General features: G+C 38.3%; 1 protein-coding gene and 1 non-coding gene across 2 annotated transcripts; one reads left to right on the top strand and one right to left on the bottom strand.

Annotated features, from left to right (window-relative positions):
• Window positions 1–30,146: 30,146 nt before the first annotated feature.
• On the bottom strand, window positions 30,147–311,693 carry LOC128566914 (heparan-sulfate 6-O-sulfotransferase 3). The gene is made up of 3 exons (XM_053564021.1): window positions 311,617–311,693; window positions 290,108–290,166; window positions 30,147–32,829 (listed from the first exon to the last, which is right to left on the bottom strand). The coding sequence occupies exon 3, from the start codon at window positions 32,808–32,810 to the stop codon at window positions 32,121–32,123; it is 690 nt and encodes a 229-aa protein (XP_053419996.1). The 5' UTR covers window positions 32,811–32,829; window positions 290,108–290,166; window positions 311,617–311,693; the 3' UTR covers window positions 30,147–32,120.
• Window positions 311,694–433,236: 121,543 nt separating this feature from the next.
• On the top strand, window positions 433,237–433,298 carry LOC128567086 (U7 small nuclear RNA). Its single transcript, XR_008374756.1, has one exon. It is a non-coding gene; the product is annotated as a U7 small nuclear RNA (small nuclear RNA).
• The last annotated feature ends 143,418 nt before the right edge of the window (window positions 433,299–576,716 follow it).

Raw genomic sequence — 576,716 nt, forward strand, 5'->3', positions numbered from 1 at the left:
AATAATCAACTTCTCAAGTGTTAGACTTAATATGTGTGAATGAGGGTATGTTTATACACACACTCACACACAAGCTGCTAGAAGGTAAGTTCTATGAAGACAGGACCTTTTGAGTTTGATTTGCTACACCTATCTCTGGCCATATCAACAGTGTCTGATATGTGGTAGGCACTCAATAAATATAGGTCAAATGCATGAATGAATAAATGCCTTGCATTTGATAAATTAAAAGAAAGTTAATTTAATATCGCATTTGTGGACCAGGAAAATGGAATGGGTTTCTTCCCAGGAGGTATAAATATTATGATTGATCTACTTGTATGTTTCCTCCAGCCAGTTTTTCTCCAGCAGGGTTGGTAATTGGAAAGAGTGATATATGAGTAACAATCAACAGTGGGAACCAGGGTGCAAGGCCATGAAACGTAAAGGAAATTAATTTCTGAGCCCACCAAGATATCTCAGTACCTACACGTAACAGAACACATGTATCCCAGGAAAGACAATTCTAAGGCAATTTCTTTGGTAAAAAGAAATCTATTTTCCTATGGGAACGCTCAAAAGAAGCTGAATGGGAGTTTTCAGAGAAGTCTCACGATAAATGAAAATATTAAAAATTAATAAAAAATCTCTGTGAGTAAAGGCAAAACCTGCTGTCAGTTTCATGACACGCAGTACCGCTTATTAGAGGCCTCCAACAACTGGAGTAAGCTCTCGGCCCTCGGCATTCCCACCTCATGTATGATTTATTTAAATAAGTTTCCCAACTTTAGCATTTCCTATTTGCAGACATGAAACAAATCTCTGTGAAATAATTGGTTTCCTACCTTCTCCTTAGGTTTCAATATTTCTGTATATGATGAATGTGGAGCCTGCGATGTCCTTTCCCTGGCCCGACCCAGGGCCTCATTGGCGCTAGGACGCTAGGCCTCCGGCCTGGGCCCACTCAACTGTCCGGATGCGGGCCGCTGCACCAGCTTACTCGGGGTAGGTTTCCTTCAGGTCGCAGGTGCCCAAGCACCTTAAAAGTCACAGTCTGTATTTGCAGGAGCGAGCATCTCAGCGGCAGTCTCTCAGCAGCAGTCTTACTAGGGGAGCGCCCATCAGGCGTACTCCGAGCAAGAAGCGGAGTCAAAGCAGGAGCCCGGCTGACTTCTCCCGCAGCTATTTATAGAAAAGATCCCGCAGCTGCCTAGCCACAAGTGTGGAGCCTGCGGACCCATGATGGACATTCTTTCGTGCTCTCGTGCATCTCACTTAAAGAGAGTCAATGATGTTCAATCCCTTCCCCAATCCCTTGTTGCCAGGTACTTCTCACAGGTGCCTCCTATAGATGAATCCAAGATGCATGACATCAAACTCTAGCTTGAAAATCCTTAAACTTGAAATCTAAGACTGTGTGAGACAAATTTTTAATTTGGTAAATTCAAAATTGGGTAAATTAACCTTGATGTTTGTAAAAGTTGAATGTGCATAATACGCATACATCACAGATTCTACAGTGATTTAGTCAGGGTGGCCAGGGGAACCACAGGTTCAGATGCTAGCATCTTCGGGGAGTGGGTAAGTCACACCAGAGACTGAATCCATGCTCTGCTACTCTTGCTTCCAAGGTGATGGTGGGCCTCATTTCCTCATTTGTAAAACAGAGATGGAAACGCCTAGCTTGGCAGATATGAGCTGTATGCTCAGTAAATGGTATCACCATCATCATCCTCACCATGCCCCCATTTATATCCAAACACCTAGAAAATAGCTAAATACCATGACCCCAAGAAACCAGTAGTTATTGCTGGTCATTGCATGGAGGTTATAGAACTTGAATTTAGTCTGGCTTTGACTGAGGTATCTTGGCCACCTGACCAATTGTCTTAATCCACTGGGTAATCAGTTATCATAGATCCTATTTCTGGCTATCACTGAACAGCAACTTATCACCAAGTTTCATACTTCTTTCTGTAAAATGGAGCTAAACATCTCCAGCCACGCACACCAGCAATTATTTTGGTCCTCAACTTATGATGGTTCTATTTAGCAATTTTCTTTTTTACTTCATTGTGGTATGAAACAGTTGCAATTTTGACACAGTACTTTGAATTTTACTCTTTTCTCAAGCTAGTTATATGTGGTATGCGAGACAGTCAACATTTTATCATGAAAAAGGGTTTGTGTTAGATGGTTTTACCCAACTATAAGCCAATGCAGGTGTTCTGTGCACATTTCAGGTAGGCCAGGCTGAGCTATGATGTTCAGCAAGTTAGATGCACAGTTGGCTCTTGAACAATGTGCCAGTTAGGGTTGTCAGTCCCCAACTTAGTCAAAAATCCATGTACATAACTTTTGACTCCCCCGAAACCTAATTAATAGCCTACTGTTGACATTACCAATAACATAAATGGTCAATTGATACCCATTTTTATATGATAGGTAATTTTTATATGATATTTTTATATGATATGCTGTTAGAAAAAAGAAAAGATAGTGTTAACAAAAAATCATAAAGAAGAGAAGATACATTTACTATTCATTAAATGGAAGTAGATCATATAGGTCTTCATCCTCATCATCGTCAAGATTGAGTCATCTGAGGAGGAGGAGGAAGAGGAGTTGCTCTTGCTGTTTCAAAGGTGACAGAGGCATAAGAAGCAGAAAAGCTTGAAGGGGGGGCAGGAGAGCTGGGCTCATTCTGTAACTTATTGGGAGAAAAAGTCATGCATCCATGGACTTGAGCAATTCAAATTCATGTTGATCAAGGGTCAACTCATATTAAATACATTTTTGACTTTTGATATTTTCAACTTATGTTGGGTTTATCAAGATGTAACCCTGTCATAAGTTGAACAGCATTTGTATAGCCCATCTTGGAAACTGGCTGTGAAACATTCTCAGAATTAGCAAGGCATCAAGGAGGTAGGGAGGCCGCTGAGTTGCTGGTTGGAAGCTGGGAGCTGGAAACAATTCTCTCTGATCTATTGCCTGGAGAACACCAGGAGCCAGCTGGCCAGAGAAGATAAGAGAACTGCTCTTCTCCAGGCTGGGTGGCGCCATAGCTAATAAGGAGATGGGAAGATGCTTAGCGAGAGGTACTTTCACTGTGTGCCAACATCTGTACACATTTCATCTGGGTTCCAATTTTTATCCTTCACCACATTTTAAAAATCATTTTATCTCTTCCCTGGAGGAAGTAACCACAACTTTTCCAGTTCTTCTTAGACAATTTGTTCCACGAGTAAAAAATTGAAGATGGGGGTGGGTATAGGCATTGAATTAACCAAATCTAAGAGTTTTAAAAAATGCTTATATTTTAAAAAGTAACTTGGAACACCTTTAGAAATAACAGTACCTTTACGTAAATGCTGCATTGCCACTACCCCTCATCTTCTGTTGGTCTATATGATGACCCTTCCCCTCTCACTCTACCTTGATAGAAGAGACAGAGCAAGGAAAACTGAGAAGGAGAAGCAGGGCAGTTTCCCCCAGAGGATTACAGCAGCATAGGAATGGAATTGAACACCATGACGGGTAACTTCATGTGTCAGCCTGTCTAGGCTATGGTGCATGGTTGTCTGATCAAGCACCAATCTAGAGATTGCAACTTTTTACATGTGATAAACATTCACATCAGTGGACTTTGAGTAAAGCAGATTCTTCTCCATATTTGGGGTAGATCTCATCCAATCAGTTGGAAGCCTTAAGAGGAGATTCATTCCCTCCAAGATTGTAACCTGGAAACCCCGCCTGCGTTTCTAGCTTGCTGCCCTTACCGGCTCTTACCCAAGTTTATAGCCTGCCATGAACTAATTTCTCAATTCTGTAAAAATCTCTCTCTCTCTCTCTCACCTTGACTCATACAAACATCACACTTAGGCACAGGGCAGACTTGCTCTTTCCCAGGAAGAGTGGTTAGAGGATCCCTCCAAGATTTCCCACCTTCAAACATTCCCTCTCCCCTGTTCACCCTGCAGTCTAGTGGTTAGCCTGCACATTTGTTTTAGAAAAATCACTGAGAGGGACAACATTACCTGCAGAAGTCCATACAAGTGTCCTGACTCATTAGGCCAGTAGCTGGACAAATTTCTCTGAACAGGTAGCTGGCCTTAGATCTTGAAAAGATAGACATAAGTAATATAGACACCCTGAAAATGATGTTTATTCAGATACTTATAAGATCTGAGGTATAGGGCAGATCAAGGTGTATAAAAGGTCATGGACAAGAGCTGGGAAGGATGCCTAGAAACAAGGTGAAAAGATAAAAGGAGAACTTTATATTATTGATAACCCCCCAACCTAGACATCTAGTCATTGGGAGACAAATCCCAACTTCCTTACGCACATCACACACACAGCAGAGGGAAGCTGATGCTGAAATGTAATGCCAAGGTGGGACCCCCCCATTCCTGATCATTTCCGGCTGCCCGCTGCTTATGTAAACATCTAGCCCACATAACCCCACCTACGAGCTTTACTTTCCTGAAACAGGAAAAGATACTTCAGAATTTCCTGGCTATAAAAGACCTACTCCATCTCTCCTCCCTCCAATCTCATATCCCTGGGAATTTGGACTCTGCATTACCTTAGATTCTCTGGTCTCTTAACACTCCTTTTCTCTTTAACAATAATTCCCATTTGTTTAGTTTCTATTCTCTTATTCTCACTAGAGCCCTTTGGAGTAAATATTGCTCCTTTTGCAAATGAGGCATCTGAGGTTGGGATTACTCAAGTGTCAGGGCAGACTGTATAAGGGGTGGCACGGCACCAACCTACAAGAGATTCCAGAAAAGACAGATTAAGAAATGCCACCTTGGCCTAAGAGGGACTCACTGGCAGGGCTCCAGTGAACAAGGGGATGTGGAAGCGATTTAAAATGAAAACCCAGGGGCTCTTTAATGTATGAATTTAAATGCAGACATGACATTAACAGTATGATAACCCTGGAATACTAACTCATTGCTCTTAATTAGACCTTGCAAGTCTTTACTCTTTGACAGATGCAACGAATTTCAAAATATAATTAAACTTTCCAATACCCTTGTGAGGAGGTGGCATCATATTCATTTTTCAGGTGGGTGAACTGAGGCCAACAGAAGACACAGTTCACTTCTAAAAGTGAACTCATGAATCTGTGAGAGAATATTATGGAAACCCTGGGGTTCTTCAATCCTCTGTGCCAACCAGCTCAGAGAAGTGCGCGAGAATTTTTAAGGAAGCAGACAAGACAGAAAACTTTCACCCGTATTAGCCATCAAAATATCTAAAGAAAATACGTGAGATAACAGTTACTATATGCACCAAGCTCCTGCATTAGTTGCAGTGAGTTTGTCCAGGGTTTCCCCAAACTCACTTGGTTATAAGATTCCTCTGTGGCATTTGTTAATGACAGAGCTTTTCTGGGTTCTCCCTGGGAAATTCTGATTCAGTATATCTAGAGCTGATGCTAGGAATCATATTTTTTTAATGAGTTTCTGGATAACATTTAATGACCAGGCAAGTTTGGGAAACACTGAATTAATCATCCTTCTGGAACTTATTTGTTTTCCTAGCACTGTGTTTGGCTCCATCAGATTGTCTTTACAGTGTAAGAGATGATCTCAAAAATGATTTTCTTTTCTTTACTCAGTGTAATGGAGAATGCAACAAATGTTCTATATTGTGATGTATCTACTATACTGATAGCCTTTAGCTATACGGCTGGGTATTACAGCAGCCACAGTGATAAAGAAGATAAGAGAGAGAGACATCTAAACACTAACTGTGATACAATTAGATTATATTGTAGTAGAGGCTTGCACGAAGCATTCTGATGAGGGAGATAAGGGAACTTTCATTGTTGTGGCTGAATGAAAGAGGCGGTCGGGGAGGAGTTTGTGTCTAGTAGATGACTGATCAGCTGGGTTTTGGAGGATGAAGAGGAGTTTCTCCACTGGAGCCCATTACAGGGAAAACAGAATCACATGGACAAAGACAGGTATTGAGTACCTGTTGTGCAACAGGCAGCATTTTAGATTCTGGAGGTTTATTAGTTACAAACTCATTTTTAAAAATGCCTTTCCTTATGAGTTTGTACTATATAGAATGAGAAAGTCAACAAGATACATAAATTATAGAGGATGTCTGATGATTATAAACACCAAGGACAAACATAACACGGAGGAGAGGAGCAGAGAATGCCTATGGCAGTGGGTGCCAGCACAGAATATGACATTTGATCTTTGCCCTGAAGGAGGTAGGAGAGGGGGCCCCTAGGGTGAAGAATGTTCTAGACGTAGAGAAAAGCACGTGTAAAGCCCTTGAGCTTGACATGTACCTGGCGTGTGTGAGGAAAAGAGAGGAGGCCAGTATGGCTGTTGGGTGGTGGGATTGGTGGGGGCAGAGTGGCAGGAGATGAGCTTACCAAGGGGACCTTGGGCAGAGAGGAGGAGGCACTGACTCTGATGAACCTCCTGGCCCATTTTATGAATTTGGGGCTTTTATTCTAAGTGAGAAAGGAAACTACTAGAGAATTTTAAGCAGAGGATTGACCTGACCTTTTTTTTTTTTTTAATTAATTAATTTATTTATTAATTTTTTTTTATTAAATCATAGCTGTGTACAGCGGTGCATCTGACCTTTGTTTTAAAATGTATCACTCTGTCTGCTAGGATGAGGACATCCTACAAGGGCCAAGAACAAATGACATGGAAACAGAGAGGAGACTACTGTGGTGATCCGAGCAGGAGGTGGTGCCACCTGGAGCCCCAGTGGGGGCAGGGTTGGTGGTGAAAACTGGTAGCATCCTTGATATATTTTAGGATTTTAAAAAAGATTGCATAAGAAAAAGACAGAAGTTCAGAACCTCGGTCCTCATTCTGAAAACCATTGCGATAGCATTACCACATCCATGGGTTTGTGAAATCCCTCTGGGTTCAGAGCAGAGAATGGAGGGCAGGGAGCAGGCTGTTACCACAAGTCAGGAAAGCAGTAGATTTGTGGGTTCCAGAGAAAGAATTATGGCAAAGGAAGCTTCAGAAGAACAAGATGCAGAATTTGGTAACTAATTACACGTGTTTGCTGCCACCATTACATGATAGAAGGAGAGAAGACGGCAGATTCATGGTAGATAAGCGGATGAGTGTAGCTTTGGTTTGTTGAGCTTGAGATGTCCATGCTTTGGAATCGTTTAAAAGATAAGCAATGGAACTCTGCTGCCGGGGATGTCTGGGGCATCTGGGAAGTCACAGTGATAGGTAGTGATCTTGGATACTGCATGTTAAGTTCAAAATGAAGTTTCTAGATATAGCCAAAGACAATGATTTCTGCAATGTTATCGTCCTCATATCGCCAAATATGAGCACTAGGAGAATTTAGCAAATGCTCGAACATAAAAGAGCCCAGCAGCAATGTCCATGAATGTTGAGGATGGGTGGAGGGAAAGAGTGTAGAATGGGAGAGATTGCCTGGGCTCTTTGAAATAACCATATGATGCAGGTAGTTATCTGTGAGTTTTGTCTTTGTCTTAATATATGTGATAAACACATTCATAAATTGTCTTGGCATTTTTTAAATGCATTATGGTGATCCTCAAGAAAATCCCCAAATTGACCTCAATCTTCTTAGCAGAGCCATATGGCAATTTTTCTCCATTATGCTTGCAGGATCAGTGATTATTAATATTATAAATGTCTTTTTTTTTTAAATTGAGGTGTCTAAAGTCAGTCCCCCTTTTTCCTATAAGATGCTTATGGATTTGCACTGGAGACAAATGAATAATACATACACATTCTTTCTTTGAAGTTCCTTTGTTTAGGAAGTTTGCCTCCTTGATTTGCATACAGAGATTTGTCCCTTGTTTCCCAAATGAATTGGAAGGAAAACATCTAATGGAAATTTGCCATGAGCCTTATAAGATTAAAACATAGTGAAATTATTAATAGATTTCACTGTGGGCAGCAATCTTTGCCCCGGGGAAGGTTATTTAAAAAGATCAGGACATCCCCTCATCTTGTGGGAGAAATTTCCCATTGTCACTCACAGTGGTGTGATTGTTGGTTGGAGGCAAAATCCCTTTGTGCCCTCCCTGTCACTTAGCTATACCAGCTAGGGAGTCCAGATGAGTGTGGAATATCCAAGAATTTATCCATGTTAGAGAGCTGAAAAGTGCATGTCATATTTAAATATTGAGATTTCCATCTTAGTGCAAGCAAAAGCATCTTAGTGCATTTTTAAATTAACATGCAATATCTTCTCTAGCCCAGAAAAGGGAGGCATTCTTGAATTTGACAAACTGAAAATGATCATCATCAGCTTTGGGGGAGCTTTCTCATCCACTGACACATATGATCCTTCCAGTGACATAATAGTGGATTTCAGGCAGAACTGCAATGCATTTGGTGGTCTGAGTTCACTGAAGAAAGAATCAGAACCCACTGAGCTCCTCTCACCCTGGCTCTGTGCCCAGTGGCCCCAAGCAAAATAACCCCCCTGGAGCCTATAAACAAAATAACTATTCTTTCTCACTCACAGGGTAATGATAAAGAGAAAGCCAGAGTAGAGCCCATCAGTGTTTGTTTCCTCAAAGGAGAAAACAGGTTTTGTTGATCATTTTAGGGAGGTGAGAGAGGCAGGGACCAACTCAAGAACAAGGGGGAGTTTTGTGCGCAGAGAGAAATGCAGCCTTGAAGAGTGAGCAGGCCAGATACTCCCCAGCTAACTGTGCTACGGCAGAGCATGAAAATGGCTCCCAGTGATTCAGCCTCCAGGAATTCAGCTCCTATGCAATAACTCTTCTCTCAATTGTTGGCTGAATTTGATGAACTGCTTCTAATGAAGAGAATAGAGCCAAAATAATAAGATGTCACTACTGAGATTAGATCATAAAAGACTGTGACTTCTGTCTCGCTGACACTTTCTCATTCTAATGCCGAGCTTGGTGAAGTCAGCTACCATGTTCCAAGCTGCCCTATAGCTCATGTAGCGAGAAACAGTCCAGGGGAAACTGAGTCCCTGAGTCCAAAAACTTCTGAGGAAAAGAAGCCCATCAACAAAACTACTGAATGAGCATGGAAACAGATTCTGCCCCAAATGAGCCTTGAACTAAATGTAGGCCATGGAAAGATGTTGATTGAAGCCTTGATTGGGGACAGAGGCATCTAGCTAAACTGTGCCCAGACTCCTAACCCACAGATATTGTACAATAATATTATAATGGATGTTGTATTAAGCTTCCAAGATTTGGGGTAATTTCTTTCACAATAGATAACTAATGTACCAATTAACCTAGGATAACCTAGGATGGTTTTGGAGGAAAAGAAATGAAGGGTCTTACCTAATCAACCTAGGAAGTTATTAAAGATGTGATCCCAACATGGAAGAAATGAAACATCAACAACAAAATAAGAAACATGGGAGAGAGGCAGAGAGAGAAGTATAGAAATAATTAAGTATCAAAAAATAAGAAAAGTAAAGGCCATTCATTCAAAAGAGTGCTATAGCAAGGAGGTCAGGCACCATCAGTTGTGTTTGGCAGGGATTCACCTGCAGGCAGGGGAGTGGGAGAGCTTCTCTTAGTGTTCAAAAGGGATGGTTTCAGATATGTTCTGGTTGGTGGTTGTTTCCCTGGGGATGTCAGGGGCTGCTCCCTAGGATAGGGCAGCCCACGTGATTGGTTAGAGGGCATGTCTGACTTTCTCTGTTGGGTGCTTAATTAGAAGCAGGGATAAAAATTAGGGAAGCTGTGGGTTATTAACTATGTCCTGGCATTTGAAGATGATTAACAGAGGGGTTATTGTTCGACTTCCTGGATCATGAGGAGAGATGGTGGTCTGACTTTCACATGATCAACTTAAAGATAGTAGGTTGGATTTGTGGCCCGGTTGACCTAGAGAATGGGTTGGTTTTCTTGTTGGTTACTGTGGGTCAGAGTTCTATTTTAATGTATAATCTGTCCATTATCTGTTTGTATAGTCAGTCTCTCAGACTGAAGAGTAGCTGTGAAGAAATGGGATACCTGAGCTAAATCAACGATATTCCCACAGGTAGACTAATGACACGCCCGTTACAGAAGGATCAGGAGAACCTGCTGCTTTTTCTACAGGTTGATCCATGATGAACAACACAGAGAATGATTCTGCCACAATATGCTTCAGAAATATGGAACCATGACCAGTCATTGGTCCAATTCAAATTGTTTGTTTTAGCCCATTTGCTTTTTCCTTCCATTGCCTGGATCTGAAAACAGTCTTAGGAAGCTGTTTCTACAACATGCTTTTAAAAGTCTTTCATATACTTTGCTTTGCTTTCTGTTGTATTCATTTCCATAGAGCCAACAACTAAGTGGACTTGTTACCACTGCACATTTTTTTTTTTTTTTGCTAGAATCAGTCCCGGGAGAGTCTTTATCTACACAATCTTGAGTTGCAATCTGGCTTTCTTTACTGGACTCCTTTTAATATAAGCTTTTTCATAGCTGGACTTTGAAGAGCTTTTTTTCCACCTTTGCTTTTTACCTGTTGCTTAACTAGAGAATTATCCTCCACATGAGAAAGTAAATGCCATCTCATCCTGGTGCTGGAATAAAAAATTATCTTTTACCTTTGCTCTGTAGGTCAAACACCTCCATTGCAGCATCACTCCCTCCTAGCAAGCAGTGCCTTCGGAAGGGATACTGGGGTCTGCATAATGACCACAGGGCTTGTAATCCCCCCCAAGCACTAATGAGGGTCACATACTACCTGACTTGTCGGCCTTCTGCGGGGACAGTTAAAGCGTCTCATGCTTTAATTAGTAATGGCTGGTGGAGGAGAAAGCCTGCACTGTGAAAGTATCCATCCTACTGGTCCAAACAATACAGAGAACAATTACTTGCAGGCCCAATGGCAAAGATGGTTAATTAAAATGGTGATGATGCAGTAAGAGGAATGACAAACGTGGTCTCTCATTAATGAGCACGGTCGAGTTCTCCATTCCCTTCTCTCTTTGCTCATCAGGAAATAGCAGAGTGGAGTCCCCGGGAGACTCCTGCTCAATTAGGCCCTGCAGGTAGCGGAATCTGCCAAAGGCCTATGTGAAAGAGAGAATTTAACCACCTAATTTAGGAGGGAAGGAGCAAGGACATGAGCTTTAATGGAATATGCCACTGGCACTTCCAGATCCACGAGTGATGGAAAGTGCCAGTCACAACAGTCCTCTGAAAGACAGGAATGCTCTAATGGAAGTGTTTGACCTACAGAGCAAAGGTAAAGTACAGTACATAAGCTCTGAAGTCACACAGGCCTGGCTCTTCAGCTCTCAGAGCCTATGGTTTCTCATCGAAAAACACAAGAGAAAATGGCAACAACTTTATCAAGGGCTGTGTCTGAGAATGTGTGTGTGCGTATGTGATCACACACTGGCCCCTTTCTATCTCTTTGTGTCCCAGTACACCTGCCATGATGGACTTTATCCCCCTTCAACCGCCTCTTATTCCTCGTGATTGACAGTGACTGACAGTGGCTACAGTGGCTCACAGTTTGCCCCCACCTAATGTTTCACTAAAAGTATACTAACAACTTTTTATGAGAAGTTTGTCATATTTCTTCCAGGGGCAAGTCCCGTAAGGATGGGGGCCATTCCTTCTCCTTCTCTGTCATCTTCCTGGCATCATTCTCCACCAATTTCCGGTTGTCACACATGAATTGGATGTCACCCCCTCCATTGCTCACAAGGAGGTCAGACCTGTGGGTGATCTGGAAGCTATAGAAGGCTAATTCTTACTCTTCCACATCTCCAGAAGCCCTCCCTAGGGCTAACACCTATCTCTGTAAAGCAGAAGTATCTCCATATCTTGTTTTGTTCAATGACCCTGTAAGATGGATAGTCTGGGTAGAGACTCCCAAAGTTTACATCACTTGGCTGCTATCTCATTTGTAGGAAGAGGCAGAATTTAATACCAGGTATTCTGGCAAAGCTGGAAGGTACTTTCCATCCCTTTGGAAATAACGAATGTTTTATTCTGTATCATACAAAATAGGTTATGGGAATCTCTGTGGCTTAACACAAGGAATTTCTTTTCCCTTCATGCTGCATGTCTAACACTACTCAGCCAGGCTCCCCTCGCTAAGTCAGCCCTGTAAGCAGCCAAACTCGGGCAGTCTAGCTGGTAGAGCAGCCATTCCTGGGAGCAATGCTGGCTGCTGGGCAGAGAGGAAGTCAAGCACTCTTAAGCACTTCCTTGCTCTAAAACATGACCTGGAAAAGACTCACTTCACTCTGGGCCCATTTCATTGACCTCAGCTGAGCCCAACAGGGCAGAGCATGGCAACCCACAACCCTCCAAGAGGGAGGCACAGGGCCTCACTGAACAGTTATACCGTCTACCATGTACTCAGGTGCTCTTGGTCACAACACCTTGGTGCTATGGAAACAAGTAGAGCATAGTAATGATCTATTCCTCCTGGAATTTAGTGATTGTAGAAAGAGATGAAGGATTGTAGATCCTACTTATTGCCTAACATTGGTAAAAGAGACAAAGAAAGGAAACTCACAATAGTGTTTACTTTGGAAAAGACTATTTAGAAGGTGATGTTAGAGCTTGGCCATCAATACATCTGTCACATGTTTAAATATCATTTATTTATTTTTGTTGTTGCTGGGATTGCCATTGGGATTTTATTCATAAATTATTTGCCTAAGTAAATATCTAGAAGAGTTTTTTCTACATTTTCCTCTAGAATACTTGTGATCCATGTTGTACAGTTAAGTTATATATCCATCTTGAATCAATTGCTGTGAGCCGTGAGAAATAGGGGTCTTGTTTCATTCTTCTGTATGTGGCTATCCAGTTTACCCAGCACCTTTTATTGACTAGGGTTTTATTTCCCCAGTTTGCATTGCTGTTTGCTTTGTTGAAGATCATGTGTCTGTAAGTGGATGGCTTTATATCTGAGTTCTCTATTCTACTCCATTGATCTATGCCTCTACTTTTGCGCCAGTACCATGCTTTTTTGGTTATTATAGCCCTATACATGTAGTATAGTTTGAAGTTGGGTAATGAAGTGATGCCTCCATATTTGTTTTTTTGCTTTTTTTTTTTTTTTTTGTTTCATATTACTTTGACTACTCAGGCTCTTTTCTTGCAAATTTCAAGCTATACAGCAAGGCTGTCGTAACCAAAATAGCATGATCTTGATATAAACATAGAGACATAGATTAATGGAATAGAACAGAGAACTCTGATACAAAACTATCCACATATAGCCAACTAATCTTTGACAAAGCAGACTATAATAGACACTGGGAAAAGAAGCCTGATTCAATAAAAGATGGTGTGAAAATTGGGTAGCCACCTGAGAAGAATAAAACAGAATCCTTGTATCTCACCACTCACAAAAATTGGGGTTCACAGAAATTAATTCAAGATAGGTAAAAGACTTAACTGTAAGACATAAAACCATAAGAATTCTGGAAGAAAATGTAAGAAAAACTCTTCCAGATATTGGCTTAGACAAAGAATTTATGAGTCAGAGCCCAAAGGCAATCACAGCAACAACAATGATAAATAAATGAGACTTGATTAAATTTAAAAGCTTCCACACAGCTAAGGAAATAATCAACAGAGCAAGTAGACAACCTACAAAAAAGGGAGAAAATATTCACAAGCTGTAAATCCAATAATGGACTACCATCCAGAATCTACAAAGAACTCAAGAAAATCAACGAGACAAAAACCAAACAATCCCATTAAAAAGTGGGCAAAAGATATGAACAGGTGCTTTTTAAAAGAAGGTAGACAAATGGCCAAGAAGCAAATGAAAAAATACTCAAATGTCACTAATTTATTAGGGAAATGCAAATTAAAACCATAATGATATATCAACTTACCCCAGTTAGAATGGCGTTATTAAGAAGTTTGAAAACCACAGATGTTGTCATGGATGCAGAAAAAAAAGGCATGCTTATCCACTGTTGGTGGGACTTCAAATTAGTATAGTTTCTATGGAAAACAGTATGGAGATTCCTCAACAAATTAAAAGTAAACCTACTTTTAGATCCAGCAATCCCACTACTGGGTATCTACTCAAAGGAAAAGAAGTCATTTTGTCAAAAAGACACCTTCACTCCAATGTTTATTGCATCTTAATTCATAATTCTGAAGATGTGGAAACAATCCAAGTGCCCATCAATTCATGAGTGGATTAACAAAATGTGGTATATGTATACCATGGAGTACTACACAGCCATTAAATATAATGAATTAATGCCTTTTGCAACAATTTGAATGGAACTGGATGGAGACTATTACCCTAAGTGAAGTATCACAAGAAATGGAAAAACAAACACTAGATGCACTTGCTACTAAACTGGAGCTAACCAATGAGCATGGGTGTGTACACAGGCACAGGAATGTAAAACTTAGTGGAAATCAAGTGGGGGAGGGGCACAAACCTACCTAACAGGTATGATGGACACTATTTCGGTGATGGGTATACTTTTAGCTGTGACTCAAGCATTACAAAAGTGATCCATGTAACCAAAAACATTTTTACCTGCTTAATAATTTGAAATAAGAAATCCATATCTGTTTAGATCCTGGACTATAAGTTAAAATATTAGCAAAAAGGATGAAAGGCTGTGCTCCTTTCCTCTGGCTTCTCACTGCAGACCACTGTTCCAGGTGTCAGGATGGTTTAAAGGCACCTGCAAAGGCTTATAGTCTTTGATGGAGGCATTAGAAAGCATTAAAATATCCATATGTGTATGTATGTGTGTGTGTGCTTGCTGAAAAAAATCAGGTAATTTGATAGTGACAACGGGCTCTATTTCCCTCTAAGAACACCTGAAACAGTGTTTCTAGGGTGACAACAGTGGTCAGAGTCTTCCAGTAGAGAACTTGGTGACTAAGTTCTAGGACTGGACTTATCCTACGATAGGCCACATAACTTCTCCATTTATATTTACAATGCAATTTGCATCTTCATCTAGAAAACCTTGTTGACAAAATCCCCAAATGTAATGATCCAAAGCCTCTCCTTTCAGTTCACACAGCCTGTCCACCACAGATAAACACCGGCTATTTACTTATCTATTTAGACTTCGTACTCCACCTACTGCCATGAGGATTTGAGGCAGGTTATACTTTAAATTTACTGTGAAATAGGATGGCTAGAACTGAAACCAGAGCAGACTTCATGGTGGGAGTAGGGCAAGGAGATGTTTCCATATCTCTGAAAATAGCTAATGATTTGTGTTGGTCTCTGACTTGCCTACAAAATCCCTGGAATGAACAAAAGGAATATGCTGGCTTCTTTAGAAGTGTACTGTCTCTGACAGCCCAGGTGATTATGCAGGTGAAATGCTACCATGTGGGCTGTCTCCTTTTGCTTTCCAAAGCCATTTGCCCACCATCCACAAGCTTAGAAAAGGCTGAATGATTACTAGGGTATGTGCACAAGAGGGCACACAGCCTTCTTTCTTTATCCCTTCCTTCCTGCCTGGCCAACTCTTATGGGAGGAGAGAGTCTGCTCAGATGTCATCTGAGAAGACTCTAAGATGTGATCCGATCTTGGAATTTTTGTTTAATTACATTCATCTATAAATCTATTTATTTATAGATTACATTTTTAGAGCCTTGAAATTTCACAAAGGAAGATAACAAAAGTCCCAAGCATTCAAATTTTAAGGAGATTCCCCACCTTTGAATACCCAGAAGAATGAATCTCTTGGGAGGACTTAGGCACCTCCTATGGTTGGCTAAGGAGATTGTCACAACAACAACCAACTACCTCTTCCACCTTCTCAAGCAGCCCTCTGCACTAGTGCTTGCCTGTGAGATCCAGACTGGCCACATGGTCACTTCCTACCAGCACCGAGGCTAAAAGGGGGTGAGCATGGACACCAGTTGACAGACAACCCTTGGACCCAGGCAACCAAGTCCCCCCCCACCCCCCATCTTGCTTTCTTCCAGCTGTGGAAAGAATTCTGTGGGGCCAGAATTGAAGCCTGTGACCCTTCCTCCTTCTTATCCATGTTCCAGGTACCCAAGATCTCAGAATTCTGCACCTAAAATCACCCTCACAGCATCCCAGACTTGTGCAAACCTCTTTTCAAGATCTGTCCTGGGGCTGGGTACAGTGGCTCACACCTATAATCCTAGCACTATGGGAGGCTGAGGCAGGTGGATTGCCTGAGCTTACAGGTTCAAGACCAGCCTAAGTCAGAGTGAGATGTTGTCTCTACAAATAGCCAGGTGTTGTGGCAGGCGCCTATAGTCCCAGGTACTTGGGAGGCTGAGGCAAGAGAATTGCTTGAGCCCAAGAGTTCAAGGTTACTATGAGCTATGATTCCTGAGTCTCTGTCTCAAAAAAATAAATAAATAAAAGATCCATCCTGGCCTGAGGGTGGGGTGGTAGGAATGGCATGGCTGGGACCACTGGTATGAGGTGTCCACAGATGTGAAACCATCCCCTCTTCAGCATGGGATGGAGTGAGGAGTGGAAGGAGGTATGGAATAGGCAGGAGGCCAAGGCCTCCCCTGGAATGCTTAAAGGCTCACTCTTGGTCCAGGACTCCTGAGGGTGGCTTGTGATTGGGGATGTTAGAAGTGAAGTGAGAGCTGGGTAGATCCCAAGTCCAGGATGGATTTCTCTCTGCCAGCAAAGAGTTAATATACCTCTGTTGCCTATTTCTGATTGTTTGTGGGAAGATTTGATCATGAAAGACCAATAAGAGTGCTCAGGAGTCTGATTCTTCGTGTGTATCTAAATTACCATCTCAGGAGGTAAAGCAAACCAATTTACTTTGAGGCTCTCATCAAAGAAATCCATAGATAGTCCAGGAGCCACATGCTAACAAGACAGTGAGTCCTAAAGTAGGAAAACAAACTAAAAAGCCAAACTCAAACTAATATGTATTGCTTATGACAAAACCCACTTATTCAGGCAAAAGAATCCAGGATGGTCAGATCAATGGGGAATACAAACAGCTGGTTAACTAAATGTTAGGTTGGGATTATCTGTCCTCACATAATTAAATATAAAAGTGTTAAAATTAGTATGATGTAAGCACTCCAATTTGTACAAAGAATCAACACATTGAAAATGGCATAAATGTATTTATGATCTATGTGCAAAGGACTTAATTTAAAAAAATAAATAAATAAAAATTAAAATAATGTTAAAATTATACTAAACATAATCACTTCCTTTTGCTCTCAGCAATTTTTTTCAGATTAACCAAAGACTGGTTAAGAAGTAGAGGTAGGACAAAATTTCTTCAGGGGACCCCTCCTTGTAATAACCAAAGACAAGTGTATAAAAACTTTTCATTAGAAGAGTCAGGAATGTTCTTCTAAGTCTAGTCTCCTGCCTATAGTGCATGACTTCGCTGCTGTGATGGTACCTGGATATCAGCTTGGACTCTCATCACTCTTTAGTGGATCGCTCACTAAAGAATTCTCTTTCAATCTCCTCCTACTCTGCTATCTTTCTGCACTGGCAGTAGAACAATAGTTGCCATTCAGCAAATGGTTATTTTGCTAGTAGAGACCCTCTCCCCTGACTTTACCCAGGTCTCTGTGTCCTTTAACTTCTTCCCTTATATTCTTAATCAACTCCACCCTTACCTCCACTCCCAATGATCCTCTTAAGCATGTTTACCCCTAGATCATTTGAAAAAATTCTTAAGACGCTTTGTACAAGTAGAATATAGGACAGATTTATCACAGAGCAAGATGATATGGTGGCACAAACACTACAGAGAACTGGATAGTTTCCTCAAAAACCTGAAATTAGAACTCCCACCCGAGCTAGCAATCCAACTGCTGGGTGTATATGCAAAGGAGGGGAATTCGGTATATAGAAAAGATATCTGAATTCCCATATTTGTTGCAGCACTGTTCACAACAGCCAAGATTTGGAATCAACCTAAGTGTCCATCAATGGATGAATGGATAGATGAAGAAGTTGTGGTACTTATTCACAATGGAATATTACATACCTACAAAAAGAGTGGAATCATGCCATTTGCAACATTGATGGAACTGGAGAACCGTACATTAAGTGAAATAAGCCAAGCATGAAAAGACGAACACTACTGTAAGAGGGTCTTTATCTAACACAAGCAATCAATGTAACTGGGTTCTTTGTACTCCCAGTGAATCCCCAACAATAAAAAAAAGTTGAATCTCACATGTTCTCACTCACATGTGGAAGCAAAATATTAAAAACAATAGATCTAATGGAGACAGAGTAGATGATGGTTAACAGAATCTGGGAATGGTGATGGGGCAGAGGGGATCGAGTGGGGTGGGTTATTAGGTACAAAAAATAGAACAAACAATATTTGATAGCACAACAAAGGGATTATAGTCAATAATAAGTCAGGATGTAATTTAAAAATAACTAAAAAAGTGGAATTAGAATGTGTCGGGGCCGGGACTGGCCAGGTCTCTGGCCCCAGTTTATCTATTGTCCTGACATGGACCATGGATCTTCCTTGTTCAGGAACAATTACTGTTAGGTGCCTGAGGGCTATTCACCTTACCAGAAAGGAGAGAAAGAAAAATAGTCTTCGAGGGAGAGAAACAGTCTTAGTAAGAAAGTAAATCTTAGTATTCTTGGAGAGAGGGCAGGCAGACACCCTGTGGGTAGGAAAAGCATAAGAGTCAGAGAGAGAGAGTCCGTGAAAGAATAGTATGCATATGGGTGGCGCCTGTGGCTCAAGGAGTAGGGCGCCAGCCCCATGTACCAGAGGTGACAGGTTCAAACCCAACCCCAGCCAAAAAAATCCTGCAATAACAACAAAAATAGTACGCATGCTCCTGACTGACCTCTCCTGCAGCTTCTTATAGACGTGATCCTGTGGCTGTTTGCACCACAGGTATAGAGACTGCAATCAATCACTGATGTCGTCTCGTGAGCTCTCGGTGTTAAGGAGAGCCGAATCCCTTCCCCATTCCCTCATCACCAAGGTGTTACATTACTGAGATGTTACAGGTGTTTCTTATAATTACAGAGTATTCCAAGCTTACCTCTCACTTCTCCTTCCCATGAGCTAGATGGTCTGCTACAGGAATGTTCCTAACACAAAGAAATGTTAAATTCCTGAGGTGACAGGTACCCCAATTATCCTGATTTGATTAATTCACATTGTATGCTTATATCAAAGCATCACATGTACCCTAGAAAGATATATAACTTTCATGTAACCAAAATAATTAAAAATTAAAAAAAATAGATAACCTGATGGGTATGAGTTGATGGGTGCTAAATGCCCCAGTACAGAGGGTTTGCTTGATTATAGCTAAGGTAGATAGTCACCATTAAGAAAGTGGAGCAGGGAAGTGACATGACCAGGTCTTTGAAAGGGCGGACTTGGGCTGAGAGGAATGTTTGAAAGGCTGGAGAGCAACCACTGCAAAGTAGAATCTGGGCTCTAGGTTGAAACAAAACTGACTTCAAATATTAGCAAATCCCAAAATCCAATACTTACCCACCATGGAGCCATTTAGGTGTTTACTATTTACTCTCTTTGCTATTGTTATAACTTTATAAGGCCTTCTGGTGTTTTTATGAAAATTAAAACAGGTATAAAAATTCCTATCAACAAACAGGATGATACAAGATACAATTCAAAGCTAGGCTGGTGGCTGTGGGAACAGAAAGTGGGAGATGAGCTTTGGAGACAAGAGTCACAAGCCGGGTAAGAGGAATTAGGATGATGGGGGGCTCTACCTTGCGTGAGCCCATGTGCTGTATAGGTCATGATTCAAATGGGAGTTAGGGAATACAGAAGGAAGCATGGATGTTTTCAGATGGTAAAAGTGCAGATAAAGAGTTTCATTTTGGATCAGTCCAGTTGATGTGAGAGGGTGAGGGGGAAGATATTCAGGAGCAGGTATGCACTAGTTCACTAACAGGGGCCTAGAGAGTGATGCCTGTTTGGGACTCATCAGAATATGAGACCTTGTGAACCCTATGGGAGTTGTTTAGCTTGCCCAAGAAAAACATGTTAGATTCATTCTCTCATTGATCCTTCACATACTAATTCATTTATCAAATTTATACTGAGTATCTACTACATGCCAGGCTCAGTGAAATTGAATAATAGTGAATAGGCAGAAGTTGTCACTCACCTTGAGGACTGTTAGTCCAGAGCACAGGATGAGAGAGGCAAAGATGTAGCTACCCTCAACCCTGGACCACCAGGAACCCAGGTGTGTGTGTGAGCTGGATGTTTGGATGCCAAGGTAGGCATGAAGTCAGGCAGAGCTGGTCTGTGGTTGTGGGTCATGGCACAAGGAGAAGGGAAGACTGTTCAGGCTCAGAGCATACGAGCACAAAGGAAAACACTGATACAGAATAAATTGTGTACATCAAGGGACAAGAGATGTAGAGTATGTAGGTTCAGATGGTTGAGGATGGAGAGTTTCCCTGAGATCATTGTGGGAGGCAAGGCAAGAATCTTTTCTTGAATATCTGTCACTTGGCTTGTGAGTTTGAAAGGGATTACTAAAATTACTAAGGTATTTTGGCTCAGAGGACCTTATTCTTTTAAATTCAATATTGGGCATTGTGCCTGGCTTATAGAAAATGCTTAGGGAATGTTTTTAGAATGCAAAGACAAAGCATCATATAAAGACACATATAAAGAAAGGAAGGAAGGGGACATTGAAAATATTGAAATATCATTCTGGGTTATGGATGTAGAAGGTGGTAAAGATATTGTAGAATCTCTACTGATATACTGTGTCATAAATTATTATGGGAGGCAAAATGTTGGTAATCTGAGTTTAGGGACTGTTGGAAATTAATGAAAGTGATGGCTCTTAGTAAAACTGGTTGTTAATAATCCCAAAAGGTGCAACATCCTGGTGTGAGTGATGCTGAATGTATTCTGTACCTTTTCTAAATTTCAGAATCACGCCTAGGGATGGCTTTTTCTCCTAGACAGCAAAGAAAAATGGGGATACTGGCAGTTGTGTGTGGTTCTTCCAGCATTGACTGAGCTCAAACCTGTGTGCCTGTTTCTCACTTTGCATGGAGAGGAGGAAGCGGGTGTCAGGGGATTCCTGGGGGTGATTTGCATCTGCCCATGTGATGCAGCAGTGGCTCTTGGAAGAATAGTAATATATATGATTCTGCTGAAAACTTAATTGGCAGCCTTCCCAGCAGAGCTCTTGGGAGAGATGCCCTGATTTGCAAGGATTTAATGACTTCTTGTAATCTAACACCTGTGGGTATAGAGAGACAAGCAGGGAGGACATTAGCACCTGGCTGTGCCCCAGATACAGGTGAGCATGATGGATTTGTGAAGCTACTATCTTTCCTTTCCTGAAAAAAAATTATTTATATTTATTCAAGAACTGTTACCTTAATTTTAAGGCTGCCTGTGTTTGTACATGGAAATATTTCAAAGTTGTATTCTTAAATTAAGAAAAAGTCATACTACTAAAGAAAGTCACTACCTTCCTCCCCTCCCATGTGTATATTATGATTCATTTAGCTAGCCATAAATGAAACCTGAAAACAGTTGCATTTCTATAGTTGAGTGAAATTTTTACTCCTTCATTTATTTTTTCTCACTGAACAAGCATCATTCACAAGAACTCATGACACTGTGAAAGCAAGCTGTTCCCCTAGCTTTCGAACACTAATTTGTGAGGTCCTAATTTCCTGTTTATCTTCATATGTTCTTATTTCACATGCATTAACTGTTTGAATAATTTAAATGTTCAGATACAGGCAAGCATTACCCAGAACTGGGGAGGATTTGACTTTGAAAGTAACTCAGTACGTTCAGATCAGGATGTGAGATTTCAGTTTGCAAAATTCTTACCACCCCATCTCCTTTTGCTACACTTACATTGCTAACTATGAGACTAGCGGAGTATTGATAAAAATATAAACCTAAAGCTCCAGCTTATTTCTCACCCAGATAATTAAAATAAGCAATTGGAAGTAGCAAGAGGAGAGCATATAAATGCGAACATCTTCAAATTACATACAAGACAGTCAAATAAATGTACTTGCATTCTTAACATTGATTACAAAGAAATCATAGCCTCTCATGAAATAAAATGAAATAGAAAAAAGTCTAAGTACTAGAAAACATAACACAAACAGAAGGCAGTATACTATAAATTATAACAATTCAAAAACTGAAAGACAAAGAATTAAACTACTGTTAATCATACATTATAAAATGTTACAAATAATACCAGAATAATAGAATTTAAATCATAAGATATTAAAGGACACAAAAGATTATTTTTTATTGAGAATAGAAGTCTTCTCAGTGAAAAATATGTAGCCATGAACACTAAATAATAAATCACTCAAATATGTAATCTAAAGACTTGTATGAATTGATAATATAATTGCAGTGGAAGATTTTTATGCACACCTTATCTCTGACAAATTAAGATTTTATATGCATATATGTGTGTATATACACATGAATGTGTGCACGATTTAAGTGATTATATAGCATAATTTATATGTCTATAAATTATGTATGTATATTTCATAGATATTTATATTAGCTATCTCTATATTATACTGTATGGAATTTAATAATATAATACATATGCTTTTCAGTCATTAATGAAATGTTTACAAGAATTGATCACATGCAAAGCTCCAGAGGAACATCAATATAGTCAAAAAGTACAAACTGTGTAGGTGGAATTATCTGAGTACAACATATTGACTAAAAATAGTAGAAATAAGACAAAGTTTGCTTCAAAATAAAGAAGAAGAACAGCTATAAACAACAATAGGAAATTTAAATAAACTTTGATAGAAAAATAAGTATAAAGATAAACTACAAAAAATGTCAAACATTAAGGGATAAATGAAACTTATGAGATTTAAAATAAAATATAAAAAACAAACCACTTTATGGGGGCAGGACATGATTGCAAGAGGGACTTTACCTAACAATTGCAATCAGTGTAACTGGCTTATTGTACCCTCAATGAATCCCCAACAATAAAAAAAAAGGAAAAAAAAAACAAAAAAAAAAACAAACCAATGAAATTGAGGTTTGAAAATAATAAATTAAAAAAACAAAGAAAATCAAGATGAAAAATATAGCCATAGATGTAAGATTAAAAATTGAGAACTAAAATTAAGAAGTAGAAAGGTACATAAAATATAAGCCTAAGTGGGAAATGAAAAGTATTATTAAAGGGAATGAATGCAGACAAGAGGGTTTATGAAAAAGATGAACAGAGAGCAAATTCCCTCAATGAGAAAAAGAATAAAAGTTATTTAGGGAAATATAAAGCCTTGAAATGGAAAGAGTGTGATAAAGGGCCAAAACATGAAAAAGTAGTAGAAAAATGGACTCAAAGGAAAATTTTAAATTTAAGATCAGACTCATTTCAGATAAATTGATCAACTGAGCTAACACAGATTTCTCTTTCAGATGTAAATAATTAGAAATGTTGGACAAAATGTGCCGAAATAACTTTTAAATATGTAGCTGAGCTCAAAAGAGGGACAGGCAAATCTCCAGGTGCTAGAACAAAGAAGAGGTGCAGGCAGAGGGCTGTGGAGGATGGAACTCGAGATTCTTAGGCAGGTCTGCATTCTAGTTTCCAGAGAGCAGTCTCAGAAGGACATGATTGTAGGAAGTTGACTGAGGTCACCTATGGGGGAGCAGAAAAAAAAAAGTGAACTAGGATGCTTGGCAACCATGTCTTTCACTCATCCAACAGGCTGCTTGGGAGTTGAGATGATCATTTAAAGTTGTTGCTAAACAAAAGACCTGGCCTCTATCTCCATAGCAGCATCATTAGATGTGATCTGGTCCCCAAAGATAGCACGCTTTTGGGACAAATCCTTGAGAGAGACTTAGCTGAGAGCTGTCAGTCAATACATTTTCAATATCTTGAAGAATGAGCTCTTCAGTCCTGTACTGGGAGGAATACAGGGTTTGGTTATTAAGAGATACATATAATTTTCTTTGATTACATGGATGACTTATTTTTCTTTTTTTCATATCCATTTAACTGTATCTATGTAATTTTGATAATATTAAATATTTTTTCTTTCTGACTTGTTGGGAAAATACACCAGTGGTCCATAGTTCTATCACCAATAGGTATACAGAGACACTTACATGGATGTTACTTAAGTATAAACATATTCATTTCAATATTAATTATATCAGTAGAAAAACTGAAAATGACCAGAATAGCCATGAATATGGGAATGGTTAAATTACAAGCAGATATTAAGATTGTTTTCAAAGATTGATAACTAAGATGTTAATATAAATACTTCCACGGCACAGATTGATGACTCCAATTTCCTAAAACGTTGGCCATTTCAAATTTTGTTCTGATTGCTAATGCATAAAAATATGAAAGCAAATAGATCAAAATAGTCTGAGTTTAGTTTGTATGGATTTTTAAGTGTCTCATATTTTCCAAAGGTATTACTTTATAATCATTAAAAAATTGATAGTTTATAAAATGAATATGGTAATTATGTTGATAATTGTATGTTCCATTAATTTACAAGTTTATATTTGGTATTAAAACAACCTGAGAGGGTAAAACAGTATTATACTGAGTATAGATTTTCAATAATATTGTCAATATTTTTCAATCTTATTTTGAACACTATTTTTAGGGTGAGTAGGGGAAAGATGTGCACCTTAGGATTCCTGGGCCCTTCTCTTACCTGAGTTTTTTGTTGGAAGACAAAAGCAAACTGTTTCACTGTGTGTGTGTGTGTGTGGGGGGGGGGTGGGTGCGCGCACGCGCGTGCACATGTGCCATGTGTAGGGTGTACTTATTTTTCACCATCTTTCCTGTGGCTACTTCTGTTGTTGTAAGTTTCCTTTGCTTATGATTCTCATTAGATAGGACACAATCAAATGACCTTTATCTAAGGTTACAAATCTCTATAACCTCTGCAAACAACCCCCACCACTTAAAAAAAACAAAAAGGTTAAAAAAAAAAGATAAATTGCATACATAGTTCAAGGGATTTTTGGATAAATTTGTTCTCTATGAGAATTTTCTCATTCTTTGCTTAAACAAAGAATGGAATAATATGGGAACTACTTACTTTTTAAAATCCTCACACTGAAGCATGCACATTAAAATTGGGAAGGCCCATATTAGTGTTCACTGCTGTTTGTGTTTTTCTTCTTCTGTTCTTTCTCTTTCCTTCCCCATCCCTCCTTTCTTCTGTTTCTTTTTCTTATAGATTGAATTCCTGGATCCTTTGTTCCCATCCCTGCACCTTCCCGCCCCGCCCCCACCCCCCCAACCCTTTCTCAAAGATTTACCTTATCCCTTTATCTCCAGGACTTTTCCACGTTTCACAGAGGATTTCAGTGTGCTGGGCTAGGCACTGCGGGGGACGGGGGTGGGGACAGTCATTGACAGCTGTGATTTTAGAAGCTTATGTGTCTGAGAGTCTATAAAATCCTCCCTGGTCTGAGAGACTCTAAATTGTTTCAATCCATATTTTCTTTGTCTTTTGTGGCTTTTAAAGTTTCACATCCAATAACCACATTTGTATCCAAAGCATGGATTTTCAGAGTTTGACAAAGCTGATCCTGCAAATTCAATTTCCATAAATCTCTTAAAGTGTTTAACCAACTCTTCTTACTTTGTGAAAACATCTCTGACAAAAACACAGGGGAAAACAATTGTTGTTGACATCACCACAGTTTAATATGTTAACTTATTCATTAAATTGTGCTTCACATCAATGGAAATCCTCCGTTCTACAAACTATCATTTTTAAATAGCAATAAAGGTTGATAATGTCACAATACGATTTCCTAGTAACTGAGATCATACATCTTACTGTACAGAAACAAAAGGAAATATCTCTTAGGAGAAATAATTTACTATCTATTGAATAACTATCTTTACATCTAAAATGGGGCACCAGAGAAAAGTCTAGATTTTTCTTTCCAATATTGAATCAATACGTTAAAAGAAAAATAATGCAATCAAATCATGGAAAGTTCTTCCAGAAAAAAAATAAAGAGGAAAGCAAAGAAAACATGACCACATGATAAAAAGAAAATGATAAGAAGGTGGAAGACCAATGTGACAGGGACCAAGTCGCGCACAACTTTGCTCCTCAGAATACTTTCCCCTGCCAAGAACTGAGGTTTTTCGATCTGGCCCTTGGATGGGTTACCACTGCGCAGCAGGACATGCAGCTCACAGAGGTTCCAGGAATGTGCCAAAGGATGACAGTTGCAGTCTTTTCCACAGACAACTCAGAGCACAGGCTCCAGAAACATCTGTGCACCCTCCTCTCCAGAGTGATGTCAGGTTACCTTAAGTCCTCCCCTGGAAGTTCAGGGGCTTTTGTCTTGCAGATGTTGCTGGTGTGTGTAGCTAGGCCAGTCCTCTGGAAATCTCAGCACCTCTGCAAGGCAGGTCAGTTCAGTCCACATGCTGTCAAGATGGGTCCACGGGCACTCTGTCCCTTTTGCTACAAAACACACAGGTCAGAAGAGCTAATTCAAAGTCTCAGGGAATTAGTTCAGGTGTGTCCAGGTGAACCTGGTGAGAGAGGGGCTGGAGGGAGGGTGATTGGTGGGATTACACCTGCGGTGCTTCTTACAAGGGTACATGTGAAACTTAGTAAATGTAGAATATAAATGTCTTAACACAATAACTAAGAAAATGCCAGGAAGGCTATGTTAACCAGTGTGATGAAAATGTGTCAAACGGTCTATAAAACCAGTGTATGATGCCCCATGATCGCATTAATGTACACAGCTAGGATTTAATAAAAAAATAAATAAAAATACAGGCTTCTGACACCAAACCAAAAAAAAAGAAAAAAAAAAAGAGAGCGGGGCAGGCGTTGGCTTAGGTCTAGTGGAGATGAAGGTGAGGATAGGAAGAAAGGCAAACATGCCTTGGAGAAAGAACACTGCACCTCCTCGGATGACGCAAAAGGGGTAGAATCATCAGAGTTGGCCAGCCCTGCCGCCCACCTGGAGAGTTTCAGTTGGAGTTCCAGTGGGCAGTTGGGGCACAAGAACTAAGGGAAAGGAAAACCTCAGAGTCACAGCTGGGATCAGATTCTTGCCAAGTCCAACCCAGCTTTCTCCTTGGTCCAACCCCTCCTACACAATCAGCCTTCAGTCCCCAAAACCATCCCAATGCTCTGGTCCTATCTCAAGATCGTCATTCATTTTTTTTCTTTTAAATGGCTATACAAATTATAGTCCACATGTTTCCGGCCTGCCCTCAGTTTTGAGGACAACAACCTTATCTTAGTTATTTTCCTAGTTTTCAGTATTGCCTGGCACATATGTAATTCATCATCTCTCCTCCTTGGAAAGATCTGCTTCCCTTTTGGGAGGACCATTTCCTGTACAATTACAGTTCCTCCCTCAAACCACCCATCTCTACACGATCCCATTATACAGAACTTTCTTCTTGCTAGAGGTTATACTTGGAAAGGAATCCTATAAACTCTTTGTGTGCAGATGTTAGCTTATGATGGCTTAAAGCATCTCCTCTTCCTAGCAAATGTGCAAAGGGACTCATTTATTAAAATGCCAAATAAAACCACTAAGAACTAAAACAATGTGTTACTGATAAAATACCCAGGGACCTGGGAAGAAATAGCAAAAGGGAGATTTCTTTTTGAATAGAGGTTATATATATCACCCCTTAAGATTCACTAATCTTCTACTGATTCTGAATATTTCTAACATTGAACTTCCCAAGGAGCTGTGAGCACATTCCCTCAGCCTTCACCTTGAGTAGGTTTGGGGTCGATGGGGTGGGAATCCAGATAGACGTGTTTGAACATCTCCCCTGAAACATTGCCCATGTTTTGGATATTTCATTCCCAGTCAGGGACCTGCTCACTGGAAGCAGGAAGCTCCGTGTCCCCAACCCTTTGCATTGTTTAAGTCATTGCAGTTTCACAAAAAGTTAAGGGATGACGTCAATCAATAAAGATTTAGATTTCATATTCTTGCAATTCCCAGTCCCAAACTGATGCTGAGCAGCAGAGAAGAGCAGGAAAAGCTATGAAGCCAGAAGCCCTGGACACTGAGCAACTTTCAGCTAATAAATAAGAATCTTTGGGAACTCTCCCAACATGTCTGAATCTGTATTCCAAACCAACCAGTGGAATAATAAAGAGAGGTCCTATTTAACACAGAAGATGGTAATGAAGATCAAGGAGATATTAAATGCAAAGATACTTTGAAACCCATCAAATGCTGTGCAAAATGCCAAATTTTAATCCTATCCTTTGCAAAATATCTGATGAAGTAAATGACATTGAAAAGCACTTGGAATATTCTTTAACCCCTTTTGTGTCAGACACCAATCGTTTTTATTCAGTATTTTCACATTGTTACTTTAATAAGAGGACTCCCCCACTCATCAAGGCACTTGGCAACCAATGGTAAAGACATTTCCCAGCATCCTTTGCAGCTAGATGTGGTTAATGCCTAGGTCTAGAGAGCAGAAGCAACCAGGGCAACTTCCCTTCACTTCCTCTGGCCTGTCAGGAATGTGCATGAGATGGCAGGGGCTGTGATAGCCATCTTGGTCCAGGAAATAGAAGCTGCATGTTAAGACAAAAGAGAAATAAAAGGCCTGGGCTCTGGCAACGGCACACACCAAAGCTATCACACAGTTGACCTTTCAATCAGAGAGAAATGGCTTCAATTTTAAATCATTATCATTATGAGTTTCTCTGTTAGAGCCACCAAAATGGGAATCCTATTTATGTTTATTTTTTAACCATCTACTCTAACCTCCTTGCTAGGCTTGTCTTGAAGACTTTCTTCCCAGTATTATTACTACCTCCACTGAGACTTTTGAAAAAAATTACTTTAAAGCCATAACCAAATGTGTCCTCATATTTCAAACCTTTGTCAAACTGTTTATGATAAAGTTACTTCCTTCTGACAAAGGGAAACATGTCTTTATAATTTTTAATAAAAAACACATGGCATCCCTCACCGTTGTCTGACACCGATTGTCAATATTACCCATTACTGGCACATGTATCCATATAATTCTCCAGGAAATTTTCTTCAGGTTACCAAAAGCTGGGAGACAGAGTAGTATGTATTTTAGTCCTTAATAAAATTTGAATACACACCCCCCACACACACACTTCATTCCAATCTGGTCACAGGTGTTTCCATTTTCAAAAGAAGGGAAGGAATGTCTACCTGAGAACTGTGGAAGTTGATAAGTTATAGAATCTCTTGGGGATTTTTTTTTTTTTTTTTTTTGCCTCTTCCAAGAAAAGGTAGAGATAAGGCTTTTGACATGAATGTATCTAGGAGTTGATTTGGTTTGGGCTGAGGCTGCTGACTTACAAGGATGCCTAGGCCCAGATCCCTTCTGCTGGTATCTCTTCCCTGAGCATCACTCAGCATGGAGGTGGACTGTTAATTTTCAGAGAATAAACTGCTTTCTTACCTCTCCATTTCTATCAACATAGGACCCCAGGGATATGACAAGCTTGCTGCTTTAGAAGGAAATGATATGAGGGCGGAAGCCCATGTCAGTCTTTTTAATTTGCTCAACATTGGCCTTGGGCCAACACAAAAAGCTGGTTTCTCCTCTGAACATCCCGATATCTGGTCTCCACTGGTGCACTGCACATCATGCCTTCAGCGGAGGGAGGTGGAAAGCCTTTGATACAAATCCCAAGGTGCCTAAGGAACAGTGTGGAGTCAGCAGGACTGCCTCTGTGTCTCAGCTGTGCACAATCCCCTGCCAAAAATGTAAAGTGAGTTTAAAGGAAACAATTCGAATGCTTTCTAACTTGTTTTGATTTTCCACATGACAAAACACTGGGTTGTTATTGTGTGTGTGCATGTGAGTGTGTCACAGGGGTAGGCAGAAGGATAATTTGCAGCTTTGCTATTCTAGGCAGAACATTAGATCTTAAGAACAAAGTGTGAAGATAGAGTGCTGCTCATTAAGCCCAGCTACAATCCTCCTTCCTTCCCAACTTTAGTAACAAATCATTGGAAAGGGAGTCACAAATATTTTGTGAGCCTCATCTCTACCAGCTAACAAGCAATATCTACTTGGCCCCTTTTAAAACATACCCTTGTGTATGACTTAAAAAGCACATCACTCTCTCAGCTCACTGATGGGTCAGTGATGTGTCTGGGTCAAGACTGACCCAAGGCAGCACAGTGCTGGGTCACAGTTGTGCCACCCACATGGGTTACAGACAAACACTTCTGGGTGATAACAGCCAGCTTCCTGCATGATTGGCAGAAAGCTTTAGGCAGCATGAACCCTTAACCCATTTGGACAACACCATGGAATAGAAAGAGCTTACACTTTGCAGTCAGCTAGACCTTGCTTACGGTCTGCTATTTACAGTCTGTGAGCCTCACCTTCCTCATCTAAGAACTTGGGACAAACAATACCTACCTTGTTGTGCAGAATGTATCATAATTAAGGTAAGAAAAGGAGCGTCCCACAGTTCCTTGCACAAGGAAGCCACCCAGTAGTGTTTCCCCTTGTACCACAGATGAGGCCAAGGGCAGTGAGGGAAGCATCTCCAGATCTTTATTTGATGGAGACACTGGACCCCCTCCGGCAGGTGCCCTCCATGAGTGCTTGTAGGTCGGCTGACTCAGTCTCATTCTGGAGGCTGAGAAGTGCCTTATGTAAAGCTGGCTTAAACGTGTGGGATATCAATGAAATAGGCTTTTCAATCTGATTTAGGAATTTTACTCTTTTTGCCTTCAGCTCCTCCAAGAGATTGATGAGATCAATCTGTTGTGAAACTTTCCACCTGCTCTGATCCTAACAAATGCTGGGCAAAGGCTTTCTCTCCCCCTTCCCACACTTCTTTCTCATTATTCAATAAACTTCTGGCTGTGACTGGGAAACGGTGAAATAAGGGGCACTTGGAAACGCAGCACATTTGGGGGTTCATTTTAAAACACTCTTGCCTGATTTGCTGGTGGTAGCCTTAGTCTTACAACAGGTAAAGATCATGTAGGAAGAAAAAAAAGTCATTGGGCTGGAGATATTCAAGATATTGGGAAGTAGAGACTGTCTCAACTCCTGGGATAACTGTCCCTGGAATGGTGTTCCCTGTCTCCTGGCCCCAATCAGAGTTATTATTCATTTAATGACCTCGAATGTAGTTTGTATCCAAACTAGCTAAGCTCATATTCTTCAGGCCACGATTTGCTTAAGAATATTTTTCTTCTGTGGTAGAATTCCAAGCCTGGCAGAGCCATGTCAGAGGAGAAGATTGCTCCAAAGAGGTTAAAGTATGGCACATTCCTTTAAAATCTCAGCTCTACAGCCAGTTTGGGCAATGTTAGACATATATTTATCCTCCTGGTATTTTTTTCTCTCTTAATTTTTTAGTCAGTATTCACATTAAAAATAAAAAATGGTAAACCGTGATTTCCTTGGCATGTGCAGATGAGCACGTTTTCCTCTAACTGTCCCCACCCTGGTGGGGGGGGGCCTCACTCCTCAGGCTCCAGAACCCCACCATGTCCTTTATCCCTTCCCTGTTCCCTAAAAGATGTGTGGGTAGGGGGAGAAGCCTGACTTGGGATGTGGGTCTCTAGCAATGGTCAACAGTAGGGTCATTTTAAACAACTGCAACAACCGAACACCTGACTCTTGTTTTAAAACTCAAGCAAATAGAGTTCAAAGAGGTGACAGCCGAGCGCGGGTTGGGGCCGGGAAACCTCATCTAAGGGCTGAATATTCTCCTTTCCCTCTCGCTTTAAACAGACCAATATTCTCATGACAGGCAGTGTGAAATAGACCAGTCTCGGCAGACATCCAAGCCATGATTCGGCTTTTCACGTGGCCTCCACAGTCCCGGTTACCAAACTCTCCCCGGCGGTGCTGCAGAGGAGATGGCAGGGACTGCTTCCTCCGTGGCGGTGGCACTGCTCTCCTGGACCTCCTAACACGGTCTCTATCGGATGTATCTCTACCCTATTTAATATTACTGATCGAAAAATGTCAGAAAAAAAAAGAACAAGACAGATATTCTTCAGTTGGATAAAAACGAAGACAGCGACGCAGCAGGTGTCCAAATGCCTCAGGGAGCAGCGTCAGGATGGCCCAGCTGCTGCAAGGTAATGCAACAGGCCGTCAAGTGCCCGCTCGTCCTCCCCCTCCCGAGGGACAGGCGAAGGCAGGGGGTCACCATCTCACCACCTGGCTGTTGTAGTCCTCGGTGACAGTCCCCTCTGTGGCCCCATCCTGTTGGGGCCACCGGTGGCCCCGATGCTCCCGCTGCAGCCGCCGCTCCTCCCGCCGCCTCTGGCGGTCCCGCCGGCGCTCCAGCTGCTTGGTGTGGTGGTAGCGCTGCAGGAAGAGGTCTTTCGCGTACTCGTAAAGCTGCACGTCCAGCAAGTTCAGCTCCTCCAGGCGCTGGCGCGCGGCCTCGTGGATCTCCACGTTGGAAGCCCGCGTGATGTTGAACTGCGTGAATGGGGAGATGAACTTGAGGTTGAATGTCCTCTCAAAGAGAAACTGTGTCTTCCTCTGGAACTCCGTGAGCCCGAAGAAGGCCATGTTCTTCAGGTTGTTCTTGGCGCTCTGCAGCAGGATGGTGTTTCTTTCACTCTCGTTCATGAAAGTCAAGTTGTAACAGCCCACCAGGCTGAGGTCCGCCAGCATGCGCACCTGCCGGTTGTTGGCCAAATTGTAGCTGCAATCCATAAACTCCCGCAGGCTGACCCCAGACCAGTCGTCCCCAGGGTAGCACATGGGCAGCTCATCCGGGGTGGGGCTTCTTCCATCACACATGTGCAGGGAGGTTTTCCACGTGGCCCCTCTCTGGACGTGTTTCCACTCACTCAGGTAACGCGACACTGGATCCCGCAACATTGTGATGTAATAGAAATTCCTGGAACAAATTAGACGAACAGTGTCAGTAGTGGGCAACTCTTAGCAGGGGGATTCTGAACTTCTGCAATTTTATATCAGCATTGGATCGAGTGCTCACGTGAGATTGTCTGCCTGGATTTGTGCCTGTCTGGGGCACATATTTCTATGAAGATGTGTGAACTCATTTTCTATACTAAGCTTGTTGGGTTTTTCCTTGCTTCTTCACTGAGAGGTGGGATAGGGTAGGAGGAATAGATTATTCATTAATTCAGCAATCACTCACTGAAAAATTATTACTGACAATAGCAACATTTTATTTTTTGAGACAACTCCATGATTAAAAAAATTATTATCCATCTGCTATTTTATTTGATCCTTACAATAAGCCTGTGTAGTAGATGAGATATTTTTTGATAGAGAAATATGCAAAGAGGTTAGGTAATTTATCCAAGTCATGAAATTAGAAAAGGCAAGACTAAAACCAAATTCTCTTTAATGTTTCCCCTTATACTGCTATTCTGGACTATGAGATAGTGGGCTGGGGAAGGATGGGTTGGATTTGGAAACTAATCTTATCTGAGCACCCACTATATGCTGGAAACTGTGTTGAATGCTCCAGGGATGCTAGCACAGAGATTCCTTAACCAAAACCTGAGGACACAGAGATCAGAAAAGTGAAAAACATGTGTATAACCCAAGATACTAGAGCAAGTTAATACTTGACCCTTTCTGGGCCTATTTGATTTCAAAACTCTTGTGCTTTCCTGAGCACCACATTGGTATTGACCAAATAAAATTGTAACATATTTATTAAGTGCCTATAAATTTTCAGGTGCCATGGTGATTATAATCACAGATCTTACTTCATTCTAAGGGAATATTAAAAGAAATATAATTTTACATGGTTACCTTCAAAATGACCACATACAGAATAGGAAATCCCTGGGGTAAAGGGAAAAGGAAGGATAAAGAGGTAGGAAGAAAAGGAAGATGGATGGCACAAAAGGAAGTGCTGGAGGAAAGTAAATTCTGGTTCAAAATAAGGAAAGTTCTTCTTACAATTTGAGCAGCCTACCAACAGAATGGGCTGCACCCTGACCCTGTCACCGGGAGTGTTCAGGCAGAGCCTGGAGGTCTATTAGCCACAGAAACCATAAAAGGGAACCCAGGGAGGAGCAGCCAGGACATGGGCCTCGAAGCTGTCTCCAGTGCTAAGATCCTACTTTTTGGTCTTTGCCCTTCTATACAAGCCAGTCTGACCCAGTTCAATCCCAGTTCAATACTTGGCTCACTGAGAATCAAGCTCTAGAAATGTAGGGTTAATCATATTAACTCAGGGTTCTTCTGTGGAGAAAAAAGCGGCCCTGCAGTGTTCCAGAGAGAACATGGGGCCTGCCTTTACACCTGCCAGTGCAGTGTCCCAGATAGCTCTGGGAACAAAGCTGGTGCTGGCTTAGACTGGGGGCTCCAGGTGAGCCTCCACATGGTCTGCCATGTGCAGAGTGGAAAGGACTCCTGTCCAGCACACCTGTCCTCAGCCTGCCATCCAGAGTTCTGGGGTAAACCCAAATTGATTTTTTTCTTGATTCATCTTAGTCATCAAAGAAATATGATGGTAAAATATCAATAAATACATACATATTGATAGACAGACAATAGAGAGTCTGTTGATGAATGAATCTTGGTGATCACTGCATCGTATCATATTTCATCAGGTATCTGTGTTAGCAGGGGCAGCAGCAGTAGGTATAATTCACTCACCTGCATCATTCCTGTATGTTGTTATGGCATACATTTGCACTTAAAGATACGTGCTGGAGTGTCCAACTCCAGATGCTCCTTGACTTGGGATGGGGTTACATTCTGATAAATCCATTGTCAATTGAAAATATCCTAAGTTGAAATCCATTTTGTACATCTAACTTACTAAACACCACACCTTAGCCTCGCCTACCTTAAATGTGCTCAGAACACTTAGATTAGCCTACAGTTGGGCAAAATCTTCTGACACAAAACCTAATTTATAATGGAGTGTTTTGAACACTGTCAGTAATTTACTGCATACTCTATGGAAAGTGAAAACCAGAATGGTTGCATCCTTATGGTTTCTACTGAAAAGTGTATTGCTTTCACGCCATCATGAAGTTAAAAGATCATAAGTTGAACCCTCATAAGTCAAGAACCTACTGGATCCTTCTGGAAATTTATATTGAAGAATGTTGTAACCTGCATAAAAAATTGAAAAAGGAAAGTTGGAGGAGGTCGAAAATCTCTATGGCCCCTTTATTTGTCAAAACACTCGTCTCCGCTTCTTAATTAAAGATGGAGGCTGTCACATCAAGACAAGTTCCAAGTTGAGGAGTGCTGCTTTAGCACCCCACTCCAAAAATGGGTTTTGGTAAGTAAATTTTATTGTTGCTTTAAAAGGAATGGTGAAGGCTGCATGCAGTGGCTCATGCCTATAATCCTAGCACTTTGGGGGACCAAAGAAGGTGGACTGCTTGGGTTTAGGAGTTCGAAACCAGCCTGATTAAGAGTAAGACCCATCTCTACTAAAAATAGAAAAATTAACCAGGAGTGTGGCAGGCACCTGTAGTCCCAGCTACTCGGGAGGCTAAGGCAAGAGACTCATTTAAGCTCAAGAGTTCGAGGTTGCTGTGATCTATGATGATGCCACAGCACTCTACCCAGATGACAGAGTGAGACTCTTAAAAAAAAAAAAAGTTTAAAAGGAATGGTGAAGAAAGAAGAGGGAAAAGAAAACTGTCACATTTTGAGGGGCTGTGAAAGCTACGTGTTAGTCAAGACAATAGGAAGCTCAATGGAGAAGCTAAATCAATGGAAAAGAACACTTTCCTAATTCCCAAAGAAGAGAACCTCATCTGTAGAGGGACTTAATAAATATACTAGGGAAAGGAAGAATAAATCGTAAAAGGCTTATATTAGATTTAAAGGAGTTACTTCATTTATTCAAGTCTAGCTAATCACTGACTATGTACTATTTGGTGAAAATACTTTTTTCTGGTAGTTAGTAAGTCATAGAACTTGGATTTCATTAGGTCTGGCTTACTTTAAAAAAAAAAAATAGTTCCTGGGGGCAAGACATGATTGCAAGAAGGACTTTACCTAACAAATGCAATCAGTGTAACCTGGCTTATTGTACCCTCAATGAATCCCAAACAATAAAAAAACAAAACAAACAAAAAAATAGTTACTATATTATAAAGAAAAAAATGCTCTTATAGGAATAACTCAACCACTTATCCTAGTATTTATTCAACTTAACCAAGCTAATCTGAATAAAGAATTACAAACCTAGGAAAAGCAATAAAAAAAAAAAAAAGGAAATTAAGGGTGCAATATTTTTTATTTTGCTTCTTAAAAGGAATTGACGAACTGTAGTATTTCAAACTATATGCATTTTCTATATTCTGTTGTTTTGACTGTCTAGCCTTACTGCTAGGTAACCAGTTTTGAAATGTACAAAAGTAACTTTAAAATCTTAAGTAAGACTTGCTTCCCTTTAAATCAGGAGGAAGAATTCATTGACACTGCCAAGGACAGATTAGCCTGAGCTCTCACTTTTGCCAGTCACCATCTTACATGACGCTGTTGTCTTTCAACTGTGATGGAATGACAATTCCATCAGTGGAAGAAAATTTCCCAAAAGGTCAGTGGCAAAGCAGAGAATGATTGACACAGCTTCTGGGCTCCATGAGGAAATATTGACAATAAATTTCTTTTCAGAGTGGATGTGACTATTGTTGAATAGTGTATGACACGTCATTCTTAATCCTGCTTTAGTCCTATGTTAGGGCTTGTTCACATTTCAATCCCAGCAGCAGACAATGACTTTATTTCACAAAATGATTGCATAATAAATATATAAATATAATAATAATACAACTTAGTGTGTTAAGGATGTCAAATGATTTACAAATTTAAATCAGAGAGATCTTTGAATTGGATCAAATAAGACCACAAATGGAAAATTCCTATCTTCCTAACTTAATTGGACTAAACAAAACCCACAAAAAGGTGTACACACAAAAAAAAAATGCTCATGGGAATCAAATGTTAAGTGTCAATCTCATTTATGTGTCTCAAATTTGACATGACCTGGATTTTTAAAACAATCATAAGGGTTGAAGAATTTGGGGGCCATGAATTACAAACATTGGCGCTATTAATATTTAAATGGAAACTGCTGGAATATGGAGAGGTTTTTGCCTCACATGGGACAATTGGCCATAAGAGCTTCTGGCATAAGCATTTCTCTGTATATCTCTATAATGTCACAGCAGACTAAAACTGGTTTTACCTTAAAATGATCTTCATTTCAAGCTTAAATTTATTCAGTTTAGCATTGCATTCAACAGGGGCTAGTTACCTGGAAGGTGATATTTACATGAGCACAATAAGTCCCAAATATCTTCAAGTTCTGCTAGCTAAGGGGGTCAACTTGAAAGTAACAGTGATGTCGAAACACAGAAGTGTACTTGTGGAACAACTTCGATGATGAAGTACAAAGTCCTCTCATCTTATGGTTGTGGATCTGAATAGCTAAAAGCATTTCAGAATTGAGTTATTCAGACATATTCTCATATCTGTTTTCTTTGTTTCAATTCTGCAAAGCAGTCAAAGTTACAAAAATAGGAAAAATGCCAATAGGGTTGAAGAACAGCCAACTATTGAAGCAGGAAAAAAACTCTGAAAATGTGATTAATTAAATCATTTTTCTCATCTCTATATTTTTCCCCTGTATTTTCATTTGCATCTCTACTTTCAGACAGAAAACTACAAAAGTGATGACAGGAGAAATGATGTCTATTTCCAGGTCACATACACAACTGCCAATGGTTTTTTGTTGTTGTTATGTCTACATAACAATTTATGGCGTATGTGATGTTTTGTTACAAACAATGTGAATTAATCAAATCAGGGTAATTGGGAAATCCATCACCTCAGGCAGTTAGCATTTCATTGTGTTGGGAATATTCCAGTTCTACTGTTTTACTCATATACTATTTTTTGATTATAGACATTTTATTGTGCTATCAATTATTCTTCATTCTAACCATCTGATCATATTTTTGCAACCATTTACCACCCCCACTTTTTCTTTTCTTCCAGACCACCATTCGAGTCTCTGGCAACATCATTCTACTTTCTGTCTTGATGAGATCCATTGTTTTTAGTACCTTGATGGCACATACGAGTGAGAACATGTGCAATTTATCTTTCTGTGCCTGGCTTATTGCACTTACTAAATGGTTCTCCAGTTCCGTCCATGGTGTGCATTGGCAGGAGTCCATTCTTTTTTGTGGGTATATAATATTCTGTTGTGTATATGAACTACGAATTCTTTATCCAATCATCCACTGAGGGACACTTAAGTTGAATCCCTATCTTAACTATTGTAAATAGAGCTTTAATAGACATTGGATGGCAGATATTTTTTTGATACACTGATTACCCTGCCCTTGGATATATACCCAGCAGTGGATTACTAGGTCATATAGTAGTTCTATTTTTAGATTCTTGGGGAACCTCTATACTATTCTCCATAGTGGCTGCACTAATCTACGTCCCCACCAAAGTGTACAAGTGTTCCCCTTTCTCTACATCTCAACAGCATTTGTTATTGCCTATCTTTTTGATAAGAATTTAATGGGGGTGAAATGATTTGCATTTCTCTGCTGACTAATGATGTTTAGCATTTTTTCATACCAACCATCAATGTTAACAAGTTTTGCTTCAGTTTTTCAAATGTTCTTCCCACCGTAAATCAATGAAAACTCATTTTTGCCTGCTCCTCTAACTTCCAATCCAGTCTCTAATGAAAGTACTCAAAGGATTCCTTACCACTGAAATCTGCAACTTTATTTTTTAGGTCTTACTTATTCAACAGCACAATGGAGAAGGAAAATCATTTTTAAATGACCAAAAAGAATAATAGAAAGGACCAGCAGAACCCAAGGGGTATTGTGTTCCTTTCAACACATCTCCCAAACCCGGTCAGAGTATCACTTGTTCACATATTTGACCTTACAGTTATCCTAAACTCTTCCCAGATATGGGGAAAATGAATAACTATTCTCCCTCTTTTCATCAATCCATTCATTCATTTACTAATTCTCCAAACTTTAATTGAGCCCATCTATGTGCCAACCACAGGGATAGAAACTCAGGACTCAAAAGTTAGTAACATCATCCCCAAGAAGATCTTGGATACCCAGTGATTCTGGTAAAGTAAAAGACATGCGAACTACTAAGGAAATGTTCCACCAGTCTCCCTGGCCCTGAAAAATCCCAAAGACAGATGACTTTATTTGCCTGGTGATAGCACCTTGTCAACAGATTTGCCATTTACCACCTACTTTATCAAGAGATTGGGTGAATTCATTTAAAAATGTCTGTGAAGCAATTGGTGCACTTTAGAATTGTTATTTTTTTGGCCACAGTATTTGATGGCAAATACTTGTGCACTTAGAAAAATGAAGGAACAAGGTGCCTGGGTTAGTGCAATAATTGCTTTAACTGATAATTATCATGTGGGCCATCGAGGCTTCTAAAGTTCAAAGAAATGGAACACATACTTTTTAGATACTAAACCACTTTTAGTGTCCTGTTCTGCTATAAATTAAGCATGAAAAAATTCTAAATACAATGCAAAGCAATCCTGCCTTCCCTCACTTTGGAAGTCTTTCCCTTTCCTATGCCCCTCAGGGTCCTGCCCACCCCAAGGTTCATGTCCATTTTCCCTACGTCTCCAGCCTAGAGGGCTTACTGTGTCACTTTGCATACTTTCAACTTGCAGGTGAAAACCTTGCCCACATCTACCCCCTAAGCACCCTTTCTATAACTGTACCTTAGGCCTTGTGTCCCTAAGCACCTATTACAAAGTCCTGCCCACAGCAGATGTCCAATAAGTGATTATGCTATGTAAAAGAAAATTATCATTACAAGAAATCAGTATATTTTCATAGTTAAGGCTAATATTGCCTTTGCTAAATATGCCCTTCTTTTCTATCCTAAAACAATTAAAATAATAGTTTTTAATGTCTAAAATAATATTTTTTAATTTTTTTAAATGGAAAGAGTAAAAAGAGACTTCCTGTTCTAATCATCTGTCATTTGATTGTGATGGCTGATGACATGTGGCGAGAAGGAGACATTCAACAGGGACTTAGGGCAAAAAGGAGAGTGTTTCCTATAACGGATAATTAGTTGCAATGAGGTTGATTGATTTGTATTTAATATTATGCTTACTGGGTTTCTTCCCTACTGCTTCAAGAACCTATGTTTCACTGAGCAGTTTATTGTATAATTTGTTCCCTTCTTTAATTAGCAAGTCATTTAATTAACACATGCTTACTGAGGGTTTGCTATATGTAAGGAAACTGCTTTAGGGAATGTGGAGAACATAGAAAATGCCCACGAGTGTTCTCAGCACAGGTGTGGTAGGGTAGAAAAAGGCATTAATTAGGAATTACAGAGGAATATTTAAGGGAACTCCCTGTTCCTCTAAGAATGAGTGGACAGTGGAGAGTGGAGAAGGCTGACTAGACCAGAAGTTCACCTTGGGTGTCTCACTGACGCTTCCTTTAGTGAGTCAGTGACTGGAAAGGAGGACATAGCTGGGACAGGATGTCAGACCAAGTTGCCACAGGCTCTGAATACACAGTGAGTTGCTAAAATAGGCAGCGTTGATTCAGAAAGATAAACTTGGCGACAGTATTAAAAATGAACTGAAGTAGGTAGAGACCAAGAAAGAGGCTTGGGAAGCCATGCGAAGTAACCAGCAAGGGGAAAATCCAGAACTGTGGATTTCAGGACCTACCACGCACCCAACTCTCCTTGACCCCCCTTATTGTCAGTATTCTCTACACTACTTTTTCCTCCTTTTTCCTTCTTCTGTCTAATCTTTCCCCCTCAATACTGGGGCCTCTAACAGGCAGGACAAGTATCTTCATCCAAATGGTGGAAAGGGGAGTGTTAGTCACTGGAATCATTGCCAGTGGTGATTAAAAAAATGTTTCACTTTTATGAGGCTATGATTTACCTACCCAATGAGAACACATCTGAAAGAATTTACAAAATGCTAGGTTCACAGAAGTTTAATACATATATTCCTTCCACCAGCAGCTCGACCCTCATAAAATGAAGCAACAAAATTAATAGCTCCACATTGCACAGTTTTATGCATTAATAAAACCCACTCTGAGTAGGAACTCCTCCATCCAGCACCCTGATGTCGTCGGTGGAAGGGATTTCTCCTCCTGCCTTGAAATCTGAGTTCTCCTCCTACTTTATCTTCATTCCAGTGGCCAGTGAAAAGTCTTACCACTTGCACAGGATTTATGCAACCAGAGAGGGAACCCTGGTTCACTCACATCTGATTCCCACAGCATAAAATAAGTGACCTTATACCTCCTGGATGTAGAGTTGTTCCAGGAATGAATACACTCATAAGATTTATCAGCCACTCTTTCAGGGATTCTGAGATCTTGCAAAATATATGGGAAATAATATATTTCTCCTAATTCCTCTTGCCCTAAAGATTTTTAAATGACTTTTCCCTATGTAACCAATTTTGCTAAAGCTGCTCAGTATCTCACAAAGAACATTGTGAGCGATCGTTAGGTGTGGACTAGGGGCATGTGAAGCAGAGTGTTGGTCCTCACCTTGTAGAACACAGAGATTTAAGACCAGTATACCTTAAACATAACTGGATGTGTGCATTTTTAAAAAGTGAAACTTAGCATTTTCTGCTATGCTGTGCTGTGTGCAGAGGCATTCTGCAAATGTTCAGAATGCAATGAATTTCTTGACTGTTTTTAGTACCACATGCTCATCATTAACCCAGTAGAGTATTGTCTGGGTTAAATACAAATGGATTAAATGTTTTTCTAATTGTCTGCATTAGACTGCATGTGATGGGGAGATTGCCACAGCAAGAGCTTAGCAATCAGACTGCCCTGTGACACAGAGATGAAAAGATCTTTCAGTCAAGCCTTGAAAACAAATTCAGGAGTTTAAGAATGTCTAAATAAATGGGCAATTGGAGAATATGATTGCTGAGTATCATAATAAAGAATTTCAGGATGCTGAGAATGGTGTATCAGAGGACAGATTAATTGGCTCCAAGTATGTCCAGTATTGTGCCGGGAGAATGGAGACACATCTGTGTTTGTTACCTCACTGCACACAAAGGCCATGTGTTGTGTCACACCAAGTTGACATGACCTCCTCCCTCAAGGTGACTTAGAAAGCTGGCAGACCCCTGCAACTAAGGCATTTTTAATTTTATTTACCACTCAAAAGAGCTTGGAATGCTACCCAAGGAGCAAGGGTCTGCAGCTGTTTCCCTACCAGTGCACCTGGTAACTTTAAAGGAGGGGAAACAGTTTGGATTTAGCTGATCTTGCTTTTTTTTTTTTTCATTATTGCCTGTCTTTCCCCTAATTAGAAATGCAATACCTTGTCATTATGAAAAATGTGGAAAATGTAAAAGAGTAAAAATGAAGAAAAACAAAAATTATCTGTAATCACTTCACTCAGATATAATCACAGTTAAATACACACGTACACACAAACACACATGAAGTCTGACAGTTAAGCTCGTGACCTTGCCACCATGTGCTTACACCGATAGCACTGTGCAAACAACTCGGTAAGGTTTCACAACGTTGGTACATCAGTGTCTCACTGTTGTGTTTGTGTTGGCCTGTGACAGTATCTTACTGAGTGGTGTTCATTATTGTGGTTGTGTGTTTTTATGGGATGTCACGAGAATGATGGAGCTTGAACTAGAGCAACAAACAAACGTTCAATTTCTTGTCAAAGTTGTCAAGAGTAAAAGTGAAGTCAGGAACATGTTAGTCCAAGTTTGTGGGGATAATACTATGACTAAAACAGCAGGTACAAATGGATTACATGTTTTTCTGTGGGGAAAGAAAGTGTCACTGATGAAGAGAAGTGAGAGTGGCCAGTGACAACCAGAACTGAAAAAAACATCGCAAAATTTGTCAAATTGTGTGTCAAAATCTTCAGCTGACTGTGAGAAGCACAGAAGACCAGGTAAACACCAATAGAGAAACAGGAAAATCTTAACTGAAAATCTTGGCATGAGAAAGTTGTGGCTCTTGTATCAATGCATCAGCTCATGGAGCACTGTGTATGACAGAGCTTTTAGCCAGTAAACAAACAGCTATGTAGGAACAGTCTCTCTACTCACCTGATCTGGCCCCCAATAGCTTTTTTATTTACCTTAAGATAAAGGAAATATTGAAAAGAAGACATTTTGATGACATTCAAGATATCAAGTTTATTAATGGCAACAGCTCTTGTGGCCCTTCTAGCAAAAGAGTTCTAAAATTGCGCTGAAGGTTAGACTAGGTACATATCTTCCCAAGGGGAGAACTTGAAGGCGACCATAGCGATATTCAACAATGAGGTATCCAGGATGAGTTCATGAACTTAATTGTCAGACCTGGTAAACAGATTTGAGGTCATAATATATGCTGTATTTTTAACCAGTGCTTTTAACTTAAAAATATTTCCCCATTTTATTTACTATTCTTCTATAAGAACACATTCTTCCATAAAAGCATCATCTTTCACTTATGTGTGTATCACACGGCTTATGAGACCACTCTTCCTTTTTTGGACAAGTAGGCACATTCTATTTGGGAGAGGTTATTACAAACAAGACCGTGATGAGCATCTCAAGCCGTGGATATTTGCAGAGAATAAATTCCTACGCGTAGAGTTCCTGAATTTAGTCTCACTCTGATTTCATTGTCAAAATACCTAAATATAGTTCCTGCCAATGTATTTAACCACAAGCTTAGTAGGAGGGAATGTGGCCACTCCACGAGATCAGACTTCCTTGGGCACAGGAGGGACATGGATGCCACCTGGAAGCCAAGGGAGGGCTGTGAGACAGGCTCTGCTCCTCCTGGCTAGACCAGGAGGGTGTCCCACCTGGAGCAAGGGCCTGAGATGGGCATTCCAGAGCAGCCAAATTGGGATCTGTGACATGATGATGGGGAAATATTTTTTCCAAAACGATTTGCTCTTCACTTAATGAACAGCTGGAATAGCAAATTAGACACTAAACATTGTGGAATCAAATCCCACCCATCAGCACTACAGCTATATTAAAGTCAACAGCTGGATGAGAAAGATGAAGGTCCCTCGCCCCTTTATATTCACTTCCAGTCCTCAAAGAAACAGCCCCTTGAGATGCAATCTGTCTGCGATGTCTAGGTGGCAGCTAACTTTAATTAGGGGAGCCACACATAATGCTAAACCAGACAGACAAAAGCATGGGACAAGAAGCTTCTGGAAGATACAGGTCATGTCTCAATGACGATCAGTCAACATCCTATTTCTAGAGGAAGGGGTAGTATTTATCAATAAGATGAAATTTTAAATCCTGTCACATCTCTGCCTTATAGTGGCAGGACACCTATGAGCATCAGACTCACTAAAATGCCACGGTTTTCAGATGGTTGTCGCATTTGCTTTCACTTCTCCCCAAGTGGCTACTGCAGAATAAATTTCAGGGAATGCATGTTCTGGGGGCTTGTTTTTGCTATCTTGCTGACTACAGTTCCTCCCAGCACAGCTTCCAGTGTGCCAGGGAGGGTCCTGCTCTCATGCATTATTCAGGGACTGCCATGATTATTTGGTTCAGAGGCGCCCTGCTTTGTGTTGCATTGCTGGGATTTGGGCATGAGGACGTCTCAAAGGCGCCCTGAGAAGCTGTGGTTTATGCATGCGGGTATCCACCTGCAGGCTGGAGCCACCCCGGAGTGAGATAAGGCCCCCTTCAGTTTCACTCACAGCTCTAATCCCAGCCGGGCAACGCAGAACACCAGATAGCACACTGAGATTGTGCTATCCGGCTCTCTGTGTTCAGCCAGGCTCTCAGCTCAGCTAATTTCTCAGGCACTGCTTCTAGGGAAGTGAGAATTACACAAGGTAGAAATGCTGAGGTGTCTCCATTATCATTGTTAGCTCTGGCCAATTCAGACAGGAAAATCAGGATATTTAAGAGCAAGGCACATGTTGGAATATTTAGATCCATCTTTGACAGCTTGGATGCAGATATGCCTAAATCATCACAAAAACATAAGAAAAATTAGTTTATGGCTTTCACATGAAAGCTATAACCCAGTTATAACCTAAGAATATGGGGAAGAGGGAGAGGGGAGGGAGGGAGGGGGAAGGATGGGCAGAGGGAGGGCGATTGGTGGGATTACATCTGCGGTGCATCTTACAATGGTACATGTGAAACTTAGTAAATATAGAATGTAAATGTCTTAACACAATAACTAAGAAAATGCCAGGAAGGCTATGTTAACCAATGTGATGAAAATATGTCAAATGGTGTATAAAACCAGTATATGGTGCCCCATGATCACATTAATGTACACAGCTATGATTTAATAATAAAATAAAATTAAAAATAAATAAATAAATAAATAATAATGATAATAAAAAATAACAGTAAAAGAAAACATAAGAAAAAAATCACTGCTGTCTAGATCTTCTGTTTTTGTTTTTTTTCTGATTTCTTCTGTCACAACTAGGCAATCATTTAGTGTATTAAGCAAAATACCTAAGAGATCCCAACCTGATCCCACTTCTTTCTAACTCTCAAACTAAGAGTGCCTCAGACATCATCTCCCAGATCTGCAGCCCCCAACACCTAGCTGAAGACCAGTACAGGTCCACGGCCACACAGCAGCAGGTGAGTGACAGGTTAGCCAGCGAAGCTTCATCTGTACTTACAGTGGCTCCCTGAGGCTCACGTCACTGCCTCTGCTCTGCCTCCTGTCAGAACAGGGACAGCAGTAGATTCTCACAGGACCACAAACCCTACTGTAAACGGGACATGTGAGGGATCTAGGTTGCAAGCTGCTTATGAGAATCTAATGGCCCCCCCTCACTCCCGACCATGGAAAAATTGTCTTCTATGAAACAAGCTCCTGGTGCCAAAGAGGTTGGGGACTGCTGTCCTAAATGATGAATAAGGACAAAGCTAACTCAAAATAGGAAAAGTTTTGCGTGAAGCAAAAACAACTGATGTCAATGACCACAGTATTATAATGGCCAACATGTATTGAGGACATCCCATACCCAAGCACATTTCTAAATACTGTGTTTGTATTAACTGTTGTCGTCATCAGAACAACCCTTTGAGTTACATAGGCTTTTAGATGATGGCTGTAATTTCACAACATGATGATAGTTTTGACCATTTCCGCCATCACCTTATGAAAGTCAGGCTGTGTAGGAGATGCGGTTTGCAATTTACTGGTGCAGTAGCCCAGGCTTTGTTGAACTCAAAGTTCTGGAAGCAACATGAGCATCTCAGGGTGAAGGATTTGTGTTTATACCTGTGGGGTATAAAGACACGAAAAGTGCACTGCAAGCCCGGGGCTGGGGAGGACGCAGGAGGGACAGAGGGCTCTGCCCTGTCTTAGCACAGGAGCACAGGGGTCCAGAGCACGCTCTGGATATTTATAGCTTAGAAGAAACTGTAGAAACAACTTTCCTGAACACAGCACATCCACAAATGTGCATAACAAATTTACGCTTGAGGAAAGGGTCCTGGAGACAAGGGGGGAGACAAGGGGGTCCTGCAGTTGACTGAGTTTTGAAAGCTCCCAAAGAATCCAGAAACCCAAAGCTGTCATCATCTCTGAACAATAAGAGTAGGAAATAGCTATGCCGGAGAATTCAGATAAAGCCAAAGCCTGTGTAAGTCATAGTTCTACTTTTGGCTTTCAAGAAGATCTGTTTTTGAATACAGTGCTCTAAAGATTCAGCAAAGTGATCAAAGAAGGTTGCTGGATCCTGAAGTTGGCTGTTCCAAAGACTTCATTTGGGAAGAGAAGATTTAAGGACAGTACTGGTCAAACTCTACTCATTTGGACAAAGCATAAATGCATGATTTCAAACATTGGAAACTCTTCTCAAGACACAGTGAAAAGAAAATGGATTTGAAGTCAGAAATACGTGAATTCTAATTTCAGGCCCACCTCACTTTGGGTGTGACCAGATTAGTTTATATAACCTCTGGGCACCTCAGTGTCCCCGTCTAAACAGCGAATGTATAAAAGCTGATTTCATAGCGTTGTGGGAGTTATTGAGTAAGATAATGAATAGAAGGGTTTAGGAGCGGGGGCACAGCAGGTCTGCAGTGTACGTGGACCAACCGTCTCCCTTTCTCTGTGATTATCAGAGACTCAGAACCACCCAATACAGTGAGATTTTAAATACTAAACAAGTTGTGTTAATGAATCTTAAAAAAACAGTCTACAGTACGTTTTTATTTACATAAGATTTTTTAAGTTTTCAAAATACTTTCCTCATTCATTACTTCATTTTATCCTCACTACAAGATCATGTCAGAGGCATTAAAGGATGAATTCTTGTTCCAGTTTTACAGATGAGAAAACGGATGCTCAGAAATATAAAAGGATTTCCTTGAGGTCAACAAGTAAGGAGGAGTAGAGCTAAGACGTCTCTTTTTCTTCTCTGAGCTCCTGAACTCATTTAATTTGTTTATTTAAAATACTTTTTATGTGCTTCATGCTGAACGCTATGCTGGGTACTTGGTGTACAATGGTCTAGGAGGCAGCCTGACCTCCAGGAGTTGAGTCATCTCATAGTCTTATTTTGTTCCAACATAGTTAAGAGTTTGAAAGAAAATGGGAAATTAGCACTTTATGCTATGAGTTGGAAATTTTACTGATATGTATGTTAGCTCATGTTCTCTTTGAAATTGACTGAGAAAGGACCAGAAATGCCAAAATATAGATATGCCTCCTGGTATTCTTCAAGGTTGTAGAAGAATCGTTGTGAAATAATAAACTCTTATCTTTAAGCAGCCAGTGCTGTGGACTTCAATCTGAAGGCACATAATGTCTGGTGGTCTCTTTTTCTGTGATGGCATCTGTGATGCCAATAGCCACAGATACCAAGAGGGGCTTGCAAAATGGTGATGTTCTAATCCCATCATTTCATTTTTCATTTGTTACCCGCATGCGTCTATAAAGAGAACCTCCCCTTTATCAACTATTAATATTTAGTGCCCTGAGGTATACTTCATATAGGAATAGCAGATAATGTTTGATTCGTTTTATTTACTGGTTGCTTTCCTTTAGTCTTCCAAAGGGGCTTTTTGTTGTTGTTTGCTTTTGTTTTAATATCATTATAAGTCTTAAATCTAAACATGTTTAATATGTTTCCATGCACTGTAGCCATTGTCCTCATGGATGGTCAAGTTATCCAGTTTGTAGCCAGTGGGAGCTTATTCAAGATGGATCCTGAGTCCTTTGTAGCCTTTTATGCATATCTTAAAAGACCTTGTAAAATCGTTATAAAAAGATAAGAAAGATGGTGTTAGAGCTTGAAATCTTTTGCAATTCCTAAAGAGCAGCGTGACTGTTGCTTAGATTCTCACCTTGGCCAGCATTACCTGTGTACCCATCTCTATTACTACCAACCAAGCCGTGTCCTGGGGTCCGTGCTAATTACACCTGTGCAATGAACACAAGCTGGAACAGGCACCATCTTTAACCTGCTCATGTTCTTGCTAGGCCCAAACGTCAGGAGTTTTCTCTCTCCTTTTCTCCTCCTTTTCTTCTTCAGCTCTCATCTGTGATGTTTTCTCCATGCTGGGAACAACAGGCAGGGCCAGTAATTCATTCGTGACTAGATTCCAGTGTCACTCCACAAACTAAGCTAGAGGAAACCAAATTATGCTGGAAGTAATGCAGAGCCCTAATCGGGTTCTCTCCAAAATCCACTTATTCACAATAATTAGCAAGAGTTCCTTCCAGAAGCCCAGCTGACCACATTGGACCATTCAGGGGGGCCTTTCAGCTGCAGTGGGCTCAACAGCACTTCTGTAGTTCTAGCTAATGAATAAAGGAATGACAGAAATTTAGAAAAATATATGCATGATAATTTAAATCTCTCAGAAAAAAAAATCGATTTGTTCTGTCTAAACTTCGCCTTGGGTGCTTCCTTCATCAACTCAAGTGTGGAGCACAGTGACCTTAAATTGCAAATATTTTTCCTCAGGCATGATTGAAGTATCTGAGAGGTAACAGCTTTCAACATTCATTTCTTAGAGATTTTTAAAAAACTCAAATGAAGACACTTGTCTTCCCACTTTTTTGCTACTTTATGTAAATCTGAGAAAATAATCTTAGAGATTCTCAGACTAAATGTAGCTTGGGGGCAGCCAGAGGTGGCTTTTTCATATGTGCAATCAGTGCATGGTTAAAAGCAAAGGGGTGGGGGCATCCCTTAAGGAACAGAATAACGCAACTGGAATTCCCATCCTTGGTGAAATTCCCTAAACATGCCCCTCTGCATTGATTATTTCTCTTGGTGATCATCAGAAAAAAAGTCCACTGCTCTTTTAAAATTGGTAGCTGCTACCACCTCTGCATCGTCTATTGAAATGATGTGTATTCCGTTGATGCTAATCTAAATGGAAAAAAATTCAATGCATAAAGCATAAAACCAGCAAACAAATATAATCAAAAGGAAAGAGGGAGAGTTGGGGTTGCGGGGAACACCTCTACAAGGACAACAACTGAACAATGAAATAGCAGCTAAAAGCTTTTCATCTATTTTCAGTTTAGGGAGATTATAGCCACAAGGGGGCTCTCAAATCTTCCCAAACACAAGGTAAAGTGCTGAGAGCTGTTTTTCTAGTAATTAATTTCCACAAATCAGTATTACCTATTAATGTACATTACGGAGACAAGCTACAGACTTCTGACACTTTACACTCAAGTAAAAGAGAGAATTTCATATAAAAATTCAAGGGGCCCTCAGTGATTGTAAGTCAAAGTCAAAATTAGTTGCACCTGTGATTTCCTGTGTCTGCTGTAGCATAAAAAGTCCCAACACTGCAAATTTCATCAAAGGTTAAAACTGAATTTGAAGCACTGTGTATATAATGGAATATATTGACCTCCAGTGGATTTTAAAGGCTGTCTGCCTCCTTCTGCCCATTGTACAACATACTCCCCATCTCCCAAACAACCATGGGGAGGGGGGACACAGCAGTTGAAAGGCAATGACCCTTTCCTGGGGCAGTGGGAAGTGGAGGCAGCCATTAGTTCTGGAGGTTTTCAACACCCGCGGAGAGCCTGATGGTGTTCATGGTGTTTACAGCCTGTGCCACAAAAGACCATGGAATGCAAGAGGGTGTTTTAATTTTCTGTTCAAGCCAGTAGACAGGGGCAGAATCTAATGCCACACATAGGCAGAATTGGAGAGTCCAGCAAGCAAGGAAAGACTGGAAACACTACCCCAGCCAAAGAGGGAGCATACTGCCTATCTCCCCTTCTACTGGGAAAATGTAGAGAAAGAATAGAAGTGCCTCCAAAAGATTCTATCAGAGTGGTTAAAACACTAATATTGCCTTGGCAGAAACTCAGAAAGCCCTTCTGGGCTTTAACATGAAATGTTTTTTTGATGATTCCCTTTTCTCTAATCTATTGGTAAAATAGTCTGAAAGAGAGGTAAGGATGGGTAACAGTTTCCTACCATACGGTGTGAGCAGGTCTGTGGCATTTCAGGAATGAGATCTCTCTCCTTCTAGTCAGCTTGACCCCTAGAAAACAGCCCCTGGTGGAGAGGCAAGGGGTAGGGAGAAGGGACATATGCTGGGGGACAATCATCCTTTCTGATCAAGGTCTCCACACATCATGTTCTCACGTCTACTTGTTCATTGTTTTCTGGAATTAGGAAACACCATCGTAGAGCAAATCCCTGGCTTAGGAAGGCCAGTGTTCTGCCTCTGACTCAGGCACCCAAGAGGTGTGTCCTGGAAGAGCAAAGTTCTTTCCCATGAAATCCTACGCTGCTTGACATGTACCCAAATACAACTTGAAGTAAACAGTGATGGAAATGGCCTAGATTTTGAGCCAATATTTCTTAGATTCCCAGTTTAAATAACAGTAGCCCTTCTTAATTTGTCTCCATCATTTTACTTTAGAATTTCACGGGCGCCTTCTAGGATTCAAGGAGGAAGCCTATCATGCTTTTTCCAGGTCTGGTCTGGACTTTCACCTAAATCCTTCCTCTTAATCATTTTGCAAGTCACTTTTGTGCTTTCCAGCATCTAACCCAGATTTCTGTCATTCAAGCACCATTGAATGGTAAGCTAATGCGGCTCCCTGATCAGAGCATAGCAGCCACTCCAGGGAGATTTAAGATTAGTCCTGGGCTTATATGTATGGACAAGGACCCTTTGCTTGGTCCTGACTCATAGCACTGCTCTCTGAGAAGGAAAGCTACGACTGTGGCAGACCTTTGAGGAGAGACAGGCAGGTGTTTAAACACCCCAACCCTCAACAGGTTAGAGGGGGTTTGGGTTTTGGACAATGCATATCTATTGTAATTTAAGCACATTTTGTTAAAACACATTTTGACCTTAAAACAACTTACATGAATTAAGATTATAAAGAGAAGGAATTTCCCACCTCTAAGCAGAAGGCGAAGGTTGGTGTTTAAAGCAATTAAATGGACCCTTTCTGCCCATTCCTTCCCTTTCCATAATGCATCTGGTCACAGCAGTGTTTGGGTGAAGCCCTAAGAAATGCCCTCTGAAGAAGTGAAATGATTAAACAATCTACTGTGATGAGGTGCGGTGAAGGGTGAGGCTTCAGAGGACTAGACTTTCTCAGTTAAGAATTGAACAGCCCAGCTGCTAGTTTTTACTGATCAACAAAAACTTCATCATTGATATCCCATGGAGAGGGTTATGAGTTGAATTGTGCACCCCCAACCTGCCCAACCTCCTGTACCTATGAACGAGACCTTTATGGAAACAGTCTTTGCAGATAATCAAGTAAAGATGGAGACCTCGGGTTAGGCCCTCATCCAACATGACTGGTGTCTTTATAAAGAAGAAAATTGGACACAGAGGCAGGAAGGTCTTCAGGGAAGGGGAAGTGGAAACACGGAGAGAACAGCCACCCAGGAGGTAAGGGACGCCGGAGCCTACCAGAAGCTCAGGGAGTGGACCAGGATAGATTCTTCCTCACAACCCTCAAAGGAAACAAGCTTGCTGACTCCTTAATCTTTGGCTTCCAAATTCTAGCACAGATGTTTAAGCTACCCAGGTTGTGGTACTGTGTTATGGAGCCATAGGAATATAAATATAAAGGACATATTTATTGGAGAAACAAGAATATAACGGCAGAGGAGACCTGAATTAGCTACCCACATTAATGAACCTAGTCTTGACCTATAAATATGAATAGACCATCAAAAATTACTAAATATTTAAGGGAACACATGAATAAAAGAGGAATACTGCCTGGAAGAAATAGTACTTCAGGAAATGGAAGACAGCTTTTAAAAATATTATTATGACTATCCTGAGACATTATGACATCTATTAAATAAAAACAGGATAGTAGGGAAAAGAACAAGAAGAACTTCCTAGAAATTAATTTGTCTTCACATATACATGAGCCTGAATATAAACCAAAACAACAGAGAGATAAATGGGGGAGGGAGACATGTAAAAGATGAAAAATTAGTTTAAGAGAAAAGGACATGAGCTCTGCAGGTCCAATACTTATCCAGGAAAAAGATTCCCAATGGAGAGTAAAGAGAAAAAACAAAAAAGAAGAAATAATTGAAGTAAAAATAGAATATTACCTAAGTTGGACAAAAAGTTTGTACAAATTGCAAAATCAAGTGGAACTTAAGGGGTTAGAACGAAATTTTAGAACCCCAGAGATAAAGCGAAGATCCAAAAGCTTCCAGATAGGAGGAACCTAAAAAGAGATTAACTGCATGGAAGAAAAATCAAATTTCTGATAATTTTCTCATCAGAACTCTGAAGGTTAGAAATAATGGATTGGTTGCTTCCAACTTTCAAGGCAAAATGATTGTAAATGTCAAATTTTATGCCCAGCCAAAGTATCAATTGTGTAAAAATAATACAAACAATACTGATGAGCTCAGAAAATTTGCTTCTTATGTACTCTCTGTGGAAAAAGAAAATTGTATTTGAAAAACCATCCCAGCACAAGAAGGAATCCATGAAATAAAGGTGGACTCTAAGACGCTGAAATTAACACAGTCTGCAAGGAGAAGATTAACAAGGATGACAACTCAGAGATCTGTAAGAAAACACATGCAAGAGAAAAGAGAAAATTGCTTCTCTTTTAATAAGTACCATTAGATGTAAGCATTCCACATTGTATACCAAATCAGCACATCGAACCCCATAAATGCATTAATGTACACAGTTATAATTTAAAAAAGAATTGAAAAAATGAATAAAACAATCTATTATGATAAAAATATAAAGATTCTAAACAATAATAAGGAAAGAGGCATAGAATTCTTCTCTCCCTAAGATAACAGAAATGTAAGTAGCAACTCCAAGAAAAAACAAAAAGTTGAAAGAGAAAATTACAACCATATGTGACACAAACTAAAACACAACCTTATTTTAAGGACTAGATGAAGCAGAAAAAAGTGGAATCGAACTGACGCTGGCACGGGTTAGAGGAACCAATGTATGCTCCCTGTGTTGTGAGCCATTCACACCGTTTGTGAACACGTACATGGGCACATTATGCATGTGGTTTATCGGCTCTTTACGTTTTCATTTTTAGAGTCACCCTAGAAAACACATCCAGAAGTCCACGCTGCATGGAAAGTCAGGGGTAAACGTTCAATCATCTCCCAGGAGACTCCCAGCAGACTTTGGGGGTAGAGTGAATTGAGAGGGGTGCTGAGGGAACTAAAGGTGCGCTGACTTTCTCATTTTCCATACTGGAGAGTGGAGTCATCACTGGGTGATAGAGAAGGAAACACCGCTTTTATTCCTTGAGTAGCAGATACAGAGATCTGACCATTAAATTCTTGAACCCATCCTAGAAAAAGGGCTACAGGCCTCATTTCTGAATATCACTGTGGTCACCTTCGAAGTACACCAGCACCAAGTCCACCCTTTGGAGCAATATTGGATCTCTTTTTCTGGAATGGCCACAGGGCTGTCGTCATCATATGAGGTTTGACAATTAAGTTTTAAACTCATCCTAGAAAAAGTGCTTTAAAGGGTAGACTAGGTGCTGTTATTGGTGCACAGCTTTCCTAGGGAGACTTTGAAGGGGACTGGAGCCATATTCTGCAATGAGGTATGTGGCACTTTTTCTAGGATGGATTCAAGAACGTAATCATCAGACCTTGTACTTGCTGGGCCACAGCGCAGCAGTGGCAAGAGCGGAAGGAGTACAGCAGGGAAGAGGCTGTGCTCCAGGGGTCTCACTCTTCATCCTGCAGTGACGATAGCAATTTGGGGGCCTGGATGGAGCACAGCCTTCTCAAAAAAGGGTGCTGCTTGTTGATGCTTTTTGACGTCCTTCTATTCAGTTCAAATTATATGTCCTAGGATAGATTCTCCTAAAGTCGGATGCAGAGTTTATACTAGAGTCTTGGCCTTTCAATGTTTGCTTTTATTCCTTTTTGTCAGATCCTACGATAGCTGTTGGGCTGGTAAATCTGAACCTATGCTTCTCTCTTTCTGAAGGTAAGTCGCAAATCTGATCTTGATCCCTGACTGTCTCTGAAGCAAGGGCTTTAAATACAGTTGCTTGGCCAGACCAGAAATGTGATTAGAGAGCGGGCAGAGCCTATCTCACAGGGACTGTGGTCAGTGTTGGAAAGGTGCAGGACCTGCCATCCCCGAGTCTCTGGTCCTCAGAAACTCTAATAATAGGAAACTGATAACTCTATAGCCAATCCCCTGAAGTTCAAATCTTCAAGGGTTGCTGAAAACATGGAACTTTCCAATAAATCCAAATCCTATTAATAAGTCAGATATCAAAGATACTCTCCACTTTGAGAAGCATCTCCCAATACCCACATCTAAGGGGAGTGTGTGTGTGTGTGTGTGTGTGCGTGCGCATGCGTGTTCATTTCTAAATACAAAGAAAATTCCTCATAACCAGAAGGGACACTAATTGGTTGACAACTTTGTACTGAGCAGAGTCTGACTTAAGAGCTAAAGTAACAAATATCCCAAGGACATTTTATTGAAGAATAAAAGGTAAATGTTAGCAAGCTAACAATTGACAGCACGCCAGCTGCCCTTCTGTGTAGACCATCATTGTCTTCATGTGCTAGGGAGGAGGTTGAAGGTTCTTTGAAGAGTCAACTTCAGAATTCCTTGCAGGAGAACTGGTTTTCCTTGGTAACAGCTCCACATCAGTGCATGTTTTTATCTAGGAGCCCTGTGCCTAGAGTGGAGGGGCTGTGGCCAGATTATGGATTCAAAAACTTTGCAGCAGTTCTCAACCTGTGGGTCTCGACCCCTTTGTAACAATGAAAATACGTCACGGCGATAGGAAGATTAAGAACCAGTGTTCAAGAAGCAGCTAACTGGAATTTGGAGGAGGGAAGTAGAAGGGGAAAAAAGGCTCCAAGAAAGAGAAAAGAAGCATGTGGGGACGTGCCAGGCAGTTAGAAGTCTCTGGCGACAGAGTAGCTGAGAGATTTGAAGAACACAGACGAGAAGTTTTAACTTTTGCATGGATTTCAGTGTGATGATGTCAGGGAAGGCCTTTTTTTTTGGTCACCCAAGCCATCACTAAAAGTCTGCTTTATAAATAAACATCTTATACAGGTGGTAGATTGGGGCAGTGGAGGGAAGAGATTAAGTTCTTTAGCTGGGTCAGGATTGAGACACCACTGAATTCAGGATGTCAGACAAAGGTGACAGAGATGTAGTCCACGCAGTTCATAGAAAACTAGGGGGAGATAATGTGTCACCCACTGATCACCAGGCTCTGATTCTAACTCCACCACCCCAGCTCACCTAGTAGACTCCAGCCTCAGACCCCCAAGTACATCCACTCTCTGGCCAAGATTCCCTGATTACCTAAGTCTGTTCTGAACTTATTCTTTCTGATCTAATAGAAATTGAATTTGCTGGCTTAGCCCTGACTTGGCACCCAGGGATTACGGATTCTCTCATCTTGCATCTTTGATGCTAAGCCTAATGTTCTTCATAAAATAAACAGAGCTTTCTTTTGGTAGGCTAAATTACAATGGGAGGTACAAATAGTTGTTTGTTCTTGACTTTCTAATTTGTTTTTAATGAGGTCTCCTGTTTGTGTTTTTCTATTCATTAATTCATTCACCAGATACTTAAACACCTACTATGTCGCAGCCCCTGGATGCTCTATTCTACAAAACAACTCCATCTCTTTGTACTTTGTAATAAATGCATTTGCTTCCCAATATAGCAAAAGTTGAATAATATTAAGCTCTTCTTTTATATTCTTTTCACAAATAACCGCATTTTCCTATTTACACAGAGCTCAAGGCATTCACTGAACATTTTCCAAAGATTCTTTAACACTCCAGCCAAGTGGGTGAAAAAGAATTGCTATTCTGATTCAAAGATGATTCAGGAATGGGGCCCAAGTCGTATCAGAAGTAGAAAAGCCATTTAAAAATAGGACCATTTCTTCTTGCTTCTCCTGCCAAAGCAGCACAGGGCGGTCTCCTGGTGTTACCTTATCACTTCCTAGCTAGCATGCTAAACGGAGGTTTCCTTTGTAGCCCTGAGGTAAGTAGCAAGAATGGCTTTTCCTTTCAGATGTCGGTTTTATACCAGTAACAATGTTCGTTTTACTTCATTAATAAGATTCACACTGTCCAGGGGCCTTCTACTCCTTGCTACAAAACACTGTCTCCTTATCACTTGTCCTGAACAGGCCCCCTGGAGTTGGGAGGTCTCTGGAGAATTTGTTTGTGGAGAGCTTCTATTATTGGTACTTAGCGTACTGTTCACAGCACAGAGGCTTGTAATTAAAGACTACAAGAAAGCCTGAATTATAATTTCTTACTTTTTACTAACACAAGTAAAAGTGAAATCGCCTAAGCTATTGAGCTACATTTGTTGTTTTGTGTGTGTGTGTGTGTGTGTCTGTGTTTCCTGGATGGTTCCCTATTAGGTAAAAGGAAAGCAGATCCCCTCAGCCCTTAACACACACCTAAGCTCTAAGTGAGCAGCAAAGGCCCTGTACTCACGGCAATTCATATCCTCCCTCTATTCTCAATTTAACTAGAAGTCCATTTGTAACAGTTCTAAGATTTGCCCATTAGACAGAAGCAAGCTTCAACACCACTTACTTGAACACATTATTTAACCTTTCTGGAACTTTACTGTCCTTATGTCTACAGGGTGATAAAAATAGTGCCAACCTAGAAGGGTTTCCTGTGAGGATTCACTAAGACACAACATATGGAAAAGCACAGCAGAGCCCAGAAAAGGTCAGCTGTTTTCATCACTCGACAGAGTTTTAGGGTGATGGCCAGGCCTGGTGGCTAATGCCTGCAACCCTAGTACTCTGGGAGGCCAAGGCAGGAGGATCCCTTGAGCTCAGGAGTTTGAGACTAGCCTGAACAAGAGGAAGACCCCCCATCTCTACTAAAAATAGAAAAATTAGCCAGGCATGGTGTTGTGGTGGGCACCTGTAGTCCCAGCTACTTAGGAGGCTGAGGCAAGAGGATTGCTCAAGCCCAAGAGTTTGAGGTTATTGTGAGCTATGATGACACTTAACACTCTACTCAAGGTAACAAAGAGCAACCCAAACAAATGCCTTCATGGTAACTGGTGAGGGCAGGAGGTGGGTCTGCTTCCTCCTTCTCTTGTCTGTGTGTTTGTCTTCCTCCCTTACTGAAGAAAGAAGGGGCTTGTAATGATGTTGGCTAAAGCTCAGGACAAAAATAAACCACGTTCTTCTGATAGGACAGGTGACTACGTCTTCAATGCACATTGCCCCGCGGGACTTCATACGTGCTGGGACCACGCTGCCTCGGTGTGCCCTCCAGGTCTAAACCACCTTCTCAAAATCCCTCTTCACCTGATTTCAGCCTGGGAGGGTATTGGATTCTGTTTCAGTCCCTAATCACGGTGAACTTCAATTCCTGTTTGGCACTGTTCCCAGGGTCGGGGATTCCAGTGCTAGCTTTCTTGTGTACTAGCTGCAGCACCATCATAAGAGTGCCCAAATCTCTCTCCAAATCCCTGGCCTCGAGCTCTGCAGAAATATAACCTCAGGTAAGTCTCATAAGCCTCGGGAGGAAGGTGTCATTATCTTCACCTTTCAAGAGACCAAAGAGGCTACAGCTCTTGTCACAGAGGTAGTAAGTGTTACAGTCAGTGTGGAAATCCAGGTCTGTCTGACTGCAAAGCCAGTGTCTGCAGAGGCGCAGATAGTTCCGCCTCATATGTGGAGGAATTAGAGTAAGTGTCAGGGACACCAAGATAAATCAAACACAGCCCTGCCCACAGGAGCTCACGGTCCGGTCTGGGAGCTCACTCGCAGTCAGTGCAGTGTCCCTCACAGAGGGACCCGACGGTCACCCGCACAGCATCACCTGAGCTGCTTCTTAACGTGTAGGTTCCTCTCCTAGACACGTTCAATCAGAGCCCCTCATTCTTGGACCTGTGGATCCTGCATTTGTTAATGTGTCGCCAGCCCATTTTAAAAGAAATGAAAAGCTGAAAACTACTAGTTCCAATTTTAAGGACAGGATACAAAATAGCATACTTTAAAGGAAATCCTCCTAAAATGTTTGTCCTCAGGAGGGCTCTTTTTGCCTAACATATCTTTCTTACTCCTTAGCCTGAATCTTTCCTGAGATTGCTTAACTCTGCCAACCATAATTCTTAGTTAGGGATGGTCATGTTAGCATTGGATTACAATAAAGACTTTATTACTAGGCGTCACTTTAAAAAGAAGAATACATTATTACAGGGCTAACAAGAACCGTAACTCAAATATGCTGAATGTGAAATCCAAGGTCCAAGAGCTTTTCCCTGAGTCTAAAAGATTAGAGGCAAATCTATACATTCTCCCCAGAGTGACATATATTTTGTTTTGCCCTGTTTTGGTTTGAAGGAGGGTAATGCCATCATTTTAGGAGAACGTCCCGTCTGGCCACATGCCATCTGCACCAGGCAGCAAGCAGCCTGCCGGGGCTCTTTTCATTTCTGCCTCTTCTTTCATTCCTCAGAATGGTTCTGTCATATTCACCATCAAATTAACTTCTTCCACTTTCCCTCTACTCAAAACCAACAACAGGCTCCTAAGAGAAGTTCCCAATTCTTAGACTGACACGTGAAATTCTTTGCAACCCGGGCTCCCTCATCTCTTTTGTAGAACCTACTTCTTTTCAAATTAAGCTTTTCAAAGACTTGACCTACTTGTGACTCCTACATTCCCAAATTCATCCTTTCACTTTTGCCTTTTCTCCTACAAGTGCTGCATCAGTCAGAAAAAGCTGGGTTATCTGCAGTACCTGTTAACCTCTGATTCTCAGTGATAGAAAACAGCCAAGGCTTATTTTGTGCAAGTCCCACATCTGTCCTAAGTGAGTACTGGGCTCTCTTTGTCTCACCTGCTACCATCAGCAGGTGAAGCAGCCATTTCGAACACTCCAGCCAGCAGGCCAGGGGACAGAGAGAGCTCGGGGGAGACTCACATTGGCAGTTAAAGGCCCTGCCCTGGAGGCCACACACACCACTTTCACTGTCTACTCTTGGCCAACTGGTCACATGGTCCCACCCAACCACAATGGAGTCAGGATTACAATCCCACCAGGGGCTCACACAAGAAAAAAATATTGGTAAACTGTAGTGGTAAAAGTTGACTAACAAAAGCCCTTTTTCAAATCCCATCAATACCAAAGGCTGAGCTCAAATACAAATCCCCCCTCTGTTGCTTTTGTTCAGCTGGAGAGCAGTGGTCTTCCTCTCATTCTTATGGCCCTTACTTTCTGTTCCATTTCTTCAGTATTACTGAAACACATTCTAAGTTATTACATCATCTGTTCATATATACATCTTATGTCCCCTGAGAACAGAAAGGGGATCTTTTGGAAGTCATCCACCTGATCTACTACAGTTAAGAGCACAAAATAGATATTTAATAGCATAACTGGGCACTGATTGCCTTTCTAAATTACAGTTAAAATATGGCACCTGTAACCCTACACTTTCATTCTGTACCCCCGAGCTACATGCTCACTGCACTTTAGAGCTTTGGAATCCTTGTTTATTCGTTTAAATTCTTAGGACCATCATTTCAAATAGGATTTCTCTCTGTTGTTTGTTTTGTAAACCATTTATATTTTACCAAACACTGCTTAGATTTTTAAAAAATATTTTGCATGTATCTCAAATGCACAGGACAGTGCCTGACAAGGAGAATAAGCCTCTAATACAAATCTTCAGAATAACTCATTCTGCGTTCAGAAATGATGGTAAATAAAGTCAATTCATGTTACAGATTAAGAAATTGATTGAGGCTTAGGGAAGTCTGGCAAACAATGTAACATAATATTCTTATATGAAATAAAGCTTCTTGGATCAAAACAATTAAAAGGATATTGTTTTTATTTAAGACAGAATTTATATTTTTAAAACATCTAAGCTTTTATTCTAGCTGGTTCTTTATGGCAATCAAGAAAAGCTGACTCTAGCTGGCTTAAGCAAAAAAAGGACAATTTGGGGGGAGGGAAAAGGAGGGGGGAAGAAAATTTATAGAGCTGTTGAACTGGCTGAAGAATTAGGTTCATAAAGGAAAATCAGGAGCAAGGGAGGCAAGCCCCTGCTACAGCTGCATGGCAGGAAGTCTCCTGAGGAAGCCACCCCTGGGCCCCTTCCTGCTGGCAAATCTCCCACCAACCACCCTGGACTCTCCTTTGACCTGTGAGTCATTGTCACAAGAATGGATGGGTTGCCACAAGCTAGCCACAGACACCTAATTGTATGAGATGGGGCTGAGACTCTCCAAGATAAGAAGAGCAATAATGAAGCAAATTTCCAATGCAGTTAGGTGCGGTTAATCAGAATGTGTGAGCAGGACTGATATTCCTGACCTCACATCAATAAAACGTGATCAACACTTGCATCAGATGGAGAGTGTAGAAAGTGTTTGCACATAAATCATCCCGCAGAGGAAGGTGCAACTTCTCATCTCATTTCGCAATGAGAGAACCAAGTTGTGGGCAGGCTACCTGACTCGACAGTAACACGGAACAAATTAGTACAGGCGGAGCCTAAAGTTAAACCTTTTTCTCTCTGGACGCTATATTCATTTTATCAGAGCATATTGCATTTCAAACTGTATTTAAACTCAGGAAAAGTAAAAAAAATGTCCTCACAGAAGGGAGCAAGTTTACTTTAGTTGGCAGAAAATGATCATTATTGTAAAGGAATGAGGCTGCTCAGGGCTACAGGTTCCATTCAAATCCTGGCTCTCCCAGGCTCTGCAGAGGGCTGAGGGCATCAATATTTTTGGTCACATTGTTTAGAAAGTTCCAATTTATAAAATAGCTATACAAAGCATTTTCTGTGAGTTTTTATTAACTGACATAGCCCATAACCAGAGATAATTCCCCAAACACTAATTTCTCAACCCAGATGGTGCAAATTGAGTGGACAGGGCAGAGAAAGGCATGTAGATACTCATGGAAAGCTGAGATATTCAGAGGAGGGACAGAAAAGTAAGCAGGATGTTACTGGGCAGGGTGCTGCAGCCACAAGTCAAGAGATGCTAGAAGCTGGAAGAACCAGGGAACAGACTCTCCGCTGGAGCCTCTGGAGGGAACATGACCCTGCCCACACTTTGATCTTGGCCCAGGGATACTGATTTCAGAATTCTGTCTTTCATATCTGTGAAAGAATAATTTTCTGTTATTTTAAGCCATTGAGTTTGTGGAATTTCATACCACTCAAGCAATAGTATCTTATTGTCAAACTGGGAGCAACGAGGAAAAAAAAGAAAATAAATGGGAGTGGAACAGATCACAGAAGCCCTGTCCCAGTTTGGGTACAGGTGAGAATTGCCTGAACATGAAGCTATTTGAGATCTGAGGGGTAGACACAGGCAGCAACGGTTGCCCTCTGAAGTCATATAGGGTTTGAGGCAGAGACAGGTACAGAGGTGCAGGCTGTGGCTCTGTGTCCGCATCCCTTCTTACCCGCTCTGCACACAGAGCCTCTTGCCAACAGCAGGTTCTGCTGCATGAGCCAAGGAGCCAGAGTGGGCAGCAACCTTCCCTAGGCTTCTACTGAGGCCACCGTCATGGCCCCTCTGTCAGCTGCACGCACCTCACTTATTCCTACATCAAATTCCTCAATGTGCACAGCTGTTTTTCTCTTCTGATCAGATCCTAACTGATCCCTATGCTTGAGCTGAGCTAGGCCTTAGCCAAATGCACAGGGAAGCGGGTGTGGTCTAAGCTTAGGTGCAGGCTGAGAGGGCCAGGGATGTCCCTGTGCCTGTCTGGATGTGGGAGACAGGGGTGAAAAAGAGGTTGAGGGTGACTCCAAGCTTTCTGCCTTGGGTGGAGGAATGGGAGTGAGGACATTAGTTTTCCAGGGCTACCATAGGAGAGCACCACAAACTGTGGGGCGTAACGACAGAAATGCATTGTCTCGAAGTTCTTCAGTAGGACCAAGGAAGAGGGGTTCTGAAGAGTAGTGGTATCAGGTGAATAGACAAAATTGGCAGGTATTGGCTTAGAAAAAGCTTGGACATTCTAGAACCTGTGCAAATCTAAGAATATACAAATCTCACCGACAGTTGAATCGTGACTGTTAAGCTGATTGTCAACTCTCTCAGTTACCACACGCCACACTCCACACACTGATTACCAGGAATATTGAAGATTCAGTGGCTGCTTTACTGGTGTGATCTTTATTTTTCTTTTTAATGACCCAAGTAAATATTTTGTAATATATTCTTCAATATGTTTTTCCAAACAGATTAGTGTGGCTATAGCCTGACCAGATCCTAATGTTCTTTCTAATTTGCGCTTAAATGACACTTCTTCAGGAAAGTCTTCTCTCACTTGTCCCTGTGGGGAAGGACACACACTTCCACATGGCCCCAGTGTCTCCCATCATGATTCTACTATGATTTATTTTAATCACTTGTTTAATTATCAGCATCTATTACTTGATCATATACTTGGGGATGATAGGGGCCAGGGCTATTATGTTTCCATTGTGCCTTTAATACTTGGCCCATGGTCAATGCAATTTTTGTGAGTGTATGAATATATAAATTAATTGAAATTTGATTATACATTATTCTGGGGCTTGAAAACAATTCAGAATTGTTTTAGGAGAAATTTTTTGGATCTGCCCATGGTTATTCTCTGAGTGAAGTTACCTATTTGATTATTTGTCCTTATTAATTTCTAACATATTTATAAGATGGAGTCAAACTTATATTTAGCAATGGGCTACTTCAAATGATGCCCACAACTCCACATATTTGTTAGGGAGGATAAATATCTAACAAAATCCCTAAAGTAGAATTTGATGAAAATTGCTTCGGAACTACTCATGCCTTGCCTCCAGATACCCTGAAATATATCTTTAGGTTAAACTACAACATTAGAATTATGCATATCTAGAGCAAAATTGTGTAGACTCTTATAGAATTTTTTTAACTGAACTTAAACTTGGAAATAAATGCAAAGTAATAACTTTATGTTTTTTTAATGCTAACTCAATTAGTTTTACCTAACAAATATTTTGGAGGAAATTGATCACTACATCGCATTGTGACTTCTTGTTGGGTGATTCATGCAGAATTATCAGGTGCCATATTGTTTCCTCTGTAAAATCTGTTTATTTTTATCATTTGTTCAGGTCTCAGTTTTCTTACCTGAAAGATGGGGGTAATGAAGTATCTACCTCACAGGGTTTGAGAGAGAATATATTAGGTTAATGCCCCAAAATTGCTTACTTAGCACAGTAGTTGGCATGTGCTCTCTGCTCCATCATCGTTGTCATTTGCATCATAATCATCACCACCATCATTCTCATCACCACCATCTTCCTTTCTGACGGGACAGCTCCAAGGAACATTCCTAGCCGTCTCTTCTAACTGAAACTACTTTATATCCAAAGTAACCTTAGCTTCATCTTATTTTTCCTACCCCTTTCCCCCTTGAACCAGTTTTCTCATTTACATATTTCTAAGTTCATTTTTGTGCATACTTTTAGACATTGGCTTACAACCTTTATGAAATAAGGTGAAGTATTAACACATATGAATACGTGTGTTACTTTTCCAAGGGGAAGATGGGTCAAAGAGAGGTGAAATGACTTGTGTTAAAAGTAGAAAAGGAGGAATGATTCCTAGGATCTAAATGTTAGACTTTGGCCTTTTTGCCTAGAAGACCAGTGAAGCTTCTCCTTCGCTGAATTTTTACACAATCTCATCAAAGAGTTTGATGTGGTTTCTGCTGTATTTTGTGTTATGTGTTGTTGAAATGAACCATAGGAGAGCACCACAAACTTTTCCTTCTTATTTGGCACAGAAACTATTGAAGGAAGGACCCCGAAAGAACAGATCACAGTAGCTGGGATGGGGGGATATTGTTGGAGTGCTGTGAAATGCCTGGGTAACCTAAATATCTCATGGTGAACTGATATAAGCTGGGATTTGAATATTATTTTTAAGGAGAGAAAAAGTTAATTTCTCTTTATTTCCAGTAGTTCCTGTGGTTAAACTATGGAGGTTAAAAAAAAAAATGGGAGCAGCCAGAGCCAGAACCCTTGAGGACTTATTGCTCTGTCTATGTTATAAGCATAAGTTTATAAATACATTTGTAAGTCCCAGGCTTCACCATTAAATACTCAAGGCTCCTTCCCTCTTCCTCTCTATACTGCCTGGCCTCAGAAGCCACACAAAGGATACTTGGGGCTGCCACCTACACTACCATTTCTCAACAGAGATTAGTTTTTCTGTTTTCTAATATGTTTGGCCTCCCATCTTTCCACCACTACCACCCCTCTATTGCATTATCACCCCAACCTCTGGCCTTACAGGACTTGACACAACAGAAGTCATTACCCCTTGTAGAATGCTGACGTAAGCAATTGTTTCACTGCTCCAGCAGATGAGTTTGTAGACTATTAGCCCACAGTTTAGCTCATTCCCTCACATCCCTGCCATGTCCAGCTATAGTCAGGAGAAAGGGGTCCTTTTCGAAAGGGGTTGACGGCAGAAAACACCTTCCTCCTACAGTCTGTTTGTGTAGAGCACAAGTTGTGTTAGAAATGTCTCTTTTGCACAATCCCTCACCTCCCCAACATACACACCATGTAGAGGTATATTCCACACAATTTCCTAAGTGCTATTTAAGCACGTTGTAGAATGGAAAGAGAATCACAGTTTTCCCTCCGTGCTCTCGAAGACTCCAGAAGCTGGAAGTACCCATGCCCCAGCACGAAACTCCATGCCTCCCTCTCTCACTATTGGATCTAAAACTATAAACAAATAAACAAATTCTGGCAAGATCTCAAATTTGAATATGGAACTGTTTGCCAAGAAATACTGAACTCCAAATTGGCTTTGACTCAGAGTTTCTTCTTTGGTTTGAAAAGAGAAAAACAAAACCAAACCTATTTTCTCATCAATTTCTGCAAAGTCATTCTCACCTGCCCCTCTGGGTACTGTGAGGATTAATGGTTTCTCATTCCTAATAATACCCCAGTTCCTCCCTGGTAGTGAGTTAGGGATATGGGCCCATTAGCTGCAAATGTGGCTCCAGTGGCCTTAAAGGATTAATATACCTCCCAAAGCCCTGAACTTACTCGTACAAATCTGGCTCAATGAGTTAATGGGCTAATTAGTTCATTGTCAATTCTGCAAAGACAGAAGTGTTATTATTTTGCAGCATGTTAAATTTTCAAGAATTAACAAGTAGATATTAAAAGGGTGTGAAAAGAGGCTAGAAGATTGTGACATGCAGAACTGTCTTGTCCATCCTCCACTGAGGAATTGAAGGGATGATGCCATTAACTGTACCCCATGGGTAACTTAGAGAACCATAGCAACTGGGAAGAGATTGGAACCCACCCTGTAAAAGTCCTCATGATACCAAAGTGCCTGTTATAAAGCAAAATGAAGGGTCAGGGTGGTAGAATCTGTTTCCTTGTTACTGGGTATGAGTGAGATAGACACTCATGTGTGAAGTGGGGTGAGATAGGATCTGTGGCATAACTGAATATGCAGAAGTGTTGGTTACTTTGTAGTAATGCTTTATAATGTCTCGTGAAAATGTGGTTTATGTTAGAGGCACAGGAAAAGTAGTTTAAAATCAGAATAGTCTACAAATAAGAGTAAAGTGAGACCACCACAGGGCGTCGGAGTCACAGATACTATTAGCAAGGGAAATCCATTGAAAGGTGTTCAACTCGTCGGTTAAGATCAGAGGTTATATAGCTTACACAACTTGTTTCTAGAAGAAAACTTTAAAATTGCATGAGCGTCTGGCTGATTTGGGAATGTGTTCAGTGGCAGAGCATACTGGTACATTTTGAAGAACTGAAAGTTTTACACAGAGCAGTCACAGACCAAATGATGGATAATTAAGCATTCCTGGTACCATGGGAAACATGTTTAATTTAAGGCTCTTGCCAACGCAGTAGCTAATGAGACTTTTGGAAAAATATGTATGAAGAACAGCTGAAAAGTTTTTCTTCACCAAGTGAGTTTTTGTTGAGAGAGAGAGGAAAAAAAAAGCTTCAAAATGGAAGAAATACAAAAGTGCAGACACATACATTGTGCCCCCCGTTACTCCTTGAGAGAGGAAAGAGACCATCTTGGGGCTGTGGACACCACAGCAACTCTTCCTTCTTTCATTCTGCCCAAGCTCTGATTTTTTTATGGTTTCCACTTTTCCAGGAATCAGGTAAATCCTGACCGATCTCAACATTAATGATGGCTCCACTGCTGCAAATAGCTGGTTTGCAGGTGGGCAAGTAGCCAAGGTTTTGTCAATGAGGTGAGAGGATGTCTACTAGCAGATTCCTGAAAGTTTTCCTTCCTGATAAATTTCTTTTTTTTTTTTTTTCTGTAGAGACAGAGTCTCACTTTATGGCCCTTGGTAGAGTGCCATGGCATCACACAGCTCACAGCAACCTCCAGCTCCTGGGCTTCCGTGATTCTCTTGCCTCAGCCTCCCAAGTAGCTGGGACTACAGGTGCCCGCCACAGCACCCGGCTATTTTTTTGTTGCAGTTTGGCAGGGGCTGGGTTTGAATCCGCCACCCTTGGCATATGGGGCCGGCGCCCTACTCACTGAGCCATAGGTGCCGCCCCCTGATAAATTTCTTAAGTCAGAATGCCTTCCTTTTCTGTTGCTGGATAATGTATCTTGGAGTGCTTCTGTAACTACTCTAGCCATCAGGCAAGGATGGGAGAAACAGCCTTTAGACAAAGTCAGCACAGAGGCCAGCAAAACAGAGCCTGAGTCTTTAATGACACTCTTGAGCTATTGTTCTTACTGTGACCAACCTATGGAGTTCTGTTCATGTGAGGTGATAAATCCCATTATTATTTATTCCAGTTCAACTGAGTTCTCTGTTGTTTGTAGCCAAGACATGCCCAGGAATCCAAAAGAAATTGCCGCATGCTCCCTGGTCCCTGTTTGCACCAGACACGTTAAATGCACAATTGCATGTTTATTCAGAGCTCTTGCAGGAAGGACAGGCATGGATTTGTGTCTTGAATCTGCCATTGACTGTACAAACTTGAATATGTCACTTAAACTCTTTAAGTCTCACGTTTTCTGCCCATAAAGGGACAATAACCACTATCTCATAAGGTGGTTTATGAGGTTATGTAAGAGAGTGCTTATAAAGCATGGACTCTCAGTAATGATACCTAAAATATAAACACACACACATTTAAAGGCACCTTTGTTATCAAATAGGAAAGCAAATCAAGTGAGAAAATAAACACCACTTGAGCAGCAGGATAAGTAAACCCAGAGAGACTTAGGGCACAATGGACAGCATCTGTGTAGAGCAGCGGTTCTCAACCTGTGGGTCAAGACCCCTTTTTAACAATGAAAATACATTGTGACATTAGGAAGGTTGAGAACCACTGGTGTACAGGATCTAAAGCTGATTTTTTTTTTTTTTTACATAGAATCTAGAATTACATGCAAAAATATCAGTATTTTTCTCAGATCTCTTAGGAACCTGGAATCTGAGAGGAACTCAGATTCTGGGTTCTCGAGACTGTGGGAGAAGGATCAAAAAGGAGACTAAGCTGGCACCGCTCATGATGTAGGTAGGAAAAGATGACATTGAAAGTGCTGACCCAGAAACCAGGAGAAGTGCTCATGAAGAATGAAGTGGGCAACAGTGTTGAATGCAGCTAAAAGACCAAAAAATAGGACAAGGACATGAACGTGAGGATCTCTGTGGAGGCACGAGAGGAAAGCATGACTGGGCTGGGTTGAGGAGTAAATGAGGCTGAGAAATTGAGAAGTGGCCATATATATATATATATCATCGTCAATATATCTCTGATGATACAGCATCTATCATCATAGGAAAGAATGAAAAGAAATAGGAAGTAACTAGAGGGCCACCAACGGTGTTTTTTTTCTTTCTTTTAAGACAAGAGATGCTGGAACTCTTCCATATACTAATGGAAACACTGCACCCAAAAGGCAGCAATTGATGGGTTCGAGAGAAGGGAGATGGTGGCAGGATTCAAGTTCTCAAGAAGACGAGATGATGAGGAGCTCTCTGGCCTTTGCTGGCATCCAGGAAACTTTGTTCTTTAATCAGGATGGGCAGTAAGAAGGGTGAAGACAGATACAGCTATGTCAGTGGCTGATGAATGGATGATTATTTCTACTGGCTTCCATCCTGGACAATATGATATAAAAGTCAAAAGACAATTTTTGAGCCATGGAAAAGTCTCATACATTTACCTTATCCCAGATTTCAAAGTTTGTCCTTGGGATAAAAGCACAGAATTCCGAAGAAGAAGGGTAGAATCTGTCTCTAATTAGAGAGCCCCGTAATTGTTCAGACACTGGTCACTTAGATGAATATCTCCTTTGGAACAGATGTAGTATAAATGCTCTGGGACAGGATTGTCATGAATTTAACAGGAAAATCAATTCTATTCTCTGATCAGCATCCAAATACTTGATAACAGCACAACATGATAGAAAGCAAATAATTTGGGGTCAGAAGCAAAGAGTCAAACTCCCAGAGTTATAACTGACACACGTCATGTAATGTTAAGCAAGCAGCAAGCACTTTCCCTTTTTCTGCATTTCACTTTTCTTACATATGCATAAAATTAGTATAATAATAATTTGAATCTTGTATGTTTGACATGAAAATAAAATTACATGAAAATAATAATGCTGATCGCCTGAGAAAAATAAGGGCTATTTGTCAGATGCCTACTATAGGACAGTAATTCTAAACCATTCTCTCTGTCTCTCTTTCTCTGCATATACATATAATACACACACATATAGTTATAAGCTGAATTGTGCCCCCCCACAAAATTCCCCCCTTACTCCTTTTTTCTTTTTGGTAAAGATACTGTGTTGCCCAAGTTCTCTTAAACACACTTGGACTTAGGTGATCCTCCTGCCTTGGCCTCCCAATGTGCAGGTATTATAAGCGTGAGCTACCAGGCCTGGTTCCCAAATTCATATGTTAAAGTCCTAATGCCCAGTACTTCAGAATATGTCTTTGGAGACAGAGATAGGGCCTTTATAGTGGTGGTTAAGTTAAAATGAGGTGAGGCTGCAAGGGTGGGCCCTAATCTAACCTCACTGTGTTCTTTCCCCAGGGATAATTTGAACATATAAAGACAACAAGGGCAAGAATTCATGGAGAAAAGACCACCTGAGGACACTGTGAGATAGTGGCCATTTGCAAGCCAAGGAGAGAGGCCTCAGAAGAAACCAACCCTGCCAACACTTTGGTCTTGGAATTTTAGCCTCCAGAACAGAAAGAAAATAAATGTCTGTTGTTTAGGGAATCTAGTCTGTGGAGTTTTGTTATGGCTGCCCTAGCAGTCTGCATATGTACACACACACACACACCTCTCTTGCCCTTTCCTTCATCCTAGAAGGAGGGCTACTCTCCTCATCTTACAAATGAAGAAACTGAGGCTCAGAGAAATTAAGTAACTTCCTCAAGGTCACAGATGACAGGTAAAGACTGACAAAGTGCATAGGAACTACAGGATCCCGTGCTCATGTGAATGTGTATTTGGTCTCCATTCCAATCTCCTGACACACAAATCCTAAAATCCTCGGACTCTTCAAAGCAATGTGTCTTTATAAATGCCACTGAGTGGACTGCTGGCCAGCAGTCCCCAGGGCTGGTCACCAGAAAGACCAAGGCAAGATAGAGGTTGGGCCTTTCAGCTTACCCCACTGTCAGAGGGGTGGAGGAGGCTGAAGCTTGAGTTCTTTGGTTTAATCAATCATAGTTACATAGGGAAGACTCCATAAGAAGCCAGCAGGACAGGGCTCAGGGAGCCTCTGGATTGCTGAACACAGGGGCGTTACTGGAGAGTGGCCCACCTGGGGACATCATGGAAGCTCTGCAGTCCTTCCAACATCTCTTGCCCTGTGCATCTCTCAACTCCATCTTTCTTTTGTAATATCTTTTATAAGAAACCAGGGAGATGTTTCCCTGAGTTCTGTGAACCACTCTAACAAACTAATTGAACCCAAAAAGGGGACTCTTGGAACCCCTGTTTATCAGTGGTTAGTGAGAGGTACCATAAAACAATCCAGGGCTTGTGACTGGCAGCAGATTTGGTGGGGAGCAGGCAGTGTTGGGGCTGAGCCCTTAACCTGTGGGGTCTGACGCTGTCTCCAGAAGATTGTGTCAAAATTGAGTTGAACTGATCCCTGAGCTTTTTGACACCAGGGACCAGTTTCAAAGAAGATAACGGGGTAGGGGATCTGACAGGAGGCAGAGCTCAATCAATGATGTGAGTGGTGGAGAGAGGCTATAAATAACTGATGAAGTATTTGCTGGCTACTACTTTGAGCTCAAGCAGTGATGTGAGTGATGGGGAGCGGCTGTCCATAATGATAAAGTACTTTGCTGGCTCTCCGGCTGCTCACCTCCTGCTGTGCAGCTGGGTTCCTAACAGGTCAAAGACTGGTACCGGTCCTTGTTTGGGGGTTGGGACCCCAGACTTACAGGACGCCTACCTGGTTTCTGCTGCAGACTGATCTCTTTTTACTAATGGGGAGACATATCCACATGCTTGTTAGTGACCAGAGGTCACAGAAGTGTCCTGTGTTGATTGCTGTGTGGTGAGAGTCGAGGAAAAGCAGTTTGTTTTTTTTCTACATAATCTTTAAAATAAATTTTTGAAGACACAGAAACATTTTTATAATTTTTTTTTTAAATTTCAGAAAGTTAAAGGGTACAGAAGTTTTGCTTACTTAACAACGTTTTGCTTTGTTTTTGTAGAGATTGAGTCAGAGTTATACACAGAAGTGTGCCCTTCACCCAGCAGTGTGCACTGTAGCCTGGAGGTGTTGATTTACCCAAACCCCTTAATTTGTCTGTTTCCCAGATCATTCTTAGACAGAGTCCTTGTTAACGTGCTATAATTTCATATCTTTACCGCTTTTTTTCAGAGCTCCAAGACCACTCTCTCTTCAAGCTTTACTAGAATTTTTAAACATCCTTCTCATTGCACCTTTTATTGGTCCCTTATTGCAATTCTATCATTCAAACTCAATTAACCAAATTGTTTATTCTTTCTGCCTTTGTTTTCATCTCAGCTGGAGTTACTCCAGGGGGTTACAGCTTGCCAGTTTTGCAATGAAGTGCTTAGATCAGAACTCTGAGAGGACCCTGTTTAGTGGGACAATGTTGTACCAGACAAAGCCTGTATCAGTGTAGCTCTGGACCTCAAAGCTTCATGAACATCTGTACACTCTGCTTTCCCCTCCAGCATTTCAAGTCCAAGTCCATTAAAAGTGGAGCCTAAAATCTCCCTTGCGCATCCTTGCCTGGGAACTGTGTGACTTCCAAGTGAAGGGTCAATAAATATAATTAAAAGGCTCATCCAACTGGATCTCTTTCTCTGAGTGTCTTCCCTTGGAGGGCCAGCCCTCTCCATGTCATAAACAGATTGTTTTAATCATGAGGGCTTTGAAAGATGGTAGATGTCCTCAGCCTATTGATTTGCCTAGCATCATGTATGGTAAGTTGTAGTCAGAGTCCCCAGTGTGCCTCATAAGGGCACACTCAGAAAGGGAAAATTAATAGATAATGTTCACTGAAGTTTTGCCTCACCAATAGTCCTCTGCTAAAGAAATTCTCGGACAGTCAGCTCTCCTCATAAATGCCAGGGGTTATCAGGAAACAGAAGAGAAAAAAATGGTGGCAGGCAGTTTCTTGAAGAACTGTCAAACAACAGGGCATTTCTTTTGGTTCTTACATATTTTAGTTCTATTTTTGATAAGAAACTTGCAAGGTGTCAGTTATGAATTATCTCTTATTATTAAAGCAATCCAAGTTTGGTGAACTTAAGTAATGTACTCAAGGACTCATAATTATAAAGTGTCTGAGATTGCTTCTCCATCACCAAGGCCCATGTATTTTCCCTCTATTAAATTTTCTCTCATCAAATCATTGCTGACATTCCAATAATATAAGTTTTCTTTAAAAATTTAACCTTCGAATCTTCATTAAGTTGAGTGGTCCCTCCTCACCTCAACAGTCGGAGCTGTCCTCTTGCTTTAGAAATCCAGATATTCAGTGATCCCTTGAATTATTGATTTATTGCAAAATCGTTGAAAGAAATGAGAGTATGGCTCATTTTAAAAACTTCTTTTGCATCTTAGATTTTGCCAAGATCTGTTTATCTCTGTCACGTGGAAAAGGAAAACACGATGAGGCTTGAAACGTTCAATGTGAAGTCCCCTTTTCCCATTCAACTAAGGACCGGCAACAAATCATGAGGCAAGATTTCATTTTCAGCAATTGACTGAAACAAACTAAAGGCTGAATAAATGTGGGACAAATTATTATAGTTGTGGGGAATGCTGCTTAAAATCTGTGAATCTTAATGTTTCTAAAGGTAACAGAGAGATTGGAAACAGATCTTCTATCAGTACTAATGAAAACATCAAGGACCATCATGGCAGTACTTTGGGCTTATTTTAACCTTTTTCCTTTCAAACATCTCAAAGGTGTCAACAGTTGTATCAGGAAACAAAGAACACAGCTGGGCATGTACTGTGATCATCACTGTGCTGGACCACTATGTTTCATCTCCAATGAGCAACACCTCTAGGAAGTTCAGATGTTTGCCGTTTGGTGGAGATGCAAATTCAGACAGATGCTTGTTGCCATGGCGATAAGAGTAGGGCGGGACCACTGTAATGGAAACTGGTCTCCCAACATTAAACCCTTTTCTTAGGATAGGATTCTCTTTGGGCTGTCTTGGAAGCCAGGGTGGAAATAGTTTGCAAAATGTCAGAATTATAAAGGCATGAAAGTATAACTTTTAAATGTATTTGGGGGGTTATGTTCCTATTGAATTTTTGTTTGAGAAATATAAGGAAGATATTAATGAATGAGTTAAAGAATCACCAACTTAATCAAATTTCAATAGCTTATTTAAGAGAATGAGGTTGGGATTCAAAAAACTATTTTTCAAATTCTACTATTGTCACTTTTTAGCTGTATGGTCTTGGTGAAGTGACCTAATCTCTTTTGTCCTTAGTCCCTTCACCTGTATGATGGACAAAATTGTGTTTAACTCAGAGAGCTGTTGGTAGGATTAAGAGAAATAATAAAGACCAACCATATTTAAAATACTTGGCACATAGACCCCATTGCAAATAGTAGGTCTTAATATTAAAATGGATTAATATTATTATAGTATTTCAATGATAAGACTGGCTAAAATGTTATCAGTGATAAAAGTCGGTTTTTTAACATGTACTTTCAAAAACATGTAAACAGGATGAGAGAGAGCAAAGGGTCTGAAGGAGAATATAAGGGCTTGTGTTGAAGTGACTTTTCATAAACAGATTTTTAGGGAATGAAGTATTTTAGGAAAAAAAAAAAAACTAAGCTGAACATTTTTAAAAGCCACACAGTTGGGTACTAAGGTGGAAGTCGCAGATGAAAATCAATATGCTTTGCCAAAAATATAAATAAGAAAACTCATCAGCTGGAAGAAGCATTGCTACAATGTTCATGTGGCTTCCATCTGGAAGAAAAATGCGAGAAAGAAAATTAATATTCATGACTGACACATTTTCTTGGTACTGTCAGTCAGCTGGAACCGGAACACACAGCTGGTTAGAGAGCCCATCTCTGCTTCATGTCCCATCTGATGACCTTACGCATCAAATCAAGAATCGTGGGCGGAGACAACATTCTTTATCCTGGTTTATTGTTTTCAGAGGATGGAGTAGTGACCAAAATCTGCCTCAATGTAACCTGTTTCTGTTCTTTACCTTTCAAGTTCTTATCAGAAGTCAACACAAGAATTCGGGAATATAAGTCCAATTATCATCCCCAAAATAATTGAAAAAAAATATATAGATCTGATGAAAATATCTTATTTGCAGGCAATGTAATTTGTCAAGTAGAAGATTTACTTTTATTTTCAGGACACTGAAGTTAAATAGAGATACTTTAAAAATCCATGTTTTAAAAACCCGGCCATAAATATTCAGACAATTTAAATATTAAAAAGAATTTTCATTTTTAAAGTATGTCTATTTTTTAAAGACTGTAAATTTTTCCAGTCAGATCCTACCTTTTATTTAATATGGGTTTCTAGAACTCCAATCTGCACAGAGAAGCATTTATCAGACATGTTTTGCACATACATATAATTATGAGTTCAGAGTTTGTGATTTTTCCACAGGAGGTGACTGTCTGAAGTTTTACTATTTAATCTATGATCAGGGATTCACAAAAGGAACTGGCACATGAGAGATGACACTGATGTGTCTGGATGCTCCAGAAAACAGCAAAAACAGAGGCCCATTGACATTTGTCTGAGAGCACGAAAAATCTAACTGCAAGATCAGTAGAAACAAGAAGTAGGCAGGTAAATGCTGCCTAAATCTTCCTCAGTGATTCCCTTGCTCCTTAGCAGGTCACAGTATTCGACCAATAAGAAAATATTTGGGTGATGACGACAAAAGTAAAATAAAATCCATGAGCATCTTTAAATAATATTTTAAAAGACAGATAATTCTTAGAATCGTATCACTACCCTTATTCCCTCCTGGGAGATCACTTAAAACCAGCATATAAATCCCAGAGCATTGTAGTAGAAATAAATCTCTTGCTCTTTAGCTTTCTGAGAATTGATTGCAGATTTATGCATTTTTGCTTTTTGGTATGCAGCATACACTGAGTATCCCAGAATAACAGAGTGTGGTTGTGATCCTGCGGTAGGAGAGATTTAATTGGACCTCAAATGTGCATTGCTTCATGATGGTTGTTTAAATCATCAAGGCGAACACTGCAATCCTGCAACCTACAAGCCAGAAGGAAACATGAGGACAAGATACAGTAAATCCCCCGTGGACATATGGGACGCAGGGAAATATTCTGTTGCCATTGGTGGGCTCCCTACTCACCACGGCTCCTCCTCTAATAGTCGGGGCTGTTGTGTATTTCACAGATCATTGCTGCTGCTTCTCTGTCACCCAACCACCAGGTCTGTCGGCCATCACATTTATCAATTTAATACCTTGGCTAATTTCACTCCAGGATAATGTTTCTGTTTGTAGCTTCTGTGGCATGTCTAGACTCTGTGACAAGTGGCAAATACGCAGGGGTTTCCAGGAAGCTGGAATGGCAAGAGAGCCTCTCCAATCAAACCAGAGCACCCACTTGCATGCCTTGTCAGGCCTAGCCCTGGCAAAGCGGTGATTAGAACCCTGCTGTGTGCAGCTGTTCTCACTGAGCAAGAAGGAGCTCATCGGAGCAAGAGGAAGCAGAGAGGTGACCTTATTACCAGAACTTTGAGACTGTAAGGGAAAGAATCACAGGATACAGATCCTCTCAACTAAAGGTCGGGGCAACCAGGGCGTGCCAGGGAGACGCAAGCTCACTTGCTGCCCAGGGCTAAGCAGTTTGTTTCATTTCCCTTCATCCCTCAAACGTACAAGGCATGAACCACACCTGACCAAAAAGAAGCGATTCTTAGTCATCTCAACAAATTGGTGTGGTGCCGAGAGGGAAGGAAAACTCTCTGCTTAGAGAAAGATTGATGACTGGGAACATTTCCCAGGTATAAACCATCTGGGCAGGTGTCTTTTAACTAAGATTAATAAACATATGTTAGCACAAGTCTCTCATTACAAGAGGCACGACAATGGAGAATCAAAATTCTCCAGCCGTACTGCCAGACCGTCATAGAGCAAAAAATCTCTCCAGGTAAACAAAGCCCAGTGTTGGCTCAGATAGGAAAAGCTGTCCTGACTGCACCTGAAATATTTTTTTTTTTTTTTTTGTAGAGACAGAGTCTCACTTTATGGCCCTCTGTAGAGTGCCGTGGCATCACACGGCTCACAGCAACCTCAAACTCTTGGGCTTAAGCGATTCTCTTGCCTCAGCCTCCCGAGCAGCTGGGACTACAGGCGCCCGCCACAACGCCCGGCTATTTTTTTGTTGCAGTTTGGCCGGGTCTGGGTTTGAACTCGCCACCCTCGGCATATGGGGCCGGCGCCCTACTCACTGAGCCACAGGCGCCGCCCTGCACCTGAAATATTTTATGCCCAAGATAAACTTTCTGGAGAAGTGAAAATGGGTCAGAGGCCTCTCTCTCTCTAGCCAGAACACAGGTTAGGACTTCCAACTGGCCACCTGTACGCAAATGAACCAGATGCGACATCCTGGCCTTTAAGGTAGTGCCTGATGCCAAGAAATAGACAATGTTAGAGGCTCTGCTTAGAAATTTTGGTGGTCGGGTCATTAGGTAGATAGGCAATTTCCGAGAACAAATATACGAAAGTTGAGGACTACAGTGACAGTTGCAGTACGTGTTGCAAGGGTCTCCAGAGGGGCCACGCACAGTAGTTTCTCCCAGGATGTAAAAATGGGCTAGGGCCGTGAGCTCCTGAGAAGCCACCAGTGCCATCATTTCAAATTCAGGATCAAAGTCTATTTCCATTCTGCAGATCACGTGTATAAATCTATCACTGAACATTAGTTTAAATCTTGCTGTGGGCCTGTGGGCAATCTCTTTTCACAAGGACTGCAAAGTGTTCAGTAAACAATCTCCTTTCTACAAAGATAATTTTTAATTTTGCCAATTGCTTAAACTTATAGTGAAGTGACAATTTATTTTTCACTCTAGAGTTAGGATAATACATGTGCATGTTTAATATATATATATATATACGTATATATGGTGTATATGTATATCGAGGTATATGTATAAATGTAATTATTCATATATTATACATGAATTATGTACTTACATTTATACATATAGCTTTACACACATATATACCATATATATATTACTATATACCAGGGGTGCAAAAAACTGTATACACATTTTAAGAGATGTTATCTAAGTATTACTTTTTTTTAAGGTTTTATTTTATTTTGTTTTATTTTATTTTTTTTTTTTGGCATCACAGCTTACAGCAACTTCCGATTCCTGGACTTAGGTGATTCTCTTCAGCCTCCTAAGTAGCTGGGACCATAGGCGCCTGGCACAGCGCCCGGCTATTTTTTGTTACAGTTTGGCCAGGGCTGGGTTTGAACCCGTCACCCTCAGTATATGGGGCCGGTGCCCTACTCACTGAGCCACAAGCGCTGCCCTGGTATTACTTTTTGAAGTTGAAAGGAATTATAGTCGCAGTATGTATGATGTTCACTCAAAAGATGGTACAAATCAAATGAATGGTACAGGGATGAATCGAGAACTTTTCCTCTTTAAATGTATACCCATCCTTTTTGGCACTCTCTGTACGTAGTCCATATGTGTTTACCATTTATATATAAAAATATAGAAAGATACCAACAGATAAGAACCATATTAGTTTGCCTCATAAGACCAGTATGTCAGTTACAAATAGACAAGCAAACCCTTAGTGACCTGTAGCAGTGGTTCTGAACCTTCCTAAGGCCGTGGCCCTTTAATACAGTTCCTCATGTTGTGGTGACCCCCAACCATTAAATTATTTTTGCTGCTACTTCATGGTTGGCGCTCACCACAACATGACGAACTGTATTAAAGGGCCGTGGCATTAGGAAGGTTGAGAACCACTGACCTATAGGAAGTCGCCATTAATTTAAAATAGTCATCAGAATGTCAAAGACCTAAAATGCATGGCATCCCTTGAGGAGGGCACGGACTCTGAAATCTAAGCAGCTAAAACAGAAAGACAGACAAAGGGAAAGGTGGGCAGTGTTGCCTTGCCGAGGTACACGCATTCTTTCTTGCTCTCCCTGGCCATACTCATGAAGGTTTCTCCCATGAGAATAACAATAGGTGTTATTTTCCCAAATTATGCTTGTTATTTCCATTATTATGTTTTGCGGCCTGTCAATTAAGTTTCTACCCATGTGTCAAGTGTGATGGTTTGGCATGGCTCCCTGGGCTCCAGTGTTTAGACATATTCTGAGGCTGTTTCTGGACTCAGAGAGGTCAGGACTGCTCAGGAAGATGGACATTACACAACATGTACATGCCGTGTGTCACCCTGTACCTAATACATATTACATTTTTATTATTGATCATAAAGAATGGAAAATCAACATGCAAGACACCAAATGATCATAGGTCAGAAGTCAGGGGTGGGGAATTGAGCACAGTAAAGAGAAGCTTCCTAATGAAACAGAGGTTCTTCAGGGGTCAAGAATGTGAGAAAATGCTGCTGCACGAGGGATCATCTCCCAACCTGAGCAGAATCTAGTATAAGTCTTGCAAACCTTGAAGATCTGGTACCAGACATTGCTACCAAAGCCTAAAGGAAACAAGCCTCTGCAGAACCGCTTGTGATGCCAGTGTGGGTAGCAGGGAGGAAAAGACCTCTAAAAACAGTTGCTTGTGATTAACAGTAAGAAGTTTGAGAATCAAAGTGCATATGACCTCTTATAACACTGCGGAGATTATGAGCAGTGGTATGTTCAAGGGAAAGTGAGGCAAACATTGATCAGAATTGTGTGAGGAAATTAATTCATGAAGCCACTGAAGAAACTCGGGATCAAAGCTGAGCATCACGGTCACCTGCAGAGGTGACTGCTGTCAAGCCCTCACATGCAATCTTCATGCACAGAACTCAAGAAGGGGTATTTCCCCTTCTCCCCCAAATTCGTGTGCATACACAGTGTTGAAACCCACTAAAGTTTAACAGAAAGTCCTCTGCAGTTCAATTTGGACAGACAAGATTTTGAAGTAGATAGATAATAAAAAAGCATGTTTGTGTGAATACTTGGCATAGTACTTAACATGAAGTAGGAACTCAAAAAAATACTGGTTGAATCTGATTCTTAAGATAGAATATTTTGGGCTTTCTAATTTTCAGTTTTCTCCTTGTTTCCCACATAATATTTATTGCTTACAACATGTTATTTGACACACAGAAGTATTCATTGAATTTAAATCATGGGTTAGTTTTCAAGACTTTCTAATTGTAAGTAATATCCCTACTCGGTGAGTTCTTGGGAGTTCCTAACTTTTTGCTTTTTATCATTTCCCATAATGACTAAAAATGTTGCACGTAGTTTAAAAGAGGTGTGTGTGTGTGCATGTGTGCGTGTGTGCGTATGTGTGTGTTTGCATATGTGCATGTGCGTGTTTTATCAGGCAGATTTAGGAAGGAAAACAGATCTCAACTTAACCACCAGATAGATCAGTGGAGAGTTCCCTGTGTATTTTTGTTTCTGATTTCTCTTGGCCTGCATTGACAAACACAACTGCACAGTGGGCACAGAGAAACATCTTCAATAGGAGCCCACTTTTTAAAGTCTGAAGAGTGGATGGGGGGGCCATAGGGAGTAGAAGTGGGTGTGTGTGTGTGTGTGTGTGTGTGTAGGGTCTGCTTTGTTTTTTTTTGTTGTTGTTGTTCTCTCCTGATCACACCTCCAGAAAACACTGTTTGAGGCAACAGCCCGAAATTTGAGAGAAGAACACTTCCCGCTCACCAGAAGAACTGTGGTCCTCATTGCTTGTACTGGAATGCTCATTGTTTTCTTCAAAACAAGAGGGGGTTGTGTCTTATACAAGACTGGACAGTTAACTTCATGAACTCATCCTAGAAAAATTGCTTTGCAGGGTGGGGACTCCACTGGCATCAGTGCACAGCTTCCCAAGGAGAGCATTTCGAAGGTGACCCTAGTGATGTTCAGCAGCGAGGTGGGTAGCACTTTTTCTAGGATGAGTTCATGAACTTAATTTTCAGACCTTGTACACTACCTGGGGATGATACTTAGAGAACAATGTTTTTGTGAGAATTCTTTATAGAGAGAGGTCTAGAGTTGTGCGAGTGACACAGTGGGTAGGTGTGCAGGAGGGTACTAGTTCCTTTCCGTCCTTGTATCTCTTTCTGTGCGCAAGGATCTCTTTGTTGCTTTTCTGTTTCTGTGAGTCTCTTACTTCTGTCTTTTTTCTGGCAGTCCATCCTGCCCTTATTCTGCCTGACCTTGGGAAGGGAATCCAGGCATGTCCTTATGCACACCACCACACAAAGCCTCTGATTTCTGCAGTTTTTGCCAGCTGGCAATAGGGGACTGGGAGACAGGCAGCTCTGATTCTACTCGGTTGAACCACGTGAAATGCCTACTTTTTTGAGATCACAACCAGTAGAATTAGGTTGAACAAATTTCTTGTGGTTCAGCTTCGCAGCACGCTAAAGTGTGATCTTGACTGGTCTGAGCTTTTTCTTCATTTTCTAAAGATTAAATTATTTTTGAGACCTTCATTATAACTCTACAGTGTATGATTCTAACCAAGCCCATGTTCACCAAAGGCACACCTTTTCTCACTAGTACAAGTGAACATTCACTTCTCTTACACACTGCCTCTGTCACTGGAAAATTTCTGGTATGCTTTTTTTTTTTTTTTTAAGTCACACTGATCCAGAAGTTTAGGTTCTTGGTCTCGGTGATTTGAAGAATAAATCTACGGACCACAGATCAGTGGCAAGACAGAATTTATTTTCAGAAAAGAATATGAAAACACTAAAGCTCCTGGAGAGAAAACCCAAGTCGGGGAGAGAAGCTCTCTCTGTCTCTCTCTTTCGGTCTCTCTCTACTGGTATGTATAGGTGCATGGGTTCCTTGGCCAGGAAATGAATGGACACAGTCCCTTCCGCTGGGCCAAGGTGAATGAATGTATTAATGAATGGACACAGTCTCTTCCACTGGGGCTCCATGAACAAATGTATTAATGAATGGACACAGTCCATTCATGGAATTGAGACCTAGGAAACTTACATGAAATTGACCTAGGCATAGGATATGGGGGTTCCATTTTCAGTCACAAGTGTAAAGAGAAGGAGACACTGAGGCGCCAGTGTCTCCCCACCAGTTTTTCGGTCCCTTTGGCTATTGGAGCCTCTGGTGGGGGAGGGTGGGAGGCCCCACCCTCCCCCCTTGTCTACCCTCCAGCCCCCTGGTACCTCTGCTGGCTGCTACAGCACCCAAACGGCCAAGGCGGAGGTGGCAGGTTCTCTAGCTCAGCTCGGCTGAGCTGGCTAGGGTGCCACGGTGCCACTTGTCCTGTATCAACACCACTAATATAGAAAAAGTAACTTTTCTGAATACTGAATTCTACATTACAACAATTCAATCCCTGCTATCTTTTTATTCGGAACCTTTTATGGTTTCATTGCATGGAACACTATTTCTTTTTTCTTTATTGTCTGATAACATCAACTAAGTACATGGGAATAAAACACTGTTTCTATCATTTCTTTGAGGATGGGCCTGATAGAAGGTACAAGGGAATGAAGAGAGTCAAGTCTAACTAACGCAGTTAATTGATATGGTTCTAGTCTGCATGTTCAATTTGAGGAACTTAATTTATAGTCCCTTGAAGATAATATGTAACATCTATGAAATGCATTTGGAACAATATTTTTAGCTGACTAATTAGTTGTCTGAAGTAGAAATTCATTTTCTGCTGCTTTCTAAGCCAAACCAAGCCATTTCATAAGTACACAAATAAGAACAATACGACCATGCTCCTGTTGATCACCACCCTAACTTTCTCCAACGACATCCACGTCCCTGTGTCTGACACCATTAGCATGTGCTACTTTCTCCAGCCCTCTACTGTTCCACTGAAAAGAATAAAAAGGTAGAAAAGGAAAAGATAAAAAAGTTATGAATCCCAAAGTTTTATTTCCTGAAGAACAGGTTACAATTTCTTCTCTTTTCTCCCTTCATTGCTACATTTACTAACCCCACGTCTTAAAGCACCAACTCCAGCCAGACAGGTCAGTTATTCAGGTCATATTTATTTCTGAAGAGTTTTCATTACTGTCATTAATCTTTCCCCAGATCCTCATGAGGGGATAAAGCAGATATCAATATAAATAAACACACAACTTATTTATTCATATCAAAGCCCCTTTCTTCTCAGCAGGAAGTGAATTTCAGCTTCCATCTTCCTTCGCCCAGTAGCACTGAATCAAAGGGCTACAGCAAGAAGAGCTCAGAAATATTAAGATCAAGAGACGCCTGCAGGACCTTGTGTACTCTGCTCTTTCTACTGAGCATTTCTTTCTTCAGGGTATTGTTATTTAAGCTATTCGGGAAGTGCTGGGGTGCAGCGTGGTGAGAGTTTCTGAAGATCAATGACATGCCAAATATGATGGTTTTAAGGCACTCTTCTTCTCAAACTAATCAATAACAGCTTTCATGTCATCTCGTGATGCCAAGTTCTTACACACATCACCACCAGGCTCTGTTTAATCACATCTTGTTTTTCTATTCAAGAGTTCTCATTACTGAAAATTCTACCAGTCATCCCCCAGAAAAGGAATTGGTTTATATCATCTCAAATTTCCTGGCAAACCTGCATTGGCTACACCCTGTCCATAAGAAAACTAGGGCATCGATGGCTGTGCCCCTGGAAAAGACACTTTTCTCCTTATACAAGACAGAAAAAATAAAAACAAAGAAAAAAAAAAACCTTTATTTTTTTAAAAACCCATGGTTGCAGAGGGGAAGGGCCACTGGTAACTGGTTATAAGTTTCACAATTTCTTAAGAGAAAAATAAAAATTATTTTGAATTTGAGACTTAAAGACAATAACAAAATTTAAGACAAAGTAAAAAGCAGCAGAGAGTGCCTTGGCTGTGTAAGTAGTAATCCAACTAAAATAATGGATAAAAATGAAACACTCAGCATCCTCTTGAGGTTTAGTTTGTAGGTGTCTCAAATGCCCTACCAGAACCAGAGGTAGGTAAAGCAGAGTTACATAGTGTAACTTGATATGGGGACTTGCCGGCTCAGTTCTGGGGCCCAAAGACTAGCTGCAGCTGCTGGATTCCTAAGACCATTATGGTCCTAACACATCTCCTTGGTGCCCTGAGGCAGTAAGGGCCTGGCCTGTCTGTACATTAGTTCTTACGTTTTTGTGTCCTGTCTACACATCTGCCTACGTTGCTTAGTTCCCAAGATTCCTTGCCCCTTCAACAAGCATCATGCTCTATTTCACCCTCACTTGATCCCATGGTTCAAAATAATTTACTCAACTTATTTATAAATTATTTCGGGTCTGGTGTTTCTTGCCTGTTCTGACAGACCGCTTCCTTGAGGATGGCCTAAAAGAAGGCACAGGGTTGGAGACAGAACTAACTAAACCATTCAGTTTCCTCTTCTGGTTTGCACATTTAGAGTGAAGGACTACTCAGAGCTCATCTTTCCTGCTGCAAAGAGTAAGAGCTTGTTTTCTTGCCTTCCCGCTCCAGTAAAGAACCAGAATTTCCCAGTTGAGGTATTTGGGAGTTGGGGGCTTTTCCTTTGCCTTCCTCTACTTAGAATGAGCATGTTTAAGGGAACGTCAGATGCGCCTACAAAGGGTGCTCCCTTAAACACGCTCATTCTAAGCGTGTTCAACACGCGGGCAGGGAGGTTCTCCGCGACACAGCCTCTCTCTCTACTGACTGGTGATGTTAGATGACTGCCTAACACCAAACTTTTCTTTATAAAGCCAACTTCCATTCAGACACTGACATCTCAGTGTGGACAAACTAACGCCCAGGATATGCCACGAGAAAGCAGCCCACAAGGAACTTAGGAGCCAAAGACCACTAAGATCATAAAGGAGCATCCAATTGGCCCACTCTCCCTGCAGTTCCATTCTGCAGACAATGACCGGCCCATTTCTAGTCTAAACCTTTGTTGAATAAAGCCTCCCACATTCCAAGCTCCCCACAGTACGTGCACAACCGTAGGTCTGGCAAATGGCCGTCTAGCAGCCCAGCACACATCTGTGTGCAAGGAAAGACTCTGAACCTGAGCAGGACAAAGGCCATGCACCTTATCTGGCATCCGCGGGATTTTGGAGAATGTGGAGAACACTGGCCATCCCTCACTCTGGCATAATTTCTATTCTCTTCAGTTTCTTAAATAATTCAGTGGCCGCCTTTGCTTGAGCATTAACATATATAACCAGAGGAAATTGAGGGTAGCCTTAGGGCTAGATTGGTAAATTGATTATGTTCTCTGAAGCAAACCATCAGACTCTGAGAAAATAAAAAAAATAATAAAACAACAGTTTAGCTGAGACAAGCGTGAAAGTGCGCCAAGGCCGACGCTAATACATCACAAAACGTGCCTTATCATTGCCATGTTTTCCATACCTCATTTCTAAGTCATCTACAACCATTCTCGCTTCACATGAGAAGTTTATATTAAGGCTAAGTGGGCATTGGACATGAGATAATTTGGGGGAACATCTTTATGAAAATAAGATTACTTTTTCAGGGTTTCAGTCCCTGATTTTTCCTTCAAGGTTTGACAACTGACTAATCATAATGCCAATAAACGCCAACAATAACATTTTTGTCATTCCACTGTAATAGCTAAGTGGAAGCATTTTAGTGAAACATGATCTTCTCTTGAAACCAAGATTTGGATTTACAAGAAATGAAAAAAAGTTTCACGTTTTCCCTAATAATGGGAAAGAGATTATCTCTGAGGCCCAAAGACAACATAAGTTGTTTTGAATTGGGCTTCATCTCATTATTGATATATTTTCATTTGCTGAACTGCGGCAGAGTTATGATCTGCCCCGGTTTCCTGTTGAGAGTTTTATCTTTCCATTTTTATAGTACATGCCTTTTCAAAAGAGTAAACTTCCAGAGCAATTTGTTTAAGGAGATACAGCCACTGAATATCAAGATCACTGAGAAACTGTCATGAATACACTACAGCTTTTCCTGAGAACAAAGTTTTTGCTGTTGGCTCTTCTATTTGGATGGCATTTTGAAGAATTTGGCTCCAGGGAGCTACATAGGGGTGGGAAGGTTGTTCATTTCACCAGGGCATCTGGCCAAGGGGATGAAGGGACCCAAATCCAGCCCATGCTCTGCTCACCGAGCCTGTGCGCTGGCAGAGTGCTGTGTCCACCTGGAAGAAGGAATGCCTTTCTCTAATTCACACGGAGGCACTGGCTTCAGGGGGCTAGGGACAGCCCTATTTAGCTTGGCAGCAAAAACAGAATCAGAAAACCCCAAAATATTAAGACTAACTTTGCTCTGTAAAGGGCAAGAAGAAAACAGTGTCTCCACAATTAAAATGGGGTGACTGGAGAGATGGAAGGATGAACTTCTTGTAGCCAGACCCAGCTTTCTGCTCCCGGCAGGAGTGACTCATAATGAACTTCTTCTGGATTCAGTTTCCGCATCAGCATAGTGGGTGCAATAATGTTTGTATAGTGAAGTAAAGCGCGTAACACAGAGGCTGGCGCGCACTAGGCCTGCGAACTTGGCAGCTGTTGTCGGCTGTGTTGTTGCCACTGCTGTTGCCGTTGCTGCTTCATGAGGTACGATCTCTTCCTTCCCCACACTTCCCAGTAAGAATGACGCTTGGCCAGCATCAGCTCATCTGTACACATGTGTGCAGCTAGGAGTACTCAAAGAAGTAAGGACACCAGCTCGGGTGCACTGCCTTCCGCTTGCCATGTGTACAGGACTGACTGTCCCCCAGGAGCACCCAGAATGTGCTGCACAAGAGCCACCCATCTCATCTGGAACAATGTTCTCAGCCAGAAGTCTGGGAGGAGCCCACGACCCTGTACGCACAACTGCAGGAAACACTTGAGAGTGTGTGAGCCTTGGCAGTTCTCTGGAGAGGGGGGTCTCTCACATTCACTCAATTCTCAAAGTGCCCCCCATCCAAAGATGAAGATGGCAGCTGTAGACCCAGGAGAGGAAGAGGGAAGGTGACTTCTTCCTTACCCCAGGACATGCAGCTCTCTCTTACCTGCATTGAATGTGTCAAGAGCTGCCTTGTCCACCTCTCTGCCTCCTACTTACCTCCTTTTATAAGACTTGGCGGACCAAATAAGGCTTCGATTTCTCACAAATGCCTGAAAATCATTGCTAACTTGAGCTGAAGCAAATACTTGGCATAATATCAGGAATGTTTACTATGGCTTTCTATGTGGGCTGTCAGCCTCTCTGCACGGATCCTGGATCCTCCCCACTATCCATTTTCTCTCCCAGATTCTTAGTGCCTCAACCTATTTACCTTTGCCTGGGGTACTTCCATTCTCCCCCATGCTAACTGGTTGCAATTCCAGTTGCGAGCCCTGCCTTAGGTCTATCGTGTTCCAGCCCGCTGCAGAGACCAACCTCCCCTCACGCAATTTGCTGCCTCTGCCTTCTAACCTCTTGGTCCTAGTCTTTGTCTTTGTCTCCTGCTCTGCTCACACTGATGGGACCAAGCCCGGGCTCCTGAAAACAGTCATGTCATTCAGCAATACATTCCAGTAACAACACGTGGAATTGGGATAGACCTACAGGTCAAGGAGTTATCACCAATCTTGGCTTCTTTCCAGCCTCTTTACCTGAATTGCGATCTTGATAAGCTAGACCAGGATTCAAATGCCTCTAAAGAAAAGTATAATAAGTAACAACAATGGCTTTTAAAAAGTAAATATACCCGCTGATTCTTGGGGAATAAACCCAAAAGCCAAAGAGCCATGCGTTGTCTCACTGTTCATTGATCTGACCTCACGTTTGCTCTTACCCAGCAGGAAGAGCACAGGTCAGCGCTGACATCTCGGATTTCTTCTCACATCCTGCGCTTCCAACAAGCATCACATCTGTCCTGGCAAGGATGCTTCTCAAACTCAAAATGTCCAACTCTCAATTCTTTCTCCAGAATGACCTCCAGACTCAGATGCATTTTCTTTTATACCACAGTCATAGTGATCTTTCTCAAACTCAGTTCTGAGGTCATTGTTGACCACCTCAACATGTTCACCTCGACATCCCTTTCCATCAGACAACTTCCCATACAGTGAATTCTATGTTCATTTCTACAGAAGGAGTTCTAACAGAATGAGATCAAACTTCTTCCATTCCCATAGAATAAATTCCAAACTTCCCAAGGTAATGTTCCATACTGTCATTGACATAAAGGGAAGAACGAGCTTTAGACAATACTACAGTAACTTCTAGGAATGCTCTGCTCCTTGAATGCTCATCACACACCCATCCATAGACACTAATGTATCTGTATAACTCTGGTGAGCTTCCCAACTTCCATTAAGTGTTACATATATATATAATGTCCCTACAGTATGCCTCTGGGAGGATGCTTCAAAAATATGACTTTATTTCCTCACACCTGTGCTATTAGGACAATTTTTCAATATATAATTCCAACACAGAATCTTTGATATCTCCCTATTTATATTTGTTGTAAATGTATTTATATTATAATATAATGAATTCTGAGCAAGTACATGCCTTTCTTCCATGTATACATCGATGCCTATATGGAGTACAATGTGCTGATTTTATATACAATTAGGAATGCTTACATCAAACTAGTTCATATAGCCTTCACCTCATTTACTTAAGACATTTATAGTCTATACTTAATAGATTTGACATGTACCCTTGCAACATGCACCATAGGAAAGGTCCCATGGTTTGGTCGGGGGCACATCTTCTGCCTCTGTCCAATATAACTTTGCTCTTCTCTTTGCTCTTCTTTAGCTGAGTTTGTTTACAGTGCAGAAAGCACTGGGATCTGTAATCCACATTCTTGGCAGGTAGTGGAATGAAGGATATTACAGACCTTATTAAAATAAGGCAACCCTCTTTGACTCTAGAAGGTGAGTCCTTAGATTGGAGATAGGCAAGAGGCCAGGGGCAGGTGGTCTGAGTTGCACCAATTCTGAGAGCCCAGCCATGTCTCATCCCCCTAGGGAGTCTCTCACTTTATTTTCTAGGGCCTCCAACAGCATCCTGGCTGCCAGACGCATGCTATTTCCCACATAAAATTCTAGCCTAATATTAACCCCCAATATCTTCCCTTGCAATCTCTTGGCAAAGCTGAAACACTGATAAATAAATTTTAAAAAAGACTTCACCAGATACCAAAGAGCAAAAATGTAATAAAGTATGAGACAAGAGGCAGAGAGGCATAAACTGAGCCATGATTATGCCATATAGATCTGTGATCTTTCACAGTCAGCATTTCATAGTCTTTGCTCAGCCTTGTGTGAACCAGAAGTGAAGGAGCTGAGGGGAAGAGGGCCCACCCAGCAAAACACATTTTCTCTTTTTCTTCTGGTACTTTCTGGTAGTCTTGTTTCAGGTGGATGCCTGCTCTATTCAGGATTTGTCAGTCAGGTTGTGATTATGAGTATCAAAGCCGGTTATATCAGAATCTGCTCTAACTGCCTGGGAAAGAATGGGCTACCTGCTGTGCAGCAGGACGAAGCTGCCAAAATCTCTGAAGGCTTGGCACCTTGAAAAAGGAAATAACGCACTTTATTTATTTCAGCGCTCCTAAAATGTACGTATGTTTTCTCAATTCTGGGATCATTAGGTTTCTCCTCCCCTATCGGCTCAGTCATTTTTGGTCTGCTTATTTTATACTTCTGTGAACAGCAGGGTGATTACATCATTAGATTCCTCATCTAGTTTCCCTGAATTCTTTCAAAAGAGGCTGCTTGCTCTTCCTGTTTCATTTTCTCTATTGGCCCAAAGAGAGCCACTGTGCCACTGGACTGCCTGCCTGCTGCAGTGACACCCTCCTTCCAGAGACGAGACTGAATAAGCACGTGCAGTCTCATCACCACCACCCTCAATGGGCAATCTGCTTACCTACGGAGGAGATTCGCAAAGGGTGACCACAGTCTCAGATTCCAAGGCAAGTTTGATAAAAGTGAGTACTGTTTCAGACCCCTTCTAGTGAATCCTGATGGTCACCATGCAATAATTAATCGATCCATAGTTCAATACTTACTTATCAAGTGTACACTGTGCCATAGAATCTACTAGCTTTTTTCTAATATCTCCTTCTATTTCAACCCACTAAGAAAATCAAGCCCTCTGCTTCACGTTATAGTTTTCTATATATTGCCATAAAGAAAATTTTGCTTTATGAAACCACTATGCATGTCAGGTAAATATAACATCCAATTAAGAACCATTTTCCAAAAAGCAAACACGTAAGTAGGACATGAAAATGTTGGGTCTGATTTATATTTGTCTAAGGTCCTGGTCATTTACGAAGACCAGGAATATGCCAACATTAAAATTACACTCAGGAAAAATCATTTGAGAATTGGTAAATGGCAAAAAAAATCGTAATCAGGATCCATTTTCAATTAGTAAGTCATCCACAGGTGCTCCAGACTGATTTCTACAAAAAACTAGAGTGTGTTGGGCAGGGAAACCAACATTCGGAGCCAATAGCTGTGCACACAATAGTTCCGGATGATTTATTATTCCGTACAGTAAATGGCTGGGCCATAATTCACAAGCTGAGAGTTAATGAGAATATTTGTCCCTAATACCCATAAGAAAGATAAGGAATGGTATAATGTGGTTTATCCAGTACTTCTGAGCCTTTCAAGGACAGGAGTGAAAGCCTCTGACAGCAAAATGCAAAAAGAAATACTGCACTGACCTACAGACTTCTTGCTCTCCCATCAAACCAATCCATGTGTAGCGGCATTAAGGAACAATTCATTATGAATATCTGTTCCCAAATAACTAGGTTCTTTCACATTGCTGGCATAATTAACTTAATGATGTAATTGGATAGCTCCAAATAAGAAAGTAGAGTAGGGGTATTAATGTACTTCTTCCTCATAGCAAAACTAGCATAGGTGCGTGTGGACACACACACACACACACACAGAGACATACACACACACGCACCCCCCCGACACAAACACACATACACACACACAATCAGGAGTAACAAATTAAACAGGGGACAGTCCCCGCCAAAGACTAATTGTTTATCACTTTATCTGCTTTTACTACCAACCCTTTGAAAGTAAATATATGCTGGGGGTTTCATCAAGGCAATAATAAATATTAATAATTACCGATTGATTAGAGGCTTAAATGGTCTTTCTAAAACAACGTGTCAGCAATACTATGTTGCCAGCAGGCAGAGAATGGATGTCTGCATTAATGGTTTCTCCTTTGTTTGGAGTTTTAAAGTCAGGGATGTTCTCTATGGTCCATCCTAATGGCTCTCTAACTCTCCCTGCTATTTCCTTAAAGACAGCTAAGATGTCTTGTAAAGAAGGTAAGTGTCACTACCTTGTGCTGAAATGAACCCACCAAATCCCCTGCCTTAAAAGCCGACTGCGTGCGTCTGCGCGTGCGTGCGTGCGTGCCCGCGCATGCGTGTTGTTTCCTGTGCCTGGTAGTGGGCGTTTCCATTCCGGCCTTTGAGCCCGGAGCAACGTTCTTCGCTGTGGTTCGCACACCAGGAGCGTCAGCATCACCCAGAGCTTTTTAGACATGAAAGGATCATCAGGACCCTCCCAGTGCTAAACTACCGCATCTCTGGCGTGGGTCCCGGGAGTCCGTGTGTAATTACAAGCTGTATATGCACAGGTGACGTTTTCTGCTCACCAAAGCTTCAGAAGGATGGGTTTCGAGTTCTCCTTGATCTAAGAGGACAGCTCAGTGTTGTGCTATGAATAAAGTGGGTATTATCAAGCAGACATCGGGGACTGAACAACACGAATGCTGCCTGTTAGACTGCATAGAGATGGCTCACAGGATGGAACGGCTTATTTGCATGCTAACTGAAGAATTTGCGTATTGCTCCCCCCCCCCACCAAGAGCACGCTTATGGGATATAAACAAGTAAAGTGATATGAAGAGCCTTTCCCCACTTCTTACATCGTGGTTTACGGGGCAGGAAGGAACTCATTCTATTCAAAGTTTAATCACACTTCAGTTAGAGTACAAGAAATGGAGCTTGAGTATTTCATGTTAAAATTCTATACCCCAACAACTGTGTCTGAGGAGAAACGAAGAAAAAGCTAGATAAGAATACAAAAGTGACACAGTCAGAGTTTGTGATCATTTGCTAAGAAAGGCTTATGCATGTACTTAAATGTACTGCCTGCCAACCACAGGCCCCAATCGCTGCTGGCAATTACTTCTTTGCACGGTCAACAAGCTGAGGGAGTGACGCTCAACATTCTTCCTTTTGCATACACAGTATTCATTTCCTTTCCCTTAATCTGTTGCTTCAAAGGCAGTTAAAAGTGTCTGCATGCTAAGCAAGTGTGACCTACCTTTCCCAGCACCAGCGAGGTAAACAAAGAAAGGATGAGGCTGGAGCTAGTGATTGGAAAAATAATGAAAGCATTCTTCTTGCAGGCTCTGGGAGAAGTTGCTTGAGTCTTTAAAACTCTACTACCTCTGTCTGAATAAGGGAGAAAAGAAAACAAGGTGGTATTACCTCAGGGAGGTTTTCCTTTCCAGTCTCTGGCCCCATTCTTCCTGACTAAAATGGGAGAGAAAAAGTATTGTGGCTTCCAGGCTGGGCAGAAGAACAAGGAAATTACCCGATTTTAGTATTAGCTCCTTCCAAGGACCCAAGGCATTCCTGGTTCTAAGCCAAGCTTGGTTGTTTGAGAAAGTGACACTTTTCTTTTTCACTTTTAGTTCAGAGTATCATTTCCTATCCACTTAATTATTAATTTCTGGACTGATGGAGGTTTGAGCTATAGATGAACTTGGCTAGGTTTGTGCCATGACCTGTATTCCTCAGTTCCCAGCCTAATTTCTTCATCTTGATCCAGTATTCCACATGGCATCAGCCACCATTTGTCACCAGACAACTTTGGTGGGTAGAAATCTTGTCAACATCCACAGACCCGGCTTTATTTCAGAGTTGCAATTCAAGAGTTTATCAGACTCCTGGGGAAGCTGCGTACAGGGTGTTATCAGGTTACAAATGGACAGGATTTTCATGTTTTTTAAATTCTCATCCTCCTACACACACATCAAAACCACCGTTTCATAATTGCTCATTATTACACATTTTTCCAAACCAGTGGATAATGAGGACAAGGGAGGCAGAGCTTTGATTGAGACATAGGTGACCTCATTTGCTTAACCTTGAAGGGTGGACGCCTGTGTGTAGGCGTGTACAAATTGGACATGTACATATATGTGTGCGCGAGCATGTAATTCCACAGTTACTATGTTACACATATTTTATTGCACTTATGAGGCTTTTGGTAAACATCTGTTTAATGAATTATTAAAAATAGTTATTGACTACTTGTTATGTAAGTAGCATTGTCCTGTCGCAGAGATGAAACAAGGAGCCCGTGGATAGGATTTTGATGTAGGGCCAAGGATTCTAGGCACAGTGGAATCACTGTAGTCTCACAGTTAGTGGCTGTTTATTAACAATAACTTAGTAAAATATCTCAAAGACTCTGATGAATAGGTGTAAATATATATAAAAAGAAAGTAATAATTATATTCTGCATAAAAATACACTAAAGTTGAATATGCTTAAGGCAACTTCCTCACAGATTAGCTTTGTTCAAAAGCAAGCTACCCTTGGAGTGAGCCTGTTTGTTAAGTATATCAATTCCTTCATATCAGTAGGGTCCAAGGGGACAAAGTCATTATAGCATATAATTTCTTGCATGCAACCAGGAAAGGTCTCAAATAATCTTGTTGAAGGGCAAAGATCGTAGCTGGGGATGGCCTGGTAGCTATATATTGTATGTTGGTGACAAAGAGTATTATTTTCATCAGAAAATAAAAAGACTGAAGCTGGTGCAAGGTTGCCTCAGAAATATTTCTCTGTGACACCCCAAAGGAAGCTTATCCTTAGAGAAATCCGCAATTCTTTTGATGGATTACAAGTGAAAGGATTCCTCTTAAAGATGTTAGAGAATTTTCAAGTCCCACAAACAATTAGCTGCAATCATGTAATCAGTCATCTCCAAATGTTATCCCACCTTGGCTCATAAAACTTCTACTTAATGATTTTGTCAGGCAACTCACCCTGAAGGAATTTCTGCCTGAAGAAAGCAGGGGAAAAATAGACATAGCTAAAAATCTTTCAAGTTAAGGGATAGAAATAACAAGCAGAAGACAATTAGCACATATAATCAGTGCTTTGGAAATCTGCCACATTCAAGATTTTAAAATTTCCCTTTCTAAGATGATTAACACCATACTGTCACATTTACTTTTCAAAGTATAAACAGAAATTCCACATTATATGATTTTTTAAATCACTTGTTTTAGCGTGTAAACCAAGGTTTATCAATGTTTCTCATGGGGAAATTAATTGCTGCCCTTTCTGTAGGTAGTGAGAAAGGAGGGGTCCACTCTCATCTCCACACTTTTGACTGCTATTTTTTTCTTACTCTTTTTTTCTTATAACCTCAAGGCTACCAAAAAATGAAGCAGAGATCAACTTAATGCTTCTGATTGACTGACAATAGGTTTTGCTGCCAGTTACATTCCAATTTGTACATGAAACTTTGGAAGAATTTGCCTCATACAATCAAATAAAAATCAACTGCTATCTTGATTTCATTAACTGTAATGGCATTTATTACAGTGTCATTTCTACATCTCGGATAAAGCTTTTATCTCAAAATAGAACATGTCCTCATCCCTTTCGGAGACCTGTTTCATAGTAAAACACCTGCCAACACTCATAAAAAAAAAAAATGCTCTTTAAAACTGAGTCTATATTTAGTACACAAAGCTTTTGTTGAATACATTACCATATTCTTTGTCAAGCCCTTGGTTCCAACATAGGTGGTGAATATAAGAGAGGTACAGTGTATTAGATGAGGTGGGAGAGGAAGAGAGACGGAGCAGAGGACATCTCTGCTCACAGACAATTTCAAGGATTAAAACAAAGTAGGCCACATACACCCAGGCTGGCAGGTTCAAACCCAGCCCGGGCCAGCTAAACAGCAATGACCACTGCAACAAAAAAACAGCCATGAGTCATGGTGCGAGCCTGTAGTCCCAGCTACTTGGGAAGCTGAGGCCCTCTTAAGCCCAAGAGTTTGAGGTTGTTGTGAGCTGTGACATCATGGCACTCTACCCAGGGCAACATAGTGAGACTCTTTCTCTCTCTGTCAAAAAAACAAAAAAACCCAGGTAGTAGTCCAGACTGAAGAAATGTCCCTGGAAAAATCACAAAATGCTAGTGCCAGAGAAATCCTGCATTCATCTAATCCAATTCTTCACCCCTAGGGATGAGAGGCTAAAAGGAGATAACACGTGGCTACTGACTGCCTGAAATATGGTGAGTGCAACTGAGGGGTTGAACTTTTAATATTACTTTCCATTTCGGTAGGCTCACAGGGCTAATGGCTACCCTATCGGTCAGCTCAGAGTCCCTTCCTGACTATGCTTCTCTTCAGCTGGGCTTAAAGAGATGGCCAGTGGGTTAAACTCAAGAGAATTAAGAAGGCAAAAGTCATTCACAGTTATTGAAATCCGCAGAGCCTTCTGAAACCAACCACAACAGGCATTCCAAGGCAAAATGATCGATAAATCAAAGATGGACAAAAAAGCACAAATACTTCTGAGGCCTTAAATTCTTCCATGGGAGCTGAAAGGATGAGAGAAAGTTGAAGGGGCACAAAAGAGCAGCCTGGGAGAAACTGCAGCATCCTGAGCTCTCAGGGAGCAAGGGTTCTGCCTGAACAGGAAATGTAAAGGAAAGCTTTTCTAGGTCCCACTGAAGATGAACACAAAGGGATGGCCAAAGTGAAGGTGAGGAGGATGGCGGATGCCACATTCCCTTTGCGCATTGCAGGCCAGAATCGATGCCAAGAGGGTGAGTGGGCAGTGGGCACTAATCAAGTGTATTGGATTTTCATCGCTACCTTAGCAAGTTATCGTGTGACCTTGAGAAAGACACTTAACTCACTATCTCACTTGCTTCGTCTATTTAAAGAAATGATAATGAGACTTGGTTTCAGGTGCTTTGGGAAGCCTAAGATGAAAGTGTAAGATATAATCATCACCTTGTTCCTTTTTACCTTTTCCATCAGCCCTTGCTTCTCTCCCCAGTTAATAAGACTCAGTCGCTTTCAAATCACAGTCTAGTTCCTTGTTACAGAATTGTTCTTTGAAAACAGTCCAGCTTAACACTTTTTAAAGCTTCTCTGGAATATAACAATTGGAGCTAAAATTAGCGTTGCTCACACACTCAGTAGAAAAGGCCTTAAAATATTTAAAGGAGGAACATGACTATGTGGAGAATCTTTAGAATCTAACGAAGTGAATGTGAGTAAATGTTATATTAAGAATACTGTAAAAAAAAAAAGAATACTGTGAACCATTCTTAATGAAGTTACAAATGGTGATGATTCTGTGGGTATAATTTCAAGCCACTGTATTTTTTTTTCATTCCTATTATTTTTCTGCACACCAAAATTTTGAAAATCGGCTTAATTTTCTAACTCCAAGCCTACCCAAGAAAAAGTAATGCTTGAAGAGAATATCATTGCAATATGACTTGTATCTTTTTTCCTTGTCCAATTTTTTTCCTATTCATTTATCTGGCTAGGTACCTAGACATTGTTTACTATATACTCGGCACTACTCTAAGCACAGTACAAATATTAACTCATTTAATTAGCCAACATTAATGAGGTAGGTACCATTATTTCCTCCAATTTATATGACAAAGACAAAATGAAATTAAGAATCTTGTCCAGGCTTGGTAGAGCCAGCATTTGAACCCAGGAAATGTGGCTCTGTTAGCCATTAGGTAATGCCGTCTCATTTTATACATAAATAGATAGATATTTAATACATTAAGTGTATATATTATGTTATTAAATATATAAAAATATATTATGTATATGAGGCTATCCAGAAAGTATCCATCCATGTACTCTAAAAAATGAGGACATACATGGCTGGATACTTTCTGGACAGACAGTGTATGTTAAATAAATGCATGTTATATATATTATATAAATACATAATTTATATTAAATATATTATATTTGCATTATTCTTATAGTAAATATGAATATATATATCAAATATATCTTTACATTAAATATTTATATAGGTATGTCAAAATTTTAAAGGATATTTGTTAATTAATTGGCTTGAAGTGCTTTTCAGTAGGCCCCTCAGACCTCCTCTCCAAAGACCCTGAGTGGGCACCCTGTCACATCATTCCAAACATGCAAGTCACATCTCTCGAAAAGAATTAAATTTCTCTGTGAACAAGAACCATTATGGGAGAGAAAGTTCTAGTCTCTCTTTTTTATTTTACTACTTTATTCTTCCTGAAATTCACAGAGCAGAAATGGAGAGAAGATAAACTAAAAGAACAGAAAGAGGTACAGAGATGAATGAATGGGCGAAAGGACCACACAGGGAAAAGGGCGTGTAGGGAAGACCTGCCAGCCTGGGAAAGCTCCATGAAATGTCCAGTTCTCACAGGGAAAACGCAGCAACTGCTCAGGTTCAAAGTCGGTGACTTGTGTGGTTAGAGAACCAGCTGGACTTCAAATAAATATACCTTATTCTCCCATAAAGAAACAGTTCTTGAAAAAAAGGCCATTGAGGTGAAGAATAATCCTCTGTTAAAATTACTTGCAATGTGACCAGACTCCTGAAGACTGGAGACTAAGGCTCCCTCTGGAGTCTACAGTCCACAAGAGAGATGAACTCAACTGAAAACCTCACCTTCCCCTGCTGGATGAGAAAGGTTTGGGATTCGTGTCTTAACAACTCAATATTCAGAACATTTCAAAATAACTCTTCTACTCTGACTTGATGGTATATATCTGATTATTTACAGTATTTAAATGTGTGCAATATAACTCCGAATCTCATTAGCTTGCATAAATATTTACTTTAAAACATAGACAACACTCAAATATAGTAGATATATAGCTAGTACACACACTACTAAAATACTATATTCATTCACATTTTACCAGTTTATATATTTTAATGTATTATTCATTAGGCTAAGAGTTCAAAGTATAGTATAGAGCAAACAATGCACTTATTTCCCAACCCCAAGGTCACAATGAAATGACAGAAAATGAATATTCTGAGTGTGTGTGTGTGAGATCAACATAACCAGATCTCAAGAACATGGAACTAAGTGAACTAAATGGAACTAAATCAAGTAATTTGAAAAACTATACACCATATAATCATACACAATGTTTAAGTAAATGAAATTTCTCACAATACTACATGCTATTTATGAGACTACAACACAAAATCATGAAGATATGAACTAGACTGGTTTATACCTAACGCACATGAGTGTCTCCGGAGAGGAAGAAGATTAGATGGAGAAGGAACACATCAAGTGGCCTTCGACTCTGTCCAATTTTTTAGAAAGTACTTATCTGAAACAAATTAAACTAGCTTCCAATTCCAGATGGTAGATGCCTGGATGTTTATATTTTTTCTGAGTTGAAAAAGTATGGAATAATACTAATGGAGAAAACAGGTAGGGTATATAATACAACAACAGAGAAAAGAACTGTCTCAGTGAAGTAAGCCCCCCAACTGCAATGAGATTATACAATCACAAACCAAAAAAGAACATTAGGACTTGACCTGGGAGAATCATCAACATAATTAATTATATAATTGCTTACGAAACAGATGAACCAGTTGTGTCCCACCATGCTATGCTCCTTGATAAAAGATTTCAGCACTTTATTTATAGAGAGTAAATCCTAAAAGTTTCCGGAGAGAGAAAACTTGGTGGCTTACAGTGAAAGAGGAGAAGATTGACATTAGCTTTCTTAGCAAGATCACTGGATGCTGAAAAATAATGAAGTCTCATGCCTTCAAAGAAAAGATACATTTTAATATAAAATTATCTACCCATCAAATATAGAAACAGAGTGTGAGAACAGAGAAAAAACACTTCCAGGAGGACAAAATCTCAGTAATTTTACAACCAATGTTTGCCATGCTTTTAAAAAAAGAAAAAAATACACTAGAGGAGAAATGTGAAAAATTAAAAATAAGAGTAATTTATCAATATGAAATTTAAATTTAATAACCGAGGACCCTTTCGACTGAGATGTTTGGATAAATTCCCTTCTACCAATTTCATGATATATGCACAATTTAATGATAGAAAGGTCTATGATTATATCATCTTTGCTATCCATTGAAATACTCTTCCAGGTTCTACAATGAATAAAATTTTCTTATGTAAGCCTAATACCCTAAACACAGAATTTAAAATAAGCCTTCAGACAGAGCATAAAATATTTAACTATTTTTTAAAGAAGAGAATGTAAATGTTATAAATTTTGAATATGTGAACATACTCATGGAACTAAATTAATACGTAGAAGTAAAATGGAAAGATGAATACGACTACTAAGTTCCTCCAGGTAAGCCTCTCTATGAGAACACAGTTCTGGGCAACACCTTAATTGCTACCTTGGGAGGCACCAAGTACAAGACCCAGCTGAGCCCTGCATGGACTCACGACCAACATAAACTATAAAAAAACAAATGTGTTTTGTATTAAGATGCTGAATTGTAGCAATTTGTTATGCTACATAGGAAACTAATACAATATACACATAACACTGTTGGAGAAGACAAGACAATTTAGAAATTTCAAGGAGATAGATAAATACACACTTAAGCCTCAGACAAGTGAAAATTTTAAATTATGCACCTGTTTCACTTACAATAGCATCAAACAACACAACATTCTTAGGAATAAACTTACCAAATTTATGAAAGCCTTCCATAGTAAAAAACAACAAAACTACCCCGAGACAAATTTGATCCACCATACTTAAGCACTGAAAGACTTTTCTTTTGTTAATATTCAAAATTTTCAAATTGATCCATAGAGTAAATAAAATCCCATTCAAAAGACCAATAGGCTTATTTTTGGCAGAAACTAACAGGCTTATTCTAAAATTTCTATGACATATATAAAACTGAGACTATATTGTTTCTAGAAGAAAATGTGGAGGACATTCCTGGAACCTTAAGTATATACTTAATTCTTACACCACCAACAATGGAGAAAATGAAGTTTAAAAAATAGATAACATTTAAAATGTCAACAAAAATGTAAAGTATCTAAAACTCTTAACACCACTATTAATATACAATTTTGCAACTTTATGGAATGGCATTAAAGAAGTCATATCTAAATGAAGACAGAACAAATTTGGATTAGAGAGGCTCACCATTGTAAAAGTTGCAATTCTCCCCAAATGTATCTACAGATTCACACTTGGTTTTGTTTTTAAGAAACTTGCCCAGATAATTCTAAAATGTATACAAAAAGTCAACAAGGCAAAGACTACAGAAAAAGATGGTTAGGTTGTGAGAATTTTCTCTACAATACTGATTTAAAGCTGCATCAATTAAAACACTATAATATTATTACAAGGATAGATTAAAAATACCAATGAAACTCAACAGAGAGGCCAGATAGTAGATTTAAGACAGACATGGCAACACAATTCTCTGGGAAAAGAGGTAGGCCTTCAAGAACATGCTCTGGGACAATTGGTTATTGACTGGTGGGAAGAAATGAGATTTGAGCACTACCTTACACCAGTGACAATATTGCTGGACTTTGGAAAGAATTTTTAAAAGACACGAACAAAAAAAACCTAAAGGAATTAATTAATAGGTAAATTTAATTACATTAAAATATAAACTTTGATCATCAAAGAGTGAAAGACAACCCCCAAAGTATTATAGCCCTCAGAATATTTATTAAAAAGTATCTAAAATATGTATAAAAGTCTTAAATGTTAATAAAAAAAGATAAATGATTCTTTAGAAAACTGAGCAAAAGACATGAATAGGTATTTTACATAGTGGGAAATTCAAATGATATGAAACACAAATTTTTAAAGCTCAACTCAGTTATTAATCAGGGAAATGCAAAACAAGCCCATAATGAGCTTTTATTTTAAACTTGCTGGATAGACAAAATAAAAATGTCCACTATTATCAAATTTTGGAGAGGACGTGGGCAACAGGAAACTTTCAACACTATTGCGAGATGTGCTTAAACATTGGGAAACAACTGGTTATTACCATCCACACTGAGAATGTACACACCCTGAAAAGGTGCAAACCCATCACACCATGGTAGATGTTCAAGCATGTCAGTAAACAGCGAATGCTACCAAAATGCTACAAATGTCTCCAATATCTACCAAAAGAAAAATAGATATACAAATGAATACAGCACAGGAATACATCTTAGAAACTTTCGTTTAATGATAAAATCATATCTAAAATGATCATACCAATGATGACACCATTATTCCATCACAAGAAAAGAACAAGATAGTATTTGGGGAAACATATGTATTATTAAAACTTTTAGGGTAGTGCCTGTAGCTCAAAGGAGTGGGACACTGGCCCCATATGCAGGAGGTGGCAGGTTCAAACCCAGCCCCAGCCAAAAACTGCAAAAATAAAATAAAATGAAATAAATAAAATAAAATAAAACTTTTAAAAAACAAATGATTTTTTAAAGACTCAGAGAGTAGTTACATCTGGAGAATAGTCAGGGGAGTGTGAGAAACCATATAAATAGTTTGATCAGTATTAGTAATAAAACTATTCTAGACTTTGGTAGGGAGAGTCATTTTACCTTTAAATTATTAGTACAAATTTCATATGAAGATATACATTATATATAAAGTAATTTTTCATTTTATAAAAATTTCATGTTGCTTACTGTATAATTTTTATACAGTAAGAAATATAAACCCAAACACAGCTTTTCTTCCTTAAAAAAATATTGAGGAAAATCATCCCATTAACCATGATTAGTTCTATGTCCTTTTTTTTGAACATATCAGGAATCTTGGCTTTACTTAAAAATGTACCCACTTATATAAATTTTGTGTGTGTGTATACTGTATCAATTTTCTAGGGCTGCCATAAAAAATTACCACAACTTTAGTGGCCTAAAACAATAACAATGTATTCTGTCACAGTTCTGGAAGCCAGAAGTCTGAAATCAAGGTGATGTTGCCTCTGTGTTTCTTCTGAAGGCTCTGAATGAGATTCTGGCCCTTGCTCCTTGCAGGTTAGCATTCCTGGGTTTGTGGCTGAATTACTCCAATCTGAGTTTCCATCTTTACCCTACCCCCTTCTATGTCTCTATAACTTTCCTCTGCTTCTCTTATGCCATGGCAAAATTGGATTTATGGCCCAATCCAGACAATATGGTATGATCTTCATATCTTCAACTTAATTACATCTGCAAAGACCGTACTTCCAAATAAGGCCATAGTCACAAGTTCAAAGTAGAAATACCTTGGGAGAAAGAATGCCCTTTAATCCATAACATAAGCCTATCTATATGCACTTTACTTTAAATATTATTTTGACACCTAAGAAAATACTCAAAACATACAAGGGGAAAAGGAGTTACTGTGATTCCTTGAATGCAAATATATAGATCAAATAAACATAGACATATGAAAATGGTATCGACCAGATTATGACTCTGTGTGGAAGAAAATAAGCAATTTTAATTATATGTTTTTCTATGTCATATGAAAGTGTTTTAATGAGACTATAGTTTTTAAAAGGAAAAAGAAAACTTAAGCTCTTTTCATTCAACCTAAGAAACCTGCTATTGACAAGTTTCTTTTTTATATATTTTTTTTGTTTTTTCCTTCTTTTTTTTTTTTTTCCATTAAATCATAGCTGTGTACATTAATGCAATCATGGGGCACCATACACTGCTGGTGGGAATGCAAATTAATACATTCCTTTTGGAAAGATGTTTGGAGAACACTTAGAGATCTAAAAATAGATCTGCCATGCAATCCTATAATTCCTCTACTAGTATATACCCAGAAGACCAATGATCACATCATAACAAAGATATTTGTACCAGAATGTTTATTGCAGCCCAATTCATAATTGCTAAGTCATGGAAAAAGCCCAAGTGCCCATCGATCCACGAATGGATTAATAAATTGTGGTATATGTACATCAGGGAATATTATGCAGCCTTAAAGAAAGATGGAGACTTTACCTCTTTCATGTTTACATGGATGGAGCTAGAATATATTCTTCTTAGTAAAGTATCTCAAGAATGGAGGAAAAAGTATCCAATGTACTCTTTTTCATATTTTTAAATCTTCACTTACATTTCAACTTAGGCTGCAGGGTTTTACAGGGAAACTAGTGACATTTCACAGTTGGATATGTCGTGGCTGGTCTCCTGCCTGTTGGGCAAAGTTTCCAGTCTTTCTTTGAATGTCTGTGTGGTTAATTGCTTCCTCTCAACAGAAGGCATGGGGTCAAACTTATATCTGAATCTTAGGATAGTGGATCATTTCTTCTTTAGAAATAGATACTTTTTTTTTTTTTTTTACATAATGCATTTCAAGACAATTATCTCATTAGCAATCACACTCCTATTTGTTTAATGGAACAGTTAATGGTAGGTGTGATGGGGCTTATGCAAACCTAAGTAGCACAGCCAAAATATGGTAGTTTGGCTTGGGCCATTTAAGTATCACTTTGTGACTTTTTTACCAAGTGCCAGCCTAGCATTGCTTGGTAACTGCTCACAGGTCCCTTTAGGAGTACCAGGGTACTTTAAATAAGTGAATGAAGGAATTGGGAACTTTTGATTATTTCACCTGTCTTCCTGTTAAAATGATGGCATTAATTAATGGCAAAACATTTGTGGAAGATCTCTGTTGTTACTATAACCTCCTCATACAAAATAATATTTTCTTTAATCCAATTATACAGGGTGGTCACAAAGTTTGTGTGCAATTTATAGGTGATTTATTCTCACACCCATGTATTAGGTAATTGATTGGTTTTCTTATTATGGTAGCTAAAGGTATTACTACTTAAATGAATAATAATAATAATTGTTATTATTATTTTTCAGAGATTCTCACTCTGGTACCCAGACTAGAGGAAAGGGATGTGATTATAGCTCACTGTAGTCTTAAACTTCTATACTTCAAGCTAGCCAGACCCAGACTCCTGAGTAGCTGCGACTACAGGCATGCACCACCACACCTGCCTAGGTTTTTGTAAAATTGTTATTATTATTGTGGAGATGGGATCTTGCGATTCTGCCTAGGTTGGTCATGAACTCCTGGCCTCAAACAATCCTTCTGCCTCAGACTCCAAAATGCTGGGATTATAGGTATGAGCCATTGTGCCCACTTAATTAATAAATTAAGTGCAGCAAAATAAAGCTAAAAAGACAAGAGAGGCAAATTCATGAAAGATAAAAACAGGAATTAATGAAATAGAAAACTAAGACAATAGAGCCGAGTAACTAAAATGTGAAATATACAAAGTTTTGGCCAATCTATAAAAAGAGAGAAATATAAATAATATTAGAAAAGTGGCGTAGAGAGAGGATTTTAAAAATTGTAGGAGAATATTATGTACAATTTTATACAAAGTACATTTTACAATATACATGAAAGGAATAATTTTCAATGAGAATACAAATTACCCAAATTGACTCAAAAAGATTTTAAGTATTTCAATAAACAAGTGACCTCAAAAGAATTTAAAATTTAGTCAAATCTCTAATTTAGACTACCGACCATCATAATTTTATAAGTCAACACCAAAGAAAGAAAAAAAGAAAAGGCAATGAAAAGTATTTATCTTAAACTATTCCAGAGTCTAGAAAAAAATGGAAGGTTTCACATACATTCTACAATGCTCATGGTAACAGTGACTTCAAAATTGGGCTACACAATCACAAAATCTAAACATTAATCTCGTTCATGAATTAAAAGCAAGAATCCTAAATAAATATTAGCAAAATAAATCTATTACTGAGAAATCATATCTAAACATGTATAATTCAAACTGCATATGCATATACACAGATACTATAATTATACACATAATTACACATAAATGATAATACACAGTGTATATACCATTTTATACTTTTTCTCTAGTTAAAAAGTGAAAAAAAACTTGACTTCTTATCGTCTTCAATAATAGTAGATTATTAGTTGCTAAGTAGTTTCTTGAAATCACCACTTTAAGGCAAAATAAAATAAAAGAAAATTATTTACTTGTGCTGAAAACAAAGCAAATTTGCAGTGGTATTAGGGGGAAAAATCCCAAATATCTGCTCATTTTAAATCAGTTTCAATTACTCCTCAAGTAACTGTGGAATCAACTGTCAATTTTCTACTTTAGTAAGAAACTAATCTCACAGAGAAAAAAAATGCCAAGGGGAGGAGCTAGGAGAGGTATATCTGATGACCCCAACAGCTTTTACTGATTGGGCTATTTATTTCCTAAACTAACGGGTTATAAGGAGCAGGGATTAGGAGAGACAAGATTTTTGCTGGGTTAAATGAAAACAATGAAAATGGCAAGAACTCCTGCCACTGCAGGGCAGGTAGTGCTAACCAGACTATACCAGTTGCTCTACAAAAGGAGGAAAATTCGTAATTATTATTCATTTCACAAATATTTTTGAGGGTCCACTATAAGCTAGGCAGGAAAGTAGACAAGACACAGACTCTTGATGAAGATTAAACATTTATACTGCAATGAAGGAGCCCAGGCAAAACATTTGTGGAAAAGAAGGCATCCAAGGAGGATATCCAAAAATTGCATTTAAGCTATTTTCAAACGAGTTAAGCTCTGAGTGGCTAAATACTGTACAACTGAATAAGTCAGACAGATTCATCCTGCAGAAGATTAACTCTGGTTAACTAACTGGCCAGGACCAAAAGCTTATCTCTACTGTTTTGTTCCTGGGATTGTGGTCTTCCTCCCCAGCTCTCTTAGGTTTTTTCCCTCAATTACTCCCCTATTTTTGACACTCCATATCTTAAATCATAGGAGCGCATGATCCCAACCCCAGCCTTGTCTAATCCAAGCATGGGATCCCTGCTGTTCCACCACAAGTGATCAGTTCAGGGGAGGATACAGGGTCCCAGCAAATCTATAGAGAGTCTTAGGAGTTGTGTGTGGACTTTATAAGACACAAGTTCTTATTCTACTCTGCTGAAATAGGAAGTTGGAAATGTGTGGATGCCCATGGCCATGTTCCATGCCATATGGAGAGTGCTCGTTTGCAATCGCAAAGGATGAATTAAATACAGAAGTGAAAGAGACTACTAACCTGAGGTGGATCAAGAAAAATAGCCTACATCACATGTAGAGTGAGAGTCACCTCCAGTCTTTTCACTTAAATGAGCCAAAGAATTTGATTTTTGTGTTATTTAAAATTCCTGACACTTTCAATCCATACCCCTGACTACATCTCCTCAAGACCTACCCTACACCCAAGAGATTTCCATGTGCAAGTGATTCATATAACATTCCAGCAGCATCTTTTAATCATACTATATCTGGTTCCTTGGAGCCTCAACCCACTTTAACCACCCCTTCCCACACAGTCAGACCTTTCTTGTTACCCCAAACTGCCCCACTACGATATTATATCCCCTAATGTCCTAAGTTTTATTAATTATAGAGATATACATATTAATTAGTAGCTGGATTGTGAAAAATCAACAGCCACAGACTATATAATATATACAATATAATTAGATATAAAGTCTATTGATTATCATGTTACAAATAAAATCATGTAAAGTATACAAGTAAAAGTAGCTATGAAATTTTAAAAATATTCTTATTTTGGGTAGTAATATTTCAAAAAGGTCAAGTTTTCTATATAATCTCTAGCTAAGCATATGATACACAAAATCATAGTACTCGTAATGATTTTCACTGTACCTATTTTAAAACACATGGTATTCTTATATGCAGTACATTGATCAGTCTTTAAACAAAATAGACAAAAAGGAAAACCATATCATTCCAATCCTTCCAAAAGCTAAATATAAGTTAACTTTTTTTCTTCCTACTTCTTTTAGCCTTATGCTGCATTTTTAGGAAGCATATAGAATTAATTGAATCTAATGAGCAACTGAAATGCTCTGAGATGGTGTTGGGATAGTAGAGAGGTAAAGTGCTGGGCCACTGTTAATCATAACAACATCCCACTTAAAGGCTGGAATGCATTAGCAATCTGCTGGTGCCATATTGATTTCATTTAGCCCTTCTGGAAGGAATATCTGGGAGATTGTCCAATGTAGAATCAAGACAGATGGTAGGGAGGTTGAGAAAAAAATAGTCTCACAATATCATGGAAGTCAAAGCAAAGCTTTTCAAAAAATATTATTATAATTCCCTGACAAACAACTGACATCAAACCAAAAACATCTATTAGTCCCGTGGCAAGGCTCAATGGCATAAGGACTTTCCAGCCTTTAGTGGTGTATACTAGTGGTTTACTTTTTATCAATCAGATTAGATCTTGCAGGACCATGGATATGACTCCCAGGTAGGTGTGGTCTTCACTTTGTAAATCACATGATGTAATACCATTAATTAGATTAGAACCTCAGAGGATATCGTGACCTAAAATTGAAATATTCAAAATAAGATTTAATTATAGACCACGTGTTTAAATGTTGTATCTTTAATTTAAAAAAATGATTATTCATATTCATGAATCAAACATTTACAACGATGTTTTGGGATTTCATATGGGATCAATATAGAAGCCAAAATTATGTCATTTTTTTGAGATGCAAAAAAGATAGAATTCCAATCTTATATAGGAAACACATATACTTTTCTTTAATTCTACCCATAGCACTAAAGAAACAAGTGTAAATTACTTAACTATATAGTTACTACATTCTACATTCCTTGCATGTATCTTTTTTACCATTCTTTTTTTATCCTGGCATCTTTAAAACACAGGGAAAAACAAAGGTAACTGCTATTTTATGATCTTGTTGAAAAAGGTGATCTTGTGAAAATTAGAATTGGGGGCCAAGAGTTTTTAATCCAATTCTACCACATGATTAAGTCTACGACCTTAGATAAGTTACTTAACCTTTTAAAGCCTTAAATTCCTCAATGCAAGATCAGAATTATACTTAAAATGTTAAATGTTATTAAGAAGGTTATATACAAAATTCTATAAAAGTGCCTGGGTTACTCCCTTACTTTTCCTTAATCTTGGCAAGAAAATATACTATCTTTAAAGCTGGAGTAGAAATGGATCATTTTCAAGTAGGTTTTTTGCATCTTCAATGAGTCTAATGCACCAGCTGAGTCTGGTCCTGGTTATTACTGATTATCACCGGGGTATTGGTTCCTTGATAATCCTTTTTTAAAAAAAACTATATAATTTATGCCTTCAAGGGAAAGCAATTCAATCAGAAACTTCTGCTACAACATGCTACAACACATTGTCGAGGCTTTGCCTTTCTGCAGTGACGGAAAATCCTGAAGATGAAAGTGAGGCATCAGGAATAAGGTCAAGCACAGCCAAGTGGGCTCAAGAGGAAGTTTGGCATGTCATGGCCAGCAGCCAGGCAGCTGCAAGAGAAATACTGGAGTCAAAGGAGAAAGCTTCAGGGGTACATTTCCAACCACCTCAAATGTGAGTCAAGCTAGAACCCTAACTAATTTAAAGCACTGACATGAGTTCTGAGGTATTGAATATGCATGAACTTGGAAGTGGACATTCTTTGCCCTCCACAGAGAGGTCCGGTCTTGTCCGATTCCTCCATGGTCAGGCTAGTTTAACTGAGGGCACCAGTGACTCTCAAGTTTACTCTTGGCTTCTGGTGCACCACCAAAACAATGCATTGTCTCCAGCTACACTCTGACTCAGCTCCTGGAGACTTGATTGTCTCTTTTAAATGGACATGGAATCGTGTATATCTTTGTGAGATAAGAGGTCATCACTTTTACAGCAATGTGGCTGGACACTGCCTTAAATCCTAACACATTTTGTCACTACCATTGTTTACACTTTTTTTGTTCTCTTTCGCTTTTTGATTTCCTCCAACTTCCTCCTTTATAGTTTGAGAAGCAGGCTCAGATTGGGGCTAGATTAGTATAACTGAGGCTACAATGTTTGAGGTATAAGGTGCATTAGAAGATATTTATTTGAATTTCCTCATTTTTGCAAAGGCCAATAGGTCAGGTGACTTGCAGTGACCACATGACTAGTGTTAGAGATTGAAGCAGAACTTAGATATCCATCCTGAGTGATCTTCTGTCCCCAAGAGATAATATGTCTTTTCTTGGATACGAGTCACACAAATTAGATCGCCCTAATGACTGCTCAATATCCCTCCTATTTTTTGAGCACAAATCGAATCTCTCAACTTTTTTTAAACACGCTTTTCCACATTAAATGACCTTGCTAGACCTTCAGAAATAAATGTTGGGTTCCTAGTTTGTTCAACAAGTATTTGGCATGTAAAATATCTGATCAGTAAGAAACGGATTTTTCTGAAAAGTTGACGTACAGAAGAAACCAATCTGATTTACAGGTCACCGCACTCCCCCTGTGTCTTTGGATGTGAGAACCGTAAAACACAGCACAAGTCAGTGGAAAAGAGCTGAAGGTCAATGTGCTGGCAAACACACGAGCAACAGACTTGGTTTGATGGGCAAATCTGGTCACATTTTCCCTTTTCATTGTGGCTATCTTACCACCTCACAAAGCTCTGCCCTCTGGGCCGCAGTGCGTTTGCTTATGCAAAGTTGATATTAAAAATCTGGTTCATCAAAAGAGGAAAAAGATGATTGTCAAAAGGGGGAAGGCGTCTCAGAACTGAAGACAAGCTGCTCCTTTCCAACTGAAAATGTCAAACACTTATTCATACGGTTCTTACCAGACTTGATTTATATGAGCGACTGCCAATCTTTAACCTCCCCCTCACAAAAGTGCAAATGGGAAGTCTGTTTGTTCAGTCATTAATATCACGTTAGTTTTGTTTTATATCCCGAATAGAAAATTATTTCTTCTCTCCATGTGAGAGTTATTGATTTACCCTGTTGTTTGCTTTAAAATCTTCTAGTTTCTAAATATGCTTGTTGTTTACCTGCGGTGTTGTAAAAAATACGATTATTTTCTTTATGGATTTCTAGAAATTTGGCTTTACAAAAAATAAACATTGCTTACAACCTGACTTGTAATTTGAATTCATATTTTCCAAGCCCAGTGGAAAATTATACTCTTTATGGAAAGAGGACAAAATTCAAAGTAAGATAAAATTTCATTTGTACCACGTTACCAAGTGATAATGTGACTTATATAGTGAAATCTATGTATTTTATGGACAAACTCAAATTTTTACTTTTTTTATTTCTTTCATTTACTAGATGACATGTGACTTGCAGAAATATTCTTTCAGTGAGAATTAACAGGAAAAAATAGCATGTACAATGTTAGAGCAGGTTAAAACAAGGATTTAAGTGAAAAATTTAGAAACAAAGAAAAAGGGGAGGAAAAAAAAGAACAAAGTTGGCCCTACAGAATGAGTCACTTATTTCAGAAAGAGAAAGGGGATTCAAAAAGCATGATTTATGGTACCATGCTCCAATAAATCATAGCCAGGAAAAAGAGCTGTAAGGTACAAAACATTTCCTGTGATATGCCTCTTCAAGCACCAGATTGATAAATCTTCAAAAATTAGGCCCTACCCCAAATGTATATTACAGCAGAGAGTCTGTGTTAAAGTCCTTTGGTTCAGAACACCCTCATTGTCAGACTAACAAAGAAAAGACCACAAGCTGGGTTTTGGTTTTATTTCATGCAGCACAAGGACTAAGAGCTTCAGAAAAACTACAAAGACACATGCCCCCATTTCCTCACTTCAAAATGGAATAGATAGACCAGTTATTCACAAAGCAGGATTTCCACTGCCATTCCGGGATTTCACTTGCAGTGTGCAGCACTCCTAGGAGGGAACAATAGAAGATGCTTAATGACCACGGCCTCCGGGGAAGACTGGGTCTAGAGATTTTCCCTTCCAATATAAATGCATAGTCCAAGGACTGCCAGCAAAGCCACAGCGAGTCAATAATGGGTTTGCCCCAATGACTGCTCAATATCCCTCCTATTTTTTGAGTAAAATCTGAGTCTCTCAACTTTTTTAAGCTCACTTTTCTACTTTCTTTTGAGAAATTCTTGATGAATAACTCAGCAAAGAACAATTTCAGACAGCGTAAGTCAATTGCTGGTTTGTCTATAAGGAAACTTACCAGATCCGAGGTCGGCAGGGAAACACAATGGGCACTGGGGGTTCTTGGGTGGACTCATACTCATTACTGTTGCCATGTGAGAAAATGTATGTATTTCCACTTAAAACAAAAGCCATGTTTCTTATAAATCTTGGAAGATAAGAAAAAGGTTAGAGTGGACACCAGCTACTTCCAGAGAAGATTATCTCTCCACCCAACACTGACAATCTGACCTGGGTTTTATTGAGGAAGTTGCTACTTCTCAGTGATCACTCAATTAGGATTTCGCTGGACTTCAAGTGCAGCTTCACAATATTCAGGTTCACGAGCTACAGAAAAAACTGATGGGATGCAATTTCCTGCTAAAACTTGTTGCCTATAAAATGTGCCTTCATATGTAGTGTTTTAATAAAAATGAAATTAATATCTCTAATCATATAAATATGACTCTATTTTATGGAAATAAACTTGGGGGGGGGTGCGGGAAGACCTCAAATTTAAAACAAGCCTGACAATTCAGCTGAAATATCATGTACCTGAAATCGTTGTATTTAATTATGTGCATGAGTCATAAATCTTCCAGAATAACCTGAGTGTAATGGCCTCAACCATATTACATCTATCATTATCATTTGTCTGGTGTATTTTTAGAATCCCTTCACTTCTAATTTTTCTATATTCTTGTGTCTTAGGTGTGTCATTTTATGTGCGTCACTAGTAAATAGCATATAGCTGAATTTTGGGTTTCTTTATTCAAAACAATACCTCTGTATTGAAACCAGAGAGCTTGGCTCTCACATGTGATGAGATTACTGATATATTTGGAATTAATGCTAACGATCTTACTTCATTGTTCCTATTCTGCTTTTAACTATGTTTATTTTTTCTCCTTTTCTACCATATTTTGCACACAAAGTTTTAATGCCACTCCCCTTCCCTCTGCCATTGGTTTGGATGTGATACACTCTATTCCTATGCTTTAATATCTCTAATAGGCATGCATATTAAGTAAGATTTGCTCAAAGTAAGTGAAGCAGTTCGTACATTTTTGGTACATTTTTACCATTATCATAACTATCACCTTCACACATTCTCTTTTGATAGGTTTCTGGTATAACATCTGACCAAGCCCATTCTTGCTTGCACGGACAGGGGATAATTTTTCACAATTACCTTATGAAACCAAAGAATCACACAGAAGGCAGTCAGAGCGTGAGTGGGGAGAGGTAGAGAAGCACCTGTAGACATCATGCCCCCATATTTGATCTGTGCTGAGTTGATCCATCCACCCATCCATTCATGTAGTCAATGCTTCTCACATTGCAGAAATATTGCTTGTTAATAAAACCCAGTTGCTTTATTTGTAAGGAGTTTGTCCTCATTGACTACACTGTACATTAAAGGAGCAAATACTTTATCTTTTATTTGTTTCCATCCTGGTGCTCAGCAGTCCTCAAAGCTTAGTGAGCATTAGAATCACAAGGTAAAGCATGACTGTCAGTGAGGATAGCTGGAAATCTGCATTTTCAACTAGTACTCTGAGTCAGAAATACCTGATCACACTTGGATGGCCTGTCTAGTCAACTCCGCACACATTCGTGCTCCGTAAATATTTGCTATATTGAGCTAGGGAGCTTCACTACAACAAAGCAATACAGAATTCCACAAAGAAGCTCTAAACCAGAAGTAGGAAGAATAAAAATAAAAAATAATAATAACCATAGTTACATTGTATCCTATATTAGTCTTATTCATTTAATCTTATAAAGTTGTACCAAGAACCTGACTCTTTCACAATCATCTCTGGCCGAGATGCTCCCAAAATAGATTAGATTAGGCTAAATAAGGTAGCAAGGGGATTTTTGGGATTATGAAAATGTTGTTCAATGGCAAGCAAAAAAAAGAATGTGCACTAAGAGATTTCAAGACTTTAATAATGCCACATAATGTCAAATCGCAGCCAATTATACATTTTTCTAAATGAAGACATTTCTGGTGGCAGTAAATTGGCTTCCAGACAGTAAGTTACATTTCAAAATGATAAAGAATGGGTTATTTTCCCTTGTGGATTTACATTGCAGTTGAAAGGGAAAACGCTCAATGCTAACAAAGTGCCTTTGCTTAGCAACATCAGAACTGCTACTTCTAACCTCCCACAGCTGTGTGCTAGCTAGTAACTGGCACTCATTTTGCCCTGACGTTGCTGCCTGAGATTCTGAGTTGGTCCATTTAGGGAGCAGCTACCCATCTTCCAGCCTCGGGCTGACGTCTCTCTCCCCCTTGGAGGGCAAGATAAAATCTTGTCATTGTGGCTCAAGTACTAATTTGATGTTAATCTCAGGAGCCCTAACTTTTTGAATGGTACTTTTCCACAAATTCTCTTAAAAAGTGCGGCAATGGAATCACAAAGACTGAACTGGTGACGGAAAATGTCATCAACTCTCTTCCTTATGGATCTGTGTTACCATTTTTGCCATGTAGGATGTGCTCCCGTGTATAGCACTCACCTGGTGTTCAGAAAAAAACATCTTTCATTGTAATTTTTAATTCAAATTCTTATCTGTTTATATTTAGGTACTTTTTTGTATTATAAAGAAATTCTATAAAAATATTAGCTAGATTGCTAAATCCCTCATAAAGTGTATGAGAAGACAGACATCACTCTTTGCTGTCAAAATGCTTTTGGTGCAGGTTTTTCCATCGTAAGTTCAACAAAGTTGATTACTCTATTCCAGGATATTATTTTGCATGTGGATATCATTTTTGCTTTCTAGGGTTACTCTTTTAACACACACGCATGAGTAAAATAATTTAAAACATTCATACGCATAAAGATACGAAATTAGCACTACCTATATATAATTCCCATTCTCAATTTTCCCTCAAAATTTTGAGCAAAAAAGCATACACATTATATATGGCAAAATATGGCAAATAACCACATCCTTAGCAGAGATAATTCAGAGCAAAGAGAGTAATCAGTAACCCCAGGTAAGCATGGAATATTTCTCACCATGGATTTAAAAGCTGTTATTTCATCCCAACTCACAGCTGAGATGACAGCCTTTACCTAATATTTTAAAATGGCTTGTAAATAATTGAGTTAGATTGTTTTAGATATGTAACATAAGCATAAAATTCAAAGGTTGAAAATGGTGGAATAAATAGCATGTTTCCCTTCTCCACTTGTTCCCCAGAAATTTAGCTCCTCTCCATAGAGCAGTGGTTCTCAACTTCCTAATGCTGCAACCCTTTAACACAGTTCCTGTGGGTCGTGACCCACAGGTTGAGAACCGCTGCCGTAGAGGATCCTTGGGGTTCACTCTCTTGTGCATCTTTCCAGAACTACGCCACGAACACATAAGGTACTTATAACCCTTACAGCAAATAGTTATTGAGCACTCAGTATGTGTCAGTCATTGACTATGGAGCTTATAACAGTGGACAAGAGGGTCACTATTCCATGCCTTGAAGGAGTATGCATCATTCCAGGGTGGGAGACAGACAATGAATAAGTTAGATACACTCATTTTTTAGTCTATTAGAAGATGATTATATGGAGAAATCAAACAGGAAATGGCGGTAGGAGACTTGGGAAGGTGTAGAAATAGGGCACAAAATTTAAGAGTACTAAAGATAGTAAAATGTATGCAGTGACACTGGAGCAGACTTGAAAGAGGACAGTGAGTTCAGCATGTTCCTGAAGAGCATTCGGGAAGAGTGAGTTTGGGAGAAAAGGTGGGAAATGAGATCAAGGTACCCAGGGGCTCAAATCAGGCTGAGATTCTTCAAGATAATAAATGTGGCTTTACTTTGAAGAATGTAGGGAGCCATGGGAGGGTTTGGAGCAAGAAGTGACATTATCTGACTCAGATTTTTCCAGGATAGGAGGAGTGAGAATGGGGAGGCCATTCACAAGAGCACTGTAATAATATTATACGCCCCAAAGATGGTGCTGGGTGACTTGGACTGGGATGGCAGCAGGTGGTGAATAGTGGTCAGCTTCTGGATGTACTTCACAGGCAGAGTCAACAAGAAGAGATTGTGGCTTGATGTAGGCTGGGACGGGAGTCAAGAGTGACTCTAAGTTGGTCAGAACAACAGAAAGAGTAGCAGTGTCATTACCTAAGGAGGGAAAGAGAGAGGGAGTAAGTTTGATGGGGAGGGTGGGGATGGGACGAGAAGCAACTGGAGATGCTTATAGACATCAAATTGGGGTGCTGAGTAGGCAGCTGGATATACCAGTATACATGGGGAATAGATCCGAGCCGAAGATCGAAATTGGAGAATCAACAGCAAATAGGTGACGCCTGAAGTTGTGACAATAGAGGAGAACCCCTCCCCGCCCCCAACACAGGCACAGGCAAAGGTAGACAAAGAGGAAACAGGGAGTGAAAATGGAGCCCTGGGGTCCTCTAACATTTGTTTGTGAAATAAACAAGAGGAAAAACAAAGAGGCTACAAAGGAGAAGCGATGAAAAGTGGAGAAAACCAGTGTGTGGTGTCCTGGAAGCCAAAGGGAGAAAAATATTTCAAGAAGGAGGCATAACAATTGGGTCTAATGCTGCTAAATGATTTACCAAGAACAAGGTCAATAGTAATATTGATGAGAAGAGTTTTAGAGGGACAAAAAACAAATTAAAATGGATTTAGAAGTAAGAAGTAGAAGAGAAACCAAGGAAAACAAGTATAGATCAACTCTCGAGGAGTTTTGCCATAAAATAAAGTCACAAATAGGGGTAATAATTAGAGGGGGACATAGGATGAAGGTTTTTTTTTTTAATAGGTGAAATAAAAAGCTTGTTTGCTAACAATGATCTAGTAAAGAGGTAAAATGTGTGTGTGTTTACATACACTGGTATAAGATACATAGTTATACATTAAAAATGCAACTGTTTCCCACTTAACTGTAGTATTTCATCAAATATGAGTTCTCACCAATCATAAGACACATTATTATTTTATATGGCATGAAAGAAAAAGAAATTCTGCCATCTAAACCATGAAAGGCCATTATTTGAAAGACAAATCCTAATTTCAGAGATGTTAAACTGTTTGAGATGAAAACAAATAGTGCCTCTCATAAGCACCACAACTTGATCTGCATGTTGGAGACAGGCTTCCATCGCAGTACCAAGAGAGCAGCATTGCTCCTGGAAGGCTGTAGGGCACTTCATCCGTGCACCCATTGCTGCTGGGGCCTTGGTGTGTGTCACACTTTGTGGGGGCAAGACATGATTGCAAGAGGGACTTTACCTAACAATTGCAATCAGTGTAACCTGGCTTATTGTACCCTCAATGAATCCCCAACAATAAAAAAAAAAAAAAGAAATCAATAATTGTTTAATTGAGCATCAGTGTATGCATAACTCAATTAGATGAGGGTTTTTGTATCAACTATCTCTTATAATTTCTTTGTAAACTACTTTGAAATTTTTTTATTTCAAATTAATATGAGGGTACCCATTTTTAGGTCACATTGTTCTCACTTTCAAGGTAAAGTTCAAGTCGTAAAAGAGCCTCTCACCCAGGAGGTGTGCTGAACTCCCTTGCAGTGAGATCCCACCAGCTGCCCTCTCTTCCCACCAATAGTCCTCCTCCTCCCTCCTCCCCTCTCACACCTCTCCTTACGCCCTTGTTAGACTACATTTGTGTTTTATTGTTCATATGAGCATGGTTGGTATTGGTTGGTATTGGTTTCGTATTAGTATTGAGTATATTGGATGTTTATTTTTCCATTTTTGAGATATTTTGAGATATTTTGCTAAGAGGAATGTGTTCCACCTCCATCCAGGTGAGTATAAAAGATGCAAAGTCTCCATCTTGTTATGGCTGAATAGTATTCCATCATATACATACACCACCGTTTGTTAATCCATTCATGGGTTGATGAGCACTTGGGTTGCTTTAATGACTTGACAATTATGTATTAAGCTTAGTAAACATTCTGGTACAAAGTATTTGTGGTAAAATCATTTTTGTTCTTCTGGATAGATATCTAGTAATGAGACTGCAGGATCAAATGGAGTGTCAACTTTTAGTTCCTTGAAGATTCTCCATACTTCTCTCCATAAAGGTCGCATTAGTTTGCAATTCCAGCAGCAGGGTAGGAGTGTACCCTTCAGTCCACAACCACGCCAGCATATGCAGTTTGGGGACTTTGTGATGTGGGCTAATGTGAGTGGAGTTAGGTGATACCTCAGAGTGGTTTGATTTGCATTTCTCTAATGATTAAAGAGGATGGGCCTTTTTTCATGTGTTTGTTGGCCTTCTCAGATCTCTTTTGATAATGAATTACTTATTCCCAACTCTTTAATGTTACAAAAATGCTACACTTAGTATCTTTGTACAAACTATCACCTTTACCATTTGTAAATGAATTTACAGGTATAAGAGTAATTCCTGGAAGGTCAAATTGTAATCTCATGGAAAATTCAAATGGCTGTCCATTAAGCTTTTTCCAGCCTCAAGCGTGTTTGAGAATGCCCAGTCACCCACATCCTCTCTGAACACATGTTGATCTTAGATAATATATTATCTTAACACAATATGGTTCAAGAGGCAGGATAATGGCCTTCCACAGGTGCCTACACCTTAATCCACAGAACCTGTGACTATATTACTTTATGTGGCAAAAAGGACTTTATTATTAATTTAAAGATCTTAGAATGAGGAGACTGTCCTGGATTCTGCAGGTGGGGCCAAGGTCATCACAAGGGTCCTCTGGGGGAAAAGTTAGGCAGGAGTCACAGAGAAGGGCATGTGAAGAGGCCTCTAAGAACCAGAAAGGCAAGAAAATAGATTTCCGATACAGATGATAGTTTTATTAAACTAACTAGAAACTTTCCTCATTTTAACATATCCTGAAACAGTTTGAACGATGCTGGAGTTTTCTTTGACTTAACATTTAAATAGAGCTGTGCTCTTAAAACACCTCTTTCAAAGAAATTTGTCTGTGTAGATTTTCTACATTTTGTTTCCTGAGAAATTCATCCTATTCATCCATATTTTTTAATTATTTGTTTAGAGCTGAGAAAAAGGCTCACAGGATTATTCTAATTCCCATTGCATTTTTACCTACTAACAATTTTGTTTAAATTTTACTTTCTCCTCTTTTGCCTGTTTAAATTAGCTAATAATGTATTTTAAATTATTGTTAACCAGCTTTTTGCTTTACTTATTAGCTGTATACTTTTTGTTTTCTAATTAAAATCTGTTTTTATCTAATTATTATTTTGCTTTGCTTAGTTAGAAGTTTACATTGTATTTCTTGTTTATTAGTGAATTATTTTGTGCTATGATTTCCTTTAAGTGTGCCTTTAATGTAAATTATGAGCTCTGCCATATTTTGCTTTCATCAATCTCTTCTGCATTTATTGCATATATTACAACTTCTGTTTTGATTTCCTTATTGTCTCCAGGGTTCTTTGAGAGAACTTTTTCACATTTCTGCATGACTATATTTTTCCATTGTTTTGAAATAATTTTATTTAAAAATTTCCCTTTTCATTAAATTTGAACAAAGAATGTTTTTTGATTCTATTGCAGCTTTAGTGAATTTGCTAAAGTTTTATTTGTGGTTAGTAAGTTAATTTTTTCAAATGTTCTATAAGTACCTGTGAAAAGGAGGTATTCTCTCTTTTGGAGGTAGTGAGTCTGAGACAAGTACAAATTAAATCCACCTTGTTAATTATGTTATTTAGATTTTCTATATACTTAATTATTTTTTGAACTTAATTATTTTTTGCACATTAGGTCTATTGATGCCTATAATAATAACAAAGTCTCCAATTTCACGTTATATTTATTAGGCTTTTCATAATGAATTTCAGTATTGTATTATTCGGTGATTAGATACTCTCATTGTAAGAGCTCCACTGAGAACTGTAGTCTATATCCTTATACAGTACTTTTCTTTGTGCGGGCCTGGATTCAAATATGTTTACCAACACTGTTAACGCATGTTTGTGTTTGCATCTGCCTGGGATGTCTTTGCTTTTCCTGTGACTTTTTCCCTTTGCTGGTCACTCAGTTTTAGGTTTTATACAGCTTACAGGTTTTGTGCTGTGTAAGAGTCTTTACCTTAGTTGAGTATAAACAGCTTAAACTTATTTTTATGATATATCTTGTCTTAGCTCCACTTTTACTGATTTTAATTCTTTTTAATTGCTTAGTATATAGTTAATAACACAGTTCTCATTCACTTGGTACAGAGAACTCAAGAGGTTTGGAGAAAGGTAGATAGGTCCACTCTTAAATGCAAGGATGAAAGATCTTGGTCTTTCCATGGTTTATTTCTCAGAATACAGTGCTCTGTTTTCTGACCCAGTATCCCAATATACTGTCTATGTTTTTGTTTTGTTTTGGTTTGCTTTTGTTTGAGACAGAGTCTCACTCTGTCACCCTGGCTAAAATGCCATGGCATTAGAGCTCACAGCAATTCTTGGGCTTGAGCAATCCTCTTGCTTTAGCCACCCAAGTAGCTGGGATTACAGGTGCCCACCAAAGCTTGACTAGTTTTAGAGATGGGGTGTCGCTCTGGCTCAGGCTGGTCTCTAACTCCAGAGCTCAAGTCACCCATCTGCATTGGCCTCCCAGAGTGTTAGGATCATTGCAGGAGCCAATGTGCACAGTTTAAATCTACTTCCTATGTTTTGAACAAGGTTTTATATTCAATAGTCTCCCTCATATATGTTAATGCATCCTTTATAGTGAATACTTATAATGACAATAGATACAGATAACACCTACTTCGAGGGTTACTGACCTGTTTCCATTCTGGTAACTTTACAATGTACGCAACATTTCTGAACATGCACAGTTCCCTATTGATCCTCCTCTCCTATGTCCAACATGCAAAACCTATCTGCACTACTCAGATTTTTAAAATAAAAATTATTTTGCCCTTAGAGATTTTGTGTGTTCCTTTTTATGATTTTTTAAAAATCATATATTATCCTAGGCTCTTTAAAAAAAGCATGCAAGTAAATAGCAACTTAGAATCTTTTGGCTAATGCAGCCAGCTGAGTGGTCTACTGTACTGTACAATCGAAAGCCTGATGACTTCATCGTCTTTGTCAACTTAATATACTACATTCCTAATTTGAATGCATATACGTGTTAAAATTCAGCATCCAAAATAGCCCTGCAGCATCTCAACCTTCAGCTTTCGGGAAGAATGCCAGAGAATTTTCTAGAAGATGCTTCCTAACTGCTAATGATTAGCACCTCAAAGCATGAAGACACTTGTGACTTCTCATCTGAAAAAATACCCATTAGCAAAGGCTAGGCTGGTGTGTGTCAATGAAGGAAAGCAAATTTCTATAGACACCAAGTCCTGGCGAGAGAATCAAACGGTGGGTGTGCCCTCACTTGATCACTGTCTACGTTAATGCTGCTCCAGGCGTTGCTCGTTTCAGTTTTGCATTAGCAAATAATCTTATTAAAAAGATGCCCACGATAACACTGATTGATGGAGAGGAAGCATGCCTGGTTTAAAATACTCATAATTTATAATCAACTGTGCTTTAACAATGTAAAAATGTCATTTAAAATGCTGTGTATATTTAATCTATTTCTAAGGGAGCAATTACATCTACATGAAATTCTAATGATTTGAATGGAATGTTCATCAAAGGATTTCTCCATTTTAATTTTAGATCCCTCCACTTTAACAAATAGTTACTTTAATCTATAAGAACTCTTGAATACTCAATGATTATGGAGTGTGAGAGTCTGGATAATGAAGGTGGAACCAATGTAGGCGCAATCATAATTTCATCATGTCTTACTGTTAGACATCTTTGAACAATCTATTTTAAAATATTGACTTAGGAAGAAAGTCCATGATCAAGAGAGGAGCAAACCATTTTTCCTTTTTCTTACAGCAACAGTGTACGCTATTTTATTCATCCAGAATATACTTCCCATGTGTTGGGAAATGTTGCTTCCCATGTGTTGGGAAATGTGTCAAATATTGCTGCTGCTGTGTGGAAATAATTGAGTCCTTGCCTTCATGAAGGCTTTAATGTGACGAAAGTGGCAAGATCTTAAGCAAATAAAAGATACGGGTTTTATTTCAAGGGTGATTAGAAATCCCTGCAAGGGATTGGGGAATGGAGGGAAAATGTCTAGTTTATACCTTTACAAGCATAAATCTGGATGCTCTATAGGTAGTTACAGGGAGGAAAGCTGTGTTGAAACAGGGAAAGTCCAAGTCAGTAGCCTGTGGGGGCCAACCTGTGGTGGCTGTGAATTGAGTTGAGATCCATTACAGGCAGTGGGTCTAGCTATTGATTGCACGTGTAAAAGAAAGAGGAAACCAAAGTTCTCTCCTAGGTTTTTTGCTTCAACAATGGAAAAGAAAGACTTATTTTCTGTGATGGGAAAATGGAGCAGGAGTAATTTTTGAGCTGATGATATGCTAAGAGTTTTCCAAGTTCTTCATGTTAGTTCTGACAGTCTGACAGTCACAAAATCTCAGACAGCTAAGTAATATTATACCCATTGCATTGATAAAAAAATAATACCCTTAGGAATTATGAAGGCTTATTAAAAACATTAAAGTTGCTAATGGATATATGTAGTATTTAGCTGTCTTGCTAGCTTTTATTATCCACATGAGCACCTGGATTAAGATAGTATATAAACTATCCAAAGCAAACATAGAATTCTTAAGTACTTCAAATGATAGAGAAAGTGGGTAAATACTGTTTTTAAAATTCACATGAGACACATTAACAGAATTAAGGACAAAATTCATATGAACATGTCAGAAGATGCAGAAAAAGCATTTGACAAAATTAAATATATTTTTATGATAAAACCTCTCAATAAATGAAGTATTGAAGGAATGTACCTCAATATAATAAGGGACATGAATCACAAACCACACCTAACAGTCTATGCAATGGGGAAAACTTGGAAGATGTTCTTCAATGATTCAGAACAAGATCAATCCCCACTCTTGCCACTTCTTTTCAACAAAGTGTAGGAAGTCCTATCCAGAGAATTAGACTATTGGAAGAAACAAAGGCATCTAAATTGGAAAAAAGAAGAAGTTAAGTTGTCCAGGTTTGCAGTTGACAAACACCCTCATGCCTTTACCAAGAAAATGTTAGAAATAGACAAATTAAGTAAAGCTGTAGTATACAAAATCAACATACAAAAATCAGCAGTGATTCTATACACTAAACAGTGAACTATCTGAAAAAGAAATCAAAGAAACAGTCCCATTTATAATAGCTATACAAAATAAAATAAAATACTTAGGGATAAATTTAACTAAAGAGGAGAAAAAACCTCTACACCAAAAATTATACAACACTGATGAAAGAATTTAAAGAAGATACAATTAAATAGAAAGATATCCTGTGTTAATGAATTGGAAAATTTGATATTGTTAAAATGTCCATTCTACCCGAAGTGACCTAAGGATTCAATAAAACCCCAATCAAAACACCAATGATATTCTTCAAAGAAATAGAAAAAAAATTCTGCAATTTATATGGAATCACAAAAGACCCTTAAAGCTAAAGAAATTTTGAATAAAAACTGAATGCATCACACTCTAATACTTCAGAATATACATGAAAGCTATAAATATCAACACAACATGGTACTGAAGTAAAGGCAGACCCATATACTTGTGGAGCAGAATAGATAAACAAATCCACACATTTAAAGCCAATTGGTTTTCAACAAAGACACCAAGGGCCAACAATGGGAATAAGATAATCTCTTCAATAAATGGTGTTGGGAAAGCTGGATATCCATCTGCAAAAGAATGAAACTAGGCCCTTATCTCATACCATACACAAAAATTAACTCAAAGTGGATTAACAACCTAAATGTAAGACTCAAACTATAAAACTACTAGAAAAAAACGTAGAGAGAAAGCTTTATGACACTGATCTGGGCATAGCTTTTTGGATCTGACTGCAAAAGCACAGGAAATAAAAGCAAAGAATAGGCATATGGGGTGACAACAAACTGAAAAACTTCTGCTCAACAAATGAAATAACAGAGTGAAGAGACAACCAAAAGAATGAGAGAAAATATTTGCAAACTATACATTTGATAAGGAGTTAACATCCAAAATATGTAAAGAAATCAAACAACTCAATAGCAAGAAAACAAATAGCCTGGTTAAAAAAAGGTTCTGCACAGCCAAGAACACAGTAAGTAAAGCAAGCAGACAGCCCTCAGAATGGGAGAAGATATTTGCAGGTTATGCCTCCAACAAAGGTTTAATAACCAGAATCCACAGAGAACTCAAATGTATTAGCAAGAAAAGAACATGTGATCCTATCTCAGGGTGGGCAAGGGACTTGAAGAGAAACTTCTCTGAAGAAGACAGGCACACGGCCTACAGACACATTAAAAAATGCTCATCATCCTTAATCGTCAGAGAAATGCAAATCAAAACTACTTTGAGATATCATCTAACTCCAGTAAGATTAGCCCACATCACAAAATCCCAATACCAGAGATGTTGGTGTGGATGTGGAGAAAATGGAACACTGCTACATTGCTGCTGGGAATGCAAACTAATATGTTCCTTTTGGAAAGATGTTTGGAGAACACTTAGGGATCTAAAAATAGACCTGTAATTCAATCCTATAATTCCTCTACTAGGTATATATCCAGAAGACCAAAAATCACATTATAACAAAGATATTTGTACCAGAATGTTTATTGCAGCCCAATTCGTAATTGCTAAGTCATAGAAGAAGCTCATGTGCCCATCGACCCACGAATAGATTAATAAAATGTGGGGGGCAGTGCCTGTGGCTCAAAGGAGTAGGGCGCCAGCCCCATATGCTGCAGGTGGTGGGTTCAAACCCAGCCCTGGCCAAAAACGGCAATAAATAAATAAATAAATATAAATTGTGATGTATCTACACCATGGAATATTATGCAGCCTTAAAGATGGAGACTTTATCTCTTTCATGTTTACATGGATGGAGTTGGAACATATTCTTGTTAGCCAAGTATCTCAAGAATGGAATAAAAAGAATCCAATGTACTCAGCCCTACTATGAAACCAATTTATAGCTTTCTTATGAAAACTATAACCCAATTATTGCCCAAGAGGAAAGGAAAAAGGGAGAGAGAGGGGAGGGGAGGGAGGAGGATGGGTGAAGGGAGTGTAATTGGTGGGACCACATCTACGGTGCATCTTACAAGGGTACATGTGAAATTTACTAGGTGTAGATATAAATGTCTTAACACAGTAACTAAGAAAATACCATGAAGGCTATGTTAACCAGTTTGATGAAAATATTTCAAATTGTATATAAAACAAGCACATTATACCCTGTGATCGCATTAATGTACACAGCTATGATTTAATATAAAAAAAAATGGCCAAAGACCTGAGTAGACATTTCTTAAAAGAAGCCATACAAATGGCCAACAGGAATATGAAGAAATGTTTGACATCACTAATCATTAGGGAAATGCAAATGACAACTGTAATGAGATATCATATTATACTTGTTGTAATGGCTATTAACAAAAAAACCCCCAAAGATAATAGTTTTGGAGATATGGAGAAAAGGATATAGAGAAAAAAAGAAGAGAAAAGTCAAATTTAAATTAGTATAGCCATTATGAAAAGCAGTATAAATTTTTTTCACAAAACTAAAAATACAGCTATAATATAAGTACCATATAATCCAGAAATCCCACTACCAGGTATACATCCAAATGAAATGAAAGCAATCTGCAGACACATCTGCACTCCCATGTTTATTGCAGCAGTATTCACAGTAGCCAAGATATGGAATCACATTAAGTGTCCATCAGTGGATACATGGATAAGAAAATGCAGCAAATATACATGATGGAATACTATTCAGCCATAAAAAAGAAGGGGAATCCTGTCATTTGCAACAACATGGATGGACCTGGAGGACATTATGTTAAATGAAATAAGCCAAGCACAGAAAGACAAATACCACATCATCTCACTCATGTGATGACTAGTTAATGATGACATATTGTATTCTTGGAAAATGCTAAAGGAGTTTACTATTAAGTAGTCTCACCATAAAAATGATAACTATGTAAGGCAATAGATGTGTTAATTATCCAGATTTAACCATTCCCCAGTGTGGATATACTTCAAAACATCATGCTGTACATAATAAACAAATACAATTTTATCTGTCAGAAAAGAAATCTATTAAAAATTTTTTTTAAATTTATTTTGGTAGGGATGGAGAGAACCATATACAAATGGATGAAGATAATGGTTGATTGTTGACTCAATTAATTCTACGAATATTTATCTGGTGCTTATTATGTACAAGGCTCTATACAATATTCTGAAATACTGATCATAGAATTCATTTTAAATGGCTGAATTTTAAAACTATAGGAAGGATTAGAAAGTGGTTGGCAAATCCTTCAAAAAAACACTACAGTATAGCGCGGGGCAACGTGGACCAGAGGAGAGCCATGGGAATGGGAATGGATGTCAGGTTTAGTTTGAGCTACAAGTTTATTAATGATCTAGAAAAAGACCTACATTAATGAAATTTCCAGACGATACTAAGCAGGGAATTGTCAAGCTCACCAGTGAAAGCGGAGAGATAATATTATGTGCAAAGTCTAATAATTGCAAGACATGCAGGTTAAGTATACAGAAAATATAAAACTACATGACACTTAATGGCCTAGACTTTTCCACTATGCAATTCAGCCATGTAACACAAAAACACTTGTACCCTCTACATCTATTTAAATACAGAAACAATTGTATTCTATAGAAAGAATAAAAATTCAAAAAATAAATAAATGCTAATTGAATTGAGTATGTAACAGAGGTGAAAGAAATCAGTAGAACGATAAAATTCAGAGAACAAAGTGTTCTATATAGAGAAAGTAAAGAGGAAATTGGAAAAGCCATTGCTAAACAAATGGACTAAAGATATTTTTGGTGTTTTGAATATAGAAAGCAAGAGCCATTTGAAAAAGCCTCTAACCAAGTGCTGAAACAAAAGTCAAGAAGAACAAAGCTTCAGCCTTTGTTCCTCATTGAAGTAAGTAATCTTATGCCATTGAGGTTCTGCTCCATCTCCCTGTTTTCCTTAATTCAGGGTATGGGATGACTTCTCTCTCATCCTTTGAAAGCAGAGCCTCTTTTTGCATCCACAGCAAGGCAGAGATGATGCAAGACAGGACTACTTTTAAAAGTTAGTAAAGATTCTTTGCTCAGAGCACCTCTGGAGATTAGATTCCAGCTCAAAATGGGCATTCTACTTCATACCCTAAAGGAGAGACATTCCTTCCACCCCCTGCAACGTGCACTGTCATTAACCACCACACCTAGAAACCTAATCTCTCTCTATTTCTCTCTCAGAAACACTATTTTTATTATCTAAATTTGTCCGTGGATAATGAAAGGGAGCTTCAGGCTTTGTTCCTTAAGCACCTCCTGTGAATTCTTTTTTTGTTGTTGTTGTTGTTGGGGATTCATTGAGGGTACAATAAGCCAGGTTACACTGATTGCAATTGTTAGGTAAAGTCCCTCTTGCAATCATGTCTTGCCCCCATAAAGTGTGACACACACCAAGGCCCCACCCCCCTCCCTCCGTCCCTCTTTCTGCTTCCCCCCCCCATAACTTTAATTGTCATTAATTGTCCTCATATCAAAATTGAGTACATAGGATTCATGCTTCTCCATTCTTGTGATGCTTTACTAAGAATAATGTCTTCCACTTCCATCCAGGTTAATACGAAGGATGTAAAGTCTCCATTTTTTTTAATGGCTGAATAGTATTCCATGGTATACATATTACCACAGCTTTTTTTTTTTTTTTTGTAGAGACAGAGTCTCACTTTATGGCCCTTGGTAGAGTGCCGTGGCATCACACAGCTCACAGCAACCTCTAGCTCCTGGGCTTAAGCGATTCTCTTGCCTCAGCCTCCCGAGTAGCTGGTACTACAGGTGCCCGCCACAGCATCTGGCTATTTTTTTGTTGCAGTTTGGCTGGGGCTGGGTTTGAACCCGCCACCCTTGGCATATGGGGCTGGCGCCCTACTCACCGAGCCACAGGCGCTGCCCTACCACAGCTTGTTAATCCATTCCTGGGTTGGTGGGCATTTAGGCTGTTTCCACATTTTGGCGATTGTAAATTGAGCTGCAATAAACAGTCTAGTACAAGTGTCCTTATGATAAAAGGATTTTTTGTCCTTCTGGGTAGATGCCCAGTAATGGGACTGCAGGGTCAAATAGGAGATCTAGCTCGAGTGCTTTGAGGTTTCTCCATACTTCCTTCCAGAAAGGTTGTGCTAGTTTGCAGTCCCACCAGCAGTGTAAAAGTGTTCCCTTCTCTCCACATCCACGCCAGCATCTGCAGTTTTGAGATTAAACACTGGAAGATATTGGCCTGGGGAAAGACTTCATGAAGAAGACTGCCATGGCAATTGCAACAACAACAAAAATAAACAAATGGGACTTCATTAAACTGAAAAGCTTCTGTACAGCTAAGGAGACAATAACCAAAGCAAAGAGACAACCTACACAATGGGAAAGGATATTTGCATATTTTCAATCAGACAAAAGCTTGATAACTAGGATCTATAGAGAACTCAAATTAATCCACATGAAAAAAGCCAACAATCCCATATATCGATGGGCAAGAGACATGAATGGAACTTTCTCTAAAGATGACAGACGAATGGCTAACAAACACATGAAAAAATGTTCATCATCTCCATATAGTAGAGAAATGCAAATCAAAACAACCCTGAGATATCATCTAACCCCAGTGAGAATGGCCCACATCACAAAATCTCAAAACCTCCTGTGAATTCTTATAGGAGGATTCATGGTGCTTGGTAAGGTTGGCACTACTCATCTAAAAATGAAAACTTGCAATTTGGCATAAGCAGACATCTGGCTCTTTCATTTTCTCTCTTTACCACCTATACTAAATGAAAGAGGAAAATAATTTCCATCACCACTACCACTCTGTTTTATGGTTTGGTTGGAAGCTGAATGGTAGAAGAGACTTCCTTTATTTAATAAGATCCAGGGGAAAAAAGTACGGTTTTTCCTCAAACATAATTATTTTTCATATATCAGAAAAGGACAATTTATTAAAATCAGGATTGTGGGAAGACTCCACATTAACTGGGTTTCTAAAAAGAATATGGTATCATTGACCTCATAACTCTAAAAAAAGATTCACCATTATATTAATATTTTGCATAGTGCAACATTTAGAAAATTATTCAAGTTGTGGGTGAGTAGAAGACAATGTTTAGAAAAAAATATTAAATGTTGGAAAAATAGCATTTTCTTTATAAATATTCAAGGCATTCCCTGAATTATGTTCATTCAATTCTATAGTTCCAATCTCATCTATATTTTAGAAAGTCAGAATGTTGCCATGGAAAGTGCCCTAATCTAGAAAACCTGAATTCTGAATTGTAGATTTGAGTCTGACATAAATTAAGTAAACTAATATAACATTGAGCTTCTTTATTTATTCAACAAATATTTATTCAGACCAACTGGAAGTAATCTTTCTTACCTCCACACTAAAATTGTACCTCTCTTATTTATTTTGTATCTTCAATATTTATGCACTTGTTCATCCTACTTTATTTTACTCACTTATCCAACAAGTACTTATTGAATGGGTACATTTTGCCACACAGTGTGGTAGGTGGGCATTATCCTTGCCTTCAAGAAGTTTATAGCCAGTGAAATATATAGACAAGAAAATAGAGAATTACAAGGACTAATGTAATTGTATAAAATATATGAAGAATTGGCAAATCTGGTCGTGGACAGTCAGGGAGACTCCTGCTAGCCGAACTGAAACTTGAAGGATGTGTAGAAGTTGGCCAGATGAATAGCAGATATAATGCAGGTGTTCCAGGAATAAAGAGCATGGGAAGAGGCTGAGACTGGAAAGAAAGCATAACTCTTAGGGAAAAAAAAAAAGGAAAGAAAAGTAATTTATTAGGACTCAGTAATTTAGCATGATTGGATGGATTGAAGTGAGAAAAAGTTGCTAAAACATGAAGAAGACAATGAACAGATCACCAAGTGGCTTTTAAGCTAACTTTGTTATTTTGCCTTTTTCCTGAGAGTTATTATTTCGTTTTTGGTGGGAGAGATGGCTGTTAAAAGAGCATAAGATAAGAACAATATGATTATAATTTTTATTTTATAATGAGAACTTTAGCTTTGGTATAGAGAACAGACTGTAGGAGGGAAAGAACTGAAAGCCACTGTAACAATTTAAACGAGAAGCAATGGTGAGTTTACTTAGTGTCGTGGAGCTTGAAATGTTAAAGATAATAATAGTGATGGGGATCATCGTAAGAACTCATTCATATTGAGGATTTCCGATCTGCCAGCACTCTGATGTATATTATTCATGCCTTTTGTCCTTTATTACTGACAACCCTCCCATAAAACAGGCACCATTATTATACATATTACAGATGAGAAAACCAAGACTACCTCATGATCTTTTACATTCGAAGACAAGTATATCTGACTTCATTTATTAAGTTCATAGTTTTTATGCCAGCTGATATTAGGTGCTCAGTAAAGAACAGTAAACAAAATAAACAATAATCCCTTCCCTTACAAACTGACTGAGAAAAAGAATTTAAAGAATCAATGAACGAAAGTCTTAAACAGAGTTAAGATAATGTGATGCAGAAAAATATAGGCACTATAAAATCACATGACAATGGGATCTTAGAGAAGTTAGGCAACTTGCCTACTATCAAACAGAGTAGCAAAGAAAGCCCTTGAATCCAGACTTACGTACTATACAGTTGTGAACTTAAAACAGAGCCCTGAACAATGCACGTGGATGAAGTACTGGCTGCCAAGTGACATACAGGGGGAAAATAAAAGAATAACTTCAGATTTCTGGAAGAATAACTTGTGGATTTCTCACTGGGAACAATATAAATGAGAAGGCAATGGAACAACAAGCTTAAAATACTAAAAGAAAAAAAAATCATGGCCACAACTAATAAAAACATCTTACCAAAGTGAGGGTAAAATATTCTTTAAGCCATACTAATGATAAAATAATCCATCACCAGCAGATCTTCAATCCAAGCAATGTCAAAGGAAGGCATAAGGGAAATTATATTAGAAGGAAATATGATTTGACATACGAGAAAGAAGTAAGCTTGTTTTTACTCACAAATGACATTACTGTCTATGCAGAAAATCCAATGAAATTATATGAGAAAAGCTACAATAACAATTTAGGCTAGTGAGGTTATATTATAATAGATCAAAATTAGAAAATGCGTTACTATCATATATTAGCAATGATGGATTTGAAATGTAAAAGCAGAATCATTTACAATAACAAAAATATTAGATACTCAGGTATCAATCTGACCAAAGATATGGAAAAGCTGAATACTTAAAAGCCTAAAAGATGTATGAGAGAAATTAAATGAGGAGGTATACCATGGGTAGAAAGAATCAATCTTGTTATGATTTCAACTCACCCTAAGTTGATCTATATATTTAATGTAACTCCAATCAAATTCCCAGCAGGAGCTTTTGTAGAAATTGTAAAGCTTTTCTAACATGTATATGGAAATGCAATAAGACCTAGAATATTTAATCAAACTTTAGATAAAAAGGACAAAATTGACAGATTAATGTGATCTGAATTAAAGATATTTTATAAAACTACAATAATCAAGACAGTGGGGTATTAGCATAATGATCGAAAAATATATTACAGTCTATAAGAGAGTCCTGGTTCTTTCTCTCTTCTCTGGTTAGATAGATACTTCACACACTCACACACAGGAAATTCAGTGGAGAATTCTCTTCTCAACAAAGGTGCTGGAATAAGAGAACATCTCTATGCAAAAATAAATAAATATTAAATAAGTAAATGACTTATCTATATCTTATACTTACACAAAAATTAACTTGAAATGGATCATAATCCTCAATGTAAAACCTAAAACTCAAAAGTAATAGAAGAAAGCACAGAAAAAAATCTTTGCATCCTTGGATTAGGGGATAATTTCATAGATATGATAGAAATTATAATCCATAAAAGAAAAAACTCATAAACTGTACTTACTTGAAATTAAAAGATTCTTTTCTCCAAGACACTGCTAAGAGAATTAAAACACAAGCAAATATTGGGGGAATTTCTTAGCAAATCATGTATCTGCAAAGGATTTACATCCAAAATATACAAAGCATTCGCAAAACTCAGTAACAGAAAGTAAATGACTCAATAAAAATAGTCAAAGAGATATTTTATAAAGGAGATACATGAATAGCAAATAAGTGCATTAAAAAACCACTCAACATTATTTGCCATTAGGGAAATGAAAATCAGAAGCACAATTAGATGCCACTACACGGCTATTAGATACTTTGGATGACAGCGTGGAGTGAGCAGAACGCTCAGATGCTGCTGGTTGGAATATAAGATGTTATAGCCACTTTGGGAGACAGTTTGGCGGTTTCTGAAAAAGTTACACATATGCCTACTATATGATCCAGCCATTGAATTTCCAGGTTATTTGTTCAAGAGAAATAAAAACCTCTGTCCATGCAGGGCTTAGAGAGAAATGTTTCTAGAAGCTTTATATGTAATAGGCCCAAACTGAAAACAACCAAATTGTCCACCAGTACATAAACAAATTATGATGTATCTACACAGCGAACTACCATGCAGCAATAAAAGTGAATGAACTATTGGTGTACCAGAGCACACGGAATATGAATGAGTCTCAAAATAATTACGCTGAGCGAAAGGAGCAAGACTGAAAAAACCCACCAGACTACCTAGTTTATGATTTCATTTATATAACATTCTCTAAAATTCAAACTAATCTTTAGTCACAGAAAGCAGGTCAGAGTCTTCTGGGCGCATGTGGGAGCAGGGAGCCAAGAGAAGAAATTACAAAAGCACAGGGGAGTTCATGGATATGTTCGCTGTCTTGATTGCAGCGATGGTTTCATGGTGCACACATCTGTCAAAATTTATGAAATGTGTACCCTTTAAATAGGTGTAATTATTGATGTCAGTTGTTTTTAACAGTTACAGTTATAATCAACAATTCCTACCTTATCCCATTTCCCTTCTGCCTTCACACATGTAATCGCTATTAAAGCTGATATGTTACCTTCTCAGTGCATTTTTTAAAACTTTCTCTACATTTTTGTGTATGCATGTAATATATACTACTATTTTGTGTACTAAGTGTTCATGAATGTTAATATAACGTGCACATTAGTTTTTATTGGCTTTCGCCTCTCCAGAGTGCTCTGAAAGATATATGAGCTTCCCTTCTGAAGCCCCGGAGCCTGCTGGGAAGAAGCCAGGAGGATCCCAAGAGGGAGATCAAGCAATGTAGACAAAACTTTGCCAAAATAAAAAAGAGAGACTAAGAAAAAAAAGGGGGGGGGGAAGAAGAAAGAAAAGATGCAATGAAGAAGTTGGAAGCAGAGCGGCTAAGAGAGAGCCTGGTAAAGTATTTCTCAATGAGACATCAAAAGAGTTCTAAAATCATAAAATAGGAATTAAGGGACTTTAAGATGAGACCATTAAAAAGATCTTTAAGAGGCTGCAGAAAATGAAAGCGGGATAAAACAGAAATGTCGTGTAAGATGCCTAACATTACAAACTGCTGGTTAAACCAAAATCATGTTGGAGAAATGTGTGTGTGTGTGGGAGAGAGAGAGAGAGAGAGCGAGCGCTGGAAAGAGTACTGGCAGAAAGGGAGCATTCAACTTGGCTGTGAATGCAGCGTAGGAATTAACCAGCCAGCCCAGACTGGAAGGTTCAGAAGAGCCGCAAAGAGACTTAGGGGTGCCAGTAAAAAGTAGATTGTGAGAAGAGTGAAATGTTTAGTAGAAGCTTTAGCATTAGAATTAGGTTCAGCTGTAAGTAGCACAAACCTCAACAGTGGCTTAACAGGAAGGGCTTTTAACCGAGGCGTGGCAGTGCAGGGCTGGAGGTCTGGCTCCATGGACTAGGGGCAAAGCTGCCCAGGTTTCTTCCACTCATCATGCCACCATCCCGAGGGTGACACTCCGCATCACAGCTCATGGAGTCTTCTGGAAAACCTTATGAAGATCCCAGCATAGGCAAAGAAACAAAGAACAAAGGGTACATGGCCTTGGGTTTCCTGGAACTTTTGCTCTCATTTCATTGGTCATAATTTTGTATCATGACTGTACCGAGCTGTAAAGAAGGCTGAGAGGTGTGGCCATGCACCAGGTGAGAATCAAGGTTAGGAGAGAAGAGAAGTTTCCAGGAGCACTGGATACACAACTAGCAGTGGTCTTCATCACAAACTTGTTTAGGGTAACCACTGGCACACACCTGTATATTTTAATCCTCATATAAACCCAATAGGATAGATTTTATTATTACCATGTTAGAGAGGAATAAAACGAGTTTCAAGTCACAGTAGGATTAAAATCTAGATCTGTCTGGATCTAAATCATATGTTCTTTTCACTGTTAAAAACAGAAAATTCAAGAGTCATGACCTTGGGGGGAAGCCATCTTAAGAAAAACATAAATGTAGATTCCAAAGGGAAGCAGGAGACCTGAGCAGAATGGTGACTTTATGAAAAACAGGACAGTGAATGGACAATTTTATGAGATTGTTTTTATACTATGGAATGAAGATGCGATGTCTATGGAACATTTTGGGCTTTGGCTAGTGAAAACTTGGGCCCTTAATATATATTTGGTCTGGGTTCCTCATTCCTTACTTAAATGCTAAAGCCTCGATCTCTGAAAACCAAAAAATTTTCCCCTAAATCATTTATTGGCAAAACTTGATTTAAAGTGACATGGAACTTTTTGTATTTATTATTTAAGTTATTTTGTGTCACTGTTCTTAAGTTTTGCTGTACCAATATTAATGAGCGTAGTTGTAGGAATTGCCGTAACAACCTCAGAATGCTATGTCCTATATAACACATGCATAAGGCGACCTTAAAAAGTCTGAAACTTTTTGCTTAAGAAGTACATCTGGCTCCACAGTTCAGATAAGGTAACATAGACTATATAAAAATCTTTCTATTATTGAAAATCAAATAAGGTGATACACATGGAACCACTGGGGATGACTTGAGATATTCGTGTGTATTATATATGTTATTATTAGGCATCCGTGGCTAGACTGGCTCATCTGCTTTTAGCTCAGTAAGTCTGACTGAGGCATGTTTTCTTCCATCAAAAGAACAGGTCTGTAAATATATCTTGAATATACATTTTGTAAATATTATTATTAGATAAACATTGTGATTTATACAAACATTCTAATTAATTCGGTTCACTTTGGTTGCAGAAAAATCTTCTCTGAGACAGCACTGTACGCGGTAAATCCCTGAAAGCTCCGGACTGCAACACAAATCACCACTCACCAGACAAGAGGCAAATGTGAGGTCAGTAAGTCGATAAAGATATGAAAATGCTGTGTCTTGTTCTAAAATAATAATAGGTCTAAGCACCTGACACCCAGGTGATAGGCACCGTAAAACACACATAAACACCTTGTTTTTCGATAACAAAGGAATCATCATTAGTCCAGAGATAATCGGTACGAGAGGGTTTTAAAGAATTTTATACCACACCGAGGAGTCTCCCTGTCAATTCACTGTTTCCAGGCCTCCCCTGTCTACTCACCAGCACTCTTTCTATAAGCTGTGTGATTTTTTCCTCCAGTTCCCTGTGGTGTTTATCATTACATAGTATTCCATCAAGCAGTGATGAGATATGTGAGGACGGGAGAACAGGTGCTAACGGGAATTGTTCTTTTAACGACACGCTGGAACATGTGTTAGGAATGCTGCCTAAGTGAGCAGCAAACTTCAAAATACGCAGAGCACATCTGCAGGCCCATCAAGATAGGAGGCGTATAAACAGAAGAAGAAAATCTTTATTTCCATAGTGCTTTGCACCAAGAGTTGATATTTCCTTCTGGCAGTACGTGTTGCATTCATTTCAAGATGAGGATAAAGGATGATAAAATAGCAACAAAACGGGATATCAGGAGCTGAATCAGTGATGATAACTACAGCTAACCAGACAAGGTAGCTCACTTGAAAAGTTAGAAAGTGGAAGACCACTAGCATTCCCTGGGAAGCAGTCTCTTCATTCGTTTTTACCCCCTGACTCCCCGTAAGACTTATTTTATTTTTATTCAGTCTTTTGTACATAGATCATAAATACATTTATGCCATTTACAACGTGTTGATTCTTCGTACAAATTGGAGTGCTTACATCATACTAATCAACATAGCTTTCACCTCCTTTACCCAATTATAGCATTAGGACATTTGTGTTCTACACATGATAGATCCAATTTGCACTTGCAATGTGCTCCAAAGGTGTAGTAAGGGGACCCATAAGCCTTAAAAGCAAGATTAAAGTTAGTGCCAAACTCAAGGATAGTCTGGGAGGGGGCATGTGTCCCCCCAGGCTTGCCTCCCTCGCTGGTTGCTTTCAAGGGGCTAACTCAGGCCTAGAAGGGGCCTCTGTTGGGTTAGAGTCCCTCCTTTCTGGACTTAGTTGCCACCTACTTACTATATCCAAGTTGCTGTGAGTAATTCAAAAAGGAGGAATAGATTATGGAGCTCATAATCCATTTTTGTGAGATCAAAGTACACAAACCAAACAAATTCTGTAAGAGGCAGTGCCAGCTGAGTGACAAGTGGCTCTCAGAATCTATACACAGTTCGTAGTTGTTTAAAGGACGTGGAGATTATTTGGAACCCATTTTATGAGTCCAAGAAGCAGAGTAAGTTCCTTGACCATTGTCTTCAGTGTCCAAGTGACCTAAAAAGGAAGCAGGAGAGAGGAGGGGTGGGGAAAACAGGTGAGCCCAAGGGAGACAGGGCTCTCTCCAGGGCAGTGGTGGGTATTCTTGTTCTGAGCTTGACACAAAGAATCTCCAGGCCAATTTAGTGGAAAATAGATTTACTATTCAAGGTAATGGTACAGGTGCTAAATTATTTAACTTCATTTTCTTTAGTCTGGTGAGTAAGAGCACCATAAACTTGTAGAAAGACATCTGATTCACAGAAAAAGCTGCGTGCAGATCATAGAATGTAAAACAGTAATTATGCTGGCAATTACTCATTTTAAAGTCTAAGCAAGATAGCTTTAATAAACCACAAACCACATATCACCAATAGTCTCCTTTTTATTACAATAAAATCGCACTTTCAAACTTGTAATTGCTTTATAGACCTACAAATAGAATGTTAATGAGATTATTTCCATGGGGTTCAAATATTTATGAAAATCCTAATACTTTTAAAAGTCAAAACACAAACATCACACACACGCAAAAAGCATGAACTAAAATAGGATCTCTTGCTTTTTTTCTGTTGTCTCTAAACCAAAGATAAACATTATTGGTTTAAAGACATTTTCTGGTTTCTTGAAGTAGGAACTTCTTAACAGCCACTTCAAAGATTGTGTAAAGACATCTGGATGATATTTACCTGGACTATTCCTGTAGGACAAGTTTCTTTATAAAAGTACACCTTTACTAAGGCTTTTCACTAAAGAGCTTTATTGTTTGAAGGAAGATATTATGGCTGGAAGGAGAAAAGGTGATTAAAGGATAGAGATGGCTGATGCATAAAGAGGAAATAGTAGCCACAATAGCTAAGGTATGTCTTTACCAAGTGTAGGCATTCACCCGTTCCTTCACCCTCTCATTTAACACATTTCACTTAAGGCCCCTTCTGTGCCCAGCATTATTTTTTGGAAGTTATAGCTATTATTGTTCAACTTATTTTCAAATGAAATCTTACACTACATCTAACTACGTAAAACAGATTATAGAGATATCTTATGAAACTAGATGTGTAAGTTAAATTTGAAAAACTTTATTTTATGTAGCAAATCACTAAACAATATGGTTTTTTAAAAATGAAACCCTGAATTAGAAATTGGTAGTTATAGAGGTCAGCATCCAATTTATTTTTTTGCTCTTTTTTGTTGTTGTTGGTTCCATCACACAGGAAAAAAATCTTGATTCATGCTGGAAAGGACTCACAGTAGGTAATAGTTCCTTACCAGCATGATGGCATGTCCTATAATCTTAGAATACTCTTCAATTAAAAAGAGCTGGAAGGGAAGCTTTGATCTGAGATCCACACAAAAATGATTTAACCTGGCATTTATTTATAGATTTAATAGGTCACCACTAGAAATATTGTGGTGAGATACTGTCTACAACCCTCATGGAATTTAAATTTAGTGGGGGAGTTAGATGTTAAATGAAATGAAATACACGGATGATTATTTAATAATCGTTGCAGCCAGAGCTATGGAGCACTTTGCAAATGTGTGGGGGTGATGGCTGCCCCAGACTGAGACAGTTAAGATGGCATAATCAATTGTGTGTGGAAAATTGAGGAAGAAGGGGGGTTATAGACCACTGAGGGTAGTGGAGATAGGGAGCCCTGAAGTGGAGCTGGTTTGTGGATTTTATTTTATGTCACAAGGCGGGGGCTAGTCAAATGTGGTAATCTCCACTATGTCAAAATTTGGACTATCATACTTCTGAGTATATTTATTACATTTTTAACGTAGAGCCAAATAAATGATCTATTATGAAATGCAATTTTCCCACACATACGTGGAACTGCTGAATCTCCTCTGTGAGATACTCATGGAGCTTTCCCACGAGGTAAGTTCACACACCAGGGTCAAGTTCAAGTTCACCTCTTCTGGCTTGACGCTAGGAAAGTTCTATCTCATTTCTATATTTTGATGTCTTCATTTGTAAAGTGAAAGCAATAAGACCTACCTCACAGAACTGTGAAGAATAAATAAAATTAAATGTGAAGTGTACCTTGCCCATACTTAGTAGTTAACAGCCATGTGATACAAGTAATATTTCTGTTTCCTTCTTTCTTTTTTAATCCCACTGCAAAGCAGGAATAAGGACACATACTTGCAGCCTTAGCATGAGAATTAAGTGCCATTCTTTTTTTTTTTTTTTTTTTTGAGAATTAAGTGCCATTCTTTATGAGAAATTATGCAGTGTGTACTGTATAGTCTCAAGAAATATTAGGAAGAAAATAAACTGGAAAAAAACATGAGAAATATGGCCCTTCACACTTGCTTGGGACCACTTCATTCTTCTGAGAACCTACTCCCTCTGAAAGCATAATCTATCAATTCTAGAAGGGCCTACATACTACTCATCTGCCTCCCTAAACACCCAACCCCGGGAATGTATCACAGGAGATTTACACCATGTGAGTGGACAGCAAAATCATATGATCTGCCACAAGGGTGTCCCTACTCTATAAAACTATACTTTCCTTCTCTTTCTTGACTATATCCATTTAAATTTATGGGTTCAAAAACTGAGCAGTGTGCACTCCTCACAAATTACTCTTGGGAGTTCACTGACATCCCAGACACAAAGTGCTACGTGTTCTCCCATGGCCCAGTTTCTGTGCCATTTCCCATCCGAGCACCACACTCCACAGGTCTCCTTAGTTGCAGAGGAAGCTAAATGTCAGTTTCCCTGAGTGGAGGAAGGTGACACTAGGCATTCTTCCATTGCAGTCTGTGTTAGTTCACTCACTATCTTCCTGGCTAATTCTTTTTACACTTGGCCCATTTACCCACACTAATGGAGAAGTCAAGAGTGTTTGCTATATTTGCCTGTCTTTCTTTGCTTTTTCACTTTACTTGTATGATATGCAATCTTTTAAAAGTCTAAAAACCACTTTGTGTGATTTCTGGAATAAGAACAGAAATAAAGTGGCTAGAGATAGGCATATATTAGATGGATGGATAGCTAGACAGATACTAGATGGATAGATAGGTAGGTAGATGGATGAAGATAGATGATAGATGACAGACAGCAGCTAGATAGATAACAGATAACGTGGGGGTGGAGTCTAAAGACAACATCTGCCCAATATTCCCCTATCCTGGTTATTCAAATGAGCACTAATCTAGGTGCTGTTGTGAAGTGATTTTGTAGCTGTAGATAAAGCCTCAGCCAGGCTAGATCGAATCACAGGAATCCTGAGGAGCAGAGAGTTTTCTTCCACTGTTAGCAGAAGAAAAGTCTGAGATTGAAAGTTTGATAATTAAGGGCTCCATGAGAAATGCAGGTGGCCACTTTGACAAACTCCTGGTGGACAACCAGCAAGAAAATGGTGTTAGACTAGTAATCAGTGAGGTCTGAGCAAGGGACGGAGGGATGGAGGGGTTAGTGGATAGGCTCAAACAAACAGCCCTTGACTGAACAGATCTGAGGAGAATTTCCTAGCACTTTAAACTCTATTTAAATTCCTCTATTATCTGTGGGTCACTAAGAAGGTTTTGAGACAGACTGTGCTATGGTCCATTATGTATCACAATGGTAATGAGTTAACATTGTGGTTTTGATCCCCCTTGTGGAAAAAACAGGAGAGCTATGAGTAAGAACAGAATGAGCACTGACTGCGCAGCCTTCTGTGATGTCAACAAATAAAAATAGCAACCGCTGGGGGCTTGGCACAGTTACTCTTTTGGAGCCTGCTGGCTCCCTTTCTTTTTCTTTTTCTTTCTTTTTAATTTCAGAATATTATAGGTTTATAAACATTTTGGTTACATAGTTTGCTTCTATATATTTTAAGTTCAAGAGGTAAGTGTGACCTTCACCCAGAAACACATGATGTACCATTTAGGTGTTTAGGTGTGAATTTAAACCAGCCCTGCTGCCCCTGCAACTTAAATTCAGTTGAGTTTTGCTTCCATGTGTGCACATAAATGTTGCTCAACTACTTCCTACTTAGTAGTGAGTACATGTGCTTTTTCTTTTTTCTTCCTCTCTTATGAAAATTCACTTAGAAGAATGGTCTCCAGTTCCATCCATGTTGTTTCAAAAGATACTAGGTCACCATTTTTATGGCAGAATAGTACTCCCCAGTATACATGCACCACATTTTATTAATCCACTCATGTATTGATGGGCACTTGGAATGTTTCCACATATTTGAGACTGTGAATTGTGCTGCTATAAACATTTGAGTGCAAGTTTGTTTATGACAAAATTACTTTTTCCCTTCAGGGAAATACCCACCAGTGGGATTGCTGGATCAAATGATAGTCTCCTTACAGTTCTTTGAAGTATCTCCACACTAGTTTCCATAGAGCTTGTACTAGTTTGCAGTCCCACCAACAGTGGAAGAGTGTTCCTTTCCCTCTGCATCCACATCAGCATCTGTCACTTGGGGACCTTTTTATATGTGCCATTCTCACTGGAGTTACATGATATTATTACTCCATTTCTTGAGAAAGAACTTTTCCTTTCTTTCGTAACTCTGCTGTTCAATAAACTTGCCACTATCACTCTGTTGGGTGCACGTCCTGAAGTTCTTTTCTGCAATGTGAGCAAGAATCTTGACACCTGGTTTGGTCTCACTTAGTGGGCACAATGTCATGGTATATGGCACACCTCCTGGGACAGGGGCACGACTACAACAGGGAACTTCCCTAACAAATGCAAACACTGTAATCTAATTGTTTGTACCCTAATATTAATCTGAAATTTTAAAAAGAACCTTTATACTAGTGACCATAGAACCTAATTTTTTTTCCCCCCCCGCTGGGGCTGGGTTTGAACCTGCCACCTCTGGCATATGGGGCCGGTGCCCTACCCCTTTGAGCCACAGGTGCCGCCCAGAACCTCATTTTTTTTAACCACAAGGATAAAATTTTGTCTATCACCTCAATAGGAAGAAGATTCTTCCTCAGAGTCTCTAGACTTAGAATTCAGCCCAGCTGACACCTTGATTTCAGTTTCATGAGACCCTAAAACCATACAGCAGCATAAAACTAATTAGATAGTTGATGGATACTGTATATTGTTGTCAGCATTTTCCATTAATTAAAATATTAGAGAGTTGAAATTACTAAGTGAAATGTCACAAGGCTGTTCAATGGTCAGTCTACGTCAAGAACACCCTCTTGGTTGTTACTACAGATAGGACTGGAGTTGTGCTCTTGGCTGCTATTTCTCTGAGAAAGATTACTACCCCAGTTTAATATGAAGCCAAAGATTCAAAAATTCTTTGTAATTTAATGGTAATGGGTTATGCTTTCAAGTAGTTCCTTGCTCCTAGGCAGCAGACTTCTAGTAGATGATTTTACTTATCTGTTTGGATTAATTTCTACTAAAAACAAACAAACAAACTAACTAACAAAAAACCCAAAAAACTTCCCTAATCATTTCAGCCCCTCAATGGAAAAATTGTTATGATGACATATTTGCAAAACCAGAACACGTGATATTGGCAGATAATTCAAGAAATGAAGGCAGGTAAAATTTCTAGGATAAGCAAAAAGCAATATAAGAAAGATAATGAAACCATGATTCACTGCTTAAATGTGCTTGACATCACTTTTTAAATAATTATAATCCTATAAATATTCCTTACTTATATTAATCTTTTACAGGTACCCCAGAGATGAAGCACAGAAGATTATATTGTTATTGCAAATGGAATGTAGATGTTATCAACCTGAATAATATAAAAGCACAAAAGAAAAAGTCTCAGAGATGGAAGAGAAGGTTAGCAGTAAAATGTACCCATCTTCGAAAGAAGGGGAACTAGAAATACTATCTACAACTGATGGAATAAGAAACTGAAATTTAGATATATTTCTTAAAACTCAACATGAGCTAACAAAATAACTAAAAATATTATGACCATGTTTAAAATGTTCTGTGGGGAGGTAGAAAATCGTATAAGTGAGCATGATTATCAACTTTCATCTTGGGAAACAGATAATGTTTCAATTAGTGGAATATTCATTCACCTTCAATAGAGATAGAGCAGGAAATGCTAGAAGAAATAGCTAATGATAGTAAGAGTTGTCTGTGAGAAGTAGACAGGGGATGGAAGAGAGTCTGGAAGGAAACCAGTGTGTTCTTTTCAACCTTAAACTAAAAATATTGCAAGACTTCAAAAAACATAATTAGAAAATAACATAATCCAAGTACACGCCAGATTAACAAAATTTCCATATTTGCTTTATGCATTAGCTTTTTTAACTTACAAGTAAAATGCAATTGAAGAACCAACCCAAAACTACTCTACAATTTATGAATTGATCCTTCCATTAATAGACAGTTGGGCCATTTCCAAATCTTCACTATTCTAAATAATCATGAATATCCTTATGCATGTACTTATGCATTGACACACATGAACAAGAGTCGTTCTAGGCTATGTGGCTAGCAGCAACTGGCTAGAGAGTAGGGAATGCACACCTTCAACCTCACTACATCATGCCAAAATCATTTCTGAAGTAGTGATATCCGTTGAAATTCCTACCTGCAACACATGAGTGTTTCTGTTGCTTCCCAATCTTTCTTACTCTTGGCATTCTCAAACTTCGATTTTGCCTACTTAATGAGGTAAAGCGTCACTGCATTGCTTCATTCAGCCTTTGCATGGTAATTAGTAAGGTAAAACACCTTTTCATATGTGTGTTGGACATTTGGGTTTCCTCTTTTATGATTATCCTATTTCTACCCTTCACTTATTTCTCAACTGTGGTATTTGTGAGGTTTTTAGAATATTTAGAAGTTGTATAATACTAATCCTTTGCTGTAATATATATAAAAATGGTTTCTAGGTTATCTTTCTACTCTGTAAATGATGTATTTTTATATAGATGCTATAGTTTGTAATATGCTCAAATATATCAACTTTTCTTTTAAGGTTTGGAAGTTTTGTACCTTGAAAAATCTCTCCCCACCCTGAGGTTATATAATATTCTCTAATATTATCTTCTAAAAATGTCTTTTATATTATCTTTTATTAAAATTTCTTTTATATTATCTTTTATATTGTCTTCTAAAATGTGAAAAATTATTTTCACATTTCCTTCTTAACCCACATGGGGAGCTATTCTGGGCATAGTATAAGGTAAGGATCTAATTTCATCTTTGTGGATAACCAAATGTTACCATAGGAAGAGGGTCCATCTGCGTGTCACTGTCAGCCAATATACAGAGATGGGGTTAGGTCCACCAACTTTGTCAGAAGGCAGGCGATTCTAGAGAACAGTGAGAATAGCCTCTCCAAGACTGCTCTGTTCTTCCATTTCCAAAATTAGTTTTATACATAAAAGTTCAAAGACCACATTAACTCTTACTTTAAATAATCAGCACACCTTAGTGATCTATTACAACATTGCAATTCAAAACTTAATCTCCTAAATCAATCTACCTAAATTACTTTAGATAGGTATCTTTCGGGTGGGAGCTAAATTTAGCTAAATTGAAAACAGTAAGAATGGGAGACAGGGGTTGAAAGTCAGGCAGGACCTAAAGGAACGGAGACCAACTATGTCATGCTGGCCCTGCCCTGAGTGACTCCACCTTGTTCTCACCACAGGTGCTTTCACAAGCGTCTCAGCATCATTTTATTGAATAGCCCATTTCCCACACTGGTTTATATGCACCCCTCTCCTACCAAGTTTCCATAACATAAAAGAGGTTGCTAGGCTCTTTGGTCTGCTCTAATAATTACTTTTTATCATTAATTCTTCTGGAAATATATATACTCCACTAAATATGTGCATTCACTTCAAAAAAATATTAATAAAAATAGAACATCTTATCATTTTTCACTCTAAAGTTAGAGACTTTTTCATTTTTCTTTTGAGGCCTTATAAGAAAAAAAAAGTGCTTTTGTAAAACCATGACTGTTGTCTTCTGCCAAAGCATCATCCAAGCAAATTACTTTTATAAATAGTAGCAAAATTGTTGAATGCATGTGCCTTGGAAGATATATTTTATTTAAAACATAGGGTAAATTACTCAGTAGCATAATATCCTCTCTTAGTATAAAATAAAATTCACATATGGGAGGTGTTCAGAATCTGGTTTTGGAGAGGAGTTAAAAATGGCCTTTAATGCATTTTTTTTTTTTGAGCCATTAAGCCTTGCCAGGTAAATAATGTGTGTTTTAAACATCTCTGAATCTATATTTACAGTCATATGATAAATGGTAATGACTCCAAAGAGAAATGTTAAGATCTAATGGACATTTAAAACAGCCTCTCAATATGTATTTATGCAAGGGATCCAAAAAGACTCCAGAGTAGTTTAGTTCTATTTGATCAATGGCAATCAATGGTTTTGAAAGATGTAGAATATTTAGAGTCCATATTTAAAACTCCTATAACAAGCAGTCCTACAAGCTTATGGTTATAAATGCTTCTTTGTAGCTTGGGACAGATGTGGAATTTTGAAAATACTCCATTAACATCAACACCCAAAAAAGGCCAGGAAAATTTAGCACAAAAAAAGATGACATTTCACAATAGTAAAGTTGCGGCACCAAGCACAGAAAGCTGGTGTGTCCTTTTTATATCTTCAAATGGATTTTCATTTTATGTTACTCAGTAGGAATCATTTTGAAGACAATTTCTTCTGAAAAGAAGTTTTGAAGTTTTCCTGTTTTTTAAATTCCCATTTTGATTCAGTTTGCATAGGCCTTGGTTTCTATTTCTGTTCTTTTCTCCCTTTGGAACCACATGCATTTCCATTGAATTGTTTGAATGAGAGAATGGAATCACACCTACTGAGCTCTTCAAATGCACTGGGTGTGCAGCCAGGGAGCCATCCAACCAGAATTTGCATCAGATTCTTGGAAAGCCTTTCTTGGCTAAGAGAGAGTCAAGAATCCATAGGGGACTTCTGGAAGCCACCCAACACTTGCCTATTGACATGAAGTCACCTTGACTGCTGTGGATGGTGGTCCAATTATCCAGACTTGGATAAACTGCTATATGACACTCCCAATGCATTAAGGTGCATTCCTGCAGGCTAATTCATTCTTTTGCTATCTGGCCCCAGACACCTCCTCTCAGCTTGTACTCTGGAATAATAGGGACTCTATGCTTCTGCTTCCATGAGGCTTGGATCTCATTGAGTTCCACATACAGAATTCCAATCTAACAATGCATCACCCAGAAATTCAAAATTCCATAGTTTCACATCATCAGGTGATGAATAGTATATCTATTCTCTTCTTTACTGGTGTTTCAAGTTCTTAATTTTAATATCAGGAAGTTTCTACAGAGATACTGATGTCAGAAGAGATCAGTCTGCCTAAATGTTCATGTCCTAAAACTCCGTCTTATTCTTTCCACTGTTCACCTCAGTTCAATTTGGCCATTTTTGTACAAATCTGCAAAGCCTTACCATAATCCCCAATCTATAGGTCACTGAGTAAAGGAAAGAAAAGTTAGCACTGGCTCCTACAATGGATAAGAAATGAAATCAGATCACTCTTGGCTTAGGTATCATTGGACAAATGTGCCATATCTGTTATTCCAGAAAACCAGAGTCTACATAATACATATATTTCATATTCTACTGGAGCAGAGAATCATAATTAAGAAATCCTAACTCATAGATAGAATACTAATTGATCTACTCTACTTACCACAATTATATTCAATGTCATTCTTTATATAGAACATTCCAGAGATTATAAAATAGTTCAGGTGAATCACAAACTGGATTATAAAATCACATTGAAGAAACATAATTAACATGGGCCCACAAAGAGTAACCCACAAGGAGAATGTGATACAAATGTACTGGGAAACACATGAAGCATCTGAAATGAGACCCACAATGACATAAATAGAAACGATGTGGGAAGGCAGCCCCTGAAAAACTCCTCTGGATAGGCAGGTGCTTAATTGACACTTCGGATGGTGGCATAGTAAGGAGACATCCTTAGAAACTAGGAGGAAAAATACATATATATAAGCAAAGAGGGAAGTAAGAGGTTCATAGAATGAGAGGGACAAAAGGCAAAAGGAGTGAAACAAAGCAGGAGGACCCTTCACAGATGAGAACCCTCCAGTCATCATCACTAATCTTCTACTTTCAAATAATTGTTTGATAAATTTAGATATTTCCTACATCAAAATGATTCATCTAGATGTCAAAGTGTTGTTTGTTTCTTCATCTTATTTTAATATAATACCACTTTATTAATGAATTATTATATATTTAGAAAGTTATACATTATGCATCATGAGACTGTCTAGTTACTTTATTGTCACCAGTGATCATACAGCAGCTGACAGCTGCGTGTTCTGGCTTGCCAGGGTCTGAGAAAATTGGGAGGTTGGGTTACTCAGGCTGGACAGGTGAGGCCTTATAGGCTGAGGTGTGATCAACCAGGCAAAGATGGTCGGGCTGAGGTTATTGGACAGGGCAGGGACAGGGCTAAGATGATGTAAAGGCTGAGGAAGGAACACAGTTGCTCACCTCACCTTGGACCAGGCAAGTTACACACAGGCAGGTGCAGATGGAGGATAGATTTAGGACAAAAGATAGTTTTTTGTTGGTAAGACAAGGCATGGAATCACAGAGAAACTGAGAGAAATGTGCTGTTCTAGTTCCAGCATGGTCCATCCCAGGTCAGCTGGCTAAGTCCATTCGGAGATAGCTCCTATTTATTCTGAAAGAGTGGGGTCAGTTAATTTAGGGCTGGTTTCCCAGGGCAGAGGGAGATTGAGCTCCCATCCAGAATCTTCCATGACGCCCTTACCACTCCTGGTGAAGCATTTCTCTGCACCCAGATGACATTCAGGTGACCAGGCTGGGAGCAATAATGTGTCATTTCAGGGGCCTCCGAGCTTGCATTTGTGAGGGGCAGGCAGTTGCCTGGGGGGGGAGGGGGGTGCTGCACCTGCTAAGGAGGAAGAAGGTCCTCCTGCAGTTCCCAAGTTGTTTGCCCAGAGACATGAGACAACAGGATCAGTCTGCTCTCCTTCATGGCGGTGACTAAGAGTAGGGAATGTGCCTGGCACTTAGTAGGTGTTTAATGAACAGTTGCTAGATACTGACAAGCATGAGTTATCTGTTTAACTTACGCATTTACCTGCAGAATGCCCACTGTTATTTGTGTTCACCCGAGAAAGGTCAAGGTCTGATGTAGCCCAGTTTTGTCACTTTAGTCTCTAAAGTGGCTGGTCTTGAAGCAGCCAGCTCTGGGAGGGTTGCGCTCAGGAAACCCTCCTGCTGGGTGTGGGTGCAGGGTTCACCCAGAACCAGCTGCCTTACGGCAGAGCTCTGCTGAGTCAGGCCCCCAAATGAATGTGGACAGTAAAGTTCACACCTGCTTTATGCTTTAATTTTTTAATTTATTTTTAGATGACACTGTTTAATGGTAATTCATTCTATTTTCTTTAGCTGTCTCTTTTGGTCCTTTTCAAAATCATAAGTATAATTTCAAAATTAAACTTTTAGTAGGCCATTATACATAGCAGGAAAATTGGAATAATTGACATTACAACAGTAATACAATCAAAGGATTATTTACTGTGTAGTGGGGTTTTTCATCTGCCTTCCCTAGCACACCTCTCCACGTGACAGAAAAACAGCACAGAGCAGCCACTCGGGACGTGGACCGTGGATGTGGGTTCAAATGTAGCTGTGCCACTTAGAGCCCTTTGTTTGAACTACACGTTGCTTTCTTTATATCTTTTCCAAGTTATAAGATGGTAAACATGATAAGAAAGATGGTGGAGTGTTCCATCTCAATTTACTACTTCATGTGTGTATTCACATTAAAGAGTATCTTGAAATGCTTCACCTTGAGTCACCTATTTGACATTTATTGATTGCTTACTGTCCAAGTCAGCCCGTGCTGCTGTAACGAACTACCATAGGCTGAGTGGCTTAAACAACACCATTTATTTTTCATAGCATGAAGGCTGAAGTCTGGGATCAAGATGCCAGCATAGAGGCACTTGGTACAAGCCCTCCTCCTGCTTATAGACAGCTACCTTCCGACTATGTCTCGCCTGGAGGAAAGAGCAATCATCTCTCTCTGCCCTCTTCTTATAAAGGCACTGATCCCATTCATGAAGGCTCCATTCTCCTGACCTTTTTACTTCCCAAGGGCCCCGCCTCCAAACACCATCACAATAGGGGTCAGTTACAACGTATGAATTTGGGGAGACACGGGTGTTCAATCCACAGAGCTTACCAGTGGTCAAGCATCCAGGGCTGCAAACGTGAGTTAGACACTGTAGAACTCAGGAAATAATATTCCAAAATGAAGGCCTCAGAAGCAGCGTGAAAAGCACAAGTGTTTCTCTGACCTTCTCCGGCCCTCCTTCTCTCAGTCCCACGCTTCCCAGAGTCCAGCCATAAAAACTAGAATTCCTCTTCCCTAAGACAAGTCATAGAAACCATAACCCCTTTTCCCCAAAGCTAGCCATAAAACTGTAAAATATTATGCTAACTTTCCTTCTACCTTGATGTATAAAAACTGGCCTTCAAAAATTCTCTGACCTTCCTGTAGGTCATAAGACCTCCATTCCAGAAAGGGTCTTGCCCCATACCCAGAAGGAAAGAATACAAGCTCAGAGGCCAAGCAGAATCCAGCAAACAGACCTTCCCGGGTTTCCCCACCCTGTGTATTAGTATTAGATCATGTATTTTTAGTCCAATCATATTTCTACGTGGCTACCTGTACTTTGTTGAATCAAGGCATATGAGTGAACTATTTCCCCTATATGTTTGAGTCTTCCGTCTACAAGTTCTCATAAATTCAGGTATCTTTTCTCCTATTAATCTGCCTTTTGTGAGTTGATTTTTCAGTGAAACTTCAGAGGGAAAGGGGAAGGTTGGCCTTGTCTCCTATAACGTAATTCTTCAAAGAAAGTGCAGATCCTGGGTGTGTGTGTTTTTTTTGGGGGGAGGTGTTGAGTGTGACAGGAGGAAATAAAAGGGAGAGATGGAAAAAAAATTAAAAAGAGCATTTAGGAATAGGATGGGGAGACGGGTATCCAGACTTTTTTCTTCCATTCTTTCTTCCGTCCTATCAACAGCAGAACAGCATCTATATTGCAACATCACTTTCCATTTCTTCATTCTTGATGATAGACTTAATATTTTGCATCTTCTCCACTATATGCTGTGCAGAGGAGGCTCCACAGATGAGCATTCATCCCAGCCCAGCTGGCGTGGCTCAGCCAGGATCCTTGGCATTTATATTTCTCTGCGGATCCACTTTTCCCTGGAGCAAATTAGGTTTCAGGCTGTATCTGAGGGCTGCTTATTTACGTAGAAGTCTAGCCTACACATACAAAGAGCACACTGAGGCTGTATGAGGAGGGAAAAGGGAGAAGCCAGGAGCACTGGTGATGAGAAATCAGAGAAATCAGAAATCAGAGGCAAATTGAATATTACTGATCTCATGCATCAATATTTTCTGACCTTCTTGTGTGCGACAAGTGGCCTGACAGAGGCCAGAGAAAGAGACTAGGCAGTTCTCGAGTTGGACTATTCATGCTTTGGCAAATCAGAATGCTTATACTAAAAATTTCCATAGTATATGCTATAAATCTGAGGTCCAGATTTTCAGATGGTCTTGTGTGTTTTTCAGAAACCTAATCCATAATCATTAGCTGCACTGAAATAATTATGGAAAAAGAGTAAAATGGCCTCTCATTGCAATGTTTCTTCATTTTCTGAAAACATCCTGTGAAGTTGAGAGAATGTGAACGAGAGTCCCACAGTGATTTCTGACTGCTGCTTTCTTGAACCCAAGACACGGGCAGTTAGTGCTGCTCTAGAGGAGGCCTAAAATGTTCACAGCTCCAAAATGCCCAGGAGTTATTGCATTATGATTCCTAACTTTAGGACCTCTATTCCTTTGCAACCCTTATTGACTGGCACTGATTACGCCATCAGCAAACAGTTACTCATGTAGATCATTAATGGGTAATAGAGGGCCTGAGATGGCTCGTGATTAACTTTCCATTGGGGGACTGGCACTGAGCACTTCTCCTTTGTTTTTTATTGTATGCTTAGCTTGCTTTCTATGGGGAAAGGAAGAAGAGAATGAAGTAAACAAATCCTGGGGCCTTCCTCTATTCTTCCTCCATGTACCTAAGCCCAGAATTGTCAAGGCACATTAACACGAGCTCAGCACACAGGCTGCAAAGCAGAAACTGTCTGGGATGTCCGGCTCCTGGTGCACATACGCAGATGCCACAAGGAAGTACAGTCAGCAGGAACACGCCACCTACCACCTCACTAGCTCTCCAGTGTCCGTCCTTGGACTCAGTCCTTGGCTGGATGACTCACAAAATCACAGGGAGGCTTCAAAATGCAGATTCACAGGCCTCCCCTCTAGAGATAGTGATACAGTAGCCTAGAAGTGTGCATGTGTGTGTGCGTGCACGTGTGTATGTGCCTCTCTAGCCATCTTTAAATACTGTTTTATGGAAAACCATTTACTTGTGGGAGGAGCAGAATATTAGATAGGGCATAGCAGGAGATGCTGGACAGTTGGAGGCAATGGTTAGCCCCGTATTTCTTATGCTGAGAAACTCAGCTCTCCCAAACTCCTACACATCAGCAAAACAAAAGTCCTGCAGTTAAGTAGTCCCATCATCCTGCCATGAGAGTGACTTGACTGCAGCTTGTCATCACAGCCTGCCTCTTGGAAGCCCTACTGCCACACTGAGTAATTCATTACCTATACTTCTTAAACCACATGGCATTTTTCCTGGTCAATATATTTCCTTTTTCTGGTTGTTAATGTTTCCAGTGATGCCTCAGTTTCCAGAGACATTTTTTCATGCCTTTTTGCTTGGGGACTCAGACCACTAACAAACAGCTCTGCCTGCTCCATCTCCTGGGGTAACACATGACCCCCAAAGAGTTTCCAGGATCTGCCTGCTTGTTTAGGGGGAGTATGATCTTGGGATGAAGAGAAGCATGCTCCCTCCCTGCTCACCCTTTGCAGATAGATGTATTTTAAAAAGTAAATGGAAAAGGTATAAATGGTTTCATTACTTACAAAGAGTAAAAAGACAACTCAAAATTATGTTTGGTGGCAAGTTTGGTGTATAAAGGAGCCAATGGATTGCTCCAAAACAAGATTCTCAGATGAGCCGAGACTTGACAAATGCTACTACTAAAAGTGAAACTGGCCTTTATAAAATGAATAAAAGGCCACAAGTTGGGAACTGTGGAAGGGAAAAATATATATATAATAAGCCATTGCTCCCTCCCTTGTCCTCCCATAAAACTGCTTACTACTCAGGAGTCACAAAGCTGATGGTCAGAAAGTTTCTGAGCTTTCTTCATTGCTCCCTTGTGAAACCTAAGGCCAGTTTTTGAGGCGTCCTCTGGGCCCTGCATTCTGGTGAAACAGCTGACTCACCCAGACCAGTGGCCTGTACCAAGGAACCCACTCACTGGTCTCGCAACTCCCACCCAAAACTGACTCAGCAAAAAAGACAGCTTCTACACCCAGCCAATCAGCAGCTTCAATTGCCTAACCCTTTGTAAACAAAACTATCTTTAAAAACCCTTTCCCTCAAATCTTCAGGGACAGGGTTTGAAAACTTCATTCCATCTCCTCACATGGTGCCTGCAATATTAAACTCTTTGTCTGAGGCAACTCTTGGTTTACTGGCTTCCTTTGGAATGGCTGGCAATGCACCTGCTTGGGCAGTTGCAATAAGGAAGATACTCAGACGTCCAGGAGAAGGGGGAGGCAAGTGAGACGTGTCTGTCTTTGATACCCTCCCTCAGATAAAATAAGCAAAACTTTAGTAATGGAGCCCCCAGCTGGACATTCACTGAGACCAGAGTCTGGTGCAGGAGGACAGAGGCCAGTGTAGAAGGTAGATGGAGTGTATACAAGCTGATCCCTTGGGACGGATGGGGGAGCGCTCTGTTTCCTGCCTGTTAGCTTCCTCCAGAATGTATAGAGCAGGCTCTGAGGATGGTGAGGCTTGAGACAAAACCACTCTCCTTTGAGCTTCACGCCAGGGCCCATGGACAGGCCATTGCAGTCTGGGTGGCGGGGAGAAATAGAAACAGCGAGAGCCTGGGGTTACCCAGCAAGTCCCAGCATCGTTTTTTGCAGCATCCACGTGCAATTTCTGATTTCTGATAACAGCGAAAAGAGAAACATGCCAAAATGAACAATTTTATGAGTGATATCATCTGGAAGAATTTGGGTAAAAATCATATTGACAGAAAAGTTAACTTGTCGCTGTTTTACCTTTCTAAAAGTTATTGGTACTTTTGTTCCCGTACAATTTAATGAAGTCCCAAGAAGTCAGGGAAGAGGGAGGAATGAACTGGCAGAATGAGGGATTTTTAGGGCAGTGAAACTATACTATTGTTGTAGACATGTATTTTATTTATTTATACAAATGCACAGAATGTACAAGGCCCAGAGGGAGCCCCTGGTAAACTGTGGGTTTGGGGTGGAGTGATGTCTGCGCAGGCTCATCCTCCGTAGCAAACATTTCCACTCTGGTATGAGATGCTAGTAGCAAGGAAGGCCACACAGATGGGGGGACAGGATACATAGGAGACACCTCCACACTTCCCGCTCCGTTTTGCTGCGAACCTAAAACTGCTATAAAAAATAAAGTTCATAAACAGTAGGGAGTGCGAGGGGGGAATGGGGGAAAACTTACCACATGGTGCAATAAATCCTATCTGGGCGATGGGCACACTTATACCCCTGACTCAAGACTTACAAAAGCAATCCATGTAACCAAAAATATTTACACCCCCGTACTTTGAAATAAAAACAAATGAAAAATATTAGCCAGGCGTTGTGGCGGGTACCTGTAGTCCCAGCTACTTGGGAGGCCGAGGCAAAAGAATCGTTTAAGCCCAGGAGTTTGAGGTTGCTGTGAGCTGTGATGCCACAGCACTCAACCAAGGGCAACACAGTGGGACTCTGTCTCAAAAAAATAAATAAATAAAAAATCGGTGGGACCTCACCTATTGTGCATATTCCAAGGGTACATATCAAATATATTAAGATTATAAATGTCTTAACACAACAATTAAATAAGTGAAGGCTATGTTAACCAATTTGATGTAAGCATTCCAAATTGAATATAAAATCAGCACATTGTACCCTATAAATGCAGTAATGTACACAGTTATGTTCTAATAAAAAATAAATAAAAATAAATAAATGTTTATTTTTGTAAATCCCCTAATACAGTCTCTTAACAAAATTATCTTCTTAAAAGGTTTCTGAAGAGGACAAATAGCTCCCTCACTGAATTGGAATCTCTGGCAGCCTCTACCCCTAACAGCTCTTTGCTGTTAGAGATCTGCTGGAGACCTCAGGTTGTCTATAAAGCAGAGTTGCAGGCTGAGACATTTGGGAACTGTCTCCATCTCCCTGTGGCCCAGTGCTCCACTTCCCAGCATCTTCATCTGCTCCCTCCCTCCTCACTGTTCCTCAGCTAAGCCCTGGGAGATCAGCTCTTTGGATGGCCTGGACCCATTGGACCCGGTTTCCTGCTCAGTCTGCTGTTCAGTCCAGGCCTCAAGAGCAACATCTTAATTCCAATATAGAATATTAAACATTGTTTCTATGTAGATTCAACAATCTTAATTTCTGATCTTTGCTCCTCATCAAAGTATAACTTATTTATCTAATTATGTTCCCAACTGAGGCCTCCACATCAATGTGACTAATCTAGCTACTGATATTTGCCCTTGTCAAGGGGTTTAGGACAGACTAGCTGGGCTCTGAGTCCTGTCCACTATATAGATGAGTCCTGAGTTCTGCATTATGGGAGGAGAACAGATTAGAACTTATTCTGGAAACAGGGAACAGCACTATAGGAAAGACAGACGCAGAATTCCATCGGATCTGCTGTAAATGGACTATAAGGTGCCCTGGCTCCCTATCTGCTGATATTATCACCCACTGAAATGATCTCCATTTACTTTGGGGCAAATTATGGAGCTACTTGAGATCTTGGGGTTCATTAGGAAGTGCTTATTTGGGACTTAGGGGGGCAAGGACAAATAGCAACATCTTTAAACCAGGCTCTTTAAAACAGAAGATAGCTAGCATCTTTGTAAAGTGTCCCAGTAGTAAAATAAGTAATCCCACCAGATCCAGCAAACCAAACATAGTGGAGCGATTGCCACGTAAGTGGTAGTAACATTCATGCCGATGAATTTACTGCATCCTCTTTGTTATTCCCACTTTAGACATATGAAAATATTTGCAGCAATTTTATGCTGAACAAAAAGCAAGCGCTCAATCAGGCTAAGTGCCTCTGATGAGAGCATAACATTATTTTCATTCTCCATTTTTAATTAGGATGCACCAGAAAATTACAGGTTGTTTTCTCTTCTCACAACCTTAGCAAATGCAGATGAGCAGAGCTACTTTGGGGGTTAACACTAACCGTTCTCAGTACCATTTGTTAAATACAGTTCTTAAGCAAACTAAGTAAAAGCATCAATGACAGGCAAGGCCAATGTCAATAGATCATTTAGAAAAGTTAGTCGTCAGTGGAAGCTTCTCACAGATGCACAGTTTGCTATTGAGAAGCAAACACTCTTCCTGGTAACAGGTTTTTCTGCCCAGTATTAAAAGTTTGATTTTAAGTTAATGTTAACAATTCAGAGTAAATATGTCCAGGATACATGAATATTTTAGATCTTTAAGAGACTGGACCTTGGAGCTCTTATAGGTCAGTCATTTTATTACACAAAGAAAGAAATCTTACAGTAGTTGAATGGGCTAGTCCAAAGTGACAAAGCAGAAAATAATGAATATAATCACAACTTATGTTTTATTAATTTCTTTAAAAGCATGTTGAAGTATATTATTTCTGCTGTGGAAATTGAGGTTTGCAGAATTTAATTGACTTGTCCGGGTCACCTAATCCCTTTGCTCCCATCCTCTTCGCTCATGTCCTGCTAAGACACTTTGTGAACTTGCATATTCACAGGATTTCCTGTAAGGTATTTAAAAGCTCCTTACAGAGGCTGAAATCCAATGATCTTAGTTTTCTTTCTCTAGGACATTTTCTGAAATTAAAAAAGGACTGTAACACTCCCAACTTCCCTCTTGCTGTGCACACATACAATCAAGCAATTTGTTTCGCATGTTTGTAATAGAGAAATAAATGGACAGCAGGTTTCACACAGCTGTGCTGATGCCCCAGGAAACACCAGCAAGAAAAGAGTGGGTGATCCTCACTGTACCCCAGCAGGAGCGAAGAGCATGGTAAGTGTGTTATCAGTGTTACTGATTTGGCTCATTTACATGTGTATTGATAGTATTTCTTTTACAAATGTGACAACAGAGCTACACGCTACACAGACATACGATCCCCACAGGGCCATTCTAGATAAGGGTCTGTCAGAATGGTTTGTTGGGAAAAAACCCAGAGATGATGAGCAAAGGCAGGGAAATCACCACAGAAAAAACAGATTCTTTTGCATCATCTTCTGGACATGGTTGAAAACAGCTTTTGACACAAGGGGAGTGGACAACATGCTCTTTAATGATCGCTTCAGCATCTGCGATTTCCCCCCACAGTAACAAAAGGGAACCCCAAAAATCAATGTTGCCTCGAATGGACCTCCCCTGTCTATTAAATTTCAGAGGTGCTGCCCAGCTATCCTGCTGTTCCTATCCTCCTCCTCACGTCCTCTCTCAGCCCACCCGCCTTCCCCCAGCCTCTGCCTTTACACCTGCTGTCTCTACTATATGATGATTCTTTGAGGTCCTTTTTGCTTAGAGGTCATTTCTTGCCTCTCTCTTGTCTCCCTCGTTAAATGATACACAATTTGGCCATAGGAACTCCTATGAAAGCCAGGATACAGGAGAGTACGCTGAGTATTGAATTTTTATTGACTTTCATTCCCACCTCTGTGAACTCCTTAGAGTTGACTTTTATTTCTGTACCCAGGGGAAAAAAAAAAAAAAAAGCTAAGGCAAGTTAAATATGTATATTTAACCACTTCTAATAGTTATTTAAAATCCAGCCTTTTCTAATTTTATTCTTAAATACAATAATTAGGATCTGTCTATACAGAATGTAGAATCTCAATGAGCTACCACATTATTCGATTAGTCATTCTCTTCATCTTCAGACCAGTAATTAACATTTCACCTGTCTCGAAATGCACATAGTGCCTGAGATGAAATGCAAACAAAGTGAAAGGCTGGTTTTAATAATACACTGTGCCAGTTGTCATTATAGAAATGTTGTGACTTTGGTAAGTATAGTTACTTCTTTTGTTAAATGGTAATTCTGATTGATAGATCAACCCAACTATTTAAAACAGCTGATTATTATCCAACATGTTTCTTCTCCCAAAATCAGCTAAAAATAATTGTTCTGCTTATGATGACGATCAAAACAACTCTATGAATAAACCCTGTTATTCTCTGAGATCAGTCTCTACTGGCTGAATGTTGCTTCCAGTGAACTCAATGAGACCCGGATGTCCCAATGCCCTTGCCCTATGTGAGTAATGAGTTTATACTCATTAAGTCATTATCAAGCCTAAGAATTAAATCCAATGAAATAAGAGTGAATCATTCACTGTAGGGGAAGTGTGCCATCTATTTTAGGCCAGAAGGAAACAATTTTGCAAATGACCTTTTCCAGTGTGACAGGCAGTCCCTTTGCAGCCAGCGGGATTAAAGCTCATTTCTCCTTAAGGTGAAGGTAGATAATATTTCCTCCTCTCTCCTACACAGACCCAGATTCAGTAAGATGACAAGAAAAGGCCTCAACTGATTTCTTTTAGCATGAGACTAACAGATATATAGTTTAGGTTTCATATATAAGATAAAAATAAACATCCACAAGTATGTCAACAACATACATGATGGCTGTTTAAGTAACAAAAAAATTAAAAGGAATAATGTAAAGCTTTGTACATAAACAGGTAACACAAAATACAGGTCAGGTTCTGAGCGAGGAAGAGATGTCTTAGAACACACCAATGAAAAACAGTTTAGGGGTCTAGACTGCCAAATTTCAACAGGATTCTACAAAATTATTGTTACCAAAAATGCTAAGGTAGTCTTAGTCCATAATTTAGTAGAAATGAAGAATTTTTAAAGAGTTCTTAGATGAAGCTGCACTATTTAGTACTGATTATTTGGTGACAATAATTTTATGTGTGGTATTTTGTATTTGCTTTTGTGTATCTCTTTTAAAAGTAAAATAAAATAAAATAAAAATTACACCAGTCTCTGGAAAATATTAGAAAATAATATAAAAGTGCTCCAAAGACAAATTCCCTCCACCACTCAAAGATAACCATTAGCTGGTAGAATTTTATATTCAAAACCTTTTCCCCCTCCTCTCTTAGTTTAAAGGCATCATACCATTGTTTTCAAGCATGCATTGTTGTTGATTAGGACCTCTTATTAGAATTTTATATTCAAAACCTTTTCCCCCTCCTCTCTTAGTTTAAAGGCATCATACCATTGTTTTCAAGCATGCATTGTTGTTGATTAGGACCTCTTATTAGAATTTTATATTCAAAACCTTTTCCCCCTCCTCTCTTAGTTTAAAGGCATCATACCATTATTTTCAAGCATGCATTGTTGTTGATTAGGACCTCTTTCACAAAAAATGCACTTTTGATAACATTTTCTACCTGAAAAATGTTAGGATATTTTCTTTTTTTTTTTAGTGTTCTGAAATTTCACATGAATATGTTGAGTTGTGTGTGTTTTTAACTCATTCTAATTCATACTCAGTAGAAATCAACTGGAAAGATCTTGCCCCCTTCAGCTCTAAATATTTTCTTGCATTATCTCTTTTCTAGTTTCTCCCTCTATATTTTGTTTGCTTCTGGTGGAACTTTCAGTTGTCATAAATTGTAGTGTATGGATTGATTCTAATGTCTGTAATATTTTATCTCATGCTTTCTAATTATTCTATTTTTACTATTTTCAGAATAAATACTGTCTCTTTGTTCCTCGTCTTTTCCCGATTTCTAATGTCACATATACATATTTTATAATTTATATACACATATATAATTTCCAGTGGTACTTTTTTGCTTTTTCTTGTTCATGGCATCCTGTTTCTGTTTTATGAATGTACTATCTTCTCAACTCTCCTTGAATATAACAGTGACTATAACTGATCTCTGTTTTTAACTTTTCTGAGTTTTTATTTTCTGGGACAATTGTACACTGTCTTCTTTCTTTTTTAATGCTGCCTTCTTCCTCCAATGTCTAAAGATTCTGATCATTTATATTTAAGAATGAGGAGATAGGATGCTTGGGAAGTGTGTCTGTGGATGTGGATGGTGTCCGTTTATTATTTTTTAGTTTAGTATAAGCATATCTTGAGTTCTCTATCAGATTAGGGGTCCCCTAGAAAGAGGGGAAAGAAGGGGGGGGTGGCAAGTGGAAGGAGGGTATTTGGCGGGACTTCAAACAATGAGGAGTAAATTATAAATGTCTTTCCACAAAAAGTAAGGAAGTGAGGTGGTAGTTATATTAATCAGTTTGATTTACGCATACCACATTGTATATCAAATCATCACTTTGTACCCCATAAATGTATACAGTTACTATTTAATAAAAATTAAGTCAAAAAATTTTTTTAAAAATGTCAAAGGAGGCAGGCTTTCCTCTCATCTGCCAACACCCATGTTGGCTGTCCTAATTCTTCTCAGATGTTAGTTCATCTTTCTTAGAGAAAAATTCTCCAGTGCTTTGCTCAGGTATAAAGGCTATTTGTGCAAGAACACGAGGATGAAGGATGTGAGGTCAACAGACCCTCAATAGACACACTGTTCAGCCTCACTTCCCAGTCCTGCCTAAAACCTATTCCCAACATTCTGCCAGGCTGGGCGGCCCCCTCCTCTGCTATCACCCCATCCAGGTATTATATTTGTGAGGACTGCCTCCTCAGAGCACCTTCTTCCATCCATTTGCTATCTTTTGCTATGATAGTCAACTTTACATGTCATCTTGGCCAGGCTACATTCTTAGGTATTCAATAAAACATTACTTTAACAATTGCTGGGAAGGTTATTTTGTAGATGAGATTAAAGTGGGCTATTAGCCCTGTTAGTTGTGGGGGGGAATCCCAGAATCTACTAGTGCCTGGTTAAAAAGCCACAGGGCAGAGCTGAGGCTTCCTCGTTGGAGACATTCTACCTGTGCACTGCCTCTTCTGCCCATGCCCAAGAGTTCAAGATGACCCTGTAGATTTTGGACCTCTCTAGCCAGCCCCATGGTAGGGTAAGCCAATGCCTTAGAATAAAGTGATTAATGTCTATGTCCTACTGTTTCTCTGGATAGACCCTCACTGATATATCTAGACATTTACTGAACCACTGAGCGACTCCTCTGTCTGCATTGCATTCTTACTGCCGCGCATTTATACCACTACATTTTAATAAATTATTACAAGGAAGCAGATATGAACATCTGTTCTTAGTTTATACTTGGAGCCAGAATTCCTGATTATTTAACTAACCCATTATTTTAGGATAGTTTTTCCTCCAAGTTTTAGTTAGGGTCCCCAAGCTACAAACAGCTGACTTACACACAACTTGCACTTACAAATGGAGACAAATGTGAGTCCCCAAGTTACAAACATCCAACTGACATATGAATTGCACATATGAACAGAGGCTATAATAGGTAATAGGCAAATGTATCTTTTCCAATTTACATACAAATTCAACTTAAGAACAAACCTACAGAACTTATCTCATTCATAATCCAGGGACTGTCTGCATTAATATCATAATTACTGTTAGTAGTAATGCTGTGTTGCATATCACTGCAGATGCTATAGATCAGCAGTTCTCAACCTGTGGGTTGTGACCCACAGGAACTGTATTAAAGCATCGCATCATTAGGAAGGTTGAGAACCACTGCTATAGATGAACCTTGTACATCACAGTATTTTTATGATATTGAGAAATTGCTGGACCAAAGGGTAAATACTTTTCAAAATCTATTATAACATAATGCCAAATTGTTCTCCAGAAATTTTATGCCAATTTCTCGTTCTCACCTGCAATGTGTAAGAAAGGTTATTAGGCTATCTAAGGGGCAATGACCATGGAAACACATTGGGGGACTCTGCCTGTCCCAAAGAATACAAGCAGAAGATGCCTTCTATTCAGAAGAACTAGGGATGATGGCCCAGGAGAAGACTTGGGTGCATACACATATTTTGTCACAAAGAAGTAAACCAGAATAAGTAACAATTTCATGAAAACAATTTTAAAGAACTACAAAAATATTCTTAGATAAAATTGGCTTTCTCATCACTATATATGTTGAATCACTTAGCAAGCTATCAAGGATCAAATAGCAGCAACTGTGGAATAAAAGATTTTTAAGGACATTTTCAACCCTGAGCTTCTAAATGTCTGTGCTTTTGTGAAAATTAGTGTGTGTGTGTGTGTGTGTGTGTGTGTGTGTGTACCCATGTTTTAAGAGATCAAGTTTTGGTGGTTTTCCTCCTCCATAAAATTTAAAACTATGAACAGGAGAAAAAAAGATACAATTGTCTGCAGATAAGAGAAGACATGACCACTCAGGCTCAGCTGCCTTTGGAGTCTGAGGTCCGTAGGTTATAAACAGTTGCTGACAGCAGCACTAAATGTGAATTAAGGGTCAAATGTGGGCCCATGTAACTTTAATTTAAAGATGAGTCTCTTTGACAGGGCTAGAGCCAATTTCCAAGTGAAAGATGTTCAGAGATGGAGAATGTGAATATGAAGTATGCATTCTGGTTTTAACCTTTGTGAAGGATGGTCTCACACCACCCTGCCTAATTTCTCGCTGGGTTCTGCTTATAGTCAATCATCATTTTACCATGAGAACAAATGGCTGAAACAATTTGAATTATGCAGTAACTCCAATGTAATGGTAAAAAATCAGGCCAAGTTAAAAAATAATGACATAGCAGAGTTGTGTATATCAGACATTACAGATGATTGTTCCAGGTTCAATAATGAGCTTGGGATCCATTTTCATTAAAAACAGGTAAAGCAGCATAATCAGTGTTTTGTACCCATCACTTCTAAAGAAAACAGCCTTCCTTACCTACCTAAAGAGATGTAACAGGATAAGGGTAACTTTCACTGTAGAGAACTAAAATGAAAGTGTGAGTTGGGATTGTAGATGGACATCAACCCTTGCGGGTCCCTGTACCTAAGTATGAAACTTAACTTCTCAAATGGGGATCATAATTTAGCCACCAATGGGCTTTTCAAACAAAACTTCCAACATAAGCTTGGTAAAATATAGACGGTACAATGTCCCTCAAATAGCGCACTATACAAAGCACCAGTCTAACAACACCATGTTTTCTCCTACACACGAATTTTTGATAGTAGCAATTGGATTTGCTTAATTCAGAATGCAGGACATAAGAAGATAAATAATATACAAAAGAACTAATAGAAACCCCAAATTAGTAAATAAGTGAATGAAAAAATGTACATTTTGTTTACAATTCAACCAACAATAGCTATTCCAGAAAAAGAAGAGAAAAATGAACATCTGTTATTCCATGAAGCATTATTAATATTCATATAGAAATAAATGCTGCTGATTCATTCTGTATGGAATCTTAATGTAGTTTAATTATTTGCATCTTCAGGATTTGCACAAGCCCCCTGAAAGCAATCTGTGATTAAGGCTCCCAACAGATTCAGGAGTATAATAATGGTAAGTGTCCTTGAATATACAGTCAGTTCTCTGTATCTGCGGCTTCTACATCTGTGGATTCAACCAGCCACAGACTGAAAATATTAAAAAAAAATGCATCTGCACTAAATATGTACAGACATTTTCCCTGTATCATTCCCCAAACAATACATGGAATATAACAGCTATTTACCTCGTGTTTTGTTGTGTTAGGTATTATAAGTAATCTAGAGATGATTTGAAGTATATGGGAGGACCTGTATCAGCAACATAAGCTTCTATAGATTTGGGCAGCCAAGGAAGATCCTGGAGCCAATTCCCCATGGATATTAAGGGACAAATGTGCTATGAAATCAGCAAGGCCCCCAAAGCTACATAAATTCTGCAGAAATGAAGAAAAAATTTTGTCCTAGAAATATTTGTTCAAATGAATCTAAACATTTTACTCTTACCTAGTTAGCAAGTTGTCAATCTTTAGCATTCTAAAATTAGTCTTTCTCTTAGTCGTAACGAACATAATTTAGCAACGGCAGTTGAGGAGTAAGCACAGTACACTATATTTAGGTTAAAGCTCAAGTCTGAATGCTGTTTCTCTCACTCGCAAGTTGTGGGATCTTGAACTGTTGCTGTTTAATTTCTGCCACTGTTTTTTTCTACTATGGAATGAGAATATTGATGCCTATCTAATAGTGACTAATTGACATAAGAGTTAAATGAGATGATAAGCTCTTGATTAAGAGCTAGTTAAGAGCAAGAATTCATTTAAGAGTTCATTTCTTTAGGGGATACATTCCCCAAATATGCTATTTAACATCTCCCTGCTGAGGGAGTATTGGGTTCCAACGATAAAGGATGAGAAAAGGCAAAGAAAGAAAAGGAAGGGAAGAGAAAGGAAGAGGGGGGGAAAGAAAATAAGAAAAAAGAAAAAAATGCAAAGAAAAAGAAAAGAAAGGTAAGAACTAATCAGAGTTGTCTGAGCTGGCTAACAAACTCTTAAAATGGTGGACTAGGCCAATATTGCCATCTTACAAGATCAAGATTATAATCTTCATTTAAATTCCAACCACTTGTCCTGTCCTTCTGTTCTCCTCTATAAGTGACTGCCAGTGGTAAGAAAAGATGCAATAGGGTTTTTTAAACTGGTTAACACTTTAATGAGACCGTGAAATTCAAATGGGTGAGGGCCAGAGACATATGAAGGCTGACTACTATCTTCAAACACACCAGTTTAAATCCCTTATCTTCAGTAGCCTGTCACCAGAGCAATCATTTACATATGGCCCTCTGACAACTTATCAATCATGAGGCAGCTGCAAATTAAATATTTTGGCTGAAAACACCCCCTCCTTATGTTAGGACACATTAATTTGAAATAAACATTTTGCCAAGATGTGAAATGAAGCAAATCCATTAAAGGCTACTAGTCATGTGTTTTGATTCATTACTTTCTGGTGTAGTATTTGCCATTGTGTGGACGCAGGAATATGACTAGAAATGGATTCTCTATGTGACAGGAAGGGAATCAGAGAGCATGCCTACTGTGTGCCAAGGACTGTGCTTGATACTAGACTTTTTATATTTCTCTATAGTAATTTATTAGGTAGGCATTTATTCCTGACTTAGGCATAACATTTTTGAAACTATCATAGCTTGATGGTCACAGCTGAGCAGTGACAAAAAGAATATTAACAGCCATATTTAGATTATTTTCCTAGGTCTCCTGTGTACATTCATTTTGCAAATGTTCCCTACCCCTAGGTAGTTTCCACAAAGAGTAATGATCACTGCACGGAGGCGCTTATATGAAAAGTGATCAAAAAATTCATGTCACCAATTTTAGAAGTCCTTGGCAGTACTTGAAGGGTAATCTCTGTCCAGGCAAATGGAGGTAAATATCACCAGGTTCCAGAGCCAAGAGCACTTCCTTAGCATTCATTCGCTCTTTGCCTGGGAGATGACTGATTTCAGATGATTTGTGCAGGTCATCGGGCATACACTGGAGAAGTCTGTGTTGTATTTATATGATATCCCATTATCTGGTTTCAAATACCAAGTCAGGAGACGGTCATGCAATAATGTCTAGAAAAGCTTTTGTTATGAAAACTCAAAATACCAATCTATCAAACAAAGATGACTTGATTGCATTTTGAATAGTAAATCATAGGCAGCATACTATGTCTGCATATAAATTATAACCTCAGTAATGAAACCACATGTTCAAGTATTCTTGCACTCTAGCTTGTGGTTTAGAGTCCATCAGCTCTTTGTTTTCAGTACTTTTTAAATGATATTTTTTTCTTTTAAGTTTCTATTTCATTTAATTCAAGAATTCATTCATACCTTAAAACCTAATATTATATCGATGGCATGGGATGAAATTCCCCTGAAAGGACTGAAGACTTAATCCACTCTTTCATCCAGGCCTTGGCTTTGTTTAGTCCTTAAAAGGTGACTTCTGGCTGGACATGGTGGCTCACACCTATAATCCTAGCACTCAGTGAGGCTGAGGAGAGAGGATTGCTTGAGCTCAAGAGTTTGAGACCAGCCTAAGCAAAAGTGAGAGCCTGTTTCTCCTAAAATTAGGGAGTTGTGGTGGGTACCTGTATTCGTAGGTACTTGAGAGGATCGCTTGAACCAAGGAGTTAGAGGTTGCTGTGAGCTAGGCTGGGCAACAAAGTGAGACTGTGTTCCAGGAAAAAAACAAAACAAAACAAAAAAGAAGGTGATTTCTGTGCCAACATCTATCACGGTTTTTCTTCACTGCAATTTAAAACATGAACATTTAAAGGACACCTAGGGCTTTCTTCAAAAATGGACCAATTTTTTCTACTTGTACCTCTCTGCTGTGAATCTTCAACCTATGATGTAGAAAAATAATTGATGCTAATACAAAATCAAAACTGGACACTGCATACTATAATAAGAGGCACCTGTGGCCAATATCATCTAAAGTGAATATAGTTCTTGACAAACCTCTACTGACAAACAAACTTTAGGACGCTGAATAAAGAAATATTAACCACTGGAGCGGCCTCCCTCCTTGTTCATATCTATCTGTCTCTAAAAGTTTTACTGCAACCCCTTAATGCTTATGAAGTAAGTGTTCTTTTAAGCTTCTGTATGTCTACAGAATTACTTCTGTATGTCTACTACACAATTACCAAAAACATAAAAAAAAAAATGAGATAAAAACTACAAACACAATTGATGATCATGATGACCAAGCAACAAATTAACATACTTTTTGGAGACTCTCTTATTATGGATAAGCTCTGAATTTGTGCCTGTCCTTTTTATCACTGGCAACACAATTGGGGTTATAGAGCATCTGATTAAACTCTGCCAGAATAGTTTATCATGAATATTAAATTCACTACAGATCAATATTTCAGGAGTGATGAGGGCAAGCTGTGGAAAATAGAGCACAACTTGGACTTTACTGCCCCCCAAATTTGGATGTAGACTCGAGTCATTCCCCTTACTAACTGTAAGAAGATTAATGTTAACTACCCTCCAAGACCCTAATGAGGAAAAGCAATGGTAACAATTCGCTGGGTGCTGACTGTATATACTCTACTAATCTTTATATTTGCCATGTCCTGTAATCCTCAGGACATTGCTGTGAAGATTGTACTTTATGTTCATTTTACAGATGATGAAACTAGGACTCCGAGAAGTTAAATAACTTGCCCCAAATTACACAATGCTTAAGCAGCAGAACCCATTTAGACCATGAGTCATGAGTCACTGTCCATCACATTACATGGCCTCATCACCGCCCATCCAGCCAAATACATGGGCCCTATCCCAGGGCTCAAGGAATAGGTACTCCGCAGATGATGCCTCTTTGGACTAGGGTGATAGGAAAAGCCTCAAAGAGGATAGGAATTAGCTAGATTTTGAAGCATAAGCAGGATTCAGACAGCAGTGATGAGGATGCTCAGAATGAGGGGTATTGGGACATGAGGATTAGTAAAGCATGGTTAGCCTACCCTGAGCTGACCATGGTAGCTGGATGGAGGAGATATTGCTTTTTATGGCAATAGGCAACTTATTTAATGAAGATTATAAATACATTCCATCATGCTAAATAGGTCACCGTAGATGAGAAGGTGTTCCCACACAACTGACAGATTCATAAGTTCAAGAAAAACTCATTAACGAAAACACTCTTAAATTTAGAGGTTGTGAATTTGACAGCTGATAGGGTTAGAATAAACCTCTATGTCAAATGAGCATCTCTTCTTTGTTATTCCCTCAGCACTACTCTTCAGAAGACCTGCAAAGGTGCAGGCAGCAGTCAAAAGCAGGAGGAAGTAAGCCCTCTGTGTCTGCCATCCGTGGGCTCCAGACTAGACCAGGCTTGCCTCTTCCTACCACCAACTGGGTGAAGTCATGTAATTCACGATATCAAAATCCATTTAAAAAAGGAAACAAATTCACAAAAGCACAGCATCCAGTGGAAGTACCTCAGCCTAGCTTAGTGCCACTAAGGGTTGGAAAGGCATTGGTAGACTAATCTGGGGCCAAAGTTAGTGAATTTCCTTTATACATTTATTATCAAGATTATGCAAATGAAGGCTAATCTAGTGTTTAGCCAGAGTGTCTGTCGTTATGCATCATGGGCATTTTCTTCTCCATTTCTTGTTGCTATGCCTAGAAAGACAAAAGGTTTCAATTTTGACAACCCCCTAAACTTTTACTATTATTCCCAGTGGCACACCTGCCCTCACCCATGATAATATTTAGATACATCAGCATCCAGCCTGGAGCACATGCTGCCTCTAGGATTGATGCGCACGCTACCAGATCATTTCAGAGAAGGAAAGTGCCTCAGATTTTTCAGAGATCGGCTGATATGTGAGTTGGAAATATGTAATCATTTCTGCCCTTCATTTCCTACAAATCTAAGATACCAAAGTGAGCTCAACCGCAAGCATGTTTAGAGACATTCTGCATATTGTAGTCATTCTTTAAATTCACCCTGTCTAGATGTGTTGCAAACATAAGTTGCCCAAATTCAAAGTAATTGACTTTCAGCCAACTGTGACCAAATAGCAAAAACACATGCACACACACACACTCACGTACCATGTGTTATAGCCCAAAAACCCATCCCAAACTCAGAAGTTTCCACCACAAGAAAACTTTTAATAGCCTGCCTTGAAACCACGCACATCTTATGCTGTGGAGAAAATAATTTATTCACTGGGAGTGGAGAGTGTAAATTTGTCTCACTGCACAGATTATTTTTAACAGAAGTATTTTGTATATTTGTTATACTGAGAATGTTCACAAAATGAACATTTTGCCATCATATTTGTAAAAAAGTGCATAAAGATTCTCCTGGCTTTTAAAGTATGTATCTGGTATTTTCTCAGTATTTCTTTTAACAAAAAAAGGAGAAAAGAGGGCCTGAGGAAAGGGAGAAACAGGCACACGTAAATTAAACTGCACTTTTATATCCAGTGACTGTTAAATACCAAAACCCACATTTTAATATACATCTGATTATTACATGCATTGGAGTACCCAGTGGGGAATAGCATGAAAAGTAACTGTAGACCATAGATGCATGATAAAATATATCTGAAACATATGGCAATGAATCTCATCCCTCTTCACCAAGGTTATACAGCATTATCTTCTCCATAGAAGAAGGTTTTTTTGTTTTGTTTTGTTTTTTGCTTTTTGCAGTTTTTGGCTGGGGCTGGGTTTGAACCCACCACCTCCGGCATATGGGGCCAGTGCCCTACCCCTTTGAGCCACCCATATTCTAAGGCTCCTTCCACAGTAGGGAATGAAGCTCCCTAGCTATAATATTATATAAGAACCATGATCAGAGGCCTGGTACAAATACATGACATTTTAACTTTTCTTGATCTTAAGAGTACTTGCTTTATCAGTGAACTTTCCATTTTAATATTTAGTGGTGCAGATTGTGAACATTTTGATACAGGGGCCATCTTGTGCCTTCAGTGTTTTAAAGATAGAAATATTACTAGACTCAAACAATAACAATAATGTAAAAAACGATGACCAAAACTTTTTACAGGAGCCTAGCCAACACAAGACAGAATGTTGAAGCCACCAACTAGGTTCAGATACCTTACATTCAACAGAACCCACAACAGCTCCAGACATTTTCAGATGGCTTTGGCCTCTGAGCTGTACTAAGCACCATTTCAGCACTTTTTACATAGGTAATAAACTATAATTATTAAGGGGGGATAAAACAGATAAACACTTTGCTGTGAAATAAACTACAATCTTGTCTTCACATCGATAGAAGTATCTTTTCATTTGTGACAGTTATTTTCTTGACTTGAAAGGTCATCATTTGCTCAAATACATAGGCAAAGAGGAAGCTTTTCAGGCTGTGTTTGTAAGTAAAATGAGACCCCAAATTGGAGGAGACGTGAATGGTAATGAGAAAGTGTGATGATGAGTTGTGTGCAACTGCAGGCAAGTGTCTTCCTCCTTGTATGAAAATTTAATGATGGGTTACTTTTCCAGTGAAAAAGTAATAACTTAGGTGAGTAAAGTCGTATACTTCAAAAATGAAATTATTTTCAGTTTTAAAATATAACCCCAAAGCTATATACCTGTGATTTTGTCTGTCACTGTCACTAAATGAGCATCTAAAATGCCTTCTGAACATCTCATTCTCTGAATTACTCTCTGGCCTTTATGATTTGGCGGGGAATCTAAGTGGCACGACATGAATGTACATCACATTTCTTAGCTCCTCAGAAGTTTCGAGAAATTATTCTGGGTAAATGGGGAAAACGGGAATGAAATGCAGCTGCCGTGCACTTTCCCAGTGTGTGTCTGTGTTTAAGAGATGATATATTATCCACTTGAGGTATAATATTACTTCTTTTCACATTAGTCCCATCATGAAAAAGGCACACTGTTGATGTGTGCACAAAATTTATTTACATTACATTCTTATAGAACAGAACATTCTAACTGCCATGGTCGCTCGGATTTGTTGGTGCTGAATAGATGTTCATTGAATTAGTGAATTAATGTGCTTATTCTCTATGTAGCATCAAACACGTGCTCGTGGCATGAAACCCAACCCACCACATAAATGATTGATCAGGACCATAACTACGGGCTTATGATGCAAACTTGAGTATGGCAACATACAAGGTGGATTTTGGTCTTTCACAGTCTATGGCAAATATTTAAGAGTATAATACTCCTTCTACCATCAGTAGTCCTATTTCATATGACAAAAAATGAGGTAATGAGAGAAATAAACTATCTGCAGAGAAATCCCTTTCACTTGAGTAAAATAATCAATATCTGGTCTACTTAAAGCCAAAATGAATGGTTTGACCTGCATTATCACCTTTCTTTGGTTTGTTTTGGAATCATGGCAGAGAGAATAATAGTTAAATGATACTTAACTATTAAAAAGAGAAGACTGTCAGATTAAGAGAACCAGCCACTGCCAAATAGGTAACTTCTACATGCTGTGTTCTGAATACTTATTTTATGTATTGATCATTTCTTGCTAGAAGCTAAAGAACAAAATCATAAGTGCTACACAAATAAGTCAGTCTTGTTTATATACATTATATCTATATTTATACTATGCATTAAAGAACAAAATCATAACTGCTATACAAATAAGTCAGTCTTATTTTTATATATCTATTTATTCTATGCATTATTTATGTATGTGTTATATACACACATACATACACACACACACAGAGCATTTTTCTTCTGTCACTGTCCAGAGAAGCAGCTCTTAAATGTATCTAGTAGCTTCTTGCTTGAGTGGGTCTTCTGGTAGCATCCTTGCTGTCATATACCACTGTGAAATGCACTGTAATTAGCTACATTTCACATTTCCTGTCATAGAGCTGGACTGCCCAGTGATAACAGGTTAGGGCTGTCAATTCAAGTATCAAGAGTATGAAATGATTTTGAGTTCAGGGATGACAACACAATGGGAACACTTCAGATCCAGGTGCCATTCAAAGTTTGGTCCTCTAGCAAGCATCAGGATTGCAATAGAATCTATTCCACGGTCAGCTGGCCCTCCTCTCACTGTTCACCAATATGTGAATATACTGAGAAGCTTGTTCCTAGGCTTGAGTTTTGGAGAACCTCTAAACTTAATATACCCACGTCTCCCGGCCCTGATTCCACTTACATTTCTGACTGCAAGCAAGACTCTATTTCAAAAGTGTTGGATGGTGTCAGATATTATTAATAATGTCAACGTTTAAGTTAGCTATCTAAAGCAGTTCAAAAATTTATCATCTCCCATTGCCTCGGAACATGATGTCTCTAGATGCAGAAATGTAGTTTAAAGCAGACCAACTTCTGGAGCATCCAAGCAGAAGAAGCAGTGAAAATACATTTAGAAAATTTAAGATACAAAAAGAGAGATGAAAGATCAATTATTTTACCAAGATTTCTAGAAATTACATATGGTAGAAAGTATAGAATATTTTTACTCTGAACAAAATAGTCTAGTTAATGGGGAAACACACGTATGTGTGAAATCAGAGTGTATCTGTACTACCCAAAGTGGGTGCCTCCAAAATTACAACTACTTAATCATTTCTTGATAAGTAAGAACTTTTAGAAAATTACTTAGCTCTTAACCTTTTAGATGTCCCCATATACAAAGATCATTTTAATTAGAGAGGCATGCAGAGTAACTTGGCACAGAAATGTCTACTTATATTAAAAACAAAGACTACCCTCTAAATCTGTTTTCAGATACAAATTCTGTGGTTTGTAATTTTCTTATTACAAACTGTTTTAAACTGAAGATACAAGAAATTGTATTCTATTATGCTAAGACTAAGGATTTGTTTAGTTTCTGTTGTTATCATTGCCAAAGTTTGTACTTTGCAATGCAAAGACAGTACTAGTCTAGTAACACTAATAGAAATTAAACCTACTGATGTCTGACAATTAAATTTGCAAACTTGCCATAGTGCCCATACATTGGCAGCACCATACAAACTACTTGGTAAAGTTTCATAACCTTGGTATATCAATGTCTCACTGCTGTGTTTGTGTTGACAAGTGGTGGTGTCTTACTGAGTGGCATTTGGTGTTCATTACTGTTGTTGTGTGTTTTTGTGTGCCACTGTGAGAATGTCAAAGCTTAAAATATAGCAATGAACAAAATCATTCATAAATTTCTTGTTAAACTTGTCAAGATAGGAAGTGAAATCAGAGACATGTTTGTCCTGGCTTATGGGGATAATGCCACAAAGAAAATAGTAGTGTACAAACGGGCTAAATGTTTTTCTAATGAAAAGAAGTTAGGCAGCCAGAATGAGCAGAACTGATGAAAACATTGTGAAAATCCATCAAATATTGTGTCAACATTGTCAGCTGACCGTGAGAAGCAAAGCAAACTAAGTAAACATCAATAGAGAAAGAGGTAGGACAGTCTTAACTGAAAATATTGGCCAACAACTCATGGCTCTTGCATCATGATGATGCACCAGCTAACATGGCACTGTCTGTGAGGGAGTTTTTAGCCAGTAAACAAAGAACTTTACTGGAACACCTGCCCTACTCACCTGATCTGGTCCCACTGACTTTTTTCTTTACCCAAAGGTAAAGTAAATATTGAAAGGAAGACATTCTGATGACATTCAGAACATAAATGACAGCTTTGATGGCCATTCTGAAAAGAAAGAGTTCCAAAATTGCTTTGAAGGATAACTAGGCACTGTCATCTGCGCATAGCTTCCCAAAGGGAGTACTTCAAAGATGACCATAGTGATACTCAGCAATGAGGTATATAGCACTTTTTCTAGGATGAGTTCTCAAACTTAATTGGCCAACTGCATATAATGAAAGAATGTTTCCTGAGAACGTATGATTATTTTACAACAATGCAATGACTTTACCAAATAAACCAAAATCCATTAGTATGAAGGGCTACTAATCCTATTTATACAATGCTTAGGACAGTACTTTCTTAGAATAAAGTGACATCAGTAAACGAATTATAAATTTGTTAAATCAATGATGAAATACTACCTGCTAGAATTCATGCTTTTACAATATCTTAATAAACCTACAATAAAGAAGAAACTGCTTTAGAGGACTGTCTCCATCAGTAAAAATTCTGCCCAGGCACATGTTTAATTAAAACATCAAAATGTGGGAAAAGACATAATTTGACAGATAAATGTGAATATCATGGCAATGTCACTGAGTTTTTCTAATGAGATTAAATTCTTTCTTTAATTGACATTTCCAACTGAGGCACAGATAAGACACATTTAATGGGAGCAGTTATATATAGTTGGACTCTAGCAGGATGAAGGAGTGTTTGACATTTAAATATCATAAACGATATATTATACACTCCCGTCTCTAACACACTGTCAATATTAAGAATGATAAGCAGATACTTTAAATATACAAGGCACAGAGAATAGCACAGGTAATGCAAATAATTTTTTTGACGACACTGTTGCATCAAACACATCTTTATGAAATAACTTTTACTCGATCAGTATAAGGTCTTATATAAAAAAGGAAAAGTCTTACACAGAATACCTAATGGTAATTTAATTTATTGTTTATAAAAATGAATAGGAGGATATAAAGTTGCTTTTGAAAGCATGTCAATGATTTTCTTTTTCAAATAATGCTAATAAGGTGCTTTTCTGGAATTATTTTCATTTGGTACTAACAAAAGGCTTGGGGAAAAATCCATCAACTGATGCAAGGTTGCATCATGATCTAAACAAAAGAAATAAACCCATCATTTATTTTAAAATATCAATACAAGAGCTTCTCTCTTTATTGGCCCTTAATGAGGTTTCCACCATGAATTCACCTGAAGCATTTTAGCTTAATGAACAAAATTTGCTATTATGAAGTCTCTTTTGTGTCAGGTTTATAATCCAGGTACTCAGCTCCATGATCCACTGTGTCCAGTTCCCTAAGAGTCACTGGTGGCCTTTGGAGTCAAAGCCATTCGCTCACATTTTCCCAATTTACAGCTGGAGTTCCTCTGATAATTTAGCATGTATCAAAGAATCATTGTGTTCATACAAATCTTTAAACATGACTGCATAGGAACAAAGGATGGACTAAACACAGGAAAGGAATAAAACCCTTAGCTTTAGCAGGCAAGATTTTCCTGGGCATGGTGAATACCAAAAGAAAAGATTGTTTGCCTTTAAAAGTTATTATGTGGTCTAAATATTTGCACACAAATGAATTTTAATGAGTTCAACATGTATTTGTAAATATAAAGAGGGCATATCTATATATACATTTACAAATACATATATGTCAGAATATGGAAAAGTATCCTTAACATCTTAGCCCTGTGTGTTAATGTTTTCAGGGAAGGAAAATAATTATTAAGTTTATGAACTGTGTTTTATTAGCTCCCCAAATATTTATGATGTACTCACTATGGTCCAGACACAAAGAGAAATAATACATTTTTCTTGGCCTCCAGCAGCTCAGCATACGCGACAGATAGCAATACGTAGTACATTTGAGCATCACATTAAACAGATCCTTGATTGTGCCCAGGTGGTCACCACAATTTTGCACTGGGGTAATGCTTCAACTGGATACTAAAAGATGAGGAAGTATTTTTCTTTTTTTGGCCGGGGCTGGGTTTGAACCCGCCACCTCCGGCATATGGGACTGGCGCCCTACTCCTTGAGCCATAGGCGCCGCCGAGGAAGTATTTTTCAAACAGAGAGTGTGGAAAAGTGAGGAGGAGGAAAGTTTGGAAAGGCATGAGAGAACAAGGACTGTTCACTGAATGGCCCCAAGTTCAACAAATCCACAGAGGTTCAAAATTGGGCTGCATAGAATCTCTCCTGCTGCAAACAACAGGGGGAGGTGGGAGTAATGGAACAAATTGTGTTGGGGTTCTACACATCCATCCCGCAGCTCAACCAGAGCAGCCCAGTTTTATTCTTTTGCCATATCAGTCTTTAAATTGGATTTTCTTTGAAGAAATAATCCATTGCTAAGAAAATACATTTTAAAGTGATTTTAATAGTCCATGGGGGAATGTATGGGGGATGGAACTAAGAGATGTTGGGTTAATTAAGAGTCTTCCAGGTCTACCCCTTATCAACCTATATCAATAAGTCCAATGAAGGGCATAATCAGGTAAGTGACAGGATCAGCTTTGCTTTTTTTGAAAGTTAAGTCCAGTAGCAGGAGGGTGGGAATGATTTGCAGAGACAAGGCAGGCATGGGGAACATGTGGCCTTCTGTAAGTGTGGCCTTTTGACTGAATTCAAATTTTACAGAGTAGATCCTAGATTTGTTTAAAAAATAAAATAAAAATATAAAAGATGCCAAAAAATTTATTATAATAAAAATAAAAGGATTTTACTAAAATAGAAGGCTGCACTTTCTCCCTTCCCTAAGAGATCATGAAAAGGCATCAGAATTGCTTATTTTCCTGCCTGAGCATGACAGGGACTAAAAAATTAACACCCCCCCCCAAAAAAAAATACTTTCTTATTAACAAGGAATTCTTATGTTATCAGCATAAAGCCTATTTGCGGGGGCTAGTTCTAGTGCTAACATTTATGCTTCAAATTGACCCAAACAAAATGTATAAGATTGGACGTTATTATCCTTGATAGAGCCATAATTATGGAGAATCCTATAAGCAGAGTCCACTACTTCAACTAGGCAAAGGAGCCAGCTATCTACATGGCACATTCATGAGGATTTTAGGAAAAAAAACAACTTAAGTAGCTAAATCATTTTCCTCCATTTTTACAGAATTTACAATTAGAGGCCCACAAACTTAAATACCTTGTCCAATGTCATGTAACTAGTCAGCGGGAAGGCCAGCATTCCCCACCACATCTGTGTGGCTCCAATGCCATCCTGCTCTTTCTCCATGCCCTCCTACCTCACCTGCATGCCCCAAACTCTTTTCTATTATTTATCCTCATTGTGATTCCAGTAATGACCCTTATGAAGTATAGAGTTCCCTGGAAGTGTAAGTATCACTGGAGTGGGAAGAAAACTTGTGCAGGATTGGAGGAGGGAATGTTTATACCAAGATAGCAGGTCAGCCATTGGTCTTCTTCACAAGCCAGTCCACGGTGCCCATGCAGACATAACTAGGAGCTGTTGTCTGACCTCTTAGGAGTATGGTGGTTCTGAACCCTCCCCCAGATGTGTTAGCATGCTGTTCACACCTGTGTTGAAACGCAGCTTGTTGTACTTGTATAATGAAAGTGTTCTTTTCCCATCCTCTAATGACATCCAAATTCATTCTCTCTAGCCCCTCTGAGAGAAGTCCAGTGATCTCATGGAACCTACAAATATATGGGAAGATTTCTAGGTTTCCACTCTACAGGGCCTGGGCTGTGTTACAACTTCTTTAGGTCCAGGGGTAGTTGCTGATCATGTGGTGATGACATGGTGGTGTGATGAGATTCCTAGATGCCACCGAGAAGTACAGAAAATGGTGAAAGACCAAGGACTGTGTGTAGCCTGCTTGGTTCAGCTGAACCCAACACACAGGTGGTGGGATGAGCCAAGGTCTTTTGGAGCAGCCTCCCCCCACCCACAAACACTGGGTAAGAAACCCATCCAAGAGCTATGCTGGGAGAGTGTTCAGGGTCTCTTCCTTTGGAGCCCAGAGAGCTATCCTTTATCCTTCCCTTGATTTCCTCCTCCTTGTTTCTAGGGCCTTTGGGGGTCTTAGGCACTCCTATTTCTTCTTATACCCAAAGTCCCTTGACAGACTAAAGCTCTCACGATGAGGGCCAAGTCTCTTGAACTTATTGATCCCATTATCAAATCTTAGCACATACTGGATCCTTAAATGTTTGATGAATGAATGAATGTGTGATGTCTACCTCAAAGAATAACCAGCTGCATGCTGCACTGTTGCCACAGTAACCAGCAGTCACCCTCCATGAAAGGAGGAGGTGATGGGGGTAGCTAGCGAGGAAAGAGCAGAACTCAAGTGAGCTCCTCCTACTAAAACAAAGGAGAGCATCAGAGAGACGTGTGTGTGTGTGTGTGTGTGTGTGTACCTGCCCATGCTGAGGGTGACCGATCTTTGGCTCTGCCTTTGTAGCCATTGCTGAAGCAGGCTGGGCTATGATGCCTGTGAGGAACAGATGTGTAAATAAAGGGAGCCAAAGATGAGTGTGTAAATGTGTTTATGTTATCATTTCACAGTCACTGGGGGCTGGGCAGTTAGAAGCCCACGGTCCCAGTCTCTTGGGCTGAGGCCAGAAGAATGAGGCAGTGGGCTTTAAACAAGACTGCTTCGAGTTTTCAGAAGTTGCCCTCATTTCTCTTCATTAATTCATTAACTAACCAGTTCACTCATCAGTCTACTTTTGACTATTACGTTAGAACACTAGGATGCCAGTATCCTGACAATGTTATTGACATTAGGAACCCTGAGAGAAACGCTGGCCCTACTCAACGACCTAATAAGGGAACAGGTAGGTATTTGAAGACTACATCACCATGTGGAAGTGAAATAACAAGCAGAGAAATATTTTTCTCAGGCAAGCCAGACATTAAGGGTGTAGTGACTCATAGAGCAGACCCCTGGCACTAATTCCCCTGGTTCTCACAGGGTTGACTTCTTCCTCCTATAACCAGCTGAGGAAGGACGTATAATTTTCCTATTATCTTCACACCCAGGGTGAGTTCTGGGTTGACATTTTAATGCATTGTCTTATAAATAATGGAAGCATCTGTCTAAATTTCTCCTCTCTTCATTCCCTATGGAGATCTTCCTCATGCTGTAAGGGCTGTATAAATAGCTGAATTGATAAGAAAAACAAAACATAATGAAGTGGATAGTGTGCTCATTGGTAGTCACACAAATAATGAGGTGAATCAGAACCTAAATCTAAGCAAGTCTATATTACTATCAATTCTTCACATTGCTTTTGAGTCAAGAAGCCCAATCTTGGCTTTATTTGGTTTTAAATGTTAGTTATAATGCTAAACTAGTGGTCTTGGTTTGAATGTGTCCTCTAAAGAAGCATGTGTTGGAAAATCAACTCCAATGCAACAATGAGGCCATGAGGACAGAGAGGATGGATGAAGGCTGTTATCTTGGGAGTAGGTCTGTTATGAAAGGATGAGTTTGGCTCCCATGTTCCTCTCCCTTGCCCTTCTGCCTTCCACCAGGGGATGACACAGCAAGAAGGCCTTCATCAGATGACAGTCCCTTGATCTTGGATTCTCAGCCTCCAGAATCATGAGCCAATAAATTTCTGTTCATTATAAATCTGCAATGTTCTGTTTCAGTAGCACAAAATGGACTAATAGAATATAGGTATTAAAAATAGAAGTATTTCCAAATATTACAGGACCAACTTCTGAAATTATTTCTCTAAGTTAAAGAACTCAGTATGAAACAATAAATAAGTAAACATTTTGGCCAAGTACAATATTTGCCAGAATAGGAAATAAGATTTATTTGAGTCTAGTATGACTCAAATTCAAAAGGAAAGAAAAGAGATGTAATTAAATATTTACAACACAATGTCATAAGACGTATAAGAGAAATGAGCTCAAGCAACATGGGCATGACATTGTTAATAATACCCTGGAAATAAATCTTTTTTAAAAAAAGAAATACAGCTCAAGGAATGAAAAAGATGTGTAACATACTTCTTCACTTTAATTTTTCTTGAATGGAAAATGTGAGCGAGATACATATACCCACATATATAACATGTGTATACACTATACACATATATATGCATATATATACACATATAAGTCTAAATGCAACTTAAAATACTAAGAAATGTGCACGACCATTGTAAGAAAACCAGCCTATTTACATGCTGTTAATAGAAAGGCTTTCCAGCCAGATACCACTTCTGTGGGCAAAAAAGTAGAGGGATGCAAAGCCAATCAGAATGTAATTGACAGAAATCAGATTAATTTCCCTCCTCTTCTAATGATATTTCTTATCTTATGTTTTATTTCATCTTTATTGGTAGAGAAAATGTATCCTATCAAAAAGCAAACAAACCTAAACAAGCTGTTTTAATATAAAAACCTCTCAATCTGATATGACAACGATATACATATTCTTACATTTTACTTTCGTTTTATGTAAACTAAGATCCAATTGATCTGACAAATAATTTTTTCCTTTAATCCAAAATCTCCCCCTAACACCCATAGAGATGACCCTGGCTCTACCCCACAGATTTGCTGAACACACTGTGATGTAGTAAGTATTTGAAAATAGGCAAATAAAAACCCAACTTTTCTCTACTTACTTATGACTTTGACACTCCTCCTATTTCTAATTCACTTGATGAGATTTCCTAAACACCAAAACTTGCTGATTACCACACCCAAGGAGAGGGTGCTGGAAGAAGCAAAATAACTTTTTGAGGAACAAATCACAGCCATCTAAATTACTCCTTTGACAGAGTAATGGATCTTACAGATGAAAAGGAGCAGAACGTGTCATTTATCTTGACTTCATAGGACTTGTCAACTTTTCCTGGTCTTTTCTGAAGAACACATTCATAAATAATTTAGAAAATTATGACTTAGACCTCAAAAACTTTGTGGTAGACTACTATAACCTGGCAATAGGGACTTAAAAAAAAATAGGTATCTGCATTTCTTGGGATGAAATGAGAATCACAAAGCAATTCATCTGGGAAAGTTATTGAGCCTAGTCCTACCTACAATTGATGTGAGTGGCTCATAGCTTGGCAATTCAGTAAAGATCCACTTGTTTAATGTAACTGTAACAGAAGTGAAGGTGGCAATGGACATGTCAATTACAGTGTCTGCAGCCTGAGATCCAGTTTCTGGTTCAAGTGGCTCTGCCCACGTGGAGTCTTTAGGGGTTAAATCATGTCCCTCAAAAATCCGTATGCTGAAGTTCTCACTCCCCACTACCTAAGAATGTGCCCTTGTTGGGAGTAGGGTTTTTAAAGTGGTAACTAAATAAAAATGAGTTCATCAGGGAGGGTCCTAATCTAGTATGATTGGTGTTATTACAAGAAGACAAGATTTTAGACCAACTTGCACAGAGGGAAGACTCTGTGAATACACAGGGAGAAGATAACCATCTACAAGTCCAGAAACAAGGTTTAAGAAGAGACCAATCCTACCAACACCTTTGCTGGGCAGTTAGCTCGACATGAGCAAGATGGATGAATGGATATGTTTAGGCTATTTTGAATTAGTTTGGGTCAGGCTTGCTGGGCTATTATGGGAATGAGAGTGATTAAGACCTTGTGGGTGAGGTCATTATTAAGCTCCTACAAGTGGGTTGTTTTCAAGACATTACAGTGTATTGTTTTGAAAACAGAGTTAAGACCCTGGGAGATTTCCAAGAAGCAACTGGTACTCAAAGCAGCTTTGAGAGACTCCTCCAAGTTGTGTATAAAATCCCAAACTGTACTTTCCAAGGAGCCTGCAGTCACTAGGATGGGGACCAGCTTGCTATGGAGGTCATTAATAAACTTTCTTTTTCTTACTAAAACTTTACTTGGTCTTTCCAATTATTTCAGCAACTACCTTAAGCCACCATACTGCCCTAATACCTTGATCTGGGACTTTCAGGCTCCAGAACTGTGAGAAAATAAAATTGCTCACAGCCCAGGCTGTGGTGCATTGTTATAACAGCCCCCCCAAAACTAATAGGAATTCCTGTTTCAAGAGGCAGTTATGGGCTGCCTGTGGTCACGGATGGCTCTTCCTGGATCAGGGATGAGCAAGGGACAGCAGAGGAACTTATCAATAGGTGACTGCCCATATAGGGTGGCCTGGAGCACAGGTCTCTGCCCAGTCAGGCAATGACCATGAGCTACCCACCCAGACTGGCTAGCTCTCAGATTCTCACTGATGCATACAGTGGATTGACAGTCAAAATAAAATTAAAGATGGAGATGAACAAAGAAAAAAGTGACAGCAGAGGGAGAGGCCACGTGGGCTGTGAGTGGACGCTAGCGAGAGAGAGGCGAGTCTGTTAGGCTGCTTTCGGCTGATTTCCAAATCTGATTCCAACCCTCATTTAACCTTCCAATAGTATCTCCAGCCTCATCCTTTTGTTAAAACACTTTTATGTAACTATATTTCCAAGGGAGACTAAATCTTACATTGTTTTAAAACTGGAAAAACTGTTACTTCAAATGGTAATAGCTTTCAAATTGAAAACTAGATTTCCGCTTGGGAGAGAACTTTAATGGGAAATTTTCATTCTGCAAATATGAAAACATTTCCACCTATTTTATTCTTGAGGAAGCCCTGTACTCAATGAAATAACCCCAATCCCCCCCTTTTTTCCTGAATGAAATAGAAAACAAATGTACCTTCTAGCATTATAATAGAAATTGAGTAAAATATATACATATTCAGAGTGGCCATAAAGTTTGTGTGCAATTTAAAATAGACAACCATTTAAAATAGGCAACTATTTAAAATTGCACAGGAACTTTATGACTACTCTGTATATAATTCCCCTTTCAAAATGAACAAATATATATATTCTTATTTTTTTCTAAATCTAGGTTTAGATATAGATTTATGGAGATTTAAATTTTAGAATTAAATTTATACTTCGAATTACTATTTTGTATATTTACATGTATATGTTCAAGAAGTGTATGTGCCTGTGTGTTTTATTTGTTTCTATTCACATTTCTGTCAAAGTATAGAAGTATATTAGTTCTTTGAAGATCAGGAACTTCCGTGATAAAGGCATGCAGGCCTAAACTTTTCATCCTCTTATACTAGAAGGAAGACTGAGCCTGGCGTAGCAAAAACTAGAACAGATTATTTGGATACTACATTTACTGTTATTTCAGTAAAAGCTAAACATGGTAAGTGGAATCCACACATTTATCTCTGCTTTCTTTTGAAACATGACAAAGAAAACAGTTAAGAAATGAAACGGGTCCATTCTCCTCCCACACGCCACACATTTCAGTTTTGCTTTCAAAAATTTGTTGATGTCTCTTACTTACTACGGTCACCTCCCCCGTTCTCAAGGGGAAGATCTTTGTGAGGAATTGAGATGGAGCCAGACCAAGAAGTAAGCAGCTGAACAACAAAAGGGTTCAGAAGTGGGAAAGGGCGTGTGTCTGTACAGCAATTCCCCCTCCCTGAAGAAAAAACGTGCACTTTCCATTGAGACTGAATCAGAGTATTGTGAACTCAGAAACAATGACTCCCCATGAGGGTCAGGCAAAGGAGGTCTCAGAGAGGGTCAAAGCGGAAGTCTGCTTTCAAAGGAGGACCCGGACTCTTCCCTTGCCCTTCTCCCCAGAGTGCCAGCAGCCCAGCTCACACCGCCAGGAGAGGATCCAGAATTTTTCTCTAAACAAAAGGATTATCTATCTAGGAAAACAACAACAAGAAGAAAAGACTTGGAGAAACTGACATTTGGAGGTCACCCACAAAAAAGCTGACTCACTGTGATTACCTTTTAAATTTTTACCACCTCACTGTTACGTGTGAGTAAATATGCAGACATTTGAAGCAACCCTCCCACATGAAAGAGAGAAGTAAAAAAAAAAAAAAAACTTGTTTTTTTTTTTTTAAAGTTCTTAGATAAAAAGAAATGATACAGAAAGTCTTAAAAAGCCTAATTAAAAACATCTTTAGAAAATGAAAATATATGTTGGTCATGAAACAAGAGTTGGTTGCTATGATAAGGAAGAACAGTATATTAGATGTTAAAATTTTAATATCAGAAACGTAAAACCAATAGGAAGGTCAGAAGACATACATTAGAGAAGTATCCCATTAACTGGAGCAAATATTAAAGAAACAGAAAACATAAGAAAAGATATAAATAAATTTAGAGAATCTAGAAGAACCTAGGAGGGTCAACAAGACATCGTGTGGACACATCAAAGTGAAGGTGTCTACCAAGAAAGGACGTTTGTGATCCAGGAAGTGGGAGGCCCAACACAGGAGAGTGATGGAGGGCTCTTGCAGGTTAAAGTTGAGTGAAAACTTCTGGATACCACTATAAAATGGTCCCAGAGTCCATTTGAGGCTGGACATGGAGGACTTCAGGCGTTGGTGTTGCCAAGGAAACAAGTGGGATGTAGGGATAACCTGATGTGTGTGACCACACTGACAGGAGGCTGTAGTCAATAACACTGGAATGTTTGAGGATCAATCGGTGATGGTACAAAAACTAAGCAAAGAAATAAAGCAACTTGAAGCTCTATATATAACAAAACAGTACAAGAAAGGAAATATAATGCCTTAATTTCAACTGTGAGCAATACACAGTAATAATAAAGACTAACCAGCCAGTAAGACATCTGCATAAGGGTGAGCAGAAAGTCATACAGGGGCTCCAAGATAGCAAACTCTCCATAATCCATACTGGGGAGCTAGTAATATGTATCATGAAAAATACATAACAGTGTGAGCATAATATTTAGAAATATGGGTATAAATGACAGAAGAAAAAAAATATGTGAAAGTGGCTATTCTCAAGGGGCAAATACATGCAATTGGAACGGGGAAGTGGACAGTATTGATTGCATCATGTCATATAATACTCTTTGACTTTTAAAACTAATTTTGTTTTTGAGTATTACTGTGTTAAAATATTTTTAAAACTTGAGTAAATTATAATTTGGCTTTAGGGACTAAACTGTGTTTCTCTAAAACTCATATGATAGAGCACTCCCCCACAGGACCTCAGAATGTGACTTTCTGGGAGACTCTGTAAAGAGGTGATTAAACTAAAATGAGGTGATTAGTGTTGGCCCTAATCTAATATGACTGGAGTCATTAGAAAAGGGAGAATTTGACCACAGGCACATGCGGGAAAGACCAAGTGAACGTGGAGGTTGTCCATAAGCCTGGAGAAGATCCTCCTCTCACAGCTCTCAGAAGGAACCAACTGCTAACACCATAATCTTGAACTTCTAGCCTCCAGAGCTGTGAAAAAATAAATGTCTATTACTGTAGAACCTCTTAAGTTGACCTTCCAAGGGACAATAACAAACCAGTCAACATATGCAGCTGGTCAACATAAGGAACTAGGCCTATTGTACTGACAAGCACGTATGGTGCATATCTAGTCCATGGATGAACTCCCTCCCTTAGGTCAACTTAAGGAGGTGGCAATGTAGGGAGGTGGTCAACTATGGAGGTTCTACTGTATTTGACTCGCCTAGTCTGTGGTTCTTTGCTATGGCAGCCCTAACTCATGAATTACACTTAGCAACCAAATCATGGTAATTATCCTATTTAGGACACGACTCCAAAACACATTCTTGTTGTTAGAAAGGCTTAGTTTCAGTCAAAGAGAATTGCCACTGCAACACACATCAGGAGAGGGTTAAATGGTTCAGGAACTGAACAGTCTTTGAAATATAGAAGGGAGAGGAAACTTCCTTCTGACGTTGGTTCAAAAGAATTTGGGTGAGAGTAGATGAAGACATTGGAGCAAAGTTCTGCTAACACTTAGAGCATTCCCCGTAATGAGGTGAGTTAGCTGCCCCCAAACCATGTGGAGCAGGAAGGAAGCCAGTCAGGCAAACATGCTCTGGAGTGAGGTGGAGACTGAGGGAGTCCCTTCTAGTCATAGTTATCAGTCATCCTTAAACATCCTGTACCAATGGCAGGGGTTGGGGGTGGGGGTCAAGGGTCAGGGACAGTTTGTTTTTGTATGTCTCTGACCACTGCCCCCCACTGTTTTGTGACTGTTTTGTTACATGTTCAGTAAAGTCTTGCTAGAGTTCACAGCCTGTTCTTGGTCACATTGGGTGCGTGATACCAGATATCACAAGGCATGGCCAAGAAGCTGCCAGAGTGGAATATCAGGGCATATGCCTGCCCAGCACTTACAAGACCCCTGCACATACAGCAAAACATCTTTCATCTCTGTTGACCATTTGGAGTAACAGGCCTCTTCCAAGGGCCAATGGGTTGTTTAAAGGCCTAAGAAAATATAAGTATTTGATTCCATGAAACCAAGTTTGATTAAAAAACATAAAAAAGAAGTCAATATTTTATTTGATTAACTCTCTATGCTTACCTCCATCTGTACCCATACAATCTGACTTCAATCTAATAAACATAGATGAATGAACTCTCTCCCTGGAAAAATCCAGGATCAATACTCCTCTTGTGTATTGGATTCCTTTCTCTCCAGCATGATCATTTCTCTTTCTACTGAATTATTCCTACTAGTATACATTCCTACCATAAGATCTCATACCTTTTCAAAAAAATTAACTCTTGATCTCACGTTCCCTGTGTTCTCACCTTGTCTTCTGTACCTCTTTAAACTCTCTGAAAAGGAGCCTATATTCACTACCTCTGCTTTTCATCTGCCCTTCTCTCTTGAATTAACCTCAAACAGACTTTTGTCCCTGTTACATCACAGAAAATTTCCTTTGCCAAAGCCAGAGGGGACCTCCTCTTTCTCCACCTTGACCTCTAAGCAACATTAAACACGGCTAGCCACTCCCATGTTCTTAAAGCATTTTCTTTATTTGGTTTCCAGGACACCACATTCTTGTAATTTTTCTCTTTCATCTCTGACCTCCCTTCTTCTTGGTTTTCTTTGCTGATTCGTCCTGTCCCTCCTTTTAGACTTCTAAATGGCAAAGTACCCGGAAGCACTTTCTATATTAACTTTGTTTTCTACGTTTACTGCTTAGGTCATCTCATCCAAATCCATGTCTTTAAAAATAGTCTACAAAATGATGGCTCTCAAATTTGAATTTCTAGCCTCTCTCTTCTGAACTCTACATCAGTGTATTTTTGGCTACTTAAGCCTCAATTTCCTGCTCTTCCTTAAAAACCCACTTCTATCCTATTCTTCTCTGTCTCCAGGAACAGCCACACAGCTGACTGCATCAATGTAACAACTGAGATGACAATGTCCTACCACTTTTGCCTTAAGACATAAGATCTTTATTATATACCTCTTTTATTAGAGAATTTTTCCTATTTTTAAACACTGTTTTTTGAGGGCAGGATCCAGAGCAAAAGAAAAAAATTACATTAAAAGAAAAAGTGCTAAGGAGAAGAAAAAAGGTTATATCTAGCCAAGAATAGGAAGATTCAAGAACCATTGAATGAATCATGCAAATGCTCTGGTTACCAATTCTTCAGAGATTAAACAAGATAGGGATTTAAGCCATTGCTAGAGAGAATGGCGGAGGCTTGAGGAAAGGCTTTCTCTGTGTGAACTGGGATGGATCCTGGATAGAAACAGCCAGTGAGAAAGGACCTTGTATATCCTCTGTTCAAGTGCTCACAACAGTTGGGTAGGCAACAATCTGTTCTGGAAAATTTCAAGACCCATCCTCCTTGAAGGGAGGAGAAAGGATCCAATTACCTCCTGAAGGCCCACATAACTCTGAGATTTACAGTCTTCCAGTGCACCATTCCATTACCACCACTCTCTGGCGACACAGTGCTGTGAACATGTAACATTAAACTAGTCACCATCTGAATCTTTCTTGGCCTAGGCAAACTCCTTAGTCATACAGGGCTTATGCCTAAGAAGATGTTCCCACACATGTGCCTCCAGCATAGTTTATTTTATTTTATTTTAATACACGGTGCCCTTCAAGTTTCCTTTAAGTCTACCACAAATAACAGGTTTTAGCACATCAGGTGATATTTTGCTTCCTGAAGCATTTAAATTAATTTTCTATTACCAATGCAAATGTGTACTTTCCAATTTACCCACTGCACAATAAAACCTAATTTAAAGCAATTAATGTTCATTAATGGCCCCATCTGCATGTTTATCGCTTTATCCTTAAATGCTTGAGACATGGTCTCCATATTTTATAGCTCATTTCTTATCAGCAAGAATTCTTATTCTCAAGGGTAAATGTAAGACTAATGTGCAAGGATATCACATCTTTATTGGAAAACTACCTTGCCTTTTTTCAGATGAACAGGTTGAATGTGCATAATAACAAATGTACCCAATGCAAAAAAAAAAAAAAAAAAAAAAAAGGTTTGTACTAGTGTGCCCAGCTCCCTCTGCTGTCTTCCTCCTTCCTCAGAACTGTCAGGACACAGCAGTGAATAGACATCACCAGTTCTTCAGCCTCCCAGTAGGATTTTGCCAGTAACCAGATAGACTGCAGGGGCAGCAGCCCTATGTGGTTCCCCTACCCTGTCACCCTTCAAATGGGCACTGCCTTGCAGGGAATGGGCAGATGAGCCAACAGGTCTTACTACTAAGTCACAACATATTTCGAGCATGTGTTTTAGTGTCAGATAGACATCGCTTTGCTGCTTATCTGTTATATTAGTTGTGTGCCCTTTTGTGGACAGTGTTTAACCTTTGTGAATATCAGTTTGCTCATCTGGCCAAATTAGCTTTTTCTCAGGACTGAATGAGAGCATATGTTAAAACCTAAAAGCAAGCTGTGCTGTGGAACATAGCTCCAACAGATAAGATTTCCAGTGTTCAAATCCTGGCTTCGCCTCTCACTAGCTATGTGTGTGTTATGACTTCTCTGTGCCTCAGTTTTCTTGTCAGCAAAATGGGCACCCTAACAGTATCTATCTCAAAGGGTTAAGGTGAGGATTAAAATGAGGTAATATGGGTACATTGCTTAAGAAAGAGTTTAGCAGATAGGACTTAGTAAATGTTAGGTGGCGAAAAACAAATGAAAAAAAAAACCAGTAGGTACTTTGGAAATAACAGCTATTTTTATTAAAGATTTTCCCTGGAGTCACAGTCTGTGGTGCTAAAATGTAACTTCTGGACTTAGAGACAAGAATCTTGGCACAAGGGCACCTGCAGGTGGCTTTTTCCATCACCCCTCCCCCCATCCTAAACGAAGGTATAGTAAGTACCTCTTCTGTGACACTGTGATGCCTAAAGCCTGACAGCCAAGTGCATGTATAATTCTTGCAAAAAAAAAAAAAAAAAAAAGAAAAGAAAAAAATAGTAATGTTTACACCATTTTAAAGCGAAGCAAATGAGTATGGATGAGATGTTTTACACATAATATGGCTGAACAAAGATCAACCTACCTGATTTCTTTATTCCTAAACAAACAAAAAAAAGTTAATAAATGTTTCCACACAGGTGATTTCAATGAAATTTACATTTATGAGTCATTATCATTTTGGTGGAAGGAAAAATGATATTCAGCTTGTCACTGGAGGGGCAGATGGAGATGGAGTTTAGAAAGTTGACAAGCTTGCTGACAGAAATGAGTAAAATTTACGTTCCTACCAACCTAATGGCAGCAATTATTTCTGAACTAGGATAACAAATGTGCTTTTTTATCCTATAACTTGACATATGGTATAGAAATTTCCAGAGGCATATTTTCTGGAAAGAAGTAACTGTTTCTGTATTCAACATTTAATATAAGAGTTTAATTGGATACTGACCCTCTCAGAAGATTTTGTTACAACTTAGATATTAAGAGAATAAAAAAAAAATCTACCTGAAGTTGTCTCCTATTTTCTGCTGTCTTTTAGTTTTACTTCATATTCAATACCATTTACAGATTTTGGCATTAGCAAAATATAAATTACTCTATGCACAGTCTGTAGTCATACTATTTTATGAGCATCATAAATAAAACAAATACATGTGGGACATTTGGCGTTTATCTTGATTTGAAAGATGATCTTAGCATGAGAAAGTCATTTTTGATTCCATGATTAAATAACATCCTACATAATAAAAAAAAGGGGGGGAAATTTTACTGGGATAGTTCATCACAGATGACATTATACAATTAAAATGTATTAACATAAAATATTAAGATGGGTTAACGTCATAATGTGAATTTAGAGTATTTTGACTCATAAATTTATTCTCCATATAACAGTAACCAAACCATATGCACTCTTCTATTATATATATATATATACACACACATACATATATGCTACATATCTTGAAACAAGATATAATATTCATATGAATTATTTTCACTTATTTATTTTCATGAAGGCGTAAACCAGGGGATGAGAACACTTACAAAAATTGGCACAGACGGGGCATTCCTTAAACTGATAAAAGCCATCTACAACAAACCCATAGTCAATGTTATATTGAATGGAGAAAAAATGAAAGCATTCCTGCTTAGAACTGGAACCAGAGAAGGATGTCCTCCTTCACCACTACTATTCAACATAATGCTAAAAGTCCTAGGCAGTGTAATCAGGCAAGAGATGGATATCACGGCTATCCAAATGGGGACAGAGGAGGTCGAACTGCCTTTGCTGACGATATGATGTTATACTCAGGAAACCCCAAGGACTCAACTGCAAGACTTCTAGAATTGATAAAGAAATACCGTATCATCTCAGGTTATAAAATCAAAGTTCACAAATCAGTAGCCGATTCAAATCAAAGACACAATACCCTTCACAGTAGCATTGAACAAAATGAAATATCTCAGAATATATTGAACAAAGGATGTGAAAGATCTCTACAGAGAGTACTATGAAACCAAGAGTTCTTTCTCTGAAGAAAAGAGATCTCAGAGGATAACACGTGGTAGAAGACACTAAGCTTATGCCTTGGAAGAGTCAACATTGTGAAGAATGTCTCTACTACCCACAGGAATATACAGATTTAATTCAATATCCATTAAAATACCAACGTCACACTTTAAAAATCTTGTAGAAATAGTTTTACCATTCAGATAGAACCAGAATAAAGTCCCGAATGGCCAACACAATTGCACAAAATTTGACTCAAAGCCAGTGACAGAGCTGGGATTTTTAAATTAGGCCTGTTTATTCCAAAACCTGGGCTTTTCTCCTGTGGTTAGCCTCAAGACATCTGTATATTTTGGCCCTCTGCTAAGAATTCTCTCCCTACCACTCTAATTTTTTATTTTTCACTCTGTCACCCTGGGTAGAGAGCTATGGCATCATAGCTCACAGCAACCTCAAACTCCTGGGCTCAAGTGATCTTCCTTCAGCCTCCCAAGTAGCAAGGACTATAAGTGTGTGCCACTATGCCAAGCTAGTTTTTTTATTTTTACCAGACACAGGGTCTTACTGTTGCTCTGGCTGTTCTTGAACTTCTGAGCTCAAGTAATCCACCTGCCTTGGTCTCCCAGAACGCTAGGATTACAGGTGTGAGCTACCACATCCAGCCTTTCCCTTTAATTTCTAACTGCCTGTTAAGCTCTATTCTTCTTTCTAAATTCATTTACATGTAACTTTTTCAAGGAAAAAGTGTCCCTATAAAAGTTTACTATATGGTCTCCTAGCATTCTGGTATTTTTTCGTTATACTTATTAACAAGTAAACTTAGTTAATTATTTGCCTATTTTTAAATACCCTTTCTCTCCTACACTTCAAGCCCCTTGAGAACAAGGGCCATTTCTCCATGCTGACCATAATGTTTCAAACTCCAAGCAAGATGTATGGTATAATGTAGGCATTCAAGCAAAATGTTGACTACAGCAATGAATGCCTGGATGACAAATGGACAATGAAGAGGAGCTTTGTGTTTGCAAATGTTTTTGTTTCACTTTGGTTTTTTATTGAGAGAATGCTGAGAAGAAGAAAAGGAGGAGGAGGAGGAAGGAAGAAAGGGAGGAGGTGGGTATAGTAGAGAGATTATTATGAGAGATGGGGTAAGGTCCCTGAGAGGGTCACTTAATCCTGGGCCTGGAAGTAAGAAATGCCCAAGGAAAGGAAGAGAAATAACCCTGAAACTGTAGCAGGAAAGAAGATAAAGAATAGTTATACATAAAGACCTATTTTCCAGGGAGATCCCATCACAGATGTTATACTCTGTGTAAAGTAGGAGGTGGCATTCACTTGTCAGAGTGAGTGAGAGGAGGGAGATGGGGCTGTGAAGAGCTTAGTGCACAAAATGCAAGAGGTACAAATAAAAGATATAGAACTCCCAGGAAGCATCAAGCGTTCAGCCAAAGTTAAAGACTATGACTTTTCAATGTTTTCAATCTACACTGGCTTGGATAGTATTTTCTGCTGCACAGCACAACAACTAGGGTCTCGGAGATGAAAACACAGATGGTTGTACTCAATATAAAGATGATAATGATGATGATGGTGATGACGACGACAAACACTGAAACACTGACTCACTGTTACTATGTCAAGCGCTGGGCAAAGCTGTTTCTATGAATTATCTCATTTCTTATACACAGCTATATTTAGGTATAAATTACATATTGTACCATAAAACATACCTACTGCATATGTAGTACTAGCTAATTTTTAACAAATTTATTGCATTGGCTACAATCACCACAAGTTAGCTTTAAACCATTTTCATCATTACAAAATAATTCCCTTGAGATTGTTTGCATTTAATTCTGCTTCAACCCCTAAACGTCAGGTAACCACTGATCTGCTGTCTTTATAAATGTGCCTTTTACGGATATCTTATAAAAATGGAACCATGTAATATTAGAGATTTGTTCCTTTGTGTGGCATCTTTCAATTACGATAATGTTTTTGTGGTTCATTGATTTGGTAGTATTTTCTTTTTTATTGCTAATAGCATTTAATTAAATGGATATATCACATTTTGAAATTGATGGACATTTATATTCTACATTTAGTAAGTTTCACAATAACTAAGAAAATGCCAGGAAGGCTATGTTAACCAGTGTGATAAAGATAAGTCAAATGGTGTATAAAACCAGTGTATGGTGCCCCATGATTGCATTAATGTATACAGCTATGATTTAATAATAATAAAAAGAAATCGATGGACATAAGGCCATTTATCGAAGAGACTATACTTTTCCCATTGCACATTAAGAAATACTGGCTAAAATGATTTTTTATTTTTCAAACTTCTACAATTTATTGATAATAATTTATAAATTTCAAAGCACTCTTGTGCTCATTAATAAGTTTTATTCTTATATTAATTCTGGGAGGTGGATATTATTGTAACCAAATTCCATCTGAAAATTGTTCTTTACAGTTAATACATGGTAGAATCTTAATTGAAATTTGGTTCTTCTGATGTGTATTAATGCATTTCCTATGCTATAACAGAAGTTTTCCTCATTAAAAATTTAATTGTCTTGTTATTCCTACAGCTTTTGTATGGAACAAAAATGTATAATGATTCACTGTACTTTATAGAGAAAATAAATTTGATAATTGAACTCATAAGCCACAAGATATTAAATATTAATGAATATATTATAAATTAAATCTTATATGTCCATTAAAAGTGGCATTATGTTGACTATTTGTCATGAAAATACAACCATAACATAATAAGTGGAAAAAAAGTTGTAAAAGACTATGTATAAATAGAAAAGATAGCCCAGAAATAGATACACACATATACTATTGCTTGCTTCATGATAAAAATGCCACTAAAACTCAATAGGAAAGAAATTTGCTTTCAATAAATTGTTCTGGGGCAATTAGACATTGATATGATAGAAAAATAAATCTTGCTTTATTATTTCACAACATATTTAAAAATTAATGTGAGATGAACCGAACCATGAATCTAAATATTAACCAAAAAACAATAAAACTTCAAGTAGAAAACATAAGATATCTTCATATCTTGGGGCAGAAAGTTATTTCTTCATTTGTATGCAAAACAATATCCACCAATCAAAAATTAACAAATTGCAGTTCATTAAATTTAAGAAATCATGTATTAAATGATTCTATAAAGAGACTGAAAAAATAATCTATAAACTAAGAGAAGATATTTATAATATATATATTCAACAAAGACCTTATATAGAGAATAGCTCAAGAATTCCTTCAACCTAATTTTAAAAAGAGAAATGAACTTATTTTTTCCATTGGACAAAATATTTAAGGAGATGTTTTTTAATTAAAAAATACCAAAGCGACAAATCAACAAAAATCAATCACCAGTGAAATGAAATTAAGATCACCATGCAATATGATTAATACTACATTCCCTATAGAATAGATAAATCCAAAAGACTGGCAATGCCACTTGTTGGCAATAAATATGAGTAAAAGGACCACTCTATCTTACTATAGAAAGAATTAACTAGTACATCAACTATGGAAATTTGCTGTTGTCTACTCAAGCTACATATACAAGGTCTGACAATTAAGTTCACAAACACTTCCTAGAAAAAGTACTCATACCTTCTTGCTGAATATCAGTATGGTCACCTTTGAATTATTCCCTTTGGGAAGCTACGCACTGATGCCAGTGCCTAGTTCACCCTTTAAAGCAATTTTAGAACTCTTTTTATGGAACCGTCATCAGAGCTGTCATCATATTACCCTTGATGTCTTGAATATCATCAAAATGTCTTCCTTTCAATATTTCCTCTATATTTGGATAAAGAAAAAGTCAGTGAGGCTAGATCAGGTGAGTAGGAGTGTGTTCCAGTACAGTTATTTATTTACTGACTAAAAACTCCCTCATAGACAGTGCTATGTGAGTTAGTGTATTGTCATGATGTAAGAGCCATGCGTTGTTGGCCAGGGTTTTTAGTTAAATTTTTCCTGTTTCTCTACCAATATTTACTTGGTCTTCTATACTTCTCACAGACAGCTGATGATTTTTATGCACAATTTGATGAATTTTTGCAATATTTTCATCAATTCTTCTCATCCTTGGCCACCCTGACCTGTCTTCTTCTCTCCCCTTAGAAAAAGGTTTAATCCATTTTTACACTGTTATTTTCTTCATGGAACTATCCCCATAAACTTGGACTAACATGTACTTTATTTAACTTCTACTCTTGCTAAATTTAACAAGAAATTCATGAATGTTTGTTGCTCTAATTCAAGCTCTGACATTCTCATGACAGCACATAACAACATGTGACAATAATGAATGCCACTCAGTAAGACACTACCACCCATCAATATGGACACAGCTGTGAGACAATGAAATACCAACGTTACGAAACCTTACTGAGTTGTTTGTACAGTGCTGCCAACATAAGTGCATGATAGCAAGTTAGCAAACTTGACTGTCAGACCCATACATTTAGGATCTAGCAATCACATTTCTAAACACATGCCCAAGGGAAATGAAATGAGTGCACGTACCCATCAAAAGACACGTACGAAAATGTTCATAGCAGTCTTATTCATAATAGCCACAAACTGAAAACAACCCAAATACTTAACAGAATTGTGGCATACAATAAAAGGACAGTGACAAAAAATTACCAAGTTACTAATACATGCACAAACCTGAATTAATCTCACAGACATTGAGTATCTAGATATGTTAAAAGTTCATATGATACGATTCCATTTATTTGAACATAGAGAATAGAAAAAATTTACCAATGATGATAGAAGTCAAAAATTATTATTTCTAGGGGTAAGAGGTACAATGAAACTTTCTAGAGTGCCAGTCATTTTCTAGATTTTGATGAGACAGTTGCATGTAACTTCCAAGTCACGTGTTGCCTGAGTTTCATTGTGCTTCCTTATACTAATGTCTCATTGCTGTTTTCTTATGTTAAAGCATGTCTTTAGCTAATATCTATGGTGTGCTGCCTTGTTCTCTATCATCATATAGAGGTAATTTGGAATACTGAATTTCCACTGGTTAAAATAAGTTTTGGAACAAACACTCTTCCATCTCTCCTTTTTTCTCTTCCATGTCCACTGCCACACCAGATTCTGAAAAAACCCAACTGCATATTTCTGGTCTTAGTGTGACCAAAAATACGGCACCAAAAAGATAACACACTATGGTCAAGTGAGTTTCACTACAGGGATGCAAGGATGGTTCAAAACACACACAGGCAAATAAACAAACTTGATTAACCATATAAACAGAATTGAAAACAACAATCATAGGAACATCTCAACAGATGCAAAAAAAGCATTTGATAAAATTCAACATCCTTTAATAATAAAAATGCTTAGAAAGTTCAACATAAAAGGATCATGTCTTGCAACTTCTTTACAAAAGCTCTTCTTGAAAAACTACCAATAGCATCTATAAACCACCAGCACAGAGAAAAGCATTTTTAATAGAGTATAAATGTCTTAACACAATAATTAAGTAAATGAGATGAGGTACACATTAACCAGTGTGATGTAAGAGTTCCTAATTCTATATGAAATCAGCACATTGTACCCCATAAATGCATTAAAGTATACATGGAAAAAATAAAATAAAATATTCAAAACAGCTTTTGACAACAACAACAAAAAAAAATAAAAACATAAAAATTTGTATTTGCCATAATGATAATAGGACTTAACTTGGATATATGCATTCTGATCTTAAAGTATCTTAAATATGAATGAGTTCCAGATAACATTTTTTTCTTTACTTTAAAAAAATAAAATTCTCTTTGTTACACTTACATTTTTGCTTTTCTATAAATAAAAATAAGGAAAGAATATGTCTCTTTTTGTTTGTGCTGATTAAATATTAGGGCTGGCAATTCAGCCTTTGTTCATTTCCTACTTTGTCATTTGGTGCATGTTCCAGGGGAGAAAATAGACATGCTCACTCTCTCCCCCTCCTTCTCTCTTCCCCCAACATATACTCACTTTTAAAAGGCAGAGTAATCCCTTTACCCAGGACATATCCAGGTTTCCAAAACCTACATCTGGCAATGACACATTCCAAATATGGCTTTAAATGAAACTGAAAGATTGTTTTGTGTATAATTTCATTAAACAAATCAGTCAAATACAAACTTTAAGTTTAGGGCAGCGCCTGTGGCTCAAGGAGTAGGGCACCTGTCCCATATGCCGGAGGTGGCGGGTTCAAACCCAGCCCCGGCCAAAAACCAAAAAAAAAAAAAAAAAGAAAAAATTTTAAGTTTAGAAGCTGTCTAAAGCTTGGAAATCAAGAACATCAGCTTTGGTTTCTCAGAATAGTCAATTTGTTGGAGAATCCTACCATGATTCCACTTATCTATTCTACCTCCTTTTTTAGTTTTTAATCGCTCACTTCCCCCCCACCCCCCAATTCCACTACAGAAGGACTCAGAGTGGAGGATTGGCCAGAGGCTTCAAACATTAGTGTGGTCCTATCCCTGACACCTATGCCTTGGTTCTAAGCACCCTCTTCCACACCACCACATTTTACTTTCATCCTCTCTCTAGTTCTCTGGCCCTTATTCTAGTCCCAAAGTGAACAGAAGTCAGCCTTTGTTCTTCAGATACACAACCTTGAAAAGTGCTTAGTATGAGTTCCAATGATGTAGTTCTATTCAATGTTTTTTTAATATGAGCACACTACATAATAACTTCTGGACCTGAACTTAGGACTTGTAACGAGAATAAAATGAGGTTTCCCTTCATAAATGAGAGGGTATGTGATATAACTGGCATCTTGTCTAGCACCCTGAGAAATCATGATGGAAAGCATTATTGGACAGTGAATCATTAAATTGCTTCAGTAGTCTGTCCTACTCAACTGAACATATAATGTTAGACCTGGTATCTACATTTATAATTCTAATTTATTTTTCTTGTATGTGTAAAATACCACATTAGTTATTTTTAATAATGCTTCCTCAAAGGTAAGCCAAAGATTATCTTGATAATTCTCTTAGGTGATGAACAAGGGCATAGAAATATTAGTCTAAATTGGAAGCTCTTGAGAGGATTATATCTATTGCTATGTTTTATACATTACCTAACTTCCTCTTGGCAACCACAGATTCTGAATTACCTTGTAATTGTGGATCATAACAACAAAAACGAGTGACATCTTTACTACCATGAACTACACTCTACCTTTGTCCTTGAGATACACAACCTCCTTTGTGAAAGAGGATGTGGAGCTCTCAGAAGGCTAATAGAAGATTGGCAAGTACACAAAATTCAGAGAAACGTCTCCACCTGTGGTAGGTGGTCTGTCTCTCCTTTTTTCCAGGCAACCCCATCCAATTGGCAGGAAACAAATGTGCATCTGGTTAGCATGGAAGGGCAGGATTGGTAAAAGTTGGGTAGAGTATCATTTTATTCTTTATCCACAGCCTGGTTTTTCTCATTACTACCTGTAGTGATATTATTTAACAAAAACTCTGAATTCGTTTTTCTTGGAGATGGCTTATTACAGAAATATCAAGGAATTTTGAAACCATATTGTAAATAAAAGAACAAGTTCATCTGTACAGGCTTCCAAGAACACTGTAACTGTTTGGGAATAGATACAAATGAAAAGACCTAAAGAAAAATCAGCAATCCTCCACATGACAGCCCTATTCACAAGTCTGAAGTAAAATTCAAAATGATGATGATATTTCTGATTGCATTCACCCTCCTGCAAATAAGCAATAATCATGTGCATTCCACTTCACTATCCCCACTGAACTAGACTCTGAAGCACATTTTCTAACACATCTGAAATGTCCCTTGACATACCCTCCTTAAGGAAAGTTGACGAGTGACTGTCAGGGGTTCACGGTCTTCCTAGGCCCTGTTATCACGATGTGTTAGATTGAGAAGTTTGGTTGAGCTGAAAAGCATCAAACAAGGAACTAAGATGCTCATTTTGCTCTCCCCTGACAGATATTGGCAGAGAGAAAATACAAACTTAACAATGTCCTAAGGGCTCAAGTGATCTTTTTCCCTCACTTATGAACACCTTAAAAATAAGGAAAATTGCTGGTGAGCCAGCCAAGAAGTTTCTTCTTCAACATCTCATAATGTAAACTCTTCAGGGGGAAAATTGGTACTGCCCTTGTCAAGATAAATAATCACTTCAGACATGTTAACTCCAGGCTCTTTTTTAATAGTGATGTCTTTGGGAAGAGGCATAACTAGTATGTGTGAAAGCAATACAGATAGGACGTGTGCTTTTAAATTGATGATTAAAAAATGAACTATAGATTGTCTGGTTCATTATTTCATTATAGATTTCTTTGTTTCAATCACCAATTTTATAAGTGGTGGTTTTAAATACACAAAAAAAATCAAAAGATGCTATGCATTACCTAATATCCCTTGTTTATTTAGCAGAGAGTGAAAGGTATAATCAAACATACACTGTGAACAGCTAATTGAGGTTTTCCAATCCTCAGAAAGTGCCTCTAGGTTCAATTATAAAGTGAAGTTCCCCTGCCTTTGTATCCATCCCAGAAAATATTTTAGCAAACACAAGTCCTCAAATAGCACTGATATTAAAATTTTTAAATAAGATCTTTTCTATTTTCTTGTGGAGCAAATATTCAACCATCAGAATTTGGTCATCATTCAATTATGACTATCATGATATGATCTGAGTTTTGTGACACCGCAAGAAAATCTTCTCCCCTCACTCCTCAAGTGGCTCCTTGTTTTTATGGGACATCTAAAGAACAACCAAAGATGAGGTCGAAGATGACCCAGAGATGCCTTTTAAAATGTACACTTGGAAAAGTAATAATGAGTCCTACGGCTGCCTGTAGCAATGTTCTCAGAACCCTTTTCCCCAAAAAGGCCTTCAAAAACTGGAGACATATAATTCACATCACAGATTACTAAACACCTGGGTTACTGAATTCAATCTTCCTTTCAAAGAAAGATACAAAACAATTTGCTCTGATGCACTGTACAATCAAGAACAAATAGGTGAGATGCTTTCAAACCATGAGCCTGTACATCAACAATTCGGTACAAGGTGGCAATGGTTATTTTACACATCAGCCCCTTTTATTGTGTGTATCAAGTACACCAAAGCACAGTCATATCTCAAAGACTGGAACTGAGAAGGCAAGAGCTAGACGAATAGAAGAAGTAAGAGAGGGAGGGAAGGACGTGAAAGGAGAGAAGCAACAGAAATAGTGAGAACAGAAGGGAGCGAAGCAAAGGAAGACAGGAAAGGACAGGGAAGGAACTGTGCACCGATTCACGTTCATATCTGTGTATACACACACATGCAGATGTGTGTCTGTATGTGTCTACTGGGACTTTATCTATAGGGACTGTACTAAATACAATAGTAGAAGTTTAATGCAGTAAATTATACATAGGCATTCATATGTGTGTGATAGGTACATAGTAGAAACAATCTAGTATATTTTATTTTATTTTTACTTCCTTTTTATTGTTTGGGGTTCATTGAGGCTATAAAGAATTAGGTTACACTGATTACAGTTGTTAGGAAAAGACCCTCTTATAATTATGTCCTGCCCCCAAGAGGTGTGCCATATACTGTAATCTCCATCCTCCAATGCAGTATATTTTAAACACAGAAAGATGTGTGTTTATAGTATATGACTACATTACACATAATAGTATACGTTTAACCAAATAATATACATATACACACATGCATGGTATAAAAATTTCATATGTCTGATATATCTCAAAACAGTAACATAGGAAGCTCAGGATGAATATGTTCATTCATTCATTGTACAAACACTGCCTAAAGACTTTGCTGCTAAGAAAGAATTGGACTCTGTACTCTGGGCATAGTGAGCCAAGGTTGGAACATGGTTCTTAGAGTCCAAATGAACTCCACGTGTCAGCTAGAAAAGGCACATAAATAACTACCTAGATACAAAGCAGTACGAAGCAAGGACTCCACTTAGATGCAACCAGATGCTGAGAAGGCTTGGAAGAAGGGGGGAAGTATTATGATATGGTCCAAGAGTGGGAGGATATAGGAAAATGTTTCTTCAAGATGATTTTTCATTTGTTTTCACAGCTGGAGATGGAGCAAGTGTTCTGCAAGCTGATAGAGAAGTCTGAGCCATGCCATGTGATAAAGATGGGATGGATGCCAGGAATGAAAAGATTTATCCAGGTACCTACAGAGCAGGGTGCCGTAAGGGAGCCCACCTGCAGATATCAAAAAATACAAGATTGCCTGTGGTCTGGATACCAGGCTGAGTCTAGATATATATGTATCAGTTACCAGTACGGTTACAGTGATAATATGGACTAGAAAGCATTTTAATTAATTCATGAACCATAAATATAACTTTTATTTTATTTTATTTTTCTTTATTGACTTCGATTTAATTTTAATTTTATTTATTTATGTATTTATTTATTTATTTTTGAGACAGAATCTCAAGCTATCACCCTAGGTAGAGGGATGTGGGTAGAGGGAGGGGGACCGGTGGGATCACACCTGCGGTGCATCTTACAAGGATATATATAATTTTTATAGTCAGACATAAGATGAACAAGAACATTCTAAGGAGATGACATTAGGAAAGGGGTGGATATGAGAACATACTACATTGATTTAAGGAATGGATTAGTACAAGAAACATTTTCTTTCTTCCTGGCACATAGTAAGAGCTCAGTAAAGATTTTTTGAATGAAAAATTGATCATAGGTAAATAGAAGGGAAATTTGTCCATATGGGTTATAGTTAATCCTTGTATTCTAGACTAAGAAGTCAGGACTTTTCCGGTAGTTGACAGAGAGACACTAAAGGATTTTGAAAGGAAGAAGGAAGGATCAACCCTGTGCTCTAGAAGATGAGTCTGGTGTTGAAATAAAGGATGGATTATAGAGGAGATATTAGGGGGGAAAACAAGCCATTTTTTTTTATCATGGACTAAAGTTAATAGGAACTTAGGTGATAGGAAGAATCTAACAGAATGAATGGTGGGCAGAAACATCTACCTCTGTGACATAGTTCTATCAGACTTATGTACCCCCACACAGCAGGACTTGGTGGGACAGTAAGTACACACCACAAGGCTTCCAGGCCTGCCTGTGGCCACTGTTTGCCCTCCACACTTTTCTCAGCTCCCTTGCCTCATGCTTGTACTCAGTCTTCTGACCCTTTAGCCCTTTAGCTCTACTGTCTGTTTCAAGTTCAGCTTCCATACACTTCTTGGACTTAAAGTAAGTTCTTCTTTCCCAATGTGACATCCAGTACTCATTTTTGTACTCTTTCTTTTATTGATTGTTCCAAGTACACACATTCCTTACCCCAGGGACCTCCAAAGTGACCCACCTGTCCAAAATCTATCCTATTCCTCGAGTCCCTTGGAGGTGACCCACCAAGAAAGAACTTACAAGAGGAAGGACTTTGGTATAGATTAGATATGGGACAGAAATAAAAGCCAAAGAGGAATTGCCTTCCCAGGCAGATCATTCATTCATAGATATTTATAGTGTCAGTCACCTCTCTTCATGCTTGATATAAACCACAGAACAAAAGAGCCAACGTTCCTGCTGTCGTGCATTAACTGCCTAGACAGGGGAGACACAGGATGTGTGACAGACATGATAAAGGTGTAAATTATATAGTATGTTTGAAGATGTTCAGTGCTGTGGAAATAGTAGACCAGGGGCAGATGGAAGAAGTGGGAACAGGCTGCCACACTGGGGCTGTCAGGGCTGGTGTCCCTGGGAAGAGGAATGAGCCCAGTACTGGGAGAAGAGCATTCTAGGCAGAAAAGACAATGAACAGGGGCACGCCAGGCAAATATGGGAAACAGGGAGAAGGCCAGGAAGCTACCAGCCAATGAGAAAGTGGAAGTATGAAAGGATGTAAGGCCACAAAAATCTGGGTCAAATCCTACAGCACTTGACAGGCCACGGGAAGGACTTTGGTTTTTACCATGAGTGAAATAGAAGCCACCAAAGGTTGTGAGTGGAAGAGTAATATGATATGACCTATATTTTAGAGAATTACTGTGATTGTGCATTGAGGAAAAACTGTAAAGAGCCAAGGACTTAAAAAAAAAAAAAAGACAGAGAGAAAGAAAGGGAGATTCCTGAATAGGTTTTGCAGTAATCCACATGGGAAATGATGATGCTGCCACCAGAACACAGTAATGGACATGGTGAGAAGTGAGCAGAATTGAGTGATATTTTGATGTACGTGTGTGTGTGTGTGTTTTTCCTGAACAAGTAGAAAGATGGAATTGATATAAAGTAAGATAGGGATAACTATGGGACTGAGGGCTGGGAGGTGTGTGGGAGGATCAGGAGTCCAGTTCAGCATACACTGAGCCCCCCATGTCTGTGTAATACCCAAATGGAGACACTGAATAGGTAATTGACTACAAGGGTCTGTAGAAATGTCTGAGATTCAAATCAAAGTGAGAAAGTGTCCTGCACATAAAGTGTAGGTGAAGTCATGAGCCAGGGTGAAATTACCAAATAAGTAAATATAGATCTCACCTAGAAGAACAGGGGCAAGGTCTCCCGTTCAGAGGCACTGAACATTACCAAGGGGAGTGATACGGATTTTCATAGGGAAATAAGACAAAATCTGAGCGTGGTGAGAGATGGTTGGTTAGAAAAATGAATTCTATTTTATGCACCTTGTATTTGAGTTGCAACTGTGAAATCCAGGGGCCAGCGAATGGTGGGCTGGTAAATATTGAACAACTCCAGATGAGAGGAGTATAATTTGTAGTATGTGCCTATTTCCCCCGTGTAAATACTCCATAATAGCTAGTCTTAAGCTACAACTTAGTGGCAGCTAGAAATACAAAGTAAAGAGCAACACAAAACGTTTGAAATATATTTTGAGAAATCAACTTTAGAGAAGCTAATAAAATCCATAGAAAAGGATTAAAATCTTTGGAGGATGTATGGTAATAAAGAGGAGAAAACTGAAGGCAAGATGTAGGAGAATGTCCATATCGAGGGACGCGGAAGATTTCCAAGTGAAGAAAGAAAAGTAACAAGCTAAATTCCAGAATGATTTTTCAAGCTAGGATCATTTTGCTACTATTGCAAAGTATTTCTTCTTTCCTTTTATTTTATTTTTTTTCCTGTAAGATGAAAATGTATCAGATTCAGATAAGAAATGTACTCACCCTTATTATGAAACTAATGTAGGACCTTCACATGAAAGCTATATCCCAGTTATAACCTAAGAATAGGGAGAAAGGGGAAAGGGAGGGGAGGGAGGGGGGAGGGAGGCAGAAGAAGGGGGACTAATGGGATTACACCTGCGGTGCATCTTACAAGGGTATATGTGAATCCTAGTAAATGTGGAATGTAAAGGTCTTAGCAAAATAACTAAGAAAATGCTACAAAAGCTATGTTAACTAATGTGATGAAAATGTATCAAACGATATATGAACCAAGTGTATGGTGCCCCATGATCATACTAATGTACACAGCTATGGTTTAATAAAAAAAAAAAAAAAAAGAAATTTTCCTGTTAGCCTCTTAGAGAATGGGCACTAAGTTCAATATATCTATATAAGGATGTCATTTTGAAAACTTTTTTAAGAATAATTTTTACTCACTTTCAGCTTTCTTCAAACAAAATATGTCATTCTGGTATCTATGTACTCCAGTACATACACCATTTGATTTTCTGAATTGTCAGTGCGATTTCCTAGTTTTGCTTTAAAAGAAAGTTTTCTTTTGTTTAAGCCAGTTGGCCTTTGGTATAAGGCATTACACTTAAGCAGCCAGAAAGACTGTTACAGTAACCAACACTAAAGGTGAACAAACAAAAAGCCTTCAGGACAGGTTGGGTGCATCTAGATGATTTTATTTTTCTTTTTGAAGAAGATGATTTTATTTTTCTATTTTTCTAAGTCTGTTGAATTTTCTTTTTGCAACTTCAGTGATGAAGAATAGAATCAAAGCATAGCATTAATCCTTAAATATTTTGACATGATTTATGTTAGGGTAACCAGACGTATAACAATAAGGCATATGATAAAACTTTCAAAACCTCTATTTAGATTTAAATTATAGCATATGTAGGATAATCATATGTCTAGGATTTTCCAGGGTAGTCTCATTTTTCTCATAAATGTATGTGTAACTGTCAAATAAGTATTCTGATTTTTTTCACTTAAAAATTATGAACATTGGCAGATTTGCTTTGAGCTAAATGAAATTTAGATTTTACCCCCAGTGTCAGCTGGATGGCACAGAGAAACCCTAAAGCTAAGAATTCTTGCAGAAAAAGCACTATGGAAAAGCACTGAAAACCCACACACTCATGGAGTCTGCTCTCTTAGGAAAGTGCAGCTAGTTCTAGCTTGTTATAATTCTATGTGTTTTCTCAAATTGCAGTCGAATGTTTGCCCTAGATCTTAGAAGAAGCTCTGAAAATAAGGAGCTCTATGCTCTAAGAACATTGAAATTATGACTGGAATAGAAAAAAAAAGCCATTTATTAAATATTTCCCTAACTGAAAATCAAGTTGAAGGTAGTAGTGAATGTCTTCCAAAAGGCAAAGCTCTGTCTTGCGGTTTGGGTTTCTTGTGCAAGGTCTCTTGGGGCCCATATGTGAAATGAGGACAATACGGAGACTTGTGCGTTCACATAATTGATCCACTTTCATCCGCATAAAGGGATGAGAAAGTCTCAAATTATTAACAGTCCAGTGCTTTTACAGCTCCCACCTACCGTGCACTTACCGCTTTCAGATTTCCCCTAATTGAATTATTGGGAGCAGACCAAATGACCTTAGTTGTCCAAGTACTATGTATCACTTTTTATTTTAAATGAATTACAATTTTAAAAGAAAATATTCTCTTAATTTATTTTCCATCATATAGTAATTATATCTTTGGTGTCCTAATTTTTCTGTGACTTTGCTTTTCAAGAAATAACTATTAGCTTTTCAACATAGTCAATGACCTCGTTTGGATGACTCTGTCCCCTCAGGTGACCCTGAAGCAAAAATTATAGAAGCATCAATTGGCAAATTCACCAGCATCCAGCAAAGTATGAAAAGGGTAAGAGCTCTTCATTTCCCAGCACTGGCATTCATCATGGAAAGACACATAAAATAAAAGGGCAAATTCCAATGACATGCATCCAATAAATTAGAGATTCTTGTCACAGTGAACGCCAATTCAGCAGTTCATAGTCACAATGCATAACATGGCTACATTACTTATTTTTTAACCCTCTAAACTGGGACTTTTATTACTGGTCCTTCTTTTTTTGTTTTCTTGCCTTTGTATCCTTAAAAATTCTGTTTTATCTGCTATGAGATTATCTTTCTAAGTCTGTTGAATTTTCTTTTGGCTATTAGTAGGAAACATTTTTTGTAATAGCATCCAATCAAGAATCATAGATTTCAAAAATCTGGAAGATTTCTTAGTTTCAAGTAGACCATCATGCAAACAGAATTAGAGGGGAAATAAACCAAATTGTTTATAAACTATTTTCAGTACAACAAATCCAGAACTTCTTTTAGCAATTTGCATGGCATTTTATCCCCTTTGACCTGATACATGGAATTCAAATTCCTATTACTTTCAAGACGAATCCTTCCAAAATTTAATTCTGAACTGAAATGGTATAGTTCAATACAGGCAACATGAGTGTCAATATACTGTTCACATTATGTGATATTCTCTATTAAATATGTTGTATTTGTTTCAGATAGTATGAATTCTCTGAAGTGCATGTTATCAAGTCAAACACACTTAAGGAGACTTCTATCCATGTTCAGTCAATATTATATCTCACCTAGTTGTAGTATGTAAAGTAGAACAGTAAGAGACTAGGCACATGGAGTCACTTCATGGAGTTCAAGTCCAGCTGGCTCTTACAAATTCCATTAGATAGTCACTCAGGCTTTTTGCCCTTGATTTCCTCATTGATAAAGCTATTTCTGAAGTCCTGTGTTACTCTTGTAAGGTCTGTGTGGCTAAAAGTAAATATCAAATTAACAGTAGGATTTTGCTCTCAAATCTCCTAAAACAAAAGAAAAGAACAAACAAAAACACAGTAAAGGCAGCAATAACAGAGCATTAGTATGAATCCTGAGGTGGTGCTGAATTTTCCAGGTTGGCGATCTTATCTGCCAAGCATTGTGAGAGTAGTTATGAAAAGTGAAGAGTAGTAATGTGGGGTTAACCCATGTTCTGATGTGAGTAGTCTTATTAACGTGTATACGGCAGAACCTTGATAAGTGGTCATCTCCCTACATTGACCACCTCCTTAAGTTGACCTAATTTTCATAGATTGGACATGTACCACATGTATGTATTAGTACAGTAGGCCTAGTGCCTTATGTTGACCACCTCTACATGTTGAGGTGTTGGTTATAGTCCCTTAGATGGTTAACTTACAGCAGTTCTACTGCATTATCTTCAGGTCTCTGAATCTCTTAGCAGTTTATCTCTCATAATGTAAGCACACATGTTAGAATTCCAAGAGTTAGCAATTCTGGTACAGTATTTTTATTCTTGGTTAGAATACAGGAGATTTACTCCAACTGAAACAAACTTGACTTTGAGATCATCCTTCAAATAATTATCATTTATGAAAGCATTTTATCTCTACATGAGGATCCAAGAGGAAAAAAACTTTCCACAGTCTTTCTTTTTTCCTCTGAAGCATCATTTTTTCTATTTGCCATATTAACAAGGAAACAAGAAGATCTGACAATTTTTTTTCCTGGAGTAACATGCTCCTGTGACATTTCTGATCCTAAGGTACAGCCATGGGTTATGCTATTAATTTTCACAGCCTGTCTTGAGTTCGCTGGCTGCATGTTATGAAGCCAGTACTCACCACATTCTACCAAGAATGTCAATCAGTTTCCCTGCATTCTAAACCCCTGAGGCAATGCCCTAATCATCTCACATGAGTCCTGGCAAATCTTCATGCCCACAGGCAACAGTGGACAGTGGACTGTGAACTAAACCTACAAACCAGACCAAGGTTTACTGCCATTTCAGGTTATTTCAAGGGCTTCTTTGCCTTAAAAAACATAATTCTACTTTTCTTACTGATGTTTCAAATACCTTTATAAGAATAAAGACATTTTTGACTCAGTACACGTTTTCCTGGGAGAAGTAACACCTGACCTAAATCTATGTCACAATTGATTAGTAGCTGTTTTTTCTTTCCTGAGAATGGACATTAGTACGGAGCCCCACTGGCGTCTGAAATGGGAAAAATGCAGTAAGAGGAAGTAGAAGATATAAAATATTTTGCTTCCTTTGTGTTTCATTATCATGTGTAATATGATAATAATGTTCATCTCATGAGGTTGTTTAGTTAATTGATAGCAATAAACAAACATCATTTGTTGAGTCTTTCAATAGCCATGGGTGGCATCAGTATAAATGCTGGTAAGGACATGAAAAAAAAAACTGTCCTCCATAAAAGCAATGAAAACACTGATGAAAAAATCATTAGAATCTACTTTTTTTATAACTCTAGAAATTAAGCCAAAGGCTTGCAGCAATTCAGAGAATCCTATTCTCAGAGAATTGATCATTATTCAGCCTATCTTGTGATTCTCTGGAAGAGCCAATTCACAAGGCTATTTTTATTTTACCTGACTTGAAGCTTACCCAGTGTAAAAAGGTTTGTTTTTGCAAACATATATGCACACACACACACACACACACACACACTCTAGAGAGAATTGTTTAAATTTCAGCTGAGGCAGCAGATAAAAGTTGAAACAAAATACGAAAAAAAAAAGAAAGCTTAAAAGTAGACTGTAGGTAACAAGCTATCCATAGGAGGCTTTGAAAAACCCCAAATTATTCCTGGAATCTAGAAACCTATGTGCACATTTAGGTTATGCATAAGCCTGAGGCTGTGCACATGCTCAGGAAGATCTAAGAAAGTCTAACTTCTCACTAGACTTGAGGTTCTGTGCAAGCAGAAAATAAAGGTTAGGAAGTAACAGTCTAGCTGAGTATTGCAAGCATTCTCCAGTACACAATCCGAGCCCTTAGCAAAGACTGGGAGATTTATTAGTTCAAGGCATTTCGGGAAATCTCTGTCCAATCATTAGCTGGACACCTAAGGTCACCTAGCAGGAATTTCATTTGTCACATATAAAAAAAGAATACAGACCTGAAAGTTTGCTCAGAAAATTCACTAAGCAAATAAACAAACAAACAATAACAACAAATCTTGGGAGTAGCAGGACATAATTTTTAGTGTTCCCACACTGTATTAGATAAAATGGTTTTTAACAATGAATTACAGGGCGGTGCCTGTGGCTCAAGGAGTAGGGCACCGGTCCCATATGCCAGAGGTGGCGGGTTCAAAACCCAGCCCCGGCAAAAAAAAAAAAAAAAAAAAAGGAATGAAACAATGAATTACAAAACATGCAAAGAAACAAAGTATTTCCCGTATACAGGGAAAAAACTCAAACAGTAAAAACTGTTCTTGAAAAAAATCCAGATGTTGGACTTACTACAAAGATTTTTAAATCAGCTATCTTAAATATCTTAAAGAAAACCATTCTACAGAACTAAATCAGAAAGACAGATGTTACAAATACAGAATACCAATTGAAAAGATATAAATTATTGTTTTAAAAAGAACTAATTAAAAATTTTGGAGGCAAAAAGTAGAGTAATTGGAATTAAAAAATTCACTATATGGCTCAACAGCAGATTTGAAAAGGCAGAAGAAAAAATTAATGAACAAGAAGATAATTAAAAATATTTAGCTAGTGAACAAAAGAAAACATATGAGGAAAAATTAACAAAGCCTCAGATACCAGTGAACACCAACAACTGAACCAAGATATACATAATGGGAGTCCCAGAAAAGAAGAAAGGGTAAGGAAAAGGAGAAAAAAGGATATTCAAAGAAATAATGGTTGATATATCCTGAATTTGATAAGAAACATTAATCTACAATAAACTCAACAAACTCCACATAAAATAAACTCAGAAAGGAGTCACACATGGACACATTATAATCAAAAGATTAAAAGTCAAAGAAAAGAGAGAATCCAGAAAGAAGCAAGAAAAAAGTGACTCATCAAATAAAAAGGTATTGTATAAGATTAACGGCTGATTTGTCATCAGAAACCATGGAGACCATAAGGCAGTGGGATGACATAGTTAACAAAGTGCTAAAGAAAAAAATAATAAAATACTAAAGAAATATTTCTATCAAGCAAGAATGTACATCTAGGAAAATTATCCTTCCAAAATGAAGTAGAAATGAAGTATTCCCAGATAAAAACATTTAAATTTCCCAGAAAATGGTTTTCTTTCCTGTCCTGTAAGATACACTAAAGAGAATACTTCAGGTTGAAATAAAAGGACATTAGACAGTAACTCAAATCCACATAACAAAATAAGGAGAACAGGTAAAGGTAATTACCTAGGTAATTGTTTTAAGTTTAAATGCATTTTTTAACTGCTCTTTTCTCCTACATGATTTAAAAGACCACTGCATAATGTAATACCTAACATCTGTGTTGATGAGCACAAAATGGGCAAAAATACAATTTTTTTTATAGAAAGAAATAAATGAAAGCTACATAGGAGAAAAGATTGTGCACTACTGGAATTATGTTGGTAGAAATCCAAATTAGCTTATTATAAATTATGATGCTAATTGTAATCCCTAGGGTAACAACGAAGAATATAACTCACAAATATAGCAAAAGAAATGACAAGAGAATTAAAATGGTACACTAGAAAATAACTATTTCAAGAGAAACGTTTAATGGGAAAGATATTAGAGATATACAACATATAAATAGTAAATAGCAAAACAGCAGATACAAATCCCACCTTATCAGCAAGTACATTAAAACCATAGTATAAATGGATTAAATGCTTCAGTTAAAAAGCAGAGATTTACATATGGATGAAAATGTATGGTCCAAATATATGCTGTCTAAAAGAGACAGACTAACACAGATGCAAAAAGGTTGGAAGAAAAAAACAATTGACAGTGATATATCATGTAAACGGTAACAAAATAGAACTGAGTGGCTAAACTAACATCAAGCAAAGTAGTTTTAAAACAATAATTGTTACTAGAGACAAATAAGGACATTTCATAATGATAAAAGGGTCAGATCCATAAGAAAATATAACAATTGTAAGCATACGTACACCTAACAACAGAGTCTCAAAATTCATGTTGCAAAAACACATATTGAAGGGAAAAACAGAAAATTTTACAATAATGGTTGGGAACTTTAGTAACCTATTTTTAATAATGGATAAAACAACTAGCACATGACTATAAAGAAAGGAAAAATCTTAGGAAAATTCTATAATCAATTAGACCTAACAGAAATCTATTGAAGACTATACCCAACAACAGAATACATATTCTTCTCAAGTACACATAGAACATTCTCCATGATAGACCATATATTAGTTCATAAAGAGTCTCAAAAATTTTAAATCCATATTGCTAAAATGGAATGAATTTAAAAAACCAATGACTAGGAAATCTTTTACTTGTATGCCTTATTTTAATTTTCAAAATTACCCAGTGAATACCCATTTATTACAGATGAAGAAATTGCAATAGAAAGGGTATATAAATTGACTAAAATTAATTAATAAGAAACAATGGTGCAGGTTTTTCTTATTTTCCTTTTCAAGTTTGAGTTCTCAATTTAAATTGTACCCCATTAGGCAAGGTTCAGTGGCTCATGCCTATAATCCTAGCACTGTAGGAGGCTGAGGCAGGTGGATTGCCTGAGCTCGCAGGTTGGAAACCTGCCTGAGCAAGAGTCAGACTCCATTTCTAAAAACTGCCAGGCATTGTGGCAGGTGCCTGTAGTCCCAGCTACTTGGGAGGCTGAGGCAACAGAATTGCTCGAGCCACAGCACTCTACCAGGGTGGCAAAGTGAGATTCTGTCTCAAAAATAAATAAATAAATGAATGAATAAATAAATAAATAAAATTCTGCCTCCTTAGATACATTTTCTACCTATTCAGAGAACTTTTTTTTTTTAATTGTTGGGGATGCATTGAGGGTACAAGAAACCAGGTTATACTGATTGCATTTGTTAATGTCCCTCTTACAATTGTGTCTTGCCCCCAAAAGGTGTGACACACACTGACACCCCATCTTCACAGAACTTTTCACAATGTGGAATTTTGCATTTCTGGGGCTGAAGATGGACAAGTAGATAAAATAAGTAGTATGAACAACTCATCCCAGTTTACCTGAGACTTTCCTAGAGTTGAAACTGAAAGTCCAAGTACTGGGAACCCTCTCAGTCCTGGGAATACCTGGGTGGTTGGTCACACTATAATACAAGCTACAAGGGTTTCTTCACTAATGTCAGACAATCAGGTGTTCTGTACATAAATAACAACTATCACCCAAGAGAGGAGTACTACAACTGACCCTCTCCCTCAAAAACCCTACATGGCTCCTAAACCAGAAGCAAGTCTAAGTATGAACCCACTACACAGCACCCTTCTCAAGCACCAGAGAAACACCATGTAGAAACAAAATAAAGATAGAATTTTAATCCAGATTTTGAATCAAAATAGAGAGTCTGAGACAAGGCACTACCATTTGGAAAGGGAGGAAGAATGTATTACTATTTATTTATTTAACTTCCTCCCAAAAGCTATTCAGTCCATAAGGGCAGGGGCTTCATGTTTTTGTTCACCACTGAAAATACAGCACTGAGAAAATCCCTGGCACCTGAAGATTATTCACTAAAAATCTGTGTAACCAATCTGTTTAGCCTGTGTGACTTCAAAGGCCTTGCTCTTAATCACCAACTATCACCTGCCTTGTTCATCGCTTGCCTTCATATTAATCTAATCTAAAATCAAGCTAAAAGTATGAGCTATTTGCTATGTCCCATGCTTTTTTCTTTATTAAATCATAGCTATGTACATTAATGCATTTATGAGGTACAATGTGCTGATTGGATATACAATGTGGAATGCTTACATCTAACTGATTAACATAACTATCTCCTCGCTTACTTGTCATGGTAAGACATTCATACTCTATCCTTAATAGATTAGAAATGTATCCTTGCATTATGCACATTAGGTTAGGTGCCCCAAATACCCTCCCTCCTCTTGGCCTCACTCCCCTTCCCTCTCCTTCCTCTTCCTTCCTTCTTTCTCGACTATAGTTATGTTTTACCATTCCTATGAATGTGTAGGTGATTATATACTGACTTCATAGTAGCATTGAATACATTGGATACTTTTTCCCCCATTCTTGAGATACTTTACTAAGAAGAATATGTTCCAGTTCTGTCCAGGTAAACACAAAGATGTGAAGTCTCCATCTTTTTATGGCTGCATAGTATTCCACGGTGTAAATATACCATAATTTGTTAATCTGTCCATAGGCTGCTTGGGCTGCTTCATGACTTGGCAATTATGAATTGGGCTGCAATAAACATTCTGGTGGAAATGTCTTTGTTGTAAAATGATTTTTGATCATCTGGGTAAATACCTAACAGAAGGTTGATGTTAACTGATCAACAGAAAAACTTTTGAGTAGTAGGCATACAGGAAGTCTCAGCTGATAAAGTTCAAATTAACACAGAGTTATGTGAGGTGACAGCAGTTATAATAATAACTGGTGCTCTATCAAATTTTGAGTCCACAAATATTGTAACTTCCTGACATTTTTTTCTTCTAATTCCATAAGGCATCCGAGAAAACCACTTTCATTCTTTTTAATTTTAATTTTATTTTTTGTCCATAAATAATGTTTCTTAAACCTCTCCCTTTAAAAAAATTTTTTTTAAAGAATCCTTAGGTGGGGGTGCATCGTATTTAAACTCAACTCCCTAAAGCTGAATATGATTTATCTTCAAATAGCAGAATGGAAAAGAATAGAGCAGAAGTCTTCAAATATATATAAATTCATAACTAGCTTCTACTGAATTCCTGCCCTTGTCAACTCATTTAAAACACAATTTTCCAAATGCCACTGCTTTCTGGGAAGCAAGGGAGGAGAAGAGAGTGCTTTATTTTCATTAGATTTATGTCAATTCCATTCTGAGTTTCTAGTAATAGGGATTCTTGGAAAATACGTTGAGCTTCCCTGCAGAGCTGGGCTGCTATGACTTGGCACCATGAAACACCAAAAGTAAGTAAACGATTCAGGGTGTGCTCTGGGCCTGAGGGGCCTGAAAGATAGATGAGAAATCTGGTTCATTTGCCCAGACCCCACCTCCAATGGCAGGCCGATGATTTCTCAATAATCAGAGCCACAGCCATGGCCAAATTGCACACTTGGAGCAATTCCTCCTCTCAGCTCCACGTAGGCAACTTCATCCAACCTTGGTAGGCATGGAGTATGCATCTCAAAATGACTTTTGGCAATAGCCACACTTAGTTCTTTTATCATCCACATACTTACTATGTAGTAAGTGCCTTCCTACCAATTTCTGCACAAATGTGAGCCTGTTTGCTATTATCAGATGGCTGTGCTTGCTGTACATTTTCTTCACTTTTTAAAGCTTTTTGTTTTTTGCCAGTGAGGAGCACATTTTGCAAGTCCCTGGCAAATGCAAATGTACTCACTCCTTGGCTTAAACATTTGCAGAAGCCAGCTGAAAGAAATGGCTCCCAGGGAAAGCTTTGGATTTCATCAAATCATCAATGAAGTCGTCTGTGCCTTTGGAGTCAGGTTTTTAAGGGATTGTGTTTCTTTAATTGAAGACTGAAGATGTAAAAGTACAAAAGAGGGTAAGCGAAGAAAAGAGCTGAAGGTTTACATTATGAGGAGTATTTTCTGAGCCTCCCCCAGCTTTCTTCCTGCAGGCTGAGTTGGCAGTTTCCATATGCTGTGTGCAGTCTCATCTCATATTGGTGTAGGGGGATGAAATGTACCAAGTACATAGGTCTCCCCCAGCTAATGTGACCTCCCTGAGGCAGGGCCAATATAGTATTTACTTCCATAATTCTGGCATATAGTAAAAGATCTACCAGTACAGGTGAAGATACAACTTGTTGATTACCTCCTCTGTATTAGGCTCTGAGGCTCCTTCAGGAAGTAGAAGGGGTTGCATACTTCCTTTCCTTGAGAAACTTGGCTTCTAGACAGGACACAGATGCATAAGCATGATACTTGTGCACAATGTGATTAGAGGTTATGGAGAGGTATGCTAAAGGGAACATAGCAAGACAGGTATGTAATCCTGGTGGTATAGTGGGAAGACTGCTGGGAACAATGTCCTGAAAAATAAATAAGCATTAAGTCAAGAGTTAATAGGGAGGGAAGGGGGTTCCAGGAAGAAGAGCATGAAATAGTACATGTGGGCAGGAACTTAAGAGCAGTTTCCCTGCAAATTTCAAAGGCCATGGAGGGAACAGTCAATCACCAACACTGAAGAGATAGTCAGTGTCCAGGCAAGTAAGGACTTATTTTTAAATCTTTATCATTTGTGAGAAAGACGGACATTGAAAGATCATAATGCTAAGAGAAACAGGCTTGTATCTTTGTTCCAAATAGTTTAAACTTGGAACATAATAAAGGGAGTGTATTTCATTTGTGTGAGGCTGAAGACAAGAAACCCAAATGTAAGGCGATCTTAAGAATGGTGAGAGAACATGGCATCCTCTATTAGGACAGTGTTATTAAGACTGAGATGCAAGACATATTGAAAAGTATTGAAAAGGCAGCCCTGGAAGGATATTGTGCTTGTTACAGAGGGGAAGTGAATGGTTTGAGGTATTTCACTGGCCCATGGGCTATGTGAGCTTGAAAGTCAGAGAAGAGTCAGAGATTAAGATTGAATTATGTGACTCATAAACTCACAGGAGCAGAAACAATTCTTGAGAGTAGATGAGATTTCCCATGAAGAATTTTTTAAAAGCGAAGCAGTAGCTGAGACTCTTCGGGAAAAAACACCACTTGGTGGGTGAGCTTGGAACAGGTGCCTGATAGGAAGACATTTCTGAGACATACATGTAAAACATGGTATGAGTTTCCAGGGACTCAGGAATGAATATTTTCATAGAAAAGGTAGAAAATGCTGTCAATGCTACACTGCAATAGCGTGAAGCCACTGTAGGGCAATGTGTAATCTTATTGGCAATAAGAAAGTATTCAAATATTTCATAGTAGCCAAGCCTTTAGAAACTCTCTTACCTTAGGACGTGAGGAGTGAAGCTTTATAAAGCCTTATTTAGTACTGATGACACAGAACAAGCCATGGCATCTCAAGCTTTTCTTCTTGACTTTCCCACACCTGTTTGCCACACACACCAGCAATGAGAGACGAGGCAAGTGGTCACTTGCAAATGTGGAGTCCAAGGATATGTACCCCTCTTCACTTGCCCCAAATAGGGCTCTGTGTCTTGTTGCATTTGGACTGCCATAACAAAATGCCATAGACTAGGTGGCTTATAATAAGAGGCACTTGCTTTTCACAGTTCTGGATAGCTGAAGCCCCTTGATCGGGGAGCTGCATGTTTGGGTTCTTGAGAACCCACTCCCAGATTGCAGACTGCCGACTTCTCTCATCCTCACACACCAAAAGGAGTACTAGAGAGCTCTCTGAAATCTCTTCCATAAGGGCACTAATCCTATTTATTCATAAGGGCTTCCTCCTCATGACCTAATTGCTTCCCCAAAGCCCCACATCCAAATGCCATCACACTGATTAGACTTCCACATCTGAATCTGGAAGGAGAGGCAGATTCAGTCTATGATATCCACTTCTACATTTCCATATATATTGGAGTTTACTGATGGGCATCAAGAATAATGATGAACACTGGAAACGTCAAGAACTAGATGTTACAAAGTTGGGGGTTTAGCCCCAGTTCTTTCATTACATTCAGTGCTTACAGCTAAATCTCTAATATCTCTGGGCCCCAATTACATTTTATCTTTAAATTGAAGTGATAAACTAATCGACTTCTAAATTTTCCTCCACTTGAAAGTCTGAGAAATGCAAATCTAAACCAACTTGAGATATCACCTAACCCCAGTGAGAATAGCCCGCATCACAACATCCCAAAGCTGCAGATCCTGTCATGGATATGGAGAGAATGAAACACTTTTACACTGTTGGTGGGACTGCAAACTAATATAGCCTCTCTGGAAAGAAGTATGGAGAATTCTTAAAGAACTAAAAGTGGACCTTCCAATTGATTCTGCAATCCCATTACTAGGTATCTACCCAGAGGTAAATAAATCATTTTACCATAAGCACATTTGCACCAGTTTATTATAGCTCAGTTCACAATTGCAAAGATGTGGAAACAACCCAAGTACCCATCAATCCATGATGGATAAATAAATACTATGAAGTCATAAAAAAAAGATGGAGACTTTACTTTTTTTGTATGAACCTGGATGGAGTTGAAGAACATTCTCCTTAGTAAAATATTCCAAGAATGGAAAAGCAAGGATCCAATGTGCTCCATACTAATATGAAAGTAGTAGATGAACAACTACACCCCCACGCAAGAGGAAAACTGAATCAAACTCAAGCTGCGGGGAGGAGAGGAGGGGCGGAGAGGAGGAAGGAGAGGACTGGTAAGCTCTCACCCAACGGGCATAAAGTAAGGGCTCAACTACAACCTGGACTTTACCCAACAAATGCAAACGATTTAACCTAATCATTTGTGCCCTCATATTAATCTGAAAATTTTTTTAAAAATTAAGGTTTTCTGGAGCCTTCTTCACCCTCTAACATCTGGGGGAGCATGTCACATTCACTTAATCAGTGCTCAATGACGTCTCAGTTCCTAAATCATCCTTCTGTTACTACAAATTTTATTCTTAAGCAAACAGAACTGTGTACCATTTGCTCCTGAACCAAGTAGAAGCCGACTTTGTTTTCTGCAGTTGCTCTTCATTTCTGTGTTCCCTGTGGTGCTGGAACACGCACCTTCACTTTATATTCCTGCCTTTCTGTGTGCGAGTCTGAGAAACACTAGTCCCCGCTGACAGGCACACCCATGCTGGCTGGCTTACAGAAGCGTGCTGGAATCTACTCCCTGTATTTCGACTCACTGCAGGGACAGGGCACACTGCCAACTTTGTTACTTCCAGCATTAGAGGCTTGACAGGAAAGCAGGATGAAAGAAGAGGAAAAGTATTAGAAGAGGTTCTGATTACAAGTGTGGCTTGCAGCACAGTAAGAGGAGAAACAAACAAACGACCTGGCAGAGTTCCTTGTCAACATGCACTTCTCGTTCACGTACCCCCAGCCTTTTACTTCTGCTAATGTCTTGCCTGGTGTATTCAGAGGATGCACCATATGGACGGAGGTAATGTTTTTCCTTAATCCTCAATGTAGTGTACAGCCTGAACTATCAAAGTTCCATCACTAACACCAACTATAAAAGGAAATGGCATTGCCACTTAAAATCAGTGACTCACTTTTAGTTTGGAAGCTGCTAAATGCTGGAATCCTATTATGCCATGCGCTGTTCTCAGAGGCCACCAGGCAGTGGGTAAATGACAAAACCACTGATCTCACCTTCCTTCACTGATATCATATATTTAAACTCTTAATGGTAGCCTAAACTCCCTGTGTTTCTGAGGATTGGTTCTTTGGAACTTCTGTGCAAAGGTATTTGCAAAGATTGAATTGCAGAAAGCAAACACTGTTTTCAAAATCAGAAGTTAATCTATATTAGCTGATATTTTGCGGACCCCAAAACAACTACTCACCAGTTGATATTCTTGAATTAAAAGAGCTTGCCATTTAATCCTGTCTTAGTCCATTCCTAATGCTATAACAAAATAACTTAGCTTGGGTAATTTATAAAAAATAGAAATTCATTTCCTTCCTTCCTTTCCTTCCTTCCTTTCCTTCCTTCCTTCCCTCCCTCCTTCCCTTCTTCCCTTCCCTCCTTCCCTTCCTTCCTTCCTTTCCTTCCTTCCTTCCTTCCCTCCCTCCCTCCCTCCCTCCCTCCCTTCTTTCTTTTTTTCTTTTGAGACAGAGCCTTGCTTTGTCACACTTGATAGAGTGCTATGTTGTCATAACTCACAGCAACCTCAAACTCTTGGGCTCAAGTGATACTCTTGCTTCAGCCTCCCAAGTAGCTAGGACGACAGGTGCCCACCCAACACCTGCTAGTTTTTCTCTTTTACAGACATAGTCTAGCTCTGCCTCAGGCTGGTCTTGAACTCCTGAGCTCAAGCAATCCACCTGTCTCAGCCTCCTAGAGGGCTAGGATTACAAGTGTGAGCCACTGCCCCTGGCCCTATTTCTTATACTTCTGGAGGCTGAAAATCGCAGATCAAAGCACTAGCATTCATTGTCTGCTAAAGTCCTTCTGCTGGATCCTCACGTGGTAGAAAGAAAGGCAAACGGAGTAAGAAGGGATGAAGGCTGTGTCCTCACATAGCAGAAGAGATGGAAGGGGAGCACTCACCTTCTCTAGGACATTCATAAGGGCACTAATCACACCTAATTACCTAATTACCTCCTAAAGGCCCTACCTTTTAATACTGTTGAACTGGGCATGAAACTTCATTATGAGTTTTGGAGGGGACACCAACATCCAAACCATAGCTGGTCCACTCATCAGTGGAATGACCCATTCACCCGTACCTCAACTACCATATCCTTGGCCTTGCATAGATTTCCAGATAAACCAACATATAGCTCACAGAATGGCTCCCCTTCCCACTCTACTTTACCATTCAGCATCTCCTGGTTTCATTTCAAGAATATTTACATGAAGCTCACAGCACTGGTTCTGACATTGTGTCATTACTGATTTATAAATGTTTAAAAAAATCCATGACATCCCTTCCAAAATGAATTGAAATTAATTGGGTTTTTGAGAATTTTGCAATATTATCTGGAGAAAAGCGAGAGCTAATATTTAAGAAATATGACATATAGCCAAAGCGTACTGCAAGTTAATTGCATTTGGGGAATTTTGTAACATGTCTGGGATATCAGTAGATAACTGTGAGATGATAGAAGCTGAGACTCAGTCCCCAGTGACAGAATCTTTCAGTGGAATGACTGATCGTGAGAGCTGGTACAGGAAACAGGAAACACGAAATAAACAGGTATATATTTTTCCACATAAACAATGTTGTTTATACCTAAAAGCTTCCTGTTTACCTCGGTGAGTGCTAAGACTACTAGACAAAGTCAGTGTCTTCTGTCATCAGTCTTTTGAGAACAAAATTTACAACATATATGGCTGATGCTTAATGATAAGAAAACATTTATTATTACTATGCTCTTTGATTTAAACAGGGCCAGAGGCTTTTAAACTTTTATTTTTAGAAATAGAGAAAAATTTATAGATAACTGCTGGGTACAAAGGGAAGGGAAGGTCCATAATCCATGCCAGAATAAAGCCACTCTAAACAGCTGACACGTTCTTGGGAAAAGATGAACTGTTTTGAACGTGCTAACCCTGCCCTTGAAACTAAAGGTGACTGCCCAAGATACAGTCACCACTTTGCCAGTTCATTTGAGTACAACCCAGTTCTATAGATCTTTATTTCTTCATAGGAAGTTAGCAACAATCTTTATCCCATAATTTGCACTTTCACTCTAAGCATGTTTCTGCCTTTATTTTACATTAAAGTTTACTGAAACCTATTGATGTCTAATTATAATGGTTAGCTGTACTTCTAAAACACATAAAACTCAAAATTATCTTTATTTATATACCTCTTCTAATAGGCACCACAGCAAAAGCCAACTTAGAAAGGCCTTCCCATTTCTGAAAGTCTAAAGTTTTTCAGCAACCTTTTCTTTGAAAGCAGCCAAAAGATTAAACATAAACATTTTAAAAACTTATTTTAAACCATCTCTGAATTGTTAAGAAAAGGAATCCAGAATGAAGTGGAGCCCCCAAAGGAAGTGAAAGCCAGTGCCCAGAAAGGCAAGCCGGCTTCAGCACCTCTGATGTCCTGAGGATACTGGCTATGCCTGTGACCTTGACTGTCTGTTTGGATGACTTACCAGGGTATGAGAACTAGCAGAGAGTGAAAGCCTCCTGCAAAGCAAGGTGTAGAGGACGCCAAGAGCCAGATGACCTCTGAGCAAGATGATTTGCAGCTGGGGAACGGACCCTCGGGTGATTCGTCCACAGGTGTTCCTTGTGGAGAAAGAGCCCGAGCCCATGGCGATCCTTAGGCACGCAGTCATTGTCTAACACTCCCCTCACCTGTCTTGTGCTGTCTCAATAAAAGGCTACTGCGGAGGTTGCTTGGGGCTATCCTGCAAATAAGGTTAGCCCACCTCCTACAAGCTTGTATTTCTTTTTTTTTTCTTTTAATTAATTTTTTTTTTTTATTGTTGTGGATTCATTGAGGGTACAATAAGCCAGGTTACACTGATGGCAATTCTTACGTAAAGTCCCTCTTGCAATCATGTCTTGCCCCCATAAAGTGTGACACACACCAAGGCCCACCCACCTCCCTCTGTCCCTCTTTCTGCTTCCCCCCCCCCATAATCTTAATTGTCATTAATTGTCCTCATATCAAAATTGAGTACATAGTTGCCTGGTTCCTTTCTGCGGCAATCGAGTCCAGGACATAGAGGCCACTAGGGGCTGTGACAGCCAGGAACTTAACAGAGCCCTGCATAAAGCTGAGACCCCAAAGTGGAAAATTAAATGATAAATAATCTTCACTCTCAGGAAAAGAGAGTAAGGGAATTTGCCACTAAGTGTGAGAAAAAATAAATCTCCCCCAAAACTAGTAATAATGTGTTAATCATCATGAGGAATAAAGAATTTGTAATGCGGGTGGCGCCTGTGGCTCAAGGAGTAGGGCACCAGTCCCACATGCCGGAGGTGGTGGGTTCAAACCCAGTCCCGGCCAAAAAAACCAAAAAAAAAAAAAAGAATTTGTAATGTACATTCATATTTTCTGTATGAATTGGAAACATCAAGCATAGAAAATATGTATCTACTGGTGATCTTGAGGAACTTTTCCAAAGGAACTCAAAAATCCAGCTGTAAAGTAATCAGTTCTCAAATAATTCTAAGAAAAATACAAGGAAATGACAATTACATAACACATGGAAACTGTACACAAGAATGAGAGAAAGCAGAATGGCCCATGAATACACTGAACACACAAGAAGTCATAATATTAAAATATGTTTCCATGCTCTGAGAAATAAAAGGAAGTCTTTAAACATGAAATAATGTATTTTATAACATAAACTGTTTTTTAAAAGAACATGTTGGATGCATTAAATGGTTTTAAACAAAATTTAAAATCAAGTATGATAAATGAACAACAAATTTAACATAGCTAAACAGAGAACTGTTGAATTTAAATACAGATGTGAAGTAATGAACTCAGAGAAAATATATTGAAAATAGAACAGACTGAAAAAGAGATAAAGACTTCAGATGTTGAAGACCATCTGAACGGCATTTCAGAGGAAGCTAATGGAAAAAATTAGGAGAAAAAGCAACAGAAAAGATAATGATGAATATTTTCAACAATTGTTGATAGGCATAAGACCTTATATCCAAAATTTTCTTTTATTTTTAGCCAATTTTATTTTATTTTTTATTAAATCATAACTGTGTACATTGATGCATTTATGGGGTTCAGTGTACTGGTTTGATATAAATGTGAAATGCTTACATTGAACTGATTAACACATCCATCACAATTATATTCTTTTTTTAATAGTTTTGAAATGTACCATTGCATCATGCACATTAGGTGAGGTCCCCCCACCTCTCCTCTCCCCTGCCCTCTCTTTCCCCTTCCCTTCCACTTTCTGGACTATAGTTATGTTTTACCATTCGTATGAATGTGTAGGTGCTTATATATTGATTTCATAGTAGTATTGAATATATGGGATACTTTTTTTTCCATTTTTGAGATACTTTGCTAAGAAGAATACCTTCCAGCTCTGTCCAGGTAAACATAAAAAATTTTAATGGTTTCCAAGCCAGTTACATAAAAAAGAAATCTATATCTAGACATACTGAGAGTGAAAGTACATAACACTGAAAATAAAGAATAGATAAAGGATATAGTGAAAAAAAGAAATATCACTTACAAAAGAACAATTACACTGATGGCTGACTTCTCAACACAACCATTAGGTGCCAGAAGACAGCATGTAATGCAATGAGAGAGAGCAATCGTCGCCACATGTAGCAAAACTCACTTTCAACAACAAGGTCAAAATAAAGACATTATCAGAAAAGCAAACCTGTGAGTGTTCATTATATACAGACTTACCCTAACAATTCTTCAGGATATGCTTCAGAAAGAAAGAAAATTAGTCCAGATGGAATGTCTGAAATGCAAGATTGGTTCTGAGCAAAGATATTGGCACATATATGATAAATACAAACGAACTTTAATGTATAAAACAGTTCAATTTGTGAGGATTAAAAAATGAACACAAGTGGAAAATAATAGTACATAAGTTGAGAGGGTAGTGATTAAAATTGAAGCAACATGAATGGACCTGGAGACCATTATCCTGAGTGAAGAATCTCAGGGATGGAAAACAAACACCACATGTGCTTTCTAATAACTGGGAGCACAGGTGGGTACACAGGGATGTAAGTTCACTGGAAATAAAGAAGAGGGGAGCGGAAAGGAGGGAGAGCACATAACCTCCCTGTTGGCACAGTGAACACTAAAAGGCCCGAGGTAAGCATTATAAAAGGTATCCATTTAACATGTGTACCCTTTAATATTTTGAATTAAAAAAGTTAAATTAAAATTCAAATTGTTTGAATTAAAAAAACTTTCTAAGATTTTCGTATCATTTGGAATGAAAGTAAAATAATGAATGACTTTAAACTGTGCTGATTATACATGTTCAAATAGACACAGTAAAAACTAAAACACAGGCATAGAGGAAAAACCCTCAAAAAATAAGTACACAGATAAAATTCAAAAGGAAGAAAAAACATATGTTTAATTCTATTAGGAAAATGTAAATTAAAAACATCATGAGGTTGATTAATACCTAAATAGCAAATATTAAATGGGGAAATTTTAAATATTAAATTGGCAAAAATTAAAAAAAATTGTTGAAAAGAACATAGGGCTGCGGAAACTCTCATATAATACTGCTGGAGTGTAAATTGCTACAGCCATTTCAGTCAACAACGTGCTATACCTTGTAAAGCTGGACATACACATCAGTGACAACCCAGCAATTCTATTTCTTGATATACACCAAAAGAAATGTCTGGACACATGCAGCAAGTAGTGTTTCAAAAAGCTGTCCACAGATCCACTCTGGACAGCCCAAAGTAGAAAATAATAACCAATTACCGACAGGATGGACCTACGATTGTATCAGAGTCATTCAGTGGTGCATTTGACAGTTCCAGACATGGTGAGCACACCACTTACTGTACACGCCAGGGCGGGAGAACCTAAGAAACAACCCTGAGCCAAAAAAAGCAAATTAAGAAAAAATACTGAATTTTTCATTTTTATGAAATCCCAAACCAGGTTAGACTAAAAAGTGTTTTGTTTCTGGTGATATACATATGTGGAAGAATAAAGAAATTCAATATTATTCATAACGCAAAAATCAGAGGTGTTACTTCTGAAGGATGTGTGGGCTCTATGGTTACACAGAAAAGTGTCAGAGCTACTGACACTTTATTATCTCTTAAGCAGGGTAGTGGTACACAGATTTTCATTTTATCATTATTCTTTAATACATATATACATATACACAGAGGGTGCCAAAAATCAGTATTAAAATTTGAATACTCAATATATACTAATAACAAAAGATGAATACAAATCACATTGACACCTTTTATAACTGCAGAGGTCAAACATGACTTGAATATTTCAGATGCAATAACGTTTTTTCCTTTCTTAAAATGTGTATACATTTTTTGGCACTCTGTGTGTGTGTATATATACATATATAGTATGTCTATATATAGGGAGAGTGTGTGTGTGTATATATATATATAAACAAATATATCTATAGGAAGAGTCACTCTCCCTATATATATACATATATTTGTTTATATATACACACACACTCTCCCTATATATAGAGTGTTTATACATATATATATAAACACACACACATACTCTCCCTATATATACACATACATATACATGTCTGTGAATATATTACATATATTCTTTTATATTTGATATATTTCACTATAAAAAATAAAACATTTTTCACCAGGCTGGGTATGGTAGCTCACACCTGTAATTGTATATCCTCAGAGCCTGAGGCTGAGGCTGGTGGATCTTTGAGCCCAGGAGTTTGAGATCTGCCTGAGCAAGAGCAAGATCCCGTCTCTACTAAAAACAGAAAAAAAAAACCTAGCTGGGCGTTGTGGTGGGTGCCTGTAGCCCCAGCTATGTGGGAGGTTATGGTAAGAGGATCACTTGAGCCCAAAAGTTTGAGATTGCTGTGAGCTATGATGCCATAGCACTCTACCCAGAGTGAGATTATGTCTCAAAATTGTTTTTCACAAAAATGCTAACTTATACTAATATGCAATATTTCACAAATCTAGTAAAATTTGACCAAAGATAGATACTTAGTGGAGGGGAGGTCTTTCTGAATAAGTAATATAATCATGCAATTGTCACAGGCCCAGGGCAGTTTTCTATCATGGAACAAAGCAGGCATTAAATAATGCTTATTGAACTGAAATAGGGGCAGCGCCTGTGGCTCAAGGAGTAGGGCGCTGGTCCCATATGCTGGAGGTGGCGGGTTCAAACCCAACCCTGGCCATAAACCACAAAAAAAAAAAAAAAAAAAAAAAAAAACAATGAACTGAAATAAATTAAAATATGTGTAAAACAATAGGCAAATATGAAACATCAGCTACTTTTGGCCATCCAGCTTAGCACAGCCTTCTCAGTAACTATATACCAGATTTTGCTTGGAGTTCTATCCCTCCACTGGGCACCCTCCCTATAAGCTGCTAGGGGAGTTGCAGTCACTGTCAGCAACTGAGGTGAGCTGTGATTGGTTTAAGACAGTATTTCCCAATCTTTAACAACATTGTTTAGTTCAAAACAGTTAATGAAATATGAACCAATCAGAGTGGGGCTTGTAGCTCAGTGAGTAGGGCCCTGGCCCCATATACCAAGGGTGGCAGGTTCGAACCCATCCCTGGCCAAACTGTAACAAAAAAAATAGCCGGGCATTGTGGAGGGTGCCTGTAGTCCCAGCTACTCTGTAGTCTGAGGTAAGAGAACCACCTAAGCCCAAGAGCTGTAGGTTGCTGTGAACTGTTACATCATTGTGCTCTACTGAGGGCAACAAAGTGAGACTCTGTCTCTAAAAAAAACAATAAATAAATAAGAAAGAAAGAAGTATGAACCAGTCAGATACAAAAAAAAAGGAAGAAAAAAATTTCTTTTAGGCCTTCTGAAAGAGATACTCAGAGAGAAACCTACCCTTGTTGGACACCCACAAGACTGGCAAAATATCCCTGCCCTTAGAAGTCTCTGGAACACCTCAGTGATACCTAGAGGGAAAGATTTTGACTGAATCCCAGAACAGATCAGGTGCAGACCTTCTGGTATATAGTCCTGGGTCTGGACTTCACAGTGTTCATGATCATGGGGATCAATTTCCAGTCTCTCTCTCTGCGCTCACAGACACACACACACACACACACACGTGTGAAACATCACACATACCATACAACCTATCGGTTCTGTTTCTCTGGAGAAGTGTAATACAACTTTCTACAGGAAACTTAGCAATGCCAAGTAAAACATAATAAACAGCCTTTTCAGTGAAGCAGCTGAGCAGTTAAGCCCATGGAAAGAGAAATCTCTCAACAAAGCCAGGTGACGAGAGTGAAGTCACCTTCCCCAGAAGTACAGAGAGGTGAGGGATGGAAAGCCAAATGAAGAATGATGTTGAGAAGGAACTGAAGGCAGCTGGAAGGGAAAGCTGGGCAGGGCTTTGGTTGCTGTTCCGTGTGACCATAACGCTTATATTTCTAGTTCACGTGGACACAAGAGATGCTGTCTTTCATCTGAAAAAAATTCAGAGAACTGTAACTGGGTCCCTATGAAGCTGAATCCCCTAAAAAATTGTGGATTAAGAATATATATCTGTCTCTGACCAAGGACATATACTGGAGTCAGGTTGAATAAACACTTCCCTGAGAAAATAAATTCAGAGATATCCCCTCACATTCAAGGTCTTTGCTACTGATAAAACAAAAAGAGGTGCTCCCTAAGAATTTCAAACAATAGAATTATGAGACACAGAATCAAAATCAAATACTTGTACATTTAAAATGAAGACATAAAGGAAGAAATTGAAATTAGATAAAAAGCATGACAGACATTATCATAAAGACAGGCCAATTAGAAAAATAACCACCTAGAATTTCTAGAAATAAAATAATCAAAATTTAAAACTCAAAAGAGATTAAGTAGCTATGTAGGGCTTATGTGAAGATAGAATAAGTCAACTAACAGGCTGACATAAGGAAAGCATTAAGAAAGTAGGACTGAGAAATAATATATAAACTATGGAAGTAAGAATAAGAGCTATGAAGGATACAATGTAACAGCCAACACTTAACCATTATGACAGTGAAAAGAAGCTATATTTAAGATTCAGGCAAAGCAGAAAATATGGAGAGGTGTGGAAAGAGTCAGAAATAATATACTTAGTGATTTTTAAAAGCTGCTTGATCAAACCTTGCCTGAAGCTCTTGCTATTCTTGACTCCTCTATTGTTAGCCCACACATTTTCTTAACTATTTAACTCTATTTATGTTGAGTATTTTTTCTTTGCAAACCAAGATTTCCTAAATGATATGGACAGTATGAAAGTAAACATTACCTACCCGGAGAAAGTAAAAAAAAAAAAAAAAAAAATGTACCTGGCCACTCAGAAACCTGGAATAATAGATACAGATAAAGCCAGATGACAATTCAACAGAAAACAGTATTTCTCCCAAGTGCATACTAGAGCTCTAAAGTGTCCTAACAATCCCCTTGGTTGGGCGACTACTGTTTTTTGACTCACGAAGATACTTTGTTCTATAAAATCATAAACTATCAAAAACTTGTTTTTCAGAAATTATATCAATAAAAATGAAACATCTCATTCTAGTCTACATTATCTAAGTCACTTTGACACAGATATAAGCCTCAATTTCAAATACAGGTGCAGAGCTTCAAATAAGGGGTTTCTGGACACAACATTCTACATCTATCTTTACTGTGTAGTTTCCAAGGAAACAGGACCTCAGGTCCACTTCACAGTCCAGATTTAATGTTAAACCCTCTGCACACAGCCCTGCTTTGCTTTGAGCCTCTCCCAACACCGATTTATTTAAATTTCGCCTAAACTCTATTATCCCTCAAAATCCTATAATCACCTCTATTTTTCCCTTTGTTTGGTGAGATACCCCACAATTCCCCTGATGTGTGATCTCCCTCATTGCTACTTGCAGTACTCCTGACTTTGCTGAATAAAAATTCATTTCTGGTGATCTTAGGCTGATTAGGCCGGGACAGAGAGGAGGCAAAGCAAACCACAATATAAAATTCTATTTTTGGCATTTGCCTCAATCATATAGAGAAGAATGCCAAATAGATGAAAGACTAATAATTAGAATAATTTGGTTGGTCTGAAACTCAATAGAGAGGGTTTGAATTGATGATAACATCTTGGAGAAGTCCAGTCTTAAAGAGAGAGGGACAGAGGTTCCCTCAAGGTTCATCAAGAACATGGAACAAGAGTCACCAGTGTTTAAAGAAAATACCCCCCACCCTTGCTCCTGTTTGCAGCTGCACCTGTACTTCTAGACAGGGACCACTCCTTATTCCATGCAAGCAGGGCAGCCCATCAAGCTCCCAGGAAATCCAGCACAGCCTGAAACAAGTGCCAAAGCACACCCTGGGATCCAACTGCCTCCCAGGTCTAGGCCTGAGCTCCTTGGCTGTATTTTCAGCAGTGAACTGGCAGCCATAAATGTCAAGCCCTGATTAGCATAATCCCCTTTGCTCCCAAAGCTTAGTTTGCAGGGAGTAAAAGTGGCACCAAGAAGATTTCCTATTTTGCAAAAGAATAATAATCGCTGAACTCAGACTGGCATAATATCTGCAGCATTAATGTTATCTGTGGCTTTTATCTCCAGCAGGTTAAAGATCACTGAAGCATTTATGGAATTAGATATCTTTGTAATCAAGACAAAAACACAATCTTTCAGTGTCTTCTATGAATGCTAAACATGGTTATTTTTCAGGAAGGGGAGCACAGGAAGGAGAATGTACCTGGTATAATGCCATGGAAAAAAGAAAATAGAAAGTAAAGCATAATGAAGATGTAACTCTCTGATACCTCTGTCCAAGCCATCCCCGCTGTGCTCTTGCCCTCTTCAACCTTGAATGATTGCATGAAAGGCATACATCCAAGGCCCAGGTAGGTTCCTCACGGTACCTCGAACTCAGAGTACTTGTATAAGTAAACACTGAGGAAAACTAGAAACACGCCAAGCACAATCAGCATTTTAAATGCCTTTCCAAACTACTCTGTACCTAATGAGTTCATTTTTAGATCACTGTAGCCTCCTGGGCACTAGCAGTCCATTTCTCTGTTTTCCCAAGCATTCAAAAAAAAAAAAAAATCTCTTTTCTTGACTAAATCATATTGAATAGAAAACTATCAAAATCCAAAGGGGTGCAAGGAGGTTTTTAAATCAAATATTGGGAGATCATTTAAAGAGACAACTTTCTTATACCAACAGTTGTAGATGTTTTAAATAACTTAGATAAGTCATGCATGGGCACCCCCCATTCCCATGAATGGTCTCATCACCAAAGTCCGTAAGCCCTGCAGAGAATGCAAAACACTCCTCTCCTGCCAGTCTCTACAGGTGTGGTCAGCCTGGCCCAAACAACATGACAATCAGCTTCTCAGAAAGGGAAGCAATCTGCCGAGTCCCCCGCCTTGTGTATTTCACAGAGGGGAAATTTTAAAATGTTTCGAGTCCCAAAGTTTGGTTGTTTACACTGATCCTGCCATTGATATGTTGCTGGGGCCTGTCCCCTGTCAACCTTGTCCAACTTACCCCAAAAGGAAGCTATCAGGGTGCATGTGCCGTTACTGTAGAATATGGGATATCAAAATAAAAAATATTCCAGCTCTTTGATTTCCTCTGATTTGGTGGGTAATACAATAACCAGAATGAGATAGCTGAAACCAATAAAATCTGATTTATAGCATTAAAGGCAATCTTTATAGCACTTATTTATGGTACATTACATCTAAAATCCAATTTCACAGGCTGCTGTTTGAAACTTTCTGTTCAATCATAAATACACTATATACACTGTACCTCAGCACCACAGAGTTCGATTATATAAATGTCTGTATCCCCAGAAGGTATTAAAATTTGGTTACTATGTAGGCGAGTGAGGTTGACAGTAATTTTCCTAACCAACTCTTCAACCAAAAAGATCTGGTGAGCCCTTGATAAATACTGAAAATGCTAGCACCACTATCATTGAACCAAACATTTTAAAGAAACCACTCCGATAACTCAACATTTTGGAATGAAATTAACTGAAAAGAAGTCAGAGAAAAATGGGATAATTGATGATAATGAAGGATACTTGTACTAATGTCGTGAGGTCATTCAAGCCAATGACGAAAAGCCCTTCCTTGCATGACACCATTGGTATTAACAGGAGACACGTGGCTCAGTCTATACATGCTACTTTGAAAATATAACCTTAAGTGTCGGCATTAACACACTTCACTGGAGAAGACTATATTCTGTTCAATTACTATAATCATTGTCAAAGAGAGGGCAAAGAATACAATTTGACTTTCAGAGAAGAACTGTCATTTGAATCCTAAGCAACTTCACATTGGCTTAAAAAGGTTTCTGAAACCATTTTTTAAAGAAAACCCAACTTTCCATATGCTTTGCTTGCCAGGTATTAGATAAATGTAAACGGAGAGGCTGGAATCTTCACCAGACACACTCTCGCTTTGAGACTGCACTCCTTCCACTTAAGTTCTGTTTCCTGGATACAGTTCAACCTTATGGTCCTGCACAAGTGTGTACCCGGCCCATCACAGGCCTTAGGTGCTATGTGGGTAAGTGGTTCCAGAGTACAACACAAGGGTCAAATGTAAGTGATGAAAACTGGCATGAATAGTGAACAGACTCAATACCAAAATAATCAACATTTACTAAGCCTCTGCTATGTGCTAGGCATTGAACTACACCAGGAGTGCATCCAGATTCTCTGGGACCTGAAGCTAATGTGATTTGAGGGTCCTCCTTAAGTTAAAAGAGTATAAACTTCAAAACCAAAATTAGGTGGGTGAGAGGACACCTAATGGGTAGAAGGCACACTAGCTTGGTGATGGACACACTTGTAACCTGTACTCAAACTGCATAAAACCAATTCATCTAACAAAAATGTTGTTAACCTTGTAATATTCTGAAATAAGGGCCCAGTGCTTAAGCTTTCTTAGCAACATGATAAAAGTTATACTGGTTCTTATTTTTCATAAGTAATTTCTAATCCTCACAATAGCCCAGAAAGATAAGCATTATTTTGAAGACAAAGATCCTGAATCTCAGATGGGATGCCCAGGTTGACTATGATAGGAATCTTCTCATTGGAGGGCAAGCTCAAGTTTGTCTGACACAGAAACCCATATATGCTGTTGATATCAGTTTACGTTATTGAGATTTGTGTTGTGTTACTTAGACTTCCCTGAAGTGAGATGTGATTTTTAGTTGTTTTAACCCCTAGAGAATCTTCATGTCAAGAGAAGGCCAAATGCAGCGGTTACTGAGACTTTAGTGCACCTTAGAATCACCTGGAGGGCTTATGAAACTAAATTGCTGAGCTTCGTCTCCAGATTTTCCCATTCTGCAGATCTGGGTGGGGTCTGCCAAGTTCCTAGGTGACCATGCTGCTGCTGGTCTGGCCCACCCATTGACACCACTGTCCTAGAGAAACTGAGTTAGTTCTAGCATCCTATGCACCCCTTGTCTTCCTGCAGTGAAACCATGGTTAGGGCAACTCAGGCTTACTTTCACCAGTTCAGCTACACTAGAGCTAAACCCCATCCTTGCAGGAAAGCCTTGGGCCTCATTAGTAGCAGCTGGAATCCAAAGATGCTGAGAAGGAAAAAACATTAATGAATGATTATGTTTGGAAGCACAGGCTGATTCTTAAAACACAATCCGACCATCATAAACTCAATATATTTAAACTAGCTTCAGTCTTGCACAATTTAAAATTGCTAAGTAACTGTAGTTAAACTCATATCAATACGCTAATTTTTCTGTAAACTAATACAGATATAGAATCAATAAGTATGGTGAGAAACCAAGGAAAGGGCTTCACCATGTAGGAGAAAAAACAAAGAGAATAAGGGAATGAAATGTCATTTCAAATTGAGTAAGTAGGGTTTAATCAAGGTATTTAAATGCATTCTACAATAGAGTACAATTCACATTCTGTATTTAAGTTGGATTCAATGTAATAATGATGGACTTTTATGATAGGATAGCTATTCAGTGATGTCTATGAAATGACTGTAGACAAATTATCTTCATGACATACCACGAAAGTCATATCCATAAATTAGTTTAAGATGCCAGCACTAAGTATATTAAGGTTTGGAAGGCTTCAGTTCACTTTGAACTCTTATGCCTCTCGAACACATTTATTGAAAGAAGAGATGACCTTTTTATCACTATTATCTTGTGAATTATTCTATAAAAAGAATCTTGTGATCTTGTGTATTTGTCCTTCGGTTGGAAGCCTCTGCAGCCCTTGGTTTATTCAACGAAGATTTACTGACACCTACTAGATGCAAAGAAAACATAAATTAATAAGACCTTGATGTAGCTTTCAAAGAATTAGCCAACTACTCTTTGTCTACTTAAAGAACTAGAATTAATACAACTATACGTACGTGATAAGTCGTCTCAGAGATATCAGATACTAATCTGAGCCTTAGGTTCACAAAGCTCTTTTAATTATAGTTCTCTGTAATCTACACAACGGAAGGTCAGAGATCCACAGATGTCTCATGCAGCAATCTTTGTATTGGAAAACAGATTCGTTTCTACCAAATACCAAAAACACGGGTCTGGTTAAAGCATGTCCTGCTACTAGGAGAAGGGGTTCCTAAGTCGTGTTGTGTGCATTGCCGTCTACATAGAAATTGTTGTAAAGAGTGACACTGGTGGCAACGCTGATAATTAGAAGGAATTAAGAGATTTTCCAAATAGGAAATTTACACACAGATTTTCCAAAAAGGACGTTTCAAAGGAACTGGTGATAAAATGTAGCCTTTCATCCAAGAGGATGTAAAAGTAAGTTCTGCATTTCCCCAAAAAAGTTTGCAATAACTTTTAGCTCTGATCTACAGTCAATTATTGAGTTTAGGGATCAGTACACAAGAAAATAATGAATTGCCAAGAATCACTATGGGATACATGTGCCTTTATATATGAGATTCCATGCGAAAAAAATGTATATGTTCTAGAACTGTGGTCCCCAACCCCCGGGGCCATGGTCTATTACGGAACTGGGCCACACAGCATCACCTGAGCTCTGCTTGCTGTCCCTTACCCCATGCCCTGGCTGTGGAAAAATATCTTCCATGAAACTGGTTCCTGGTGCCAAAAACACCTGGTCTCTTGCCTGTTAGCAACCAGGCTACATAGCAGGACGTGAATGGTGGGCAAGCAGGGGAAGCTGCTCCCTCACTGGCATCACTGCCTGAACTCTGCCTCCCGCCTCATCCTCCAGAGGCCCCACCCACCCGTGGAAAAGTTGTCTTCCATGAAACAAGATCCTGGTGTCCTAAAGGATATGGCCACAGCTCTAGAATATCAACATTTGATACCATTCCTGCTTTCTGAAATGGCTTCTGTATGTTTTCCTGCTCCATATTTCACGGGCTAATGGTTTAGAAACTAACCATTTACTAACCAAAAACAAAACAAACAAACCTTTTCCTAGCCAATGTCAACTGTATTTCCAATAATCCACAAAATCTGAAAATAATTTTTTTTTGATCCTCTCTTTAAATTTTTAACAGAAAACTTTTATTTACTATAATTAAGTAAAATCAAAACTACCCAGTGGTTGCTGGTCTCTTTAGTGGAGCAACTCTCTTACCAATGTAAACTCAAGGTACCAGTGTGGATACGAAACCAGCATCTGGTACATTCCACAGGAAGAGATGCATCCATTTATAGAATGCCTAGGATAACATGTCCAAATACACTTTATATCACAAGGTCTTAAAACCTTCATGCTTCACAAGAATCGTTGAACAGGTTTTTCTAATGGTTATTTTTCTTCTACTTCATTTGCTTTTGAGTTTACATCAAGTCTCAGAAGTTCAAACTAGAAAGGGAAACCCTGGAGATGATTTAGACTCTTAGTTTCCAACTCATTTTCAGATATGATTGACTGAGACCCATAAAGTCTAGTGCTACCTACATCTGGGTGAAGAACGGTCTACAGTTGACGGAAACCCTGGCCACATGACCCCATGGACGATGCTCCCACTACCCCACTTCATCTATGACCTCAACCTGGTGTCCTGACATCTTCTCTGCAAACAACATGCTCTCGACAGCTATCTGCACTCATTGCATCCAGTCATATTTAAAGAGTGGTTAAAAAGAGAGTCAGGGACTTCTACATGGAATTCTGAGCTATCTGTCCTTTGGCTAACTCACAGGACTATTGTTAGGCTCAACCAAAACAAAGTAGATAAAGTAAACTATTAAAGCAAATAGGCTTTGAAAACTATAATGCATGATACAAATGTAAGGCATTTTCAAAATCAAAACACCTAAATTGTTAAATAACATTTTCTTTCTTTCCTTTTCTTAAAAAATTAAATCATAGCTGTGCACATTAATGCAATCATGGGATACAATGTGCTGGTTTTATATACAATTTGAAATATTTTCACCAAACTGGTTAACATAGCCTTCACGGCATTTTCTTAGTTACTATGTTAAGACATTTATATTATATTCTACATTTAGTGGGTTTCACAGGTACCCTTGTTAAGATGCACTCTGGGTGTGGTCCCGCCAGTTACCCTCCCTCCACCCATTCTATCCCTTCTCCTCCCCTCCTTTTCCTCTTTCCCCATATTCGTGGGCTATAATTAGGTTATAACTTTCATATGAAAGCTATAAATTAGTTTCATAGTAGGGCTGATTACATTGAATACTTTTGCTTCCATTTTGAGATACTTTGCTAATAAGAATAATATGTTCCAGCTCCATCCATGTAAACATGAAAGAGGTGAAGTCTCCATCTTTCTTTAAAGCTGAATAATGTTCCATGGTGTACATATAGCACAATTTATTGATCCATTCATGGGTCGATGGGCACTTGGGCTTCTTCTATGACTTAGCAATTATGAATTGGGATGCAATAAACATTCTGGTACAAATATCTTTGTTGTAATGTGATTTTTGGTCCTCTGGACATATACCTGGTAGAGAAATTGTAGGATTGAATGGCAGATCTATTTTTAGTTCTCTAAGTGTTCTCCAAACATCTTTCCAAAAGAAACCTATTAGTTTGCATTCCCATCAGCAGTGTAGAAGTGTGCCCTTTTCTCCATATCCACGCCAACATCTCTGGTTTTGGGATTTTGTGTTATGGGCTAATCTTACTGGCATTAGATGACATCTCAAAGTAGTTTAGATTTGCATTTCTCTGATGATTAAGGATGATGAGCATTTTTTCATATGTCTGTAGGCTGTGTGCCTGTCTTCTTTCAGAGAAGTTTCTCTTCAAGTCCCTTGCCCACCCGGAGATAGGATCACTTGTTCTTTTCTTGCCAATACATTTGAGTTCTTTGTGGATTCTGGTTTAAATAACATTTTCTGAAAGAAAGACCTAATTGTCTTATCAAAGATAGATGGAAGGTGGGATGTGGAAGCATATGCCTGTATTTCCAGCACTTTGGGAAGCCAAGGTGGGAGGATCACTTGATGCCAAGGTAGGAGGATCACTTGATGCCAAAAGTTTGAGGTCAGCCTGGGCAACATAGCAAGATCCCATTTCTACAAAATTTTTAAAAAGTAGGCAGGCATGGTGACACAGACCTGTAATACGAGGTGCTGGGGAGGCTGAGATAAGAGAATTATATAAGCCCAGGAGTTTGAGGTTGCAATGAGTTATCATGATACCCCTGCACTCTAGCTTGGGTGACAGAGCAAGATCTTGGCTCAAAAATAATTAACTAATTGACAATTTTAAAAAGAGGTATAGAATATCACAGAATACCCATGCCAAATTTTATCTACAGATAAACTGATTGGATACATTTTAAAGATATATTGTAAATAAATACAAAAAATAATCTCATTACAAAAATACATCTGAGATGAAAACAAACCTGAAATTCACCCAAAATATACACAGTATTTGTAGAAATTTGTCTTCTCTAAAACTATACCAAAACATCAATCTGAAAAGGAACAATTTAGATAAAACCATAATTCCATATTGCCATAATTAAAAGGAAATACATTTTAAAGTACCTATAAAATGATAACACATTATTTTATTTCTTGCAGCAATTTTTATACATATGCAGTTACAAGCCTTCAATAGTCTGGTAGCAATTTATGGGGCTAATAAGAAATTGGACTTTCACAAATTAATAGACTTTTTACCCCATGAAAGACCAACTCTTGCAAAGATTCACAACCGGAGACGTTTCCATTATTCCTGCTTTTTCCGCTGTCTAGAAAGCCTTTGACCCAGCATGCTCACCAACCCCTCTGTCCTAACTTTACTCCCAACTCTGAGTTGCTTTTGCAAATACTCACTCCCCTCTTAGGACATCCAACATCCTCCATGAAACTCTCCCTGTCACTTCTCCCTTTTTATCCAATTCTGCAAACAGACAGCTTTCTGTTCCCACAGTACTCCAGTAAGGACTTCTGCATTCACTTCCTAGCCTGTCTCCTGGACCATGAGCCCCTTACATGGAGAGATCCCTTAGGGGCCTCCATGCTCACTGCCTGGCAAAGTGCTTGGCACTGGTCATGATCGATGTAAGTTTGCTCAGTTTGATTTAGCTGACATTCCCCCTCAAATATTTTATTGACTGTTTCCCACAGTGCAACTAAAAGGAGGAAATGTTAGAGACAAGCTTTCTTTTGATTAATTTGCTAGACTCAGCCCTGACCATAAGAAAAAGCAGTCAAGTATTTAATATTTAGTATTTACTGCTGAGTTTACAATAGCAGCATTTTAATAGAAAATGGAATCATACAGAGAGATTTTAAAAATCCAGAGAGCTTAAAAAAAGAGAAACTTAAACGATATTCTTAGAAGAAACAGTTAATGTAATTGAATAAAAACAAACTTTGTAATTTTTTCTTCCTATATTTCTACTGGTTTCTGAACATGGCAAAGAGATACTGTATCACCACTTCTAATTAATATGTCCAACGTTTATTTGATAAACACAGATCAGGCCACATTCTAAGTACTGAGGAAACAGCAGATAATGAAAAAAAAAAAAAAAAAAGAGGAAGCAAACTGGTCTTTGCTTTCAAAGATAGCAAAACTGTGGTGGTAAAGAGGCTTAAGTTTGAGTCCCAGGCCTCCTGCAAATGCAGCTATGAGCCTTCAATAGTCTTGTAACAATTTATGCGAGATCTTAACTAATTTACTTAACCTCTTTGTGTTTTAATTTCCTAGTCTATAAAGTGATACTATCTATAGCATGGGGTAAATATCTTACAAGAATGCCTGCCACATGCAATATGTTTGTCAAATAAAATTTCAAGGTGTGTAAACTCACCAAAGAGAGACAGACATGAAATGAATTCCTAGACAATAAGCCATGTGATAGTAAATGTTGTGAAGAAAATAAGGCAGGTGAGGAAACAGAAGAGAGAGGTAGTTTACACTACAGTTTCATGCAAACAGTATAAACAGGGAATGTGACTTTTGCGGAGAGACTTGAATAAGTGAAGGCGTAGGTCTGCAACTTGCTTTTGGAAGAACATTACAGAAAAAGGGACGAACAAATGCAAAGGCCCCAAGGAGGAAGACTGTCTGCAGTGTCAGGGGACACAACTCGTGCCACAGACACAAAGCGAGGAAGAGCAGAGTGGCAGGAGGCCAGGCCAGAGTGGGACAGAGAGACTGACCACACGGGGCTTTGTGAGTCACCATCAGGACAATGCATTGTATTCTGAGAATTTAGAACAGAAGGGCAACTTTGTTAGATGACTGTTTAAAGTGTCACTGTGGCTGCCACCATGTGCGAGAGAGAAAGGTCCATGGTAGCTAAGAGTTTTGGCCTGCAATTCTTTGAACAGTAGAGTTGCTATCAACTGAGATATGCAAACTAGAAGAAAAACATGTCTGAAGCGCAACCACGACTTCAGTTGTAAGCATTTTATGTGTGAGATGTCTATTGTATGCCCAGTGAGCCATGGGATGTGTAACGTCTGGGTTTAGGGTGGAAAGCTGGGAGCTGGAGCTCAAGTTATCATATCCAGAAATAACTTTATGAGCCATGAAACTGGGGGATGAGTGGGGACACATGAGTTCAGAGACTAAGTTACTCAGCCTCTGAACATAGCCACAGGCAGAGGTGGGGAAGAAGTAGAAGCTTCAGTTAAAGGAGGGGTTGGTGGGGTTGGGGAAAACCTGAGGGTGGGGAAGTGTGCGGAGCCTGGACTGTGAAGGGAGAGCACAGCCCGGGGAGTAAAATGGGCTCTCAGGGCCCAAAGAAGCACCTTCCCCTGGGCTTTCTCTTTCAGTTCCTGGCTTCAACAACACCCCCCAATCACTCAAAGTAGCAAGTGACTTCATCAATTATTTCTTCCATTCCCTCCCTATCCTATCTGCCCTTGCAATTGTACATGGCCAAGTTCCTCCATGCCAAACCCTCTTTCTCCCCAGCCTGCTTTAAGTCACACCTCCTTCATCTCCTAGATGGACCATTGGGTGTCCTAACTGTCTACCAGCCTCCACATTGTCACTTCTGGAATCCATCCTGCCACAGGCTGGCTGTTCTCCTCCTCATACACCTGGACAGCCCCGCCATCTTTGTCATGTCCAGTCCCCAGGTCCTGCTGTTGGTGCCTCAGTCTGGTCCCCACCCTTCCTGTCCATGTTCCTTCTGCCCCAGTCAGGCTTGACCCCAAATCTAGTCCCCAATTCTTCACAATTTGATGACTTTTTCATGGCATTCTTTTTCCTGGAATGCAATTTCTCCTCTCTTGTATGCCTTAGTCCTACTAAAAGGCTACTTAGTCCTTTGGTGATCAACTCAGAATCCCAAGTCTCTGATGGGAACTTCTCTAATAATTCTTGCCAGAAATTTTAGGGTTTGTATTTTTGTCACACTTGTTTCATGTAACTGTTTACTATCTTGTTTCATCAAATAGATTGGAAGTGCTTTGAAGGTAGAGGTTGTATTAGCCTATGTCAGTAAGCCCATGGTTCCTTGCACAAAGATTACCTTAAACAAGCATTCTTATTTTTGTTGAAGTAAAAATATTTTTTCTCTTAATATCATTCTTCATAAAAACAACTGCATAATCTCTTCAAATATTCTCTTTAAAATATTAATTGTAAAATTCTGTTTTATTTATTTAACCATGTGAATGCTTATTTTTTATTGTCTTCACTTATAAAATATGGATAGGTAAACTGGAGAAGAAAAGAAAAGAAATAGTGAAAATGAGAATTGAAGTGTCTCTGGTGTTTTACTTGTTTCTAAACAAGCAAACATTTCTTTGGCTGATCATCTAGGTAATACCCTTGAGCTTTTCATGATAAGGTTAAAAAACATTTCTGTGCTATCCCAGTATATAGTTCAGGCAATATGCCTGAAGTTTTTATTTTTTATTTTATTTTATTTTATTTTTTAAGTTCAGCTACAAGCTTCTCTGGGGAATGAGCTATGAAGTGAAGATTTGGTACTATCTGTCTCTTCCATTTCAGAAAACTACAAATTATGTGCTTTGAGAAAGGAGGAAGTAAAACATTGATTATATAGAACATTTTCAAAGAGAAGAAGGTATTCTAATTAACATGATAATCAACACAGGCCTTTTCATTGAAACAAATAGCATAATCAAACATTCTTTATGTATTTTGATAAATATACTTTACTCTCTGAAGGATTTCAAGCTACTGGTGCTATTTCTTCTTTTTTGGACACAAAGGTATACAACTAAGACAAAAGGACAAAAGAAAAGGCTAACATTAATTTAAAAATTAGCTAACGATTGATTTCATGGGGAGTAATACTAGTTCCTGACACTTCTGGGTGCTGATTAGAATAAATCATATTAGGCATACTGCAAACCTGTAATGCTCTGTGGAATCATCTAGCATTTTTTATATTCATGCATAAGCTTTACTCTTCATCCCAAATTTTTGCTTGTAAAGAAATAAATAATTCTAACTGGGACAGGATTTATTATACAAAATAGTTGCCATTTATTTATTGAGAACGAACTCTACTAGGCATGGAACTAAACATTTTATATATAAAACCTTAATTTTCACAACAATCCAGAAAAGCGTAGCTAATTTTAAACCCAAATGCATAAATTGAAGTTGGAGAGATTAAGTAACATCCCCAAAACTGCAGAAGCTAGTAGGTGTAGGAGCCGGGATCAGAACCCAGGCTCGAGGATACCAGAATCCATAGCGAGAATCACACCTCTGTATTTATCTGTTTTCTGAAATCCTCCTATGTGTTTGTGTGCCTTGCACTGTGTCTTCACCAGTGAGTATAGTGATGACGAAGACAAGCACACCAGCTGCTTTGATGAAGCTTACTCCCTAGCTCCGTGAAACAGAAGGGAGAATGGCTCCTATCAGATACTCTTTCTTGAAGATTTAAGGGCAAGTCTGTATTGCCCTTCCTAGTTCAAGTTCCATCATCAACTTGTATTCAGAGACATTAAAGTTCTGTATATTTTAAATTAAAGCATGCTTTAACGAAATTATTGCCATTGAATTCATAGGCAAATTTTCATAGAACATGATGGTTTTTCCCATTATATTCCTGCTTCATAATGGAAGAAAATGAAGATAAGTAACTCCATCTGAGACTGAGAGGACCCACTGATGAATGAATTAGCATGTGTCAGGAGACAGTATCAACTGAGTTTTAGCCTTGGCATGGCCTGGACTGACAGAATGCATTGTCTTAAGCTATATATGCCTTGTGGTCCCTGGAAATGCTATGCATCTCTCTGAATGCAGGTTTACAGAAACATCCATAGTCTGTTTCAAAATATAGTCTGTTTCCATTCTTCCACAAGAATGGAAAAAAAAAATGAAGAAAATATGTAAAAATCCTACAAGTCATAATCAGCCAAGAAAACATTTCTTTACAATTTGGTGTTATCCATCTAAGTCATTTTTATATTTGTATTCCACCAAACAGAAATCCTTGACTTTTTATATTGAACCATTTAAAATGTTGACTCATTAAATTTTTCTGAGCTTCTTTTTTGCTTGGTCTTTAAATTTTAATGGTCCCTTCTCTTTATAAAACATATATTATCTACTTTACGCATTGGGATAAAATAGTCTCGATGATACTTAATACTCTGGTAGTGGTATGGTAAAAAATTAGATATGAATCATATGAACAATGTGTGAGTACCAAGAGACTTAAAGGCACTTATAGGCAAACTCAAAGGAGTTAATAGTTTTGGATTTAGTTCACCACTTCAAAAGAAAGAAGATATAAATGAAATCTGATGGGATTAAAATGTGTGCCTCTAAGGTAGTTCACCTATTTTAGGTATAATGATTAGTGAAGTTAAGTCAGAATTTTCAAAATTTAGGCCTTTTTTTTTTTTTCAAAATAATATTAACATAGTACAGGTTCCTCCAATCCATAGGAATATTGTTACTAATTATTCACTATTCCTTATTTTTTATCTTTAAAGGAATATCTCCACTGATAGGTAAGAATACCCTAAGGTCTCAGAACTGATAAGAACTGAAGTGGAGACATTTCAAAATCTGTTGATAAATTATTTAAAACTGACTTAGCTGGAAAACCACCAGAAGAGAAAAAAAAATTGATAAATGATGTAGAAATCTTAAAATCATCGATACTAGAATATTTTATAAACCCTTCCCTTTTCTTCTCCACCCTCGCCTTACTCATCAGGTCTCCAAATGTCATTGTGGACCCTCTGGTCAAATCCAGTTTCAGGGAATCTACTTACAGAAGTGGTACAGCAGGCATTAAAAATCCATTAAGCCAACATCTGCTCCCGGACATGTGAACCTTAAATGGCCTGAAAGCTTTCAATGTACCAAGCCAACTTAAGAGAAATAAAAAGGCAGAAGCAATAAAAATGAAACAAAGTGAAAAAAAAAAAACAAAACACTTAAATGAAATTTTAATTAAAATGGATACAGATTTGTGCACACACACTAATACATTCAACTTGTTCTAGAGTCATAGAATCAAGTACAGATTTGGAATACTATGAGCTCAATTCTGATAATGACATACATATGTTTTACATTATTTTTAAAGAATTAATCCTTATACTTTTTTGTCAAAGTATTATATCACCTGGATGCCCTTTATAGCGCTGTAACCTTTGATCATACAAAGAATGATTCTTTTCTTGTTCTTTCAAAATAAACCCAAACAAACATACGTTACAAAATAAAGATATACATCACCCAAAATACATTATCATCCCAGAGAACTGAAATTCTTTTCCCCAAACTAAGATCCAAAAGATAGTCTCAGCATCTCTATCTCCAAAATACATTTGGAATTAATGAAAATTTGAATTATACCCACTGCCTCTATTTTTAAAAATATTTTTACAAAGTAGCAAATTGTTTCTACTCAGTAAAAATGATGTATTATTCTACAGTTTGAAAAAAATTAATGAGCAGATGGAACACAAACCCATTATTCATTGCACTGGGTTAATTCAGCAAATAAAAATGGAGAATAAAGCAGATGGCCATTTATAGTTCTCTTGATTTCTTAAACTACTTCTTTACAGCCAGAAACTGCTCCTATATTTAACTTGAAATGCACAGTTCTTACCATATGCACAGTAAGCAAGCATTCATGTGACCTCATAAACTTCTCATATAAAACAGCAATGATTTTTATGATTTAGTTAAAGGAACGCCATACACTTACAAAGTAAGTTATTCCCATATCCCCAATATTCTGAAGATAATTTCAATTCTTAGAGTCAGTAGATCCCTGCCAGCATTATCTGGTCTGAAGTAGGTTCAAGTAGGCACATGGGTAAAATTTCACAAAAGAAAATGATCAGCTTTGTTATAAACTCTGAAGAGTGCTAAGCATACATGAAATTATTATAGAATAGGTGGCATTTCTCTTAAGGCAATGCTTTTCTCATTTTTGTTATAAACTAATCCTATAAGTTACTGCATTAAAATTTTTTTTCTTCTCATGTAGAACAAATGGAACTCTCATGCAAGAAAACTGAATCAGCCATTCTGGAAAATTATCCAGTAATATCTATTGCATCTGAACACACACATACCTGATAACCCAGCAATTCCACTTTTAGGTGTATACCCCATAGAACTACACACATATATCTCCAAAGGACATGGATATGAATATTCACAGAAGCACTATTTTTAAAAACTGAAACCAAGGAAAAAAAAGATGGAATCAATAAATACACATGGACATATTTAAAAAATGGTATAATATAGACAATGAAATTAAGTGAGCTACTGCAAGAAGAACAACATAAGTGAATGTCACAAACATAAAGTTGAACAAAAGAAGACAAATGCAGGAGCAAATACTGTATAATTCCATTTATATAAACTTCAAAGATGGGCAAGATCACTCTCTGATAAAGATCAGCATAGATTTTGTTTGGGGATAGTGGGAATGATGAATGTAATTAAATGGCGCATATAGGGGTTCTGGCCATGTTCTTCCTAATCTGGGTGGTTCTGATATGAATAGTAATTCTAATATGAATTAAGAAACAGGAACATGCTCTGATGAGAGGGCTGAAGGGCAATGGCAGATTATGAGTCTCAAGCAATCATCCCTATAAAGAAATACATGAAAATATCTTCACAAAAGCTAAGAAAACCAAATGAGAGATCCCAGTACCTGATTAGATCACAATGATAAGAACAGACACAATGGGGAGGGGAAGAAAGGGGGGAGGATGGGCAGAGGGAGGGTAATTGGTGGGACCACATCAACTTACTAAATGTAGAATATAAATGTCTTAACACAATAAAAAAAAAAAAGAACAGACACAATGAAGAGAGTCAGAAGGTCACTTTTAAGTTTTATAGTTGTCACTCCTCTTCCAACCCCAGGAACCACAGAGTGGGGAGAGATAACTATCTGCCTGGCAGGGGTTGGCGGGTGGGTAGCACAGGACTTTGACTTAGACCTTAACACTGGGCCTGCTACAGTAAAGCCCAGTACCAGGTATACCCTCCATGGCCTTATATTATAGACCGGTACCTGCAGCCTTAGACTCTAGATTACCCCAGCACTCTGAGAAACCACATAGCCTCAGGCTTTAGACTTTTGTGGTGAACTTAATCTTGGGGCCATGCCACCACTGGGATAATTTTAGCAAGCTCCATACAGCCTTTAGCTACCTGCAGTCCTCAGTAGCACTGGACTTTTAGTATGCCTTAGAACAGATGCTGGCCACATCTGCTACAGGATTCTGGCAATGTCACACCAGCTGCAGTGGTCACTAGGCTTCTGGACTGCTCCAAAAACACACCTACTGTAGTGAATCCCAAATTTCCGGCATGTGCCAGCATTTTGTTGGCTGAAGCTGCTCTGGAATTCTGCTATACTACAGTGCTGAGCTGCTGCAGGGTTTGCCTAGACAAACCCAATCTATAAAGACTGTAATAAGTGTCTACAGCTTCAAAAGCACAGGTGTCAATGTATGACCACAGGGATCAAGAAAAATCAGGAAAGGATAACATCACCAAATAAACAAAATAAGGTGCCTGACTGACACTAAAATAATGGAAATGTATGTACTGGTGGATGAGGAATTCAAAATAATTGTTTTAAAAAAGCTCAGTGAACTTCAGCAAGACGCACTGAGAGAACTCAGCAAAATGTGGGAAACAAAAAATGATAGATTGAAAAATTTAATAGACTGAAATAATTAAACAGAAATCCTAAATCTGAAAAAATACAATGAAAGAAATAAAAAAAATGCAATAGACAGCATCAGCAGAGACATGATCAAGCAGAAAAAAAGAATCTTTAAAATTGCAGAGAGGTTATTTGAAAATATACAGTATTGTAAGAAAAGAAAAAAGAATAGAAAGGAATGAAGAAAGTTTATAGGATTTATAAAAGAGCATTAAAATAGCAATATTCAAGTCATAGGAATAAGACAAAAAATGAAAGATAAAGGGATAAAAGGCTTATTTCAAAGAAATAGGAATTGAAAAATGTCCAGATCTGAAGAAAGATGTAAGTAAATCCAAATAAGATTTTTGTCAAATATCAAAGTAAATAAAGAATCTTGAAAAGAGAAAGAAGAAAGAGGAACTAGAAGAAGGTAAGATAAAAGTGAGTTCCAGTAAGAATTTTGAAAGGGGGAAGAAGGAAGAAGAAAGTAAGATAAAAGGGAGTTCCAGTATGTTTAGGAGTAGATTTCTCAGCACAAACCGGATAGGATAGGAGAAAGTGGAATAATATTTTCAAAGTTCTGAAAGGGGAAAAAATAGCCAACCAAGTATACTGTAGCCAACAACACTATCCTTTAGAAATAAAGGAGAAATACTTTTCAAGACAAACAAAAGCTGAGGTGATAAAATTTTATCACCACTAGAATGTCTTACAGCAAATGTTAAAGAAAGTTCTTTGAGCTGAAAGGAAAGGATAGTAGTGAGTAATGTACATATATCTGAAAGTATAAAACTCAATGGTTAATTACACAGTCAAATTCAGAATACTCTAATACTATCTGGAAATCACATATGTCTTTAGTATAAAGGTTAAAAGACAAAAGTATAAAAATAATAATAGCTATAAAATTTGCTAAGGGATATGAAAATTTTTCCATTTATAATGGAAAACATTGTAAATTGTGACATCAAAAATTCAAAATGTGGGAGGAGGGAGTACAAGTGTACAGTTATTTTATGTACGATCTATATTATTTTCAGCTTAAAATAATCTAGTATAACTATAAGATGTTTTTGTAGGCCTCATGGTAACTATGAAGCAGAAAGCTACAGCAAATATACATGAAATTAAAAGCAAGTAATCAACCCATAATATTTGAAAACATTACTTAGCCACAAAGGAAGAAAGTAAGAGAGGAAGAAACAAAAGAGCTACAAAACAACTAGAAAATAACAAAATGACAGTATTAACTCCTTACCTAGAATACTTAACTTGAATGTAAATGGATTAAATTCTTTAATCAAAAGACAGAGTGGCTGAATGGATAAAAAGAAAAACAAGATCCAACTATAAAATGCCTATAGGAGACTCACTTCACCTGGAAGGACCCATAGATTAAGTGAAGAAATGGAAAAAGACATTTCATGCAAATGGAGGCCAAATGAGAGCAAGAATAGCCACACTTATATTAAATAAAATAGATTTTAAGTTCAAAACTGTAAAAATAGACAAAGAAGATCTGATAAAGGGGTCAATTTAGCAACAGGATATAATTGTAAATATAAACACAAGCAACATCAGAACATCGATATATATGAATATAATAAATATTAATATATCTAAAGGGAGAGATAGACTGTAATATAATAATAATTATAGGAGATGTCATTGATCACTTTAGGAGGAGATCTTTTAGGAGACTCTACCACCCTATTTTCACAAATGGACAAATCAGCCAGAGATAAATCAGCAAAGAAACATCAAAGTTAAACTATACTCCAAATGGACTTAACATAGAAAATATTACAAAATATTACCTCCAACAGCTACATGATACATGTTCTTCTCAAATGTACATGGAACATACTCCAGGATAGAGTCTATGTTTCACCACAAAACAAGGCTTAACAAATTTAAGATTTAAATCATATCAAATATCTTTTCTGACAGCAATGGATGAAAAGAGAAATCTATAATAGGTAGAACTGTAAAAATTCACAAATACATGGAGCTTAAACAACAGGCTCCTAAACAAGCATTGCATAACGGAAAAAAAAATTAAAAGGAAATTAAAACATTTCTTGAGACAAATGAAAATAGAAGCGAACATACTACAACCTACAGAATATAGTAAAAGATGTTCTATAGGTGTTTATGGTAGAAACATCTACATCAAAAAAGGAGAAAGGTCACCAAAACCAACCTAATGCTACACCTTACGGGACCAGAATAAAAAGAAAAAAGAAAAAACCTATACCCATGGTTAGTAGAAGGAGTATGTAATAAAGATCAGAGCAGAAATAAATGAAACAGGTGCTAGAAAAACAGTAGAAAAGTCAACAAAACTAAGAATTGTTTTTTCTGAAAAGAACCATCAATAAAACTTTACCTGAACTAAGAAAGAGAAGAAAAATCAAATAAATCAGAAATGAAAAAAGAAGACATTACAATTGAACTCAACAGAAATACAAAAGATCATAGGAGACTATTATGAACAATTGTACACAAAATATTTAGGTACTCTAAATGAGAAAGATATATGTCTTGATGCCTACAACCTTTCAAGCCTGAATTATGAAGAAAAAGAAAATCTTAACAGAATGACAATGAGTGAGGAGACTGAATCAGTAGCAAAGTCTCCCATCAAAGAAAAGCCTACGACCTTGTGGTTTCACTGCTGAATTCTGTCAAGCATTTAAAGAAGAGCAATACCAATTCTTTTCAAACTCTTCTGAAAATTGAAGAGGAGAGAATACATACAAACAAATTTTATAAAGCCACCATCACCCTGATACCAAAGAAAGATGAAGGCACTACAAAATTAACTCAGGGTAATATCCCTGAAGCAGGAACATAAATGCAAAAAATCTCTACAAAATACTAGCAAACTGAATTCAACAGCACATTAAACAGATCATTCATCACAATCAAGTGGAATTTACCTCAGGGATGCAAGGGTGATTCAACATATGTAAATCAACAAATGTGACATATTAAATTAACAGAAAGAAGGGTAAAAACCATAGATTCATTTCAATAGACATAGCAAAAAACATTAGACAAAATTCAACTTCTTTTCATGATAAACATTCTCAATGACTTAGGCATCAAAGGAATGGATCTCACATAACCAAAACCAGAGATGACAAACCCCTTGGTAACATTATATTCAATAGGGAAAAGTTGAAAGATTTTCCTTTAAAATACAGAATTGGATAAAGTTACCCACTCTCACCACTTTTAATCATCATAATCCTGGACCCAGAACAATTAGGCTAGAGAAAATATCAAAAAAGTATCCAAATTGGAAAGGGAAAAGTGAAATTATCCCTGTTTACAGATAACATAATCATATAGGTAAAACACTAAAAACTGTACCAAAAAATGTTAGAAATAATAATTCAGTAAGTTTTCAGGATATTAAATCAACATACAATAATCAATAGTCTTCTATACACTAACAAACTATCTGAACAGAAAAATAAATTCCATTATTTATGGAATAATAAAATACTTAGGAAGCAAGCAGGTGAAAAATTTTCACTATAAAAGAGTGATGGAAGAAACTGAATATACAAATAAGTAGAAAGATACTCCATGTTCATGAATTGAAAGAATCATCATCACTAAAATGTCCACACTACATGCTATGTTTTAAATATGGTTTGTCCCCATCAAAACTTATGTGGATGGTTGGCCAGCAATTTAACATTGTTGAGAGATCATGGGACCTTACCAAGGTCTTTGGATATGAGGGATCCACCCTCACGAAGTGATCAATGACGTCTCTTGGGAGGGAGGGAGTTCTTGTACTCACAGTGCTGGAAAAGTTTGGGTAAGAGGAGCTTGTTATAAAGTGGGACTATCTCTTATATTTGACCTCTTCTTCTTGACACATTCCCACTCACTGCTTTCATACATATTCCCCTCATGTGATGCCATCTACTTTCTTAGGATGCAGCATCAGGTGCTTGCCAGACATAGTAGCCCAATGTTGAACTTCCCAGTCTGCAGAACAATGAATTAAATAAACCTCTTTTCTTTATAAATTACTCAGTGTCAGACATAATGTTAGAGCAATGCAAAATGGACTATGACACTACCCCAAACAATCTACAGATTCAGTATTAAAAATACCAATGACAGTCTCCACATAAATAGAAAAAAACATCCTAAAATTCATATGGAACCAAAAAACAACTTGAATAACAAAAGCAATCTTGAGCAAAAAGAACAAAACTAGAGGTTTCATGCCACTTGACATGCTATAAGAAGAAAAGCAGCAAGGTACTAGCTTAAAAACAGACACAAGAACAGAACAGAGAACCCCCAACAAATGCACATATTGACAGTTACTTGACCTTTGACACTGGTGCTAAGAACTCAAAACAGGTAAATGATAGTCTCTTTAAAGTATGGTGTTGGAGAACTGGAATAGCCACACACAGAAAAATGAAATTAGACCCTTCTCTCTCAGCATATACAAAAAATCAACTCCAAATGGACTAAAGATGTAATTGTAAGACCTGAAATCATACAACTATTAGAAGATAGTTTACTGGGCGGTGGCTGTGGCGCAAAGGATTAGGGTGCCAGGCCCATATGCTAGAGGTGGTGGGTTCAAACCCAGCCCCAGCCAAAAACTGCAAAAACAAAAAAAAGTTTGCTATTGGTATAGCAATAACTTTTTGAATGTTACTACATAAAAGCTCAGTAAACAAAAGCAAAAATAAATAACGGTACCTCAAACTAGAGAGCTTCCGTACAGCAAAGGAGACAATTAATAGAGTGAAGAGGTAACTCAAAGAATGGGAGAAAATATTTACAAACCATACATTTGATAAGGGGTTATTACCCAAAATACATAAAGAATTCATAAAATTCACTTTCAAAAAAATATATAATAAATAGGCTAAGAACATTTCTCCGAATAAGACAAACAAATAGCAAGAGTTATACAAAAACCGCTCAACACCACGAATCCCCAGCGAAGTGCAAATCCAAACCACAATGAGGTATCACCCTACTTGAGTTATAATGGCTATTATCAAAAAGACAAAAAGTGGGGGTGGAGACAAGATGGCTGACTGAAGCCAGCTTTCCACAGAGGTTCCTGTTCAGAAGGAGAGTTAAAGGACAGAAATTTATCAAGTAACCTGGTGGATTAGAGCTGCACCAACAGAGAAGGTTGAAGAACACACATCAACACCACTGAGGCAAGGTACAACCCCAAAGATACAAACAAAAGGTACAAAACCCATCACTAAGTGGACGGGAGTCCCCTCCCCCATGAGAATGGCACGGAGTGCCCCACAAACAAACAAGCAGAGGTCAAAGGTCCATGGGAGAGACCCTCTAAAAACTGGACCTACCTACCACCCCACTAGGGTGCCACGGTGTTCTCCTGAAAGGCAAAAAACTGTATAAAACTGTATATATTCTCTACCTGCTATTCTGAGCTCCCAGCACTCTCCTCCACTCTCACTCTGAGGTCTAGAGGCCTGTCCCCCAGGAGTCCAGATTCTTGGGTGATTTCTTGAGGGGTGTGGACAGGGCCTAGACTGCAGCTGGTCAGTGCTGATTCTGCAGCACGGGAGTGAGGAGAGGATGGTCGGCTGAGAGGGAACAACACCAGAGTGGCGCAGAGCAGCAGCCGTTTTTGGCAACAATAGGGCTCACTCGGATAGTCTGAAGCCACACCCCCTGTCTCCCTGGGCAACCAGAGGAGGCCAGGCATCCTCTCAGGTAGCACCCACCATGGAACAGATCTGGGACGGAAATGCAGGCCCCGTGAGTAAAGGGTTTGCCTGAGGCAGTACCGGCCCAGGTGGAGCGCGGGGACTAGAAACACATGCGCAGAGCTGGGAAGTTCCCAGGGCAGGGCTGACCCAGAGGACAGCTTAACTGAGCCTAAGATGCGCCTGGCCCTCATGGGATCATCAGCCTATAGACAAAGGAAGGCAGGAGGCTAGAACTGACAGCTAACAGAATACAAACCTGCAGGAGCAAAGACAGGGCCTGAGGCGCAGGCTCTGGGAACTCAAAACAGCTTCTCTTCTGCAGGGGAATTTAGCAGGGACAGAAAAAAATTTGCACAAAGTTGTTCTGTTCTGTTCTGTCAGTAACATCAATCAGTGGCAGGGCTGGAACAGAGTGAACACCCCCTAGCCTCCATCAAGTGCCCAAGGTTGTCAAGCATCACCTTCCCCTGCTGGATAGAGGCAGAGCACAGATGCCTGGCTGAGCAGAAATAGATTTTCTTGTGATTCAGGCAGGTGCAAAACCCTGGAGTATCTGTTCACTACAGGTAACTGGGCCACAGCCCTGCGGGGCAATCAATGATGGGGTGTGACAGAGGTGCAAGGTGGGGAAGGAGGCATCAACCTTCCCAGACTAATCTATTTGCTGGGTGGGTCCTCCTGACTCCACAGAGCACCGGAGCAAGCCATATCTGAGTTGTCACCAGGTCCCTGCAATCCAGTTGCCAGAGACCTTTTAAACTCGCCCACCTGAGACAGGTGCTGACTGAGACAATTGATTTCGACCTTTTGAACTGAGCCAATCACCTGAGGACTATTCAAGTGGTGCCCTGGGTGTGTGGTTGTAGGAAGGTTTGATTTTTCCTTTTCCAATTGTTGCCTGTGGTGGGCGGGGTGACTTAATTGCTGGTATTTCTCCACAGCTGAGACTTCAACCCACAGTAACTATTTCACTAGTGTCAAAAAGAGACCAGCTGAAAACAAGACAGAACCACTTAGTTCCACCACACCAAACAGGGCCACAACACCATACGGGTCCTCGACAAATCTCCAGGGGAAAAATCGAATGGTGTACAACAATCATGGGCGGAATCAGCAGAAAAACTCTGGTAACATGAATAACCAGAATAGATCAACCCCTCCAAGGAAAAATATGGCAGATGTAACTGAAGATCCTGTTCATAAACAGCTGGCTGAGATGTCAGAAATCGAATTCAGAATTCAGACTGCAAACAAGATTAATAGAATGAAGGAAAATTTGGAATTAGAAATTCGAGGAGCAATTCAAAAGTTGAAATTAGAAATTTGAGGAGAAATTCAAAAGTTGTCTCAAGAATTAAACAAATTTAAAGACAAAACCACCAAAGATATTGATGCACTGAAGCAAGAATTTGCAGCCCTCAAAGATCTGAAAAAGACAGTAGAATCCCTCAGTAACAGAGTGGAGCAAGCAGAAGAAAGAATTTCTGACATTGAAGACAAAGCCTTTGAACACTCCCAAACTCTCAAAGAAGAGAAATGGAGAACAAAAACGGATCATTCTCTCAGAGAGCTCTGGAATAATTCAAAGAAGACTAATATCTGCCTCATTGGAATCCGTGAAAGTGATGAAATAGCTTCGCAAGGCACAGAGGCCCTTCCCCATGAAATTATGAAAGAGAATTTTCCAGACATGCCAAGACATTCTGAAATTCAGACAGCAGACAGTTTCAGAACCCCAGCATGACTCAATCTGAATAAGACATCCCCCAGGCAAATCATAACTAACTTCACTAAAGTTAATATGAACTAGAAAATTCTGAAAGCAGCCAGACGTAACAAATCCATTACCTACAAAGGGAAGAAGGTTAGAAAGATGGCAGATCTCTCTACTGAAACTTTTCAAGGCAGAAGAGGGTGGTCATCAACTTTTAATATCCTAAAGCAAAATAACTTTCAAACCCAGATTCTGTATCCAGCTAAAGTGAGTTTTATTTATGATGGAGAAATTAAATACTTTAATGACTTTAATATGTTGAAGAAATTTGCCATAACAAAACCAGCTCTTCAGGATAGTCTCAGACCTATCCTCCATAATGACCAGTCCAATCTTCTACCACAAAAGTAAACTCACTCAGAAACTTTTGATCAAACTCCAACTTCCACAGTGGCGAAAGGATTAAAAATGTCCACTGGACTTTCAAAAAACTCGATACCCAAAATTTCACCAGAATTATCAATATTCTCCATTAATGTGAACAGTTTAAACTGTCCACTAAAGATGCACAGGTTAGCTGAATGGATACAAAAACTCAGGCCACATATTTGCTGCATACAAGAGTCACATTGTACATTAAAAGATAAATATAGACTCAGGGTGAAAGGATGGTCATCCATATTTCAGGCAAATGATAATCAGAAAAAAGCAGGTGTTGCAATTCTATTTGCAGATACAATAGGCTTTAAAACAACAATAGTAAGGAAGGATAAGAATGGTCACTTCATATTTGTTAAGGGTAATACTCAATATGATGAAATTTCAATTATTGATTTTTATGCACCCAACCAGAATGTGCCTCAATTTATAAGAGAAAGTCTAACAGACATGAACAACTTGATTGCCTCCAGCTCCATAACAGTCAGAGATTTCAACACTCCTTTGGCAGTATTAGATGGATCCTCCAATAACAAGCTGAGCAAAGAAATTTTAGATTTAAACCTAACCATCCAAAATTTGGATTTAACAGACATCTATAGAACATTTCATCCCAACAAAACTGAATACACATACTTCTCATCAGCGCACGGAACATACTCCAAAATTGATCACATCTTAGGTCACAAGTCTAACCTCAGTAAATTTAAAGGAATAGAAATTATTCCTTGCATCTTCTTGGACCACCATGGAATAAAAGTTGAACTCAGTAACAACAGGAACCTGCATACTCATACAAAAACATGGAAGTTTAATAACCTTATGCTGAATGATAGCTGGGTCAGAGATGGGATTAAGAAGGAAATTGCCAAATTTCTGAAACAAAACGACAATGAAGACATGAATTATCAGAACCTCTGGAATACCACAAAAGCAGTCCTCAGAGGGAAATTTATAGCACTACAAGCCTTCCTCAAAAGAACGGAAAGAGAGGATGTTAACAACTTAATGGGACATCTCAAGCAACTGGAAAAGGAAGAACATTCCAACCCCAAACCCAGTAGAAGAAAAGAAATAACCAAAATTAGAGCAGGATTACATGAAATAAAAAAAAAAAATAGAATTATACAACAGATCAATAAATCAAAAAGTAGGTTTTTGAAAAAGGTCAATAAAATAGATAAACCTTTGGCTAACCTAACCAGGAAAAAAAAGAGTAAAATCTCTAATCTCATCAATGAGAAATGACAAAGATGAAATAACAACAGACTCCTCAGAAATTAAAAAAATCCGTAATGAATACTACAAGAAAATTTATTCTCAGAAATATGAAAATCTGAAGGAAATTGACCAATACTTGGAAGCACGTCACCTTCTAAGACTTAGCCAGAATCAAGTGGAAATGTTGAATAGGCCAATATCATTTCTGAAATAGCATCAACTGTACAAAATCTCCCTAAAAAGAAAAGCCCAGGACCAGATGGCTTCATGTCAGAATTCTAACAAACCTTTAAAGAGGAACTAGTACCTATTATCACTCAACCTGTTCCAAAATGTAGAAAAAGAAGGAAGACTACCCAACACGTTCTATGAAGCAAACATCACCCTGATCCCCAAACCAGGAAAAACCCAACAAGAAAAGAAAATTATAGACCAATATCACTAATATAGATGCAAAAATATTCAACAAGATCCTAACAAACAGAATCCAGCAACACATCAAACAAATTATACAAAACGACCAAGTCAGTTTTATCCCAGAGTCTCAAGGCTGTTTCAATATATGTAAATCTATAAGCATAGTTCAGCACATAAACAAATTAAAAAAAAAAGACCATATGGTTCTCTCAATTGATGCAGAAAAAGCTTTCGATAATATCCAGCATCCCTTCATGATCAGAACACTTAAGAAAATTGGTATAGAAAGAACATTTCTTAAACTGATAGTGGCCATCTACAGCAAACACAGAGCCAATATCATATTGAATGGAGTTAAACTGAAATCATTTCCACTCAGATCAGGAACCAGACAAGCCTGCCCATTGTCTCCACTGCTCTTTAACATTGTAATAGAAGTTTTAGCCATCGCAATTAGGGAAGAAAAGGTGATCAAGGGTATCCATATAGGGTCAGAAGAGATCAAACTTTCACTCGTCACAGATGATATGATTGTATATCTGGAAAACACCAGGGATTCTGCTACAAAACTCTTAGAGGTGCTCAAGGAATACAGCAGCATCTCAGGTTACAAAATCAACATTCATAAATCGGTAGCCTTTATCTATGCGAACAATAGTCAAGATGAAGAAACAGTCAAGGACTCTATTCCATTCATAGTAGTGCCACAGAAGATGAAATATTTGGAGTTTATCTAACAAAGGACGTGAAACATCTCTATAAAGAGAACTATGAAACTCTAAGAAAAAAATAGCTGAAAATGTTAACAAATGGAAAAACATACCATGTTCATGGCTGGGAAGAACCAACATTGTTAAAATGTCCATACTACCCAAAGCAATATACAATTTTAATGCAATTAAATAATTAATAGCCAAGACATTACTCAGAAATAAAAACAAAGCAGGAGGAAATCATGCTACCAGACCTCAGACTATACTATAAATCGATAGCGATTAAAACGGCATAGTACTGGCACAAAAACGGAGAAGTAGATGTCTGGAACAGAACAGAGAACCAAGAGATGAATCCAGCTATTTACCATTATTTGATCTTTGACAAGCCAATTAAAAACATTCAATGGGGAAAAGATTCCCTATTTAACAAATGGTGCTGGGTGAACTGGCTGGCAACCTGTAGGAGACTGAAACTGGACCCACACCTTTCACCATTAACTAAGATACACCCTCACTGGATTAAAGATTTAAACTTAAGACATGAAACTATAAAAATACTAGAAAAGAGTGCAGGGAAAACCCTTGAAGAAATCGGTCTGGGCGAGTATTTTATGAGGAGGACCCCCCGGGCAATTGAAGCAGATTCAAAAATACACTACTGGGACCTGATCAAACTAAAAAGCTTCTGCACAACCAAGAACACGGTAAGTAAAGCAAGCAAACAGCCCTCAGAATGGGAGAAGATATTTGCAGGTTATGTCTCCAACAAAGGTTTAATAACCAGAATCCACAGAGAACTCAAACGTATAAGCAAGAAAAGATCAAGTGATCCCATTGCAAGCTGGGCAAGGAACTTGAAGAGAAACTTCTCTGAAGAAGACAGGCGCATGGCCTACAGACATATGAATAAATGCTCATCATCTTTAATCATCAGAGAAATGCAAATCAAAACTTCTTTGAGATATCATCTAACTATAGTAAGATTAGCCCATATCACAAAATCCCAAGACCAGAGATGTTGGCGTGGATGTGGAGAAAAGGGAATACTTCTACACTGCTGGTGGGAATGCAAATTAATACATTCCTTTTGAAAAGATGTTTGGAGAACACTTAGAGATCTAAAAATAGATCTGCCATTCAATCCTATAATTACTCTACTAGGTATATACCCAGAAGACCAAAAATCACATTATAAGAAAGATATTTGTACCAGAATGTTTATTGTAGCCCAATTCATAATTGCTAAGTCATGGAAAAAGCCCAAGTGCCCATCGATCCACGAATGGATTAATGAACTGTGGTATATGTACACCATGGAATATTATGCAGCCTTAAAGAAAGATGAAGACTTTACCTCTTTCATGTTTGCATGGATGGAGCTGGAACATATTCTTCTTAGTAAAGTCTCTCAAGAATGGAAGAAAAAGTATCCAATGTACTCAGCCCTACTATGAAACTAATTTATGGCTTTCACATGAAAGCTATAACCCAGTTATAACCTAAGAATAGCGGGAAGGGGGAGTATGGGCGGAGGGAGGGTGATAGGTGGGATTACACCTGCGGTGCATCTTACAAGGATACATGTGAAACCTAGTAAATGTAGAATATAAATGTCTTAACACAATAACTAAGAAAATGCCAGGAAGGCTATGTTAACCAGTGTGATGGAAATGTGTTGAACAGTCTATAAAACCAGTGTATGGTGCCCCATGATCGCATTAATGTACACAGCTATGAGTTAATACTAAAAAAAAAAATTAAAAAGAAAAGACAAAAAGTAACGAGTGCTGTTGAGAGTGTAAGCAAAGAAAAATCCTCGCCTGCTGTTGATGGGAATATAAATTAGCACAACCTTTACGAACAATAGTATGGAGCTTTGTCAAAAAAATAAGAAATAGAATTACCATGTGCTTTAAGAATCCCATTGCTGGGTGTATATTTTGAAAAAGAGAATTCATTGTGTCAAAAGATATCTGTATTCTCATGTGTGTTGCAGAATGATTCACAATAGCCAAGATACTAATCAACCTAAATGTCCATCAATAGATGAACAGGTGAAGAAAATGTGGTGTATATATACAAAAGGTGCAAAAAAACATATATACATTTTAAAAAAGAAAAAAACTGTATTAAAATTGTAATACTCTAGTCACATTTGACCTCTGCAATTACAAGAGGCACAAGAATAAAAACACTGTCAGTATATACTAAGCATTACATTATACATTTATACTTTTTTGGCACCCTCTGTACACAGTGAAGCTCATCCATAAAAAGAATGAAGCCCTGTCATTTGTGACAACACGAATGAACCCAGGGGACATGGAATTAAGTAAAATAAGCCGGGCATGGAGAGACAAACACTGTGTAATCTCACTCAGATGTGGTTAACTCAAAAGGTAGATTTCACAGAAGCAGAGAGCAGAATGGTAGCTACCAGGGGTTGGGGTGGTTGGGCGTGGAGGAGAGATGCTGGTGAAGGGATGCAAAATTCCACTTATACAGGAGGAATAAGTTCAAGAAGTTTATGTTAAAACATGGTGGCTATAGTTAATAATATGTTATATTCTTGAAAAATGCTAAAGGAGTAGATGTAAAGGCCTCTCTCCACAAAAATAGTAACTATATCAGATAATGGATATATCAATTACCTAGAGTTAGTCATTCTACAATGCATATATCTTTCAAAATATCATATTGTACACAGTAAATATATAATACTTTGTCAATTAAAAATAAAAAAGCATTGAGTTGTGGATTTACAATTTGTGAACTTCTTATCAGTTATAGCAGGCTTTAGAAGATAACTAAACAGTATGAAAGAAAAAAATTCTGTGTATCAGTGTCAAGTGGAGTCTAGAAATTGTCACAATTAATAGCAAGTATTATATTGCATCACAGCTAATATATTAACATAACACAACAAATAGTGCCTCAATAGATGTTCTTCCAGAAAATTCTTCAAGTTCCATATCCAAGGAAAGTCCTCAGTAACTTTCCACTCATATAGTTACCCCATTGCAGAAGGTAAGTACTGTTTCTCCCATGTATCAAACCATCTTGCTTCTGCTAAGAGTACCCTAAATTCCATTTGTGAAACTCTCTACCTTAATTTTCCTCCATATGGTTTGTGCCCAGTGACACCCTCCCCAGCTCTGCAGGTGAACTCTGGGTGGTTTAGCCAGTGTCTCTCTCAGGGGTAATGTTCTTTGTTATGTTGGGCTGACCCATGCATTATAGCAGGTTAGCCTCCCTGGCCTTTATGTAAGATGTCTGTATCCTGTAGGGCCTGTGATCCAGAATATTGGAGTTCTTGGTAAGATACCAAAGACAAGAAACCAGAGATAAGGTCATGTTTGCTGTTATTCTATGTAAGTCTGATGGCGTGTGGGACATGGAAGCGCTTCAGTAAAAATTGTTTGAATTTGGCATATATTTAATAATTGTTCATTGAGAACCTCTATATGTGAAGTATGATTCTAGAAAATATTGATGCAGCAGTAAATGAAGTAGACCAAATCTTACACAATTTAAGTTACATGTCTAATAAGAGAGAAAAAAAAAGAGATGACATGAACAAGTAGCAAGGGCAAACAGAATAACCACAGCTAGTCTTAAGTGCTATGAAATTAGAAAAATAGGACAATATGATAAAAATAAGGTGGAAGAAGGCTAATGGCATCTGTGATTACCAACCAGGAATGATCCCCCCTGAGGCCATTTGGTGATGGCTAAAGACATTTTTAACCTCCACAATGAGGGCATCTAGAGATTAAAGGCCAGGGATGCTGCTAAGAATCATACAATGCACCAGTTCATGTGCCAGGCCTGAGAAACTCTACTTTAGGTAACAGTGATCATGAAATGCCTCTATGAGGAGGTCCTATTGGAGTTAAGACCTGAATGGTTAAGACTTGAGCCAGGTGAACAAAATTGTGGAGAGATAGCGCCCTGAGTTAAGAGAATAGAAGGGAAAAGTCCTAAGATGCAAACAAGTTTGAGTGGTGTAAAAAAAAGAAAGCAGAGTAAAGGGGATGAACTTGGCTGGCCTGGGGGAGAATAGTACATTCAAAATGAAGGGGCTCTGGGGGGGCACCATTTAGAATGGCCCCATCTAGGTCTGGGACTAGATCATTTCAAGTCATGGTAGGAAGTCTGAATTTTATTAGTATAAAAAGAAGCCATCAAAAAGTTATAAGCAAGAGAATCGCTTAAGCCCAGGAGCTGGAGGTTGCTGTGAGCTGTGTGATGCCACGGCACTCTACCAAGGGCCATAAAGTGAGACTCTGTCTCTAAAAAAAATAAAAAATAAAAAATAAAAGTTATAAGCAAAGGGGTGACATAATCAATCCAGTAGTCACCCTACTGTTGTGTGGACAGTGGTACATAGAAGGACAAATGTGGAAGCAAGGGGGTGCGTGAGACTATTCTGTGAGCTGAGAGAGGGTGATAACCTGGATGCATCTAGCACAGAGCTAAGTAAATTACAAGATTCCAGTTAAATTTGGATTTCAGATAATGAACAATGAATAATTTGGGGGTATAAATATATCTGATGCAGTATTGGAGACATAATTATACAAAAACTTACATGTTTATCTGAAATTCAAATTTAACTGGCTTTCTATATTTTTATTTGCAAAGTCTGGCAACACTATGCATGCATGAATGGACAAATAAATGTAATCACAGAATGGTACATACTTGGAAAATGAGCCAATCTACTGTAGTTCTCAAGTTCAAAAATGAAAGGTTCTACATAAGTGATTTCTATATGTGGAAATAGAATGTGTACAAATATATATTATTTATACAGGAGATTAGTTAAGTACCTAATTAATTTTGACAGTTTAGCTCCCTCTCAGTTCAAAATTTTCAACTATCTTCAGGATATCTCCAGTATTTCAACGAAAGTTGGACACATATGATAAATTGGTTCTCATTGCCTCCTAAGCCAACAGCTTCCTATTTTCTGTCTTCATTAACCTGGAGCCTTAAGTTCAAAATCTTCAAGTAGGTTTCTTTGTCCAGAAATTCTATTTTCCTGTGTATACCAGTAACATGTTTAAGTTCAATCAAGTCTTTGAAAGTTCCTGTTAAGTTAAACCTTCCTTTACAGTTTGTGTAGATCCACTTTTGTCTAGATCTGATTCCTGCCAATTCTTTGCATGCTACGAAGAATCTCTCTCTCATTCCCCATCACTGTCACATAAATTTCAGGTTTAAACCTGCCCATGGTCCTCATTATTGTGTAGAATCATAAACTGGGTCATTCTCAGGCTATGTCAGGCCATCAGGTAACTTTAATTTGGCTTGCACATTAGTTTTGTTCTTTTGATTGCAAGAGGGACTTTACCTAACAAATGCAGTCAGTGTAACCTGGCTTATTGTACCCTCAATGAATCCCCAACAATTAAAAAAAAAAAAAAGAGTCAATACTTAACATTAGGAGCATTTTCTTTAAAACCTAGGTGTCTGGTTGCCTTTGAAAAATATGAAGATCCTGCCTCACAGAATGTGCATTTGTTCATAGCCATAACAACAGAAACTTTTCTCTTTAGATTGAAGTTGTAAGTCTGCACCTGCTTGGGTGATTTGGCACCTGAAATTATGACCACAATTGGATTGTGTTCCGGACATCTTCCAGCCAGCAATGGAGACCTCCAGAAGCTTCCCTGTTCCCCAATGTTGGTCCAAACTCTCAGGTAGGTCTATCGCCCCCAACAAGCTAATTTTGTCCCCTACTTTCTCCCTACACCTCCAGTAGCCACAAAGGCCTGAATCCACATTTTCTCATCCTACATATAGATTTTTGTCTTTCTTTTGACATACTTTCAAAAATCATTTTTGTACAAACCTCACTAACATTGTTTATCACCTTGCTTTGCTTTCTGGAAGTTAACATGTGCATATATTCTCTGGTGTTGGTAGGTGCTTATCTCACCTCACTAAGACTACTGTGCCAGCTCCTTGAGCACGAGAGCCTTTCCTGCCACTTCTTCTAGAAGTTCTGGCATCCAAAGGCACTCCAAAAGGAATTGTTGTATATAAAGAGAAATGTGAGCCTGAATTTTTTCCTTATTCAAATGGTATGCTAGTATGGTTTGAAACTGGAAATTTTTCCTGAAATCAACTAATCAAAAAAAACAAGCCATGCAAGAAAAGAAATTAAGCAAGCTATTTTAAAGTTTCTGTTTAAAGTAATTTGATAAAGCCCCTCTATTAAGCTACACTCTCTTTTTATTCCACAGATAAATTTGATTATATGAGCAATAAAAACTAAAACTTTCATTCATTTTGCTTCTACTTCTTACGAGATTGTTAAAACTCAGAGATTCGATTATCCATCATGTGGAGAAGGCTGATTAATTAAATATGAAAGGCTCATAATAAAGAAATAGAGCCTTCTGTGGGTCTGTACGTATCTATTAAAACATAAAGGAATAGATGAGAAGCCTGAATTCTAAGAAAAGTTGTCTGACTATGTAAGTAAGTACCAAAACATATTTTAACTAGTACACAGAAAACAGTGAGTTTTAAATAATGTATTTTAGTCATAGACTTTAAAAAAGAATAAGATTTAAAGAGAGATCCAAAAACCAGTATTTGCTTAACAAAAAATTCTTTCTATGCAATAATTATTTTCAAAGAAAAATTTCAAATGTTCAAAGTCAAAAACTAATTAGTAAGAAAGCCACTCATACTAGGGATTAGTGAACAATCTGTGTTTGCCTAAATCAGCCCTTCTTGATGTGCTGTCAGGCTCATGAAGAATAAAAAATTTTAAATGGACTTACCACTGAGAACTCATCCATAACGCTCAAGCGTTTTGAAAAAAAAAAAAAATTCAAAGTGTTGAATAAAGTAGCACACATGCATGACTTAGCTTCTTCCATCACAGAATTGTTAGCAAAGACGAAAATAATAATCTTGTAGACAAATCTGTTAGGCAAGTCTCCTCTTAGTGTGCTATGTGAAAATGCATGCTGAGCGTGGATTACATTCTTCATCATTCATGTGCATGTGGCTTGGAAAATCCCCTTCATAGTCACATATGTATGGCATTAACAAATAAAAAAAAAGTATTCATCAGTCAAATTGATTCTTTGGAGGCAATTAAAAAGAATTTTAGAGAATTCTTTATATAAGGACACTAGTTCCTTATTAAACTAAATCGTAAGTTATGACATAGCGAATAAAAGTCAAAGAAATTATGGAAAATCCCTCAGCAGAGAAAATTAATTATCAATGCAAATATAAGATACAGCACTTAATTATCCAAAGGAGATTATATTGCTCATTACCCAGCATATGACTTGCTTATGTCAGGTCATTTGCACAGAATTATACCATATCATATTAGCACTCAGAAAATATCGGAATGAGTGTCTATGACCTCTACCACCACAGCAGCCCACGTACTAACGCACTCCACTGGTCAATGACACACAAAGGGCTACAACTTGGGCTTCTTAGTTTAGGAAAAATAGTATTTCTTGAATAAGCTGAATCAATTTTGGTGATCTGATGACGTCTTGGTTGGCATTGGCTTGTTGATTTCTCTTCTTGTTTAAATGAAAGGCTAAGCCAATGATTCTACCTACCTATTCTACAAAAGTTTCCAGAGAAGTTAAAAAGGCACTTTGGTCAGAAATATAAAAAGTGTTATTTCCATCAAGAGTTGACTGGGAGACGTTAAGTGGAGATAGGATTAGGGAAATGACTTCAAGACAATTTAATTGTCAACATGATCTTAATAGCTATGAGCAAAGTGAGGTTCAGAGAGATGACACAACCTGTTCAGGATTACCCAGCTTATAGATTGCAGGAATGGGAGTAGAACCTAGTACACCCATCCAGCCTACAGGTCTTTCCTCTGTAACACATCCTTGAGTTATGTCTTCAGGGTGAAGCTTCATTGTAACATTGAAAATGCACTGTTCATTGAATAAGATAATCGTCATGTCAAATATAAATTCAAACACTATACTCCAAAGTCTGACATAGATGAATGATTTTTGGATTATTTGGTGTTATACAATGTGTCTATCATTGCTCTTTGCAATTAGAATGGATAACATATAGTTCACTGGGACATATTTCCAATATGCATCCTGAAAGATGGAAAATCAACATTCTTAAAATGTCCATACTACCCAAAACAATATACAATTTTAATGCAATCCCTATTAAAGCTCCACTGTCATACTTTAAAGATCTTGAAAAAAAAAACTTTGTTTTATATGAAATCAGAAAAAAACACAAATAGCCAAGACATTACTCAGAAATAAAAACAAAGCAGGAGGAATCACACTACCAGACCTGAGACTGTACTATAAATCAATAGTGATCACAACAGCATGGTACTGGCACAAAAACAGAGATAGATGTCTGGAACAGAATAGAGAACCAAGAGATGAATCCAGCTATTTACTGTTATCTGATTTTGACAAGCCAATTAAAAACATTCAGTGGGGAAAAGATTCCCTATTTAACAAATGGTGCTGGGTGAACTGGCTGGCAACCTGTAGAAGACTGAAACTGGACCCACACCTTTCACCATTAACTAAGATAGACTCTCACTGGATTAAAGATTTAAACTTAAGACATGAAACTATAAAAATACTAGAAGAGAGTGCAGGGAAAACCCTTGAAGAAATCGGTCTGGGCGAGTATTTTATGAGGAGGACCCCCCGGGCAATTGAAGCAGATTCAAAAATACACTACTGGGACCTGATCAAACTAAAAATCTGATCAAAATAAAAAGCTTCTACACAACCAAGAACAAAGTAAGTAAAGCAAGCAAACAGCCCTCAGAATGGGAGAAGATATTTGCAGGTTATGTCTCCGACAAAGGTTTAATAACCAGAATCCACAGAGAACTCAAACGTATAAGCAAGAAAAGATCAAGTGATCCCATCGCAGGCTGGGCAAGGGACTTTAATAGAAACTTCTCTGAAGAAGACAGGCACATGGCCTACAGACATATGAAAAAATGCTCATTATCTTTAATGCCATCATCAGAGAAATGCAAATCAAAACTAGATAGTTTGAGATATCATCTAACTATAGTAAGATTAGCCCATATCACAAAATCCCAAGACCAGAGATGTTGGCGTGGATGTGGAGAAAAGGGAATACTTCTACACTGCTGGTGGGAATGCAAATTAATACATTCCTTTTGAAAAGATGTTTGGAGAACACTTAGAGATCTAAAAATAGATCTGCCATTCAATCCTATAATTACTCTACTAAGTATATACCCAGAAGACCAAAAATCACATTATAAGAAAGATATTTGTACCAGAATGTTTATTGTAGCCCAATTCATAATTGCTAAGTCATGGAAAAAGTCCAAGTGCCCATCGATCCACGAATGGATTAATGAACCGTGGTATATGTACACCATGGAATATTATGCAGCCTTAAAGAAAGATGGAGACTTTACCTCTTTCATGTTTGCATGGATGGAGCTGGAACATATTCTTCTTAGTAAAGTATCTCAAGAATGGAAGAAAAAGTATCCAATGTACTCAGCCCTACTATGAAACTAATTTATGGCTTTCATATGAAAGCTATAACCCAGTTATAACCTAAGAATATGGGGAAGGGAGAGAGGAAGAGAAGGGAGGGGGGAGGATGGGCGGAGAGAGGGTCATTGGTGGGATTACACGTGCGGTGCATCTTACAAGGGTACATGGGACGCTTGGTAAATGTAGAATATAATTGTCTTAACACAATAACTAAGAAAATGGCAGGAAGGCTATGTTAACCAGTGTGATGAAAATGTGTCAAACTGTTTATAAAACCAGTGTATGGTGCCCCATTATCGCATTAATGTACACAGCTATGATTTAATATTAACAAAAAAAAAGAAAGAAAAGAAAATTATTGTCTTAGAATGCTGGTCCCGTGTCTTGAATGCAATAGTTCATCATAAACAGAGACCCAAAGAGTACCACCTCTTCACGGCCTTCACAGGTATGACTTGCTTCAAGCACTGGTTGAAGTAATTCACTGAAGATTCAGTTATTCAGAATATTTGGGAGGAATGGGGTATGAAGTGAATCGGTTTAAAAAAAAAAAGAAGTCTAAAATGAAATTCTTTTGAAGTATACAAATCAATTATTTTCAAACAAAACAAGAAAAAGTAACCATTAACATACTGCTACATATATGTCCTGTAGGGCATATTTTAATTACTGCATAATTTATCTGTAATTAGCAAATTGTTTATATGCAAATGGAATTAGGAAGTATTTGAAAATATTTTGCACATTAAAAATGTGCTGTTGAATCACATTTATTTCAAACTTTGCATGGCAAACTTTACCGAGAGCAGAGAGGTAAAAGATAATCTACTTCTAGTCAAATTCGTGTATCAAAAAGTCTTAGAATAACAATACTGCTATGATAGCAATAATAATTCACATTTATCCTCATAGGGAGTCCATAGTATTTTCTATTTTGTGTCCCCGCATAGCTCTGTGCACTGAGGAGAACTAGAGGTTATGGGACTTGCCCAAGACATTACAGCAATTAAATTCTTTAGTCTGGACTAGAACCTCTGTCTCCTGACTCTCTGCAATGCTCCTCCACAATACTCTCTATGATGGACCAAATGCTCTGGCTTCTCACTGCCAAGGTCTACAGTTCTGTGGCTTTATGTGTACTCTGACCTCAAGGAAAAGTACACATTACTCTATGTGCAATGGGGCTTAAATTCACTGGATTACAGGAACTCTGGATTTTCCTTCCATCATTACTTTTCAGCATTTTGTGGATCAGTACCTGTTCTGTTCCATATCTGTTCAATATTTTAAATCCTTGCTAATAGGAGGTGAGCACAAATGTACAAACTACCTTCAGTCCTCTGGCTCTTTTTCCTAAACATGAGATTTAATTTGTAAAGGAAACTAAGGCAACTATCCCTATGCCACTCTAAAATGCAAGGAAAAATTGTAGCTCTTTCTCTATCATTAGGGTTACTAAGACCTAGATCTGTGGACAATCTTCTCTTCTCAGGCAACAATTACTGTAAGGCAGCTTTAGCAAGGAGACCAGAGACACTAAAGAAAGAATCTTGAAGATGAATATGTCAAACAGAGAAATAAATGCATAATAAGGAAAGTCTCTGTGCTCCAAACTTATCAATAAAGAAGAACTTGACATAGATGGACATACATTGGTTGTTCAGTAGCAGTGCCCCTTTTACCTTATCCTATTTCTATTTTTTTTGCTAATATTAAGTTGATTTCTTAACTCATTTTCATTGCTATAGAGCTGATACTGAACATGGCTCAGTGTGGTTTCCTAGCAGTGAAGTGCAGCCTCTTATTCTTTGCAAATGATGAAAGGTCAGTCTTGTTGGATGATCTGTGCACGTGCACAATGGTCTAGCCATAGCAAAGCCAAATAAGCCAAATCAATTTTTGTGACCTGATGACATCTTGCTTGGTGTTGGCTTGCTAATTTCTCTTCTTGTTTAAATGAAAGGCTAAGCCAACTATCACACCTATTCTACAAAAGTTTTCAGAGAAATTAAAAAGGCACTTTGGCCAGGAATAATATAAAAAGCACTATTTCCATCAAGAGTTGACTAGGAGATGTTAAGTGCGGATAGGACAGATTTTAGGACAGATTGACAGCCTAGTAACTGATCAACAAGCCGAGCAGACCAACATGCATGGAGTGGAGGAAAGAAAGCTTTAAATAACACTATGGGTGGAGCAAGTGAGCATTCCTTACATTGTTCCAATGCCCCTTATCATCTAGATTGTTCAGGTTGATTTCTCACCATGGACATCCCTACCTAAGACTTCCCAAACTCTATATTCACAGTTGCTTCACCAATAATTTTCTTACCACTATGGACAATGTCTTATAACCTAGAATACTTCCATTCTGTCTTCTCTCTTCCACATACAGAATTCTACTTGTTTTTAAAATCCAACTTATATGTCACCTCCTCAGAGAAGCCTCAAGTGAATGTACCTTCATCGATATTCAATGGTACTTTGGTAAAACCATCACTACAGCACCTATCACACTTTGCCCAAAGCCTTGGTTATCTACCTCACCATTATTGTACATTCCTCATGGGCAGGGCCACTGAGTATTCCTTGTTATATTTCTGCTACACCCTCATCACTCGCTTTAATGTTTACTCCTTCCAACAGGCTTCCCAGGGTCTTCCACGTTGTTAGGTATACAGTAGGTGTTTGACAAATGTTTGCTGGCTGAACTAGAATGAGATGACCAATGGACAGTCAGGACTACAAGGGTGGTTTGGTTAGTGTTTGATGAAAGGTCCAATGTGCAGATCCAAAGTCTCAACTCTGACTTGTAATTTAGGCTGCTAACCAGAGTGCATGCAGTTTTGTTCATTCTTTTCATGTGTTACGCACTTAGATTTCAACCTCACATTAATCTGGGATATTAATTCCACTGGTGCTTCTGATGGAAGCTATAATTTATATCCCTGAAAAATCGTTCTGTGGCTTAATATTCAAAGGTACAAGAATAAAAATGATATTAAACATTTAGAGGTTTGAATAAAGAAACTATATAGTGTAAAAATTTAAAGCCAAAATTAAGGCCAAAACATTTCACAACTGAATGATATGAGTAAATGTCATGGGTTGTACATTAATCAGAAATGATGTAAACTAAACCAGAGACATATTCATTACTTAAAAAATATCCTCAACTCTGAACCACCCAACTGGGCACCCCCAGAAGGTGGTTTTTTTTTTTAAGGTTGTATCAAAGTACCCTACTGTACACCTATATTGCTCTGTCTCCCTCTTTCTGTACCTCTCTTCTTTTTGTCAGTATTCCTTTTACCCACCCCCTCTCCTTTCTCTAATTTTTCTTTTTTTTCTCTTATCACTCGGTCCTCCTTTCTTTCATCCCTTTTTTGCTCTTCAACCTTCTCACCCTTCTGGTCCTGTAACCCTTAGTCCACAGGCACGAGAACTTAAAGAGCAAGAGGAAGTGAAAGGAAAATTAGGGCAAGGAAACAGATAAAAGAAATCACCCATGAGGAAGAATCAGCAGAAAACTCCAGGCAACATGAAGAACCAGTCCAGAACAACCCCGCCAAGGGACCATGAGGTAGCTACTGCAAGGATTCCACCCATACAGAAACGTTAGGAATGACAGAAAGGGAATTTAGAATACACATGTTGAAAACAATGAAAGAAATGATGGAAACAATGAAGGAAACTGCTAATAAAGTGGAAAATAACCAAAAGGAAATCCAAAAACAGAATCAAATCAGAGATGAATGATATTAAGAATATAAAAAGGATATAGCAGAGCTGAAGGAAATGAAACAGTCAATCAGGGAACTTAAGGATGCAATGGAAATTATCAGCAACAGGTTAGACCATGCAGAAGAAAGAATTTCAGAGGTAGAAGACAAAGTTTTTGAGATAACTCAGATAGTAAAAGAGGCAGAATAGAAGAGAGAGAAAGCAGAACATTCACTGTCAGAATTATGGGACTTTATGAAGCGTTCCAACATACGAGTTATAGGAATTCCAGAAGGGGAAGAAGAATGCCCCAGAGGAATGGAAGCCATACTAGAGAATATTATAAAAGAAAATTTCCCAAATATCACCAAAGATTCTGACACACTGCTTTCAGAGGGCTATCGGATCCCAGGTCGCCTCAACTCTAACCGAGCTTCTCCAAGACACATTGTGATGAACCTGTCCAAAGTCAAGACAAAAGAAAAGATTCTGCAAGCAGCCAGGAGTAAGCGCCAGTTGACCTACAGGGGCAAATCCATCAGATTGACCGCAGACTTCTCTAATGAAACTTTCCAAGCAAGAAGACAATGGTCATCTACCTTTAATCTACTTAAACAGAACAATTTCCAGCCCAGAATTCCGTACCCTGCTAAGCTAAGCTTTAAAATTGACGGAGAGAGCAAATCATTTACTGATATACAAACATTGAGGCAATTCACCACAGTTGGTCTTGACCAACTCTACAGGAAATACTTCAACCTGTTCTGCACACTGACCACCACAATGGATCAGCAGCAAAGTAAGAACTCAGAAATTAAAGGACAGAACACAAACCTCCACACTGATGCAAAAGATAAAACTAAGCAATGGACTCTCACAAAATAAGACGAATAGAATACTACCACACTTATCAATTATCTCCATAAATGTTAAAGGCTTGAATTCCCCACTGAAGAGACATAGATTGGCTGACTGGATTAAAAAACACAAGCCATCCATTTGCTGTCTGCAAGAAACACACCTGGCTTCAAAAGACAAATTAAAGCTCCAAGTCAAGGGTTGGAAGACAATTTTTCAGGCAAATGGAATTCAGAAGAAAAGAAGAGTTGCAATCTTATTTTCAGATACATGTGGATTTAAAGCAACTAAAGTCAAAAAAGACAAAGATGGTCACTTTATATTGGTCAAGGGAAAAATACAACAAGAAGACATTTCAATTCTAAATATCTATGCACCCAATGTAAATGCTCCCATATTCTTGAAACAGACCTTACTCAGTCTGAGCAATATGATATCTGATAATACCATAATAACAGGGGACCTTAACACTCCTCTCACAGAGCTGGACAGATCCTCTAAACAGAAATTAAACAAGGATATAAGAGACTTAAATGAGACCCTAGAAGAACTGTGCTTGATAGACGCATATAGAACACTCCATCCCAAAGATAAAGAATATATATTCTTCTCATCACCCCATGGAACATTCTCCAAAATTGATCATATCCTGGGACACAAAACAAATATCAACAGAATCAAAAGAATTGAAATTTTACCTTGTATCTTCTCAGACCATAAGGCACTAAAGGTGGAACTCAACTCTAACAAAAATGCTCAATCCCACCCAAAGGCATGGAAACAATCTTCTGTTGAATAACAGATGGGTGAAGGAAGAAATAAAACAGGAAATCATTAACTTCCTTGAGCATAACAACAATGAAGACACAAGCTACCAAAACCTGTGGGATACTGCAAAAGCAGTTTTGAGAGGAAAATTCATCGCTTTAGATGCCTACATTCGAAAAACAGAAAGAGAGCACATCAACAATCTCACAAGCCATCTTATGGAATTGGAAAAAGGAGAACAATCGAAGCGTAAACTCAGTAGAAGAAATGAAATATCCAAAATCAAATCAGAGATCAATGAAATTGAAAACAAAGGAATCATTCAGAAAATTAATGACACAAGGAGTTAGTGTTTTTGAAAAAATAAATAAAATAGATAAACCATTGGCCACTCTAACGAGAAATAGAAAAGTAAAATCTCTAGTAACCTCAATCAGAAATGATAAAGGGGCAATAACAACTGATCCCACAGAGATACAAGAGATCATCTCTGAATACTACCAGAAACTCTATGCCCAGAAATTTGACAATGTGAAGGAAATGGATCAATATTTGGAATCACACCCTCTCCCTAGACTCAGCCAGGAAGAAATAGAGCTCCTGAACAGACCAATTTCAAGCACTGAGATCAAAGAAACAATAAAAAAATCTTCCAACCAAAAAATGCCCTGGTCCAGATGGCTTCACTCCAGAATTCTATCAAACCTTCAAGGAAGAGCTTATTCCTGTACTGCAGAAATTATTCCAAAAAATTGAGGAAGAAGGAATCTTCCCCAACACATTCTATGAAGCAAACATCACCCTGATACCAAAACCAGGAAAAGACCCAAACAAAAAGGAGAATTTCAGACCAATCTCACTCATGAATATAGATGCAAAAATTCTCAACAAAATCCTAGCCAATAGATTACAGCTTATCATCAAAAAAGTCATTCATCATGATCAAGTAGGCTTCATCCCAGGGATGCAAGGCTGGTTTAACATACGCAAGTCCATAAACGTTATCCACCGTATTAACAGAGGCAAAAATAAAGATCACATGATCCTCTCAATAGACGCAGAAAAAGCATTTGATAAAATCCAGCATCCTTTTCTAATTAGAACACTGAAGAGTATAGGCATAGGTGGCACATTTCTAAAACTGATTGAAGCTATATATGACAAACCCACAGCCAATATTTTACTGAATGGAGTAAAACTGAAAGCTTTTCCTCTTAGAACTGGAACCAGACAAGGTTGTCCTCTCTCACCTTTACTATTCAACGTAGTGCTGGAAGTTCTAGCCAATACAATTAGGCAAGACAAGGAAATAAAGTGAATCCAAATGGGAGCAGAGGAGGTCAAACTCTCCCTCTTTGCTGACGACATGATCTTATACTTAGAGAACCCCAAAGACTCAACCACAAGACTCCTAGAAGTCATCAAAAAATACAGTAATGTTTCAGGATATAAAATCAATGTCCACAAGTCAGTAGCCTTTGTGTACACCAATAACAGTCAAGATGAGAAGCTAATTAAGGACACAACTCCCTTCACCATAGTCTCAAAGAAAATGAAATACCTAGGAATATACCTAACGAAGGAGGTGAAGGACTTCTATAAAGAAAACTATGAAATCCTCAGAAAGGAAATAGCAGAGGATATTAACAAATGGAAGAACATACCATGCTCATGGATGGGAAGAATCAACATTGTTAAAATGTCTATACTTCCCAAAGCAATCTACCTATTCAATGCCATTCCTTTCAAAATACCAACCTCGTACTTTCAAGATTTTGAGAAAATGATTCTGCGTTCTGTATGGAACTGGAAAAAACCCCGTATAGCTAAGGCAGTTCTCAGTAATAAAAATAAAGCTGGGGGCATCAGCATACCAGAGTTTAGTCTGTACTACAAAGCCATAGTGCTCAAGACAGCATGGTACTGGCACAAAAACAGAGACATAGATACTTGGAATCGAATTGAAAACCAAGAAATGAAACTAACATCTTACAACCACCTAATCTTCGATAAAACAAACAAGAACATACCTTGGGGAAAAGACTCCCTATTCAAATGGTGTTGGGAGAACTGGATGTCTACATGTAAAAGACTGAAACTGGACCCACACCTTTCCCCACTCACAAAAATTGATTCAAGATGGATAAAGGACTTAAATTTAAGGCATGAAACAATAAAAATCCTCCAAGAAAGGATAGGAAAAACACTGGAAGATATTGGCCTGTGGAAAGACTTCATGAAGAAGACTGCCAGGGCAATTGCAACAACAACAAAAATAAACAAATGGGACTTCATTAAACTGAAAAGCTTCTGTACAGCTAAGGAGACAATAACCAAAGCAAAGAGACAACCTACACAATGGGAAAGGATATTTGCATATTTTCAATCAGACAAAAGCTTGATAACTAGGATTTATAGAGAACTCAAATTAATCCACATGAAAAAAGCCAACAATCCCTTATATCAATGGGCAAGAGACATGAATAGAACTTTCTCTAAAGACGACAGACGAATGGCTAACAAACACATGAAAAAATGTTCATCATCTCTATATATTAGAGAAATGCAAATCAAAACCACCCTGAGATATCATCTAACCCCAGTGAGAATGGCCCACATCACAAAATCTCAAAACTGCAGATGCTGGCGTGGTTGTGGAGAGAAGGGAACACTTTTACACTGCTGGTGGGACTGCAAACTAGTACAACCTTTCTGGAAGGAAGTATGGAGAAACCTCAGAGCACTCAAACTAGACCTCCCATTTGATCCTGCAATCCCATTACTGGTCATCTACCCAGAAGGAAAAAAATCCTTTTATCATAAGGACACTTGTACTAGACTGTTTATTGCAGCTCAATTTACAATCGCCAAAATGTGGAAACAGCCTAAATGCCCACCAACCCAGGAATGGATTAGCAAACCGTGGTATATGTATACCATGGAATACTATTCAGGTATTAAAAAAAATGGAGACTTTACATCCTTCGTATTAACCTGGATGGAAGTGGAAGACATTATTCTTAGTAAAGCATCACAAGAATGGAGAAGCATGAATCCTATGTACTCGATTTTGATATGAGGACAATTAATGACAATTAAGTTTATGGTGGGGGGAAGCAGAAAGAGGGACGGAGGGAGGTGGGTGGGGCCTTGGTGTGTGTCACACTTTATGGGGGCAAGACATGATTGCAAGAGGGACTTTGCCTAACAATTGCAATCAACGTAACCTGGCTTATTGTACCCTCAATGAATCCCCAACAATAAAAAAAAAAAGAAAAGTCTAAAGCCAATCTAGTTTCACACTTTAAAAATACTAGTGTCACCTTCCAACCTTGTAACTCATATTTTTCCCTTTATGTTTAATGCTCTGAAATGTTACAATGTTGTAATTATGAGTGGGGTTTAAGGCATTTGAAATACAATTTTTGGTCAGTACTTAAAGAGATTTTAAAATTTAAGACTTGTAGTTGTGAGGAGGAGCTTCAGGTAGAAAAGAAGGGGCAAAAATGTACAAGAAAGAAGATGGAAGAGAAAAAAAAGAAAGTAATACTCAGATGTACCTGAAAAAGCATGGACAATAGAGTTAATTATTATTATGGAATATATCTATATCTGCAATAAACTTTATGCACATTTTTTCAATCTTTCCAAGTTTCTGCTTGTGGAAAATGTTCATTTTAGCTAGAAAACTATATTTTATAAATTAAGAAGAAAATGAAACATTTGGTTTGGCTACAAAAACTATACCAATTACATCCAGTTAACACATTTACTGTGTAGATCTAGTTATTATGTAGTGGGATTAATATATGATTAACTATATGCCAGTCCACATTTAGTTTTACTAAAACCCTAAACTCCATATAAATTAATCTTTCTAAGTTTTTGCTCAAGTAATATGCTTGTTTCTCTGTAAAATTAAAGCCCTTTGATGAGAAACTTTGGTATTTCAGAATTCATTAATTCAGGAGGCAAAATTCAGTACATTTTAGAGTTATTTCCCCTGTCATTCACCTATATTTTTCTGAATAATGTATTTATAATGCTATTTTTATAATTCATCAATTTTGACATGCTTGCAGTTGAGGCTTTAAATCAACTGCAATACTCCGTCCCTCAGATTTATAATAAATATGGTTTACGTCAATGATCAATATTGTTTACTTCTGAGCCAAGTACTACACCATACCTGCGTTTGAATTCTTGCTCAACTTTCCCTTCTACATTTCTATGAAATGACCCAGGTGTTAGTTTGGGACTTCTCTTCACCCCTTCTCTGTGCCAGGTGTCTTTTCTTAGATGTTTTCCTGTTTCAAGAGTAACTCCCTCGTTTTGCTGAAGAATATCCTTTAATAGATTTCTTAAAAGGGAGTTTATTGGCAGTAAAATATTTGAGTCCAGAATAAAAAGTTTTATGTTTACTCTCTCATTTGAAAGAGAGCGTGCTGGGCACAGAATTTTTAAATTAAAAATAATTCTACCTCATTATGTAAGGTTTTCCTTCATAGTCTTTTTAAAAAAGAGGTTCATTCCTTCAGTTCTGAAAAATTATTGAACAATTGGTTTGATAATTACCTTTCCCTTGGTATCTCTGTTCTATCTGCAACTCCTATCAACTGAGTGTTGGCCTTTTGTATTGATTCTCTGATTTATTAATTTTGTCTTCCTATTGTCCTTTGTCATTTGCTCTAGGACAGTGGTTTTCAACCTTCCTAATGCTGCAAACCTTTAATACAGTCGAAAGGGGTCTCGACCCACAGGTTGAGAACTGCTGCACTAGTAGAGTCTCTTAATTTTCTCTTATTCTATTGAGTCTTTTTTTCCCCAAGAAACATATACTTAAATCCTAAGTACTCTTTCTTATTCCCTGTTCTTTTTGTTTTTTATAGCATTCAGTTCTTCTTTCATAGGTACAGTGCTCTAACTCCATAAGAATATTAATACAAGTGGGATTATGTTTATGGTGGTACCTTTTTTTCTCATTCCTTATTTTGTATCTATATCCTACGGATTTAAAATTTCAAATTTGTTTGGAAAATTGTCTTTTGCTGTTTCATGAAGGATGCTTTTCTCTAATGTCTGATAATCCTTATATGACAATTACTATTAAAGGCTGAGGCTTAAGAAAGTTTATTGAAGGGGGCTTGCTCTGTACATAGTCAGGGCTTGTTAACAGGTGAGCTTAGAGTGATCAGGCTATGAGCTGGGCTTTTGGGTGGGATACTCAAGATTTCAGAATCTTGAAGTCTTTGCTCTGGCGCCATTGAATTTGTTTTTTCTTAACTCTGCCAAAGAGGAAATAACGTGGTTCCTGGTATACTGAGAGTTGGAGTCCTTTTAATTCAGATTTTAAATCTTCCTTTATCTCCCTTTTAGGGTCCCATCTTTCCCATGACAACTTCTCTACTTACTATGTCCTAGTCTGGAGTATCCCAGCATCAGTTTTCTTCAGAAAATAAACCAACCACCTATGTCCTACCCCCAACTCCTGCCCATAGAGAGGAAAATCAGTACTCACGTGGTTGCTATGGGGAGGAGGGACACCCAGGACACCTGTTCTGTCCTTTACCCTACCTATTTGGGGACCTGAGAATCCAAGAGGTGGAGATTTCAAAGGAGCCAATGGGCAAAAGTGGATTACTACTCATTAGTCTCTCTTTCTGTCACCATATTTAAGTATCCATTGCTCTGATAAATTAATCACCTCTCCTCCACTCAATATCTTCCAGAGTTAGTTCAAATAACATAGAACCTTCCAACATTAACCACCTCTTTAAGTTGACCTAATTTTCATAGACCAGACATGCACCACATGCACTCAATGAAAATTCCTTATGTTGACCACCTCCCTAGTCGACAGATTGTTACAGCCCCTTGGGTGGTCAACTTACAGAGGTTCTACTGTATATTATAGGCTATTGCCTCATCTCCTATCATCTTGGTTCTTGCAGGTAAATACCGCTTTCATTCCTTTGCTTTCATTTTAGAAGGATTTTAGAAATGGAAAAAATATAAATATGTGGGCAATTCACTAGGTCAAACAGAAGTCCTGAGCTCCCCAGGGTTAAGACTCTCTTTTCACTCCTGCATGCTTGTTTCTGTACCGTAGCTGCAGCTGTAAGGTCCCCAGGGCCCCTGACCTTGTCCTTCTTGCACGTCACCTGCCATAGCATTTCTAATTTCTTCTTTTGTCAAATAAACAGGTGGGGAAGGAATGTTTTTATTGGGCATATAGACATGGAAAATAGGTATTTTTCCCATGGATTTAGTAGGAAACTTAATATAAGTTCTTTACATAATTTAGGATTTTTTTTTATTCTATTATTCTTATGTTTGAGTACCCTCCCAGAGGTCAGTCATATATTTAGTTAGGGTCATGAGCAATAGCTTGCTTGCTTTAAAACTAGCATGAAGTGTAATGAGATCATCTACCATTTCTGCAAATTTAATTAAGGAACTCTTTATTTTATATTTGCCCAGATCATTTCATGGAGAAAGCATCCCACATTAATTCTTATGACCTTGTACTTTCTTTTTTTCTTTGTATTTTCATGTGTATAGTGCTATGGTTTTAAAGAGTCACTTCTAGTCGAATATGGAATTTCTTCGGGTTTTGTGACTAAATAATGCTTAAGCAGTATGCCAACGACACATTCATTATGCAAGGTGCTAAGGCAAAGCACCCAATGATCTGTGAAGGAAATAGAACTTGATCTCTGGTAGTTTATAAGTACTTGCCAAGACATATTATAGCAGTTCACCATAACAGGAAAAAAAATAGTTTCAAGTAATATTATAAGACAAAAGTATAGCAAGTATGTACTATCTTCACTTAAAAACACAAAAACTACATGTAGTCTTGAGTTTTTCCTAAACAAAGAGTTCCTGGATAGGGAGAAGAAAAGTTCTACAAAAGGCATTAGCCAGAAGTACTGTGGTAAATTACCCCACTTACTCACGTTATATGGAAACTTCCAAAATGCATTTGCTGAACTTGTGAGTTCATTTTCGATTGCAAGGAGCAGCAAAATAGTTTATTTTCCCTATTTTGGGGGGATGAAAAATGACTAAGGTCATAAAATAGATATATACATTGTTATCACTTATATCTGAAGGGCTTATTGCCAATTACATTATTTCTTGTTATCTGCAAGGAAACAAATAGAGGCAAGAGAAAAGTCAAGAAGGCATCGGTGCATAGGCTGGCCATCCAGATGCAGTGCAGACCTCAGGCTTGGGGCCAAGGCAATAGGTGGGAGTAGAAAGGTAGGAGTGCCTGACAGACCTATTAGGCTCATTTTTCTTCCAAAAGTTTTTCAACTTGCAAAGAGATTGCATCATAAAGAAAGGTGATAAACTCTAACTTCCCAAAACACTGCCATTATCAAGTCACTTAGCCTTGTAAGAGAGTAGGGTATAAGAATGCAGCTTTGCGGGGACTCCCTGAGGACTGAGCGACATGGTTACATGGGCTTTATATTGTATTGCACATAATAGGTGCACAGTCATGTTCATTCAAATTCCTCCTTTCAGGCTACATAATGGATCCCAATCATGACACTGGGTGTCATATGCTAAAGACCAGGACATATATCCACAATCCTTGAGTAACTATATGGTACATAGAGTGACAGAATTCTGAGACAATCCCAGGATCCCTTGTACCTGCCCACTGTAGCTTCTGCTGGTAAGACTTGCCCAGCATGACATGCTTTTTTCCCTTTCTCTGTCTCGTACCTGAAATTCATCCTCACAAATGTTACTTGAAGTGCTCTTCTTCCACTGCTACAAGGCTCGTGCAAGCATGGAGGGAAATATCTGAAGATGGGGCAGCTCTCTCAACTTTTTAAAGTAAAAGAATAATGGGTATTCATTCTAAAGGAGCAGTGACCAATAACAATAATAATTATAGTAATATTAATAATAACAATAGCAAGTTTCAAAGTAAAACAAATCCTGTTGCTCTGTTGTCATCCACGTTACCTGGGGTTCAGTTTCTTTTTAAGTTTTTTTGTCTCCTTTATAACATGCGTAAGTGCAAATTCAGGAATGGGGTCTGAGACAAGGTGATGGAATTCAGTCTTGCCTAAGCCACAGCCAAGCCTGTGACATGGGATTCTTCTGATTAAAATCTGACAAGTTTGACTGATTAGAAAAATTTAATTGAGAGCTAGCTAGCTTTCTGTCCTTAGGTTTCATTTTGTTTTATTTATTTGCTATTTCTGCTGGCTAACTCCCCTGCGAGTTCAACTTCCAGAGGGCAGTTCTTGCTTCCACTTTCTCAGCCAGGCCTCAGAAACCAGACAGCTTCGATCCAGATCACGCCTCCCAGCATTTGCTGCTTTCTTTCTCTCCTATCCTGCTCTCTTCATGACCACAAAGAAGGCATCATTTTTAGCTTCCAGAGCTCTGACATCCCTGACTTACCCTCCCATCCCCTGCTTCAGGGAGGGCTGCTTGCTCCTTATTTCTGGGTGAAGATGCTGATCCCAGTCAAACTCCTCCTGCAAGTTGCATGTATGAAACATGACCTATTATTTTACCCGAGAGAAATATTTCTAAGATTTCTTTTTTTTTTAATGTTGTGATGCTGAGAAATAGAGATTCAACTTGCTTTGTTAGACATTTGAATTTAGATTTTAAAATTCTGAATTGTCGAGAGCTATGTGATAGAGACAGTTCAGAAATTGTATGGGACATAAGTGTAACTTAACTGTAAAACATCTATGATGTTCAGCACATTATTTTTAACCATTTATTGAGCACTTGCTACAGGTTTACATGATATAAACCACCTCATTTAATTCTCACCAGATAATACTATTTTCATAAGTGATTAAGTAACGTACCTGACACGTGGTCACTAAGTACAATGTGCTCTTTGGACCCAGGCAAGTATAGGCAGGAAAGCACCATCAAACTCCGATGCCAGTACCATCTACCATGAATAACGCATCTATATGTCATTTAGTTGGTTACACTGGCTCCAGGGTTTCTAACTATAAGCCTACGGAAGCCCTGGGCTCACACTTGCAGAGACTTCAACTCAAAAATATACACGAAGGAATCATAAATACATGTTTTTTATTAGGATGATAATAATTAAAAATAAAACTGTATGAATAGTTGTAGGCAATACTAATTATACCAATTTAATAAAGCCCCTATCTCCACTCCACTAAAAATACATTATAGCATCTTGATGATTTGACGGAAGATTGCTATATTGCCATTCCCAGCTGCACAAAACCTGTTCTCAAGCATGATCATTATAATCTCGTGCTTTATTAAACATGTGAAAAGAATGGCATAATGGTCCTTCAAGGACAGGTCCATTACAAAAAAAAAATAGAATAATATACAGTATAATGTGTTTAAAATGCTTTTCAAAATAGTGTTGTCATTAAGGTGATCAGCACCTGGGCTATTTTCACTGAAACAGTCTGAGGTCTGCTTGATTAAAGAGACAGCCAGAACCCCTTTCCCTGGCCCATTAAATAAACCAAAGATATAATCTACACATGTCTTCTTGTGGGTTAGTTTCAATAGGATAGAAATCTTCAAAAACTAGTTCAAGATCAATGCAATAGACTTGATTGTGAAATAAGAGAGTGGAGTGATACATAGCTTTATTGACCAATAAAAGTTAATTATATATGCCTATCATGTGTGTGTGTGCATGTGTTTAATTAACATATAGGTACACTCACATAAAAATTGATTTAAAAGGCCCCCAAATCAGTTTGATATTAGTAGAGCTTCTTTCAAAGTCAAATATGATTTTTCAAAAGCACATGCCCACCATTTTCATCTCTCTTAGCCAATTTTATTAGGCAATCAGAAGCAACTTTTCCTAACAGTTAATTAATATTCCTAAATCTGTGTGAGAAATTATAAGTGGACTCTCCTAATCTGAAAAATAAATAATAAGGTTAACCAAACTCACATTTCTGTTATGACAAAAGATTTCCAATCACCTTTCTGGTCTATGCCATTTTAAAATTCTCACCTCAACAATATTATGATTCCCATTACTCAGATGAAGAAAATGAGAATTGAAGTGATTATGTGACCCAGCTGAGATTTCTATAGACCCCCAAATGGCTACCAAGGAGACTTAAAGCCAGGTCTTAAAACTGGCCCTGGTCTCTCCCGGCTACACTGTCTTTTACTAGTTAAAAGTTTAAAGTTCCTCTTTACTTGGCACTTGCCACATTTCCCAAAATTTTCCGAACATTATTTCATGCCTTGGAAATGAATCTGTAAATGGTTTGTGAAAAATGAGCCTCTTACGGCTTGGCAGGCAGCAGGCAGTGATAGCTGCTATCTGCCTGCTGTGAGAATTAGGGCAAGTTAGTAAATCTCTCTGAAACTTAACTTTGCCTTCTTTAATATCGAAATAATAGTACATACTTGTTCTTGAGAGAAACCAATAAAATATGTGTAAAAGAAACTCTCTCAGAACTTGGCACATTGATCTGAAAAGCCACCGATTTTAACAGTCATCCAATTTTGAGCATTATCAGAATCTATGTGATAATTAAAGCTGTGAATGTTCTTTTTCTCCCCTCCCGAAGATGGGGTTGTTGGAGGTAAAATAACTGGAGAGTAGATTTAGATGGCACATTCATTCATAAATTAGGAAGTTAAAGAGCATTGGGGATAAGGTAGAGATAAGAAAAGAACAAAAAATAAAGGCTAAGGGAAAAAATCACAAAGAAGAATTTAACGAATAATAATGACACCCACACATAGGCACTTACCAGCCTATGGATAATAATTGAATGACCTGAAGCAAATAGAACATTTTTCTACTTATTTATTCCTACCACTCATCCTATGAAATAATTATTATTGCTATTGTCATTTTACAGAAAAGTAAACTGAGGGACAGAGACGTTGTATCTCACTCAAGGGCACAAAGCCAGTAAGTGACAAAAATGAGATTTAAACCTCCGTTGAATGATTCTGAAGTCAGCCCTCTAACTACTGTGCTGTTCTTTTCCTTGTCTAAGCTAGAAGTCTCAAGAAGCAGAGAAGTTGAGTGGGTACTGAAAATAAAATACTCATTTACTGAGCTACAGGACACGAGTCACAAAGGCAGAAACCACACCTGGCCCAGTGCAGCAGGGCCCGAGCCGCAGAGCTTGGGATGACGGGACAGAGTGTAGACTTCATCATTCTTCATGCACTTGCAAAGACTGTTGAGGGATCACTTAGTTTGAGTGGTCATGGCTGAAGGGCACCTGAATTTCCTAGCAATCCGATCTAAACTTTGAGCTTGTGAGGACTGTCTGGGTGTGCTGGGCTTCCTCACCTGCATGGGATCTTTCAGGTTTCTTCCAGGCTACTGCTTTCTCTCTGTATTCATGAGACCACCCCCTCAGCTCCTCCACTGGTGACTAGGTGGACATCTTTGTACCCGTACCCACCACACAGACCCTAATAGGCAGAGCCCTTCAGTACTGGCACTAGCTAGAAACAGACTTGGTTTTCCCATTGGTAGAGTTGTGTGACCCGGGATAAGACATGTAACCCCCTTGAGGACACCTACATCTATGAAAACTGGTATAGCAGGACCCACATCACAGGGTACAAAGATACAATGAGACATATGAAAATATCTTGTTCTTTATAAACATTTGTTGTGCTAGACTTCAGTGGAAAATATTACTTATAAACAGCTGGACTGGCTATTCTACAATCTCAATGTTGGTGATCTCCACTCGAAAGACAACCTATAAATCACATGGATAAAGTATTTCAAAAACCTTGATGTGACACCAGATATAGGACCATCTCTTTTCAGCACAGGCACTTTGCTGCAGCTGCTGCTGCCGGCAAAAATGAGCTCGGCCCAAATATCCTGAGCCGTTATTATAGATCATTAATGTCACGTTAGCATTGGAACACTGCTTTTCCATCATTTTTATGAGTAATGACTCACCCATGCCTGGGCCACAGTTGCTATTGTCTGTTTTCTCACAGCAGTGGATGGTTTGAAATAGCCACAAAGAGTGGGGATCGGAATCAGCATAAAAATGGCTTCATCTGTGTCTCTCACTCCAATCAAGTCTCATCGACCAGGATTAAAATACATTCATCTTTTCAAAACAAACAATTTTCTCAATGAGCTCAAAAGTACAACCAGGCTCCAATTTTTTTTTTTTTTTTTAATGCTCAAGAGGTAATTCCAATTGACAAATTCAGACATAATGAGCTTGGGTCAAATCTGAGAATGATTACAGAAATTTGAAGATGCTTATGTAGGTTTTAATTTCTGGGAATGGGTTCCTAAGAACGGTTGTAAAACCTAAATAAAATATTGGTTACATTAGAAAGGAAATTTAAAGTTTGGCAAATACTGGCTATAACGTAAATATGATCTAGCTATATGCCTAATCAGTACAAAACGAGCATTGGAAACAAAGTCTCTTTCCTCCAGTCCAGTGGATTATTTTTTAAGTAGTATAAAAATACAGGGGCATGAAAACCTAAGGCTATTTTATTCTTTTATGAACAACTAGGCCCCTTCTATCCTAATGCCATGGAAATCCCAGCTGTATCTCTCTTCAAATTTAAAAATAGCCTTAGGAAGGATATATGATCAATAGTGGGTTAATCAAAAATTCATTTCCACTGTAATAAGAGTGGTCTAGGTGCAAGAAACTAAAGCTTAGGGCCACCTTGAACTTCAGACCTGCAGACTCCTCCTGAAATTTGCCACTTTTCCTTAATTCATATGCACAGGAGATAAAGATATAGTCACCTATGATGCCAACTTGAGGTGGCTGAGATTCTGGGGAAATAAATTGTTTAACGCAATTTTTCTGCTTAAAAGGCCAGAATTTATCGTCTCTTTCTAGCATTTATTGTCATCAACATCTGTGAAGATTTTTAGACAAGAATGTATTATCTTACACAGTTCAGTGTATTCCATTCAGGATGTTTAAAGTGACTTTATTATTTATTTTAGTATATTTTTTGACATGGCTACAAATTACATAACAAATTTTCTAATAACAAATCATTCATAGAGCTCTAATCAAAACTTCGCATGAGAGTCTAATTATAGAAGTGGTATTTAGGTATGTATCCGAGTAATTCATTCATAATATAAAACATATTTGCTGATACCAAGAGCATGGGGTAGCTGAACTCTGAGTACACCAGATACAAGGCAGCTGTAGGTTTTCCACCGTTAGGCCTCGTGAGCTCTGCAGTGAGGCTGTAATTTTACTCTCATGATACATCCCTATCCTCATGATTTTCTTGGAAAATATCTCTTTAACTTGTAGTTTAAGGCAAATGTTTTCTGGGAAAGCTGCACTAACTCCACTATTCCCTTGGAGTAAATGATTGACCACTGGTTCTGAAGAATCAGGTCTAATTTTCTTTATTTCTTTAATTTAGAAATAAAATTCATATATATTTATAGTGTTACAGCATAACGTTGTGAAATATGTATACATTGTGGAATGGCTAAATCGAGCTAATTAACATGTGCATTATCTCACAAACTTGCCAATGTTTCGTGGTGACGACACTTAAAATCTATTAGCAATTTCCACATATACAGGAAATTGCTATTAATTATCGTGACCATGCTGTACAATAGATCTCTTGGACTTATTCTTCCCTGTCTAACTGAAATTTTGTATCCTTTCTGTCTAACAGTGTTTGTTTGCAAATACACATACAGAATTCCACTTTGCTCCCCTGAGTGTAAAACTTTCAACAGCCACACTGGAGTAGCAGCTTTTCCTAGCTGTTATAAGAAACATCTAAGGGAAGGTTGGACTGTTATGTTGGGCTGTGACCTGGAGGTGGTGTGGGCTGCTGGCAACAGAGAAGGAGCTCCTATGTCCACAAGCAAAGGGGAAAGGGGCTTCTTGCAGGATTCTTCCTCAGACCTCTAAGAAGATTGTACCCAAACTCATCATCAAAAATAGAGGAACCAAAATAAAAAGTCACCCGGGCATGGCGGCTCATCCCTATAATCCCAGCAGTTTGGAAGGTCAATGCAGGAGGATTGCTTGCATTGGGAGAAGCCTGCAGTTCAAGGCCAGCCTGGGCAACATCGCAAGATCCCATGTCTACAAAAAGTAGAAAATTAGCCATATGTGTTGGCAGATGCTTATAATCTCAGCTACTTGGGAGCTGAGTCAGGAGGATCATCTGAGCCCAGGAGTTTTAGGTTGCAGTGAGCTGTGATGATGTCACTGTACTCTAACCCAAGCAATGGAGTAAGATCTTGTCTCCAAAAATAAATAAATAAGTAAATAGAAATAAAAAGTTATTTGTGCAGCGAACACTGGTTTTGTCATATCAAAAACAGAAGACTTCGGTCTGGCTTTTTCTTTTTTAGCTATTTACTTTTTGAAAATGGATATTAATGAATGTACAATATGTACTTGTTTGGATATAATACTCTTATCCATCTTAATTGTTGGCTTTTACTGTTCTGTGCTACATTGATAAATATATGTACAATATATAAGTCTGTATAATTTTTACTAAATGTAGAGCAAGGCATGATCCCTTCTCCATGACCCCCTCATCTTGTTTGGCAACACACTTTCCTGGTTTTCTATTCTGAATGATCATGTCTGTTTCTTCAGTTCCTCATTTTCCTTCTGTGCCTTAAATGAGTATGAAATCCAAGGTTCTGACCCCTCTTCTGTCTCCATCCCTAACACATCCCTTGAGTTGTGACGCCACATTCTAATTACCTAAATATGTTCACATCTATTTCCAGCTAGCTGCCTAATCAACCGTCTATGTGTACTTCAGTCTTCTGCATTCATTACGCTGCCTAGCCAGATGCACACATGTGCAGAGAGAGAGAGAGAGAGAGAGAGAGAGAGAGAGAGAGAGAAGGGACTCCTCCTCATTTCCCTGATGCTGTTTATGGTACCAATGTTCTTGGAACCATTTAGATTCACAACTGCAGCCATCTTCAAATCCTTTCTCTCCCTCATCAAATTGTTCCCATCACAGTACTTCATGAGATGATGTCACAATTGCACACGCTTTCTGAGATGGCTTTCTTCTCCGAGAGACCATTTAATTCGCCCTGTGTAAAACTAAGCACCACTTTCATTATATCAGTCTTATACCAAAAATATTTAAGAAGACTCTGAAACTACCATCAGAGGCTTCAACGAAACTCAGTGGAATTAATCTGACACTGAAGGTTCTCCTAAATGCGGGTGCGTCTGTGCCTGGCTACCATTCCTGCTAACCTTGTCTCCTTGTTCTCCTACAGGCCAATACACCTGCTCTTCTCTGAGCCTTATCCCATTCCTCTGTACCTACTGAGAATCTATTCTCCTCCAAGGCTCAGCTCACACAAGATTTCCTCTGGGAAGACTTCCATGAACATGCCTGGGACCATCTTTCTGCCCCTAGACTACTGTGGTCTTCTAGACCACTTATCACTGCATAATGCCTTGACTTGGGCTTATCTGTACCCATGTCATGCCTCAACACCATGGTTTCAGCACCTTGGAGTTGGGGTCCATGCCTTGTTGACCACCGGGCCCTGCAGAGCACCCAATGCAATGCCCTTACACGTGGTAGGCGCTCAGTAAGCACATGCTGAATGTTGTACAATGAGCACTATAAGCTAGGAATGGAAGGATCACAATGACTAGATCTGAGCAAGGATAAGAAAGCCAACTGTGCATGTGGGGACTCACATGAACCTCTCCAAAAATACTCTGGGTTTCATGCAGTGCACTCTCTCCAGTGACCCCAACATCCCACACCGAAGGAAGGACCTATTGCCCCTGTACTTGGAGGGTCAGGCCTGTCCTTTCTCAGCTCCTCCTCCCTCCTCTCCCTGCGGGTGGACAATTCCAACCCCTGCTAGACTCCAAGGGCACGTGCTACAAGTTCTTCTCTGAATCTGTACTTTGGTCATGATAACTGGACTTACCTCTACTTCCACCTGCACACCAGTTCTGGTAGATGGATTCCTTTCCTTCACAGATGGGTTCTGCCTCACTAATCTCCCGTCCTCAGCCCCTGGAGCTGTGTTTTACTTTGTGTTTCTCAGTGCCATTCTCATACCTCCCCCAGCATATGCCCATACCTTCAAACCTCAGCCGGGCGCCCTCCACCTGCCAAAATAGCCCTTGATACCAACATCTGCCCCCTAGCCAACCACTGCCAAGCTCCACTGCTTGTCCAGATGCCCTGCTCACTCCATCTTGGGGAGTCCTTCCCTCTTCTAGCTCTTGTGTCCTCCATGTTTAGCCTTGGCAGCCCTTAAGACTTGCTCCCAGAGTGGACCGCTGGATGCATGTCCACAGTGCCCACAGCCCCCAGGTGGGAATTAGGGCCCTGTAATCTTCCCTCTGACCTTCTGCTCTAGTTGATATGGCTCCGACCACAGATGTGACCATTGGCAGAAGGCCAGCTGTAGAGCACCCAGAAATACCCAGAACAAACCACATGCCACCTTCAGAGCATTCAGGGTCAGCTGCTGCCCACAGCTGCTCTTATAAATCAAAATCCAAGACAATGAAACCAATGAGACCTGTCCTCAGGTGATCCTATAATGCTTTGGTCAGGAAAAAAAAAGCTTCAGAAAAGTATAACATTTTTACGAAAAAAGACATTGAAAATACCATTATGAGCCTCTGTCCTTTTGTAACAGGTATATGACATGCATCGAAGCAATAAATACATGCACTTTGAATTGCTCTAAAACCATGGAAATAAACCAAATTTCATTCTTAATGCATGCAATAAACTTTTTCCCTAGGATATCAATTAAGAATTTAAAAAAATAACAGCTAACTTATTCTGTATGCCTATAGCTCAGAATAAATAGATTAACTAACTTTAAAGTTGGCAGGTTTACAGTTCTCACAGAGACGAGAAATTAAAGCCAAACTGAAGATAAAAAGTATTTTTATATTTATGAAGTCTTAAAATTACCGAGCTGAACATACAAGGTCAATACCAAGCTGGCAAAGAGCTGAAGTTAAACGTTGCCTACATTAGCCTTATTTCTTCAAGTGAGAAAGTGTGCTGGGGTTGGGGGTGGCAATGTGTGCTGAGTGGTGGGTGGAGGACGCCGTAGCTCCAAGGCTCTGGGCAAACTTTGCCTCCTGAGTAAACATTTACAGTTGAATCCCCAACTCAAGGCTACATCCATTCCTAAAATTAGGTCAAAATGTAAATTGTGAATACTCTCTTGAGTATTTACAAATCATGGTGTCTTTGTTAATTATTTTGTGTTTATTTCCTGTGTACTTATGTTTCCTATCTCCCCAACTGTAAGCTCCACAGGACCAGATCTACACTTATCTTGCCCATAATCCCAGTGTTGAACCCAATGCCGGCCACACGATGGTTTCTCAGTTTCTCAACAAAAACTTAATGAATGAACACAGTTTTATTTGTACTATGACCTCCTCAAAGGAGCTCACTAACCCTCGCACCCATCTCAGTGCTCAGACTCAGAAAATAAACCCCACTGTGCTTGTTCATTAAATACAGAAGGACATCCAAACACTGTAATTGAAGGTGTCATTTTCAAAGGTAACATTTTATTTGATCACTTTGAAAGCCTGTCTCTAAAGCATGAGAAAGAATATTAATCTTCCTTGTATTCATTTCTCTGAACACTGGAAATTTATTAACATTTAATTGTCTTGGATTTGAATTTGGTTTTCAGGAAGCTTCAAAGAATTAGCATACTCTGGATAAATCCTTGTAAGATACTAATTTTGGATCTCAAAGGATAGTTAATTTAGGTTGTTTACATAACAGATTTGGACAGAGTTAAAGGTTAAATTCTACCTTTGAAGTCTAAAGATAACTGACAGTTGATATTAATAATTTTATAATTACTGAAACTATGATTAGAATTGTCTAAATATCTCATGCTAGTGAAATTGTCATATGATTCCTACTTGCTCTCCCGGAGAGATGACCTGACTTTTGAATTTTCATTACCCCTAAAATTATCAGCTTCAAAACAGCATTTATGAAAAGAAATTACCATAAACATTGAAATGAGGTTTTTCTGAAAAGTGACTTGCTCATACAAAATTGAAAGTCAACAATGAAATTACTTAAATTAATCATTCCTTCATTCACTCAACACATAATTATGCTAAGTTTTAGAGATACAAAAAGTAAATAAGATACTGTCCCTATTTTTAAAAAGGGTAGTGGAGGAATCAGCTTTTATGTGTTGATTTAATAAACACTGGTGACCTAGATGACCTGACTTGAGTCCACACCGGACTTGAAGCTCCACGAGGTTTGGGAGCTGAGCTATGGGTGTCCCAAAAGTTGTGATACATAGGGAAAATGGGAAATTGTAGCTAAATATACCTTTATTTACAAAAGATTCATTACAACATTTTACAAAGAGGTAGCCAACACATACAGAATATTAAGCTCTCTTTTCAAATATTAGTATTTTTGGTTACTTCTAGAAAAACAGTTGGACAATTTCTACTGAAGCCTGGAATCAAGTCAGAGCCAAGCCATTCCCTGACACAATGAGGATTTAATATTCTAATCTTCTTGTGCTCTTAAAAAACCAGCTTTAAAAACTTCTACTCAGGCCACTATTTCCCTCCAGTCGGATAAACAATCTCCCTGCATACAGAAAAACACAAATAAATTAACACTTGGATCCAACCAACACATAAATGGTGGTTGTTAGAGGTTGTTTTTGTACAAATCCAGGAGTCATTTCTGCTGTGTGCCTCAGAGGAATAAAACTAAAAAGGCCAGTGAGGTGCTGTCAACCTTGGAGAAGTGGAAGATTCTAACAGGCCCTCTTCTTTGGGGTTAAAACTGTGTAGAAAAAAGGAGGGCAGAAACAAAGGGCAGCAGGATTCATAGAGGGGCAACCAGGGTGGTAATACTGTTCAAAGTCAGCTGTGCAAGGAACTACAAAAGGTCAGGGATGTTTTGCGTAAAGGAGAACTGTGTCTCCAGGGAAATATTCATAACTGTCTTCAAGTGTGTGCAAGGAGAATGTGAGGATTAATTATATGTGTTAACTTGATGGGGCCATGGAGTGTCCAGATACGTGGTCAAATATTCTGGCTATTTCTACCAGCGTGTTTTTGAATAAGATGAACATTTCAAGAGGTAGAGTAAGCAAAGCAGATTGCTCTCCCTAACGTGGGGAGCTTCATCCAGTGAGTGAAGGTCTTCATGGAACAGAAGTCTGACTCTCCACCCGAAGAAGGGACCAGTCTCCTGCCTGACCTGATGGCCTTCAGACTAGTAGAGGATATCAACTATGTCTGATTCCCCAGCAGGCTGCCAGCCTTCAGACTAGAACTGTATTGTCAGCTCTGCAAATTTTGGTGGGTCAAAAGTCAATTCTTTAATCAATAGATAGACAGACAGACACACACACACACACAAAACCTGCAAGTAGATGTATCTCCTGTTACTTCTGTTTCTTTGGAGAACCCTAACTAACACAGAAAGTAATCAAAGGGGAATAGAATGAGAAAACAAAGTTGACAAGTAGAAGACATTTTGGGATGACAATGGATGAGCCAGTTTACGTCAGTTCTTACAGAGGTACTGTGTGGAAGAAGATGAAAAAGTTAAATTGGGCCCACAGGATTGAGCCTGCAGGTATTGGCATCACTGATGCCCCTGAGCCAGGCTGGGGGAGGAATTAACCCAAGGCTTCAGGAAGATGGGTCTGCATGCAATGTGTGACCTACTGAAGGAAGAAGAGTCTGGAGGCTCTGTGTTCAGTCGTCATGTGAGAAAGAGTGAGCTCCTCTGTACTAACCAAATTTTCAATCAAAAGGAACCAGAAAATTAGATTGGTCAGGGGGATGGGAGGTACAGGGACCAGCTGGCAGGGGAAGGAAACAAAATCATCGAACAAAGTGTAAGACAATTGAGAGTTTTTCCTTCCACAAACATTATACTTTTGCAATTTTTGCACTTCTTTGCTTTTCTCCTAAACAAAGATGCACAGTAGAAGAGAATTGTCAGGATTTCCTCGGGTGCCTCTGTGACAGCTTCATCTTTCAAGTAAATCTCTAGGATAAAGCAAAGTATTCTTAGACCTCAACACCCCTGGTCCTGTAAGCCTTTTAAGCCAAGAACAAACCATAGACCAAGCAACATGAAATGGAGCCCCCCCATCACAGCGTCTGAACACATCACTCATATACTAAAGTTACACTGGCCAGACCCCAAACAACCTACACTGCAAATGAAGATGAGGCAAAAATGATCAGGCAGCAGCTGGCACAGTGCCACCATATAAAGAGCAGAACTACTGAAATGCTATGCAGAAAATACTTACGCTGACTTCTCTTTCTCCTCTCTCTCTTTTTTCTTTATAGGCCTTTCGCTTTTCTGACAAGGAAACCACTAAGGTGAACCTTAAGAAAAACTATTCTATGATGTTTACATTTCAAAAGCAATATCAAGAACTAATGAATATTGAATTAACATGGTACCTCTAAATTAACTCCCAGGAAAGATATTATTGATGGTAAGCTATTTCCAGTGCCTTTTAGGCTGGGCTAGCCTAAAAAAAGAGAAAAGATCCTATGTACTCAATTTTGATATGAGGACAATTAAAGACAATTAAGGTTATGGTGGGGGAGGAAAAGCAGAAAGAGGGACGGAGGGAGCGGGGTGGGGCCTTGGTGTGTGTCACACTTTATGGGGGCAAGACATGATTGCAAGAGGGACTTCACCTAACAATTGCAATCAGTGTAACCTGGCTTATTGTACCCTCAATGAATCCCCAACAATAAAAAAAAAAAAAAGAGGAAAGAAATGTTAGAATTGCGGATGGATTTGCTATTAGCTAATTTTGGTACCAAGATGATACCCTGATAGCAATAATTACCTGAGCCAAACCCTTTGGTTTGTTAACCTTTATGCATGTCCTGTATAATTCAGTGGTTCTTTCTGGGGTGAATTCCTCCCTTCCTCCCTTCCTCTCTTCCTCTTTGAAAAGATTTTGCTCTGTTTCCCAGGCTGGGGTAAACGGACCTCTTTGTACCTCACTATAACCTTGAACACCGGATTCAAGAGATCCTCCTGCCTCAGCCTCCGGAGTAACTGGGACTACAGGCACACATTGCCATGCTCAGCTAATATTTTTCTATCTTTTTTTTTAAAAAGATGGGGTTCTCGCTATATTACCTAGGCTGGCCTCAAGAAATCCTCTTGCCTCAGCCTTCTAGAATGATAGGATTACGGACCTGAGCCTTAAAGTTTGTCTTAGGGTTAATGATTTTTAGAAAATATTCACAGTTCCCTATGAGAAGAGCTTTCCCAGTACTCCCCACTTTCAGCTATGCTCCCCACAGCACATGTCAGCCACAGCAAATATTCTCCTAACCCCCATAAGAGAGCCCAATTGTTGCCAGAGAGAATGGCATCAAAGGACTTGACCGCTATACCCTTTTCCTTCTATAATTTACCATTTTCCCTCTGGCATCAGGGGAGGGCAACCTGGATCACATCCTCCTCCTACTATCATTTGTAGAGGAAAGCACAGGGGTACACAGTTAGAACAACTGTGGACATTGCTGGACCTCTAGGAATTTTGCTCACATGGTCCCAGGCCGATACAGAAATATGTATTCTAGAGTAAATGCTCATTGTGACTTGGGAGTTTATTTTAAATTGAATCTTTAATATGCAAATGTGAGATTCACCTGGGGCACCATAAGAATGAAATCTATCCTCCATCCTGTCTTGCACTCTTACATTAAAGGGAAGAAGAGTAATTTTTAACACACCCCTATGATGGTTTTATGCAAATTCTTCAAGCTAGGCAAATTATTTTTGTGTTAAAATTTTTCAACCCCATAAAAACAGGAGTGAATTTATGTGGCATTTTAAAACGATGTGAGGCACATTGTAAAGCTATTTCATCTCATTTATAAAGAAGAGTGAACATAAAAACAGGCCATGGCATGATTAATAGTGAAATGATTTATAGCACCAACTCCTTCTCCATACATATGGATACATTTTCTGTAGTCTGGTTCAATTTCTTGCCCCTAGACCCTTGCCATAGGAGAGAAGTGGTACCACATTTAAAAAAAATGGAGCTTAAATTCTTCCTTTCTCTCTCTCTTTTCCACACACACATCACTCCTATAATTATTCTCAGCGTTGGCTGCACACTACAATATCCTGAAGGGCCTTAAAATATACTGAGTCCTGGGTTCCACTTCCAGATGTTTTGCTTTAATTGGTCTGGGGGGGCCAGCCCAGGGCATTGGGATTTTTAAAAAGTGTCAGGTATAGCTCATTTACATCCAAGATTGAGACCTACGACACTAAAATAGAGCTATTTCAATTTTATTAGGCAAAGCTGAAATGTGGAATTTAAATGACCACTGTAATTACATAAACTCAGAGGCCATGCTGTAAGGTCATTTCATTTCTAATTCACCCTGTAATTTAAGACTTACAGAAAATTCAACAAGTATTTCTAGACTACCTACTATCCATAAGCCCCTGTGCTACACCCCGAAGATACAAACAAAAATGAAATAGATGTTCCATGTCTTCACAGAACAGAGGGTTCAGCAGATATCTGTGGGCTGCTTTTTCCTAGTTCTTGCATCCAAGCTGATGTTCTTACTATCTATGGATGGGATCAGATATTTCTTCAAGCAGGTATCGGGTTTTCCTTTTGGAACCTCTGTTTTGAAATTTCTTAGAAAAACATATGCAAAATGGCAAACTCATTTATCTTCATAACAGCAATAAGAACACAGATAATAAACTGATTTTAAAATGAATTAACATTTCAAAGAATCACCTGAAAGATAAATAGGAAACATTATCTTCTTATGGAGATTTGATTCTCTCTTCTGAAGTACAGGAGAGAAATAAAAGTTCAGCACAAACTATGCTTACCAGGCTTACGGTAACAGCAGTCTGATCTCCATCAGAAGTATTGAGTTACATCACTCTGCTCTTGCCCATGATCATTGATTTGGGCTTGAGTATAATTTGAGATAAGCTCTAAAATATTTCCCCAGCTTTTCAAAAGAGTAGTTTTAGCCCTGAAGGGAGTGCAGAATAGTAAATATGCCAGCATCATTTGTACAATGATGGCATTTAATTTCTCTTGACTGTGTTCATCTGAAAAGCCTGCTCACAAGGGTTTGATAAGGTAAATTGAAATAATTGCTCCATTCTTACATGGGAGAACACGAACCCCATGAGCTGAGTTATAAAACTCAAAATCCAAATAAGTAGCAGAAACATGAACAAAAATTAACTGAAAAGTCAACAAATTTTAGTCCTGCAAAGAACTCCGTACAACTTTCTCATGGCTAACTCAAGCTGCATAGATAATGCCCGCAAGGCTTAGATAGTGTTGCACAGAGATGTTCTCATACATTTTTGTTATATTCACCGAGGAAAGGTGCACATTTTGCCTTTTTTTTTGGTTAACAATGAGCCATTTTGTTTCCTCTAGAATACCAATTTTGAAAGAAGTTTCTTTATTTGTATAATTTTCAAATATGTCTTCTAGGACAAGCTCCATTTCAAAGCAATACATCTGTGAGTTTCTAACAAGGTTCATTTTTAAATAGTATAATCAGCCAGATATTCTCTAGGGCTCAAATCACTTACCTCCCCAGTAGTTGCTGAGCAGGCCAGTAGGGGACTATTTACCATGTTCCATCAGATACCTGCCAGAGAAAATGGCAACATGCCACAAACCAAAGGGTAGAAAAACAAGAGACACAAAGCTGAAAAATATCTGTCCTTTTGATTTTTCCATTTTGTAGAAAAAAAGGTTAATAAAGAATTGTTGCAAAGGTCATAATAATAAGTTAAATAAAGATGACTAATAGAGATTTACATTTCACAGATCTGCTCAAGCCCCTTCTTGGTCATTTTCAGGGACAAAGTGCTCAATTCTTTGCTAGATAGCTTGTTTCACTGTTAGCGTATTCTAGTTTAGAATTCCCATCTGTCTGCCATCAGTTCTCTTCTAAAACACGGTTTCTACCAACTCATTCTTCTAGGCATTAGCCCTCTAAATATTTTTAAAAGATCATATCTACAAGAAGCCTTCTCTTTCTGTGTTAAAATTCTCAGTTCCGGAAATAGTTCAGCACATTGTATAGTTTTCCAATGTCCCTCCATCGGGGTCAACCTACTTTGAATCCTCTCTGGTCGGCAATTATCTTTGTATGTGAGTTAGTCCCCAAATTAGGCACAGTATTCCAGGTTTGAGTGTATCAGAACAGATGTCACTGAGAATATATGTGCTCCCATGTGCTAGGCCCTTGACCTTTTGTTGTGATGCCATGCTGCGGATATAAGGTGAGTTTCTGGTCTACTGATGCCCTGAGGGTCTGTGTTCATATCAACCATTGTCAAGTTCCATCTCCCTACCCTTGAACTTGTGCTGATAAGGTTTATAATTCAGTACTTTATATTTATCCTTGTCATATTTCATATCTGCTATTGAAACACATCATTCCATCCTATTAAGAAAAAATTTTGATTCTGTCATCTATTCTTGTCTGGGCACATTCACTGTTTTTTAATAGCGCATATGAAGACATGTTTTAAAATGGATTTGCCATCCTTCATAGTTTGTGTCATGCATAAAACTGATAAGTATGTTTTCCATGTAACTGAAGAACAATTGCCCGTAATTTCCTGGGAAAGGAAAGACGTTACTCAGAGAGAATAGATCTTAAAAGTGATTCCCTTCACACAAAGATTAAAAGACAATGTCCTGGTCAAGAAATTGGTTTGGCCCCAGATTTAAGGGGGAAAGTATTCATTGCAAAGTTTTTGATCAATATTTGTAGAGCCAAGAGATTGCCTGTATGGGGTAGGGAGGCCCTGTAATAGTTTCTCCTTGTATATTCCTAAAGATTCTAGTGTAAAGAGCAATACCTGAAAACCAACGAGGTTCATGAAGTTGCTGAATGATTTCCTTGCTGTGGGCAGGGGCGTGTGTGAATGTCATAGTTCTCTTTCTCAACATGTCTTTGACTGCCCTGTCTGTCTCTGAGAATTATTCTTGGGAAGTGCCCACTTGGATTCAGCAATTACCCACTGCATGACAACCAGGATGAATGGATATATTGCACCATATACCGACAAGAACATCTTGACCCAACCAGACATGCACAGGGGGTGACTAAAGACTTCCAGGAGATTAATCTAGACTACATAAAATAGCATTGAGAAATGCACCACTGGGGGGCTGCTATGTCCTGTATTGTCTATAGGAAAGAGGGGGGGGAGAGAGAGAGAGAGCGAGAGAGAGAGATATTCCTGTCTGTGAGTGGTAGTGGCATTCCCTAAATGGAAAGAAACCATGGATATGTGAATATAGGGATACATAAACAAACCATGGTGTTTTCTCTTCATAGCACTAAAAGAATGTGTTGTTTTCTAAAAGAATATTGTTAATTTGATTATTTTTAATTGCCTCTCTCCTTCCATCAGAATATAGATTCCCATTTAAGCAGGAGCTACCATCATATTTCCCCCATTATCCTAACATCTAACACTGCATGGCAAGGCTCTCGTTTACCACATACAGCCAGAAAGATGCATAAAAGATGTACTGAGACAGGGCAGGACTTGAAAGTGGCAGAGCAGGGACGTATGACCCTGAGAAAATCCCTATTGAAAATCCCTAAGAAAATCCCTACTGAAAATCCCTAATAGTACTTTTCCCTCTAGAGTACATCAGAATGACCTTGAGGTCAATCATGTGAGCAGTAAAGGGTTGGAGCTATACAGATGAATGCAATCACTTCTACATTTTTCATTCCACTGAAGTTCACAAATAAGAAGATAATAACAAATACGGGGGTCTATGGTTAGAAGGTGTCAGCATGGAACCAGGAATGAAGCCAATCCCCCTGATTTCACTAAGAAAACAAGTTCCCCTTTCCCAAATACACCAGAAGAGGTTGACTCTTGAAAATGTGGGAACCTAAAAGCCCAGGTGCCCATCGATCCACGAATGGATTAATAAATTGTGGTATATGTACACCATGGAATATTATGCAGCCTTAAAGAAAGATGAAGACTTTACCTCTTTCATGTTTACATGGATGGAGCTGGAATATATTCTTCTTAGTAAAGTATCTCAAGAATGGAAGAAAAAGTATCAATGTACTCAGCCCTACTATGAAACTAATTTATGGCTTTCACATGAAAGCTATAACCCAGTTACAACCTAAGAATAGGGGGAAGGGGGAAAGGGAGGGGAGGGAGGGAGATTGGTGGGATTATACCTGCGGTGCATCTTACAAGCATACATGTGAAACTTAGTAAATGTGGAATGTAAATGTCTTAGCACAATAACTAAGAAAATGCCAGGAAGGCTATGTTAACCAGTGTGATGAAAATGTATCAAACGGTCTATGAAACCAGGGTATGGTGCCCCATGATCACATTAATGTACACAGCTATGATTTAATAAAAAAAGAAAAAAAGAAAAAAAAAGAAAATGTGGGAATCTATTCTTTGTTTAATTATGCATTTACCTAATTACATAAAATACCAATGGGACTACAGATACTTTTTAGGTGAGATGAATCTAACATTTTATATGCGGGTATTTTAATAAAAAGAGTCCATCTGGCTCCATTTTTATGCCATCCAATTTCTTACTACCTACCATAAGCATATCCATATTGGTAGAAAAGTCCCTAGCTACCTTAATAAATAAGGTATCTATGGTTCATGGCTTTTCCCTTCAACTGCCAGACCAGTAAACCTATCCACAAATAGAGGGAAGTAACTTTGTCAGGTCTTTTCTTAATGAGCCAGGCACCATCTCTTTCTTAGGTAATTGTGCAAACATAATTAGTTAAGTATTTATTCCAGAGGCTTTCTGCCCTTATGGATGCTTGACTCAGAAAGATTTCAGAACTATAGATATGCATAACCAATCCACAGGAAATACAAATGTTTTGATCCAATACTAGTAAAAAAAAAAGCAAAAACAAAAAACTCTCAGAAAATATACACTATGTCCAACTTCAATTCCATTGTATTGTATTTCAATTGATGTAAGTAAAGCAATTGTTAAATTGTGGAACCTGCTTCTAAATCAAATGATTCAATGAATTGTAGTCTACCAAGAACATCGCCCTCATGAATAATTGAGCCTTGATGAAGATAACTTTATATTTTCAGCCCCTGGGTGACTGTTCTGCTTGCATCAGAGATGCAAGCTAAGGCATAAGGAGCAAACATTTATGTACAGCCCATGAGGTCACACAGCTTCGGTTGATTGCAAGAGGCACCTCCCATTTGGCCCTGGGCAGACATTATATCATCTCATTTTCAGAGGCTTCTCAGTAAAGTTATTCTCATTACATTTTGCATTTTTACAGCACCTGTAATCATAGCTCCCAGGCACTACACATTGTTAATTTATTGCAGTCATTTCAATTTTGCTAGTTAACTCTCAGGTCTTCTTACACGTTAAGCCCTAACATGGGCAGGAAGAGCTGACACTCTCAAACACCCACATCAGGGTACATGTTCAGCAACCAGAAAACCTGGGTCCTAATGCTGGTTTCTCCACTAATTGGCTCTACGATTACGGCGAGTCACTTCTTATTTCTGGGTTTCAGTCTTCTGTGGGTTAAAATGTCAGGCTCAGACTAAATGGCTTCTAGTATCCTTCCCAGCTCTAAGATTTTTTTGTTGTTGTTCTGTATATCAGAGCTCTCAGGAATAAGCGTGACATATATCTGGGGATAGATATAGATTAATCTGTTCCTAAGGTCACTCTTACTCCATACTCTTTTAGGGTCCCATCCATCCTGGTGCTGTCAGCTGCCAGCTCCCCAGAGAGGACTCCGTGTCAGATCTAATTCCTTGAAACCAGAAATAAATAGGAATGCCTAGGGCTAATTTAGATCTCCCAAGCTAAGCAAAGAGAAGTGATTCCTTTATGAAATTTATTTTAGAACAAAAATGGTTTGCAGAGTAAAGTGAAGGAACTGGCATTGAGTTACAAGAGCATGTTAGTTTATAATTAATGGCACAGCTTAAAATGTCAGTTTAGGAGATTATCCTCAGTGAGGAATCTGTTAGCCAAAATTAAACAATTCTGCTGCTCAAAGTCCCTTTGCCTGAGGAGGGAGTGGGGATATTGGGGCACAATGAATCATAATTTAACAGATAAAATGAACTTCACATAAGCGACAAGTTAAAAAAGAAAAAGAAAAAAATGTATAAACTCACAAGCACATGACAAATGTTTGGAGATTTTAAATAAGTTCATATCCAAGTGCTACAAAAACCTTGGAATAGATATTCAGGGAAAGGGAGAATGTTTGTTTTGGAAAGTGGCTTAGAAAAAATGAAAACACAAACTTGCCAAACGATCAGTTATGTATTAAGGTTTAGGGTGGTGCTCGCCATGCCTTGAGACTCAATCTGCCAGAAAATTTCAGACCTTTACCCCAAAGGAATTTTCACTGCCATAAAAGAGTTCTCTGTAGAGGCAAAGTTTTAGCCAGCAACCACTGTCCTCTTGCTAAACCTATCCGTGACCTATTCACTACATTCTTGTTAATTCAATTTATCAATGACCTAACACTCTGTTCTTGTTACTCATCAGAGAGACCCTGAGGGTGAAAGAATAAAGTAAATTTTCATTGGTGAGTGTCCAGTACAGAGGATACGGGAAAATACCAAGTACATGTATAAATTGTGCAGGCCACAGGGAGAGGTCTAAGGTAGAAGCAGCCAACGGGAAATGCAAAATCAGACCAGCAGTTAAAGATGTTGGCAGGGAACTGAGAGGTGACAAAATAGCAAGGGAACCATTGTGGCTTTCTGAACTACGAGTGGTTAGTTGGGAACTCAACACCTGTTACTGACCAGCCAATTATCCACTTGGCGGGGGGTGGGGGGAGTGGAGTAGTGGGGGTGGGGGTGGTGTCTCTTTTTAATTCTAGGAATACACTAAAATGGTGGGAAGCAATGAAGAACTACTTAAAAATAAACTGATTTTAAAAATGATTACCCAAATCGAGTTGTGCAAATGGCCTTGGCTGGGTTGAATTTTATAGTCACATCATATGATAGATACATATTTGAGCCTTAAAATTTACAGAGAAAACTAGCGAAACAATGAAAGTTAGGATGGTACATGAACTGATAGAGACTTTTCCCCTAAGTTTATAATTTAATTATTTTCTCTACATTCCTATTTTTCAACCAGTCTGCTCAAAGTTTGAAGCACCTACTCTGCTGAACACTTTTTTCTAGGTAGACTGGATGTAATTCTCCACTGAAAAACACTTCCCTGAGAAACCTTGAACAAGCAAGCCACATTGATGCCTGAATACCGTCATTGCCTACAGTGCTGCTAGAGCAGGAAAAATGTTTAGACCATGCACAAAACAGAACAAAGGCTCTGCCTGCACAGAATTAGGAGACAGCTGGAGAGGTCTCAGGTCTGACCCAAGTCTTCTTTACCCTCCCCTCACCAAGAAAAAGTAGAATTGATACAAATTCCACTGAAAAAGTGAAACTGGTAAATATTTATAGAAAATAAGAATTTTCCTATTTGGTCTTGAATATTGCTAAAATCAACTTCTATGAATTCGAATATCTCACTGGGTTCCGTTTTAAAACAAAACTATTTTACTCTTTCGAATTGTTTATAAATTTATAGAATAATAGATCTCTATAATTAATCTATAAAAGCAATAGAAAGGCATGGCTGTTGTTTTTTTCCCCTTGAAGTCTGATTAAAATTACTTTGTAAATTATTCATATATTTTACTAGAACAATAAAACAGCTCGTCTTTCTACATGAATCACATTATTCGTTGGGAGCACGGAGTAAAGTCCCTTTAAAAGGTTTTGATGACATGCTGGACAAGATGCCTCAAGCCATGACCAGTGTTTGGTTCATCCTCTTCTGAAGCACACAGTGTGAGCATCACATTTGCATTAGCTGCCACTTTATACCCGAAGCATAACCTTTAAGGGTAAGCCAGGCCTTCAGTAGAACTTCGAGGATGGGGGGACAAGCTTCTCTATCCCATGTCCTCCTCCTCTTCTGGCATCCTTTTACCCCCTTGAAACAATCACTAGCCACCTGCCAACAGAAGCTGATTGCCTCTTATTCTCATTTATAAAAAAGACTTCTTACACCCAACCTACCATCAGAAATGGATGAGTCCTAGCATGGGTTTTTTTTTTTTTTTTTTAGTGTCCTTGCTCTGAGACACACTAATGAAATTCACTAATCCAAGCTAAGGCTATGTTTTTCTGTTATGTCTAACTTTTTTTTTTTTTTTGTAGAGACAGAGTCTCACTTTACCATCCTCAGTAGAGTGCCATGACGTCACAGGACTCACAGCAACCTCCAGCTCTTGGCTTTGGCGATTCTCCTGCCTCAGCCTCCTGAGCATCTGGGACTACAGGCGCCTGCCACAACGCCCGGCTATTTTTTGGTTGCAGTTCAGCTGGGGCTGGGTTTGAACCCGCCATCCTTGGTATATGGGGCTGGCACCCTACTCACTGAGCCTATGTCTAACTTTTAACCATGTGACTAGCACTCTGCTAGTTATTAGGTAAGTCAGTAATACAAAGAGGCATCAAACACGTGTCTCCTATCCTCAGAGACATTTACAATCTACAAGCTATATGGAAAGAAACGAGTGCATCTAAGAGATAGAAGGAATGGTTTATAGTGGAAGAGGCAGTATAGAGAAATAAATGGCTAATAGGGACGAGCATGTGTGTAGCTGCAACGTGAGTGGAAACCACTTTTCAGTAATGACCCATGCTACAGTCTTCCTCTAGTCTTGGAGGTAAGAAAGAAGTGCTTCAGTGGAAGTACCAGAGCAGGAGTTTTGCAAAGGATTCTCACCTCTTCCACGAGGCAAGAGTGCCGGATAAGCGTTTAAGAAATTACAATTTGAATGAGAAGAGGCTACAAGGAAAGCCTCCCAGGTGTGGATGGAGGGGGAGGGTTCCTCGCATACTTCCAAAATCATACAACTTCGGTAGCTTTGTCGTGGGACTCTCCTCTTCTGCATACACATCTCTGGGGGAAGTATCACTCATCACAGATTCTTTGAGATCTTTCAGTACCCCATTTGACCTGGCTGTTTCAAAACACACTGAAAACAGGCAGATGGTGGGAAGTGCCAACCTTTTCCTGAAAAGACATCGTTTTCCTCCTTTCTCAGTCAACCAAAGTCGGCATTCCAGGCATGACTTTGGCCCTCCTCTCTCCAACTGCAGACAGGAGCCACAGTCACCAACTGTCTAGAAAGAAACTAATGCCCCAGCTAAGCATGCCCTTTACATTTGATCATTTTTGATCTGCACAGGGATTTTCTCTGAGCATCCCTGCCTGTGCTATGCATGTGGAGAGAGAGCATCTTGTTTTTATGTTGTCTGTAATAAATTATAAGTGTAACAGCGGGAGCTTTTTCAATACTATTTGTAAATGCAGCCAGAGGCTATTAAGTGATTGGTGTATCAAATAAATATAATTAGTAAATAGCAAAATAACATGTTTTGTAAACTGCCTTTGGAAATATGTGATTAGACCGGAGACAACGATTTCTGCCAAAGCTTCTAAGTGTTTCCACGAGATACCAGGAAAAAGCTTTAACAATTTTCATAACAACTTCAAAAAATGTTCATGTAAATCTGCTAAGAAGGTAGACAGTACTTAGTCCAAACTCCTTTCAAATGCTTCTTGTTGAAAATATAATCAGGGGTGTACGCTTAAGTGTGCAACGTAATTTTTTCAGGAGGATTAAAATGTGCTTGATTATTGACTATAAGTTTTTAAATTGACATTTGATGAGGTTAAAAAGGAGTTATAAATATAACTCCATGTGCAGAGTGCTCTCAGGATGTAGAGTTATTCTCAATTAGAAACATTTTAAATTATTTCTGCAAGTCAATCAGTTTGTAGCGAGGTGAACTCTTCCTGCCCTTCCCTCCTGGAGATACTAAGAAAGGGGTTTGCTCCTTAACAGTAACATTCTTCTCACTGTCTGGCAGTGGACAGAAGTCATCACCCAAATCCACTGATTTTTCCTCAAAGAGATGCTTTATATTTTCCCCTTACTCATATTCCCTTGTCTTATACCTGAATTCTCACAGCCCATTCTCTCTCCCACCTCTGCAGAAATCACTCACTTTTGTGTGGCTTCCAGGTAACGAACCTCAAATGCATGTCCATGTGCACATATAAAGCCCCAAGTTTAAACCCTGGAAAGGCAAGAATTCAAGGTGCTCAATATTAACACAAAGCCAGCAGATGAACTAATGCACGCCCACATAAGAGAAAAACTCAATTCAAGTAGAGAGGACAGGAGACGGGAGGGGGAAGCAGTGGGGAGGGAGGGGGATGGTTGTGCTCTCACCCAATGGACCCGATGTAAGGGCACACCTCCTGGGTGCGGGATACGACTACAACAGGGACCTTACCAAACAAACCCAAACATTGTAACCTAATCACTTATACCCTCACATTAATCTGGGGAAAAAAAAAAAAAGATTTGCCAACATTTAGCCCCACCCACAAATATATAATTTAATATTCTACCAATCCATAGTCAAACCTGCTACTCCAGTTAGGCCATTCTCCTTAGTGACCCATTCCTGGATTCCTGTCCACCCTACTCCCAGGCGTGCCTGCCTTCCGCTCATCACCCTGGACTCCCTGTTTACTATGACTTACTTGCCCTTGAAGGCCTAAAGATGGTCCCACTAAGTCAGGTGTCTCCATACACAACTGAGCAGGACCTACTTGGAAATGCTAAGATTTTATGGTCTGTTCTGCATTCCTCTTATATGCCTTTCTTATACATGTGGCTCTTTCCTTATCTTCTGAGAGAATGCCAAGACTGGTGCTGAGCAAAGAACATGTAAAAGAATAACCCCAGTGATGATGATGGTGATGGCAGCTAACACAGGCGGTTGGACAAGTTCACAAAGTCATCCTAGAAAAAGTGCTACATATCGAATATCCGATAGCCAAGGGGGTCCTTCAAAGGTGATCACAGTGATACTTAGCAATGAAGTATGTAGCACTTTTTCTAGGATGAGTTCAAGAACTTAATTGTCAGACCTCTATGTGATGATGGCTATGATGGCCATTCCAGAAATGGTGTTCCAAAATTGCTCTGGAGGGGGGACTACCCACTGACGGTGCCCAGCTTCCCAAGGGGAGTACTGCAAAGGTGATCACAGCAATATTCCCCAACGAGGGGGATAGCACTTTTTCTAGGATAAGTTCATAGAATTAACTGCCTGAACTCATGTATGGATTCTTCTTTTATGTGAAGGCCCAGTGCTAACCAGTATTAATAAATTATTGCATTTGAATCTTGTAACAACCATGTGGGATGGATATGATTAAATGTACCATTTAAGGCATGAGAAAACTGAGGCAAATAAAAGTCAGTGTGATTAGCTGGTCAATCAAAACTGAATTTCAAAGAAGTGAGTATACATAATTATCCTGGAGATATTTCATAATACAGCCAGCGTACACATCTAGATTGGACTCAGAAATAGACGACTCTAAATCTTCTAATCAGAGCACCTGACTGAGTTTCATGGGCATCCATTAATTTGCTCACACTTTCATTCAATATCCACGAATCAAGCTCTACCTCTATACCATATGCTCATTTTCGGTTTGGGGGGTTGAAAAAAATCAATAAAAGATGGTCCTTGCCCTCATATAGCTTGCATTCCTTGCATTCCACACAATTACATCTGCAGCATTTTTCCCCACAATGTGAAGACTGGGGAAGAATAATGTGTGATGCTAGAGAAGGCATCTCAATTTTAAAAACAATTGAGATTCAATAGTTATTTGGGGGGCTTGCTAAGCAATGCCTGATGGGGGAAAGAATGATGAGAAAAAAAGAAGTGTGTACAGGAAAGATAGATTGGGCAAGTGACTGTAAAATAAAAATAAATAAAAATTAATTGCATTTGTACCCTCAGATTAATATGAGGGTACAAATGCAAACAATACAACCTAACAATATAGCTCTAACAGAAACTTCTGGAAAAGCAAAGAGCAAGTAAAGATTTCTAGAAAAATCATCTCTGGTCCCCGGGCATGGTATGTTAAAGCCCATATTTATCTGTCTACGGCAGAGGTATGAATGCCCGCAAAGATGCAAAGACCTCAAGGCCAGATCCAATGAGACTGTGCTTCTTGCCAGTCTGGGGGCCTCTGGGGATTACTTTAATACTGAGCACTTAGTCATCGTGTTTGATGGCTTCGGTGGCCTCATTTATCAAGGATCTATAGTTAAATTTAATTTTCCTGTGAGTGGAGGACAGCTATGGCGGCTGGGTTCCTTGTTGCTGATCTGCCCCTGTTGATGTCTTCTGAAGTGGAAATGATGGATGCCACATGTTCTGGCTGTGATTAAATTTGCTTTGACAAAGCAGCATGGAAATCTGATTTTCAACAGACTTCTGCATTTCACCTAGTGCTGAGTAAACAGATACAGAACATAATGCTCGCATGGCTGTCAGGCCGATAGCTAATTCATTGTGCCCATCTAATCAGGCTGTCCATTAAATTATTATTTGTCAATAACATGCAGGATCATTTTTGAAACTCTGAGGAATGAGAAGCTTGTTTTTAAGTAAATAAACATGAAAGGCTTGACAATGTCCAGGGTCTTTCCTAGGAAGGTCCACAGGACTCATCAGTCTCTTTGTCTCTACTCCCCTGAAGAATCAAAGCACCATTTAAGAAGTTTTTAGTTTCACTTCACTTGGCTCCCATTTCAGATGCAGGCAACGTCATCCAATTACAACAGAGAATGAAGCTACAAACATTGACACGTTAGCTCCCCAGTTTCTCTTTAAAGGAAAATGAAGCAGAAAATCACATTAAGTATGCATCTTATGTGAGAGCTTTTAACCTCCTGTCTAGAAACACTGTGTGCAGACCACCCTCAGAAGAGGCTTCCATGACAGGGACACACTCAGAGAGCTGTCTGATCAAGCACACAGAGAGTGATTATTGATGTTGTCCCCCTCCCGTCCTCCTCTGCACAATCAGCGGTGTCAGTGCACAGTCTGGGATGCATGTCCTCCCAGGGAAGGTCCTTCTTGTTATCCCAAACTCAGACCACCCTGCACTTAGTACTTTCTACTTCCTGAAGTTCAGGGTGAGCGTTTTCTCACTTTCTCCAAGCCCTTCTTAGAACATCTTGGGCTTCTATGAACGTTCTCCTTACCTACCAGTCCCATAGTCAACCAAAATATTTCCCGAGGGAAGCCCAGGAGCTCACGTTTCATCATTACCAGAGAGGTGAGAGTGTGCACCACACTCACAAATCCACACTATTGAAAAAACTTGAGCAAGCTTCTTAAACTCTGTCAGCTTTTTATTTCATCGGAAAAATAATAGGTATATCAAAGTGCAGTTGTGAGGATTAAATGGAATCACGTATGTATACAAGAAACAGTTACTCTCTCTTTTTAGTTACCTCGTGTGCCCAGCCTACAGGAATTTCCCTCTCTCAGAAATATCAGGGAAGCAGGTTTCAATTTTCTTGCCACAGTCCTTGTACCCTACCCACAGACAAGGGTGACTACACACAAAGGCCTGGCTGTTGTGTAGGGATACACCCTACCCCAGCTGGGGCCAGCATGGGACGGGGCTGGGCATCTGGGATGGGCTGCTGTCACTTGTCAAGTCTGTTGCTTTGGGAGGGAAGTCCATTTTATTCAGGAGAGAAGACAGAGGGAGCACATACTAACCTCAAGCCCAAGCTGTGTGCTTCTTCTACATTTACCTGTGATAAAATTAGTTATCAGTCATTTGTAATTATTTCTCAAAAGTAAAAGGACTCAGGGAGAGAGAAAGCAAGAAGTTTTCCTTACATATATCAAGCCAATAATGACTGGCACATATCAGAAGTTAAGGAACTTTCTCGTGGCTTTAAAATTGTATCAATCTCCAAATATTTACTGGTAAAGAAATAATAAACAAATAGTCATTATAAGAGATAAGGAATAGTGGTGTGATGATTGCTGTTGTTTTTGTCTCATTGAGCCTGCCCAACACCCCATGTAGGCAGGAAGGGCAAATAAAAGCTCCATTCTCCACGTGAGGCATAGAGGTTTGGTGATTTTCTCAAGTTCATGAACTTAGTGGGATCCAGAATAAGAATATGCAGGCTTGGCACCCTCCAGTTAAGTGCACTTTTGGAACTTAACTGCACACTGGTTTCCTACTTCATGATTCTGCAGAAGGATGGGATCCTGAAAGTCTCTCGGGTTTCTCAGAATAAGCTTTCTTTTCTGCTTCTGTGACCTCAGGCCACTGTGCTACTTTCTTAATTAAAGTATTTTGTTGCCAAAACATTTGCATCCTCAAAGAAGTTTGTATTCCCACATTGGTTGTTGGAAAGATGCTCATGGGGAGCCGATGACCCTGTCCTGGCCAAATGGATGGTCCTGGCTGCAACAGCACTAATGAGTCACAGTCCTCTCTCTCTGCCCTGCTGACCTGCGCTTGGAAGACACAGCTCAAGATTTAATATGATTATCATGAATTGAAATGTATGCTAACTAGCATCCAGCCAATACAAAGGGAGAGGGGTCCCACCCTGCTAAATTTTGGGCTTGTGATGATGTTACAGCAACTACTCAGAAAAGAAACTACTCTTCCATAGCAAGTCAGAAAGTCAATGAATGAACAGCTGTAAAATATGGTTTAATGCAAGGAAAATCCCATTTTCCCAAGTATCAATTTTCATCAAACCAGGAGAATTTGAATCTATCAGCATCTGGCTGAGGGATGCATGTTGAGGAAAAAAGGAGTTTGCAAACATTTTGTTGGAAAGAAATTGTTTATTAGGAGAATGAATAACATAATGATTATGGTAGAGAGACTGGTGAGTGGAGGGAGAGAGTGAAAAGGGAGATAGAATATAGACTAGAGATAATTTCTGACCAGCATTGAATGGTGATCTGGAGATGAGGCATATATAAGCAATGAAGAGTGATCTAAATTATCATTACTCAGAGTGTGTTCAATGGATCAAATGCATAAGATTCCTGTGAAACTTTTCAGAGAAGCAGAATCATCAGATTCATTAAATCAAAATCTACAATGTGACAAGAACCCAGGTGATTCTAATGCCTATTATTGTTCAAGGAACATTCGCTGGAGACTGGTACTATCAGATCAGTTTCAAGAGGTGGTTGAGAGCTTGACAACAGTCTGAGGATAAATTATCAATGAGGAAAGACCACAACCAGGGCAGCCAAATGGGATATTTACTGTAATAGTACACGTAGTTGATGATAAAGACCAAACGGTTGTAAATAGAAAGGAGGGAATATATTTAAAAGATCCAAAAGGAAACCATAGGTTTGGAGACTGATCAAATAAAGAACACCTGTGTAAAGGAAAAATTAAGAAGTTCTAAGGTTTCTATCCTGAGTCATCTGCCAAATAGGGGCTTTTCATCTTGTATTCCAAGAACCTATTGCAAACCTGGCACAGGGAAGGTATGTACTACATGTGAGTTGAATGACTATTCACCATCCAGGCTGTGGGATTTCAAATTATAATACATTCCAAGAATTTTTAGGGATCTGAACAAGAGTTTCTGGAGTTATCATGGTAGGAAACAGGAAATCATGTGGGCAATGCTCCAAGTCCTTATGCCCAAACCTTATTTGCAAAACAAACAAAACCAAAAAATCCATCATATTTTAAAAATTATTTTATAAATCTTTAAACCATATGACTTGAAGATCAGTAATCAGTTCCAAGTCTAAGGACAGGGTACCCTCCATGTTCTTGGATTCATGTGATTTCTCAAGGAATTGAAACAGAGAAACATTGGATACACTTGGCCTTATTATCAGCAACCCCTGGAATAACTGGAGAGGAGAAGTGAGAATTAACATAGGCAATTTGTTCTTGGATAATTAAAAGATAAGGTTGATCCTATCTAAATTTATACTAAAAATAATTCAATAGAAGAAAGCCATTTATGAATGCAAATATAGGCAGTGTGATTTATCTACAATATTAAAAAATTAAAAATCACCTAAATGTCTTAGAAGCTAAAATCACAAATGAAATTGTGGCACATTTGTTTTATAGAATATTATGCAAACTTGAAAATGATACTTATGAAGACCAGGCCTCCACATGGAAAAAAGACCACCAAACCATGAAGAATATAAAATGTATGATCCCTATGGTTTCAGGTACATAAGTTCACATACGCAAATGATGAAAGGTAGACAGGCACATTGATAAATTAGAACGAAGTAAAATATTACGGATGTCTCATCTCAATCATCGATTTCATAGAGTCCACCTTCTAAATATATTCTGAATCCAGTGCATTCTTACCATACCTACCACTATTACCCCTGATCTAAGACTTGTCTCTCAATTTGAGCATCCCACTGGCCTCCATACTCTCACTCCGGCCATATGGTCTTGTCACCAATAGCTACAGGAATATTTTGGATATGAACTACATTTTGCCATTCTTGATGCCTAAATTCTACCCGTGACTTTTCATTCTGCTTAGAGTGCAATCCAAATTCCTAACTCTAGGGCAGCAGTTCTTAATTTGGCCTCAGGGGTTCTTTAAATTCCTAAAAATTACTGAGGACCCCCAAAGAGTTTTTTGTTTCTGTAAGATATATCTACTAAGGTCCACTGTATTTAAAATTAAAGCTGAGAAATAGTAAAAACATGAATTTGCTCTTGTGTTTAAAAACAGTAATAATAAATCTATTTCATGTTAACATAAATAATTTTTTTTTTTTTTTGTAGAGACAGAGTTTCACTTTAATGCCCTCGGTAGAGTGCCGTGGCATCACAGAGCTCACAGCAACCTCCAACTCCTGGGCTTAGGCGATTCTCCTGCCTCAGCCTCCCGAGTAGCTGGGACTACAGGTGCCCACCACAATGCCCGGCTATTTTTTTGTTGCAGTTTGGCCGGGGCCAGGTTTGAACCCGCCACGCTCGGCATATGGGGCCGGCACCCTGCTCACTGAGCCACAGGCGCCGCCCAAAATAAATAATATTTTTAATGAAAGGAAACTAATCTCCCCCAAAACAATCAGTGAAAAGAGTACCATTATTTTATGTTTTGCAAATCTATTTCCTGGCTTAATAAAAAATAGCTGCATTTAGTCTGTTTGGATAGTGTTTTAGTTGGAGGATGGGAAGGAAATTTAGTCTCCACAAATATGTTGGCAAGGGCAGAGATATTTTAATAGAATTTTCAGATAATTGTGTATATTTTTCTTTTGTACTATAATACCAAAAGTGGTAATGTCTTCACAGTTAGATGCTAGGTGGAATCTGAAGCTTTATCAATGGACCTTTTGTATTGTGCTAGGGTAAGGAACATTGCTCCATCTTGCACTTTGAATGAACCTTTGATCCAGAGATGATTTTTAATATTACCCACTAGTCATTGGAAACTATTGGTTCATTGAGTTATGTACAACTTTTAAATGATAGCATATATCATTACATAACATAACAAAATCACATTTGTTAATATAACCACCCATCTCATCAGTAAAGTCTTTAAATCCTAGGCACCTGTCAAGCTTATAGAGGTTGATACATGTGCTCCAAAAGGTATTTCTTGGAGTGAGGAAAGGAGAGAATTATCCCAATATCCTGATTAGATCATTTTATTTTCATTTTTAAATTTCAGATTAATATGAGGGTACAAATGATTGTGTTACATTGTTTGCATTTCTAAGGTAAAGTTCAAATTCATCCAGAGGCGTGCTGTAATATCCTTGCATTGTGCACATCAGGTGAGAGCTTACCAGTGGCTTTCTCGCCTCCATTTCCCTTTTCCCTCCTCCCTTCCCACTTGAATATACTTGTGTTTTTCTCTAGTGTGGACATGTAGTTATTTTCCTGTTGATTTCATATTACTATTGAGTACACTGGATACTTGCTTTTCCATTCTTGTGATACTTTACTAGATACTCTGATTAGATCATGAACTGGATGCCTGTTTCAAGAAATCACATGTATCCCATGAATGTATACACCTATTAAGTGCCTATAATAATGAAAAATAATTTTTTAAAAAAATTCTATTTTTCTCAAGGACTCAAAATGTATAATTAGCAACAAATAAATATAATTTGTTTTCCTAAAAGTGACCAGGTTCACTTTCAAAGTCATAGGCTCATTTTTTAGACAAGGCTGCTAAAGTACTTGAGTCTGAATAACTGTAGTTTTTAATACATTTATTTCAAGTAAAAATGATGTTCCACAAAAATCAGTCAATTAAGCTCGGATTCAATTGCCCCGGTGCTTCTCTTTGGCCATTTATTTGGGTATGCAGCACAAGTACTTACTATGTACTTCTCATTTCATTAAAAAGAACGTTAAAAAGATGTGTACTCACAGCTCAAGATTTAAGGCAATTAATAATTTCACTGCTTTATCAAGGTCATTCTTAAGTGAACTTGGCATTACGTGTGCTGGTCCTGAATAACAATGAGAATGCAGTGAGTAGTAGAGTTTAGCATCAGCACCTTGAGAAGCACTAGGGCTCAACTCTCACCTTCTATCATCAGTGCAAATATTAACACAGTAAAATGGTTTTGACCTTGACGATGCCCCCTGCAGGTCCTGAGATCCCCTGGCGTCTGCCAACTATACTTTGAAAACAACTTGCCTCTTTCCACATAGCCTCTCTTGCTACTCTCCCGTTCCACTGTGCTCTAGCCCCTGGGCTTTCTTGCTATTTCTTGAGCACAGGGGGCTTGTTCCTTTCTCAGGGTTTCCAAGTCAGTGGTTTCTTCTGCTGGTGATGCTCACCTGGCTTGTTCCTCAACACTTCCAGTTTTTGTTTGAGTGAAATCTCCTCCAAAATGCTCCTCCCCCCCCCCCCCACACACATCCCCTTATCTACAATAGGGTCCATTTTTCCTAGCAGATCCTCTGGGAATTCTTTGCTCCCCTTGCTCTTCTTGATTTATCACCAGAGCCTCACACAATACCTTCTTCAGAGTTTACACAGTGAGAAGCTGTAGAGCATATGAATTAAAATGTTTGGACTTGGCTGGGTGTGATGGCTCACATCTGTAATCCCAGCATCCTGGGAGGCTGAGGTGGGTAGATCACTTGAGCTCAGGAGTTAGAGATCTTCCTGATCAAGAGCAAGATCCCATCTCTACTTAAAAAATAGAAAAAATATCTGGGCATCGTGGCAGGTGCCTACAGTCCTAGCTACTCAGGAGGCTAAGGCCAGAGGATCTCTTAAGCCCAAGAGTTTGAGGTTGCTGTGAGCTATCATGATGCCATGGCAGTCTACCCAGAGTCACAGAGTGAGCATCTGTGTCAAAAAATAAAATGTAAGTTAAAAAACTGTGTTTAGATTTGTTGTCATTTACTGGTTCTCCTCACACTCATAACTATGAGGCATATTATAAAAGAAACTTGATAATGAAACAAAAACAGTTAACTAGGAACAATAACTGTATTTGAAATTTTTTCAAAGTCATGGATTATACCCGAAATAATTGATAGGAAAACAGATCATTAAAGGTCTGAATTTGAATGTGTTGTATGTGTATTCAACACTAAATTATCAGGAAAATGTCCAAAGCTTTTGCCTTGTTTTATTTTCAGTAGCTAGTACAACCTGTTGGCTATACAGGTAAGAACCAATCTTCCGGGGGAAGCACCACGGCAGCCACAATGTTCCCAGGAGCCAGATAACAAGTGAGAGGAGTGAAACTAGAAACTGATGAGTAATTATAGAAATACAGCAGTCGCTAACCTGCCATCCACACCCTGGCAGGTTCCAACAGTGAGTAGCTCAGAATTCACCTCTAGGCAAAATAAACTAAATAACCCCCACACACACTTTTTTTAACACAAAAATTAGGCAACTCACTTGTGAAAAACTAGCACGGGTATAGACTGAAAGTCAACTTGCCAGCCTATTTCACATCCAAATATCTTAAATTTAATTGATGTTAGAGGAAACACAATTCAGGTAGCAAAAGAGAACTTACAAACCTCCTTGTAGAAGTTTCGGAATAAATCGCCACCAGCAAATAAGAATATGATCCTATGAGAAGAACTCATAAGTGAATAAGAAAAATAATATTACTATCTTTTATAATTATAAGGACATAACCATCAAAATAAAAATTAAAACAGAGGTCATAAGCCAGGTAGTTAGTACATTTCAAAACTATTAAGAGTAGAGTATAAATCTTTTACCACAACAAATAAGTGTGGATATGGTTATGTTATCAGTTTGATGTAAGCATTCCACATTGTGTATCAAACCAGCACACTATACCCGTAAATGCATAAATACACAGTTACGATTTAATAAAAAAATAAAAATAGAAAAACTAGCCAAGCATGGTGGCAGGAGCCTGTAGTGCCAGCTACTCAAGAGGCTGAGGAAGGAGGACACTTGAATCCAGGAGTTTGAGGTTGCTGTGAGGTAGGTTGAGGCTATAGCACTCTACCTAGGACAGCAGAGTAAGACTCTGCTTCAATGTTAACCAGTGTGATGAAAGTGTGTCAAACAGTCTGTGAAGGTAGTGAATGATGCCCCATGATCATATCAATGTACACAGCTATGATTTAATAAAAAAAAAAAGAAATTAATTAACTAAATAATTAATAAAGAGTCAGAGATAATTTTTAGAAAATTTTCCAGAATGGAGGCAAAAGAAAAGGAGGCATAAAACATGAGATAAAATTTAAGGAAGGAAGACATTAGATTTAGGAGAGCCAAGGATAGTATTCTACTATCACGGAATAGCATAGGCTGGGTAATTTATAAAGAAAAGAAAATTATTTCTCATAGTTCTGGGGGCTTGGAAATCTGAGAGCATGGTGTGGGCGTCTGGAAGAGCCTTCATGGGGCAGCACAACACGGCAGAACGGACGGAAGACACAGCAAGTGCATGAGATGAGAGAGGGACTGGGGGCAGGACTCAATTCCTAACAACATACTTTTGAGATAAGTACACTGCTCCTGGGATAATGACACTAATCCACTTATGCAATATCTGCCCTCTTGACCAGTCACCTCTTATTAGGCCCTACCTATCAACACTGTTGCATTAGGAATTTAGTTTCCAACACATACCCATTTGGGGGACACAGACAAACCATAGTCCTAGGACACAACCAATAAATAACAGAAGAAAAAAAATGATATCAGATGAAAATAAAACTATCTAATACTTCTAATACCTTGGAACATCCTTGTGAGATTTCAAAGCAATGAAGATGTACAGAAAAGTCTAAGAGTTCCCAGAGGAAAATGAAACATGGAGATTATCTACAAAGTAGTGAGTGTTAGACTTTTCAGCATCTACACTAGATATTAAAAGGCAATGGAATGACGCATTCAAAGTGCTGAGAGAACACTCCCTCTTACTACAATGCTGTGCCAAGCCAAAGTGTCAGTTTAGTGTGAGGATAAAACATTACCATGATCAGGGATTCAAGGACTCAGAAAATCTCCATCCCAGGCATCCTATCAGAAGTTATGGACATCTGCAAGCCAACAATGAGACCTGCCTTGCTTGTCTTACTAAACCTCGCAACTCTCAATAAAAAGATATGAGCTGCCAAGCCAGGGAAAGACATGGAGGAGCCTTCGATGTATTTTGCTAAGCTAGTCTGAGAAGGCTGTCCACTATATGATTCCACCTGTGTGACATCTGGAAAAGACAAAATACAGAGACAGTAAAAAGTTCAGTAGTTGTCAGGGGTTCAGGGCAAGGGAGGGAGGGATAAATAGGTACACATAGGATTTGGGGGGCAGCGAAGCTGTTGTGCGTGATACTGTAATGGTAGATACATGACGTTATTAATTTTTCAAAATCCATGGAAGTTACAACCCATGGAGGGAACCCTAGGGTAAACTGTGCATCTTAGTTAATAATCATGTATACATCTTCATTTTAACCAGTATAAACCCTGCACTTTTTCTCACTTGTTCTTTAAACCTAAAACTGCTCTAAAATATAGTCTATTCATAAAAAAAAAATAAAAATTGTAACTTGTAACCCTGCCCTGCCCCCAGCCCTGCTGGTCTCCTTTACCCCCATCCCCTTGGTCTGTGTTTATTTCTATAGCTCGTCACCTTCCCATAATGTTTATATGATGTACTTAACTTTGTTACGTTTTCCTGGCTAACTTCCTTAGAAGTTTCACAAAGATACAGATTCTGTTTTTTACACAAGTGTGTAATAATTGTCTGGCACATCATAGGTGTCAAAATGATACTTATTGAATAAATATAAAAACAATGTAAAAATTTAAAATGTAAAGAAAAATAAGACCAGGGATTCCTGTAAAACAGGAGACATGACCCAGGATATTAGTGGAAATTGCTCCTTAGCTAAATAGGGACCCACGGAGATGGAGAGGCTGATAACATATTTTATAATTTTGGAATTAATGTATACACAAAACACAATATTTACATGGTGGTTTCATAAGGAGAAACATTTATTAATCTTGACTATTAAGATAAGGATAAGAACACCAGCATTTGGGAATTAGAAGAGAGAGAAAGTCTAAAGATGTAATTTCCCTCTGGTTTTATTGCGAGGAATCATGAAATATTGCCTAACATGATGGAACAAGGAATAGAGGTTCAAATAGATTGTTAAAAGGTAACCAACAGAATTATTAAATATAATAAAATGATCATCTGTGTAGAGATGTATAAAGAAGTAAGGGAGCTGGGAAAAGTCAAATTATCCTCCTTTTTATATATAAGATCCAAAAAATAACATCCAAATTTTCCAAATTTAGATCTAGGTGTGTATGCCTATAATTTAGCATTGCAGAGAGAACCTCTAGCAGAACCAGGAACTTCATTTTCAGAACGACTTTATGGGGTAAGTGCTACTACTTTGCCTACTTTATAGAGGAGGAATTTGAGGTACAGTAATGTTAAGTAATTTGCGTCGTTTCACAATTAATAACACACACAGGTGGGATATAAACAAGTTGGTGCTTCTATCCATTATACCATGCTGTCTCCTAAACTATAAATGGACAAATCAACATCTCCTCAAACCAGCTTACACTGCCCAGGGCAGAACCCTATGTTACTTACCCTTATTACCCTGCCAGAGTCAGCTCATGATCAGCCTTATCAGTGGAACTCAGTAAATGTCTACTGGTTGAGCCACAACCAGAAACGTTGGTCTTTGTGGTCATCTGTTCCCCACTGGAAGCTTAGCATGAGTAAGAGTTCAATTTAGATACAGCCATTCCAAATATAGAGACAAATACTAGCCTCCAAACAGGCAGTCTCTGCCTTGTAAGTTAGACGAAGTATATAGGTCATGGAGGGGAGTCATGGCTCTTTTCTAGGAGACAGACTATGAAACACTATACCAATTTCCTACCAAGCAATTAGGAAAATGTTGAAGTCAATGAGAACTGAGAGGACCAGTCATTAACAAAGTGATTCGAATGTAGCATTAACCTTGGCTTAGACCCAGAGAATTCCCCAGCCTTTTCTCTGCCCTGCCCCTAAGAACACATCTTCTGAAATCCAGGGAAAATGAACTCCATTACCTTGTGCCAAGTAAATAGCTTTTAAACAAGTGTTTTATCATTTCAGACAACTTATCAATAAAAAAGGGTAAAATAGAATTCACATATTTGGATCATAAACTCTCTATCTATTCTAAAGTCGTTTCAGCCAAAATGTGAAAATAAATGTTTTCTAAAGGCTTGTACATAGAAAGGATACAAATACTGTTCCAGAACACAGAAACCTGTCCTTTTTAGAATTAAGCGAAATGATTTTGAAATGAATGCTGCTTCATAAAACAACTTGAAAACTATAAGATGACTCTGAGTAAAGGATAGGCATTATGAGATGTACTCTAATAAACAGGAAGTTCAAAAACGTGCTTTTATACATTACTTTTAAAATCTGATCATTGCTTTTAATAAGGACACATTATAGATAAATAATTCAATTATTGCTGTCTTAATCTCAACATTCTAATGTTTACAACTTATATTTCAGGTTATCCACTCATTTAAGAATAATAGTTACTTATTACTTACTTATACCTAGTAAGCAATAAAATAGAGTGCTTGCAGAATTTATTTTTACCACCTAGGGGTGGGGAGGAGAGATAGTTTTGTACATAATATTCTTTTGTAATTTTTCTGTAAATAATTTCAAAGTTGCAAAAAAAATACAGTGAAAACCCTACAGAGATTAAATAAATTATACTTGTTTTATTACTATCGTGCTCTAAGCAACTAAATTAACTGGTACTACTACAATGGCTTCCCAGCACAGTGGGAATAAGAATTAGCTGCAGTCATGCCCGCTGCCTCAGACAGCACATGTTTAATATTTGACTGGCCTTAATCAGAAAGAAATTCAAAATGTTCTGCATCTCATTGCTTTTTTTCTTTCTTTTTTTGAGACAGAGTCTCAAGCTGTCATCCTGGGTAGAGTGCCATGGTGTCATAGCTCACAGCAACCTCCAATACTCCCAAGCAATCTTCTTGCCTCAGGTTTTCTATTTTTAGTAAAGATGGGGGTCTTGCTTTTGCTCAGGCTGGTCTTGAACCCATGAGCTCAAGCAGTCCACCTGCCTTGGCCTCCCAGAGTGCTAGGATTACATGTGTGAGCCATTGTACCCAGCCTACTTTTTTTTTTAATAAAAATCTATTTAGAAGATGGTGGCTCCTTCACGGAAAAAAAAGTATAACAAGAAAACCAAAAATGGTCAGAGAAAAGAGTCTTTAAGAAAGGTACATGGGCCACTACAATTATCTAATTGTATGTCAAGGAAAATTTAAAATCCCAATGTGATAGATTGGCTGATGGTGGGAGGCCTATATTTCTCGGCCTCATTGCTGTCAGGTTAGCCACGTGATTTTCTTTGGCCAATAGATGTAGGAGAAAGTGGTGATATTCTGCTTCTGAGCAAGGCCTCTTACCTATCTGGGACCTGTCAATCACTGCCAGAAAAAACACATGCCCAGGGATCTCACGGGTCTTAAAAGAATATGAACTATGTGTAAGTAAGACCTGACCCTCACCATGACTTTCAACCAAGGTCAGCTGAACCGAGACCTGATCACTAAACCCCAGACAACCCACAGGTCCATGTGTGAGAGAAAAAAAAAAAATGTTTATTGTTGCATGCCACTAGATTTTGAGGTAGTTTGTTATACTGCATTGTTATGGCAATAACAAAGGTTAACTAACACCTTGCAATTTTGAAAACCATTTAGATTGTCAATCCACCAAAAGTACAGTAAATACAATTATTTTAAATGTATTCATTGAAGTTCTAAAGAAAATGATTACTTTGAACCGAGAAGGGTTCTGCTCTTATTTTATCCTATGCATAGAAAACTAAAAATATAAATTAAATCTTCATTCAAAATAAAATACACATTTAAGAGCATTCAAATCCCAACAAAACATGTGAGGGATGGAGAATGTTTTGCTGTTTGTGACTATCCAGAAGACTGCTACTCAATATGCAATCATTTAATTAAAACGTATTGAGCACCCAGTGAATGCTCAACGGATCCTATGAAAATAGAGATGAGAAGTACAAGTTAAGTAAATAGTGCAGTGTCAGCCACATAGTACGTATGATATAAATGTTAGTGCTATTACTATCTTCATCATTATCTAGACAAACAGTAGAGTGTCCTATAATAACAATGCAATATGGGTAACTGCTAAAATGGAACTCTTCACAGATTGCATGGGAGTACACAGCACAAAAAGCCCCTGCCTGCTTTGGGGAATATGAACAATATCTTAGAGCAGATTGCATTTAAGGTGAAAAGAGAAGAATGAGTGAGAGTTTGCAAATACAGGACCAAGGAAAAGGGATTCTAGCACATAGAAAGGCCCCGAACATGAGTGTGCTCAGCACGTGTAGGAAAGAATGCAGCAGAAGCATCTCCTGAAAGGTGAGCAAGGCCATCCCCTCAGCCTCCCATTAGCAAAGACCTTGCTAACACAATGCCACATATTATATTCCAATCACTACAATGTGGACTAAACATGACCTCCTAGTGGGTGGTGTACTGATTCAATAAATAATAATCATTCTCTTCACTTCTTATAAAGGAATGACAAGAGACTCTACAGACTTTAATCTCTATTAGAGCGCCATGCCAGTGGTAGTCATAAACTAATCTATATTGTTCCTAAAGCTAATGTGGACTCCAGTGAAGGAGTATAGAGAGGCCAGCTGCCACACCAACTGCAACGCTCCTTCCTTCCAGGCAAAACTGCACATAAAGATAGATCGAAATCTTGACAATTTCAGAAAAGACACTTTGCTTTTAGTGCATAATCATTGTTGCCCTGAGGTAGCTCTGACTTTCAATTGCTAATCTAGGTTTCTCTTATAAATTACTATTTGTTTACCTTCATCATTACTAGTACTTTTCCTCTGAACTTCTTGCTACAAGACAACATCACTTGCATGCCTAATAGAGTTTCAAATTTAACTTGTCAAGGGTCAAACTCTTTGATTAATAACTCCTCTTAAAATAAGCAACTAAGTAAGTAAAAGATGCCTTACTCAGGGTTACTGTATTAGCCTACTATATTAGGCTGCCATACAAATATCACAGACTAGTGGCTTAAGTAAGAGAAATTTATTTTCCACAGTTCTGGAGACTACAAGTCTAAAATCAAGGTGCCATCGAGGTAGGTTTTCTTCTGAGGTCTCCTCTCTCCTCCTGGCTTGTAGTAAACCACCTTCTCACTGTGTAATCACAAGCTCTTCTATGAGCACATTCAGAGAAAGAGAAGTCTTTCTTCCTCTTCTTTTTTTTATTGTTGGGGATTCATTGAGGGTACAATAAGCCAGGTTACACTGATTGCAATTGTTAGGTAAAGTCCCTCTTGCAATCATGTCTTGCCCCCATAAAGTGTGACACACACCAAGGCCCCAACCCCTCCCTCCTTCCCTCTTTCTGCTTCCCCCCCAAGCCTATCAGATTAGGGTCTACCCTTATGAGCTCATTTAGCCTTAATTAATTCATAAAGGCCCAATCTCCAAATATAGTCACATTGGAGGTTGGGGCTTTAGCATATTCATTTGAAGGGGACACAGTTCAGTCAATAGCAGCTACTTATAGTTAAGTGCCACCTCCATTTACCACAATGATCAGATCAAGAAAAACCTTGAAATAGAAATTTTTTTCAAACTTTTACATCTCCCATCTAATTTATCTCCAGATCCTGCTGGCTCTACCTTCAATACTACCTTCCATATAAAGTTCCTCTACTCCCGTCATCCTAATCCAGGTTGGCACCTGCTAATCTCAGGATCATTAACTCTGCTTCCTATCCCTCCCCTATCCCTGTCGACCTCTGCCCTCCTACAACCTACTCTCTACACAGCAGCCAGAGTAAACTTTCAGAAAATAAGTCATGTCATATCACTCCCCTACTCAGATGCTCCACTGGCTTCCCACCCCAGTGGCAGGGGAATCTGAATCTCTGCCACATCCTGCAAGGCTGAGGACCAGATTCCAGACTCCTCCAACTCTCCCCACCACAACCACTCTGCACCCATCACTTTTTCCCCACACACTCTGCAAACATTCCCATCTCAGGGCTTAGTACTTAATTTCCCCTGTTTTGGAAACTTTCCCCAAATGGTCACATGTCTGTTTCTCAACAATGTAGCCCTCTGCTCAAAGCTGTCCTCCTAAGGGACTACTTCCCTCATCACCCAGTTTCAAATGCCAGCTTACCTTAGTTTGTTTCCATGGTATTTTTCATACCACATGACGTTATAAGCTTATGTGTTCATTTATTTATTGTTTATCTACTCCCACTAAAATGAAAGCTTTACCAGGCAGGGAGATTCTTCTTACTCCTCCTCCCCCCTCTTCTTTGTTCCTGTTCTGCCAAGAACAGTCTCCTTAGGGCATTACATCTATTTAGTTAATATATGTAAGATCAACAAATGGATTTGGGTTACTAGAGGTTGCTGATTAGCCTTACAATACACTGTGATGTTTATTGCATCAACATTATTATAACCTGTAATTATCCAATAATGAAACTCTAAAGTATTTATGGGCTATGCTTCAAAAGTAAACTATCCAATACCTTACTCCAAAACTAAAAATACAAATCAGTAGATAGCACCTTCTCATTCCTAAACTGAGGACACAAACCTAATATTCTACATTTACTCGTATTCTATCACTCTCTTGTTGCCGTCCAGTTATCTGTCCACTGGACAGAGACCACGGATAAAATGTGTAAGAACAATTTTGCTAAACACTAATGAACAGACTTTCAACAAAAATGATCCTTGATGGTCTCACCTAAATATATTCTTATTTTATTTACACAAGTGTAGTTTGTGTAAAGTATGCTATGTACTTTATGAAGATATTTGCAACAAAAAATGAAACTCAGAACAAGAAGAGGGACCACATTAGAATAGATATGAGCCTCCTCAGACTCCAACAAAGCACACGTGTTCCCCAGTGTTCCTACATGGTCTTGAAAGGAATATACGGGGCCTTTGGCTCAGAGGAAGGCGATATAGAGTTGCCCCATATATGTGAAAGATGGGTGATGATGCTGCCACAGTTAGAAACCACAAAGGCAGAAGAAGCTTGCTGGAGAAGGACCCTGGCCACACATCTATTCCTACTGTCCCATTCCTCCCAACCCAGCTCTTCTTCACAGAGACGGTGCCATAGACGGCACAGAGAATGAAGAGGATGGTCACACAAGAACCACATGACAACAGTAAGTAGTCACGGCCAAAGGAATTTCGCTGCGCCATGGCAAGCTCTTGAACACCCAATCTGAGAGAAGCATTTCTAATGAGATTAAGTGGGAAGAGGCTTCACATAGTTGCAAATCCCCTAACATCCTGCTTTCATTGACCAACACATTCTCCTCCAGTAAATAACAATCCCCATTATCACATGAGCAACAATTTCAAAGGATCCAGTGGCCCACTTACATTTAAAATCTTGGAAAGTAGGGAAGTACAGGAAATAAGCGAGGACAGTTGGGACATGTACATTTCAAGCTATCCACGGAAACAGCAAAGTCCGGACACAGTCAGCCACCTCATAGCAGCATTTGGGTCAGTGACAGACCCACACCACATACATACACACTGTAGCTCCTAAGATCAATTCCTATCACCTGGAGTTGTCACTCTGGGAAACTGACTAGTAAGAACTAGTCTGACTAGTGAGAACACACAGCTGAAGAAGAGGCAAGAGGAAAGGAAACAATGGAAGAACTACCAAGAAAATCCACAGTGAAGGGCTTAGCAGATGATTTTGTGGACCTCAACAAACTCCTTAAAAAGTTTGAAAACATGGGCCCCAACACTGAAAGGTTTTCATTCATAGAGAGGAATGTTCATGATATATTATCTACTTACAAGAAAAATCCTGATGATATAAAGAAATAAACTGAGAAAACCACCACAGACCTCTTCTGAAAAGAGAGGCATCTCCCCAGAAGAACCTCAGGCAGGTGTTTCAAGGGTTGTTCCAGAAAAGGACATTGTTACTATAGCAGTTGGCAGCTCCATGCATGCTACTGTCCCCAAGACCTTCCAGTGGGGCAAGATGTGGAGGTGGAAGGCTCTGATATTTATCATCCTGACCTTGTGTGGGCCTCGTGTGTGTGTCTTAGTTTACAACAAAACAAACTTAAAAAAAAAAAAAAAAGCACATGTCTCAATAGAAAATGCTCATAAAATAAGATATAAAAAAAGAATTTTTTTTTTATTGTTGGGGATTCATTGAGGGTACAATAAGCCAGGTTATACTGATTGCATTTGTTAGGTAAAGTCCCTGATGCAATCGTGTCTTGCCCCCAAAAGGTGTGGCACACACCAAGGCCCCAACCCTCTCCCTCCTTTTCTCCCTCTGCTCTTCCTTTCCCCACCCCTCCCTCCTTCTTTCTCTCTCTGCTCTCCCCTTCCCTCACCCCCACCATGACCTTAATTGTCATTAATTGTCCCCATATCAAAATTGAGTACCTCGGATTCATGCTTCTCCACTCTTGTGATGCTTTACTAAGAATAATGTCTTCCACTTCCATCCAGGTTAATACGAAGGATGTAAAGTCTCCTTTTTTTAATGGCTGAATAGTATTTGTGCTTTAAGTTAAGTTTTGCTTGTTTGTGTTTTAACCAAAAGTTCAAAAATATTTAAGTTTATAAAATGAAAATGTTACAGGAAGCTGAACTTTCTAATTAACTTTCTAATTATTTCTTCAATAAGAATTGAAGAAATAATTTTATTTTTACAAATCTGGTGCTGCCTAAATATACAGTGTTTATAAAGTCTACAGCAGTGCACACTAACATCCTTGGCCTTCACGTTCACTCACTACTCACTCACTGACTTACCCACAGCAACATCCAATTCTGCAAGTTCCATTTACAGCAAGAACCCCTTACAGGCAGTCCACTTTCTATCTTTTACACTGTATTTTCACTATACATTTTCCGTGTTGAGGTATGTTTAGGTTACAGTTGCATACAGAATTCAGTACAGTCACATGCTGTACAGATTTGTAGCCGAAGAGCCACAGGCCATACCATCCAGCCTAGGTGTGTAGTGGGCTGTGCCCCCTAGGTTTGTGTAACTGCATTCTGAGATGTTCACACAATGAAATCCCCTAACAACAAATTTCTGAGGAAGTATCCTTGTCATTAAGTGACACATCACAGTTCCCTGTTGCCTCAAAGAAATCATGGACAACACAATGGCTCTAAAGAAAAGAGCCTCATAAAATGATACAAGACTTTAAGAATATTTAAAACAACATAAGGAAATAAAAAGTAATTTGGCAGAGCTCAGACAAAAAGGAGTAGGGAAAGATATATAACATGTCACAAAAACCTGAATTAACACACATTTCTAAAGTCAGAATAATAATGAAAATCGCATTAAAAATAGAAATTAGCAAAGCTATAGAAATGATTATGGCAATACACATAGACATGAAATAAAGAGAAAACCCCAAAGGAGAAAGAAGAGAACAGGAGAAAAAAATGAACTTTCAGATAAAGTGTTCAAAGACAGGAGAGAAAATACTTTGCTAAAATAAATATTCTTTAGATCTTGTCCCAGAAAACAAACAAGTAAAGATCAAGGCAAAAACATATTGTGTAAAGTCACTGAACTTGAAAGATAAGGGGCGATATTATATAGATATCCAGTGGGGTGGCGGACATTTACAAAGGGAAAAATAGAATTTGATCTTAGATTTACCCAAAGCAAAACCCACAGCTATGTGACAGGGCAGCAGTCCACCGAATTCCAAGGAAGAGAAAATTTGTTTGCAATAAGTTTAGAATAATCCAATCGGAGTAATAAAAAGACTCTCAAGCTTATAAAAACCAAGGGAAGACAAAATCTGTAATGCTTTTCCTAAAACCTCTGAGCCTTACTATCACTGCTCTGGAACTGGAAGATCTGCCTATAGTATAAGAAACAACACTGACAACAAAATTAATGAGAGGTTAAAAATCAGGAAATATAAGGGGAAACAATTCCTTATTATTTTTAGATGACATAATGGTCCACAGACAAGAACCAATAAAATCAACAGACAAACCAATGGAATTATCAGAGAGTCCTGTAAGGTTGACAGATACAAGATCAACTTTTAAGAACAGTGGCATTTTCTACAACAATTAACTATTAGATAGTATAACTTATAATTAAGAAATCATTCATAATAGCAGCAAATGTTTGAAGTCTGTAGGAATTTAAAAAGAATTCATAAGTCTCTTACGGAGAAAAACTGTGAACCTACCGAAGGACTTAAAATAAAATATAACAGACGGTTATCTCATGCTGTCCGATGAGAACAGCTGATATTAAGTGGCCAGGCCTTCTCTCATCAATCTAAAATTCAGTGAAACCACAATCAGAATTCCAACTGGGTTCTTGGAGGATTTTGATACACTCATCCTAACACTTATTTTAAAATTCTGCTGAAAGTTCTGAGAATAGTTCGTTCAACATTACAAAGAGAAGCAAAGATAGGGCACTTGCCCTAAGAGGTATTTTTAGAACAAACCAGTCATTGTAAAAAATACAATATGGTACTGGAACAGGAAAAAAGTGTTTCAAGATATAGATATGAGATAACGTTGGCACTTCACGTCAATTGAGAAATATTTGCCTAGTAAGCTAATGTTGAGCAAATTGACTTGTTATAAAACATAAAAATAAGAAACCCAATTTAAAAATGGGGCTGAGTGTGAAGGTTCACACCCATAATCCCAGAACTTTGGGAGGATGAGGTGGGAGGATCTCCTGAAATCATGAGTTTGAGACCATCCTGAGCAACACAGTGAGACTGCATACTATAAAAAATCAGCCAGGCAGTGGGTGAGGTGGGAGGATTGATGTAGCCCAGGAATTGGAAGCTATGATTGGGACACTTAACTCCAGCCTGGATGACAAAATAAGCCCCCATCTCTAAAACAGAAAAATGGGTTAAGTTACATGAAGGAAGAAACAGAAAAATGGGCTAAGTTACATGAAGGAAGCTCAAAAGTAAGCAAGTTCAAATTCATTAGTATTTAGGAAATTAAAACTACATTGAGTTTTACAAACTAAAACATTTTTGTGTTTCATTTTGATTTGTGAGCATTTTAAATATGATTCCCTTGTTAGTGACAGATTGTAGACAACTCCCAATCTATTTTTGTTTGTCAACTTTGCACAGTGTCTTTAGTTGAACAGAAATTCTTATATTTTTATTTAATCAAATCCACAAACGTTGCTGTGTGTCAGTGCCACTTTAAGGCCCACTGACTGGGAAAAACTGGAGAGCTGCCTAATGTTGGCTGTCCGATGCGTAAGGACTTAGAAGCCTCATGCGCTGACAGTGAGGTTTACACAGCTACATTCATTCTGGAGCACAAACAGGCTACTAGCCCAGTCTTTCTCATGGATGACTCTGACCCGGCAATTTCTATGTAAAAATTCCTAAGGGATTCTCACTCAATTACATGAGGGACACACACAAGCATGTCCATCTCCATGGTCAGTGGTGGCAGAAAGTTGACTACAGCCTAGGTGACTGCAAGTACAGGCTTGAAAAATAAAACATGCAGAGAAGTACACTGAGGGTGAGGTGACACGCAGCTTCACGAGTTGCTGGGTCAGTCCCAGTGTATGTCTTCCGTTCAGGTGTAATTATTAATAGGGCCCTTTTCAGTCTCAAACATTTTGGACAAGTTACACAGAATATTGTGCCATGATAAAAGCAACAAATCAGATTATGTATTGAAAAATACGGATACGTGTACAGATATCACACACAGTGAAAAGAAAACCAGGTTCTTTGCACTCATGTATCCTCCACTTATGTAAAACCAGAACTCCATGTTCGAATGCACCAGACACACGTCAGACACATGATTGTGAGGCAAAGGTGAGGCAAATAACTTTGGGGAATGAAAGGGATCTCATATAACAACAACAACAATAATAAAATAATGCTCATAACACATCTTTTTTCAAGGAGCATGAACTAAGGAGCAGGAGCAATCCATTCTCTAGAACTGAGGTTCAAAATTATGCTTGGTTGGGGGTTGGGGGTAGCTACTGCTTAACAGGTCCAGCCTATAATGGAATAAATGACAGCAAAAAGCTAAAAGTGCAAGACCTATAGCAGAAAGACTTGAGCACTCTATTAATTTAAATATCCAATAACAATCATGGAACTGTGGGGATTAATATTACCCAGCGAAAGGTAAATGTTATAAGTGGGTATCAAAAGGTACAAATGTGCTAATTTCCTCATTGTCCACAGCAGGGGGTCAATAGTGGAAGTCTAAATTTCAAACCTGTAGGTATAATAAGCATTGCAACTTCCACTTCTCAAGTTCTTCATCCTTCTTATCCTTAACCTCGCACACTTTCAGATTCTAATATTTTTTGCGAAGGATGTGTCTGAATTTCAAATCCTTTAGGTTCAGTCAGCTTCCTTTGTTAACTTCAACTACGATTCAACTAGTTAATCTTAAAATCATATACAGCGCATAACCCATTACAGAGTTACTTCAATTTTATTTTTATCAATCTCTCTATCTGCTTAGAGCGCTATCTTGACTAATGCCTATCCACTGTTGATGGTGATGATACTTGAATATGTTCACTTACCTTGTCTTTTTTAAAAATGTATGAATTTTTAAGATGCTTGTAACCTTTTCATGGAAACAATGAAGTTATTCATATTAATAAACTGACAGAAAAATAGTGAGGACTTTGATGACAATGGCTAAAACCATTCTTGTTAGCTGTTAGGCTATCAAAAAAAAAAAAAAAAACAACTCCACAATCTATGCCATGATTTTCCTGGGAATTATATTAATTGCAGAAAATTAAAAATGCAAGCATTATTCTGAGTGAGATCCTAATTGTATAACCCTCCCTCCACTTCCAGAGATCAGAGCTTTCTTCTGGGGAATCTCAGGAGAGCACAGCTCAAACGGGTCCAGGCTTCCTCCTCTGCTCAAAAACAATGTCCTATCTGTCACTGACAACCAAGCACTCTCCTTACTGCTTGGGACACACATCATTCCATTTTGCCTTAAAAGCTATAAGGCTGACCAAAACAGTGCCCATGGCAGGTGCACCAAATCGCCACACAGAATTCTCTGACAGAGGCTGCAATGTAGCCCTCTTTGATGTCTGCGGTTATTTGAGTTAAATGAAGTCTGACATATTCCCACACGGAAATAGAAAGAAGAAACTAATTTTTTTCAGTCTATTAAATTTAATTCATTGTGTATGTTTCCTTTCCTTATCAGCAGTTCAAATTAATTTTTCTCATTGTCAACAGACTGGCAGTCTCACACCACTTTCAATTCGAGCACACAATATCTGTGAGGACTATCCGTACCCACGGGTGTGGAAAACAACATGTTCATTCCATTAGGTCTAGCAAGGCTCTAACAATTACACAAAATAATTTATCCCTAGACGATCAGGTACAGCTGTATCCAACTCCTCCTGTCAATTTCCATTTCAGCAGCAGGAACTGTGATGTTCTCGGGAGAGGAGTGATTGGTTTTCAGTTACACACTGCTACAGGTGGAAGTCATCTGAAAACCATAATGGCAACATATGGGTAACTCGTGTGGCAGCATAATGGTATTGGTATGTACCTTGCAGGTGCTTCTCCAGGACTATGACAATGTAATCAGTTTCACGGGGGCAGAAATAACCCGGATCTCTCCGTTCACTGATTGCCTTGAGCACAAACATAATAATCACCTTCTAAACAGAAGCGCAGCCTTCAATGGGAAAAAAAGTGATGATTGCAAAAGATGGGTTTCTTATCCGATGTAAGAGATGAATTAACGGCACACACAACTTGTGGAGGCAGGCATCGTGGCAAGGTTCCCCACTTGTAGATAGTGTGTGGGGAATATACTTTTTTGCCAGTTTCAAAGCAGGAAGCATTCCTGGAAGAAGAAACTGTTTTTGAAAATTAGTACTCATTCCAACATCATGTGCTTCATTTTTTCATCTGCAAAATGAGAGTGTGGAGACTCTCTCGTTCTTACCCATTAAGGGTATTTTGAGGACAAATGGAAGAATAATGTAAAAGCAGTTAGAGCTTTTGGAAGAAAAGTTCTCCATTAATTCAAGCTATTACTATTATTATCACCACCAACTATACAGCGGTTTCAAGTCCTAAATTTAAAAGCTTGCTCAGACATCTATTATTCAAATCTTATTTTAAAAAATCTCTGCATTATTTAGCTCCTTATTAGAGGTGGGTAAACTGAGACCTAAAAAGAATAAAAAAACCTCTTCAAGGTCACACGATAGCACAGCAGGTAAAAAAAAAAGAACTATTGATTCTGTGCACATCTTACAGACACGGTGGCAAATTTCACTTGTGAAATTCAGAACCCTTAATATCAGAAAGAACCTGAACCAGCAGCTTTAAATTTTAAAACAATATCCAATTAAAAGCACTAGGACAGCAAAAATCTTCAAGAACAGCCAGAAAAAGTATACATAAAACCATTTTCTATCATTTCCTTAGTTATATTTCTTGATGCGACATCTATTTATTGAGAGTCAAGAGGCACATATCTTTTCTCTGTGTGCTTATGAAAGGACTTTTAAAAGAGCTTCAACAATTCCTTCATGAAATAACTGGAGGTGTAACCATGTGAAATTGTCTAGATGGGTTTTTTCTTTCAGGAGAATATGAGGGTACATATGATGAGGTTCCATAAATTGCTTTTGGAGGGTTAAAGTCTACATTGCAGTGGTGTCTTTCACCCAGGAAGTGTGCCATATGCCCATGCAATGTACCCACTGGGTGAGAACTTGCTGAACCCCTTCCCTCTCTCCCCACATTTGAATTTAATTCAGTTTTTCTCTCATGTGAGTATGTAGTTGTTAATCCAATAGTTGCAAACCGGTACTGAGTTCCCATGATGGTATTTTCCCATTCTTGTGATGCTTAGGAGAATATTCTCCAAATCAGTCTAGGCTGTTACAATAGATACAAAGTCTCCATCTTTTTTATAGCTGAATACTAATCTGTGGTATACATATGCCACCATTTATTAATCCAGTCATGTTTTGAAAGACACTTGGGTTGTTTCCACATCTTTGTGATTGTGAATTGTGCTGCTATAAACACTTGAGTGCAAATGTCCTGGGTAAAATGTCTTTTTGTCTTTTGAGAAATTGTCTTTTTTTTGAGACAGAGTGTCACTATGTTGCCCTCAGTAAAGTGCTGTGGCATCACAGCTCACAGCAACCTCAAACTCTTGGGCTTAAGTGATTCTCTTGCCTCAGCCTCCCAAGTAGCTGGCACTACAGGCGCCCGCCACAAGGTCTGACTATTTTGACTATTTTTTGATTGCAGTTGTCACTGTTGTTTAGCAGGCCTGGGCTGGTGTATGTGGCTGGTGCCCTACCCATTGAGCTTTGGGTGCTGAGCCAGAGAGAGAAATTGTCTTGATTTGTGATGCATTCTTAGACTAAATGAAGGCAAGTAAATATCTTCTTGCAAACATTCAATTCAATTCATTTCAATTCAAGTGTTTTCTGAGTGCTTTGCATATATCAGTACTTCTCCAGGTGACACAGAGAGAGTTGTAGGAAGGTATAAGTCCAAACGGCATATTTAAGCTGGATGGACCCATGGCATGAGTTAGACAGCACACTGATTGCATCCCATGAACATTCCATCTCTCCCTGAGTAGAACTTTGAGAATTCTTAGAAATATTTCCCAAATGCAGTGCTCCATCTACAGGGGTTCATTACTGGCAGGCATGTGGGGAAGGCAGGCTTGCCTCTCATTGCCCATATGCAGTTCTCATTAGTGCTTTTGAATTTTAGAAGAAGCTGCCTGTTCCTATTTTCCTGCATGCTTTTGATGGATTTAAACTGCAGCCTGCCAGTCTTTTGGGAATTCTTCATGTGATTACACAGGATATAAAGGAGCAATTACAAAGGAATAAATTTGTTCCACATTAAGGTTATTTTCAGCTGCTTTGGGAGAAGATTTAGAAAATTTTGGAAATGCTTCCATTGTGTGGGGTAAGCCATTATTTACACCCTTCCCGGAAGGGTGCCACCAAAACTTAGTACTTGAGGATGTAATACAGTACCTTGGGTCAGAGTTTTCTCACTGGGAGTAATATTTTCCAAAAGTGATAAGAAGAGAAGCCAGACTTCCAGTCATTTATATTTTGAATTTTATTTTTAAATTTACTACTTTTGCTTTGAAATTCAAGTATTATTTTTATTACTGTTACAGAAGAATTATATTACAGAACTTTATACATTTTATATACATTTTATAAGCTATTTTATCACCACTGCACTCCTAACTTGTGTCCTGACATCATAAAACTCTCTTAAGAAATTGAGCCTCGGGCGGCGCCTGTGGCTCAGTGATTAGGGCACCGGCCCCATATGCCGAGGGTGGCGGGTTCGGACCCAGCCCCGGCCAAACTGCAACAGAAAAATAGCCGGGCGTTGTGGCGGGCGCCTGTAGTCCCAGCTGCTCGGGAGGCTGAGGCAAGAGAATCACGTAAGCCCAAGAGTTAGAGGTTGCTGTGAGCTGTGTGAGGCCACGGCACTCTACCCAAGGGCGGTACAGTGAGACTCTGTCTCTACAAAAAAAAAAAAAAAAAGAAATTGAGCCTCATTTTCTAGGGGGAGAGGGAAGATCGTGTTTACTTGTCATGTACCTCGAGACTATGTCAAAACATCAGAGAGCCAGGGACTCGCCAGTGTCACAGAGGAGCAGAATTGTAAGCAATTCCTTCCCATCTTTCTCTTTGTTAACTTGTTTTCTTTTCAGGCCTCCTGATTTCCGTCTCTCTCACACTTGTTTCCTTTTCCTGAGCCTCGCTGAACATTACCACCAACATTCATTGCTAAGCAATTTCTAACACCTGCTCAGGGTGCTGCTTCAACTATCTGCCCTTTCCAGGACTTCCTACCGCTGCCGCTGGCCTCTAGGAAGCAAAATAGCGTAGCAGTGACAAATATGAGTGCTGTAGTGTTTGCAGCCTGGGCTCAAAACCCACCTCCGCCACTTATCAGTTATCTAGCCATTGGGTAAGTTACCTAGCTTTGCCTTAGCTCATTTTCTGTACTGCTGGAAGAACAGTAGCAACTACTACATAAGAGCAAAGGACTGAATATTTGTGTCCCCCCAAATTCATATGGTGAAACCTTAATCTTCATGTGATGGCAAATGGAGATGGGGCCTTTGGGAGGTAATTAAGTCATGAGGATGGATCCCTCATGACTATTGGGTGAGACTATTGCCCTTATAAGAAGGGACAAGAGAGAGCTTCCCCTCTCTGTCTCCACCATGTAAGGAGACAGCAATAAGGCGGCCAGCCATCTGCAAATCAGGAGGAAGACCTCCACCAAATACTTCGCCTGCCAGTGCCTTGATCATGGACTTTACAGCCTCCAGACCTGGTAGAAGTAAAGGTTTGTTGCTTAAGCCACTCAGTCTAGGGTAGTTTGCTATGCCCAAATATACTAAGACAATATGGTTTGGGGAAGAATTTGGTGTGCATATAGACTTCAAGTATTTAGCACATGATATGGCCCATAATAAGTGCTTGATAAATGTGAATTATCATTGCTAATCAAACGCGCTCTTCCCATTCAGGATGGTTTCTTTGATGTTCTAGAACACACCATGCTCATTCACCCCTCTATGTGTCCTATCCCATTGGGCTGGAATGCTTGCCTCAAGCTATAAATCCTACTTTTCCCATTAGGCCTACCTCCTCCAAGGGCTGTTCCTGGAATATGTCAGTACCATGTGTATCACTTACACACTCATATCCTGTCCTTGATAATTAGGTACTCTAGTTGTTTGCAGGGCTAAGAAGCCTATACCTGAGGCTGGAATTTGTAAGGAAAAGAGATTCATATGACTCATAGTTCTGCGAGCTGCTCAGGGAGCATGGTGCTGGCCTCTGCATCTGAGGAGGACCCCAGACTGCTGCTGCTTATAGCAGAGACAAATGGAAGCAGGCGCCACACAGCATGAGGGAGGAAGAGGTGCGCAGAAGGTGCCAGGATCTTTTTAACAGCTAGTTCTTGTGTGAACTAATAGAGCAAGAACTCACTTGTTAACTGGGAAGACATAGCAGGCTGTTCATGACAGAGCTACTTCCATGACCCAGTGCTTACCGATATGCCCCACCTCCAACACTGGGGATCACATTTCAACATGAGATTTATTGGCAACAAATATACAAGTCATAGCAGTGTTGCTCTCCAGTTGTTTCCTGTGCATTCATGTTATTGTCCTTGTTAAATGCTAGGCCAGCAAAGACACTGCCCTGACCTGCACCTTACATGGAGTTCACCCAATGGGTAGTTCCAAACAGGTATTGATTTACTCCTTTGTGAACATCCTATGGAGATATGCTGTATATTTAATAGAGGCAGAAGAGGTGAAGCTTCCCAGATTTTCTCTTTTTTATATATAATATTTAATTTAGTGTACAAAGTTTGACAATTAAGTTTGTAAACTCATCCTAGAAAAAGTGCTACATAACTCATTGCTGAATATCACCGTGGTCACCCTCAAGTACTCCCCTTGAGAAGCTATGCACTGATGCCAGTGCTTAGTTCACCCTTCAAAGCAATTTGAGAACTCTTGGAATGGCCATCAGAGCAGTTGTCGTATTACCTTTGATGTCCTGAGTGTCATCAAAATGTCTTCCTTTGAATATTCCTTTATCTTCCAGTAAAGAAAAATGTTACTGGAAGCCAAATCAGGTGAGTAGGGAGGGTGTTCCAGTACAGTTATTTGTTTACTGGCTAAAATCTGCCCCACAGACAGTGCCCTTGTGAGCTCTTTGCTTTTGTTCAACTGCAAGCTCCTTTAGGACTAGTTTTGTACATAACTTTCTCATGCCAAGGTTTTCAGTTAAGATCTTCATAATTGTTTCTTTTTTGATGTTTACGTGGTATGCTATGCTTCTCAGAGTCTTCTGATGATTATGACGCACAATTCAATGAAATTTTGGAATGTTTTCATCAGTTCTGCTCTTACTGGCTGCCCTGACCTCTCTTCATCAGTGATGCTTTCTCTTCTCTCAGAAAAACACTTAATCCATTTGTAAACTGCTGTTTTCTTCATGGCATTATCCCCATAAATGTGGACTAACACATCCCTGATTTCACTTCCACTCTTACCAAGTTCAACAAGAAATTTAATATTTGTTCGTTGCTCTAATTCAAGCTCCAATATTCTCATGATGGCACACAAAAAACACACAACAATAAATGCCACTCAGCCAGACACCGCAACACAAACACAGCTGTGAGACACTGATATGCAAAGGTTGTAACTTACCTACAATGTTTGCACAGTGCAAACATGAGCACATGGTGGCAAGTTCACAAACATAATTGTCAGACTTCATAAGCTTTTAGAAAACAAGCTATAATGCAGGAGGGATTTAGCTCTTCACACAAAAAAACACACAAAATCAATCTCACTAAAAGCACATTTAAGATGAAAAACAATTTTTTGGCTAGCCTAGATGGTGGGCTGATGTGTATGATTTAGTGAAGTTATGCTCCAGTTACATTCAATTGATCTAATCAGGAATTCCCACTTGACAGATGATAGCTCACGCTAGTCTGAATGCCCTATGGAGGAAATTCTGTTAGTTTTTCCTTGGTGAAATTTATGGTTTGTTCATCCACAGCTCAGGATGTTAGCACTGATCTCACTGGTGTTCAAGATATGGGGTTTGGCTAAAATATTTTAGGTAGGTGGGTTACAGTCATATGTAACCCTTTAATGAACAGGTGTAAAAATTACTGAGGCCTCTTACCAGCACAACCAGGGATGTTGTGTGCTCCTGTTCCATGCGTGAGCATTAGAAATCCTCCAGCTACATAACACCACCTACAAAAATTTCTATGAAATTCTTACTTGGCAATGTTCTATATCTGACTCCAGCGAATCTTTCTCACAAGGTCATGGTTATAACACCTAAAACAATGAAGAGCTAGGTATTCACCAAACTTACACTGCATGTTGTGTGCCTACTGTGTTCCTGCTTACTAATAATTAGGTTCTTTAATAATAGTAGTAAAAAAGCTCTCTTGTAAGAAAACATCAAGACTTTGAATCACTCCCTTCTCTGTACTAAAACTTCTGATCTATTTCCATTTATACTGTCCTAAACTACCAAATCAAAGAATGTGAAATAGACAATGTAGAATAAGCTGGAACTATACTAACCAGAAAATTGTAGAAATCAAATCAATCAACTGGTTTTTACTAATTGCCTCCTAGGTACCCAAAACCATAAAACTAGAACATATTAGAAATTGGTATTTCAGATATCACCTAAAATAAACATCCAATCTGGTCAGGAACAGTAAGTCAACTGAGTACTGCCATCTCTAGTACCTGGTGGCTACTAGAACATTGTTCTTTATTATTCCATCTTATTTAAGGAAGAAAAGTTAGATCTACTTGTGGCCTTAACAAATGGTCATGATTTATGATCTATATATTTGGCTATAAGTTTAAAGAGAGAAGAAAATGTTAGAGCATAAATTGGAGTATGAGGGGTAACATGAATTAAGATTTAGTGTTCTTGAAATTTTGCTTCATTCCCCATTATGATTGTATGCTAGGTAACAAATGCTTTGTCGTACATGTGTGTCAAAGATCATAAATTGGCTAAAGTCAAAACAACCAATAAATTTCATTGGACTCCTTTGATGTTTTATAGGATCTTCATTTCCTATATTAATCAGGATTTTTCATCACATCACAAATGTAATAGATACATTAGGAAAGCAAGAACTCATAGGGAGTTCTTGGTAACATGTGGGTCTTGTTTTAGAAAGGAAACCAGGCTCTGTGGCAGAACTTGGTTCAAATACTGGTTCATGGAGCACCTGCTAAGGGCAAAGTTGTCTTCTAAATGCTTTGCCAATATTAGCTCTCACAACCGCTGTTGAAGATAATTTACTAGTATAAACTCCAGATATGGGCAAGAAAACACAGCATTGCACAGTTAGAAAATGTGCCCAAGGACAACAACTAATAAGTGGCAAGAGACAGAATTTGAACCCAGAGAGTTTGTCTTCAGAATTTGTTCATTCAAGCACAGCATCCACCCAGAGGAGGTAATGAAGTTTAACATGAAAAAGTAAATTACTGTAGTGGGCACTCAATACATTTAACTCTGCTTTCCCTTATTTAGAAACCAATTACATGTGCTATGGGTGCTCAAAGAATTGACATCCTTCTGTTAAGCAAACAGACCATTAGGTTCCAAACAGCAGCATAGGCACAATACACTAATGAATAATCTCGTCACCAAAGCATCAGCAACTTGACAGATGTGAGTCGTAAGATCTCTCTCTCTCTCCCTCTTTTGTCCTTTTACCCCCACCAAAAGGCATTTATAATTATACTCATCTCTTCCCACAATTCCTTCCATCCAAACTTTCACTTTACCAAAAGAAAGAGAGAGAGAGATTGCCAAGACACATCATAAAATGTAATCCATTTCACAGCTGAGGATGTCTAGAATTGGTGAAAGCATATTAATAATATAGCCACTACTAATATAATTGAAGAGTTGCATTTTAATTGATTTCATGTTGATCCAGTATAGTATTATTATATCTATGAATAAAAACTCTCTATAGAAAATACCTGCTACAGAATGTTTATCTATTAAATATGTTTTTTTCCACCATTCTCAGGATGGCATGCTGACTTGTGGATGGACTGTGATAAGTGTCATGGGGCGGGGGGGGGGGTTCCACAGCTCCATTACGTCCTATGACTTCTGGCTGGTCAAAAGCAGTTTATCCTGTAGTTATTTCCTCTCTCCTCTGATGACTGCAATAGCCTAACTGCCCACTCCCCATGTCTTCCCCCTTTCGGTCTAGTCACAACACCACAGACAAAATGATCTTTTAAAAATAGAGATCATTCTGCTCACAGGTATATTCCTAAGAAAATTGAAAACATATATTCATACAAAAACCTGTACATAAATGTTTATAGAAGCATTGTTTATAATGTCCACAAGGTGGGAAATAAGACAAATATCCACTAACTGATGAGTGGATAAACAAACTATGGTATATGTTTATGATGGAATATTACTCAGTAATGAAAAGGAATGAAGTGCAGATTCCTGCTACAACAAGCATGAGTCTTAGAGACTTTATCCCAAGTGAAAGTAGCCAGCCATAAAGGACTGGGTGTCATATGATTCCACTTACACACAGTGTCCAGAATAGACAAATCGTAGAGGTAGAAAGTAGATCAGTGGTTGCCAGGAGCAGGAGGGAGGAGGAGTGGAGCCTGACTACTAACAGGTATGGGGTTCCTTTTGGGGTAATGAAAATTTTTTGAAATTAATAATAATGTTACACAACTATGGATATACTGATACTACTGAACTATACTTTAAAAGAACCTTCTCCTAGTAAGACAGGTAGATGGTCAACAAACACATAAAAAATGCTCATTGTTTCTAGATTGGAGAAATGCAAATCAAAACCATTGTGAGATATCACCTAGCCCCAATGAGAATAGCCCGTGTCACAAAGTTTCAAAGTTCCAAATGCTGGTATGGATGTGAAGAGAGGGGAAAACTTATACACTGTTTTTGGGATTACAAACTAATACAGTCTCTATAGAAGGAAGTATGGAATATCCTCAAAGAGCTAAAAGTACACCTTCTGTTTGATCTCACAACCCCATTACTAAGTATATACCCAGTAGAAAAAGAATCATTTTATCATAAGGACATTTGCACATGAATTTTTATAGCAGCTCAATTCACAATCACAAACATGTGGAAACAACCCAAGTGCCCAACAACCCATGGACTAATAAACTATAGGATCTGTAAAACACAGAACACTATTCAGCCATAAAAAGATGGAGAATTTACATCTTTTGTATTCACCTGGATGGAGCTGAAGAACACTCTCCTTAGTAAAGTATTTCAAGAAGGAAAAAGCAAGAATCTCATATACTCAATACTAATTTGAAACTAGTGTATGGGCCAGGCACAGTGGCTCACACCTATAATCCTAGCACTCTGAGAGGCCAAGGCAGTGGCTTGCTTGAGCTCATGAGTTTGAGACTAGCCTGAGCAAGACTGAGACCTCATCTCTACTAAAAACAGAAAAACTAGCTGGGCATAGTGGTGCACGCCTATAGTTCCCACCTACTCCGGAGGCTGAGGCAAGAGGATTGGTCAGGCCCAAGAGTTTGAGGTTTCTGTGAATGTTAACACCACAGGGTGACAGAGTGAGACTCTGTCTCAAAAAAAGAAAAAAGAAAGAAACTAATATATGAACAACTATAGGTCCATACCAGACAAAAACACAATTAAATTTAAGAAGGATGGAAGAGGAAGGGGCTCAGTAAGCTTTAACCTAATGGCACACTTACGAGTGAAGGACTCAAATACAACTCAACTAGGACTTTACCTAACAAATGGCAAACATGTAACCTAATTATATATACTCTTTAATCAATCTGAAATTTAAAACATAATAAAAAATAATATAAAGAAAATCTTTAATTCTAAAATAAATGAATAAAAGTATGACTTTTATGGGATGTGAATTGTATCTGAATAAAGCTGTAATTTAAAAAGAAGCAAAATACGGAAGTCAAATCATGCTCCTTTTCTGTTCTAATGATCTGATGACTCCACAGCCCATCTGGCGTAGAAGCCCACGTCCCTGTGGTGGCCTCTGGACCCCATGCCCCATGTGCTCTGCCCTCTCATCCACACTCTGGCCTCTTCTCCCTCTGCTTCCATCTTTGCCTGCTCAGCTCCAGCTGTATTGGCCTCCTGGGCCTCCTTGGAGAAGTCAGGCACTCCTGCCTCAGTGGCATACCCAGTGTTTTATCTATGCTGCCCAGAAAAATGATTACACCAGACAGCCACTGGGGTCCTTCCCTCACTTCCATCAGATCTTTGCTTAAATGTCAACTTCCTGGTGAGGCCCTGAGCAACCCCCTCGAAACTGCTGTCCTTACCTACTCACCTCCCTAATTCTGCACCTCTTGCCCCCATGCTACTTTTAAACCGACTAAATAACTCACTCACTTGCAATGTCTACATCTGTCTCCCTCTGCTGGAATGGAAGCTCCTCTGGGGTAAAAAGTTGTAGCTTCATGACTCCCATCTACATCCCCAAGGCCCCACACAGTGCCTGATATATAGTCTGTGCTCCATAAGCATTTGTGGAAGAAACAAGGGACACCTTTTTTGATTTAATTCCCTTCATCACAAATGGTCCACACTGACCTGAACAATTGAAAATTAGAAAGAATCCAGATGATGAAAATCGTATTTAACCCATTCAAGACCTGGATTACTTGGTCTTTTCTAGCTGCCACTCAATATTACCAATCACAGATTAGAATGGGTGAGATAAGAAGATTTAATTAAGCTCCAACCAAATAAGCCATATAACTGGGACACAGTTGAACAAGATCACTGCCCCATGGGAATTTCACATTTCATTATAAAGAATAAAGTTGAATAACTAAAAGGATGGTGATAGTCAAAGGCTGACTACAGCTTGTTGGGGGGAAGAGACATCATAGAAACTAACCTGTCAGGGACTAAAGCTAACATTAAACTCATGTATATATATAAAATAAGCAATGAAAAATGTCATGCAGAGACTCAAAATCAGGTGATGTCATCAGGACAGAATGGTGACTTTGGGTCACAAAGGAAGTCTTCTGTCATAAGGGAACATGTGAACAGAAGTTTAAAAGGCAGGAAGAAGCAGGCCGAGAAAGGCCCACAGGTGAGTGATGCTGGGGCTCAGAAACCAATGCCCCCAGATATGGCACTTAGACAAACTGAGCTAAACAAAAACCTTCAAGGTGTCTGTGACCTTCCCCACCCCTGTCTCTTAATCCTCTGTCTCCCCTAAAGCACAGCACAAAGCAGATCTCTGAAGTTCTCCTACCTGCCTAAATCTGATCTCACCAAAGAAGAGAACCATTAGCTTTCATGTGAGAGTCCCAAATTAGTTTCATAGTAGGGCTGTGTACATTGGGTATTTTTTCTTCCATTCTTGGGATACTTTACTAAGAAGAATATGTTCCAGCTCCATCCATGTAAACATGAAAGAGGTAAAGTCTCCATCTTTCTTTAAGGCTGCATAGTATTCCATGGTATACATATACCACAATTTATATTATAGGGGTATTTGCGAAACTTGGTAAATGTAGAATGTAAATGTTTTGGCACAGTAACTGAGATAACGCCGGAATGGCTATGTTAACCACTGTGATAAAAATGTGTCAAATGGTTTATGAAGTGAGTGTATGATGCCCCATAATCATATCATTGCATACAGTTATGATTTAATAAAAAAATTAAAAAAAAATATATACTAGAGAAATATAAAAAAAAAAAAAAAAAAAAAAAAGAAGAGAACCATTGCCTCCATGCCCTTCCATGAATTTTTGGTAACTAAACTCATTATCAAAGGAAGAAAGACAAGTTTGTCAACATATACAGACAGACTTGCCACAATCGATTGTCAGCTCTGTGGGTCCAAAAGACCTTATTATAGTAAGGTCATGGTATATTCTTCCAGCCCATTGAATTCACCTAAAAATCATTTACTACTCCACTAACATCATCCATACTCTCCCATTTCCCTTTCTTGTAACAGGAGTACAAACACTTCTGTGCTCCATGCACCTTAATGAACGTGTATGCCTTTTCTCCCATTACCCTGCCTTTTTTTTTTTTTTTAATTTTTTTATTAAATCATAACTGTATACAATGATATGATTATGGGGCATCATACACTCACTTCGTAAACCATTTGACACATTTTTATCACAGTGGTTAACATATCCTTTCCGGCGTTATCTCAGTTACTGTGCCAAAACATTTACATTCTACATTTACCCTGCCTCTTATCAGTCGATTTTATTTTATTTTTTAAATTATTGTTAAATTATAGCTGTGTACATTAGTGCAATCAAAGGGTACAATGTGCTGGTTTCATATACAATCTGAAATATTCTCATCAAACTGTTCAACGTAGCCTTCATGGCATTTTCTTAGTTATTGTATGTAGACATTTGTATTCTGCATTTAGTAGGCTTCTCCTGTACCCATTCTAAGATGCACCATAGATGTGGCCCCACCCATTGCCCTTCCTCCACCCTAACCTCCCCCCCTTCCTTCCCTTGGCCCTTTCCCCATATTCTTGTGCTATAGTTGGGTTATAGCCTTCATATGAAAGCTATAAATTAGCTTCATAGTAGGGCCGAGTACATTGGATACTTTTTCTTCCATTCTTGAGATACTTTGCTAAGAAGAATACATTCCAGCTCCATCCATGTAAACATAAAAGAGGTAAAGTCTCCATCTTTCTTTAAGGCTGCTTAATATTCCAGGGATACATGTACCACAATTTGTTAATCCATTCGTGGGTCGATGGGCACTTGGGCTTTTTCCATGACTTAGCAATTATGAATTGGGCTGCAATAAACATTCTGGTACCGATGGCCTTTCTTATATTGTGATTTTTGGTCTTCTGGGTATATACCTAGTAAAGGAATTATAGGATCGAATGTCAGGTCTATTTTTAGATCTCCAAGTATTCTCCAAACATCCTTCCAGAAGGAACGTATTAGTGTGCATTCCCCCCAGCAGTGTAGAAGTGTGCCCTTTTCTCCATATCCAGGCCAACATCTCTGGTTTTGGGATTTTGTTATGTGGGCTACTCTTACTGGAGTTAGGTGATATCTCAAAGTAGTTTTGATTTACATTTCTCTGATGATTAAGGATGATGAGCATTTCTTCATGTGTCTGTAGATCGTGTGTCTGTTTTCTTTAGGGAATTTTCTCTTCAAGTCCTTTGCCCACCCTGAGTTGGGATCACTTGTTCTTTTCCTGCTAATACGTTTGAGTTCTCTGTATATTCTGGTTATTAAACCTTTATTGGAGGTATAACCTTCAAATATTTTCTCCCATTCTAAGGGCTGTCTGCTTGCAATACTTACTGTGTTCTTGGCTGTGCAGAAGCTTTTTAGTTTGATCAGGTCCCAAGCCGAAAAAAACAGTCAAAGACTCTATTCCTTTCACAGTAGTGCCAAAGAAGATGAAATATTTGGGAGTATACCTAACAAAGGACGTGAAAGATCTCTATAAAGAGAACTATGAAACTTTAAGAAAAGAAATAGCTGAAGATGTTAACAAATGGAAAAACATACCATGCTCATGGCTGGGAAGAATCAACATTGTTAAAATGTCTATACTACCCAAAGCAATATACAATTTTAATGCAATTTCTGTTAAAGCTCCATTGGCATATTTTAAAGATCTTGAAAAAATAATACTTCATTTCATATGGAATCAGAAAAAACCTCGAATAGCCAAGACATTACTCAGCAATAAAAACCAAGCAGGAGGAAATCATGCTACCAGACCTGAGACTGTACTATAAATCAATAGTGATCAAAACAGCATGGTACTGGCACAAAAACAGAGAGGTAGATGTCTGGAACAGAACAGAGAACCAAGAGATGAATCCAGCTACTTATTGTTATTTGATCTTTGACAAGCCAATTAAAAACATTCAGTGGGGAAAAGATTCCCTATTTAACAAATGGTGCTGGGTGAAGTGGCTGGTGACCTGTAGAAGACTGAAACTGGACCCACACCTTTCACCATTAACTAAGATAGACTCTCACTGGATAAAAGATTTAAACATAAGACATGAAACTATAAAAATACTTGAAGAAAGTGCAGGGAAAACTCTTGAAGGAATCGGCCTGGGTAAATATTTTATGAGGAGGACTCTGCAGGCAATTGAAGCAGTATCAAAAATACACTATCAGTTGATTTTTAATGTCCCTTCAGAGGGTAAAGGGGAAGTTTTCCCTTGGCCCCTGCAGGAACAATATAGCATGTTGTAGGCACTTGAAGAAGGTAAGTTTGCACCCAATGCCATCAGAGGAAGCAACGTGTGATAGGGCTGGAGAGGTGGGCAGGGGAGAGATTTTAGCCAGCTCTGACGCCTCTCTGAGAATTTTATAACATTAACCTAAGGGTAATGAGAAATCAGCACTGAGGACGAGGCAGAACACAACTGGCACAATTGGGTTTTACTTTCAAATGATTGCTTTCAGTGCTTCATGTGGATGAATTGGAGGACTCTGAGCACACAACAGGGGAGGAGTCACAAGGCTGCTGCAACCGTCTACTGAATGGAAGATGGCTGCTTAGCCAGGCCTAATGCCGCAACCCCTCATGTTGTGGTGACCCCCAACCATAAAATTATTTTTGTTGCTACTTCATAACTGTAATTTTACTACTGTTATGAATCGTAATGTAAATATCTGATATGCAGGAGATCCCCAAAGAGGTCGTGACCCACAGGTTGAGAACCTCTGGCTTAGACCATGGCAAGGTCATCATGAGGAAGCAGCATGGCCACATGCCAGAAGTACGGAACTCAAAGAAGAAGGTATTGATTAGATGGGCAGCAGGGAGTGACGTAAAGACAGTAATCACTACCCAGCAATCTAGAATACTCACCATGTATGTCTCACATTTCTCAGGGGTGGTCATGAGTCTGCAGGGTCAGAACTCACCAGGGCAGGTGGTGATATTAGCAAACATTTATACACCTGACTGCGAGGTCTGAAATTAACCTATGGCTGAGCTCAGGGCACATGTATACCTACCAACAGCTCCCTTCCCCTGTCCTTCCATGTTTCTCTGATGGACTTTCCACTCTTCCATTTGAACTGGAGAGCTGTCCAGTGATAGCAACTCCTTGATGTCCCACCTACCAGATCAGACCAGGTTGGGCATTGTCACCAGATTGGGTCAAGCCCAAATTGCTCTTCCTCCTTTAAACATGACCACTGGAGGAGTAAGCAAATGCCCTGTGGTGGCCCTGAGTGTGTGTTAGTCTCCTAAGTGGTGATTACATCTGGTCCCAGCTTTCTTCCCATCCCCACCAATCAGTACTCTAAGGTCCTAACTAAATCTACTCAAGCTACCATAGGCATCAGCCTCTGTCTCAGTTGTCTGTTGCTGTGTAGGGACTTATTCTAAACCTCAGTGGCTTAGAAAACAACAATACCTTCTCCTCATGATTCTGCAATCTGGGCTGGGCTCAGAAGGTGGTACATTTTCCACTGCATGTGGTATCTTCTGGAGTTGGGATGACTGAGATGGATTCTCCACTTCATCTCACCAAGGACAGGTGGAAAGGCTGGAGGTGGGGAGCGGACATATCTCTTTCCACAGGGCTGCTCCACAAGGCCAGCTTAGGTGTGATGGTCGCAAGTTATCAGATCTCTTATTGGATAGCTGGTTTTCAAGGAGGAAAATCTAGAATGGCACTTTCACCACTTCCTTCTGGTCTGAGCCAGTCAGAAGACCAGCCCCTTGGCAGAGAGAGAATACAGACTCAACTCTGTCAGCCCAGTAGCGTGACTACAAGAGGTGGTGGCAGGTCTCTTTGGAAATGATCTCCTAGAGCTCCCCAGAGTTGTTTCTAGGAACTTCAGACCTTCTCTCCCCACATTCCTCATTCCAATCCCAAGAAGAATGAAATCTGTCCAAAGTCAGCAATAAAATGAATATAAAGGACAAAATGTGGCCACCACAGTCACCAGTGGCATCCAGGAAGGGGATTAGAGGATCCCCCCAGCTACCCTTGACTGTGTTGAGTGTCCCCTGACTCACCACCCTTTCCTCTCACCCTCCTTCCTCTCTGTGGCCAGAACAGCAGGGCAGGCCTGGAACCACCTCCTGCTCACCTGTCCCTCTGCCTCTGCCTGTTGCCTACACAAGACCCAGTTAATCAGGAATGTCTACAGCCCAGGAAGGCCTACAGCAGGCTGCTCACACCTGCCTTGTGTGGAAGACTGATGCCAAAGAGTGAGAGGAACTACTCTCTGTTCATGAGGGTGGTAGGAATATGAGAATATATGTAAACCTTAAAGAGTTAAAAAAAAAAAAAAAGAAGTAAACAACGCTTTGCTCACAATTTTTTATAGACTTTTCACAAATTTAGTATTAGTGGTATGTGGAGAGATATCTTCAAGAATGCTGACAATCAGGTCTTGGCCACACATTACACAAGTAATAATTTGTGGCCCTATGAAGTCACATCAATTACAGTCCCCCTGCCCCAGGCTAGAATGTTATTAGAGTCTTCATTAAATGGCTCTTTAAATAAAGAGGCAATATGCTCTTTTCATTAAGCTCTTAATAATCTTAGCTTCAACAGGACTGAAGAAATTACTAAAAGAAGCCATCAACAAAACAAGAACAGTCTCTCCACTTACTCTGTGGCTATTTTCTTCATCAACTCTTCCCACTTAACATGGAAAACCACCAGCCCTCTGTGCTTAAAGCACTGTTAAAATTGTTAGGAGGCAGGGTAAAGGAGAGGTGTTTTCTCCTAATGAAGTCTATTAGAAAATATTGGTAACAGGGAAACTGCTAACTAGCCAAAAATGAAAACAAAAAACAAAAGGAGAGGGATATTTCTTACAAGTGCCAGCAGCCCTGGAAACAAAAATCCTCCCAACATCATATCCTCCATTCTACTATTGCAAGAGAAGAATTTCTCTATACATTAAAATTTCTGTAGCAATAAATTCTTGAATCCATTTAATAAGAACCATCATAAACAGGTTGTGTAAAAAAAGAAAAAACCTCCCTCTGAATGTATGTGGAAAAGAGAAGAGTAAAAGAGATGTCAAGACTGTGTGTATGAGAGAACAAAAGGGGCAGATGGAGATGGAAGAAACGGGGTCAAAGAGACTGAAGGGGGTAGAGCAAAGTAACTGGGTACATTACTGTGTGCAATGAAACTAGATATGTCCCAGGGGCAAAAATATTCCTAATTATTCTTCATATTGCTAATTCCCTTAGGCATGTATTGAATAAAGGTATATTAAAGAAAGGTCTCTCCCAAATGCTGGCTTATGCCAAAGTCCAGAGTATACATAGGTCTGGTAGCAAACAGCAGTCATTTTTAGTCTATCACCTCTTTATTAATACCCCACGCTAAAGGGGTATGCCCCAAAGCCTGTGTTCTCCTTCCCTTACCCCTTCCCGTGTGTATATGTGTGTGTGTGTGTGTGTGTGCGCACACGCGCGCACGTTTATGTGGTTTGGGTAGTTTTGAAATTTTATGTTTCAAATTTCCAATGGCAATTCAAAAAAGTAAAAAGTCCTGGACTTTACCTCTAGACATGTGATTTAGTAGGAATCCAGTAGCTCCAGGCATCTCTAATTTTCACAAGCTCCAGAGGTCATTTTAGCACATCACAGAGACTAAAAACCACTGACAAAGTGAGGACACTTGGACAGAAATTAAGGACATTTTGTATGAGTTGTGACTTTGAACGAATGTTTTTAAGTAATGACCATGAGATCTTAGGTAATTTACTTAACTGTTCTGAAAAATATATATAATTGCTTAGTCCTTAAATTTGTTTCAAGTGTGAAATATTGACATTTATCCTTTAATAAATCATGACATTTCTCTTGTAGTTTTTTAGACCTGTCTCTCTCTATCATTCTACTACTCTGATCTCTCCAGCACATCTTAGTTGAAGTTAAAAGGACATAACCATACAAAAACAAGAGAGAAAAAAACTTATGTTTTTTTCATTGCTTTTTAGCAAAGCAATACCATAGTACATTTATAAGCTTGCTATTGAGGAAATAAATAGTTCAGTTCATACATTGGGAAACCAACATTTCTCTCATCTTACAAAAACGTCAAGTGGGTGAGATTAATTATTTTAACAGATAAGTGCCAATACCACTCTTAAGAAAAGGAACCCAACTCTGTGCCACACACTGACGCAGAGAAATATAACACTAATCTTGCAGATGGAATCGTTATGAACAATGAACACAGTAACGTGTCACTTTAAATCCTGCAAAACATTCTAAAGTCTAAATTGTCATCATTATTTAAGTCATACATGTGTAGCAAAGTGTTCTATTGATGATTTAACTTTTGATTTTTTTTTTACATTTTATTAAGAGAGATGTTAGACAATTACCTTGAAACCATGGGGTGAAGCCTTGAGTAGAATGAGTGCAGAGGTCCCTGAATCACTAAGGCAACCTCCCTCCAAATGATCAACTATCTGGAAAATGGGTACAAGTCAGATCTTTCATGTTTCAATAACCAGAAAAAGAAAAGCCACACAACATGTAGGAACATGTCTCTAGGAGCAGAAAGGGAATCGTGGATTTAGTTCTTAAAAGGGACTGAATGAGCTGAACAGCAAGAAACATGACCTTGGGAAGACAAGTGAAGGGCAACTTTTTCTGAGACGTGACTCTGAGAAATTAAAGTTGTCCTCGCTCAAAAGTCAACACTGGCAGGGTGCCCTTGGCCAGCGTGGAGATGTGAATTAGCGGCATCTGTTGGAGCAGAGAGCATGATTTTGTCAACAGCCACCAACTTGGCAGCTGCAAGTAAGCAACAGTATTAGCAGACTGATGAGAATCCAGCATCTCTTCTCATAACAGACTGAACTGACCTCTCAGCCCCTGTTTGGAATAGGCAAAGGCTCTGCTTTCATGAAAATTTTAGAGAAGGGAGGATCCCGCTAGTGTATTTCCTATTGACATAGAAGAAGATTCAAATCAATTTCAATTTGTGTTCAAAATCATGTAAGAAATCAAACTCAGGTAGATAGCCTCATATAAGTATTAGGGTCTCAGTAATGGCCATTCTTCAAAAAATAAAGTCTTCCCCCTAAGAAATGTCAAAGACACTTAGGGACTGATTGTCCTTCTGGAGACCCTGAGAATAAATTACTATGAGGAAGAAGAGAGGTATAGAATTCCCAGGAAGGCAATGTACTCAACTTCCTAACGGGGAATTGAAGGATGTGCACCCCCTAACCTGGGATCAGGTTGGGCAGTGGAGGCAGATGTGCCAGCCACTCAGAGCAATGTCACACATGGCTCTAGGACCACCTCCTGGAAAACAGGCATATGTTCCTTAACAGAACACATTTTGAAATAAAATAAGATGCCAACTTCTCCAAAGTTGGCTGAAAGACCCGAGAGTCCTTTCAATTGCCGTAGAACATGCCACTGTTGGGCGGCGCCTGTGGCTCAAGGAGAAGGGCGCCGGTCCCATATGCCGGAGGTGGCGGGTTCAAACCTAGCCCCAGCCAAAAGCCAAAAAAAAAAAAAAAAAAAAGAACATGCCACTGTCCAAAGAATGGGTGAATGGAACAGCACAATCAGGGAGGATAAACCGGCCCCTGGAGAACGACGCACCAAGAGGCAGCATCTCTGGACCAGGAGTGGAGATGTCACCGCAACACCCAGCATAACAAGAACAACACCATCTACCCACAGTCTATAGGCAAGAGCAGAAGAGAGTGATGAAGTTTTATCTTCCTATATTAATAAATGTGCCCTTAAGAAGGGAAGTTGGGGGAGCAGGAAACAACTACTAAGAAGAGTAAGTAATGGAATTGAAAATTCAGTAACAAAATTTGAATTGAGACAAGATCTAACCTCCTCATTCACTCTCTGGGTGAAGACCCGAGGCAAGGGCTAACACAGGTGTCAGAAGAGAGAATGTTGAGGCCCGCCTATCAGAAAAAGTGTCTGTAATTGAGAGAGCTGGAAAGCACAGCAGAATGAGTGTAGGCATTATGACCTTGGGTGCCAACCCTGAATCATGTTAAGAATGATCATAAACCCTGAAGGGGTTGGCACTCAAGGAAGGCTTGGAGGAGGCCAAGCGTATGTGAAATGGCTAGGGGGAAATATTGCTAATAGCCGAGGTGATATTGCTTATCACCAGAAGTGACTCAGTGGGGCCCACATGCCTATGACAATATAAGTTTGGGATATAGGTGGGTGCTCCATGCAGGAGAAGACCCCTTTTCACCACCCATCTCCCAAGGTGTCATGACAACGCACCTGCACCGTTCTGGGTAGATGTCACGTGCAACAGTGTTATAATTTGAAAGTTGCCAATAGCCTTCTATTAGGAAAATCCCACTCTTCCTTTGTAAGCAAAATATCTCTCCACATTGCCTGCTCTTTTATTCATGACAGTATGAAATGTGTCTCCTATTCCCTCCAACCTGCCACAGAACACTGGAACAGTGACCATAGGAAGAAGTACCAGATGGTATGCATATGGCTTTGGGAACAGCTTTTAGCAGTGGTCACTTGTATTTTTTATAAGCTCTTCAAAATGTATTTAGTGAGCAAAAAATAATGGGATAATTCCCTCCAATAAATGGACTCTCCCTTGAACTTAATTAGTTAAAGTATGATATTCAGATTAACAAGGGTTAATCTGAACTGGTTCAAGAAGGCAAATTATGTTAAGAACGATCATAAACCCTATGGTCTGCCAGCCTCATTATCAAGGAAGTTGCTCTTGTAAATGTTCAGAATGGCTCACAAGCAGTCTCAAGTCACACACACATGCACTAATCCACAGCAGCAGAAAAGGCCCTTGCATGGCTCACCACTGATGGCTTGCTCAGGCTGTCCAGATGTGACTCAATATTGATTGCTGGGACAGCAAATGGTACAATATGCACTAAGATTTGAACAGCGGAGCCTGACTGTGTTAATACAATAATAGAAACAGAGCGTGGGGTTACCAACAAGTTTGCCTACTACCCCGCAGATGCTGTGAAAAGGCCTATATTTAATGCATTATCACTCTGTAGATATTCTAGGGAGTTCTATTTAAAGGCTAGATGATACAGGCAGTTCAATAAAATATGCCTCTCAAGTGACATCATAACCATCAAATGCAATTGTTTGGTACTTGAGAAGACAGAGTCTGTAACCATGTCATTTAAATCTCCTAAACATTTTCAGCACTGTAATACACATATTAATATTTTAAATGCATTCTTAGTCCAGTCAAGGTAAAATAGTCATCTCATAAATCTTTCAGCATGGTAATACTGTTTTTACTTTAATCATTTTAATGTTCCTAAAATTCTGTCCTACACATTTATTTTTATTGATGATCCTTAAAAAATGTTTGTTTGTCATTGAACACCTTACTCCTTATGACCATTCAGTTCGCCCTCTGAGAATTAGGTTAGCGTTCAGGAATCTGCCAAGAAAACACAGGTCAGACACCCTTATTCAGTTGTTTACCACAAACATATAAGAGTTCCAGAAGGAAGATTCTGGGTCTCAACTAATTATGGAAGCTCTCCTATTAAATTAAGCTCAGCTACTGTTGAATCCAAACATATTTTAAAGAATATAAGTCCAAGACCTGCCCACCATTCCTTATAATTATTGGCTATACAGCCAAAAGAACAAACCCTCAGGAATGAAATGTCTTTGTCCCTACATGAGGCTATTTAATGCGCATCTCAGAGTCTTTAATATGCAAAGGAAGGCTCAGAGCTAAGTGTGAGTGGAAGGGCTGGATGGAACTAATTTGCTCTATATAAGAAAACACAGTGAAATTTATTTTTGCACATAAGAAGGAAGGGGCAGAAGTGAGAAGAAGGAGAAGAGAGAAGAAAGTTTGGCTGAGCTACACGGAGGAAGACATTTTAAGAATAGTGATATCTGACATGCGAAGATATAAATATAGTCTGTCCCCCAAATCAACAAAATCGGCTCCAAAATACAAGAAGCATAAGTGTGTGTGTATGCATATATGACTTCAACAAGTTAATAAAATGTAAAATGCTCACCAATGCCTGGCACCTGGGACACTCTTAAAGAACGTTAGCTCTTAATGTAATTCATATTATACACCATTTAAAACCTTGCCTAGAGAAAGAGACACAATATTAGAATACACATAAGTGGTGCCTTGAAAAATTATTGCTTTTTAAAGTAAATGTAGAAAATATTGAAAATAAAATATTTCACCAGGAACTAGGGTGACATCGTTACTAAAGTTAAGCACAAAATTTAATTATAAGTTTCTGGTTGGTAGTCAAAAATAGAAACACAATGTTTTTGGTTTTTACTAATTTGAAAAAAAAAAAAAATATATATATATATATATATGCTTATATACACACAAAAATATTCCTGGCACAAAATCTTGTGAGTTTATTGTGTGTTTTGATCAATTAAGAGCTAGTAATTAACATGAAGAGCAATTTGCTAACGAATTTGTTCTTTAGTCATTTTGCTATAAACAGCTGGAGTAAAAGCTGAAGATGCAACATTAAAATCATAACTTGCAAGGATATTTTGTAGGGACAAAAACTAAGCTAATAGTAAGGCTAGAAATGCTATTTCCTCTTATGTCAACACAATAAAAATATATTTCAGAGACCCTAAAAGAACGGTTTGGTTAGCACACATTGTAAGACTATTCATTTTTCCTCACAGATACTTCTGAGTATTATCTATAATATCGTATATTACTAATTTACCTCCTCAGTAAACAAACCACATGTTCCCAAGGACCACACTCACTGTATTATAAGGATTGTTATCATGGCGCATATACATTGCTGAGAATTTTTTTATATCTATTTTCCCCAAGATGTAAAAACAAAACATGCTTTTTAAGCATCTCAACATTTTGTGAGTGGTAAGAAACATATTCATGTGTACTACAGGTAAGATTAAATACGTGGGATGGAAGAGTGAAGGAGAGGCATTCAAAGTGACCAAGACTATTATTTTTTTTTCTTTTTTTATCCTTTTTTTTTTTTATTAAATCATAGCTGCGTACATTGATATGATCATGGGGCATCATTCACTAGCTTTACAGACCAGCAGTGCATCTTACAAGAGGATATGTGAAACTTGGTAAACGGTCTGTAAAGACTATTATTTTAATTGTATCTTTCTTTTTAAAGTTTTCCCCTTTAGAAAGAAAAACTATCATAGTCATGGTGATGACTAATCATCTTGTAAAAGATTATTTGATTGACAAAAGGTTTCACAGCCCAGTCCTCCCCACCAAGCTTGCTATCCTAATCTTTATAAATAGCCAACTACTTTACTGGAGAACAGACACTCAGCTTGAAGACAGAGGCAGCACTGTCAATGCTTATATGACTTCGTATAAGTCATATATGACTTATCAGAAGTTATGACATAAGTCAATGGACAAGGATGAATCGATTTACAGTCTAACTTTAAGGAACTCATCTCTCTTACTAAAATGTCTCGGTGTAAAAATATCAACACATGATTTAAATAACACTGTGTGGTGTGCATCATAAATAATTAAAGATTTCATCTTAGAGGCATCCTAAGAGATATCGTTTTCAAGTTTAGGGGCACATTCTCAGCCTATTAAAGTACAGCAGCAGAACCAATAAGTAATGTTCTGGCCAGCTATAACTGGAACACAGAAGAAAATATAAATAGCCCCTTCTTACCTGTAATGCAGGAGGAGAAGAAGCCAAGTTCACCGGGTTCATACACATCCAAAGTGAGGAAGCCAAAGAGGGAGGAAAAAAAAAACAAAAGATCATTTTGGATAAAACTAAAATGTGGGTAACACAATGAACGTGAAACATTTCCTAAAGAAAACCGTTACACACAGAAAGCTTCTGATTGTGTGGGTTTTGTTAAGTCATTTTTTCTCTGCCAAGTAAACGTGTGTTAATGTGTAGGCAAGGTGGTTGACCACTCACACTAGAAGGTGTTGGGTGGTACACTGCTGTTTCTGGGCACAGTGATAGATGTCCATAACCATTCTTACGTCCTGAACACAAGGGAATGACATCTTTGCCGCTGTAATGGATATACATTACATTATCAAGGTGCACACGTCCAGCTGCAGGAATCCTGCGTTCACGTCCAAACTCATGTTGAAAGGCGATGATAACCCAAATATGGACAGTCTGAATATGACTGAGGATCCAACTATTTGTTCCATTTGGTTAAATGCTGGTTGCACCTCTGGAATATCCTAAGAGCCTATTCTAGAAGCCATGGCTTATAGATACCAAACACAGCCTTTGCATTTTAACATGAATGTGGCAATATTAGTGGGTATAACTGCAAACCACCCATGAGCTATAAATTTGAGAGTACCTAAAGGTTCTCCTGACACCAGTCCCATCAATAAGCATTAGTCCAGGGGTCCTTAAACTGCAGCCCATGGGCCACATGAGGCAGTGTGATTGCATTTGTTCCTGTTTTGTTTTTTTACTTTAAAATAAGATATGTGCAGTGTGCATATAGTCCAGTCCTCCAAAGGTCTGAAGGACAGTGAACTGGCCCTTTGTTTAAAAAGTTTGAGGACCCTTGCAATAGTCCCTATTAAAATTCTAAGCACACAGCATTTTTCTAAGATTTTTTAGCAGTCACTTATAAAGTCTCTAAGGCAATGGGGTACACGCCAAGGCAGCATCAACTCAGCATGTGCTCTGGAAAGCCTCAAGTATCCCCCCCCCCTGCAATTCTACCTTTCAAAACAAAGTATCTGTTCTCCCTTTGCCCTTAGTAAATAACATTGCTCCATTAGAGTTTTCTTTTCCTTTCCTTTTTCCTTCCTTCCTTCCTTCCTTCCTTCCTTCCTTCCTTCTTCTCTCCCTCCCTCCCTTCCTCCCTCCCTCCCTCCCTTCCTCCCTCTCTCCCTCCCTCCCTTCCTTCCTTTCTTTCTTCCTTAACAGAGGCTCACTTTGTCGCCCTCGGTACAGTGCCATGGCATCACAGCTCACAGCAACCTCCAGCTCTTGAGCTTAGGCAATTCTCCTAACCTCAGCCTCCCGAATAGCTGGGACTACAGGTGCCTGCCACGACACCTAGCTATTTTTTGTTGCAGTTTGGCTGGGGCCGGGTTCGAACCCACCACATATGGGGCCGGCGTCCTACTCACTGGGCCACAGGCACCGCCCTAATTTTTTCTTTCATCTTCTTTATCACTTTTTTTTTTTTAATTTGGAGGCAGAAGGAAACAAAACAGTCACATAAAAATAAGTCAAATTTCCTTTTCACACCTCTATAAAAACAAACAAAACACAACTGCAAGGGGTGTGAGATACTTTATAACCAAACTGATAGTAATTCAACAGGGTCCAACTTTTTCTTTATTCAACTTATATAGATCAATTCCAGATACAGTCTTATCATCAGGCTTACCAGTCAGCCTGTCCCCTTATTCTACTTTTGCCAGAATTGGCACTCCCTAAACTGAAAATGCTACCTATTTATGAAGTCTGACCCAATGGCATTTTTACTACCAAATAATAATAGTCATACCAGCTTCCTGCCTTGATAGTTGAAGATGCCATCAGTCAGATCAAGGCTGTTCTACTTCCAGGCTCCTGAATCACTGACGTTAATCATACTGTACCTCTAATCTATTTATTATCCAAGAGATCTTACTCTACAGAGAATTAACAAGTATACACATTTCTATAAATAACTTGAAGGCTATAAAACATTATAGCCTATATGAGCTAAACCAAAACAATTCCATTCATGTTAGTGACACTACTATTCATTTAGATGCATATATACATATTTACCTCTATATGTTAATTCCACTCAAGAAAACCTACAAAGATCCTGTAGCTTACATCCTGCTTATTAGTGAGAAACAAAGCTTTGCCACTAAGATCAGAAACATGGCAAGAATTCCTCCCTCACCACTTGTTTTTAACAACATAATGGAAGACCCAGCTAATACAATAAGATAAGAAAAATAAAAAAGGATATAGTGATTGTGAAGAAAGAAATAAAACTGTCTAGGTTCACAGATGACATGGTTGTCTATATACAAAATTCACAAGATTCAGTGAAAAAAAAAAAAAAACCTTCTGACACTAATACCAAGGTTGTAGGATTTAACATTAATATAAAATAGTCAATTACCTTCCTATTTACTAGCCATGAATAAAATTTGAAATTGAAAACATGATACCATTTATATTACCTCCTTAAAAAATAAGGTATGTAGATTGAAATCTGGCAAAATATATACAAAATCTATATAAGAAAACTACAAAACTCTGGTGAAAGAAACAAAAGAAAGAAAAAGAAAGAAGGAAGGTAGGAAGGAAGAGCGGAAAGGAGGGAGGGAGAAAGGGAAAGAAAGGAATTTTTCATGTTCAGGGACAAGAAAATTCAATACTACAAAGGTATCAGTTCTTCTCAGCTTCATCTGTAGATTCAATGCAATCCCAATCAAAATTCCAGCAAGGTTTATATGGGGAGGACCCAGATCAAAATTGCAGTGAAAAGAAGTCAGTCCAAAATGGGTCAAATATCTTAATAGACATCTCGCCAAAGAAGATATACAGATGGTAAATAAGTGCATGAAAAAATACTCCACACCATGTGTTATCAAGAAAATTAAAAACTAGAACAACAACAACAACAAAAGTGAAACCCTACTAAATAACTAGTAGAATGCCTCCCCCCCCCCAAAAAAAAATCACAATACCAAATGCTAGTGAAAAAACAGAGATACAGGAGTTCTCATCCTTTGCTGGTAGGAATGCGAAATATTTTAGCCATGTTGAAAGACAGGTTAGCTATTCCTTACAAAATTAAGCACACTCTTACCATATGATCTAAGCATTGCACTCCTTAGTATTCACCCTGAGAAGCTGAAAACTTATGTCCATACAACCTGCACATGGACTTTATGAGAGCTTTATTTATAATTACCAAAGCTTGGAAGCAGCCAAGACGTCGTCAGTAGATAAATGGATGAATAAACTATGGTGCATCTAGGCAATGGAATAAGTAAAACATCAATCACCAGTAAATAGAAGGGAGCTAATAAGTCATGAAAAGATGCACAGTACTGTATTACTAAGTGAAATGAACCACTTCAAAAGGCTAATTCTTGTGAGATCCCAAATGTAGGACATTCTGGAAAAAGTGAAACTATGCAAACATTTAAAAACAGTAATTTCTAGGGGTTATAGGAATGAAAAGTTGAAAAAAATCCATTCTGGAAAAAGTGAAACTATGGAGTCATTAAAAAAAACAGTAATTTCTAGGTGTTATGGGAATTAAAGTTAAGTAGGTAGAGACCAGAGGATTTTTTAGAGTAGTGAAACTATTCTGTACTATACCACAATGGTGGATACAGGTCATTATATATTTTTTTAAACTTACAGAAAGCACCAAAAGTGAACTCTAATGTAAACAATAGATGTTGGGTGATATAATGAGTCAATGTGGTTTCATCAAGTTTAGCAATGTATCACTCTGGTGGGGGAATGTTAATAATTGGGCGGGCTGTGCCTATGTGAGCACAGAGGGTATATATAAGTGGGAAATTTCTGTACCTTATGCTCAATTTTGTTGTGAGCCTAAAACTGCTCTAGAAAGTGAGGGTCCCCTTTGGAAATTATGAGACCAACAACCAGAAGTGGAACATACCCATGTAGATTCCTCTCCTGTTAGTTTTATGCTTTTCTATAGATTTCTATTTTACCTACTTCTTTATATTTAAAGTGAAGGAAAGACAACTGTTGTGTGGAATTGATGGAAAATCATTTCCATAGTTGATCAGAACCTGGACAGATTAAGCTACCTCAAGCCTCCAAAATGACCTTAATCAAGTCATTTGATTATTCTGGCCTTCTAACAGCACTATTGAGGAGACCACTAAAAAGAAGTTAGTCCCTATCGGACAGACAATGCTCTATCCAAATGGAGGTTTGGAAAATTAAAAAAAAAAAAAAAATGAAAATAAAATAGCACAACAGAAATGTGAATCTAAGGAGATTCAAAATTACTATATGAGCAGAAAACATATTGTTTAGTTTTAAGGAGCTAGCTTTGAAAGCTAATGATCTCCGTATCATAACCAGTCTCTCATTCAGTCTCTACTGGGAGTTATGGCAAAAACTGATTGACAGATGAAAATAATGAGCCTGCATTTGCCCCAGGAGAAAGAACTCTGAAGATCAGTGTCATAGGTAACTAGTCAATTCCATCACTAGTGTGGAAATAGGTAACTCTCTAGGTTTTTATTAATAAGAATATTTATAAAGCATCAACACTGTGAGTGATGCTAAGGACAAAAGTGGAGACAGAAAAAATAAACAGCATTTTGCTGAAACATTCAGCAGTAGCAAAGGGATTCTCATTTCCCCCCATTTTTATTCTTTTCCTTTTGGAGTTAATGAAGCATAGAAGGTGGGGATCTAAGAGCAAGGAAGTGAGCAGGTTGTGAGAAGGACAGAGGTGAGTAGGACACAGAACAAAGAAGGGAAGAAAGAGGCCAAGGTGAAGGAGAGGAGAGCCTGACCAGACACAGAATTTTGAAAAATAATGAGTTTCCCTTTAGAGCTCCAAAGGGCTTTCCAGTTTGCAGAGCACTTTGCACACATGATTTTATGCTGCCTCTCATCATGCCTGTGAGACAGGCAGGCAGGGGTCTCCAACCACTCTGATTCTTCTTTTTCAGCTGATCACCGGAGGGGCAGAGAGGCTGCAAGTTACCCAAAGTCCCTGAGCTGAGGAGCAGCATGGAGCTTCACGCTTTTCCTGACAGCAGAATGCAGGCGGGGAAGGCGACAGGAAACACCAAGCTTTGAGGTTGGTGGGACCTGGGCCCGTGGAACTGCTGGTGTTACTACCAGTCCTGGGATAAAGCTGAGCTGCTGTGGAAAAGATCCTATGCTGGTAAACTGCGCTTGATTCAGTCCTGTTTATCTACCCTTAATTCATTCTACACACATTCATTGCAAGCCTGCTACAGGCTCACTCTACAGGGGAGTGGACCCTGAGTCCTCCCTGAAGGGAACACACACTTCCCTTAACATCTACACAGGAAGAAAAGCGAGAAACAGAGCTCTTATTTATGATTGCTAGAGTGCCATGTCATCATCACAGCTCAGTGCAACACTCAAACAAGCCTCCTGCCCAGCTTCGTAAGTAGCTGAGACTTAGGTGGACACCATGGCTGGCTAAGTTTTCTATTTTTATTAATAGTAGAGATGGGGTCCTTCTCTTGCTCAGGCTGGTCTGTAACTCCTGATCTCAAGCCATCCTCCTGCCGTGGCCTCCCAGAATGCTAGGATTACAGGCATGGGCCACAGGGTCCAGCCTGATTACTTTTTTAAATCAACAAACATTTTTTACATGCATATATACATATTTTTTAAAATTCTCACTTTCTATTATAAGCTTTTCTCAACAGCCTTGACAAGAATTCCAGATCATGTGCTGTTAGATTTAAGAGAGATCATCTTACTTCAACTTAACTTGGATCTGAGGCAGAGGACAGAAATGGGTACAACATATTTGGTAGTAAATTATACCCTGAAATTTATTGTGCAGAAGAAATCAAGAAATCCTCATACCTATATCAAAACCCACAGCATAAAACAGCAAATAAAGGTTTTTATTTTTCATTTATTTTGGTGGGGGGTTGTAGAAAATCTTTTTTATTTTTTATTAAGTCATATACACATAGATCATGAATACATTTATGCATATGTGGGGTACAATGTGTTGTTTTTTTAGACCATCTGACATGCTTACATCAAACCAATCAACAAAGCTTTTGCCTCATTACTTGATTATTGCGTTAAGACATTTATGTTCTACACTTGACAGATTTGACTTGTACCCTTGCAATATGCTCCATAGGTATGGTCCCATTGGTTCCCCTCCCTCTATCAAACCTGCCTTCTCCCCTCCCTTCCCACTCCACTTCTCTCCTTTATCCTGGGCTACAGTTGTGTTCTGTCTTTCATAACAAAGTGTGAGTAAATATAAGTTGGTTTCATAGATGTACTGAGTACATTGGATACTTTTTCCTCCATCCTTGAGATACTTTACTCAGGAGAGTATGTTCTAGGTCCCTCCATGTAAACATAAAAGAGGTAAAGTCTTCATCTTTTTTAATGCTGCATATTATTCCATGGTATACATATAACATAATTTATTAACCCATTCATGGGTCGATGGGCACTTGGGCTTCTTCCATGACTTGGCTATATGAATTGAGCTGCAACAAATAATATGGTGCAAATATCTTTTTCAAAAAGTGATTTTTGGTCTTTTGGATACACTCCTAGAAGAGAAATTGCAGAATTCAACAGCAGGTCAATTTTAGATCCCTAAGTGTTCTCCAAACTTAGATGAAGAAGATATTTTTGTAATTATTCTAAACAGAAAACCTCTTATTACACCATTCTTTTCTTTTTTTCACTCACTGTTTTCAAATACCAGGACACTGAGTGCCAGAGGATACTGGAGCCACATCAGATGAACCCACAACGTGCATCAATCCACACAGTGAATGAGGGTTGCTGGTGAGTTGCTTCCCAATGTTGAACTAAACTTCCATGCCACCTACTTTCTAGAGGTAATCTTATACAAAGATGGCAGGAGGTAGATGGGAATGAGCACCAGAGAGTAGTAAGGTGCAGAGAAGCCTAAAAGGGCCCTGCGACATACAAAGGCATGCTCCAGTGACCACTGATAACATCTTCACAATACAGCAGCCAAATTTGTGACAGCCACTAGAATATGCATATCTGCCCCAGCTCATGAATCATCAGCCTAAAACTTGGAAAGTTAAGGCCAGAGATTCCTCACAAACCCTAGTCCCTTCTCTGTTCACACACACACATGCACCCAGACAAACCTAAATTTTTAAAGTGGAGCGCTTTCTAGTCCTTATGGTAGACAATACTACTTTTACCAGTATCTGGAAGGTCACCCTCTCCTGAACACACAGAAAGCTGTACTGCTCAGCCTTCCTATCATTAGGTGGGACCATATGACTAGTTCTAGCCAATGAAATAGGAGCAGAAAATAGTGGTTCCTTCTGTCCTCTCTTGCTGCTTTGGTGATGGCAGAACTCTCCTAGTGGGATGGAGATGATGCAGGGTTGAAGCAACTACATTACTGAGTACATAGGATGATTTCCCCAAAGAGCTGCCTAATCCTACAATGAACTCTGTGTGAGAGAGAAATAAGCTTTGGTTAAGCTACAAAGATGTGGTTCATGCTTTTTATAGCAGTGTAACTAAGTTTAAACTTGACTAATACAATCCACTTGTCCATATTATTAATCACCAAATTTTCTTAATTCCATATCATCAATGTTTCTCAAATCCATCCAAATTTAACCATGGTCACCACCTTAAATCAGGTTACCATTCCCTCTCGCTTATATTGACAGGGCAGTTCTCTCTGCCTCAGGTCTTGATCCATTCTAATCCATTTTCCTGTACTGCAGAGTCATCACTCTACAGTTCAAACCTGAGCCTTTAGTTTTTTACCTAAATCACTCAGTCCTTCCCCACTACTACAAGGATAAAAGGCAAACTCCCTCCATGGCCTTGAAACCCATCCATAATCATTTAATTCTCCATTTTTATCTCTTGGCATCACACTCTTTATGCTTTAGTCCTATAAATACCTTATTTCTCTGGAACTACCAAGATCCATGACTCACTGTCCCTTCTTCCTGAACACCATTGTCCGTCTGTCCAGCTGTTTCTAATTCCTTAGAAATCTGCTTGGGCAAATTTCTCTTTCCCTGGCTTTTTAAGGCTGAATTGAGTGTCACAGAGTTAACTGATGCTCATTTCTGTTAAAGGTCATGACTTCAGGATACATAATTGCCTGTCTCCTGTTACTACTCTGCTAGAGAGAGAGCTCCTTGACACACACTATCTTCTAGTCATCACACCCTCCCTGAGAATGGCCTCGCACACAGTCGACCTCTAATGAGTATTTGTCAAGTGAATGAATGAATGAGTGGATGAATGCTTAAATCCAATGTGCCCTCCTCCCGATTTCCCTTCTCTGTTATTTGAGAGGCATAGAAAGGAAAGAGAAAGGACTTAAGAGGCAAGTCGATGTCTTTAAAATTTCCTGTACCACTGGGAAACTGTGGAACCCCAGACAAATACTAATCTTCCTTATCCAAGCCCTCAAATTTCCATTTATAAAATTGAAGTAATCATTCCATGGAGTTGTAAAAATTAGAGCTGTGAACATGAAAGAGGCACAGAGTGAGAGACACAAAGCAAATGCTAAATATAAATGGTTGATACGGCATCATTCTTCTTATTGATCATATAAAAACTAGTCTGGTGGCAGCAATGAAAATGCACTTACTTGGAAGTGAGATCAGATTTAATTTCAGGCAAGAATAGTGCAAACAGATTGAAGATGAGAATAAGGAACCATAGGGGGGTAATGAACTCTTACTCAGCTTCCTTGGCAGCCCCCACCATTCTCTCATCCTTTATATTTCTCTACAGATATTAATGTTTAAGCTACTTTGACATTTCTTCCCTCTTTTGCCACACAGGACACCTGCCAGCATTCTGTGCCTTCCCCATGCTTTCTCCTCTTATCACCTTTCAAACCCTTCTCTGCACATTTCCCTTTTTATATCTCTGGCCAAAAAGAAAGCAGGCAGTTAATGAACGCAAATTAAATGGAGCAATCTATCCTCACTGAAAATACGAAGTCTTAATTCCAGGTCTTCGAATGTTCCCATCACTTATTAATTCAACACATATTGATTGAGCACCCACTGTTCCAGGCCTAGGGCAGTGAGCTAGGTACTATTTTCTTCTCTAAGCAAACATGAATTAGTTACAAACTACTGGCCATACCTAATTAGAATAAAATTGCTTGGAAGAAAAGTTAGTCCCCTTTCTTGATACTCCAGCCTTCTCGATACCCAGGCAGAGGGGAGGCTTTTTTGTTCTTTTTTTTTTTTTAATAAAGTATGCAGCTGATTGGTAATACAGTATTTTGCTTTCTGCATACCTGAGACTTGCTTTTTATCATGAAAATTAGTCACTCCTTTGATTGAACCAATGTCATAGGGCATGCAGGGACTCCCTACTCTGTGAGAGAGGACGTAGGCTGACAAATACATTGATGTACTTACCTCTTGAACTTACAAAACTCAAGGGGTCAGCAAAGCATAGACATTGGCATGTATTAAAAAACACAGTAATTGGGCGGTGCCTGTGGCTCAAAGGAGTAGGGTGCTGGCCCCATATGCCAGAGGCGGTGGTTTCAAACCCAGTCCTGGCCAAAAACTTCAAAAAACAAAAAACACAGTAATTTCTAATTGTTTGTTTACTTGCTCTCCCCATTCCTAAAGGAGTTTGATGACCTTCATATCCCTCTCTTCTTCCACTATTCCATTCCCCCAGTCCAAACAGCACACTGCCTAAATTAAACAGCACACAGGACAGGATTCTAGTTGGCAATTCCAATGCTTATCTTCCAGCGAGTGCCACTCTGGGTCCTCATGAGGAAAATGGAAGGAAATGCTGCATAACCAATGTTTTACTAAAGCAGTTGATACAATCCACAAATCTAAAGGATAACCTTCCTCAGGAACTCAAGTGCAATATTAAATAGTCTTGACTTTCAAACAATTCCTGCTTACAATATACTTTACCTTCATCTGTGTAAGATGCTCTGAATTATTAAAAGGAACTGAAGGATACCATCAACTCAAGGCATCATCATCCTCAATTCTACTCCACCAGCCTAGGGGGGGAGTAGGGGGGATGGGTCTTGCTTTGTCACCCTGGCTGGAGGGTGGTAGTATCATAAGTCACTAAAAACTCCAACTCCTGGGCTTAAGCAATCCTCCTACCTCAGCCTGACAAGTAGCTGGGACTATAGGCACACATCACCACACCTGGCTAGGTTTTCTATTTTTTTTCACTCTTGGTCAGGGTAGTCTTAAACTCCTGGTCTCAAGTGATCCTCCCACTTCAGCCTCTCAAAGTGCTAGGATTAGAGGTATGAGCCTCCAAGCCTGGTCAATTCCACCAGTTTTTGATACCAACTTTTCCTCAGGAATTGGTTTCCATCATTAACAGCACAAACATATTTCTCTTTCTATGATCCAAGAACACTACACCACAAATATATCCCATCCAAGTGGTCCACACTTGGTGACATTCACAAGATCTAATGTCAACACAGGTCATAAACTGTCTCAAGGAATGATTCAAGTCTTAGTTCTCTGTCCCCTTCAGCAGCCCATCCATCATATTTGTCTACGGATCCAAACATCTGTCCAGGGAAATTACCCAAATTTCTGCAGTGAAGTCTCCAGCAAAGATAAAGATAGCTTCCTATCATGTCCATTTCAGATTTATTCCTTATATATAACAGCTTTCACTAGCTACAATGATGTTCCAGTCATCCCTTTCAGCGAACCTTATTTTTGGGTTGTTGTTCTACTCAAGTAAAAATTTACCAGCTGCCAAGGTACTGTGGCTCTCAGCACCTGCTCTCAGCAGGTGAGCCTGTGCTCTTCTAAAGCAGTCTGAGTAGGAGCTCAGAGTGGTGGGGATGATTTTTTATCTGTTTGTTTTTTTGTTTGTTTGTTTTCATGGCTCTTACTGCCCTTCCTCCTTTCAGCCCTGTGAGAATTTTGCCATGAGGTTTAAGCCAATTATCATAAGCTTCATTTCAACTTGCAAATGCCTCATTTTGGCATCTGACCACAGACATCTGTTTGGCTTACTGTGGTGACTTCTCAGGTTTACCAGTGGACAAAGTTACAGTGATTGTGACTGATTAGTTTTTGACCTGTGACCATTGTTGGATGAGTTAACTGTTTAATTAACTAATAAGTACCATTAGCAAAAACAAATTCATAACAATTTAGGAGGAGGTTAAGGTTTTTTGGTAGCACTGGCTGCTGGGAAATGATGCAGCTATTTTCTCAGAGCTGTATTCTGGCCAAATAGCTTCAGCGGATGTGAGCCCTAACAGACTGCTGCAGTCAAGGGACAAGAAGACGTTTCCAGGGAAATAAAAGAAACTTCTGAAAACTAGCTTGAAAGACACATTATATATTTATTATCAAGCAAAAAAACCATTATGCTTATATTAGTACTCACGGCCTTACAGAAAATGTACATTTATCCAACCTATTTTACCAGCTGCCAACAACCTCCTGCCATCCCTGTTGAGTGTGCCCACGGCCCGACGCAACTGTCCTGTTGCGAGGCTCTGTTTAGACCACAGAGCAGGCTTCTTAGTCATTGCCCACCTTCTTGATTCAAAATTAAGCAAGTAGAAAACTGAAGAACTGGGATAGCTTGGAGAACAAAATATGCTCTGAACCCGAGAATGTTCACAACTTTTTGTAGTGGGCATCAGAGCAGGAATTTCCAAATGCAAAATATATGTTAAAAAGTCTATTTGGGGACAAAATAAAAATGGTTTCACTAGTGAGGGGATACAGTTTATTTTAGCCTCAAATTTGCTTTTACTACTTGGGAAAATTCTCATTATTATGTGATGCTTCCCCATAATTGGAACCCCAAAATATCAACTTATTATAGTGATTTTCAATCAGTGTGCCATGATAGGATCTTGGGTTGGCCACAAAAAAAATTTTAAAGATGATTAATTAAATTATTTTCTAAAGAAGTTCAAAGCACAGTACTCTTTTTTTCACTTTTTTTTTTTTTTGTTTTGATCAACGTAATTTAAGTGTGTGGCAGAAGTTTAACTATAGGTTCAAGTGTTCTGTGAGATTAAAAAGATTGAAAACACTGCCAACAGCTGGTCAACAACAACAACAAAAAAACAGGTTCTTAGCACTCATCTCAGCCCAGCACTCAACTTGTATTTGATCTCACTCAATTTTTAAAAATGTCTCGTGTCTTAGTTTCTCATCTGAAAGTGGAAAATATGGAGGGCAATCCAAAGATGGTTGGAAAGAGATAATTAAGGTGATTATAGCTAGAGACAACTGTTTTCTGTTCATTCTTTTTTCCATTACATTGAACAAGCCTCCCTGGGGCAAACAGTCCAGAGAGGTCATATTTGTGGGGGTGGGGAAGGTCTGATTTTTCGTCTTCGTAGACATATCATTCTTTTATCTAGTGAGGTGGCTAAAAACAAGCAAGGAACTCCAAATTATCAAACTAATTACATGAAACTTTTATTACTGTATACTAAAGCTATTTTTAATTGTATTCTCCTAAAAGCATCAATACCATACACTTGTATAATCCAAAAAGGCCTCCTAAATCCTGTCATTTGACCCACACAAATTTGGCACTGCTCTTTTCTGAGAGCCTGATAGTTGCTCTCCATTTAAGGAACCTGTCACCATTCCTTTACGTTTTTAAATGTATCCTATTTGAAGACAAACACTCCACTCCTTTAGCTAACCTGTTCAGTCCCACTGCCACCATCCACCAGCCATCCTGTCCCTAGGTCACTCTCTATCTGTAGAAGCCAGTCTCATCTTCCCCCGACTCCATCTCACCTCCCTGTACTCCTCCCCAAATCCAACAAGCTGCCATCACTACTAACAACTCCACATGATGAAAGGAATCACTGCATTCAGTGCTGTGTTTAATGTGGAGCAGTAACATTAACATGTGTCCAACAGGGGGGAAAAAAAAAAAAAACTGAAGGAGGGGTGTTCATAAAATGAAGAGGATTCATTGACCAGCAAAAATCAATGACGCAAAAACAGGCCATTTTCTTCTCCTTGATTGTCACTGCTTACTCACTGTATGGGGACAGCTGTCACTGCAACTTTCCACTCCTTTTGTGGTTCCTGGGAAAGCCTTGTGACATTTGGCCAGACTCTTCCAATTCCACCTGGTTAAAACAAAATGCTGGAAAGAAATCCACCCAGGATAAAAAACAACTCTAGAGTCTCACTAAAGAGTACACTGCAGCCAACATGTTTCTAAGCAGTGTCGTCCTCTCTAGTTTCTGATGAAATCTCACTGCAGCTTTTGCTCAGTGGCCTCTTGACTTTGGCCAGCCACATTCTCGGTTAGTCTGTCCTGTGGGAACCAAGACCTTCCCTCTCTCAGACTCAACCTCCCTATTTCAGAAACATCACATTTTACAGAAAGAGCCATCCATCATCTGCAAAAGTGAGGAAGTGTAAGTCCCTGGCAACAGCAGGGACAGATATTCTGAGTAATTGGACGCCACCTCTGTAGACCTAGCTGCCTCCTGAGCAGCTGGAGACAAGAGGTGAGATGACGAGAAACCTTTCCCAGAAGAGGTTGCGATGCCAGACACTTCAGATTTCATCTCAGAGGCAATCAGGTGTGTGTCAAACTCCCTACCTATTTTTAAAACAGCACATGCATTCTAAAACAAGCCACCATATACTTTTTTAAGAAGTTATTTACCATGATGTGTCATGCAGTCACTTAGACTCTAGAGAAGGTTGGCATGAGAACTCAGATAAAGATAAACTCCTTTTGATACATGCCTGGAATATGGAGGAATTCAGTCCTGGCTACATTCACCACCCTTTGCTTCTCCAATAAGAAAATAACCTAATAACAGATAAGTCCCCATTGTCTTATTAACATTCCACTGGGGCACTCAAAGGCTATGCCTTCAACTACATATCAGTCAAAGGCAGGGCAAGAGTGCTCCCTGTGTAATTAAGCCTGCCCATGTTCAGGCAGACACTGCTTGGCCAGGTGGTAGCCTTGAAATATTTATAAGCAGGTGGGGACGAGCACACATTTGGTTTTGGAAAGGGACTTTGGGTCTGAGCACAAGCTTATAGTACTAAATATTTGGATGCTATAGCTCAGCAGTCCCCAGCTTTTCTGCAACAGGGAACAGCTTCATGGAAGGCAGTTTTTCAATGGACCCAGAGGCAGGAATGGCTTTGATACGAGTCTGTAGGCAATTTATTTGTTTTATTTATTATAGTCTCTGTGCAAATAGCTCTGATAATGATAACCTGTATTTGAAGCCACTACCCAGTGCTAGCATCACCACCTTTAGCTCCACCTCAGATCATCAGGCATTACATTCTCATAAGGAGGCACAACCTAGTCCCCTCACATGTGCAGTTTACAGTAAGGTTCACGCTCCCATGAGAATCTATGCCATCACTAATCTGACAGGATCCAGTGGAGCTCAGACGGTGATGCAAGCGATGGGGAGTGACTGTACATACAGATGAAGCTTTGCTTGCCCACCACGCATGTCCTGCTGTGCAGCCCAGTTCCTATCAGGCCACCGACCAATACTGGTCTCTGACCTTGGGGTTGAGGACTGCAGCTCTAAATTAAAGAATAACACCTATTAATCCAATGACAAGTTGGTTGAGATCTATCATCTCATTACTATAGAAACAAGATACTCCTAACCAAAGCTTACTGTGTGAATCCAGTGAGTGAGCCATCCTGTAGGAGACCAACACCACTCTTCCTTTCCTTCTTCCTTTCTTTCCTCCCTCTATCCCTCCCTTCCACCTTCTCTTGCTTTCTCATCCTCCTTCTTTCCTTTCATAAACATCTATTGAGTGCCTAGTAAGAGCCAGATACTCTGCTAGATACCAGGGACACAAACTTAACCAAGGTTTTACTGTAGCCCTCAAGGAGCTATCAATTCCACTTGGAGGAACCGATGGTCAAAGTGGTAACACAGCACAGAATAATAAGGATAGTGGTAAAGATGAGCCCAAGGTGCTAACAGGAACAGAGCAGGGCATCATTGAATGTTCGAGGGAATCACAGTGGGCTTCCTGGAAGAAGTCTTATCTTGACCTTAGTTTTAAAGGTAAACTAAGAGTTAGCTAGAAAAAGAAAAAAAAAAAAAAAGGTAAACTAAGAGTTAGCTAGAAAAAGAAGAAAAGTCTGAAAGAACAGCATGTGAGAAGATATAAAACAACATGCTATGTTCAACAGAGATCCCTATTTGACTTGAGCTAACTGTACATATATGAGGGCAAATGAAGGAGAAACCCAGCTGGAAAGATCGGCCAGAGGCAGCCGCTTGCCTAGCAACCTAGCATACCTAGATAAAGAGTTTGAACTTTACCTTGAAAACTAAAAATGCATTGCAATCATGTAAGCAATCTGGTACTGCGGTAGATTGGACTTTTGTTCCCTATTCTTTATTCCCTCCTCCTGCCACGCGAGGATGATATATACATCCTGGCCCACTGACATTTAGCTTGGCCCAGTCTCTGGCTGGGATGTGGATGGAAGTGACAGTTGCTACTTCTGAGCCCAGGCCATCAGAGACAGCCCTTGTTTCCATGCAAACTCCTGCCTGAGAAAAACAAGCCCTAGGCAGCCTACGTCCCTTTAGCCCAGGTCCCTGAAGAAGCAGACACAAGCCTGGTTGCACCAAAGTCATCTAAGCTTAGCCCCAAGCAGCCAAAGCTCAGCCCCTACAGACACATAAGCACGTAAGTAAGGAAATAACACAGGTCATCCTAAGCCCCTGAGATCTGGGACACTGTTTATTACTGTGCCTTCTGGTAGCAATAGCTGACAGAGGAGCACTAGATCCCATTCCCCACCTGCTAATCCCTGCTTTTTAAAGCAAAATAATAAGGTAATGGTCAACCAAGACTTCATAAGGAACTCATTTTAGATAAAATTCACTCTTTTGATAAGAACAATATATTGTGTTGTGTTAATAAGGGAAGTGTATAGGAATGCTGAAGCTATTCTGATAAAATCGCGTTCTTGTAAATGAGGACTATTAGTCTTCTGAGAGTTTAGATTGCTTATGAAAATGAGAAAATACTGGAGGAGAGTTGTTTAGTTGTTCAGTGGATTTTCAAGTGGGCACAGGGACAGACGTGCACTGGAGCGACTCCCAGCTCGCAGGGCCCGGTCTCCGTCAGCAGTGCACAGCAACTAACACCCTCCTGGTACAACCCTGAAACCCGTATTTGTTTCTTTTCTTTCTTTTTTTTTTTATTAAATCATAGCTGTGTACATTAATATGATCATGGGGCTCTATACACTGGTTTTATAGACCATTTGACATATTTTCATCACACTGGTTAATATAGCCTTCCTGGGAGGGTGAAAGCCGTATTTCTACCTCTCGTCTCTGCCCCCTGGATTAGAGGACTGGAACTGAGGATGTATAAACTCCGAGGAGGAAAAGCTGAAGGAAAGCTGGTCTGTTGAGAGGGGAAAGAGCCCAAAACACAGAAAGCAGCAGGAGCTAGTAGTTATTTTGCCCCCGAAGGTAGAGAACATCCTTGATGAAGTGTCTTGGTTCTTACAGCTGTCTCTTCCTATTCCCAGTCCCCCCAAGCCCAGCGGCACTTTCTGCCTTTTGACCCAACATGTAACTCTAAATCACAACAATAAGTACTCTTTTTGCTTATGCTGGAGAAAGGCTCTGTTACTTGAAACCACAAGAAACTTGAAAACATAAACATTTATGTGTCTACAGTGTGCCATACATGTGTTAGAAACCAAGGATATAAGAGAAACACTTCAGACAAATGAATAGACATTTTTAATAGTTCCCAGTTTATGAAAATATGCACATGCTATGTCTTTCCCAGACTTGGAGGGGCCAAGAACAGTGTGTTGGAGGAACTGATTATTTAAGCTGAAACTGAAATGGTGAACTGGACATGGATAGATGAACAGATTACCAAAAAGAGTGTCTTCAACAGGGTGAAATACCATCTGTATGTACAGGAGGAGATCTAAGATAGGGACTCAGTTGAGCACAAAAGGGCATTGGCTGATAGAGAAATTTTAATGGTGTGGTCAGGACAGAAGGAAGACTGCAGTGAGCTGAAAAGATGAGTGTGAACGTAGAAACAAGTGTAGACAACTCTATCTTTTCAAGACACACAACCACAGAAGAGGCAAGGCTGTTGGTGAGGGTCATCCAGGATGGAACTGAGAAGTTTCATTTTGTTCTATTTGTTCCTTTGTTTTTATTTATTTATTTATTTTTTTTTTTTATTGTTGGGGATTCATTGAGGGTACAATAAGCCAGGTTACACTGATTGCAATTGTTAGGCAAAGTCCCTCTTGCAATCATGTCTTGCCCCCATAAAGTGTGTGTGTTCCTTTGTTTTTAAGGGAGAAAGGCTTCTTGTTCCAGACAAGAGACACAGAATGACGTATCTTGAAGGTGATATCTATTGTAGCATGATGAGCAGAAGGAACAGTACAATGAAATTGGGAAATAATGTGTCAAGAAGATAAAGACAGTCCATTCAGAATGTGCAAATGTAGTCAAACTAAACCATTCTTATTATAAGATAACTGCTCGGGAGGAAATTATTTGGGGGGGGAATATGCATTGCCATCCTTAAAAGGAATGCCTAAAAACTAATTACTATTCCTATCTTATTCATCCCAAGTGCCTCACCAACATGATCCTTTTGTAATAGATTCATATTTCAAAGTGTGGAATGAAAAAAAAAATGGGCCAATGAGCAATGACATGGAGACAATCCTATCAGGTATAACAGCAAGGGAAAAGCTGATGAGGAGGAGTTTTTAATACTGCTAAATTATAGGGGGGGTTTCCTTTTACAACTCTCATTTCTCAAAGTGTACTGAATGTGTATCAAATATTTGAAAATTTATTTTGTTTTTTGAAGAGGCTTCTACATATATGTAGCATTATTTGATAAAGACTTCTCTTGTTAAAATGAATTATTTTTACAGACAGATAAATATTAGCATGGAAAGAAAATTACCTGGTGTAAAGTGATCAGAACACAGACACAGCTATGATTTAATTAAAAAAAAAAAAAAGAAAAAAAAAAGAACACAGAAAAATTTACAATGTGTTGCACCAATGACATTTCTTAGACCAGTAACTGGGATGCTTTTAGGTGACTACCATGCCCCTGCCACCACTACCATTATTACCATTACTACCAATACTACCATTACCATCTCTACCACTATCACCATCACCACCACTTCTACCATCACTATCATCACCACCACCACCATCATGCCACCACCATTTACATTCACCACTGCCATTGTTGCCACCCCCAACATCACCATCATGATCACCACCACCATTAGCACCACTACTAACTCTACTTTAATCTCCACTACTATCCACCGTTGCTGTCACCACCACCATCATCTCTGAATATTATCACCATCAGCTAGTCTCTGAAGCATGACTGACTGTTTGACTTAGTAATTAAAAAGGGGGGGAGCTTATTCAATTGCAACCAAATTCTGGTCTACTTTTACTCTTGAAACTCATTCCTGCTCTGTTTGTGGTTAATAAATAGGCCAGTGGCAAGGGTAGAATAGAGAGAATTAAGCCTCAGAGTGAAAGACAGGGGAGCTGGATACCAAGCAGCCAGGCTGCCATAATGTCCTGCCTCTCAAAGCACACTGGCCTGCTGCAAGAAGGAATTCTGAGAGGAACTTCCAAAAATAGCATGTGCAGCCAGGGCTGCTGCTGCTGCTTTTTTTTTTTTTTTTTTTCTTTTACTGTCCCAGCATTGCTCAAAAAAAAAAAAAAAAAAGGAGGGGGGAGTCAACTAAGCCAATGATGGAGAAAACTAATTTCATGGTAAAATAATTCTAAAATGTATTTAAGGTGCACTGGCAAGACCATTTTCAAAGAAATCTGCATTACAGAACATTCATGGGAGTTGAAGACTCCATTCAGACAACCTCCAGCTGCTAAAGAAAAACTGTTATTCTTTAGTTCTCCCCCACTGTTTCCTGTAAACAATTTTATGAGGGAGAAAAAGCTTCCTTACCTCATTGGCCCTTGTCAAAAAGAAAGGCACAGCACGGGGTAAATATTTTGTTTTTTTTCTTCCATTAGTGAACATCTCTTTCCTTAAGACATGAATAAACAAGAAGAAAATGGTGGTGCTGAAATTATTTACCAGCTTCCTTGAAGGAGAGCGATATGGAAAAGTCATTTAAAGTGGTCTTTTATAGGTCTTGCCAAAGAGACGAGCTCAGTGAAGGCTTATCTTCTTGTGAACTGTTGTTTAATGCCAATAGATCCAAAATAGAGATTTTACTCTTTAAAATGGTACAGAATTCTAAATCATGGTTTCCACAGACTCTGTCAACAGCACTCCATAGATTCATACAGTAGATCTTTCTCTTATGATGATAGCATACCGCCCCAGCAGGTGTGTGTTGGCTGAGCTTAAACTTGCAGGGGGAACTGCAATTCACCCACAGACCAACATTAGGATGTCCTTTGTCCTTTACTTTCAGTTTCCTTGTTTTCCTTGCAGAAAAAGGAGAGAGCATTGATAACATCATGATGTGTGTGTGTGTGTGGGTGTAACCTGTGAAACGTTAAATAAAATTCAAAGAGCCGTGCAAAGCAATTCAATTAAATGATCTTATAACCAAATACATGTTCTATCAATTCAACAACTGTGTTCATATTCAAATTCATTTCAATTTAAAAACACTCAATTTCTCCCTGTCTAGGACTTCTTACAATTTATGAGAAAAAAATGCTCATTTGAGGTGCCTAGTACATCAGGCCATACGTCATTTGCTCATTTGTCTCTAAACCTGATTTGTCATTTTCTAAAACTTAAGGCTTATTTATACAGGCATTTGGAAAATGCAAATAGCTGTTTGGAAAAGTCAACAGTAAGGTATGTTTAAAGAAAACAGAAGTTTTAATCACTGGGAAAACACAGCCTTTGGTGTCAACATAAAGAAACAAAAGACTGAATAACATTAAAAACATCACCTCAGGATTAAGGGTTTAATAAAGTCAGTTCCAAATTCCTGGGTTACGGCTGCAAACATGATACCGAATATGTTACCAGACGAAGAGGGTCCAGCCACCTATCACTATTAGTTCAGAGACACAGATTAGGTCTACCAAACTTTATTTGTCAGGAGGCTGGGATTCTGGAGAACAGGGAGAGTAGCCTCTCCAAGACTGTTCTGATCCTCCATTTCCAACATTACAGTTTTATACAATTGAGTTCAAAGTGAAGACTATGTTAACCTTATCTTAAACAATAATCAGCAGAACCCATAACCCATAAATAATAATCCATATAACTCATGACCCCAAACAACATTCCAATTCCAAAGTTAATCTCCCATATACCACAATTTATTAATCCATTCGTGGATCGATGGGCACTTGGGCTTTTTCCATGACTCAGCAATTATGAATTGGGCCGCAAAAAACATTCTGGTACAAATATCTTTGTTATAATGTGATTTTTGGTCTTCTGGGTATATACCTAGTAGAGGAATTATAGGATTGAATGGCAGATTTATTTTTAGATCTCTAAGTGTTCTCCAAACATCTTTCCAAAAGGAATGTATTAATTTGCAATCCCACCAGCATATTATGCAGCCTTAAAGAAAGATGTAGACTTTACCTCTTTCATGTTTACATGGATGGAGCTGGAACATATTCTTCTTAATAAAGTATCTCAAGAATGGAAGAAAAAGTATCCAATGTACTCAACCCTACTAGGAAACTAATTTATAGCTTTCATATGAAAGCTGTAACCCAGTTATAACCTAAGAATATGGGGAAGGGGGAGGTGGGGAGGATGGGCAGAGGGAGGGTGATTGGTGGGGTTACACCTGTGGTGCATCTTACAAGGGTACATGTGAAACTTAGTAAATGTAGAATATAATTGTCTTAACACAATAACTAAGAAAATGCCAGGAAGGCTATGTCAACCAGTGTGATGAAAATGTGTCAAACTGTTTATAAAACCAGTGTATGGTACCCCAGGATTGCATTAATGTACACAGCTATGATTTAATATTAATAAAAAAAATAATAAAAAAGTTAATCTCCCAAATCAATCTACCTGAACTACTCAAGATAGGCATCTTTAGGTTGGGAGCTAAATTTACAAAACAGTAGGAATAGGAGATAGGGGTGAAGGTCAGGTAGGACCTAAAAGGCCCCATCAGCTGTCATGTCTGCCTGAGCCTGACAGTCTGCATCTTATTCTCTCTCCATGTGCTTTCAAATATTGCTGTTCGCTGTCTACACCAGCCCTCACACTAACCTTGGACTCTGCTTTATTTCACAGTGCAGTTGAATGCCACGTTGTCAGTGGGTACAAACAGTGGGCTAAGAGTCAGTCACAAGGATTTTTAATTGTGAGTGTGAAGAGGGACCTTTGATGAGGAGGAAGCAGCCCTGATGTAAATAGTCAAAAATTAACAGAACAAGTGTAGAGTGGTCTAGCGAGAGAAAACTGGTATTTCAACACGGAGAGGGACTCATCTAAGAATGGAGACAAGCTGGTAGAACCACAGGTCAGATGGCACCAGCACTGACCATCCCCCACAAGGAGTGATTAAGATGTAAAGCAGAGATTAAGTAAGAATGTTACAATAAAAGTTAAAAATAGGTATAATTTATAGAATACACAAGAAGTAAGAGTTGGTGCAGGAAGTGGTGAGACGCTTCTACCACCCCTCTACTGTTGACCTTTGTCTTCACTTTGTAGAGTTTTTCTTTGTCTTTGGATAAACTCTGAGTGCCTTAACACAGTGTGTGTCTTCTATTTCATCGTGGTTGTCCTGTCCGCTCAGAAGAGAGGTTCCAATTGAGAGACTCAAGCTGGGATACCCCACTGTGTGTCTTGAAGGGTGCCTCTCAGAAAGCAGGTGGTCAGTAGCCCCATAAGGCAGCAACCAAAGCTTTTCTCTGCACTTTTTCCTACAAGAGGAGGTCCCAGCTGTTACAAGGAATGGTCCTGCCAGGGCCTTATTCTAGCTCACCCTTGTCTATTTTAGTGTTTGTTGGTGGTGTATTTATAATTCTTTGACCACTCAAGAACCCATGGCTCAAATCAAAGTTCCAGCATACTTTCAAGTGTACCACCTAGTAGTTCTATGACTTCGGGCATGGGATTTTCCTTCCCCGTTATTTACTCAACTACAAAATAGTCCAAATAGTACTCTTGTGCTATTGATGTTATAAGGATTAAGTAGGCTAGGATTAGGACGGTATGCCGTGCACATGTTAAACCTGTGTAGTGGCTGGTGAGGAATGTTTATTATACAGGAAATACTAAATTAATGCTGTGTTTGTTATTATCATCTTGACTATAACAAAGTATTATTATTAGCATGACGATCTGTCCCTTTACATTATAATTTCCCTTTGGAAAAGAACCAGGCCTTGCACACTCACAGTGTGAACAAGCCTTGTGCACGGTTTGCCATCCACACGTTCAACCTGTCTAGCGTCTGGTTTTTATTAGAAACTCTACTGAGATAAAGATAAAAAATGAGCAGGGGCACAATTATAAAAGAATAATGAGAATTCCAAAAATATACCATTTTTTGCAGCATAATCTTGCTTCTCTTTTCCTATGAGACTAATTAAAGAAAAACAGGACTCAGATTTAAGCAGAGTATGGTGCCAGGTGCTAAGGCGGCTTTCCTGCACTCTGCTGTCCTGGGTCTTTCTCTTTCTCATCATAGTAAATGGCAATGCTTGAGAGAGACCTTTCCATTGAAAGGCAAACAGAACACAAGAGTTGGGAAATTTAATAAAATTTTGAGACGTATAGGAAGCAAGAGTGGGATTTGTATACGTGATATACTTAACTCAAGCAGGCGCAGCTAACTCAGAGAAAGCAGTGAAGTTTGTAATATGTTGCATAGGGAGTCAGAAAGGACACAGAAAACATGTGTGAAGAAGCCAAAAGACAGAAATCGAGGCAACTAGCTTCTGGGGGTAAGCTGGCTTCAGTAACACTGCATTTTTCTTTTTCTTTTTTTTTTTTTTGGCTGGGGCTGGGTATGAACCCGCCACCTCCGGCATGTGGGACCGGCGTCCTACCCGCTGAGCCACAGGCGCCGCCCAACACTGCATTTTTCTAACTGTTTCCCCTAACATGTCTTGCCAAGCATAGGTGTCCCAAAGGTCACCATACATAGGAAAATTTAATAAGCTTATATTGTATTTTATATTACAAATCATTTTTTTGTATTTTTATATTTATACATCAACACAGGAATACTTTGTAATTTTTTTTATTTTGAAATGAATATTTCATAAATAAGAGGTACACTATGTATGGTGACCCTTGTGACACCCTGTAATACTGAAAAACTGAACTCAGGGGACTCTCCTCCTCTTCTGAAGCTGTAGCCTGGAAGCTCTCATGAGGGACGCAGATGCTCTTCTCATTATAGCTTTCCAGCATAAAACTGATAATACTTCATGCCATTGTTTTTAGTTTTACTGAGGTGTAACTGACAAATGGGATTTTCAGATGTAGGGTGTGTCCCCAAAGTTGCCATGACATACAGAAAATGGGAAATTGTAACTAAATGCATCTTTATTTACAAAATGTTCATTACAAAATTTAGCAAAATATTTACAAAATTTTCTCTATGTGTTGGTTGCCTCTTTGTAAATTTTTGTACAATTTGCTGCTTTGAGATACACACACATACATTGTGAAATGACCATCACAATCAAGCTGATGAACAGCATAGCCGGCACTTGACATAGTTACTGTTCTCTTCCTTGTGTTCTTTTTCTGTCTGTTTACTCTCCCTCTCCTTCCCTTTCCTCGCCTTCCTTCCCCCTCCCTCCCTTCCTTACTTGCTTCCTTATTTTTTCCTTAAAAAAGAAAAAAAAAAACAAAAAACAATGTACACAGCTATGATTTAATAGAAAAAAAAATCCTGACATTAGTGACTATGGGAATGCAGCTGAAAGACATTACACTAAGTGGCATAAGCCAGACACAGAAAGACAAATACTGCACAACATCATCATTATATGGAACTTAAAGTAGTCAAACTCATAGAAGCAGACAATAAAGGGTGGTTGCCTGAGACAGGGAGGGAGTAGGGTGGGGGAGAGAGAAGGGGGCCATGGGGAGATGTTTGTCAAAGGATGCAAAGTTTCAGTTATGCAAGATGACTAAATTTTAGAGATCTAATGTAAACATGATTATTGTCAACAATGCTGTCACCTACTGAGTAGGTCAGGTGAACTTTTCTAGAAGGGTAGATCTTAAGTGTTTTCACCACCAAGAGAAAAGAAAAAGGGGAAAAGAAATGAAAATTGTGCCATTTCTTTTAGATTATTTTCTTTTAGAAAATTTATTTCTGAGTAATGTCTTGGCTATTCGAGGTTTTTTTCTGGTTCCATGTAAAACGAAGTACTATTTTTTCCAGATCATTAAGGTATGAAAGTGGTGCTTTGATAGGGATTGCATTAAATTTGTAAATTGCTTTGGGTAGTATGGACATTTTAACAATGTTGATTCTTCCCAGCCATGAGCATGGTATGTTTTTCCATTTGTTAACGTCTTTAGCTATTTCTTTTCTCAGAGTTTCGTAATTCTCTTCATAGAGATCTTTCACATCCTTTGTTAGCTAAATTCTCAAATTTTTCATCTTCTTTGGCACAACTGTATAGGGAATAGAGTCCTTGTTTCTTCAGCTTGACTATTATTGGCATATATAAAAGCTACTGATTTGTGAGTATTGATTTTGTATCCTGAGACGCTACTGTATTCCTTGATCACTTCTAAGAGTTTTGTGATTGAGTCCCTGGGTTTTTCCAGGTATAAAATCATAGCATCTGTGAAGAGTGCAAGTTTGATCTCCTCTGACCCTATTTGTATACCCTTGATCACCTTCTCTTGCCTGATTGCAATGGCTAACACTTCTATTACAGTGTTAAAAAGCAGTGGAGACAATGGGCAACCTTGCCTGGTTCCTGAACTGAATGGAAAGGTTTTGAATTTTACTCCATTCAACATAATATTGGCTGTGGGTTTGCTGTAGATGGCCTCTATCAGTTTAAGAAAAGTCCCTACTATACCTATTTTCTTAAGTGTTCTGATCATGAAAGGATGCTGGATATTGTCAAAAGTTTTTTCAGCATCTATTGAGAGAATCATATGGTGTTTGTTTTTTATTTTGTTTATATGATGCATTATATTTATAGATTTACATATATTAAACCAACCTTGAGAGCCTGGGATAAAACCCACTTGGTCATGGTGTATAATTTGTTTGATGTGTTGCTGGATTCTGTTTGCTAGGATCTTATTGAATATTTTTGCATCTATGTTCATTAAAGATATTGATCTATAGTTTTCTTTTCTTGTTGGTTCTTTTCCTGGTTTGTGGATCCAGGTGATTTTGCTTCATGGAATGTGTTGGAACACTTCTGCACTGCTGGTGGGAGTACAAGGTAATATGTCCCTTTTGGAAAGAAGTATGGAGAATACTCAGGGATCTAGTAGACCTGCCATTTGATCCTGCAATTCCTCTACTAGGTGTATAGCCAAAAGACCAAAAATCACTTTATAACAAAGATATTTGGACCAGATTGTTCATTGCAGTTCAATTCATAATAGCAAAGTCATAGAAGAAGCCCAAGTGTCCATTAACTGATGAATGGATTAATAAATTGTGTTATATGTATACCATGGAATATTATACAGCCTTAAAAAGGACGGAGACTTTACCTTTTTTATATTCACATGGATGGAGCTGGAACATATCCTATTTAGTAAAGTATCCCAAGATGGAAGAAAAATATCCAATGTACTCAGTACTATTATGAAACCAATTTACAATCATTCACACTTTCATATGAAGAATAGATCACAACTATGGCCCAAGATGAAGGAGGGAGGAGGGGATGGGAGGGAGGAAAGGGATGGGAGGGAAGGGGAGAGCAGGGGAGGGGAGGGAGGAAGGGGAGGGGAGGGAAGGGGAGGGGAGGGAGGGGAGGGGAGGGGAGGGAAGGGGAGGGGAGAGAGGAAGGGGAGGGGAGGGAAGGGGAGGGAGGAAGGGGAGGGAAGGGGAGAGAGGAAGGGGAGGGGAGGGAGGGAGGGGAGAGAAGGGGAGGGGAGGGGAGGGAGAAGGGGGGGAGGTCAGATTGAGGGAGGGTGAATAATGCAAGGATACATGTCGGATCTATTAGTATAGAGTATAAATGTCTTAACACAATAATTCAGTAAACGAGATGAGGTATATATTAACCAGTATGATACAAGCGTTCCTAATTCTATATGAAATCAGCACATTGTACCCCATATGTGCATTAATGTATATACAATCCATGTGTTTATGATTTAATAAAAAAAGGAAAGGAAAAAAAGAAAATTTAGAAAACAAAATCATTCAAAAAAGATTAAAATTGCCTGTAGTTCTATGGCTCAGCGAGAATATTGTTAATATTTTGGTTTGTTGATTCATGTCTAAGTTTTTTTTGTTAAAAATAGATAATATATAGACCACAATGCATATAGAACATATGAACATTTTAAAGAATTATAACCAAGTGAAAGTCTATGTAAGGACCACCCAGGTTCAAAAAGTCAAAATTGCCCCTACCTTAGATTTTCCTTTGCTCCAACCTCAGTCACACCACCTTTTCCTAGTTATATCCATCCTCTTTCTCTCCTTGAGCCTATCATCTCTGAATAAAAAATACTAAAAGTTTTACTTGGTTTTTAACTAAAGGAAACCATGCACTATGTATTAATGGAGGCTTGCATCTTTTTATTCCTCCTGTGTCTCAGTGAGATTCATCCTCAGTAACTTAAGCTATACTTCATTTAATATTCATTGTTATGATATACATTGCATGAGAAAATCCCCATGTATTTCTAGATTCAGCTGTTGATGGATATTTGGATTGTTTCCATGTTCTACTGCTCAGAATATTTATTTATTTATTTATTTAGAGTTTCGCTTTCTTGCCCCCAGTAGAGTGCTGTGGTGGCAAAGCTCGCAGCACCCTCAAACCCTTGGGCTCAAGCAATTCTCTTGCCTCAGCCTCTGGAGTAGCGGGGACTACAGCCGCCTGCCACACATGCCTGGCTACTTTTTTAGAGATGGAGTCTCATTCTTGCTCAGGCTGGTCTTGAACTCATGAGCTCAAGCCTTCCACCAGCCTTAGCCTCCCAGAATGCTGGGATTATAGACGTGAGCCACTGCTTCCAGCCCTGAATGTTTCCTGATGTAAATGCCCAAGGGATTCCACTTAGTAATGGAGTTGATGGCTTCATAAGTTACGTGCAGGCTCAAATTCAAAGTATTTGAATTATGCCAAAGTATTTTCTAGAATAGTTATGCTAGATTCTACTCTCAACAGAGGTAGAAAAGAGTCCCAATCTATAAGCTACTCATTAGTGCTAGGTAACTTCCTATTTTGGTCCACCTGCTTGGTGTGTATACTAATAGCCATTGGGTTGGAGCACCACTGAGTTTTCCCACTCAAGTTCCCGTTTCTTTACACCCACCCTTTCTGTGTATGCGTGACAATGTGTGTGTATTTGTGAAGTGTCTTGCCAATATCATAATATATTTACTGTGGATACTATGGATAACTATGCACTGTGTTCAAATTAAGAAGCTTCTCTGGCCATTCATGTGTTTGCATTCTAAAATAATCTAGTGATGATTAGATTAGAAAAACAACCATGGTCGATGATACCACTATTTACATAATTGCCCAAATCATAATCTATAAACTATTCTACTCTGTTCATTTTCCATTACTCCACCTTCCAGGGGGTGACAAAATTCTACTGAAACTATTTCTTAAATGCATGATTTCTAGAAAATGGGTTCTCTCTCCTTCTATTATGTAAAAATATAACTACTTTATTTGCATGCTCTGTTCTTGAGAGCTATCTAAGCTGTTTCTACTTTTTAGCTATTATAAACTATGATGCTATGGACATTTTTGTACAGTAATGCACAAACTTTTCTCTGGTATGTATACTGAAAAGTGGTATTTTTGAATCATGGGAGTATGTGAACGTTTGTATTTCTGAAGAAATCCTGAAAGTAAATGAGGGTTCTGCTATACATAACCTTAAGAACTCTCTTTAATTCAGTAGCTTTATGGAGGTAAATATATTTCATTCTGCTTTGAATTCTCATTTTCCCTGACTAGTAATGTTATTTCATGTCCTGTCATATATTTGTCTTTTAATTTTATCTTCCTTTTGTGTCTTTTGTTTTCTATTTTTCTATTTGATTATTTTTTTCTTCCTGATCTGAGGAATTTATTTTATGTCATTTGGATAGTAGGTATTTGCCAGCTCTAGATGCTGTTAATTTATGGCTTGCCTTTTCTGTTTACATTGTCTTTTGATAAATAATACTTGATTTTAATATGATAAAACTAATTCCTTGCTAAATGGTTTGCATTTGTGTGTCTTATTTTGTGTTATGTTCAAGACATCTTTTTCCACTCTGTGGTCATTAAAACATAATCCTTCACGCCTGTAGTCCCAGCACTGTGGGAGGCCGAAGCAAGTGGATCACCTGAGCTCAGAGGTTCCAGACAGTATGAGCAGCAGTGAGCCAGAGTAAGACCCCGTCTCTACTGACATCAAAGAGCCAGATGTTGTGGTGGGCGTCTGTAATCCCAGCTACTGGGGAGGCAACGGGAAAGAGCATCGCCAGAGGAAAAAGAAAATGAACAATAAAAAAAAAGAGTACTTCAAACGAAGAAGAATGAACAAGCAAGCTGAAATTAAAATTAAAAGAAAACAAACTTGATATTGGCCTTTCAACATTTCCACTTGATTCTGGCTAAGTCTTGGAAGGTGACGTGCTTCCAAGTATTAGTCAATTTCCTTCAGATTTTCATATTTCTGAGAGTAAAGTTTCTTGTAATATTCATTAAGGATTTTTTGAATTTCTGAGGAGTCTGTTGTTATTTCGTCTTTGTCGTTTCTGATTGATGAGATTAGAGATTTTACTCTTTTTTTCCTGGTTAGGTTAGCCAAAGGTTTATCTATTTTATTGACCTTTTCAAAAAAACAACTTTTTGATGTATTGATCTGTTGTATAATTCTTTTAATTCTGCTCTAATTTTGGTTATTTCTTTTCTTCTATTGGGTTTGGGGTTGGAATGTTTTTCCTTTTCCAGTTGCTTGAGATGTCCCATTAAGTTGTTAACTTCCTCTCTTTCTGTTCTCTTGAGGAAGGCTTGCAGTACTATAAATTTCCCTCTTAGGACTGCCTTTGTGGTATCCCAGAGGTTCTGATAATTCGTGTCTTCATTGTCATTTTGTTCCAAAAATTTGGCAATTTCCTTCTTGATCTCATCTCTGACCCAGCTATCATTCAGTATAAGGTTATTTAACTTCCACGTTTTTGTATGAGTATGCAGGTTCCTGTTGTTACTGAGTTCAACTTTTAGTCCATGGTGGTCCGAGAGGATGCAAGGAATAATTTCTATTCCTTTAAATTTACTGAGGTTAGACCTAAGATGTGATTGATTTTGGAGTATGTTCCGTGGGCTGATGAGAAGATGGGGAAAGGGGAGAGGGAGGGGAGGGAAGGGAGGGAGGGGGAAAGATGGGCAGAGGGAGGGTGATTGGTGGGATTACACCTGTGGTGCATCTTACAAGGGTACATGTGAAACTTAGTAAATGTAGAATATAATTGTCTTAACACAATAACTAAGAAAATGCCAGGAAGGCTATGGTAACCAGTATGATGAAAATGTGTCAAACTGTTTATAAAACCAGTGTATGGTGCCCAATGATCGCATTAATGTACACAGGTATGATTTAATATTAATAAAAAAAAGAGTAAAATTAAAAAAAATAAAAAACCCTAAGTATTCTTCTAAACATTTTATAATTTTCTCTTTCACCTTGAAAATTTTATTTTTTATTTTATTTATTTATTTGATACAGAGTCTCACCATTTCACCCTCAGTAGAGTGCCTTGGTGTTACAACTCACAGCAACCTCAAACTCTTGGGCTTAAGTGATTCTCTTGCCTCAGCCTCCCAAGTAGCTGGGACTACAGGCACCTGCCACAACGCCAAACTATTTTAGTTGTTGTTGTTGTTGTCACTGTTGTTTAGCAGGCTCTGGCTGGGTTCTAACCCACCAGCCCTGATGCATGTGGCCAGTGCCTTAACCACTGAGCTACAGGTGCTGAGCCACCTTCAAAATTTTTATTACTTCTTTACTTTTGGTATGGAGGCAGGTATCAAATTCACTTTTATCATACACCTAATCATTTGCCCTACCATCACTTAAATTCACCTCTGTTATATAATGTTATCTTTATAAATAAAGTTTTAATATAGGCCTGAGTCTCCTGGGGTGCTCTGCATTTTACTCCCAAAGTTCTACCTCTTCCAAACTGGAAGATAGATTTAAATAAGCCTGATTATTTGAAAGAGTTTGCCTTATCTACTTCTACAAACACATCTTGTGTATTCTTGAACTTTCCCTTTCAAAGAAATGTTTAACAGTCTAGTTACAGAAATCTATACAAATCTGTTGAGATTTTATTAAATTGGCATTGAATCTATAAACCAACTTGAGAAAAACTAACATCTTCCTAGCTAGAAATATGATATAGCTCTCCACTTGTCTAGGTTCTCATTAAATATCTTTGCTTAAAATTTATAATCTTCTGTATTTGTTTCCTAATTCTATTTTTCTAACTTATACATTGACTAAGTGAGAATACAGCATTGTGAAACTTTTGTCAGATTTATTTCTCCTTACTATATATATGTTGTTACACTAACTTCTTGGTGCTAGCCTCTAGAAATACAACTCACGTTTATATATTGATTTTATATGCAGCAAATCACTCAACTGTTTTCTTAATTCTGGCAATTTACTTCCAAATCATTTTGAGTAGTCCAGATAACCTTTAAATAATGACAGTTTTGCTTCTTCCTCCAATCCTTGCTCTTCTTTGTGTTATGTCATTTTCTAAAATCTCCAGTACAATATCAAAGAGGAATTCTTATCTCCAAGAACAATATCAAACAGTGGACATTCCTATCTTATTAGATCTTAAGAAGAATGCTTTCCATATTATACTATTAATCTATGTTTATTGTAGATTTCATACACATCCTTTCTATCAGCCTAAGGAATCTTCATCCTTCTCCTAGTTGGCTAAGAATTATTCTTAAGTGATAAAAAAAAAATGCTGAAGTTCATCATATTCATTTTTTCCCTGAATTTACTGAAGCTTTCTAGAAACCCTTAATGTGTTATATGTGCTGTATTACATTAATCAATTTCTTAATGTTAAATCAACTTTGCATTCCTTAGATACACAATTTGATCATTATACATTCTCTCTTAGATGTTTCTGGATTTCTGTGCTATCGCCTGATTTGATATCTGCATCTTCATTCATGAAGAGAGTGAGCTATTAAGTTATTAAGTATGAAATGTTCCATTTCCTTAAGTACTAAGTTTGACAGTTGATATCTCTGACATTTGGCTCTGACACTTATTATTTTTGTTGTGAAGGTACATCCTCATTCTTTCAAACAGACGTTTTCACTTGTGATTCTCTCTCAAAATTGTTTAGAGCAATTTTTGTGAAACAATGGATTAGTCAAAAATTTGTATTATTTTCAAATATGAATTCCATCATGGAACCAATGCAACACAGAAAGCTCAAAATATCACTGAAGTGTTTGGGAAGGATGTGGCTATGCACAGCACATCTGTGGTTTGAGAAGTTCTGTTCTGGTGATCTTAATCTTGAACATGAGCCACATGGGTGACCTGGGACCAAAATGAATAAGGATGAGCTGAAAGCTATAGTGCAATGGAAGTGAATCCATCTCAATCTATGCATGAATCAGCAGCAAGGTTTGATGTTACTATTCCAACAATATTGGACCATTTGAAACAAATCGGTAAAGCAAAGAGCTGGGTAGATGAGTTCTACATGAATTATGTAAAAAAAAAATCAGAAGAAACATCGTCTCTAAGCTTGCCTTTCTTTCCTATCATGACATAAAGGTGAAACATTTCTACACTATATTGTTATGTGTGATGAGAGATGAAGTTATTTTGACAATTGCAAGCACTTGGCACAATGGTTGGATAAAACCAAATATTCATCAGAAAAAACTAATGGCACCCATTTGGTTGTCCACTGCTGGTATTATCCACTGTAGTTTCATGAAACCTGGTAGATCTATTACAGCAGATGTCTATGCACCAAGCTGGATGAAATGATGAGGATGCTTGTGATTAAGCAGCCGAGACCAAGCAATAGAGACAGGTCAACCCTCTTATAAAACAACCTCAATTGCATGTCCCACAAATAACACTGCTTAAACTACGGAAGCTGGACTTGGAAACTGTTGCCCACCATATTCATCAGACCTTGTGCCAACACTACCACAGGCTTTGTACCACTTCTTTGCAAGGAAAAATATTCAATTCTCAACAAGCTGTGAAAGATGCCTTTCATGCTTTCATGACCACTCGCTCTCCAGGCTTCTTTGCTGCTAGCATAAACAATTTATCGTTAAAATGGCAAAACTGTGTCCATAGTCTAGGCACATACTTTGATTGATTGTACTGCTTCTTGTTTAAGATATAATAAACTTTTTGATAACTTTTATTTTTTTTTCTAATCTCCTTGCCTCCTAGCCAGGTTTCTATGTCAAGGTTATTCTTGCCTTCCACAATGAGTCTGGGTTTGTTCTCTCTTCCTTCTCAGAAAGCATGTGTATTAACATTGGTATTAATTCATTTCTCAACTATCTGATAGAGACACTGGGCCCAAAGGTGAAAGTTCAATGTCTCCTGTATTTGACAGAAAACCTCAGGGTGAAAGACCACTTTGGAGCACATCCGTCTTGCAGCAATCCACCTACTGCTGCAGTTTTGGCCTTTTCAGGTTTGATCTTTTTGTGTTAGCTCAGCAATGCATTTTAAAAGATTTTTGAAATCTATTTTCACCAGCCTGTGGTTATGTGAATCAGGTAGTCTTTCATGCTACCAGAAGTAGATATCCTAGGAGTGTGTCCCTCTAGTAATATTTGATCTCTATTCATTTCTAGGACCAAGTCTACTCAAACCCATCATTATGTCTCCGGCATATAGTAGAAGTCCAGGTATTGTCTGTGGAATGAACAAGTGACTATGACAACTGCATTAAACACATCTTGTTGTCCTTATCACAATGCATTATATTTGTTTCTAACATGTGTTAGATGAGTTCAGAACCTAAAAGCTGAACTGTCAGCTTTTAAAGAATATGATCTTTAGAATTTTTATGTTTCTATGATTATATATCTTCTCATCCCCATTGTCTAGCACATAATATATGGAATAAATGAATAAATAAATACAGAGATAAATCCATCACTGTAGTTAATTTGAATACGTGTAGGTTAAATTTTACCCAGATCCTTTTTTGTGTGATATCAAACTGATAATTAATGCATTGCAGGGAAACCAGGATGTAAACTATTGTATTATGGGTACAAAATATTTCTCCCATTTTGTATAGTTGCTTATATGAAGCTCAGATCATTCAAAGGCTACAATGAGTGGAACCATAGCACTTATGATGCTTTTTCCATTTCTTTCCCCAGGCAGCTTGTTTTGGCTAATAAATGTCCACCTAGCATGTATTGTTGAATCTCACCACTGAAAGAGAGGGGAGCCAAATAGGGTCCCTAGGAGTGGGCATCCTGCCAAACCTATCTCCTTAGCTGAACACTGCCTACAAATAGAAGAGTCATCTGAGCTAATTCATGAAGCCACTGTTATTTGACGTAATGGCCTCTCACAGTTTACTACGAAGTATAAAGATATCAAAAATCAATGCCAATGTATGTGTATTTCTCTGAAAAAAAAAAAAAAAACACCCAAATACCTATGTAACAACTCACAGAATTAAGTCTTAAAGGGTGTGTAGACTAGGCCAATAGCTAAGATGAGCCAGCTGCCTTTAAATTTGAAAACACCTAAACCTGAGAGCTCAGAAAAGATAAACTAACTGGATACTTGTAAAACATTATGGATTCTTAGATAAAATATAAGAACCCTGAAAAGGAAAAAAAACTAAGATAAAGCTTAATTACCAAATTAAAATTTTTCCTATATATAAACCATCAACAATTTAAACAAGTAGACTTCCAAACAGATAAATTACTTTCATAGTATAAATTTGTTTAATTTGCTGAATTCTTAGTAAATACCTGATAGTCTGAAGCCAGACTTTTCTGGCCATTGTTGGGCTTGTTTTCTGCTCTCAAAGACATAATGGCACAGTGGCCATGTTAAAAATACAGAAGAATGGTTCAATTCTGGGGAAGCAACACCCTTTCACAAAAATAATGTTGTGTCTATTGTGTGGTATGTGATATTTTGCCTCTATCTTGAGATCGACGTAAAAGATTCTAATAAAAATTCCTGCCTTTAATGACTTCCATAGAGTAAATTTAGCTACACGAAAGTATTTAAAGTAAACCCATGTGCTCATTAATCATCATTATACTTACAAGGAGAGTCAAGCAAATAACCTTTCAAAACGTTTCTCCGGTCAAACTTCAAATCCCTCCTACAACTTTCATGTGCTGAATTTCAAAAGGAAGTTTTCAAATATATGCACACACTTTATTTAAAGCAGATGTTAATTACTAGTATTCAATTTATCATTTTAAAGTTACAAATGGATTTGTGAACACTGATCAATCCCTTTACAACTTAGAGGGCATCATTCTTTGAAAGGAGCTATAACCACTCTTGTACTTAGAATTAAGAAAGGAATGTACTATGCAATCTTACCAAGAATTGTTGAAAACCAAGAGAAAAATTAAAATCATTCTTTTATCCCAGTGAATATGCAGGAATGAAAACACTGCAAGGCAGCAATGGTAGAAATGCCAGACTCCACCTTCGTTCAAAACTGCACACCTACGCCAATATCAAGGACATTAACTGACCTACTACGAATGGTACCTATATTTCCAGATATACTCATGATTTCTCCATATTTCTTTATATTCTATCCTGAAATTAGTGTGACTTTCCACTTCAGGGGGCTTTTCCAATGTGATACCAAGATCATCTTCATTATAAGCAACTCCAAGATGATCCTGATGTACTGTTTTTGAGGTCATTCATATCTTTCGGGGTCACAACAAATTAGCATAATATATCTGTCTTCCTTTCTTTGAGGACTATTAGAGAAATGTATTTATTTTTTCTTTGTTATTTGTGATAAAATTAGTTGTGATCAAATGAGTGTGCATTATAACCTCAGAAGTGCACCTACCACAACCACTATATCCCACTGCCTTTCCTGCCAGAACTAATGACAAATTGTAAATGCTCCCACCCTTTGACATCATCTCTTTCTTACAGACCTCTTCCTTTTTTTTCTTTATCAGGGTCTACTGCAGTCTTTGTTTCTCTGGTAGTTTTAATAAAGTCCCAACCCTCCTAGAATAAATATGTCAGGAAATGGAAAAACATGTATGATCCAGGAATTTCAAATTTCAAATCTCAAACTGCAATTCAAAGTTCTTTTTTTTTTTTTTTTTGAGAACCTGACAAACATAACAGATTAGGCTGAACAGTCTTTTAGAATCTATTCCAAATGTTAAAAGAGAAAGGCAAGTAAGAGCCAGAGCACCTTGACTATGAGACGCAGACACTTGCCAAGACTTTGTTCCTTCTGCACTACTGGTGACGCCTTTGAGTGAGTCCAAACTTTATTTTCGCATTTACAGAAATAATTGCATTAGAAGAACTGGGCAGAAAATATCTAAGAAAAACTTCCTCCAGTGTTTTGTTGTATGAGGGAAGCATCATAAATCAGAGGTAGCACAGCCAATCCCTACACCTCATATCGTTGTTTTACCGCAAATATGAATGCATGAATAAATGCTTCCAACAGAAAAACACAATTTGGCATTTCTAATATCTAGTATATTCTTGATTTCAGGTTTATCAACCAGTTCCCTGGAGCATAGTTTGGACTCAGTAAACATTTTTTGTTTAAAAAAGGTAAGACCATAATACAAGAATGCAGAAGGTAAACCAGGAATTATACTCACCTGAGTAATGATTTAAAAACAACCAACCAACCCTACTATATGTTAGGAGGCAAGTGAGTCTTATATATTTTTTACCCTGTTCTTCCGCAGTTCCTAAAACCAAATGCAATACTAAGTGGGAGCAAAAGGGTGGGTATCTAGCAGAATCAGGTGCAGTGAGAGTTTATCTGCTAGCTACTGAAACCAGTATCTAAGACCCCCTTAGCATTTGTATTAAGAAAAAAGAAAACACAAAGAAACACTTGGCATTAAAAAAAAGAAGAAGATTAAAAAAAAAAAAAAAGAAAAGAAAGAAAAACAAGTTTTACTGGGGAAAATGCCTACATGCAATTTATACCGTAAGTAAAATATTTTAAGTCTTCTTACTTGAGAGGATATAATGATGAGATTTCCAGGCCTAAATTAACAGAGCCACTTCTCCTTGATACAGAAATAGGCTCCTATTGATCAAATTCAGCAGAGGGCAAACTAAGCACTCTTGTCTGCCCATCTGTATGTGTTTTGCCAGCTCAGAATTTCCCTAAAGAGGAACAGAAATGCTTGGAATCAATACTGTCCAATCCAATTTTTTTTCATGGCTATCAAAGAGAGTTCAGTAATTAAGCAGCCATTCCATTAAAATATCTAGTACCTCTACCATAATCAGCAGGGACTGGGATGATTTCTCTTTCTGAAATATTGTTTGTGTGCTCACTTGGTACATCACATTTATGTAACTGCCACACTGTCACCAAGCAAATAACAATTTTCTATTGCTATCTTACCTGAGAAGCCAGAAGATGCAAGTTAAGAGAAATGACTTTATATTATGTGGGAATAGGGATCATTTGAAAGAGGCCCATCCTGGGATGATAAAGTTTGTGATGTTAAGCATGTTTACAATGTAAGCTGTTTCCATTACGTATTTTAAATATATAATTTTTTATTTTTTTATTAAATCATAGCTGTGTACATTAATGCAATTAGGGGTACAACGTGCTGGTTTTATATACAATTTGAAATACTTTTCATCAAACTGATTAACATAGCCTTTGCCTCATTTTCTTAGTTATCTTGTTAAGACCGGCCACATCCAAATGACAGAAATCTTCCATTAAATAATAAATGTTTGATCCCTGAAATGTACTTCAGAGCAAAAACAAACTAAGAGCAGAGTTTCTAATCAGGGTCATTCAGCTTATTGTAATCAGCCTCCCTATAACTGATGGAATTTGAAGTCACGCAGAACAACATTTTTTTTCACCTATTAATTTACCACTTCATTAAAAAAATGCAACCAAAAATTCTAGGGATTAAAAATCACTTGCTTACGCTAAGTATCATTATGGTAATAATTCAGAAAGATTATTCTGCAAAGATAAAATCATTATAAATATGTACAATGGCTACATTTTCCCTGAAAAAATACTCTAGGTAGCAAGTAAATACTAATCTGAGAAAAAATATATATTTAAAATTAGGACTGCACAGAAAAATCCATGACTTATGCAACAAATTAAATATAAGTTAAATTTAACAATGTCACATAAATGAAGTTACTGGAAAAAGCAGATGAGAGTGAGAAAACCTCCACTTAAATGCTACCATCACTGGGCAGGGGCTTCTCCAAAGCCCCTAATTAGGTAAGTCACTTTCTCAGATAATTTTTATAATAAATTAGATAGAAGTGAAACTTCTCCATAGGAACTTAAAATCTAAGGCAATCAGGTTTTCCAAACTTAAGGACATGTATAGTACCTACACATAATAGATATTTGACAGAATACCTAAATAAGATTAAATATTGTATAAATTATCGCTAAGAAAACTTACACTTACAATTTAAGAAAAAGCATTTGGAGTAGAGGGCTGCTGGACATTCAAATCCAGTATTGTGGGACCACTGTGTCTCATCTAAAAAGCGATTATTGATAACATTCTGATTAGTCTGCTCTTCTTCAGTTTTACACAGCAGAAATAATTCATAACAAATGGTCAGAATTCTGATTATATAGCAAGATCAATCTAGTCTTCTTCCCTATCACGTAGCAATTATTCTAATGAAGGGGTCCAAACACTGATTACACTGTCATTTTATAACAGGTGCACTTAGTGTATTCATGCTATCATACACAAATCAAAAGACAAAAAAATAAATTTGTTCTTTCAAAATCTACCTAGAACAGCCAACTTTTTATAATCCCATTGATGTTTCCATCTGCACATAAGAAAAAGCACTCAGTGAAATTGACCCTTTCACAAAGGGTAACATAGTTTCATCACTTTACCAGGAACAACTCTGAGGTTGTGAGTATTCAACAAAAGAGGCCTAGGTTTAACCATCAACTTTTAAAAGGTATTTGTTTTCTATGGTAATTCCATTGGCCTGGTTACTCCTGTTTCACAAAAGCACAGGCTTTAGGTTTCCATTGTAAAGCCAGCATCAAAGAATTTGAAACTGAACTGAAATCCAAAAGATAATTGGAACATGAATAAACGGTTCACACTGGTTTACAAAAAAATGACAAAGTTCTAAACTGTCTAACCATTGAACTTTTATTTCAAAACAATACCCGAAGTACTAAAAGTAGTCAATTATCCAAATGCAAGGCTTATAAGCGCCTAATTGCTTTTAAATTTGTTTTATCTATCAATTAATTGCTAGAGACACAAACTTATTGCCTACAATAGATGCTCAATAAGTATATGACAGATAGATGGATGCTCAATAATCTTCTTATGGTGATGAAAGCATCATTCTTCACAACTAATACTTACTGGGGATCCACTCTCCCTGTTAAGATTCCTTACTTAATTCTACTGCAATCTAAACAGCATTGCCAAATCAATGAATTTTAAAGCAAAGTTGTCTTTGCTTTAAAATTAGTAGTCAGAACAATAGACAAAAATTTGGAAAAGAAAGCTGAGTTCTGATCCACAAAGCAAGAACAAGGGAACTCTATACCACTCATTCTCATACACTGTAATTCCTTTAACTTCTATTTATTTCAGCACATCAAGGATATTGTACTGGGCTAGCATAAGGGCATATGTTATATGTTTTTAAGTTTATTCAATAATGTCATTCCCTGGTAATAACAGAAGTGGCCAAAATAAAACGAAGAGGTGAACCAGCTATTAGACCCAAAGTCTTAAAAGGCCAGTACTTGTATTATTCCTGACCACTGTCCTCATGATATAAGGATTCTACTGACCATAGCAACTCTCAAACTGACTGCAAAACTGACTTTTCTAATGCAAATGTGTTTCTCCATCCATTAAAAAAAAAATCTAAATGTTTTAAGTTGTAAGAGGCAAGATCTGCTACTTTAGCAAACACCCATACATCCAAGTGAAAATGGAGCATCACACATGAGCAAATTTTAGTGTTATAATCAATCCAACTTAAAAACAGTGATCTGGCACATATTTAGTATTATGAATAATCATTGTGCTCCATGGTAATTAGAGATAAATGCTAAGTCGTTCACATAAATGACTACAATTAATGTTAGGTTTACACAGCAAAATCAAATTTTTATAGTGCTACATTTTTCATTAAATTTCCACAAAAATCAATGCTTACAATCACTCTCATACTCAAAAATGCGAATGTCCCCAAAGCAAGTCCCCCGTGGTTGGTGAGTACTCCTACCCTGCATCAGTACATACCCTGCTATGATGCTATTGAGGACCCAGAACTGAGGCACACTGGTTTCTAACACATGCACTGATATCCAGACCCTCAAACCACAGGCTTCTAGAAAGGACCTCGTTCAACACATTCCATCCTGATTCATCTACTGCCTAAAGAGCCAACATGAAGATAGCAGAAGCCCTGGGCTCAGACGGCCAAGAGTGGACGAATGGTGGTGAGAGCAGGAAGAGAGTCTTCCCTTTTTGTGTCAACTCCTCTTAAGGCTCTTATGCAATTCCTTCCAATGTTGCCCAGCACAGCAAGATAAGGAGCACAAAGCAAGGGGAAAAGACCCAGGAAGGGAAGCGTAGTTATCTATAACATACTCTTTTCACCATTCATGTTTTGTTCAACCTAACTTTTTTAACTATAGCCTGCAAAAGTTGGCCAAGAAATATTTCTATTTTTCAGACCATTCGGAGATAGGGGTAAGAAGGGGTTTTGTGTGCTAGGGAGTGTTGTGGCTTTGTTTGAAGCCATCTGTATTTCTATAAAGGAATACCTGAGGCTGGGTAATTTATAAAGAAAAGAGGTTTATTGGCTCACAGTTCCGCAGACTGTGCAATAACCATGGCGCCAGGACCTGATTCTGGTGAAGGCCCCAGGGAGCTTTCATTCTTGGCAGAAGGCAGAGGGGGGCAGGGGTGTCACATGGCAAAAGAGGAAGCAGAGTTGGGGAGGAGGTGCTGGGCTCTTTTACATAACCAACTCTGGAGTGAACTAATAGAATGGGAACTCATTCATCACTGAGGGGAGGGCACCAAGCCTTTCCAGAGGGAATGACCCCACGACCCAAACATCTCCCAGCAGGCCCCACCTCCAACACTGGGGATCAATTTCAACATGAGATTCAGAAGGGACAAATATCCAAACCCTCTCTGATATAATCCTAGTCTTCCTATTCATCTGATTTCCAAATGTGTGGTGACTTTGAGGCTTTCTGAATAAGAAATCAATAGCTAATTAGATAGCTTATAGCCACAATGATAATCCTCTCCTAGAACCAGTTTTCTGCTACCTCCCAATGCAGGAAAGGTGGAGTGAGGCAGTATTTTCACTTGGCAGTATTGAGAGACAATTCTCCATGGTATTTCTGCATTATAACAGCTTTTATGTTGGCCTAATCTTTTAAGGGTGATTATATTGGCCAATAACCTGACAAAATAAAGACAGAGACATCCCATGGGACAAAGCTTGGTGAGGGTTACATTCAGTCCACTGCGAAATATGGGAGTGTCTGTACTCAGGGGTCCTCAGTGGTGTCACAAATCCTATGTACACATCATCTATCTAGGCTGATCCTCTTCTGCCCACCATGGGGGCAACAATGAAGGCCATACCACGAGTAAGGAGGTCCTTTGTCTCTGATCAAAGGGTCTCATTCCTTTTTCCAAAAATCCATAACACTGCGTCAAGCTAACTTGTTAGCTTCCAAGTTGGGTAAAATCCCATCACACAATCCCTCCCAGGTGGCAGGGTAAAAGGTTGCTATGCCCCACCCCTTAAAAAATATAAAGGAATATCTTATCCCAGTACAGGTAGCACTGATGCTGAAAGGAGAATAAGTAGCCAGACAGAAAAGACCTTCCCCAAGACCTCAGGGAAGTCATATTTTCCTATATAACCTTGAAGTTCTCTGCATTGTATATTTGCAAAATATATATTATTTTAAGACATCAAACTCTTTTTTGATTCCTCATAGAATAGTTGGTAATTCAAATAAAGACATTCAGAAAACAAAGATGATCTTCTTAAAATTCATTTTAAAAAGAAAACTTCAATGTTAGTAAAAATAAGATTTATTATTGCCCATATTAATTTGTAGTCTGCCTATCAAATATAAACATAAAGCTCAGTTATTTTCATATCATTGGATTTGTATCAATGTTTTAAGGGGAGTAAGGAGAACTTGATGATTCTTTGGAGTGAGGAAAAATGTCCTCTTCAACACTTAGGTTACTACCACTCAGCTGTGTCATTTATTTGGCGTACATACTCAGTGCTATTGTTCCACAAGATGGTAATTTACCTTCAAGTTCCGAATCCCCATGAACTCAACATGTTTACTATATAGATGAGCTGAGGGTATGTTCTCCTTGGTTAATTAACGTTCTGCAACATTTAATTCTGCATTGCATAAATACCAGTAAAAAGAGTGAAAAATAAAGCTACATGCAAATTTTATGTTCATTGCAATGTGGAAATTAGGCCACAGAAAAATTCCTGGCTGGATTCACAAGTTTTCTTGTGCCAGCTAGAAACCTTGGAAAAATGTTAAATTATTTTTTGCCAATTCAACAGAGGTAAAAACGATCACATAAAAACCAGACTAAACAAAAACAAGTCAATGAAGCTGCTACACATAAAGATTTACACAAATGAAGGCCTGTCAAAACATTTCAAAATGTCAGAAATTCATTTAGAAATTTATAGGAGCTTCAAAAAAGGAAAACCTCCTGGTAGAAATTTGTTTTTCTATAAATTTAATCCCAACCTCTCATTATCACAAAAATATCTTCTCAATTTCCAGAGCTAGATCGATAACGCTAATTTGCAGAGTACAAGCGTTCTTGCCAGTGCTTTGTCCCAAAGGTGGCCCACTTGATTACAGTGTTTGAAGAAGATGTCCTAGAAGGAAAAAACTGTACACAAAAACAATCGGCCCTGAACAGGACAGCTTTTCAGAATCATTTTTAGACACGCATAAATCAGAGATGCCTTTATGTTAGTTAATCGCTACTAATGAGGCTTGAGTAGAGAATTCAAACTTCAATACTTAGCTAAAATTCTGAAGTGCAGCATCTGAATTAAATTAATACCAATAGCTTGGAAGCTAAGATAAGGCATTTTACATTTTATAGATTTGGTGCAAACATTCAAGATCGCATAATATGACTCTGTGTTCGCCTTTTGACTACAGCAAAACTAAAATACAAAGAGATGTAAAACCAATCTTACCAAATACTAGAAATTCAAAATAAAAATTCATTTTGGCTTTTGTTGAGGATAAAATTACCTTATCAACATTTTTTTTCAAAAATATGAAAAATGTGGGTTATGTGGCTACCTACCATCTATTTCCTAACATCAGGTGATTTTTAATGTGTGAGAAGAAATAATATTTTATGAAACATGAAAAAAAGCAGAAATAAAATAGTCAGGTACAGCTCCTAACACAGGAGACTAAATCTGCTTCTGTAATACTGGCTGGTTTTTGACACGGCCAAAATAAGCTATGGCTCCAGCTTATGCCTTCACATAGGGGTTCAAAGAGCCCCCATTATGATTCACAAGCCACAGATGAGTGTTTGTCTAACACCAGCATATTTGATACCTGCCAAGATTGTTTTGCCAATATCATAATTTCACCTCTTTAGCAGTGATGCCAAATGTTCTATGACAAGTTACAACTGCACTTTCAGTCACATCTCTTCATAATGAGGAAAGACAGTCACTGCCTTTTTCTCAACAAAGAAAATATTGCTATAGCATAATTTCTTATTAATCATAGGCAGAATCTCTATGGGCAAGTTAGCCAGACACCTCTTGAAAATGTGTATGCTCAACAATTATCTCAACTTCCTGTGGAACTGGTAAATATTTGTACCAAAGAATGAAAGAGAGATAACCAATCTCCAGAGTATGGAAAAAATACTCAATAGTCATTCAAATCTCAGCCAGGTTAAAAAAAAAAAAAAAAAAGCATGGAGTTAGGTGGGGGTCTCTATTCAACACAAAATGTTTAAAGACATCTTTATCTAAAAATAAACACATCTCACAATAATTCTGTAAGAAGTCAACTGTGGTGAGATTTTTCCCAGCCATCAATGTTCTGCTGAGATGAATAGACAAGATTTTTTTTTATTGTTAAATCATAGCTCTGTGCATCAGTGCAATCAAGGGGTACAATGTGCTGGTCTCATATACAATCTGAAATATTCTCATCAAACTGTTCAACGTAGCCTTCATGGCATTCTCTTAGTTATTGTATGTAGACATTTGTATTCTGCCTTCAGTAAGTTTCGCCTGTACCCATTCTAAGATGTACCATAGGTGTGGCCCCACGCATTACCCTCCCTCCACCCTAACCTCCCCCCTTCCTTCCCCTTCCTTGGCCCTTTCCTCATAGTCTTGTGCTGTAGTTGGGTTCTTAGCAAAGTATCTCAGGAATGGAAGAAAAAGTATCCAATGTACTCAGCCCTACTATGAAGCTAAATTATAGCTTTCACGTGAAGGCAATAGACAAGTTTTTAAATAAGTCTCAAGACAAATTATAAAAGTTCCTATGGCAAACCCCAGTTGGAAAACAGGAAAATAAGTCCATCAAAGAGGGTTATAAAACTGATAAAAACTCAGTTGTATACCCCCCTAAGAGATGACTTTGTTCACACCAGCTCATGTATGAGAACTACCTAGCTCTTAGAGAGCAAAAGTCCAGATTCACTGACCTACCACTGAGAAAAACATTTTTTTGAGGTCAGCAAGGCAAGCTCCACATATAACAACTAGTTGGGTCTTTGAAAGCAGAAGCATAAATATGTGGAAAGGACAGAAATAAAAATTACTCTCCAACCTGACGCTTCTCCTTGATGTGAGTATTTTTTTTTAATCCAGGGTATATACGTAAGTACTTTATCTGCAGTTTTCATAAGTCAAATTAAAGTTTTAGCAAGCAATATGATGGAATCCATATCACTTTTGTTGTATAGAAAAATCTAACTTGCAAAATCTATTATTTTTTATACCTGAGAAGGGCAATAGAAGTCAACCCACATTGCTCAATGTCTTTGGGAACTGTTCCTAAGAGGTCAGTCTATTGTGATAAATAGCCAGAGAGCCTTCCACTGGCATGCTCTTCCATAAATAACATGTATATTGTTATACTCTTTTGAAGACTCAAATATATGCAAAAGTTATATGCACAGATACATACATAATATATGAATGTGTACATTTATATGTGTATGTAAGAGGGTGCCCCAAAAATGGATATGCATTTTGAGGAAAAATCTGTATTAAATTTGTAATACTTAAGTCACATTTGACTCCTGCAATTATAGGAAGTGCTCAAGGTGACTTGTGCTCATCTTTTGTTATCAGGACATGTTGAGTATTTACAGTTTGAATAACTTTGTCTTGTCTGTGACCTTTTTGTCTAATGCCCCTGCAACTTCTCTTCCTCTCTCTCCACTTGACCTTCGAGGCTAAACTCCAGAGAGCCTGCCTGAGGACTTTCCTACCTAAGCTCTCCCTAACAGAGTATTCATCCTCTTCATTCCCACAAAGAGAAGATGATTTGTTACAAGGGCTAGTGGTTTGGGTGGATAAAACCTTTTTTGTTTTTGTATTTTGAGTACTGTAGTAAACATTGGAAATACCCAGAAGAAACCTGTGCTCAAGAGAGCAGTGAGAAAAGAGGACTAAAAATCAGGCCAGAGGTGAGCTGAGATGAACATTGGGTGGCAGGCCAAGAGTTTTGATCTTTAGTTGCAGGTGAATTATTTAAAAGCCATGAAAGAATCATAAGCAAGGGGAAAATAGGATCACACTTGTGTGAGAGAAAGACAGTTTGGTGGCACACATAAAGACGGTGACCATGGCTGATTATTTAAGGAATAAATATAATTGAGCAGTTCTATATAAAAGGAATTTAATGTAAGACAGTAAAATGTATGTTTAGCGGGCTGATACTTAACGGTAACCCAGAAACTTTGTTTCAAGAGAAAAAAAAATGTTATATGATCCTGAAGTTTTGGGGCCAGGACTAAAGATAAGATTTGGGAAGGGTAATAATTCTAGCTTCCGCCAACTGCAGCTTACTGTACCAGGGACAATTACTGACTTCTTCACTGTGATAAAAGTCAGTTGCATGTTCAAGAAGAGCATCACCTCCTCAGACTATAAGAAGATAGAAAATGCAGGGCTCTTGAGAGAGAAGTACTCCAGGGCAGGTCTTTTGGTAGCTAAGATGGGGACACAAAGGGGACAGAGAGGGGAGGTGGTCGGGGAGAAGGGGCTGGCTTTGAGCAGTTAAGATTGCAAAGAATACATGAAAGCTGAAGACCCTGTTATGTCAGTGATCTGTGCCCCCAGAAATCTCTCAGCTGGTAAAATTGTTGAGTGGGACTGAAGTTGAAGTTGATGTTTTTCTAAGCCCAATCAACAGAATAGAGAATGGAAATCAGGTGACCAGATTATTGTAAGAAGATGTGATAAGTGACTATTGAAGGACTGTAGGTAAGAAATGGACAAGTTAACAGATTAAAGAGGTAGAAGAAAAGGACTTGGAGATATGCCTGGGGAAAAAAGAGGTAGAGGTGCAAGTTAACTTTCTGGTTTCTGGCTTGACAATGACACCCACAATAGCCTAACTCAGTGGTTCTCAACCTGTGGGTTGCTACCCCTTTGTAACAGTCAAAATACATCACAGCATTAGGAAGGTTGAGAACCACTGGTCTAAGTAAACTAAGGAATGCAGGAGACGGGGCAGATTCTGAGGGCAAATTGCATGCCCTTCTGGACCTGAGTTTCCTTATATATCTAAAGAATAAGGGAGCTGTTACGGTGGGTACTAGCATCCATTATGGCAATGGTTGTTTCTGTGAATAAGAAATCCATCAAAAACATTCAATTTCCAGCTAATGTATCCCACCCACATAGCTTAACCTACTCATCTTTTATAAAACGCATATATTTGAAGATTGATATTCAATTTACATGAATTTCAGAAACAAAAAGATTTTACTTAGAAAACCTAACATTGAATTTTTCAGATATTGTCATTATTTTAACCAATGTGATAGAAAGAAAATATATAACATAGTGCATCCTCATAGAGCTTATGTTAAATCTTATGTTAAATATGAATGAACAAAACTCATATGGCTATCATATACCCCAGTTACAAACACAGAAGTTAAGCATCCTCTGACACACTATTTGCCCTACTGATTGTTTTATTTCATAAAAAAAATGTTATAGCTTCAATGTTTTCTTCAGTAAACACAAGGCAATATCTGGTTCAATGCTTTTCAGCACAAAATTACACTGAAGAAAGGCCAATGTAATAGGTTTGACCTATTATTTTTACCTATTTCCTTCCAATTTCCACAACCTATTGTACCATCAAGCACCTCTAATGCAGGGTAATTCATTTCCGACTCTACAATCAACCCCTAAATATGCTGAGGTCATTCACTACATTAGATACCCCTATTTTTTTTAACAACTTCTCCTTCCATTTGGATTATGCATTTATTTAAAAAGAATACAGGATGTCCTAAATCTTCTAATCTTCAAAGAATATGTTTATGAGATTCAAGTGCAATTTGACAGTAAAGGAATGGGGAAAAAAAAAAAAAAACAACCTTTAAAAGTGCTGTTTCAGCTTTTACCATCTATTCAGCCTGTAAGAAACTATCAGATGAAACCTTCGGTTTCACATCACTATCCTGAGAGATGTCATATTTATGAATAGCATAGTAACAATACCTGTTTTATATACCATATAATTGTATTCTTTATGATGTTCAAACCCTTTTGTTGCCCATAAAAAGGTGAATTCTACTAAATATATTCCTACATAAGAAACCCTATCATTTAGGCACCATACTGAACCCAGGAAGCAAAGTATAAAATGGCATTTATGCATAAATCCGTTTGTGTTCCATTACAAAAATAAAAATTTTAATCTAGCATTAAGAATTAAGATCGATTACTTAATTATTAGGCTGTTGGAATACTCAAATTTTGTTCACCTTCCAGAAACAAGAGTAAGACCACACTGTTGAAGTAAATGTTCATTAAATATGTAATGTGTATTAGTGAGAAGTCTTTGTCGTAATAAAAATTCCCTTTATTTTCGTTCCCACATCAGAGTCCATTCCAGGATAACCAGCTGGTGCCTTGAAAGCTACATACCATGTGATACAGGCTATTACTCCATCATTCCCAAGATGACTTCAGGTCTAACTGCATCAAATTGTACAGTGCTTCCATCTCGTTCACTGGCAACATTAGAGAATTAATATTTTTAATTTCTATCAAAATACATATGCCCATGATTTCAAACCAAGCCCAGAAGGATCTATGATATAATAAAAAAGAAGAGTTCCGTGGCCCACACTCTCCTCTTCCACACCTCTCCTCATCCCTGCTGTCTCTGAGCTTTTTCCAGCTGTTACAGAAATCTGTAATACAGGAATAACAGTGCAAGCAGTTCATAGCGAAGATAAAAAAGGGATAATTCTTCCAATCGGAAAGAAGAATTGAAATATATACAAGAACACTAAATTAGTTCATACGTGTGCATACTCACAGCAGTGTCAAGACCATGGTACACACTACAGGAGGACAGTCTGGGCTGATTAATTTCACAGTATCTATCAGAACCAACAATATCAGGACCTAGGACAGTTCCATTCTGCCCTAGAACTATAATTAAGACTTTGCAGGCAGGTGGACTCCAGAGGCTGAACACTAATAAGGAGTTCTTACTTTATTATAACTGGAGAAACTGTTTCCTTCTCTATTCAAGCAACAGACATTTACCACGTGCCTGCCCTGGGCCAGATGCTCTTCTATGAACCAGGAATAAAGTGATGAATAAGACCACTTAGTGCATACATTCTGGTAAGAAACAATAAATAAGCAAACAAATATTTTAAATAAAATTTCTGCTTTAATTCCCTTCTCATGCCCTATGATTTTTGAAGGGAAATGTCCAAAGATCTATTCCTTTTTCTGTATTTGTTTAAAATTGGGCTACATTATATTTATGTGATAATATCCTTGTATATTTTTCCTTTCTCCATTCTGACTGGAATAATTATCCCTTTTTTACCTGATGTTGCTCAATTTCTTATTCATTGCTTCTCTTGACTGAAATTCTTTCCATTATTCTTAAAGCTGACTAGTGTAGTTTGAGATATTCATATGTGGACTGTGACTTCTTGTGAAGTGGTTTATTGTCCCAAGGGTTTCAGGCTTTTTGTTTTTCTTATGCTCTATTTATTTGTCATATTCTCAACTTTTTTACTACCAATTATACTTTTTATTATATTGAGTTCCCTGTTTTCCCAGAATCCTACCTCCTGAAGCCTTTTTCGTTCCCATGGGGTCCCCCAGGTATGCCACAGAAATGTCATCTTGTGACTTTCCTGCTCCTTTCCATGAATTGTTATTTAAAACCCATAACATTTTTATTAATTCTCATCCTGTTTTGCATCTGTGTGTACTCAGCAATGTCCTAAGAAGGGCACACATCTGAAAATGACTTTCCTCTGGCCTCTTGCTTGATAATTTGTCAGGGCATAGAATTCTTGGCTGAAAATCCTTTCTTTTCGCATTTGGAAATTGATGTTCAATTGCCTTCTAGGATCCAATGTGCAGATCTGCAGTTGAAGGAACAGTAAATATTTTCCTTTCTTTCAGATAATGAGTTTAAATCTCTTTGTTTAGCCCTGGTGTCCTAAAATTTTTGATACTGCCACTCTGATCAGCTGTCTTTTCAGTGTAAAAATCTGTGACAACTTGTATCCTTGGGAAATGTTACATTATTACAAATTTATTCCCAGCAACTTTTTTCACTCATTAATTCCTAGAATTCTGATCACTTGAATATTGAATATTTCCAAATTGACTTCTGCAAATCTTATCTTTCTGTTATGTTTCTGGTCTGTCTTTTTGTGCTATGTTCTTGTAGACGTCTTTAAATTTTAACTTCTAAATCTTACATTGTATTTTATATATCAATAATAATATTTTTTATTTTTAGAAGTTCTTTTTTATTCTCTGATTATTCACTTTTATAGAGTCATGTTCCTCTTTTATGGATGCAATATCTCAAATCTCTCTGAGGACACCAATTATAACTTTTTTATTTTCTGTGTTTTCTGAACTCTGAATCACCTGCTTCCTTGCAGGTTAGTTTCTCCATGTTTTTGGAGTTCTTTCTCAGTGATATTGAAAACTTTCCTCAGAGAACTTGAGCTTCTTTTTTCATCATTCATAGTAATAATAGTGCCTCTGTGTCCATGGGTGAGGCTTGTCAACTGGCCAGTCCGACTTTAGGGGTAAACCATTGGGCAACTGCCGTTATGCCAGTGGCTCGCCGAGTACTACCGGGTGGAAAGTTTACTCTGTGGCATAAATACTCCCATTACTTTTCTTGGTTCTGTCACTCCCAACCAATCAAAAAAGTATATTCAATATTTTTTAAGCCCCTGTCTTATCATGTTGGGCTGCTGTAGCATAACCCTACAGACTGTGTGGCTTACAAACAACAGATAATTATTTCTGATAATAATCTCAGAGGCTGGAACTCTGAGATCATAATGTGAGCATGGAGGAGTTCTTAGTAAAGCCCCCCTTCCTGGTTCACAGATGGCTGTTTTCATGTTGTATTTAATATAGTGGGAAGAGAGCAAACTGGCTCTCTGGCCTCTTCTGATAAGGGGACCAATCCTAATAAGACTCTACCCTGATGACTTAATTATCTTTCAAAAGTTCTTACCTCCAAATACCATCACTTTAAGTTCAGCTTTCTTTCTTTTTTTTTTTTTTTATTAAATCATAGCTGTGTACAATAATGCAATCATGAGGTACAATGTGCGGGTTCCATATACAGTCTGAAATATTTTCACCCAACTGGTTAACATAGCCTTCATGGCATTTTCTTAATTATTGTCTTCAAACCCTTATACTCTACACTTAGTAAACTTCACCTGCACCCTTCCAAGATGCACCCTAGGTGTGGATAAGTTCAGCTTTCAATATAAGAATTTGCAGAGACATTCAGTCCATTGGAGTCCTTTGCCTATTTTTTAAAATCTACCTAGTAATAAATGCTAGAGCAGAGGAAATGGGTGGAGGGGTGAATCATCCCACTTTACGGTCCTTGTCAGTAGCTGAATTTCCTAATATCAAACACTTCTTATAATCTCTCGGACTACAGTCTTGCTGCAATTCTTTAGGTCAAACCACCGCAGTCTCCAGTGCTCTGATGACCTGTCAACATGCTTCCATCTTAAATCATGCACAGATTTGGAGAGCTCTGATATCCACAGATCGCCCCCTCCCTCCTTTGCACTTGATGTGATGATGACTGTTTTATTCCTTCAGTGCTATATCAATGCAGTCTCAGGCATAAGAGGAGATAAAAGCATGTGCAAATCCTTTTGGACTAGGACTTACTTCCTTGCACTAGGAAACACTTCTTTGTCCCTAGATAAGGGAAAATTAACTTTAAGGTTAGACTTGCGGTTAGAAAAGAAGGCACAGATAGGCAATACCCACCTGAAGAATGCTTACTGACATAAGTGGAGCATATCACTACGTCAACATATCAATACATCAGTCCCAGGCCTTTGTGAAATTGTCCCAATTCACCATACTCAAAGAGAGTTCTATTTTATTTTTGTCTGTTTATATCAACCCATCTAAAGCAAAAAGAGAAAATTGACCATCGACTACCATACATGACCCAGATTGGCTGACATGTAATTTATCACATGACCAGAATCCTCTTATTTTCAGCCACTAATCAGGTTGTTACGGCAGATCTAATGTTGCTTAATTACATAACTCTGTGACCTTTATGCACATATCTAATTTAGGGCTCACAGTCACATCATGCCTATTCTGAACCAGACATTGTTTTAAGTAATTAATGTATTAACTTAGTCAATCCTCACACAACCCTATAAAATAAGCATTTTTATTATTCATAGTATGCAGGAAACTGAGGCACAGATAGGATAAATAACTTGCCTGCAGTCACAGAGCTGCTACAGGCCAGAACCATGATGCAAACTACACACAGTCTGGCTCCAGTGCCCACAGCCCCAGTGCATGCTGTCTCCTCATGGTGATTTACAATTAATTTATTTTTAAATTAGTGTTTAGCGTTTTAAAATCTACTACACATATGTCCGTTTGAAATTATAGTTAGTATTTTATTTTAACATGACAAATGGAACCATCTTGCTATCATTTAAGACATTACTATATCCAGTCTAAAGCTAAATACCTTATATTATTATTCTTTGAGAAACAAATATTTTATCAGGATAGATCTTAATAACAGCCTTCAGTGGGTGTTATTACATGTTTCTAATGGAGAAAGAGGACAAGGCCACCTGGTGACAGAGCCAGAACTGGACCCAAGGTATTCTGTTCCTATGCCACAATTATTTCCACTGAGAGATTGAGCCTTCACTCAAACAAAAGATTTAATTGAGGATCTCTAGAGGTCATGTATAATCATAATATATGACATAAAAAAATCTCAGAAACACCTGCCCATACACATTTTTTTTCAAGATACTTAAGAAGTTTCATTAGTAGCTCCTACAGATACAATTGGTCAGGAATAGTTTGTGAGGTCTCTAAATAAAGTCAGAATATTTTTCCTGAAGTGGTGCTCATTGTAAGCCAATTCCTCTGATTTAAGACATGTGAATAACACTGATTTAAGACATGTGAATAACACTGTAATGCACAAATTTTCTATTCTGTGATGAGCCACAGTGGATCTAACAACATTGAAGAAGAGAGATAGAGATAGAGATAGAGATAGAGATAGAGATAGAGATAGAGATAGAGATAGAGAGAGAGAGAGAGAGAGAGAGAGAAACACCAGATAGAATTAGGAAAGCTGGACATGAATTCTGTTTTCATCCCTAACCTTGTTGTGACCTTGAGTAAGCCATTTCAGCTGTCTGGACCTCATCTGTAAGATGATAACTTCACATCAGGGTATGCAACATGATAAACAGAGTCCATGGTTTTTGCCAAAACATGTTTAAAATTCATGCATGTAATAAACTTCAGAGATGCTCTTGTTTCATATACCAAAAATGGAGGAGAAATGAAATCAAATCATTAACACAGTGACTGGAAATGTATTAAGATACATGAACCAGCCTGAACTGAAAATAGACATCAGTCCCTGGACACAGTGGAGTATATATTGAATGAATGAACGAATAAGAAATATATGTTTAGAGCAATGAAATTCTTAAAGATGAATGTTGCTGACATTTGTAAAGAGTAAAAAGTCATGACATCGTAACGGATTGTCCCCCAGTGAATTCACTGTTAAAACTGTTATTCCTTCCTAGTACAGGTTGGAGATTTCCAATAACATTTGTCTATGCCTCTCACTGTCAAAGGAATTTACTGTGCATTTACACAAGCAAGAAAGAAAAATCCTCATACAGCCCAATCCTCATACTTTTTAACATGAAGAATAGCCCCAGCAGAGTTACCTAGAAAACAAAAGTTTCCCTAAAATAATTTAAGTGCCTTTACATAGGATATATTGAACTGTTAATAGCAGTTTTCTATTTTCTAGTATATTATGAACTGAGTATAGCAATAAAAATACTAATTAAAGGTAAAAGTTGAACTTCTATCTTTGTATTTGAATGTCCCCTTCATGTATGAAAACGCATGCTGATAGCCCAGCTTCTGATCACTGTTTTCAACCCAAATAGTCATGAAGATTAAAATTGTTAAACCCTCTGAATGTAATTCAAGAAGTAAACATCCCTCTATGTGTTTAGCAGAGCGCCATCCCCTCCGAGATAAGGATGTGTCAGAGTAGGTGGGAGGAGACTGGAAAAGAGTAAGAAGTGATGGTATTTTCCTGACTTCAGAAAACATAAAATCTTCAAAGCAAAGAAGCCTCAAAGGGGACACAACATTGAAGAGGCTGAATAAGGGAGAGAAGCAACTGGTGTACACGTGATGATACTCTGCAATTAGTAAGCAAACCTCAGTGAATACCAGAACCACCAGCGACTGGGGATAGATAAGAAAGATTCTGTGTAAACTGGGTGGTCAGGGAGATCTCCAGGAAGGAGCAAAATGATCTTGGGTCTGACTTGGACATGCACCAAGAAGCAGGGAGGCATCTTGAGTTGGTAAATGTGAGGATGAGAACCAAGAAGAGTTTAGTAAACAAAGCAGAAATGGCCAGATGACTGAGGTTGTTTGAAGAACATTCTGATGGAATATTTGGCAGCCTTCTAGAACACCCCCCTAATGTCTGTTCCCATAATAAATTTGTGAGGAAAGGAAGAAATGTTAAAAGAGAACAATTGAAAAGAAAGAGGAAGGCATTTTTTTTTCCTTTTAACATCTTCTACCTAGAACTTCGTCAATAAAAGTTTGATTTTATTTGAGTGTCAACTTTTGCTACCAGGTTGCATTAGTTTGCTAGGCCTGCCATTAACAAAATACCAAGGACGGGGTGGCTTAAACAATAGAAATGTATTTTCTCACAGTTCTGGAGGTCAGAAGTCTGAGATCAAGATGTTGTCCAATATGATTCTTGGAGAGCGCTCTTCTCTTGGCTTGCTGGCAGCCACCTTCTCACTGTGTCCTCACATGGCCTTTTCTCTGTGACCATGCCTACCTCATCTCTCTCTGCGTATGCAAATTTCCTCTCCTTCTAAGAATACACAACAGTCAGGTGGGTTTAGGGCCCACTCTAACAGTCTCATTTTAACTTAATCACCTCTTCAAAGATCCTATCTTCAAATACACTCATATTCTGAGGCATTGGACATTATGGCTTCAATATATGAAGTCGTTTGTGGATAGACAAGGAAAAGAGCACCTAAGTGCCCTGTGGGAATCTGAAAAGGCCTCACAAAGGAAGATTGGAATTGAGGCTGGCAGGACAGGGAGTTTGTCAGGCTAACAAGAGAGGAGAAGAATTTCATAGAGAATAATCTACGCAAAATCAGAGTCACACACACAACAAAAAACACAGATGGATCCATGAAGGGGTTTACCTTATAAAGAAATGGAGACACTTCTTTCTTGGAGAGGGAGAAAAAATGGAAACACGGGGAGAAAAATACTGCCAGGTTCTGAGAATGAATGAAGGATAAATGAAGAGAATTCGTGTCTAAGGCCCCATTATCTCAATTGTCTTCTGAAACCACATTAGCTGTTGGTCAAATTTTACCATTGCATTTTGAATTTTTACTCTAAAAACTATCAAAGTGCTTCAAGGGATTGTTTAGCATCAAATATTATCAGCCTCAGGAAAGGAGAACATAATATAGACTAGGGTTAAGGGTAGTGGGTCGCAATGTAAACTTACCTGGAGAATAAAGCAAAAAACTTGAGTTAGGCAGGAAAAAATGGTTTTGTCCATCAAGGCAAACAGCTCTGTTAAAGGTGTAAATGGTATTATTTAATCAAGAAAGAAGGCATCAACTCTAAAATTCATTCAATAAACCTTTCTCCTAATTTACAAAGAGAGTCAAGGTACCAATAATTTTGCAAGAGAGATAAAACATGAACAAAAAATATAAATGTATAAAGTAGAATATGATACGCACATAAAAGATAAAGAATATTAAGTCTTCATAAAAGCTATCAAAGTAAAATTAATCTCAACTGGGGTTCACACTATCTAGAAAATCTCTAAAGGAAGAGTGGGAACTTAGGGAGAAAAGCATGGACTTGGCAGAATCATGAAGGTCAAGAACTGGTAGGAGAAGAACCAGGGCACCAGCCCCAAGGATGGCTGTGACATGGAGCCTGTAAACCTCCTGGGTGCACTTCCAAGCTGGTCTCCAACTCTGAGTGACCCTAACCTGTGCCTGGGGGCTGATGGGTCATCCAGATGGAGGCAGGAGTACTTCAGGGAGCCACTGGCAAGACAACAAAGCCCAAGGCCAATGCCACCACTAGTTAAAGAAGGCAGGGAGATGAGCCATCAGTGTGATAATTAGGGTTGATGAACAGCAAAATAGAAAAAAAACCTGGGTAGAGAATTAGGTTGTTAGGGCTGCTATAACAAAATGACACAGGCTAGACAACTAAAATAACAAATCACTTTTCTTATAATCTGGGAGGCAAGAAGTCTGAGATCAAGGTGTGAGGATCCAGGGCTGGCTTCTTCCAGATCCTCTCCTGTGTCTTCACACAGTCTTCCCTCCTGTAAACAAATTCCCTTTTTCCCTTTTCTTACAGGGATATCAGCCATTATTATTATTATTATTACCACCCAATCCCAATGATCTCACTTCACCTCAATTACCTCTACCTTCAAATGCAATCACATACTGCAGGGAGGATTTCAACATATAACTTGAGGGGACACAACTCAGCCCATAGCAGGTGATAATTACCAAATTCTTTTATAAATATACAAGCTAATCAATTTCCTAATGAAAATTTCATCTCAGGCCTACTCTCCCTGCTTTAGAAAATACAGCAATATTTGGATGGTGCTCTCCCTCGTATAAAATGCCACCTTACTCAGCTGAGGAACTAGAAGACTTAATTAAGTACATCCTTGTTATTGACTGTTTCTTGTCAGAACTGAGAATTATATTATTATTCTGTTACTAGATGGCAAATAAAAACATAGAACACAGAGTCAGTGAAAAAAAAACACTTTTTCTTAAAAAGAATAAATTTGGCTTGTGGCTTTAGCAACTTTCCAGCTTCATTTTTCTTCCTATTTATTAGCCAAATAGGCCTGCCCAGGATTTAAAGTCAAATACGAGGGGGGAAATTACCATGTGCTTTTCACTTACGATTTTCAATATTTTAAAAAGAGCATAAAGACCTTTTATTTTATACATTTGCCAGTAATTGTCTTTATAGTTTTATTGGTACTAATTTCATACAGCTCATTTAGAATGTCAAGCCACATATGCAACAGAGTAATAAAGTTATTATTACTTCATAGAGATATAATTATAAGTAATTTTGATTCTCCCATTTTCATCATCTCTATTTCTCTTCATTTCTGCCCGCGTTTTATAAGAATGAAGATGAGTTTGCTGACCTTTTGTGAAAGAACATTTACTACGAAGAAAATGATGATTTCATCCTGATTGAGGCCTGTGAAACTTTTATTTTCTAGCTCCATTAGCTTTTTCAGAGTACGTCTGATTATAATAGCACTGCATTACAAATAAACCTCTAAACTCAGAGAACCCAAATGCCACAAAACAGTAAATAATTCAAATGGTATGAGACCCCTGTTAGCCAATGAACTACGCTTCAATACAATGGTTTTCACTTTTATTAACAATATACTAGAGAAGATACTGTTTAAAAGGACAAAAGGATAAGAGGAAAAGTAAAATGTCTCATTATTTGGTAAAGATTTGATGACATACATCATTAAATATAATTCTATAAAGTTCTTCAGTATTAGGTAAGCAATTGAAAATATACAGTCAATGTAACCTTGCCCACTAAAGTAATCTGCATATTTCTGCAGGCTTCATTGGCCATAGTTCTGAAGGGTTTTGTGTAGCTATTAATTCTTAAGTAAGAGAGCACCCTGGCTAGCCCATGGAAGCAATGGGGTATCATTTTAGAAAATATTTTAGTTCCAAAATAAAGGAAAATAAAAAGGAAGTTCCTATTTTTAGAACTTCTGGGGAGGGGCCAGAATAACACCCCCTTCTAGTTGGAGGGATTATAGTTTGAAATGTTAAAAGGGTTTGGGAGCACCACTCAGTTCAGAGCTTGTACTATGAGGAAATAAAATGGCATAAGCAGAATGCATTTTAGTGCCAACCATGTCTTAATTTTGCAAAGACAGAGGTATAGGTCATGCAGTTATGCAAGTATGAAACAAACAGCATATTGTAGGGTAGAAAGTTTGAGAATGTGGGGCCTTGAAGAACTAAGCTGCCTGCAAAAGACAATCTATGTAACAGGCAAGAATTGCATCTCAGGCAGAAACGCCTCATTGGAGAAAAAGTGATTGTCAACAATTGCGTGTCCTTATGGGCAAACACATGTTTTATTCAAGCTATTTGCTCATATAGACAAAGCCTGAAACATACTAATGGTGGCAGTTTTTTGAAAAGGAACCAAAGGGGTCTTGACAGAGCTCAACCTAGACTATCTTGCAGAGTGTAACTCATGGCCTGATACAAAAGTGAAATCCACAGATGCTGAGACATGTCTATATTAAAGGACTTATCCTGATTTGGAAATTTAAAAGACGATGTGAAGAGGAGGTTTAATAACCTCGGACCTTTGGGAGGGAAAAGTTAAAATCACATCTCTGTGGTAGTGGGCAGGGTTAGGAGGGATTGGGCATTTCCTGAGTAAATCACTTTTGAAAGAGAGAAAATGAGACTTGGGGGTTGATATTAAACTGGGAACAGGAAGCTGGCAAAAGAGACACTGTGGTCAAGCATGGCAGTGTGACACAAGCTGAGCAGGGAAGCAGCTTCAGAATGCAAGGGCTGAATGGACCTGTGACCATTGAGAGAAATTATAGCTGATGGCCGATGGGAAGTCAGTCTCAGAGGTGGCAATTCCTCTCCGTCATTCCTGAGCTTCTCTTCACACTGTTGAAGAGCAGGGCAGTGTCTCCCAAGACCACCACAGGGACAGTGGTACAGCAGTAGGAGCCCTGGTGCCATCTCAGACAGAAGGTTGGGATGGAGGCCCTGACCATGGCCCTTACGGAGAACCAGAGGTCAGCTCTCTCCTTCAGCAGAGCCAGAGGTCAGCTCTCTGCTGCAGAATGAAGGGCCGGACAATGCCCAAGCTAGCATCAGAGGTTCGGCAAGACCCCACCCTCCAAAGATTTTAGATAATGAGAATTCATCTAATACAGTTTGCTGGGCAAAGGAAGCAGACTTTTGAATTTGACTGCTAAATGTGACATCATTTGTATTCCCCAAGCTGGTGAGACCTGTGAGATCTATATATCCCACTTAAAATATGTAACTCCTATGAAGCCAGAAATTAGGTTTATTCTAATCTCCTAGATAGAAAACTGAAAGACGGCGAGATTTCCTCAAACTAAGAAAGGGTAATACCCCAAGTGAGAACTCAAAGCTTATAGCAGTCACAGCTATGTGAAGACACTAGCTTTAATGTTGTCTCAGAGGGTGAACACAGCAGGAACTCTAAATCAAATTGTGAAAGCACAGTGATCAACGTCAATTTAGACTCTATGAATGAGCCCCTGTATTTTATCACGCCTTTCTGTCAGGGTTTATTATTTCTTAAGGGGTTTAAGTCTACAATAGAAAAAAATTCTGTGAAATCCAGTAACACACAATGGTTAACCATCGCTGAATTTTATAAACTATGATTTGTCAAATAATTCATGCTTTTTTCCCAAACAGAAGCCCCTACATTATTCTGACAGCAAAAAATGAGTTGGCTATTCCCTATAATTTTCTATTGAACTTACAGCATATCTACTTTACCTGAATTCTCAGGGGGCTAGGAATTTAAGGCTAACTTTGTGATAGAAAATATAAACTCTTACACTAACGGCACTGAAAATATCATTTCCCTAGACTTCAAATAATACTCCAGTTTAGGTTAAGCAGATAACACTGCATTCTTGAGACATGTCTAGGGAATAAAATTATAATTTCATTATAATGAAAGGGAGAAAGTAACAAACAAACTAACAATTACTGAGCAGCACGCTGTGTTCTAAATCTGTTTAATTTATATCAGTACATTTGCTAAAATTACATATAGTAGCTTATTTAGTCCATTAAAAAAATGAGGCTATTAATGTTTCCATAGGAGTTAAGTTCCTTGTCTGAGATCACACAGCTAAATAGTAAAGCTGGGATTTAAAACAAATGCATCTAACATCAATGCCAAAGTTGAATCTACAATATCATGTTTCTTCTATTTGTAACTTTTCTGGTATTTAACCACCGCTTCTGTCAGGAAATTTTTATTCTATTCCTAATCTAAATCTCATTCATTGCCATTTAAGCCTGTTTACTTGAAATCTGTTCCTGTAAAGTTTTGAAACAGCTGGCCACTGTCCTTGGTTTAAGAACTCCCTCACATACAGTACTCAAAGATAATTAAATCTCCCATCAGCAATTTCTTCTTTGGGCTGAATAAGCCCCTTTCAACGTTTCCTTAAAAAAAATTTCTGTACCTTTAAATATCTTGCAGCACTGCCATATCACATTGCCTTTGACAGCTGGAACACCGGCACGTGATTTTCCTACAGTCATTTATAACTGCAAGGACCATTCCCACCCCACCCCCATCGTGTTCTTTAACCAACTGTCTTCTATTTACTGCTTAAGTATCTCAGTTCTTCCATTGAGCATTCTGTCCTCATTGAGCTTCATTATGTTTGCTGTGACAATTTTCTCCAATTTGCCAAGAAGCTGCTTCTATTTCAAAGTAGCCCTGCAGCTCACTTACCATCCTATCCTGGTCATATCTTCTGCCTCGTCTATTTCAGTGTATGTTCCTACTTGATAGGCAACTGGTATGGCCTAAATTGTCCCCAACCCCCTGCCCAAATTCATATGTTGAAGTCCTAACCCCCAGTACCTGACTTGACCTGGAGATGAGGTCACTGGAATGGGCCTTAATTGGTGTTCTTATGAGAAGAAGAGATTAGGACTCAGACACAGGCTATGTGAAGTCTCTGTGGGAATACAGCCGTTAACAAGCCAAGGAGACAATCCTCAAAGAAACCAACCCTGTTGATCTCAGATTCCCAAACCTCCAGAACTGTGAGAAAGTAGGTTTTTGTTTTTTAAACCACCCAGTCTGTGATACTTCCAGCAAACTAATACAGTACCCTATAATGAGTCTCACTTCCCTACTATATTATTAATTATTTCAAGAACCCCTCAGATGCCAGTATCACGTGCCCCCGAATACTGAAGAGGGTACATGCCTTCTGTAGTATTCTTGCCAAAATGCCTAAACTCAGTGTATCTGTGAGTAGGCATCAGACCATCCTAACTGTAGACCATTCTACAATAACTAACCAGCACTCTTCAAAGGGTCAGGAAGGTGAGGAAAAGATGAAGGCTTGCCACAGAATGTACGAGACTAAGGAAATACAAAACCTAGATGCAATGTGGGTCCCTGGATTCAATCCTGGAACAGGAAAAGGGCCTTTTCGAAAACTGGCAAAATATGAACGAAGTATCCCAAGAATGGAAGAAAAAATACCCAATGTACTCAGCCCTACTATGAAACTAATTTGGGGCTCTCACATGAAAGCTATAACCCAGCTACAACTTAACAATAGGGGGAAGTGGGAAAGGGGGTGGGTGGGTAGAGGGAGGGGAATCGGTGGGATCACACCTGTGGTGCATATTACAGGGGTATTTGCGAAACTTGGTAAATGTAGAATGTAAATGTTTTGGCACAGTAACTGAGATAATGCCGGAAAGGCTATGTTAACCACTGTGATAAAAATGTGTCAAATGGTTTATGAAGTGAGTGTATAATGCCCCATAATCATATCATTGTATACAGTTATGATTTAATAAAAAAAAAAAAAAAAGCATTTTACCAATGCTGATTTCTTAGTTTTGATAAAGTTACTGTAGTTATATAAGATGTTAACATTAGGGAAAGCCAGGTAAAGGGTACATAAAAACTCTCATTTCTATCTTTGTAATATTTTTTGTAATTCTAAAATTATTTCAAAACAAAGTAAAATAATGAATATATAACAATATGATGTAGCATGCATCTATGTTATATATTGTAAAAAATAATGTATACTATAAATATAAAATTAAATAATAAAATAAATGAACTAATAAATCACCACCAGAGGTGAAAAATTACAAATTTTATTATTCTGAAGTATCCTCTGAAATAAACTCTATATTAAAAGAAGGCACTAACTAACATTCATTGAGAGCTACTGGATGACAGTCCCATGCTGGGCATTTGACAGGCGCTACCTTACTTAATCTTCACAACAATATTCTTATTTACAAAACATGACATCTGATAAAACAGAAGCTCAAAAATATTTAAGTGACTCATCCAAGGTCACATTACAAGTGATAGATGAGAATTCCAGACCCAAGTCCATTTAACTCCAACACATCATGTTTGTCCTACTGGTTAACCAAGAATTTGTATGTTCCCACCAACTATATATTCACCTAATTAGACATGTATCTGCCCTAACTTGGTGAGTTCTATTTTTGGCTTAATATTGAAGCCTCCTGGGGAGCTTTAAAATGTCCCAAGATTCAGATCCCACCCCCAGATTCCACTTTCATTGTCCTAGGGTTTGAATGGACTTCAGAATTTTAAATTTATCCCTAGATATTTCAAATGTGTAGAGAATAGTAACTCTACTAGTTTATCATTAGTTATACCATACAAAACGAAACTAAGACTTCTGCAAAGACAGGGCAGTCATACTTATCATCTACCTGGGAGTAAGCACGCATCATCAAAATCAATTATATTCAACTTGTGCAAATATTCTTTATGGAAACAATAGGAGAAGAAGAAATTCTTTAAAGAATGTGGAGAACAGAAATCAGCTTTAGAAGGGCTGTCATCAGCTAATTCCACAGAGCTCTAAGAACTTAGGAGGCAGTTGACTTAAGAGGTAAATCTCAAAGCCCTTCTAAGATAAAGAAAGTAGCAATCTATTGACTAGAAGTCAAATGACTTACCATCTCAGATTTTAATTTCCTCTGGTTCCTTTAAAATGGCAAAGGGAAACTATCAAGCTATGTAAGACTGTAATTGAAAATAAACGTTTTCCTACATTTGAGTGGAATTAAAACTGTGAAAAACTGAATAGCTTCAAGGTGAGGAAGGAAGCAGAAAGCAGCACCAAAAAAGCTGCAATGAGGGTATTTGGAAACCATTCTGTTTGCTGAATTGTCAGCCATGCAAGCACTTACAGACAATTACAACCTTAGAAAACAAATAAAAAGTGTGTAAGTAGGCACTTTGATGCTTCTTCCTAATTATAGGGTTTACAAGCTGGATTCAAAAAACACAAATAGAGGGAACACGAACAATAGTAACCCCGAAATGAGGTTATGAAGCTTATTAGCGTTATATAATTACACAGCTGTGACAGGTTGAAGAGAGTCCCGCCTAAAGCACAGTTCCTCCTCTCTTTCCTATTCTGTCTTACAACAATTTTTACATGAGCCTTTTAAAAAATGCAATTTAGGTTGAATCATACAAATTGCCAATACTTGACCTATAAAATGGCAATTTCATATTTTGGGTTATAATATGATCTCCTTTATCTCTCTTGGGGTTCTCAAGGGCACTGATTTATTTTCCTCCAGCCTTTGAAACATCCGTAACACCAAGAGCAGTGGTGTGGATAACAGAGCATGCTTAGAAAAGGCTTATGCAATAAATGAAAGAAACTCACCTGCCCACAGGTAAAAGCTATATTTTCTAATATTTAACCTATTGAAAAGCTCTGGAAATCACCATTTGTGATCTATAGCCCTCCCAAGAAATTTCCATTCTTCCAAATGGCCTGGATATGAAATCGCACTTGCAATTCGCTGACACTCTGGGTTTGGCAGAGAATGATTATTCACTGTCCTTCCTGATGTGTTTGTGCAGGGCAACAGGGGGGCATGAGGTTAGAAGTCTATCACTATATTTTTGCACACACACACAAGCATGCATGCACACACATGCACGCATGCACAAAGAATGCTATAATTAAATATTTTAAATATTACGACTTAGAGATGCTGATTATTGTTTTTTCCATTTTTACATGTCTGTATAAGAAAGGAAATCTGGGGAAACAAGAGCACAATGCACAAATTTAGTCATCTCAAATTTTTGGTAATAAAACCTGTGTATGATCTCCTTTTTCACACAAACATTTTATCTTTAAAAAGCCAAATATGGCCTTGGCAGATTTTCTCATATATGCCAAAGAAAGATTTCTCTAGGAAATTTTATTCAAAACAAGAACTGCAAAGCTCTTCAAGGCTTTAGGCAGCAAACTGGAGGATATAATAATAAAAGCTCACATTTATTTAGTGCTTGCCATGTTTGCTGTCTTAGCACTTTAAACATTTTAGCTATTTAATCCTCAAAACGATCTAAACTAGTACCATGTTTATGCCCCTCTAACAGAAAGACTCCAAGAGAAGAGATCATTTGCCCAAAGTCACAGACCTACTAAAGGCAGAACCTGGTCTCTAGCCCTGGTGCTGTCTCCCCAGGAGCTGGCACGTACCCCTCTTCTTCCTCTAGAAGGGTAGATCAGAACAGCCCACCATGGCTTTTGTTCCTTTACCTATAGAAGATACACTGCAGTCCCAATGCACAATAATATTCCAGAATTACATAACCCATTAGTACATTATTTCAGTGTGTGTAGTAGGTTAGCAGCACCTCTCTTGAATGTTTATCAATGAAAACAAAGCCACCGATCTTACATACGGGCATGAATTATAACTTCCTTTTATGATGTCATCATTCCTAATGAACCAGCTGATTATGCCCCCCCAAATTCATATGTTAAATCCTAATGTCCAAGGATACTTTTACACTGTTGGTGGGACTACAAACTAATACAGCCTCTTTGGAAACACGTATGGAGAATCCTCAAAGAACTCAAATTAGATCTCACATTTGACCCTGCAAACCCACTGCTAGACATCTACCCAGAAGAAAAAAAAAATCATTTCATCCTAAGGACATTTGTACTAGACTGTTTATTGCAGCTCAATTTACAATGGCCAAGATGTGGGAACAACCTAAATGCCCATTAGCTTGAATGGATTAACAAACTCCGGTATATGTATGCCATAGAATACTATTCAGCCATAAAAAAAGACAGTGACATCACATCTTTTGTATTAACCTAGATAAGCGGTTCTCAACCTGTGGGCCACGACCCACAGGAACTGTATTAAAGGGCCGCAGCATTAGGAAGGTCTAGGTCTACCACTGACTTAGAGGGAGTTGAAACATATTCTTCTCAGTAAAGTATCGCAAGAATGGAAAAGCAAGTATCCAGTGTACTCAATGCCAATATGAAGTCAACAGATGATCTAATTCACAGAGATCATAGGAGAAAAAATCATTTCAATTCTAATTGGGAGAGGATGAGGGAAGTGCCGGGTTGGGGTATTCTCACTGAATGAGCACAATGTAGGCACATATTGCACCCCTTTGGGGTGCAGGGCATAACTATAAGAGGGAATCTACTTAACAAATTCAAATATTATGACTTGGTTGTTGGTACCCTCACATTAACCTGTGATAAAATAATAATAAATCCTAATACCCAATACGATGGTATTTAGAGGAGAGTATGAATGAGATCAGTGTGCTCACCGCTTGTGTTTTGTGAAGATGCAGCAAGAAGCCACCACCTAACAAATCAGGAAATGGGCTCTCACTAGACACTGAATCTGCCACACTTCAATCTTGAACTTCCCAGCCTCTAGATCTCTGAGTAATAAATTTCTGCTTTTTATGTGCCACCTAGTTGATGGAATTTTGTTATAGCAGCTCGAATGAACTAAGACATCACTTCAGTATTTATTATAAATTTATTATGTAAAAAGGATGTTTGTGAAAAGCATAAACATGCACAGTTAATGTGTAGTAAATTTCTAAATGAAATATTACAATGACATCAGGGTTTATAATCTTTTAAATTGACATGATTGTGTTTTACATTTGAAAAGCTGATTAATTGAAATCATCTACAATCATTAAACAGGAATTGGTTGGACTCAAGTTTTATCAAAATAAGGGTGGATATAAATTAAAATGTATTAATTTTAACTGGAAATATTCTGTTGTTCTGGAATTCATTTGTTTGGTAATATCAACTGTGAGAAGAAAACTTATCTCTAATAAATGTGGTCACTGTAATTGGATTTCACATTATGGAACTAGTCGGAGAATGATGATGCTTTATAGGAAACATACACTTGTAATATGAATAGTCTCTGGGGTAGTTTTTAATCCAGTCTTTATGAAGTGTAAAATTGGGATAACAGGCTTAGAATATTTAATGCATCTGAATAATTTGGATTATTGCAGCCAAGACACAATAGCATATTTGGGGAATGGACATCCTTGGAAACCCACAGGCTGTGCTATCCAGTCACCTGGAAGTCTGCAGTTGCCTCATCACTGGTCTTAATTCTATGTGAGTCACCCCCATGGTCTATTCTTAACAAAGCAGCCACTCTGATCCTTATAAAATGTAAGTTAGCTGACTTTCTTTCTTGAAGTATACCATCACAGGAGAATAAAATATAAAACCTTACCATGGCTAATAAGTACAGCCTCCATTCTGCACCAGCCATTCTGGCTTCATTGCTGGGCCTCAAACTTGCCACGTGAATTCTGATCACAGAGCCCTCATATCCGCTGTTCCTCCTGCCTAGAATGCTCTTCCCAAAGAAATCCAAATGGCTACCACTCGCTTCATCCAGGTACCCAGGGTCACCTCCTCAGAGGCCTGGACTATCCACCCATGTTAGACAGTCAGCCTCACCCCACTCTCCCCTGCATACTCTCACCAATCAACCCACTTTATTTTTCACTTGTATACTCTTCACTACCTGATGTAGCTACCTTTTTGTTGTTCTTGTTGTTGTTATTTCTATCTTGCCTATTAGAAAATAAGTTCAGTAAAGGAAGAGACTTTTTTTTGGACCCAGAATCCAGAATAGTGCTGGGCACATAACAGGAATTCTTTAAATATTTGTAGAATGAATGGATCTGAGTAATTGACTGAAAGTCTATGAATGAATAGCCCATTCTGATTTAACACAAAACATAAGAAAAGTATAGTTTGCACATTCACAGATTCTATCTGGAAGATCACCTAAAAACTTAGAATACCTTTGGGAAAAAACATGGGCTACTGAAAAATAAGAAAAGTTCTTTTGCACTGTTTCTATTCCCCATTGATGATTTTCATTTCAATTATATGTGTTTATTTCATTTTAGGGCTGTTACTATAAAATATTTATGCTTCCTGGGCGGTGCCTGTGGCTCAGTAAGTAGGGTGCCAGCCCCACATGCCGAGGGTGGTGGGTTCAAACCCAGCCCCGGCCAAACTGCAAGAAAAAAAAAATAAAATATTTATGCTTCCTTTAATGTCTATATTTTAAAGTATGTTATTTATGGTGTTGTGATAGTATTATGTAAGTTAGGAAGTAGGGTCAGATGTAACAAGTAAAAGGAGAAAACTTTTTTTTTTTTTTTTTTTTTGTAGAGACAGAGTCTCACTTTATGGCCCTCGGTAGAGTGCCGTGGCCTCACACAGCTCACAGCAACCTCCAACTCCTGGGCTTAAGCGATTCTCTTGCCTCAGCCTCCCAAGTAGCTGGGACTACAGGCGCCCGCCACAACGCCTGGCTATTTTTTGGTTGCAGTTTGGCCGGGGCTGGGTTTGAACCCGTCACCCTTGGTATATGGGGCCAGAGCCTTACCGACTGAGCCACAGGTGCCACCTGAGAAAACATGTTTTTTAAAGTAAATGATACACAGAAGAATTTATTTTTTATCATATCTCTTGCTGGTTTCTTACTTTGAGTCCCTTCTATTAAATGCTTTATTACCCTGCATTTAAGTCCAAGTGTAAACAAATACCTCATTTAGAGGAATGGAGATGGTGGGTGCATTCCTAGGAATGGGAGTTCTATGGGAATGATCACTAATGCAATTCACTCAACAGGAAATTATTAAATCCTTGTTCTCTTAGAGCTCTGTCACACAATGGCAATTGTTCCTTTGTCCTCCTCAAAATTTCCTGATATTAAGACACTTTCTTTTGTTTTTTTTTTTTTTTTTTTTTTTAGAGGCAGAGTCTCACTTTATCACCCTTGGTAGAGTGCACTGGGGTCACAGCTCACAGCATCCTCCAGCTCTTGGACTTAAGTGATTCTCTTGCCTCAGCCTCCCGAGTAGCTGGGACTACAGGCACCTGCCACAATGCCCGGCTATTTTTTTGTTGCAGTTCAGCTGGGGCCGGGTTTGAACCTGCCACCCTCAGATATGGGGCCGGCACCCTACTCACTGAGCCACGGGCGCCGCTCCCCCCACTTTCTACAATATTTCTTCCAGACACCATTCTTAGCTGTTGACCATCCTGTCCAGTCTGGAGTGCTATATATTTGTTCTTTTTAGTACTAAGGAAATTCCACCTATCCATAATTTCCTGAAAAATATTATCCTCTATTCCTTAAAACATCACTTGGAGAACTCTCAAGCCACCATAAAACTCACATTGCAACAGCCAAAACGAAACTCCTGCTTTCCAGAAATGTTCACCACAGTGCAAAATACATGACAGAGAAGCCACTGCAGACCAAACTACACATGCTGCGGAATCCCCTGCAGTCAGAATGGCACAGTGCCTGGGAGGCAGGGAGGGCTTGCACTGTGAGATGCTGATGCCCTCTGGCCAGGAGGGCACAACACAGTCTGCCGTGGCTCCAGCTCCCTGGGAATGTGTGGCAAAATATATATGTGAACACTGCACTGTGATTTTGTTTTAACTACAAAGATACTTCTAAGATAAATAGTGCTAAAATGAATCAGTGTTATTCAGGGAAGCATGAAACGTGCAATATATTCAGAAGAAGGTGATAATTATTTCATGAATGATAAAACAAATTATGTAAAGATATGAAAAGCTGGATTGTGGAGTAAATGAGCCAAGGCATGAAAACATGCATTCATTCAATAAAAACTTACTCACCTATGCACCAGATACCTAAATTTATAAACAGTGTACTTGAAGATGAGAAGATATTGTTCTTGACCTCAAAAAGCTTATGATCTCAGGGAAAATAGGTATGCAAACAAACAACATGTTGGCTTTGTTCCTACGGTTGTTTGGAAAATGCCGTAGGCACATGGGGTGGAAGGCATTAAATTCTTCTTGGAGAGTAAGGAGCACCTTTACTAACGATTGCTAAGATAGAGCGTAGGAGATGAGTAAATGTCACTGGGAGAATCAGGCACACAAGGACTCCAGGCAGAAGCCACACCATGTGTCAAAGTGAAGAAAAAGGGTACATTCAGGTGACTGCATGTCATTGAGTATTACAGAGGTTGGATACTAAAAGGCCTAGATACCAAATTAAGCTTGGTCTTTAACTCTCCTAAAATGAAAGTTATTGAAATAATTTAAATAATGGAATACCACAATCATATGTTTAATCCAACTTTAGCACTACCATTTTTCTCATTCCTGAAAATTTGTAGCATTGACAATGACTGAAATTCTCCACAGAGAAGAGAGAAAGTTGTGGATGAATGGGTGATGTAGTATTTTAATAATCTCTCTTCCCTTCTACTCTGTGGTACTAAAGCCATCCTATTTTTACAGTCAACCTATACAAAAGGTCTTTTTCTTTTGTCTTTTTTTTTTTTTTCTTAGACACAGTCTCATTTTGTCACCCTCAACATAGTGCTATGGTGTCATAGCTCACAGTAACCTCAAACTCTCAGGCTCAAGCTATGCTCTTTACTCAGCTTCTTGAGTAGCTGGAGCTATAGGGCACCTGCCACAACGCCCAGCTATTTTTAGAGACAGGGTCTCTCTCTAGCTCAGGCTGGTCTTGAACTCGTGATCTCAGGCTATCTGCCTACCTTGGCCTCCCAGATTGCTGGGATTACAGGTGTGAGCCACCACACCTGGCTCAAAGGGTCTTTTTGTGAAACCAGCCAAACAGCAGGATTTTAATCATGCAGTGGTAGTTGACATTAACATTTGATATGAGCTATAATCTGGAACTCTGATTTTCACCACTAAGTAAGCGCCAGAGGAGTCATCATAACCGAGGGGCTAGCATTGGTCAAGAATTCTCAATAAAGCATTCCAGGGTATAAATTATTTGTGGCTTCATTTTCATAAGAGTAGAAACAAAATAAGGCCAAATTACATGGAAGACCATTGTGGAGGAGGAAAGAAGGAGCCAAGAAAACCAGGGTTTAGAAAACAATGTCACTCACTAACCATGTGAACCTTGGTAAGCGGTTCATGCTTTCCATATTTCACTCCATTCAGAAATGTTTCAAAAACCAAATGAAAAACATGCTTACAAATAAAAATCACAAAACATGTATCTATGTGGCATTCCTAATCTAGGGGAGAAGCACCTGCTCATCTTCTTGGTGCACATAACATGTGGAGACTAAAAAGTACAAATGTGGACACTAGGATGGCAACACGGTTGTAAAGCCAATACTAGTGCATTTGATCATCAATGATCAGCCATTTAAAATATTTAAAATATATATTTGCCAGGCACAGTAGCTCATACTGTAATCCTGGCAGGATGGAAGGCTGAGGCAGGAGGCTTGCTTGAGGTCAGAAGTTCAAGGCCAGCCTAAGCAAGAGCCAGATCCCATCTCTACTAAAAATAGAAAATTATCCAGATGTGGTCCACACCTGTGGTCCCAGCTACTAGGTAGGCTAAGGCAGGAGGATCACCTGAGCCCAGGAATTTGAAGTTGCAGTGAATTATCATGATGCCACATGCACTCCAGCCCCAGTGACAGAGATCCTGTCTCAGATTAAACATATACATACTCATATATAATAAATATACAGAGGGTCCCCAAAACATGTTTACATATTTTAAGAAATGTGTTGCTCTGAAGGAAAATCTTCCCTAATTATCCACAAAAGTAGCAAAATAAGTAAAATAAAATTTTCAAAAAAAATTTTCTCATCTATTAGAGTCTAAGTCATAAAGTACATTCAGTAAAGATGTCCTGAATCTGACACAGAAACAAGATAACATCAAGGATGGGGGCGGGGTAAAGAAGAGGAGAGGCACAGAGATCCCCAGAAAGGTAGGCATAACACAGAGACCCTGCTCTGCACAAAATTAGACTCTGTTTTTCTTCAAAGGAAGGAATTGTCTAAGGACTTTGTACCATAAATCCCCCCATACAAATCCAGGTACTCATCAGGCAAGTCTCAGCACCCTCTCTCCTGCAGGGCCAGAATGAAGTTGCTTAGAGCACTAAGAGTCAGAAAAGGCAGACCAGCAGTGTGATATTGCAGCTATTACTAGAGGACTTAGGGAAAACCTCCTGCAGTAGGGACATAGACCACAGGCAACCTGTGACTGTGAGGTTTCACCCCAACGTTATATTCAGGATTTTTATGAATGACAAATTAACCTCTCTGTTATGGGGTTTGTTTGTGTCCCAACAAAAGACATACTGAAATCCTAAATCCTGGTATCGGAGTGGGGTCTTACCAGGAAGCAGGGTCTTTGCAGTGTAATCAGTTAAGATGAAATCAGTAGAGTGTGCCCCAATCCAGGACAACCAACTGGTGTCCTTAAAAAAGAAGGGAATGCCACATGCACACAGAGACACATGGGAGAAGATGGCCACATGGTGATGGAGGCAGAGAGGAGAGTGATGCATCCACAAGCCAAGGAGAGCCAGGAGAGCTAGGATTGCCAGCAAAACACCAGGAGCTGAAAGAGGCAAGGAAGGCTTCTCCCCTGCAGCTTTCAGAGGGACCATGGCCTTGCTGACACCTTGACTTTGGACTTTTAGCCTCCAGAACTATAAACTGTTGTTGTAAGCCACCTAGTTTATGATACTTTTCACTCAAGGAAACAAATACACTATCTTATGCAAATCCATCTATGCATCTACCTCTATTTATCTACAATCAAAGTATCATGCCAAATGGAGCTGATGCTTTTGCAAATACAACACCTCATAACTCAGCTTTCCTTTGTCCAGGCCAATCAAATGCAAAATTGTCAAATTTACTCTTTTACTTTGTTTTGCTCTCTAATTGGCTGTTCCATTTCCCCCCTACACTTCTATGCAGCTTCAGTATTAAGATCTCCAGTTGGAACAGACACTTGAAGTATGGTTTCACATCAAAATAGAGAAGGAGCTCATAATTAGTGATTTACATTTGTTGACTAATTACATTTTAACTGAAAAGCATTCACACTAAATTGTTACAACTGAATATTTTTATGATCTTTTCCGTGCCTCTATAATTACAGAATGAAAGGCTTTTCTCCTCGATAAAAGAACTTCAGGCATCCGCCTATTTAATTGACACTAGGAAAAAAAGCCTGACTTAATATCTGTAAAAAGCCTCAAGACAGTTAATCAATCAAGAAGGCATTTATCAGGGTGTTTCATGTCCCTATGCTCAGCTTTAGACTTCCAAAGTTGCAGACATGGGTCAGGTCCCTCTGGCCTTGAAAGGACAGCCAGTCAGCTCAGGAGCATTTGATCTTGAGGAAGTGAAAGGCCTGCAGGTTTCTGAAGTGTGGAATGACTCAGGGAAGCCCAGAGTTACGGCAGAGAAACAAGAACCTAGCACAAAACAGAATGTGGCCTGCTGCAGCCTGGTAGAGTGCAGACAGCTGGTTTTCTTGTTTTTATCCACTGTCACTGCTGGCTTGCCCTCTGCCAAGCATCCCTTCACCAGCATGGTATTCACAGCACCTGGACATAGTCAGTTACAATGCAGGGGTATAGACTGAATCCCTGTATCCACTTGCATCTCTTATGGCACCTATCTGGGTACAGGCAGAGACAGGAGGCCTAGACTGCTGAGCCTACCACTTAAGGAAACAGAGGCTCATCTTCCCCCCTGGAGCTCACAGAGCCCTGTAGATGGCTGTAAAAGGATGTAGATTACAATTCATCCAAAGATAAAGTTCAGAACTCATTGAGAAAGACAGAGGGCACCATTTAACATGGATCAGATATACAACCTGCCGCACCCTCGGCACCAAGCCGCAGCGAGGTGGCGCTGTCCGCGTTGTAAAACGACGGAAAGGAGGTCTGTGCTCCCCGGAGCGAAGCCCCCAGCACCCCCAGTGTGCGCAGCGACAGAGATGTTGCCCAGCATGCTGTTTTTTGTCGCATTAACCTAAGGGTATGGCTTTCTGTTACAGTGTACGTGTATGTTAAGCTGAATGTCTGTTTGTCCTGATAAGTAAGCAATACGGTTTTAAAGAATGAACACAATGATAGTTGATCCAGAAACAGCACTAGAAGTATGACTGTGCCAGACTCAGTGGCTCCAAGTAAGCCTGCACAAAAGCAAGTCCCCACCATAAACGCCAGTGGGCTAAGACAATGCAGGCACAGCAAACAAGATGTTCCAACACGACATGCACCATCACCACCCACAGTAAAACTTTCCTTAAAAAACATCTTACTTCACTACATTTCTAATCAATCAAATCACAATAGAATAAGCACATATGATTAATAATAAGCACATAATAAAAGTATATATAACCAACATTAACTTAAAATTTATATATCTAATAAGAGCCTTAAAACAAATTATGCCTTTACTATTACTTAAACACAAATGTAAAGAATTACACTATACTAACATTCCTCAGATAAGAGGAAGCAAGAGGAAGCAAGTAGGTTTCGCTGATAACCACAAACCTTTGTTCTCCTTAAGGACAGAACATTGAAAAATAGTAATGGATAACTACCCACGTTTACAAACTTAAAAACCTTTGTTCTCCTTAAGGGCAAGATATTGAGAAGTAGTAATGGATAACTACTCACGCCCACAAACTTAAAATGTAACCTGTAAAGGTCAGCAAGTTGTAAAAATACTTTGTGTAACCTGTAATGCTTTGTGTAAAATGTATAAATACCAACTTCTGAACTCAGTAAAATGCAGCTGCATACTTCACCAAGTGCTGTGTGCCAGACTGTCATTCCTGCGTCGACCTTTCAACCAACCTGACTCCGTTTCCCTGCTTTCCCTCGGACTGAAGCCCACCGACAGGGTGGTCCGCGGCAGGTGGCGCCCCGAACAGGGACGACGGACAGGTATTCTTTCCCCCTCTTCTATCTTTTCTCAGGTTGAAGGCGACTCTCACCAGGGAGCTGCAGTCCCGCCGGTAAAGGCTGACCGGTTAAGTGTGAGCAATCAGCAGGTACCATGGGGCACGCATTGATTAAGGAGGAACGCATGTTAAGTGTCATGTTACAGCGTTTGTTGGTTAAAAATGGGTTCCATGTGTCCCTCAAAAGGTTGGAGGAGCTTATGCATTTTGTGAAATTGGTTAGTCCTTGGTTCGTGGAGGAGGGATCGCTATCTCTATCTGATTGGAAAAGAGTGGGACGGGAAATGCGAGCTCATGTGCAGGCACATGGGGAGCATACTTTGCCCCCACAAGCCTTTTCCTTATGGTTGCAAATTAGAGAACTTTTAACTGACAATACATTTTTGGAGGCATTTATAAGGGAAACCGCTTCTGAGGCTGAAAGCCCTGAAGTTAAAGCAGCACCCATTTATGATGAAGTACCTCCAGAGGCTCTTGGGGAGCCTGAGTCGGCGCCATGTACTGAGGGAGTAGTCCCCTCCGCGCCGACTCTAAAAAAGCTATTGCCGCCACCGCCCACCGACAGGGTGGTCCGCGGCAACAACCAATACTCATTATTTGCAGATGTAATATTTGCAAAATAGCCATATGCCCAGAGTATTTGTAATGCCAAAATCAGTACTCCAAGAGTGGGCATGGTCATGCATACAGCACACTCAACATGGCAAAAAAGTCGAGTTGCCCAGTGCAAAGGCTCCCAACTGAGGCGCAGCAAGGCTACCATCTACCTTCTTGTTTCAGCTTTCTAACTGCAAACAAGTGTCCTTTCCAGGGCTGATTAGTGCCATGCTTTTTGCATTTCTATCCTTTTTGTTAGTGATTTCACTATTTTAAATAATCTCAACCATCATGCTGAAGTGTTATCTGGTAATCCTAAGTGCAAGAAGGCTGAGGTGTGTCTACAGAGAAAATGTGTATGTTAGATTAGCGTCATTCAGGCATGAGTCATAGTGTTGTGTGAATCAACAAACAACACATATTAACTAAGGACAGACAGGAAATCCACTGTATGCTCTTGAAACAGAAATACACATAAAACAAGGATATTTATTAAACAATCAATGAGAATGCTGTGACCAGAGGCTTGTAGGAACCTAAACCTGAATTTGTCCTGGGAGCAATTCATGTGAATTACTAATTCAACATCCACAGCAACTTTATAGAACACAACCACTTCAAGTGGATGTGAAATAGAATATATATACACATATATGTGTATACAAAGATATTTACATATATACAGTAGGTGCCCCAAACTGGACACGCATTTTAAGAAAGGAAAAAAAACTGTATTTAATTTATAATACACAAGTCAATTTGACTTCTGAAATTACAAAACATGCTCAACTTGATTATATTCATCTTTGGTTATTGTTGCATATTGAATATTACAAATTTAATACACATTTTTCCTTTCTTAAAATGCGTATACATTTTTGGCACCCTCTGCATATATTGTTATGTATTTTGTTTTATATTATATGTATTATGTTATAGATTTTTTTATTATGCTGAGCTTTGTGTAGATGATGGTAAACAAGACAGATATGGTTTTACCTCTCATGCACCTCAAAATTTAGTAAAGTATTAATAAACAAACCCCTGTGGGCTGCTACATTGAAAGCCATGTTTTCTAATCAACATCATCAGTAGTAAAACTTGATGTTTGGTTACCTGTGTCTTTCTCAAGAAAAGGAAGCAGAGACAAACTGCAAAATAAAACTGCAAAACATGTTCACTTATTTGATAATTCATCCAATTCCTGTCCCCTTGCTACGAAGTTCTGAACATGTACTGGCGGTGTAAAGGTTACCCCATGCCTCTGCTGATGAGCAGGCAAGCAGACCCTCTAAGGGACAGTGTAAATTAGTGAAAAAGCTATCAAAAAACACATTTGGCTAGTTTACAGTTTTAGAGACAGATTCTTCTTGTGACTACCTAATACAGCGGTTCTCAACCTGTAGGTCATGACCCCTTTATTCCATTTGTAACAACACGGCCATTAGGAAGGTTTAGAACCACTGACCTAATACCTCCATGTTCTTCAATCAACCAACTTACTGAATTCATTCAATAAATTTGGCCTGTACAACCAGCAACAGAAACTCTTTAAGCATTCAGAACTGATCAATAATAGAAAACGGCCATCAAATGAAAGAAAATATGCACAAGTTGTTTTTGCAAAATTTCTACTATTCTAGGTATTGTTAATCGCAATGTTGGGTTAAGTAGGGTATCCCCCAATCCAAATATGCAAGTGATTAAAACACTTAAACAGGAAAAAAAATCTTTCAATTAACTGCAAATATGTTTTTTGTTTGTTTGTTTGTTTTTTGCAGGTTTTGGCCAGGGCTGGGTTTGAACCTGCCACCTCTGGTATATGGGGCTGGCACCCTACTCCTTGAGCCACAGGCCCTGCCCCTGCAAATATGTTTTAATGCATGCATCCCAAGACATTGGTAACACCAACTGGATGAGAAGAGGCAGTTCGGCCAATTGCCATTTTGCCAGTAACTAAAAAAGCTAAGAACTGCTCTGAAAATCTCCTAAATAAAAAAGCAATCTAGTTTCTGGCAAGGAGATCAACAATGGCCATTTCATATAAATGAACCTGTCATGATTTCATTTGCGCACAAGCTCGATCATCCAAAATAGCAGAAGCAGCAGGCTGTGGTGTGGCTTTTCTTTATCTGTTTTTGATAGAGTGCTTCTTCTTTTCCTGCCCCCAATGATGACTGCCACGGAAGAAAAACTGCTCTTTGAAACTGCGAGAAAATTATTCTCAATTTTAATAGTCAACTAACTTAACTGAAGAGAAATCGTACCTTTTATTTTGTGAGTGCTTTACAGATTCCTAACACCGGATCAAGTACAAATATGATCTTCTCTTTATATATCTTCATCAAAATAAGAGAAGTGGAGTATGGCAGGCTGTAAAATACATTCTTTTCTTATTGGTATGCCCCACCTGTTCCAGATCATTTGTAGGGCTGACGATAACAGAAGGAAGTGGCACAAATGAAACATCTTTTTTCGGTGAGATTCTCTTGCAAGATCCACAGAGAACATCACCTATTATTTCCTAAAGCCAAAGGTCTTCCATGCCAATGTACACATCTGGACAGTTACGCGAGCTGGTCTTATTTCCCCCAGGTATGGCTGCCCCAGTCTCGTGGTCCTCTGCTGCTTCATTAGGCACAACCAGCAAAGGCAGCCCTCTGGAATGGTGTGCCCTTCATTCCAAATAAAAGAAAAGCAATTCATTTTTTTTTTTCCTGCACAAGGCAATGAAAATTGCTGTAGCTTAGCAAGAGGATAATGGATGTGCATCAGTGGGCTGTAGGAGGCTTAAGAGTTGTCTTATACTAAGTCCCTTCCATGAACATGACCTGGGGCTCCTCACAGATTCTTGAGATTTCACTGACAAAGAAGTCAGTCAACTCTACCTCCCTCCCTCTCCTCATGGACTTCCACCCCATCTGTACCCCATCATGTTCCAAGACAACGTCCCTCAGGAACTGTAATTTTCTGATTAATGTTATACTGCGAGAAGATTCAAAGTGGCTGAGCAGGTCGCTTCATTCCCTAAAGAACCATATTTGTAGGGCGGCAGAGTCCGAGCCTGAATTTTCTCACTTATGTGTAAAATATCCTGTTTTAAAAATTACCTTTTGGGGTAATTATAATAACTTACTATATGGACTACGTTGGGAAAAATTAAATTTGTTGAATCCTTAACAAATATTTTCCATTTTTAGGAGAAAAGGAGTCTAATTTCATGCTCAAAATATCACAAGGTTCAAAGAAAACTTCATCCTTCCTGACATGCCATTTTTTGAACATTTAACGGTTAATTTTGGGCAAGACAAAAACATATCTTTAGCCCATATTTATTCATATTTATTCAGTGAAATTCCATGTTTATTCAGTGAAAAGTAGCATTATGCTTAGAAAGAGTAGTAGAGCCAAGTGCGGCAGCATGCACCTATACTCACAGCTACTCAGGAGGCTCAGGTGGGAGGCTTACTAGAGACCAGGGGTTTGAGGCCAGACTGGGCAATATAGTGAGACCCCTCATCTCAGAAAAGAAAAAGAGTGCTAAAACATGAATCAAGGAATTTGAATTGATGCTGAAATCACGAAACTAACTAATATTTGCCTTTGGGTAAATATAACTCTTTGACCTCATATTTTGCATATATAAATTAAAAGTTCAGACTAAATGATATTAAGATCCCTTCAAACTCTAAAGTTCCATTGCTCTAATTGGTAAGGAACAGTATGAACAAAAATTATTTCTTATTTGCTTTATTTAACACTTAGTAAGCCACAATGAAATGAATTTTCTCTCTGGAGGATTAGTCTAGGTGATACATTTTTTTTTTCAATGTAAAAATACCTTAATATAAATTATCAAAATACCTTATTTCTTAAAGGTATGATTAACCAAGTCCATTCATTAAGAATTCAAGAAGTATAACAAAGTCAGCAGAACTTGCCATGTGGGTTTAAAGAGATATGGAAGGCTCTTTCTCATTTTTGACTTTGCCATCCTCTGAAAAGAATCTGGCTATTGCCCAGTTTAATTTATGTAACACTTTGTTGCTTATGTTTAACATAATTACAAACGTGATATGCATTCATAACTGAAACCTAAGCGTTCATGGTCTACTTTTTCATTTTATCAAGCCCTAGCTATGTGAGGAAAGGAAGCCCACCATGGATTAGGGTAAGTCAAATGCTAAATAGCAGCACTAATCAAAAGCATTCACAGGACAATTACAGTAGGTATCATTAGCTGATAGGGTTCTAGACTGATGATATTTGCAAATCATAAGAAAGATTTAGTCCCCAACACAAGCCTTATCACATAACATGTTTTCAAGCCTCAAATATCCACTAAATATTATTTCATCCTCAGACCTGTAACCTTTGTTAGCCAATACAAGAAGGGTTTGACAACTAAAACAAAGATGGGAGGAGTAGCTGAATGCTTTTGATATTAAACAGTGAAGACTTCTTAAAATTAAGCTCTGCTGAAATATCCTCTATAAGTCCTAAAACTTAATATTTTGTAAGAATTAATAGTTTGAAAATTCTTAACTGATTTACATAAGATAATTCAGTGGTTTTCTCTCTCCCACCCTCAACTTCTTTTCTGACCACATTTATAACAGCACTAGTTTACCTTCTGCTTATTCTAAAGATAAAATAATGTGCTTTAACATACTAAATTTTACACTGTTTATATCCATTCACTTTACTTCCATGGTACTTTATTTTCAGAAGTGTTCAAGGTGCTAGTCACACCTTGTCCAATCAGTGAACAATACTCACGCAAAGATGAAACAATATTGAGTCCAAAGCTGATATCTCAAAATCCAATTGAGAAAACAATGTCATCTGATAATGAGAGTGAAACACAGAAGGCATCCTTTAAAAAAGATGATTCAAATAAAAGTGCATTCACATTGCACAGTCTACAGGGCATTGATGGGCATGTTCTCTGGTCTTGAAACAAAGATAGTCCATTTTAATTCCTGAGAGTAGACAGACCATAACAAGGAGAGCGTGATTTTGGGAAAGGTGAGAATCTGGAGAGGATACCACATGAGGGTCTGTCTTTATTTCATTCTTGCTTCCTTCACTCTTTCTTCAATTGTTCATTGAACAGAAATCAAATAAACATATGTACACCATAGAATACTACTCAGCCATTAATAAAGATGGAGATTTTACATCTTTTGTATTAACCCGGATAGAGTTGAAACACATTCTTCTTAAGTAAAGTATCATAAGAATGGAGAAGCAAGAATCCAATGTACCCAATTCTAATATTAAGCCTGTAGACAATCTAATACATTCCCTCACAAGAGAAAAACTCAAATCAATTCAAGGTGGGGGGCAGGGAAAAGAAGGAGTAGGGAGAGAAGAGGAGGGAGGGGGTTGGGGTTATGCTGTATGGCACACCTCTTGGGGGGGGGACATAATTAATAGAGGGACTTTACCTAACAAATGCAATCAGTGTAACCTAATTCTTTATGCCCTCAACAAACCCTAAAAAATAAAAAAGTAAAAAAATAAAAAAGACACTGTAGCAACCATGTTGGACAGGAAGTTGGAAAGCTGTGTGCTGAGGTTAGCAAAGGGACACACAAGAAACCATCCAGGCATGGTTCTGACCATGGTGGAGCTTCCCTATCAACCCCGAGCTGCCTACCTGCACTTCAGGAGGAAAAAAGGAAACCCGACTTACTAAAGGAGGCTGTCTGTGGCTTTCACCCTGATTCTGCTGGCTACCCTGGAGTGTTTTAATTGGAGAGGCATGTGGTTTCTGTTGTGACTATTCAGCTCTACTCAGATGGTACCTGGAGAAGTGGACACAGCTGTGTCCTTTGAGGAAGAGCTACACCGGGACCATGATCGGCACCCTACCACCTCCAGAAGAGCTGCACAAGGACCGGTGATCGGCACCCTCCCAGACCTCTGGAAGAGGTGGGCTGGGACCCATGATCGGCACCCTCCTGGATCTCTGGAAGAGGTGCGCCGGGACCCATGATCGGCACCCTCCCAGTCCCTGGTCCTGAACCTCCAGAAGAGTTTCACCCTCCCGGACCCTGGTAAGAGCTGCTCAGGGACCCACTACCCTGCCGGCTGGGCCTCCCCACGCCCTAACCAGGAACTCCAGGAACTGCTCACCCCAGTGTCCTCCCTCCTGTACCTTCCCTGCCTCCACACTGCCTGCTCATCTGGCCAGGGAATCTGGTAGTCACGTGCACTCTAGAGCCCTCCCTACCTCTGTGCAGAACGCTTATCCTTGCCAGAGACTGCTGGAGCCTTGGGCCCTCTGTGCCAAAGTCACTGGGTGCCAGGCACTCCCAGAACCATATGCACCACCCCCCGCCCTGTTGCTGGATCCAGGGGTGTCACGCTCTGGAGCTGCTCCCACAACCAGAACTCCCTGGCTGCAGCAACCCCAGAAGAGCTACACAGGGTTACTCCCTACAAAGATCAAGCAACAATAGAGTGATCCCCCTGGTCTAATCTAGGAGAGACACCACCCCAACTCTGAGGACGGCCAGAGGCAACAGTGAAAAACAATCATGAGATGAAATCAAAGGAAATACTCTGGCAATATGAATAATCAGAGTAGATCAACTCCCCCAAGGATCAATGGGGCAGACACAGAACAAGCTCCCATGCACAAACAAATAGCTGAGATGTCAGAAATCAAATTCAGAATCTGGATAGCAATTAAGATCGAATTAGAATTCCAAGCGGTAACCCAAAAGATGTCTCAAGAATCCAAAGATTCTGACACATTGAGACAAGAAGTTGCAGCCCTCAAAGATCTGAGAAACACATTAGAATCCCTCAGTAACAGAATGGAGCAAGCAGAAGAAAGGATTTCTGACATTGAAGACAAAGCTTTTGAATGCTCCCAAACTCTCAGAGAGGAAGAGAAATGGAGGGCAAAAAAAGATCACTCTCTCAGAAAGCTCTGGGATAATTAAAAGAAAATCAATATTCATCTTATAGGAATCCCCCAAAGTGATGAAGTGGCTCCATAAGACAAAGAGTCTCTTCTTCATGAAATGATGAATGAGAACTTTCCAGACATGCCAAGAGATTCTGAAATTCAGATAGCAGACAGTTTTAGAACTCCAGCATGACTCAACCCAAATAAGACATCTCCCAGATGCATCATAATCAATTTCACTAAAGTTAATATGAAGGAGAAAATTCTGAAAGCAGCCAGATGAAAGAAAACCATCACCTACAAGGCCAAGAATATTAGAATAACTGCAGATCTCTCTGCTGAAACCTTTCAAGCTAGAAGAGGATGGTCATCGACTTTTAATCTCCTAAAACAAAATAACTTTCAACCCAGGATCCTATACCCAGCAAAACTGAGTTTCATTCATGATGGAGAAACTAAATACTTTAACGACGTGCACATGTTGAATAAATTTGCCACAACTAAACTAGCTCTCCAGGATATTCTCAGACCTATCCTCCATAAAGACCAGCATAATCCACCACCAAAGAAACCCACCCAGAAAATTTTGATCAAATTCCAACTTCCACAAAGGATTAAAAATGTCCACCAGACTCTCGAAAGGCTTATCAATATTCTCAATCAATGTGAATGGTTTAAATTGTCCTCTAAAGAGGCACAGGTTGGCTAACTGGATACAAAAACTCAAGCCAGATATCAGCTGCATACAAGAATCTCATCTTACATTAAAAGACAAATATAGACTCAAGGTGAAGGGATGGTCATCTATACTCCAGGCATATGGAAAGCAGAAAAAAGCAGGCATTGCAATCCTATTCGCAGATGCAATAGGCTTTAAAACAACCAACATAAGGAAGGATAAGGACGGACACTTCATATTTGTTAAAGGTAATACTCAATATGATGAGATTTCAATTATTAATATTTATGCACCCAACCACAACGCACCTCAATTTATAAGAGAAACTAACAGAAATGAGCCACTTGATTTCCTCCAGTTCCATAGTAGTTGGAGATTTTAACACCCCTTTAGCAGTACTGGATAGATCCTCCAAAAAGAAGCTAAGCAAAGAAATTTTAGATTTGACCACTCAACATCTGGACTTAACAGACATCTACAGAACATTTCATCCCAACAAAACTGAATACACATTCTTCTCCTTAGCCCATGGAACATACTCCAAAATCAACCACACTCTGGGCCACAAATCTAACCTCAGCAAATTTTAAAAAATAGAAATTATCCCTTGCATCTTCTCAGACCGTCATGGAATAAAAGTTGAACTCAATAACAACAGGAATCTGCATACCCAGAAAAGAACATGGAAGCTAAATAACCTTATGCTGAAGGATACATGGGTTATAGATGAGATTAAGAAGGAAATCACCAAATTTCTGGAACAAAACAACAATGCAGACACAAATTATCAGAACCTCTGGGATACTGCAAAGGCAGTCCTAAGAGAGAAATTTATAGCACTGCAAGCCTTCCTCAAGAAAATGGAAAGAGAGGAAGTTAATAACTTAATGGGACATCTCAAGCAACTGGAGAAGGAAGAACATTCCAACCCCAAACCCAGCAGAAGAAAAGAAATAATCAAAATCAGAGCAGAATTAAATGAAATCAAAAACAAAAGAATTATACAACAGATCAATAAATTCAAAAGTTGGTTTTTTGAAAAGGTCAATAAACTAGATAAACCTTTGGCCAACCTAACCAGGAAAAAAAAAGAGTAAAATCTCTAATTTACCAGAAATGGTAAAGATGAAATAACAACAGACCCCTCAGAAATTCAAGAAATCCTTAATGAATATTACAAGAAACTTTACTCTCAGAAATATGAAAATCTGAAAGAAATTGACCAATACTTGGAAGTATGCCACCTACCAAGACTTAGCCAGAATGAAGTGGAAATGTTGAACTGGCCTATATCAAGTTCTGATTGTATTGAATGGAGTTAAATTGAAATCATTTCCACTTAGATCAGGAACCAGGCAAGGTCTCCCCTTGTCTCCATTGCTTTTTAACATTGTAATGGAAGTTTTAGCCATTGCAATTAGGGAAGAAAAGGTGATCAAGGGTAACCACATAGGGTCATAAGTGATCAAACTTTCATTCATCGCAGATGACATGATCGTATATCTGGAAAACACTATGGATTCTACTACAAAACTTTTGGAAGTGATCAAAGAATACAGCAATGTCTCAGGCTACAAAATTAACACTCATAAATCTATAGCCTTTATATATACCAACAATAGCCAAGCCAAAAAAATAGTCAAGGACTCTATTCCTTTCATAGTACTGCCAAGAAGATGAAATATTTGGGAGTTTATCTAACAAAGGAAGTGCAAGATCTCTATAAAGAGAACTATGAAACTTTAAGAAAAGAAATAGCTGAGGATGTTAACAAATGGAAAAACATACCATGCTCATGGCTGGGAAGAATCAACATTGTTTAAATGTTTATACTACCCAAAGCAATATATAACTTTAATGCAATTCCTATCAAAGCTCCATTGTCATATTTTAAAGATCTTGAAAAAATAATATTTCGTTTTATATGGAATCAGAAAAAACCTTGAATAGCCAAAACATTACTCAGAAATAAAAACAAAGCAGGAAGAATCACACTACCAGACTTGAGACTGTACTATAAATCGATAGTGATCAAAACAGCATGGTACTGGCACAAAAGCAGAGAAGTAGATGTCTGGAACAGAATAGAGAACCAAGAGATGAATCCAGCTACTTACCATTATTTGATCTTTGACAAGACAATTAAAAACATTCAGTGGGGAAAAGATTCCCTATTTAGCAAATGGTGCTGGTGAACTGGCAGGCAATCTGTAAAAGACTGAAACTGGACTCACACCTTTCACCATTAACTAAGATAGACTCTCACTGGATAAAAGATTTAAACTTAAGACATGAAACTATAAAAATACTTGAAGAAAGTGCAGGGAAAACTCTTGAAGGAATCGGCCTGGGTGAATATTTTATGAGGAGGACTCCCCAGGCAATTGAAGCAGTATCAAAAATACATTACTGGGACATGATCAAACTAAAAAGCTTCTGCACAGCCAAGAACATAGTACGTAAAGCAAGCAGACACCCCTCAGAATGGGAAAAAATATGCAGGTTATACCTCCGATAAAGGTTTAATAACCAGAATCCACAGAGAACTCAAATGTATTACCAAGAAAAGAACAAGTGATCCCATCTCAAGGTGGGCAAAGGACTTGAAGAGAAACCTCTAAAGAAGACAGATGCACAATCTACAGACACATGAAAAAAGCTCATCATCCTTAATCATCAGAGAAACGCAAATCAAAACTACTTTGAGATATCACCTAACCCCAGTAAGTGTAGCCCACATAACAAAATCCCAAAACCAGAGATGTTGGCGTGGATGTGGAGAAAAGGGCACACTTCTATACTGCTGGTAGGAATGCACACTAATATGTTCCTTTTGGAAGGATATTTGGAGAATACTTAGAGATCTAAAAATAGACCTGCCATTTGATCCTATAATTCCTTTACTAGGTATATACCCAGAAGACCAAAAATCACAATATAACAAAGACATCTGTACCAGAATGTTTACTGCAGCCCAATTCATAATTGCTAAGTTATGGTAGAAGCCCAAGTGCCCATTGACCCACGAATGGACTAGCAAATTGTGGTACATGTATACCATGGAATATTATGCAGCCTTAAAGAAAGATGCAGACTTTACCTCTTTCATGCTTACATGGATGGAGCTGGAACATATTCTTCTTAGCAAAGTATCTCAAGAATGGAGGAAAAAGTATCCAATGTACTCAGCCCTACTATGAAGCTAATTTATAGCTTTCATATGAAGTCTATAACCCAAGTATAGCACAAGAATATGGGGAAAGGGCCAAGGGAGGGGAAGGGAGGGGGGAAGCCAGGGTGGAGGGAAGGTAATAGGTGGGGCCACACCTATGGTGCATCTTAGAATGGGTACAGGCGAAACCTACTAAATTCAGAATACAAATGTCTACATACAATAACTAAGAAAATGCCATGAAGCCTACGTCAAACAGTTTGATGAGACTATTTTAAATTGTATATGAAACCAGCACATTGTACCCCTTGATTACACAAATGTACACAGCTATGATTTAACAATAAAAAAAACAACTTTGAAGGCAGTAAAAAAAATAAAATAAAAATAAAAAAGAAATTGAATAAGCACTATTCCTAAGGCTTACATTTACATTTATACACACACACACACACACACACACACACACACACACACGGTGGCTATAACGTCTGCATGCAATTTTAAATTGCACACTATTTTAAATTGCCCATGAATATTATGGCCACCCCTCTGTATGCACAGATACAGTGTATGTGCAAATACATATTCTGAAATGGAAATTTCAGAATTGAAATTATTCCCTGTAAAAACTGTTCATTTCAATTTAGTTGGAGATATTTCTATTGAGTGTCTATGAAATACTGAAAGAAGGAGTTCCAATTGAAACCACTGAACCTGTCTTCCTCATCTTTTCTGTGGTTTTGATACTCTCTTATCATGAAAATCCCTTTATTACGGCTTCTATCACAGCACACACTTGCTCCTGATTTTTCTCTTAGCTCTCTGTCCATTGAGCCTATTTCTAACCAAGAATCTTCGCAATCCATCTCCATTTCCTAAGTGTTAAGTGTCTCAGAATTATACCATCATACCTTCCTGTTTTCAAAACCCCAAAGCAATAAGTTACTTATTTAATAAGCAATTTTGAGCACCTATTCTGTGCAATACACTGTTCTAGGAGTGTTACAGCTCTTGTAGAATGTGTCTAGCAGGTTTTCCCGTTCTCACTGGAAGACCACACACACACAAAAAGGACACTATGCTAGGTATGGGGTAGGAAAGATGAACATCTATTGAGCTCCTTACAGGTACCCAATATTTGGTATACCACATGACTGTCACAACTCTATCAAGTGGATACTATTATTATTCCCATTTCACCAGTGGAAGAACCAAGGCCTAATAAATCTGCCTATTTTTAAACAGGCAAAGATATGACCCCAATCTAACCAAGAGCCAAGTTTAAGGTCTTCATCATTAATACCATTACATACAAATAAGTATGTAAAGATGTAAGAATGGTTGACCCCCGAAGAGATCAAATTATGGTTTACATTTCATCAGATGAAATTTATAGAAACTTTATAAACAGCTCTCCCCTTTTAAGCTTGAAAGTCCACGAAGAATATTTTAAGTTCCAACATTAACAGATTATTTTATTAAATTTCAGTATTAACAAATATGTTCACTTCAAAGACATAGCCTGGATTTAGAGTCAAATCTCATAAAATAATGTAACTGTTTGGAAGTCACTACATTGTGGGATCCTGGTACAAATATCTAGAAGCTGAACTGCAGAATACTTATCAAGATGCAACTTCTATTAATAACATAAAAGTGTATTTCAGTGTATAGTTGCATATGTAACATGTCTACATAACATGTTTAATAAATGTTGATCAAATGAGCCTATTTGGAGACAGAACACAGGGGAGTTCCTGAACATTTTTTTGTCTGCCCTCCACAACATTCAGAGAAAACAGTATGGACTATGTCACATAAAACATGTACTTAGAGAAACTTCTTCCTCAAGACTCTTAATACCTGATACACAGGTTTATCTAACTTAAGGATGTCCGACCTTTTTATTCTCTACTGTACATTAGAAAAATAAGTATTGTCTTAAGTCAAACATTAAATATACAAACGCTAACGAGGAAAGGTGATTAACAAAACAGAAGTCCCGTGCATACTTTTCGTGATATCTGACACCAGAGATAAGCAAAATATGTCATCACAAAATCACTATGCAGCCCGCAGGCTGTAGGTTGGACACCCCTAACCTAATTTAAAAATCTGCTTTCTCCCACCCACTAAGGTATGAAGACATGCTGTGTTTAAATAAATTATCACTGATTCTCTTTTTGCAACATTTTGCAATTCTTGTTACCTGAAAAAGGACACTAACAGCATTTTTTATAACTGTTTTATTTTATTTTATTTTATTTTTTATTAAATCATAGCTGTGTACATTGATATGATCATGGGGCATCATTCACTAGCTTCACAGACCGTTTGACACACTTTCATCACACTGGTTAACATAGCCTTCCTGGCATTCTCTCAGTTACTGTGAAAATCAAGACATTCCAAGGAAAATTGAGAATAAATATAGCATGAGTTTCTATCTTACTATTAAATTTGTCTAAGTCAAAGAGCTCCCTGGTTGTGAAATGCAAATAATAGCTAAAACATTCTGCTAAACCAAAGTTTTAATGCAAAATGGATACACATAGCACTTTAGTGTTCTAGTTTATAGCTAATAGCACTGGCATTTCACAGACATGAAAACAAACTAAGTACTATAATTTTATGAAACTGAGCAAAATGCACAAAAATAGATAATAGTAGCATTCACTAGTATTTGAGAATAAGGAAATCAGTATCATTGAGCCTAACAATCATGGTAAAAGTCTTATACTCTTTGAAGTATTAGTTAAATGTTTTTGTATTGTTTTCATATTAACAAGCTGTCATAATTATCTGTGTGTGATAGCAGATTAATGTCTGAATAAAAACATCAAACTGATTAGAAGATGCTGAGACTGTAATTAAACTGAACTAATCCAAAATAAACACAACAGTTTAATGCCATTAATATTCCAGCTCCTTAAACAGTTGTGGTCCCTAACATAAAAGGATTATAAATCATAAGGAAACTATATTAATCACATAACTGAAAAGTAAATTAGAAAGTAAATCTCTAAAATCTTACTGAACTAATGTGAGGATCCTATTTCTTATTGTCCTAACTTTCCAAATCTCTAAATTTCACTTTCTTGTGTGGAGGAAGAAGGAAGAAACTGGTTCAAAACTCACCTCCGAAAGTTTATGAATTTGAATGGCTTTTAAACAGAAACCACACCAAAGGTTCTTGCAAGGAAATGTAAACAATTCTTGAAAATCTTCAAAAGTTTTCCCCTTTTCCATGGCCTGGACTTTCATATCAGCAAAACAATCATTCCAAAGAGTCTTGCTTTGCTATGCCTTAGGTAATCTTTTTTGAAAAAGACGTGAATTTTCTATCAGCAAAGGAGGTAAAATGTAGGCTGTACGTATTTTGCTGTGTATAATGTATACTATTTTGCCCAAATTTTTGAGGGGACAATAAGGAGGATCAGAGAAGCCTCTGAGAAGTATGTCCATCAGGAGAGGGGGCGCTGATAGGGTAGGCAAGGTGGGTGGCATGTCTCCGTACAGGCCCCATGTACTCACCTGGATGCCCATAGGCTGAGAGGCCTCAGAAGCTCTCACCCCACTGGGCACACACCTGCCCCCTTATGTGGTGGGGAGAGAAGGGCTCCCAGGAGAGAAGGAAGGGACAGCCTTCACAGAGCAGGTAGCTGTGGGAGGGCCGCGCGATCTTCACTTTTCCATGGGGAGCTTTAGCCCACCCCAGATGTCTCTCCTGGCCAAGGGCCAGCCGCTTTCTTGAAGGACGTTTTCCTGAAAGTTTATGCCAAAAGCGTGGTGTGCCTTACACAGAGGAGCTCATTATATACAGCAAGGTATGGTACTTCATATTTGAGAAAATATGTTTGTAGCTTCAATCGAAAAAGATTATTATTAAGAAGTATCCATGTCTGGAAGAAAGCTGAATCTGATTGTATTCCATTAATAAATGATGTTGTTTGGCACCTGTTAGAAAACAGGCATGGTTTGAGATCCAGAAGGTACAAAATGGAGACATGAGGGCCTTTCCTGCCAGGAGTTCCCATCAATGGAATATTATGCAGCCTTAAAGAAAGATGGAGACTTTACCTCTTTTATGTTTACATGGATGGAGCTGGAACATATTCTTCTAAGTAAAGTATCCCAAGAATGGAAGAAAAAGTATCCAATGTACTCAGCCCTACTATGAAACTAATTTATGGCTTTCACATGAAAGCTATAACCCAGTTACAACCTAAGATTAGGGGGAAGGGGGAAAGGGAGGGGGAGGGGGGCAGAGGGAGGGGGATTGGTGGGATTACACCTGCAGTGCATCTTACAAGGGTATATGTGAAACTTAGTAAACGTGGAATGTAAATGTCTTAGCACAATAACTAAGAAAATGCCAGGAAGGCTATGTTAACCAGTGTGATGAAAATGTGTCAAACGGTCTATGAAACTAGTGTATGGTGCCCCATGATCATATTAATGTACACAGCTATGATTTAATTAAAAAAAAAACGAGTAAACATGCTAATATCACATTTCAACATGTAGCAATATCTTCATATTGTTCATCCCCAACAAAATTAACATTTGTTAATATTATAAAAGCCAAGTCATAAAAAAAATTACACAGTTGTCCATATGAGCTAAGTGTTCCAATGTTCATACAAATGAAGGTGTATATAGACACAAAACATAGAACTAGCCCTGAACTTGGGGAAAAGGAAAAATACATATATAAAATCTGTTCACTTGGGTGATTCCCCGCCCTTGGGTCTCTTTGGATATCTAATACTAAATTTTACTCCCTGTCCCAGAGGACACACTGCCGCTGTCCTGAGTGTGCTTTTGTTTGGGTGAGGTTTTTGCTGTTTTTAAGGTGCTGACCTTTTGGTAGCTGTATCCTGCCTTGTTGACCTATTTGGTGCCCTAGAACTCCCTCATTTTGCCTTCCAAGTTTTTCTTCCCTGTATTCTTCTACAAAACATCTTCCATTCCTCTCATGCCACAACTCTCGCTTAACTCTGAAATTTTTCCCTAATTCTTCATCATACTGACAAGTGAGAGTTTGCAACAAAAGGTTCAGAAAGGTATCAGCACACTCTTTAAAATGTTAAGTAATTTCTCTCACTCTCTTCTCAAGAGGAATAGTCAAGCCAGGTCTTTCCAGGACAGGAGTTTCCTCTTGAGAGTACATTAGGCTTTTTTTGAAACTCCCTTAAAATATTTGGGTCACACAGTATGCACTAAATTGTGTCCTAGGGGCAAATAAGGCATGGAGCATCCTCCAGAGGAATTCTTCTTATTCCTAGGGGATAGCTATTTTTTTTAAATCCCAAATAAAATGTGATTTGAAATGAATTAATTGGAGGATAACTTCCTCAGTTCTTTATATGGAATTTGGAAAAGAGGGTTGAATGTTAAAACGTATGAACTTTCAGAAATGTTTTATAATTACAACTCCTCTCATAAGAACAACAGATGCTGAAGGAAATCACTATTCTACAGAAACAGTTTATTTTAAAATAAATCAATTAGAAGACGTTACTGAAGACAAATAAAAATATCAAGACATTTCTCATTTATATTCAAAACTAAGGATTAGGGAGAACAACCCAATTACTCATCCAATCTGCCCAGTTAAGTACCTGTCAACTAAAGGGATTAGTATGCCTTATGTTTATGGAATTGGGGGCAGCTCTGCCACAGTCCTTGCCTGAGAACCATTAACAAACACATTTTCTAAGTATGTAGTAACATTTCTTAGCTGTCACTACTGTAATGACCCTGATAAGCTAATGAAAGCATTAAAATTTCACAGCTATAGTATGTATTGTCGTATGTAGAAAGGTGAAGGCTTCCACCCCACTCACAGAAAAAAAGATAGTTGTTCTCTCATATAAAAAAAAAAAGAAGAAGGAGAAAAAGAAAAAATACCAGTTGCTTCAAATACCTAATTCATAAAAGCTAATTATTCTCACAGGGATTTTTTTCCTTTTTGGAGAGATAAATTAAAACAAGTTTAGGAAGGAAATGATTAAGTCACAAAAGTGTAAAAATGTAGAGAACTACATAATGTAGACTCTGAGTTACTAGAGATACCATATGCGGCATCTGCAAATGATTATCACTCTCAGATGGTAGCGACACCTGCTTTGGCTCTGGTCTTGGTACGAAACTCTGAAACAAAGGTATTGATACTTCACCAGAGTCTAGTTGAGGATAAGTAAACCATGTTGGCAGTGACTTGGAATGGAATAAATGCATAATAAATGTGCTGCACATGTACAAATAATTTGATTGTTACATAAGTATTCAAATCACACAAAAGTAATCGATAGTAAAAACAAACAAACCAATTGGAAATTGACAAAAGACTTGAACAGATACTTCACAAAGGTACTGGTATACACAGCCAACCAGTTCATGAAAAGAAGCCCCCCGTCATTAGTTAACAGGGAAATGGAAATGAAAACTATAATGGGATCTTCTTCGTGCCCACAAGCATGACTAAAACTACAAAGACTGGTAAGCAACTGAAAATGTCAAGTTAGAATACAGAAATAGTGAAACCAGTCTGTAAACTGCTAGGCTATTTTTTAAAGGCTATTAGGTATCTACCCTATGAACCAGTGATTCTATGCCTACGTATTACCCAGTGAAAGGAAAGCATATATCCACAAAATGGGGTGTAAAGGGGGTCTTGCAATTTTATTCATAAAAGCTCCCAAACTTGAAACAACCTTCATATTCATCAATAGGAGAATGGATAAAAGAATTTTATATTCATGTAACAGACTATCATTCAAGAACAAAAAAGAAATTGAGCTACTGACACACACAACATGGGTGTAGGTCAAAAATATGTTGCAGAAAAGATATAAGACACAAAAGATAAGTACTCTAGGATTCCATTCATCTAAAATTCTGTAAAAGGCGAAACTAATCTTTGGTGGTAGAAATAAGAAAAATGGTTTTCTCCAGAGGACAGGGATTAACTGCAAAGGGCTGCAAAGGACTTTGAGGTTCTGCTTCATGATTGGGATATGGATTACATGGGTATATACAGTTATCAAAAGTCATCAAGCAGCACGCTTAAAATTAAATTATACCACAATAGAAGACAAACCTAAAACTGATCAGCCATGTTAATATTAACCACTCCAAACCATTTAACGATAATAATTAAAACTTACATAGTACTCACTATGAAACAGACTGTTCTAAGGTCACATACTATCTCACTTAATCATCATAACAGTCTCATGAGGTAAGGACCCTTGCCATCCCCATTTTATAGATGAGAATCTGAGCAGCTAAATAACTTGACTCAAGATCTCCTAGCTTGTATATCATCTATATAGACCATCAATAAGTTGATATATCTTACATCAACTTTAAAGAGTCCTAAGTAGTTCAGAGTTCAAGTTGATAAAGTCTTTAATTTGCAGTCTACTAAATTTAGATTGCATGAGGGTAAATGATGAATTAATTCATTATAAAGTATTTCTGATTCATGAATGTGTATGCTTGTGACAAATATGACAATAAATAAAGCTATATAAAACTGAGAAAGGGGAGATTTACTGAGATTTAGCTTTCAGACTGTTGAGGCAGGACAGATGGGCAGAGCTCTGGCCAACTTATCAGCCTACTAACGGTCATCCATTTCAGGTCCTGACACAGCTGACATTTTGAATGGTGACTTGGATGATGAGAAAACAAAGAATGTTTTATTAAGTCTGTATTGACATCCAACTTGGAGGCCTTAGAGGGTCTGACACAGTTTCAAATGACCCCTATGAGTTGGAGTTAAAAATAGAATGATGTTCAATAGTAACAAAGATAGGTCTTTTCAATTAGGGAAAGGAAAAAAAAAGTTGCAAGGCACAAAAGACAAGGAAAGTCTTTTGTTAAAAGAGTTCAAGACCCTCTTCTGGACCCTCCCTGTCTCCACACCATTTTAATTACATGTACTTTAATGTCTTCTCAATACTCTTGCAAATAAACATATAATAATACATATATTTAAAATTACTGGTAGATTCATATTCAAATAATTCTGTGCTCATTCCATGTAGTGTGGTTTACAAAACAAGACTTTTATATTTTATTTTTTTATTTTATTTTATTTTTTTATTAAACCATAGCTGTGTACATTAGTATGATCATGGGGCACCATACACTTGGTTCATATATCGTTTGACGCATTTTCATCACATTAGTTAACATAGCTTTTGTAGCATTTTCTTAGTTATTTTGCTTGAAGATAGAAGTGAAGAGTATAAACAGTTAAAATATAAAAGTCCCAGAGGTTCTGATAGTTCGACAATGAAGACACGAACTATCAGAACCTCTGGGACTTTTATATTTTAATTGTTTATACTCTTCACTTCTATCTTCATTATCTTGAAAATTAACATTACTGGTCTGAGTCTATAGGGGGCAGCCTATTTTTGGAACAGCAAAAAGAAAATGCCTTAAAATCTGTCAAGACTAAAGGATGTCAGAGTGACTAAGATGGGAGGAGAAGAACAAATCACAGAAGCCACCACATATTTTCTGCACTCTCTGGCTCTCCAGTTTGCAAGAGAATTACTCTAATCTCCCAATCCCAAAACCACAAAGCCCTGCGCCTTTAATGGGATCTTTCTTCAGCCAGTTAGTCTCATTGCCTCCTCCCTTATCACTCCTCCCCTGTGGCCTGGACTTCCCATCAATATGCCTTTTCTGATAGGCTCCTGTTATAAGATCTCTAATTACAGCCATTATCAACTCCCCAGTTGCCATCAACATTGATAAGTTCCTGTTATCACCTAATTATCTCCATTACCCACTTCCTTATCCACACTAACCAATTAATCCATGAATCATTCACAAACATCAAACTAATACCTACCAGGATGTACTACTAGATATTATGGAGTATAAAACTGGTATATGACACTCTTCCCCAACCCCAAGGAATTTCCAGTCTCTTTGGTGAGCCTGTGTATGTGTGCACGTGTGTGTGTATGATTTGAGCACTACGGAACCCAAAGGTGTGTTCCAGCATATTGAGAGGAGCAGAGAGCTCCTCCTGAAGACTTGAGTTTCCCTGGCTGTAAGGAGGACAGGGTTCAAACATTTGGTGAGTTATAAAAACAAAATCCAGAGGTAGAAATGGTATAAGCCCAGTCTCCCTGAACAGAAAGAGTTCTCCAATCTACTGATGGCCCATGGGAACAGGGAGAGTGTAGAGTGTGACCAATGGTTCCAGCCAGTGGACATGGGAGACTCTTGAACATCTCTAGGTGTTTCTCATCTGTCAACAGTCAGTGACTTTCCACACTACGTGGGGCTCAGGTTCAAGCAAATGTTCAAATATTTTCTTTGCATTTGTACAAAGCAAATTTGGGCATTTTCTCACTTTTCTATGGTAAATGGTATTAAAGAACATTTACACATCAAATGTCTACATACAAAAACTAAGAAAATGCCATGAAGGCTACGTTGAACAGTTTGATGAGAATATTTCAGATTGTATATGAAACCAGCACATTGTACCCCTTGATTGCGCTAATGTACACAGCTATGATTTAACAATAAAAATATTGATATTGGAAAGGTTTCTCCAGTATGGATATAAGCTCTTTTTTTGTCTGTTTGTTAGAATTCTGGTGTGAAGCCATCTAGTCCAGGGCATTTTTTTTGTTGGAAGATTTTTTTATTGTTTCTTAAATCTCAATGTTTGATATTGGTCTGTTCGAGAGTTCTATTTCTTCTTGGTTAAGTCTAGTGGAAGGGTGTGATTACAAGTATTGATCCATTTCCTCCACATTATCAAGTTCCTGGGCACAGAATTTATTGTAGTAGTCAGAGATAATCTCTTGTATCTCTTTGATATCTGTTCTTATTTCCCCTTTTACATTTCTGATTAAGGTTATTAGAGATTTTACTTTTCTGTTTATAGTTAATCTGGCCAAAGGTTTATTGATTTTATTTATCTGTTCACAGAACCAACTTCTTGTTTAATAATTTTCTGAATGCTTCTTCTATTTTCAATTTCATCAATTTCTGATGTAACAAACTATTATAACACAAATCACCAAAAATTAATTGCTTAAAATAACATGCAGTTATTAGATAACTGCAGTTAGGAGTCTGGGCATAGCACAGCTGGGATCTTTTCTCAGGGTCTCACAAGGGTGTAATCATGGTATCAGCCAGGTTCCATTCTTTTCTGGAGGTGGGAGTCCTCCTCCAAGCTCATGTGGTTGTTGGTAACATTCAATTTCTGAGGTCACTGTCTACTTGCTGGATATCATGTCTGGGCACCCTCAATTGCTACAGATGTCCTAGAGACTGGCCAATCTCTCACTTCTGTCTTCTATAGAATAACCTGTATCCAAGAGGGATTTTCCATCTCCTTTTCCATATTACATCAGCTAGAAGCAAGTCACTATAAGCTCTGCCCAATGTTCAAGTATAGTGAATTATACAAGGGCACAACTCACTGTGGAGTCCCCTTGGGGTGTGTTCTCACAATGGGAAATGCAAAAGAGTTGGAAATGCTACAACTACAACCCATGTTCCTTTAGTCAACTGGAAACTTTTTAATGGATAATTAAGAATTAAAATAAAATATGGAAGGATGCTATTAGAAATTTTCTTATAATCATAGCCTTGACAAGAATAACAGTGGAAATTAGGATTTGTTCAGCACTTCCTATGCAGAGTACTGTGCACACACAATGTAAATAGTTACAATGACCCGATGAGATGTGACTGTCATCCTTACCTGACACGAAGAAAAGTGAGGCAAAGACAGGTTCAGTCACTGGCACAAAGCCACACAACTAGCAAGAAACAAAACCTGCTCAAAACCATAAACTTAGTTTTCTTATACAAACAAAGGAAATGTCTTCTAGTTTTGTAAACCTAGTAGCTAAGTAACTCAGCAAATCATTATAGCCATAGGCCTTAGTTTCCTCATATGTAAAATGGGGGAGATAAAGATGCCTGGTCTAGATATTGCATAAGATTGTTGTGAAGAGAAAATAATAATGAAATATGCAAAGCATTTCACACAGCAGCTGACACTCTTATGTGTACCACATGGTATTACTGCTGTTCTGTTGTATAAACTAGAAAGTCTTAGATATTTGAAAATACAGATAAGGGCAATGAACCTAATAGCTCTTGATGTTTTGTTTGTTTTTCTGGCAGGAAATTTTTAGGATTTTATCTGGTTAAAAGGCCTTGAAGGCCAGTAAGAGTAATAAATATTCCATGTTTCTGTCTTTAGGAAAAGAAATAGAACTTGTCCATAAATAAAATGAAATGTAAAATAATTTTTTAACAATTCATATTGGCAGTTCAAAGAAGTGGACATTTATATGCTTGATAAGAATGTCTGAGTTAACCTTTGTTAAAATACAAAGTATTAAGACAGAAAAAAATGGATTACACAAAGATTGAGTGGTTCAAAGGGGAAAAAAGATCTTCAGAAATATTTAATAATATGGTCATAATATTACAGGAACCTACGAAAGCTAAATCATACTTAATAAGTCTACACATGTTTTAAAATTAGATACCTACATTATAAATTGTCTAGTCAAAAAACAGCTATTTCTGAGACTAGCAGTAACTACACATATCTTTTTTAATTCCCTGACTTCACCTTTGCCATCATGTTTTTTATTTTTAATTATTTCTTGTCAAATCAATGCTGTCATCATGTGTAAGTTCTGAGTACATATAAAGGGACACTTCTGAATAGGATACCCATTGTCCTTGCCCAAGGGCCACCCCCAGCACACAGGCGGGAAGAACACAAGTGGTGCAGAGCTAGTCAAGGGTTAATAATAGATTGAGTGTTAATTTCCATGGCCAATTTCAAGTTATCAATGGATGTCACCAATCTGGCAATGGGAACTGGTGGCTTCCGTTTACCACATGGTCCAAGGGAAAAGATCAAAAGGAAACCATCCAGGTAACACCAAACTTCAACTTAATGTAGTACAACCTTATACATCTCTATGCTCAAAACTTGGGGTTGCTACACTGAGCAAGGCAAGATTAATTCAGGAAAACTAGAAGATGTATGAGATTTTGCAAAGTAAAAAATGTATGAGATGAGTTGAAAATAATGCACTTAAGTATATTAAATAGTCTATACATATTCTGTGAGGTAGTCTCCCACTAACCACAGGAGGTAGGTATCATTTTACCCACTTCACAGATGAGAAGACAAACTCAGGGAAATTTACCCATAACTAATAAGGGACAGATCCTTCCATTTGCTCATCTCTTTCTCATCTCTTCCCTATTTCTCTTCTTCTTTTTTTGTTTTTTATTGTTGGGGATTCATTGAGTGTACAAAGATCCATGTTACACTGATTGCATTTGTTAGGTAAAATCCCTCTTGTAATTGTGTCCCACCCCAAAGAGGTGTGTCACACACCATGACCCCCACTTCCCTCCTTTCCTCTCTCTGCTCTCCCCTTCCCCACCCCCACTGTGTACTAGGTCATTAATTGTCCTCAGAATTGAAGAAATAGGATTCTTGCTTCTCCATTCTTGTGATACAATTAATTGTATCAGAATTGAGTACATAGGATTCTTGTTTCTCCATTCTTGTGATGCTTTACTAACAATAATTGTGCTCCACTTGCATCCAGGTTAATAAAAAAGATCTAAAGCTCCTATCTTTTTAATGGCTGAATAGTATTCCATGGTATACATATATCACAGCTTGTTAATCCATTCCTGGGTTGGTGGGCATTTAGGCTGTTTCCACATTTTGGTGATTGTAAATTGAGCTGTGATTAACAGTCTAGTGCAATTGTCCTTATGGTGAAAGGATTTTTTTCTTCTGGGTAGATGCCCAGTAATGAGATTGCAAGATCAAATGGAAGGTCTAATTTGAGTTGAGTGTTCTCCATACTTCCTTCCAAAAAGGTTGTATTAGTTTGAAGTCCCACTAGCATTGTAAAAGTGTTCCCTTCTTTCCACATCCACACCAGAATCTGCAGTTTTAAGATTTTGTGATGTGGGCCATTCTTACTGGAGTGAGATGATATCACAGGGTGGTTTTGATTTGCATTTTTCTAATAATTAGGGATGATGAACATTTTTCATATTTTTGTTAGCCATTCCTCTGTCTTCTTTAGAGAGGGTTCTATTCATCTTTCTTGCCCCTTGATATAAGGGATTGTTGGCTTTTTTCATGTTGATTAATTTGAGTTATCTATAGATCCTAGTTATCAAGCTTTTGTCTGATTCAAAATATGCAAATATTCTTTCCTATTGTGTAGGTTGTCTATTTGCCTTGGTTGCTGTCTCCTCAGCTATACAGAAGCTTTTCAGTTTAATTAAGTCCCATTTGTTTATTTTTATTATTGTTGAAATTGGAACAGAAGTCTTCTTCATAAAGTCTCTTCTTTTCCTTCTCCTTCCTTCCCTCTTCCTATCTCCTCCTGTCTCTCTCCTTCCATTCCTTATACTCTTCATTTACTACCTACTCACCCAACGCCCACTATGCCCAAGGCGTATGTAAACGTAACCAAATATGTAAATGTAAGTACCACAAATACGTTTTAAAAAATTCTATCCACAAGGACTCAACACTTTGGGGACTGGGAGGGGACAGGGGTCAAGGCAGATCCAGAAAAATAGTTTTGTGATATTAATACAATGACAGGACAGCTGTGTGAATAGGCACACTGGACTGGAGTACAGAAAGGGGATACCATCCACCATGATCGAAGTCAGCATCAAAGCCAGGTACCAGAATGCTTTCCTTTAATGCACTGCTGGGGATTGTTTGATATATTGAGAGGGAAAAAAATCACACAGGTGAGATTGGAGTTGAGGGGGAGAGATAGAGTAGGAAAAAAGGAAGAATGTATCTATGCTCTAAGAGTAGACTTAGCACTGAAGCACCTACTTAGCATTGAGAATACAGTTTAATGTACTACTAAAGATAAATTTGACTTAACTAGTTTTTTTAATGTTTTTTTTTTGGGGGGGTTGCAGTTTTTTGCCCAGGGCTAGGCTTGAACCCACTACCTCCAGTATGTAAGGCTGGCACCCTATTTCTTTGAGCCACAGGCGCCACCCTGACTTAACTAGTTTGTCTTATTCCAAAGTAGGAACAATTGCAGTTGCTAGAAACTTCATGGATGCTGTAGTGCTAATAAACACCCTTTTCTTCAGAAGGAATATAAAAAAATTTTACAGTATTATTATTATTACAAAAAGATAATCTATCTTTTGACTCAGATGCTGGAAAAGGGAATAGACTCTACAGTACCCTCTGGAGCAAACAGAAATCTTCCAAATAATGTAAGAGCATTAGACAAAAGCTTTTCTTTTCCAAAGAACAACAGACTTACAAATGACTTACACTTAATAGATCTTCATGGTGTAAATAAGAAGAGGTGGCAATTATCTTAACCTTTTAGTCACCTCCACCACTTAATCTTTTTTCTACAGTTAGTAAAATGAAATAATAAAATATATCCATTAGTTTTCACGCAGTGCATAAAACTGAATGATTCTGAGTATTTGCTACTACAATTCTCTCACCTGTTAAGGACATTTCTCTTTACCAAGATCCAATCCTCACTTTGTACAAAAATGAGTCTGAGTTTGCAGCATTCTTACGCTATTCTGTATCATAGTTCTAGACAATGTGCCATCAGGCAGGGCACACATTCAAATAACAGGATCACACTTTAAGCTCTTTATTGCAAAGATTGCCTTTGTTTATATTCTGCACAATTATATTTTACAAATTATATAAGTTATATTTCTACCAGACATGCACCATGTCACCTCTAGAATTAATTTATCAAACATGAGGTGTTGCTTTCCAAAAATGAAACAAATTGACTTAAAACTGAGAGTATATAAGATAGAAGAGCCCTGACCTTTTCCAAAGAGTCAAAACCAGTGCAGGACAGGAGAATGGGAAAACAAGCATGGTCCCTTCCTAGAGTCCGAAAGAGTGGCCCTTTCCCCCCATCCCAAGACATTTTAGCACCTGAAATACTCCTGATTACCAGCTGTGGATATTCTATTCTAGAAAAAATTGGGGAACCTGGCTAAGCCTATCTCTGGCTAAAGTGCTTCTCTCAGTAGGCACTGAGGACCACAAGAGTAGTTTGGAGAAGTCCAAGAGGTAAAAGAGCCTCATCTACCACCAGACACGGGCCCTCCATGCTTCCCCAGTGCAGAGTCAAGAGAAGCTCATAGAGCACAAAGGTCACAATCCGCCCAGAGACTGAGAATACTGGCAAAAGCACAGTTCCATTTCTGCATGTTTGCCTAGTCATTTGAAACGACACCCTATCAAAGATTTCATAGAACATGTGACAGAGATCGTTCCTCCCCACAGTGACTTTCATTATTGAACAATTCTCTGGCATCATAAGCTAAAAATGGTCACCAGCCTCATCCGCAAAGAAGAAATATTGGTCTGTTTAGACTCCTGGTGGCTCAGTTTCCTTATCCCATCCCTACAACTTTATTTTTAACTTGGAAGTTCATGACTAATATTTTATAAGGGATGACAGGAGATTTTATTCTTGCTGTCTCTAAACAAATCTATCTCCCTTCCATATCACAAGGTCTGCAGATTGAGTGTTTTTTTTTTTCCAAAGAACTCAGTCATTAGAGCCTTACTATCACAACTATAAGTAGTTAAAAAGGAGTGCTGCAGATTTTTAATTCTTAAGGTATCACCTTTTCCTTCTTTAACAAGTGAAATCATCAAGATTTCTACTGGCAAGCAAGCAACGTTTTTATGCTGCCCAAGCATTGCCAAAAATATATGGGTGTTTACAAGCATTATTCCAAAATTCATTACATCAGCATGAAGGTAATAATTATTAAGAAAGAATCCAGACTTTCAAAGTAAAGAGAAGAAGCTACACTTTATTCAAAGCATCTGCTTTTTAAGTTTTTATAAATTGTACCACAATCTCTACACATTTAATAGTTTCCTGGATGCTTATAATAGCCTCCCATGTGGGCACTGCTTAGGTCCCCTCTGGACTACTACTCCCAGCCCTCGGCAACCCATTCTTCAAACTGCAGGCCAAGTGACTCTTTCAGAACGAAACTATGCTAATGTAAACATAATGTTTAAAATCCCTGAATGATCTCTTGCAGCTAGGAGGGCAATCAATGAAATCATCACTGTAGTTTGCTTCTTCCCACACCTCCAGGCTATCTTCCAATCAGTCTCCTGATGCTTACTGCCCATTAGCCATATCAGTTATTGTCAGTTCTTTAAATGTGCCACCTCGCCATCTTGCCACAAGGTATTTTCACAGACTGTGCACCCACTGGGTATAATAATCAAAACTCTCTTCAAACCCCAATCCAACTTTATTCACCAACTCAGCCCTACCTAATTCATCAGGTCTCAGATCATATGTCCCTGTTTCAGAATATCATCCTCTAGGCATTCTTCCTTTAAGCCAACCCTCTAGATCATCTGTCTTTGTTAACAGGCTTTCATGAAATTGTTTTCCTCTTTTTCAAGTCCTACTTGTTTGATCATTGTGGATCAAGGGGGCACCCTAGTTGTCTAGAAATTGTTAGGACAGGGGCCTCATCCTATCCCTAATCATCTTTCCATTTCCTCACTGACCACCATGACTGGTAACCAAGGAATGCTCAATAATTATTTAGTGAATGGATTAATAAGTTAATTTTGTCGTGTTTGGTTTGACCAGATCAAAGGACCAAATCATAGTAGAGTCCAGGTGGAACTTTTGAAGGCAATCAGCTTACAGGCACGAAACAAAGAAAATAAAAAAAAAACAAACAAAAAAAAACACATGCACATAAGAAAGATTTCATAAAGTATTCTTTCCAGGAGGGTAGTCTTTCTAGGGAGGGGACAAATAAAGACATCAGAAAGAGAAAAAGGGAGGGAGGAGAACAGAGGGAGTTGGAAGAGCAATTGTTACAGAAGAGAGGGGGCCTTATTCACTCCAGTAATATTGCAAATACATCCTAACAGTGTATCTAGACATTTGTTCAACCTATTTTGAGTTACAGATCCATTTCACATTTATTATGTTACTCTTTCTTCATCCTTTCTCTCCAAAATAGGGTGATATAGGCAGGGTAGATATTATTCATAATCATTTCATGAATGATTAAGCAATTTCAAGTAATTATCTCCTGAAGGGCTCAGCGGAAAATCCAGGGCTGGAACCACATCTTTAATACTTGGTCCCCTTCTATTCTCATACACCATGCTAATTCACAAGTATGTCTAGTCACTTAATCTGAGAAAATTTTAACAACTGCCCTTATTACAAAAGAACTTTCAATAGGTTTACTCATTGAGACTGTTAAAATGAAACTCTGTCCCCTCATATACCATTCAATATGGAAGAGAGAGGGGAGCTATGCATGCATTTCATTAATTCATTTGTCCTTCCACCTAATACTTACTGTCAATTTTGCATTATTTGCGGTAATGATGTTCTATAAAGTCACTGCAAATTCTGAACTAGCAAATATTGAATCATTGCTTCTAGGAGGAGAAATACCGGATTAAGTTCCTATGAACCTCTTTCCCCAACATTTTCATTAACCAATATCTTGTTTTCTGTGTGTTTTCATTTAAAGATACTTTATTTAAATATATTTTTGATTCATTAATATTGAATTCACAGCCAATGGAATTATAACTCATGCCTGAAACAAGGTACTCAAGCACACATATTTTATCCATAAAACCTTCTTGCACTTTAGAACACTAAAAAGCACATCATATGATGTTTGGGGGGGCCATTCTCTACAGCAAAATCACCAATAAAAAGAACAAAAATGTGACACTAACTAGATGACGAAAACATGTTGTTTATAGTATGAGAGCTGAAACAAGAAGGCGAAGTGGCGCCTTGCTCAACCCCAGCTGAGAACACACATGCCTGGCAACTCAGATTTTTTTTGGACATTCCACAAATGACCACAAAAGTGCACAAGTACTGATTTTGGAGTTTCGAAGGCATTTTAGCAATTAGGCAAATTCTCAAACATGGAATGTGTGAATAGCGAGGATGAACTGTGTTTGAGTTCCACAAAGTACTGGAAGTACTTAGCCAAAAGGGGAAAACACACAAAAATAAAAAGAAAGCACACATCTCTAAACTTACATTTACTGAGACTAAAACATAACAAATGAGACTACAAGGCTATCAAGTGAGCACGGAGGAAGAAGGAGATCTCAGAGATTAAGGTGCTGGCTGGACTGGGAGGAACAGAGGAGCATGGGGGAGCCAGAAGAGGAAGAAGTGGGTGACATGGCTGGGATGTCAGGTGTCAGGGTCGGGCTAGCAGAAAAGATAGAAAGAGGTTAAGAAGGAAAGAATATCATATGTGGCTGCACTAGAGCTTTTACCTCTCAATGAGGGGAAACAATGACAGGTGTTAAGCCACAGAATGATGGGAAATTTAGAAAAGTAACTTGGTGATGTAAGAACGTTCAACTTTTGGGGACTGAAAGAGGAGGGCAGAGACTGGTGGTCACTTAAGAAGCTGTGGCAAAAGTCTACCCAGAGCTGACATAGCCTAGATTATGGCAGTGGTCCCAGAAGGGTGAGGAAGTTGACATATGCAGGCTTATACTTAGGTACAAATCAACAAAAATTGGTGACAGATTGAGTACGGTAGATAACAGAAAAGGAAGAGTCTGCTGAAGATTGGACCAATGATCTCAGAATATTGTTCAAGGTCTGACAGTTATGTTCAAGAACTCATCCTGGAAAAAGTTACTGCATACCTCATTGCTGAATACCACTATGGTCACCGTCAAAGTCCTCCCCTCGAGAAGCTATGCACTGATGCCAGTGCCTACTCCACCCTTCAAAGCAATGTTGGAACTACTTTTCTGGAATGGCCATCAGAGCTGTTGTCATATTACGCTTGATGTCCTGAATGTCAACAAAACGTCTTCCTTTCAATATTTCCTTTATCTCCTGATAAAGAAAAAAGTCATTTAGGCCAGATCAGGTGAGTAGGGAGGGTGTTCCAACACAGTTATTTGCCTACTAGCTAAAAACCCCCTCATACACAGTGCTATGTAAGCTGGAACATTGTTGTGAAGCCACACCTTCCTCATGCCAAAACTTTAATAACTGTTTACTTGGTCTGCTATGCTTCTCACAGTCAACTGATAATTTTGAATGTACATAAAATAGCATATGTAATATTTTGAATGATGCTGAAATTACAGATAGTTTTAAATAAAAAGGCTTAGGTTGTATCAATAATAAAGATTTTTTTCTTAAATCTCACTGAAACTTAAATGACAAAGAAAAGTAAATTATCTTAGTTCTGAAAAGATTCTGTCATACACACTACAAATAAAAGGTATAAACTGAGAGAAGAAATTACAAGCTGAGTCCAAAAGAGACATTTGGTTATTTTTGGTAACCTCTTACCTGCTTCCTTACTGAGCTGGTCCTAAGTCAGCATAAAATTATTTTAAATTTTCTATTTTTTCCTGAAATGTGGAAAGAATAATGGCCTAAGATACAGGAAATCAAAGTTTAAATCTTGATTCCATTACTATTAGGATCTTGGACCAATCCCTTTCTCTATCTAGTCCTTAGTTTCCTCATCTCTAAAATAAAGAGTTTCAGCTAGACAACTTTCAAGATCCCTTCAATTTCTAATAGTCTTTCTTCATTGTGTTAATTATCTAGGAACTTAGATATTATATACTCATGTTTTTATAACTAATGCTTTTTGGAGAGGAGATGAGAGCTTGGGCAACTGAAATTCACTAATCATCTTTCTAGATAAATGCTTACTTGTTTATACTAGGTCTCCGTATTAGTATGTTTGATATAGAGGAAAATATTTCTATTTATACCTACTAGGACAGGTTTGTATGGGCGGTGCCTGTGGCTCATAGGCGCCTGAGTAGGGCGCCGGCCCCATATGCCGAGGGTGGCGGGTTCAAACCCAGCCCCGGCCAAACTGCAACAAAAAAATAACTGGGCGTTGTGGCGGGCGCCTGTAGTCCCAGCTGCTCGGGAGGCTGAGGCAAGAGAATCGCGTAAGCCCAAGAGTTAGAGGTTGCTGTGAGCCGTGTGACGCCACGGCACTCTACCTGAGGGCGGTACAGTGAGACTCTGTCTCTACAAAAAAAAAAAAAAAAAAAAAGGACAGGTTTGTAAATACTATAATTAACAGCTATTTATATCAACTTGCTATACATATTTATTTCCAACCTATGAGTTTATTTTTTAATAAATTTTGTTGTGTATATTTGAGGTTTACAACATGAAGTTATGGGATCCACACAAATAAAATTGTCATTACTATTTTGAAGCAAATTAACCCATATAGTTAACTATCATCCCATATAGTTACTTCTTTTGGATGAAGATAGCTAAAATCTACTTATTTAACAAAATTCCTGATCAAACACAATTTTATTAACTACAGTATTCATGTTGTATATTTGATCTCCACATATGTTCATTCTCCATATCCACTACTTTGCATTCTTTGACCTACATCTTCCCATGTCCTCTGCCCCCACCTCACTTCTGGTAACCAATGTTACATAAAATACATACATATATATACAAATATATGTGTATGTATATATATATATATACACATATATATACAATATATGTATATGTATATACATATATACACACATATATATATACACTTTTAATGACTTTATTGAATACTTAACCAACCATAAGATTTCCACAAAGTTTTGCCAATTATGTTAGGTTAAGAATATAACCAAGGGGCCAGGTGTGGTAGCTCATACCTGTAATCTCAGCACATTGGGAGGCTGAAGCAGGTGGACTGCCTGAGTTCAGGAGTTCAAGACCAGCCTGAGCAAGAGCAAGACCCTGTTTCTACTAAAAATAGAAAGAAAAAAAAAAAAAAGCCAGGCGTTGTGGTAGGTGCCTATAGCCCCAGCTACTCTGGAGTCTGAGGCAAGAGAATTGCTTGAGCCCAGGAGTTTGAGGTTGCTGTGAACAATGATGTCACAACACTTACCCAGGGCTACAGAGTAAGACCCAGTCTCAATTTACCCAGGGCTACAGAGTAAGACTATATATATATATATATATATATCTCTCTCCAAGGATAGGAAGCTTTAGGGGCTTTTCAAAAGTAGAAAATAAAGTAACATTTATTTCTTTTCTTATTGTCAGAAATTATAGGTATGATCATATATTTCATCAGCTCTAAGCCTATGGGCCTATTGTAATTTGAAAGATTGCTTACAGAACCTGCTTTATTTAGAGAAGCCTATGAAATCATTTCAATTAATTATTCCTTATAACCCCATCTTGTTCAGTAAATAATATTGCTTTATATTAATTGTATAATATATATTGTATATATATATATATATATATACAATATATATCCTTGTATATTCATGAAGGATATATTTATTAGTCATCAATATGATGCCAGTCCTTTAGAAACAAGATGATACACCATCCTGGTAAGCATTAAATTCTTTTAATTATAATTCATGGACTCTCTGCTCTTAGAGCCATATCCAACCCAATAATACTTGAGTAACTTAATACAGACATTTTGACTCATTCTGGATATCCATACAGAACTCTTTCACACATGCCCCATGATTAAATTCTATAAATTCAAATGCAATACATACTCATTTTGATGTGACCAAAACTATATATTTAAATACGTTGAGGTTTATTTTCCAAAAATCAAACAACAAATGAATCTTAGGCAGTCAAGGCAAACCAAAGGGTAGTCAACAGTTTAAAGGCCGTCAAAGTTGGCCAAATGGTTGTTTTAAAAAACTGTGGTAAATCCATTGCTGAGGCTTTAAGACTCAGTAATGGGGACCAAGACTACACCAGAGGGCTGACAATCAAGAGACCTGGCACCATCACGTGCAAATGGCCCCTAAAACACAAAATAGGAGAAAAGACAGGCTTTGCAGAACTCTCTGTTAGGTCATCATGTGTAGCTTCTAGACATCGGTTTATCCAAAATAAATAAATAAATGAACAAACAAACAAGCAAAGAGTAATGAATGAAAGCTTTGAGTCTGCATGGAGCAGACAATATTTGAGGCCTTCAGGTAACCTGAGTGATCCTATTGGTCCATGACTATGAATGTGGTTTTTCCCCAGTGTAGAATAATAGAGCATAATGGAAAAGTTTAAAGTCCTTTATAAAACATTCTGGATTTTCTTCAATCTACTTGAGAACTGGCTATGTTCTAATTCTCTACATGAGCTACCTGTGTGATTTCCAAAAGAGAAAAAAAAATGTTTTAACCTACATGCACAGAAGATAAATAGCTCCATAAGAAGAATTATTCCTGTGTAAAGCAACATGATGGCTCAACCATATAATCCTATATGTTGAGAAAGGGTTTAAATGACTAATTTTGCAGGTGTGAATTATTCGCTTTGAATAATCACGCATGGCTAATTTAAAAATCAGAATCATCCAAGACACTCCTATCTTTCCACAGTGTTCAAGTTTGTACTCAGAGAACATAAACTGATCATGGTGTTAGACAAACATAATAAGGATGATATAAAAGGATGATTTTCAAAAGTCCTGTAATGCATCCCAAAGCTACATATCCATGTATTAGCTATGCCATGGCTCCTTTTCACTGTGAAGGCCGCCAAGAATTCCCTTCATTTACAGGCAAAGGCTTTAAAATAAAGAAAGGAGGCATTACAAAAGCAGAACAACTCACAACTGTTCCTTAAGCATTTGCCTTGGGTCTACCAAGTGCTGGGCGCTGTAATGAACAAGAAAAAAATGGTGGAAGACAGGCATCTGCCTTCAGAGAACTTAGCATCTTATTGGGAAAGGAACTTCACATTTTAAAATGTATGGCACCTTGTAAGGCTGAGGATTAGTAATCAAAGTAAGCTTGCAGTTTGTAGAGATAGAGCCACAGAAATTCAGGAAAGACAAGATCATTTGTAAGCAAGGTTAATTAGAGAAGATTCCCTGGATGCCACAGGGCTGCCCCAGAAGGAGAATTTCCTACTTTCTTTATACACAGGTCACCTGGCACAGGGCATTGATCACATAAATAATTTTATGCATTTAACTAAAGGAAATATAAGACTTGTGAAAAAAATGAAAATTTTAGAATATTTAAGCCAACAGAACAATAGGAGGAAAGAAAAAAATGAAAAAATGACAAATCAATGTTACCTATATAGTACTTTGCCAAAATTCTTGACTTGAACGTAAGGTTTTTCACGAGGAAAGCATTAGACAAATCCAAATCGTGGGACAGTCCACAAAATACTTGATGTGTGCTCTTCAAAAATATCAATGCCATGAATGATAAAATATAATGCAGGGTATTCTAAATTAAAGATTACAACCTAATGCAATACATTTTTTTGATTATATCCTGAAGAGAGCAAAAGCAGCTACAGAGGTCGGTCCCCCGCCCCCCCAAAAAGAAATGTGCTTATTGATTACATCTTAGATAATACTACTACCTCAGCACTGAATGCTTAGGTATAACAATAGCATTATCATCTTACAGGGAAATGTCTTTGTTTTCAAGAGATGCAGTTGAAGCATTTAGAAGTGATGTATCATGTCTGCAACTTAGTCTCAAATGGCTCAGGAAAAGAAAAAACATATCTATGTATAAACACACACCCACGAAGAAAGAGATAAAGCAAGTGTGGCTTTGGTGAATAGCGGTGAAATAAGTAATGTGGGGAGAGAAATAATGAGTCAGGTGGGTCTAGAGTGGGTGGTGAATGGCACGGAGAAGTGATGACTGGAGCTGAGCTGTGGGAACAGGGAAGGAATGAACAATGGACAGAGATCTGTGAATTATAAAATGAGGAACTTGACCTTGACTTGGAGAAACAACAGAGACACTGACTCTGCAAGAGTCTTTGGCTTAAGAGTAAAATAATAGCTTTATATATCAAGAAAACAAATGTAGTCATGCTAGCTAAAAAGCTGTAGAAAGTGTAAGGAAGCAGTGACAAACAGGGTCAAAGAAGAGAAGGAGGTCAAAAATGCCTTTCATGGGCTCAGTGCCTGTAACTAACTGGTTAGGGCACTGGCCACATGCACGGGGGCTAGAGGGTTTGAACCTGGCCTGGGCCTGCTAAACAAACAAACAACAACAAAAATAGCCAGGTGATGTGGCGGGCGCCTGTAATCCCAGCTACTTGGGAGGCTGAGACAAGAGAATCACTTGAGCCCACGAGTTTGAGGTTGTTGTGAGCTATGGCATTACAGCACTCTACAGAGGGCATCTCAAAAAAAAAAATGCTTTTGATGCACCCCCATGTTCACTGCAGCATTACTTACAACAGCCAAGATACGGAAACAACCTAAGGATCTGTCCATCCATGGAGAGAGAGAGAGAATATCATAGAGCTATAAAAAGAAGGAAATCTTGCCTTTTGCAACAACATGGGTGAACCTAGAGGACATTATGTTAAGTAAAATAAACTACTCACATAAAGACCAATACTCCTTAATCTCACATGTATGTAGTCTCTGAAAAAGTTGAACTCCTATGCGTAGAAGAGAGTGAATGGTGGTTGCCAGGGGGTTAGGGTTAGGGAAATGGGGAGGTGCTGATCAAAGAGTACATACTTCTAGTTGTAAGATGAATCAACTCTCAGGATCCAATGTCCAGCATGGTGACTAGAGTTAATAATGCGCAACTGGTATTTGTCAGTTACTCCTCAATAAAGTTGGAGGAAAAATATTTGTAAATGCCTGTGAGATTCCCAACATGGCAGACTGCAGGAAACAGAAACATTTAAAAGCAGCACTGGCTTGGGTGCAGGTGTCAGCAGAATGCACAAGTCCCAAGTTATATTAGGAACTGTCTGCTGCAACTGTCTCCCCCCGCCCCAATTTTGGTGCTGCTTTGTTTAAAGTACAGTAGATTTACTGACTCACATAATTAATGTGTCTGACTTCCTGTCAGATCAATATTTATTTGTGCAGATCAATCTTGCTGCTTTGTCCCTGAAGACATGTGGTCATTCTATGTCACTACAAAACAACTTCCAGGTTTTTTCCTCCCATGGGTCTTTTTCTTTTTCTTTTAAACACAGTTTCTTCCCAGTCTCTTCTTTTATTATGACACAGTGTTTTTATGGTTTAGATCACAGTTTCTAATATGATTTCAGTCTAACATAATTTTACAGCCAAACCATGCTAAACCTATGGTTGGTATATTTTTCTAGGTGCACTGCAGTACGTAAGAACCCAGATAGACCTAGATTTAAGTCCTCTGTCTGCTACCTACTAAGTACATGACTTGGACAAGTTACTTAACTTCTGTAAAAATGGATGTATACACGCTTCATACACACTTTAAAGAAGATAATTCTTGTAGTACCTGAAAAACAGTAAGCACACCTACGGTGCATCTTAGAATGGGTATAGGCAAAACTTACTAAATGCAGAATACAAATGTCTACATACAATAACTAAGAAAATGCCATGAAGGCTATGTTGAACAGTTTGATGAGAATATTTCAGATTGTATATGAAACCAGCACATTGTCCTCCTTGATTGTACTAATGTACACAGCTATGATTTAACAATAAAAAATAAATAAATATATTGAATTTCTGGGAAAAAAACATAATTATTATTATTATTATTGCCATTAGAATGATAATAGCCCTGTGAGTAATGATAACATTACTATACACTTTAAAATCTATACTTTACTCTAGATTAAGAGTGCTTAAGAGATGGACAACGAGTTTCAAAGAATACATTTTGAGGACCATTGTCCACACCCTCTAATTCTATAAATTTCCATAGAAATCAAGCAACATCTCTGTATTCACACAGCCCATGGGTGACCTTGTCCACTAGTCTTTACAAGGCCTCCTGTCATCCAGGCCAGGGAGTGCTTTCTCCACTTTCTCACAGTGTCAGCAGTCTAGGGAAGATCAGGAATTACTACTTAAACTCCACTGTGCTTTTAACACATTCCTACAACCAGTGCTCTGCTATGATGAGAGTGAGTTAGCAAAGAGGCATGTTATTTGAGGACTTACAGACATGAAATAGTTGCTGGGGCATAGGAAGACTTTATTTTGTAAAAGGCAATAGAGTATCTTTTCACAAATATTTACTTATATTTTTTCCTTGGAGTTAGAATGTCTCCATTGGGAAAACTTATTTTAATCTCTAAAGTACCCCTTTAAGAGCCCTTTTTTTTTTTATTGGGGATTCATTGAAGGTACAAGAAACCAGGTTACACTGATGGCATTTGTTAGGTAAAGTCCCTCTTGCTATCATGTCTTCCCCCCAAAAGGTGTGGCACACCAAGGCCCCACCCGCCTCCCTCCTTCCCTATCTCTTCTCTTTCTTTCCTCACCCCTCCCTCGTTTTAAGAGCACTTTTTAATTATACACATTGAAAGTAAGTCCCCAATATTTAATCTCAGGGACAAGTCCCCAATATTTAATCCTGGGGGAATACAAGACTGTTGACTTAACTATACCAGAATCTAAGCTTGGGTTTCTAAGTGGATGAACTCACCCATAGCTACTAGTGAGTAAAATTTGAGGTTGTTGGAAAGGAGCTGTACATATTTGCATTTAAGGAGTCTTCTGCGATGGAAGGCAGTGAGAATACAACCTCTGAGCCCCACGAGAGCCCTGGTACATCAGCTTTGACAATGGCTAACTGAAGAGAGATGATTCACCATAAGGAAGAGGAGCTCTTCTGACCAGGGCTGACACCAGGTAAGAAAGGAAGATTCCCACAACAGCCTCCACAGTGGACAGGCCTTAGCAATGGCAAAACTCATTGGCGAAAGGAGCAATACTCCCAACTGCTCGGACTTTGTAGAAGATAAGAATAGCAGGTACTAGATTCTTGTTTTCAGTAACCACCTTGGACATTTATGGATATAACAAAAAAGGAGTTCCCACGAAGAAACAATAAGACCTGAGGCAAGTAAGGCAGAGCTTAGAATTATCATTCAAATATTAAAATAAACATGACGTTATATGTAGACAAAGCCTGAAAGACCAAGAATACCTCACAATAACTCCAAATGAGGTCACAGTAATGGTGACACCCCCACATTGCTCTGTGAGAGGTTCCGCTCCACAAATACAACATGAGGATTCACACAGCCTCCACCCTATGTGGCTCATTTGTGTCTCAGGCATCTCAAGGAGCCCCTTTGCTGCTTCCTCTGCCCTGCCCTGAGCCACCACCTGCCTTGTCCTGTCTCCCATTCCTCGGGGCCTCTTCTCTGGTTTCTCTGGGGCCTGCAACCCTGTCCCAGCTTGCTGGTGCTTTCTTGCGTTGCATTTACCTGCCCTACAAGACTCAGGGTCCCCCAGTCTTAGGCTTCATCCGACCTCTGACCTAAACACAGAGGTCATCTGTCCCCCAGCATTTACCCTGACATTAGCCAGCTGTTCCCCACTACCTGCATTCACCTCCTGTGGCCACTTGGGAACTGATCTCCTCTTCTGTGTGCTCCTCACTTTGACAGGTCCCCCCGCAGAGGCATTTGGCCACCAAGGTTTGAGTCTTTTTATGCTTAACACACTTATAGGTGTCCACCTCTCCTGTTGTGCACAGTTATCAAGGGCCTGAGCAAGAGCAGGATCAATCGCCAACCACACACCTGACCCAGAAACACTGCTTCCCTCTGAGTTTTGGCTTCTGTGGCTAAGTGTGGCTCAGTGTTCCAGAAACTTCTTCCTCAAGATGGACTCCTATAATTTCTGCTGTAGCTTGGGTTGTCATGAGTCTCTAGTTTGGGTTGTCATGAGTCTCTCTCTCCTATTCTTATCTCATCCGTCTCACCTCTAAGACTTGCCTCTATAAGACTGAATCTCAATCATTGACACAGAAAGTTTTTCTAGATTAGGCCCTTTGGCTCATATAAGTCAGTTGGTACAAATATACACCCCAGTGTGTGGATTGTTGGCCATCTACATGTAGTCTATAGATTCAGCAAGATTATGCAGGTACACACAAACTCATAAACACAAATATACAGCAAAACTATCTTAAACATGTATTTTCACTTTGGTATGACTGTTCATTCCCATTAACAGAATGTATCAAAAAAGAAAAAAAAAATTATAAGTTAGTCCTAGAAGGAGGAAAATAAGTAAGAAATTGCTTTAATCATATAGTTCTTTGTTAACTTTGACATTATTTGTGAGATTCAAATATTGATCTGAGAAGTAAGCCAGCATAATCAATTAGAATCATTAACTGATGTTTATTATATACAAGATAAATGTTACTATATTCATCCTTTGGTAGAAATGCACACCTCTTCAGCTTCATTTGCTAAAGTGATATGACTAAGTTTGACAGTTATATAAGTTATGTTACCACAAATCTTACTAAAAGTCATCAATTTCCCATATTGACACATAATCCCTGATTCTAGGGGAAAAAAATAAGATGAAGGACATTTCAGGAAAAATATAAGAATGATTTTGACTTACTCATATGCAATACAGTTTACCAAGATATTTTTTCTTGAACATTATACCCCAAATACCTTACAAATCATAGTCAATAATAACATATCTTGCCCATAATACTATGAGAGGCTGAGGCAAGAAAATCACTTGAGGCCAGGAGTTCAAGTCCAGCCTGGGAAACACAGCAAGACTCCATTTCTACAAGAAACAAAAGTGTTCTGGACAGGAAGATCCCTTAAGCCCAGGAGCTAAAATTTCAGTGAGCCATGGTCAGACCACTGTATTGAAACCTGGGTGATAGAGCAAGCTGGTCTCTACCACACCTACAGTACATTTTATAAGGGTAAAAGTTAAATCTACTAAGTGTAGAATATAAATGTCTTAACACAATAACTAAGAAAATGCAGTGAAGGCTATGTTAACCAGTTTGATGGAAGTATTTCAAATTGTATATAAAACCAGCACATTGTACCCCATAATTGCGTTAATGTACACAGCTGTGATTTAATAAAAAAAGAGATTATCTAATAACACTTTATATTTATGAAGTATGTCATTAATAAGACATGAATAAGACATTCATTTAAAGTTGTATGTCTTTTGGAAAGGATGAAATAGTGTCACAATGAAATGAAAGTGAACTTCTCAGTCGCAGAGTACGGCATAAGACCTAAATTAAGACTCAACATCAGGGGCGGCGCCTGTGGCTCAGCGGGTAGGGCGCCGGCCCCATATACCGAGGGTGGCGGGTTTAAACCCGGCCCCGGCCAAACTGCAACCAAAAAATAGCCGGGCGTTATGGCGGGCGCCTGTAGTCCCAGCTACTCGGGAGGCTGAGGCAAGAGAATCCCTTAAGCCCAGGAGTTGGAGATTGCTGTGAGCTGTGTGAGGCCACGGCACTCTACCGAGGGCCATAAAGTGAGACTCTGTCTCTACAAAAAAAAAAAAAAAAAACGAAAAAAAAAAGACTCAACATCAGGAGCTTCCTTGCCATCTAGTAAAACTGGGAGGGCCTCGAATGGTCTTTCAACTAGTTACCTACTCTACTTACTCTGCCACCAAAGAGCAGGGCATCTAGCCAAACAACCCTCCTTCTCAAAAGGACCAAGCACAGTTCCTGCCTCTCCATGAGTAGCAGCTTCCAGCTCCTTGTCACTCCATAAAATTATTCAAACAAATCAATCACATCCTCCCACAGGAGCCAGGAGATGCCTCACCCTCTTTAGCACAGAGGCTGCCTCCCACAGCTCCTGGTTGTTCCTTCTGTTCCTTAACCCAGCCCCCGTGTGACTGGGCCAGATCCTCCTCCCATAAATAACTAAGAAACTGCTGTTGATCTCACCTTCCTGGAGTCCGACGTTGTGTGTTAGGTCATCCCATAACCCTAGGGAGGGAATCCCTTCCTCATTGATGGTAAAGAAAGGTAAGCAGACATAGAGGAAGCATGTGGCAGACCTCAGCCAGGCTTTCTACACTGCTGCCACTATATTCCACTGGCCCACAGCTGGCCCACACACAGCGGCAGTTAGCGCCAAGTGAGAAGTATCCACGCGTCAGACTCTGAGCTGAGCTCTCTCCCTGTATTATCTCATTTAAGCCTCAGATAATCTTGTGAGGAAAGCACTATGTCCTATTATTTTTTGCATTTCACAGACAATGAGATTGAAGTAACCACTGGTGTGACGGATCTGGGATCCCAGAGTCTGTGCTCTTAACCCCACTGCCAAAAGAACCCTGGCCTTGAATGAATGAGTCCAGGGTTTTACAAACAATCTTCCATTAGGTGAAAAGAGTTGAAAAATACAAGTGTAGAAATACAAGCTTGGGTTTCCAAAGGTACTCCATTTGCAGTACTGTTAACCACCTCTGAGGAAATGGTGATGGCCACTGACTGTATAAACTGAAAGATACGTTTGCCTCAAGAAAGACCCAGGATAAGCACCACACAATTTGTATATTAGTATCCTCAATGGCAATGTTTTTCAACCTTTTTTTATGTCGAGACATGCTTGAACCTATAGTTAAACTTCCACGGCACACTTACATTATGTTGATTAAAAGAAAAAAAGAGTTAAAAAAAATACTTACTATGCTTTGAACTTCTTTCAAAAACAATGTAATTAGTGATCTTTAAAAATTTTCAAGGCACACCTAAGATCCCTCCTTGGCATACTGGTTGAAAACCACTGCTCTATAGTCATTATTTTTACATTAAGTATTTTTAGGTCCTCTCTTTTCTCTATACTATACCCATGTTCAAGTGCAGATTTAACGATAAGCAATGATATGTACGGGCTCGAGCTACCTTTGCTCAGGCCTCCTGAATTAGGCTCTGTGCCTCCACCTGTCTGCTGAATATCTCAGTTTCACACTCAGCACCCTGCACTTTCTCCATCTCTTTCTCCCTGGGCTAGACTATGATCTACTAGTGAGTAGTCACCAAGCTCTTATGCATTTATTTTTTATATTGCCAGCATCTAACTCAGTCCTTTAATGAATGTTTTTGAACATGATTAAATAAGCAAAATAGAATAACAGAAAACGTGATAGATATGCTCACTGATAAAGAAAACTTTCCAGTAAAAAAAGCAAATTGCAAAATAATAAAAAAGAAAAATGAACAAATATAAAAACAAAAAACTATCGAGCAAAGAATTGTTAATTTAAGAAGTATCAAGGTGTTACTAGTTACTTTGTTTTGCCCAAAACTATTTCTTCATTTGGAAGCTAGACTTTTTCTGAACATTTTTGATAACTATTTTGAATAGCATTTATAGTTTTATACAAAGTGATAAAGTAGTTCCCTAAAAATAATTTTTAAAAGTCTGTCATCTTACAAAAGGGTACTAGCTTAAATTAATGTGCTATATACTTCCTATGTCCTTTATGAGCACAAACACATGTGTATAATGAAGTGCAAGGTTAATGAACTGAAATTGTTCACAATCAACACTGAAATAGAATTTTCTATGAAGCAGTGAGCTCCTCGATGCGAATATTTAAAATGCTCAATGACTATCTATCAAGGATGTGGAAAAGAAATTTTCTGCCTGAGTTAAGGTTGAATCTGACCTCTCTCTTAAAGCAATTTTAGTTATAATACTGTATGGTTTTACAGAAACCCCAAACATCTTATCATTCTACCATACACTGATTTTAGAATTTCTTCCTTTTATCTTCTTGATTCACTACCCTTCCCTAACCCCCCCCAAAAAAAACTTCCTCTATGTACTATGAAGTTTCCACAGTTCTAGAAATATTTCTAGCAAGAAATATTTGATGAAGCACAGCCTCGTAATAGCCAAATTTAACCCAATTGTTATACTTTAGTTTGTAAACAAACTAAATGTTTAGTTCACCTATAGAGGTTATTAAAGTGTAGATTCTGAAGTCCATTACACACTCCATATCAGAGATTAAAACCAGTAAATCCAGAATGTGGCTAAGGAATCTATGTTTGTATCAGGTACTGCCTAATTTCAGGATTATAGCAACAACACTTGGAAAAACACTGCTTTAGAAATTGTAAGATCAATTTGAATAGCGTTTAGCCTGTTTTAGACTGATGGGGCTGCTGTAAAAAAATACCACCGACTAGTTTAAAAACAAGAGAATTTATTTCTCACAGCTCTAGAAGGTGGGAAGTCCAAGGTAGGGGCCTGCAGTGTCCAGTGAGGGGCTGCTTACTGTGGCATCACACGGCAGAAGCAGGGGTCTCTCCCCAGCCTCTTCTGTAAGAACACTAGTCCTTCCCATGAGGGCTCTGCCCTGCCACCATCACCATACCCGGAAGGCTCCACCCCCGATAACGTTGCCTTAGAGGTTAGGATTTCAACATATGAATTTGGAGGGATCACAGACATCCAGACAATCCTAAAGAGAAAACTTAAATATTGAGACTTCTGTTAGCAATGAGAGCAGAGGAAAGAGGCTGCAGCCAAGAAATTCTATTACAATAATCCAGACAAAATTGTATGAGGTACACTTGAAAAAGATCAGAAAGTAGAGGCATGGAAAGAAGATGGGGAAAAGTTTAAAAATCAAAAATATTTAAAAGGTTGAATATTCATAAGTAAAACAACAGGACTGGGCAATTCAGCAGTTAGGCCCCGTGCTATAGAGAGTGGTGGGGTGAGAGACCAGAAGTAGCGAAGGCCAATTTTCAATTTCCGCTTCAAGTTTTGCAGATGGACCAGCTGGAGATGCCACTAAGTGAGATAGTTTCTGATTATCAGTCAGGTTTGGGAACTGTGAAACCCAGCAGGGACACTGTCAGTCTGTACAATATGTTTGTAAAAATTAGAAAAAGTCACAACTTTTTAGGTGGCTGTATGCCTCTGAGCACAGCCTGGTAAATGAACAACTCCTTCGGGCAAATTAGAAGATGTCCCTGCCTGTAACGGCAGATGTAGCTGGTATTAAGGCCCACTTTCAAAAGACAAAGGATGAGCAGGAGAAAGCGAAAGAGTAAGTATTTATTGAATACGTACCATAGTCCAGTAATTCACAAGATTTCCCATGCTATCCTCACAATAATTCTGTGAGATTAGCATTGCTCTTCCCATTTTATAGATTAGGAGCTTCATAAGATTAAGTACCTTGCTGAAGGTCATAGATAATATTGTCATCAATAAGTCAATAAATGTCATGAACAGCGGTAAAGACAGATCAAGGATTCAATACCTGGTATGTCAGGCTCTAGCCAGACTTGGACAGTTTTGAAGCACTTCAATTTTTCTTTATAAGATACTACAGTCCATTTTGAAAATATAACATACCAGTGTCATGTGACTGTGACAGGAAAGAAACAAAGTTATCTCCAGACGGAATCACTTTGTAGCCTGACTGCTTGACATGAAAGACAATACAATGGCTCCCATGCATTTATCTATTCACCCAGGGTCACCTACAATATTAGGGAGTTTACAGTAGCAGATTAGCAATTTTAGATATCAATCTAAAGTGCCAATTACAAAGCACTTGTAGCATATTTGCACATTTGTTCTATAAAAGATAAAACATGCTTATATCTTAGTTAAGCCATGGAGGCAATTATTTTTCTTTAGTTAGTTTATTCCCTCGGATATTATTATCCACCCCTTTTAACTCCATCTGCTCTTATGACTAGAGTCATACCACCTTCCTGGTAGAAGCTTGGATTATGTTGATCATTTGGGTTCCATATGCTTTTGGGGCCATGGTTATATTGCCTGCCTCTCAAATCTCAGGAAACAAATTATTAAGGAAACCAAATGTCAGGAACTGAAAACACTGAAGAAAAAAAAATATGTAAATAAATCCAGGGAGAAATGCTGGCTTAAATTATCACTAAAATATACCCTTAAAAACACATACACCGAGAGAAGCTTTTATCTTCCCAGGGCCTTCAGCATCACTAATTGGATGCTAATGTCACCAACAGTAATATTTACAAAGAAAATCTTCACTAATAACATTAAACTTGTCCATGGGAGATATTTTCCACATCAAGTAAATTCTAGCATTTAATTTTTATTCAAGGTCAAGTATAGTTAGTATATTACAATTTTCTGAAGTTGAGGTAGCACATGCTAATTGGCTTTTATGTCATGTTGAGAGATACTAATAAGCAATAAAGAGAAAAAACTGAGTACCAAAATAAGCACCCTGCTATACACGCTGACCTGGGTCACAAGCTTGAAGATGGAGATTCTTAGAGAAATGATAATTTATTAAATGTGTTTCGGGAAAGAGCAATTCAACTGGCTCAGAAAGATGGATTCATGCATTCATTGCATTTTTTGTATGTTTATCTATGTACTCCTCTAGGCACTGGGATCCAAAAATAATAATAATAATAATAATAATAACCCAAATAAGATTCCTATCCTCAAAGCATTGTTATGGTAGGGTTCTGACTGGAGGTAGGCAATGAAAAGACAATAAGGAAGCAAGATGAGTATAGGTCATGATACAATTTATAAAGAAAATAAACTGAGAGATGAGAAACTACTAAGGTGTATGGGTGAAGGGACATAGTCATAAGGCAATGCCTGCTGAAAAGGTAGCATTTTTGCTAAGTCCTGAATGAGAAGGAATAAGGCAAGAGAAAAACCAGAAAACAGGTGTTCAGAACAAAGAACAAGTGGAAAGACTCTGACGAGCTTTCTATGCTAAGGGATAAGAACAGATGCCAGGATGGCTATAGTGGCATGAGTAATGAGGAGAGTGTCTTGTGATGACATTGGAGAGGCAGGGACAGACCTGCCAGCGCCTTGCATGATGTGAAAGACTTAAAAATTATAAAGATAAGTCAAAGTTCCCCGTAACTAGGTGGATATATATATAATGTGATCTATCTAGGCAACTAGTGAGTTAGAAGAACGTAATGTTGATAAAGTTTTAGAATGGAGGAGAGTTTATGGACCATCTATTCCACATCTTGTTTCATAGATATTGATCATGAGGTGCAAAGAGGGGACAGAGCATCAGTAAGGAGGGATTCAGAAGTTCTTGTTCTCTGATGTCTAGGGACCTTTTCATAATGCCTACAAGCTTATAGTTTTGACCACCCAGGACCCTATTTAGTGTCTTTTTCCTAGCCCTTGGCCCATGGCATACATCCAAGGGCTAATGGAAACTACTCAAGCTCTTCCCAAAAGATGGAAATTAAAAAGAACAAGAGAGTGGTGCCACATCCCCATAGGAGAGATATCTTGAAAGTCTTCAAGATTTGTTCTGCTTAGACCTACAGAAAGAGAAAGGGACTAAGAAGCTGTAAGAAGGAGAAACTTGATGAAATTATAGAGAATGGGAAATGCCACACAGATACCAACTTGGAAAGCTAGAAAAGACATGAAGTTTAGCCAGGCATAGAGCCTCATGCCTGTAATCTTAGCACTTTGAGAGGCTGAGGAGGGAAGATTCCTTGAGGTCATTAATTCAAGACCAGCATGGGCAACACAGAAACACCCCATCTCTATAGAAAAATCTTTAAAATTATCCAGGTGTGGTGGTACATGCCTAAAGTCCTAACTACTCAGGAGGCTGAGCCAGGAGGATGGCTTGAGCCTGGACGTTGGAGATTGCAGCAAGCCATGATCATGCCATTGAACTCCAGCCTAGGTGACATAGCAAGACCTTGTCTCAAACAAAAATGAAAACAAAAGCCATGAAGTTTGCCAGAGACACAAAATAAAACTATGAAAATAGGTTAAAATAGATTTTTAATAGATTAAAATAGATTCAAAACTTTAATATTATAAATTTTCCAGTTATTGTCAATTAAGTTGAATTCTCTTCCCAATGTATTTAACGTTCTTTATATTTGGAATTCTCTTCCCAATGTATTTAACACTAATCACTATAAATAAACAAGAATACTATGAAGATCAAAACAATAATATAATAATATAAGGACACTTTATTGAACATTTAACTGTAGAACAACTAATAAGGGTTAAGACAGTCTCTTCCTGGAGAGACAGACTGGTCTGGTCTGTCCTAAGTATTTATCTGTTTGCTCAGAGACAAGAAATCAGATGAAATCGCTTTGTAATGTTGTTTCTTACAAAAAAATTATTTTTTTATCACTGAATACAGAGTACAATTAGCATGGTTAAAATGCTGAAAGAGGAGAAGAAAGCAGATTTGAACTAACATCATGACAAAACAATATAACTGCTTTGGAAGTTGTGATATTCAGACATGGCAGTGCTTTTAATGTCGATATCAGTATGTCAGGCAAACCATGATTTGTATACCCTCAGGATTACATTGGGAAAAACCCAGCCACTTATTTCAATCAAATTGATGAGAGAAGACATGCTTGAAATAAGCAGAGAATGCTTGAGGAAGAATTTGCTTAACATTCACAGCTTCCATAAAATGATCTTCTTACATCTGCTTAAATCACATATTTGTTAACACCATGAATGAAAATCTAAACAGGCCCATTTTCAAATTGGTGAGAAATGCAAGTAACAACACATAGAAAATGGAAAGGTTATGCTTCAGAAAGCTTCATACCAATGTTAGATTCGTAAATTATTTAAGCAACAATCACTATATTTATTCTTCTTGCTCTTTTTACTTTAATAAACATATAGCTCCAAATCCCTTTTAACATTTGTAAAAGATGCATATATAGTCCCATTCGTTGTATATATACACTATGCATAGTCTCCAAATATTGAATATTTGAAGGTCACATGTTTGTTTCAGGAAGATAGGTGTCTTTAGTTTGTTTCATGGTGGTCTTCAAAATGCTACGTCCACATACTAACCCCCAGATACCTACAACTGTGACATTTGGAAAAAAGGACTTTGCAGATGTAATCAATGATCTCAAAATTAGATTATGCAGGTAAGCCTTAAATATCAAGACAAGTGCCCTTATAAGTGACATACAAAGGAGATGAGAAGGTCATGTGAAAATGGAAGCAGAAATTAGAAGGATGCAGTGGCCACAAAGCAAGAAACACCTGCAGCCAACAGAAGCTGGAAGAGACATGGGAGGATTTGTCCCTAGAGACCCTTCAGAGGGAGGATGAACCTGCCTACACCTTGACTTTGGACTGCAGTCTCCACAAATGCAAGAGAAAATTTTTCTCTTCAGTATAAGAACAAAAGGAGAAACTCAATTAAGAGATGAAAATCATTTTAAAAGAACCAAACATTCCTAAGGTACTCTACTAAGAAGAATATTTTCCAGCTCCATCCAGGTAAACATAAAAGAGTCTCCATCTTTTCTTAATGCTGCATAGTATTCCATGGTCTATTCTATATGACTTAATAGAAGGAAAAAAATAAATAAAAAGGACCAAACAGAAATTCTAGAGCTGAAGAATACAATGAGTGAAATAAAAACAACAATAGAGAATATCAATAGTAGAACTGATCAAGCAGAAGAAAAAATTCACATATCCTTCAATAAATGCTTTTTTAAAATACTGGATCTCTGCATGGATAAAATGCAACAACATAAAAATGAACCATTATTATACATAAATAAAAGAAAGTAGATGCTTGTCTTATACTACACAAAAATATTAACTCAAAGTTAATTAAAGACTTAAATTTAAGACCTGAAACCATATAACTTCTAGAAGAAAAACTGCAAGAAAAAAACTTCTAGAAGAAAAACAGGAAAAGCTGCAAGACATGGGTAATGATTTTTTGGATATGACACCAAAAGGACAGGCAACAAAAATAAAGGGACTACATAAAGCTGAAAAGTTCCTACACAGTGAAGGAAATGAGCAACAAAATAAAAAGTGAGCCCATGGAATGGACTTGTGAATGATATATTTGATAAAGGGTTAATATCCAAAATATACAAGAAAATCCTAAATCAATGCATCCCTTAAGATACCCCCCACAATAATTGTATCATAAAATAGGCAAAGAACCTGAACATTTTTCCAAAGTAGACACACGAATGGGCAATAGGATACAAAAAAAATGTGCTCAATAGCTCTAGTCATCACAGAAATTCAAATAAAGATCACAATGAGATCTTACTACATACCTGCTAGGATAACTACTATCTAACTGTGAAACATAATATATAAAGGAAACCTTTATACATTGTTGGTTGGAATATAAATTGGTATAGCCATTATGTAAAATAGTGTGGAGGTTCCTCAAAAAATTAAAAATAGAACTATCATATATCCAGAAATCCCATTTCTAGGTACACATCTAATGGAAATAAAATCATTATCTCATATTTGCACTCTCATATTCATTGTAGCATTACTAACAACAGCCAAGATAGGGAAACAACCTAAGTGTCCACTGCCAGATTAATAGATAAAGAAAATTCATTTATATATATGGATTATATATAGCATTAGAATACTATTCAGCCTTTTAAAAAAGTATATCCTGCCATTTGTGACAATATGGATGAACCTGGAAGACATTATGTCACAACAAAAGACAAATAGTGAATGGGTATGCTTACATGTGAAATCCAAAAAAGCCAAGCTTATAGAAACAGAGAATGTATTTCTAGGTTTCTAGGTGCTGAGGACATTGCGGGAAATGGAGAGATGTTGGCCAAAAAGTACTGATTGCAGTTATAAGATGAATAAATTTTACATACTGGTTATAGTTAAAAATTATATATTGCATACCTGAAATGTGCTAAGACAGTAGATTTTAAGTATTATCTTAGGTATTGTCTCACACACACAGGTAACTATGTTAGGTGACAAATATGTTAATCAGCGTGATTGTGATCATCATTTCCCAATGTATATGTGTATCAGAACATCACATCGTATACCCTGACCATATACAAATTGTCAATTTTGCCTCAACAAAGCTGAAAAAAAGATTTTTAAAAGATATTCCCTAATTGACCAGGTGTGGTGGCTCACCTATAAACCTAGCACTCCGGGAAGCCAAGGTGGGCAGATTGCCTGCGCAAAGCAAGACCCCATCTCTACTAAAAATAGAAAAACTAGCCAGGTGTTGTGGCGGACACCTGTAGTCCCAGCTATTCCAGAGGCTGACATCAGAGGATCATTTGAACCCAAGAATTTAAGGTTACTGTGAGCTATGACATCACAGCACTCTACCTAGGGCCAGTGAGTGAGACTCTGTCTCAAAAAAAAAAAAAGATGTTCATAATCAGATAAATGAAAATTAAGACCACCATAAAATATCATTAAAATCAAAATATTAAAGGTTGATTTTAAATCAAAATATTAAAGGTTGATAATATCATGTGTTTATAATATGGAGCAGAGTAACATGTAATCCAATATTCATGAATACTGACAAATGGAATATTATATTCACATAAATGGAATATTATATTCCAGTGAAAATGAATAGAATACACCTTCACACAGCATGAATGACTCAGAAAAATTTTAAGCAAAAAGAGCAAACATAATGGTAACATAAGATAACATAAAGTATAATATTGACATGATGTTCCAAATCCAGCAAAGCCAAACAATATGCTGTCCAGTAATACACAGAGTAATAATAATACATTTTTTAAAATACAAGAATGAAGAAGACAAAATCCCTAACACTGATTATTATTGAGGGTCTCAGGGGATATAAGATTTTAAGAGAACATACCAGCCAGTTCAATAGTAAGGGAAATACTCTTGTTCTTAAGCCAGATAATGTGTTGATGAGTTTCTAAATTATTGTTACACTTCATAAGTTAACACACATGTTACATATATTTTTATATGTAAAAAATAATAGAAACTTTTTAAAGGAAAAATTAGGAATCAACAAACTGACAAAAATTTCATATTTCTAAAGCAGCAGTTCTCATGGCATTAGGAAGATTGAGAACCACTGTTCTAAAGAGAGAAAAAAAAGTTGCATATAAATGATTACAAGGATTGTTGCCAAAAATAACTTTCACTATAGACCTGTGGTTTTCAACCCGAGCTGTATATTAGAATTACTTGGGATGGTAGGACTTTTTAAAAAAAGCAATGCCTGTACCCAACCTGAGACCAAATAAGTCACATATATGGGACTGGAAACTAGCCATCACTTTATTTTCTTTGTTTCTGTCTTCACCATTGCCAGATGGCCCTAATATGTAGCCAGGCTTACAAATGATTGATTTAAAACAAAGCTCCTATTTTACTTGGAGAAACTGGAGCCAGAGAGAAGTGACTTGCTATATTAGTGGTAAACCCAGGCTTCAAGCCATCTACTAACTCATCAATGCAATTATTCTGTCAGGAAATTTCACCAAACTTCTACTAAAACTAAAAAAAGAGGTGGAAAGAATACAGCCTCAGGAAAAAATCTCTTTCTGAAAATAGTCACCAAAGCCCTGGCAACCTCTCACCCACCCCCAAAATTTTCTCTAGTGGAATGTCCATAAGGCTTCATCTTTTCCCCTTCCTTTCTTGAATGAGGAAAATAAAATCTCACCCTGCCTTATACCCTTTGCCCCACATTTTACTGACTGATGTGCAGCAAAGCCCAAAAATCACCCTGAAGAGGGTCTATCAGCCTCAACATTGCATGCTCATCAGTCTTGTTGTGCTTCAGCTGCTCAAGCGACAGAGGCTAGCATGGTGCTAAAATATGTGCAATGCTCACCAGAAGGAGCAGTGATTAAAAATACAGCTTGCAGCTTCTTTTTTTCCTAGGCTTTGCCAGGAAAGACTTCAGTGGCAGCTCAAACAATGGCAATAGCAGGGGATCCCAAATTATACTCATAGGGTGGCATCAGACAGCTGTTAACAATACCTAAAGGCAATAGGGTATTTTAAGGCATCTGCTTTCTGCTTCACCAAGCAGAAAACTGGGGGAGGATGGGTTGATCCTGTGATTCAATCACCAAATCTCCTTCCTCCCACTCTTCTGTCACTCTGTTCCAAAGGGGTGTCAACTGGTCAATGTTTGGTAGTTTTGGTCAAAACACTATCTGCCTCTGTCTAATACACTGCAAGAGGGTTAGCCCCCATTAATGGAGGATTCGGCTTTTGCTTAGAGGAAGGGGTGGACCTACAGAAATGCAGGGGTCCATATCACCGTGCAGAGTTTATTGGTATGCACACATCTCAACCACCACCCCCATCCCAATGTCAAGGAGATCCCATTTTCTCTCACAACTTAATCCTCTTAAGTCCAAACACAGAGCAATGTGATAGAGTTTTATGTCTCACTTAGATCCCAGTGATAATAAGATAAATTCTAGGGATGAACTATGTCCTTTACACAAGTTACCATAAGGAATAGAAATTAGGAAGTTTGTAGAGATTTAGATTGCTCATTATAATAAACATTGGCATGTGTTCATAGTTCCCCATGAATCCTGAATCTTTACCCAACCTTTCCAATACCATACTAACTTACCATAATTTAATCTCCATTCATTTCCCTTGTGAAACCAGAATGTTTTATCTTCACTCACAAATAAAAGAGAAAGAGGAAAACAGATGGAATAGTCCCCAACACGGACAAATTCTAAATAATTGATAGTTGACTAAAGAGAGAAAATACATAAATATGACTGACAAAAATTGAATTTTTACTCAGTTTTATTATGTTTCTGTTAAAATGAAGAATTATGCTGTAGATCCCGAATTATACCATGTAATTCAAAATGAAAGAGAAAATTATGTTTTCTTAAAAGCTCTGAACATCAGGCTTGCTGGCTAGAGTCTGGATTAATGTGTATAATGTGAGAAGTCCTTTTGTCATCAAACAAGTCTACCAGCTGGATTAAAAATATGTCCTCTTCAAAGGCACAGTAAAGCTTAATATGATAGGCATTCATACACAACATTCTTTGCCACAAATCAAGACTTCCTTTTGCGCCTGAGTTTCTGAAATTTTTGTTGTATAATTTAAAGGCACCCCATCTTCGATTCAAATAGAGTGACTCTATGATTGGGAGTCCTTTATTTTGGAGTGGGTAATAGGTTTCAGCCTGCAACTATAGAAGCAGAACCTAGATTTAGTGAACTATTATGCTTCACAAAGGACAGAGAAATTCAGAATGTTTGAGATAAGCAAAGCGGGAACCTCCCTCCATGCCAGGCTCCGTGGGAGGGATGCGGGGGGATGACGACAGGGGCGAGGCAACCTTGGAAACCTCATGCAGAAACATACAGGGCATTTGGGGGGAGGCGTTGGAGTGAAATATTGTGCTCTGTGAACTCTCATTTGCTTCCTTCATTTACAAGGGGAAATAACTAAAAATCATGAAATGAGTTTTCACTGAATTATCAACAGAAGCATGTTGAAAGACAGCTCTCCCTGCTCCATGTGGATGAGAAGTCAGAACAGTCCTGAGCGGAAAGAAAGGGTGGGTGTGGGCAGCAATCCTGGCAAGCAGACGAGGTTACAAAATATACCAGGTATCAAGACAAACCCATCCAAAGGGGGTCACTGCTCGCTCCCTCCCTGGTCACTTCCCCTGTGGAGAACATACTGAGTCCTTTTCACAGCAATCATAATGGGGACACGTTTTCTCCTTTACATTTTGCAAAGAGCTACAAGGTTCTCTCATTTACATTCCTTTCACTGTCATCATGTAGGTTATCTCACTTAGTATGACAATAATCGTGTGAGGTAGTGAAAAGTGGAATAGTCCTAAAGAACAGAAGGAAGAACCAATAAAGAACTGGGAACCAGGAAATGAGAAGTTTATCTAGGAAAGTAAGCGTCGTGAGATTGTTCCAGTATTACAGTCAATAACTATAACTTGAGAAATGTGTGGATGGATATTTAATTAAACACATTAAGCACAGGGAACAAAACATGCAGATATTAGATTTGCAAGAAGCAGAACAAAAATAAATCTGAACCCTATCATCCTAAAATCAAAAGATTTAAAAATGCAAATCCTGCTTTCATCAGTCATTTTTCAATAAATGTTATTTTTGTAATGTCTCTAATCATCTAAGAATATAATTTCAGGTTTACATACAGTTTTACCATAAGGAGTTAAGAGATTTGTTTTATTTTAGCCTTTCTTTTGCAATGATATTTTTTAATGTACGTTATAACAAGTATCTTCCTTTATACAACAGGCAAATGCGAATGAGAATTACTCATGGAATAGTTTAGCAACTTATTCTTTAGAGACCTTTTCTTAAGTGATGGTTTTTGGGCTATTCACACCAGAATTATCTTGGGGTACTGATGCCTGGGCCTCAACCTGGGTGTGGGAATTTTGAGAAATGCCCTAGATGATTCTGAAGTGCACCCAAGACAAAGAACCATTAGCCTAGACTCAACTACAGAGGATTTCTGGCATGTACCCAGAAATAGCACCTTACATGGTCCCCAGGTGATTCTTAAGCACAGTAAATTATAAGAATATGAAAATTTTTATTTGTATATATTTGAAAAAGATTCAAAGATATTCAAGTATATATAAACATTCAATGTCTTCATCTCCCTTAGTCACTGCCCTAGGGAAGGAGCAGGATGAATTCAGTAGTAGATGTGAGCATTATGCAAATACCTCTTTAGAGTGCCTTAGAGTCTCCAGAGGATTATCTTGTAAGTTATGTCATTTAATACGACAACTATCTTGTGAGGCAGTATGATTTTCATCCTTATTTTTAAATATTAGCATATTTAGGTTCAGGGCTTTTGACTCACCTAGGGTGAATCAGCTAGCAGGAGGTGAAATTATTGCTCAGAAATCCTGATTTTTCCAGGAAGATATGCTTTTTCCCTATATACATTGATGACGTATTTTCTAGATGAAAACTATAGTTCTGGGTCTGATAAAAATACTGACTGTGAAAATATTTATGCTGCATACTCATAGCCTCTCATTAATCTTCCTATTTAGATAGTCACAAATAATGATTTTAGAAGTAACAACACTTATGTAGTACACACTCCATATTACAGCCGACGCAACTGTTTTCACAAAGAGGAGCCATGGAACAAATAATGCAACAAGTATGATTTTGAATTCCTTACTGTTAAACGTTTGCTTTTATCTATGACTCCCAAGTGCCCAGCACAGAGCAGAAAAAGAAGAAAAACTCCAATAAATTCTTGATGAATGATGTTGATCGGGAATAACAGCTGTACCCAACCTCATACCCTTCCAGGTATGGATGGAACACCAGACAACAGCACTGTGAGCACAACGCACACGCTTTCAGAGTAAGCCACAACCAGAATCTGCGTGCCTAACACCTTCCGTGGCAGAGGGGTGGCATCTTCTGGAAATGAGTGTGTTAGGGATGACTACCTGGGAGTCAGAGTGGAGCATCTAATATATCTCTGGACATTCTGACTCAAAACTTGGCCTAAATAAGACCTTATCCAAGACACGGGTGGGGATCCTATGGCCTTGGGGCACATGTGGCCTTCTGTTCCCAGCATTTTTGCATCTATGTGCGGCTGTGTGTCTAGTCTCTGCCAATGAAGACTGAGGAAATGATGTGGTCACTTCTGGGTCAGTTTTTCTTTAAACTTTAAATTTGAAAATCACTATAGATGAATAGGAAGTTGTAAAAACATGTACAGGAAGATGGTCTAAACCTTTTACCCACTCCTATTGGTAGCAAATTGCATTTGTTACTGTAATGTAACATTAGAAGTTGAACATTGATGGTTGTATTATCCATAGAATGTATTTGGATTTACAAGTACTCACTTGTGTGTGTGTGTGTGTGGATAGTTCTAGGCAATTTTATCATACATATATGTGTGTGTAAACTGCCACTCCCAATCAAGACACAGAACTATTCTACCACTCATGCTGTATCTTTATAATGACCTTCCTCTCCCATCCCTAAGACCTGATAACCTCTAATCTGTTCTCCACTTCCATAATTTTGTAGCTTGAAGAATGTTTTATAAATGGAGTCATACCATACGCAACCTTTTAGGACTGGCTTCTTCAATCAGCACCACACCTTTGAGGTTTACCAAATTTGTTACAAATAACAATAGTTTATTGTGTTTTACTACTGAGCAGTATTCCATACTATGGATATGTCACAGTTTGTTTAACTATTAATGCATTGAAGGACATCTGCGTTGTTTCCAGGTTTGGGTTAGAACAAAGCTGCTATGAAAATTCATGTGCAGGTTTTTGCATAAACATGTGTTCTCATTTCTCTTGAGTAAATGTCTATGAGCTAAGCATTGTAATTGGTGGGTGTGACTCCTCCCCTTTCTCTTTCCCTTCCCCCAGGGGGACTCGAGTAACAACCCGGCACTAAGGATGACAGGATGAGGCACAGAGTGGAAGAGTCTGGTTTCTGAATCACTGGGTGGAGAGGAGCCCCCTACTTCTCAGGAATGCACACCTGGGACTATTCAATAAGCCAGAGATAAGCTTTTATCACGTCTGGGTCTCTGTGCGGCAGTTTGGAGACTCCCATCTAATGCCACCAACAAACTAAACAAACCCAACCAGCCAACACATTCTAATCTGGCAACTACATTCGTTTTTAATTCTAACTATTTTGTGAGGGATCTTTATAAAATATTATTTATTCGTTTTTTAGAAAAATAATTACTTTTACTACATTATCACCTTGGTAACATAGGTTGTGTGAGTCACCTCTCCTTTAAATGATCCTCATACACAGCAGTTGATTCAATCCCTTCGTCTCCAGACTGCCTTCCTCTCACATTACTCCTCCACTGAATTTAATAGTGGCCTCTACTCACCTCTTCCCCACCACAACAGTTCTCAAACTTAAGCCACATCAGAATCTCTGGGAGGGCTGTCACAATCAATCAGAATGCTGGGCCAGATTCCTAGAGTTTCTGATTCATTTGCATTTTTAACAAGTTTCCCAGGTGATACTAAAGCTGTTGGTCTGGGAACCACATATTGAGAACCACTGACCTAGAAAATCAGAAAAATAAATTTATCGTGTTTTTTCAAACAAGCACAGCACGACCCTGAAAGATGACAGGAGGGCTTGTCCAATGAGCCAAAGAAGTTGTATCAGAGAGCCAGACCTTGTCGTACCTGCTTCGACCATGGATGAAGTGGGTTTCTCTGTTGCCTGGTTGGCCGTTTGGTTGTTTTGTAGGTTCGTTGGTGGGTTGGTTGTTTTTTTCATCGCTTCCAATTTCTGACGAATTCTTGACAGTCAGATCTTAAAGGTCATCTCATCTAGCCTCTTTCAAAAACAGGCAATTCCTCTATATCCAAAATAAGCAAGTAGCCTGCTCTCTGTTTTAGCTTTTCTAGGGATGGGTAACTCACCCTTTTGTTTTCAAATAGTTTTCTGTCAGATGGGAAAAGTCTAGTTAAGTGCTACTTTACAACAATGTGAACCAGGATTCAAATTCAGACATGAGCAGATGAAACCAATCATCTTCGCTTTTCCTAACAGTATTTTTAAATTCGTCTTTAAAAAGTCTTATGCTATTACACATTATTCAGAATAAAAGAAAATAAAGAAAGTCATTTAAAAAGAGCCAAAGCATTCTCTAGTGAGATCAGCAGAGCACTGTGACAAAGTCCAGGGACTGGATGGGAATGCTGTTCTTCTATTGACGGTTAATGTCAATTGCTGGCAGCCTCAATTTTCTTCATTTGCAACATGGAGATAAAAGTGTACCCCTTATCACTCACAGGTATATCAAATCAAATAATATATATCAGTTCATTCTCTAAGATAATCAAATTGTTAGCTATTAATAGCCTTATTTTTAATATCATCACTATTGTTTAGTGAATATATCATTCTTACATAGCACTTCCAATGAGATCTTAGTCTCTCGATTAATCACTCACAAATATCTGGTATATAAATGTCCTGTTGCCCTCCTCCTGCATTTTTAAAATAATACAAAAACACATAAATCAAGGTAGTCTCTGTCTCTTGAGAATATCAAAACAACCATAATGTTCCCTGCCTCTCTTAACCTCTCTTTGGCTGCACGCAACAATGGTTGCCCCAACTTTAAGTTTATCTTCCTATCACAGAAGCCTCGCCTGGCAGGATATTAGCAGCTCTTTCTGATAATGTTTGATTGGAATTTTTTAAGCATCCTCCCCTTGTTCATCCTCTGGTACTAAAAACAAGATTTGCCTTGCTCCTCTTCTCCTTTTCCACAACCAGCTTGAAGGTCTAATCTTTCCCAAAGCCCTAGAAGGATTTGGCATCGACCTCATTTGTCTTGTACTCCAACAAAGGAGTTAGACATTTCCGCTCTCTCCCTTGTTTTTGTCAGCAGCTGCTGTAAAAATCCAAAGGGTATGCATCCTTTTGTCCCAAATGCCTAGGTTTCCTGAGTCCTTTTGTATCCTCCCTAACAAAGTGGAATCCCTTTTAACCTCCAGCCCCTGTTAACCTCCCAGGGAGGTTCCCAGCTGCCCAGCTGCTCCTCTTGTTGGGATGCGCCAGCCCCAGTCCTTCAATGACGGGTCTAATTCCTACTCTCCTCCCCTTAGGAGCAACCCCGAGCTGGCCAAGCAGAATGTTCTCGTCACCTCTGCTGTTTCTGAAGTATGTTCTCATTTTCTATCTGGACAACCTAGACTAAGTCACTCCCCAGACTTGACCTTGGAATGCTTTCACCCTGTCCAGTGTCGGACCTTTTTAATTTAAATATCCCACTGCTTTTTGTGTGTTTCATGATATTAATTTTTTTTTTTTCAAGAATCCAGGCCAGCTGTCTGTCACAATATCTCACTTTCTGGATTTGTCTGATTGTTTCCTTGTGATTAGATTGGATTTAACATATTTGGCAAGGATGTTATCCTGGTGATAGTACATCAAATCTAGAGACTTAGAATACAAGATTTTTCCACTACTGGTGAATCATGTAAAGAAAGTGACCTCCACTGCTGTAAAGGTACATTTTTTACTTTGTAATATACATGGAATCTGTGATGGTCTATTTTGAGACCATGTGGATATTACGTGCACCTTTCTTCAAAAGTTTTAGTGTTCCTGATGATCTTTGTCTGATTCATTGTTAAGCGGAAGGTCGTAACACTCTGCTTTGATTTACCTACCTACCTTCTATCTTAATTTGTCTCCTGAAAAAAGGGCCTTTCATATATCCATGCATGCTCTACAGGCATACTCATCTCACTGCACTTTACTGCCCTTCACAGATACTGCCTTTGGTTTGTTTTTAGACAAATCGAAGGTACATGGCAGCTCCATATAGAGCAAGTCTACCAGTGCCATCTCCCCAACAGCACGTGCTCACTTGTGTCTCTGTGTCACATTTTGGTAGTTATTACAATAGTTCAATTTTTTCATTATTACAGTACCTGCTATGGTGATCTGTGAATTGTGATCTTCAATGTCACTATTGTAATTGTTTTGAGGCACCATGAACCATCCTCATACAAGATGACAAACTTCTCTATAAATGCTGAGTGTGTTCTGGCTGCTCCATTAATCAGCTGTTCCCCTATCTCTCTCCCTTTCTGTGGGTCTCCCTATTCCTTGAGTCAAAACAATATTGAAATTTGGCTAAATAATAGTCCTCCAAGGACCTCCTTCTACAAGGGAAAAGTTGCAAGTTTCTCACTTTAAACCAAAAGTTGAAAATCATTAAACTCAGGGAGGAAAGCCTGGGGAAAGCCAACAGAGGCTAAAAACGAGGCCTCTTTTTTAAAAAGGCCAGTTTGCCAAGTTGTGGATCTAAAGGAAAAGTTATTCAATAATGTTAAAAGTGCTACTCCAATGAACACCCAAATGAGAACAATTCTAAATGGTCTTACTTCTGATAGGAAAAAAGTCTTAGTGGTCTGGATAGAAGGTCAAACCAGCCACCACATGTTTTTATACGTGATGTACAATGAATGTAGCAGTGGTTTTGCTTACTGTCCACTTTTAGAACACCATGTAACTCCACAATGGAATACAATAAAAATTTTTCTCTTCAAATTCTTGTTCCTTGAATTTTCCAAGGTAACACATATGAATTTCACATAAAAAATTCAAAAATCTCAACCTCTGGCATAAATGGGTTCATTTTTCCCCAAATGAGGAAGCCAGGTAGTCACAATACCCTATAGGAAATTGTTCCTAATAGTCTGAAAGACCACCTATGTTCTACACTAAATTCTCATACTTATTTGAATCTATTTATCTCCATTAGTATACCAGAACTATTTTCATCACTGTATATTTAAGCATCTAATGGGTCTAGTTGTCAACTTACCTTCTTTTCCCTTAGAGCTAAGAGTTTGCGTTTGAGAGAAGTCACAAGCCCTGGGTTCATATCCTGGCTGTGTCACTTACTGTGGGATCTCAGACAAGTTATTTAAATCTCTCTGTGCCTCCATTTCCTCACCTCCACTGGGAATAATAACTTCTCCACAGATCTGTCAGGAGGCATAACTGATATAATTTATACAGAATGCATATAACCATGACTAGTAAAGAGTTAAGTAATTTATGTTAGTTTTTTTTTTTTTTCCCAAGAAAATTTTTTGGCTATTCTCAAATTTTTATTTCTCTATATAAACACAGAAATTGATTTGCCAATTTCTAAATCTTCTGTGGCAACAGCCTCCAGGAAGGTCAGTAATGACCTATAAGTCCTAGAATCCACACCCTTGAAATTTGGCTAAATAACAGTGGGTAGCCTGTCTTGGGTAGCCTCTCTCACAGCTAAATAGGACTGTCCTGTGTAACCAATAGGACATTACAGAAGTAACAGTATATGACATTCAAAGATAGGTCATAAAAGAAATTTCTCCTCCCACTGAGCCCTCTCGTTTGGATCTCTCACTCTGGAAGAAGCCAACCACCATGTTATAAAAACACTTAATCAGCCTTTAGAGAGTCCCACAGGGAAGAAACTAACACCTCCTGCCAATAACCATTACCCTGTGGGTGAGCCATCTTGGAAACAAATTTTCCAGCCCAGGCCAAACCTCCCAGCAACAGCAGGCCTAGCTGTAACCTCATGGGAGACTGCAACCCAGAACCACCCAACTATGCTGCTTTCAAATTCCTGACATACAGAAACTGTGTGAAACAATAAACAATTATTTTTTGAAGTCACCAACTTTGGGTTAATTTATTAAGCAAAAATATATAATGAATATGCCTTCCTTTATTAGAAAGGCATTGAATTTATAGAGCACTGGCCTTCTCACAATATTGAATATTCCTATCCAAGTAGAACTTCTGCCTTTCCATTGATTCAAGACTAAAAAAACAATCAAACAGTAGATATTTTAAGTCTTGTTCATCTAGGTCTGGCATATTTCTCTTATTTTTGTTGCTATTAAATTTTCTTCTACCTTGTTTTCAAAGTTATGTTGATACTATTAATTTTAATGCTATCAATTTCCTATTAATGTTAGGTCCAGCTAACTCGATGAATTATTTTTGCTAGTAGCTAGATAACTAATTGTTCTGCATTTTTCAATTATGTAATTATGCTATCTGCAAATTATAATTTTGCTTCATATTTTCCATTTTATAACAATTACTTTTTTCCTTTGTAATTTCATTGGCTGTATGAACTAACATATTAGCTCTAAAAATATAGTAGAAGACATTATAAAACATCAGTATTTATCAGTTCGATTTCTTCCTTTATCCTGAATATTCTTATAAAGATTGTCACTTTCCCTAGTTTGATTACAATGGGTTTTATTTTTTAAACTCATTTTAATAGAAATATTAATAATTTTAAATATTAAACCAAATCAATCTTTGCCTTCAAGGTCTTAATAATATGATGAATGAATGTGAGAAATAACTGTCATTGTTATTATAATTCATTATTTTTCATTTATTACCATTACTCCCACTTGACCAAAAGAGTTAACTGTCCCCTGAACCAGGGAGAGTGGAAATTCAGAAATAAAAGTAGAACTTCAGAAACAAAAACATACTTCTAAATGAAGAAAAGGTTAAAATGGAAAGGGAGCAGTATCTTGGCATCATGTAGGAAAAAAAGAAAAAACTTCCCCAATAATTTTTCCATTTAGTAACTTACAAAAGTAATCCAATTTCTGGACTATTTGAGAAAGAATTTTCAAGAAGAAAGTGGGTAAGGAGAAAGCAATAGGGAACATTTTTGAGACCCAAGAAAATAAGAAAGAAACACTGTAAGCGATAAATGGATTTTTAATAATGCTAGAAGCTTACAAACTTTCTCTCTTCATTGTGTTACACTAACGGAACACACTACCAGGTGTTAAAACACCCTCCAAGGACTTTCAATTTCATTCTATATCCATATGAAGGCAGAAAGCCAAAATAACAGCTAGGTAAAATAAAAGGTTCATTATTTCCTATAGTTGTTTAGTATCAGTTTTTTCCTCATCTATTTGAAATGGAAGAATATCTAGTACTTTATACCAAAGGCAAAATGAACATCAAGGTTTGCAGTTGTAGACCCCACATTATATAGATTCTAATTCTAGACACATATCTAGCATATAAACGATATTTCTGCTTGAGAAGACCCTTTTCCATGCTTTACAGACAAACATTATGCCAAGACTTTTCCAAACTGACTTATCACAACACCAGTTTTACAAACGGGTTTGATCAACACCAGCAGAATCATCTCACACCAAACATTACAGGATTTACAAGAGTACAAAGCGTGACGGTATTATGGAAGCTGGCTTTTTCTGTGCTTAACTTGGAACCACAGACATGTTCGGCTCAAACCTTTTCAAGTCTCAACATCTGTTGCAAGTATGATGAAAAACAATAGACTTGGGAAATTGGATTTATTTCAACACTAATTTCAGTGGTGGTCTGACTTAATGTAGCAATAAGATTCATATGATTAATAGCAAGAACAAGAAAAACTATTTGATCCCGGCAAAAACATTTTGTGATCATTGGGAAACTGCATGTTTTGAGCCTATGCTTAGGACTTTGCAAAGTATTCTGTTCTAACACCCATGCCCTTCAGGAAGCATAGTGTAAGATTTGTTCCAGTGTCTCAGTCAATGTCTAAGGAAAGAGAGCTCCATCTCCATGTACCACCCGAACTGGGGTCATATAATTTCCTATGAAATAAATACTTTATTAATTACCTATATTCCTTATAGAACTCTACTCAACATTTATACCAAAACCATTCATTGGTTTATAAATGAGTAGATTCTCCTTAATTTTTGCTTAACAAACATATCAAGGCCTTGGCATTAACAACTTAACCATTTTTTTTTTTTTAGTAAAAATGTTCCTTCTTCTTTTACTTCTGCTGAATTGAAAAGAATAGTGTTTAAAATTTTTGCCTTACTTTGCAATAAGTCCAGCAACAAATACTATTGGAAGGATATATTTGCTTTAAAGAAAGACTGGCAAGCTAAGATTTGCATTAAGCTATAACATCAAAACACTTCCAAGAAATTGAGTGAGTCTCTATATTCTCAATCTTCATAGGGTTAACATATGATAATCCTGGATTTTTCCTTTTCAGAAGGTGTTACAACATTCCATTTAAATTTCTGAAAATGTTGTGTAGCACTTTGGAGAGATTTGTTTAGAAAAGGACAGAAATAAACTTAAGCAAAGAAGATTATTATTCTAAAGCAAGCAAACAAATGGGAAAAAAATACAATAACCTCCTTAAGAAGAAAAGAATGTAGAACACACAAACACACTTGACTCCCGACTTGCTTATTTTAAATTATGGAGAAAAGCTAGCAACCTAAGAACAAGTTGTTTTGTGTTTCAACTTAGCAGGCCAATCTCTATAAATAACTTAGAAAATGTTAACTGAAAATTGTGCTAAAAACTTTATGATTATTGCAAATTCAGAAAAGAATTGAGTCAAATATTGGATTTCAGGTGAAATCAAATCTTTCATTTAAGTTCACACATTTCTGTTTGTGAGAAGTAGAGTATCACTAGTCAACAAATACAGAGCACGCCAAGATATTGTCATGAAATTTTAATTCTATAAAAACCCAAATCTGTTGAATCTCTTTCCCTGCTGGTTGTCTGTTTTCAAGAACATCCATGACTTTCATTGGTGACATGATTAGTGTAACTCAGCTGTACAGGTGACTAAGTACACTTGAGTTATCAGACTTTTCTTCACTTTTATTCCTCTTTCAGCAAAATATCCAACCTTTAAGAGCATGTGTGACCTAAAGAGATCTAGATGAAAAGAGATTGGTTACTCTAGGATGTGCTCACAACTTTGAAGTGTGCCTTGGAAAATCAGTTGAGATCTTTCTGAAGCTGGGCTCCTCCAACGGTCCTGACTGCTGGTTCTCTGAGTAGTAAAAGATATGCCTGCAGTCCTGTGAAGACAAGTTCAAGTCCCTCTGTGAGGGCACCTTTACAGCACAAAATTTGGCAATTGTTCACTGAAACTGTAAGCACACATATTGGTTTCAGTAACCTTGACAAATAGTTCTTAGGGGGAAAAAATGCTATGGAAAGCATATTTGCCATTTATGTGACAACCAGAGTTAAGTTTCATCCTACATGGTTAGTCATTGATTGGGACTGTTTCAAATACTAAAGTATTTTGAGGCCCATTCCCTCAGACCTTGTAAATATGATCCAACCCACAGTTTTCAGTGATATGTGAATTGGCAACACCTCCTGAGGTGGAGCAATTGAAACTACAATAATAGGTCCTCGACTCGACTCTAATGGATTTTAAATGTTAAACCTTCCTAGATGGCCTTCTGTCTTGCAGAATCTATACCCGACATCTTTAAACTTTCCAGCAGAGTGCTGCAAAAATACTGAAGAAAAGTGAGTGTTAGTGGTTTTCCCCACAGATATTTCTTGGGCAAGCATCTCTTCCTACATTTATTTTTGCTGACTCCATTGGTAAGAATTCTCTGATTTCTTATTATTGATATAGAGACTTAATTATTTCTCCACAAAATGTTTTCTGAGTGTTTACTCTATGCCAAAGAATGTGGTCGGTTCTAGAGATGGAGGATGAGTAAAAGATTTATGTTTTTCGCTTTAACTGGCCTGAAGCCTATTGGGGAAAGTCAATAATTAAGCCCCAACTCTCCAGTATGAGTGCTCTGGGATGAAAAGTACATGGCCAGGGCCAGGGAACACCCAGCTTCATTATGGCAGGAGGGGCAGAGTGAAGAAGGGAAGTCAGGCCACACACTGAGAGACAGTGTCATTTAACTGAGGTTTAAAGGGTAACTGGGGAAAAAAAGACATAGTAAATTACAGCAGAGGAGAGACTAGAATTTCCCCCAAACGCAGAACACTATAATCCATTCATCTGAATTCTAAGGCCAAAAACAATGTAGCATCACCGCCCAATGTCTTTTCTGATCATATTATTAATTTCTCTTAATGTATTATACATTCCAAATCTTAGGTGAGCCTGCAGTATTAAATTTAAAATCCTCCCAAATTTCAATGCTGGACGGTGTGCAAAAGGATGCACACCAGGCTACGAGTTTCACTTATGAAATTCAATTTTCTGAACAATGACCAAGGAAACAATGATAATTTCATCAAGCCTGGGTCTTAAAAGAAAGCAGCAAAAAACCAGAATGAGGCATAACTGTGACGGGGATGGATGGTCAGCCATAACATGCTTTTGCTGGCAACGCCATATGTTTCCTGACAAAACGGAAGCTTTGGCAGATCAATTCAGGAAAGCAGGCTGCATTCATTATCTATTTCTGCGTAACAAATTACCACACAATTTAGCAGCTTGAGACAATTCGGGCTTATTATCTCATGGTTTTTGCGGATCAGGAATCCAGGTACAATCATCTGGGTGCTTTGCGTCAGGCCTCTCCCAGTGACAGTGAAGGTGTCAGCCAAAAATTTGGTCCTATCTGTAACCTTGACTAAGGATCCATGTCTAGCTTATTTGCAGGATTCAATTTCTTACTGCTTGTTGGCTGGAAGTCACCCTCAGTTCCTTGCCATAAGGAGATCACCAACATGGCAGCTTGGTCCACCAAGACAGACAAACAAAGAAAGCAATTGCACCTGTCAGTCTGAGTAGTGGGGTGATCTCCTGTAACCTAGTCATAGACGCGACATTCCTTCAATGTAACCATACTCTGTATGTTGAAAGAAAGTTGTCTAGGGGGAGGGATTGCATAAGACCATTAATACCAACTGATGGAATCACTGTGGCCCTCTGAGAGACCATCTGCCTTACAAGCTGACTCACCATCCCCTCCTAGTATATTCCAGTTGGAGTAAAATGTGCTCAAACATTAGCACACTTCCCATTCTCTAGCAGGAATATACAAACACAATAACAGTACCTGTTATTTCTTTAATTAACGTTTAATATGACCACAAGTACAATGGATCCTAACAAAGAATGTCAACATAGGTAAGAAGTCAAATATACCTCACTTTCTCTATTTAGGATATAAATGAACAATATGATATGGCATTGTCCTCTAGTACACATAAAGGAAATAGAAAAAAAAGGAAATGGTAAATACAGGTGTAGAAAAATGGATTTTGCTGGCCAAATAAAATGTTTGCGCAACAATTGCTTTTTGAAATCAAATCCATTAGCAACTATTCTAATACTATTCTAATAAATAATACTGAGCACTAGATCTATGCACACACACACTTAAAAATTAATCCAGTCATGAAGACAAATAGACTTTAGAAAACAACTGTCTGGCCCACTAGCAACAATGCTCTGAACAACAACAAAAATAGGAATATTTCAGGTAAATTGCCAGAGGCTATGTTTCATTTTCTATGAACTTGTACTTTTCAAGGATTGATGAAAGCCTCATGAAAAACAAGGCACTATGAGCTCACGGTAAGGAAAGTTCTTCCTGAAGGTTTCCTAATTCAATGCAAATATGTCTAGAAAACAAAACAAAGACAAAAATGTCTCTTGTACCCGTTCAATCTAGTGTGTTTCTCAAATGCTCCCTTCATCAGTGCTGTGGGTAAGATTATTACTAAACCAAACGTTTCTTTAACATGAAGTCTGAAGTTAATTTTGTTAAAAAATGTGACCATGTTCTATTATTTTATTCAAATCTGATCCTCACAGTTGAGAAAAGAATTTCCTATTCCATCCTTATTTATATGTGGACAAGTAAACAATATGAGAGCAAGCCAAAAGATTATGTCATAAGATTTCTCATCTATCTATGAGCAAAACAGGCAATCACATAATATTTCAATCAGCAGGTTCATCACAGAGATTCACAGGATGGTGTTCTCATGGATTTAGAACCAACACTGCTCACAATGACCTTCCTTAAACAGAAACATCAGTGTGAGAGTAACAACAAAAGATGAAAACTGAAATACAAGCCAAACACTTTTTTATAATAAAGGACAGTTCAGGGCTAGTTATGTCACTAACCACCACAGGAGGGAGAATAAATTTAATAAACATACACCAAAATGTAATATGCCCGCTCACTTTGTTTAAAAAGTAACTAATCACTAACAAAGAGAAAGAACAGCAGCAAGGCATAACCAAACCTATAAATATTCATAGGGCAAGGTAGTGTTGTATGATGCCAAAGGCTGTAAGTTTCGTTGTCCCAACTATCTATCAGCTACTAACTGTCTGACCTTGGAAAGTCTACCTTTTAGGACTCAGTAGGGAAAATGACAACTCTATCAACCTCACAGAGAATACTAAAGCATCTTTCCTCCAACTACTTCTGTAGTTTTATTAGTTCCTTTCCCCCAACTACTTCTGTAGTTTTATTAGTTCCTTTCAATCATAAGTAAAATTTAAGAATAAGAAAGGATTACATTGATTTGGGGGGCATTGGTTAGACAAATTACTATTTTCTCGGGGACCAACAAAAAATAGTGCCTTTCTTAGGACAAGCCTGTGGAGTTCTTATGAAGATTAAAGTGGTAACATTTTTTAAAGAGCTTTTTCTGGCACTTACATACATACATCTATATAACCTTCATTAGACAGGTCTACATTAAAATTAAAATAATTAAAATATGATAATTGGGCAAGTGAAGATACTGTGACTAAGGAGTGGCAAGGAAGAAAAAAGGGAAGTACAAAGATAAATAAAAGTATTAAAGTTATAAGAAAAAGACAATGGGAAATGTGGTAGAGAGAATAATATCCCCCCCCAAATACATCAATGCCCTATGTCCAGATCCTGTAAAAATGGTGTGATAATTTCCCTAAAAGGGAAATTAAGGTGGCTCAGCAGCTGCTCCTAAAATAGAGAGATTATTCTGACCTTGGACAGTCTAACTTTTAGGACTCAGTAGAGAAAATGAAGGCAGGTAGACCCAACGTAATGACAAGAATCCTTAAAAGTGGAAGGAGGACGCCTAAGCTGCCAAAACCCAAGAAACATGGAAAATCTCTAGAAGCTGGTCAAGGTAAGAAAACAGATTCGTCTTTGATAGCTTCGTGAAAAGAATGTATCCTTACCAACACTCCGATTTTAGCCCAGGGAGAAAAGTGCTAGACTTTTGACCTATAGATAATGCATTTGGTTTTTTTAAGTCGCCAAAAGTGTGGTTACAGCAACAACAGGAAACTAATAGAGGAGGGGTAAGGAGTAGCAAGAAAGCATATCATTCTGGCGAAATAAATAAATAAATAAGAATAGACTAATGTGTCTGGGTGTCATTGATGCTGAAGAGTCAGAAATCCCTTCCATCAGTGCACAATTCGCTTCTAATGAAAGGAAAGTCTGTCTCCAATGACACGTTAGCTAGTGTGGGCTGTTATGTCAACACCATTTAAGAGAAAGGCAATACAATACAGGCGACAAAATGCAGCCATGAAGTCGGAAGACATGGCATTTAGCCCTGAAATCCTTAGAAATACTTTCTAAAATATATCAGTTATCTCCAAATTAGAGCCACAGATGGAAACATTTCTTCTTGAATAACACAAAGCCGTAGTGAGAAGAGCAGAAATGTGCCCAGATAAATGATCTGCAGTTGACACAGCATGCCTTCTCTCTAGATAGGGTGAAATTTTTAGCTGATAATTAAGCACCAAATGAACCATTTAAAAATTTCAGTGCCATGAGCGGAGGAAAATTAAATTAAATCAGAATTAACATATTAGGTCTGGGTTGAGTAAAGACAGATTATTGCTTTGTCTGGATTCTGTCTTGTTAAGGAGAAGCTATTCTTCAAAACATCTAACTCTAAAACACAATTGATAGGATGACATTAGCAAGTAAACATGATAATTGAATTCTTTAAGTTCAAACAAATGTGCAACAGAATGTTCTGCTGGTTACAAGGACAATGCTTCAGGGAAACTATATGGATGTGTTTGGTATTCAGTTCAACACATATTTTTGAGCCAGGCATGGTATTAGATGCCAAGGTTTTAAAACCGAGTAAGGCATTACCCTTCGTGAAGGCAATGGGGTAGACAAATATCTAAAATAAAACAAACAATATGCAAAGGCACACAAACTGATGAGTCTCAAATCATAAAAGTTCATGAATGGAAAGAAACCATTTGCCGACAGATGCCTCAATCTGTGAATGATACAATTTAACAAAAAGTTTATCAATGAGTTACAGAATATTCAATACTATTTTCACCACAGATCCCTTCCTGGCTCTGACAAAAATCATGAACATCTTTTTTTTTTTTTTTTGAGGGGAAAGGGGTTTAGTACCGCAGCGAGGATTAACCAATACACGGGCACTCACGTGTAGATAGGTTCACATTCAGGATGCTCATCTGAGCCACTCATTCAGAATTCAGGCACACAAAATCAACTCTTTATAATAGAGGTTAATAAAAATTTTGACACTAATGGACGAGGACAGTGAAAATGCATCCCATAGAGTTTAGGAGCTCCACTTTTAGCAAGCAAAACATTCTCAGAGTCTCGATTTTTAATTTAAAAAATCGATAATTATTTTCATCAATTTCATAATATTGTATATCTACTTTTTTATCAAAATGTCTTGTTTCCCATTTTATAAATAAATAGTCCCCTAGCCTCCATTTCTCAGCCCGTTTCTCAAAAAAAAAAAAAAAATTCCCAATAAAGTTGACATCCCAGGTAGATATGCCATGTGTCATATTCACCCTAAGACTTGACAATACCTTAGGCACAGTATCGTATATCCCCAGGGTGAGGATATCCTAGATTGAAAAGACAACATGGGGAATTTGTCTGAGTGGTCCCTTCACAGAAAGAATTTGTATGTAACATAATTTACAAAAAGATAACTGATTTACGTATGGGCTGAAACCATCACATATATGCATGCACATATATTTATAAATCGCTTCATTTTAAGACTCGCAAGATACAAGATTTCCTACACTGAAGAAAAATTAGCCCTTCTGTAAAATGAAATATGGGCCCTTCCCAATAATAGACAGAAAGTATGCCTCAAGTTAAAATTGTTTTAATCATATTAAAACTTTGATTTGTTTTTCTTTTTAAATATACATCAAAAGTAATTTTAAAATTAACAATATTAATATTTTATACCATTTTTGAAACATCGCAAAAGATTTTAAAAGCAATTCATCAGATTTTTTTCACCATTTGGAAACTGGCCAAATTCTACAAGAGATCTAAATAAAATGAAGACTATTTTATAGATTATTTTTATTCCATAGAAAATGTATGCCATTTCCCTCCAACACGGTAGAAGCCTAATTGGGAATAAATGGCTGTTTTTTTCCACATACAACCAGAAAAGACTGAATTTCAATGACTTTATTTGTTAGCTTAGCCATTATGTCTGAAAATAAAATATCCAACATCTCTCTAAAATTTAAGCTGGAAGCTAAGAAAATCTAAGACTTTTTTTGTGAATACTGGTTTAAGAATAAAATTAATGGTAAATAGATATTCATTCAAAAAGCATTTACTGACTATCTGTTAGAAAGAGTGCTATGTTAGTACCTGAAACAAGGAAGCTATGAATGACAGCATGGTACCTAGGCACAGTGCAGGGTTTCATGTGAGAAACAGGTGAATGAAAGGACCCCCAGGGGAAGTTCTGCCACACCTCGGAAACCTTATGCTGATTCTGAGGGGCTCAGGCCAGTCCATGTCGTTCCCAGCACTTGGCATCTCAGCCCAAGTGGCAGCATGCCTGCACTGGCATATTCATCAGAGTCAGGATCCATACAGCTACCACTGACCAGGGTCCCCTCTAGTCCAGGCAATCTGCTAAGTCTGTGGTTCTTAACCATCCTAATTGCCGTGTTGGTACAAATGGAAAAAAGGGGTTGTGACCCACAGGTTGAGAACCGCTGTGCTAAGTGCTTCACACATTGCTGCCTCCCGTGCTCTTCATGTCAATCCTGTTACGTAGTTGAAGAAACTGTAGCTTAGACAGGTTAACATGCTCAAGGGTCCACAGTGTAAATGACAGATTTGCATCCAGGCCCATCTATCTCCAAATCCCCTTCCTGGCATCAACCACCAACTGAATTGAGTTGCTTGTTTTCATATGTTAGATTAGTTTCTGCAACCAATTCCAAGTCCAGGACCTCTGGGTGACATGTGATCTATTTCTTGGGTCCAGATGGAGTTCTCTGAGTTTTACCAATATGTGGCTAAAAGATAAATTATCTGTTTCCAACATACCTAATACACAATTCAGCAATATTTAAAATTAAAAAACTAATTCAGAAAAGGAAAGAGGCTGGAAAACACTGCACAGAGCTCCCCGGTCCATCTTACAAATCACATGCAATTGGGCAGAAAGAGCCGGCACTCTGCCCTGGATAAGAGAGTTTGCTCTTCATCAGCAAACTTATACACCATAGTTCTTTCTGGAAAGACGTCCTTGGTCCTCTATCTTCCAAAGTCTTACAGTTACACCCACAAAAAGCATCTTCCTTTCCCACTATCCTCCATTATCTACACAGATCCCTGTGACAGATCCACAGATGAAGATCAAGAGCCACTTTCCAAGATGTGGGTAAGGACAGCAAGCCACTGTTAGCAACGTCAGATGGAGAGACCCTAGGACTGTCTCAAGGGCCAGACAGTCATAAGCTATTATTCTGCTGGCTGGACAGTCTTAGACAACCCATTCTCTATTACTTAGTACACACTCCTGGCTTATTTGTTTCCTAAACTTTGCTTCAGAGAACTCCAGTCTCCCTCCCACAGGCTTTTACTTTAGTGGACAATGCATCGAGGCAATTAGAAACTGTAGCCTTGAACAAGGAAGGCTGACTCTCACACTCTTCCTACCTTCAGAGGTGATCACCTTGAAGTGGATGGTTAATGAGAGGAATGTTGGTTAGCCTGAGAGCTCAGGCTATTTTTTTTTTTTTTACCCTATTTTGTCACCTGTGTGACATCCAGCTCCCTGACACTGCTTGCTTAGAAACAGAATTTGGCTTTTAAATCTATCAACAGAGATTTTAGACTCTAGACAAAGAGGTTAGTTCCTCAGAAAACCTGCCAACTAACCCAGCTCTGTTCTCTTAACAAAACTACCATATTTGGTCATGTATAATGCACACTTTTGCAAATTTTTGAGGGAAAAATAAGGATGTGTTTATACATGTGTAATACTAATTCTGCATCTATGTAAATGTTTTTAATTCTGTTATTTATGCTTATGCATTAAAAGTATAACCCTAGAAAGCAATAATGATAACTGTTTGCAAAATAATATTCTAAAATATGATAATCGTGCTCCCTCTGCACTACCCCTCTCCTCAGCCACCCTTCCTGGCAGGCACTGCAGCTACAGGAGCCTCTAGCTTGCCCTGTTCTTCATGCTGGACACCCAGCCCAGAAAAGGCAAGAATCTACCATCAGGAGCCCAGGGCAGGCAAGACTGCCCTGGCCCCTCACACCAGCTTCCTGGGAAATAAGCCCCCCAGGGTTCTCTGGGAAGCAGCTGTGGCCACGTTCCCACTGACAGATGTGGGCAGGAATGAGAAATGAGAGGATATGAGGATGAGAATGAGCCGGGAGGGGACAGTGGGGAAATTTAGGCACTCAGGAAATCAGACCACTCTCACCTGCCCCCTGGGATTGCTCTCAGGTTATCTGCAGAGGCTGGCTCAGCACTTTGTGCCTCTTATAAGACAAGGGGGTGCCACTGAGTGGCCACCTCCGCCTTTCTTTAAAAAATTAACAGATTTTTTTTTCTAAAAGTTTGGGCCAAAAACACATGTGTACACTATACAGTGGAGCACATTACAAACATCCAAACATGGTAATTGTTCCTGTGTATCATTTTTAAAAATAGACCACCTTCAACTCAGTCTTTTTTTTGTAAGGGTATCACCAAAAGAGGAGCAGAACGCTCCTTCGTTTTCCCTACTTTCCCAATACTCTAGCGTTGGTAGGCGTATCTGTATGTCAAGGTATAAAGGCAACAGTTTAACTGACCATTTTGCAAACACATAATCGTGATTGCCAATTTTTGAACCCAGAAAGAAAGACCCACTCTCTACCCTTACCAAAATCTCAAAAGTGAGAAACCTTGTTTTGGAAAAGAATTTCAACATTAAGACAGCTCCTCCGGAAATGTGACAGATGGGATTAGTATGGGTACCACCATCCCTCCCGAATCCCACTAAATGACAAGAAAGGGATACAGAGGTGCAGCCCTACAGCTATGAAGAGAGCGCTACAGAAAAAGCCAACTGGCTTCACAAGCAGAAATCAACGCCTAAGCTGGCAGGAGGTGGCCTGATGCTAGAGACGGAAGACAGCGTATCTCCAAACCCTAAGAATCTCCAAAAGGAACCATATGGACAGTGGACAGACACGAGTAATAGGTGTTTACAGAAGCACCGAGGTCTCTACATCCTCTCTCCTGTTCTCCTGGCTGGGTGACTGCCCCTTTTGAGCTCCAGCAGAAAACCGGACCATTACTTTGGAGCTAATAAAAGAGCTCAGGAAAGTACCTAAAAAGCAAGGACAAGCAAAAATCTACAGAGAGAACTATGAAGCTCCTCTCTCCCTCTTTTCCAGATGCCGCAGCCAGGCACATACCTCCCCTGTGCACTGACAGCCCAGGGGGAACACCTACACATCCTGATGTCCTGACCTCCTGACGCAGGAGACCCTCTAGCAATGGAGCTGGACAGCCACGTGCTCAGTTTCCTTAGCCTTTTGTGTCTCACTTTTAAGATGGCCATTGCAGTAACACCACCAAACACTTGTGAAAATCCCCTGAAAAACTGAGGCCCAAAGGAATCAAAATATGAACCTAGAAGTATCAAAGACAATGGAGACAAAAAAATATTTTAAATACTATTTTAAATATCTCAGAGCAATAAGAATGTATCATATCCATAAAATAGAAAAAAAAGGAGGCTATAAAATACTCAAGAAACAAGCGCCATCGGTGTTGAATATTTTATAGCCTCCTTTTTTCTCTATTTTATAGATGTGATACCTGGTTGTTTTAAAAATTAAAATATAATAGCAAATAGCACAAATGAAAAAAATGACTTAAAGTGTGGAAGATAAAGTTGAAGAAATCGTTCTGAATGCTGATTAGAAAGTTGGACTATAGGAAGTAAATTATTAGAAAATTATAGAAGTAATCCAACTATTCTAAGTAATAGTTGCTCCAGAGAAAAAGAAGAGAGAAAATAGCAAGTGGGGAATTATAAAATATATACATATATTTTATTAATGCTTCATATTCTAGAAGATGAATTTCTAAAATGAGAGAGTTCATTGAATGCTCTGATATAATATCTTCCCTGATGTGCATCATTATGAAGTTACAGAACATTGGGAACTACATTATTTTGAGTGAGAAGATATAGGTGAGGTCAAACATAGGATCAGTTAACGCAGCTTCAGAGATCTCAATAGCAATACAGGAAACTAGAAACAATGGGAACAAAGCAGAAGAAAATTTTGCATCCCTTTCTCAGGATGATCCCGGAGACTCTGAGATCCAACTGAAAGCAAAGTCCAGGAGAAATTTCTTTAAGAGTAAAGCAAAACTGATAATTTCTTGTGTTTGAATATTAAAAAGAGATTTACGCTTATATCAGAGTTGAGCAGGAAGGAGTGACTGGTCACAGAAAACTGATAAAATGAGACAATTATGAATTTCAGGAAGAATAAAAGGTATAAACTTAAAGCATACTTCTTGGTTCAACTGTAACATTTTTATATTATTATAGTCCCAGAGAATGATTTAATAAGATTGTAATACTAAAATAACTTTAGATGTTTGTATATGTAAATTCAGGATGAGGATGTGAGGGCATGAGCTAAAATCTTAGCTTTCTAATACCATTGTATTATTATAGTTTGCTAAAGCTACCATAACAAATTATCACAGACTGGGTGACTTAAACAATAGAAATTTATTTTCTCACAGTTCTGGAAGCTAAAAGTTCAAGATTAAGGTGTGGGCAGGGTTGGTTTCATTCTGAGGTCTTTCTCTCTCTAACACTCTCTCCTTATTTGGCTGTCTATGTCTTATTCTGGAATCTTCAGATCTTCTCCCCATGTGTACTGGTATCCTATCTCCTCTTCTTATATGGATGCAGTCAGATTGCATTAGGGAACACCCTTATGGCCTCAATTACTTCTGTAAAGACCCTATCTCCAAATCACGTCACTTTCTAAGTTACTGTGGTTATGGCTCCAATATATAAATGTAGGGAGAGACATAATTCAGTCCATGATGCCCAGTAAGTCTATAGATAATACCTGAAACTACCAATTATTAACATGGAGGCAAACAGTAGAAGAAGCTCAGAGAACTCAAAGTATTTAAACACAATATAAATAAACAAACTGGAGTACTTAAATATAAAAATAGTGGCCAGGTATGGTAGCTCACTCCTGTAATCCTAGCATTCTGGGAGCTTGAAGTGGGAGGATTGCTTTTGCTCAGAAGTTTGAGACCAGTCTGAGCAAGCACGAGACACCACTTCTACTAAAAAAAATTGAAAAACTAGCCAGGTGGTGTGGTGGGTACCTACAGTCCCAGCTACTTGGGAGGCTGAGGCAAGAGGATTGCTTCAGCCCAAGAGTTTGAGGTTGCAGTGAGCTGTGATGACTTAATGGCACTCTAGCCAGGGCAACAGAATGAGATTATCTCAAGTAAATTAAATAAAGAAAGAAATAAACATGAAAATAGTTATAAAAATGTGAGTAATAATCAAATACAGTATATATCATTGCCAACTGGTCAAAACATTCAACTTACTACCAGATTCATAAAGATGCCATATTTTATGATATTTAAGGTACAAATAATTCAGAAAACAGTGATAAACTCATCAGAACTCACAGTATTTTAAAACATCAAACACTTAAGTTTATTAGCCCCTAGGTACTTATTCTACACACACAAAAGGAGGAGTTTTTTCCTTTTTTTCCATATATATTTTGAGAAAACAAAAGGATGAATCATACAAACTATTAATATCCTATCAAAGAGGACCCTGGAGGCTGGAGAAAATCAACTCTAAAGAAGAACGCTGTCCCAGCCCCCATCTATTTTATAAAACTGAGTCCTGTAGGCGGGCGACTTCATCAACTGTGGCCACATGTACCAGCCAAAACTGCCCCCTCATAGACTCCTCATTCCAGAAGTTAGAATTGCCATGGAAACATTCACCCCAGCTATAGCTAAAAGATACTGGTGTGGGCAGTAAGTTGAGTCCTATTTACAGAAGTGTCAGAGAACCAAAGTCACAAGATGAAAAAGGGAGGCCAGCTTCCTTAGGACAAGCTAGTGTGCTGCTCCATTGGCAAAGCCATCAGTCAAGCATGTCATGGGTGCCACAGCCCCACCAGGATCATAGCTGAATGACTGAGATGGTATTTACAGTAGACACACCATCACCTGGGATACCCACCTGAGTCAAAAACAGGTCTGGGTGACTGCAGAGGCTTTTAAATCCCTTTCAACCTGCAAGTGTTCATGTGACACCTTATGCACAGATACAGTCCCTGCCTTCTCCTTAGGCTCCATCCCAGACTGTCCTTATTTGGGGGATGACCCGTGGTAGGCACAGGACATCTGTGCCAGCCATCCCCTGTGAGTGACAGCAACCACCCTCCTCATGTCAGCAAGGCTGTACAGGAAAGCAACATTCCTACCAGCTGTGCATAGCCTGATTTGCATGCAAGTTTTGGAAAGTGTAGGTGTTTTCTAAGCTCTTTAAGTTTCTTGAACAACTGTCCTCCCCTCCCTCTCACCAACAGATGGCAGAGCCAGGAAGAAGCATCAACTATGTAGTTGAAGAGTAACTGTAAGGAACTTGTACCTACTACAGCAGAGTATAGGATTCACGTGTACTATACCTACCACAGCATAGTACACGATTCGTGTGTGCTATCCTTACTACAGCAGAGTGTGCAATTCATGTATACTATCCTACCACAGCCCTTTACTTAAAGGGCTGCCTCGGCAAGTTCTGAGGCCCTAGCCAGAGGCCACTCACCTCCTCTCTTTGTTAAGGCCACACACCAACCAGTTCCCTTTTGGGCCACTATTCACTCACCTTAATTGCTCCAGTGTCAGATGCCAAATACCTAGAGCAGCGGTTCTCTGAGAGCAGCAAAATACATTGCAGCTTTAGGAAGGTTGACCTAGAGACAGCTCCTCTGTCCCAGAGCCTGAAGAATTATTTAAATAAGGCAATCTAGAGAGAATTCTCGAGACCTTACTAACCCCAGCCCACTTGGCATTCATGAGTTGACCCTGCATTTCCAGCATGCTGCTGCCCTGTCCCTGGGTGCAATCTCCTGCATGCCCTGCCTGGCAGCCTTCTCTCATGTGCAACTGTAATTAACAAAGTGTTCTGCCTTTTGACTACCCATGTGTCAGTGTTTCACCTTTAGAAGAAACTTCAAATCTTATAAAGCACCTATCCCCAAATCCACATCCTACTCTTAATGATTTACTGAATCCTTCTACCCTTGCCCATGTCTCCAGCAAATCTCAAATCTATTGCTACTACAAAAGCTTGTCAGCAGCTGGGAAAAGCTACAGATATTCCCCCAAAGGCCTCCATACCATCCAGCACTACAGACCTCCAAAAAGAGAGGTCACCTTCCTTTGTCTTGTACCTCACTTTTACCATCACTTTAAGTTGGTGATCTGTCAGGAAAGGATACAATTTATTTGGTAGAAACTGCCCAGCCCCTTATATCCTGAAATATAGACATGGAATTTTGGCAGTCTCCCTTGCTTTAATTCTGAGCTCAGCTGTCACAATGGTAAGTTATAGTTCTGAATATTAGCCTATGACCTAAGCACCAGCACCATGCCTGCATTTCCATTTCCTTTCTTTACGTTCAAGCAGTCACATACATGTTTACCAGTGTGTCTTAGTCCACATGGGCTTCCATAACAATCCCAAAGGCTGTGTAGCTTATAAACAGCAGAAATTTATTTCTCACAGTTATGGAGGCTAGAAATGCAAGACCATGGTCAAGGCATGAGCAAATTCGGTGTCTGACGAGGACATGTTTTCTGGATCACAGATGGTGCCTTCTTGCTGTGTCTTCACATGGTAGAAGGGATGACCTAGTTTTCTGAGGTCCTCATGACCTTATTTCCTCTCAAAGGTCCTCCCTACTAGCACCATCACATTAGTGACTGGGAGATAACACATGGATTTGAGGGGGGATGCAAACATTCAGACCATAACACTAGCGACTGATAGCACACATAAACAGGCACTGTGCACGTTGAGGCACATTTTTGCTACTAAGCAGCCCTCTTCGGTACAAAATGTGAAGTGCTTTCACTTTGTTTAGTTGGGATCTCTTTAGTTATAGTGTAACATACTCTTTAAGTCCACAGATTGAGCAGTACCTTTTCTTTTATTTCATAATATTACAGAGGTAGAAAAGTTCTGGTTATATACATTGCTTTTATACCATTTGGGTCAAAGTTACAGGTATGCCCATCACCTGGATAGTATGCACTAAATCCGTTAGGGGTGAATTTGCCTCTCCCCTCACCCACCTACTTGATTTTTGATGAATTTTATTTCTATATGTGCCCATCAATGTTGATTGATTAGTTCCAATTCCACAGTGAATACAGATGGTGTTTGTTTTTTCATTCTTGTGTTACTTCACTTAGAACAGCAGTTCTCAACCTGTGGGTCATGACTCCTTTGTAACAATCAAAATACATCTCGGCATTAGGAAGGTTGAGAACAAGAACCACTGACTTAGATGAACGGTCTTCACTCCATCCAGGTTAATACAAGAGGTATTAATGCAACATTTTTTTTAAGTCTGAGTAGTACTCCATGGTATACATATACCACATTTTATTAATCCACTGGGCATTTGGGTAGTTTCTACATCTTTGCAAATGTGAATTTTGCTCCTAAAAACATTCAAGTGCAGGTGTCCTTTTAATAAAATGTCTTTTTTTCCATTTGGGTAAATAGTGAGATTGTGGGATGGAATGTTAGGTCTATTTTTAGTCCTTTGCGATATCGCCGTACTACTTTACATAAAGGCTGTACTAGTTTCCAGTCACGCCAACAGTGTGTGAGTGTTCGTCTCTCCATATCCACACCACACCAGCAATTGATGTTTTGGGACTTTTTGCTAAAAGCCATTCTCACTGTAGATAAGTGATATCACTGTGTGGTTTTGATTTGCATTTTTCTGATGATTAGAGATGTTCAGCATTTTTTCATATGTTTGTAGGCCATTAGTCTATATTCTTTTGAAAAGTTCCTATTCTTGTCTTTTGCCCACTTTTTAATGTGGTTGGTTTTTTTTCTTGCTAAATTCCTTGAGTTCTTTGTAGATTCTGATTATCAGCTTTTTACTGGATATACAGCATGCAAATATTTTCTCCCATTCAGTAGGCAGTCTGTTGCACCAATGATTATTTCTTTGGCTATGAAGAAGCTTTTTAATTCGATCAAGTCCCATTTGCACATATTTATGTTATTGCTGTGATTGCATTTGGGGTCCTTTTCTTAAATTCTTTGCCTAAGCCAATGTTTACAAGAAGTTTTTCAACTTGTTCTTTTAGAATTCTTATAGTTTCATGTCTTAGATTTACGTCTGTTATCCATCCTGAGTTAATTTCTATAAATGGTGAGAGACGTGGATCAGTCTTCTACATGTGGCTATCCAATTTTCTCAGCACCATTTATTGACTAGGAACATTTTTTCCCAGTATATGTTTTTGTCTGCTTTGTCAAAAAGCAGATGGTGATATGAGGAGGGTTTTATGTCTGGGTTCTCTGTTCTGATCCATTGGTCTGTGTCTCTATCCTTGCACCAGGGCTATTCTGTTTTGGTTACTATAGACTTGTAGGGTAGCTTGACGTCTGATGTATTAATACCTCATAATTTGTTCTTCTTATTTACATTGCTTTGGCTATCTGGGGTGTTTTATGTTTCTATATGAAACACAGAATTATTTTTCCTAGGTCTTTAAAAAAATGGCATTGAATCTGTTGTTCACTTTGGATAACATAGACATTTTAACATTGTTGACTCTGCCACTCCAAGAGCATGATATGCTTTCCATCTGTTTATGTTCTCTACTATTTCCCTCTTTCATAGTGTTTCATAGTTCTTCTCCCTGTAGAGATCTTTCAGCTCCTTAAAAATATTCTTAGGTATTTTATTTTCTAACTATTGTGAAAGGTATTGAGTATTTGATTTGGTTCTCAGCTTGACTGTTGTTGGAATATATGAATGCTACTGATCTGTGTATAAGATTTTCTAACCTGAGACTTTGATGAATTAATTTAACAATTTTAGGAGGCCCTTGGCAGAATCTTTGGGGGTTTATAAATATAAGATCATATCGTCATCAAAGAGTGATAATTTGACCTCTTCTTTCCCTATTTGGATATCCTTGATTTTCTTCTCTTGTCTGACTGCTCTAGCCAGAACTTCTATTGTAATGTTGAAAGGAAGTAATCATAGTTGGCAACCTTGCCTGGTTCCAGTTCTAAGAAGGAATGCTTTCAGTTAACTCACATCAATGCCTATCTTGTTAAGTGTTTGTATCATAAAAGGGTGCTGAATATTGTCAAATGCCTTTTCTGGGTCTACTGAGAAAATAATATTTATGTGGCAAATTACCTTTAAGATTTGCATATGTTGAGCCATCCTTGTATCTCTGGCATGAAGCCTAGTTGGTTGTGATAAATAATTTATGCTGTGCAGCTGAATTCCATTGCCTAGACTTTTATTGAGAACTCTTGCATCTATATTCATAAAGGATATTGGTCTATAGTTTGTTGTTGTTGAGTCCTTTCCTGGCTTTGTTATGAAGGTGATATGGGCTTTGTAAAACATTTTAAAGAGGGTTCCTTCCTTCTTGATGTTATAGAACAACTTCTGCAAGATAGGTACCAGTGATTCTTTGTACATCTGGTAAAATTCAGGTGTGAAACCATCTGGCCTGGGGCCTTTTCTTTGTTGGAAGACTTTTTTATTGCTTTTTCAATTTTGTTACCTGATATTGGTCTGTTCAGAAATTCTGTTTCTTCCTGATTGAGCTAAGGGAGGGTGTGTGTTTCTAAGGATATTTCTGTTTCTTCCACATTGTCAAATTCATGTTCACAGTGATTTTTATACTATTCAGAGATATTTTGTATTTCCATGGTATCAGTTGTGATTTTTCTTTCTTCATTTCTAAATGAGCTTATTAGAGTCCTCATTTTTCTGCTTCTGATTAATCTAGTGAGTCACCTGTCAATCTTGTTTATCTTTTCAAAGAACCAACTTTTCTTTTAACCAGTCTTATGTATATTTCTTTTGTTATTTATTTCATTTTGTTCTACTCTGACCTTGGTTATTTCTTTTCTTCTGTTGGGTTTTGAATTGTTTTGCTCTTTCTTTTCTAATTCCTTGAGATAATTCATTAGATTACTGATTTGTGATCTTTCTGTTTTCTATATATAAGCATTTATGGCTATGAATATGGCTTTAACTGTGTCTCACAGATTTGTGGAAACTATCATTTAGTTCAAAGAATCTTTTGATTTTCATCTTAATTTCCTCTTTGGGCCAACTATTATTGTTCAGTAGGTTATTTAGTGTCCATGATTTTGTATACAGATTAGTGCCTCAGTTGGACTTGATCTCCAATCTTATTCCACTGTGGTCTGAGAAGATCAATGGCATAATTTCTATTTTTTTTAATTCCCTGAGACATGATTAGGGGCCTAGGATGTGTTCAATCTTAGATAATGTTGCTGAGAATATATGTTGTTTAGGGATAGAATGTTTTATAAAAGTCTGTAAGGTTCTAGAATTCTGATTAAGTTCATTGTTGCTTTGTTAATTTTCTATTTGGAGGATCTGTCCTGTTCTGTCAGAGGGGTACTGCAGTCCCCAACTACTATTTTTGTTTAGATCAAGTAGAATTTAGTTTTATCAATCTAGATACACCAGTGTTAAGTGCATAAACATTTTGAATTGTTTTGTCAACTTCTTGAATTTTTTCCTTCACCATTATGTAATGAAGATCTTTCTTTACTTTTGTTGATAAATTTTCTCTTTCATTTAGACTTTGGCCAGGTTGATTACCTGGCCAAAGTGTCTTAGACCTGTCTTAGAAACATCTTATTTTTTTTTTAATTAAATCATAGCTGTGTACATTAACATGATCAGGGGGCACCATACACTAGTTTCATAGACCGTTTGACACATATCCATCACACTGGTTAACATAGCCTTCCTGGCATTTTCTTAGTTATTGTGCTAAGACATTTACATTCCACATTTACTAAGTTTCACATATACCCTTGTAAGATGCACTGCAGGTGTAATCCCACCAATTCCCCTCCCTCTGCCCCCTTCTCCCCTCCCTCCTCTCCATCCCCTCCCTTTCCCCCTTCCCCTTCTTAGTAAAGTATCCCAAGAATGGAAGAAAAAGTATCCAATGTACTCAGCCCTACTATGAAACTAATTTATGTCTTTCACATGAAAGCTATAACCCAGTTACAACCTAAGAATAGGGGGAGAAACGTCCTATTTTTGATATAAAGTCTATGTTTTCTGATGTGAGAATTGCTGTACCACCTTTCTTTTGGTTTCCATTTGCATGGAAGATTGTTTTCTATACCTTCACCTTGAGTCTGAATGAATCCTTGTGTTATTAGATGTGTTTCCTGGAGACAGTAAATACTTTGTATTTTTTTATCCATTCAGCCAATCTATGTATCTTCAGTGGGGAGTTCAAGCCATTTATATTTACTGGAAGTAATGATAAGTGAGGTTGATTTCTGTTCTTCCTGTTGAGTAGAACTTTATTGCTCTGTTTTACTTCTTGAACTATGTGGTGATTGAGCTCTGACATTTATCTTTTGGGGGTTGTTACACTAGTGGGTGTCTATTGCGCCAATTGATCCATTTATCGTGCAGGTCTGAGTACTTCCTGCAGGGCAGGTTTGGCCTTGGAAAATTTCCTCAGCATTTGTTTATCTGGAAAATATTTAATTTCTCCATCAAAATTGAAACTTACTTTTGTAGGATACAAAATTCTAGCCTGGCTATTGTTTTATTTAAGAAGGTTGAAGATGGAAGCCCACTCCCTTCTGGCTTTTAAGGTTTCTGCTGAGAAGTCAGCTGTTATCCTGATGTATTTTTCCCTTGTAGGACAGTTGTTGTTTATGTCAAGATGCTTATAGAATTTTCTCTTTCATTTAGACTTTGGCCAGGTTGATTACCAAGTGTCATAGAGATGTCCTGTTTGTTACGAATCTTTCCATAGTTTGCTCCTATATCTGAATGTCTGGATCTCTGCCTCCACAGGAGAATTATTATTTTCCATAATAATTCCCACAAAAACATTTCCCATGCTTTTAACACATTCCTCTTCTCCCTCCGTGATACCTATAATTCACATGCTTGTTCACTTCACGTAGTCCCATCTCTCTCTAAGGCAGTGGTTCTCAACCTTCCTAATGCTGCAGCCCTTTAATACAGTTCTTGTGGGTCGTGACCTACAGGTTGAGAATGACTGTTCTAAGGGATTGCTTTGCTTCTGTTGTTCTCCTCTCTGACTTTGAGATTCTCTCTTCTTTTTGGTTTAATCTGTTCCTGAAACTTTCTGCTGCATTTTGAAAATCCTGAATAACTCTTTTGTTTCTTTGTTTTCTAATATACTTCCTAATTTGGTTGACCTCTTTAGTGACTTTTTCATTAATTTCCTGAAATATTTGGTGGGGGGGGGGGAGGGCTTCTTTTTTGTAGATTATCAACTTTCCCTTCAATTCTATTCATCTTCTTTGCCATTCATATTCTAAATTCCATTTTGGTCATTTACACAATTTCCTTGCAACTGAAGTTCTCTGGTATAACTCCATTGTGATCCCAGGGGGAGGGGGTGTGATCTGTTTTGATTTTGATGTTGCCAGGGTTGGTTTGTTCTCATCTGAATTCTCTATCCAGGTTAATAGATTTGCAGGAAACTCTCCCAATAGTTGTAGGATGTTTAAACTAGGAGCTAGATTAGATTCTCTTCACTAAGGATAGTGTTCTGGAGATTTCCCTGCTCACGGTCTACCCTCAGAGATAACCACAGCACTAGGTAAAGTTGTTGTAGGTTCCCAGGTTGTGGGTGTTTCTCAAAGCAGATCATTGTGCTGCTGGCAGCTTGAGGCTAGAAGGCCTCTGGCAGGGTGTTGGAGTTGAGAGCAACTCTTCCAACCCTGATTTGGTAGTAGAGGCTCTTGGGGTCAATATGGAGTACTGGAGACTTGGATATGATGTTGGAATTGGAAAGAGTTCTGGAGGCACAGGGCCAGAACCTCGAGCTCTGGCATGAAAGCCTGAGATGTGGGATGGGGGAGAAGTCAGAATCAGAACCTCTAATCAGGGCTTCTGAGCCGAAATTGGGACTGTGCAGACCTGAAGGATGGTGTCAGAATCAGGCCCCAGCTGAGGCCTTAGGAGTAAATGTGGGCTGATCAAGAAATAGGCCGCTTCTTGAGCACAGGAGTCCCATTGATTCCTGGTCAGGCCACAGAGGTCACAGGTCTCCACGTCCTTCCTAGACCTACTAAAGTGGCCAGTCACCCAAGGCCTCTTAGGTAAGAATCTGTCATGCCCCATCTTAGGTGCCTCCAAGCTGGGACTGAGGTGGAACTGGGATCGAAGTCTCTACTCAGAGCCCCTAAATCAGAAGCAGGCTGTGCACATGGTAGCCAAACTGACCTAGAAGACAGGGGCAGGATTAAGCAGGCAGAAGGCTGCTAGTGCCTGGTGAGCAAATTTAGACTGAGCAAACAGCAAGCTGCTTCTTAGGCACAAGTGCCCCATGGATGCCAAGGCATACGTGTAGACATTGTACCTCTCTATGCCTCACCCAGGACCCAATGAAGTAGTCACCCAAGGTTCCTCAGGTCAGAGCCTGTTGCATTCTATAGATGAAGTGCCTGGCTACAAGTTCCAGAGTATGTCTCAGGGAAGCCACACACCAGTCTGCTTTCTCCCCTTCTCAGTGCAGACCTGGGTCCATGCACCCCAAATTTTAGTATGGCTTTAGCTGTTGTCCAATCCCCACAGTACCTGCTGTTTAGCACAACGGCTGTGCACTGCCTTCAGGTAGAACCTGTCTAAACAGGAGGTCTGTTGGGCTGGTAGGAGCCATCTTGCTGCTGAGGCTACATGGAGCTGGCAGGGCAATCACAGTGCTCCCCTACTCCAGTCTCTGATTGTTCCCCTCAGGTTCTCTGATCTATATGTATCACCTAGTCACCTTTATTTTCCCCACACTGAGTGTCCTATGTTGCTTCTCTGGGATTATCGTATGTAGCAGCTCCCTTCAGCTTTCACGTCTTTCCTTGGCTACTGTGTGCTGGGAGGATGCCTCTCTCCCAACATTGTTTCCTCCTCTTAGCAGTACTTTTTCAAAGGAGACGACCAGAGAGAACCTCTGACCATTAAATCAAACTACCACCATTAGCAGAGGAATACAAAAAGCCTACCTGAAACAAGATAACATTTCAAACAGTGTCACACAGACTGAATTATCAGGAGAAAAAAAAAAAACACATATCTAAACTGTGCCAGGCTCCACAAAGTTTTTCAGGAAGTAAATTAAACAGATTGTTAGCATTTTATAGATGATGAAAATAAAATTTAAAAGGTGAAAAGACATTCTTAAATTATTATTTATCCCACAAAACTAAAGCTAGCACTAAGATCCAAAATTTACATGGCCTACAAGAGCCATATTCACCCAGATTTTTATGTACTATGCAAAACTGTCATGTACCTCTAAGTGTAACAAAATTTTAAACTATGATTTAAAATTTGGAGAATAGAAAACCAAAATACAGAAAAGCCCAAATGTGTCATAGATATTTAAAATTATAGATCTTCATAAACAGAATAAATTAGATGTTTTCAACATTGTTATTTAAGTAAAGTTTTCCCACTCCCTTTATACTGTTATTTACTTAGTATACAAGGTTCCCTTCACTATGGAATTTTAAGCCACTGATCTCTTCTTAGATCTTTTCTTTCTTACAATAATGTCAAACTAAATTAAGTATTTCAGAAATATATCTGTGTATATATTACCATATCTTAAGATGCATAATGAAAACAGGAGGGAAAAGATTTTAACATACAAACCATTTCTTACTAACATTAAAGTCTGTCAATTTAAATGAATTTCACAATCTCCTAAAAACTTTCTCAACAAATTTAGATGACCAAATTTATCCTCTCAAAGAATAAGCCTTCTCTTCCAGATTCCATTCATAGTCACAATACTCAATGTTAAATGTTTAGGATTATAGTCGTCCCTTGGTATCTATGGAGGATTGGTTCCAGAACTCCCAAGGATACCAAATCTTCGGATGCTCAAGTCCCTGATATAAAATAGCACAGTATTTGCAAATAACCTATGCACATCCTTCCATATACTTTTAAATCATCTCTAGATTACCTATAATGCATAATACAAATGCTATGAAAATTTTTATTATACTATTTTTTTGTTTGTATTTTTATTGTTGTATTGTAACATTTTATTTATTTCAAATATTTTTAATCTAAAGTTGGCTGAATCCTCTGATAGGAACCTGTAGATACAGAGGGATCACTATAGGTAAAAGTATTTCCTTATCTCAGAAAATTCTGACGAGTACCATACACACACATACATACACACATATAGATGTGTATGTTAAATTTCTAAAGTAGTATTCATCAAAAACACTTCTTTTCTTTGAGAGAGTCTTAAGCTGTAACCCTGGATAGAGTGCTGTGGCATCACAGCTCACAGCAACCTCAAATTCTTGGGCTAAAGTGATTCTCTTGCCTCAGCCTCCCAAGTAGCTGGGACTACAGGTGCCCACCACAATGCCTAGCTAGCCATTGGGGCTTGTAGTTGTCACTGTTGTTTGGCAGGCCCCACTAGATTTGAACCCGCCAGCTCCAGTGCATGTGGCTGGCACTCTAGCCGCTTGAAATACAGGTGCTGAGCCTCAAAAACACTTCTTAAGTATGGTGTCACACAGTTAAATATGGTCTTTCATTTTATTTTTAAAGTTATCTCTTTAAATTATGCAATGAAAATCTATGGAAGAAAAGTACAGAGATTCCCCAAAGAAAGAAGTAGACCTACAATTTGTAGATCCCACTACTGGGCATCTACCCAAAGGAAAAGAAGTCATTTTATCAAAAAGACACCTACACATGAATGTTTGTAGCAACACAATCACAATGGCAGAGATGTGTGATAAATCCAAGTGTCCATCAATTCATGATGGGTTTAACAAAATGTGGTATAAGTATACCATGGAATACTATTATTCTATAAAAAATGATGAATTAATGCCTCATTAATTTAGAGGCATTTGGATAGAACTAGAGACTCAAATGAAGTATTTATAGAATAGAAAAACAAATGCCAGCATACTGTCTATTAAATTGGAACTGATGAGCACACATGTACACAGATGGAAGGAAAACTCAACAATGATCAAACAGGGGGATGAGAGGATGGGCAAAACAACTATCTAACAGGTATAAAGAACTCCACATGGGTGACAGGTGTGCTTATAGCCATGACTCAAGCTTTACAAAAGCTATACATATAACCAAAAACATTTGTGCCCCCATATTATTGTGAAATTTAAAAAATTAAAATATGAAAATGAAATATCTGAGAATATTTCAGTAGACACCATGATTTTACTAGTGAATAAGTGATAAATGGCATTTTCTCTAGACAAAATCTAAAGCTCTGGGATTTAAATAAATTATCAGTCTTAATATGCTATGCCCAAACTATATACAATAATAAAATAAAAATAAGGTAACAATGCCTTAATAAAATATCACAAACTGGGTGACTTAAGCAACAGAAATGCATTGTCTCAGAGTATGGTTGGTTTTTTCTGAGCATTGTGAGGGATAATCTATCCCAGCTCTCTCCCCTAGTTTGTGGTAATCTCAGGCATTTCCTGCCTTATAGATGGTGTTCCCTTTGCATCTCCTTATCATCTTCCCCCTGTACAGTTCTCTGTGTCCAACTTACTCCCCTTTCCATGAGGACTCAAGTCATATTGGTCCATCCTAATGACCTCATCTAACCTGATCATCTGCAAAGACCTTATTCCAAATAAGGTCATGTTCACAGGCACTGGGAGTTAGAACTTCAATATATCTTTTGAAAAAAAAGAACATAAATCAACCTATAGCAGTTACTAACTAAAAATCATGAAATACCATAGAATTTTCAATCTCTTCTATTAGAATTCTTTAATTTACCCAAATTAAGACAAAGAGTACCTTACATTCCTGTCTTAAAAATACTTATGATACCATCAATCATATTGGTGAAGTTATTAGCCACCCAATAAAGTTTTTGAAGATGTTTAAAGGAGTTTCCATGACTTTTGTCAATCTATTAGGGCTAAAGGGCTGTCACTTTCAGTTTTCTCTTGATTCTAGCTCACTACTCTCTATTTCTGCAAATCTTCAGGGCTAGCACAAGAGATTAATAAAGTATCCAGTTTTTCAGTGTGGTTCGTTTAAAGGAGACTGGTCACCTCAAATCCTCTGTGAGAAAAGGTAGGTTATAACAAGAAAGAAGACAACCAGATTTAAACCCATGTGGTATTCATGTGAAACTATTTATTGAGTGCTTATCATGCCAGGGAATGTTCTTGGCACTGAATGAAATGGACACAAATTCCTGCCCTTACAAAGTATACATTCAGCTGGGGGGGGAGGGAATAGAAAATAAACAAAATAAAATGTAAAATATATAGCATGTTATATGGTTATAATTGTTGCACAAAATAAAGAAGAGAAGGAAAATAGAAAGTGCCAGAAGGCAGCAGATTGCAACTTTAAATAGGTTGTTCAGCGAAGATGACGCTAAGTAAAGACAGGAAGGAGGTGAGCGAGCTAACATCCAGGCAGCAAAGGGCCCGAGGAGGGTAGTGCCTCAGGAGCAGTAAGGAGGCCAGCACAACTGGACAGAGCTCACCAAGGGGGCCACTAGCAGATCTTGTGTGAGAGAGTGTCCCAGTATGGGACAGTGGTGTTGCTATGCCGAGAATAAAGTATAAGGAAATGAAGGTGGAAGTCATGAGACCAGTTAGGAAGACTAGGGGGTAGTTGTGAAGGTGATAATAAGTAGTCAACTTCTGGATACATTTTGAAGACAGAGATAGAAGATTGGCTTAAAGGTTGAATTTGAGGTTTCAGAAAAGAAAGAGATTAATGATGACTTAAGCTTTTTAGCCTGAGCCACTGCAAAATAGTATTCTATTACTAAGACCGGGACGATTGCAGAAAGAGTAGATGTGGAGGGAAGTCCAGATGGTTGCTTTGGGGGTGTTAACTTAAGATACTCTGTTAGATACCTAAAAGTGACTATATATGCAATTAGGTATGTGAGGAATGACAAGAAATATACGTAGGTTGGGAGTATCAATTTGGAAATATAAAATACAGGTGGTATTTAAAGTCATGAGCATAGAAGAGACAGCCAATGGGAGACATAGGGAAGGAGTCCAAGGACTAAGTCTTGCCAGGCAAGGAGATTGGAAGGGGAACTTCCAAGGAAGACTGAGAAGAATCAATCAGGAGGGAGGAGAAAACCAGGAAGAGTACCATGTCCTGGAACCTAGGTGAGGAAGGTATTTCAAAATGGCAGGCATGATACCATCTGCAAAGCTGCTGCTGAGCAGGCAGGGTGGGGACTGACAGCTGGCCACTGGGTCTAGCAGTACAAAGTCTATCAATGGTCTTAATGAAACAGTTTCAATGGAGCAATGGAAAGGAAGCCTGATTGTAGTGGGTTTGTGAAAGGAAGGAGCACAATGGAGATAGTAAATTCTTTTCAGAGGTTTGATATACAGTGAAAACGGGAAAGACAGTGGAAGTTTCTTTTTTAAAAAATGGGAGTGGTGGGAACCCTAGCATTTTTAAGTGGGCATGAGGATGACCAACTAGAGAGGGAAAATTGATTATGCAGGAAGTGAAAAATTCCTGGAAGAATGTTCTTGAATCAACAAAATGGTAGAAACTAAAAGTGAGGTTGAGTGATTGGCTTGATATAGATGGAAAAACGTTTGTCTGTAGTCATTGTCATAAAGGAAGAGTATGTGAGTTGATAGACGAAATGATGGGAGGCTGGAAGGCATTTTCTGATTACTTTCTTTTTTTTTTTCAGTGAAGTCAGAATAAATTCATCATCTGAGGAAGATGGGAGAGCCATTATTTGGGGGTTTGGGAGAAACTGTATGCAATAGTTGGTCATGTATAGGGTGAACTGACCAGGGAAGTAGGGCACAAGCTCATTTGCAATTCATGGTCATGACTTTAAGTGAAACCTGGCAAAGTGCTTATCTGTCTTGCTCCAGCCACTTTCACTTTCAAGGGTACCAGTCAGAGTGAGCAGAGAGCTGAATCCACCCAGATTGTAACACTGTCAAGCAAGTGAAATGACAGAGAGGCAGGAATGCTGAGGGAAAAGGCAAGAAAGGAAAAAAAAGCAGAAAGGATCAACTAAGGAATTTACTCTGAGTAAGAAGGGAAGCACAGTCAGGAGTAAGGTGAGACCAGTGTAAAGGGGGTGGTAATGGATCCTAGTTCCTAGACAGCCTGAACAATTCTGGAGTCACATTACAAAGAAAGGAAGTTCAAAATACAGAACATGCTGGTCATAGTGTGAGATTCTTGAAAGTAAGAGATAGAAAGGGCCTGGTGCAGTGGCTCTCATCTGTAATCCCAACACTCTGGGAAGCCAAGGTGGGTGGATTGTCTGAGTTCATGGGTTTGAGACCACCAGAGCAAGAGTGAGACCCCCATCTCTAAAAATAGCTGTGCATTGTGGCAGGTGCCTATTGTCCCAGCTACTCTGGAGACTGAGGCAAGAGAATCGCTGTGCCCAGGAGTTGGAGGTTACTGTGAGCTATGATGCCACAGCACTCTGCTGAGGGTGACAAAGTAAGATGCTGTCTTAAAAAAAAAAATAGAAATTAAGAGATGGAGTTGAAACATACTAGTGATAACAAGATCTAGGCTGGACTAGCTAAGACTATAGGGGAAAATCACCACAGGAGGAGTTGTGAAAAAGGAAGCAAGAGGCCAAAATACTGAAAGGATCATCTTCAGGGACCCTGAGATCACCAGAAATTACAACAGTGTTATAAAGTGAAACAGAAAGGTAGAGGCCACTCCTTTAAGGATTGAGGGGGGATGACGTGAGAATAGGTAGGCAACTTCAACCTGGAGGGATCATACGTGATTCACTCTAACAATAAGAAATTCAAGCAGAGGGACTGAAGGACATAATCTTATTAGCCCATGCAGCCAGGTGCAGTGGCTCACACCTGTAATCATAGCATTTCAGGATGCTGAGGAGAGAAGATCATTGGAGCCCAGAAGTTTGAGACCAATCTGAGCAACACACTGAGACACTTATCTTTACAAAAAATCAAAAAATTAACCAGGTTTCGTGACATATATGCCTGTACTCTCTGCTACTCAGGAGGCTGAGGCAAGAGGATCACTTGAGTCCAGGAATTGGAGGCTACAGTGAGGTATGGTCAGGCCACTGAAGTCCAGCTCAGGTGACAGTGCAAGACCCTGTCTCAAAAAGAAAAAAAAAAAAATCCTACTGCATTAAATACGAAAGCTGAAAGAAGACAACCTTATAGCACTTCTTTCCTCTTCCTTTAAAAAGCTGAATATACTAGACAGAGTTGAAAAAAAAAGCAGCATGCTAATTATTCATTGTAATCAGGAAGGGATGAAAGGGAGTGACCGCACAAATAATAGCACCTGGACCAAAGAAATCATCTTTGCCTCATGCACCAGCCTGAGGAAGGGGTCAGAAATCACATCATAGTACATGAAGGTGTGAGATGAGGGTCAATTTGACCTGGACCAACATCCAGACCAGACTGATCTGATAGGAGGAGCCTTGACACAGAAGCAGGCAGCTCTGTGAGGACAAAGGTCTCACGGAGGCACTGAAAACACACACTGACCCAAGGTCCGGCCAATGTGGGAAACAGAGGTCCCAGCAGCCTCTCTCCTCCCTGGCCCTAAAGATGCTGGGGCCAACTCAAAACCCTCCATACCAGCTGCTGGGCCATGCAGGGGGTAGCAGCTGCTGACAGTGTTAAAGTCAGCTGAAATACCATCTTGAACAAGGATAAATAAGACTAATGTAGAAAAAAATTAAAGTGGAAGTCAGCATTATGGGAAGTCTTAGCCTGACCTCAAAGAAAAGAAGGCCTATTCTTGAACCTTCTGTTTCTTTGTCAGCCTTCTGTACACATTCGTGCCTTAGCACCATCTATTTCCATCACACTGCTACATAAAGTTGTGAAAAGTGACTAGAACTGAACACTTCAAGGTCACAAGGAAAACTCTGGTGAAGGAGACAATGACGCATATAATGCAAGGCACTAGGAAGGTTCAGAGCTTCCCTCTACAGTTTAATCTGGTCTCAAGGAAGACATACAAATGTACTTGGGGCGGAGACTGAGAAGGAAACATTTCAGATTCCAAAGAGGGAAGAACCTAAGACAAGCATCTTGCTAAGAAAACAATGGGTGAAAGATCAAAGTGTTCACATACGCACAGCAGTGACTTTGCAGGACAAAGGAAGGAAGATTCCATATGAAGCTGCGTATGAATTCTCCAGGACACTGCACATCATAGAGTCCTCTGACAGATTCTTTTTTTTTTTTTTTCATCTTCTCTTTCCCACCAGCATGCAAAGAGAAGGAGTCATTTGAAGAGTAACTGAAAAACCCACCACCATCAAAGCACTTAAAGCCAATCTCATCAGAAGCCAAAACCACAGACACATATCTGATGTCCACAGAGAACAAAGAAAAGCCATTTCGGAGGCAATCTTGTTTTCCCAGTATTGAGAGAGCTCTACTATTGGGAAATTTTCTGACTGCTAGCAAAGAGCTATATAGAGAGATTGTTCTCTAGTGCTTTACATTCAGATCTTAACATGCACCTGCAAAAGTCGTAAGACATTTGTTAAATATTGTTTCTGGTGTTCACATTGTAATGTTGAGGCTAAGCATAGACTTTTATTCTAGTGTAGCTCAGCAACAGAAACCCAATTAAAAGCCAGGAACATGAACAATTACAACTTTCAGACACTACTGGTGGGGGTGGAAAATAGTGCAGCCACTTTGGGAAACAATCTTGCAGTTTTTCAAAGGGTTAAAGATAGTGTCACCATATGACCCAGCAATTCCATATGCCCACTCAAACACTTGTACACGAATGTTTACGGTAGCATTATTCTTAACAGTCAAAATACAGAATCACCCGAAATGTCTCACAGCTGATAAATGGATAAGTAAAATGAAGTATATCCATACAAAAGAATATTATTCAACAATAAAACGAAATATTGACACATACAACATGGATGAACCTTGAAAACACAGAGTTAAGTTAAAGATGAGTTAAAGCCAGTTACAAGGGGCAGATATGTTCTGTTTTGATTTTGTGAAATGTCCAGAATAGGCAAATCTATAGAAACAGAAAATAGACTGGTGGTTGCCAAGGACTGGAGGATATTGGAGAAAATGGGGAGTGATTGATAATGGGCATGAAGTTTCTTTTGGACTGAAGAAAATGTTCTAAAATTGATTGAGGTGATGGTTACGCAACTCGGCAAATATACTAAAAACCATTGAGTTGTACAGTTTAAATGGATGAACTGTAAATCAGTAAGGCTATCTTGTTTTAAAAGCTAAGGAAAGATGTTAGAGCAGAATTAACATTTGCCTTTGTGAATATTTATATGCCAAAAGTTGGGTGTTTTTTTCCTTTAGTAGTCATTGTTAGGACTTGCACTCCCAAGTGACTGGCATTGAAAGAGTGATTCTTGAAGAATGCCTGTCCATTTCCATTTTTTTTCCTCTGTTGCTTTATATATAATGTATAAAGTAGGGAGAAAAGAGAAGGGGGGTAGGCGGGTTTGTTCATATGAGGAGAAGAAATGTCCAGGAGCCAGAAAAGTAGCATCTGCTCCTGCTGGCTGTGACTAAAATTAAGCTCTAATTTAGTTTTCAACTAAAATTATCATAATTGAAATAAAACTAACAAACTGGATGTGACTTGCAATTTTCTCATCATTTAGGGGAGAAGAGGCCAAATGGTAACTTCATGGAGTAGTGTGCTTCTCCCCTGAAGTGTGTCCTTGTGGTTTTGAGTAAACAAAGACCTTCCCTAACTATCTCCTCTCCACTTCATCTTCAAAGATCCTGAAAGTCCATGATAAATAAGTTAAATCTGGAGAAAACCCAAGGAGATAATGGAGACAAGCATCCTGGGATAGTTTGCAACTTAACGAAATTATGTCTTTTTGATTTTGACTCCTTTTTTCCCCCTTTGGTTCTTACTTAAAGCAAGACTGTCGTACACTCACAATCACACAATGGCATGAGTGTATGTCACTTTTGTGTATGTACATCTGTGTGTATGTGTTTATACCTTATACACATATATACATAGATAAATAATTGCATACTTTCTACCTAAAGGGAGCCGTAAGTTCTTCCTTAAGAAAACAAAACAGCACTTCCCATAATATGTGCTCCAAAACTGTGTTCAGTACACACTGTACATATTAACAAAATGATCATTTTATTTATTTATTTTTTAAATAAAAATGAGGTTTATTTCTCACAGTTCTGGAGGCTGGAACGTCTGCATATCAAAGTGCCAGCAGGTTCAGCATATAGTGAAATCCTGCTTCTGACCTTGTAGATAGATGCCTTCTCCCTGGATCCTCCCATAGCTGAGAGAGATAGCATCTCTCTCATATATCTACTTAGAAGGGCACTAATCCCATTCTTGATCACTCTACCCTCATATACTTATGACCTCTCAAAGATCTCACCCCCAAATACTGTTGCTTTGGGGATTAGGTTCCAACATAGGAATTTGGGGGGAACACAACATTCAGTCCATAACAAGACATAACGAAACTACTTGAGCACCATCCTGAAGTCATTAAGATTAATACCGAACCATAATAAGCTGTTACTTCCCTTTATGTGGGAACTCATATTTTAAAAATATTTCTACTACTTAGCATTCAATAGATGCCAGTATTGCCTGTTAAATGAACGAATTAAAACCATTCGATAATAATAATTTTTAAAATACAACCAGAAATGTGCATTCCAGGGTTCTGGAGTGAAGCCAAGTCCTGAAGTATATCTGGCCTGCTCCACAATAGTGTCAGCTCCAGTTTTTCTTACAAAAGGAAAAAAGGAAACACAGTCTTTATAAAGAAAACCATGGGCTTCATATATAACTTTAAAAAAGTCCCATCTCTTTTGGATATCTATTTTGCCTATTCGAAGGACTAGCAAGCTTGCTATTGAAAATGCAGAAAAAGGTGAATACCCTCAGCAGAAAGGGATAAAGTCTGTGAAAATACATCTGATCATATGATCAACATAAATCATCCTTTCTTTTTTTAAAAAAAAATCCATTTCATTTGTTACGTTAGGTGGCAAGGTGAAGCAAGTAAAAAGAAAATAAATAAATGCATGCAAATGGGAAAATTTCCCTCTATATTATATAAAGCTTTAATTTTACCATGAGTTTTGAAATACTCAGTATATATTTGTTTGAATTCTTTTAATTATTAATCTCTGAAAGAGGATCCTGTATTAGTCTAAACACTTAAATCCAAACTTATAGCAGATTGGTCTAAATACAAATAAAGTCCTTAAAAGTATTGACTTACACTCTGAGTAAAAGATCCCTAAGTTTCAGGTTAAATAATGTCTTATGTTTATCCTTATTTATTCCACAACTATTAATAATAATTGGCTATATGCTATATTTAAACTTTTCCATTTTCACATAAATGATGATGGTCTGATTCTTCAGTTTCTTTGTAATAGCTTGGGTCATAACCAACCAATATCAGTTGTCAAGATCTTAGAGAAAAATGTCTGAACCACCCAAGAATAATTAATCTAAATCCTTTGCACAGACACTGGGTGTAGGATGTTATGAGTCGCTGATTTTCTCCTCTACAGTTGATATATTCAACAAGAAGAAAGACTGTGTGTTTAGTAACAATTGTACTTTATTTTTCCCCAAGGTCAAAAACATTTAGGTAAGATTTGGTTCATGCACAGATCTAATACTAGACTTTGGAAATTAGAGAGTTTCAGATATTCTGCCTTGTTAATATTGTTGTATTTTATTTGGTTTTGGTTTTGTTATATACTCTCTATATTTGAAATATAGCATACCTATGAAAGAATATATGAAAATGTGTAATTGTATATGTACAATTTAAAGAATAGTAATAAAATGAAATCTTTACATCTGACTTCCAGGCCCAAAAATATAGCATTCCCATTGCCCCCAATTTATTTTTATTGTCTCTGTGAATAACTTTAAGCAATATACACTTTAGGTTTACCTATTGTTCTACTCTATTTAAGTGGAATAATACTGAATATATCCTTTTTTGACATTTACTTCTTTCATCCCAGAATATGTTTTTGAAATTCATCCATGTCAATGAGTATAGCTATTTATTGTTCATGACATTGATCTACTTACTACACAAAATATCTATGCCTTTCAAAAGCACAGATTTATTTGTCTCTTTATAACAGATAAATATTAGCCTGGCAATGTTGGGTTACACTCAAAGACTTCAAAGACATGAAGCAAATACTCCTCCACTTTTCTCACCTTATTCTTGATGATGGAATAAATAGATGAATGATTTTCAAGAAAAGATAGGAAAAATTATGAAGTTAAACTTCTTTGTACAGCTGGAATAAAACTCTCCCAATGTCTTACTAAAGTGTGTTATAGACAATAATGCTTTATGAGAGTGGGCTTCTTTGTGGAAATTAAGTAAAATAATGAATTTCATATCTGGGTTGATGTGGGAGAACAAGAAAATCAAGCATGGCATGTAAAGATTACCTATAAACAGCTAAAGCCATGAAAGTGGGAGGCTGGGGACAGAAATAAGCTTAAGAACCACACCTGTGCTCTAGCCTGGACAAAGTCAAACACTTGAGGAGGATTTTGGGCACATGCTCAGGGTGCAATGGTGGTTTAAGTCGATCTTCAAATTAACAGTCAAGGACACTCCAAAAGACATCTGGGTGGGTGGGAAGAAGAATATATTAACTTCTTTCTGGTTTCTATCTGGGACCATCATAAAATTAGAGAACAAGGCAAGATTATGAACCATAAGGTGCTATTTCAGTGACATAGCTAAGAAAGCAAAAGGAGTTCAGAAGTAGAACACATCAGTGAGGAGAAGAATGTTTGATGCCATCACGGGAGACATTAAACTTGCAAAGAATCTGTAGCATTGAGGCACATGGGCAAGAAGAGGGGGGTTAAGTGGAAAAGTACTGCATAAGCTAAGAAATACAAATGAGAATTGTCTAAGACTGAATGAAATCAGTGCTAAATGGAGGTATAAATAATATGGTGAAACCCAAAGGGAGGGATTAATTGTGTTTCACAGCAAAGCTCTCTAAAAAGGTGGCTTTGGAACCTTTAAGAATGATAGGATTCAAATGGGCAGAAATTTATCTGTTTCTCTCAAGATAAAATAAATTTCCTAAAAATGTTGGATACCATTCTTTTTAAAAAGCCATGCTAGTGTGCAGTGGAGTTTGCAAGACAATAAGAAAATAAAGGAAATCCTAAAATAATGGAAAGCAAAAGCAAGAGTCCAAGGTGCTAAGCATGTTCAATCCAGCAACTACCCGGAGGCACTTAGCAAATCCCAGTAACATCAGCAGAAATGATCTCTAGGCAAACACCACCCAAAGGTAAATGATACTGCTGCTTATACTAACAAACACATTTTAAGGCAGTAATATTCTTAGCAAAAAAGATAAATATATAACACTAAAAGATTTCATCTTCCAAGAAAATGTAACAATTCTAAACATGTATATAGCTAATAACATAACTTCAAAATAAATAAAGCAATATTTGATGGGCCTTATAACTTGAAAAATTTACTATAATATCAGGAAATTTTTAATAGAGATCTTTCACTAACTAATGACACAGAACAAGAATAACAAAAGAAAAACTAAAACACACTTAACACACTTCAAATGAAATTAAAAAACTGAATATAATTTACATATAATTTATGATTATAAAATTAAATATGTACATATTTTATTTTATTTATTTTTTTTTATTAAATCATAACTGTATACAATGATATGATTATGGGGCATCATACACTCACTTCATAAGCCATTTGACACATTTTTATCACAGTGGTTAACATAGCCTTTCCGGCGTTATCTCAGTTACTGTGCCAAAACATTTACATTCTACATTTACCAAGTTTCGCAAATACCCCTGTAATATGCACCACAGGTGTGATCCCTCCGATTCCCCTCCCTCTACCTACCCCCCCCTTTCCCACTTCCCCCTATTGTTAAGTTGTAGCTGGGTTATAGTTTTCATGTGAGAGTCCCAAATTAGTTTCATAGTAGGGCTGTGTACATTGGGTATTTTTTCTTCCATTCTTGGGATACTTTACTAAGAAGAATATGTTCCAGCTCCATCCATGTAAACATGAAAGAGGTAAAGTCTCCATCTTTCTTTAAGGCTGCATAGTATTCCATGGTATACATATACCACAATTTATTAATCCATTCGTGGATCGATGGGCACTTGGGCTTTTTCCATGACTTAGCTATTATGAATTGGGCTGCAATAAACATTCTGGTACAAATATCTTTGTTATGTTGTGATTTTTGGTCTTCTGGGTATATGCCCAGCAGAGGGATTACAGGATTGAATGGCAGATCTATTTTTAGATCTCTGAGTGTTCTCCATATATCTTTCCAAAAGGAATGTATTAATTTGCATTCCCACCAGCAGTGCAGAAGTGTTCCCTTTTCTCCGCATCCACGCCAACATCTCTGGTCTTGAGATTTTGTGATATAGGCTAGTCTCATTGGAGTTAGATGATATCTCAAAGTAGTTTTGATTTGCATTTCTCTGATGATTAAAGATGATGAGCATTTTTTCATATGTCTGAAGGCCGTGCGCCTGTCTTCTTCAGAGAAGTTTCTCTTCAAATCCCTTGCCCAGCCTGCGATGGGATCCCTTGTTTTTTTCTTGCTGATGCGTTTGAGTTCTCTGTGGATTCTGGTTATTAAACCTTTGTCAGAGATATACCCTGCAAATATCTTCTCCCATTCTGAGGGCTGTCTGCTTGCTCTGCTTACTGTGTTCTTAGCTGTGCAGAAGCTTTTTAGTTTGATCAAGTCCCAGTAATGTATTTTTGAAGCTGCTTCAATTGCCCGGGGGGTTCTCCTCATGAAATACTCACCCAGACCAATTTCTTCAAGGGTTTTCCCTGCATTCTCCTCTAGTATTTTTATAGTTTCATGTCTTAAGTTTAAATCTTTAATCCAATGAGAGTCTATCTTCGTTAATGGTGAAAGGTGTGGGTCCAATTTCAGTCTTCTGCAGGTTGCCAGCCAGTTCACCCAGCACCATTTGTTAAATAGGGAATCTTTTCCCCACTGAATGTTTTTCATTGGCTTGTCAAAAATCAAATAGCGGTAAGTAGCTGGATTCATCTCTTGGTTCTCTATTCTGTTCCAGATATCTACTTCTCTGTTTTTGTGCCAATACCATGCTGTTTTGATCACTATCGATTTGTAGTAAAGTCTGAGGTCTGGTAGTGTGATTCCTCCTGTTTTGTTTTTATTTCTGAGTAATGTCTTGGCTATTCGAGGTTTTTTCTGATTCCATATAAAACGAAGTAATGTTTTTTCAAGATCTTTAAAATATGACAGTGGAGCTTTAATAGGGAGTGCGTTGAAATTATATATTGCTTTGGGTAGTATGGACATTTTGATAATGTTGATTCTTCCTAGCCATGAGCATGGTATGTTTTTCCATTTGTTAACATTTTCAGCTATTTCTTTTCTTAGAGTTTCATAGTTCTCTTTATAGAGATCTTTCACGTCTTTTGTTAGGTAAATTCCCAAATATTTCATCTTCTTTGGCACTACTGTGAATGGGATAGAGTCCTTAACTGCTTTTTCAATTTGACTGTTGTTGGTGTATATAAAGGCTACCGATTTATGAATGTTGATTTTGTAACCTGAGACGCTGCTGTATTCCTTGATCACTTCTAGGAGTTTTGTAGTAGAGTCCCTAGTGTTTTCCAGATACACAATCATATCATCTGCGAAGAGCGAGAGTTTGATCTCTTCTGACCCTATATGGATACCCTTGATCGCCTTTTCTTCCCTAATTGTGGTGGCTAAAACTTCCATTACAATGTTGAAAAGCAATGGAGACAATGGGCAGCCTTGTCTGGTTCCTGATCTGAGTGGAAATGATTCCAATTTAACTCCATTCAATATGATATTGGCTGTGGGTTTGCTGTAGATAGCCTCTATCAGTTTAAGAAAAGTCCCTTCTAGACCAATTTTCTTGAGTGTTCTGATCATGAAGGGATGCTGGATATTATCAAAAGCTTTTTCTGCATCAATTGAGAGAATCATATGGTCTTTGTTTTTTAATTTGTTTATGTGCTGAATTACATTTATAGATTTACGTATATTGAACCAGCCTTGAGACCCTGGGATAAAACCAACTTGGTCATGATGTATAATTTGTTTGATGTGTTGCTGGATTCTGTTTGTTAGGATCTTGTTGAATATTTTTGCATCTATATTCATTAGTGATATTGGTCTATAATTTTCTTTTCTTGTTGGGTCTTTTCCTGGTTTGGGGATCAGGGTGATGTTTGCTTCATAGAACGTGTTGGGTAGTCTTCCTTCTTTTTCTACATTTTGGAACAGGTTGAGTAATATAGGTACTAATTCCTCTTTAAATGTTTGGTAGAATTCTGACGTGAAACCATCTGGTCCCGGGCTTTTCTTTTTAGGGAGGTTTTGTATAGTTGATGCTATTTCTGAACTTGATATGGGTCTGTTCAACATTTCCACTTGGTTCTGGTTAAGTCTTGGAAGGTGGCGTGCTTCCAAGTATCGGTCTATTTCCTTCAGATTTTCATATTTCTGAGAATAAAGTTTCTTGTAATATTCATTAAGGATTTTTTGGATTTCTGACGAGTCTGTGGTTATTTCGTCTTTGTTGTTTCTGATTGATGATATTAGAGATTTTACTCTTTTTTTCCTGATTAGGTTGGCCAGAGGTTTATCTATTTTATTGACCTTTTCAAAAAACCAGCTTTTTGATTTATTGATCTGTTGTATTATTCTTTTGTTTTCAATTTCATTTAATTCTGCTCTAATTTTGGTTATTTCTTTTCTTCTACTGGGTTCGGGGTTGGAATGTTCTTCCTTTTCCAGTTGCGTGAGATGTCCCATTAAGTTGTTAACTTCCTCTCTTTCCGTTCTCTTGAGGAAGGCTTGCAGTGCTATAAATTTCCCTCTTAGAACTGCCTTTGCAGTGTCCCATAGGTTCTGATAGTTTGTGTCTTCATTGTCATTTTGTTCCAAAAAATTGGTGATTTCTTTCTTAATCTCATCTCTGACCCAGCTATCATTCAGAATAAGGTTATTTAACTTCCATGTTTTTGTACGGGTATGCAGATTCCTGTTGTTACTCAATTCAAGTTTTATTCCATGATGGTCCGAGAAGATGCATGGAATAATTTCTATTCCTACATATTTTAAAAGATATATATAATACATATCATGTTCACTTATCATACTATAACTGGGTTAAAAACTGATAAGAAAAACTTAAACCAGCACATTGTACCCCTTGATTGCACTAATGTATACAGCTATGATTTAACAATAAAAAATAAAATAAAATAAAAAATTTATAAAATAGTATGACTGGTGTTTTTTTTAAATATGTAAATAACTCAGGAATCAAATATCAACCATAATGAAAACTGGAAAATAGTAGTATCAAAATCTGAAAGGTCCCACTAACGCATCACTTAGGAAGAAATCTATAACCTTAATTCTTTGCATTAGAAATGAAGACAGGTTGAATATTATTGCGTTAAGCAGATAATTTAAGAATAGAAGCTGGGTGGCGCCTGTGGCTCAAGGAGTAGGGTGCCGGTCCCATATGCCAAAGGTGGCAGGTTCAAACCCAGCCCCGGCCAAAAAACACACAAAAAAAAAGAATAGAAGCTTAATAAAAAAAAGAATCTGAAAGGCAGTATTAGGTCAGATGATGCAATGCTTTTATGGGGCACTGAAGAGCTCTATTTTATTCTCCAGCTAACAGAAGCCAGTGTCCTTTTTAGGAGGGGACAGATGTTGTATATCAGTTAGGGATCTTTGTGTTATAGATGACCAAAAAACCCTCAAAGTGAATTAAACAAAAAAAGGAACTTACTGGCCAAAAATAAAAGAAATAAAAAGCTACCAGGAATTTACGTAAGGGTTTAGGGGGCTTAAACTATTTCCCAGAGCCCACTCCCCTGCACATTGGACTTGGCGGTTAGACAGGTGCCAGAGGCTACAGACCCACATCTTGGATTTACCTAACCCCAGAAAAACTCATTCTATCTCACATGCCCATCCCTGAACCAATTGCTAGGGACAAAACACTGCTAAATGTCCTATTTAGATGAGACTGAATCACATCCACCTCAAATATGTGTGTGTAGAAGAAACAGTATTGTTTCTCAAAGGAAATCCAGGTTACCTAAACCAGAGTCTGGATGCCTTCCAGCCAAACACTGAGCAGCCAATTCAACCTGCTTTGAGTCCATGTCTCATGATGACAACTCTGGCGCTATGTCAGTGGAGTGGTGGTCTCTTTGTTTTAAGGTCATCTCCCACCTTTTCCTCCTAACTTAAGATCTCTGGAAAGTGTCCCCTCAATACCAAAGTTTAAATTTCAAGCATCTTGGGAACTTGGGAATTATAGGTATGCTTCCATTTCACTTTAGAGGCTGCGGCACGTGAAACAAGAGGACAGAAATGGTAGAACATGTGGGACATCAGCATTACCAAGGTTCCCAATTATGCCTCACAGACCTAGCTCCCCTGGCTATTCCCTAGTGAAGGGGCCAGAATTCTACCCATGGCTTACATAGCTATGCAGATACCTGGATTCCTTTCAGAAATGTGGTACCTAATATGGTTCTATTTTATCATGTAACGTAAACTGCTAAAACTAGTTATCAAATCATTCATGAGGGTACTTTTCTTTGCCCTCTTGGCATCATTAGAGTGATCTGCACCTGAGGTGAAAATGTTATTGAATTTCCATTTATAAACTTGAATTGCATAATTTTCAGGGTTTTTTTTCCCTAGTATGGGGCGGGGTGTTAGAGGGATCCACTCTACACACATACTGGAAAGGGACAGGTGTAACACCAAGCAACAGACAACATTTGCTAATAACCCTCCAGCTTCCAAGAAAGCAAAAACATTTTATAAGTGACCTGTAGTTAAAATAATATCAAGCATATCACTGTAAAGGAAAAAGAGAGCAAAGAGTGTACCCTACATTCTTTAACTTGTCTCTTCCAGCCCATCTATTTTCTGAATCTTTCCAACTTCCTATCTGTACCAAAAAGTTAAGATGACCCTCTATCTGCTGCAAACATTAAGTCCATTAAGCAAAAGATAGATTCATTGGTAATGGAAATATAAGGCCCTCACAACGGAATGAAAAATAAAATTTTATTTCAACAATGTTTTAATTACACTAACGTCATCGAAGCAGATTGTTCTGATGACATATACATAATATATGTATGTGTGCAAGATATATATATATCTTTATATTTAAATGTTTGAAGAAAATAATCAGAATGAAAAATACAGAGAACAACTTCTAAAAGAATTTTTGAATACTAGTCACTATACACATAGGTCTATGTACCTGTGTATGTATAGATAGATAGATAGACAGACAGACAGATTTGAAGAACAGATTTTACTAACCCAAAGAATAAAATAAAATCTTGGAAGATTCACCCAGGAAGAATCACTGCAGACAATCTGAAGATAATCTTTCCTATCTTTACTCTTTGCATTTATAAACATGTTTTATTTGTGTGAAATATATTTAATTATAAACCGTATATCCACCATACATACTTTTGTAACCACCTCTCCTACTAGTAGCTATTCTTTTTATCTAAAAATATTCCTCTCATTTAAAGGCTCTTAGTATAGTCAAAAATAAGAAAATTGATATGTTTTTAAATTTTAAAATAAGAATGAAGTGTTGGACAGGAATATGCATTAATTTTTTAAGCAAAATTTAAATCAAATGATAAAGTACAGAGAGCCTACAACAACTGACAAAATCTGCACCAAAGCAACAACTCTTTAACTCAGTCATTTTAAATCGTGTTTAAGTCACAGAGCTCTTTAAGAATCTAGTGAAAGCTTTGACTGTCTCTTCAGAAAGTATACATGCATGCAACATGTTGCGAACTATTTCAAGGAGTTTGTACTAATATTAAACCTATCTGTGCAGCCCCAGTGGACTATAGAACTTGATTCAAGTACCCTGGTAGATGTAAAAATTTTTGTGCTAAATAAACTAACTTTATTATAACCTAACTTTACTCAAGACAAAAATTCAGTAGAACATATCAGATAAGTGATTAGCACCAATCCCTAAAAATGTTACATTTAAATTTTCATCACAGCCCAAAATGAAGTCATTCTTATCACCATTGCTGTTGACCGTCACCATTAATTAGACAATATGTGTTGAGCACTACGTGCTATGCTCAGCATGGAACAGAATAGATGCTAAATTAAATGTCATTCCTTCCTCCGCAAAAATGCACGGCTGGCTAAGTGAGAAAAACAAAAACCAGAAGGTGGTAAACACTAGGAGTAGATGAAAGTACTATGCAAGCCCACTGCATAACCTAGAACAATATTAGAATAAAATTTAAGGAAATAAATATTTGCAAATGATGCCAAGTGTGTATTTGACAAGAAAATTCACCTAGAAAATATTTTCAATTGTTTTTTCCACACTTAGAGTCTGTGTAAATATTTTCTGAAACTATAGAGGAAACTTGCCAAATATAATCTCTCCCTTTCTCATGAAACAAAGGTTAATTTTCCTAATTTTCTTGGGAAGTTTTGTGATTTCCTATGTGTACAAATCTCCTCGGTCAATGACTATATCATGCCTAGACAGCAAATGGTCATGGACAGAATCTTTGCTTCCCAGAACAGAATGCACATTTATGAAGCTGTGAGCTTGAAAAGAACAAGCTCATCATAACCAAACATGGCTGTTGAGAGGGATTGTTGTTGGATACCAGACTTTAGAGTGTACAAGAAGAAATCAGAAAGGAATGAAAACAGAAGCAAAGGAAAATGGCACCTCCGAAATTACCGCCACCACCTGCTTTCCAGGGTTCATATATTGTAAGATGGATTGAAATAAGTCTTGGGCTGTCTTTTGCATGAGTCTGCCACCTAATGCAATATCTACTAATGAATTACAGAGAAGAGGAAACCATGTGCGTTATTTTAATGACCATTATATGTATGCAATTTTTAAACCGCCCACGATTCTGGTTTTTTTATTTTGGACACTGGGTTGCCTATATTTTCTGTTTTCTCACATTTACAGCAGTGCCTCAGTACCAGCAATAAATATTTTCTGTGTAATTATAATTATTTGACTAAGAAGAATTGAAATGAATCTCAGTTTACTTTTCTAGTGGGATAACAGATAGCAAATTCAAAGATCATTGCAAATGCTTTCAATGATGCGGTGTGTGAGCCATTGATAGCGTTCCTTTTAATGTAATGTCTAATGTCGGATAAGTAAAGTGGAAAACATCTAAGGAATTCACCCTGTAAATATGAGAATAACAATTTTCTTAAAAATTGAAAAATACCTATGAAGTCTGACACTAACATTTTAATAAATACTTTCTCTCATCTTACTGATCACCATATTAAAGTAGTAGTTAAATGTTATTGCTTTTCAGTATTGATACCCTCAACTCTTCATCTTAGCCCTCTCTGTAAAATAAATTAATTCTTCATTTCTCAACAACTAATGGAAGTAATATAAACCCAAAAAGCAGCAATTATGCAAAAACTAAAGTTAAAACCATTTTCTTTTCCCCCCACTCTAACAGCTTGTAAGCATAATTAATCAAATCAAGCTTCCCTCTCATCGTGGAGAGCTGTAATTTCAAAAAGCAAATTGCGGCATCTCTGCAGTATCACGCAGGAAGTATAGTGTATGATGAAAAGACATGTGAAGTAGTAGTTTGTTCTTGGTGATAAATTTTATTATATTAAGTTCCACTCTGTATCACAAACTAATATTCGTATTATATTTATTGCTCATTGAAGCAGCTACCTTATAATTAGAAAATTTGCATAACTAAAAATATAATACATAAAAATATATCCTATGTCATAATTAATCAATCAAAAGAACAAAATTAATAAATACCACATATTTAGGAACGATAGCAAACGTATCTAATGTGCTATATTAATAAGTATGCCTTGACGGTTTTCTTAACAGATTTATCACACACATAAAAAGAAAGTGCATAAAAAATAAAAACTATCTGTATAGTGTTCCAAAATGTCCATAATTAGGATATTACCTACTTCCAGTAAGATAAGGTTTTCCCCGTTTTTCCAAAAATCATTGAATAATTATTCCCATAATTTGCAAAAAGTGTGGATACTGCTCCTCCAGTTTTGAAGACACATTATGTTATGCCCCCCAGATATTTGCCCAAGATTGTGAATGTAGGAAAAACAATGAGATACTAATTTGCTACCCAAGACGTGATATGAGAGCGAGCACTTTCTTTTATTGAATCATATCTTAAAATACCTCCTCTTTCTTAAAGCCTTCCTAGACTACTGAATGTAGAAGACTAACAGAAATTTCATGGTTACTACCACTCCTTGCTATGCAATTATTCCCGAGATAGAGTTATAACGTTACTAAATCATATATTTAATGTACATGTCTTTTATTTGAACATTGATGGAGCTGTCTGCATCTCTTTTGTTTTTACTTGAGTCAATACTGCCCATATATCTTGCACCCAATCCAGGACCAGCTCCAGATAAGGCATGTTGAAAGCTGTTTTGGTATAAATGATGGTGATGAAAATTATTTGTTAACGTCAAGATTTCTTATCATCTAGAATCCCGTTTTATAGGGAGGTGAACATATTTTCTCTTAAAAGAAAAGAACTAATTTATTTGAGTTAAACCCTTCCTGAAAGCAATCCTATGGCACAAAAAGAGGCGGCTGACATGCACACAGGAGAGGAAAGGGCATCTATGCAGGGGATGCAGAGGAACAGATGCAAAAGACAGGCCCTTCCTGTGCAGGCAGCGGAATTCTTCTGGGCCTCCCAGAGAGGATAAAGGACGTCAGAGCACTTTCACTTTAAGAGGAACAGCATCTAACTCACCGTCATACAGATCATTTGAAGCAAAACTAATTTGAACTAATTTTAACCAAGGAGGAATAGCAAACCATGAGCTAGATAACAATTCATACCAAAGCAAGTAACAAGTCAATCCTGGACCAATTATGGATGTCCAAGGCTTATTATGTACATGGTGTGTTTTCATGGAACACATAAATTGCAATGGAAATAATTATTATTTTGACATATAACAATTTCTGAGGATATTAATGATTTATATAAGATTCTGCATTGGCACTCCAAATTGTACAAATAATCAACACATCGAATCCCATAATGGCATAAATGTATTTATGGTCTATGTACAAATGACTTAATAAAAAAGAAAAGATTCTGCATTGGATTCTAAAATGTCACATATTGTTTCTATGAATGCACCATGTAAAACGTACTATTTTCATATGTATTAGAAGTTCCATATCCAACATGTATATTCATACAGAAGAATCTGTACTGATTCTACAGCATAAACTGTGTAATTTGTGCAAACACTGAACTGTCTAAAACTTGATGAGAAAAATAGGCAAGTTAGAAAGCCCATGAATGATGTATTTTATATGTTCTTTGTTTTTCAACCAAAAAATTGCTATCAAACTGTATTGCCTATCAAAGAAGATAGAGATTAAAATATGCTTGAAGTATCTTAAAACTAAATATTTACCTAGCGGATAAATATAAAATTTTCAGGCATATTTATAAATATATCAAGCAATTATGAATGATAATATTTGACAACCAAGTAGATCATTGTCAATAGTGTTCCCATAATTTATTTTCCAAATAAAAAATCCATTAGGTTTTCTATCCATAACAAGATCCAGGTGCACATGCCCAAAACCTAAAGATAGGATTTAATTTTAAAGGAATTATTAGATACCTCTAATCTCTTAATGAATAAATAAATGTGGGTAGATATAAATATGGAAAACTCAGAGCAGGAAAATCATTAGACAAAACATACGAAACATACATTGGTAACTCTGCTGTAGCTGAGCTTTGAAGCTTTCCCAACTGTATATTTTATTGTCTCTTTCTCCCCCCCAGCAATCAATGAGTTCAAAAGGGCCCTCAAAAGACATCCTCAGCTCCAAAATGATCATTCCCCCCTCTCTCTCCCCATCATCAATTGATCCTATGAATTAAGGCAGATCTTCATTATATGGTCACTTGATTAGACCTTGTCATTGACATATAACAATTTAATGTTCCTTAGGTCTAATCACACTGTTGATGCAAAGAAAAGCATTTTAAATCAAATAAATAACTAACTGAAGTACTAGGAAGAAAACATTTAGAAGCAGAGGTGACTCTGGCACTTTTTGCTGTTTATTCTGCATAAGGTACAACTCTACCCTCAAAATAATCCACCAAGGAATGTAATTAATTTCTCAATGACTACTATAGTAACATGAGGGCAAATCAAAATGGAAACTGCATAAATAGGAAACATATGCCAAAGCTGGAAATATTTGAAAGCTGCAAATCATATTTTTGAGCTATATCTTCTTAATTCTATTCATTAAAATTTCAGGTGAATCTGATAAAGTAATTATGAAACACAGTGGGGGAAAAAAAAACATGGTCGAAATAAATGCAAAACCCACATAATTATTCTTATATTTTACTTTCATCTTTTAAAATATTTATAGGCCATGGTATTTCCTCAAATCACAGACCTCTTTCCTGTGCCATACAGGCCTGTGTTCCTTTGATACTACCCTCGTGCAGAATGTTCATCTCTCTCTATTCTGTTTCTTTGTGTTCCTCAAGGACGTGGACTCCTCACTAACCACACCTGCCCATAGAACGCCTTGTACAATAAATTTGTTATTGAAATAATTGTAGCATTTCCCCTTCAGTCAGAAAGTGGACTAACCATTTTGCAAAAAAGAAAAAAGCAATGCTAGCCCCTTCTTCCTACAAAACTAGATTGGAAATAGAAGTTTGCAGCCCACAAGGTCCAGACTCAGAGGAATGACTGCAGTCCAGATTCCCAAGGGCCCCACTACATCTAAGCTTCTCTGATTCTTCAATAAAGGGATCATCTTAGATCTTGATCTTTCCTGACCTTGCAAATTTAATATTCATAAAATTATTAAAATTAAGTATGAATCTTAAGGGAAATGTATGCATCAAATATATGTGAAATATTAATACTGAACTACATATATTCTCACCAAATTAGTGTAGATTTTTTAAATGTTGGAAATTTCTAATTCAACATTCTAGAATAGGGATCAGAAAACTTTTTCTATAAAGGACCAGATAATAAAATATTTTACACTTTGCAGGCCACATAGTCTCTATCACAACTACTCACCTCTACCACTGCAGCACGAAAATAGCCATAAACAATATATAACTAAAGGGGCATGGCTTGGTGCCAACAAAACTTTATTTACAGGCCAGATTAATCCTGAGGGCAAGATTTGCCAAGCACTGTTCTAGGACAAAATTATGGGAATATAGAACCTTAGAGCAAGAGGCAGCAGTGAACATCATCTAGATTTTCGATTTTTCAAATCACAATTAGTATGTAACAGTCATCATTCTTTGAGCAATACCTAAACAACATTTTATTGAAGAAAAATTTGAAATAAAAAGAAATAGAAAGCAAAAATCACCTCTCATCTGAAAACAGCTAATATAAATATTTTGTTGTTTATTCTTGCAGTCATTATATGTAAATCTCATACATCTAAATTTCACATTTTTCCATATTAAATATGTATTTTCTTACAAAGTATTATATTCCACATACAATTTTATGAACTATTTGTCTATTTACCAATATATAAATGTTTATAGATAGTTATCTACTTATCCTTTTCATAAAGACTTCCTCATGTCCTTAAATAATCTTCAAAGGTATTTTAAAAAGCAATGTAATTGTTTTGTCATAGTCTGTACATGCAATAATTTATTTGAACAGTCCCTTAACACTAGGTGTTTCATTCCAGTTGGTATGCCATTGTAAGTGACCAGATACTGGATCTTTTATTCATAAATCTCCCTGTGATAATCTGATTACTTCCTTATGATAAATTCATAGCAAAGGAATTGTGAAATAAAAAAGTACATATTTTTTAATTTTGTGCCTTTTGATACATAGTTCCAGATTGCCCTCCTGAGAGACTCATTCAACTTCTACCACCATCAGCAATGAACTATGAATATATAGAGCCATGCAATCTTGTGATGTTCTTTTTCTTATAGTTGTCAATTTTATTAGCTTCAAATACTAACACATTATAGTTTATAAAATTTAAGCTTATAATTTATAGTTTAATATGAATATATTCCATTAATGAAAAAACTAGACATTTTTCTGAATTTTGGAAAATTATTTCTTATTTTAGGAATTTCAGCTTTCATTTGAAACAGAAGGAAGATACTAAGGTTAAAAAAGTTAAGTATTATCTCATGGTCCCACAGTTAGACAGAGACAAACAAACCTAGAATCAGAACTCAGGTCTTTGGCTAACAGATCAAAGCTGTTTCTTCCCCTTGCACGATGCTACCCCTAAAACTCATGTACATTTCTGTACATTTGGATCAGTCTGATGAGGCTCCAAAATTGTTACTTGTTCATCTTACTACTTAGATTTAAGTGCAAGATAACCAATAAACGTTCTTTTCCCTTTGTTCTTTCCTCTTGACAAAGCACTTCAGAACTAGGTCTATGGCAAAGGCAATTTTTATAGCAACTTATTTTATGTTTTCTCTTGTTTAATTTGTAAATGGGAGGATGATTAAAGTCCATATTGTGAATAGCAAATACATAAAAATATATACTTCCTGCTGTATCAGATACTCAGAGAGATAATCATACATCTTGGTATGCTCAGTGACTGACTAAGCTTATACCTTTGTGCAGCATATTAATTAAAAACACTCTCACTTTCCAAAATTTTCTTGTTTGGAAGAGCAGTCTAATCACAGGTGTACTTGATAATCATTACATAGAAAGGCAAGTATTTATTTCTTCTGGAACTTTAGACTTCAATATCTTCTTTCTAATGATACTTCTTTTTTCTTTTATTTATTACTTTTATTATAATTTTATATTAAATCATAGCTGTGTACAATGGTGCAATCAAGGGGTAAAATGTGCTGGTTTCATATACAATCTGAAATATTCACATCAAACTGTCCAACATAGCCTTCATGGCATTTTCTTAGTTATTGTATGTAGACATTTGTATTCAGCATTTAGTAGGTTTCACCTGTACCCACTCTAAGATGTGCAATAGGTGTGGCCCCACCCATTACCCTCCCTCCCTTCTCCTCCCTTGGCCCTTTCCCCATATTCTTGTGCTATACTTGGGTTATAGCCTTCATATGAAAGCAACAAATTAGCTTCATAGTAGGGCTGAGTACATTGGATACTTTTTCTCCATTATTGAGATACTTTGCTAAGAAGAATACGTTCCAGCTCCATCCATGTAAACATGAAAGAGGTAAAGTCTCCATCTTTCTTTAAGGCTGCATAATATTCCATGGTGTACATGAACCACAATTTGCTAGTCCATTCGTGGGTCGATGGGCACTTGGGCTTCTTCCATGACTTAGCAATTATGAATTGGGCTGCAATAAACATTCTGGTACAGATGTCTTTCTTACATTGTGATTTTTGGTCTTCTGGGTATATACCTAGTAGAGGGATTACAGGATCGAATGGCAGGTCTATTTTTAGATCTCTAAGTATCCTCCAAACATCCTTCCAAAAGGAACGTATTAGTGTGCATTCCCACCAGCAGTGTAGAAGTGTGCCCTTTTCTCCACATCAACGCCAATATCTCTGGTTTTGGGGTTGTGTTATGTGGGCTACTCTTACTGGAGTTAGGTGATATCTCAAAGTAGTTTTGATTTGCATTTCTCTGATGATTAAGGATGATGAGCTTTTTCTCATGTGTTTGTGGATCATGTGTCTGTCTGCTTTAGAGAAGTTTCTCTTCAAGTCCCTTGCCCACCCTGAGATGGGATCACTTGTTCATTTCTTGCTAAATCGTTTGAGTTCTCTGTGGATTCTGGTTATTAAACCTTTATCGGAGGTATAATCTGCAAATATTTTCTCCCATTCTGAGGGCTGTCTGCTTGCTTTACTTACTATGTTCTTGGCAGTGCAGAAGCTTTTCAGTTTGATGAGGTCCCAGTAATGTATTTTTGATACTGCTTCAATTGCCTGGGGAGTCCTCCTCATAAAATATTCACCCAGGACAATTCCTTCAAGAGTTTTCCCTGCACTTTCTTTAAGTATTTTTTTTCTTTAAGTATTTTTATAGTCTCATGTCTTAAGTTTAAATCTTTGATGCAGTGAGGGTCTATCTTAGTTAATGATGAAAGGTGTGGGTCCAGTTTCAGTCTTTTACAGATCGCCAGCCAGTTCACACAGCACCATTTGTCAAATAGGGAATCTTTTCCCCACTGAATGTTTTTAATGGCTTGTCAAAGATCAAATAACGGTAAGTAGCTGGATTCATCTCTTGGTTCTCTATTCTGTTCCAGACATCTACTTCTCTGTTTTTGTGCCAGTACCATGCTGTTTTGATCACTATTGATTTATAGTACAGTCTCAGGTCTGGTAGCGTGATTCCTCCTGCTTTGTTTTTATTTCTGAGTAATGTTTTGGCTATTTGAGGTTTTTTTCTGATTCCATATAAAACGAAGTATTATTTTTTCAAGATCTTTAAAATATGACAATGGAGGTTTGATAGGAATTGCATTAAAATTATATATTGCTTCGTGTAGCATAGACATTTTAACTATGTTGATTCTTCCCAGCCATGAGCATGATATGTTTTTCCATTTGTTAACATCTTCAGCTATATCTTTTCTTAAAGTTTCATAGTTCTCTTTATAGAGATCTTTCACATCCTCTGTTAGATAAACTCCCAAATATTTCATCTTCTTTGGCACTACTGTGAAAAGAATAGAGTCCTTGACTGTTTTTTCAGCTTGGCTATTATTGGTATATATAATGGCTACAGATTTATGGGTGTTGATTTTGTAGCCTGAGACATTGCTGTATTCCTTGATCACTTCTAATACTTTTGTAGAAGAATCCCTAGTGTTTTCCAGATACACAATCATGTCATCTGCGAAGAGTGAAAGTTTGATCTCTTCTGACCCTATGTGGATATTCTTGATCGCCTTTTCTTCCCTAATTGCAATGGCTAAAACTTCCATTACAATATTAAAGAGCAATGGAGACAATGGGCAACCTTGCCTGGTTCCCGATATAAGTGGAAATGATTTCAATTTAACTCCATTTAATATGATATTGGCTATGGGTTTGCTGTAGATGGCCTCTATTAGTTTAAGACATGTCCCTTCTATATGAATTTTCTTAAGTGTTCTGATCATGAAGGGATACTAGATATTATCAAAAGATAAGTGTTCTGATCATGAAGGGATACTGGATATTATCAAAAGATTTTTCTGAATCAATTGAGAGAATCATATGGTCTTTATTTTTTAGTTTGTTTATGTGCTGAATTACATTTATAGATTTACGTATATTGCACCAGCCTTGAGACTCTGGGATAAAACCAACTTGGTCATGATGTATAATTTATAATTTGTTTGAAGTGTTGTTGGATTCTGTTTGTTAGGATCTTATTAAGTATTTTAGCATCTATATTCATTAGTGATATTGGTCTATAATTTTCTTTCCTTGTTGGGTCTTTCCCTGGTTTACGGATCAAGGTAATGTTTGCTTCGTAGAATGTGTTGGGTAGTATTCCTTCTTTTTCTATATTTTGGAAGAGGTTTAGTAATATAGGTACTAGTTCTTTAAAGGTTTGGTAGAATTTTGATGTAAGCCATCTGGTCCTGGGCTTTTCTTTTTAGGGAGATTTTGTATAGTTGATGCTATTTCAGAACTTGATATAGGCCTATTGAACATTTCCACTTTGTTCTGACTAAGTCTTTGTAGGTTCCCGATATAAGTACTTCCAAGTATTGGTCAATTTCTTTCAGATTTTCATATTTCTGACAGTAAAGTTTCTTGCAATATTCATTAAGGATTTTTTGAATTTCTGAGGGGTCTATTGTTATTTCATCATTACCATTTCTGATTGATGAAATTAGAGATTTTACTCTTTTTTTCCTGGTTAGGTTGGCCAAAGGTTTATCTATTTTATTGATCTTTTCCAAAAACCAACTTTTGGATTTATTGATTGTTGTATAATCCTTTCTTTTCAATTTTATTTAATTCTGCTCTGATTTTGGTTATTTCTTTTCTTCTGCTGGGTTTGGGGTTGGAATATTCTTCCTTCTCCAGTTGCTTGAGATGTCCCATTAAGTTATTAACTTCCTCTCTTTCCATTTATGTGAGGAAGGCTTGCAATGCTATAAATTTCCCTCTTACGACTGCCTTTTTAGTATCCCAGAGGTTCTGATAATTCGTGTCTTTGTTGTTGTTTTGTTCCAAAAGTTTGGTGATTTCCTTCTTAATTTTGTCTATAACCCATCTATCCTTCAGCATAAGATTATTTAGCTTCCATGTTTTTGTATGGGTGTGCAGGTTTCTATTGTTATTGAGTTCAATTTTTATTCCATGATGGTCTGAGAAGATGCAAGAAATAATTTCTATTTTTTAAAATTTGCTGAGGTTAGATTTGTGGCCTAGGATATGGTCAATTTTGGAGTATGTTCCGTGGGCTGATGAGAAGAATGTGTATTCAGTTTTGTTGGGATGAAATGTTCTGTGGATGTCTGCTAAATCCAGATGTTGAATGGTTGAGTTTAAATCTAAAATTTCTTTGTTTACCTTCTTTTTGAAGGATCTATCCAGCACTGCTAAAGGGGTGTTAAAATCTCCAACTACTATGGAACTGGAGGAAATCAAGTTGCTCATGTCTATTAGAGTTTCTCTTACAAATGGAGGTGCATTCTGGTTGAGTGCGTAAATATTAATAATTGAAATCTCATCATATTGAGTTACCTTTAACAAATATGAAGTGTCCATCCTTATCTTTCCTTTTTTGTATTGGTTTAAAGCCTATTGCATCTGCGAATAGGATTGCAACACCTGCTTTTTTCTGCTTTCCATTTGCCTAGAGTATAGATGACCATCCCTTCACCTTGAGTCTATATCTGTCTTTTAATGTAAGATGAGATTCTTATATGCAGCAGATATCTGGCTTGAACTTTTGTATCCAGTTAGCCAACCTGAGCCTCTTTAGAGGACAGTTTAAACCATTCACATTAATTGAGAATATTGATAAGCCTTTTGAGAGTCCGGTGGACATTTTTAATTCTTTTGCGACTGTGGAAGTTGGAATTTGATCAAAATTTTCTGGGTGGGTTTACTTTTGTGGTGGAGGATTATGCTGGTCATTATGGAGGATAGGTCTGAGAATATCCTGGAGTGCTGGTTTAGTTATGGCAAATTTCTTCAACATGTGAATGTCATTAAAGTATTTAATTTCTCCATCATACATGAAACTCAGTTTAGCTGGGGACAGGATCCTGGGTTGAAAGTTATTTTGTTTTACAAGATTAAAAGTTGATGACCATCTAGCTTGAAAGGTTTCAGCAGAGAGATCTGAAGTTATTCTAATATTCTTCCCCTTAATAGTTTTCTTTCGTCTGGCTGCTTTCAGAATTTTCTCTTTCATATTAACTTTAGTGAAATTGATTATGATGTTCTGGGAATGTCTTATTCAAGTTGAGTCTTGCTGGAGTTCTAAAACTGTCTGCTATCTGAATTTCAGAATCTCTAGGCATGTCTGGAAAGTTCTCCTTCATAATCTCATGGAGAAGAGACTCTGTGCCTTGTGAAGCCACGTCATTGCTTTCGGGGATCCCTATAAGATGAATATTGGTTTTCTTTGAATTATCCCAGAGCTCTCTGAGAGAGTGATCTGTTTTTGCCCTCCATTTCTCTTCCTCTTTAGGAGTTTGGGAGCATTCAAAAGCCTTGTCTTCCATGTCAGAAATCCTTCCTTCTGCTTGCTCCATTCTGTTACTGAGGGATTCTACTGTGTTTCTCAGATCTTTGAGGGCTGCAACTTCTTGTCTCAATGTGTCAAAATCTTTGGTCATTTGGGCTTTGAATTCATTGAATTCTTGAGATATCTTTTGGGTTACTGCTTGGAATTCTAATTCGATCTTATTTGCTATCTAGATTCTGAATTCGATTTCTGACATCTCAGCTATTTGTTTGTGCATGAGATCTTGTGCTATGTCTGTCTCATTGTTCCTTGGGGGAGTTGATATACTCTGATTATTCATATTGCCAGAGTATTTCCATTGATTTCGCCTCATGATTGTTTTTCACCATTGCCTGTGGCCGTCCTCAGAGTTGGGGAGGTTGCCTCTCCAAGATTAGACCCCAGCAGGATCACTCTATTGTTGCTGGATCTTTTTAGGGAGTGACCCTATGTAGCTCCTCTGGGGCTGCCCCAGCCAGGGAGTTCTGGTTGTGGGAGCAGCTCTGGAGTGTGACACACCTGGATCCAGCAACAGGGCAGGCAGTGGTGCACATGGTTCTGGGAGTGCCTGGCGCCCAGTGACTTTGGCACAGAGGGCCCAAGGCTCCAGCAGTCTCTGGCCAGGATAAGGGCTCTGTACAGGGGCCCTTGGCTCCAGAGGGCACATGGCTACCAGAGTCCCTGGCCAGAAGAGCTGGCTGGTATGGAGGCAGGGATGGTACAGGAGGGAGGACGTGGGGTTGCGCGTCTCCCAGAGTTCCTGGTCAGGGCATGCGGAGGCCCAGCAGGTGCAGTTCATGGGTCACAGTGCCGTTGTATGGAAGTCTGGGCAGGCGCGGGTCGCGGGTCACAGCACAGCTCTTATGGAGGTCCGGGTGGGCGCCGGTCATGGGCGCAGTGCAGCTCTTCCCTATGTGCATGTGGATAAACACAATGGCCTTCCCCATGCGCACACCATCTCAAGATGAAGAGACTCCCTGGGCAAGGTGTGGAGGAAGGGATAACACATCCTTCATGAACTGCCACGTGTTCAGCTACCCAGAAGGTCCTATTATAATTTTTTTAATGGAGACAGGGTCTCACTCCATTGCCCAGGATAGAGTGCAGTGGCATCATCATAGTTTACAGCAACCTCAAACTCCTAGGTTCAAGCAATTCTCCTTCCTCAGCCTGTACAGAAGCTGGGACTACAGGAGTATGCCATTGTGCTCAGCTAGTTTTTCCATTTTTTTGTAGAAATTGGTATTGCTCTTGCTCAAGTTGGTCTCGAATTCCTGACCTTAAGCAATCCTCCCACCTTGGCCTCCCAAAGTGCTAGAATTACAGGCATGAGCCACCACACCCAGTCATATTTTTCAACATCTGTGCAAAGCATGGTGCAATCAACATTTTCAAAAGCATTGCTCAAGAATTCATTAAATTCTTACCATAAAAATATTAAAGATCTTTCAAAGTAAATTAAATTATGAATTTTATCATTAATTAATTTTTAGTTTGGAACCTAATAAAGCAAACATGATGATGATATCAACATATTGAGGTATATATTTTTTATATTTAAACACTAATTTGTTTAAAAAAAAAAACAGATGAATAGTAAGTATTCATTCTCTCCAATTTTTTTTTCCCTACAAGAAAGAATATTCTCTTGTACTGATTTAAATGCTCTGGAAATTTTATCTTTGTAGTGAAACTTCTTCTTATCATAATTGGGTGTATTTTAGTTCCCTTGATTGGGTTATTCCATTTCTACCGTCCTTCAAAACATCAATGTCACCGTGATTTTTTCCTTCAAAGCCACTCTGCTAAATGCTTCATGGGTTCCTGGTAGCCTTTGTGAGAAAGTATAAACTTCATAACTTGCTTCTATAGACTTATGTTTTGACACCGATCCAACACAGCGTTCTATGTTCTCTCCTGCTATTGTGCCTCTCTCACCCTGTTCTGTTGTCCTGGAAAGCCCTTTGCAGTCAATTCCATCTGGTGGCCATTTTCTCTGTGCATGGTGACTTTATTTTTCAAGACTTTGTTCAGTTGGCACCAGTGGGAAGCCTTCTAGGGATCAAGTATCACTTGTCTAAGGCCCTTCTCTGCAAAATCCTGTATAACATCTAACACATTTATTCAGCTTCTGCCATGTGCAAAGCATTGTGCTTAGATGCCAAGAATGAAGCAGTGAGAAGACAGATGCAATCCTACTTTCACGGAATGTTATAGTCTAAACTTAAATTATGTCACCATATTTTCATTGTTACTTTATTTGGTTACCTGAGCCAATAAATTGCAAATTTTATGCAAGCAGAAACTGGCTTGCCTTTGAATATCCTAGTGCCTTAATTCAGGCTTGGAACTTAGTAGAAAGTTTGGCCCACCTTAAGAAATAACCTAAAGAAACATGACATGTGTACTTTGAGTTTCCCTCAGGTCAAAGTCTCACCAACAATTACCAAAACAAGGGGTTTGAGTGAATTAAGTATGTTCAAACTTGTAGCTGACTTAAAAAATTAAATATTCCAAAATATACTTTTCTCTACTACAATTGAACTTACAAGTTGGAAAGGTATATTGCTTTTCTCTCATTTCCAGGGGTATTGGTAATCTTCATCTTTATCCTGCACTATGAAACTTCTTACACTTAATTCCAGGTGTTTGGTAGAAGTGAAGCTGCAGGACAAAGAACAGGTACTTAGCTTGCCTTCTGCTGAGCTGTTATTTTCTGCACTCAAAATAGGCAGAGGACACTAAGGTCAAACAGATAACCTCACTCCCTAAGACAGGTCACTAATATCTATAAAGCTGAAATAGAGTTCAGTAATAAAAAAAAAAAATTTGCAATTGCTGTAGAACAATTTGGGTGCTTCCCTATCTTGCCTTGGGTGGCAGACTATTAGAGAGATCTCAGGATTTGGAGAATGTACACACAAAGAGGGCAAAGCATTCAGCCTCAGAGGATCCTCTATGAACAAACACAAAGCCACGTGTTTCATCTAAGAAATAATGTTCTTTGCCAATCAGCAGAACGAGAAAACTGACCTTTTAATATTTTAGCAGAAAGCCTTCTAATAATTGTGATTGTAGATTTTTGCCTTTCACCTATTTGCTTTTCCCATCTTTCAAGTTCACCATTTCCTTCCTCCCCTCACCCGCCATGTGTTTTGTTGGAAACCATGCTCATTCGGGAGCCTACATACCCTCTGTTTACCTCACTTGAAATTTCGTATTTCCCTTCTGTTGAAAATCCTGACATAGCATTTAAACAGAGCAAGAAAGAATCCATGAAATAACCACTATTAAGCAAGATACCTCTCTATATTTAAACCTAGCAAACTTGAGCATTTGAGCAATTGTCTAAATATATCATATCTAACCAGCTAAAGTAAGAAATTAATCACTTCCCCATCCTAATCCGGAATTCATTCACGGAAGAGACAAAACAGTAGATTTCTCCAAGAAATTTTCATTTTAAATAGCTGTAATTTAGGAAATAGTTTGTAATGAAATGTTTAGGCTTGGAAATAAGTTATGCCATTCATTTATTCATTCAAAATACATTTTCAGTGCATGTACTATGTATGCAAGACTGTGTGCTAGGCACTGGAAGATACAGAAGAAGCTGAATCACGATCAACTGTAAGCAAGGAGCTCCTCTATCAGTAGGCCAGATCATGAATGCCAGCAGAAGCGATGACAAATTGTTCTGGAAGGGTAGATGAGGATATGGGCACTGCACATCACGGGCATGAGAAATGCCTTCATCAGACACATGGCTTTTGTCAGGATGCTCAAAAATGATTACAGAGGAGAAATGGAATTAGAAGAAAGAGCATTGGGCTAGGTAAGGATCAAGCAAAACAAAGCACAGAGAACGATTCCATTCACATGAACCATTCAAGGAAAGAATTCCGTGAGAACTAACACTAGCAAAGTAGTTTGGGACGAGTCATGGTGCACATTGAACACCAAGAGCTTTTCAACTTTCACCTACCCTCTGTGGGGAAACCTCTGCAGGTTTTTAAGCAGGGATTCAGACTTCAGTTTTGGTTTAATTAATTTGATAGAACAAGCAATAGTTCTTCCCCTGAGCAGAGTGACAGAAAAAGAAAACAGATGAAATATAGAGAAATGTAGAAGGAGACAGGATGGAAATTTAAAAAGCCACCTTGTCAGGAGGCTGAGGCCAGAGACTCACTTGAGCCCAAGAGTTAGAGGTTGCTGTGAGCTATGATGCCAGGGTGCTCTGCCAAGGGTGACAGGGTGAGACTGTCTCAAAAAAAAAAAAAAAAAAGGGGCTGCCTCAATATTTATAGCAAAATAAAATGGTCTTGCAGAGAGCAAGTAGATAGGGAAGAGGCTAGGAAACTATGCAGAGAGGGAGAATTCATTATAAAGACTTATAAATTTATTAGAACTACATTAGACAAGAGGGAAGGCAAAAAAAAAAAAAGAGTAAGTTGGAAATACGCTCTGAAAGGAAAATAGGGGTTTGGATGTGTCAGGTCAATGAACAAAGTGCTAAAGAGTCTGTGTCTGACTGTAATACAGGACATCATGGGGATCTAACCAAAGGCTTTTAATCAGTTTGAGATATGATCACGATAACTCTAGTAGAAAGAGAACAGAAAGGAGAAGAGAAAGTGGAGACAACAAACCTAGTTTATGGGCTGATGCATAAACTAGGTGAGAGATGCTGATGTCCAATTAATAGTTAATAAATCAAGGCATTGTCAATTTAGACTGTGGAGAAAAGCAGACCTAGAAAAACTAGTAAAAATGTACCTGGTAAAACATCTGAATGAAAGTCTGTTCGTTTAAAAAAGGTATTTCAGATTATAAAAGAGATACAACTTGGAAAATTGGAAAATACTCTAACCCATTCACTCAAAGTAGGCCCACGAAAATGAATTTCAGGATAATATAATCATATTCTCACCCATTTACAGTTATCTTAATAGCTATGTAAATAGTAAATTATTCTGTAAATTTTATAACATATAAAAAAATAGCATGGAAAATGGTGGTGTTTTCTAAACTCTGGAAATTTTGCTCCAGTTTTCATCTCCATTGCTCAGCTCTTCACAAACTCTTCTTCCAAAGGAGTCTCTTCTTCAGAGTTAAAAAAGAAAACTAGCTATTCCACAAACTCATTCTTAAAACACAAAATCAAATTCTCACTCCAGGATTCAATGTTAAGTTACAAGTAATAGGAGCAGATCATTATAGTAGGGAAAAGCTGATACTTTTGATTTTAATACTATAAACTTAAAACTCCAGCCCACTGGAGAGTTTCTTTTAAGAATTCAGAGTACAAATGGAAACTTTGCAGCATATGGGTCAGCCTGGTATTGAAAGTTCAGGGCAGGAGTGTATAGCAGAATTTTCTGCAATCAAGGAAAATGTTCTGTATTCACATTATCCAGTGTAGGAGCCACAAGCCACCTGTGGCCACTGAGCACTTGAAATGTGGCTCATGTGACTGCCAAACTGAATTTTTATTTTTATTTAATTTTTATGTTCTCTTAATTTGAATATTCCTTGAAACAGAAAGGAGGTTAATTGACAGAGGTCTGACAATTAAGTTCATAAATTCATCCTAGGAAAAGTGCTACAAACCTCATTTCTGAATATCGCTACAGTCGCCTTCAAAGTGCTCCCCATGGAAAGTATGCACTGGTGTCAGTTGCTAGTACACGCTGCAAAGCACCTTATCGTTGTTAAAAACTAAAAACAGAAACTATTTCTGATATTACTGTTACTGAAAGAAGAGGATCTGGCCGCCTGTCACTGTCAGCCAATATAGCACAGTCCACCAAACTTCATCTGTCAGAAGACTGGGATTCTGGAGAACAGTGAGAATAGCCTGCCCAAGATGGTTCTGTTCTTCCATTCCCAAATTCAGTTTTATACATAAAATTTGAAAGCCAAGACCACACCAACCTCTATTCTAAATAATAATCAGCATATCTCTGTGACCTATTACAATATTCCAATTCAAAAGTTAATCTCCTAAATCAATCCTCTTAAACTACCTAAGCTAGGTCTTTAGGGGGGGAGCTAAATTTAAAAAACAGTAAATTTTAGGACCTAAACTGACCAGACCAGCTACGTCACATCTGCCTTAGCCTGCCTGACTCCATCTTATTCTCATTACATGTGCTTTCATTATTATTATCACCAAATTTATGAGATTTCAATGTAAGCTACGTACAGCTAGTGGCTCCTCTACTGAGGGCCCAGGACTAGAACAGAGTATGGACACACACTTAGAAACCGTAGCCCAAAGATCTGGTCACAGTGGAAAATTCTATCAATGTGTGTCCCAAGGAAACAACATAGGCTGTCCATTAGAAATTCGTTTATGGGAAATCTAAGTCCCTCCTATTTGTGTAAGTATAGTCATTCCTTACTGACAATCAGCTAATCAAACCTTGAAGTTTCTCATTTCAAACTCAAGGCAGCAGCTAACATCAGACATCCTTGTTAGTGTATGCTAATGCTTTTCATTTGATACTAGACCCAAAACTGTCCACAGAACAAAAAGCATAAAAACAATGCTCAATAAAGCCTGGGCAGGCTTTTAATAAGACACATGGGATCATACTAATCCAGAATTCGGTAGGCAGATACTTCACAAAAGGTTAATCAAAGTGCTGGGCAATGTGGGAACATCTGCATTGAACTCAGCACTATTTTTTTTTTAAGAGAGCTCAACATCTGTACAGGCCAGGATTGCTCCGTGGGGAGAACCCTAAGCCTTAAAACAGGAAGATTTGCAACCACATCAGCTGTTGTTATGTTAACATGGCTTCTCCTCAGCAACCACTTTTAAATCACAGTGACACTCAAAAAAAGAACACCTCTATGTTCTGATAGTTCATATTTTTCTTAAAAAGATAAGCATAGCCTATTACACAATAAAGAAATATTATCTGTTAAAAACTAAAAAAGGAAAATATTCAAGATAGCATCATGAAATTTATAAGGCTTAAATAGAAGCATTTTCATTCTATTACACATAACCTGTTTAAAAGGTACAAAATACCTAGCAATGGCCATCTGGTGAAGCAGCTGGAAAGTAAAGCCTGTCCATTGATCATCCTTTTGTGATTGTTGCCCCAGCCCTAGTCTTAACCATACACTATTTATTTTTTTAAAACTGACTATAAAAATCCAATGGCTTTGTTTCTTTAAAATAACTCTAATTCTGTTCATACAACCAAGGAAGGGAATTTTACATTACAGAGAATTACAGCAATGCTATTAAGGGTTAGGCAGGGTTTCCAACATGTGTCTTCAATCTATATTGCATTTATATAAATAGACTCTCCTCATTCAGAAAAGAAGAAAAAAAACACACTTTCATTACCAAGATCCAAATTTTATTATCTAAAATGTACAGTACATAGCATATTTTTTAAAAATCTAAAAAGTGATTATACAAATGGTCAGCAATTATAAAGCAACCTGATTTAGTCAATTATATATAAATAAATAAATTTATAATTGTGGCCTTGTTCACAAAAATTCTAATTTTAATATTATGTCTATCAATTTCTTCACCACCTATATTGTTCTACATATGTTAACACCTCTGGGATTAGAAAATGACTTTTTTTTCTTTTAACTTAAGGTATTGCTTGTGAACCAAGAAATAATACTGTAATAACTTCAGCCACACTGAATTATTACCTTATACCATACATTAGGAGTATAAACATATAGACTTATTGCTTGAAATATCAAGAGAAGCGGTTCGAGATATCTATATAGAAACTGTTCCGAAATTAACCTAAATGATGTTTCCATAACAAATGGTGTTCATAATGTCAGTTCCCTAAATAACCATTCACATTTGAATAGTGATATAAATAAGCCTATGTACATAATTCTCTCTGCATAGAATCTTGCCTAGAGATAAGAAGGGACAAATGCCAAAATAGCTTTACCAAATCCATCTAAGCTTGAAAACCCAAGAAACATAATATCCTTCCTCTAGACATTAATAGTCCTGGTACTGGCTCCCTGAACCAAAATAGATGTATAGATCTGAACTAATAATTTAAAGATCCTGCCGACCACCATGTGGCTCCAAGACTCTTGAAAATACTAAGGTAGGAAAGAAGCCTGAGCAACTAATATCCTCTATCATTCTCCTTCCTGGGTGTGGGCGGATTCTAATGGAAATGGTGTAGATATCAGTTTCCTGAGAACACCCTACATCTCAGCCTCCCCCATTCCATATCCTGAAGTCCTGGATTAATAGAAAATTTCCACTTCATTTTCTTAACAGTATTTTCTAGAGATGATACCAAAACTAACCCTAAACTGTTTAAGAGATGGTTGTGCCAGGAATATCTAAGAATCATGGCTTCCTAATATTAATGGAGGAAAAATATTTAACATTTATTAAATGCTGCATTAGTGACTATAGAGTGATGATTCTGGATAATCATTCTATTAGGCAAACATATGAGGGGAAAGTGTATATATGTACATTTGTGTGTTATCTGTGTGGGAGTTTGTGTCCATATATGGGTATTATATGCATCATATGGACATATGTATGTAGGCATATGTATAAGAATTTCATACGAGAGTCATGTAGAGGTCAGTTCATCTATGGTCACTATATCAAAAACATGGTGTTCTCTCTCCAACTGAAGGAGCCTCTGAAAAGGGTAATTGGACATATCAAACTAAGTGATGAGATCTACCAATAACTCTTGTTCTGAACTTCAAAAACAAGGCATAAGGTCATAGACAACTCCACATACTAGAGCAGAAGATCATCTGTGCATATCAGGGCTGTGTAACTAGCCCTGACCTTTAGAAACTATTATTAGTGTTGCTAATAATAGCAACTTTATTCTTCTTTATTCTGAAGAATAAATATTCTGAAGAAATAGCAAATAATTGTTCGATACAATTTCAAAATTATATTCAATGGTTAAGCTCTTCTTTTGTTATTTTGTTTTGAGTCTTTTTGAGACAGAATCTCAAGCTGTCACTCTTGGTAGAGTGCCATGGCATCACAGCTCACAGCAACCTCTAACTCTTGGGCTTAAGTGATTCTCTTGCTGCAGCCTCCCAAGTAGCTGGGACTACAGGCGCCTGCCACAATGCCGGGCTATTTTTTTGTTGTTGTTGTTGCTGCTACAGTTGTCATTGTTGTTTTAGCAGGCCTGGCCCTGGCTCAAACCCTCCAGCCTTGGTGAACGTGGCTGGCGCACTACCCACTGAGCTACGGGAGCCACCTAGACGGTTAAGCTCTTAATTAAAACCAACTGTTTAATAATTTTACAAGTTGTTCTTTCTCTATTTTAGGCACTTATTTCGTAAATATCTATGTTATCTTTCTATCAATAATAAAATCTTGATTTGAGGGTATGAGGTGTCATACCTTCTTAATATCACGATAGTCCCTCATTTCAAAACAGAAACAATAATATTCATGATCACTGAATGAAGATCACCATTCATTAGTTATAAAAAAATTTGTGACTTAAGAATTAGGACCTGATATCGCATATAAAACCAGCAATTTATGCTTAGCATAAATTATTTTGCACCAGAAAAGTTTCATATTATTTAAAATTCTTATTCTAAAATTTGAAATGGAACGAAACAGAAAACTTTTTTGCTTCTCCATTTGATAATCAGGAAGAAGATCAAAGTTATTCTAGTAATCTTGCTATTTATCCAACATGCTGAATTCTGCATTACAAATAATTCTTCTTGGGAACAGAAGTTTTCTCTCTCTTGGTCCTCACTGTATATAGTACCTGGCATAGTGCAATCTCATTAAGTATGTCAGCCTATTGAGTATTTAGCTAACATCTACAATTATAGTTTTATACTCAAGAGAAATTAAACTAAAATTAAGAATTTAAAAATATATTCACTTCTTTCTTTAGATTAAAAAAATCCCATGAATAAAAAAGATTTAATTATAACAAAGTACCTTTAATTTAAATGGTTGTTTTAAATAATAAATATTTGGACAGATATAATCCTTCAAATCTATGATGAATCAGTCTACTGCTTAAAGGAGGATTAAAATTAAATTTTCTTTTCCAAAATTTATCTCTTTAAAGTAACCAGAATATCATTCTTTTTCAGGTAAAGATGCTAACTTAATACCAAAAAGTCAAAATGAACTGTCACTTTAAAATAATGTAAACCTTCAAAATAGATATGTGCACTTACACACACGTGCACACACACACTTTTCTGTGACTTTTAAAGACTTCACATTAGCATTATATACTAGTGTATCTTCAACTCAATTGCTAAATTGCAAACAATATCATTCTCAAGTAAATTAAGTGCTTTATAATAAAAGTATTTTATGAGAATTATAGCATATTTCAAAATCCTTCCTAGATATTCACAACTTCAGAAGTCAAGGTTTTCAAAACATATTTAATCATGAAAAAATTGTTTCCAGGGTGATGCCTGTGGCTCAGTGAGTAGGGTGCCGGACCCATATACTGAGGGTGGTGGGTTCAAACCCAGCCCTGGCCAAACTGCAAGAACCAAAAAAATAAAAAATAAAAAAAAATAGGCAGGCTTTGTGGCGGGCGCCTGTAGTCCCAGCTATTTGGGAGGCTGAGGCAAAAGAACCACCTGAGCCCAAGAACTTGAGGTTTGCTGTGAGCTGTGATGCCAGGCCACTCTACCCAGGGCGACAAAGTGAGACTCTGTCTCTAAAAAAAAAAATTGTTTCCAGCCCAACTTTTAGCATCTTGTAACACAGCTTTCTGGGGAATATCAGTTTGACATATGAGACAAACAGTAGGTACTTCCTGGTATAAACAAGATTATGTTGTTTTCATCCTCCAAAAAATCATGAGCATCCTCCTGGCTGGTGAATCAGATCATTATATACTGATTTCATTGGAAGAGAATTCTGACTAGATGGGATTTTCAAAATCAATCACATTTTTGTTTGCGTTTTACCAGCAGCACTTCTTTCCCATTTTAAGTCATTAGCAGAAAGCTCTGTCATCGCACAAAACAATATTCCAAGGACTTTATGTCATTAGATCAAAAAAGTCATCTTCTGAGAACATTTTTAAATAAATATATTTATCTTATTCACTTGTCATAACCCTCAATGTTTTTATTAAATCTAAAGCTTAACATCAAACTAAATCCAAATCACTTTATTTTCCAATAAGATTTCTTCACCTTCCCTTTAATGTATTGATTTTCTTTATTTCCTCAAACAGATAACCATTTCTACCACATCTCAAAACATGGACCACATCAGGGATTTGAGAAAGCAGGGGTGCTTCTTTTCAGCTCCTCACATAACCACCAACTCTCGCCACTAACAAGAATGAGGCTGGCAGCAACGAGGCTTCATTCTTCTTTCACTGGTCATTTATTTATTCAACAAATATTTATTGAGCACCTGCTCTATACCAGAGACTATCTTATGCCTTCAAGATACAGTAGTGAATGAAACACAGGGGTTCACATTGTCTGGAGAAACAGAAAAACAAAAAAAAAAATGAACAAATAAAAATACATAGTATGTTACATTAGCAAATACTAAAAATAAAAGAAAAAATAGGCAGGGTAGAAGGACATAAAATTTTTTGAACAATAGTCAAGAAAGACCTCACAGAAAAGGTGGCTTCTGAGTGGGTAATGAAAAAGAAAGCATGCGAACAAAGCCAAGCACATAGTCCAGGGAAGGGTGTCCTTCAACACGTTCAAAGGCCCTGGGGCAGAGGAACCTTGGCCTGTGGGAGAAACACTGAAGACAGTATGGCTGGAGATAGAAAGACACAGTGGTTGTGGTAAGAGAGAAAATCAGAGAAGTGACAACCAGCCACATAAGGAGGAGCCTTACAAGTCATTGGTTTCCTAGGGAGATGGGAACCCATAGGTGGGTTCTGGGTGGAGGAATGAAGTGCTCCCAAATCCATTTACTCTGGCTGCCACATGGGAATAGACTGTGAGAGTGGGAAGAGAGTAGAAACAGGAAGGCTAATCCAGGCAAGAGATAATGGTAGCTTTGGCCCAATGGCAGCAGGATATATGTCAGAACCTCTAATGTGTGTACCCTGTTACTGTAGCAAATGCCTTGAACACTAAATCCACTGAGGCGGTCATTCACTTGTCAGTGTGCCCTCATATCTCCACTTTGAAATGCCCTTTTATATCTTTCTGCCATTGTACTGGATACAAATCTCCTACCCCTGCTCAGGTCCCCTTTACTACCTGCCTCCTTTTTTTTTTTTTCTCTTTAAATTACTCATCAATTCTTTTTTGTTGTTGTTGTTGTTGTTGTTGTTGGGGATTCATTGAGGGTACAATAAGCCAGGTTACACTGATTGCAATTGTTAGGCAAAGTCCCTCTTGCAATCATATCTTGCCCCCATAAAGTGTGACACACACCAAGGCCCCACCCCCCTCCCTCTGTCCCTCTTTCTGCTTCCCCCCCATAACCTTAATTGTCATTAATTGTCCTCATATCAAAATTGAGTACATAGGATTCATGCTTCTCCATTCTTGTGATGCTTTACTAAGAATAATGTCTTCCACTTCCATCCAGGTTAATACGAAGGATGTAAAGTCTCCATTTTTTTTAATGGCTGAATAGTATTCCATGGTATACATATACCACAGCTTGTTAATCCATTCCTGGGTTGGTGGGCATTTAGGCTGTTTCCACATTTTGGCGATTGTAAATTGAGCTGCAATAAACAGTCTAGTACAAGTGTCCCTATGATAAAAGGATTTTTTTCTTTCTGGGTAGATGCCCAGTAATGGTCTAGCTTGAGTGCTTTGAGGTTTCTCCATACTTCCTTCCAGAAAGGTTGTACTAGTTTGCAGTCCCACCAGCAGTGTAAAAGTGTTCCCTTCTCTCCACATCCATGGGAACAATCAACATTGTTAAAATGCCTATACTTCCCAAAGCAATCTACCTATTCAATGCCATTCCTATCAAAATACCAACATCGTACTTTCAAGATTTGGAAAAAATGATTCCGCGTTTTGTATGGAACCAGAAAAAACCCCGTATAGCTAAGGCAGTTCTTAGTAATAAAAATAAAGCTGGGGGCATCAGCATACCAGATTTTAGTCTGTACTACAAAGCCATAGTGGTCAAGACAGCATGGTACTGGCACAAAAACAGAGACATAGACACTTGGAATTGAATTGAAAACCAAGAAATGAAACTAACATCTTACAACCACCTAATCTTTGATAAACCAAACCAGAACATACGTTGGGGGAAAGACTCCCTATTCAATAAATGGTGTTGGGAGAACTGGATGTCTACATGTAAAAGACTGAAACCCACACCTTTCCTCACTCACAACAATTGATTCAAGATGGATAAAGGACTTAAATTTAAGGCATGAAACAATAAAAATCCTCCAAGAAAGCATAGGAAAAACACTGGAGGATATTGGCCTGGGGAAAGACTTCATGAAGACGACTGCCATGGCAATTGCAACAACAACAAAAATAAACAAATGGGACTTCATTAAACTGAAAAGCTTCTGTACAGCTAAGGAGACAATAACTAAAGCAAAGAGACAACCTACACAATGGGAAAGGATATTTGCATATTTTCAATCAGACAAAAGCTTGATAACTAGGATCTATAGAGAACTCAAATTAATCCACATGAAAAAAGCCAACAATCCCATATATCAATGGGCAAGAGACATGAATAGAACTTTCTCTAAAGATGACAGACGAATGGCTAACAAACACATGAAAAAATGTTCATCATCTCTATATATTAGAGAAATGCAAATCAAAACCACCCTGAGATATCATCTAACCCCAGTGAGAATGGCCCACATCACAAAATCTCAAAACTGCAGTTACTACCTGCCTCTTAAACCACGAACCCTGATGGGGATGCAACCAGAACCAACGCTTCGGAAGTCAAGCTGTCCCCTTCATCCCTTCTGTGCTGGGCTGACACTGAGGAGACTAAAACAAAACACCTCAATGAGGGGCATGGGGAGAGCATTAAAGTGGTGTAGTGACACATCCTGAAAGGTGTCACTACAGACTGAAACCCTGACCCCCGGAACACCATGCACAAAGCTGGGCAGACGAGCTCTCTCCCACCTCCGTCCCGACTTCTCTGAAGACGACTCCTTGCAGCTCCTTGGAGAGTGCCATCTACTGAGCAGATATGCCGTCTGGCCTGGTGTCTCCCTGGCCTTGTGCGGCAAGAACAGCTTGCCTCAGGCTGTACCACTCTTCCCTGCTTCTCTTCCTTTAGTCCACACCAAACCTTGGTTTGCACCTCACAAGTAAAGCCTCACCACTCGAACCGCCGCCTCAGACTCTGCTTTCACAGAAAATACAATTCAAAGATATCTTCTCAGGCTACGGCCTATCTATTGTCATTGTGGCTTCTGCCATATACGAGTATTTTAGTCTTATGTAGCCAAAACTGTTTCCTTTAATAGCTTCTTGGCTAGTGAAGTCTCTCAAACCTGTATATTTACACACGAACAATTAAATTTTTTCTTAAATTTTATTTTTTTAATTTAAATCTGGTACTCACCTGAAATTATTTTTATATGTGTATGAAGTAGTGATACCCATTTAATGTGACTGCCAGATGTATAGGCCTTACTTATTAAATAAATCATCTTTTCAAAGTGAAATAAAATGTCAGCTTTATCAAATATTGGTTTCATATATACTGAGATCTATTTCAGTGTACTTATTCTAGCCTACCAATGTATCTTTGCCCTATTCTCACACAACATTGTTGTTATTATCATAGCTTTATGGTATATTTTGATACCTGGCAAGAAAGCTTTTCATTATTCTGCTTTTTATATTTTCACTTCCTCTCTAACATTCATTTTTCCTAACCTTGAATTTTTTTAATTCAATTCTTAAAACAAATCAAGATTCTAAATGAATTTGCACAGTTTATATATTACAAATAGCATATTAGTCCTTTTGTCTCATTTCATATTCTTCAATACTAATTTTATTCATCTTATTAGATGAATAATTATTTATTTATTAAATTATTTATTAATTTATTAAAAATTATTCATTATTCATTAATTATTTATAAATAAATATTTATTATTTATTCATCTTATTTAATAGATGAATAAAATTATATATGTAAAATTATATAATTATATAAAAATAAGATGAATAAAATTATAAAATACTTATTAATCTAAGTATCTTATATTTTTTGTCATTCTTATGACCGGGATTTTTTTCCTATTTCCATTTCTAAGTGACTATTACAGTAATAACATAAGAAATATTTAATATTTATCACATAACAAGGCTCTTTATAGAAGTTCAATTTTAGTCATTTGCACCAGCATCTCAGAATTGTGTGTATAAGAAATATCTTTAGGGAAAAAAATTGATCTTACTTTTTTGTCATTTATGTTTACAGCTATTATTTTATTTTCCTGACTTTTTGCATTTACTCCAACCTACAAAACAATGTTAATAATAACAGCAAAAGACAGCATCTTTTTCTCTATTCTGATTTCTTTGAAAATGGATTTAGTGCTTTACTCGTTAGGATGATGTTTGCTGTTGATCTTAGTAAATAGCATTTATCACACTGAAATACTTTCCTTCTATTCCCACTTTGCTTAGAAGTCTTATTAGAAATGGCTGCTAAATTTATCAAACACCTCTCTCAGTGAATGTAATGGATTTTTCTCTCCTTATTGGTGCAGTAAACTATATTAATAGATACACTGATACCTGGCTCGTCTTTATATTCCTAGACAGTAACCCTCATTGGTGAGAGTGCACGCTCCTTCTTATATATTAATACATTTTAAATCCTAGCTGGTAACATTTTGAAAAATCTAGTCCAAAATACAAATGTTAAAATAATCAGAAGGATAAACTATAAGAAATCAACTTAAATCTAAGAATGTTTATAATTTGTTTAGAAGTAAAATAAAATATAACACTGCCATAACAAATTTATATGTGTATATTTATCACAAAGGGGAAACTCAACAATAATAGAACATAATTTTCAGATGAAGTTCAGACAGGAATTATGTCAGTGGCTCTCATATTTAAGTATGGATCAAAACCACCCTTGGAGCTTGCTAAAAAAAAAAAAAAAAAAAAATCACCAGGCACCACCCCCGATGATGAATCAGTACATATGCATGAAGGCCTAAGAATTTGCATTTCTAACAAGTTCTCAAATGCTGCTGAGGCTCCTGGTCCAGGGGCTACATTTTGAGAACCGTTGTATGGTTCATATGACAAAGCAGAGGAGACGAGGGGGACTGGTGTGCTCCCACCTAATGGGCACAACCAACCTAAGGGTATATGTCACACCTCCTGGGTGCGGGTCACAACTACAACAAGGAATTTACCTAACAAATGTAAACACAGTAATCTACTTGTACCCTCAGATTAATCTGAAATTTTTTTAAAAAGCTAAAACTTTCTAATTAAACTTGAAGCTTCAGCCTCCACAACTGCAAAATAGAGAGAACCATCATTCCTCATAGGATCTCTGTGAGGATTAAATAACCTGGTACATGCGAAGCATTTAGCACCCAGCCGAGCACAAAGCAAATAGTTAGTTGCTGTTATTTTTTTCACTGAAAAATGAAGAATTAAAGAATAACAAGGAAGGAGAGGGAAGAAATGAGAGCTAAGAAGAAGAAAAATTAACGCAATACCCAATACCCGCTAACTATTTCTATTTTATGACAATATTGTACATATAAAATTAACAAAAAAAAAGAATTAAAAATTAACTAGAGTAGAAATATTCATCTCTTTATGATGTGGGGGCAAAAAAAAAAAAGAAAAAAACTATTACAATGGTTTTTAGCATTGAGCCATAATTACCCTGAAAAGAACAATAAAATAGCCAATATTACTTTAAATTTCATGTGAGGTATTATTCCATTTTAAAATTTTCAATAAAGTGCTTTCCACATATAACTTGATATTAAGTAATGACTTCTATTGAGCTATATGTGGATAATGTTCTTCAAAGATCTTAAAATATCTCTAGAAAGATAAAGCTCCTTAAGGATCTTTAAATTGCCAAATATTAAAATATCTTAAGGTGTTATATAAGATCTTCCTGTGTATTTTTATGGTTAAGACTACTTGAGATGAAGTAAATAAAATTTACCTCCCGGATATTAAACATTTAGAAGTACACTTTAATAAAAAAGATTCATTTAGATTTTTAATTATGAATTCAACAGGGACTTCTAATAAGTTATATAGAAGCTCATGTGATTTCTTTTACGAGAAAACATTGGGAATTAGGGAATAATGTCTGGAGTCGACTTCCTCTGCGTTGTATCTTGGCAGCAAAGCTCCCCTTGTCTTTCAAGGACCTCCAGAGGGGCAGCTCTGCCCTGGAACTCAGAACAGGGTGCTGGGGGTCTTCTTTCCCAGATGATCTTCCCTGCTTTGCTCAGCATAGCCTGGCAACTCCTCCCCTTAGCTCACACACACACACAACAGTTCTCCTCAGGCACAGTCAGGAGTAAGTATCTGTACCATCCTGGAAATAGGAGCACTAGGCAAAAGTCTACATAACCCGTATTAAAATCCCCAGTCTTTTTCTCGCTAAGGAATAAAACCAAGCACATATAAGCACATTTTCCATCAGGAGCATAAAGGACCTAGAGAATATGACCATCCAAAGAAAAGACTTATAGATAGTAAGCTAAATTTTTAGAGTTAATATTTTCCTACCCACGACCCAGGTGGACTCCTTGGAGGATATCTTATTGCATATCTTCACTGCTACCTATACACCATTCTGCTTATTGACTTAGATGCTCTCTTCAGATGTATTTTAAAGGATATCATAGTCTACGATCACTCGGAACCTGCTTTTTTATTTAATTCATTATAAACATTGTTACAGGATGTTAACCATTACACAATATAATTTTAAATGACATTGCCAACAAGTCCACCTCACCACATACCCACCCAGAGTTTTTGAACATTTTAAGTGTACAGAAAAAGAGAGGAGTAATTAAGAAAGGAAAAGCAGGCAGTGGTCTTCAATCTTCTTAGACCAGGGACTGGTTTCATGGAAGACAATTTTTCCATGGATGGGGGGGGGGCAGGTGGACAGGAGGTAGAGCTCAGGCAGTGATGTGAGTGATGAGGAATGGCAGTAACACAGATGAAGCTTTGTAGTCTCACATCTTGTATATGGCCCAGTTCCTAACAGGCCCAGAACCTTTCTGGCACCAGGGACAGATTTCATGGAAGATAATTTTTCACAAAAGGGGCAGTTTGGGGGTGGAGGTGGGGAGATGGGACAGAAGGCAGAGCTCAGATGGTGATCCTGTCCAAGGTTCCTAACAGGCCTGCAGCCCAGGAGTTGGGGATGGCAGGGTTAAAGGATTAAGAGTTAAATAATTACAGGAAAGAAAAAGGGAGAAATACAAATAAAGGAGAAGATGAAGAGAACTAAAGGGCTAAGCTTCACAGAAAGCAGCTCAGCGTTCTCTGCGATTGCCACTTGTCACATACTATCAGCCTCGAGCTGCAGGTTGCCAACCTGGCCAAGCTCTGGGAAGCAGGAGCTTCCTGTTTACCAAAGTAAACAGAACTGAGAAAGAGAGGAGGAGCAAGGTGTGTGGGGAGGAGAGGGGAGAGAGACAGAGAGGGATTGGGGTCAAGATCTGACTTGATTAATTTTTTAATTAATTAAAAAATTAATCAATTAATGCACCCATCTATGCCTGAAGCTAGAAAACCTTAAGGACTTGCAAGTCATAATGACCACAGAAATTCCTGCTGTTCCTTAAACCAATTTGAGAAACATTTCTCACCTTGTCCTTTAAATGAAACTTCACCTCTTCTATCCCCAAACAGGCTAGAAAGACTCGCAAATCCACAATGCACCTAACAAATTCATCATTATTTAGAGCAACAGTAAATATTATGTGAAGTAATCCATGACTTATTCCTCAGAACACCAATTTCTCTCACTAAGGCAGACAACTATTAGAAGCTAAGAGCCCAATTCCCTATTTTATATTGCTTTATTCAATCACATAGAACATGTGACCATATTTTCCATCTTCTTAATGGCTAAATAGCTCTTCTTAAAATGGAAAGCTATTGTGGTTTTACAGTTTAACATCATGAATTCAGAAGTAGAATAAATAGCACTAAGTAACAAGTATCTTTCAGTCTCTCTGAAAGTAAAATTATTGCTAAATAGTATATCTTTAAGATGATAAGAAGTGTCAGCTGCTCCTTGAAATCTATGTGCTAGGGAGCACCAGGATGATTAGTCATCCGCATGTCAGAACTGTAGATCTTTCAGCTGAACCACACTGAAGAAGTGCTCAAAGTTCTGTCATGCAGCTTTCTGTTCTTCTTGCAGGTTGAATATCTCACACTATTAAGACTTTATCAGAGCCATAATCTCATGAAGTAATGAAAAATGCAAGACTAATAAGTAAAAACATATTAAGATATATGTAATTGATATGCATTGTAATCATTGCCTGAAAATCCCAGTTGTCAAAGAAAAGCGGACCAGTATCCTCTCTACAGAAACTGAGAAAAAAGGTATCCAATCAAAAGCATCAACAAAGGAAACTTGGTTTCGTATTAGCCCCGGACGTGCAAATAGGGACATGTATTGTTCTCTATGCCTTTAGGTCAAAGGGAAACAGTTCCATGATTCTTTTCACAAGCTCTGCCTTTTCATTAGGAGGGGGGATAGATTTAATGAAAATGTATGTTTTCTAGAAGCTATGCCTGTACTTAATAAACTATTTTGGATTAAGACAGTATCTATTAATTGTGAACACGTGTACACAATTTTGTTAAACAAAGTGTGACCCACAAACCAACAGCATGAGCCAGACCTGGAAGCCTGTAGAAAATGCTGAGCCTCAGGCCCTATGTAGTATCATGGGCAGACTGAATCAGAATTCATATTTTAACAAGCTCCTGAGGTGATGTGTGCACACATCTAAGTTTAAAAAGCACTGCTTTACAAGAAACAAGTCATCAGAATTTCTTAGAAACAATTTTGTCTGAGGGAAAAAAAAATCATAAAGATACATATATATCTTTAAAAAAGATTTTATCTTTATGATTTTAGCAAAATCATAAAGATAAAAATATATACACACACATATATACACATACACATATATGTGTGTATATATGTATACACATGCACACACACACATCCAACAGTACCCATTTTGAAATTACAAAATATATGAAACTAAGGGTTATATTAGTGATTCAGACTTATTTGATGAAACTATAAATTAAAATCGTAGCAAGTTATGACATTGATCGCCTCTGTGGGTAGAGGATACCTGGAAATGAGGAGCAAAGGAAAGGAAGACAGAGGCAACAATTCATTCTAGCTCCTAATTGAAAGGGTGGAGTTGCCAAGTGTCCTTGTTATTATGATACGACAGATATTTTATATATTCAAATGTTACATATTAAACATTTTCAAACAACCTCATTACAACTAAAATAATGTTTTTGAGTCAGAAAATAACAGCTTTTGGTGGGCCAGGTACATAAAGAACTGGAAAGTGACACAGAGTTCCTGGCTCAGGTATGGACAGGGACTCCCCCTATTTGCTAGGCCTGCGTGAGCACAGAAATCAGCCTCATCACAGGCCATCTCTAGGCACAAACAGGCTGGTAAAAAATAGCCTACCCAGCATTCCACCTAAGACACCTTTCCTGGAGCAGGGAACACACTCTAAAAAAGACCACATTCTTTTCTACACAAGGGCAGTTATAAAATTAACTTCTGCCCCCAAGCCCCTGGCTACAAATGGATGTGACATTCCATCTCCTCAAAACCTCCTGCCCTCTCTGAAGAAGACAGGTACATGGCCTACAGACATATGAAAAATGCTCATCATCCTTAAAGCATCAGAGAAATGCAAATCAAAACTACTTTGAGATATCATCTAACTCCAGTAAGATTAGCCCATATCACAAAATCCCAAAACCAGAGATGTGGGCATGGATGTGGAAAAAAGGGAACACTTCTACACTGCTGGTGGAAAATCCCAGTTTTCAAAAAAAAGTAATATGTTCCTTTTGGAAAGACGTTTGAGGAACACTTAGAGATCTAAAAATAGACCTGCCATTCCATCCTTCAATTCCTCTACTAGGTGTATATCCAGAAGACCAAAAATCACATTAAAACAAAGATATTTGCACCAGAATGTTTATTGCAGCCCAATTCATAATTTCTAAATCATAGCAGAAGCCCAAGGGCCCACTGACCCACAAATGGATTAATAAATTGTGGTATGTGTACACCATGGAATATTATGCAGCCTTAAAGAAAGGTGGAGACTTTACCTCTTATGTTTACATGGATGGAACTGGAATATATTCTTCTTAGCAAAGTATTTCAAGAATGGAAGAAAAATATCCAATGTATTCAGCCATACTATAAAACTAATTTATAGCTTTCATAGGTATAAAGGTATAACCCAATTGTAACTTAAGAGTAGGGGAAAAAGGGAAAAGGAGGGGAGGGGAGGGGGAGGACGGGGGAGGATGGGGGAGGGAGGGTAATGGGTGGGACCACATCTATGGTGCATCTTACAAGGGTACATGTGAAACTTACTAAATGTAGAATGTAAATGTCTTAACACAATAACTAAGAAAATGCCAGGAAGGCTATGTTAATCAGTGTGATGAAAATATGTCAAATTGTATATAAAACCAATGTATGGTGCCCCATGATTGCCTTAATGTACACAGCTATGATTTAATAAAAATAAATAAATATTTTTTAAAAACCTGCCCTCAGGGTGGAAAAAGAAGTAAATAAAACTCTTGACAGGGGCTCAAGTGGGCTACCTACTCAGGCACTCTCCCTTTAGCTTGCTGAAGGCTCTGACTTTCTTCTCCCCTATTATATATTAATAAAATCTGTCCTTTTACTTACTTGAGTGGTCTATGGATTCTTTCTTTGAATCTCTGAAACCAAGGATTCAGCAGAGAGAGATTCCAACTACAAGAGACTTTTTTTAGCAGCATCATAGAGAGTTACTAAGCAAGAAGAACATTGATTTAATCTGGATGGAGAATAAAGAATGTTTTGTTACTTAGAAGTGGAAGGGTAGTAATTAATAAATACATAAATAAACTGATAAAGCAAACATTTCTTTGTATTTTTCTACAAGGAAAGCCCACCCTCCATCACCAACATCTCTCAGAAATGAGAGAAACAACAGGTGTGAGATAGCAGATGTTTGGAGCACATGGAGGAAGAAATATTCAAGAGATTCTAGGCCTGGTTATTCATCGGAGACTATTGAGACTGGGGACAGCTGTGGAGTGGATGGATTTTCCAGCCAACGATGATGCCCTCAGGTAAACAGGCTTGTATTCCTTATTTGTAATTTTGCATTAAACAATAACTAATTTTAAAAATTCATGCTCACAACAGCCCTTTGAGTAAACCCTGAATTCTAAAACTCTGCTGGCAAGGAAAGCAACCTGACAGAGCAAATACGCAGCCTCAGGTTTTCATGATACACGTCCTAACCAAGATTTTATTTTACAAATTTGTTTTCAGGTCTAGTGCCTCATAATAAAGTGAATCCTGGATCCTATGTTTTACATAAAGTTTTTATGTAAGAATTTGCATATTATTTAACATAACATGCATAGACACCCTAATCCTGACAATGAGAGGGTAATGAAAAAACTAAATACTGAACTTAGAAATAGAAGAAATAAAACACAGTAAAGCCTCCATAGTTGACCACCTCCCTACATTGACCACCTCATTAAGTTAACCTAATTTTCATAGATAGGATGTACACCACATGTACGTATCAGCTCAGTAGGCCTAGTTTCTTATGTTGATCATTTCCCTAGGTTGACCCATTTGTTACAGTCCTTTAGGTAGCAAACTTAAAGAAGTTCTACTGTATTTTCTTGGGATATCATAATCAAAATATGTAGGTTTAATTCCTGGCATCCCATTGCCAGGCAAAGGAACAACCTTGGGTGGGTTCATTCAACCTAGCAGCCTGCGTGGGTTCTTTCCTGGTTGGCTGAGTATACCAAGCTCCCCCCCCCCCCACCCTGTGGGTCAACATGCATGGCTGTGTCTCCTGAAATATCCCATCTGACCTGCACCTACCTCACTATTTCCTGAGATGTTAGATATTGACCTTTACCTAGTTTAAGTTCATGTTCCTGCCAAGGCACATTCCGCTAGATTCCTTACAGCCATAGATTATGACTGGGATTCCTTGAGACTGACTTCTCTATCTCCCAGGGGATACTGACTCTAGAAGGGCCATCCTCTCCTTCTGCTTCTGTTCTAGACTTTATCGCACCTAATCCGTGATTGCCTCATGAAGAAGACACAACATGTGTCACACCCTTGTCCCAGGTTCATTTTGCAGATTAAAGAAGATCCTCGATATGAAGGCCTTTTGAGAAGTTTAGAACAGTTACTAGAAGAACAAGGAGATTAAAATACAACAGAGGTTAGCCCATCAAAAGGATTCATCAAATTCATTAAAATTCAAGTAAGTATAGAGCTTTACATACTTACAGTATTCAATTAGAGTTCCTAATCCAGCTACATCACCAAGTAGACCCAGTGTAAAATACTTATTAGAGCTCTCCTAAGCTTTTGCTGTAAAATTGACTGCATACAATCTTGCCATAAGAACAACAGATAGTCATGCAAAATACAGTGCCAGTTACATGATTCATTTCATGAGAGAAGTCCATTTTTGGAAATATGCCTATGACCATACAACTAACTACTAATGTAACCACAACTAGAATCCAAATACCAGTGTAAAAATATTTCCAGTAATTTTACTATGTCTAGTAAATATTTCTGAATGCAGGCAACTCAACCACTTTAGACTGATGACAAGCTATTTTTAAAACTATCAGAACAGTAGTTCCACAATGGCCCTCAGAATCCTACTGTAGTGCTAAAGTGATACAGTCTGTATTACTGGTTTTTCTAAATTGTTCTTACTGCAATTTTATCTATTTTATTTTGTTGATACCAAAAAAAAAAAAAAGCAGGCATAGTTGTTTCTAATCCTCATCACTTCAATACTTATATTTATGAGAAATTGGCTGAAGGCAATCTGTAACTATCCCTTAAAGATATAAATTCTTGTTGCTATACTGAAGTTGTCCTTAAGGAAAGCGACGTCAAAAACTAATACCTCCAATTCAGAGGTATTACAATGTAATGTCATTACTTTGATTTTAACCTCAAGTTAAAATTAACACTTGTTTTATAAATATCTGGTATCTTAATATGTATAACTTGTCATATGTACCTCTTATTGTACCCCAGTATTAGCTACTACTCCAGGAAATGACCATCATACTGAGTTATAGCAGCATAAACTTTGCATAGGGCACAAGCTCTTTGACCTATGACCACAGGCCACAGTCAAGATGGACTATGCTAGACCTACCCTCTTGATTTCTCTCCAGCTAAAAATATGTCCAGAAGGTCTTGTGTTATCACATACAAACGAGACAAAATGTAATTCAGTTTGTATTGATTATAAAATATATACTGTCTTCAGAGAGTTTGAACTCTTTGATTGTTCAAACAATTTAGTGAACATCTACTTTTCCTTTTCATTTGTGGTTGAATGGAACACATCCTGAATCTGTCACCTCTTCTTTCTCTACACTTAGTCCCTTGTGTTAAAGGCAATCATTCCATCAGTTTGCAATATAATGCCTGAGAGACTGCAGTTACACATCACTTTACTGATAGAAATAATAAACTTAAAAAGGAAAAATGCTATTTTTTAATGGACAGGAAAAAAAAGGTTTCATTGGCAATTTTTTGGCAAATATATTATCAATGACTAAGATATATGGCTAAGAGGAAATGGTTCAATTCTTGAAAAATACATATATTTCATCACACCCATTGATCACCAGGTAAAAGACTTGTCAAAAAAGAAAATTTCAATGACACATCCCTTTTGCAGAACTATCCAGGAGCTGATACTGTACACAAAACAAGCTTTGTGTTGATGGACAATAAGAACCTGCTAGTGTAATATGTTACCAAGCTACTGATTGAGGGCACCAAGGCAAAGAACTGACAACCCCAAAGCTATGTCCATGTACAGCTGAAATCACAAGAACAAAAATTCACAATCTTTCAAGAAGTTGTGATTCCTTGCCATTTTGTATACCATTTGACCATTTCTTAAAATTATTTACAACTTTTGAAAAAGTAAAATGAATAATCTTATAAAGTAAAATTACAGTAGCTCAAAAAATATGGTCTTATGTTCTTATGAAGTGAAAATCAGAAGAAACCTCTAAACACCAAACAACAGACACAATTCAGAATTTCCAAACATTGACAAATTACTCCCAACACAGAATGAAGAAAATGTACTGATTGAATTCTAATGACTGCCCTTTTATATGACATTCAAAAGACTAAAGAGCAGTTATGAGATAAGGAAGGCAAGAAAGAAAAAAGGAGAAATAAAGCAGTTAAGAAAGTAGATTGATAACTAACAGAAGCAGCAGAATTCATTAGCAGGATCTGGCCATGGCTGGGGTTTAGATAGATTCTACTCAGCTTTTAGTTCTCAATTTGGCAATTTACTTTCTGAAACAAATCTGTTAGCCTGTCCAGGTAAGATTGGATATTCCTGACAAGTGCTGTCATAACACCCTGGAACTTAACCTTTGTATCACTTATTATAGTTATTTATTTAATGTTTATATTATCCTAGCCCTTCACTGTAAGTTCTACATTGCTATAGACCATATATACCTTGTTTGCTACAATAGCCACAGTGCCTACCATATACTACATGTTTGATAAAAATGAGAAAAAAAAATTCAATATCATCATTAATGTTAACTATTTTGACAGGCAACATAGCATAATGATTAAAGCCCAGAACTCTGGGGCCTGACTGCTTGGATTGGAATTGTTTCTTCCATTCACTATTTATGTGAACTTCGGCAAGACTTTTAACCTCTCTGTGGCTTTGTTTCCTCCTTGCAAAATAAGGCTGATAATGATACTTTTCTCACAGGGTCATGGGAATTAAGACATCAATATTTGTAAAGTGGATAAAACACTTAATAGCCATATTAATCACTATATAAGTATTAGTTAAATGAGTATATTTTCTAACACTACATAAGCAAATATACAACAGTATAAGTGTATTTTTGGTGTAAGTCCTCATTTTTTCCTATTGATTTAAACAATTCATAATTAATTATAAATGTGTTAATGGGCACACAATGTATAGCACACTGAATAGCATGAGGAAGGGGGGAGAAATTAAGATGCTACTAATCCAAACCAAATTATTATGATTTACTATAACTCAAAACTATGCATTAAAAGAAACAAGGGAATTAAAACAGTACATGAAAAAAAATATTTAATAAAAAAGAAGGCAGTAAGGAAGGAATAGAGGAGCAAAAAAGACAAGACATAGAAAAGTAAAAGTTAAAAATAATCTCCGCTGTTAGTAAGAGTGTTCAATCTATTTACATTTAATATAATCACTGATATCAAAAGAAAGTGGACACAATATCTTTGTCATATATTCAGACAAAATAGACTTTAAGACAATAATTCTTACTAGAGACAAGCAGTCTCTAATTATAAAAGGGTCAATCCATCAAGAAAATATATCAATTATAAACATATAAACTTTAAAAAAGTGCCAAAAGTAAAAACTCACAAGTAAAAATTCACAAGTAAAAACTGACAAATGAATAGAGAAATAGACAATTTACCAATAATAGTTGGAGAATTCAGTATTCCACTTTCAATAGTGGAGAGATAGCACAATTAGACAGAAGATAAACAAAGAAACAGAAAAATTTGTACAACACTGTAAGACAACAAATTTTATAAACTAACAAGTCCCAATAAATTTAAAAGAATTTAAATCATTTAAATGTGTTCCCTGACCATGACCATAATAAATTAAACAAGTAATACCTATAACTTCATTTAGTCCTTGATATAAATGGAGACACTCTGAGGAGTATTGACAACTCAGTTTCATCATGTTAATCCCCATCTAGGGTCACTGTTCACGCTCTTCTCTAACATGAAATGCACCCCTCTACCCTTCTGCTGATTTAAATTCTATCCATCTATATTAGTTAGGATATAGTGTTGGCTACTCTTACAGAGAAACTCGAAATAACAATAGCTTAACTAAGTCATTAGTTTATTTATCTGGCACAAAAAAATTTTGCCTTACATGAAAACTGTCATGAAATTGATAGTGGGTTCAGGCTCCTTGTATCTTGTTATCTGTCATATTCATACCACTCCAATATCATGGTTCAAAACGTCTATTTCCCAGATATTTTATCTCTGTCCCAGCTAATAAGATGGACAAAAAGAAGTAAGGGGTCAGAAAACCTTTTGCCTTAATGGCATTACCTAGAAGCTTCACATACATTCTACTGTACAGAACTTGACCCTGTGGCCCACTAAGATGCATTCAAGCTTTCTTCTTTTTCTGAAATTACTTTGTCTATATATAATCCACAAGACATATCAAAAGTCAATTATTTTCTGATGACTTCATGAATATCTGTTTCTCCATTTATTTTGTGAGGTCTTTGAAGATAGAATCCATAATCTAAGTTGCATTTTCTCTCATTGTTATGCTTCCATGGTGCCTGAAACAGTGCTGGAAATATAGCAGGTATTATTTTATTACTTGATGGTTAAAATAAAACAAGTATAATACCTGAAGAACACAAAATTACATTAACATCTCAATAAATGTGTTCTGAAAAGGTATTGAAAATGTGATTGCTGAAACTCATGAGTAAATTGATAAGTTGCAGCTCCTCCAAAATACTGTTGAAATCATTCATAAAGTTTTGAATAGTAACCTATTACTTATATCATTGTAGCTATGGTTAAAATTACAGCTGATACATTTTATTCATAGCTGATTAATTATAAGACTTGATCAAAATTAAGCAGTTGATGTGAAACTTCAAAAGAAATTATTGATTCTTCTCATGAGCAACAGCCAATGAAAACAGTATGGTGCAAGACTGCTCTAGTTCTTAGTATTCTCATTTTGGATTTTTTCTCTTCAATTTTTTAAACAAAGCACATTATATAAAGACTTCAAATTAGCTCTTGGCTTTTACTATTCAATATCAACCACTTACTGAGTGCCAATCATTTTGCTGAAACCTTCTTTAAAAAAAAGTTTTGCCAATGGCACCGCAAATGAAAAGAGATGATGAGATAATCATAGCAAAATCTTACTCCAGTGTGCTGTCTTTTCTTCCCTGATGAAAACCCCACAGGATATTGTTATGTGGGAAAAAGACATGATGATTCAAAAACTAGAAACTGTTTCTTGCCCCACAAGCAAAATACAAGACAGCCCCCCAAAAGAGCTTATATGTGGATTTTGAGTAAAAGAAGTTGAGGGTATCAATTGTCATTGGTCTTGAATTTCAGATATCCTGCTGGCATTTTACTCCTGGGTGGGGGGGAGAATGTTTAAATATGGAGCTTACAATGAGTGTTTTTATAAATGGTAGCTATCTAAGATGGCTCTCCTAAAATATGTTAACCATGTCTTTAAAATGAATAAATAAGCAGAATATCCATTATTGTTTAAGCTAAAGATCAAAAGAACAAGGCTTAGGAGAATCAATTCATGCACTGAAGGCTCCCTGAATTTCTAAGTAATTCATTTCATTTTCCATTCCCCCAAACTGAGTGATTTTTCCCATAGCTGACAGCAATCCAAACTATCACTGTCATGTTTTCCAATGATTATTATGAAGGCAGTATCACAATATCAAAAGGAAATAATCTACCAATTAGTTTGCCACCCAAATATAATTGTTTTCATATCTATGTTCTCTCCCAGCCTTTATTTATGTTTATAGATAGCAATTATAGTATACATATAATTTTATATTTTATTCACTTAAAAGTAAAATAGAATTTATGACATACTCATGTTATATATAATCATGGTTATAATTTTAATGAATGCATGTATGCCATTTAATTAGTACAATGTACCTAACCATCAGCCTTTCCAAGATGGACATATCATCTTTCTGAACACTTGCATTTCAAAAAAATTCTTACTTAAAAGCCTAAGAGCTCTAATTTTTGTATTTGCATTCAAATAGCTATTAAACAAGATGATATTTACTAAACATCTACTAGTAGCTCCACATTACAATAAAAGTGGTGAGAAATGCCCTGAAGCATAACACGAAATCTATAATTATAACCATGTTATAACACAGTAAATGATATGTGTTTAAGACAAAGAGGAGATAAAACTCATACATTTTAGGGGAAGGTATACCCCTACAGACCATGCTATTCAAGAAATGTTTCATTGGATGGGTTGGACTTGAGTGGAACTTGAATTAAGGAGAAAGTGTTTCAACGGGTATAGTGACATATGAAGGGAATTCCAGAAGGAAAATACTATTTTTTTTTTTTTTTGAGACAGTTTCACTCCATCACCTTTGGTAGAGTGCCATGATCACAGCTCACAGCAACCTCCAGCTCTTGGGCTTAGGCAATTCTCTTGCCTCATTCTCCTGAGCAGCCAGGACTACAGGCGCCTGCCACAATACCCGGCTATTTTTTTGTTGTTGTTGTTGCAGTTTGGCTGGGGCTGGGTCCGAATCCGCCACTCTTGGTATATGGGGCCGATGTCCTGCTCACTGAGCCACAGGCGCCGCCCAAAAATATTTTTTAAATGTCCAAACAGGGCCTTTGGCAAATCTGATGGAATTTGTCCCAGGCTAAAGCAAGAGCGGGTCCACAAGTAGATAATTAATTTTTCCCAGTTGTGGGAACAAATGTGATTCAGAGAGAAAACCCACTGGGTAGATGAGTAAACCCACTCTCTTGGCAATGTTTATCTAATAAGGATGAGGAGAGAGTTCTAGCCTCCACTAACTGTGAGACAGTTGTTTAAGCCACCCAGATTGTGGATTGTGGTGTTACAGCAGCCAAAGCAAACTAATACATGTTGCTTGTTCAAAATGCAGGTTCCTGGGCCCCATTGTAAACCTAAAATCAGAATCCGTGGGCATTAGACCCAGGAATTTACCTCTATAAATCACCCCAGATGATGCTGGCAGAAATAAAAAAGCATAAGAACCATCTACATAAGCTATATAAAACATTGAACTATAATGCCAGCATAGAATTTCCTAGGGGGAGATTAGCTAATAAAGATTATAGAGCTTTATTTTCAACAGAATTCCAAATGGTATACATCCAATGAAATAAAATAACAACCTTCTGTACAGCAATGTGTAGAAGATACTTTTACATGCTTTGCTGGTTTGAATATCGACAGTTGTGAGCTAAATAAGGTGACTATATCAATCCCATTTCCTAAATAAAAAAGCTGAAGTTCAGAACATTTCCAACTTATTGAACATCACACAGCCAGTAGGAAGCTGAGCTACAGCTTCCAGCCAGGTTTGGGTACTTCCTCAAAATATGCTTGTAGGGTGCTGAAGGCAAAGCCAATCGGGGGAAAGATTAGAGGATGGAATCAGAGTTGTTTTATGGCTCCAGATAAGTAGACTGCTGAAAGCAGGGTACCAGTTAGGGTAGTATCCTGGGTCCAGCTCCACAGAGCAGGAAGGAGAACTAGAGGGAGGAACTAGGCAGAAGTCCTGCTTCTGAAAAATGGTAGGCTGCTTAGACAGGTGGTCTGAACCTTAGTGAAACTCCAACAGGCAAAACTTCTATGCTAGCAGTAGAGGCTATCAAAGGATGATGGGAACAGTGGGGCATGATGGGAACAGAGGGCCATCCCACTGTTACAAGACCAGCTAACTCCTGTCCCACACCCACAACCCTATGTCCAGGATGGGCTTAAACAGGCATAGAGAGGCTTTGCAGACATCATTTTATGTATGTTTTGGAAGTTAATTCAGAACCACCACCACTACCAAGAAAAATAATGTAAAGAAGAAGAATGTTCCTGGCATTTAGATTATTTAACTTCACAGCTACTGACATTTCAGAAAAGTCATAATTGTCATCTTGAGCTTTACAAAAAAGCTGAGAAAAACAAAGGAACACAACTTGAGTAAACAAAGATTTCAAGGAAGAATGCTTTTAACCAAAATGATAGCCATATATGTTTTACTCCTTTTACATACTCAGTTTTCATTCTAGATACATAATCCATTTTTAACATCATGTAGGCAACTGAAGGAAGAGGAAGTGTGTTGTGATACTTTGACTTTAGAAACATTCTGTTGATTATAAATTTCAACAGAAATGGAGAAAATACACGGAAATTCTCTGAAAATGAGAATGAAAATGCATTGCCTGTTGCTGTACAACTCAAATTCCCCAAATAATTTTGGTAGGGCCCATTGCCATCTGGTTGTATAAACATAAATGAGCCCATGATAACACCCAAAGCTCAAAGACTAATGACAAAGGTGGAAGAGATGGTCTAGTCAGGCATGAAATTGATTTTATAATAACAAATATCTGTTGCCTTCCATGTGCTGAGTAAATAATTCTGAAGCAGGGGGTAAAGATAATAAAAACAGAATCATTAACTGCTTCTACTAAATCAAACACAGAAAGAAACCCATTGTCATGTTGACCCTGAAGTCTGTTTAATAGCTAGTTAGAGCAATTATTTTCATCATGGCACAATCCTTAATCATAGGTACACTCAGAGCTATAAGAGAGTTTGTCTGTTACCTTTTTGGGAGTAGGTTTTGGACCATACTCCTCAAATCTACACTGAAAACATGAGACGCTGTGCTCAGGTGAGGCAGGAGAGAGGGACAACAGGGATAAACTCAATGCTAGAGCCTATAATAAGAATCATAGACTCCACAATCTGGCCTCTGAAGGCAGGCTTAAGTTACTGTCATCTCACTCTTCAGTCATTGTTTTTTTTTTAAGAACTAAGTAAGCTAATTGTCAACCATGCAAGTTTATGGTCAACTTTAAAAAGTCACTTTGAATGTCATTATGTCATTTATGTTCCGCAGCTCAGCTTGGTTGATTAGAATATAATTCTACTGAGAGCAGCATTTCTGGTTCAATGCCCAGGTGGGTCAGTTAGCGTTACTCAGTCCGTTGGCCCCACAACTCATCACTTTTCCAGCTAGCTATTTTGAAATGTGAGACTTTCATCCAAAAGAAATCACAATAGAAAATATGGAGGAAAAAAATGTTTAAAAATTTTACAAATTCCAGCAATAACCCAAGAAAATCTCCAAGCCAGGGCATTATTAATGGTGTCTGCACACATCCATGGGCACACATGGAATAAACACCCATGTTTTTGTCTTCCTAGTAACCCATTCTATTCCTTTCCAAAGTTATGCCTCTCCCTCACTTAATGTAGTTCCCACGGAAACTACCTTGGTCCTGAGGTCAACCTCCTGACTTCCCGATTGGTTAAGAGCTTGACATTTTCCCAAACTTGAGCCAAACAGAAATCTTTGCCTGGGAGTTTTGAAATTAGATTCAGAGAACATAGGCAAGTCTGTCCTTCTTTGACAATGCAAATAGTTGGAATTTTAGGATTCTGGAGCTGCTGGTGACCTTATTTTATACCACAATGCAAGAAAGTTGTTCTTAGAAAGAGGGTGACAATGTGACTATAATGAACAATAAGTCAAGGTATACTTTATACCTTCATTGGAATGTTCCTAACACAAAGAAATGACAAATGTCAGAGGCAATGGATACCCTAAATTATCCTGATTTGATTAATCTACATTGTATCCTTGTATCAAAACATCACATGTACCTATAAAGATATATAATTATATAACCATTATAATTTTCTTAAAAAAATAAAAAGAACAAGGCTGCCACACAGAGGGAAGTAGAGACAGAAGGTGGAAGAGAAGGGTCTAGCAGCATTTGGTTCCAAAACTCTGATTGTTCCTGAGGCTCAGCTCCACCTGTACCTCCTCATTGTTTTATTTTTTAACTCTTTGTTGGTCTCCAAATGCTGCCAAATTCCTTTTATTTTATTTCAAATAATCTGAGTTGAGTGTCCGTTATTTGTAACCCAACTAATATATGCACACTCATTTTAAAGGAAATCCAAAAAGAGGATGTCATCTTCAGTTCTGGCAGTAATTTCATGTATCAGTCAGAACAGAAGATTCTGCTGCAGCAAAAAACAACCTCAAAAATCAGCAGTCTATTGTAACAAAGGTTACGTTCTAAGTGACCACACTTCCCTCTTCTCCCAGGACAGTTCTGGCTTATGCCTGTTGTCTCAGCCTCCCCTTAACCTCAAAAGTGCTCTGAAATTTGAATGAAAAATTATATGGTCACCTTATTGATTTCTTATTTTTGCTACCTAGCTATACCATACGGAACCCAGGCTAAAGAAAAATAGTATCTGGAACAATTCCCAGCAATGTACTAAAGGGGGGGAAAAAGAGTTCTAGCATCTTGAACCAGCAATCAAATGCTCCAGACTAGAAGCATTATCTACAAGTTTCATTTCCACCAACAACTCATCAGCCAACTAGTCACAACCCCTCTTCACATAATGAACCGTCCTGGAAGGGATATCCTACCTCCTACCAGAAGGCAAGAACTTGAATTACGTGGTGAGTAGCACTAATGACTTCTAAACTGTAGTTCCTCTTCTCTAAACTGTAGTTCCTACTTGTAAATCCCCAGTTCTTAGTCTTTCTAATGGAATATGATGTAGTTCTTCAGATTCAATTCTATTATTTTAGTCTATGCTTCCTTCCTAAATGTAGCTCTTCGACAAGCTGCATTATTTCACTTGATATTCATTGGATGCCTGTTTGTTGCACACAGTGAGAACTCTTGAAGGATAGCACAATGAATAAGACATGATCCATGCCCCCAGAAGCTTAAAGCACTTCTTAGTATTCTTTAGGGTATTTATTTTTTTGGCTCATTGTAGCAGTAATATACTGAGTGATTCCTTTAAAAACTGCCAGAGTTAATACCTAAGGTACGGTTCACTCACCTGGTTAGACCTACCAAAGAAAATTGCAATGCAAATGTAATATAGCTTATTCTCTCAATTTAATTTTAACTGTACAGCTTATATTCTTTTTCAATGAAAACTCTGATCTTAAATAAGCATAGTACAGCAACCCTTAACATAAAACACTAGGAATGTCCCTTACATAGAATTCACTTTCACGTTATAGTTACTGGAACTCCCTTCCCCATTCAGAATTTTCTATCAACTAGCTACTTGAGCACTTATAGCTTAATTCTCCCTGTTATGACTAAAACTGAAACTAATTAAGATGTTCCTGTTCCCTTCACTTAAATTCTAAACAGAAATTAGGAAGGAGGAATTCCTATTCTCATCACCAGAAATACAAAAGCAAATTCTGGTATCTTGCACCAGAATTGGAACTTGATATACATTTCGTCATAGAATATTCTATAAGGTGGCTATTACATTAGTTGTGCTATATTTCAGCACCATTGTGAGTGAAATGGCTTTTTATAGACCAGTCTATCATTTATACCACTGTTATTAAGCTGAAATATGTCTTAAATTCCAAGCAATTAAGGTATACATTTACTTCAGAATACTATTTCTTAAGTTAGGCTTATCTAAGTGCTATAGGTACTAGGTCAGGATGATTCTGTGAGACATCCAGATAAATCCTTTCCTTTAAAGTTCATCACTCTTATCTTGTCTGTGTTATAGACTGTCAAGACATTAGCTTTAATCATTCAATAAACATGGGCTGAACACTTCCTATATGCAAAAAAGTATTCTAAACACTGGTGCTTTGTTAATGAGCAAGAGAAGCAAATTGTCTACCAACTCCTCAGTATTATTTCTGCCCTCCCATTGATTCTGTGAAATGCAGAGAACCTTGAAACTACAACCTTCAGAAAGCCCTTCTTGTATGGTGACAGGTTAGAGTCATCCAATGAAACAGGTTAGAGACCATGTAGGATTAGGCATCTCTGGCAACAGTGGTAGGCAGACTCGTGAGCAGAAGACTACTTCTTGAGAATCCTTAATATCAGCAGTTCCTACTGAGATTAGGAGATGTGATAAGAAATATTCTGAGTAAATTCTTGTAAGTCACCTGCTTCCTATTTCTACTACCCTCTAGATGATGTTTAAGTCTCTAGTTCCTTGCACAAAACCCTTCCTATTTGGGATATCTAAGTAGCTACAACTGACTGATATAGCAAGGCAGACACAGTCCCTTCCTGCAGGAGCTTACATTCCCAAGGGGAAGACAGACATTAAGTAAGTGACTGTGTACATAATTATGTGATTGTCAGTGGTGTATTGGAGCCAGCTCCTAGCAGTTGTCAGAGACACTAGCTAAGTTTTCAGGAGTTCTGCACAAGCCAATTAATAAATATGATCAATGTTTAAAATTATGTTATATAAGTTTTCAATTATTTATGTGAAAAACAAAACGGGTAAGTACTTTAAGCTCATCATTCTCTATTATGTTCTGGGCTCTTGAGGTTATTTGTCTGCATATTTGCATCTGTATGGCAAGAATTCTCCACAATGGCTTGCTACTGAACATCCCTTCTCAACTTCAAGTTCAACAGTGTCACATTGGTAGCTTCAAATCAATAGCTGGGAATAGTTAACCCACTGAAATTGGCAAACGCTATATAATCCAGGGCACTTTTCTTCTCCCCATAGAACTGGTTGCTAAACGTTTACCAAAATATCATTGGTAATTGTGATGAGTACCAGAAATATAAGTACATAATTCCATAGACCTGAGAAATGCTGCCATAATCAGGTGTTTCAAGGAAACTTTCCAAAGAAAGTGATGCTTAGAGAACACGATACTTAAGTTGAGCTCTGAAAGTTGGTTAGGTGAAGGGGTAGGGGTAAAGCAGGGTAAGGAAAAGCAGATATGAATTCCATGAGGAAGGAAAGATCTTGGTTCTGGCCAAGAAGTGAAAGGCTGATAGAGCACAAAGAGAAAGGGTATGTCGTTTAGTTCTGTTCAAGCTTCTTTGTCACTATGGTCTGCCTTGTTGTTGCATATGTGCATTTCTCTTCTACGTCACTCAATAGACACTTTTGCAGACAGGACCTTGTCTTCTTTGCCTGTCTACAGCCAGGTACCTAACACAATTCCTTAAATACCCCAAGCATACTTTTAAGTGGGTGATGTAATGAATCCTTATAATGCCAAGCTCAGTGAACAGAAATGATCAAATCCCCAGAAATGAGGACAAAATTCATGATTCAACTATTTAAATTACATTAAAATAAGTTTTGAATTAAAAGAAAAAATTTAATATGCATAATCAGTACAAGATAGAAAAAACAAAACTGAAATAGTAACTTTCATTATTTATTACACCTTACAATATTAAAGAATGGTCTCTAATATTAGTCTGCTTTAGCTGCTATAACAAAATACCACATGCTGGGTGACTTAAACAGAAATTTATTTCTCACAGTACTGAAGTCTGGGAAGTCCAAGATCAATGTGCCAGCAAGGTAGATTTCTTTCTGAGTCCTCTTTACTTGTAGGTAGCCACCTTCTTGCTGTGAGCTCACATGACCTCTTCTTTGCACCACACTCAAATGAGGAGGTAAGAGGAGGAAAAACAGGGACAGAGAAAGCAAGCACTCTGGTGTCTCTTCCTCTTTCATAAGGACTCCAGTCCTATGGGATCGGGGCTTTACCCTCATGACCTCATTTAACCTTAATTGCCTTCTTAAATGCCCTATATTCAATACAGTCATATGGGAGATTGGGGCTCCAATATATGAATTGGGATATTATAATTAAGTTCACAGCAATATGGCTTCCTATAAGAACATATATCAGATATTTGGTTCAAGAACACAGTATTAAGAAACTATCTAAAATGTCATCAGTAATCATGATAACCAGATATAAGATAATCTCATAGTCTACAAAACTAAAGGACACCAACATGAAATAGTAGGACTTGGTTATACCATTTATATTAAATATATCTTATAGTTATATATATAATTTGACATGAAATTTTTTTTCTTTTTTTTTTTTGTAGAGACAGAGTCTCACTGTACCACCCTCGGGTAGAGTGCCGTGGCGTCACACGGCTCACAGCAACCTCTAACTCCTGGGCTTACGCGATTCTCTTGCCTCAGCCTCCCGAGCAGCTGGGACTACAGGCGCCTACTACAACGCCCGGCTATTTTTTTGTTGCAGTTTGGCCGGGGCTGGGTTTGAACCCTCCGCCCTCGGCATATGGGGCCGGCGCCCCACTCACTGAGCCACAGGCGCTGCCCTTAAATAATACAACTCTCCTGTCTCTCTCTCTCACAGCCATCCATGAATCACATCCTTATGTGTCAAACGGTCTATGAACCAAGTGTATGGTGCCCCATGATCATACTAATGTACACAGCTATGATTTAATAAAAAAATTAATAAAAAAAAAAAAAAAACAAAGCTGGAAGCTGAGTAAGTTGACCACTGATAGCATCTCTGCCATTCCCAGAAGGCACCAGTACTCTGGCTCATAAATAGACATATCAGAAATAAAAATATTCTACAAACTACACTTGACTTTACTTGCCTAGGAACATTTCTGAATGACTTTGTAACCATCGTACTGTTATTGTAATGTTCAGTGCTATTATAATTTATAATTGTTTTTATATTCCATAACAATAGCCCAAAATTCACTGAGTAGTCACGCTGTTCAACATGCCCTCAAATCAAGAGCAATGGAATAAAATTACCTATGATGTGATATAAAGCTATGAAAAGGGTCAAGGCTTTATGGTTAATTTATTCATGTGATATTTTTATGTTATTTGATAAACATAAAAAGTATATTTAAAAGTAGAATTCTACTACAATTGTGCTAGTTTTATGAAGTCTTGGAATGCATCTCCCTGCATTATAATTTATTACAATAGAAAAATTAAGTGCTGAATTATGAAAAATGCAAGGTCTTTATGAACCGATTCCTCACTTGAAATGTAACAGCTTCTTGTATCCTGCACTAAGAAGCAGTGGCAGTTGTTGACACATTTAGGGGAGGCACTGTGCTGCTCTCTGTGAACATTCACTTTTGCCTGTTCAGAAATTTATATCTGAGATTACATAAAAAAATCTATCATCAAAACTTATGTCCAATTCCTTGAATTAACACCAGGATGAAATTGACATGATATTAGGAATCCTAGACTCCAAGCCGAATTGTCATTAGCTTCGGCTGAGCTTTTATTCTAAAGTCAGTTTTTCCAAAGATTATTTGATAAGTGAGACACTCCTCCATCCAGAATCATCAATGAACAATTTTTCCAGGAAGCAAGAGAATAAGCAAGGTGACGTGATGTCCTTTGAAGTCTGATAAATGTAGGTTGGTGAATCACAATGTAGCTATGTCAGATTCTATCTTTTCATTAAGCCCAGCCCCTCTGTATTAATCAATGACCTCAGCTACTTGGAGAACCATCTGATAAGACTTGTTGGTCTCCAGCTCCCTGCACACAATCCCTGCCTCCCAGCAAGACTTACCAGAATGCAGCCAAGGGCAACCAAACCATGTCCTGGGGTCCACGCAGGAGCTCAGATGCACTGGTCATCTGTCCCAAGTCTTTTCCCCACACTCCACCTTCAGCTCATCCCTTGACAAGCCCATTCTGTGGGGCGTTTTCCTGACCTAAATACTCAGAATCCGTTCTACCTGCAATTCCTCCTATCGGCAATGCTGTCACATGTGAATCTCCAAAGTAACCAATCTCTGCTTCTCTCAACCCCTTCCCCACACAAAATTAGTGATTTTTCAGCCTAGCACAATTTCTCAACCTAGTCAAAAGGAACTACATGGCATTATGCTTCAAAGTGCCTTGGCAAAG

Source organism: Nycticebus coucang, chromosome 15 (genome assembly GCF_027406575.1).
Source record: "Nycticebus coucang isolate mNycCou1 chromosome 15, mNycCou1.pri, whole genome shotgun sequence".
Taxonomy (NCBI): Eukaryota; Metazoa; Chordata; class Mammalia; order Primates; family Lorisidae; genus Nycticebus; species Nycticebus coucang.

Bases quoted from the DNA above. Each gene is read 5' to 3' on its own strand.
- LOC128566914 (XM_053564021.1), bottom strand. From the start codon at position 32,810: ATGTTGCGGGATCCAGTGTCGCGTTACCTGAGTGAGTGGAAACACGTC.